Source organism: Rhinopithecus roxellana, chromosome 8, assembly GCF_007565055.1.
Source record: "Rhinopithecus roxellana isolate Shanxi Qingling chromosome 8, ASM756505v1, whole genome shotgun sequence".
NCBI classification, from domain to species: Eukaryota; Metazoa; Chordata; class Mammalia; order Primates; family Cercopithecidae; genus Rhinopithecus; species Rhinopithecus roxellana.
The window spans coordinates 126311808-126806701 of record NC_044556.1 but is presented as its reverse complement, the minus strand read 5'-3'; the positions used below and the strand labels follow the sequence as shown (position 1 = coordinate 126806701).

At 39.4% G+C, this 494894-nt stretch overlaps 1 protein-coding gene and 1 pseudogene across 2 annotated transcripts; one reads left to right on the top strand and one right to left on the bottom strand.

Annotated features, from left to right (window-relative positions):
- Positions 1-8007: 8007 nt before the first annotated feature.
- On the bottom strand, positions 8008-402489 carry PAPPA2 (pappalysin 2). Of its 2 annotated transcripts, XR_748418.2 has the most exons (25): positions 402247-402485; positions 304809-306638; positions 266406-267477; positions 187672-187817; positions 170474-170767; positions 168585-168777; positions 165010-165131; positions 161282-161771; positions 158158-158286; positions 154441-154532; positions 150729-150922; positions 148913-149059; positions 119570-119705; positions 119135-119351; positions 94536-94707; positions 90510-90687; positions 89113-89326; positions 69995-70163; positions 68491-68626; positions 66432-66541; positions 54371-54442; positions 51489-51573; positions 23462-23548; positions 13350-13448; positions 8008-11233 (listed from the first exon to the last, which is right to left on the bottom strand). XR_748418.2 is itself a non-coding variant. In XM_010367396.2 (23 exons), the coding sequence occupies exons 2-23, from the start codon at positions 305725-305727 to the stop codon at positions 11159-11161; spliced, it is 5376 nt and encodes a 1791-aa protein (XP_010365698.2). In that variant the 5' UTR covers positions 305728-306638; positions 402247-402489; the 3' UTR covers positions 8008-11158. The 2 variants fall into 2 exon arrangements, 1 of the variants encoding a protein (XP_010365698.2); XM_010367396.2 differs by lacking the exons at positions 23462-23548; positions 51489-51573 and having other exon boundaries at positions 402247-402489.
- On the top strand, positions 245778-246290 carry LOC104665536 (annotated as a pseudogene).
- Positions 402490-494894: the final 92405 nt, after the last annotated feature.

Here is a 494894-nt window from a genome sequence, read left to right as displayed (position 1 = left end):
GATGAGGCAGGTGAGGAGGACTTGCTTGGACACTTTGCCATGGCCTGTTTCAGAAGTGATGCCAGCCCCAGCCACAGTGAGAGCACAGCAGATGGAAGGAGGATGATGGATGTGAAAGATGTGAAGGATATGCATGGATTATTTACAAGTACAGAGAAACTGCTGTAGTAAACAATTTTACACTGAGTAAAAGCCAGGGTCACTACCATAGCTAACAAGACCCTCCATGGTCCCCTCCACCCCTCCACACTTAACTCTGACCTCACCTCTCTCCCTCACTCTGCTCCAGCCATACCAGCCTCAATGGTCTTCTTCACACACACGAAGGTCTCTCCCACGTTATACTTGCTGTTCCCCATGTCTGGTTCATTCTCCCTCCCAGGTATCACTTGGCTCATTTCCTCACTCCCTTCGCATCTCCAAGAAGCATCCATGGACCTTCCCTATGTGAACTAGCTCCTCTCCAGCCCTGCCACTCCTTACCCCAACTCACTGCATTTTTTTCCATAGCAATCTTCCACAGCTGGCATACATATTTGTTGCCTACTATTTGTCTCCTTCAACTTCAAGTTTCTTGAGGACAGAAACTTTGTTTTACTCACTATAGTATCGCTAGTGCCTCGGATGTAATAGTTGTTCAACAAAAATATATTGACTAAAATAATGATATTATCAGCTATGTGAGTATTTTTAACTTCACTGAAGTCAGAGAAGGCCAGATATAAAACACATAGCTTTGGGAGATACTGAGTTCCTTGATACGAGGTGAATTCATAATGAAGCAGGACAACTCACTGGAAGGAATGCTATAGTGAATAATAATGAACTTTTGGAGACCCTTTCAAGCCTGAGAACCTGCAGAACTAAGTATGGTGCTTTATGTGTGTGGTTTCTCAGGAAATGGAGTGTTGTAATAGAGCATGGCGGGTTAATGCACGAACTCTAGACCCAGACTACTGGGTCCAAACCCTGGCTCTGCCACTTACTGGATGTGCCATCTTGGGCTTCTTTGTGCCTCTCTCAATATTTCTCACGTCTCATTTATATTAAGTGCTACACTGCTCTCCAGTCACTGTCTGACTTCCCAAAGTTAGGGTCCCAGGAATGACTACTTATCTCAGCTACTAAAAAATGGCTTATGAAAGCTACAAGTCAGTAAGAGATCTTTTTATTTGTTTTTTAATTTATGGTTTCAGGTGTCTGGATGTATAATTTGTAGATGATTTATTAAATGTATTTTTCCAAACTAGAATAATATAATCCAAAATATCCACCTAAGCATGATGTAACATTACGTTAGCCATGAGATATAAGTAGCATGATTTAAAAAGCAAATTGAATTACATATGTGTGTAATACTTTAGAACTGTACTGGCCAGTGGCATGGCTAGCTGCATGTCGCTATTTAAACCACTGAAATTAAGTAGCATTTAAAATTCAGTTTTTCAGTCTTATTGGTCACTTTAAAGGCTAGATGGCAACCTGTAGTACCTAGTGGCTACCACATCAGACAATGCAGATGTAGAACATTTCCATCATTGTCGAAAGTTGCATTGGACTGTGCTATTGTATAACTGGATAAATTCAGGAATTCAATTGTCTTTGGAAGAAAATAACCAGTGTTCCACACAGCTAATGCAACTTTATAGGCATATTCCGGCTGAGTTAACAAACATTTCTGCCAACTCCAAAATTTTACCCTAGCCCACTTTCTTTTCTTCAGCTCCATGCTTTAGAAAAGAAAAGGTTGCTTTACCCTACAGATCCCTTTTGCTTCTCTCTGAATCAGTGGGATAGAACATCTCCTGCCAGCCAAACTACTTGGGAGTCTCCATTTGTTCTAACTGTCCTGGGAACATAACTAATGATGGCACATATCTTAGTCTCTCTCATGTCAGGGAAACATGGTGTTTGAGAATTTGAAGCCACAAAAGGGCAATTCCCCCACCCCCGACTTCCTTTTCTTCACCCTTAAACTTTTTTTTTTTTTTTTTTTTTTTTTTAAGATGGAGTCTTGTTCTATCGCCCAGGCTGGAATGAAGTGGTGCAATCTCAGCTCACCACAACTTTTGCCTTCCAGGTTAAAGCGATTCTCCTGTCTCAGTCTGATAAGTAGCTGGGATTACAAGTGTGTGCCACCATGCCTGGCTCAATTTTTGTATTTTTAGTGGAGAAGAGCTTTTACCATGTTGGCCAGACTGATCTCGAACTTCTGACCTCAAGTGATCTGCCCACCTAGGCCTCCCAAAGTGCTGGGGTTACAGGCATAAGCCACCATGCCCAGCTGCAAACCTTTTGAGAGAATAATCTATACACATCATCTCCATCAATCACTCTTTAACCCCTTCCTGTCTGGCACTTCTTAAGCACTATGCTGGGTATGGGGCTGCAAAAGTAGATATTTAGGAAACTGAGACTCAGAGAGATTCAGTAACTAGATGACTTATCTAGTGAGTAATGGACCCCGAATTCAAACAGATTCGTCAGCCTTGAAACTTTGTGGTTGTCATCCTTGCATATCATTATGCTGCTGCCCATGGGTCACAAGTCTCCAATGCATCCTACATATTGACTTTCTAGGTCCAGGCTCAGTCATCCCTGCCCCCAGCCTCCCTGTGCCAGGTCACCTATCAAGGTAGAGAAAGCATGAACAATGTTGAGTTAATAAGCAATATTTCCCCATTGTGAAGACCACTTGGATATTCTAAAAAGCTATCTAAATTTTCTTATGGATTATTCTAATGGTTATTGATTCGCTACCTACGAAGTCGCTACTTGGAAGTCATTTGTACCCTAAGATAACTTGCCTAACTATTCAGGAAGCACTTTGAGTTGCACGTATTAAATTGTGGTATGGGGGAAATTCTCTAACTGGAACAGTCTTTTATGTGTATAAACATTTTTAAACCGGCAATTGTCTTCAGAAGGGCACATTGACGCAACATAATTGGTAGTCATTAAAAAGTCAACACTGTCCCTTTTTTCACTCATTTCTTTTGCATTTGAATATTTTACTGTTGTGTAGACAAAGACAAAGAAAAGGAAGCTTATCTATATTAAATTATCTTAGAAGAAAATTGAATTTGAAGAACATTAGCAAATTGCAGTTAATGTGAACTATAGTCATTACTCAGAACTATCTTTCAGGGGTTAGAAATGTTTTTATTATAAGCACTTGGAATAAAAATTTGACCTGTAGATTTCTTTCAAGAATGTGCTTCATCATTGCTAATGCATAGCAATGTAACCTAAAGATTGAGTGGCAGGACCAGATTAAAAATGAAAACCAAACTGTCTTCAGCAAGGAGCCAAATGTGACAAATCACACACTGTAGTGCATTGGCCACCAGACTGAATTCTGACTGGAAAAGATGTACTCAATCTCAGGTAGGCTCACACTATGGGAGACTTGAGAATAACCATCTATTTTCTAAACTAGTCTTGTGTTTTGCCAGGCCAAATATCCCAGGCACACATAGAAGCTTTTATGGGCATGGACCGTTATGGGTTACGAGATTCTCACCACCACCACCCTTTCCTTCTGAGCTAACCACTGGGAAACCCAGTGGTCTTTCTGGAGCAACATAGAAAGAAATGACCTCAAGTCAGCTTCAGAGATGCCCTGGAGCCCTTCTCATTACCTCACCCAACCCTAAGCCCTTCATCATCTGGATGGCCTGAATCTAAGAGTAGTGAGTCTCCCAGCTGACAGATGACTCATCATGTCATTTAAGTTTGTCAGTCAATGGAAACCAGAGCTCCAAAGTCTCTGTCCAGGACTCTCCCCAGGGAAGCTATTAAGGAAAATGCTGCCTTGCCAGACATTTCTGTCCAGCTGGCCTAACTGGTATGTGCAAGGGCATCTGCTTATACTCAGGGCCTGGCATGAGGAGAGGGCCCTGGAAGGGTGCTCAAGGTTTGCCCTCAGTTTTCCTACCATTTGCTATGAACAACAGGCAGGAGAGAAAATAGGCTTAGCTACTAAAGAAGCCATAAGGAAAGCAATGAGCACCTTGAAACATAAACCGGTAAAAAGACATTAAACTTTCACATTGCAAATGGATTTGGGTTTACTCTTTGGCCTAGAAGGCTGAACACTATGCAGTAGAAAATATTACATTTGGGGACAAAGAACTTGGATTCCCACCCCAACCTGCACTTAGATATGCGAACTTAAATTTTTCTGTAACCTCACAGACACTCGGTTTCTTCATCTGTAAAATGAAAAGAAACAAAACAAAACTGTCCTTACTCTGCCTAACCTGTGGGTAGCCATAAACCATATGAAAGCACTTAGTAAACCATAAAGAAGATGCTTTTTTTTTCTCTCAAATGTTTATTTCTAACCACAAAACTCTCTCCCAAGTCCAAGCTCACATTCTCAACTGTCCATTCCACAGTTCTTTCCAAATGGCTCATAGGTGTGCTGAGATATCTGCTCAGCCCTTCCAGTAGCCAGGTGGTGACTGGTGTGGCCAGAAAACTCAGCAAACTGGCCCCAACTGCAGAAGCCTCCTCTAAGGTTCTGAACACTGCTTTAGATAGCATTTCCTATCTGGCCCTCAACCTGAGTTTATTGAAAGAGCAAATGAATACTCTTTCTTTAAAAGCCTGCTCCTGCTAGCTTTCCTCTTCTGTTAGGGCTGGTAAGCTTTCAGATTGTGTATTTAATGCAGAGGCATCATCCTTGACATTTCATTTCACCTCTCTCCATCCTATTAATCACCATTTTTCCTTTCCTTCTAACATCTTGGTGTCCCACAGAACCAGGCTAACTCCCTTCATATGATCTTGAAGAATTTTCTCTGCCAGGCTGTGGCTTACCATTCTTTTTTTTTTTTTTTTTTTTAATTTTTTTTATTATACTTTAAGTTCTAGGGTACATGTGCATAACGTGCAGGTTTGTTACATATGTATACTTATGCCATGTTGGTGTGCTGCACCCATCAACTCGTCAGCACCCATCAATTCATCATTTATATCATGTATAACTCCCCAATGCAATCCCTCCCCCCTCCCCCCTCCCCATGATAGGCCCCAGTGTGTGATGTTCCCCTTCCCGAGTCCAAGTGATCTCATTGTTCAGTTCCCACCTATGAGTGAGACTATGCGGTGTTTGGTTTTCTCTTCTTGTGATAGTTTGCTAAGAATGATGGTTTCCAGCTGCATCCATGTCCCTACAAAGGACGCAAACTCATCCTTTTTTATGGCTGCATAGTATTCCATGGTGTATATGTGCCACATTTTCTTAATCCAGTCTGTCACAGATGGACATTTGGGTTGATTCCAAATCTTTGCTATTGTGAATAGTGCCACAAGAAACATACGTGTGCATGTGTCTTTGTAGTAGAATAATTTATAATCCTTTGGGTATATACCCAGTAGTGGGATGGCTGGGTCATATGGTACATTTAGTTCTAGATCCTTGAGGAATTGCCATACTGTTTTCCATAATGGTTGAACTAGTTTACAATCCCACCAACAGTGTAAAAGTGTTCCTATTTCTCCATATCCTCTCCAACACCTGTTGTTTCCTGACTTCTTAATGATTGCCATTCTAACTGGTGTGAGATGGTATCTCATTGTGGTTTTGATTTGCATTTCTCTGATGGCGAGTGATGATGAGCATTTTTTCATGTGTCTGTTGGCTGTATGAATGTCTTCTTTTGAGAAATGTCTGTTCATATCCTTTCCCCACTTTTTGATGGGGTTGTTTGTTTTTTTCTTGTATATTTGTTTGAGTTCTTTGTAGATTCTGGATATAAGCCCTTTGTCAGATAAGTAGGTTGCAAAAATTTTCTCCCGTTCTGCAGGTTGCCTCTTCACTCTGATGGTAGTTTCTTTTGCTGTGCAGAAGCTCTTTAGTTTAATTAGATCCCATTTGTCAATTTTTGCTTTTGCTGCCGTTGCTTTTGGTGTTTTAGACATGAAGTCCTTGCCCATGCCTATGTCCTGAATGGTACTACCTAGATTTTCTTCTAGGGTTTTTATGGTATTATGTCTAACATTTAAGTCTCTAATCCATCTTGAATTAATCTTTGTATAAGGAGTAAGAAAAGGATCCAGTTTCAGCTTTCTACTTATGGCTAGCCAATTTTCCCAGCACCATTTATTGAATAGGGAATCCTTTCCCCATTTCTTGTTTCTCTCAGGTTTGTCAAAGATCAGATGGCTGTAGATGTGTGGTATTATTTCTGAGGACTCTGTTCTGTTCCATTGGTCTATAGCTCTGTTTTGGTACCAGTACCATGCTGTTTTGGTTACTGTAGCCTTGTAGTATAGTTTGAAGTCAGGTAGCGTGACGCCTCCAGCTTTGTCCTTTTGACTTAGGATTGTCTTGGCAATGCGGGCTCTTTTTTGGTTCCATATGAACTTTAAAGCAGTTTTTTCCAATTCTGTGAAGAAACTCATTGGTAGCTTGATGGGGATGGCATTGAATCTATAAATAACCTTGGGCAGTATGGCCATTTTCACGATATTGATTCTTCCTATCCATGAGCATGGTATGTTTTTCCATTTGTTTGTGTCCTCTTTGATTTCACTGAGCAGTGGTTTGTAGTTCTCCTTGAAGAGGTCCTTTACATCCCTTGTAAGTTGGATTCCTAGGTATTTGATTCTCTTTGAAGCAATTGTGAATGGAAGTTCATTCCTGATTTGGCTCTCTGCTTGTCTGTTACTGGTGTATAAGAATGCTTGTGATTTTTACACATTAATTTTGTATCCTGAGACTTTGCTGAAGTTGCTTATCAGCTTAAGGAGATTTTGGGCTGAGACGATGGGGTTTTCTAAATATACAATCATGTCATCTGCAAACAGGGACAATTTGACTTCTTCTTTTCCTAACTGGATACCCTTGATTTCTTTCTCTTGCCTGATTGCCCTAGCCAGAACTTCCAACACTATGTTGAATAGGAGTGGTGAGAGAGGGCATCCCTGTCTTGTGCCAGTTTTCAAAGGGAATTTTTCCAGTTTTTGCCCATTCAGTATGATATTGGCTGTGAGTTTGTCATAAATAGCTCTTATTATTTTGAGGTACGTTCCATCAATACCGAATTTATTGAGCGTTTTTAGCATGAAGGGCTGTTGAATTTTGTCAAAAGCCTTTTCTGCATCTATTGAGATAATCATGTGGTTCTTGTCTTTGGTTCTGTTTATATGCTGGATTACGTTTATTGATTTGCGAATGTAGAACCAGCCTTGCATCCCAGGGATGAAGCCCACTTGATCATGGTGGATAAGCTTTTTGATGTGCTGCTGAATCCGGTTTGCCAGTATTTTATTGATAATTTTTGCATCGATGTTCATCAGGGATATTGGTCTAAAATTCTCTTTTTTTGTTGCGTCTCTGCCAGGCTTTGGTATCAGGATGATGTTGGCCTCATAAAATGAGTTAGGGAGGATTCCCTCTTTTTCTATTGATTGGTATTTGTGAAGTGAGACTATGTTATTTGCAGCTCTGTTGTAAGAATTAAGTAAGATTTTGTATTTACCAAATGTATGGTACATGCTAGCTTAATTCTACCTTCCAGCTAAGCTGGATGCTTCACTGATGTTCCATAATGCACACCGAACCCATTCCTACCTCCACAGCTTCAACCCTCTTATTTACCTTGCCTGGACTCTCCTCTCCCCACCCCCATTTCTGCCTGTCAGATCATATGCATCCTTCCCCAACCAGTTTCTAAATGCCGCCAACCTTTGGCATCCAGGTGTGAGCCCTACTTCCTCTGAACTGTTAAGTAATTCTTGCACTTTATTTCAAAACTCATGAGACATTTGACATTCCTACCTCACATTCTACTTTCATATATGCCATGTCTTCTTATGGGCTTTCATGTTCATCTTCCTTACATATCCTATTTACTTAACAAATCATTTTTAAATGACTAAAAGAAATGACTAATCAATCAAATAAATAATGACTGTTGCCCGGACCGGCACAAGACAATGGAAAGTGATTAGAAAGTGATGAAATGATTTAAACAAAGAGACAGCAAAGACACTTCATATTTTGTGTGCTGATTTTTTAATGAACATCTTATAATCTTACAAAATAACTGGCTGTAGCTGTTTTACATTACAATACAGTAGATCAGCTCCTTTCACTACATTCCCAATCAAGCCATCCCCTTGGGTGTTAACTAATGCACTCAATAATGATCACAAAGAATACAGGAAGTGCCAAGTTCAATGCCTTATAATAGAAAAAAAGAGAAGAAGAGAATCAGGAAGAGCTCTTTACTTTCACAGTCCCCTTACTTTCATTTCTGTCAGTATCTGCCCATTCTCCTCACCCTGTCCCCTTAGCTGCCTTTCTGATTGGAAGCTGTCATGTCAGTTGTCAGAGCCAGCTAGCCCTGGGCCACCTGGGCACAATCAAACACACAGAAGAGTCTCTGAGAAAGGCTGTCAATGACCACATGGGTGGATAAGAGCAGCAGAATGTGGACCACCACATGGAGTGAGTGTGAGTTGATGTTGCTGGGATCTGTGACCACAGCGTCTTAGTCCTTCCACTTTATCAGTGACCTGAGTTGCTCAAAACATCAGGTCCCAGGAACAAAGACTGGAAGAACCTGCTGTCTCTGAATAGCTATAGCTGACTATGGCTGGGAAGCCTTATAGCCTAAGAGGCTCTTCACACACAACAGGAACTTTCCTTTTGCCTTCCCAGAGCAGTGGTGAATTGCAGAGAATAAAATATTTTAAAATGAAGTTTAAAACAGAAATGTTCTTACTGTTGCTCTTGTGGAGAGACCGCATAAAGACACACACTGGCATGAACCACAGGCTCCATGTTCCTGAGCTGAGTAATGCCCAGGATAACAATTACTCTGCATCAATCTCAGACAAGGTAGGATTCCCCAAGGCAGAACTTAGCACGTGTCCAGCAATTTGGACATTTTCCCCAAGAAAACAATTTTATAAAATTTTGAAAATAGAGTGTCTAAACTTTTCCATTGTCCTTTGCATATTGAAGCCTATCGGAATCCCAAGAATAAATATGTTTGTCTTCTTGGAGGCACTAAGCATGAGTCAAGACAATGAACGGTATCTGAACGACACTTTCTTTATGCTAGCGATTAGAGGACAAAAGGTTTTTTTTGAATGGGTGAACTCTGCTCTTTCCTTTTCCCAGTAACTTTGCCACCCTCATTCCACAACCCACAGATTAATGTGGGTATATCGCCTTATTCGTGTTTTACTCCCTTTCAGGGTATTGTTCTTCCCTACGTGATAGTGTGGATAATATTTCTATAGTTGTGGTAGTATTTCCTATTCCTGTTTGCACAGCCATTGCTCTAGTGTTGATGGGAACAGTAGAAAAACTGTGGTCAAAGCAAAGGAGTGGAAGATGGGAAGAGACCACAGTTGAGCTCTAAATTTTGTCTGTTCTTGGTTTCCACTGGAGAAGAAGCTTCAAGGGAGACAAGCCTCACAGCCTTCCTAAAATGAGTAAAACGAGACTGTTAAACAGAAATTGGCTCCTTACTCTCGTTCCCTAGGGTCTAATCCAGAAACCGTTACAAGAAAATGTAACTGCAATAGACCACATCCCAGTGAGCCTGGGACCGTAAATAGAGAGAGGCTTAATGGGGTCATTTCATGTGCAGTCCATCTATTGGATAAGAAAGGGTAAAAACAAAATGGACCTTAAATAGCTGAAATTCTTCTGTCTTCCCACAGGGTGTCACCCTTGCTCCATGCATTTCTATAACTTGCTCAAGCCATACAAAATCCGGCTCACAGATTTTGTACGCGATACTTCAAGAGAATTTATCTCAGATTCTTCATTGCTCAAGGGACCCACTTTGGTCTTCTTTGGAGACTTGGAACAAGGACCGAGTTTCCCTGATCACTTCCATTCTCATTCCCTGGGCCTGGATTTAACCCTGACAGTTCTTGCCTGTTCTTTCATCTCCTCCTACCTTTCCCCTATATCATTTCCATAACATTTTTCCCCCAGAAAAATCAACATTTGGTCGTGTGACTGCAAGTGACGGCCAGACTTGGAGACTTCTAACAAGAAGTGGGACTACAGGCCAAGTGTGAGGAGCATGTGAGTTCCTGTAATCCTGGTGATCAGAGAATGGGCCATAGTACAAACTTGCTGACTGGCTGACAGCCACACTTGAAACAGGCATGTATGGAAGTGCAGAAAGTCCTGGGTCTCACCAACTCCAATTGGGAGTTCTGAGAAGTGGACACAAGTTAGTATATTCTTTGTGGACAGATATTTAAGAACCATAGTCTAGTTCTCCTGGACCCATCACCAATGGTACTCAGACCCAACTTCCTACGCCTCTTAGTACCACCATTACAACTCTCCATCTCCTTGGTCATAAAATGGGCCCAGCTCCCAGGTCATAACAAAAAGATGATTAGCTTTACATGCTAGCATCCAGAATTTCATTTAACTACTCTCTCTCCTTCTGCACTTCCCATTCAACCTGCCAATCCCCATCCATAGAAAGATGGGAAAATAAGTTGCCTTTCTGTCCTCAAAGTCTCAGCATTCATTTTGAATGTGAACTTTACAGCAGCATGTGTGGAACAATGAATAATTTTTAGCTTAGTAAACAGCAAAAAATATAATATATATAATATATTTATATAATTATGTTTAAATACTTATAAAGAATTAATAACTAACTTCATTATTTAAGGGCAACTACACAAAAAGAAAAAGAGCCAGTTGAGAGCAGACAAGCTCTGAAAGATGGCAATCCATTCGAAATGGGCATTAACAGAGTATCCCTGCCAACTTCTCCTCTAGTATTTTGGTAATGGTTTACAAGTTGGGTGGGACTGAATAGTTGGCAGGGTGTAGAGTGGGGAGCAGGGTAAGAGTTGAAGATAGGATTTAATAGAATATAAATGAGGGAGGAGGGTCCTTATATATCTATTGTATGTCCCCTTCCATGTTAATCAATTGCCACTTTAAAGAAACTTTTGCCTATGATTCTCTCCTACTTGGGCTATTCGATGAACTAGTTGGCACCTATCCATATCCTCTGGCATTTCTTATAAGATCCTTCATGCTCTTCCTCCTTCCTCCATTTCATGACTGTTCTTCATTCACCATTTGTTTCCTCCTGGGTCAGCCTCTCTTTCTTACTGCCTCTGAGGCAGTGGAGGGAGGGGCTTGTTCCCATAGTTACTGATTTTCTTCTGCCTTGGGGTCCCGGCAGGTGCACTCATCCAGGTCACAGTCAGCAGCAAATGGAATGACCTAGGGGAATGAAAGGGAAGTTGAAATGTGATAGCTTCCCACTTTTCAACCAGCCTTCACTTTCCTCACTTGGTCCCAGAGGAACTGTAGAATTATGTGCTAATATCACAAACTGGAAATTAACACACAGTTTTGCCACTCACACATCATGTCACCATGTAGCCTTGGCAAGGTAATTGTTCTTTGCTTCACTTTTCTCATATATAAACTGGGGAGGACAATAGAAACTACCCCAGAGGGTGTTTGTGTGATTTAAATAATACAAGTATAAAGCTCTTCTATATTGCCAAGCATTTATAACTACTATTCTATCAGTTCTAATATTACTACTCATATCTAAAAATCCTGCTCTTACTGTTACTGTCACTTTCCCTGTGAAGTAGGAAAGATGAATAGGTAGCATTAGCATTTTCTCTTTACAAGGAAGGGCAAGAGATGTGGCGTGACTTAATTCAAGGTAATGACACTACTATATGGGAAGCCGAGACTAGCTACAGACTAGCTCTCCGACTCCAAATCCTCAGTGTTCTTGGAACAATAGGAACATCTTTGCCACCCTCACAAAGGATGAGTTTTTGCTCTTCTTGAGTCCAGGATATACTTTGGCTTGGTGGAATAATACATCTCCCCACCCACTGTTTGTGGCTGTATTGCCTTCTTTCTATGTAACTATCTCTTCCTCATGCCAGAGATAATCTGGAAAAAGTTACTCTCTTCTGCTTGCACTGCCACAAACAGATAAATGCTACTTTTTGAGTGTCCATAACTAGTATCAGAGAAAACTGGGCATATGGGAAATGTGATATAAAAGTGGCAATGATTTTTCCCTTTGGGGCATTAACAATCTAATGAGATAAAAATAAATAGGCATATCACATACAATACTAGTCCAAGCACACTAAAGAGATGGGCTTAGTGATTGGGCAAGTGGGTAGGAGAATGGGTGGGGTTGTGTGGGGAGATTTTCCAGCATATTTGCACATTACTTTAAAATGTGATTTAGGAGTCATCGGAGGGGCGAAGTGCCTTTTCTATCCTAATTCCTGTGTATGCTGGCCACAGGCACTGAAATTTATTACAGACAATTACTAGATTTTCAGAGTGTGAGATGGAGAGACAACTGCTTTATTTTTTCCTAAGTTATCTCGTCTTCCTGTACAGAGATAGCTGGCCTGATTTCTGACCTTCGGTCCAAGCTCTTGATCTGTTTCTTAGTTTAGTATTTATTGGTTTTTAGAGCAAAAGAGAGCCAAATTAAATAGTGATATGATGAGCCCCTGAGCACTCTGCATTAAATAAGTTGATTCACATAAGTGGCAAGAACAGTGCCTGCCACATATTGAGTGAGGATTAAACATTAGCGAGGAAGAGATGTAGTATTCAAGTCTGCATGTAGGTGATCATGGTAGGTGTGGTTTTATCGTGGAGACACATACAAGGAAGGAAATAACATCTCTTGCTTATTTCAGATTTATCATATTGACCCAACTAGCTTCAAATACCTTTGGCAGCACTTAGATTTTTATCCATATTATTACAAAATTTCAGCTTATTCTATTTTATAAGGCTTAGCTTGAGCCTATCTGCTAATTTAACAGAGCCAAGAATGACAGGGATAAAGGGCATTAAGAAAGGATTATTGCTCAGGATACAATCCAGAGAGTGCTCAGGTGACTGGTGGCAGCCATTTAACATGTGTCTGCAAGATGCTTGTAATACACTATATAAAATTCTTAATGTAATTATGAAGACGGATAGTAACTGAACAGCACTTTGTTGGTAATCCCACCTCATCCAGGGGTAAAGACGATTACTTTCCCTGCCTACAGAGACATTTCTTGGCCATTGATAAGCACGTATGAGTCTTTCCGCAGCAAAAACCATGGCTTTTCTGAAAGAATCACTGAACCGACAAAGAACTGGGGTTGTCTAAGAACCTATGCTACCCTTAACCCTGTCACTTTAGAAGCTCCAATGTTTGTCCATTATAGTTCCCTCCTAATTGTTGAATACAAATACAAACTCATTATTACACACCATGAAGGAGAGCTAGCCGAAGACCCTGCCTTTATTACTGAAGCCACTGCCTCCCGCATCTCCAGGTTCTCTCACTCACCTTCTTGGAGGAGAGTGTGGAAGAGCAGCAGTCTCCCCCGTCATAGTGGCAGTAGGCTCGGTTGTTGATAGTGTCACACCAACCATCTGCTTGGAAGGGCTGCAGGGAGGTTAGAAGGCAACATCTCAGTACAGTCTTATTTTATCTTGTTTGACTCTGCCACCCCTCCCATCCCAGCATAATCCATAAAACTCCAGAGATATTATAGAAAAGCACCAAAGGTGCAGGATACAGATTGACCTAACATTTGAAAAAATCTCAAGACCACTAGGTCCAAGGAATTGTCACATTTCACTGGCAGCACTGCTCCTGGCCTGCTCTAAGGTCTGAGATAGGTCATTTAAACTCTTTGATCAACTTTTCTGCCTTCTTGTAATAAGAGGTCTTTATATTATGTAGGTTACAAAACAGTTCCACATATTTTTAACTCTGTTGAGCATGGGAGAAAGCCTGTGCAGCAGTGCAGTTGGCCCTAAAAGTCCTGGTTTTCAATGAGGAAATGAGCATGCATAGAGATGACAAGAATTGCCCAGGTCACATAGCAAGTGTCAGATAGAACTTAGATGTCATGTATCTTGACTTTGTACTGCTTCTCACATATTAACCTCCACCCCTCTCCTGGTGCACTGAAGACTGATACTTAGACACCTGAGTAGTCCTTGGGTGCTACGAAGACTCAAATGGTGTCTGTCCAGCCTGCAGTGGTGCTCAGGTTGAGGACACCAGTGCTGTAACACAAATATTCCCACAGGTACAGCCAACTCATGCACAGAAACTAGACACAGGGTTAGAGCAGAGAAAGCTGTACTGTTTCCATCCACTACTGTTACTGCAGTAAGTCAGCATGAACTAAAGTGGGAAAGGGGTCCAGGCCAAACCAGAGTTAATGGAGTGTTTCACCCCAAAAGAGAATGTACAATAAGAACAGCAACAAGTTGTTTAAAAATAGCTCAGTAGCCCAGTGCATTATTTCTCCAGAAAACTACCTCTGGAGGGAAACGCTGTCCTGCTGTATCCTGAAAGGTACATCAGCCAGCCCACCTACTCAATAAACTGGCTGCTCCTCATCCTGAGTGATGCTCAGCCATAAAGTCCTAAGAAACATCTTGTGGTCAAACTCTTTGGGCCACATAACTCTTGAGTTCACTCAACTCAAAAATGGCCATTAAATAACTCAGAGCAATTGAGTTACATCAGAATGAGTTTATCCAAGTTATTACTTCAATGTTTTGATTTATTCTATGGGATCCTGAGGTCATTTGAACATCATTCCAGATGTATACCAGTTTGCCAACCGCTGAGAAGCTGCTACTTGTGGGGTGGAACTCAACAGCTGCTGCACAGCTGCATAGCAATGTCAGTTGTGAGCAGGAAGTGAAAATTAATTCTGTTTTCAACACAGGCCTCACTGGAATAAAAGACAAAGATTCTGTGATGAGCATTTGTCCTTAATGCTGTAACCAGTTATTCTGACTCTAGAGAACTTAGAATAACTATAGAATCAAGACTCAGGTCCTGAACTGCAGCCAAATAATCGAAGTCAAAGATAACTAGTGCATCCTTAACACCTATAGATGCTCTTGGGTTCTCGCAGGATGACTAGATACAACTATGGAGTTTCCCCAGGGTTTTATTTTTCTTTTTTCAAGTGTTTGGAGTGTATCTTATTCATCTAACGCTACATCTGTTACTTTTCCTCCAACCCTGACTGACTCATTGGCAAAACCTAATAGGTTCCTTCTTTTTTTTCCATGTAATTGTCTATAAAAATCTAAGAAGCACCCAAAATACTTTTCTTACATGTATAAGTCTGGTATTCAGAATGGAAATTAAAGGTATATCTAAAGGTATCTTTCTTTTCATAAGAACAATCTAAATATTTGAATGGGTTAGTAAAGGAATTTTTCTTTCTCAAGTCTTCACCAAGGGTCACTTCTAATCTCAAAATCGTTAGAGAATGTATGTTGAAAAGAGCAGTAATGACCTAAGTGACCTTCTCCAGGCCCCACTGGACCTCCTTTGCTATAGCCTGGGAATTACTTCTAAAAGCTCCTTCTCTTCTGCTCTTAAAGAGTCATCTGGAAAGAGAACGAAGTTTATAGAAAAGAGCAGAAATACAGAAAAAAGGCTGGAAAGACCCAAGTGTTTAATTTACTATATACCTATTAGAGTTAATTGCTCCTCCCCCAACCTGCCAAAAACAACCACTCCACCCTCAACAAACAGAGTCTCCTATGGCAACATGTGCCTGGGAAGCTGGACAGTTTGAGTCCAAGGTTACAATGAAAAAAATAGGAAAGGAAAAATGACTAATTGATCCCAAATTTAAAAATATCTGAAGATGGAATATAGACTAGAAAATTTTAATTTCAATAATTGAAAGATGTCAGTCTTAGGATATCACTCTAACCCACAGGCATCTTTTCCAAGAAAAGGTACTGGGTTTGGTTTCTCTGCACAATGTGTACGTAGGTAAACTTCACCGCCTGTATGTATACCTTGCTTATCCTGTAACATCAGAAAATAAAGTGTTTCATATAAGTGCACTTTTCAAATATCTGAAGCTTATCCTGGTAAGGGTCACTTTTTAATTTTTATTTTAACCATCTTGGTAAAAGAAAAATGTCTTTATAAAATGCCCATCTTTTTGCCTTTTAACAACATATAGAACCAAAAGTCATAAACATAACTGTATATTAATTTCACTGTATAGAAAAACTCTCCCCTTTGCTAAATATGCCTCCTTTAAAACACACACACACACGCGCGCGCGCACACACACACACACACATCCCTCAGAGATGATTTATCTTTGAGCCAGAAAGGCAAGCCCTTAGTATTATACCTACAGTGAATACTTAAATCTGAGAGAGCACTTGGACTACTCCTCTTATGATGCATAAGCCTAATGATATCAATTTTCATTGCTATAGGAAGCCTTTTCTTGCCATGGCTTTTTTAACTGTGTTCCAGGCAGATGAAATGGACAAATAATGACTGTGTGCAAGTGGTGGAATACAAAAAGGAAAGGCTGTCAGTCTGCCGTACGAACACCGCTTTGGAAACTTCTCAAAAGCAAACGTAATTTCTTCTGCATGTTATATAACCTGGCGAAGTTTCCCATTTTGAGGCTGCTGTGGGGAGTTAGCCATAGAGATAGTGCGGCCCTGTCTGCTGTCTATGGGTATATACAGTTAGCCATTCAATCATTCCATATTCTTTATTCCACACCTATATGTGCCAGGCATTGTTATGGAGTCACAGAGATAAAAGAAACATAGTTCCAGCCCTTGGGCGGACCCACCATAGCAATTTTTTTTTAGCTCATGTGATAGCTCAGTGTAGCATCAGGATGTGAACAGGAGTTAAATACCTAATCCAGATTTGGGGGGTGAGGGAAATCTGCTTTCAGGAGCTGGCTCCACAACATCTAGGCCCTATGGAGAAGAGCTTAGGACTGGATGATTCTGAGGAATCTGAAAGATCTAAGAAGAAGAAGAAATAGAGGGGTGAGTGGTCTCAGGCTGCCTATTACAGAGCCCAGGCTCTGGAATAGTTCCACAAACATTGACTGACTGGCTGATAAGATCTCTCTTTCTTGAACCGGATTAAGAACATCGTTCTTCCACAGCTTGCAACAGAACTCAAGACCACGTTGATGTTTTAGAAAGGTTAGTTTGGACTTTAGAACTTCTGCTTTACTAACCTACAGGTTGGAATCTTAGCCAAAAGGTACTGTATCTCTAAAGGTAAGGCATGGGACTGAATCCTATTTTATTATCTTGATGAGTGTTTTAGACCAAGAGAGGATGCTAATCAAATTTTCGCTTGAGGCCAAGCACTATTTTCTCTCTTCCACATCATTTTCAAAAAAAAATCTTCTCGTTATGTGAATGACAAATCAGAGCCACTTCAATTTCTTCATATTAATTCGGTTCTATCAGGCCCCAAAGAAGCTTCTTTCCAAAGCAGGCATGGTGTAGTGCCTGATGGAGTTCTTGCAGCAAACAGAAGTTCTATGTAAATGTACACAAATCTGTACACTAATTTTCTTTTTCTCTGGCTCTTCAATGAACGGTGACTTCTGGCCTGATCTTCAATCTCCTTTGCATCCCATGATTTACCTTGTTGTGCCCACATATCCTGGGCTTCATATCCAAATAATGCAAAGAACATTAAGACTAGAGCCCTAGTACAAGCTCTCTCTTAGAATCTCGGGGGCAGAACCTGGGGGGCCTGTAGGGCTCCTCAGGGACTCCTGATAATGAGACCAATAGCTGCTTATCAAAAAGATGAAAGACTGCCAGGCACGGTGACTCACACCTGTAATCCCAGCACTTTGGGAGGCCGAGGCGGATGGACCACCTGAAGTCAGGAGTTCGAGACCAGTCTGACAAACATGAAGAAATTCCTCTCTACTAAAAATACAAAACTAGCTGGGCATGGTGGTGCCTGCCTGTAATCCCAATTACTTGGGAGGCTGAGGCAGGAGAATCGCTTGAACCCGGGAGGCAGAGGTTGCAGTGAGTCCAGATTGTGTCATTGCACTCCAGTCTAGGTGACAAGAGTGAAACTCCGTCTCAAAAACAACAACAACAACAACAACAACAACAACAACAACAACAACAACAGTGAAAGGCGAGCGCTTGTGAGAATGTGGAGGAAAGGGAACCCTTTCAAACTGTTATTGGGAATGTAAATTATGTGATCCAGCAATCCCACAACTGGGTATATATCCAAAGGAAATCAAATTAGTATGTTGAAGTGATTTTTTTGAAGGACGATAAATATATGAAATTCTAAGGCTAGATAACACCTTGAAGATTATTTAGTAGACACCCTTTATTTTACAAATGATGAAATGAAGCCTTAAAATGGTGAACTGTCTTGTTTTCAAGGATAGTTAGTAGCAATCCTGGGAACAGATTCCAAATCTCTAGATATTGGGTCTTCTGTTCTTTCTACTATGCCATACCACCACTATTTGATGGTTTTGTTAGTCTTTTAATTTATTGGGAAAGAAGGGTAATTTAAATACTTTCTGCACCTTTACAAAAGGGGCATGGTACGGGTATATTAAGTGAACCTAGCAATCTAACACAGAGACAAAGAAATGGTCATGCAGAATCTCAATTCCTCTGGACCCCCACAACTTCACTTCCTTTTTTTTTTTTGAGACGAAGTTTCCCTTTCGTTGCCCGGGCTGGAGTGCAGTGGCGTGATCTTGGCTCACTGCAACCTCCACCTCCTGGGTTCAAGCGATTCTCCTGCCTCAGCCTCCCGAGCAGCTGGGATTACAGGATCGAGCCACCACGTCTGGCTAATTTTGTGTATTTCTAGTAGAGATGGGGTTTCACCATGTTGGCCAGGCTGGTCTCGAACTCCTGACCTCGGGTGATCCACCCGTCTCAGCCTCCCAAAGTGCTGAGATTGCAGGTGTGAGCCACCACACCCAGCCCACAACTTCACTTCTATTTTTCTCAGCTGTGGGTCAAGGTTTATCCCAAATAGGCTGCCTGGCACTGTTGCTCCTTCTGAGACTTGGGGCTTGGTATATTCCCCTAGAGGCTGACATCCCCAGGAGGAAGCAACACTATGCTCTAATCCCATCAACAGATGCCTGCAGCCCAGAAACACCTGTTTCCAAGACTCAGAATGCTAAAGCCAAACGTTTTGTTGCCCATTGCTGTCATGTGCGGAAAAAAGGAAATGGTGTTGTTCCACTCATCCACTGTTCATTCCTTGGGATGGAGGGTTCCAATGATGTCACATTTGTGGGTCTGCAAGTCTTCTCGGAAAATGTAAAATTCAAATAGACATATATCAAGATGGATTATGCAGGAATACTTTCTTAGGAACAATCTTCTCTGGAAAATTTCATTTGGCTTCCAGGACTCAGAGAGCTGTCCCTTCTCTGAGTTATGGTATATTTTATCCACATATTTATTATAGAGCTTAACCTCTGGAATGTGTTTTCAAAGGCTTGGGATCTAATCAGCTTTGTAGTCCCAGCTACTAGTTTAGTGACTGATGTAGGTTGTTAACAAATAAATAAATGTGATTGTCCTATTTTGAAGTGGGAGGCAAACTACTTTTCCTTAGCATACTTTATTACCAGATCCTTCCTTTTCATTATTCCTGTACTGTTAGAAAATTTGCTAGGTATGTTACTTTATGAGAATCACATAACTTAGACACAGGTCCAGATTTTCTGGGCATCTAGTCCATTTCTTACTATAAATGCATATACTATAGAGACTGGAGTTGAGATAAATCACATATATATACTCATACACATATATACATATATATGTAGGTCATGTGTATGTATATAATATATACGTAGATCATCTTCTAGGTGAAGAACATGGTACACATCCATCCATTTGGAGGCGTATCATACTTACATTTCAGCCAGGAAGTAGGACAAGGCAGTAGAATATACTATGTAAAAATTACCCCTCTATAAACCATCTAAAATGTTAGATAAAACATAATAGTATTCTCTCAGTTTCACATCTGGCATGATAAGAAGAAAAAGAACATTTCCCAAAGGCCAAAAACGAAGAAACTGTAAACCAGAGCAGAAAGAAAGCAGTAAACCATGGCTGGCCTAGGAATGTTTGCAAATATCTGTGATCAAGTGGTTGGGTTTTAATAGGTGATCTGGAATAAGGGCCTAGGTCTTGGCCCTTTGTAAGGTAGGGAGTTTTTATGTGACCCTGTTAGTACTTGAATAAAAAGACAGTGTTTATGAGGACTGATATGGAATGACACAATCACATTATGATGCTCCACAGGTAGCTTGGCTCACTTGGGAGCCAAGAGATTTGCTCCTGCCTACCAGCTCTGAAGTCTACACGATTCAAATCCAGGCCTTGGCTAAGTCACTAACAGTAAGACATTAAGGATCTTCTGTGTTTTCGGCCAACAGTTGAAGTTGTACAGAGTATCTCCTGGAAGGGCAAGGGTGGAATCTAAAAACAAGAGATGAGAAGATGTAATTGAAAGGAAGGCACTGAAGATACACATCCTGCTGGATGATGAGAGGGATGCCGACTGCACGTCTACTTGTGTGGCCTCTCATGCATCACTGGTCCATGTGTGGTAGGACATCTTCTGTGTAGGACCTCAAACCACTGCCTGTGCAACCCACCAGACCCTCTAAAAAGGCAACTATGTACCTCTGCAGGGGCTGAAAGAGAAGCCTGATTATAATCAGCTTATCTACATTTGACACCAAGATCAAAGCAAAGTCTTAGAAATAATCAAATAGGACAAAAAGCAATCTCCTCTGAGAGAAATCAGATGAAAAAAGAAAAGCAAGCAAATGTAAGATAAAAAAGACATCTTTCACCTGTATTGACTTCACTTACTCCAAGGTATCCAGGGTGTCATAGTTCCTGCCCCAGAAACGATCAAGGCTACAGAGTATGGCAATTAAAAGCACAGGATATGGCCGGGTGCAGTGGCTCATGCCTGTAATCCCAGCGCTTTGGGAGGCTGAGGTGGGTGGATCACCTGAGGCCAGGAGTTTGAGACCAGCCTGGCCAACATGGCGAAACTCTGTCTCTAGGTGCGGTGGCACACGCCTGTAATCCCATCTACTTGGGAGGCTGAGGCAGGAGAATCGCTTGAGCCTGGGAAGAGGAGATTGCAGTGAGCCAAGATCATGCCACTGCACTCCTCCTGGGCGAGAGTGAGACTCTGTCTCAAAAAAAAAAAAAAAAAAAAAAAAAAAAAAAGAAAAGAAAAGAAAAGAAAAGAAAAAGCACAGCATATGGTTTTACATAAACCTATGCTCAGATTCCAGCTCTGCTCCTTACCAACAATTAGAATCTGAGAAAATTTCTTAACAACGAGCAGCAGTGTTCTTGTTAGTGAATGAGAAAAACAGCACCTACCTCACAGAATTGCTGCAAGAAATAAATGAGCAAATGGAGGTGAAACACATAACACAATGCCTGACCCACAGAAAGCATTCAATAATTCATAATTTTATGAAAGCAGCAAGAAAACTACCATTGCTTTTACCATTGCAGGTTGGTGCCTGAATTGTCTCCCTAGAGACTCGTCAGAAAACTTCAAGATTCTGCCACCAACACCTTAGAGTCAAAACCAGTCATGCTTCATTCCTGAGAGCCTCCTGCCCCATTCACTTTTACCACCAATGCATCTACCTGAGTCATGAAAGAGACAGTCAGGTGACAAGGGAAATAGTTTTGAAACTTATAAAAACAGAAAAGGAATGGCCTGATTGGCTCCTGGAAACTAGGGCTCTCTTCAAAAACCACAGTGGTGACTTGGGTGTCTTAGCCTCTGAAAAAAATCCCAAACCATCACACAGATATTTCTTCTCTGATATGTGCTGCAGAAAAACAGGAAGGTGAGGAGACTCTCTGGGACTTACTTTTCAGCCAAAACTAACCTCACGGCCCCTTTCAAATAGTTGCAAATAAAGACTCAAAGTCACACAAACTCTCTACCTCAGTGCAAGCACACACTGACCTGCTTCCCCACGCAGTCTCTCCTCTGGGAGAGAAACAGTTCTATATGAGTGGTCTTGCCCACCTCAAGGCCAGGAGCGGGGCAGTGCTGGTGGATGGAGTTATAGTCCCAAAGGGTGAAGATGGGCAAGACAGTGTTCTGGTGACATTCGTGCACATTTGTGGAAGAAAAACACCAGCTCGAAGTTGAAGCCCGGCTCCTTAAGGACAGAACATCCCTGCATAGGGCCCTACTGAAAACAACAGCACTTCTGCAAGAAGTGGCCCTGCTGTTGAGAGCTGCAGCCTGAGCCTTTCCTGATGGGAATGTGTCCTCGCCCTCCTCTGATTCAGAGGCCTTGCTGATGGTAAGGCGTTGGGTACCTTTTGCCCTATCTCTTCCCTCACCTGTTACCAAACTACACAAGACACACTTTGAAGGTTGTGAAGGCACCCAGTGCTCCACTCCCCTGACCACCTTTATTCCTTCTGCACTGGATCACTCCTTGACCCTTCCACACCAAACCCAACTCCATGTCCTAAAACAAACAAACAAACAAACAAACAAAAAACTTTTGTCTGCTCCTCCATCAGTGTTTGCTGTCCTCCATGTGACCCCTTTTTCTCCAGTGAAGCTGATCCTGTACAATTCATTAGTCAAAATTTTATTCCAGTGATTCCCAGTCCTTTGCTTTGCTGTCAAAGTCTGTTTTTATGGCACTGTCACCCGTCCTCCTCCTCTAAGCACACAGCAATGCTTCTTAAAACGCTGCCCAGGAACAGCAGCAGTCCATCAGGTGGACTCATCGCCAGGCTTCTGCGGTACCAATGTTTGTGAAACAGCAAAGTCTGTGCCGTGGGCTCCTACAAGAATAATGACATACCATCAGACTTCACTGGTGTCTTCATTGCAGGGCTGATAAGCCCATGAGTTCTTGTAATTTCCTTTCTCTTGCTTTCACTGGGGAGTGGTGTAGATGGCCTGCAAGGTCTTCAGATACAGTCTTACTGCATGACATTTGGCTCTCTTCTTTAAACAATCAATGGATTAACAATCATTTGTTTAGGGAATATCCTGCTTCCTTTTCAGCTAATTGGAGCCAACCAACTGTGTTTCAAGGTCAGGCATAGAAACACTGAACACAAGAGGTCCGCAACTCTGCAAGGACCACGGGGGCAGGAACACTTCCATTTTTGTCTCTTTTCTGTTCCCTCTTCCTCCATCAGCAATAAACCCTGTGCATCAGCACAGTATCCAATACATTATAATAGGTGCTTAATGAATATCTGATGGATTAAACTAGTGAATTCTCTCCAGAATTAACTCTATAAAACTAAAAACTCAGAACAGTTCTTGTTTTTCACTCCTCTTACCTTTCCTCCAGGATAAGGTAAACATTCCCCCCTCATCTATTTGTTTGTCTGGTTTTTTAAAAAAAATTATTTTTTAAGAGATGGTGTCTGGCTATGTTGTCCAGGCTGGTCCCAAACCCTTGAGCTCAAGCAATCCTCCTGCCTCAGTCTCCCAAGTAGCTGGGACTACAGGTATAAACCACCATGCCCAATTATTTCCCCTATCTTGTCCCCTTGCCTCCCAGGTATTTGTTTTCACTATCAATTACTCACCCCAAAATATCACATGAAAATAGCTTGGCATGGCCTTCCAGTCATAGGCTCATTCACAGTAGACTCTTCCAGATATCAGACTTAAGGCTACAGATGAATGAAATTGAGAGCAGAATTTCAGGCCACTGCAGGCACCCTGCCCAGTAGGGTGGGACCTTCCAGTGCTTTTCTCTGGTCACCTCTCTAGGTGGCTACTCACTGTGCCCCTCCTCTCTGGGCCCTTGGCCAGCTGTTGCACAAGGGCTACACCCCACATAATTGAAACATGAGGCAGTACATGCTCTGTCTGGATGGAGCTCACATAGCTGTGGGAGATGAAAGGATGAGGAGACAGGTACAAGTCAGGGATAGATAACCTGCAGCTGGGGGAAGAAAGGAAAAGCATGTAACTCTGCAAGAAGGCCTGGGACAGTCTCTTAGGTCCTGTTTGGACTTTGATCCTTTACTTCCCTCCGTCTCTGTCTCGGTTCCTCGGCCAGCCTTCAGTTCATGGGAGGCTGAGGCAGGCCTGAGCTGGTGACCAGAATGTTCCACCACAGCCCCAGCATGCGTGCTCACCCCTGCCTGTCCACCACATGCAGGCACATGCCAGGCAGCCCAGCATTTCTTGGCTCCCAGAGCCTGCCTGTGGAAGGTGACTGGGAATGCAGACTGTGGGAGGAAACAACCATATGCCCTGTTTGGATTAAATATTTTTCTTGGCCCTCCTGCTGTTTGCTGAGCATCTTATTTTTTTTTTTCTTTCTCATTCTCTCTCATTCTCTCCCTCCTTCCTCCTTCCTTCCTTCCCTCTCTTTCTCAGTAATCAAGCACACTGAGAGGAATTTTGAGGAGAAAGTAGAGACTACTAGGGTGAGAATTGTTTAAAGAAAGCACAGCAGTTGACAAGCCTTTTCCCATTCTGATACCACATTCAGCTCTTTATAAAGATGAAAGCGTTTCACTTTGGGGTAAACTAGCTTTAATCTACATTTCTTTGAGTTTTTGTTAGTGTTCTTCCTTCCTTCCCTTCCCTTCCCTTCCCTTCCCTTCCCTTCCCTTCCCTTCCTTTCCCTCCCTTCCTTCTCTCTCTCTCTCTCTCTCTTTCTTTCGTTCTTTCTTTCTTTCTTCTTTTTTTGACAGAGTCTTGCACTGTTGCCCAGGCCAGAATGCAGTGGTGCAATCTCAGCTCACTGCAACCTCCGTCTCCTGGGTTCAAAAGATTCTCCTGCCTCAGTCTCCCAAATAGCTGGGACTACAGGTGCCCACCACCATGCCCAGCTAATTTTTTGTATTTTTAGTAGAGACAGGGTTTCACCATGTTGGCCAGGCTAGTCTCGAACTCCTGACCTCATGATTCACCCGCCTCGGCCTCTCAAAGCGCTGGGATTACAGGCGTGAGCCACCATGCCCAACCTTTTGCTAGTGTTCATAGCACCTGTTTTCTTTCTTTTATTCTCTTTCATATCTATGCAATGCATGTGCATATGTATGTGTATGCAACTGTATACATATATCTGTATGTATATATTTGTATGTACTTATATACACAGACACATAGATGTGGTAAATACATATGATACATATATATGCTTCTCTCTTTCTCATGTATTATATTATGTGTATAATAATAATATATAATCTATATTATAGAACTGTAACATAAAGTATATTTTTACATTATACACACATATAGATGCACACAATTTATCTGAAATCTTCAGGTATAAGGAGCAAACCTAAAGGTAAAACTGTCTTTACAAACTACAAACCATTATATAGAAGCAAAATGCTATTTTTATTTTATATAGGTGTGTGGTGTATACTACAAGGTTTGTACATGTGGTTTTATGAACCCTTGGAATAACTCTGTTATTGGGCCCATTATCATGACCATTTTACAGGTGAAAAAAATAAAAACTGGCGCTGTTAAGGAATATGTCTGATCATAATGTGCCTGATCATGATGATAAGGAATGTGTCTGAGGATACAGCCACTGTCCAGTGTTCAGGCCTGTACCCTGACCATCCTGATATGCTCATGCTGCCTCCAGCATTGCTATCATGTATTAATGATATGCCTCACTCTACTGCTCAGTACTGTACACCTGGTCTAACCTCTCACTGATACTATGAGAACGAGGCAGCCATCTTCTGTCTAAGGAAAAGTCAGTGTCACGGATAGCCATGAGAAATGTATTATACAGTATTTTTTTAAGGAAAAATTGAAAACTTTTTTATAATTATCCAGAAAAAATCATTTACATTTTGCCAAAATTACTTTATACAGTAAATTAACATCTATTTTACTATAAGCCAGGCATAGGTTTAGTTGCTAGAATCCTGGCATATTTGATCAATATATATTTAGTGTGTCTGCTATGTACAAGGCACCACGGAAGGTTCCTGGGTGACAAAGTATTTGCCTCAAAGAAGTCATTGTGGCATGAGTGCTGTGTAATACAGAATCTGAACTGCACCTAAAACCATAGGAAAGAAATCATAGGTAAATGAGGGTCAGTTCCCAGAGTAATTAATGGTACCACTAATAAGAATGATAGCAGTGCAGAAAGAGGACCTGCCTGTAGCATTTTAGAAAAGCTTTATGGGGTACATGGGATTAAACCTAATCTTTGAAGAGTGGATAGGATTTTGGCAGAGAAATAGGGAGAATAACCTCAGCAGGAAGGCCAAATATAAGCTGACATTTCAGATGGAGAAAGAAAATATATATCTGCATTTTTCTGCTTCAAATATTAATGATGCAAGTCTGGAACTAAGTAAAAATCTCCATCCAGAGGAATTTTGTCTGTATTCTGAAGACAATCGGGAAAAACTAAAGTTTTTTTTTTTTTTTTTTTCAGAAGAAGAAATGATAAAAGCTATGTTTTGAAGGTTAGATCTGGGGATAATACAGGGAACGTTCAGAAGACAACCGCAGGGGCCAGGACCAAGTAGGAGTTGAGTTCAAGCAATATGAACGAAGAAGAACAGAATTGGCTGGTCATAACATGGAATAGAAAAAGGCAGATAGGAGGGGTATTGTGAAGGAAAGTTGTCAGGACCACTTGAATGTTCATATGTGGGCAGAAGACCAGTGGAGATGAAAGCTTATCTACGACATTGACTACTCAAATTATGATACACTTTTCTAAAATAATTTGATCACTGAAAATCTATCTAGAAAGTATCCTTACCGCAATCAAAGGTCTGAGTCATGGGACATAGATCTTGATCAGGCAGCAAGACCTGTCCCAGGGCATAGTGAGAAGCTCTACACATTTTCCTTTTTCTTATATATAAAAACACAAGTCTAGAGGGGCACCGCACACTTTCTATCCCGTTCAATTTCTGCCAGACTTTTTCTACAATTTAGACATAATCATTTTATCATTCCCAGCAATATCCAGGTCCAGTTGACTTGAAAAATGGCAAGAGGGAGGTGTCATATTTATTCTAGAATGTTTTCTTGCCAGTAGTCTTGTTTCTTTTAGCTTCAGTCTAATATTTAGTTCCCATGTCTTTGGACAGTTCAGTTTGTGTGGCTGATCATTGTGCTTCTGATCCTCAACCTGCTACACTATCCTGATTCATTGACCCAGCTGTTCCTTTCTCCCCTAACTGGTTGGTCCATCCAGTCTCACTTTCACCCATATGGAACCTGTTCTCTGTGTGAGTGTCTTGTTTACATTCCCTTTATCTCCAGGACGCTTGTCTGTGTATCTTATCCACTCATCACTGATTGACTGCATCTGTTTCACAACATGTTCTCTGCTTTCATTTTCTTGGTCTCTGATCCTTGCTAAGCAGAGTTCATTGACATATCTCCTTTTCCATTTACTCTGGCTTAAATCTTGCAAGCCCAGAAAGGGTTCCTAACAGGTGGTCAGCACCCCATCTTCATCTCTCAGTTGTATTTTCTAAAAGTCATTTCTAATTTATACATCATTTATTTGTTCCTTTGCTTTTAATCTTCCTACCAGTCTAAGAACGTGGACTCTAGAATCACTAGAATCACACTACCGAGGTTCATTTACCGAAGTTCATATTTGCTAGCTCAGGAGATTTGAGAAGTTAATTAAATTCTCAGTCCCTCAGTTTCCTCATCAGTAAGATAAGGATGGTAGCAGTGGTGATAATTCCTCATAGTGTGACCTGGAATGCTAAAAACACTAAATAATGTTATTAAATATACTGAACAATCCCCAGTTGTCTTTTTTGTTTGTTTCGTGAGCTAAATGTGCCTGGATACTCTTTGTATCAATGGTACTCTGTCTGTGAGAGTGGAACGCAGCCCTCCCAAAGTGGCTACCTAATGACTCTGACATTCTTCCTCTTTCTTAACGGTGTTCTCTAATCTCAGGGATCTTACCATTTACCTTGCCCATCTATGGGGATAGAATAACGTGGTTTCAAGGCAAAATATACAATAATCAAAGTTATCTGCAGTACCTAATTATGTCTTAGATTCTATTGGTAGCTGAGGTATAGCAGCAATGCTGTATCTAAGTTTGTCTTGAGTCTCCTAGTCTCTCCTTTCTTTTCTTATCATCCCCACCTTCATGCTGAACTCATTGCACCTTCTAACGACCCTCATAACCAATGTCTCCATCCCTGCCACAGTATCTGCATATTTTCCTATTCCTCTGGAAAGCAGCTGGCATACTAGAGGGTCAAGGACTAATATGTACCTGCAATTAAATAAAAGATAAAAGAATAAGGCAAGATATAAATTTAATTACAAAAACTTTGGTACTTTATGAACCACATTTGGAAGACAAGTACTCAGGGGAGAAATGAGACCATGTATAACACCCCTAAAATTACCTAGTAGAGGTAGGTACCTATAAAACACAATTGGAAATGCCAACTCTATGTATCAGGGCATTGTCTGCCTAGGTGAAGTAAGTATGAGCAAAACACATAAGTTATTTGGTAAATTTATCAATTTAACAATTTTAGTGATGGGTCAATCCAAAGAATTCCCAGAGATCCTGTCAGGAAGAGGAGGTAAGAGGAGGAAAGGCAGGAAGCAAGCCTCTGAGGAAGCACTAAGAAGTGAACAGGTCATTAGCTTCTGTTATTCAGTTACCAGTCAATTCTACACAGGGCTGGCCCTTAGACTGGGCCCACAGGACATGGAACCAGGTCAGAGGCAATCTGGCCAATGAGTAAGACGGGCAGCCTGCAGGCACTCCAGTCTTAGCTGTAATGTCATCAGGGTCACAAGCAGTTCCAAAGCCAGAGACCATTCCCAGATCCTAACAGCATTTCAGACATGCATCACCAAGTTTAATATTTTTCACATTAGAAAGACTTCGGTTGAATCTAATCTCATTTTTAATTAGTCCTCACATCGCCTGGTGAGGCAGATTAATATGATTATCTATATTCCACTGATGGGGAAAGTGAGACAAAGGGTCGTGCCCCAAGGTCACTTGGGGAATGAGCAATAGAGGTGAAAATTAAACTTAAATATTTTAAACTTCCAAACCGGCAGGCAAAGATGAGGACATTGGGGAGTCGATTTCATCTCTGTTTGTTCAAAGGCTTTCACATCTGGTTAATGCATATTCAATTTACTACTTGGTTTCTCTAATTAAAAAATAAATTAGAAATAAAATACTAATTTTAGCTCTGAACTGCAATATTCTGTATTTAATGCATAAGAAATTTCCCAAGAAATATATGACAAGAACAGCCAAAGAAGAGAATAAAATGAGCATCACTTAGCCAAATGTGAATATTTATTAACTACTTTTAGGGTATTTACTATTAAATTTGATTGGGTGTGTGGCAGTATAAACACAGAAAAATTCAACATGGCCCCTGCCAACTAGAAGCTGGTTAACCAGACATTCAAAATAGATACAGCAACAAAAACACATACAAATAGCACACACCTCCAACTATGCAGGCAGCAACCAGGTCTTTTTGTTCCCCACAGCAGATGTTCAAGCAATGTGTGTTGATAAACTGTTGACTGAGCTTATTTCAGAGCAAACTGAGACAGTGTAAGAGGCAAGCCCACGGTACTGTCATCCACCACTGCCATCTTTCCAATCCCGTTTACTTTATCTTTAACTCCTCTCTCATCATCACACCCAGCAAACAAATACTATCCTATTGCAGACATAGTTTTGTATTCAGGCTCTTTTCTCCTCTCTTTGCATTTCTTCAGTTTGGCGAGGTGGCTGTTACGTTAGTTCAGGTGAGAGATGGTAACACCTTGATCCCCATGGTTCAATTTTGCCACCATGATTTCTTCTTAAATTATACATCCTACCTTCTTTTCTCTCTTACAGAGACACTTAATGCTGTGGTCCCTTAGGTTTTTCTGCCTCACTTATTATGGGCTTGAGGACATGTGACCATGTCTGGTGAATGGGAGGACCAACAGAAATGATGCATTCTTTTAGTCCAAGGGAGTCAGGAGTTACTGGCCTCACTTTGTATTTCCCCTCTGTCTTCATGGAGGCAACCATGGAGATCACATTTTGAAAGGGCAGAGTAATAAGATGGAAGAAATGAATAGCTGCTCTAAAGAGTTATACCAGACTTAATGTAAGTGAGAAATGTAATGGTAAATGACTGCAATTTTAGGGTTAATTTATGACTGCAGCCTACCCTGATTAATTCATATTCTTCTATTTATAAGCCTTCATTAGATCAACACTGGCTACAGAATAAAGCCCAAGTTGCTTAGATTGGCATACAGAGATCTAATGATCTACCTTTTACGTACCTCTTTTAACCTTCGTCATTCCATACTTCCTCATCTCCCTCAAGATCAACTTCATTGAGCAGACTAATAATACTTTATGTTATACGCCATTGATATTTGGGGATTGTTTGTTATGGGACATTATTGTAGGAACACTTGACTAATACAGACAGTAGTATCAGAAGTAGGATGTTACCATAACAAACAAACAAAAAACCTAAAATATATGAGATTGGCTCTGGAATGGAGGAGCAGGAAGCAAAATAAATGTGTCAGGAGGCTGGAAAAATTATGTTATTCATTTATGTGGTAGCAAAGTATTTCATAAAATGTTTCCTATAGTTACTTGAGAGAGAAATTATATTGTTAATTGTTATTACTTGCAGGCCAAAAATTTAGTAATGCCCTATTGGCTTTGAATAAAGAGGTTTTGAAGAAGAATATTGCTAGGATTAGTTGGTGGTTATTACCTTAATTTGATAAGGTACTGCGAGAAGAGATGAGCGCTGAAAAGGTTATTGCTTTGCCAGTAGAATTGACCAGGAATATAAATTATTAGAAATTCTAAAACTTGTAGTACCGAAAAATAAAACCGTTTCTCACCTCTGACCAGTAAAAGATCAAATTTAATAATAATCTGCATTAGAAAGGCCTTCTAAGACTGAAGTTAAGACAACGCTAGGCAAAAAAAACCAAATTAAGCAGTGAACTATTACATCATTTGTTAGGACCTTCAATTGGATTAAATCAACACCTAGGAGATTCTTGCAGTTTACAAAAGGACTCTGAGGAAACAGACTAAGAACTTCATCCAAGAGAAGCCTCACAAGCTCAGAATACCTGTATTTACTGAGAGAGGCATTTCTTGAAAAGACTTGCGAGTATAGCTCTTGGCTTATGAATTTTACTGGAATTAAATATACACAAAAATCAATCAAGTTTGTGGGAGTTGAGGTGCCAACATCACTATCAACCTGGATTGAAAGAGACCTACTGTTAGAGACCTTTGGGCTCACTATATCCTACAAGGAGGAAGCAAGTTAAGAAAGCTACTCAGCTTCCAAAAGTGGATGTTCTTCACTGCTCTTAATACACGACCAAATAAGATAGTGGAAAATGAAGGACTCCTTAGAGATCAGAGCCAAGAGCCATGAAGAACTATCAACTAGGAAGTGACACCCAGGGAGTAACCAAAGGTTTCTAAACAAGAAGTGCTCCCTACTGTCCCAGTTGTGGTCTTACAACTTTTGCTCAAAGAATGACAGGTGGCCTTTATGCACCTCTCATTCTTTCTCCTTGAAGGGGAATGTTTATTGTAGTTATTTATTTCTGCTCCACTTTGCATGTGGGGTGAGTGGGGGGCAGGGAGCTTGTGATTTTAGTATATAAGACTCCAGATTAAGAGAAGCTACAGTGCAATCTGATATCAATCATGAGATTCTAGATTTCAAACCTGATGCTAGGACTGGATAAGACTGTTGGAGTGTCTTGGCATAGGGTGGAGTGAATATGTTTAACGAATGCTTGTGACGGCAAAGGCTGACTAGTAGATATTATTCTTTGTCTATATTCTTTTTACTCACCCTTCCTTTGCCATGAGTTCAATGTCAGCAGAGCATAACTTCACTCCCTACTAACTTTGGACTCAGCCATGTGGTTTGCCTTGACTAGTGGAACATAAATGTATGTGACACATGCTACACTTGACAAAAAGTTGGAAATGTATGAGCATGCCTTAACTCACCCTTTTGTGGCTATGCTATCTACTATGAAAAGAACATGCCCTGTGTAGCTGCTGACCCTGAAACTCTAAACCTGGCTCCCTGAGGGAGAGACACATAAAGTACACTTGAACCAAGACCACAAACTAAGAGAGTCACTTTAGCCAACTTATAGATGCATGAGTGAGAAGTTGCTATTAAGATATTGATATTTGTGGATTATTTTGTTATGCAGCTTTATTACAGAAAAACTTGATGACTGCTTCATGCCATTTCCTTTCACATCTTTGCCTTTCATGCCTATTTATTCTTCAAATCTACTTCAAATGATTACCCCTCTATGAAACTTTGTCCATGGAATTGGGATAAGTTATTTGCTTTATTCCCTGTGCTCCCACATGCCCTTGTTCATATGATTGTATTATTGGCTTATACTCACTGGATAGTAATTTGATGTTTTTCTCTCTATTGTATACACTTCATTGGGAATTACTGATTCATTTTTGTAATCTCAACACATAGTAGGTACTCAGAAAATATAATCTTCATTGAAGAAATAAATAAATGGACCAGAAGCAGTGACCATAATTTTGTAACCATGGTGTAAGTTGAGAAAGAGGCTATGACATTCCTGCAAATCCTAGCCATTGGGGGGAGCAACAGACTTGTAGATTGAAAAATGGTATGATGCACATACAAAAAAGCTGGATTAATTTTTTTTTCATGTGTTGGAATTTGGAGCCTTTGTTTCTGTAGCTAAGCTTGGAGAGGTGGGAAGATGCTTCCCATGCATGAAGTATTGTACATTCCTGGGTTAGAACATGTTTCCTTTGGGGGTTGTTGTGGTTTCTTTCTTTTTCTCTTTTCTTTTCTTTTTATTTTTTTTCCAGCTTTGGAAGCCTCTAATGTTTGTAATAACAATAACAACAACAAAAATATGAGGCTGGCCAAGTATGAATCAGGAGAGAATTTGCACATGCAGTGGGTATAGGAGATGGGAAAATAGGGTAGGAGGCAGAGGGAGGGGAGAAGAAAAGAAAAACGCTGTTGCCAGGAGTTTAGCAGAAGAAAACGCCATGCACGACATGTGGCTGGCACAGCGGGCAGCAACATCTGTTCTCGATGAGGATCCCCAGCGTACGCTGCCGTGTGCATGTGCATGTGTAAGGAAACACCCCAGCTGTGTGCTTCAGGAAGCCTGATCGTGGCTCCAGTCTCCCTATTCTGAAATGCTGCCTCAGTGGCGGCCTCTCACCATGGGTTAGATCTCCAGCCAACTTATTCTTGCAAAGTATGTTGCAGGCTAGAATGAGCTGTGGAAAACAAGCCCGAGAAAAGCCACAAGAGCCTCCTGACCCATTTGAATCTTTCTCCTGCCAAATTCTCATTACTGATCTTAAATAGAAAGAAAAACAATGTATAAGATTGAAAAGGTGATGGAGAACCTACTGGAACCAAGAGGCTTACTTAGGATCACTGGACTTTGGAGACAAGGATGAGGCAAGTCCATGTTTTCAAAATAGGTGCATGGTTTTTTGTTTGTTTGTTTGTTTGTTTTGTTTTGTTTTTGGTTTGGTTAAGCATCCAAAGACTTATTTGCTGTTTTCTTGTCACTCTGTTCAACGAAATAGAGGCCAAATAAGGCAGAAGATTTGTACCCCCTATGGAGTGTGGGCATCCTCCCAAGAGGAGCTTCTGAAGGAAAGTTACCCCAAGTTGCTCAGCTGGAGCTGGGGGGTTACTTGGAAGCCCCAGATCTGGGCTGTTGTTAGTCTCCTTAATCAAGATCTGATACCAGTTTGGGGGCCTGCACTTAGGTAGATTCAAAGAGATGTAAAAATTAGTTCCAGGCTTTAAGCTGGACTGCACTGAAAGGAGATAAGCAGAGGCTGTCTTTCTCTTTATCAGATCATGGTGCAGCTTCATGTATGCAACTCCTGGAAGGCATTCTGCTTCCTTGGTCAGGACTCACAGTGAGCAGCACACAGGATGTATCACCTGGAGTATGGCCATGCCTCGGCTCAGCCTGGGCTTGCTTCAGAAGACTTATCACACAGGGATGACAATGATGATAATCCCATGTGTGTGTAGCATTTTAGTGTCTACAAATGCTCTCACAAACGTTATCTCATTTGAGAGCCAAAAGAACTGTATATGTCAAGCAAGGGAGATACTTTTTCATAGGAGTTAAATGTTAAATGACTTTGATTGAGGTCACACAACCAAAGAGAATAAAGGCAAGAAGTGGAGCTAACTCTTCTTTCTCCAATGCACACACAGCCTTCAAATAGCTGAAGAGCCCCTCAGAGACCAAACTTCCTCATCCCCAGAGTCCCAGCACCGAGTGATGCTAGCTACAGGCTTAATTTAACAACAACAACAACAAAACTGTCAATAGAAAAGACTTTTAAAGGACTCGTAACATTCAGGATCTCTTGCCAGTTTTACTCTTCTCAAGTCAGTGAAATTGTCCTTTCTCCATCATGGTCAAGTGGCTTCCGAAGATCCCTACCCTGCTGCTGACCCTCCCCCTGACATGTGGATGCCCTTAACTTCTTACCTCCATCATTCAGTCAAAAACTATTGATCATCTGTCATGTGCCAGTCCCTACATCACTGCATTAAGGATTTGAGATATAACAGTGAATAAAATCAGCAAAACTTACAGCCCTGTGGAGCTTATATTCCAATGGGGAAAACAGACATTAAGCATAACAAATAACTCTACAGCAAATTAGAAAGTGATAATTCTACTAAATAATAGTGCCAGGATAAGGGAATTGGGAGTGGTGGGGAGATGGGCAGGGAAAAAGAGAGTGAAGATGGTTGCAATTTTCAATCACATGTTCAGAGAGGGGACAAGTGGAGGGCTAGGTAAGCCATTGCAATGATTGTGGCTTTTATTCTGGGTGAAATGGGGAAATGCCACAGGGCTTCAGCTGAGGAGTATTATGATTTAACTTATATTTTTAACAGGACGGTCTGGCTGATATGCTGGGAATAGGCTGTGAAGAGGCAGGGGAAGTAGTGAGACCAGTCAGGAGGCTCTTGCAATAAGCCATGTAGCAGGTGATGATGGCTCATACTAGGGGGCAGTGGGTCAGATGGTAAAATGTGGCTAGTGTGTGGATATATTTTAAAGGTAGAGCTAATAGAATTACCTGATGAATTAAATGTGGAACATGAGGGAAATGGAGAAATTGAGATGACATCAAGAATTTTGTCCTGAGCAACTGGACGGAAGATGGTGCCATTGACAGGAATGGGCAAGTCTACACGGAGAAACAAGAAACCATTGCATATACAATACCTTGAATTCTTGAATTCCATATGCTACTGTATATACTTTGTCTTTAGTTATTGTGACTCCCTTCTCACTTGACTGAGAGGCAGCAGTATCTGTAATCCCTTATATCCCCTCTTTATCTTTGGTCTTCATGCTCTCAATCAGATTATTACTCAAAGCCAATAAACATATTCCAGTCTCTTCATCTCAAAAGTCTTTCCACGAACTGTTTTCCACTCAAGTTACTGCCATCTCACTTCTTGTGCTGGCCAACTTTTGGCCAGCATTTAACACTCTTCAATATTTCTTTTTCCCTTAGGCCTCTCTTTTTAAATGGTTTTCCTAAGACCACACCTTCCATTTCTTCCTTCCGCCTCTCTAGTCATTCTTCCTCTGTCCCCTTGACTGGCTTCACTTACTCTGCTAACTTCCTGCCTCTATGTCTTTCCCCACCTATCTCCTCTCCCCATTCACACCCCTGCATGACCTCATCCATTTACCTGCCTTCAATTAGCATCTATACTTTCCTCATTTCTCAATATAAGTCCCCAACTGAGACTTTGTTTCTGAAATCCAGATTTTTATTTCCAATTCTATGGAACAAACTCAGTCTAAAGCCAAGTCCATTATCTTCTCCTATATGCCTGCATCTTTTCTTTTCTTTTTTCTTTTCTTTTCTTGTCTGTCCTTTCTCCCTCCCTTCCCTCCTTCCTTCCTTCCTTCCTTCCTTCCTTCCTTCCTTCCTTCCTTCCTTCCTTCCTTCCTTCCTTCCTTCCTTCCTTCCTTCCTTCCTTTTTTTTTTATTAAACAGAGGTAAACGGCATTCAACATCTACCCAAGCACCAGGGAGTTAGATTCAGAACCTCATTTCCCCCATTGGATGAAATTCTAGAATCAATTTTATATCTTACAAGAAAAGTTTTCAATGATTACTTCTTCCTATCTATACTATTTTGGTGCCATGTCTTGGTTGTCACTATTTCTCTCTTGAAATACGGACACCGTCTCCTAATCATTCTGCTTATCACCCATCACTCTTCCACGGACTTCATTTCCAGCAATGTATCACATCTGATCTTGTCATTTCCTGGTGATAAAACATGTCAGGCTTCTCAATGCCTTCAGAAAAAGTTTACATCCCAAGCATGGCAGCATTCAACACTCTTCCTAATCTGGCCCAAGACGCTCTGCAGACTCCAGGTTTCCACATGCTCCATCCTCTAGTGGTTCTCTAAATAGCTTGTGTTTTCAAACCCCTGTGCCTTGTGCTCATAGTATTTTCTCTGCCCATGGGGCTTTCCACTTTGTCCCCAACTAGTGGAATTATTATATTCTTCAATGTCCCATGAGTGCTATTTTGTTATGAAATCTTCCCCAAATTTATGTCCCATACCCACCTCTTGCCTGCTTCCCAAACACAACTACTTTCTTTTCTCTGATCCCCTAGCACTTAGAACATACCTCTCTCCAAGGCAGAGTGGGGATTCCTAGGAGACAGGGTCTGTGCTTTCTACTGATTACCTTTATATTCCTAGGGTCTAACACGATTCATTCACAATAAATATATGGTCCTTGAATAAGTGTTCCTCTATCTAAAATTTATACTTTCAGGAGTTAACCATCTTGAAGAGATCTTTACTCGACTTTAGGTGAAATAAGAATTTAGAAGAGGTAACAGAGAGAAAAAACAGCAAAGTAAGAGACATCATCTCTATCAGGTGCCTCTTTTTCTTCCATAAAGGCACAGATTCTGTTGAAGGAAGTAGTTCGTAGTAATAGCACATTGGTCACTAAGCATCTACTATCTCTCAGGCTTAGAGCTGGGAAAGTGTGAATACATGAATTTGTTTTTATATCTTTCCCTTCCAGAAGTTCCACTAAAATATTAGTATAAAAAAGGAACAAAAAAAGTCATGAACTCATAAGAAAAAAGACAACAGGAGAGATGATGGCAGCTGATAAATAAGTCAACTTAGAAAACTGGAAAATGGATAGATGAGTAGTAGCTGACACAGCAGATGCAGGAAAGCAGAAAACTAAACGCCTAGAATACCTAGAACCAACAGAAAGCTCAGGAGTTAGAGGCATCTGGTACCTCTAAAGGCAAAAGTGCAGGAGTGTGTGTGTGTGTGTGTGTGTGCACACGCGTGATGACGTCAGAAAGCTAAAACCTCATCTATTGTATTAGGAAATCAGGAGAAAAAGTCCTAAATCAAAAAATTAAGATTAGCAGTAGAAGCATTATATATTATATAATTGTGTGTATATATATGTGTGTACATATATACACATATACATATATACACATATATAATATGTATTACATACATATATAATATGCATATTATATATACATATATATGTATATATAAATAGAAATGTATACACACACACACACACACACACATACTGTGAAAGGAAAATAAATCTTAGGACTCCACAATCAATAAGCCAAAGCAAAAGTCAAGCTGGGAACTATGTCAGACAAACCTGCCTTCCATTTTATTCCTAAATAACATAGCGACAAATATAAGAAGCTACATACCTTCCTCCCTCACAATTTGTCCACAAGAAAGTTCCCTGGGAAAAAGGACAGAAAGAACTCAAAGGCATCCCTCTGAGGCTCACCTAAGACAAAGGCATATCTGAATACTTCCTCCGCCCTACTGTTTATGTAAAAATGCAGATTCACTGAACCAGACTAAATTGTGGATTCAGTGGAAGGCTGATCAAGTTCTCAAAAGAATGTAACCTTTTGTCTCTTGTCTACTTACGATCTGGAGGCCCATGCCTCAAGTTGTCCAGCCTTACCTTACAGAACCAGTGTAGATCTTACACATGTTGATTGATGTCTCATATCTCCCTAACATGTATAAAAGCAAATTGTACCTCAACTACCGTGGGCACATGTTCTCACAGTCTCCTGAGGCTGTTTCATGGGTGCATCTTTAACCTTGGTAAAATGAACTTTTTAAATTGATTGAGACTTGTCTCAGATACCTTTTGGTTTACAATACATATACATGTATGTATGTTTATGTGTATATATATAATTTTCAGAAGAAATAAAATAAATGAAACAGGTGAAGCAAAAACAACAACAACAACAAAAATGAAGGGATGGCCTCTGCTGAGAGAGGCTGAGGTTAGGAGCAGAGGGGTAGGAACTGCAAGTCTTCCAAATAAACCTAGAGGTGTGAACTAGCTTTTCAAACTAGGTACATGTATTACTTTTATAGAATTAAAATTAATTTTAAAACATATTACAAATAAATATAAGAGTGGAGCTGAGACTTAAACCTCTTAGGATTTGAAATGTACATTATTTTCACTATGCATGCTGTTTGCTGCAATTTACAAATATTTGTAATCAATTTAGGAGTGCTGCCCTTTCCTCTGTCATCACTTTACTGCTGGGTTAGTCAAAAGAACAGATACATACATATACATACATATACACACATCTGAATGTGTACACATACATACTTTAAAAAATAAGGTGTAATAAACAGAACCAAAGACAAAAACCACATGATTATCTCAATAAATGTAGAAAAGGCCTTCAATAAAATCCAGTATCTCTTCATGTTAAAAACTCTCAATAAACTAGGCATTGAAGGAATATATCTCAAAACAATAAGAGCCATATATGACAAACCCACAGCCAACATCATATTGCATGGGCAAAATCTGGAAGCATTCCCCTCGAAAACCAGCACAAGACAAGGATGCCCTCTCGCACCACTCCCATTCAACATAATATTGAAAGTTCTGGCCAGGGTAATCAGGCAAGAGAAAGAAATAAAGCATATTCAAATAGGAAGAGAGGAAGTCAAATAATCTTTGTTTGCAGATGACATGATCCTATATCTAGAAAACCCTGTCATCTCAACCAAAAGCTTCTTAAGCTGGTAAGCTACTTCAGCAAAATCTCAGGATACAAAATCAATGTGCAAAAATCATTAGCATTCCTGTACGCTAAAAACAGGCAAGCACAGAGCCAAATAATGAATGAACTTTCATTCACAATTGCTACAAAGAGAATAAAATACCTAGGAATACAGCTAACAAAGGAAACGAAGGAACTCTTCAAGAAGAACTATAAATCACCGCTCAAGGAAATCAGAGAGGACGTAACAAATGAAAAAACATTCCATGCTCATAGATGGGAAGAATCAATATCATGAAAATCGTCATACTGTTCAGAGTAATTTATGGATTCAATGCTATTTCCATTAAACTACCACTGATATTATTCACAGAATTAGAAAAAAAAAACTATTTTAAAATTCATATGGAAGCACAAAAGAGCCCAAATAGCCAAGATAATCCCAAGCATAAAGAACAAAGCTGGAGGCATCATGCTACCTGACTTCATGTTATACTATAAGGCTACAGTAACCAAAACAGCATGGTACTGGTACAAGAACAGACACATTGTCTAATGGAACAGAATAGAGAACTCAGAAATAAGACTGCCACCTACAACCATCTGATCTTCAACAACCCTGACAAAAACAAGCAGTGAGGAAAGGATTCCCTTTTTAACAAATAGTGCTGGGAGAACTGGGAAGCCATATGCAGAAAATTGAAACTGGACTCCTTCCTTACACCATATATAAAAATTAACTGAAGATGGATTAAAGACTTAAACGTAAAACTCAAAACTATAAAACCCTAGAAGAAAATCTAGGCAATACCTTTCAACATAGGCATGGGAAAACATTTAATGACTAAAACACCAAAAGCAATGGCACTAAAAGCCAAAATTGACAAATGGGATCTAATTAAACTAAAGAGCTTCTGCACAACAAAAGAAACTATCATCAGAGTCAACAGACAACCTACAGAATTGGATAAAATTTTTGCAGTCTATCCATCTGACAAAGGTCTAGTATCCAGAGTCTACAAGGAACGTAAACAAATTTGCAAGAGAAAAACAACCCCATTAAAAACTGGGCAAAGGACATGAACAGACACTTCTCAAAAGAAGACATACATGCAGCCAAGAAACATATGAAAGAAAGCTCAACATCACCAATCATTAGAGAAATGCAAATCAAAACCACAATGCCATTTCATGCCAGTCAGAATGGCTATTATTAAAAAGTAAAGAAACAACAGATGCTGGTGAGGTTGAAGAGAAAAAGGAATGCTTTTACACTGTTGATGAGAGTGTAAATTAGTTTAGCCATTGTAGAAGACAATGTGACAATTCCTCAAAGACCTACAGGCAGAAATACCATTTGACCCAATAATCCCAGTACTGGGTATATATCCAGAAAAATATAAGTAATTCTATTAGAAAGATACATGAAAGCATATGTTCATTGCAGTACTATTCACAATAGCAAAGACATGGAATCAACCAAAATGACTATCAATGATAGACTAGATAAGGAAAATGTGGTACATATGCACCATGGAATACAATGCAGCCATAAAAAGGAATGAGATCATGTCTTTTGCAGGGACATGGATGGAGTTGGAAGCCGTTATCCTCAGCAAACTAACGCAGGAACGAAAAATCAAATATCACATGTTCTCATTTATAAGTGGGAGCTAAATGATGAGAACACATGAACAGAATGGAGGAACAACGCACACACTGGGACCTGTTGGGGCAGGATTGGCTGGGGGAGGGGGAGCATCAAGAAGAATAGCTTATGGATACTGTGCTTAATACTTAGGTAATGGGTTGTTCTGGGCAGCAAACTACTATGGCACATGTTTGCCTATGTAACAAAACTGCACTTCCTGCACATGTACCCTTAAACTTAAAATAAAAGTTTAAGGAAAAAAAATAAGTATAAGAAAATTAGTAAAATGCATTGCTAGCACTCCGTCCTTGTAATAAATAAGTATTTAATAAAATAATTTCACTTAAATGAACATCTGTGTTAGTAGAATGAATTGGAAATGGTTCAAATTTTATAAACTTCCTGAAAGAGCTTGTCTATTGATTATTTAATTAAGAAGTTATAACAATTACCATGATGTTAAATTGTAAAATAAGCAATGCCTCACAGGATTCACGAATAATCTCAATAATGTATTTGTGCCATTATTAGAATGCATTTAAAACACATTTTTGAAGCATAATTAGAAGTCTTAGTTGAGCAAAGTCCCTGTGAAAAGAGGAGAAGCTAGAGTTATCTATAGACATAATTTTGCATGCTGCCCATGCCTATAACTTCAGCAAAATCACCGAGAAGCAGTTGAAGGTCTGGCAGGTTAAAGAAAAGGTAGTAGCATTTATGTGATGGCAATTCTTCAGGCGAGTAATATTTAAATTATCTGCAAGTCTGGGCTAAAAAAGGAAGGACAGTGAAAGAGAAAAAGAACCCTCCTAAAAAAAAAGGAAACAAAAAAGCCCAGAATAAATCAGAAAAAGGGTGGAGTGGGAGGAAAAAGGGATAACAGATGTTATAAAGAAAATTAACAGAGTGAGAAAGTGGCCCACCCAGGAGGCCAAGAGGACAAAAGAAGCAAAAATGCAGCCTGTCAGAGAGCCCGAGTTTTAGACAAGCATAAACTCTCACGAATGTTGTTAATCTAGATGAAGTTTTACAATTTGCACGGTTGGTTGTGCTTTTAATGTTTCACTTTTTTAAAAAGCTGGAGGTGGAAAGGTGGGGGTGTAGGGGTGTGGGGGCAATGGTTTTAGCTTTCAAAATGAAAACTCAGTCCTAATTAACATTTGGAGTCTGATTTTCAGAGATTCCAGCTGGAGAATCTGAAGTTGAGCCCTGAACCAAATGGGACTCTAGACAAGCTTAAAGACACGCCGGGATTTTAGGCTGGTGCAGATATTGCACAAAACTGACAGTGAAATTCACAAACAAATCTCAAGGGGATTAGAATTTGGCGGGTAGTGAGCCTGGAAGACAGTTCCAACTTAAGCAAATTTTCAATTTTTCTCTGGATTTTAATATGTCTAACACATTTTTAGATTTAGATTTGTAAGGACCTACACCATTCCTGCTAGAAGTCTAGTAGCTGTCCCTATTATTGGCTTCTAGGCCATTATTATCCCTATCTTAATTAGCATTTTTATAACCCCTTTTCACTCATAGATCCTAAAAATCCTGGCAAGAATTAAAAGAAAAATAAGCCCTGAAGATGTGCCTTCTGAGAAACGGGGGAGGAATGATTATTATATCCAATTTGTAAACAGCTGAAGTGTGGCAAAGAGAAGTTTAAATGTTGGCTATTATTTATATGACAACATCTAAATAAAAAGGAAACAAAAGAAGTTAAACAACAATCACACAGTGCACAAGTGATGACCTTGAAATAGAACATTGGTTTTTTTATGCAGATATCACAAATAAGATTCATTTTTCTCTTTATAATAAGAATTCATAGAGACGTACTCAAGTGAGATGCTTTTTGAAAGAGCAGAAGCAATTCCATCTGGTCACACATCTAAGTCCATTTTGGGCTGTGATTATACTGTCAAGCCTTGATATTTATTAAGAGTAATCCGTGACTATCCACTGACGAAAAATATATTACTAAAGTGTAATAATAGAAGTCTTACAGACAGAAAAGACTGAGGAAGGAAGAGTTGAACAGGTTTCATTATGAAGCTCAGGGGAACAGAAAGGGAAGAGATTTGGGATCAGAGAAGCAACCTTAGTGTTGATGTATTCTTCAGGTCCCTCAAAATTGTTACTCTTCTGCTACTATTTTCCCCACACTCTAGACCAGCAAATCCTGCACCTGCAAGTACATCAGAGTCCTCTGAAAGGCCTGGTAAAACTGAATGCTGGACCTCTCCCCCAAAGTTTCTGATTCAGAAGTCCAGAGTGGGGCCTAAGATTCTGCATTTCTAGCAAGTGCCCACATGAGGCTGCTGCCACTGGTCCAGAACCACACTACTGCCCCAGATCAGGGGTTCCCAACCTGGTCTGCTGCCTGTTAGAACCATGCCACACAGCAGGAGGTGAGTGGTGGAGGAGCCAGTGTTACAGCCTGGATCTGCCTCCTGTAAAATTTGTGGTAGCATTAGATTCTCATAGGAGCACGAACCCTATGGTGGACTGTGCATGTGAAGGATCTAGGTTGCATGCTCCTTATGAGAATCTAAACAATGCCTGATGATCTGATGTGAAATAGTTTCATCCTGAAACTCCCCCAGCCCACAATGTCCATAGAAAAATTATCTTCCATGAAACTAGTCACTGGTTCCAAAAAGGTGGGGGACCACTCCCCATTAAACCATTCCAGTTCTTCACAGGTCCAGGTTTCTACTGCTGTCACTTGGAAGTCCTGAGCATCTGAGCTCTGTGGATGATGCAAAACTGCCTGCCTCACTTCTGTCTTGAAGTATGTAACCTTGGGAGAAAATCCCTTTCCTGTTTTCCTAAAGGTGGGCCTGAGCCCATTTCCACTGCCACAGAGCATGTGGGGCGTCTGAACTGGAGTCTCTTAGCCACATATTGCATTTCACTTTTTAGAACAAAGAGCTCTAGAATTTATGAATGTGCTGAAATATTTTACCACACTACAGGGGCACTTCACGGGGTCAGATGGGAAGAACAGTAACACACACACACACTCACACACACACACACACATACATTTGCATCTTGTCCTAAAAATAAGGAGACAAAACTCTACAAAGTGACAAAGCCCTTCCTCTGAAAGGGTCACACACGATGTAGAAGCCCATGATTGCTACTATTTCTCGGTCAATGTCTCCGGCAAGCTAATCTTCCCCATCCCCCTCGTCTGATCCTCTCATTTCCAGGCCTATATGCAGCCTTTCACATCCCAGAATGAAGTACATCCCCTCAATTAGGACTTGTTAGTCAGGCTTCAGCTACTCTCTACCTCTTCTTGGCTAAAACTCTGGGCAAGAAAAATGGTACAAAACCCCTCAATTTTTATGCCCTTATTTTCCACCACATGAGTTATATATTGGCCTCTGCATCCCATAGAGTTGCAGCAGTAAAGCAGGCAGTGCCCATGAGTGATCAATAAGCACGTGTCCCAGACACAGCTAACAGGGCTACCATCTGGAATATAAATAATAAAAGGGAGGCAGAGAGAGGTCCAAGACAGCAGAGAAGAAAGAATCCAAGGAATGGTGTAACAGATGGAATGAATTAGTGATGGAACCATTGTTGGTATCAACTACTAAATGTGTAAAAACAATACAACTTTCCACCTCCTTTTCAGTAATCCAGCCACTCCAATGAAGTTAAATTTGTCTCAAGGCCCCACCTTTCTACTCTCAGCTCCTTCCTACATAAATTCCTTTGGAAGTAGTACTCAGATGATAAAGACACATAAAATATCTCTATTGACTGCTTTAAGATAACACAAATATACACACATTTAAATCCATGGAGTCCTAGATTTACAGGGAAAGAGAGTACCAAACTATCGGCGGTATTTGAGATAGAAGGAAATGTGTAACCATGTCAGAGAGAGAGAATGTGCATCATTTTAAAACTCTCCAAATACTAACATGCCTTTTCAACACCTCCCTTTATAATCTTGTATAAAGTTTAACACTTTTAGGATATTCTCACATAGATTTACTTTAACTAGTTCATTCAGTATTTTAAGCCCATTATATTCTCTTCTATTCTCACTGGGGGATGGTGACTGCTAACTTTTCTCTAAGCAAAATATTCAATTCATGAACATATTTACTACATTAACCTTTATTCTTCTCATTTTAGACTTGAAAACCTCAGTTCTTTTGATTTTTTTCCAAAGGTATTATTATTATTAATCTTTTTATATCACTTTTTTGGTCTTCAACGTGTTCTGTATTTTCTAATGCCTGTGGAAGCTAACCCTAGAAAGTAGAATGAGATCCATGGTGAGATTAATGACAAAACAATGAAATACTCAGGTTTTCTGATAATCTCACTTAGAGTTATTTGCATGTGACTTGTTGTTTCAAGACCAGAGCCATGCTGCTGTTTACCCAGGATAAGTCATAATTTAAAAAAAAAAAAAAACTATAATTTTAAAATAATTCACCTTTTTCTGGCTTAGGATAATTTGATTTTACCACTGTTTGTCAGCTAGTCTTACTTCTATCCTTGACCTTTTTGAACTTTATTCTATTCCAAGTGATTTCTTCATTTATTTGAGAACTATTGGAAGATGATTCCTTTTCTCCCAAAATGCAAGCTGGGCACTGCCATATAACTATTTGCCAGTATATGAATTAATTCCTGCCTAGTGTTTCTCAAAGCACAGCTAAGGACCACTTGCATTAGAAGCACCTGAAGTATTTGTTAAAAAAGCAAATTCTTGTACTTCACACCCTACTTGACATACAAGAATTGGGAGGGAGGGGCAGAACCTAAGAATCTGCATTTTAAAAATAAGTACCCCTCACCCCATGTAATTCTTAAGCATATTTTTTACACCATCAGCTGCATCCACTGCCAATGTGAAACATTTAAAGACAAGGTGTGACCAGAGAAAGCCCTGGACGTTCCACTGGCTGGGTCTTCCAATTCAACAGAGAATGTAGTAATAATCCAAGATGGTGTCAACTCCTTTAGCTGCCTTCTGAAGGCAGGAGTACATCATTTGGGCCAGAATAACATATCTACTAAATGTAAGAAGTTGCTTCTACTTTATCTTATAGGCCTCACTGATTCTTTCACAGAACACAGCATCAGTATAGGAGAGCATGTTCCTTACAAACATAGGGCCTGTACTTAGAGAAATTTGTTCTAAAACTTTTTCTAGTAGAAAATATCAAACTTGGCCAGGCATGGTGGCTCATGCCTGTAATCTCAGCACTTTGGGAGGCGGAGATGGGTGGTTCACCTGAGGCCGGGAGTTCGAGACCAGACTGGCCAAGATGATGAAACCATGTCTCTACTAAAAATACAAAAATTAGCCACGCATGTTGGCATGTGCCTGTAGTCCCAGCTGCTCGGTAGGCTGAGGCAGGAGAATTGTTTGAACCCGGGAGGCAGAGGGCAGAGGTTGGAGTGAGCTGAGACCGTCCCACTGCACTCCAGCCTGGGCGACAAAGTGAGGCTCCTTCAAAAAAGAAAAAAAAAAAGAAAGAAAGAAAGAAAGAAAAAGAAAATATCAAACTTGTAGGCATGTAGCTCTTACTGTTCAACTTCTTTTCTTCTAAAATGGCAAATACTGCTTGGCTTTTTTGACAGCTCCTCATTCTTTCAAGAAAATCAAAATAATTAGGTAGGGGATGTAAAGGGTCTTACTGGTCTTATTAAACAGTCCTTTACCAACTCTCTCTCCAGCCCAGCTCAGCTTCTTGCCCTCTCAACATGTACACACGTGTGTATTGCCTGTCACTGTTCTATGAGAATTAATAGTGGGGAGAAGCATCCTTGTGCTTTGAGTAACAGAAGTGATTCAGCATTACTGATAAATGCAATTTGACTAACCTTTATCACATACTCAATTACGTTTATCAAATATTCATACAGTAGGTACTTGTGAATCCTTTATCATGTCCTGACTCTCATATCCATCCTATCTTAGACTGAGTTTTCTCTTGCAGGCAGGCTAGTCCCATGATAGAAGTAGTAAATCCAAAACCAGGATTGGTCTTGAACTGAAAGTCAAGGAAGGAAGTACTAACAGGTTTCCAAAACCTAATCCATCCAGTGAATAAGAAGTTGAGGCTAACCAAGAAGAAGGCTGTAAATCTGAAAAAAAGACCTATAAGAGAAGGACTTGTGGGTGTAATGAAAACCAAAATCTACTTGGAAGGCAAAACATTCCCAGAAACAAGAGCAAGTTTGTCGTTATTTCTGAAAAATTAGCACAACCATGCTTTACTGAGGTGTGACCTCTCTGAAGTCCTCAAACCACATGTCTCCACAGTTTTCTGAACCTGAATCTTCACAACAATTTTAAGAGATGAATTTTATCTGTTTAATTTAAAAGCTAAGGAAACTTAAATTCAGAAAAGTTAACTGACTTGCCCAAGGAAATAGCTAATCAGAGATGGAGCTATGTGTAAAGCCTTTGCTTCTGCCACCCCATGCCACTTTCACTGTGGTTACAAGGCCTTTTGATTCCACTCATGACAGGGTTTTTATTTTCTACTTCTTCATCTATCTTGTCCCTACTTTACTTCCACGATGCAACTTCATGGAAAACTGATTCAGTCTTTTCCATTTAAGACTCTCAAAGTCAAAGTTCTGTCTGCAACTTTCCATCTCTGTCTTTAGGGGAATAGAAGTAGGTGTCACTAAAGAATTAGGCGTCTCTCAAAGAGAACACAAAAGTGAACAAAACACACCTCCTGCCACTCAGGAGTTGGTAGACTACAGGAAGAATAGACCTATTGGATAACCTTGAAATATGTGATAGATGAGATGATAGGCATCTACAAAGGTATGCATTGAATTTAGAGACTTGGGCAGCTCAGGCTCAGACAGAGTTATTGGAAATTTTCCCCCAAACATTAAAAGGCCTTGTAAGTTGCATTGGTAGCCCCAAGGATATCAATTAACCATGGATACTTGCAGTATATAATAAAAAGATATAAACTTTATGTCATAAAGATATAAACTAGATGTAATTTAATTGCTTCTTTTTTTTTTTTTTTTCTAAGAGAGATAGGGTTTTGCTCTGTCACCCAGGCTGGAGTACAGTGGCATGATCACAGTTCACCATGACCTAAATTCCTGGACTCAAGTGATCCTCCCACCTCAGCCTCTTGAGTAGCTGGGGACCACAGGTGCATACCACCATAGTCAGCTGGCTAACTTTTCATTTTTTTGTAAAGATGAGGGTCTTGCTATGTTGTTCAGGCTGGGCTCAAACTCCAGGCCTCAAGTGACCCTCCTGCTTTAGCATCTCAAAGTGCTGGGATTACCGGGGTGAGCCACTGTGCCTGGCCTTGATTCTTTTTTTTTTTTTAATGACTGGCAGCAGGCTTTTCAGTGGAAACTTTATTATTATTATTATTATTTTTTGTATTATTATACTTTAAGTTCTAGGGTACGTGTGCACAATGTGCAGTTTTGTTACATATGTATACATGTGCCATGTTGGTGTGCTGCACCCATTAACTCGTCATTTACATTAGGAATATCTCCTAATGCTATCCCTCCTCCCTCTCCCCACCCCATGACAGGCCCCGGTGTGCTTCTTAATACTTGTTTCAATATGACCCTGTCCTCACAAAGTTATATGTATCATTCCTTAGGCAGTATCACTGCTAGTATGTTCTATTATTTGACAATTCACAAAACACATTAAAATCAGTTATTTCCCCTGATTCTCACAGAAGTTCTAAGAGAAAGTCTGACAGGTACTATGCATAGCTAATGAAGGGTAGAGTCAGAATTTGAACCTAATTCTCTGACATCACTTGGCCTCTGTCCTTCTCTGAAGCTTTCTCTTTTTAAAAAGAAAGGGCCATTTTAACTGGTGTGAGATGGTATCTCATTGTGGTTTTGATTTGCATTTCTCTGATGGCGAGTGGTGATGAGCATTTTTTCATGTGTCTGTTGGCTGTATAGAATGTCTTCTTTCGAGAAGTGTCTGTTCATATCCTTTGCCCACTTTTTGATGGGGTTGTTTGTTTTTTTCTTGTAAATTTGATTGAGTTCTTTATGGGTTCGGGATATTAGCCCTTTGTCAGATGAGTAGATTGCAAAAATTTTCTCCCATTCTGTAGGTTGCCTGTAGGGATAGCATTAGGAGATATTCCTAATGTAAATGACAAGTTAATGGGTGCAGCACACCAACATGGCACGTGTATACATATGTAAGAAACCTGTACATTGTGCACATGTACCCTAGAACTTAAAGTATAATAATAATAAAAATAAAAAAAAGGAAAGGGCACAACTCTAACAGCAAAGAGTTGAAGAGAGATTATCAAAAACTGTAATTCAAAATGGAGACTGCTGGGAAGAAAAGGATCAACTTACAAGAAATATATGCTCACAGAGAAAGCAGAGTCAAGAATTAGGTGGATTTTAACCAGCCCATAAGTACGAAGAAAACGAATTAGTTCTATGTAAAAGGATACCGTAAGTATAGGATAAGTCTTTATCCCTAGGTACATTCCCTAGAGAACAGAATCTTCTTGGTTTAAGTAGAATCTAGCATTGTGGACTTCAGTAGAATTAATAAATATGGCTTTATGAAAGAGAAAAAAGGAAAGATAAAAGCAAAGAGAAAAAGAAGGAAGGAAGGAAGGAAGGAAGGAAGGAAGGAAGGAAGGAAGGAAGGAAGGAAGAAGGAAGGAAGAAAGGAAGGCAGGCAAGAAGGCAGGAAGGAAGGAAGGGAGGGAAAGAATAAGGTAATCTATTGTCTGATAGTATCACAGTGTTCATGGATGGAGTGAACACTCACTTCAATTATTACCCCAGGAGATGAGGAAAACCATTTTTCCTTTCTTTTCCTCTCTTCCTTTCTCTCCCTATGCTGGGAAGAAAGTATACTTTACTGGACAAGCATTTAATAGGGCTTTTATACAGTTATCATAAAATATTTGCATATCTATAATTTTAAATTTTATCTATAGTTTTAAAAGCCATGTGCAAATTAAATTACTCTTTCAAACAATAAATGTTTTTTGAGCCCCAGTTATTTCAAACATTGTGTTGAGTAGCTAAGATATAATAATGGAAAAGACAATATTTTCAGCTTGTAAGTAGTTACAGTGTCTTAAGGCAAACACACAGGAAACCAATACTTTCCCTAAGGTGATAAGTGGTAAAATAGAGACCAGAGTATGATTATATAAGCCATCTGTGGTTGAGGGTGTGTGGTGAGTGGAGTGCCAGTCATTAAATACTCCAAGTAGAAAAAAATGCCTGGAAAAATGTGTTGAAAGATCAATAGGAGTTAGTCTACAGCAGTGTCTCAGGGCAGTATTACTGGCATTTGGGGCAGGATAATTCTTTGTTGTGGGCTATCCTGTGCATTGTATGATGTTCAGCAGCATCCCCGTCCTCTACCCATTATATTTCAGAAGCTCCCCCAATTCGCCCAGTCGTGACAACTAAAAATGTCTTCAGACATTTCCCCTAATGTGAGAGAGGTGGTGGGTGCAAAGTTGTCCCTAGCTGAGAATCACTGGCTTAGAGAAATAGGTCACAAGATGAGTCCTGGGAATGGGTTTCAATGTGCATGAAGATACAGGGAGTGAAGTAACATGTGGCAACAACAATACTTCTGTGATGGATAATGAAATAGATAATATTTATAATGCACAATTATGTACAAGACATTAGACTGAGCTCACTGCCTATAATAACTCATTTGTCTTCACTACAACCTTATGAAATAAGCAGTACTATGAAAACCCTATTATAAAAACTCTATTAAAACTATGTTGAGGGTAATGGGGCACAAGAATCTAATGCAACTTGTCCAGTGTCACCCCACAGGTGGAACAAATATTCAATCCCAGATCAAGCGAACAGACAGTGCAAAGTCCAACCACTTTTTAGAATACTGTGTTGGAAAAGGCTTTTTATGTCTGGAGTAGAGTGTGCACAAAGAGATTTGAAGAGACAGAAGGTTGAAAGACACAGGCTCAGTTACTACCTGCAAAGGAGTCTGGTTTAAATGTGAAAACAATGGGGAGTTCCTGAGATACTTTTAGCAGAAGAGACACAATAGAAAGAACCTGGTAATAGCAATAGAGAGAATGAAGGAAATTGATGGGCACAGGTCTGGGGGAAGGGAGAGCAATTAGAAAATTCCCACAAAACATGAGAAATGTTGAGGTCCCAACCAGTGTGGGCAACTGTAGGAATGAGTAGAGCTATGCATATAATGATCTGGTGACCAGCTGACCTGATGACTGATTGGACACAATCAATGTGTGAATTCGTGAATTATGGTACTCAGTGGGTCTCTATGGGAGTGACCTGTTTGCCTTTTCTTTTCCTTTCCTTTCCTTTCCTTTTTCACATCCTCAGAGTTTACAACTAATTATACTGGGGCTACACCAGCAGCAATGCCCCTGCTTTCTGCTTTACTCATTCAGTAAACATTCACGAAGTGGCTAATAGCTCACAACAAATGACACCAATAAGAATCTCTTATGGGCCAGGCATGACACTAAATGCTTTGCGTATGCTATCACATGCATCCCTCATAACAACTCCTTAAAACAGCTTTGTTGCCCCACTTCCCAGTACAGAGGCTCACACTAGTCAGCTGACCCAGGATTGGAATCTAGAATTGTTTGACTTCAAAACTTTTCCATTAAGCAAGTTGCCATTCCTTGCCCATATGCAGTTTATGAAAGAACCAGAAGATCCAAGGAGTATTCAGGTCACAAAGGCCAAATGCAAGCAACAACTACAAAAATAGAATTGAACGTACAAACAATTTTGGATTGCAGATATGTAGCATACATGTGTTCTTGCTGGGACAATGGAAACAGAAGCGGCAAGAATTGGCTTATGACCTAACATAAGAAGATAGAATTATTTAGATAAGAGTTTTTAAAGAAAGTCTCAGTGGCACCTCAGAAGACATAAGCAGCACAGAATAGTGGATAATTGAAAGCAAATCCTTATGCCAAGAGAATATGATACAAACAAAGGTGAAGGGCAATATGGGCTGAGGATACTGAGCTGGTGGATTTACTGCCTTGGGCTTATTGGGAGAAATAATGAATGAGGCACCCCACCTTTACAAGGCTAAATATCAAAAGGAGGCCTCTTAGAATGATATTCAGTACTGGGAAGCAAAAAAAAAAAAAAAAAAAAAAAAAAGAAAAGAAAACCCTTTTAGATACTGGGTAACAAAGTACCTGATTTGAGCTCAGATTTCTGTGCTGCACTTTTAAAAACTTCCTCTCTCCTACCTGGCCCGCTTTGCTTTATCTTGCCTCCGGTCTGTTTTCCCTCCATCTGTCCCTGACACTCTTCTGTTCTCCCTAATATATTTTGCTGACTTTTTCCAGTAAAGAATTAAGTGTCTGCCAATTTGCCCCTAGAGCATGCCAGTTTCAGCCTCTCTTGTCCTTTCTTTTTCATTTTCACCCCGCCTCTTTGCATTTCTTATTACTTATTTCTTCAGAGTTGTTTCTCCTTCTCCTCTCCTGTCCAGTTCCCCTTCCTTTCCTAGGGGATTGATTCACCTGTATCGTTGCATCTTCCTTCCACCCTCAAAGTGGCTAAATAAAGTTGGCTACAATTATTGCTGCACAACAAACTCTCGGTTGGGGCGGTGGTTCTCAAGTATTAGCAAGCCGTAGAATCATTTGCAAGCTTGTTAAAACAGTCTGCTGGGCCCCACTCCCAGTTTCTGATCGAGTAGGTGTTTGGGGGCCTGAGAATGTGCATTTCCAGTAGGTTCCCAGGTGATGCTGAGAACCACTGGAGCAGGGGAACCAACAGCTATTGCCTGGTAGCAGTCAGGCAGAGGAGACATCAGCCCAGCAGTCAGGCAGAGGAGACTTGGAGCTTTTGTTCCTTGTCACATCAACAAAGGGACTGATGACAGCCTAGGAAGCTCTGGATAAGTGACCCCGCTGATGTGCTGGGGTGCAGGGAGGAGGGGAGAACAAATGGGAAAAGGTCTGTATTATAACCTTCCGGGAAACACGGAAGCCAGCTCCAAGCCCTGTCATCCACTATTCCACTTGAGATCACGCATAGAAGCAGCAGAAGGGAATTCTCAGGATCCCTTTGATCTGTTCCCAGCTCCCCAGTCTTCTGTCTGTTTATCTCCCTCCTTCCCTGGCCTCCTCTCTTCCCTCCTTCTTACCCCCTGCCCAGTGGATGATTCAGTCCTCCTCTCTCCCGCCTCCCCACCCCGCTGCCATCTGTTTTTCTAATGATGGCAGAAGATGAGCTGTTTTGTTGGCCCACACCATAACAAAGCACACTCCATGCTAGCATTTTTCCTGATGCGCTCGCAGAGTGCTGTTTTATTGGTATCATTTCCCCACCCAGTTTTCCCTTTTCTCTCAAACCCCACCCTTTCCCCCTCTCCAGTCTCATGTGGATCCTGGATTCCCAGAATTAGATCAAGAAACACAGAGATACAGAAGAATGAACTTAACATGCATGTGGGTTGGGTGTGCATCAGGGAAGAAGCTGGAAATCAGGGCAGTTAAAGGGGTCTCTCTGCAGCACCTACAGGAGCCAGAATTACCCAAGCATTGCTGCTAAGTGACTTATTTCCTTCCAGTGCGAAATGTGGATGACAAAACCTGTTGTGACTGAGACGAGAATGCTTGTACTTGTCACTGGCTATTCTTAGGGTGGGAGGGCTTAAATGGTGTGTGTGTGTGTGTGTGTGTGTGTGTGTGTGTGTGTGTGTGTGTAAGCATCTCCTTCCCCTATGACAGAATTTCTGGGTCATTGTTTCTTAGAAATACTCTGCCCTATTCCTGACTTTTAAAATTAACTTCAGTTAATCTAGCTAAAGAAATCACAGCAGCCTATGTCCCAGCACTGATTGGGGAATCTACTATGTGAAGAAGTGGACAAGATTTCTTGAGGTGGTAAAGGTTTAGTTTGGTTAATCAACAGTAGATAACAGGTCTACCTAAGAGATTGCAAACATAGATGCCTGCATGACCCAGGCAGTTATTTTAAACAAGGGGCACCCACCAGGTAAGTAGCCATAGGGAAAGTAAAAGCTGTGCTAACTGGAGAAGAGTTGCCCCTCTGGGGTTGCAGCTGCTACTCGGATCCAGCTAATTGTCATCATGGTTGCCAGCTAGTCTTATTTTTCAAGAGACAAATCTTTGTGCAGAGTTTTAAATATTTATTTTTATTTGGGATGTGTGCATATGTGTGTAATGTTATATATGCACACATGAATTTTATGTAAAAATCCTGATTTTTAAACATTGGCAACCAAAAAGAAAATTGTTTTTAGACACTGTGCTGGTCAAACAAACCTGTCAGTGGGCCATCAGTCTCCAAAACCCTGAGCGAATTAAGCTCAAACAAGGCCCAGTTACAGAATCCCAAAACCATAAATAATTCTGACTTGCTTTTTAAGTTAGCTTTTATTAAGTCATTTAAAGGGGATCTCCAAAGATTTTGCTAAAACAAAACAAAACAAAAATCAGAGCTCCTAATTTCTGTGAATTTAAGATTGTGGAACCAACTTAATTTAAGAAATTAAACAAAGGGCAGAGGAATAGGAGAGGGACTGGGTCCTAAATTAGAAGGACTCAAGCTCCATAAATTAAATCCACCTGAGTTCTCTAGTCTGAATTGGGGAAGGGGAGGCCATCTTACCTCACATGACTGGATGCAGTGGACTAAGATGGGGTCTGGGTGCCATTGACGCCGGCCAGTGCACACAATGCTCTAAGGGGAAAGACGGGAAAAACAGAAAACAAAATTAAAGACATTCGTTCTGTGTGAGAAGGGGCAAACCCTGAGCTCACCACAGGAGTCCAACTCCATTCCTCAAGAAGCTAGTTTCTAATTGTGTCCCATAAAGTGGATTGGGGCTATCTAGCCTTTCCCGTGCACACTGCCCACCCTGACAGATGTCTTTCAGGCAGAAAGTCTTGGTGGAGGAGATTTCTCGAAACTTTTCATCCTCTTTCCCAAAATACCTAAATTTTCAGAGTGGTGTAGTGTGGTTTAAAAAAGCAACCTCAATATTATAATGAGTTTCATCTGGTTTCAGGCATACTATTAGTTCCACTTATTTTGAAATTTTAAATAATGTTACAAGAAATTGTAGGATGGTTGTGTTGATCACACACCACGGGCTTTTAAAGGTTGACAAATAAAGTTTTACAAAAGAGTCTTCAACTAAAGTGGACCTCAGAAATGCTAGATTATAAGACGTGAGTGCCTACACCAAGACTGGAGGTGAAATTGCACTCTGCAGTTCTTGGTATCATCATGCAGCCTGCCCTGTAGGAAACTGGACAGAACACATACACAGGACACACAGGGCTAGTGTGAAATCACTGCTACTCAAAATGACACCAACATCAAGCTGGTGGGAGCACAGTTAGGTTCATCTTGAGATGCTGGTGGCTGCCTCATTCCTGATGGCCATTTCCAGATGCATATTTAAACAAATAGTCATCTACTTTATGTTAAATAATAATTTAACAAAACATTTTCACAAAACTTTTTTCTTTTTCTTTTTATATTTTAAAATTCTCAAAGAATATGCTTTTCTAAGGAAAAAAGAAAGTCTCATAGCAGGTTTCAAAGAGAAAAGAAGTTTCTCTCTGTAGCCTGCTACCAACCCACCCTTCTGCAGATCTGCATATTCACATTTTAATCAGTCCAACTGAAATTCCATGCATTCAGAAGGAAAAGAATACATGGCAACATAGGAGCTTTACATGAGATAGCACCTACAGGAATTCCAGAATGCTAACAATGTGTAATCATTAGACTGGAGACATTCACATATGCTAATAGCAGGTCTATAAATATATACCTCATAGTCAGGTAGGAGAATGGGGATCTGCAATATTTTTCTGGAGTCATACTGCTAAAAGCTAAAACTCCTCCTTCACAGCTTCTCTAGAGGGAAAATAAATAGTATAAATCCTTATAAAGTTTGATATTCAAAACTTCATATTGCAATATATTATTAGAAAGTGACTTGGCTTAAGTCATTATTGTACCAAAAAAAGGATTATCAAAACAAATACATAAGGTAAACCCAAAAGGGGTGTTCAGCCTACTGAAAAAGTGAGTTATTCTCCTGCACTTACAGCCATTTATGCAGAACCATTTGCATATCAACAGTAATTTTGTTAACTAGAAATAATTCTTGTTTATGCTTTAAAGCAGGTTCCACAGGAGCTCTACTGAGCAGTGGTCACACATTTTGTTATTTAAAACATCAATAGTTTGTAGCAGTTTGGGGTCCCAGATAGTAACAATGGCAAAATATAATTTGTCCTTTGAAAGGTAAATACATGAGAACTTTATTCCTTCTCATAGAGGGTATTCACTATGGACCCCCATTTCTCCACCCTAATCAGTCAGTGATTCAATTCAGACCAAATGCATAAATACCTCACTCACTCACTATGGGTCAGATTGTCCAGTGAGCAAGGGATCTGCAAATCCATAAATCCCAGTTAAGGCCCTTAAAGAGTTCTAAACCTTTTTTTTTTTTTTGAGACAGTCTCGCTCTGTCGCCCCATGCTGGAGTGCAGTGGCCGGATCTCAGCTCACTGCAAGCTCCGCCTCCCGGGTTTACGCCATTCTCCTGCCTCAGCCTCCCGAGTAGCTGGGACTACAGGCACCCGCCACCTCGCCCGGCTAGTTTTTTGTATTCTTTTAGTAGAGACGAGGTTTCACCGTGTTAGCCAGGATAGTCTCGATCTCCTGACCTCGTGATCCGCCCATCTTGGCCTCCCAAAGTGCTGGGATTACAGGCTTAAGCCACCGCGCCCGGCCAAGAGTTCAAAAGCTTTAATCAGTCCATGTTGATGAATATTTTGGTTATTTCCAGTCTTTTGTTATAACAAACAAAGCTTATATATAAATCATGTACAAGTATATCTGAAGAATAAATTCATAACAGTGGAGTTGACAATACCCACCTTACAGATTTTTAATGATGTAAAATTCAGTTTTGAGACTAATTCATACTGACAATTCTCCCTAACTGCTACAGAAATTGCACGAGTTGGTGGTACCTGTGTCATATCCCTTCCTAGATTGCAAAATCCTTTAGAATAGGGACTATCTAGCATTCCTACTTCTTATCTCAGTGATTTACAGAAAGACGAAATTTTATAAGCATTTGCCAGCCACTAATTATGGTATTGTGTCTCTAGCCTTCTCCTATGAAAATCAGGTATCTCATAAAGATGTTCCCTATTTATAAATATATGTATATGCCATTAATAAAACAAGTACTTAGTAATTATAATTGGAGGGAAATTTCAAATGTTTTTCAAGACTCAATTCTATGGGAGCATTTGAGGTGCAAGAGGGCTGTGAAACAGGAAGAAAAGCAAAGCAGTGAGATGGAGAGGGAAGGGCTGACTCCTGGTGAGAGGTGAAATGATTTTCTTTTCTTTTATTATTTATTTATTTATATATATATATTTTTAGAGACAGTCTCACTCAGTCACCCAGGTTGGAGTTCAGTGGCACAATCATGCTCGCTACAGCCTCAGTCTCCTGGGCTCAAGTGATTCTCCTGCGTCAACCTCCTGACTAGCTGAAACTACAGGCATGTATCACCATGTCAGCCTAATTTAAAAAAATTTTTAATTTATAGAGACAGGGTCTCACTATGTTGCCCAGGCTGGTCTAAAATTCTTGGCCTCAAGCAATCTTCCTACCTTGCCCTTCCAAAATGTTGGGATTACAGACATGAGCCACCATGTCCAGCTGGTTTTCTTATTTTCTGAAACACATTTGAAAAACTACAATCATATACATTACATTTGAAAGCTATAATGATAAAAAAACTTTATATCCTCTGCCTAACTTTATCAAAAATTTTTAAGATTTTCCAGAATATAAGTCACTATAGATTCAATTAATGTCTCCCGTATATGTCCCTCCAACATCATTATACTTCTTTCCTATTGGTAACAACTATTCTGAATTTGTTATTGTACAAACGCAAATCTATGCATTACTATGTTATTGAAACTATTGCCATTATGCTATTAACAAGCAACTTTTTGCATGATGGAATTCCAGTATCTAAATGCCAAAGATTTGTTTTGAAATTTCCAACATAAAAAAAGTTTAAGAGAGAATTTAGTTTACAAATTTCCTCCTGATTGGACCATTTGAAAGTTTCTAAAAAGCAAGGGGAAAAGAAAGGAAGAAAAGAAAATAGAGGGAAGAAGGGAGAGGGAAGGAAGGAAGAAAGGAAGGAGGGAGGGAGGAAAGACATGGGAGAGAGAGAGGGGGAGAAAGAGAAAGAGGGAGAAAGAAAGAAAGAGGAGAGGGAGAAAGAAAGAAGGAAGGAAGGAAGGAAGGAAGGAAGGAAGGAAGGAAGGAAGAAGAAAGAAAGAAAGAAAGAAAGAAAGAAAGGAAAGAAAGAAAGGGAAAAGAAGAAAGAAAAGAAAGAAAGAGAGAAAGAAAGAAGAGTAAAGGTTACTAGGATGGTCATAAGTCACCATGAAGGCTGTTGCCTGGTAAATGTCTTGTTAAAGGTCACAAAACTCAAGAATAGCCAACAATAAAGGCTAACAGAAAATTGCTCAATTATTTTTTAATGGGAGTAGTTATTTGACAGAATGGGCTGCTAATCACATCAGGGCACAAAGTTCTGCCAATGTCCACATTTGTGATAATTTCCTTATTGCTACATGTATGTGCTCCTGAGCAAAACATCCATTACATGTTTATTTAGACCATAGCACACTACCCTGCAACTTGCTTTTCCGTTCCTCTTCCCCTTTCCTCCAAGATGCTCTTGTCTACTCTCCTCTAGTGATGGGACACTTGATGCCTAGAGGGAATGACTCCATGCTTAAAAATGATGAAAAAGAAGACCTTTCCATGACTCATGTCTGAGTCTCCAATGATCTGCATCCAGTGTCACTGGAGCTGTTACACACAATTGTACCCATTAAGAGGACACTTTGGGGGCGGGGCTGAGCATTAAGAGCCAGAGGGAAGAGTGAGGTCATTTGGTTGGAAACTGTGGCTTTTGCCAGCGTATTATCTTCTTGTTTTCTTCCTCCTTCTCTCTTCTCTTTAAAACAGTCATTTTTATTTAAAGGACTATTTATGTTTGGGGAACAATTTGGGAAAACAAAGTTAGAAATTATAAGATTTGATATAACTGGAGAATTCTGTTGAAAAGCTGGGAATTTGAGAGAGATTTCATATAGTGTTAAAGGCTCTTTGCAAACCTATTTCATGCAGCCACAGGAAAATTTCACTTATTTGGACCTCACTAATTCATAATTATGGTACTCCAGAAAAAAAGTGCTATTTAGTCTGTGGAAAAAGGAATTTATGAAGCAAAATAATAGGGGAAATGAGATGTCATGATGAATGTCTTTGTACTTCAGAAGGAAACAGTTTCAAATGGTATTTAGAAAATAGCATTTACATTTACATGCAAACAATTGCCAGAATGTGTAAAAAAATTATCCATGAAATCGGTTTCCTGAAGGACCACTACTTTGTAAGTTAAAACATTATTTTTTCCTATTTTAAAGTCACCAGATACAATAAAACACTCTCTTGACACAATGGTTAAGGATAATCATAAAAATTCAACTTAACATAGGCTTTTTGGGAAAATAAAAAGGTTTTCTTTGAGAAGTGACTCCCTGGCAGTCATTCTTTTCTGTGGGCCCTTTGATTTCCCACAGCCACCACCTCCTGAGTAAAAGATGAAATGAATCCCGCACTGAGGAGATACGGGGGGCGAAGGAGAAGCTATCATTTCCACCCTCAGCAGTAGTACAGTTTACTGGGGAATTGGAATTAGCATGGCAGAAAAGAAGAAAAAGAATACGAATCTAGGAAAAAAAGGGATGAGAAAATAAAAAAGTGCCTCTAGTGAAAGTCTGAGGGAGCTTCTCCCACTTTCTGGGTGCAGGTGCCTTGGACATCAGGAGTGTCTGTGCTGCTGCAGGTGCAGGGGCATCGGGTGGAGGCCTTTGATCTGGTCACACGAGGATGTGCGCAATGGGCATCAGCATTGACTATTTGGCTGCCCCCCTGCCTGTCCCAGCTGCCGGGTCCCACTGCCCAGTCACCTTGGCTGACAGGCATGGATTGGTCTGGCATCCTTCCTGTCTGTCAGTATACTTCTTACCCCACTAGAAGGGTCTAGATCCCCACCAGGAAGAAAACGAGAAGGTAATATGCTGGCAAAAACCAGTTTCCAACCAAATGACCTCACTCTTCCCTCTGGCTCTTAATGCTCAGCCCTGCCCCCAAAGTGTCCTCTTGATGGGTACAATTGTGTGTAACAGCTCCAGTGACACTGGTGAAGGTGAAGAAGGAAGGCACCATTGCAATGACAAGGGTCTAGAAAGTCCATCTGAAAATTTCAAACCCTTACCTATTATCTCTCACATCCAGCATGCCCTCGAAATATCTAAAAGTACTGTATTTTCATCCTTCCTCTCTTCTCAGTCTCACAGTAAAAAGCTTTTAGAAATTGCTTCTGTTGTCAGAGGTGTTCCAATAGGAAACACTGAATAGCCATTAGTTCCTTTCTCAGCTCAGTTTATAAAAGAGACAGAAAAAGACAAATGACCCAGACATTATTGTATATACACACACGTGCACACACATACACACACACACACACACACACACACACAAACCATAGAAACCTATTTTTCTTTATTTTGCATGGAGATAGCTAGTGATATCTTTTCAGGGATGGAGGATATTTCCAGGGGGAAAGATTTGTACTAAGTGAACTGAAATCTCATTTTTATTTAATTAAGAAGTTTGTGCTAGAAACTGTGCAAGACATTTCACATGTGTTATTTTAAATTTAATAGCAACCATGCAAGCTAGATAGTATCCTCACCCTTGTAGATGAGCAGAGAGAGGCTCCAAGGAGTAAGTGACATTATATTTGAACCCAGGAGGACCTCATTCTTCCTTTTATGTCAGTTGCTACTTCGAGATGTTTTTCATCAAAACCCCAGATTACCTAAGACCTCAGAAATTCTTCCTTTAATAAAAAATATATTATTCTGTAAGTCAGGCATCATTTGCAGGAATATAAAGCAGAATTCCCGGAGCAAGGCAAATAAACTCTGTAGGCATCTAAAACTATACTTGATCGTTCTTTAAAAACAAACACAATTGTTTTCACAAGAAAAAAATAGTATTATAAAGAAATATCGCTTTTAATCTTTTTTTTCTTAGATTTCATGTTGGGGGAAGTATGGAAATGAGGGGCTTCTCATGGTTGAGAGGAATGACTGATTCTCTATCTGATAGGCAAGTTAACTCAAACATATACCGGGGGAAAAAAAGACTATAGCAAACAGGGTGAGGCAGGGAGTACTGCATTAAACTGGGAGTCAGCAAAGTTGGTGGCATTTATTTTTCTATTTCTTGCCAGCTGTGCAATATTGAACAGGTCATCCAACAACAGCTCATGTGTCTGTAAAATAGAGATAATACAATCTTCCTTTCCTGGCTTATTGGTTTGTGATGAGACTCAAATATATACGTGTGTGTGTATGTGTGTGTGTGTGTGTAATATATCACATATATATTTTTTCACACATATATGTTTTGAAGACAATAAAGTGTTATCCAAATGTAAGGTATCATTTTTTATTACAAAGAATGAAGTCATTGGAAGCAGACTAGAGAAAATAATGCAATTTAATCCATTACTCTGTACTCCTGCCAGATACAAAGGCATTTGAAATAATGGCAGATAGCAGGAATTTTCATGAACTAAGCAAGCATCATTTACTAAACAAATGCGCCATGCTTCAGAGAGGTGTGCTTGTATTTATAATATTTATCTTGTCAGTATTTTATTTTGTAATAGTAGGGTTTCTTGAAGCATTTTAGTGGAATTACCTAAGGTGCTTGTTAAAGATGCTCATTCCAAGGCATCTCCAGTCTTTCTGAAGGCTGGAATCCTGCTGTTCTTTTTATATACTGCCCAAGCGATTCTTAAGGACACAAACATTTAAGATTAAGTACAACATGGAACAACTCCCAAGATAAGTCAATTTGACTTACAAGGATTTTACTTGACATGGAGTTTCATTTAACGAATTGCCTTGGTTTATGAGGCATTTCTTCTTATTTATGAAGACAAGGTTAGATTTCGCACCCTGGGTGAGTTGCTGAGTGCCACAGAACCATAGCCATCATGAGATCATCTGTGGCTGGTGTATAATCTCATCCTAGAGGCCCCGAGGTACATAAGGGCAATCATCTCATCATCATTTGCACTGCATCCAGTGACTTCTTTTTTCTTGTTTTTCTTTTACTATAAAATTGCAGTTTCCGAAACACAGAGCATCTCTTGCAAGCTTAGTTCGTAAGCAAAATTCTTTAACATAGTAACTGTGAAAGAGCAGAGAGAGCACAGGTAACAGCTTGTTTTGCTACTCTGTGATAATTAGTGTTCACCATTGGTTAACTACTTGGTTTTCTTTTGGCATAAAGGGTACTTATTTGGAGTTCAAGAAAACATTAAAATGTTAATTATGTTTTCAACTTCTGAAATTCTGATTGCTGGGAATTTTTCTAGAAACAAATAATCCTTCTAAGGTAAGGACAAGACTCATTTCGCAAGTTACCTCAGGTCTTCCCTTACATTTTGGAAGCAGCTAATTTAATGATTTCACTTTGTTTTCACATGGAAATGTGACACAAGCCTCAAGAGTTCCAGAAAAGCAATTGCATCCCTATCAATACTGTGAACTGTGACAAGCCGTATAGTTTAGTTATACACCCAAATTATAAAGAGCAGGGCAGAATCTCATACAGATGAGAAGAGGCAGGCAAACTGAGGGGAAGCAACCTGCCTCAAATAGGAATGGCAACTGATCAAGAAAACTTGCTATGCATCAAGTAAGCTAAGGTCTATTCATACGTTTCTCATCTGATACTCACATTATTCTACTGAGATCAGTGTTATTTCCACTTACACATGAGGAAATGGAGGTACTGACTAGTAAATTGCCTAAGGTTATGCAGTTGGTGAATAAAAGAGCTCATGAGTTAAAAATTCAGCTTTTAGAAAATATATTTTTTTAATTGCAGGGTCTTCAGTGTTTCTCTGCTAACATCCTCAAAATCAAGTCTGGTCAACCTATGTCAAAAACCAAGAATTTACTGACTAAATCATAGTCATGATAAATGCAATGATAGAAATGATCATGTTTGATATACTGACTTAAGGAAGATGTTCCGCATATTTTTTACTGACTTAAGGAAGATGTTCCACATATTTTTTCCTGAGGTGGTCAACTTAGAATTGACAAGGATATATCAATAAGAAGCTGCTGAAATGCATCCAGACTGAGAAAAAAATATGCATTTACTTCTGAAGTAGAAGATGGTGCTACCTGCATGTTCTCACTTATAAGTGGGAGCTGAACAATCAGAACATATTGATACAGGGAGGAAATTAACACACACTAGGGCCTGTCGGGGGGCCAGAGGGAGGGAGAGTATCAGGACAAATAGCTAATGCATGTGAGGCTTAATATGTAGGTGGTGGGTTGATTGATAGGTGCAGCAAACCATCATGGCACACATTTACCCATGTAACAAACCTGCACATCCTGCATCTGTATCCCAGTACTGAAAATTAAATTAAATTAAAAAGAAAAAAAGAAAATGGTGCTACGGCAGTTTCTTTGCTCATTTAACCAATGTTTCTAAGAAACCTACAAAATGCCAGGCACTGAAAAAGGCATCAGGAATATAAACAAGAACAAAATGCTATGGAATAGAAGTAAATAAACAATAATGATTTCCCCAAAAGGATAGCTGAAAAAAGGGAGGCTTTAATCAAATAGAGAAAATTGTTTTCCAGTTTAGAGTCAAGTCACTGTAATTGGTATCCCTGCTGTTTTCATGAAGACAAATGGACTGTCATTTTCTAGAATGTTCCATTAGAAACACAGAGGTGGAAGAAACCCTGCTGACTGGAAGGCTTGCACTCGGGCCTCACAGACCCTGCATCTTTGACTGTTCCCAAAGACGCCTTGTGGGGTGGATGGTGAAGCAAATGAAGAAGGATCTATTTCAGTTTATGCCCAAGAGAAAGAAAATGCTCATGTATGCCCAAGGCTTTCTCCCTTTGCCTGCTTATAGAGAAAGAGAAGTGTTTCATCATAGCACACTGAGTTTATGGGGCTGAAAGAAAGGGTCTAGACCATCTGGCACATCATGAAACATGAGGCAGAAACTCTTTCTCCAGGGCACTGTAATTCCAGCTACTGTAGTTTAGCTAAACCTTAACAACAGAATGGAGAGTAAAAGTGAAAGTCTGGAAAGGCCAGGGGATGGGAATCTGTGGAGGTGTTTTTCTGGCCCTCTCCTTCATACTTCAATGCAGTCTTCACACTGCCCTCAGCACTGAGGTGCACTCCACCTCCACTCAGAGTTCTCATGAGGCTTGACATCCTAGGAAGGGCAGGCAATGCCTGGTGGGATCTTGCCTGCCTGCTTCTCCTGACCTCATTCTTTTACCACCATCTTTCCTCTCCCTCAGTACCACACATACCCTAGTTTCAGCCAGATGGAACATTTACTATTTCTTACCCTCTTGAGTGCTCCTCTTGATCACAGTTTAAGACCCAGAGGAACAGCTTTTTGGTCAGTTTCCATTGATCCTTCCCCAACTCCACCAGGCTCCTGAGCAGAAGACTTGGTTGCTTCCTCTCAGGTGTTCCCATAACACCTCTACTACGTTCAAACCTTTTCCCATGTGACATCATCATAGATATCTGCTTTCATGGCCAAATTGTAAGTCCTTAAACAGAGGGACTAGTATTTTTCACCTCCACATCCCAGCACTCAGCATAGCTCACGGCACATAATAACCGCAGTAAATGTTTGTTGAATGAATGACTAACTGAATTAATAGGATTGTGTTATTCTCCATTCCTCACCCAAATCACACTTAGAGTACATTTTTTCCTAAACCTCCTGCTTTGACACAAATCCATGCCCATAATAAAGCACAATTAACCTAGGAGGAAAAAGCAGAGACCTGAGGATAATGTTTGAATGAAATGTGGCATATCTCTGGAGTCCTCTTTTGCTCATCCAATGAGAACAGACTTGCAAGAATTTTGTTAAACAGTCTAATAATTAAGTAACCAAGCTCTTAGGCTTTCTGATGTCCCCATCCTCCTCTATCCTAAGAAGAAACAATTAGTTTACAACACGATTTTTCTCCATTTAGCTCCTGCATAGCCTTTTCTTTCTCTTTTTCATTCACTCATTTCACAAATATTTATTGAGCATATATCAAATACTAGGCACTGTTTTAGGATCTAGGGATATAATAATGAATAAAACAGACAATAATCTATCAATGAGCTTTTTATTTTAATGGCAGAAAAAGATAATAGACAAGTAAGTAAAATATGTAATATTCTTGGTAATGATAAATCCTAAGGAGGAAAAATAAAAGGAAAGGAGACAGAAAATGTCAGGGGAGTTAAAATATTAGATATTAATAGAATAACCAAAGAGGGCCTTCCTGAAATTTGACTAAAAATCTGTAAGACGGAAAGGAGCAAACCATGCAGATATTCTGGAGAAGAACATCCTGGGCTGAAGGAAGCAAAAGCGCAAAGGTGCTGAGGTGAGGGTATGGCTGGCATGTTTAGGAAACAGCCAAGAAGCCACCAAGGCAAGATTAGGGGGAGCCAAGGAAAGCACGAGGAAGATGGAGTCGGAAAGGGAAAGGCGGCCACAGGAGGAAAGGAAGCTCCAGAGCTGAGAATCCTGATTTCAGAAGAATCAAATGTGCAGATGTAGATATCAATGCAAGTTTTGACAGGAGGGCTGGCTAATGTGGCCACGACCCAGGAGTCAAAGTGTTTCAGAAGCAAGGAGAGGGGTGCCATAAGGGTCAGAAGATGACAACCGCATTGAGGGAAGTGAGTGGTTCATTCTGTTGACATTGGATTCAAATGTGAGTCATTTTACAGGGGAGGGAGGAAATATGGTTTACAAATGGCAGTGAAGAGAGAGGATGATGCCTATCCCTCTTGCAGGCCCAGGGTTAGGAGGGGCATGAGGGAGAAAGCAGCAAGGAATGAGTCTTGCGGGGGAGGCAGAGTCCTCAGTGGAGAGCCAGATTTCAGATAGAAAAGGAAGCAAATGGAAAGAAAGCCCAGAGAAGAGGCTGTGGATGTCATGGATTTTGCTGATGACTGACTTTGAATAGCAGATGGCCCAGGAAAAGGATTTCAGGTTTAGAAAGGGTGGGAGATGGATAAAGGAAAGGCAATTCTCTTCTTACTCAGTTCCTTTAGGCACTCCCCTGCTTGCAGTTTTATTTTCATCTTTTCTAATCCATCCTTTTCTTTCCATTCTTCTTTCATCTTTATACATTTCTTTGACTTATCCTAACCTGTCCCATCCTATTTTTCATTAGTAGTAATTTTCCTTTCTGTTCCTTATGTCTCTAAGATTTCTTTCCATCTTATACTTCAAACTTTCCTTTAGATGTGGGCTATCTTTTTTTTTTCAAGCTTCCCTCTTTTTGCTTTTCAATGTTTAACTTTTCTTTCTAGGAATAATCCATGTGGTTGTTTGCTTTGAGGATGCTTTGAAAGTCTCTGAAATTACTCCAAAAAACAATGTTCCAAATGTTACTCAGCAGACTCATGTCTTTGGCACATAACGATGTCCGTTTCCTCACCTGGACTTTGACAGGTTCCATCCAGTGCTCCAGAGTGTCAGCAGTGACGTTCTCAGGCAGCATCACGGGGTCACTGGGGGGGATTACACACAATGGGGAACACACTGCACCTGAAAGAACAGAAGTTTACAGCAGAGACTTGAACTTCCCAGATCTCGTTCTTTTTCTTTCAGGAATCAATAGCTTTGAGTTTTTAAAGAACAATTGATTTCATTATGGCTCACCATATTATGATGTTGTAGGCAGGGCTGATAGTCATCTGTGTTCCCGTAAGGGTACTTTCACACTAATTGGTAAAGAGACTCTCCCCCAACCTAACTCCACTTGCCCCAAGTGTCCCCTCCTCTGTCTTGTCCAGGATAACAGCTCCTCTGGAATGTCTGAATTTCTACATGATCTAGTAACGGAAAGATTGACTCGTGGCCCAGCTAGCCTCCAAGATCCCCTCCAGGACTCTAGCTAGACAAAGTCTATCCTGATTGGCTCATACCTTTTAAGTATATCTAATATCATTCCTGTTTACATGGTCTCCTGGAAGCTTATAATTGCAACAACTACTACCTAAGAACTTGACATGCTGGTAGTGGTGGTGGTGGATGGCAGGAAATGACCCAGAAATTATAAAATTACTCCAGATACTATTCTCTCTGTTCCTGCACTAAAGATAATTGCATTGGCAGCCAACAAACCTATTTGATTAAAGGAGGAAGCCGTGAAGAATCAGAAGGTATGTATTGGGTATGTATTGGTCTCTTGCAGAAAAATCTTGCTGTATTCCCTTCCACACAGAGTCCAAATATCTCCTAAAATTATATTAAGAGAAAATACACTCTCTAGGTTCTCCATTTCCTCATCTATAAATATGATGATTTCCAAGTTTCTTTTTAGTCCTTACTCTCTATGTTTCTATGTTTTCAGTGACTTTTAAAACAATCAAAAGAACTACATCCCTCTTAAGGACTCTAGATATGTGAGGATATGATATTTTAATGCAGAAATTGGACGCTTGAAGGATGAGAACCTGTTTGTGAAACACCACCCAAGAGGCACATCTGAATTCCCTGATACTCTATGCCTGACCACAAGACATCACTGTGCAAAAAGCATCTTGAAGACGGCAATGAGCTTACTAATTAATGCAAATTATATTCATTGGCATTGGTTAGAATGTCTGATAAAATTACTCCTTGCTAATGCAGTTCAGAATTTAGGAGTAATCTTACGAGGTTTCGCATCAGCTACAACTCTTTCCTATGATATTTAGGGCCACCCAAGGCAAAGTTAACATCACTATAAATCAGTTCTGGCCACAAAGACGTTTAATTGTAATTGCTTGAATAAGAAGTTGTCCATGGCTCTGGAACCTAGTCCTCTGCAGAGAAAGAATGGTTGAAGAATGATGCATGAAAGAGGAATCTCAAATCATCCCTTTCAGTAATTCTCCACTCCAGTAACAATCACAGAGAATGAAGAAGAATAGAAGAGCCCAGCAGACACATGCTATGTGGCTACACAGTCCCACCTTTCATCTTGGAGCTACAAACCATACCACAAATCCATCTGGTCTAGGCCCCTCAAAGTTGCCATAAATCTCATTTTTACTAAAGCAGCTAAAAGTCAACTTGCAACTTCAATCCACTCTTTAGGGAGAACAGTGTCTCTGCTTCGAGATTCAGCTGGGCAGCCTGGGTGCGGTGGCTCATGCTTGTAATCCCAGAACTTTGGGAGGCTGAGGTGGGCGGATCACCTGAGGTCAGGAGTTTGAGACCAGCCTGGCCAACATGGTGAAGTCCCATCTCTACTAAAAACACAAAAATTAGTCAGGCGTGGTGGCAGGCGCATGTAGTCCCAGTTACTTGTGAGGCTGAGGCAGGAGAACCTCTTGAACCCGGAAAGCGGAGGTTGCAGTGAGCTGAGATTGCGCCACTGCATTCCAGCCTGGGCGACAGAGCAAGACTCCATCTCAAAATAAATAAATAAATAAAATTTAAAAAAATTCAGCTGTGCTCAACAAAAGAATGACATGGAAATTGACTTTAAGATTCACTCCTATCCTTACCAATCCCATATCCTTGTTCACATTTGTACTCCACGGAATTCAGCTCTGAGGGGGGTGGTGGGCATTCTCCTTGCAGATTCTCACACAACTTAAACTCCTGGGTCCACAGTCCCTCTTTAGTGCAGAGGATGGGAAGCTAGAATATGAAAAGTAAACATCTTAATTATTGTTTTGTTAACTTTATTGAGAGATGAAAACAAGTGGTCTGATTAAGTGGTAGTATTCTCCAGTTCTAGAACCTGGACCAAAAGACACTATTGAAACAACATGTTGTTACTGGTCAAAAAAAAAAAAGCCAAAAATTTCTTTGCTTTTTCCAGGCAGAGGAATCACGATGACAATTTTTTTTCCATTAATGAAATGTATTAACAATATATTTTCCTTTATATATAGGAATACAATCAGCTATCAACCAAAGCTCATGAATTCAGAGCTATTTATGGAATTGTTTCCCAGATGGTGTTATTTTGCACTGATTCATCCCTACTATCACACAAATGCTGCTTGTGGCAAATGTCAGATTTTTTCAAGATGAGTTTCATCCAGTGAAACCAATTCATAATATTTCCTAAAGGTGTGTTTTTGCCTTTCTGCTTGAATGGACACATCATAGTTGCTTTTGGTCTCACCAAAATTCTATTCCCTTTCTCCACATGTGTGCTGGTTTGTATAAATCTTGGCTCCACAAATTATACTTTATCTAGAACACAGAGAGTAGCACTAACTCTCAAAACTCCAAAATGTAAGATTTTAGAAATGTAGGTAGCCCTCCCTTCATCTGGTCAACTCGATGGTTCCTTAACCCATCAGTGCAAATGGATGTGCTTGATTTCTCAGGGGTCTCATTTACTGCCATATTCTTTTCACATCTGTTCCATGGTGCTTACCTTGGAGTACCGAAAACTAAGATAACAGGTGCAGGGGAGCAGACAAGGACATTGACCTTTGCCTAGGAAGTCTGCTTGACTTCCTGTCTCATGTATGTGTGTGAGACTTGAAAAGATTCTAAAATAAAATTGCTTTTAGTCACACAACCAAGATAAGACTGTGTTTTTCATTTGAGACCTTTTGTGCCAAAATCCTAGGGAGGGGAATAGTCAAACAGCACTTCCAGCTTTGCCAAGGAATTTGTGTTTCTGTTCAGGGCTCTGTTCTAGAAAAATAATAATACTAGTATTTTTAGTCAACTTATGTCAATGGCCATCCATGAGAGGGGATCACATTGCTAAATCAGGATACTAGCATTCTTTTTGGAATATACCTGGTACTCCACCCACTGGATTCTTCTTCTTACCTCAGAGGAAGTTCTGAACTCAGGAGAGAACATTTCAAAAATGTGGTATTTTCTGAATTTTCTATTGCATAATACCAACACTCCCGATTAGAATCCCAAGTCGTTGCCTGTTGAAATTCTTTAGAAATTTCATTTCTCAAATTTCTTGGATTGGGCATCAAGATTAGAGCACAGCCTGATCCAAAATAAGTTCAAAAAAATGTTTTTTACCTTTTCACTTTCCTGGTTACAGTTGAGTACACACTGGCTGTCCAGGTTGAAGCCATTGGTACATTCATACATGCCTTCAAACACAGGAGGGGGTGGCTCACACACCACAGGAATGCAACTGCCTTGCTCCCAGATTCCACCTTCCAGGCATTGTATCTTCAGGAACTTGCTGATAAAACATAAAACAAAAGAGCTCATCAGAATCTCTCAAGGAGGTCATGAAAGAAGACTGATCCTCAGCAATATGGGATAAGGATTAGCAAATAGGCAGGGACAGATGGTTCTTGTGAGCCATATGTCCCACTGTCCGAGGCTAATTTCTAAATCATGGAACTAAAAATAGTAACGTTCATTTATTATTTGAAGTAGTAGTAAATGTCATATAGAAATATTTCATCTATTACTCTTAAGAGGGTTTGATAAATAGTGCAGCATCTAAATTGTAGTTGGGTTTTCTCTGAGATCTTCATCTTGGAAAAGACTCACAACTAAGTACAATGAAATGTCAGGTAGGATGGGGTACAGAAAAGGTTATCACACATTCAGAGAACTGATCAGAAGTGATTTGAGGATCAACAGTGTTGATACGGCAATATAATTGATGAAGTTGCTACTATTTATTGGTTCTTCAGAGAGGGGAGAAAGTGCAGCAATATGAGTTTTCTTTTAAAACAGAGATTCTGAACCTAACTTTCAGAAGGACAATAACTTCCGAGATGACTGCTTCATTTGTTTACAAGTTTATTTTTCCTTGGAAAGAGTGCATACCTTTCACCAGCTTCTCAAAGTAGACATGACTCAATACTGCCCTGGAAGAATTGGTCCTCCTTCTCATGCCCAGACATGGTCCCCAACCAGAGTGACAGCATTTGATGTGGACTGGAGTCAATGGAATTAGGGTCCTTGCTACTGAGGATTCCATTCCATTCCCCTTTTGACTCACTGCAGTTTGAAAGTGCTTTCCATGTTGCTGTTTTAACATATCCACTTCTAATGCAAAACACTCCTGGTTACAGATAAGCTTGTAATTCTAAAATAAAAATAACCTTTTGGCCATTGACTCTTTCAAACATGTAGTAGCCTTAAATTACCATTTTCTAGTCTCATTATGCCCCTTTTAAGGTTAAATATGCCCACCAACACCTGCATATTATCTTCTGACTATTGTGTCATACCTCCTGTGGGCTTCTGCAGTACTCTAATCTTACACTAGTAAAACATTTATCACATTGTTTTATAAATGCACATGTGACTGTCTTTCCCACTAGATTGAAAGCTTCCAGAAGCCAGAGGCTATGTGGTGGTCTTGTTTTTAATTCCCAAGAACTAAAATAATATCTGGTTTATATTCAGCATTAAATAAATATCTGCTGAATTGAATCACTGAACTGAAACTAACAGCATGTCAGGCACATTGCAAGGCACATTTGATGATACCAAGTTGAATCATTATAATACTAATGAAATCATCTTGTTTTTTTCTTTTTCTTTTTTTTTTTTATGAGACAGTGTTTCAGTCTTGTTGCCCAGGCTGGAGTGCAATGACGCTCACTGCAACCTCTGCCTCCTGGGTTCAAGTGATTCTCCTGCCTCAGCCTCCCAAGTAGCTGGGATTGCAGGCACATGCCGTGACGCCTGGCTAATTCTGTATTTTTAGTAGAGATGGGTTTTCTCCATGTTGGTCAGGCTGGTGTTGAACTCCCCACATCAGGTGATCCACCCACCTCAGCCTCCCAAAGTGCTGGGATTAGAGGCATGAGCCAATGTGCCCAACCTATGAAATCATCTTTTTAATCCCCACTTCACAGAAACACACTGAACGATGTTAAGTAATTTGTCAAAGATCTCACATCACAGAATTCATTCAACTTCAAATAATTTTAATAATAAAATATTTTAATAGTTAAACATATGTAAATAATATATACTTAGAAATAAGTTGAGTGTTTTATTATTACATAATCATTTAGATTCATATCTTTATTCCCAAGAACATTTTGCAATATAAATCTGATTTTTGGGACTGGATTAAGAAAATGTGGCACATATACACCATGGAATACTATGCAGCCATAAAAAAGGATGAGTTTGCGTCCTTTGTAGGGACATGGATGCAGCTGGAAACCATCATTCTTAGCAAACTATCACAAGAAGAGAAAACCAAACACCGCATGTTCTCACTCATAGGTGGGAACTGAACAATGACATCACTTGGACTTGGGAAGGGGAACATCACACACTGGGGCCTATCATGGGGAGGGGGGAGGGGGGAGGGATTGCATTGGGGAGTTATACATGATATAAATGATGAATTGATGGGTGCTGACGAGTTGATGGGTGCAGCACACCAACATGGCACAAATATACATATGTAACAAACCTGCACGTTATGCACATGTACCCTAGAACTTAAAGTATAATAAAAAAAAATAAAAAATAATAATAAAAAAAAGAAATCTGATTTTTGGCAGGGCATGGTGGCTCACTCCTATAATCCCAGCACTTTGGGAAGCTGAAGCAGACAGGTTTCTTGAGGTCAGGAGTTTGAGATTAGCCTGGGCAACATGGCAAAACCCTCATATCTGCAAAAAATACAAAAATTAGCCAGGTACAGTGGCACGCACCTGTAGTCCCAGCTGCTGGGGAGGCTGAGGTGGGAGGATGGCTTGAGCCTAGAAAGTCGAGGCTACAGTGAGCTATGATCTTGCCACTGCACTCTAGCCCAGGTGATAGAGTGAGACCATGTCTCAAAAAAAAAAAAAAATCTGATTTTTATGACTGGAATTTTTTTGCATCATAGTTCTTTCCGACTTTCAGGTTCAGGAGTACATGTGCAAGTTTGTTACATGAGTAAATTGTGTGTCACAGTGGTTTGGTATACAGATTATTTCATTACCCAGGAAATAAGCATAGTACCCTGTAGGTAGTTTTTCCATCCTCACCCTCTTCTTCCCCTCCACCCTCAGGTGGGCCCCACTGTCTGGTGTTCCCTTCTTTGTGTCCATGTATACTCAATGCTCCCTCCCACTTACAAGTGAGAACATATGGTATTTGGATCAAACAACATTTAAAGGTAAATGTTATTATCCACACTTAAGAAAACTGAACCTGAGAGAAAAGTAAAGCTTACTCAAAACACACAGTAAACCCTGCAGGCAGGATGCAGACCTGGGTTTGCTCATAGCCGAAGCCCCCGGTCTTCCTGCCACATCAGGCTCTGACTGCTTCTGGCGCGCTCCACAGTTTTACTAACGCATCCTCGTCCTCGGCTGAGCACTCAGATGCCCTGTGTCCCAATGCCACATCCATAAGTGGGCAAAAAAGAAGTTTCACTTTAAATTTTTGTATTGAGTAATGAATTACACATAGAAAAATGTGCAAATCTTAGTGTGTGGCTTGAGGGAGTTTTACCTGTGAATACAACTGGGTAACCAATCACCAGTCAGATCAAGATGCAGAACATGTCTAGCCCCTAAGAATTCCCCCTTGCATTCCTTCCCAGTTAAAATCCCCCCACCCTCACAGCATACAGTATTCTGCAACACCACACACTTCTGATTTTCATCAGCATAGAGGAGTTTTGCCTGGTTTTAAACTTTATACAAATGAAATGTACTGCTTAGTAAATTGCTTCTTTCCCTCCAGAAAGATGACATTTAAAAATGCCTCTCCAAATATATTTTCAATTAAGGGTTTGCAGCTCTTTTTTACTCTAACGAGGCTCCTTTTTGTCCCTCTCCTAGAATGGATATTTTACTCCTCCTTCACACTGCAGAGTTTATATCCTCCCAGGGACTCTCTGCTTTCCACCACCTCCCACAGATGAAATCCTTCCCCTACCTCTGCTGAACTGACATCCCCCAGCTGGAGAAAGCAGGCAATACCACTGACAGCAGGGGAGAGGCACGGCTATAAAAACCTTGCATGTCAGCATGGTTATAAAGGAAAACCCTTGCTTGGCCAGGACGATCATATTTTGACTTCATGTGGTATTTTTCTCTGAATTGGTTGGAATACTTCAACTATGGAAATAGTCTTCCTTTTCCTTGCCCAGAGTTAAGGAGCCATTCAAGAATGCCGATTTCATATATTTCCCTGCCAGTTTAATAACCTCAGGGGTGAGAGTAGACAGATCAAACTTGGATGGGGAAGAAGAATGTAGCCTTCCATCGTGGCACCCAGACAACGCAACAGGCCCTGCGCTACAAACCACCATCAACACAGGGAGGAGGATGGCTAGAAGGCAGCAAGAGAATAGCACAGCTACACCGGACCCCGACTGGAGAAGAGGCACTGCAGGGAAAGGTTGGCAGACAGAGTCTCAATTCCATAGGAAATTCTGTTTTCTTTCTGCAGGAGTTCCTTTGCCCCTCTGAGCCTCAATTCTTTTTCCTCATGGTTTCTTCTCCCTTTGTACAGAAGATGGCTTTGCACTGCCATCTCTCCATGGGCCTCCCAGGACTTCCACATCTCTCTATATCAGACAACCAACGTCTCCATCCTCAGTCTTCTAGCAAAGCATTTGATAGGTTAAGTATCTCAGGGCCCAATAGTGAGGGCTCTCATTTTGCCTGATGTTCATGTCGTGGATCCCAGCTTATGGTGCAAGCCTTGAGATTTCAAGGTATGGAATTTGGCACTGCAGTGCTATGAGCTGGTTGGATTGTGCCAGGAATTCAGAGTGTTCTGGATTCTTACTAGTCCCAAGAAATTTGGTTTCCCCACAGGGCCCTTGAAGAAGACTGAAGCCTAAATCTTGCCACCCATCCTGCTCATGTTTTTGTTACCTAGCTCTATGGACTAAATGTTTGTGGCCTTCGCAAACTCATACGGTGGTGAAATGCTAACTCCCAATGTGATGGTATTTTAGGGGGTGGGGTCTTTAGAAGGTAATTAAGTCACGAAGGTGGAGCCCTCCCAATGCCCTCATGAGAAGACACGTAAGAGCTTGCCTTCTCTGTGCTCTGCCATGTGAGGACACAGAAAAAAGACAATCATCTGTCCGGGTGCGGTGGCTCATGCCTGTAATCCCAGCACTTTGGGAGGCTGAGGTGGGCGGATCACGAAGTCAGGAGTTCGAGATCAGCCTGGCCAACATGGGGAAACCCCGTCTCTACTAAAAATACAAAAATTAGCCGGGCGAGGTGGCAAGCGCCTGCACTCCCAGCTATTTGGTAGGCTGAGGCAGAAGAATCGCTTGAAACTGGGAGGCGGAGATTGCAGTGAGCCGAGATCACACCACTGCACTCCAGCCTGGTAGACAGAGTGAGACTCTGTCTCAAAAAAAAAAAAAAAAAAAAAAAAAAAAAAAAAAAAAAGACAATCATCTGCAAGCTAGGAAGGTACCCTCGCCAGATAAGGGATCTGCCAGCACCTTGGAATTCTCAAGTTCCGGACCTGTGAGAAACAAATGCATGTTGTTCAAGCCACCCATCTATGGTGTTCTGTTGCGGCAGCTCAAACTGACTGAGACACAGCAATGGACGGACTGATCCCCAGTGCCTCTGCATTGCTTCTAGTTTGGTGATGTTGAGGAGTGACCTTTGACACCTTTAACATCATGAATGAAAAAACTGGTTTATTCACAATGATCCTTTGTGCATGGCTTATGCATCAGGAACCAAACGGCTCCTTAAAGTCATGAAGTGAGTAGATTGCATTTGAAAGAATGATAGCATTGGATACTAGACAAACAGGCCCTTACCAGGACAGAGATTCCAAAACATCTTTGATAGCCCATGCCAAATACCCTACATGTAAAACATTCTACTCGCTGTCTATCAGCCAAAACATCTCTTTTGTAGTCAGGAAATCATATTAGTAACCATGAAGTGATTTACTCGCACACAGCAATTCATAGAGTTCAAAGTTTTCAAATCATAATATAACATTCTGATCATGAGATCAATGATTTCCAACTTACATGTGTAGACCAATCCCATCAGAATTATGTAGAAGCCACTTTAAAAAATCTAGATTGCTAGGCTTAGTGCATTAAGCCTCCTGAGAGTGGCCCAGGACTCCGTATCTTTAAACTTGTCAGAAGTTTTTATGTGCAGCCAGGTTGGCAAACTACTAAAATTCATGCTACTTTCTCATGCTAATAAGGTGTAGAAACCAGAGAGGAAGATCATCCACCTCACAGCCCTGTGACTATCCCATTTGGTCTTTGCTAAGCATCCAGCCTTTTGGCTAGGGTTGTTAGTTGAGAGTTCTTGCTCTATGATTTCTTCCTTACTCTGCAAATGGTATCATGAGGAGTTGGGGTTGGCGGAAGGTTTGTATTTATTTTCCCTCTAACTTCTCTAGACAAATCAGCACAATTTCCAAGTTAGAAGGTGCTTTTTCCAATTTCAAGAACTTATGGTATCCTCCTAGTGCTGAAAACCCAGCTGTGCTCTTTCTGCTTCTTACATCATTGCCAGAAATAAAGATCTTGTGATCAAAACTTGGCTGAAAGTTTGATTGATGTCACTTGAGACACACATAGTCTACCCCATCCTTCTATCACCACTGTAGGGTTTTCAAGAGCAACATTTATTTTCTATTGGAGAAAATAAAAGAATGATTTGTTGAGTCCCAGAGAATTATCATGTCTTTGCCGATCAAGGGCACCTGGTGTCTCCAGTGGGTACTCCCTCAAGAATAATAACAACAGAAAGAAAATAACATGTAGAGCACTTAAGTGCTAACTATTGTATAGAAAAATATACATCTATACTATTTTGTCCTCAAACCCACTCTGTGTGATAGGGACTATTATTGTTTAGATTCTTGATTCCATCACTCCACATATTAGCCTCCTCAACCATCCCCAGCTCAGTAAATGATATCATCATCTGCCCTGTTGCTCAAACTTGGAACTTAGAAGCCATCACTGATTCTATTCTTCCTCTCAATCTTACCTTTTTGCTCACCCCATCTGCTTTCTTCTAACCTGTCAACAAGTCCTGCTTCATTTCCCAGGTATTTCTGAAAATTGTCTCTACACTTCAGCATTACCACAAACATTAACACAAGCCACCATCTCTCACCTCCTAACTGGACACCCCACTTCTCCTCTGGATCCCTTCCCAGCCAGTCAGCAAACACCAGTCAGAGGGAACTTTCAAAAAAATAAATTTCCCTGTGTAGAACATTTCAATTGCTTCTGTTAGGAGGAAAAATAAAATCCAAAGTTCTTTCTTCAGTCTACAAGGTCCTGCGTGTTCTGGCCCCAATTTCTCCAACCTTATTCAATGCCACATTCACCTTCCTTAACGCACTTCATCGACACTGGACTTAGAATCCCAAGCACAACCCATGACCTTTCCAGCCACAAGAGTTGATGCCATTCTCTAGAGTCATGATGCTTTTTTTTTTTTTTTATCTTCTCCTGACTGCCTCCTTCTCTTTCTTCCTATCTAAGCATAATTCTTACCACCCCAGAGCATCCTTATTTTGCCCCTCTAACTTTTTCTTTTTTAATCAAAGCATCTTTTTTTCTTTCATGGGATGCATACCCTGAATTATTTTGTGTATTGGTTTTACTTGCTTATCATCAGCTCCCACCATGGAAAAAAGCTTGGTGAGGGCAAAGCATTATTTGCTATGATATTCCCAGTGCACAGCACAATGCCTGGTACATAATAGCTGTCAATAAATATTGGTTCAATGAATGTATAGATGTTCATTTTATAGATGAGGTAGGATTTAGAAACACAAAATAACTTGCCTGGGGTTATCTAACTGGTTGATGGCACAGCAGGGATGTGCACTATGATGAGTCTCATGACAATGCCTATATTATAATATGGAAGCATTCATGTTTCTACCAATGGAGCTACAGATAAATTACCTCTCCTCATTTAGTGCGTTTGTGCTGAGGATCCCCAAATCCTATCATTTAGAATATCCCTAAAAAGAAGATGTAAGAGAAAGAGGCCATTGCATGATTTCCATTATATGAATTAGAAAACTAAAGCATTAATTTGTTGTGTTTTGTCTGATACATGGTCAGTTTTTGAACTGAAGTTAGAAAGCCTTTTCACTCTGAATACGGTTAAACCTCTCACTACACACAATGTGGTACCTAAAGCAGCAATATTAGAATCACCAGGGAGCTTGTTAGAAATAAATCTCAGGATCCACTTCAGACTGACTCAACAAGAATGTGCATTTTTAAAAGACCCCCAAATAATTCCTATGCATATTAAAGATTGAGAAATAGTGATCTAGACCAATTTAAAAGACATGGTTCTCGGCTGGGCACGGTGGCTCAAGCCTGTAATCCCGGCACTTTGGGAGGCCGAGACGGGCAGATCACGAGGTCAGGAGATCGAGACCATCCTGGCTAACACGGTGAAACCCTGTCTCTATTAAAAAATACAAAAAACTAGCTGGGCGAGGTGGCGGGCGCCTATAGTCCCAGCTACTCCGGAGGCTGAGGCAGAAGAATGGCGTAAACCTGGGAGGCAGAGCTTGCAGTGAGCTGAGATCTGGTCACTGCACCCTAGCCTGGGCGACAGAGCGAGACTCCATCTCAGAAAAAAAAAAAAAAAAAAGACACGGTTCTCTACTTAGACCCAAACAGAACCATCAGCACTTCCAAACCCCATGCCAGTTTTCCTCTTAACAAATTGCGGCCCTGGTTTCCCAAACCAATATCCTAAATAGGAAGTAAGCAGACTTCAGACACGGTAAGTCTGCAGCCCATCATAGTTATCATGCACTCTCTAATACCAGATCTCCTGATGTCCTATTCTAGCCCTTTCTACAAGATGAGAAACAGTATCAGCAGGACCATCCAACAAGACATACTGGATTTGGCCTTCTTCTCTGACAAAGAAAAAAAAAAGCCCCTTACAAAACTCTCCTCACATGTAAAATAGAGCCTCTCTGAAAAAAATGAGCCACCTGCTAATTCGTAAAAGTGTGTAGACTATTTTACTTCCATGTCCCACCCCTCACTTTTATCTTTGGACTTTCTTCTCCCAATTCTTATGTCTCCAGATTGGCAGGTACAATCATGCCTGGTTCCTAGGTTTGAACACTTAAATCCAAGTTTGAGGCCCCTTCTCCATTTTCCATTGCTGATGTCTTAATCATCTACATCTCCTTTCCTGGTCTTGCTCACTTCAAGTTCAACAACTCCCACTTCATCTCTTTTCATGAGTTTCTTCCATTCTCCATGCAGCCAACAGGTTTTCTACCAAATATGCCCAGGTTACACCCCAAACTAAAAACAACATTTAATAGGAACCTCTTTCTTTCACCATTCAATTACTTGTCCATTTATACATTCATTCAACAAATATTTATAGAGCACCAAGGATATGCCTATTTATTATTTTAGGTCTTGCAGTTGTAAAAACAAATATAAATATTATAATAGGGTTGGAATACTGACCTGAGAGAGGCACCAACACTGCCTGCAGACATGAAGAATATCAGCAAAGGAAGACTTTGAGTGGGTTCACCAGGGAGAGAAGTGGAGGAGGATATGCCAGGCAGAGGGAACAGTGCAGGTGAGAACCCAGAGATTTTCAAAAGTCTTAGCCAAAAGTGTAAATGGAGAAATGGAGGAAATATGCATATTCCCTCTACCTCTCCTTCCCTCCCTCTCTTTTCTACCTATTGTTGGGGAGAGTCAGGGCAGGGGAAGAGCCTGAGGGAAGTCCACTGGAACAAAATTCTGGCAGAAAAGAGCAACACACTGTATACACCCAACTTCAGGGGGCAGGTGATCTCATTTGTAAGAACTCCTTTTGTCATCTTCACAAAGTTTTTAGCACAAGAATTCCTCCAGGTATTGTTATATTTCTGTTCCTGATCAGTCTGACTCACAGACAGGCATGATCAAAAGTGCTCACAGGTATATATACACACACTCACACCCTCACTTGGGAATTAACTTAACCACTGCAGGTCACTGTTGCTCCTTGAGAAAGCAATGTTATTTGCATGGTCCCTTATCTGGAAGCCACAGCAATGATAAGACCCTAGTCTGCTAAAGTGTTATCAGAACCTCTAAAAAGGTGTGGTATACCTAAGGACTTGGAATACATACAGGTGGATCCTGCATTGGCCATACTCCTGACATTACATTCCTTGATGTGGGCTGGAAGAAAAACAGCTGATTAGCATTTTCCTTGCCCTGACTGAAAAGGGAGAATCAGAAGTCATGGTGGCTTCAGCGGGCCTTTAGTGGCTACACTGGGAGATTCTCATCAGGAAGAACATGTGGCAGAGTGGCTGAAAGCAGGTGCTCTGGAATCAGGAGATGTTAGAGCTCTAGCCTTGGTGCTTAATAAATCTCTAACTTAAAAAAAAATCACGTAAACTCCATTATTCTCAGTTTTCCTCGCTGGAAAATAGGGATAGTCATACATTCTCCACAGGGTCATAAGTAGATTATGTGAGGTAGTATATTTAAAGCACGCAGTTCAATGAATGGCACGTGACCACGATCAACAAGCAGCGGAAATTACTAGCTATGCCTGATGATCAGAAGATCTGCTCAGCCACACTCCTCTCTCTCTCTCTCTCTATCTCTCTCTCTGTCTCTCTGTGTGTGTGGGGTGTGTGTGTGTGTGATGAGTATGGAATGTTAACATTCTGCTCATTTTCTCCACCCTACTTAATTCTTCATATTTCTGTCCCACCCAGAATCCCTCAGGAGACAGTTCATGAATCAGTTTGACCTGGCCTGACCCCATCACTAGAGAGCAAAAGCAAAACCACAACCAAAATGTTCACTCAATGGGCTGAAGAAAGTGTGAGCCGGAGACACAGGAGGAGTAGGACAAACGAAGACCAGAAAGAGCAGCAGGGGGTGAAGTTATGGGTTGAATAAAGTCCTACTGGTTTATAGATAACAATTAAGCTCTTACTCAGGTTTCTAAAAATTTACTCTGATTAATAGATATTAGCAGTCAATATAAAACAGCAAGTTTTACAATATGATGCTCTCTAGTTTGAGGTTGAAGTTAACAGGTAAATTTATGAATTCAACAAGGGCTGAGTTTGAAGTGAGCATGTACGCTGGTCACCAGGACCCTTGAAGCCTGCAGTCAAGATCTGGTCTGCAGCTAGGTGTGTATGTGAGTGGCCAAGGCTTGGGGCACAGATTCAATCACTGTGAAGCCAAAAGAGGCTTTAATAAATTAGCCTAAGCTCACATTATCCTACAATGGCAAGAGATTTGAGGATTCCAAGGATAAATTTTGAATGTATTTACTATAAACACTAATTATAAAGCCAGAAAAGGTCTTATTGGAAAGAAAACACATTTCTATTTCTCACAGTTACATGAGTGTACATAGAGATTAATGTGTGTTCTTTCCTTGAGCAATCATAGATAGAACATGTGTATATATGTGTGTAGGTTTAGCACCTATTCACCTATGTATAGGCACATCGCTATGACGCAGAGCTTAACAATTAGGTAGATTACTTTTATAATTTTTTAAAAGCTATGAATCCAGGATACTTTTTTTTTTTTTTTTTTTTGAGACAGAGTCTTGCTAAGTCGCCCAGTCTGGAGTGCAGTGCCGCGATCTCGGCTCACTGCAAGCTCCGCCTCCCGGGTTCCCGCCATTCTCCTGCCTCAGCCTCCCAAGTAGCTGAGACTACAGGCGCCCGCTGCCACGCCCGGCTAATTTTTTTGCATTTTTAGTAGAGACGGGGTTTCACTGTGTCAGCCAGGATGGTCTCGATCTCCTGACCTCGTGATCTGCCCGCCTCGGCCTCCCAAAGTGCTGGGATTACAGGCGTGAGCCACGGCGCCCGGCCGAAGCCAGGATACTTAATGAGTTTTATCTTGCCTTATCTACACAGTTTTCAGATGATTAACTAAGTCTTTCTTTCCCTTCCTAGGATAGGATAAAGTCAGTTTGAATCTTCCAGAGTTTCAAGCTATGGTTCAAAAAGATCAAGAGCCTAAAAATCTGGGTAATGTCTCCAGGACATGCCCTTGCCCTTCTCCTTCCAGACCAGCCTGACTTTATTTGCTCATCCTAATTTTTTAAATTATGACCAGATCTATCTTGCTGATTACATGGTTTCTTTTTCTCCCTCTTTCCCCCATTTTCCTTGATCTACTTGAAACCACTGTAGTACTTGGTCACTTCTTGAGTTGTCAGCAGGATGATATAAAGCAGACAGAGAGTGTACTAATTGGGGGAGAATAGTACATTTTTAAAAATTTAATAAATTTTCTATTTTGGTGTGTGTTTTCTTTTATAGGCAAGGGAAATGCACTTTTTCCACTGGTAATTGAAGACCTGTACCTCTGACCTCGAATGCCAATTCCAGTCTTCCTGGACTCTGTGCTGTTTTTTTTTTTTGTTTTTTTTTGTTTTTTGTTTTTTTTTTTTAATTTGTTTTGTTTTGTTTTGCCACAGATAAAAATGTAGCTGAGTGTACTCCGTGTTAAAGAAGAAATTTCCCTATTGCACCAGAAGGATAGCCCAAATGGCAACAGTCATTTTGTAAGAGCCATTAACCTGGTAGAAATTATGATGGTGTTGATGATGATGGTAATGGTAATGATAATGAGGATGGTGATGATGATAAACAGCAGCAGTGTTGATGAACTGAAGCATAATATGACCAAAAATTTCGCTCAGTTCTTTGCATCTATTATCTCATTTATTCCTTACAAAAACCTGTGAGTACACCTATTATTTCTATCCTGTAAGTCAGAATAATGATGTTTAGTACAGATCAGTAACTTGCTCAAGGTCAAAAAGCTAATAAATAGTGGAGTTGAGATTCAAATTTAGATCTCAATAATGCCAGACCCTGTATAATTAACCACTAAATGAGGAGATAAATCATGGACTAAGAAAACCCTTCTTAGCCATTTGACTAAATTACCTTCTTTAGAAGTTTTAGGGATGTGTTTAATTCCAAAACTTAATTCTAGAAATTCTAAAAAAGTTTTCCCAATATTCCAACTTCAAGGGAGAACTAGATCCAGTTTTCTTGGATGTGAATGGATAACAATGAACCAAAACCCATCAAGAAGGAGAGAACAAAACCTTGGCTGTTCATGCAGACCAACAGTTATTCAGGTATTATTCTAACAGTGCCCTAAGTGCTGTCTACGAAGTCCATGTCTGTGCAACAGCTGTGTTTTAATATATCACTGCTTTTCTTTCTGATGGTAATAAATCGTGATGTATCTATCACTTCTTGCAATGATGTTTTACCAAAGTGCTGGCTCTTCTCATTGGTTCTGTGGAGATAGAAAATAAAATAGAAATATTTGCAAGCTAGAAATCACTCCATTATTTCCCTTTATTTTACGAATGCAGGAAAGGGCTCAGAGAAATGAAGTGATTTGCTGAAACCAAAGGCCTTTGTAGCCAATAGCACAGTTCTTGGAGTCAGAATGGTTTTCATCCTAATTTTACCATTTATTGGCTGAGTGATCATGGGCAGGCTACTTAACCACACTGAGTCTCAGCTTCCTCATCTATAATAGGGGATAATAATATTCTAAAATATTATAATTACTATATCAAATTATATACTATTATATAATAATATATTTTACTATACTATTATTTTGTAAATGATAAAATATATTACTGTTATGATAAATTATGGGGTATTGTGTACAAAATACCTAGCATATATAGCACACAGTGACAAATCATCATCACCATAGTCATCCTCATCAATACCCAACAGAACAGAGCCCAGGCTTTAAGCTTTTTAACACTGCCACACCAATCTTTCTATGTGTGTGAAAACGGGTCAAATATACACACCCAGCTCCAGTCCATCTCAGGCTCTCCCTCAAGTTAGGTCAGACAAGGCTTCACTAAAGGCATTCACCAACCAAACATTTGTTAAATAATAAATAGTCACAATGTGAGGCCTGTTAATTTCAGCCTTGACTTTCATTTGTGTTTATAGAACTTAAACAGATTTATGTACTTTGGAAAAGTTGATGTTGTGGGCAACCCTCAGAAAGGATGGATGTTTACAATTACCGACAAGAAGATCTGACACTACAGCACCCCACAGATGGCATCTTGATGAGTGACTTATAGAAACAAAGATTGTCTAACTAAAGTTGGAAGGTTTCAATCATTTAGAAGTTAAATTAATTATGGGCTCTAATGACGTTAACCTAACCTTCACACATAAAGATAACACATAATGAGAAAAAGGCAACCATGGAAGTGAAAGATAAGGGAGAACATAATATAGTCATAATGATAAAATATAAGTCAATCACACTTACTTTAGCTTCCCAGGAAATCAGGTTAATGAAACAGCAAAGAAGTGATTAACGATGATGTGTATGTGGAAGTAAATTGCATAGGATAAAAAAGAAAGGGTCTTAAAGGAGAGTTTGTGCATATTCTACAATGTGACAAGGAAAGAACTCCTGAAACTACATATACTTTACAACCTCCTTGGAGTTACAATTTTGCTTACATTTTCTCTATTACCCTCAAAAATAAAAAAGTCTCAAAGAGACGTGTTAAAATCTATCATGCAAAAGTGCTGCTACAAAAATTTTAAATAGAGAAGTCTTATTCTGGATCTTTCAGGAAAGTCAAAATTTCATAACTGATGTTAATCTAACAGGAACAAAAGTTTGACTAGACTAGTGCTTCTTGACCTTGGCTGTACATGGTAGCAACTTGGGGAGCTTTGGAAAATACAGATGTCTGGACCCCAACCCCAGAGATTCTGATGTAATTGGTTTGGGGTGTGACCTGGACATTAGGATTTTTAAAATCTCCCTGGGTGATTCTCATGAGCAGCCAAGTATGAGAAGCATCTTTCTGGTGAGCTTGTTGAGAGGTAATCCTTTTTCTGTTACCATTAACTTGCAAAGAGTGGCACTAATCAGGCATAAATGTGTGTTGAATAAATAAAATTAAAACTGTCTTTGAAGAATGACCATTCTTTCTATGCTGTTGAGATAATTGCTAGAAAAAAAAATACTACATATATATGTTTAAAGTTCTCATTCACTCTAAAGCATTTGAAACAGGGATCTCTATCACCTCGTAAGAAAAACCTCTCCTTTCCTTCACTATTTTTAGCATCAACTTTCACATCAAAATTCAATCATAAGTTTCCATATAAATGCAATGCTTTTACCCATTTAGAAAGTATTGAATACTTACCAGTAAATAACTAGTCATTGGGCACAAGATGCTAAGCAAAATATTCACGGTCTATTTGTCAATATAGATGAGTAACCAGATCATTTGTAATCAGTGAGATAAGTGATATCATCAGAGAAATTTGGTGTACAATGGCAGCCTATGAGAGGAGGCCTACAGTCTGGGGAGACCTGGTAAACTTCCTGGACAATGTCACACCTACACTAAAAATAAGAGAGTAAGAGTTAGTCAAGCAAAAGGTTACTGTCAGGGAGAGCTCTGGGAAGAAGGAATTCCATGTCTGAAGGCCTCGACTGCCATGGCTTCCATGAAGATATAAAAGAACTCCAGTAGTATTAGAGCCTATGCTAAGAAGGTTGTGTAAGAGCTGAAGGGAAGTGGTGTGCAGGGAAGATAGTGAGCAATGAGGCTGGAGAAGTAAGCAAGGCCCTGCCAGATTGTGTAGGCACTGAAACTATCTTAATATTCAACCTTTTGCCCTTAAATAAAGTGGCAGGTAGGTTGGTCATTCATTTTCATGTGGGGAAATAACAAAACTGGATTTGAGGTTTTTGAGGGCCATTTTTTGCTGCAAAGTGGTGAATATATTGAATAGAAAAGGACTGGAGACAGAAAGATCAGTTCAGAGGTGAAAAATGATAATAGTCTATTATAGAGACTCAGCAGCAGGGATGGAGAGAAACAAGCATATCTTAGTCAGTAAGATAATGACAGAGTTGATAACTGATTTGAGAGAAGATAAAGGGCACTGAAGAGTCTCAGGTGATGTGCAGGCACCCGGTTCAACCAGCTTCACAGAACACAGAAAGATATGCATATTTGAAAGCCTCTGTTTTGCATAGTTAAGAGTTCAAGATGTAGACAGGATATCCAAGCGGCAATAGCCATAGGCAGTTGGTCTTATGGGCCTTATGGCCCTTAAGGGAAGATACTATATTGGCAGGTATGAATTTAGGGAACATCAGCATGCAGATGGTAACTGAGGCTACAGGGTAAATGAGCATCATGCCTGACAAGTTGGAAAAGAGAACTCAGACAAACATCAACTTTAAAGAAATGGGCAGAGGAATAAAAGCAGAAAAGAAAATCAAGGGTGGACAGACAGGAAGAAGGAACATGAATCAGGGAGCAAGATGGATGAGAATCAAGGAAGAAGAGTTTCAAGAAGGAAGGTGTGGCCAACAACTCTATAACAAAGATCCTGACTCCATTTTTCGAGGTTGGACTGCCCAGGTCTTATTTATGTGTCTGTCTTTATTCCTAAACCAGAGACTGGCATAGAGCATGCAGGGAATGAATATGCCATCTGTGACATCCCGGGGTAGAATGAGACAAAGCTGGAACAGGGATATCAGAGGAAGTCAAATCCAGCACTTATCATTCTTTTGTCTTGAAACCATGGACTTGAGAAGAAGCAGGAGGGGAATGTATTTGGCTGATATTTTAGTAATTGCTTCCTTCTTTTAAAAAAAGATGAACAAAAAGTAATATCTGGCATAGCATATGTTTTGAACTTCAAAGTTTGTAAAATGCTTTCACAACATTGCCCGACATTCAGCCTCAAAACAACATTGTTGGATAGAAATAGTTACTACTTCCCACATTATAGATGCAAAAACTGAGATGCATGAATGTTGAGTATTTTGCTCAGGGTCATGCAAGCAAGTTGCAAATATAACCCTCAAAAAAATTTTTTTACTACACTGTACAGTAGCATAAAATTATCATGTGCCCATTCTCTCTGGATTGATTTCCCTTCTGCCTTTCTCAATTTCTTCTCTTTGTGCTTGCATGCCCTAGAAAGAAGTTGAGGGCCTCATTTGTACAATGCTGAGCTTTTTCCACATGCAAGGAACAAGGCTGACATAGTTCACTGAGTAAACATGAGCAGCAAGTGGCAGTGATTTATGCTAGACTTGCAAACTTCTGATTACCAATCCACCACCTGCTATGTAAACAGGTGTAAACTAAGATTTAATCAGCTTACATAACACGGTAAATAATTTAATCTTTCCTCAGCATGGTGCTTGTGAATGTCAACGTTTAAGCCAAAACTGATGCTGACATTGTGATGCAAGCATCCACTTTCTCAGTCAGAAAAGCTGTGTCCAAAACTGTCCCTCAAACCCAGAACTCCACCCAGAGTTCTGGGTGGAGGCCTCATTTTTTCCCAACATAAAGCTGAGACATGGCCCAGAAAACTGGTGATGATCTTGCTGTCTTTAATTCCTCCCGGTCCTGAGACATTTCTCTGACCCCTGGTCATTTATTCTTCATGGCACTATTCTGCAGATATCTGAGGTGGCTGCTGGTGTGTGAAAAAAGAGGCAAGACTAGAGAGGAAAAAAGCAAGAAAACAGCAGCCTTCAGGGTAACTGTAGTAACGTTTTCACTTGAAGATTACCTGGGTACTCACTGCCTGTGCAAATTGCCTCTAGATGCTATGAAAATCACATGCAAATATGCTCTTGGTTGTCAAAAACTGTTTACTGCATCTGCTAGAGACCACAGAACCAGGGAGTGTTGCCTCCTATGAATTTTTCATCAGTATTGTTTATGTTGTAATCAGCCTGGCCCTTCCCGCTGGTGGAAAGGGCAGGGTATGGGCTTGCTCTTCCCCTCCCACTTATGAGCCTGGGCCTTTTCTAGAGTGGAAGGCCCTGGGAGAGGCCATTGCTCTATTGGCCAAATGTTAACATGGTTGAGAGATCAACTAGAGAAAGGGTAAATGGGAGTCAGATAGCTTCCTGATTTTTTTTCTGTCCCTTTAGACCATCCTAGCTTACAAGAAAAGGTTGTATGCCCCAGCACCACTGGTAATACCATGGCTAGGATTTTGTTAGTTCAAAAACAAAATCTTAAAAGAATACATATTGACAGGCTTTGAACTAATGTAGCTAGGTAAGTGCTAGGTAAGAAACAGATTTGGTTTCTCCTGTAGCTACATAATTTATGGTAGAGAAAGAACAGCTACTATTTCCTAAATGCAAGGAGTTTCTTTTCCTGAAAGTTTTTTGTTCACTCAGAAAAAGTTTCTTTTTCTGAAACCATTTATTGAGTAATTGGCACAAGCCAGGCACTTGGCTGGATATTGAGTTAACCTTGAGTTAGATATTGAGTTGAAGGTTGAATTATCTTTCAACTCAATACTGATGCAAGCATTATTCTAAACTTAAAAGGATAAGAAGGAAACCTAGAAGAAAGGAAGGAGACCAAGACCCAAAGAGTTAAGTAATTTGCCTGAGGTTACTCAGCTGATAAAGGGGGGATGAGGATTTGAACCCCAAGATGTCTCTAGTGGAAGCCCTTCCTCTTAAATTACATTATAAAGTTTTTGTTCTTTCAGATCCCCCACGACATTGGAAGAAAAGTGTTTCTGGCCACAGGTCTAGGAGTGCACATACTTAAAATTCAGGAAAGAGAAAGCAGAAAGACATAAAAACAATATTAATAGCCAAAATGAGTTGAGTTTTATATTTTTAAAATAAATTTACTGAATGTTATGTTTTATTCATATCATTAATTTAGTTCCTACATCAGCCCTAACTGGTAGATATTTTTTTTTGTTATCATCATCCCCTTTTTATAGAAAGAAAATTGAGGCAGAGAAAGGAATTTTCCCAATATCCACAGCTCATAAGGGTCTGCGCTGGAGACCAGGCCAGGCCTGCAATTGTAAACTGGACTGACGAGTATAGGCCAGCACAGAGTTGGATTCAGGTGACACATACAACACTTGGGACACTGCTAACTCTTACTTTCAAGGAAAGCGATAATTAGGGCAGAAATTATTTTAAAAAGTACCCAAGTGAGACTGTGGGATCTTCTATGGGAGAGAATACATTTACATAAAGCACAGCAGGTTACCTGCCTGTCATGACTGGAGAATATAGTCCTGCAGGTAAAGAGAGATCATACAGAAAAACAAACATAACAAGCAGCGAGGTAGGTAGAACTCCAAAGACCAGGAACAATTCAACTTACTTCCTGACTTTACCGTCTGCACTTTCTGCCACATAGTACCCTGGTTTGCATTCATATTTGCAGATGGTGCCCACGTCGTGGTTGTCCTGGAGGCAGTGAGGCAGGAGCAAGTTGGCATTCAGAATAACAGGGGGAGCATCACACTCCAACTTGCAGTAGACTTCAGGGAGAGACCAGAGACCATCTTCAAGACATGTCAGCCATGGGCTCAGTCCTGACTCCAGGAAAGAGAAGCACAAGATGCTCAGAACAGAGAGCCCAGAAAGATAATCATAGCAGATGAAATAAAAACCTCTCAACTTACTGGTGTCTTTCAAAAGTCACATTATTCTTTCTTGAGTAGCATCTCAAAAATCCCATGTCAAATGTTTGTCCTACATATTTTTACTTATAGAGCATCCAGTGTGATGCTCTTACATAAAACAGAGGTCAGATAAATCTTTCTTGACCCAAATGAAAGAAGGGCTACCAACTAAATCATTACTTCTTTTCCTACCTACAAATAACAAAAAATATAGCAGTGATGGTATCATGGAAAGCATTAAAATAATAATAGATGATACTTTTATAGTGCTTATTATATGCCAGGCACTGTTCTAAGCATTTTACATGTATTAACTTGTGTAAACTTCAAACCTCAAACAACCCTATGAAATAGATCCTATTATTATCCGCTATTATGCAGATGAGGAGATTGGGGATCGGTAACTTGCCCGAATTAGTAAGGGGCAGAATCAGGGTTTGAACAGAGGCAGTTTGGATACAGAGTTCTGTGTTTAAACACTATACCATATGCCTTAGTATAATTCATGGTTTCTCCAAATGCAATCCATGAACTACTCACCATAGCATCATTATCTCACCCCAGACTCACTAAGCAAGAATCTCTTGGAAAAGGTTCAGGAATCTGCAATTATAGCAAGCCTCCTCAGTCATTATTAAGCACATCAAAGTCTGAGAAGCCATCAGTTAGAGCAGGCTCCACCCTATCTTTACCTCTAACCAGCACTAAAGCCAGGGACAAATTCACACATTACTCAAAGGATGGTTGTTAAATATTAAATTTCAAAATGTGCACAATAGACTGTATCTTGATTATGAATATTATCAGGACAACCATTCTAGTAGGCTTGCCTCTGGGGTACACATCATCAAACAAAAATAGAGGAAAGTCTAAGATTCCTTCATTCATGAGAACCTGAGGCAGTGCATCCTTTCAAGTAGTTGGGGACAAAGAGTGGTGTTGCCCTTTGGGACTTTTCTGGAGTTATCAGAAGATGGTGACACAGTGGAGTAAATGGGAAAGGTGTTGGAGTGATGAAAAGAGTCCCAAAGTACCCTCAAGAGTGAGGGATGGAAAAGAACTTGCATACAGTTCCTGGTTGACCAGACAATACCTTGCAGCTTGGCTGGTGGGACACAAGAGATTGAGCAGCGTTTCAGAAAGTTGGTTCCCTCTGAGCAGGAGAAGTTTGCATAGTTCACCAAAGACAGGTTGGGAACATCACAGTCCACGGGAAGGCAGCTCACATTCTGGTCCCAGTGCCCAGAAGAACATGTGAGCAGAATTTCCTTCTAGAAACAGAGAAATTGCTTCTGTCAAAGTCACAATAAAAAACGTATCAGAGTAGTTTCCAGGCTTTAGAAGAGTCTCGGTGATTATCTGTCTAAACATTTAAAACAGGACAAATTATTTTGCCTTTCTCCCTCTTCAGGCCTCATTGTTTTAATATACATTCTTACAATACTCAGTATGATGCTGATAAAAGAAGGCTGCTAGTGCCAGAGAATCATGACATGGCAAGACTCCTTCAGGCCATCTCTGTTGTCTGCTTTCCAGTTGCTCCTCCAGACCTGTTCTCAACTCTTCTCCGCCCTGCTCTGGTCCAGGGAAACTGACCCCAGTGGATTTCATGCCTCTGACTTGTAGTTGCATTCAGATCCAGGACACAGTGTCAGGAGCCTGGAGAGGGAGAGGAGAAGAGGGAGGCCAGGGTGCTGATTCTCCCCACTCTCTCCCAAGGGTCACTGCAGATTGGCTGCATCTTCTGGAAGCCTGCTCCACACAGTTTCTGCTCCTTCTTCCTGTGATTCTGCACTCCTAAGGTAAACCTTTCAGGCCTAGGGGTGATAACTGAGCCCCTTCACCTGGGATACTGCACCATCTCCTTGTGATTTTCCTATATCCTGCCTGCACATTTATGAGTGGTCCCTTGATTAAATTCTCTCACATTGCCCACTTTTGAGTATGTCATCTGTCTCCTGCTGGCACTCTTATTAATAAGCCAACTGATAATGCTACTGAAAATAATTACCTCCACTGGGAATGGTGCTGAGAGTTAATGCATACAAGGCATCTTCTAAACCTTGTAGTTAAATGTGAGAGATTCTAGCCATTTCCTAGGGCCTGCCATTTCAGTAAGGCAGCCCTAGAGCATACTGCTACTAATTCAATGAAGACATATTTATCGAGCACCTAGAAGGGCCAGGTCCTGTCTTAAACAAGATATCCTCCAGGAACTAAAAATCGACCAGGCAAGCAAATCTCATGTTGAAACAATGATTCAAAAACATGTGAAGGGGGAAGAATAGAAAGGAGAAAAAGAGGGAGGAAGGCAGAAAAGAAAGTAAAGAAGGAAATGTTAAGAGCTACATTTTTGTTTGTTATATCCTATCCCCTTCTGTAATGGTTAGAAAGAATGCCATATAAAGACTGCAAACCATAAAACAGAAGTAGAAAACTGAGATCAAGAAGAAAGAAAACATAAATATGCAACAATAAAGTCATATTGTATAATGCATGCTCCTGTGTGATGGTACAACAGGAGCTGGAGGAAGAACTGCCATCCTCGGCCAGGGAGGACAGCATGTAGAAGTTCCACAGAATAGGTAATACAGGGTTGGCCTTTGAAAAATGATCAGGACTTCCCAGCAGTACAGGGGGAGGTGGGAGAAGAAGGTGTCTAGGGTTGGGGGAATGTAACAAGCTAGGACCTGGAGACCTAGAAGCTTATGACTTGTTTGAAAAACGCACAGACAACATTGTAGCTACTGGATTATCAAAGGTCAAAGACAGAAAGGGGAGTTTCTATGGCTGAGCCAGCCATCCTGCCAGGAAATCACAGTGGCACCAAAGCCACAGGTAAAATGACTGCTGAAGGCACCTGTCACCCCCGACACCAACTCCTGGCTAGCTGCTCCTTCCCGCTTCCCAATGTTTCCCTGTTGTTTGCCAGAAGGACCCAATTCAAAGCCAGACACATTTTTCTGTTTAGTTTCGGTTCTTGTGTCAACAAAAAGCAAACATCCCCACTGTCTTGTGATCACGAGCAGGGATTGTATAATTTCCTTCATGGGGCCAGCCTCAGGTGACAGCACGTTTGGTCAGCTGGAGAGTGCCGTTGCTGACTGTGCCATGTGGTTGGCAAACAGTGAGCTCCTACCCTTCTCCCAGCCCAGATGCTGCCCCTCACTCACTTAACACAGCATGCAAGTCTGGCTCTAATTACAACGAGCCACTATCACTTAAAGAATGCCTCTCCAGACTGGGGGCAGTGGCTGACATCTGTAATCCCAGCACTTTGAGAGGGCGAGGTGGGCAGATCGTGAGGTTGGCAGATCACGAGTTTGGCAGATGGAGACCATTCTGGCTAACACAGTGAAACCCCGTCTCTACTAAAAATACAAAAATTAGCCGGGCATGGTGGCATTCACCTGTAGTCCCAGCTACTCAGGAGGCTGAGGCAGGAGAATCGCTTGAACCCGGGAGGTGGAGATTGGGAGGTTGCAGTGAGCTGAGATGGTGCCACTGCATTGCAGCCTGGGCAACTGGGTGACAGAGCAAGACTCTGTCTCAAAACAAACAAACAAACAAACAACAAACAAACAAAGAATGTCTCTCAAAATCTGCATATATTGCCTGGTGTTTCTCCTGTCTCTGTTAGGTATTGTCCATTTTGTTTTGAATTTGCTTCTAATTTTAATGCATTAAACATGTTGTCTTTTCTTCTTTCCCCTTCTTCACCTATCACATGAGTAGATTCAGTCCCTGCATTTTTTTCCAGTCTTTTTATTTCTTTTCTGGAGTGGACATTCCTTTGCCTGAGTTGAGTGAAGAACAGGTAATAAGGGCTCTGCCGTCCTGACTAAAGCATCACAGACCAAGAAGTTGGTGCCTCAAGGTATATTAAACCTGTTTCTCTCCAGGCAGAAACCAAGCCAGCTGAAGCCAAAGTGCACACCTTTAAATCCTGACATCTCTAAGCAAGTGAAATTCTCCCACAGGTTCCCAACCTGTTAAGCAATCAATTGGCACAAAATAAAAAAAAAAAAAAAATCAACTCTTGTAAATCACTGATGTCTAGTTAACAGTTGTGTGTCCACTCTTTCCTTATGAGACCACATCTTTCTGTTTTTTTTCCCTCGAGTACCATCCTCTCTTCCCTAGGGGATCCTTTTTCTATCTTATAATATGGTCATGTTTTCTAATGGCTGATATCATGTTTAAAATTTCTCTGTAGGGAATCGAAGACTCTCTAAAGGAAGGATGGAAAACAAAATTCTTAGTTGAGAATACATGATCATGTCATAATACTGACAACGGTTAGAGTGCTATGTACCTATCATTTTGCTAAAAGCATTTACATTATTTCCAGTCATCATCATAACTCAATCAGGTAAGCACCCTGTTCTAATCATTTTAAAATGTGAAAACAAGCTTAAAGAGATTAATTTGTTTTGCTTATTTTTTAATCCAAAGTTACACATCTTATATACAGTGGAGCCAAAATTTAATTCTGATCTGTCTCCTGAGCTATCCTGTTAATCTACATATACTACTACCTCCAGACCAGCTTGAAATTCTGAAAATGGTGCTGTAGAAATTTGAAATGAAGCTTGTAGAAATTTGGAAAATTTGGCCAGAGTTAGAATCATGACAGAATCTCTGCCTCAGTAACAGCTTTAATGCTTCTGGGGAGAAAATCAGGTTCTATTTCTTCAGTCTTTTTGTTGGAGGGTTGTTGGGGGGTGGGTGGACAGTGTGAACCACAGACATGCTGATTACAACGGATCTTTCCTGAAAATTACAGACAAGTCTGAACTTTGGCATTCTCATCTTAAAGGTAAAAGGAAGGAAAATAATTTCTGATAGAAAGACAAACAAGGGAGAAGAACAGAATAAGCACTCCCATTTACTGCCCACCTTAGGAGAAATTTAAAACCCACTCAATCAGCACTGTACATACTTTTATATACCTTGCATTTCTATTAAGCCATCCTTCTTTCTGCTTGTTAGAGCCCCCATGTTTTCCTTTCAAATGGCTTAAAAACATCTGCTCTTTCCCTGTGGAGCCAGAGAGAAGAGCATGAATACCCACCCTTCCCAGGAACTTGGTCCTGGTGATCATGATCTTTCAACTCACCTGCATGGGCCTGATGTACTGCCCACCGCTGGCCTGAAGGGCAAATCCCCTTTGACAAGTGATAGCACACTTCATGAGACCTGGGCCTATAGAGGTACAGTTCACCACATCGGCATGATCAAGCAGCAATGACGGACAGCTGTCCTGCTTCCCACAGGGCTGATGGACACAGCTGGGATGAGAGAAACAGAAGCATCTTAGGACTCGTTGAGAACCAGTAAGGAGCGGCAATGACTTTGCAGCTCCGTCTGGGAGGGCTCCTAAACCGGAGAGAACAATTTTCTCCAAAACTGATATTTAACTCATCCCATTTTTTCTCTACTACCCAACATCATGCAGCAAATAACAAACATAAAAACTAACAGCTAACAAGTAACAGTTAGCTGAATTTCTATGGCTTTTTCTTCCAGAAGGATCAAATGGTGATGAAATGAGGTGGAGAACATATTCCGAGAGTTCTGCAATGAACTCTTTCTGGTTCAGAAATGAACAGATCATGGGATGATACTCAAAATATTTAACAACCAGTATTGCTGGGTCTCAAGCAATTAGAACAAATCCAGAACAAAGCTCAGGAGTGAAACCTGAAGGCCCCTAGTTATGTCAGGCATCAGTCTTTCAAATGTTTGATCACAAGGTGACACAGAAGGCCACGTCTGAAGGACCTAGGTTTCTGAGATGACAGAAAGGCAACACCAATTTACCGATTGGTATGGAAATATTTTGACAACTGCTAAAGCCATAGCAGTACATACCACTGAAGAGTAGCACAGACTCAGCAGAAATGGAACCGATTACTGGAAGAGGAAACTCACACATCTTGAATCCATGTCCCATGCTTAACTTATGCTAGATGCTTCCACAGACATCCTCTCAGCAGAGAACTGCTGTCTTGGATTGCCAGGGCCAATCTAGACTCAGCCTGGACCATAACAGCAGCAAGAATACACTGGAGCAAAATGAGTGTCACCCTCTTGCCATGGCAGAACCATAGAGGTTAATAATGAGGGCATTAGCCTCAGGCTCTCTGAAACTGAATCCTGGACCCATCATTTACCACCTGTTTGATTTGGAGTGAGTTATTCCCAAGTGTTTCAGCTTCTTCCCCTATAAGATGGGGATAATTATGGCAACCTCACAGAGTTGTTATTCCTCTACTGCTTCACTGCAAAAGGCCTCAGTGTTCTGTTTGCTGTTAGTCACCCCATTTTTTTGTTCTCCCATTTCAGTACCTTTGCTCAATTTGTTGAGATTTCTACAAGGCCTTCTGCTATGGTTTAGGTATGGTTTGTCCCCAAAAAACTCATGGTGAAATTTGATTCCCAATGTGGCACCATTGGTAGGTGGGGCCTAGTGGAAGGTATTTGGGTCATGAGGGCAGATCCCTCATGAATGGCTTAGTGCTGTTCTCATGGTGGTGACTGAATTAGTTCTCACTGGAACAGGTTAGTTCCCATGAGAGCGGGTTGTTATAAAGTCAGGGTGCCTCTCAAATTTTGCACCTTTGCATGTGTTTGCTTCTGCTATGTATGACACAACAAGAAAGCTGAGCAGATGCCAGCGTCATGCTTCTTGCACTTCCAGGACTATAGAACTATGAGCTAAATGAATCTCTTTTCTTTAAAAATTTCCCACAATCAGGCATTTGGTTATAGCAACACAAAATGAGCTAAGACACCCTCCTTCTCAAAGTCCCTTCAGATGCCTTCTTCCTTTGAACTTCCCAGTCAGATTTAAAAAATAACTCACTTCTAGCATTTCTCTTGCTTTATCTTGTGTTATAGTTATGTATGCATTTTCTCATGCTTTAATTAGTGAATTAACTTATTTATCCTTTTATTCACAAGGTAATCAGTATATGAGCGTCTTCTAAATGCTCAATGTCCCAACCAGATTATGGACATTTTGAAGAGGAAAACTGACTCTTACCCACTTTACATTAAACACATGACTTGCTGTAGTCGACACAATAAAAATTTGCTAAATTAAGATTGTTCATGTTATAAACAGCAAAGTCAGTCCTTGGCTATCAAAATGAGAAATTTGTTAAATTTTATAATGACAAATAGGGATCTGAAATGTGAAAATATCATTAAACACTGATTCAACCATCTTTCTCCACTCATTCATTAATAAGCATTTAGTGAGCACTTTCTGTTGGGAAGGCATTGATCTGAGTACCAGTGGTGTAAGAACCATGCTCTTAGGGAATACATAGTCTAGTATGGAAGACTAACAAGATATTTTCTTGCTCTTGATGTTGTTGTCCCTGGTGCTAATTATTAGCCCAAAAGATATGACTACTATGAATCTTGTCATCAGTAGTGTGCTCTGTTTCCCCCTGAACTGTGTTAGTGGTCAACTATTCTATCAAAGAGCTAGGCAATGATATGAGAAAGTAGAATAAACATCATTGAATATGCACCTACTACCTTGAAATAATTGAGTCTTGAATTAAAAAGCACTAGCCCCAAAAGGATAGATTCAAACTAAACATGCTAAATTTGTTGACCCTACTCTTATGGCTTTGAGATTTAAATCATATGCCAATGATACTCTCATTCCTTTTATCTATGTTTACTATGTATAAGTTGGAAGAATTGGAGGTGATCGGTGTGAAGAAAATGTTTTCACAAGTTTAAGCCCTGGTTATTTCCTGTGATGATGAAGTATCCATTCTGAGACCTGATGAAGGAAGAAAAATATAAGGTGGGGGTTGTTAATGAGTCAGCCCCAGTTCCCCAAATTCAATGCTGATATGCAATGTAGGAAATACATTTTTGTCTCCAAATATTTATTTAATCTATCTGACAAGGAAGCTAAATTCTGACTATCCTTTATGAAATGTGATCATGATGCTTCATTAGTGATGCTAAAGAACTCCTAGTTCTCTAGATGCCACATGCCACGGATGTTCCAAACGTAATCTCTTCTTCGGCATGCTAAACAGGAAGTACTGGAAAACAGAGAGTCATTAATACTCTCATCCACATCAGTTTATTGGAAATAAGTTAGGGTGAAAAGAGCAAGTGCTGTTTTGAGTGACTTCATCCAATTAATCCATGCCATCATTGAAGACAAATACATGTTGAGACAAGACACAAAACAAATGCTCTGAACGAGCCTCCCTCCATCAAAATGGGAACTACTATTGTTATGACTGCCAGTGTGAGAAGTCCATCCAGCAGGAGCAGCAAGGGAAGAAGAATGAGACAGGGGAGAATATGAGAGGGGAAAGTGGCATGAAATAAGACCAACACCAAAAAAAAAAAAAAAAAAAAAAAAAGGACCAAACCCAGACCTGTTTATGAAGTGAGAAATGGTTTTAGGGCAGCTGCTGCAAATTCTTTCACTAGCTTATATTTCCATTTGCTTCCTTTTTAAGGAATTTGTTTTATGAGGATGGAGTTTGTCAGGTCGTTAGCTTCTGATGGCATCTGGTACCAATTGTAGACTTCTCTCCCTTGCACCCCAACCCCAAAAGCCCTTTTGGGTTTCTCTTCCACTACAAACACTGCTTCTCTGAGTGAGGTTGTTGTGTTCTCCATTATCCCACCCTCCCAGTACATTCTCCTCTCTAACTAATGCTACATCAGTACTAAAAGTAATTCATCTTAAAACTCAAAAGCTTTCCTCTTATGGTCTTTGGACAAACCTTACTGAAAGTGGCAGAAGTGAAACCTTACAATGCCCCAGAGAAGTGGGAAGTTAGGTATTTATCTTGGTTTGACATACAAGGAAACTAAAGCTGTTTGGAGACTGGCTGGAGGCCACACAGCGAGTCAGAGGAAAATCCTCAGGCTGGATCTCAGAGCCCTCACTCTCAGGGCCAGCCTAGACCACCGGGCCATCTCCCACGGGATGAGGTTGCTTTCCTGTTGCTTTCTTCCCAATTCAGGAGCTAGCAGCAGAGGCCAGAGTGAGCCAAGGAGCTCCTCAGCAGGGTAGGCAAGAGAAAAACATAGCATATCTAATAGTCCCATAGTTTTGAGCAGTTCTCTTTTAAATAACAGTAAATCAGGTGATGATATTTGTCCAGCTGCCACTGTCTGCACGATGCCCTGCCCAGTGTGCATCCTCTTTTGGCAACACCCTCTCTCTTTCCATCTATGTTTCCAGCTCTTTCCCCACCCCATTACGATGTGTTCTCAGGTAAGAATATGATGTACCCAGTCAGATGTGATTCGCAGGTACTTCCATCTTAACAAGAGTCAGTGTTTTAAGCCAAATGATTTTTTCACAAGGGAGGTTTAAGTCAGTAGGTCTTTACAAATCACACCACGTGGATGACCACCTACACATAACCCTAGCTTTGCTCTTTGCCTCTCCACTCTGATAAGCCTCGACTCTCTTTCTGCTGGTCTTCACTTCCAATGCCATTGTGTTATAAGGTTTTAAAACATGCTTTTGGTTGAGGAATTTCTGTTCAAAATGTATGTTAACCTTTGGCTATCGACCTCTTGTACAGAACCTGCCTGTGGACACCCAGGCACAATCCTAGCAATGCCCTGCAATAGTGATGTGTGTTTTTCCCTTGCTAGTTGTGTACGTGAATGATGCTTGTACTTGGGAAGCCTCTGCTGGCACAATCCCTTAAGAGTGGCCTCTTATTCCATGAGGCAGGCTTTACCATAGCTGTGCATGAGACTCACTTAGGAAGCTTTTACAAACATTTACTCCTGCTCTATCCCCTGAAAATGTTGATTCTGTAGGACTGCAGGGGGATTCCAGAATTTGATATTTATAAGTTTCAAAGTGTCGATACTCACTAGGAGTAAAGCTCAACCCCATAAAGATCTAGAATATATGTAACCTGAAAGAGATGTCAATAAATTCTATAGGCCAAGACTGACTCCAGAAGGAGACATTGGCCTCACTGTTTCATCATTATGTTTTATTATATTAAACTCAAATTATCACAAAGAAGTCATGAGGTAGATCAAAAGCATAAAACATATCCCCTGTTCTGAAGAAACTTTGAATACAGCTGAAGAGAAAAAAATAATTAAATCATGTATTACTGCTTATAAATTCATGGCTATTTCTGAGAAAGTTTTATTATTGAATTTGATGTGACTTTAATGAATGAATACAATTTGGAAAGGCAAGAGATGTCTGGAAAGGTTTCTCCAGTTCTTTACAGACAGAACAAAGGAAAAGCAGAAATCTCAAAACATGGATAAAAACATCATTTCCCCTAAAACTGTGAACTGAAAAGAATTCAGTTTGTGCAGATCTCTTAAATCCTAACTAACAACTTTAGATAATTCTATACTGAAAGGAGTCAACCTTTATATCTGAAGACCGACTTAGGGGTAGGTTCAGACTTAGGGGCAGGTTCCCAAAGTCTTCCTACATCTTTCAATAGTTAGCGAGGAACAGGGTAAGGTAGACACCAGAAAACAGACATCATTCTTTGCAAATAGAGTGGCCAGCCCCACCAACAAACTTTCCAAGAACTGTCCCCCAGAGAATGCCAAACCAGGCAGCTCTTTTAGTCATCCATTTTTTGAGACCATCGCAGGGACATTGGCACAGCTTCCAACCCAAGTCCATATGTGCGGAGCTCAGTAATTCCTAACAAATAGGCAAAGTCCTGTTATTCTGCCTACAGCTGCCCTAAAGCTTTGGTTCAAGGTTCCCTTGAGGGTCTGAGCCAACCTGAAAGAACTTCAGAAGGTTACATTACTTCAGAGTCGGTCAGAATCAGTACTAAAATCATTTTTTCTCCTATGTAAGAATGTGTGAAAGATTAAAGACCCCATTTCCTGACTGTGATGGAGGTGGGGGAGGGTGGGCATTTAACAATCATTTTAGGCCGGGCGCGGTGGCTCAAGCCTGTAATCCCAGCACTTTGGGAGGCCGAGACGGGTGGATCACGAGGTCAGGAGATCGAGACCATCCTGGCTAACATGGTGAAACCCCGTCTCTACTAAAAATACAAAAAACTAGCCGGGCGAGGTGGCGGGCGCCTGTAGTCCCAGCTACTACGGAGGCTGAGGCAGGAGAATGGCATAAACCCGGGAGGGGCAGCTTGCAGTGAGCTGAGATCTGGCCACTGCACTCCAGCCCGGGCGACAGAGCAAGACTCTGTCTCAAAAAAAAAAAAAAAAAAAAAAAAAAAAAAAAAAAAAAAAAAAAAAAAAAAACAACAACAATCATTTTAGAGGAACCAGAGCTCATTAAAATGGAAACAGATCTTAAAGATAATTCAACTCAAATTTCTTGTATTAAATGAGAAAACTTAGTCCAAAAGAAATGATGGGATATTTCAGAACTTCCTACAACACTAAGATTGTAATGTAACAACAAAGAAGCACTTAATTGAGCTTTAGCTCAGACTTAAAATCAGGGTGACATCATCTCATAAACTTTTCTAAAGTCAATATCCACCCTCCCCCAGGCATTCATAAAAGTCTGATCACAACTTTTATCTAGCATCTAGCTTTGCTTAAGAGAAACTGGCATCTGTACCACACTTTTCAAGAAACAATACAGTGTGATGAAGAAAGTAGTAGACCAAGGCCACATGACTTGGGTTCTGGTCTTGGCTTGCCCCTGCTGGCCTCTAGGACCTTGGGCAAGTATCTTAACCATCCTGGCCTTCCATCTGCAAATTAGTAAAATGATGGGGTTGAACTGGCTTCTATCAAACAGCCCTTCCAGCTTTAACATGGTATTGAGTTTCACAGATGAGGTGATGGTGGTATTGGGGTGGGAGTGCAGAAAACCCATGAACAGGCAGGATGTGGTAGAGAACTCAAGAAAGAGTTTCTCATAACCTTTCTTGCCCAGTGTATTTTTTTAGTGTAATGTCCCAAATTTTCAGTTGTTTAGTTAAACAAAATATTGTAATTCATTTATCCAAGAAGTACCACCCCTGACTAAATAGCAATCCCAGAGGTCTTTCTAGAAACAGCTCTTTGAAGGTTAAGTAGTAAAAGAGGATCAGATTTTCCTCTATTATTTTAATTCATTGTATTGATTCTTATGGAAATAAGAGGGTATGGGCTAAGAAGGAATGCATGCTCTGAATTTGGCAGCAGATAGGAGTCGGATGTATAGAATGCACAGTGGACTGGATGAGACAGAGTCCTCATTTAATTTTCCCACCACCAACTGAAAACCAAATGTAATGACAATAACAGCATTCATCCTTAGATAGCTTTGCTATTTATCCAAACTAACAGAGAAAAAAAGTCTTGATTCCAACTCCCCATTCTGCTTCCTCCTTATCTGACTTCATCTCTGCTTTGTAGGACAGGAACCAGGTTAAATGTTAAATATATTTCCTTCTTGGGAGGACCAATGCTGGTACTTTGAGGTGTTGAGAACCCTACTAACTGGGAAAATAAAATTAATTCAAGTTCTTCTCCTCTGAAGATTCTCATCTGAGGGAAACAGAGGAATCTCAGCAGTAATTCTGATTCTTCCTTCGCATGATAGAAAAATGTTGAATTATTATGCCAAACCGACTTCTCCTTCCATTCCTGTATCCTGGGAAAGTGGAAGTTTCTCTGCCCCTTTATTTAAGTCTCAGCACAGAGTTTGGCTCCTCAAAATAGATCTGTCAGGATATGTCCATCTCTTCCTAGAATGTGACCTATTTGCAAGTTCAGAACTAGACTTGGAAGTCCCAGTGCTGGGCAAATTGCTTCACTAATTTTTGATTCCGGATATGGGCTTTACCATGTTTGTCTGTAGATGGATTAAAGACTTAAATGTAAGACCTAAAACCATAAAAACCCTAGAAGAAAACCTAGGCAATACTACTCAGGACATAGGCATGGGCAAAGATTTCATGAATAAAACACCAAAAGCAATGGCAACAAAAGCCAAAATAGACAAATGGGATCTAATTAAACTAAAGAGCTTCTGCACAGCAAAAGAAACTATCATCAAAGTGAACAGGCAACCTACAGAATGGGAGAAAATTTTTGCACTCTACCCATCTGACAAAGGGCTAATATCCAGAATCTACAAATAACTTAAACAAATTTACAAGAAAAAAAAAACAACCCCATCAAAAAGTGGGCAAAGGATATGAACAGACACTTCTCAAAAGAAGACATTTATGCAGCCAACACACATATGAAAAAACGCTCATCATCACTGGTCATCAGAGAAATGCAAATCAAAACCACAATGAGATACCATCTCATGCCAGTTAGAATGGTGATCATTAAAAAGTCAGGAAACAACAGATGCTGGAGAGGATGTCGAGCAATAGGAATGCTTTTACACTGTTGGTGGGAGTGTAAATTGGTTCAACCATTGTGGAAGACAGTGTGGTGATTCCTCAAGGATCTAGAACTAGAAATACCATTTGACCCAGCAATCCCATTACTGAGTATATACCCAAAGGATTACAAATCATGCTACTATAAAGACACATGCACATGTATGTTTATTGTGGCACTATTCACAATAGCAAAGACTTGGAACCAACCCAAATGTCCATCAATAATAGACCGTATAAAGAAAACGTGGCACATACACACTAGGAATACTATGCAGCCATAAAAAAGGATGAGTTCATGTCTTTTGCAGGGACATGGATGAAGCTGGAAACCATAATTCTCAAGAAAATATCACAAGGACAGAAAACCAAACACCGCATGTTCTCACTTGTAAGTGGGAGTTGAACAATGAGAACACACGGACACAGGGAAGGGAACATTACACACCGGGGCCTGTTGGGGGTGGGAGGCTGGGGGAGGGATAGCGTTAGGGGAAATACCTAATGTAAGTGATGAGTTGATGGGTGCAGCAAACCAACATGGCACATGTATATCTATGCAACAAACCTGCACGTTGTGCACATGTACCCTAGAACTTAAAGTATAACAATAATAATAATAATAATAATAATAATAATAATAAGAGTATCATCTACAGGCCCCCTGTCTTTCTGAAGAGAAACAGATTTACATCACACAGCCAAAAGTGCTCTCTTTTAAAAGCCCTGTCTCTCACCAAGTTTCAGAACTCATGATTTTAACATAGATTATAAAATCTCTGGAATACCAAAGAAAGAATGAAAACAATTCAAACTGCAGACTACTATGCAGTTAATGTGCTTCTTAGCACTTGCCCAGGGAAGCAGAATCATTTATTTAAAACGACAAAAAGATATGTATATATTAGCTGACCCTTGAATAACATGAGTCTGAACTTTGCCAGTCCACCTACATACATATTTTCTTCCACCTCTCCCACCCTTGAGACAGCAGAGCCAACCCCTCCTATTCTTTCTCCTCCTCAACCTATTCAACATGAAGACAATGAAGATGAAGATCTTTATGATGATATACTTCCACTTAATAAATTGTAAATATGGCCAGGCGCAGCGGCTTACGCCTGTAATCCCAAAACTTTGGGAGGCCGAGGTGGGTGGATCACTTGAGGTCAGGAGTTCGAGACCAGCCTGACCAATATGGTGAAACCCCATGTACTAAACTACAAAATTAGCTGGGTGTGCTGGTGCATGCCTGTCATCCTAGCTACTTGGGAGACTGAGGCAGGAGAATTGCTTGAACCTGGGAGGTGGGCATTGCAGTGAGCCGAGATTGTGCTGCGCCACTGCACTCCAACCTGGGCAACAAGAGTGAAACTCTTTCTCAAAAAAAAAAAAAAAAAAAAAAAAGAAGAAGAATTTGTAAATATTTTTTTCCTCATGATTTTCCTAATAAGATTTTTTCTCTAGCTTACAATATTATAAAAATAGAGTATGTAATATATTTGATATGTCAAATATGTGTTAATGGACTTTACGTTATTGGTAATGCTTCCAGTCAACAGTAGACTTTCAGTAGTTAAACTGTGGGGAGGTCAAAAATTATGGGCAAATTTTTGACTGTATGAAGGTCAGTGGCCCTAATCCATGTGCTGTTTAAACGTCAACTCTACATGCTTTTCTCCTCCCAACATACATGATTTGCAAAGGCAGTAGCCATCTCCCTGTGGGGCACTTCCTAAAGATCAATGATCACTGGCGCCCTCCAAGGGACCGCACTGCTGACTCTCTCTCTATTATTTATTCCTGGACACAAATTAAGCTATTCACTAGGGAATGACACTTGCCCAACTACATTCATAGGCTGAGCCTGGGAAATTGTGAAACATGAAGAGTTAGGTGAGAACAACACAGCCCCGTGATGAAGTTTAATGGGCATAAGCTTCAGACTGTGTCACTCCTAGAACAGTACCTACAGGGCAGGAAGACAGGGTAGCCTGGCTTCTCTGTGGGCTGTACATAAGCTATGGCTAAATGGAAGTCTGAAGGATTTGCAACCCAGCTCCTTGAATGGCTCTCAAATTCACATGCAGAAGTAAGAACATAAAACACCTGCGGGGCCTCTTTGGGACTCTACCTCTCCCTACTTCTCCTCGGTTTATTTTCCTTGTAAATTTCTAGACTCCCCAACAGAAGCTTCACGTTGCTTCTGTCATCTTCTAATCCTAGAGTTTACCAGTCCTTGGTTGATATCAGATTTGGAGTATTATTATCTTCTGTTCTTTTGCTCTTCCTAACCCGCTGGAGCCTTGCAACATTGATGGCTCATTTGCTTATGGAGAAATCAAGGGCTGAGGAAGGGAAGAGACTGTGCTAAAATCATGCAGTGAGACTAAATTATGTAGACAAAAGTGAGAAGCCGGGGTCTGGGCACTGGGTTTGCTGCCACTTCAATCTCCAGACTTCCTCTGCCGGCAGAGCTATGGTTGCACACAAAATCGGACACGGCCTGAGAGTCATTTCAACCAGAGCTTATGGTCAAATCTGTCTACAGCATCTGTCTCCTTGGCAGGCTGGCAAAATGACAGAACCTTGGAAATACTGGTTTCCTTTTATTTTCTGTGCTTTCTCCACCAGCTGCCATGAATACAGACTATACCGACAAGGCCAGTCCTGAGCAAAATTGGGAAGTAGGTGACATTTTTAATTAATCCCTCTTTTCTTTTCTTTTTTTTTTGAGACAGAGTCTCGCTCTGTGGCCCAGGCTGGAGTGCAGTGGCGCGATCTCGGCTCACTGCAAGCTCCGCCTCCTGGGTTCATGCCATTCTCCTGCCTCAGCCTCCCGAGTACCTGGGACTGCAGGCGCCCACCACCTCACCCGGCTAGTTTTTTTGTGTGTGTGTATTTTTTAGTAGAGACGGGGTTTCACTGTGTTAGCCAGGATGGTCTCGATCTCCTGACCTCGTGATCCGCCCATCTGGGCCTCCCAAAGTGCTGGGATTACAGGCTTGAGCCACCGCGCCCGGCCAATCCCTCTTTTCAATACCACTTTTTTCTACTTCTCTTGTTCTCTAAAACTTCTAAATGGCTACACTAGGTTACATTTCAGCAGGGCCATGGGGTTTATTTTTTGAATTATGAAAATCCATAAGAGAATACTTCTGTTATATAGTTGATAAAGACTTAAAACACTTTTAGTTCTAGTATATAGTTATTTACTATTTTAAAGAGACCTCTGGACATTGTAGAGACTTAAAGAAAATAATTCCTAATGATGGAATTTCAGGCACTATGATAAGTCACTAGGGAGGAGTTGTTTTAAAATCAGTCTATTCTTTTGGGGGTGGACCTCAACCCTAAGTCTTCCTAAGCTGGTTTCACCTGTTCCTAGCATTTGATCCAATGCTTTCACTAGTTAGTTCTTAGAACGTGTCCCACTAAGAACAATCTCAGACAAAGTAATGTTTCAATAAAGGCTATTCTGGAATTGTCTTAGTCATACTTCATTAAGCCCACCCAAAAGACCATGTCCATGGCCCCTTCATTTTTCCTCTATAACCTCATGAGTCAGAAAAAAAAAACCAAAAAAAAAAAAAAAAAACAAAACAAAACCAAAACAAAACAAAACAAAAAAACAGTTGAAAAGGCTCAAATAGCTCACTGTGCCTCCCAAAGCCAACTTGTCATTCAGCCGGCCATCCATCATCTGCCAGGGGAATCAGAATCCTCTCCAGTGGGTTTTCCTTCTTCCTTCTTATTTTATGGACAAATCATTCTGGGAAGAGGAAGTTGGGCAAGAAAGCAAGGGAGCAATTGAGCAGCTATAATTCTTTCCTTGCTTAAAAGAAACTGTGTAGAAAATAAGAGACTCAATGTTAATTTGTTAAACTGCTTTGAGGAGGCAGATAATCAAATAAATAGAACGGCAATACATATTTCATTTCTATAGTGCCTTTCCCAGCAGCAAGAGAGAACATTTCCCATCACTCAGGAACATTAAAAGGAAACCCTATGATAAAAATAAAAGATGAGGAGTCAAAAAATAAATACTTTAAAATGCAGTTCCTAAGCCAAAAAAAAAAAAAAAAGGATGAGCCTTCACATCTTGAGGCTATCAAAAGGGGTTCTACATAGGACTGAGCAGAGGAAGAAGAAGGCTGGAAAGGTTTGGAACCCAATCCAGGTGGAAGAGGAGGGAAAAGAGTTGGCATTTCAAATCTGAGCTCCAAATAGTTGAAGCACAATGGGAATCTGTAAAGCAGCAGCTGAGGGTTCCAGGGAAAAATAAAGCATGAAGCAGAATGACAGATAATAGAGATGAAATAATGCTATTCCCAAGACCAGACTCAGAGACTGATCACAGCAGGGATGGAATGGCCAAGTACTGAGCTGTGCCCTGGCTTCCTCTCCCTGGACTGGGGCTCAGACGTCCTATAAGCTAGCTCCAGCTCAATTTGTAACCTATAGTATAACCAAGAAGAAACATTTTCACACCTGAGTCTCTACATCTCCTAAATGAGATAGACACTTCCTCCCATAAATGCTCTGGGGACTATTAAAGACATAGAAGTGAAGTTCTACAGAAAAGTTTCGATTCTTTCTACCACATCCCTCCACTTCCTAACTATAATTCCACGTCTACAGTGAATTCTCCATGAACAATAGAGGTTAACACATAAATCACCTGCACTGGACTTAATGAATAAGTCTATGTCTTCTCTGCCAGCAGATTCACCTTCTCAAGAATAGCTTTCTAAGGCTAGAGACATCTTTTGTGTCACTAGCACATAGTGCCATTGGCGGGGATCTGAGGAGTCCAGGCAGCCGGAGTAAGTCAACCTGAAGATAGGATTAACATGGCATGTTACCCAAATTCATAAACTGCAAAGGGAAAATTTGGGTCATTTGGATGACTAATTGTTGATTTTTCTACCAGGATTATTTATTTTCGCAGGCCCTGCTTCAGGGAACAGTAACCTGAAGAACAGAGGCTAACAGAGACAATGAAGGTGACTAAATTAGTATTCATGTCACGAATTTGTAGGTCTCTATCTGTGAGTCTGGGGCATTGCAAGCCAAACCAAATACACATTATTCACTGATTACTCATTTTTGAAAATTACTTGATACTCTTCTTTACATAAGCATGGTTAGCAAAGTAAGGCAGGCATGTTAATTATATGTATATGTTCAGGTTTATTATAAATATACAAGAGCCAGAGGCTGGACTCCAAATGATGTCCATAATAACAGCCTATTGGTAAATGTTTTTAATGCAAAAGGTAAATTTCAGTTTAAGGATTTTTGCTTTGCATATAGGACCATATAATAACACAATTCATTATTTTTCCTTGACTCAGATTTTATATGTTTTAAAATAATCCACTTCCACTCAATAAATTGTAAATGTATTTTCTCTTCCTCAATTTTCTCAATAAGATTTTCCTTTCTCTAGCTTACTATTTTTTGTAAGAATGTAGAATATGATGCATTTAGTATATCAAATATGTACTAATTGTTTGTTGTTATTGTTGTCGTTTTGTTTTGTTTTGATTTTTGAGACGGAGTCCTGCTCTGTCACCCAGGCCGGAGTGCAGTGGTGCAATCTCAGCTCACTGTAACCTCCGTGTCCTGGGTTCAAGCAATTCTCCTGCCTCAGTCTCCCAAGTAGCTGGGATTACCAGTGTCCACCACCACGCCAGGCTAATTTAGTATTTTTTTTTATTTTTTTTTAATTTTTTTTTTTTAATTTTTTTTTTTTGAGACGGAGTCTCGCTCTATCGCCCGGGCTGGAGTGCAGTGGCCGGATCTCAGCTCACTGCAAGCTCCGCCTCCTGGGTTTACGCCATTCTCCTGCCTCAGCCTCCCGAGTAGCTGGGACTACAGGCGCCGCCACCTCGCCCGGCTAGTTTTTTGTATTTTTAGTAGAGACGGGGTTTCACCGTGTTAGCCAGGATGGTCTCGATCTCCTGACCTCGTGATCCGCCCGTCTCGGCCTCCCAAAGTGCTGGGATTACAGGCTTGAGCCACCGCGCCCGGCCTAATTTAGTATTTTTAGTAGAGATAGGGTTTCACCATGTTGGCCAGGCTGGTCTCAAACTCCTGATCTCAGGTGATCTGCTCGCCTTGGCTTCCCAAGTACTGGGATTACAGGTGTGAGCCACCATGCCTGGCCAATTATTTATGTTATCAGTAAGACTTCTAGGCAACGGTAGACTGCTAATAGTTAGGTTTTTGGGAGGTCAAAAATTATATGCATTTTTTTTTTACTGTACAGGGTTGGTACTCTTAATTTACATGTTGTTCAAGAGTACAGGCTTACTTTTATGTAAGTAAATAGAAGAATAAAGATTTATGATGAAAAGACAAAAGAAAAGAAGGAGAAGAGGAAAAAGATCTGAGGATGTCATTGCTCTTTACAACAATATTTATGTTTTTCTTAAAAAAACAATATATCTTCATATAAAACTAAACATCCTCTTAACCATATGATCCAACAATCACATTCCTTGGTATTTATACAAAGACATTTTAAAATTTATGTCTATACAAAAGCCAGCACATGGATATTTATAGCAGCTTTACTCATAAGTGCCAAAACCTGGAAGAAACCAAGATGTCCTTCAATAGGTAAATGGATAAATAAACTGTTGTACAGTCACACAATGGAATATTATTCAATGATAAAAAGAAATGAGCTATAAAGCTATGAGGAGACATGAAGGAAACTTAAATGCATGTAACAATGTGAAAGAAGCTAATCTGAAAACTGTGTAATTCCATGCACTGTGTAATTCCAACTATATGACATTCTAGAAAAGGCAAAATGATGGAGATGGTAAAAATATTAATGGTTGTGAGAAGTTTGGGACAGCAGGGATGTAGGGTATGTTGGTGAATAGGCAGAACACAGAGGATTTTTAGGGCAGTGACAATGCTGTGCGTGATACTATAATGATGGATACTTATTATTACACGTTTGCCCAAATACATAGAATGCACAACAAACACTAAGAGCGAATTCTAATGCAAACTATAGATTTGATGTGATTATGACATGTCAATGTAGGTTCATCAGTTTTAACAAATGTCTCACTCTGGTAGAGGGGATGTTGATAGCAGGAGTGGCTAGGCATGGGTAAGGTCAGTGGGTGTATGGGAAATCTCTGTACCTTCCTTTCAATTTTTCTGTGAACCTATAACTGCTCTAAAAGAATAAAGACCTTAAAATTAGAACAACAATGCTCTTTTGAATGGTACAACCACTTAAAAATGTAAATCATTTTAAAAATTAGTTTTATAATTCAATGCATATCGCATTAACCTTTTTCAAGACTGTCTTGCATAAAGTGAAACATATTCACAAACACACACACACACACACACACATATTCATACAGATATATGACCACATTGGTGTATGTGTATGACCACCAATGTGGTCAAATATGCAAATATGCGTATGATCCAGACTGGATCAAAATTGCTAACTCTCAATTATCCATCATTATAAAAATAATCAGAATAAAGGTAATCGAAACAGTAACCACAACTTTTTAATTTTTGTATTTTTATATACAGTCGTGTGTCACTTAACATTGGGATATGTTCTGAGAAATGTGTCGTCAGGTGATTTGATTGTGCAAATATCATAGAGTGTACTTACACAAACCTATATGATACAGCCTAGTACACACATAGGCTACATGGCGTAGCCTATTGCTCCTAGGCTACAAACCTGTACACATGTTACTGTACCAAATACTGTAGGCAATTGTAACACAATGAAAAGTGTTTGTGTATTTAAACAAATCTAAACATAGAAAAGGTACAGCAAAAATACTGTATTATAATCTTATGAAATCATCATTATATATACAGTCTTTCACTGAGAAAAATGTTGTAATGTGGTACATGACTATAATCTTATTTTCTAGGAAACACATTAACATTACTGATTAAATTTCATTTTGATGATACTATAAAAATACCAGGTGAGCCATGAACAAGATGGCTCTGAAGCAGACTAAAGAATAAGGGGAAAAAATCTGGACAGGTATCATTCATAAAACAGATGTGTTTTTTCCTGGATGAAAGAGAGTTGCGAGGACATTCTCTGGTAGAGAACTGCTTGGATAATCCACCTATCAAGAGCTGGGGAATTTCTATGAAAAGACCTTACTCTTGGAATCACTACTTTTCCTTCATGCTTTTTTCCTACAAGCAAGTTATTTGTGTATCCCTTGTGTCCTAAGCTGTCTAGTAAGTTGGAACTACATGGCTATAGCATGTGGCTCTGTCAGGATATGAGACACATGTAGTCAGATAACTCCAAGGGTACTGCATACATTCGCCTATCTCAGGCTAAACTATTGTGACGGAAATAATCCCTGCCTTCTGAAATCCCTACCCTTGCGTAATCTCCTCAACTAGAGTGTGGGTGGGACCAGTGACATGATGCTAATCAATTGAATACAAAGTTGATAAGCTGTCACACTTGTGATTATGTTACAAAAGATTGTAGTTTACTTGCTGAGAGATTCTTTGTCTTGTTGGATTTAAAGAAACAAGCTACCATAGGTGAGCTTCCCAATGGAGCAGACTATGTGGCAGGGAAGTAAGGGTGGCTTCTGTGCAACATTCAGCAAAAAAAACTGAAGCCCTCAGTGTGACAGTCTTTTAGAACCAAATACCAACAGCCATGTGAACTTGGAAGTGGACTTACCTCAGTCAAGTCTTCAAATGAGAACACATTTCTGACACCTCATTATAGCCTTACAGATGACCTAGCTAAGCCTTGCCTAGAATCCTGACCCTCAGAAACTGTAAGATTATAAATAAGCATTGTTATAAGCTGCTATATTTATAGTAATATTATTACACAACATTAGAAAACTAATACACACATAAGCCAGGCTTTCAAAATTATGTTTCTTTTCCTGGATTAGATGTACTTTAATCTCAGAGAGAGTGGAATATGTTTCTTCAGATTTTTTTTTTCTTTTCTAAGAAACAAGATTTTTATTTTTTTAATTTTTTTTGGTCTGGGCTAGGACCCCATAGGACTGGGTCAAAACTTCTCTTTTTCTATTGACCTCAAATCCTCTGGGTTGTGCCCATAAAATTGCCCTAATCTGAATTAAATATTTCCTACACTTTCCCAAAAGTCCAAAGTATCTTTACAATTTTCCCCTTGGTAACCTACTCCATCAGGTACCTCCAGCTTGCCTGTATTACTTGGAGCCTGAATTTACAAGTCATCATTTCCTCTAAACAAATATGCCCGTTTACATAAGTAGATGTAAAATACAGCTGTTATTTGATTATTCTAGGGCTAGTTAAACTCTTGTTACCTGAATCAAAATATAGTTTGAGAGAGGGTGGGAGGATTTCTTGAAGAGTAGTAGACATGAGAGTAGATTTCTGAAATAGTTTGCCATTTATATAATAGCTTTCCTTCTTAGAAACAAGTTACTTGGATTCTAGTCTTACTTTTGCTAATCCCAAATAAAGTAAATTTGTGCACTTGAGTCTCAGTTTCCTAAATTGAAAAATTATTCCTGTTCAATTGAGTCACTTAAATGGTTTCTGAACAACAAATAGTTTATCTCTTTCTATACACAAACACATGAATACACACATGCAAACAAACACACACACATATACACATATAATGAGAGTGAGAACAAGAGAGAGAAGAAATATCCTAGTTTCTACATGGATATTTATTTTAAAAGATTAATATCCTATTCAATTTTATACTGGAACACTTGGCTTTGATAAGTTATAGTTTAAGGCAAACCTTAGAACCCACTAGGATTTTATATTTATCAGTATCTGTTACTTGTTTTCCATCTCAATCAGAATTTGTATTTATACTGAATAAACTAATAAGGTATTTATACTTTATGTTGGTCTAGGACTTAAGTTCAAAACATTAAAAAAAGAATTTCTAATTAGCTCAAATCTATTCAGAAATTATATTGAAACATAGTATTCACTTGTAGTCCCAGCTACTTGGGAGGCTGAGGCAGGAGAATGGTGTGAACCCGGGAGGTGGAGCTTGCAGTGAACTGAGATCATGCCATTGCACTCTAGCCTGGGTGACAGAGTGATGCTCTGTCTCTAAAAAAAAGAAAAAAGAAAAAGAAAAATAGTATTGAACCCAGGAAAGAACTCCTGTGTGGAACACAAAAGACACAGAGAAAAGGGGTTTCTTCTTGGTTATTTGACAAGACTTTCTCTGCTGGTTTTCAACTTACTGCCTCTCAGTTCCAAATCCACCCTTCATTGTTCTGCTTTTTGATACTAGAGCTAGAACATGAAAACGTTTCTCTTTACCAGCTAGCATGTCACTTTTTTCTTCAGTAGATGGCACTGGAGAGACATTGCAGGATGAAGAGGCTTGCCTCCATTCCTATGTGATTTCCTCTCCTTGCTTCTCCAGCCATGTGTGGGACAACCAGTGGTGCTCACCACCTAGTGAGTTTCAGGGATACTCCACATGTCCCAGCAAGTCTTACCAGCACGTTAGCTGGCTTCTCAACAAGTCTCAGTGGCACCCCATGGATGTCTCCCATCAAGTTTCATTAGTGCCTAGTGGGGAGACTCCCCGAAAGTTCCAGCAGCACCACAGTGACAGCTTTCCAGCAAGTCTCAATTGCGTTCCAGAGCCAGCTTCTTCATGAGCTTTTACCTGCACCCCAGTGAGCATTTACTGACTACCAGCCCCATTCCATTCTGTAGAACCTCCACAACTTCTCTGCCACACAATGTGCCACAGCCCCACCTCTTCCAATGAGATCTGAACCTCAGCTTTGGGTTGGTGGCCTCTTCCATATTTGTTCCTTTCTTAGATACTCTTCTATCACTCATAAAAGTAATGGTTGCTACCTTTATCAATCATTCTTTTATTTGTTAGAGTTCTTCCTACCCTTTAGTAGTTAATTCCATTACTGGTTAAGAATTACTTTTATGAAACTTCTCTATTTTAATTACTGTGTCCTGATTGGATCCCAACTGAGATGGAATGGTACTGGGGTTAATACTAGAAGACAGATTCGCAAGGATGGGATTTGGGGACAAGTTTGTGCGTTTGGTCTTGAGTACAATGCTGAGTCCCTTGCCATTGGAATATGGGATGCTAGTAATCCACGGCATTCAGCAGCATCACAGTTTCTCAAACTGCCACATTTGGTTGACTGTGATGAAGAGCCAACTGAAAAAATGTCTGCTGTATTTGACTGTAGGTGTGCTGCACACCACTGGCCAAGCATGTCACAGCAACAAAAGAGAAGAAATCACACCCGAAACAGCAGAGAAAACCTGTCCTAGGACCGGCATTGTCTCTCTAGCACCCTCTACTGATGATGCGTAACATGATGCCAGTTGGCAAAGGATAAATAGTGATAAAAATCCAGCTCTAATATTACAGTATAGGAGATAAGGCTGGATTTGGAATCAAGAGGAAACAAACAAATTTATTGATAACTAGCACACCTGATTGGCAAAAAATAAAGATGGGGAATACTGTGAAAATTGCCACAGGTGGTACTCCAACCTGGTGTTAGAAGGTGCTACAAATCTCACATGTGTTACTTTCAGTTAATCTCACAATAATACTATAAGGTAATTTCTCTTTGCTTCCCATTTAAATACCAACAATATAGAAAAATATGAAAATTATTTTCAATACCAAAAACCAAGATTGGCAACCAAAATCTGTAAGGATTTTCTCTTGATTGAAAAATATATTGGAGTTAAATTGAGAAACAGCATTGGAAACCACACCATGTACTTTTTGTTTCCTGAAAAGGAGAGAATAAGTAATGAAGCCATACTAAAAGAAAAAAACATGTTATTCTTTCTTCATTTCCCAGCCCCTGTAAAGACCAGAAAACTGGGCCCTGTTTTGCATGGGTCAGAGATCTGTTCTCCAGCCATTATTCCTATCAGTACTGCCTTTTCTTTACTCATTTCAAGACTTCAGGTTAGGAAGTATAAAAGTCTTAGTGAGCTGGGGTGGGGTGTGGAACCAGTGGCAAAAGCCGTTATATATTGGGAGATAAACATCCTAAAGGTAAAATGCTACTGAGTCCTAAAGAATCCTGGAAGCTTGAGGACCATGGGATACACTTTTGGAATAAAATCTTGGAGTAGTTGGACATGGCAAAATCTGCATGTCTTTGTGAAAAGTGCAGTGAAGCTATGTGCCTGGGGCTCACTGGCAGCAAAGACAGAGAAAGGTTAAAAATAAAAGAAAGGCAAATATTTATCAAACAAATACATACAAAAGGAAGGCAAGGATAGAAATTTTAATTCCAGAAAGAGTAGAATATAAAGACACAAGCATTTAAAGGGGTAAAAGGATTGGCAAGATGTATGATCCTAATAAAGATAAAAGGCTCACAAAAAATTATATATTTAACTATCTAACATCAAATTATATAAATCAAAAACTGTTTGGAATACAAGGGAAAAATGAAAGAAGCACAATTGCATAAAAGGTTGACACCACATTCTCAACCAGGTAAACAGGGAAATCTATGCAGATTGAAGAAAAAGTGTAAATGCTGTAAAGAGATGAGTAGAGTAGTCAAAAGTTTCAATTATTGCCATCAATCCATGTCCTGGAAATGGTTCTATATCTTTTGAAGATTCAGCACTCAGAGATCTTATGGATATATTATTAGGTTAGTCGCAGAAATTACAATCATTTTTTTCCATTGTATCCATTGGATTGGAAGAACAAAATTCGATAGGAGAAACCACATGCCCATAGCAATTCTTGCCTACTGGTAAACTCTTCTATCTTGACCTTGCAAATTTCCAAAGTAGAAAGAGTCCTGTTTGTCTGTAAACGAATTCACTCACTTAGGTATGTTAACATGTTGGTGTCTGGGTTATATTTTAGATAGACTGCAAATCCCATTACATTAATAAAATAGATGGTTTCCACTTCCCAAAGCCATTAACAAAATCCTGGGATGGTTGGAGGTTTGCCTGCTCCTGATATTGTGGCAAGTTGTGCAGAACCTATCCCTAAAGTGGCTAGAGCTGGAAACAATTGGAGGGTAAGAATGAATTGAGCTCTTCTTGAGCACTGGTGGCCAAAATCAGGAAAACTAAACTTGGTTTTCAAGACTAAGGGGTTCATGATCAGTAGAATAAGCCCAAAGGGTCATAAACTGGGTAGTCATCATAACAGAATGGGAAACAAGACTGAGACAGAACAAAGTTAAGGGAGCCAGGGAATGAAGAAAGAATAACCTGTTTCCCTCTCCTCTTTTAGTATGGCTCTATTCTTTAAATGGTTTTTTCTTTCCAGAAAATAAAAAGTGCCTGCTTTGATTTCCAATTATGTTTCTCAATTTAACCCCAATACATTTGCAATCAGGAGGAAATCCTCACAGATTCTGGCTGCCAGCCTTGCTTTTTCATATTGATAAGAGTTTTCGTGTTCTTCTGTGTTGTTAGTTGTTAAGTGGGAAGCAAGGAGAAATTACTTTGTCCAAGACAAAGATCATGATGAACATCACTGGAGAGGCAGACTTAGGTTTCCTGGCTTTCATCTGAGATTCTGTGGGCCAATCAGGTTGATTTTAAAGTGTAGTGTTGCAGGAGGGATGGGCCACTGGTCAGTAATGTTTAAATACAAAATGGAAAACACATCTTCTACTGGCAGGCATCTGTCAGCTCTCCCCTGCCCATGTAAGTATCAGTGGAATTCAGGTCATAAGGGGTAAGAAGGAGGTAGCCAGGAATCCCTCTCACTGCCCAGAATTTGAGGGTTTTATATTGTGGTACATCTACATATACAACCGTGATTGATACAGGCTGCAAAAACACTTGGACTCTTTGAGAATACATAGGGATTTAGGTTTCAGATATCTTCACAATTAAAGTATATGAGATTTACTAGGCTCCCTGTATATCAAAATTTACTACATTGCACTGATTTGCTGGCTGACAAGGAAAAGTCAATTTGCATGGCTCCTGTCAGTCACATGTGGTTTGGAAATGCTTATGCATTCCAGATACACAGTGTAAACTGGAGAATCATATCCTATTTCTCCTGGTTTGCATGCATGCATATAAAACTTGTTTTTCCCACAGTGCCACATGAGAAAAAGAACTAGCAGCAGTAATTATAATTAATCAACTTCTTTGTTGAAACTTCACAGCCATGATTGTAAGGGAAATTCTTGTTCCTCATGTCTAGAAAGGCTGTAACTTCTACTTTTTTGTTTTTCTTGTTCAGTTCTGTTCCATGGAGTATTTAGAGATAAAGTTGGTAACTGTCATCTAAAACAGTTTCTCATATCTACTATGTGCTAGGCCCTCTGTAGGTATTCAGATATATTGAGCAGAATTATCCACTACAGGAAGCTCAGAGTTTAATGAGAAAGAACAACACGTAAATAAACAGTTACCACCCAATGTGACAGCTGCTTTTGCAGAGTTTGCATCATGCAGTATGTCCTATGGGAACAGCGAGGAAGTTTGCCAAAACTTCACGGAAGGTGAATCTTGATGGTAGAGTATGAGTTAAGTGAAGAAGGATTAGAAGGCAGTCAAGAAAGTAGGAAAGGAACATTATGTGCAAAGCTCACCAAGAACACATGTTTCAGGGACCTGAAAGAAATGCTGTATGGCTTAAGGCCAGAGGTAGAGCCAGTAGAGAATATAATTTGAAAATATATGAGAGAGAGAGGCCATAATTCTAATAAATGTTATTTTAATAGTCTACATTCTTGTGTTAATATTTGGAGCATTTGTTCACTAAGAAAGAAGACTTTAAAGTTGCAGATGAACTAGTTAACCTTATGATATTCATTACCCCTTACTGTTTATCCCTTTCTAACACTTAGAACAATACCTGGCTTACAGTTAATGCTTAGTTAACATAAACTATTATTACTGGCCCCCAGAGATTCATGTCCCTATGCCAACCCCTCCCCTTGGGTATGGACTGAACTTACTGACTCACTTCTAAGGAATAGAATATGCCAGAAGTAATGGACTGTCACTTCCAATATTATGTTATGAAAAGACTGTGGCTTCCTTCTTGGGCAGTCTCTCATGTGTTCACCGTCTTTGGCTCTCTTTCTGTCTTGGATCACTAGCTGCCATGTCACAAGGACACTCAGATAGTTGTGGAGAGGCCTGCTTGGCAAGGAATTGAGCCACTTCTGTGTGAGCATGCTCACTGCCAACACCTATGAGTGAGCTTGGATGCGGATCTTCTGAGGCCTGATAGTAGACACAGGAGTGAGCTTGGAAGTGAATTCTTCAGCTCTGCTTGAGGTTTGAGGTAACTACAGCCTTGGCCAACAGCCTGACTACAACCTCATAAGAGATCTTAAGCCAGAGATACCTGGCTGAGCTGCATCCAGATTCCTCAACCACAGAAACTGTGAGATAATGTTTATTGTGTTCAGCCATTAACTTTTGGTATAATTTGCTACACAGCAATAGATAACTAACATGCTATACTAGTACTCTCTACTGCCCATCCCTGTGAGGTCTGAGTATCTGGGATACCTTGAATGAGCTTTGTGGCACCAGAATTTCTTTTTGGTGATGGAGTACTTCTCGGAACCCCAGCTTTTGTCACTAGGATCATAATCACCTAGTAACAAGTAAGTGATCTCACCTCCCTTGCTGAGGAATGAACCCTGTCACCTGTAGTCTCACTCAATTGATTAGACCATGTATAGAATGATTCTAGCCCAAATGCAGAACAGATTGTTGTGTTTGGGAAGCTCCTTCCCCTAACGTTGGGCACACCAACACTGTGAGTACAATCCCTCCAATAGCTGCTGCTGAGATGCCAGTGAACCTCATAGCCACATCTGTCTAGACGATGACAATCACAGACATCCACAGAAAGACATATGTAGCTAATGCATTTCCTATTTCCACATGTAATTCTAAAAGATTATATGACACGCCCTAGCAAGTAATTGTTAAACTTGCTATATACACTGTCCAGGTGGAAATAAGTGGAAAAATATACATTGCTTAGGGAACATTGAGTTTTTGGCAGAGAATTTTTGGCAGTTTATATAACAATGTTGATTTGAAGTTGGTGGTTTTATATGTAAAAAAGATGTTAAGACCTTGTAAAGACATTAAATATTTACATAAAAATTATGGTCAGCGAAGGAAAGAAGAACAAAATATAAAACCCAAGTGTGCCTTCCACAGATTATTCTTTCCTTGCTTCCTATGTCTTTTTAGTAGTTCCTAAATTCATTTTTCAGTTAGTGATTGAGCAAACACTCTATACATAACACTATGTAAATGTGAGCCATTCATTACAGCTCCAAGAAAAAGAAACGAAAGAAAGGGAACTTTGTACCTCTGTCCCTGATGATTCTGCCCCTCGTCCTCTGAGATGCAGTTACTGGGAGCCGAAAGACCAATGTGGGAGAATGTCCTTAGAGCCACAGCTGAGATGCCGACCCGTGGGGATGAGAAATTCAGCAGCACTGAGGTGGTATGGTGGAAAAGGATATTCTGGTGATGGGTCACATTGATAATCAGTGGGTTATGCTGGCATGACAGTCCATAGGTTCCTGAAGATAAATGGAGATGAATCATATTTTCAGCCATTGTTAGTACCATGTTTCCATATCTTGTATTCATTTTATCCTCTTAATAGGTGGATGATGCCAAAACCTAGATGTAGGATGTAGGCGAGATCCCAGACAACATAAAAGACAGACATCAAGCTGACTTCTGGGTCTACCGGGTTGTCCTCCAGTGGCCCTAAAGGGATATTTGTCAGACTCACCAAGAGAGTGGTTGCTTCCACGGACATCGGTCAGGTAGAGAGTCACTGTCGGCTGCCGATGCTCTCCAGGAACTAGGCCATCAGTTGTCAAAAAAATAAAAATTGCTCTGGCCACTCCTGGTCTATTGAAACACACCTAAGCATAAGCACATTTACGTGTGAGTCATTATTTTCATTGAGCTATCAAGACATGTGCCATACCATTTTTATTCTTCTCAGAGAGCTCACCATTTATAAAGTAAGAGCTTCCTTTTTTATTTTTTCACAAATGGTAAAAATATGGAGTAGACACAGAAAGGTATTCAAGTTTGTATCAAACATCAAGATCAAATGGAAAGATAATTTTCAGATGCTGAACATCCTATCTTTTTCTGAGACTGATACCTCAACTATTTTTTTTTTCACTTGAACCTGTCTTTCTTTAAATTTCTCAAAATAATCATTCAAAGAAACCATTGCCAGAGACAATAAAATCACTGCGTAGCCAGTGCAATAAGTACTTCCTTATTGCCAAAGTGAAAGCAGTAGAGAATCATCAAACTAGCATCTTGCTCTAAACTGTTCCAAGTTCTGAACTGCCATGTCTAGTTATCTTTCCTCATCTTCCTATCTCTCCCCTAAATTTGTATCAGAACCTCTCACATAGCTTGTGAACTCTGACATGATAGAGATGCTGTTGCAGAGTCTCTTGCTTCTGAAATTAGAATCTGCCCAACCGTTTATCCTCATGAATCTTCTGGGTGTACCAAGCATGTATACTCAGTCCCCGGCCAGGAAAATGAGCCAACAATGGGACACAGGAAAATTCATGTATTAATCAGGTATATCCCCAGATGGTTAGGGTGATTAACACTAAAACAGGCTTTCAGAGGGAGCTATGGCAGTGTTGTCCTTATAAATCCTTTGATAGAAAAAGAAAAACATCTTAGAGATGTTGGATGATGAAGAGCAGATTCTTGCTACTGCTGAGAGTCCAGTGTTCATCTTCCACACTGGACTTATTTGATGTGGTAATTCTACTTTCATTTTATTTCCCATAGCTGAATATTTCTCTTAATTTTCATTGAGAATAAATCCCAATTGTCCCTGGTGTTATATGGTTGTTGTATGATCAGAATCTGGAACTGAATCTTACAAAGTTCTACATGCCTTTCTCTAGCATTTTTTCAGGTTCTAAGAGTGATGAAGCTCCAGGAAAATTGTTCCCAGTGTAAAAGCAGGGTACAACATCTAATGACAGGGCCTTCCTCTAAAAGTGGGGAGCAGGAGAGTAAAACATGTTTTTCATTTTAACAAAAATTCTTTCTTGTCCACAGACTGATTTTTCCTGAGCCTTGGCAGTGTGTTTACAGTGTTCATTTGCACTGCTGGCTTAATTAGGATTATTTTATGACTTTCAGTGGTCAAAGCAGCACAGCTCTCCCTTCTTTCTCTCCTTGAGGGAAAGACCAGCCACACACTCTCTTTTCACAGTGTCTTTTCCCCCCTTTTTATTTCTCCTCTTTGAAGTAACAAATATTTCTTCATAACTTAAGAAATATCCAGACCCAAGGTTATGCTTGCCATATGAAGTCCTTTGTCCCTGTCTGGATGAGGGCTAGACATGAAATACACCCTAAGGTAACCAAGAGCCCAACTCAATGCCCTCAGCTCCAGCAGCAAATAACATCAAAGATCCCTGGGAATTCCCACAACCTCTTCCTTTTCATACACCACAAAAGAGACCTGAGTACTGGAAGAAAGTTCTGTGTCATTTTCTGAGCCAGGAACAGAATCCAAACAAGTACCTGGTGACTTCACCCCATTAGGTCTCAGGCATGAAGAGTAGGATGGTTTCAACAAGGAGGAAGCCCAGCCTTCCCACCTTCTGTTGGATCCCAAAATAGGTCTCACCCTCCTGAAACTACTTAATAAAGGTAGGTCTTATGGTGTGAGTTTCTACGTTTTGAAGGTCCTGCCTAAATCTCCAACCTATTTTTCATCTCCTAGCAATATGCCTCCTTGCTCCACGGGTCTCTGAATATAAAATCACTTTGCCTGTTCCTGGTGGCAGTGTCTCTGTGCCATGATTTGTGGGAAGAAGCTATGCCAGGAGTTCCAGGCCATGGCTTAAGTAGGAAAACCCCAGGTGAGGCTTACAAAGAAGACACAGGCAGAGAGGAGTCTTAGGCTACACAAAGCAAACAGAGACAAGTGTTTGATCAAGTTATGGAATGCTGAGTCTTGGGCGTTTCCTTTCACAGGGACACAGAAAGGTAGCCAAGTTTCATTCACTCGGACCCCAAGTATGTTCACAACAGCAACTAGCACAAGAAAGTGTGAACTCTCATACAGCTACTGGATCTTCAAAAATAGAAACCAGCATGAATCTGCATATACATGTATAATAAATTCAAGCAGAGGCAAAAGGAACCAAGTAAATTCACAGTTCGAGAGAGAGAGTAAGCCAGGCAGAAACTCTGGGTTCAATTCTTGGATTGATCTTTATTTGCTGGTAAATCTGAGCAATATATCTCTCTTCTCTGAGCCTAGGGTTTCTCTTTTCTGCAACTAAGAAATAGTGATGTTACTGATAGCTTGACTATGAATATTAAATGAAATCAGGTAAAAATACATAGAATGGTGACTATTATTTAGTAAGAATTCAATGTTCAATAACTTGTATTTCAAAAAAAAAATTTAGCCTATGGGTAAAAGGTGAAAAAAAGTTTTTTAATTAAACATACATTTGTATGTTTAATATATGGGGAATTGCGATTTTCTGAAATGTATAGCCTAAAAAATTTCATATATGCTATTTTCAATTGATACTTGTAGAAATGTGAACTGGTATTCCAAGATCTAATTCCATGGAAATAATCAATATTGTAGGCCCTTGGTATAGAATATATCTCTACTTTATAAATTGAGTCTATGAAAAATAAATTATACTTTAAAAATACATATATAACTTTTCTTACAGGCTTTTCAGAAATTTATTTTAAAATGTATTTGTTAAAAATCTACTTTTAGTGTACATAGAGACACAGAAACTTCTAGAATTGGCACTGTGAATAGAAATCTAAAAGTGTATTCATTATTTAAATATTTTTTAAAGTTGCTCTTTCCACAACCAAGTAACAAATATGTGTATGTGACTTTAATTTAAATATAAATATATTTATATATAAGATATTTATTTAGAAATATATAAATATATATTTTAACATATATAAAAATACAAATACATATATATTTACATATACATTTGTGACTTGGCTGTGGAAAGAGCAACCTTAAAGATATATTTAAATGAGTAATACATACATATATATATAGAGAACACATTTTATATGGAAATATAAGGAATTGTACAAAAGAAATACATTTTATATATAGAGAGAGACAGTCCAGACTATTTTTACTTTATTAGAGACAAATAATGAATTTTATGCTCCTAGACATCAAAGACAAGCAGAAACATCAGGAAGACACTTTGACAGTAGGAAGCTCTGCTGTACGCCTGTGTCACCTTTGCCACTGCAAGTATAACACTCCTCTGATCACTCCAAATGCATGCTTGTGAACAGCTGTCCTCTTCATGACAAAGCTCTCCTGAAAGACCTCTCAGGGGCTACTCAGATCTGAGATGTGCATCACTGCTGCCCCATAAGAAAAAAATAAAAGTGCTAGAAAGTCAAAAGAATTATTAGCTATGTCTAACATTTTATTATTTGTTTTAACAAAGAGATTAAATTCATAGATTACATGTACAATGTAAAATTAATTTAAGCATGTCTCTTACAAGGAAGAAAAACTTTAGCTAGGTATCAGGTAGGAGACAAGTCCTGTTAGAAAAGTAAGTGATTCTCAGGTCTGAGAACTGGTATCATGATAGAGGGATTGCAAGTGAAATTAGCTCAGTAAATTCATTACAAAATATTTTGAAACAAAGAGAAAATGTACAAAGGATAGACAGATAGATAGATAGATAGAGAGATAGACAGATGATAGACAGATAGATAGATAGATGGTAGATAGATGATAGATAGATAGATAGATAGATAGATAGATAGATAGATAGATAGACAGACAGATAGACAGATAGATAGATTCTGAGAGATGGGGAAAGCCAGTCTCACACACTCAGTTGATTTTTCATCCAAAAGCTGCACATTAACTACACAATCTAACCATTGGTCACTGGTGAGGGGTAAGATCGAAAGAAAGTGTCTCTGATGCAGAACTGCTTGGGCTTAAGAAATCCACCTTCATTGATTTCACTGAGCAGTGGTTTGTAGTTCTCCTTGAAGAGGTCCTTTACATCCCTTGTAAGTTGGATTCCTTGGTATTTTATTCACTTTGAAGCAATTGTGAATGGAAGTTCATTCCTGATTTGGCTCTCTGCTTGTCTGTTACTGGTGTATAAGAATGCTTGTGATTTTTGCACATTAATTTTGTATCCTGAGACTTTGCTGAAGTTGCTTATCAGCTTAAGGAGATTTTGGGCTGAGACGATGGGGTTTTCTAAATATACAATCATGTCATCTGCAAACAGGGACAATTTGACTTCTTCTTTTCCTAACTGAATATCCTTGATTTCTTTCTCTTGCCTGATTGCCCTAGCCAGAACTTCCAACACAAACAAATGGAAGAACATACCATGCTCATGGATAGGAAGAATCAATATCGTGAAAATGGCCATACTGCCCAAGGTTATTTATAGATTCAATGCCATCCCCATCAAGCTACCAATGAGTTTCTTCACAGAATTGGAAAAAACGGCTTTAAAGTTCATATGGAACCAAAAAAGAGCCCGCATTGCCAAGACAATCCTAAGTCAAAAGGACAAAGCTGGAGGCGTCACGCTACCTGACTTCAAACTATACTACAAGGCTACAGTAACCAAAACAGCATGGTACTGGTACCAAAACAGAGCTATAGACCAATGGAACAGAACAGAGTCCTCAGAAATAATACCACACATCTACAGCCATCTGATCTTTGACAAACCTGAGAGAAACAAGAAATGGGGAAAGGATTCCCTATTTAATAAATGGTGCTGGGAAAATTGGCTAGCCATAAGTAGAAAGCTGAAACTGGATCCTTTCCTTACTCCTTATACAAAGATTAATTCAAGATGGATTAGAGACTTAAATGTTAGACCTAATACCATAAAAACCCTAGAAGAAAATCTAGGTAGTACCATTCAGGACATAGGCATGGGCAAGGACTTCATGTCTAAAACACCAAAAGCAACGGCAGCAAAAGCCAAAATTGACAAATGGGATCTAATTAAACTAAAGAGCTTCTGCACAGCAAAAGAAACTATCATCAGAGTGAACAGGCAACCTACAGAATGGGAGAAAATTTTTGCAATCTACTCATCTGACAAAGGGCTTATATCCAGAATCTACAAAGAACTCAAACAAATATACAAGAAAAAAACAACCCCATCAAAAAGTGGGCAAAGGATATGAACAGACATTTCTCAAAAGAAGACATTCATACAGCCAACAGACACATGAAAAAATGCTCATCATCACTCGCCATCAGAGAAATGCAAATCAAAACCACAATGAGATACCATCTCACACCAGTTAGAATGGCAATCATTAAAAAATCAGGAAACAACAGGTGTTGGAGAGGATGTGAAGAAATAGGAACACTTTTACACTGTTGGTGGGATTGTAAACTAGTTCAACCAATATGGAAAACAGTATGGCAATTCCTCAAGGATCTAAATCTAGATGTACCATATGACCCAGCCATCCCACTACTGGGTATATACCCAAAGGATTATAAATTATTCTACTACAAAGACACATGCACACGTATGTTTCTTGTGGCACTATTCACAATAGCAAAGACTTGGAATCAACCCAAATGTCCATCTGTGACAGACTGGATTAAGAAAATGTGGCACATATACACCATGGAATACTATGCAGCCATAAAAAAGGATGAGTTTGCGTCCTTTGTAGGGACATGGATGCAGCTGGAAACCATCATTCTTAGCAAACTATCACAAGAAGAGAAAGCCAAACACCGCATGTTATCATCATAGGTGGGAACTGAACAATGAGATCACTTGGACTCGGGAAGGGGAACATCACACACTGGGGCCTATCATGGGGAGGGTGGAGTGGGGAGGGATTGCATTGGGGAGTTATACATGATATAAATGATGAATTGATGGGTGCTGACGAGTTGATGGGTGCAGCACACCAACATGGCACAAATATACATATGTAACAAACCTGCACGTTATGCACATGTACCCTAGAACTTAAAGTATAAAAAAAAAAAAAAGAATCACAATAGAATCATATAGAAAAAAAAAAAAGAAATCCACCTTCAATCTGCCTGCTGGGCGCAGACACACTCAATATGTTCCCAAGCCAAGCATTTCAACTTCCAGGTTATCCTTTGTGGTGCTCACTGGATAGCAGATCCTGAAACTACACCACAAACTTGAAAAGAATCTTCTCTGAGGTTTTAAAATGCTTTTGGTTACTGGGTTGTTGTTTATTTTCTGTGCCTTTTCATTTTCACTCATCTATGGCACTTCCTGATTCCACAGGGAAATGGAAGACCTTAGACCAGGAGAAAGTAGGCAGGCACCACCTTCTGTTTGTATAGCACTTCACAGTTTGTCAAGCCTGTAATCAGGCTTTGCTGGTGGATCCACTGCACTCATTGTGATTTTATTCCTTTTTGATATTTTTGAACAACAGTAGCCTCAAGATATAAAGGATATATTATACAAGAGGAAACTAGGATTATGAAAGCTTAAGTGACTTTCCCTTGGTAAATGCTAGAGAGGAAGGAATTTGTTTTTTCCCTAAGCTCTGTATTCTGTTGACTGAACCAATGTTCTTAGTTTGAGGTAAGCAGGAAACCATCGATTAGAAAACTTACTGATGTTTGTGCCTTTACTCCCCCCAGAAATAAAGCCACATAATCTCTTAGTCATAAAAGCTTTACACAATTTTAAGAGTGCTGAGAGACACTTTAAAAGCCATTCATGATCCAATTAGAGGTTGAAATAAATCAGATTAAGAATGTTTGCACTGTTGATTGAACCATAATACTTTTTTTATAGGTGAAGAATTATCAAATATTGGCAATTTCTTCTGGTTCAACCTAATAATATTGCTATCTGTGTGGACTTCTGAAATTTTGTCAAGGAAGAGTTTAACAATCAAAGTTTCAAGGGATCATACCTGAAATCCAAATCTACAAATGTAGATGTAATCTACAAGGGATTGTACCCAAAATCCAAATCTACAAATGTACAATGTAAAATTAATTTAAGCATGTCTCTTACAAGGATGGATGAATGCGGGTATAAGGCAATGAGCTTCCATGGTTATCTACATGATTGGGGATGTGGGTCAAAATGGATAGGTGTGCTTGGAGCCTGTTTTTACTTTCTTCTGATGTTTCAGCCCCTGCCCACCTTGGTATGGCCAAAACCCAGCTGATTTCCTGTGTTATTCTTTCATAGTATAAGAGAGGCTACAAACACATCATGAGTTTGTGTGTGTGTGTGTGTGTTTACAGAAGGGTGAGATCAACCCATAATATTTTGAAATGAAGGGGGAACCACTATAATCCCACCCCAACTAGGGGTAGACATTCAACAATGTATGATTTGTCAAGTCCATGGAACGGGGTTAGATCAGAATCAGATGGCTGGCTCAATTCTTTCTGAGAGCATGTCCTCAAACTGAGATTTTAGACATCAAGGCTAAGTCTGCAGATATTCTGTGTTAGAAGAGCTTATAGAACTTGGAAAGAGTGTCAGAAAGAGACAAAATCAAATTTGTATTGAGTACTGTGATGTGTCATCTGCATCCCCTTTTTTATGACTCTAGCATTCAGCTCATTGGAAAGAATCTTTCCAGAAACTGCCCTCAGAGGGGGGAAGAAACCTCCCTACACAAGCCCATGCCATTTTCCTGGAGTGGGAGGTGGAGTGGACAGGTAATGTCCAATGACCTTTTGGTTGGGGTGAGTGGTATACAGAGTGGGACAACTCTGAAGGGCCATCCCAGCTCTCTGTGGGATGCTGACACCTGCGGGGGGCTGTTTCAGCTCCCCTCCTTCCTCTGTCTAGTGCTGGTTCTTTCACTCCTTCACAGATGTTGCTCTGAGTCAGATTCTCAATAAACTGTCTGCCGGCAAATCCTCCTCTCAGAGTCTGAATCCTGGGGAAACCCCATTTAAGACAAAGCCTGAAATTGAGAAAAGGTGTTATGGAACATAGCTGGAGAGGATTCTTTTGGGAACAAGAATGCATAAACGAAGAAAGGCATGAGAGCGTTCCCCAGCTGGGTAGGATTCTATCCTGGATAAAAAAACATTGCTATCCCAATTATTCATAAGTCTGTGAAGTTGCCATGTCTGGGACTGGAAAAAGCTTTCATGTAAAAATCAGTAAAAAGATTAGTAATGATGAAACAGGAAGGAAGGAAATGAGTGCTTTACCCTCAGAATAAACTATTCACCCACTGAGAAATGGAGCTTTTCTGTCAGTGCACTCAGTTAGTTTTTGATGGAAATGAGAATCACATACACATAGTCATCTGTGCTTTTGCAGGATTCCCACAAAATGCAGGGATCCACATAGGCTCACTTTCCAAACAACAGAAGATTTTCTTTTGAAGCACAAGACCATTTTAGAAATTTCAGTCATGGATATAGCAATAATTTAAATGCACCTTAGACAATTTTCTGCCTCCTTAAGCAGAGAATCCTGAAATTCAGCAGTCCCTAACCTTTTTAACTCAAGGGACCTGTTTTATGGAAGACAATTATTTCCACAGATGGAGGTGGAGGGAATGGAGGAGGATGGTTTCAGGATGAAACTGTTCCATCTCGGATCATCAGGCATCAGATTCACATAAGGAGCCCACAACCCAGATCCCTTGCACGTGCAGTTCACAATAAGGTGTGCTCTCCTAGGAGCATCTAATGCCACTGATCTGACAAGAGGTGGAGCTCGGTGGGGGGGCAATATTCTTTCACCCAATTCTCACCTCTTTCTGTGTGGCCACGAACAGGCCATGGACCAGTACTGCTCCATGGCCTGAGGGTTGGGAATCCCTGCTGTACTTAACTGAATTTTCACTTGATGAATTGGAGACAATTTCAAATCATTTTGAACATCAATTATCTTACTAAATGCTAAGATAACAGTCCTCTGAGGCAGTGCTCCTCAAACTTTAATATGCATACAAATCACCTGAGGATCTTGTGAAAATGCAGATTATGAGTTCCTAGAGCTGAGATCCTGCATTTCTGATTAGTTTTCTGGTGATGCCAATGTTTCTTCATGCCAACCACATCTTGAATAACAAGGCTTTAAAGTTATTTAATAGATATAATAATCTTTGCCTTTAGCACTTAGTAGTCTAAGATTGTAATACTTTCATTCATCATATTTGCTTATTATCTTCTTTTATAAACTCACCATCAAGCTTAAACTTAAATGCAGATCCAAAAGAAATCATCTAATCCAGACGCATCATTTGAAACAAATTTGAATAGAAAACTGATGCCCAGAGAGGTAATATGATTTTTATAAGGTCACTTAACTAGTTAATGGTAAAAACAAGGCTTATATTACTGGTCTTCTGAGTGTATCTTTTCTCCCAGTTTCTAAATCCCCTACTAATTTGTTGCTCCTTTTCTAAAACAGACTGAAAATTCAGATAACAAATATTCTTAGAATTCAATGTAAAGTAAACAGCTCTAACAAAGGGTCTTGTCAACTTTCCTATGAGCACAGTCAAATAATCCAAAGTAGTAATTGGACTTGGTGCCATCTGTACATGGGCTTTTTCTTATTTTGCTAAATTATGATATCTGGACAGTTTCCTGGATGGTTGAAGTCATCTAGGAATAACTGATTAGCACCTGACTAATTACATTTTTAAAATTATAAACTATTTTGCCAGATTTAGCCAAAACAAACCAAAACACAGGATGGGCACTTGAATTTGAGCATCTGATAAGCAATGAGGTTTAAATATGCCCAAATATTGCATGGAGATAACTATACTAAAAAAAAAATTCACTGTTTATCTAAAGTTTAAATTTAAATGGTTGCTCTATTTTTCTCTGCAACCCAAAGTTGAAAAGATATAAGAATGTACAATAAACTTGATTGTGGTAATCATTTCACAATGTGTGTGTGTGTGTGTGTAAAAGTATCACATTGTGCTGGGTGTGGTGGCTCACGTCTGTAATCCCGGCACTTTAGGAGGCTGAGGCGGGCAGATCATTTGAGGTCAGAAGTTCGAGACCAGTCTGGCCAAAAATACAAACAAACAAAAAAATTAGCTGGGAATGGTGGTGCACACCTGTAATCCCAGCTACTCGGGAGACTGAGAAAAGAGAATTGCTTTTCTCTTTTTTTTGAACCCAGGAGATGGGGGTTGCAGTGAGCCAAGATTACACCACTGCACTCCAACCTGGGCAACAAAATGAGACTCCGTCTCAAAACTATGTACATTTACAGTGTACAACGTGTGTGTGTGTGGTTTTTTTTTTTTGTCAGTTATAAGAAAATAAAAAATGAAACACATCAATTGATTGAAAAAAATCACAATTAGGAAAACAAAAATGAAGACAGAAAAGGAAGAAGTATAAGGAACACAAATTTAAACAGAAAAAGAGCAATAGAGAAAAGGATCTTGTGGATGTTTATGTATAAAAACAAAAATAGAGATAAAATTGGTAAAAGTGGTAGACACTTTTTGGCCAGTGAATGATACAGAGCACATATTTTTACCTTGGACTGGCCCTTAATTCCTGAATAAATAAAGACTCACTATTTAAGTGCTTCCTAATAAAATGTAGGGCCAAGAGAAGGAGAAAAAAAAATCTCTAATAAAGACACAGTTGGCACAATAAAAAGTTATTATGCCCTGAAAAATAAGTGCTAGAAACAAACAAACAAAATGTTATTAAAAATCTAAGGTTTTAAAAGGAAATTATAAGAGCATTACAAAATACTTAGGACTGAATGACAATAAAAGCTTTATATGTCAAAATTTATGGGGCACAATTAAAGTAATACTTAGAGGGAAAAATTATGGAACACCAAAAACAAATTAGCCAAACATTTCAACACAAAAATCTAGAAAAAGAACATCAGTGTAAATCCAGACAAACAAAAAGCAAGCAAATAATGAAGATAAGAGTAGAAACCAGTGAAATACAAAAAAAAAAAAAAGAGAACAAAAAGAGAGATGAACGAAAGTAAAAGTTGTACTTTGAAGACACTGATAAACCAGACTAAACCCCATGCATATGTAATCAAGAAAAAGAAAAAGAGAAAAAGAAGGATATAAAAATATACACAAGAATGGATGTAGCGACTACAGCTAAAACAGAGTTGAAATATAATAGAAACACATTATGAACAAATATCAGCACTAAATTTGCATATATGGAAGAAATTAATAAATTTCTGGAAATAACAAAAAATTCAAAATTGGAAACAAATAGAAAAAATAAGACATTAATAAAAATCAAAGAAATTTAAGTGACAGTCGTAAGTATTCTCTCAGGTAAGCCCCACACCAGTTGATTTTACAGATAGGTGCTGCCAAATTTTGAAGAAACAGATCATCCTTATTTTATACAAATGGTTCCAGAAAATAAAAAAAGAAAATTGTACAACCAATTTTATGAGGCTTTTATAATTGGAATATTCAAAAAACAAATATATAAAATAATTCTACATGCAAAAGTCAAAAATAAAAGATTACCCAACAAAATCCAACAATATGTTTAAAATATACAATAAGCATGTAGTTTTGCTTCACAAAGGCAAAAATGATTTGGCAGCTAAAAAAAAATCTACCAAGGCTATTTCACAGAACGATGAATCAAAGGAGAAAAATCACAGGATCATATCAATTAATACAAATCAAGGGGTTGATTAAGTTCAGACCATATGTACAAGTATGTTTTTCAAGAGGCAGAAAAAATGACTTAAGGCTTCTTCTAAAATTTCAAATTTTTTTATTTTTGAAATTGGCTGGTTTTATTATTTTTTCTCAACAAGGAGTATAGGTTGCAAGTCCCTGAACTGTGTGTGTGTGTGTGTGTGTGTGTGTGTGTGTGTGTGTGTGTTTAATAATGACTTCTTGGCCAGGCACAGTGGCACACAAATAACGAATAAGTGTTCATGAATAACGAATAGCTAATTCAAGTTTGAATTTGTTTGCTTTTCCTTCTCTAGTTCTTTTAATTGTGATGTTAGGGTGTCGATCTTAGATCTTTCCTGCTTTCTCTTGTGGGCATTTAGTGCTATAAATTTCTCTCTACACACGGCTTTAAATGTGTCCCAGAAATTCTGGTACATTGTGTCTTCATTCTCATTGGTTTCAAAGTTAATTCAGTTTTGAAAAAGACGTGTAAGAAAGTGGGAGAGAGGACATGTCCTGCTAGCTATGTTCATATGGTTAAAGCTATAGTAATGAAAACAGTGTATTGCTGGTAAAAGAAACAGGTGAAAAGACCAATGGAATATAAAAGAGAGTTAAAAATTAGAATCACGTAATGTCTAGAACTTGGTGTGTAATCAACACAGGACTCTACAATCACTAGGACAAGGGTGGATGCTTTAACAGATGATACTAGAAATATTGGATTATACATGTATTTAAAAGTAGATCCCTATCTTATTCTATATACAAAAACAAATGTTGAATATATTAAAGGCTAAAGTTTGACAGGCAAAAGCATAAAATCAATTTAAAAATGAAAAGGCATCTTTGCAATCTTAGCAAAAACTAATAATTAAAGTGACAAAAGAAACCCTAAATGCCTGATAATTACTATGTAAAGGATGCTATACCCCATCAATAATCAGAAACATAAAAAAAAATAACAAAAGTAAGATATCACCTTTTTTCCCATCATCTTAATTAAATTTAGATAATTGGGTAATATTGGGTTTGGGCAAGGATACGTAGAAATGATGTACTAGTCTCACTGTCTTTAAACTACTATGTTTAAGGTTAAGTCTACATGTTTGGGCATATTTCTGAACTTCCCTGTTCTATTGATCTGTTTATTTATGTTCTAACACCTTGATGTGTTAATGACTATAATTTTAGGATGTATTTTAATATCTGATAAGGCCAGGTCTCCATTAGTCATCTTTTTCAGAATCTCCACAAAAAAAAAAAAAAAAAAAAAAAAATTAAAATCAACTGATTAAAATCAACTGTGTAATTCTTTTAAAAATCTTGTTAGGATTGTATTGGGATTATGGGAAATTTAAAATTTAGGGAGAATCAGCATTCATATGATACTGAGTCTTTCTATACAGGACCAGTTTGTGCCTCTTCGTTTATTCAAGCCCTCATGTTATCTCTCAGTAGCATTTCTTCATATAGATCTTTCAAATTTATTTTTAGTTTTATTTCTAATTATTTTACCACTTTTATTGCTATTGAGATATTTTCATTTTTATTGGTGATTGTTTAAATTAGTCAGCACATTTATTTTCACCTTAATTTTGTATTAAACTGTGATACCAAGTAAAATAATTTTCAGGTTGTTCTCTTTTCAATGCTAACTAAAATTTTACTTCCTTCTTTCATATTTGATGTTTAACATCCTTTATATCTCATAAAGTATAAAATCAAAAGTCTAACTGCACTGGCTAGATTCTATTTCCAGAGAAAGTAAAATAATAGTAATGATATTGAAGTTTTTTCTATTTTACTAACTTCTGCTTTTCTCTGTGATTTTCCTTTTTATTTTAATTGATTTTAATTTGATCTTTTTCTAATTGTTTAAGGTAGAAACTCTGATTGTTTATCTTATTTTTATTCTTTCCTAAATATAGCATTTTAAATGCTATAACTTTCCCTGTAAGTACTGTTTTTAATTGCATCCACAAATTTCAATTTTGTTTCATTATAATTCAGCTCAAAATATATTCTAATTTCCTCTATACAATGTTTTTTAGCCTGTGAATTATTTAGCAATGTATTGCTTAATTTGGGGATGGCCTAGATATCTTGCTATAATTTATCTGTATGCTTCAAACATTACAAATTCACTGAGACTTGTTTTATAGTCTAGTATATGGTCTGTCTTGGTGAACGTTCCATGAGCATTCTACAGTTGTTTTGAGTGTAGTGTTTCTACAAATGTGAGTTAGGTCATGATATTTGATAATGATCTTCAAATCTTATATATCTGTTCTGATTTTTTGGCCTACTTGTTAAATGAATTATTAACAGATAGGTGAAAAAAATCCCCAACTATGATTATGAATTTGGCTGTTTGCTCATGAGTTCTGTCAATTTATAATTCACTTCTTTTAAGCCTCTGTTCTTAAGTGCTTCAATTTGTAACATGATTATTATGTCTATTTTAGAAATTAACCTATTTATCCTTATGAAATATGCTCCTTTATCTCTGGTAATACACTGTTTTGAAATGTATTTTGACAGATATTAACAAGGCACATCAACTTTCTTATGTTTAGGATTTACATGGTACATAATTTTCCACTCTTTTATGTTTGATGTACATGTCTTTTTATTTGAAGTGTGTTTTTTACAAACAGTTTTTGTAATTGGTTCTTTTCATATGATAATTTCTGTCTTTTATGTGGAGTTTTTAGATAATTTAAATAATGTAATTAATGATATAGGTGGGTTTAAGTCTACCATATTGGTATTTATTTTCTTTTGTTTCCAACAATTATTCATTTCTTGGTTCCTCTTTTCCTGCCTTCTTTGAATCAATTTATTTTATTATTCCATTAATCTTCTCTTTGACTTTTCCTCTATAGCTATTTGTGCATATGTATATTTTTATTCTAGAGATTACAATTTGAATCTCTAGCTTATTGCAATCTACTTCCAAAAAATATTACTATCCTATGAATAATGTTAGGACCTTACAGCAGTATTATTCTACTTTGAACTGCCTTGTCCTTTGTGATCATATATATTATTTCCCATAGAAGGAGTCAGCTGAGTCTAACATTAAGACTGCTCTACTTTCTTTTTTACCCACTTATGCTTCTTTCCCTGCTTGCTGACAGATGGTGATCCCTAGACCACTCCTTAGTAAATGGCCTGTATACCAAATTCCATCTCAGAATATATTTCTCAGAGAATCCAAATCCAGCCTGCCACAGACAAAGAGAATCACCAATTCTCCTCATTCTTGAAAAATTCCCTTTGATGTGATTTCCACTCAAACTGCAGCCCATCTTTTAAAGGGCTTTGCAAGAAGAGGTGGTTTGCCACTATTTCTGGCCTCAGAAGAAATGGTAGTGGCCATCCTTTTTTCAATCTAGACCAGTGTACAGTCATTCTTATTTACCTCTGTTCTGTCATAAATAATATTATCAATATGCTCTCCATTGCCAAGGCTAAGACTTAATATTCCATCATTTATTCATGCGTTCACCAGTTTTGAGCACTACAATAAGTAGGTTCTGCACTCAGTGTTGAACATACAATCTTGACCACACATGGCGTCTGCCCTGAGATCCTTATAGTTCACGGGATGAAGAGATAGGTAAACAAGAACAGTGGAATCTACAGGCACTTTGTGAGAAGTGTGTATCGAGGATGAAGCGATCAATTATACCACCTGGGACTCAGGAGAAGAGTTTAGAAAGGGTTAGGTTCTATAATGGAAATAATCCTTGAGCTAAATGATAGAAGTAGAAGGTAAGTTTGTATTTCTTGGGGAGACATAATGAGTAAATCATTTACAGAGAAGGAAAAAAATATGAGTTTCCCACCAGGAATGTTATAGAGAAGTGAAAACTCTGACATATTTTAGCACTAAAATAAATCTGTTATGATTAAAATGACTAAACCCGTGTGTGTGTGTGTGCACGCATGTGTGCACGTGCGTGTGTGTGTGTGTGTAAATAGGTGTGGAAGATGTGACAAATGAAAGAATTCAGGCTGAGATAATGCTTATCTCTATCTCCTTATGTCCAATCAGTTACCAGGTTCTTTCAAGTCTGTTTTTCACTTTACTGTACCTGTAGCACATGACTCACAATTTTCTGTCTTCTACCATATTTTTGTAAACATGTCCACTGCTATGTATGTACCTTAAGGGTGAACATGGTAATTCATTCATTCTTTGGATCCCTCCATATCACAACATATTGTTCATATGAGGCAGTGTTTACTAAGTAGAATTAAAAGTGAATGTTGTCATGGTGTGGAAATAAAGCAAACACTCATAAATATCTTTAATACTTACTGGAAACATGATATAGAATAGGGGTTAGCACACTATTGTCCACAAGCCAAATCTGACCCACTGCCTGTTTTTGTACATCCTGTGAGCTAAGAATAGTTTTTGCATTTTTGAATGGTTAAAAAAAACTTTAAAGATGAATAATATGAAAATTATATGAAATTCAAACTACAGAGTTCATAAATATAATTTTGTTGAGATATAATTATGCTTGTTCATTTACATATTGACTATAGCTATGTTCATGCTAATGGAAGTGTTAAGTAGTTGTTACACAGACTGTATGGACCATAAAACCTAAAGTATTTTTTTCTCTGCTTTCTTTATAGAAAATGTTTCCAAAAGCCTGGTATTGAGAGAAAGGACCATGAGTTTTTCCATAAACTGGATTTGAATTTTAATCCTATCTGTAGCTCTACTAGCCATGTTATCTAAAGTGCTTAGCCATCTCTTAATTTTAAGATAATCATTTTTAGAGTGAGAAAAATCATATCTCTGGTAAGAATTTATATGAGAATTGATAATAAAATATCAGGAATAGAGTAAATTTCAATCAATGCGTTTCTTCTTCTTTGATGCCTGGTGTTAGAGATTTTCATCTTTGAAATCCAATCAATTAAACATGTATTGCATTTTCTGTTAAAGATTCAGTCAGTGTTTGGATAGTCGAACCCAAACAAAGGAAGAGAGGAAATTATGGTTAACAGGCTTTGGGCTTTATTGTAGCAAGGGTTTCCAGGCAGTGGTCTGTAATTTATAACTGATGTGGAAGACCCTGGTATTTAAAATACTGTGAGCATGTGGTGGCTGCTTTTAGGATTGCTAACCAGTCCAGCCTGAACGGGACCATTCCAAATTGCAGACATTTTAGAGGAGCCATGAAAATAAACATGAACATATGATTTTGCATATGTTGACGGGCTCCCTATGAAAACAAACAAGAAGTACTTATTGAGTATCTGCTTCTCAAATTGCTTCATTTGTTGTCAATATTACTTAGATACAAAGGACTTTCTGGGAAGAATTATGCCTTCTGTTTCTTTCTCAATCACCCAATGACACCAAGAGTTGGCAATAAGTATTTAACAAATCCTGTGAACTAGATTAATAGATACATGGTCTTTCAAGAATTTAGAAGAAACCCAGCAAAAGACGATAGGATGCCTTTCCTTATAATCCAACATATGTTTAAATTTGTTTTCTTGCTCGTGCTATGTTCCTGTCTGTCACCAGTGTTTAATTCTGGTTTTGGCATATTATAGGTGCTTAATGAATGCTGATTGAAGGAAGGAACATAGTATAGATGGATAAACATTGGATTAGAATCAAGAGGCATAAATGTGAGCGTCAGATTTATTATTTTATTCTTGAGTGATGTAGAAAAAGTACTTTGAGTCTTTGATTCTTATTTTACTCACCTGTAAAACTGGAAAACACCTACCTTGCCAAACTCACAAGGCTTATAGTAGGGATCAAATACAAACAGTGCAAGAGAATGTACTTTGTAAACCATAAATGGCTATAAAATGTGCTTATTATGTAAATAATGAAAAAGACTCTACATTTTATTATATATAAGAAAAATTTTTACACTTTTTGTCTATTGGCTCAAGATTAGAAGAAAAGAAAAACAGAGTATTACGTCAGTAACTGTAGAGTAAAATGATAGAAATTTTTTTGGGCAAGTAAGATATTAGTCAATAAAGATTTTGGGAAGATATTTTCAAGACTAATGTTTTCCACTATCATTGTTTCTCACTTGTAGTAAACTTGTCTCTGCACTACTGCATACTAATCATATTTGTGTATCAAATCAAGATTAAAGTGTACTGAAAGGAAGAATAGTCAGAAATCCTATATTTCTCTGAAAGGTTTTTTTTGTTTGTTTGTTTTTCTGTTTTTTTTAAAGCTAACCACCTTATCTTTAAAAATCACTTTCTAAGTTATTTGGTGTTGTATTGATTTGTGAAGACTAAATTTTCTTAATAGGTCTTATATAGTAACTGAACTTTCAATGATATTAATAATTTTTTCTAATACAAAGACTATTACTCCTGAATCAGTTTTAGTATGAACTGGGTATGCTATAGATTAAATGTAGTCCCCAAAAGTTAATGTCTTGGAAATTTGCTTGCACTGTGTCAAGAGACAGAGCCTTTCAAAGGCAATTGGGTCATGAGGACCCTGCTGGCATGAATAGATTAATGCCATTATCGTGGGAGTGGTTTAGTTATCATAGGAGTGTCTTTTATATAAAAGTGAGCTCTCTCTCACATGCTCTCTTTTGCCCTTTTACCCTGGTACCATGTTTTGATGCAGCAAGACGGTCTTCACCAGATGTTGAGCAGATGCCAGCACCATGCTCTTGGACTTTCTAGTATCCAGAAGTATGAGCCAAACAAACTTATTTTCTTTATAAACTAACCAGTCTGTGGTATTCTATTATAGCATCAGAAGGCATACTAAAACAAGGTACATACCTGAAATGTAAGATGTAGCTAATTGACATGTATTAAAACAATTCCAGAGATTTCTGTTTTCAGCTATGATAGAGTGGCATGTAATACAACAAACTGTCCTGGCAAGAACAATCATAAAACATGAATTAAGTATACAAAAACGTTTAAAAGCATTTGAGGGCAACCAAGTAGTCAGGACTTAAAAGTCTAATTTAAAAAAAAAAAAAGAAAAGAACACATTGAAAGGAACCTTATATTCTGTGTTACTTTAGCCTTCAAGGTATTCTTCAAATCCTAAGCAATGCAAAATAAGAGTATAAAAGGCCAAGTAGAAATTGGCAATAGAGGCTAAAAAACTAAGGAGAGTTTTTAGCAGACACACTGCTGATAAAATAGAAATTGTACTTCAAAGACTGTCAATGTGGAGGTCCTAATCCAAGCTTTTAGTTGACACTCCTGAAGAGCCAGGCCTTAGAAGAAAGAAAAAACTTAAAAAAAAAAAAAAAAAAAAAAAAAAAAAAAAAAAAAAAAAAAGCACAAAGGCTCACAAATAAAGCATAAACTTGAGTTATCTTAATTCTTCATTGAATTAAAGTGATCTTTCCCAAATCTTACCAAGAGTCCAAAAAAATATTGAAAGGAAGATATTATTAGTCAGAGCCTCTACAATTTATTGTGTCTGATATTCACTTAAAACATTATTAGTATAATAGTAGAAAAGCCCAAATAAATACGATATTTTAAAGTCAACCTAAACAGACCTCTCCATCAAGATATTGGTGTTATCAGATGCAGACTTAAAACTGATTGTGATTAATATGTTTTTAAATAGACTGTAAGATGAAGAATTTCACAAAGAATACACAGGAAAAACTGAATAGGTATTCTAGAGTTAAAATACAATAGCAAAACTAAGGATTTAATAAATAGTTTAACTGCTGATTATATTGAGCAAAATTTGGGATTATTGAAACAGAAGATAGCTCAGTGTATAATAATCAGACTACAGCATGAAAAGGAAGGGAATAACAAACAGAGGAATAGAAAAGTTAAAAAGATACACAGCAAAAAGGTGTAATGTATGTATATTTGGCAACTAAGAAAAAAAAGTAAATGAGCAGAAGGAATACCTGAAACATTTTTTTTTTTTTGAAACTAAGACACTAAGCCACAGATTGGAGAAGCTTGACAAACAGACATATGCAAAGACAGGTAGGCCTGGGAACATCATAGAAAGACTGTTGAAGACAAAAGACAGAGAGAATATATTAAAAGCACCAGGGAAGAAAAGACATTGCCTTCAAATATATATCAGATGTACAACTAACTCTCCAAAATATGAGAGTGAAAAGATAACGGGATAATATCTTCCAAAGGATAAAAGAAAACATCTGGCTGCTTAGAATTTTGTACCAAAGATATCCTTTGAAAATGAATGCCAAATAAAAATATTTTAGCCACACAAAAACTGAAAGAACTCATTGTCAGCAGGCCCACATTAAAAGAAATAATAAAAGTGAATTTCCTCAAGCTAAACAAAAATAATGGAAGCACAGAAATGTAGAAAGGATTGAAGAGCACTGGAGAGGGTAAATATTAGGGAATTTAAATTCATTTTACTTTAAAAATGCAGAAATCAATAAATAGAGGAAAAGCATTCTAAGGTATTATAAAATTGTGAGAGTACTAATTTATACCAGTCCCTTAACAAGTTAGCGTGTGTGTTGCAACCTCAAGACTAACCACTGAGAAAATAAAAGTATAGCTCTCTGTGATGGTAAATTTTAAATGTCAACTTGGCTGGATTGAGGGATGCCTCAATGGCTGGTAAAGTGTTATTTCTGGGTGTGCTTGTATGGTGTTTCTGGAGGAGACTGTCACGTGAGTCAGTGGACTGAGAGAGGAAGATCCACCCTCAGTGTGGATGAGTGCCATCTAATCAGCTGGGAGCCCAGATGGAACAAACAGGTGAAAGAAGGGGAGAATTTTCTTTCTTCCTCTTCCAGAGCAGAAAACTCTTTCTCTTTTGCCCTTGGACATCAGAACTCTGGGTTCTTAAGCCTTTGGACTCTGGGACTTGTACCAGCAGCTAGGGGCTCCTGAGCCTTTGACCTCAGACAGAATTATGCCATTGGCTTCCTTGGTTCTGAGGCTTTTGGACTTGGACTGAATCATGCTACCAGCGTCCCAGGTCTCCCGCTTGCCAAGGGCCTATCATGATACTTAATTGTGTGAACCAATTGCCCTCCATAATTGTGTGAGCCATTCTCCTGATGAATACCCTCTTATTATCTATCTATATGTAGATACATCATATTATTTCTCTCTGGAGAACCCTGACTAATACACTAGCAAACTAATAGAATGAGAAATCACATAATCAAACTATGTATTTTTTAAAAAAGCAAGAAAGAGACAAATAAAGAGCATATAGAACAAATGAATAAGAAACTGTAAGTTGGTAAGTTTAAAACTAAACATTATTACACTAAATGTAATTGTACTAAGTTCTCCAACTAGAAAACAGAGAATTTTAGATTGCATATATATATATAAAATAATATGTTGATAACAAACTAAGCATATTAAATATGATTATAAAGAAAAGTTAAAAGTAATAGCATAAAAGAAGACACAATACAGAAATATAAAATGTTATTCAGTATCGGTATGGCTACAATAAAACCAGACAAAGGTTATGATAAAGCAAGAAGTATTGCTAGATGGCTTTTAAAGTTAGTTTTAAAAGAGATAATTCACCTAAAAGATACAAAAATCTAAAATTATATACTGACAGTTTCCAGTTTACACAGTTCCCACATGGATGAATATCAGTTATAACAATTTAGCTAACTAAAACCAGTTTCCCAAGAACATAATTCATATTTCAGTTCGCACAATATATTAATTTTAACTGTATAAAGTACCAACTTCACTATTAGTCCTTCAATTCAAAAATCATCATGTGAATAACAAATGTGAATAATGATGGGTGACCAATCACATCATTTCCTTCAAAGTCTGTCACTGACTGGTTACTGGGTATCTGTTATTTCATTCACACAGAAACTAAAAAGTGTATACTTATGTTACCATTTTGTCTCCTAGTGATAAACTTAAATGACACTTTACAAAAACGGATAATCAAAAGAGGGAATTGGCTAAAAAGGATGAACATGCAGCAAATAAATGAAAAATGATAATGTTGGGAAGTGAAATTTGAATCAAAGATAAATGGAGTTATAAAAGAAATAGCTGACTCTGGGAATGTTGACTCTCTACTGCCATTCAAGAGACTCTGGGAACACAGCCAGAGAAAGTCAGTGAAAGTGAAATTATCGATATAAATGAAAAAATAAGTTGTGACAAAAAGGAAGAAGCTGTCCCAGAAGTGATGTCAAGAAAAAAGCGTATGTTAAAGGAACTCTCAGAGATATTTCATAACATTGAAAGTGCAAAGTGGATTCAAACTTCACAAGAAACATGACAATTCATCAACACACAGAACTGCTTGCTTTGTAATGTAAGTCATATAAAGAGGAAAAGGCAAACAATGTTTAAACTAGTCTTGGTAAGTTTTTTTTTTTTTTTTTTTCACAAAAAAGGAAACACTTTATTTCTTTGTGTTTCTGTTTCAAATTCTAGTGAACTAAATATCAGTTTCACTAGTTTTTTTTTTCCATTTTTCTACATATAACTAAAAATAAGAGAGCATTTAATGTTATAAAAAAAACCTTTTAGATATCATGAAATAATTGTAATTTTTCCCATTGATTATTAAGGTTGCATTGCATAGTTGCAACTTGTATAGTCATTTTGTGGTTTCACACTACCAGACAAAGTAAAGAAAGACTGCCTTCACATTTAATAATATAGCCTCTAAATGTCTCAAAAATGACAAAACTAAAAGAGAAATAAACAAGTCCAAGATTTTGTTGGAGGAGTATAATACATATCTCTCAGTACCTGATGGAAACAGTACACAAAATATTGGGAAAAATCAATATATACGAAATATATATAATATAGGAAATTTCAACAACACGATGGACAAATAGGACATTTTAAATATATGGAATGTTTTATCCAACAACTGCTGACCACACATTCCTCTCAAAGTACATGTAATACTTACCAATATTGACCATAGACTGATCCGTAATTCAAGGCTCAACAAATTTCAAAGAATTGAAACATAGAATATATTTTTGACCACAGAAGAATCTAGCTATAAGTTTTTTTTAAAAAAAGTCATCCCAAATCCACATATGTTTTCAAGTGAAACAGCACACTTACAAATAACTCAGGAGTAAAAAAAGAAATAACAATGAAAACAAGAAAATTGGTTTTAATTGAATGGTAACAGAAATAAGATGTGAAAACTTATGAAATGTAGCTAAAGTCATGTTTAAAAGGAAATGTATGGGCTTAATGTATAAAATTTAAAAACAGGACAAAAATCAATTACCTATGCATCACCTCAAATTACTAGAAAAAGAACAAGTTAATGCAAACATAAAGGAAATAATGAAAAATAAGATCATATATATCTTCGGTTGGTCATATAAAAAGATTAATAAAAGGTTAATGAAAATGATAACCCTCTAGCAAGACTGAGCAGTAAAAACAAAAGAGACAAGCCACAAACTAACAATAGCATGAGTGAAAAAGTATACCAGATTCTGTAGAAACATAACAAAGAAAATAGCAGAATATTATGAAAAACTTAATTTGATATTTTAGATTTTTTAATGGACAAATTATTTGAAAAACCCAACTTATTAAAATTGACTTAAGATAGTAGAAAACATAAATTTCTCCACCTTTGTTTTAAAATTTTAATCCATGATTGTATTTTTTTCCTCAAAGAGAACTCCAGGCTCAGATAGTTTCACTGATGAATCCTCAAAAAATTAACACCAACCTTACACAAAATATTCCATAGAACTGAGAACTGGAGAAAAAAGAAACTTATTTAAGAAACTTATTTATTTAGTTTTGATCATAAAACCTGACAAGATAGTAAAATAAAGAAAATTAGGGCCAAACTCTAATGAATGTCGATGAAAAACCAACAACACATTCTCAAACAGAATTCAAAACTATGTGCTTGGTTGTTGGTTTTCCAAATATCTTAGGTTGGTTTAACATTAAATTTTTTTTTTAATGTGAGTTAATACAGTAACAGAACAAAGAGACAAAAAATATCATCTCAATAGATGCAGGAAAAGCATTTGATAAAATTCAACTCCACTTTCTCAGAAAACTGATGCAGGGCAGGCAAGGCCCCAAATTGGGACTTAGCCAAGGAGAGGTTTTGGCTTTGCCCAGGAAAGAACTTAAAGGTGAGCCAGTGGTGTTAGACAGCAGTTTTTATGAAGAGGCAGCAGAGGTATCACTTCTCTCAGAGCAGGGCTACCCGATAGACAGTGTTCTTAGAGTAGCAGCCTAGGAGCTTTTGGCAGTCATATTTATACCCACTTTTAATTATATGCTAATTAAGAGATGGGCTATTCAGAACTTTCTGGAAAAGGGGCAAGGAGTTTTCAGAACTATATAGGGTAACTTTTGGGTCATTGCCACAGCATGCTGCCATGGCATTTATAAACTGCCATGGTGCTGCTGGAAGTGTCTTTATGCTAATGAGCAGTGAGGGCAACTAGAGGTCACTTTTATTGCCATCTGCTGGTTTTGGCTGGCTTCTTCACTGTAGCCTGTTTCAACCAGATCCTGCTGTGATTAGCAGGGTCCTGACCAATGCTTATAAAACAAGTCCTGATGATCTTCTACCTTACCCGCCCCCCTCAGATATTAGATACTCCTCCTTAATCCTAAGGGGGCTGCAGAAGGGTGGAGGTCTATCTTCTCTGAGTGCTTTCTGCTAATTTTACTTTGCTTTCTGCCTAGCAATGGGGCAATAAAAATCTTTGGATAGCTGGCCTAAGGGGCCTAAAGGGAGGGTGTTTTTATTTTTCCAGTCAGAAGATGGGATGGGTTGGAAGTCTTTTGCCACTATCATTTTTACATGGAATTGTTGTAATCTAGAAGATACAAACTTTCGTAAGAGTTTAAATTAAGGCTGAGTGCAGTGGCTCATGCCTGTTTTCCCAGCACTTTGGGAGGCCGAGGCAGGTGGATCACCTGAGGTCAGGAGTTTGAGACCAGCCTGACTAACATGGTGAAACCCCATCTCTACTAAAAATACAAAAATTAGCCGGGTGTAATGGCAGGCACCTGTAATTCCAGCTACTCGGGAGGCTGGGGCAGGAGAATCGCTTGAACCCAAGAGGCAGAGGTTGCAGTGAGCCAAGATCCCGCTACTGCACTCCAGTCTGGGCGACAGAGCCAGAGCGAGATTCCATCTCAAAAAACAAAAAAAAGAAGAAAGAGGCTAAATTAGCAAAGGATAAAAACTAGTAATAATAAGAAAGCTATCATTAGCTTTTATAATAAAAGTCCTAGGAGGGGTAAGAACCAGGTTAAGACTTGGGAGAACATTTTTGATAGTCAACCAAATACAGTTGGGGCCAGTGTCCTCATTGTATTTATGTTATCAGGTAGTTTGTTCATAGATTTTTTTGAAGGTTAACCTCAATCTGTTTAAAGTTATTAATATTAATTAATTAATATATTAATATTAATAGATGTATAGATTTTATTAATAACTGCATAGACTTGCCTTGTTTAGCTACTAAATAATCCAGCACTAGTTTGTTATCAAGAATTATATTTGCCCAAGAGTCTAGGAATTTTTGAATTCCCTTTAATGCCTAATCTGTGTTGGTGGCTAATGACTGTAGGGTTTCAGTCAAGCATTTCAGGGCTAACTCATGGTAGGCAAAGCCACCCCAGGGGTCCATTAGTCTTATTGCTGCCCCAGTTCCTGCCAGAATCAACCCTATTGCTCATTTATTTCTGGTATTCCTGGGTCTTAAGGGGTTTATAGACAGTGATCCCCACAGGGGTAAGGGTGGCTAATGTATATTTATCCATTTCACCTTTTTGATATACAAGGGAAAGCTATGCCTAAAAGAACATGTGGCTCCCCAGCAAGTCGGGAATGGTTATGAGATATGACTGTTTCCCACTCATGAGCTCAAACAAAAATGAGCCCAGTTGGGGCACAGAGGTCCCATAAGGTGTGATGTCTATCCTTTGCGGCCAAGTTGGGTCTGTAGAGATATTTCTCCCCTGCTCCAGTGGGGGTGGTCAAACTATCCTTGCTCTTTAGAACGGGTCTGTGCTTCCACCTTCCCCAATTAGGCAGCTGCTTTTCCCTGTGTGTTTTGATCCAGGAGAAGACCTACAAACAGATTTTTTGCACACAAGTGGAATCCCATTTACCTTGCTACAACCTTGGGAACTTGGCAACTTAGAGTTAGATTAGAGCACTGAAGTGAAACTTTTGTTTTTGTGTCATTAACACAACAGTAGGTACACAAGATAGAATTATTAGTGCACTAGAGGTAAAGAGAGCCAACTTTCCAGGTCTGGGTAATAGTGGCAGGGGGTTTACGTGGAATCCATTAAGTGGGGAAGAGTTTCACCTAACAAGTAGGGGACTGGGTACTTTGAGATTGCAGTGATTAGTCAGGAGGTCTGGGGAGATGGCCATGAGATTTTTCTGGATAGGCCAGAAGGTGGAATTTGCTATTCTGGAAATGTTGATGACAAATTTAGTAATCACAAAGATGATTCCCTGATGCTATAATTTTTGAAATATTTTATTATAGAGTTTTACTCCCACCCACACTGGATTAGGTTAATTGAGAGAGCAAACAGGATTAATAGTGCCAACATGGTGTCTAGTTGGGCCTTAGAAGAGTCTCTACACCCAACAAGTATACAAGAGGTGTTTTCTAGGAGAAGGTAGTTGGCCAAAGTGATAGAAAAGAAATATAATCAAGAAGAAGAGAAGAATTAATGCTCCTATTCCCATCCACAGTATCATGTTATTACTTTTAGCCGTGTGTTATTTTAAATAGGTAGCGGAGGTCTTTCAAAGGTCATGGCTTCTTCCCCAGATGTACGTTATGGTGCCTGTGACTCATAAAAAAACAGGCTTTATTCTGGAGAGGTGTACCCAAGTAGTTATGCTTTAAAGGTTTAATATGGTGAGGGTATTTAATAATACTTGATAGAGGCCCTTCCATTTTGGTTGTAATTGATCCTTAAGGTATCCTTTTTTTTTTTTTTTTTTTTTTTTTTCTTCCAGTAAGGCTAAGTCTCCTGACTGAAGAGAAAAAGTATTCTTTTTAGTGTAGGAAAGGGCAATACTTTATTGTTATAATTTGGAATGGCCTCTGATCCTGGCTTAAACATTAGGGGTTGGGAGCATAGTGAGGTGTGCCTGACCCTTTATTTCTCATCAGGCTTGAATTCGATTTTTTAGTGTTTGGAGGGGATTCCCTTTGGCCAAAGCAGGGGATCTAATCAGTGTGTAGAGGGCCTATGGATGTTTTTTTTTTTTTTCAGTTTCTATTTTACCTTTTTGTCAAGGCACTCCAGAAATAGTATTAATAGTCAAGCTTTCCTCTTGTCTCAGCCTGATGCAGGGGTGGTGTGCTATCTGCCCCAGGTCCATTATGTCCTTTGTTGGGATCCCTATGGTCAAGGGACTTAGAGTTAAAAGACTTATAGCTAATTAATTGTTTTAGGTCAGATGGAAACGAAGGTCGGCAGACACTTATTAACTGTTAAACCTCTTTTAAGTAATATAAGAGTCAAAACTAAAAGTCAAAAAATAAGGTTATAAAACTAATTTATGTGTGTTGAGTTACTATAATCTTGGCTTATAGTAATTAGTTATACAAAACACAAGCATTTTGTTAGGCATCTATGTGCCTGTCTTTGATTTGGAGGGTCTCAATTAATTTTATCTCTCGAAATCTGGTCCTTATAATCTCACACGCCCACTTCTTCCATAATTGTTTTTGGGCCTGGGGGGATTGAACAGTTTTACATTTTAGAGGCAAAATAAAACATAAAGAATTAGCAATGCTTTAAACAAAAAGGTCGTAAGCCCAGCCTAGTTTTGAAAATGACAGGAAAGGAATTTCACAGGTAGCTAAACATTTAAATTATTTGGTATCAAGGACTATAATAAGTTATATTAATTTAGGTAAAGGCAATGTTATTAAGTGAATACAAGCTTGCCCCCGTGTCTCATGAAAGCAGTTTACTTTGATTACCCCTTTGCTCAGGTTTAAAGAAGAGGCTTTGGTTAACTTGAGTTTGATGTTAGATACTGGCAGGAGTTGATGCCTTTTCTAGACTCCATCTCTACATAAAATTTAAAAATTAGCTGGGTGTAGTGGCAAGCAACTGTTGTCCTAGCTACTTGGGAGGCTGAGGTGGGAGGATCTCTTGAGCCCAGGAGTTCAAGACTATAGTAAGCTATGATGGCACCACTGCATTCCAGCCTGGAAAACAGAGCGAGACCCCATCTCTCGAAAAAAAAAAAAAAAAAAGAACTTCAGTTCGTCTAAAGATGTGTTTATGAGCAAGAAAAGTTAGTCATAGTGTTGGAAGATATGAAAGAGCATATTGCTGAAAAATAATTAACATGCATACAATTATGATGAAATTATATAAATTATGAAGAAAATTACAGACAACTCAATGGAAAATTGAACAAAAGACTTGACTTTGCTCTTAAAAAATATGTACGAGTAGCTGATGTACATATGAAAGGCTCCCAATCTCATTAGTTATCATGCAAATACAAACCGAAACCACAGGGCAATACCTTTACATATTCAATAAAACATTAAAATGGAGACTTAAAATACCAAATGTTGATGAAAATGTGAAACATTTGAAACACTCAAAACATCTGGTGGGAGTATAAATTAGTACAACCACTGTGGAAAATTATTTGGGATTATTTACCAAAGCTGGCCTACTTGTGATCTGGCAGTTCCAAATATACTCATCTGTTTATACACATTCACCACAAAAATGTACAGAAATGCTTATAGCAGAATGACTTATAATAGCATAATAGAGAAAAACCAGAAATAATTCAAATATTCATCAATATTAGAATGGTTAAATATATGGTGGCGTTTTCATACAGTGCAATACTTATACCACAATGAAAATGAACACTACTGCTAAGTGAAGCGGCATAAATGAATCCCACAAATAGAATAAGAAGGAATCAGTTGCAAAGAGTACAGTAAAGCATTTTCCTATAAATTTCAAAAACAGACAAAACTAATCTATGATGATAGAAATAGAAATAGATCCACCTCAGTAGTGTAATAACTAAGAAGGGACATGAGAGAGCCTTGTAGGGGGGCGGTGATGGGAATGTCCTATTTCTTGATCTGTGTTGTGATTAGTAAGGACGTTCACTTTGCAAAAATTCATTGAGCTGTGCATTTCTGATTTTTGCACTTTTCTGTGTGTATGTTACACTTTAATAAACTGATTACTCACGTATTAACAGAAAGAAGTCCACAATTCAGAGAGGTGAAAATAAACTCAATATTAACACTTTGAGATAACAAAAGAAAATTTTCTGACAGGTCATCCAAATGCACCATTTACACACACATCCACACACACATGCATAAGTGAAGAAGCTTACAGTCTTCACATGCACAAAAGAAACATTTGGGCCACTTACTTTGAGCCAAACCTCATCCTCTTTCTTCAGGCTACCTTCTGGCTGCTCACTCCTGTCATCCTGAGTTTCATTTGCACTGGCAACACAGGGAAACCAGCCAGTTAGGGGACGGTGGTTGGGTAAATCTGGATGGTATGATGTGCAAATCTGAAATACAATTTCAACCAACAATTTGAAGTATGGAGTGTGAAGATACAAGGACAATGAAACTCTCCAGCTCATAGCAAAGTTTTTCTCTCTTTCTGAATGCCTAATGATCACATTATTGGCAGAAAACTTTTCTCAACATTGAAGAATTTCTCAGTGCTCTCTTTAACATTAAGATGTAACTTACAAGGGTAGAAAACACAACAAGCCTCAGTTTATCATCAGCCCAGGGGTCTTGTCCACTGGGTGGTTACAAATAGTCCTGGCATATTTCAGGTAACTGCCCCAGGCACAGGCAGGGAAGTCTGTCTGGGGTGATGATGAAGCCCTTACCAGGCAGCATCCACTGCCCCAAAAGTGAGGCTACTGAGTTAGGGAACCACTGAGGATTCAGCTAAGTAAAGGAGCCAGAGAAATAAAACTCCAGGAAATTTCTCCCACTTCACTTAGGGAAGACAGACAGGCTAGACTAAAAGCCACTTCAGAGAGCGGTCATTACCTCAGAATCTCCCAACTTCCCTGGCTTCCTGTCATCGGATGCCAGGACTTGAAGGAGCAAGATGCCAGAATTTAGGCTGAGAGAATGTGGCAGAAATGGCTAGCTGCCGACCGGTATCTATTTCCCCTTACTTTTTTATTAATAAACTCCAATTTTGTTCAAGGCGACAGTGTATCTGGTTATAAACACTCATCTCCCTAGGGTTCCTTACAACTAGAGGTGATGAAGTGGCCTAGATCTGACCAGTAAGAGGCAAGTGGAAGTTTATTGTGTGGAACGTCCAGAAAAGCTATCATTTTCCCAATAAAAAGGGAAAGACTCAGTTGACATGCACCTATTTCCCTTTGGCCTGTCCCCTCCGTCCTTAAAATGCTGATTTCACACCTAGGAGAACTGCAGCCATGTTTTGAGCAGGAGGAAGAAGGCTGCACCCGAGGATGAAAGAGCTGGAATCCAGACGACCCTGGGTCCTTGATGAAATCCTTGAACTGGAGCATCAACCTTAGCTGGCTCCTCAATCTCTTCAAAGATGTCTTCTCAAGTATAAAATCATATTATTTCATTCTGGCCTAAACTATCTAGAGGCCTAAATCTCACTTCTTGAAAGGACTGTATTGCCTATTCTAATAAATGGAAGAGTTTATTTTGCAATAGAAGCATCTAGAATGGGTCCCAAGAGTCGTGAGCCTTTAATCTTCTTTTCAGTCTTCAACGATATCTCATAGATGTCATTGGTATAGCATTTTAGATCTGTCAGAGGATCGCCTATCTATTTAGGTGGATATTCAGAAAAAAAATTATATACCCAAGGATTTACTTCTAGCAAAACTCTACAGTTTCTTCAATAATAAAACTTCTTTAAATCAATTTATACTTTGATCCTCAATACACACTTTAAAGCTTATTTGATCATTGTAGTAAACCACTGAACGTGCAAAAGTTGTTACTATACCCATTTTCCATGTGAGAACATTGGGTCCCAGAGAGGTTAAGTGACTTGTCCAACATCACGTAATTATAATAGCAATGCTGGTAGATCCAGTAATGTCGCGTAGGCCTTCTAACTCCTTTCTTCTTTTAATTATCCAAACACAGACCCCAAGTGTAAGCATAGGGGGAGTCACTTTACAATTTTCACAGCCTCGACTCTATTCGTCTGGCTTAACTTACCAGGGAATGAGGTTCTCCAGTTACCAAGGAAATAGGACACTTCTTCTTGTCTTCATGAAAGGAGTAAGCCTGGGTAGCCCACTGATCCAAGTATCCTTTGGGAGTGTAGATGCCACAGTCTACAATGCTGGTTTTTCTCTCAAAAGGTTCACATATGCCATCTCCCTCATACATGTAGCAAAGGCTTGGCTCTCCTGCCAAGAAATATTGTGTGACACAGAAGAGTGCTTTCATAAATGTCATGATAAAAATGAACATGGGAATGTCCACGACGTTTCTTCTCCAGCCCACTAAAGAGAATTCTGCAATTGCCTGCCAGTCTAATGCCTACCCCAAACACACAGATACACATACATCCCATACATCCCTAAAGAAGAAGGATTTTTTTCTCACTGGGAGAAAGGTAGAAACCATCTGCATTATAAAAGTACAGAAAGGGTTGAGATCAGGGAAGAAAGAACAGGGAGAAAAAAAGCAGCTGTAGGCTGGGTGTGGAAAGAAATTTTAAGTAATAGTTTAGTAAGATATTTAGGGGAAGCTAGAGATATAAGATACGTAAAAGAAGAAAGGAATATAAATCAATCCTAACATAAATTATATATTTGAATCTTTTTCACAGTTTTTGAAATATTAAAATATTAAGGGGGATTTTTCTCAATCACTTTTTGTTGCTTGTGTTTCTTCAACTGCGTGACTGCTATTAAACTGGAGAATATAGGCTCCAGGCTTATGAGGGTTACATATGTATTAATTTTCTTTTAGTCTTAGAACAACCCTGTGAGGTGTGTATTTTGTTTCTTTTATGATAGGAAGCCTGAGTCTCAGTGATTTTATGTGACTTCGTAAAGGACCCTAGAATGGTAAGCAATAGAGCATTAATTTGAGTCAGGCTTAAATCCAAGAGCCAGAATGAAGGTTCAACAGCTATTACTCCACACTGCCTCAAACTAAGACAGAGGGGCTGTCTTCAAAAGCAAACAGGTGAGAAATGAATATCTGAGAAAATATACTGGGGTTGTAAAGCCAGCTGGTATGCACTGGACAAGTTCCATTCTTGCTCATATGATAACTCCTAGTAAATGAATAGCACTGACTCTTTATAGATACATAGACACAGTGCCTTCAAATGTAGATAGCTGAGAAACACTTACAAAGCCATTTAAGTTCTGTTGCATTTTTTACCAAAATATGAGGCAATTAATATTAATGGAACAATTCAAATTTCTATTTTCTACTTAAAAAATAGGACATGAAAATAAGATTAAGATTCAAAATAATAACACCTAGGTATATATTCAGTGAAAGCATTAGTAAAATTTACTGTCACTATTTCCTTTTTTTCATGTTCAGTTCTTCATAGCAATATCACAGGACTGTTCCAGTAATTTGCCAGCTGTCCATCAATATATAGTTATTAATTATTCTCTTAATAATTTCCTCTAAGACCCTTCTGTGGTAAATCTATCTCTACTTGCCAGATATAAGCCACTGTCCACAGGACTTGGTTGAAAATCTATTTTGGGCTTTCAACTTATGCGTTTCATCAAATCTACTCAAAGCACTCTCCAAAGCCAATGTATGTGCTTTTGGAATGACTTTCCCATGATGATTCTCTCTCTCTTTACATGTGTGTATAGTTTTGTTTTGTTTTTCTACTTATAATCCAGTAACTACTCTTCTTGCTTCTTGTCTCTATTTTTTTGAGCACGGACCTAAAATTTTTGTTTATATTTCTTTCAAATTCATCTGAAAATAACTGAATACTTTAAAAATATATTTTACAATGGTTCCTTCAAACCTGAACTTTTGAGAAATAATGGAATATAACTATGTGCTTAGCATATGATGAACTTACGACTCACTGAAAAAATGTCTAACGTTGGAATATATCATTTTAACCTTACTCTGTATAGTTAAAACAATTTAAATATAGTCTTACTGGGGTTGAAGGAAATAGTCAAACTTTATGAGATCAAATGTGATAGACACAATATAAGGTCTGCTTTTTAAGTTAAATAAGACTTGAGCTGCACTGAGGAAATTTAGTGTTTGGAGAATATATATTGTATTTAATACGAGACCACTATGTGGCTACCAAAAAGAAATAATGTTAACAGAGGTTGTGTTAACAAATACTTGTGTACAGAAGAGGGAGGTAATCGGTTCAATGTATTCTGCATAGCCAGACCACATCTGGAGTATTGGATTCCTTTCTGGGCATTGACCACATGAAGCATGCCAGTTTGGGGTAAATAAGAAAGGGTCTGGAATCCTAATCACATGAGGGGATGTTTGGATTGGAAAGGAGAATAATGGAGAGGTATTTCAAATATCTGAATGGTAGTCAAATAAAACAGAAAAAAATATATATCCTCTGTAGTTTCATAGCAGGGAAAATGCACTTGATTAAGTATGAGGAAAGCTGAGTTCCAGGGTTGGCTCTGCAAAGATTTCATTGTATGCCCTTGGATGAGTCACTAAAATGTTCTGAGCCTCAGTTTCCAAACTGGAAAAAAAGGAAAAAATTTTACAACAGATAAGGCCATTTGTAAACAGAATGGTCTGTTTCAAGGTGCATTCTTCACTGCTAGAGTTAGGCAAGCAGAAGCTAGAAACTCATCTTTCATGCTTTGGTCGGAGGCATTTACGTAAGGCAGAAGCTGTGCTCTAAGTCACTGATAAACTCATACTCAAGAAAGGATCAGGGACTCGATCAGACTCATGGTACACAACATGCATAGAATACATGGTACCACTGAACACATAGTACACAATGGACCTTTTTCAAATGGATGGATGGATGAATGTATGGAGAGAGGACCACCAACAGTCTATGATTCAGGTCTGGCTCTGGAGAGCAGGGACATTTGTATATTCTGTATAGTACTTAACACCTTAATAAATTATACATAATTGTAATCACTTTACTTTATCTTAAGATTTCAAGACTTTAAAATAGTTTGAAATGCACTGCTATTTAAAAAAACTTCGATGTGTGGTTATGCTCCACCAAATAATTGCAATCTATGTAGATGACAATGGAAGATAATATGCATCTAAGAAACCTGTTGATGATAGCTTTAATCAGAATTGGAAAAGTGTTGTAGACTGCCTCCCCAGAGTGGCAAGAGTCTAGAGTAAAAAGCACCTTATACTCTAGAGTCAAAGTTAAAATTTTACCAGTGATTCTACAAGGCTAGAATGTGTTAGGATCCTCTGTTATTCCTCATGATTGAATCTATGACACACAGTCACCAAAATATGTCTTGTATTTGCTTTGGCTTAGAATGTTTCCTTACCCTAATTTGTATGTAGAGTCCATATGATTGTGCTACTTACCTGACATACTGGCATTACCCTGAAAGACCCAAGAGAAATCCTTGGTAACATTAAGCTAGGAAGCAGAATCACCTAGTGGTTTACCCTGCAGATTCTAGAGCTGTACTTCCTTAGTTCAAATGCTGACTTTACCACTTATAGCTGCATAAATGAAATCAAGTTATTTAAGCTCTGTGCCTCACTTTGGTTTCCCCACAATTATTCTAAGGATTGAATGAGATAATACCTGTGAAACAATTCATGTCTGGCATACAAGGGACACATCAAAGGTTATTATTATCACTAAGCTAGATGTTACAAGGTATCAAGAACTCACAAAATAATACACTTCTAAAAGTAGGACACAATCTTAGACTGGAACGCCTGAACTTACCTACACAGTTGAAACCTTCCTCCAGCTCACACGCCTTGGAGCAGCCATCTCCACTCACAAGGTCTCCATCATCACACTCTTCTCCCAGGCTCCTAGAGGGTAAAATATACATGCATATATAACACACAAAAAAAATAATTTTTCTTGTTTAGCTACCATTGTTTAAAATTCTTACAATTTCTCAGTATATATTAAAAAGTGCAAGTTGGAAAAAAGTAGGAGCTAGAAGAATGCTTTTACAGAAAATAGAAACAAACATATGGATATATAAAGTAGATACAATTTATACAATGATTGTTGATTGGCATATCCAGTGGGTTGTGGGAATTCCTGGAAGTCAGGTAGCTCATGGCGCAGAAACATCTAGGAGATCCATGAGGGTCTTGACGGCATTTCGGGAGACAGCCTTAAGCTTAGAAAAGCCCTGCCAGCCCTATCTATAATGAATAAAGGCTTAAAATAGCTGACAATGGTGAGAAGAAAGGCTGCCTGTCTCTGTGGTTTCATTTATTCATTTTTATCTGGTATTTCTTTACGCTTTCATTGTTTTGTTACATAAAGGCGCCGTTGTTACAAAAATTAGGATTTTGTAAAATTCAATCTCCTGTTCATATACCCAGAGACTTAAGTAGCCCTATGGGGCCATCTCTCCGTCTAGGGCATCTCTAGGGCTCAGGTCCCTGTCTTTGCTCCCTACTACCACCTGGTGACAGCTAACATATATTGCAGGGAAGAAACAAATGCTAAGAGAAGAAAAACGTTTTTGTTTCCAAACTCAAATGCTAATACAACAGATGACAAAATTTGAATTGAGGTGGGTGAGTTAGTTTATAGTGAAAGGGACATGAAGCAACTTATGGAAACAAAATAGATAAGTTTGGGTTGATGCTCCTATGAAAGAACCAACATTTGGCTATTGCAAAATGAATGAGGATTACCATTTTTTTTCTCCTTGATTTTGTTTATGCTCAAAATGGACATATATTTTAACTCAATAGATAAAGGATTTGGAATGTTAAAGTGCTTTCAGACCCAGAACATCACAAATAGCTCTAATCTATTGTTTAAAGTATTCCTCACTAGGATGAATGAAAGATTAAATAATTAGAAATGAGAATGGTTTAAAATGAATTAAATGTATGCTATGAATACAGTGATATAGTACTCATATTTTACTTGGCAAGCTGGAAGTGAAGAAGGCTAAAAGAGATATAAAAACAACATAATTGAAGAAATTAAGGAAACTTCAAATCATTTTTCTATATAAATGCAATGCAGTTCAATGAAAAGAGACTATACTGGGGACCTAATTAAATGTGTGCTATATCCAACAAGTCTCCAAATACTTTATGCCTTAATGTGCTTATTTATGGAGAGAGGATTAACCTTCATCTGTGTTTTGCTACAAGCGGCCCAGGAATAATCTTGGAGGTCGCCAACTTTATATTTTCATTTTGAAGATAATCTAAACAATCAGTATAAGCATGCTATGTATCATCTTGTGCTATGTGACCCAACAGAAATGTAATGAAAGCCACATTTTTAATTTTTCTAGTAGTTATTTAAAAAGTAAAAAGAAACTGGTAAAATTGGTTTTAATAATATATTTTACCTAACCCAAGATATTCAAAATATTATTTCAATCTGCAATCAGTATAAAATGAGGCATGTTACATTATTTTTACATACTAAGTCTTTGAAATCTAGTGTGTATTTTTCACTTACAACACATGTGAATTTAACTATTTGATCTGTATTTAGATTTTATAATACTTATAGTTGAAACATAAGATTTACCTGCCCAAGTTGTTCCAAACATACTTGAAGATTTTCCAATAACCTAATTCAGTTTTGGTTTTTAAACTAAATGTAAATTACTTAAAATTAAATAAAATTCAGTATTCAGATTTTTAGGTGCATTTGGTATATTTTAAAGGCAAAAAGAGCCACCTATGGTTGGCGGCTCCTATATTGAACAGCACAGATTGAAATGAGTAACTTCTGTATCAATACTGTTTATAATTTCAGGGCCCTGCATTGTGCTTGTTTTGATGGTCCTATTGACAAGTGATATCCAAGTGATCATTAATGATTGGTATGGCTCCTTGTTTTATGTGTAATGTGGTGCCTTTGGTAAGCCAGATTTGGAGTTACATACCTTCCCATTGGATGGAAGCGCTAGTTACACAGAGAAGAAAACACAGGCAGAAGTTTCAAGGAACATTTTGATAAGAAACCTTGTGAGACCCAGTAGCCAAGAAGTGCTGCCTTAGATGAAGCTGCTTTAAGGCACGTGAGAGAATGTGCAAAACCAGGGTAGGAAAAGAGCTTTCCAACCCTTTCAGCCCCACATGCTTCAGGCAGAAATGGCATCCTGGGGCTGCAGGGTGGCCACCATTCGACAGCTGCCTTGGAAGACACTAGGGCAGAGGGCAGAGTGTTTTGTTCAAGGAGGGTCCTGCCAGTGTAGTAGTGGTTACCCAGCCCCCCAACACATTAACTGGTGGGCTACAGGTTTAAAATGAAGCAACCAAAACAGAGAAAACAACAACAGTATCAAGTGGACCTGTCCTCTGCAATGTGAAGCATCCCAGGGAGAAATTTGATTTGAAATGAAGGAGGGAAGGTGGCAGGCTGAGGCTGAGTTAGGTGGCAAGGGACAGCCTTGCCAGCAAGGTTGAGGTGACTTCAATGGCTTCTACATATTATGGAGGGCTGGGAACATTTTAGTGTTTATACTTCTATGACAAGGAATGGACTTACTATAGTTTCAGGATCTTAGACAACTGAAGAGATAAACAAAGTTTAGCGACTGCTAAATGATGGGATGGAATCCCAAGAAAGGCTACAGAATTGATTCCCAATAGGGCTTCAAGATACGATATATTTTCACCTGGTCTGGGAAAATACAAATAACCCATCTTATTAGGATGCAAAATCTAAGACAAATCACAGTGTTTGGCTTCTAGCCTCCTAATCCCAGCAGCTTTATACAAGTAATAAATAAGGCTAGATGAGCATTAAAATTAGGTTGATGTAGGGTGATCAACTGTCCAGGATTTCCTGGGACTTGGTATTTCTAGTGCTAAAACCGGAAAAGTCCCAGGCAAACCAGAATGAATTAATTAGTCCTCTATGTTAATGTCACAAAAGGGCAACAAGAAAAGTCACATGGTATGTTAAGAAACAGAAAGAGTGATTCCATTTCTACCTTGGTGATGCTTACAGAATAGCTGGAAATTATACTGTTATCAGTTCTACTAAGGCTTACATGAGAAACTGAAGATCCAAAGGCTATACTGAATTTCCTCAGATCACACAACTAGTTAGTAGAATAGGCCATTTGTTCAAAAGAGATCCTCTTTCGGCATCATTTGATGAGTAAACTTCTTCTGCATAAATTCCTTCCCTGAATCACTGTCCAGCAGTTGCTTGCTGAGGCCATAAAAGGGGCTCCCAGATAATCAGTCTCAATACCTCAATACTCTGGGGTTAGCTATAAAAGTTGGTTCCTCCATAACTATTTAGAGATGCCAGATCTCAAGACCTGACAAAACCAAGTCCCAGATTTTAGAATTTCAACACTAGAATCAAATGGTGCCTCGCTCCCTACATTTCCAAAACAAGTCAAACTCCTGAAACTTCTGTTCAGAGCAGTGTCCCTGCTCAGATACACACACACACACACACACACACATACACACACACACTACTCACTCTGACACCTTCCCATCTCCGCAATAAGGAGCTCCATGAATGTGGTTCAGAGGAGGCGAAGCTTCTCCCAGTTCTCCTCCAGCTTCAGCTAGAACTTGGTACCGATACATCTGCCCAGGTGTGACCTCCCTATGGAAACCAAAGGGTTTGTGACCACTACAGCCACAAAGTGAGGCATGCCCTGGGTCCTTCATTGATGGTTTGCAGAAGTTGAAGGGAAATATTATGGGAAACATAAAAGTTAAACATATGCTGCGTTGTCTAAAACAAAGATCAGGGCACAGTCTTACCAGAAGGTTTGAAACCATATTTATTTCTGTATCCCCTGTGCGTTGTACAGAGTAAATGCGCAGTAAATGCTTGCTGTGTTAACACTGAACTTAACAGTCCTAGTCAATCGAGGAAGATGGTATTTCAAGTGCATTTTTACCATGTTAAAGCAAAACAAAACTATTTAAAAGCCAGTCTTCTGTATCATCGAAGTAATCAAAGAAACTGGAAATTAAAACTTCAGTGTTTGGGCTCAGGAAGGCCCCCTTCTTGGGTCTGCGATCATAGTTTTCTCTCAAGAGAATTTTTGTCTTGAGGAGACTGAATCCTTAGGAGTAAGATAAACTGTCTCAGAAGGTAGGAACACCTTTGGTCACAATTTGGGGGATTCAAGAAGTTCCACAATTAGAAATGCATTAAACGACTCCTCACCTCCAAACCTATTAAAGTATGTAGGTATCGGGAATGGAGTCGTATCAGTTGACCCTGGAGATGGAAGGAGCTTGTCAGACTCTCTCTAGAGCCCGGGTGCACTGATTGTGTGGTGAGGGTGAAAGGCAGGACACTGAGAAGAGGAAAAGGGCTCAAGAAGTGGAGCTTCTGATCCAAAAGACAAATTCTGTCTTCATCTTAATTTTGCCCAGTGCCTACCCTAATTGGAAAACTACCACCAAAGTCAAGCTAGGATGGGAGTTACTTAGTGAAACAGGATCTCAAAGGGTTGCTGGGACTACCGTGAGTGGCTGCCATCAGTATTCTGCCATGGTTCTCTCCTCTTTAACAGACTTTTCAGCTCACCCACAAAGCCTCCACTTCCTCAGCTGATGCAGCAACCAGCAACCAGGAAATGTCTCAGGGTTTCAAAAACATCTTTAAAAACCTCTGTGCTGGCTTTTAAATATTTAAATAGAAAAGAAACCTAGATACTAAAGTCTTTTAAATTTCCAAATTAGTTACCCCGACATCCCCCAGGGAAGCAAACCTCTCATGAGAATGCCAGATATTTCTAAAGAAAAACCAATTTTACATCCTAATCAATGCTGACAGTTTCCCTTTACAAGGCGGTTTCCGTCAGACTGCTTGTCCAGCCATGCATAAAAGCTTCACACTTTTCTGTGGCTGGGGAAAGGACTGGATGGAAACATCAGCATGTGTTTACTTTTCTTGAGGAAAAACTCAGCGGCAGGTAGCCCAAGCCCTCCAGGATCTGAGTTTGTAAAAGGCAGTGTTACTGAAGCAAGAGGATCAAAATGAGATCCAGTTGAAAAATTGGATTTTAATTCCAGTTTTGCTATTTACTAGCTATTGAACCAAATCAAAGTTAAGCCTCAGATTTTTCATCTATAAAATGAGGTATTATTGACCTTAAACATGCATGTGTCTTTGTGTGTGTGTGTGTGTGTGTGTGTTTGTGTGTGTAGCAAACTAGATAACAAACGTCATCTTAACTGCCTTATTTAAGAAGTTCAAAATGACATTTCTTTTTTCCTTTTAAAGCTACCTTTGCATTTGCATTAGCTTTTTGGTCATTTCACTATCTTCTAATTCTAATTGACAGGCAAGTATGGGAAGAAAAATGTAATGAAGCTCAAGGTGGACATTTTTCTCTATGCTATGGTAGACTGCCAAATGACTACCCTGTCCCCGATGTACCCCTCTATGATGTAACTTTGCTGCCTCTCTCATCAAAAGGGAGGGTTTATTTTGCCACCCATTGAGTCTAAAATTGCTGTGTGACTTGCTTTGGCTAGTGGAACATTATAATGAATAACATAAAGCAAATATTTGAAAAGTGTAAGCATTGGGGGGCTTGCCCTCTCTGCTGCTGGAAACCCTTCCCCTATCATGAGAAGCCCAGGCCAAGTCTTGAGAGACCATGAAGAAAGAGGCCCTCATCTCTCCAGCCATGCCAGCTGTCTCAGCTGTGCGGGAGGTCATCCTGGGTCATCTATCACCAGCCAAGTCAGTCTAGATGAGAACACTCAACCCACTTATGAGAAATAATGTTTGCTGTTTTAACCCTCTGCATTTTGTGATGATTTCTAATGCAGCAAAAACTAACTGACAGCATCTCTGATAAAACTTTGTTTTGCCCTAGTTCTGCCCTCAGGGCAGGTTCCAAAGAAGGTTATGAGGTTGAGAGAATTTGCCTTTGGAGGTACCAGCCTCCTGCTCCAGACATTGAGTTCTTTGTAGGTAAGGACCTCATCTTAGTCTGTGCCCCCAGCACTGAACATGCAGTGCCAGGAACATAGTAGAACTCACTAAAGGTAGGAAGAAAAGACAGAACTAAGAGAAAGAGGAGAGCTGGAAGAGAAAGATAAAAGAGAGTTGGTTGATGGGGGGTAAGGGGAAGAAATGAGAGAAGGGGAAAGAATGAAACGCATATCATGAATGAGTCATGGAACTGAGCGCATCGTCTTGTCTGCCGGGCCCTTGGCCTCCTTGCATAGCAATAGAAGAATTGACTATACCTTATAAATGTTATGGGGTCTGTGGCAGATGATCAGACAGCTAAAGCAAAGAATTAGAAATTAAATTGTCACCAGACAGGAGTACGTGATTCTGATTAACTTATTTGTGGCAATTATGTTCAGTTCAACTGAAACATCTCATACACTAACCTGTTTTGTCCATAATCATGACGATGGCATCAGCAATCAGGCACCTGCTTGCCCCTTTCTGGGAAGTGTTTTTCTTTATCTCAGATATGCTACTTTATAGTAAAATCCCCTCTGAGAGTCTAAACATTCCTCCAACGAAGGGCATGACTGAATATTAAAAAGCAGGGGAAGAGTAACAAAACCCACCCCCAGAGCCCCAGGAAGCCCCATAGTCATGCTACCAAACTCACACATCCGTGAACTTCCTGTGAAGATGTGTCACCACCACGGGCAAACCACTGGCAAATGGGGGATCGCGGAGAACCTGGTACCTCACAGGCCTGCAGCCAGAGCACAAGGGACTGTGGGGCTGAGAAGTCAGGAGCGCTGCATCAATCTCTATCCTCTCATCGAAGGTGTAGACTTTCACCCCCGAGACCTTCCCATCCACATGCAGTTTGATAGTGAGTGGGATGTCACAGAAAGTGTCTAAGGGGCCCAGGTGCACAGACTCCTTGTTTTCCAGCAAGATCTCTGTGTCAAAGAGGACCTGCGAGGAGTCCAGGAAGAAGGAAGTGACCCACAGGGTGAGGGTGTCAGCTTGGACCGGGTATTGGAAGAGCAGCTCCAGGCTACAGCCTTCTGTGGGGCAGGGGACCGTCATGTTCATGTGGTACAGGTGGACCTCTGGGCTCCAGGCCTGTAAGCTCGGCTCGCAGGGCTGATCTACATCAGGAGGCCCTGGTGGGAGATCAGCAGAAAGATACATCAGTAGCAGCCATTAAAAGTCAGAAAATGAGTAGCCCTTAGCAGCCAGAAAGAGGAACTACAGAGAGAACGTTTAGAATTCCTGTAGAAGTTGGTCATCTTAGCAGGTTAGATCTTAAGTACTCGTAAGAACAAAGGTGTAAAAGTAAAAAGCATTACATTCTTGTTACCCCATTCCTGTACATGGTGCCCTTAGCAAGAGGAAACCCACCAGGAATTGGGAAGGGAGCAACCCACATCCTAGCTGGAAACATGAGGCTGCTGCAGAGAAGTCATGTCCTTAAAGAATCCTTGAGGAGAGAATTACATGTGATTAGTCCATTCATAACTTATGATAAATTAATGCTTCTGAAGACCAATGATTTCACCCTGTCACTGCAATCTTTGTAGGGCTCTTCACAAAACTCCTTTCATTCCCTAAGATCCCACCCTGGCAATCCTTTCAACTGATGGTTAGATGAACTTTAAAAGCATACATTGAAATTTCCCTTTCAGTTCAGGTATGTGTAAGCAGGTAGGTAACTGCAGGCAGGAAATAAAAACACATACTATGGAGTGGGAAATAAATGAAGATTCAGTAGCCAAATAAAAATGTAATGATAAAAAATCAAATATCACAAATCTATGAAAGTCAGCTCCATGGAAATAATCTACCCAAATGGTTTTCTTTTCTGTTGTGTGAGCGGAGTTGAAGAGAGAGTGTTGAATCAAGAACCAGCAGAGTCAGGCCTCCTGTGCCCTTAGCTGAGTGGCTGTGGCACATCTTTCTATGCCTCAGTTTCCTCTTTTAGAAAATAAGCGATAATGTTTAACCCCTGCCTTACTAGGGCAGTGTAGAGCTATACAATGTTCTAGAGAAATTAAATATCTACATTTACCAAAGTAGAAGTATTTAGCCCTTCAAAATTTGGAAAATAAATTATGCCCCAAAGTCCAGAGAAAACCAGTTCAAACATTGCAATTTCCCTTTCAGTTCAGGTATGTGTGAGCAAGGAGGTAGCCGCAGGGAGAAACTACAGGCTGGAAACATAAACACATATTATTTATTTCAAAAATATGTGTGTGCAACTATGTGTGTGTGTGTGTGGTATGTTACATTTTATGGTTTTTATTGTTTTTCACCTATATTGTGAGTTGATTCATTTATTATGAGTTGATTCATTCATTCAACAAAAATTGGTAGTGTACTTCTAATCTAGGTATTAGAACTAATCTAGGTATTAAAGATACTAATCTAGGTATTAGAGATAGAGGAGTGAACAAGAGAGACGAAAATCTTGCCTTTTTATGTCTTACAACAAAGTGATAGATGCAACAATAAATATATAAAGGGATATAAAGTATAATACTAAGTAGTAATGATATCTGTGAAGAAAAGTGGAGGAACATAAGGGATACAGAATTATGAGGTGAGGCTGGGAGCTATTTTAGGTTATGAAGCCAGAAAATTCTCACCATGAAGATGATGTTTAAGCAGGGAATATGTCTGTTTTAGTTTTCTAATCCCCATAGCATTTAGAAAACAGTTGGTGGTTAAGTAGTGCTCATTAGATATATTTATAAATACATGTGTTTGTGCCAGCTCTGTTGGAGATTCAATTACTTTTATAGTATATATTTTAAATATGACCTGTTTCCTCACCCTTTCAAAGGAAAGGAAGACCAGTATTTCTTATTATTCATATATACTTAATGAATGATTTATGAATTAATGCTTGTGAAGTCTAATGTTAGTAGTCCTAAAAACTTCTGTTGGTCTCATAAGTATTATTATGAAGCCCCCAATACTAACAGAATAAAGGTCCTTAGAAATCAGCCTAACAGCGGCACTGCCAGTCAAAACGTTTCTATTATGACTTCATGTTAAAGCATGAAACGGAAGCCCTAAAAGTTGACTTGGTTTGCCTCAAGACACAATACAAGAATTAGAACCTACAACTTCTAATTCCTTTTACCTGTCTCAGATAACTGATTTTTTTCTCCCTAGAATTAAAAAAGAAAAAAATTCTGGGCCAGGGAATCAAACAGGCATTAAAACACCAGGACAGGACAGACTGTTTGCCACACACACACAAAATGGCTCTTTATGAAATGTGAATCTCTGTTTAGAGTCCAAGGCAGTACATTTTATACTCACTTTCCATTCTTCCCTGAAAATTCTCACTTGAAAAAAGTCATATACAATCAATCAAGTAAATTGTCTCCTTCCAGATTTATCCCTGAAGCCCTGTCACTTGAGTGACTGGGAGCCCAGGATTATATCTTGCAGATACTGTAGACTCTCAGACCAATATTCTCCTGTTTTCGTGTCACAATCAAGACTGCAGATTAATTCAAACAGGACTCTGCCCAACACATCTTATTTAATTGTTTTTAGTGTCTTAATATTTTAAAGGCAAAGAAAAAAGATGATAATTAGGTAAACATTAAAGATGATGATGATGGAAGAAGTCAAGCCATTCATCAGGAGGTGCTAAAATCCTGTCAATAGTATTTTCTGACTTGAACTGGGAAAAGATTCATGCTGTAATTTATCTTAGGGGCATTAATGTACATATGTGAGTGAATGTGTGACTATTTGAAAAGTTAGCACAGGTACAGAAAAAAAGATAACAAAAAATATTTTCTGCTTCCTGAAGCCTAACTCAGATCATATCCAAAGCACAACCAGTACCAGTGATTAATAGACTCATAAAATAGCATAGACGAGAACGATCAGTGTGGAACACCTGGTTCCCCCCACCCCACCCAGACTCGCTCAGCCAGTGCATGAGTGTTCTCTGCACTGTGTTCTCTATTACTTTCCTGATATACAGGAGTAAGAGGTCAGCTTATACTGTCACGTGGCACGGCTGCTCCAAGGACCAGTAGGCACACATAACACTACACCTCCCAGCTATCTCACCCTGAAGTCTCACCCTGAGTTCAGCTGACTTCTCCACCCTTCTGTCCTATATGCTGATCTCTGCTTCACCACAGCCATGGGGCCTCCACGTTAGACACATATGGGACATTCTGCACACAGCAGCACCAGGCAGTTTCTGCAAGGCTCCTGAAGATATCCAGCCAAAACACATACAGACAGACAGACAGACAGACACACACACACACACACTGCCTTTTTCTTGCCATGTCACTACTCCACTCTTTACCACCACCCCCATCCTCAGTGGTCACCAGGGTATAAAGAAAAAGCATCATGGTACTTTACCCACAGCCTCCTCTGGGGTCCAATAACCTGAGGAATCACACACCCGCCGGGAGGAAGCTGTGTGCACATACTGACGAAATGTTCCATCTTCAGTGCAAGCGCCACACATGCTGCCTGAGGCCCTGGGGAGATGAAGGGATGGAGATGGGAGATGAGGAGAGTCCATCAGAGGAGTTGGGATAATAAAATTAGAAAGACCTTTGTGTGGGGAGGGGAGGGGTTGATGGTTAGTAAAGACCTAGAATAACTGTATCTCAATCATTTTTTCTTGTGTGGATCTCATCTTTGCAATATTCAGTGACATGAAAATTTCAAGATCATGAAGCAGAAAAATTTAGCTAAGTCATAAAAGAGGCCTGTGGAGATGAAAGTGGGCAGTTTCTGTCCTAGGAACTAAGTAAACACCAAACAATTGAAATCTGAATCTTTCAACATAAAATTCCCTTCTACACTGACTCTCAGTAAGTCATTCAAAGCTTCCTTGAATTTCCCCCACTAAAACACACAATAATTTCCCACATAAACTTATTAGTTATATGTGTCCTTATGTTTTAAGCTCCCTACTTTAAATCACTTACATAAAATAAAAGTCAGGTGAAATGTAATGTCTCTTGGCTCACCATTGCCCTGGTGATATATCCAAATTATTTATCACGACTCAAGGTCCTTCACAAGCTAGCTCCAGCCTCACCTACTGCAGTTCCTTTCTGAGTTTTATATTTCCAGCACAATGAACAGATCACCATTCCACAAATACATCATGCTCTTCAGCTCCATAAAACATGGAGCTGCTCTCTTTGCTGCCAAATAGCCTTTCCAAGCTTCTCTGTTTAGCAAACTCCTACTTACCCTTCAAGAACCATTCAAGTGTAAACTCTGCAGTAGCACTTAAGCCTCTCTCCTCTGAGTGGCCAGTACTCCCTTCTCTGTGCACCCACTTCACGTGCTGGCTCCTCTCTTAGGACTCTGTTATGTGGTGTTGAGAATTTCCATTCACATTCTTTCCTCTCCTTTGCCTGCAAGCAGGTCCAGACAAAACCCTACTCTTGTTTATATTCCCGAAAGGCAGCACAGGGATTGGACCCAGCAGTCCCTCTGTGAATGCTTGTTTTATGGATATCCATGAGGTGATTAATACAGTTTATGAAAAGTTCTACAAGTACCGTAACTGAGGTAACTGGAAGAGGTAGATGCGATCATAGCTACTACATAATAACGGTAAGTCACTTCATGGGGCTTGCCTCTGATCCTTAGAATCTTTTTAGAAGCCCACTTGTGAATGACGCATCTGAAAATGGAGGCATCAAGTCAGGGTCTCTCAAAAGGTAAGAAAACAAGAATAACATCTTGTAATATGCCAGAAAAATAATATTATAAAATAAAGGTAGTGATTATGACAGCTGCTCCCATTTCTGAAGTACCTCACATAACTGGCATTGTGCCACTATGTCGTGCTTTTCATAAATGATTTCTAATTCCTGTAATAACCTTATGTTTACAAATGAGAAAACTCAGGCTCAGAGAGGTTAAGTAAATTGCCTAAGGTCACAACAAGTTCCTTAATTCCTTTGAGCAAGTTCCCAAACACCGTTGAGAGTCTAATACTTTGGAAACTAAAAGGTGTAGTTAAGATCCAACCTCGGACTTCAGTCAGCACTCACTTCTAACGTGAACATAATTCCAAAGCTCATTCTTTTGATGCACTTGGCCCTTCCGGGGCTGCTGGTAAGTGCGTAGCTGGGGCTCTTCTCTGACATAAGGGTTCCAAATACCTGCTGGGGTGGAGTAAACACAACTCCAAGCATGACACAAATCGCTGGGCATGTGACGCGAGTCCCCCTGACACACATGTTGGGAGGTCTCAAAACTGCAGTCCACCTAGCTGAGAAAAGGAAGCAAATCGCAGGCTTTTCTGCCAACAGACTCTCAGCACGCCCGTACTGATGTCTGCTTTATCGTAACGTTTGTACCAGAGAGAGAATTCAAAGATTAAATTGTTTACATGTGTTACATAAACGGATGTAAAACTCTGGTTTGCACATACCCAAAGAGGACTTGCTGTTCAGGCAGTTTGACCAAAGCTGCACAAGGTCACACTTGCAGGAAGACGATTCTCACACACATCACATAGATGTGTGCTGACTCACAAACAGAGCCCATGAGGGTTTGGGCGCTGATGACCGTGAAACTACTTTGTGGGGTTGTGAGGTCTAAGTGGTGTCACACACTAAGTATGTATCAAGGTATCAGGGATAGGTATCAAGATCCCAAGAGGCTGAAACACCACTGTGAAAGAGGATTCACCAGCTTCCTCCTATCCCTGTCTCTCACTTGCCGCTCTCCCTAGGCCTTCAGCAAAGCTGAAGGGCATGGAAACTTGTTCAAGGGACACCCTTCTCTTTAGCTGAGGCCTGACACCCAGAGGGAAAGTGTGGTACAAAGAAGAGATGTGCTAAATGAGAACGCTCTAAATTAAGAAATCATCCATTCCGTGTTCCTTATTCCCGAATTTCCACTGAACTCCTCAGTTCACCTCTAGTCAGTTGTGGGGTCTTGGGCTTGCCATTGTATGTTTCTCTATGCCTCAGAATTCTCACTTCTTTAGCAGGAGCTGTGTTTATTGCAAAGACTAAATAAGACAAGTGCAAGGAAAATACCTAGCACAACACTTCACATACAGTGCAACCAATAGATAAGGGACTGTCGTTATTTAGAATATAGCAGTAGGTTTTGAAAGAGGTCAGTCCGCACAGGTCACAGAAGGGGTTCTGGTCCTTCTCAGTGAAACCATATTCTCTCATCCCCCACCAATGATCAGATGTCATTCATTTTCCTACCTTTCCTTTCTACAAAAATTTATCTGATATTCTTTCAAACCAATATGCAAAGGATGAATGAAAGTTTTAGGTGTAATGCTTTTCTTCAGTAAACACATATTAGGTGTCTGTTGTGGCAGGGCAAGAGACAAAGAGACAAAAAAGAATCCTGCCTCCCCCAATAGTTACCAGTCAAGTGGGGTAGATAGGAAAATAAGCAGAGGATGACAATTCCATGAGGTAGTGGCCATAAGACGGGGAGGCATAGGAGGCTGAGAAGGTGTCAGAAGCACCCTCATAAGTCAGGGAAGCCCTCTGATGCACAGCTTATGGCAGTGGGCACACTCCCATCCACCCACACCCAGAAGTGCCTGGAGAAGTATGCTATAATCCCTCCCCCAACACCACTCTGCCAGTGGCAAGCCACTACTCCACCCTCATGCCACGAAGGAACAGCTGACAGAGACAAATGGCAGATGCCCTCTCAGTTCTGCCAATTTATCCCTGTCACATTGGTCAGCCTCTCCAGGCCTCCCTGAGGGGGACTGAGCACTTAGGATGAGCCACTGGCTCCCAAGAGAGCCCATGAGTTCTGCTAAAGCAACGAGAACAGAGTAGGCTGGAGCAGCAGCTCTGAGCAGTGGTGCACACATTTATAGTTCCAAATTGGAGTTCCCCTGGCTTCATATTCTTCCTCTTATTTACATGAAACGCCACAGAGAAATAAAACAGCTCACCCACGGCCAGTGCCTCTCTCACCTGTCATATACAACTCCACTAAGAGGAGGCAGCCAGTGGATAGTGAGGGACTTGTTGGTCTGTCCGATGATCATAGGTGGGATAGGGATAGGGGTGGGCTTTCTGCTTTCAGTCCACTGCTGATAGACCAGGTCCAAATAGCAATGCATTCGGGCCACTTGGTTAGGGGTAAAGTTGTCAGTGCAGTTATCATCTGTGGAGACAAAAAAGGTAGCACAAGAGATGGAGATTTTAACCCATCAAGTCCACCAAGGCAGAGATAAATGGTGCCTTGTTCATGGCTGAGTTAACTTATTAGGCTCAATGAGCACTTGTTAAATGAATGAACAAATGTAATCTGTTCCAGAAAGGGTCAAGCTGGAAAGGGTAAGAGAAGACAGAGACCAGAGATGTAGCACTTTCATATCTAAAGCAGGGTCATGACCTTAAAGTTGGGCATCCCAGGGTGAGACTAAGGTTGCTGAGTTGATGGTTGCTTATTCAGCAAACCACAAGATGGCAGTGTTTCAACAGACGGCCTTTCCACTTGTGAACATTTGTGGAGTTGCAGACACCTGCTTTATCACCCAGTGACGTTGGTGAGCATTCAGAGCTGCTCCAGGGGAAAGAGAGCCAAATGTCAAGGAGACAGCAGGGCTGGGAACGGTGGTCTCAGCTTCACTTTTGGATCTGGCAAGCTCTCTTTAGCAGGTACATTTTGCATAGGGTTGGAAAGGGAGTTTTCTTAGTGCCAGGGACTTTTCCAGTGAAAACACACCAGTCAAGTACTGCTTCACTCAGCTTCTTAAATGTTTCTTCTTCCCACTTCAAAGGTGCTGCCTCCAGACCTCTGCCCTCTGCATGGCATCATCTGGTGTCTCTGCCCCTTGATGGGGGAGGAAAGGTGCTGGTGCTTACACATCTGATGCACCTGAATTATTCACCGCAATGAAACTCAGATAGACACATCTTGAAAGGTAACAGACAACCGGCTCATCATACTTTCTTCCCTTCAAAGTCATGATCAGGGTGTGGTGGTTTATTCTTTTTTGGATAGTTCTAGAAGAATATGTCACCAAACAAGACCCCGAAACTTATAGAAAGAAAATATCTTCTTTCACCATTGGACTAGGTAATCAAATCAAATAAGTCTTTAATTTTAGAGAAAAATTTGAGTCCATTATAGGAAACCAGTCACTATTACTTTTCACCAGAATCAAGGAAGGCATGAGAGACAGTGAAGAATAGTACAGAAGCTAAATTAAGGAAGGAATGATCAGATGACAAGTTTTTCCCAGGGCCAGGAAGATGCCATTTTTTTTTTTAAATTAGATGTCACCTTTTGATGGGGAGAGGGTGGCAGGCAGCTAAGAATTAGTACTTGGCCAGTGCTGGAAAAAGAGAATCCGATTTTGTTTGTTTTTAATAACATACAGTAAAAAAAAAAATCCTGAGCCTAAATTAACCAAGCCACCTTGTGGACTAACTTCAAAAATAGTAAAAAGGGCCACCTTGACCCATAAACTCTTTTCCTTTATTTCCACTGGACTCTTCTTCAGAGTCAATGTCTAAGAATGTGGGCAAAAATAAGAAAAACCACATTCTAGAAGTCAAGGGGATCACAAGAGGGCTTTCAGCTCTGTGCCTTTTTTACTACCGAGGATAGAAGTATCTTTTTAAATATCTAGTAGAGGAGAATTCAGTGAACAAAGTACCTTAATACTTCAGTATTTCTTCAAGCGCTTCAAAGACATGAAAAAATAATAATACCCTATAATAAATACACTTCGACTCTCTGACACAAAGGACCACTTGCTCATTCTCCCATCAGCTCCCACACCTCCACCCTCCCAGCTCTCAAAGGCCCCCATGTATTCTTAATAGAAAACAAAGCAAGACAGTGGTGATACCCGTGTAGCTCATGTAGTTAGTGAACGGAGCCCCTGGGAAGCGAGTGAAGCCACAGGTGTCACTCATGGCCTCTGGTTCCCGGCACAGCTCGCTCTTGGGAGTGGGGGCGGTGTCGGCACAGAGGTCTCCCGTTTCCATGGATGGCACTGTCTCCTTGCAGGGGTCATTGCAGGATTCTCTTTCACTGACCCCTTTAAAGACGTGGTAGAGTCCCAGAACATGTCCCACTTCATGGATCATGGTGTCGGTGTGGCCAGGCATCCCATAATAGGCTGGGCTGAGGACAATGCCACCTGCAATGAAAGTTTTGAAAAGCCTTTCAGAACACAGAATGAACAGCAGCTCTCCAATCCTTAATTGTGTTTTCTGATAAACATCAAATATTCCATTTCAGCCTCTAAGGAGTCACTTTATAACTTCTGATGACATACAGTCATTGCTCTTCTTTCTTGCCACAGAAACCCTCTAAACAAATTAATACACACTTCTTTATCCTCTACATGGGTGAGTGTTATACTAGAGGCCTGGATAGCAACGTTAACATAATAGAGAGCCAGAATTCTCAGCCCTGTATGCATATTAAAATCACCTGGGAGAGTTAAAAGAAGGCATACAGGGGTTCAAATACTACCCCTGATGAATTGAGTCCAAACATTCGAGGATGAGGTTCATGCAGTGACATTTTTTAAAACTTCCCAGGTTGAGAATCACTGATCTAGGCAAAAGCCCATGGGATTTGGAGTCAAGGAAATCTGATCTAACTCCTGCCCCTCCACATCCCAGTTTTGAAGACTTGAACAGCTGTCTTACCTCCTGGAACTCAGTTTTGTTGTCTATAAAGTGGGGATGATAACACTAAAATTTGTTGTTGTTTTTTTCAGTGTTTGGCACATAAAGGAAATGACAGCTGTGTAGGCCGCTTCTGATTTAACAATCCCTACTCTCAACAACTAGTTAGACAAAAGATAAGTTCAACTGAACTACCACAAAATTGGGAACATCACAGTCACTATGAGAATATGCCCCACCCTCACTCCCCCTAAATCTCCATGAGAACACGAAGGGATGTGTTTCAGGGAAGAGTTCATTGCATCCAATCAGGCTGAGATGGGAGACTTAATGGTATCATTGGAAACTTACAAAAGGAAAGGCTAAGGATCTCTGAGTGTCCCAACTTCTATCTGTGTAGCTTGTTGGAATCCTAATTCCTGCTTCCCTCCTCTCCCATGGTTGAGCCACCTAGCTTTCCTTCTTTATACCCCAAAATTGTCAGGACCGGGCCCAGTCTTATCTCTGAGAGATGAGACAGAGAATGTCAACATCCTTGGATCAACCCTCTGGAGTCCAAGGCCACCCGTGGCTGTGCTGCCCAGCTGGCCCTGCCCTTCTGTCCCAGGTCTGATCTCAGTTTCCAGGACTTGCTTCACTTCTCACACCTGAGTCTTCCCTATATCAATAGTCTTCTAAGTATAGCAGGTCCTCCAGGAGAATAGCTCTTTCTCTTGCCAGGGCATATTCCAAAGACTATGTCCTATTCTTGCCTCCATTCAACATCCCTTAGACAACCACATACACAGCTTTATGGGCAGGAGACAATCACAGGATATCTGGCACCACACCCACTGATCTACCTAATAGGCAGCTAAATTGACTTTCTTGTGACTACTTTACTGCACAGGACAGTTTTTAAGTCCAAGTTCCAGTCTTTCCCAGTTTACTCGAACATACTGACCTTACCCAAGCCATGCCCAAACTCATCTAAGATACAGTGTCTCCTTTCACATCTCAGGTGAAACTAGACCTCACCTCCCATGCTTATTATTTCTACTACTTCTGGTAAAATTGTTATTCTCTAAACTTATTCTTTTTTATTTCTCTTTTTTTATAAGGTTATTTTCTGAATATTTATTTCATTTGTGCATCATGATGTCAACATAAGGTTAAACTAACTTAAAAACAGGTCTGATTCAAGAGTGCCTGTTATTTGAATAAACCTGGAGAAACACAGTATTTCCACTTTCCAAGAGGCCCACACTTCATGTTTACATATCCGATGGCAGCAATAATCATCACCAACGTTCATGTACAATTATGCCTCCAGTCCTCTAACGGCAATATCGACCTTCACATCAGTGGAGATAATTCTAAGAGAACAGCTTTCTGTTCTTTCCAGGTGCCTTCACCTTTTTCATCCTTTTTCCTCCACCACACTTCTAACCTCTACATATGTTTAATCCCTTTTCTGCCTACTCTTTCCCCCATTTCTAAGTAAGTTTTGGCTTAAAATAAAACTAATATTCAGAAATAGGATTTTGAAAGGCTACACAATTCACCTATAAAGTTTAAGTATCTACATTGATTAGTTTTCTTCCCAACTTGGGTTTACAAAATCTGAACCAGGGTAATACTTTGAAAAAACAAGTGGCATCAGTGGTTAAATATGCTTGAGGAAAATGCAGCACGCCATACTATCCTCCTGAAAAATCCATAATGTACATGAGAGTGAGCTGTTGTATTAAAAGCCCTGAAAAGTCCTTCATCAATTGAGTTTGCTTTTCAAACTTATTTGAACACAGAACGTGTCCAAGGTAGAACATCTTTTGACATCTCTGGAGTACCAGATGTTTCAGAGCACAATCCAAGAAACACTACCAAAGATGAAAAAAAAAAAAAAAAAAGAAAAAAGTTCAAATCAATAGTTACTTTCTACTCATATATTTTAGCCCTGAGCAAAACATCAAATATCTCCACATCCTATGGCCAGCCAGGTCCAGGTCCTTTTGTGATCTCCTTCAGTTATAGATAAAGAAAATGTAGATGAAAAGAAAGATGGTTCTAGGAAGAAAGGATGGCAAAATCAACATGTGCCAAGAAAGGAGGGATGACCAGGAGTGTGGACTGGAAACACTTGAGAATACGGGGCAGTCATTATAATATTGGGCTTCTAATCAACCAGCAGCAGTCTCTGCCTCAACCCCAAATGAGATGTTTCCAAATCTAAAAATATTTTGCAACAGCCATCTTTCAATAAACCAGCTTATTTATAACTGGAAGAAGCATGAAAATGCAAGCCCTCAACACTCCCAGCAAATCCCCTCCATACCCAGGATAATTGGCCAGGGTTCTCCAGTGTAGCACTCTTGGTGCACATTTCCAACACAGAAGAATACAATTTTAATCAAACAACACTTACATTTTCACTAAAAACGTAAGCATTTTAACACACATTTGCAAGTTATATTTTCAATTGCAGAGAGATGTACTTATGCTAATAACTCATTTATATGGAAGACATGGCAACGGGTTCAGTAACTACATGTGTGTTAACTAGGATATTGCACAAAATAGAGAAATATAGAAAATATAGAACAAAATATTGCTCTAATTTAGGGATGAGTGTTGTGCACACCAACACATGTTGAGAACAAAAATCCCAAGGTCCTAGACCTCTTATAGTAATTCTATATCTACTACAGCACCAGATTATAAAATTGCCCCCCTCAACTAGAACTAGAGGAGCTTGGAGTGTGGACCATTAGCTGACCCTCACTCGCTCCATGGCCTTGGCTGTTCAACCTTTCCCCTAATCTCTTCATCTGTAAAATGAGGGGGTAGATTGACATCACTAAGATTTCTTCCCATCTGTATTCCCAGACTCTGAGAGCTAACATGCAGGCTTTGTGGGACAGTCATGAACACATACATGTAAAGGAATCTGTATTGTCCTGGACTGTCACTGCCTCGGCCTTGCAGTTTGTGTTCCAAGACTCCCAACTCTCAGTGGCCTGAGGGAAAGGGGAAAGCTGGCAGTGAGAAACCAGCCATCCTACTCTCAGACCTGCTGCGGATTTCCAAGTGACCCGGATTCGCCGCCCTTTAATCCTCACTCCCTCTCCACTAGTGATATGGTTTGGCTGTGTCCCCACCCCAAATCTCATTTTGAATTGTAAACCCCAAAATCCCATAATCCCCACATGTCAAGGGTGGGACCAGGTGGAGGTAATTGAATCATGGGGGCAGTTTCCCTTATGCTGTTCTCATGACAATGAGTAAGTCTCAAGAGATCTGATAGTTTTATAAGTGTCTGGCATTTCCCATACTCGCACTCATTCTCTTTCCTGCCCCCCTGTGAAGAGGTATCTTCTGCCGTAATTGTAAGTTTCCTGAGGCCCCCCAAGCCATACTGAACTGTGAGTCAATTAAACGCCCTCCCTTAATAAATTACCCAGCCTCAGGTATTTCTTCACAAAAGTGTGAGAACGGACTAATACAACTGGTTTGCACCCTTCATCCACTCTCACAGATACGGGGTCTCACACTGTTCTTCCCACCCACCCTTTATTCCAACCAAAACAAACTTGTGAAGTTATTAGGGAAATGAGTTTTAATCACGCACAGACACACACTCACATTATTAAGGAGTGGGTTTTCATTACTCACTGAGACACACACACACTCACATCGATGTAGGGGTGAGGAAAGACATTAAATTTATTTGGTGATTTAGTTTAGAAAAGTTCTTTCATGTTTTAATAAAAGTTACACATACACATGTACTCATGCCAAAGCCAGAGTGAGGCATAAAGACGTGTTGCCCAAAATTTAATAAGAGGAATGCAAGCATTTCTTTTCATTAAAAGGAACAAGATGTGATAATAAATAATAAATAAAAACTGAGTGGCTAGAGTGGCAATCCCTTCCTGCCATCACCAGCATTTAAGTCTTCCCCCAGTGAGGAGGAGGGGGCCTGAGGGACTGTGCATTCCCCTGCTTTCAGGAAAAGCTGCAATCCTTTCTCAGGGGCAACATCATAGGAATAATGAAAAAATAGTCAGAAATGCTACTTGTCAGTACCATTTTATATTAATATTCAAATGAACCAGCATTATCTTCTGAAGCTAGAATCTGCACACACACTCTCTTCCAGTTACATGGGTCAGACTGTGCGTGATTACATGTGGTTCCTGCACCACTGAACAGAAGTTTCTCTCTCACAAGGTAGCCTTTGGAGGGGCCAGGGCTCCTTCTTTAGCTGGCACTGTAAAGGTATTGATCCTGATATGGGGAAACACTCCTTAAAAGCTCTCAAGGCTGTTTACTGATCTGTTTAATGGTAATAACAAGAGATCCTACCTCAAAGGATTGCCATGAAGATTAAAGTAGTAAGGTAAATAAATAAGCATTTAGCTTATTTCCTAGAACAAAGAGACTCAAAATATATATTAGACCATCTGTCAATATTATTATTCTATGTGCAATCTGGCAGTACACGTTCATTTGCCTATAACCTTCATTGGCTCCCACCTAACCTTCATTCATAAAAAAATAAAAAAGAAGGTGGGGCCTGACCATAAATTAGACAGACCTCCCAGAGTGAAACCAGGCATTTCCAGACACAGTAGGAGAACAACCTCAACAAGGAGCTCTGATTTTCCTCTAAGCCACTCATACTTTGTCTTCATGTTATTCTGATCCTAACAACTGCAGGCATCCAGAAGACAAGCAAGACTTTGAGAGGGCTGCAAATAGACAAGTGCCCATTCTCTTCATAGACAACATATTAGGGTTCAAAACTTATTCTTGGCAGTCTGAAATTAGGCTGCTAATTGCAGGAGGAAAGGAAATCTTACCAAATTGGGGCTGTTGGCATAATTCTTCACAGACCTCAAATTATTGTTAGATCAGATTTATACAAGATGTCTTTGTTCTGTAGTGCCAATAATCATTCCCTTCCAACTCTCTAGTTATGGGGAATATGATTATCATTTTTATACTCAAAACCATTAATTTTTATCATTCTTTATCTTGGATGACAAAATTGAAACACAGATGAAAGATAAAACATGATAGTAGAACGGGGAGTGGGGTAGGGACAAGATTCCATCCCCTACAGTTGAATCCCTTCTTTGGTGTTCCTGCTCTTGCCTGACACATTGAAACATGAAGAGAAAAGAAATGCACACATATATTTTCAACTATATCACAATGCTTCAGTCTCCACTCTGAGGCACTTTCAGGAGCCCCCCACCTTCACTCACTTCCCCAATGCCCATCCTGCAATACTGTCAACGGACTGATAACAAGACCAGGAATACTTACTCAGGGGAAACTTTAAAGTACTAGTGTAAAAGGATGGAAAAAATTTGGAAATACTAACATTTTACCCTAGTAATTCCATGCTTCTCTTCTCCCTACTCCACTCAATTCACAATACCAGACTTTTCTACATGTATTAACCTCACTAGGAGGTAATACAACATAATGAGAAGCAAGGAAACAAGAAATCCTTTTTTGGCTGTGGGATTTCTAAGCCTCTGCCACCTGGGTCCTGAAATGACTCCATCCACAGTTTAGCCAGCATGGTAGATGGATTGAAGACAGGGACCCTCGCTCTCACACTACCAACACGACCACTACCACATTAGCCTAGAAATGATTCTCCCAAGCTGAAAGAAGAGGAAAGAGGCGAAAGGTAAATAATGGGAATGAATAGTTGGTAGTAGGTCCAATAAAGTTGACTGTACCCTGACTTTCGAGCTGGAAAAGGGATAAAAACCCACAATAGGTTTGTGTGATCTGACAGCAGAGGGATCTTGCCTCATTACAGTAATAGATTCCTAAGTGGCTTAGCCCTAGAGAGGAACCACTGACTACCAGAGCTAAGCAGGAAGGGCAACAGAGCCTGCCAGAAATTCCCTGAGGGTGTCCCTGTGATGAGAACCAGGGTCATCTCAGGTGACCAGCATCACCTGGTGACCAAGGACAAAAATGGATCATTTTCCCTGTGGTCTCAGCACGTACAAGCCATCTCCACAGTTAGGTACAGCCCCAAGCATAACAGGCATAATTGACTGAGAGTAAATTACTACTACTCAGTAGCATGGGGGCTGAAAATAGATATAAAGTTTAACGACAGAAGAATAAAGTAAGTTACATTCTTGCATGCCTGAATGTGTATGCCAAGACTTGAACCCAGTGTGTGCCAGTACCATCAACTTGTACATGGAACGCAATATGAATGGGCTCCCAGCAACTGGGGGCCATGTGTGGCACAGCTGTTCCTTAATGGACTGGCAGCAGGAGAACACATGCCTTCTTAGAAGATCTTTCAGCCTTGATTACAAAAGACAAGCCAAAACAATAAGACAGAGTTGTTGTGTGGTCTAGGGGATGGTGTGGGGGAAGAAAAGAAAGAATCTGCTAATTAGAAGATGAAATCTTAGTAGTAAACAGCCAAGCTTCCAAAGTGATTCTGTATTTCTAAATTCCTACTGGCTTTTCCAGGCTTTAACACAAGAATACCCAAGTGGTTCACGGTAAAGAGAATGATTCCCAGAGCCACTTTCAGTAAAATAAATAAATAAATAAATAAAATAGCTTTGGGCAGCTTGAGAAAAGGATATTGGTTGAAAAACTCTAAAACAGTTCTGTAAAATTTTTAGGGCTGAATATTATATGCCCATAAAACGGGGAGGTTGAGGGCCGGTCTGCAGGTGCCTATGTAATTACTTCCAGTGACTGGTGAAACTGCTTCTTAAAACATGCTGTCCATAATGAAGGGACAAAGTTATAAAACCTTGGGGTCCAGGGAAGGAGCACTTCAAGTCAGGACAAGGAAAGAAAAAGTGGTGTAGGTGGACGGGTAGGCAAAGGGAGAGAAGGAAATGGGGACAATTAAAAATAATAATAACTGGAGCTAGAAAAAGAAGCGAATCTTTAAGAGAACCAGCCCAGGAGCCATTCATCTCCAAATCTCATATTGGCTTGATTTTACAGCTTGTGGTCTCATTAGAAGGCAGTCTTTATTCCAGTCAAGACTGAACCAAGACAAGCATGTGTAGAGGTGAAGATTTTGCTGAATCTGGTGTCATTTTTTTTTTTTTTTTTTTTTTTTTTGGTCTCCTTGTATACCCTTTCAGTTACTCCTATCTGCAACAGTCAAGCATTCAGGGAGCACTAGCCACTCCCACATTGTGGAGAAAAGTAATCTGTTGAATTAAAACTGAAGATGTTATTAGCAAGGCATTAGAGACTTAATATATAACCCTTTCCTTGTTCCATTATGGGGGCAATGCTTCACACACACACACACACACACACACACACACACACACGCACACACACACAACCTCATGATGGATTCTTTTTTTGTCTACTTTGCAGGAAAATCATGACAGAATTTTAGGCACTACAGAGTATGAGTGGGGAAGATATTTCCTATAATTCATTTATTCGTTAAGCATTATTGAGCATTTATCTATGCCAGGCACTGTTCTGGAGTATCAAGGATTTAATGAGTACTAGGACGTGTTTTAGAAGAGAAGACCTTTCAAATCACCATATATAAAAGTGAGTATTTACATCACATGCTTTTAAATGCAGGAATCTTTGTTTGGGGTACCCTAATTTCAGAGTACAGCATTCAAATTCTATGCTAATTTTGTTTAAAGTGTTTAATATCCAAAAGTGTTCCCTGTTTTCCAAACTCCAAAGCACCCAGAACAGCGTCATTTACTAAATGTCATCTTCCGACAGTTAAATCATCTACAACAGAAGCCAAGGGGTAATTACCAGGAACAGTTCTCATCTTATTTATGTCATATAGGCTGCCTAATGAATGACTATGACCTCTAATATTTACATGTGCACTCCAGTTTACACATCTTATTTATTCCTTAGTTCTAGGAAGAATCACTCTGTTTTGGCACAGTAAAAAAAAAAAAAACAAAAACAAAAAACAAACAAACAAACAAAAAAAAAAAACACCAGCAGTGAATAAGGGACAATGGTGGCTTTGCTCTAGCCCAATCCTTTAATGACAAACACCTTCATGATCTACAAATGTTGGTGTGCCTCGGAGCACTCCCTCCATCAGGTTGTGGACTATAACCATGCTCAAGTCTCTTTTAATCCAAAACCTTCTTCATCACCCTCTAACCATCACCTTCTTCTTCACCCTAGTGCTTTATGCCTTCACCGTCAAACTTCTTGAAAGATCCACATTCCCCCTCTTCACCTTCTGTGGGTTCCTCTACCTGTCCCACTCTGGTTTCTGCACCCAGACTCCACAGAAACAATCTGGTTAATGTTATCAAAGACTTCCCACTTACCATATCCTATGAATAGTTCTTAGCACCTGAGGCTTCATTCACATTGTGCATCAATGTATCACAACTGATGTAAACTTTAATCTCAATATCCAACTATTTGGTTGAAAGAAAGCTGAAGTTTGTCCTGGAAGAAACCCTGCAAAAGTTCTGCATGAGGAAGGGGTATCTCACCTCCAAGCTAGTTTCTGCCACCTATACTGCTGCTGCTTTGCCTTCTCCCAGGTAGTGGTCCTACCCATACCAACCCTGTGACAGCTACTCCACTGCAGTCCACTGGGCTCCAGGACATTCACAGACCACTCACCTCCCCAGACCACCCACCATTGTTTACCCTTTCCTTCTCTGATTTGTAAGGAAGCTCTCTCTGCTTCTTACAAGCAGTTCTACCATTGCAAGCAGATGCATTCCTAAAAACACATTTCTTTCCTTTATAAAAGAGCCAAGATTTTTCCAGGGCACCGAAAAAGTTTCTATCTTGGAGGCTGAAGGCACAACCAGGAAGGGCAACCACAGATACACTGTATTTGAAGCTTCTACTACTACTATTAAAGCTCATATTTACTGAACTCCTGCTGTATGCCAGACATTCTTCCTCATGCTTATTATCCCCATTTTACATATGATGAAACAAAAGCCCAGGTCCCGTTTGTTCCTATCCATGTGAAGCCATAACCCACTCCATCATTCAAATATTTTCTTTTCCCCCAATCAAGAATCACTTCATCTGGACTCATTTGAAGATCCCTTATGTTTAAACCCCCATGATCCAGGTTCAAGTTTCCTCCCACAGGGTCCTCAGGTCCCATGCACCTGAGAGCACGTTGCTTGTGAGCTGAATGGGTGCTCTCACTGCTCTGTGGTGGTACAGACATTCTCTAGAACAATTAGGAACGTGGCAGACCAGAACACTAGGAAGTATCTAGCTTCTGTGCCACAGTGATTCTTCTCTCTAACTTGGCCAAAATGCCTGTGTGCTGATTTCATCTTTCTGCAGTAGCTGTGGACCCCACGAGACTTTCTCAAAACTCTCTGTCTTTTGGTTTCCGGTACACACCCTGATATCTTTTCCTCCTCCTTCTTCCATGGAACCCCCTTCTTAGCTGATTTTAGAGACCCCTAGTTCAACATATCTAAAAACAAACTGGCTCCCCATTTGCTTTTCCTTTTCCTGCATTTTCTACCTTGGCACCACCATCCACTCAGTCAATCAAACAGAACTCCTCTTTCCCCATCTCCTTATTTATTTGAACCAATTTTCTTAGCACTTACAGCTATAAATGAGAAATAAAGCAATATAATTTATGTTAAATCTTTTCTCATTACAGCAATAATTACTATTCATTCACAGACACAAAAACTACTCTGGGGTTGGGAGAGCCATGTTTATCTCCTTAAAATACACATTTCCCAAGTATTTGTTTTTACTAGTGATTAACCAACATCTAAAAATATTGTTTTGATCAATTGTAGAAGAGTAATCATTGCAAATGATAACTCAACTGAGAAGTGATTTTTAACACTTAATAACTTACGTTAGTTTCAATGCTGATATCCTGTTTGTGAGACTGTACTATTGTTTTACAAGATGCTACCATTAGGGGAAATGGGTAAAGGTTATACAGAATGTTTTTGCATTGCTTCTTACAACTACATGTGAATGTATAATATCTCAAAATAAAAAGTCTAGTTTAACAAAATGTGATCACAAAAGAGTTGTTGTATTCAAAATGTTGTTAGTTGAGAAACAGGCAACCAACTAGACTCCGAAAAAAATACATGTGTATGTTACATTAGTATAAAATTCTGTATAAGTGAAATGAAAACACAAGTTTAAAGAGACAAAAAAAAAAAAAAAAAGAAAACAATGAACACCTGCCCAATGTTTAAAAAGTACATGACCATGATTTTTTTTTTAACTAAATGATGGTGATTTTCAAATTGGTATGGTACTGAGAGGACACTTAGGAAAGTAAATTTAAGATTCATTTTTAAATGATAGTAGTTTGAACTAAAGTTATATGCCCCAATTACTCTTTTTGCTACTATTAAACCTATTATTAGATGTTTAGATGTTACCCTGAGAATGTATGAAGGTTTGCTGAGTTTTTTGAGTCTCTTCACAGGTACAAGGGAAAAAATAAGTTTGAAGAGCACTACTGTAGCCATGCAAAGCACTCCCACTTCTAAGTGTGTGTTGAACCCTCCATCTGCCAGTTCTGCTCTGGAATGCTCTCCTATGTCTGCCAAGAAAACTCTTGCTTATCCTTCAATTCCCATCTCAAGCCTCAGCCCCTCTGGAAACTCTTTGTTCCTGCCTAACTTCATGTATGGTGCCATCACATAGTATTATAAATCTGTATTACATATCTGTCTCCCAATCATGCTGTGCACCCCTTAAGATCAGACTGTTTTCATTATTCTATCTATGGCATTGCCACAAAACGCAGTCAAGTTTTTCTTTGAATGAATCAATGATGATGAGTATGGTATCCAAGGCTTATAAAAGGGCTGGTTTATGACTAACTTAAGTGTTCTGCTTTTAAAGATATGTTTTCAATTCAGGCATTGTTTTCCATGGCTAAAAATGTTCAAACTACTGAATATTAGAGCTCAAGAGGATTCCACTCATTCATCCACCTGCCAAAAGATTTTTCTTTGTGTTAACACAGCATTGAAAGCACAAAATCATACGAAAGGGCAGAAATGGTGTTGATGGCAAATCATGATGACAAATTACCTTGGTCTTTCCACATAGTGACTTAAGCCATTGATAGTCAGAAACTGGATTCAGTCTTCAAACTTTCAGGCTAGTGTGCTTATCTGCCAGGTCACTCAACAGACCCTGAAAATGTAGGTCCTTTACATGCTGACACAAACAGATCATCCCATCTTGAGTCTCAAAAAGGCTCTATTTAGGAAATTCTGAATGTCTTCCTTTATCATGTTATGTCAGCTGTCTGTACTACTCTACACCTGATTTTAGTCAATACAGTTCCTTTGTTTAATCAGCTATGATTGAACAAGAAGAAATAAATAAGAACACAATTTTCTATTGAATCAGATCTGTGAGCTGTTCAGTCTAGTCTTTTACTTCTGAAAAGCACATTAACAATCATGTTGTAGGGGAGTACAGTTATTTCTCAAAGGATAAGAATAAAATATAAATATCCCTTGCTTCTTTCACAATTCCATTAGAAGTCAGTGATTCATGGGACAATTTAAGCATTTCTTGAAATCATTTAAATTTAATACTTTTACTCATCTATATCTTCATTCAATGATCACTCACACAGCACCTGCTATATGCAAAGTACCTTGCTTATTTATAGAGACCATAGATGTCTATCAGATTTCACCAGTTTTTACATGCAATTGTGTGTGTGTGTGTTTGTAGTTCTATGAAATTTATCACATATACACAGTTGTGTAATCAACACCACAGTCAAGATACTGAGCTGTTCTATCACTATTAACATGTCCCACCTACTATCCTTTATGTCACAAATACATCCATACTCTTCTCAACCTCTGACCATGTATTGCCTCCTCATTTTTAAACCCTGGAAACCACTAATTTGTTCTTTATCTCTAGAACTTTACCATTTTGAGAATACTGCAAATGTGAAATGTTACACCATGTAACTTTTGAGATTGGCTTTTTTTTTTTTTTTTTTTTTTCACTTAACATAATGCCCTTGAGATCCATCCGAGTTGTTGCATGCATTAACACTTTGTGGAGTAGTATTTCATTGTGTGGATGTACACAGTTTGTTTAAGCAGTCAGAACTGAAGGACACTTTTGTCATTTCCAGTTTGGGGCTACTATATAGAAAATAGAAAGCTGCTATGAAGATTTATTCATGTACAAGTTTTTTAAGTGGATATACATATTTTTATTTCTCTAGGATTAATGACCAGGAGTCCAATTACTGGATTGTATGGCAAGTGTAAAATATCTAGAATCTGTGGTTTGATATCGTTTGTCAGTTTGCAAGATTCTCAGTCATTATCTCTTTGAATATTGTTTCTGCCCACAATTTGTTTTTCTTCTTCTAGAACTCCAATTTACAATAGAAATTTTTCATGGAGTCTTAAATGTTACCTGAGATTTCTTCTGTGTTTTCACAGCACTTCCTTTTTCAGAGCTTCAATTTGTAAATTTTCTACAATGGTCTAGTTTTTAAATTCTTTCTTCTGTTCATAAACCCATCTATTAATTTCTTAATTTTTCTTACTGGTATCTATTTTTAGTTCTAAAATTTCCATTTGATCCACTATTAGAGATTCCAGTTCTCTGAGCAAACTATGCATTTTCATCTATTTTTACATATTAATCATAGTTAAAGCCAGTGCCCAATAATGCCAATACCTGGATAAGTTTTGATTGTGTATGATTTGTTTGTTTGGTTTATCATCATTTGACCCTGTCTCCTGAAATAGTTGATATCTCTTTATTGATTGCTAGACACTGTGCATGAACAATTGTAGAGGCTTTCAATTATGTCTTTCTACAAAGAATATTTAACTTTCTTTTTCTAGGCAGTTAGAATATAGGCAGATAAACTTCCTCCAAATAGGGATTAAGAGTGTTTCAGGAGGAAACATAAAAATTTTAGAAGATAACGTTGGAAAAACTCTTCTAGACATTGGCTTAGGCAAAGAGTTCATGACCAAGAACCCAAAAGCAAATGCAACAAAAACAAAGAAAAGTAGATAGGATGCATATCAAAACCACTACCACATTACTCCTGCAAGAAAGGCCATAATTTAAAAATATCAAAAACTAATAGATGTTGATGTGGATGTGGTGAAAAGGGAACACTTTCACACTGCAGGTGGGAATGTAAACTAGTACAACTACTATGAAAAAACAGTATGGAGATCCCTTAAGAACTAAAAGTAGATCTACCATTTGATCCAGCAACCCCACTACTGGGTATCTACCCAAAGGAAAATAAGTCACTATATGGAAAAAAACACTTGCACACACATGTTTATAGCAGCACAATTCACAATTGCAAAAATATGGAACCAGCCCAAATGTCCATTAATCAATGAGTGGATAAAGAAAATGTGGTATATGTATATACCATGGAATACTACTCAGCCATAAAAAGGAACAAAATAATGGCATTTGCAGCAACCTAGATGGAGCTGGAGACCATTATTCTAAGTGAAGTAATTCAGGAATGGGAAACCAAACATCATATATTATCACTTATAAGTGGAAGCTAAACTTTTAGGATTTAAGACATAAGAATGATACAATGGAACTTTGGGGACTCAGGAGGAAGTGTGGGAGCAGGGCGAGGGATAAAAGACTACACACTGGTACAGTGTACACTGTTTGGGTGATGGGTGCACCAACATCTCAGAAGTCACCACTAAAAAATTTATCCATGTAACCAAACACCGCCTGTTCCCCAAAAAACTATTGAAACATTTTTAAAAGTGTTTCAGGCTAGATTTTAGACTTTGTATAAACTGTGCTACTTTTGTTTACCCTTGCACAGAGGGTGTCTCAGAGCCCCTTCTCCTCAACAAGGCCTCAACTTCCAATTTTCTATCTTCGGTTATGAGAATCCTAAAATCACTGTTTGGCTTTTTAATCTCTTACAAGTTATTTTCTACGTGTTTTCTTGCCCAGTGGCCCTGAGAATGTAAGTTTAGTAACTAACAAATATCTTAAAATAAAATCACAATCAGAAAATCAGGCTTACTTTTTGTGATTTCCATTTCTCTAGGATCCTGGTCCCTCAAGTTTTGGTTACCCTGAAAACCTGAACTCTAATTTTTGTCTTGAGACAAAAGCAAGCTCTAGGCTGCTGCTCTCTGCTCTGCCTCTATGTCTTCCACTGAGAATTTGGCAATTTCCCTGAAAGGAAAAAGACTGAATTATATACAGGACTCACTTCAACGCATTTGTCTTCTTTCTGGGATTGGACTCCTCATATCCTTGTTGTCTTAGCCAGTCTGATGCCTTCAAATAAATAATTTTAAAGTATTTTATCCATTTTTTATAGTTGAATGAGTCTTGCCAATGCCCAATTCTAATAAAGTTAGAAAACATTCAATGGTATGCCCCAGCCCAACAATTCTTATCAAGAAGTCATCATTTGTCTCCATAATGGCCAAGAAGATAATTTTTTAAGGTCTTTTAACCAAATAGATTCAGTTCCTATTGATAGACCTGGGCCTCATGGAAACCACTGCTGGGTAAATCTTGCTGTCAGGACCTCCATAGACATACACCAGAAAGGTTACTATTGGTGATTGGAGTGTGCACCAAGTTGGAGATATTTTCTTATAGTGTTATATGCCCCCTCTGCTACTGTTGCTTTTGATTAGCGTAGCTCAAAACACCCGTACTCACTATTAAATGAATTACAGGAATATAACTTTCTAGTCCACCCATTGCTACCAGGAAAGCTAGAATGACCCACACTAGCTTTCATCTGGCTCCAGCTTACATGACCATCTTGGAAATGTATGACTGAAATCTATAGCCCCTTTCTGTCAGCTGTATCAAAAATCCTTTAGAACTTTTCCTGAAACTAATAGCCATGAAGTGCAGCCTATGACTTACAAATTTGTTTTCTGACAGGCCCAACAAAACATCTCATCCCACCCAGAAACCTCTCTTTCCCTAGTTTTTCACTCATAGTAATTGTAGATAAATCTGAATGCCTTCTTTGGTTTATGCTGGATCCCTGGAAATATCAGGTCCTTACTTGAGGAACCTGACAGTATGTTATTAACACACACAATGCTCTTGCCTTGGTAGCCTCAGGCCAACACTAACATCACAAATTTCTGATTTCTGATGTACTGAGAACTAAAAATACAGTTTAGTGATAAAAGGGTTCTAAAACTGAATCAGATACTATAGAGCCAATGAAACTCAGCTATGCATGCTAGCAAAGCATTTAACTTGGATTCTTACATGTTTAATTTGTTATACATATATGTGTATATATACATTAGCATATATCCTCCATTTGCTGGTATATATAACCCTTTTGAATCTCAACCTGATTCACTCTGTGGATTTTCATCACTATTTCACACTTGAACAGCAACCCTTTTTTTTTTTTTTTTTTTTTTTTTTTGGTCTATCGCTAACGCATTGCTCATCTTCCTCCTTCCTCAATCTACAACACTGGTTATCTTTTGAATACTGCTCATATTTTCTATGATTGTCAAGTCAATATGTTCTAGACTTCACTATGACCAGGTATTTGACATATACAGCATTATGTTCTATTACTTTAACTTATTCCTCTCTGCCTCTTATTTGATTACTAGGAAGACCAATTTTGCAGTACCTTTTAAAAATCATTCATAGAATTGTTTCCAGTCTGTCTAACCATTCTTTTTCCAACACAAAATATTACTTTCAATTATAGTAACTTATTTCAAAATACATTTTTATAGAATGCTATCTAAGACTTTTTGGAAATGTATACTAATTATGTTCAAAAATTACTCTTTATCCATATGTTTATAAAATGGATGTAATCACTCTTATTGCTTGCTCAGTAAGATTTCCCTTTATAATAATAAGACATTGTGAAAACAATTGTCTTTTTTGTGTTCAGTAGTTGCACTTGGTGTTAAGGTATCCACTGTTTTCCCCCGTGAGCAGGCAAACCCCACTTTTTGAATTTCCTGGGATTTCCTCAGGAGTCCACACCATACAAGAAGCCCACCAGTCTTCTGGAACAGTGATCACTGTACAGCAGGTTTCACAGTCCAGCCACTTTCTTGATAATTTGATAGTTCCCCACTTGGGGCTCTGCAAGACTTAAAATGATCTTATTCTATGCCAGCAATTTATTTTCATCTAAATTACAGATTCAGTCTAGAACATCCTGAGCATTTGCCATTGCTTGCTCTAATATGTCTTACTTGTCTATATTGAAACATTTTGACAGGCTCTACCAAGAGCCATTCTCAGCGCAAAGCAGTTAATTCACTGTGTAAATTTACTTTTTCTCTGTCTTTCTTTTTTCCCCAAACTTATTTTCACAAGCTTCCTTCAGCCTTCTTTGTTTTTTCCTACCATGTTTGGTCTTCATTTCACTTACCCAAGTGAGTGACAGCGTCCTTGTCCCAAGGCCAGGTGGCAGCACCTGCAAGGTCTTCCCGCACTGAGCTGGCAAAGTAGATGTTGAGGAAGTGAGTACTGTTCAGCTGCAGGGCCTCCTTCAGCTCCTTCACACTCATGTATGCCCTAGAGAGCATGCAAGATGAGAAAATGTCACAGCAAAGAATTGCTACTTAGAGAATAGCAGAGCCAGACTTAATCAGATTCTAATGGCACTCCCAGCCAGCATTACCTTTTGGAGGGACATGGGGCAGAGACCAGCCTGTCATGAAGACTAGAAGAAAAGGCATTAATACACATTTGGGATGCTCATACCAATAAATAGTATAATGACTTTTTAAAACACCATAATGTTTGTATGAATACTCCATATTTAACATCATACTCAATTCCCCACCCTACACCCAGATTATTTCTTCAAGATAAACCTAATGATCCCATGAATTCTTTGTCTTGAGAATTATTCTCAGGCCACAGTGAAGAAGGCCTTCCAACTCTCAGTTTCTTGTTCTTTCCATCACACTGCATGATCCTTGAATTCCAGTTCAATCTCTTTTTCAGTGTATGCCTACTTCAAGCATTATTTTTTAAAAGAAAAAGGGAAATAGAGGATAGAAAACATAAAGTAAAAGAGTAAAAAATGAGATGAGTTAAAAGCATGGAAGGACATAATAAAGCTACTGCAAAGAATAACAACTATATAGACATCTCTCTTTCTAGTCCCTTAATCCATAGAAACTCTACTCTACTCCTATTACCTTATGATATTTACCAAGTATGTTTATTGGTGACTTTGAAAGCACTAGGCAATATTATGTTTGCATTGATGCACAGAATTAAAGGTCTGTTAAAAACACATGACTTGTGGCTTATAGAAAAGGACACAAATGTTTGGTCTCTTTCTAAACTCATATATAGTCAAAGACATTTAGCTTCTCAGCATCAGTGAAACTTAACACTTTACCATAAGCAAACAGGGCCTTTTTATTCTCACTGAAGTGTTGTTTTAAGAAGGAACAACTAAACCAGAGCTCAATGGCCCCTTAGACTTACTAGATGCTCCCCACAGTGGCCATGGTCTGCCATTCCAGAGATAGGAATGTTCTTATCACAGTGTCAGCTGGGCAGACAGCCTGGCCACACAGTTTGGAAATTTCCTTTACAGATTATGCTTTGTTGATGCTATTCTAGTAGACAAGCTGTAGACACTGAAATCTACCACCCCAGAAGCTCATGTTAGGACATGAGCTCTAGCTTGCTCTGCCTCCCAACTGTTGATGCCATCTATTTCATCCAAGTGTAGGATGTGCTGGCAAAATCACCTGAGAAAGGGCAATCCCAAAGATTGTGTATTTGTTTTCTGGAACAGAACCAAAAACGGGAATAAAAGGAAAAAAAAAAAGATCTTGCTTTAGAACCAAAGATGTTTAGGAGAAAAGGGCTTTTAAAATACCATCTTTTATTGACTTATAATATCTTGGAAAACTAGCTCTCAGCTACAAGAAATCATCCAAACTCCAAGAGATGACATCATATGTGATCGGGGGATAGTTCTCCTGCTGTTTTCCTGAAGACACAATGTTTTCTGAGTTGTTGCCTGGTTTTCCCGAGACATTAGTCACATTGTCTTTTACTTTCTCCTTTATTAGAAATAAGTATAATTTCCTTTATTGACGAATTGATGATTTGGGGGTGATGATGATATCAAGTGAGTCTTCAACATGGAGATGTTTCAATAGGTCAGAAGATAGAGAGGGGAAGAGTAAAGAGAATAAAATAAATGAAAAGAAAAAGAAAGAGAAGAAAAGAAATGAAAGGGGAAGAGAGAATCAGAGACTGAGCATGGGCTCAGCTCAGGGTACCAAGGAAGAAAAGCCATACCCTTTCTCTGTTCCTATTCTTGGGTTCCAATTAAAATTGGGAGTTGGTAACTTGACAGCTTTCTCTCTCTTCTCTGCAGGCACTTCTCCAACCTCCCTGCTCCTGGCATGGCTTATTTTGGCTATCTGTGTGCTACTGGCTTCTTTGCCTGCCATCTACCAGTCTTGGACACCATCCTCCCATCCTCCCTCAATCCACCAGTTCCACTAATTTCTCTTGAGCAACCTCCAAGGGGCCTCCTCCTCCACCCCCAACCTCATTAGCTGGTTCTCCTCATCTTCTTTTTCTTCCTTGCCCAATCCTCTCTCCAGTCATAAATTACCCTTCCAGGTGACAGTATTTATGTCATGCTGGTGGCAAACTGGGTATGGTTACTCAGACTCCTGTACTTCCTGGAGATAGAGATATACGTCATCAAGTATAAGGGAGAGAATAAATTTTAAAAATCTAGAAAGAGTCATTAATTGAATTGATAGAAGAAACCTTTATTTTGCTGGAAACAAAGACTACCATCCAGACTTTCCTCTAAACCAGTGAGAGCAAACATGCAGAAGTTAGTGTGTCTGATTTGCATGCAGAATGCTCTGTCTATTGCAACACAGGTAACCATTTCAAAAGTTAATTGGAGCTAATGAAGATATATGTCTTAGCTTCTCAACCAATATGACCAGAACCCGGTTCATGGGCTTAGGATGAGAAAAAATGGACATTATTTTCAAATTTAGAGATTAGCACCTTACTTCAGAAATGATTAAGAGATAGACTTGCCATTCAAATTAGCTTAATATTCAAGGGAAGGCAGAATGCCACACATAAATGCAGTGAAATGCATAAGGGGCATGCATTGACCAGAACTTTGTATTAAAAGGGGATAAACTGCATTAATCTGCTTAATTTCTGCCAGGACCTACCTTTCCTGTACACTGTACACTCTAGATAAGGATACTCACTTACACGTCTCCCTGAAGGCGTCAGAGTGACCAAAGTTATGTCTTGGTTTTTATAAATATTATCTCAGTAATAGGCTGTCCTTGGGGCTGACATATCAAGCTGTTCTGCCCCATTGCTCAGGCTTGTTAGTTCTGACATGCCCCATGGAGAATGCACATCTGCTTCACCATTCTATGACTGTCACCTACTGGTTTGGGATTAGCCATTGCCGGGTTTCCAGTCTACCATGTTTCATTGCCTCCCCGCCTTAGTGTATTCTCTCTGGCTTCTGCCATGCCCCTGACAGCTGGCTCTCCAGTCACATCCCAGTATCTAAATGTACACACAAACTGCAACTACTGCTTAGTTCCCAACTAAACAAAGCAAAAGTGTAGGAAAAGTGATTCTTTGTGCTGTAGTTTATTAGTCAGTTAAAAAACCTCGTTGTACATTGATAGAAATTATTCATGAAGGAAGCCAGAAATAAGCAAAAGATCCTGAGCTGTCTGCTGTCTGAAGGAAGTTGAATCAGTATCAAAAATTGGCATGTAGAAAACAAGACATAAAGGATGGATGTGCACCTTGAGACTGGGACCCACAGCCCCACTTCCCACAGTCAGAGTAAACCCACGCCAAAGGAGGAGCCTGACCGCACTCCACAGTTGATACGGCAGCCACCTGCAGAAGGAAAACAGATACCCCTAAGGCCCTTCAACCAATTCCCCTCACAGAAGCAACATGTGCCTCATAGACATTTGAGTTTGGTTAAGCCTAAGGCTTCCTGTCATTACTGTAAAATATGGTTCTCTATCCAAAATATGCAGGAGGGTCCCCTGCCATTCCCACCCCCTATCCACTCTCCCACTATGTCTCATCTTTCTAGGGAATATCACCTTTGACCTGATCCCCCATCCCATTCACTGGGCCCACACCTTGGGACTTGTGGGCCCCTGGAAGCATTCTCCAGGCTGCTCAGTGCAACCTCAAACAAATAGTTTTCTCTGTTCCTGTAAAATTCCTTTTGCTCTTAGGTGCATGGAACTCTACTCATCCCCATATACTCCTCACTTCCTTTCAATTTTTGTTTTCTGGTTACTGTTTTCTGGAGTAAAGAGCTCCAGTACCTGATTCCTGGGCTCTCCCCTTACTCCACCTCCTATCATCACCTGAGGAATTTCAACACTTGTGTGAAGCATCCACTGAAAACACAGTCTTATTCTCTTTTTTTTTTTTTTTTTTTTTTGAGATGGAGTTTTGCTCTTGTTGCCCAGGCTGAAGTGCAGTGGCACGAGCTAGGCTCACCACAACCTCCGCCTCCTAGGTTCAAGTGATTCTCCTGCCTCAGCCTTCCTGAGTAGCTAGGATTACAGGCGTGTGCCACCATGCCTGGCTAATTTTGTATTTTTAGTAGAGACAGGGTTTCTCCATGTTGGTCAGGCTCGCCTCGAACTCCCAACCACAGATGATCCACTCGCCTTGGCCTCCCAAAGTGCTGGGATTACAGGTGTGAGCCACGACACCTGGCCAACACAGGCTTATTCTTGACCTCCCTATTTCCAATGATCTTCACTCACTTCCCTTTGGCCATCGATTCTCATTGTCACCCTTATTCAGATTTATTTATTTATTTATTTTTCATTTCCAATCTCATGAAGATTTTCAGTTCCACTTGTCTATACTTTCAATTGTTTATGGCCATCTCCTCTCCAGGGGTAATCTGAAATTTTCAATATTCTTCTTTTGCTCCTCTCACCTCAACTTTTCTATTTTCATGACTCTTAGTAGATGCTCATACCTCCTTCTTTGATGATAAAATCAAGCCCATTCATCATGAAGTCTATCACTGGGTCACTGGGTCTCTCTCTCTCTTACACACACACAGACACAGACACACACACACACACACACACACACACACACACACACACACACACACACATTTACTTCCTTACCTATTTGTATTCCCTTTCCCCTGATCCCACAAGATGAGGTTTTCCGAGAAAATCCTAGTTAACACCCTCTCCTTTTTCTTCTTCCTTTCTAATTCAAACTTCTTAAAGGAATAATTTTTTCATCTCCCATTCACTTTTTTTTTCCATGTACTTCCTAATCCCACTATAATCTGGCTTTCATCTGTACCACTTTATCAAAATTGCTTTCATTAAAGTTGTCATTGACTACTTAAGTTTCTCTGCCCAGAAAATTAAAAAAAATCATTCTCTTATTGGAACTTCTTGTTGCATTTTTATATTATTAGTTATTTCTCCCTCCAAAAATTCTCTACTTCCTTTGCTTACATTGCAATGCTCTTTCCTGGTTCTCCTCCTGCTTTAGAGACCAACAATCTCAGTCTCCATTGTGAGTTCCTCTTTTCCATTCTAATTTGTAAAAGTTATTTCGCAGGGTTCTGTTTGTGGTCCATTCTTTTCTCACTCTCCATGCTTACCATTGGGAAACCTTCTATTCTTAAACTTCAAAGCACCGTCACTATTCGAGTAACTCCCCAACATAAATGTAACTAGTCCTACCTCTCCTCTAAGATTAGATTCTTGTTCTTTTCCTAGCAATTCAATATTTCTACCTGGTTTGTGCACAGAAACCTTGAAGTCAGCATGTCAGTGTAACTGGTGGTTCTATCTGAGTACAAAGGAAAGTCAGACAAAGTGAATTTCAATGCATCTGAAATAATGTTCCAGCTGGTGAATCTGTTGACTTGTTTTTCCATGAGTAGATTTGCAAGAAAGGTTGAGTTTTGGTTAAATACAGAGAAAATATATGCCTGTGTCCATGGAAAGATTTAAAAATCAAGGACAAGAGAAGGAACACATTGGCATTTTGTCCTCTACCTAATCTTATAAACTGGTTTTGAGCTTTTTAGGAAGAAATTAAACTTCATAAAAAAATTTGTAAATCCAGGATAGACAAGCAGTTCTGCTTGAAGTCCTAATAACAAAACAAAGTACTAATGAGGACAAGGGTTGCTGTCTCCATTTCTGGCAAGAATTAAGGGATGTCAGCACCATTCTGACTCTTGAGAGTTTTACAGCCTTGGATTGCATCAGGTGCCAACTCTCTAAGGCCAGCTTTTCCCCAGAGAAATAGGGCAGAGCATCATCTGGAAATGCTGAGTGTCAGCAGACAAGGTAAATACCATTGCCAGTGTTCAACGATAAATAGCAGGAGAGCCATGGAACCGGTGGGCATGAATTGTAAAGGCACACCATTCTGGAGACTCCAAAAAGGTACACTGTATAAGGATAAGATTTTATAGTTATACATTGAGCTAATGTAATTTGACTGTTAATGGTAGTATGAGCTCATTCATGCCCACAGCATTATGTGGACTGCAGGATATTCAGTTTATCTCTAAGACAATGCTCACAATCTTCCCCACACCCATTTCTCCTCCCTGGTCCCTCTCTGAAGTGGTGCCACTTCGAATACTCTTTCTATGACACCAGTAGAAAACACAGAATTCCTCCCTCATTCCTTGCTCTCCTTCACTCCACCCCCTCAGTACAATCAACCAACTGTTGATGACCCCAGAAAGAAGAGACATGGTGGTGAATATTGTTTCCCCTCTGAAAGCCACACAAGAGACCAGACAGTATCATCACCAGAATACCATCAACCAAACAAAAATATTTGTTTCTTGAAATTCAAATATGGAAAACCTGACAAGACATTATACACAAAATATTAACTAATGTTTGCTAACTCATGTAGAAATGAATACTACTAGAAGCAAAATGGAATTTTCTCTAGAAATATTTGTGTTGTAAGAACTTGAGGCTGAAATAAAAGAAATAATCAGAGATTGAAAGGACTCAAAGTCTAGTGTCATAACGCTTTAAGGTAGTCAGAATAATGCCCTCAAGGATGTCCGTGTCCTAGTCCCTGGAAGCTGGGAATATGTCATCTTACATGGCAAAAAGGACTGTTTAGATTTGACTAAAAGTATAGGCCTTGAGACGAGATTATTCTGGATTATCCCAGTGGACCCAATCTAATCATACAAGTCCTTAAAAGCAAAGAACTGTTCCTACGTGTCATCATAGAAAGAGATGTAGTGACGGAAACAAGATCGGAGAGAGCTAGAATGCAAGCTTTGAAGAAGGAGGAAGGGGCCCAAAAGCCAAGGAATTCAGGCAGCCTTCAGAAACTGGAGAAAACAAAGCAGTAGATTGTCCTCTAGAACTTTCACAAAGGCATGCAGCCTTGTTGACATCCTGATCTTAGCCTAGTGAGATTTATGTTAAATTTCTGACCTACACAAGTACAATACATTCATGTTATCTTAAGTCACTTTGCTTACAATAACTTATTACAGCAAGAATCGAAAGCTAATACATCTCTTTTCACTTCAAAGTAATACCATTGGAAAATAAAAGAGCATAAAGAGAGTGAACATCTGGCTTTAAAAGATGGTATCAAAGGAAAAGATTTGTTTTAAAAAAAAAACCCTGAGACCAGAATTATGGACTCAAGAGGAGGAAAAGAATGTATTCCACCACTCCAGTTTTTGGCAATATTTTACCCACCATATCAAGAGAGCCATATAGTAAAATTTATTTAGAAGGGTAGGATAAAAATAGATAACTCATCATGTACAGATACTTAGAAAGACAAAATATAAAGCACACAAAAGAAAAGTGTAGTGAAAGAGGTCCCCAGGAGAACTTGAGAGATAACGGTCAAGAGGGAGCCAGTGTGTCAGGAGCATAGGCTCTCAGGCCAGAAGAACTTCGTCTCTAGACTCACCTCCTCCACTCAGTGGCTATGTGGCATTGGCAAGGCACCTACCATCAATGTATCTCAGCTTCCTCAACTGTAAGATGCGAATAATAAAAATAACTATATGAAAATATAGTAACCAATATATAAATATATAGTTATAGTAACTAATGAAAATAACTACATGAAACCCACCTCATACAGTTATCGGCAGGTAAAAAATGGATAACATCTTCATAAATGTGACACTTTATAGTGTCACACATACACATTCAATAAATTTTATTATGAATACCAATACCTATGGTTTCAAATATCTACTTAGCCAGAAACAAAGTTCAAAAGTCATAATGTAGGAAAGCAAGTGTTATCTCTAAGACTTGGCGGAGAGCTAATCATGGCTATGTCTAAGGAGCAGGTATACTTTGCTTAAAAGGAGCAATGGAATGGAGGCAATCCCACAGTGCAGAAAGGAAGAAAGCACACTTCCATTCAAGCCCTAAAGTCAATCCATGATGGGAACCTTTCAACAACAATAAAACAGAAATGAAACTCTCCTGTGCACAAACTACCGTTGGCCTGGTAAGACACAGAGTAGTGTGGAACTTCCATTAGTGCTTTTGAAACCTCCCAAAGGCAAGTTCCAAAATGGTCACAGAAGAGGGATACAGTGATTAACCCCAACCTCAAGTGAGATGATCCCTGCCTGAAGGCTGCTTCTGCTAATAGCAACAGCACCTCCAATAAATACTTTTCTTGACTCTCAAAAATTTCAAGAAACAACAAAGAGATATAATAGTTTGATTTTAATTCTCACTAATAAGAAATAACTAGCTGATGATGTTGAGTGAGTAAATTTCCTTATTGAAATAAACCTCCATATTTTTAGTATTTACAACAGCCCAGGCTGATAACACTAAAATTTCAAGTTTTAGTAAATTAGATTTCCAAAAAGGAAACGATATAATGCCTAGGACTCTCAAGGGGAAAATGGCCCTTTGGAGGTGGGAGGACAGAAACCTTAAAAATCAATTTAATCTTAGATTGTCCCAATAAAACAGAAAGGAGATACAAAACATCAAAAAGAACCAGGTATTAAAAGAGAACTCTCTGGGAAGCTAAAATTTTAAGAGAACACGTGTAGATTTTGGAAGGAGTAATAGCATAAAATAGTTAAAAATAGAGCAAAAAAATAAAGCCTTGAACCAACATAAGCATGAAAAAATACAAAGAATGATAAATTTTAAAATGTATTTGTTTCAGAGCATTGATAAAAATAGAATATACTGATACAGAAGGGAAGAGAAAAACAACCTGAACTCTTAGAAATCTGCCTTGCTACCAAGATGAATAATTATTAAAGTGGAAATCCGCTCAATAATTTTTTTACCTGGTACTACTTATTTACTACTACTAATAATAGTGATCACAATTAATTCAGTCCCAACTGTATGCCACATGCTTTGTATATATTTTCTCCTGCAAATCTCATAACAACTTTATGAGGTTAGCACAATTACTTCATTTTACAGAAAAGAAATTAAGGCTTTCAGAGGTAAAGTGTCTTTAATTGTGATCACACAGATTGTAATTTTTGGAGGAAAGTTTTAAACCTGGATTTCTCTAATTCCAAAGCATGCATTCTTTCTTCTAACCTTAAATTGGTTTCCCTTATTACCTGCAAGTCACTGTGCTAGACTCTGGCAATGAAAAGATACAGAAGACACGGCTCTTGTTTTCAAGGAGCTCAGTCAATGAGCAAGACAATTATGTGAACAAATAATTAAAATACAATGTGACAGGCACCATAACAGAAGTGTGTACAAAATTATATGAAAGAACAAAGGACAGAGTGAAAAACATGCTTAGATAATCAAACATTAATAAGACACTGTAGAATTTTGTGATAGATCTTGTGCGTTAGTCAGCACATAATTATTCCACCTTCCTTCTAGTCTGTCTTACTGTTCCGGAGGACAGAGAAGCTAAATTTTACATTTCTCCAGCTCCTTTGCACCCAGGGATTTGGAGGAGATTTACAGTCTACCATCAGTAGCTCTTCATGTTAGAGCTAAAAGGTGACTGTGAGATGATCACCTTGCTTCTCACTGCCTTCACTGACTTTGCCTGCAATGGCCGGGCAATAGTGTTCTGGCATCCAGCCATGAGCAATGTGGGTCTTCAGAGACAAGCTATGGGGCAAACCCTCTTTGCTGGTGTGGATCTATTTAGGCACAGCAGGACTTAGCAATGGCATCAGTGGTTTCTTGATCTCCAGACAGCTGCTGGCCAGCATGTCCCTGAAACTGGTAGTTCTAATGGAAGCTTCAGAATTCCCACCTCACTTTCTGTGGCAGGTATAGCAGCTCCACTTGCAGACCAGTTCCATAATCTTACTCTGAGAGATAGTTCTAGATATCCAACCTAAATTCTACTACTCTAGCCCTTACAAAGATTTTGGAAGCAATTCAATTCCTGTATTTAATCCCTTTTTGGTTAAAATAGCTACAGTGGTTTCTGTTTTTTGCAACTATATCTTGACTGATTCAGAGACATTATTCCAACTGTGTTTTCAATATTCGATATTCATTCTCATGGTAGAAAGGTCAGGAAAGATATATTTAAGCAAAAGAATAATGCAACAAAGAGAAATTACAAGTGATAGCTGACTGAAGAAATAGTGCGAGAACTGTTTTTGAATGAATTAGTCTACAGAATCATAGGAGTTACTCATAAGACCCCAAAAAGACCTGTTTTGGTGTTTATATAACAAATAATTCCAATCTTTGCAGATAATAGAGTGATGCAAGGAGGCTAAAGACTGAAAGATATTTCAACTCCTGATACAGGAAACAGGAGAGATTTGGAAACTATAAATTAGTTAGCTCAATGTCAATTCCCAGAAATATTTTCAAGGCATTATTAAATAAACAAATTTTTACTACTTAGACAAGGAAGAAGTAATTACTGGAACTATCATGAGCTCACCAGGAAGAAGGAATCATGCAAAACTAATCACATTTTATTGTTGTTGTTTTGATTATTTTGTTGAATTTTCTAGAGCAAGACACTGTTTTGGAGAGTGTATCCTTGATTCAACAGGACGTTGGATAAATCTCTCATGAGATCTTTATAAGGAGGGTGGAAAATGTGTATAATTATAGATTTATTATTTTTTATTTTTTATTATTTTTTGAGACAGAGTCTCACTCTGTCCCCTAGGCTGTAGTGCAGTGGCCGGATCTCAGCTCACTGCAAACTCCGCCTCCCAAGTTTATGCCATTCTCCTGCCTCAGCCTCCCGAGTAGCTGGGACTACAGGTGCCCGCCACCTCGCCCGGCTAGTTTTTTGTATTTTTAGTAGAGATGGGGTTTCACCGGGTTAGGCAGGATGGTCTCGATCTCCTGACCTCGTAATCCACCCATCTCGGCCTCCCAAAGTGCTGGGATTACAGGCTTGAGCCACCACGCCCGGCCTATAATTATAGATTTATAACTCTCACTAAATCCTGGGACTGCCCCCAAAATAGTTTTTATATACCTAGACCCAGATATCTGTATTTGCCCCTATTTCATTCAGTAATTTAATCAAGGTCTTGCAAGAATTCATACGATGTAAGTTTGTCAAATTTGCAAATGACATGATTGTTAAATTGGCCTCAAAAAAGTTATAATTATGAGAGTAAACTCAGAAAGTAAAATCTAAAAGTTTCTGATGTAAAATCTACACTTAAGCACACACACACACACATAAACAGTTACTAAAATACAGCATTAGAAACTCTGGGTTTAACACCAATCCATGGGAAGAAAATGCCTATAGCTTTCAGTGGCCAACAGTGTTCCATGGCTCTCCTGGGGGAAAATGTACAGACTCTCAGGCTGCAATCCTAGGCACAAACACTGTGTACTGCCACGAACAGATCTGTCCTGGATCAGTACTATGTTTCTTTAAGGACATTACAGCTTTGGAAGACATGCCCAGAAGAGGTATACTAAAAAGGAGGAAAATCTGGCAACCATGCTATGTGAAGAACAGTGGAAGAAATGGTGCACATTTAGTCTAGATGCCAGGGGTGGGGGCAACCTTAAAATTGTTTAAATATTTGAAAGCTGATTTCATGTAACAGCCTCACTCTGTGCAGCTCCAGAGGAAAAAACTGGGGCCAATGAGCAAAATTATACACATCCATATATTGCCTCCGTATACAGAGAGCCTTACCAAATTACAGTTGTTAAGAAACGACATCCCTAACACTAGAAATATTTAAGCAGCAGCTAATGGGTTATTTGGCAGATATATTAAAGAGATAAGTTCTTATATTAAGCAGAATACTAAATTTAACCATCCTTCAAATTCTAAATTGTCACAATCTTGGAGATTAAACACATTCTCATTATTTCAATGATTATCTTAATACAAATGATTTATGTATCTGTATATCCTCTTTTTAATTTTCTTATACTTTTTGAATGCACCTACTGGGGTAGCTATTGTTATGAGTTAAATGTGTCCCCCACAAGATGTTGAAGTCCTAACCCTGAATACCTGTGAAGGTTGCTTTATTTGGAAATAGGGTCTTTGCAGATAATCAAGTTAAGATGAAGTCATTAGAGTGGGCCCTAATCTGATATGACTAAGCCCTTTTAAAAGGAAATTTGAACACAGGGACAGATTCACACAGAGGGAAGATTATGTGGAGACACAGAATGAATGTCAGCTACAAGTCAAGGAATGCCTGAGACTACTAAAAGCTAGGAGAGGAACCTGGGACAGAATCTCCTTCACAGCCCTCAGAAAGAACCAACCCTGCTGATCTTGGACTTATAGTTCCAGACTTGTGAGACAATACATTTCTGTGATTTAAGCCCCCCAGTTTGTGGGGCTTTGTTACAGCAGCCCTGAGAAACTAATATAGCCCTCATGACCTCAGTCAACAGGTCATATATCTCATTAGTATAATCCTCCTACCCAATCCATATCTCCATTCTTAGTTTTCTTTTTTATTCATGCCATAAAAATTCTGCTAGTTGCTTAGCTTAAGCTACAGCTAGACACTTATACATCCAAATATTTACTAAATTCTATAGAATTTCCTTTCCCAAAGTCTAATGTATAATATATCTGCATTTTTCCTGTCCCACTGCCACTATCTGGAATAGATTCTTTACTTCTGATGTTCAATAATGTCTTCTTATTTTTCTGTCTCTAATATCACATCCATTCTAGTCCACCCTGTACAGCATCAAAACTGATGTTCTTCTGTCTACTCTTGATACCCCATGACTTACATAATAAAGAACTTAGATTTTCTTACAGTTTCCTTTGCTCAGGTATGGCCAGCACCACTGTGGCATTGATTGAATGAGTGGATTTACTCATTAACACCAAGTATGGCTTTGCTTTTTTATCTACCTCCCTGCTTTGCTGATGCTGTACTCCTTCTACATCTTTAATTATCAAAATTCTAACTGACATTCAAGGCCTCTTTTCTATAACACCTCTTCCATGAAGCCTTCACTGATCACCCCAGTCTAAACTAATGTCTATATCTATATATCTACATCTATTCGGCCTATATCTGAATCCCTATGTCATTTAGTCTAATCTAAACACACAATATAACAATAATATTTAAGCCTGCTTTGGCAATGTTTGCAAACAATAAAGACCTTACTTCTAGATATTTAAAAAGATATTTATATGAATTTCAATTATGCATCAACCACAATAGTATAATATTAAAAATATGTAGTATCTGGAATAGATTCTTTATTTCTGATGTTCTATAGTGTATTATTATTTTTCTGCCTCTAATATCACTGGTGTTCCTCTATTTACTCTTGACACCCTGTGACCTACACAATAAGGAACTTAGATTTCCTTTTAGTTTCCTTCCCCCAGGTGTGGCCAGCACCACTGTGGCATTGATTGAATTAGTGGATTTCATATGTATATACATATGTATGTGTGTATATATATATATATATTAGAGAGCATTCCTTATTTCATTAGCTGGAGAAAGATCCCAGAAGGCAAGTATCATTCCTTTCTCAGTGTGATAGCAAGTTAGCACATCATCTTGCATATTATCAAGTGCTTATTCAATAGTAGTTGACTATGTTGATGCTGGAGATGGACTCCAAATGGAAAACAAGGCAGATAATCCTTCATTTTTTCCCTCTCCTAGGTTCACTGATATTGTCCTGCTGTAGAATCCCCTATTAGGATGTTAGTCATGCAATGCCTTATTCACCCCCATAGCTTTAGCTATCATATATACGTTAATATTTTCTAAATTTATATGATACTCAGATCTACATAACCACACAGATAATAATAAGTATCTCTAATTTGATTACCACACAGGCCTCAAATTCCCACCCAAACTTGTTTTTCTTTCTGTTTCATACTGCCTGAGCTATCCAATTACTCAATTTAAAAACTGAGAAATTATTTTGGACTCTTCCTCTTCCTCACTACACCGCATTCAATTAATTGCCAATTTCTGTTGGTTCTATTTATAAATGTCCCTTAAATCCAACCACAGCCTTCTAGTAAGTTTCTCTGTTCCGTGTTTTGCACCCCTTGAATACAAACTCCATGCTTTCTCAAGACTGACCTTTCTAAAAGGGCAGATCTAATCATGTTCCTTCTCTGCTTTAAGGAACTCTAAATGTCTTACTATGGTTTACAAGACTTTTCAGGATCTGGCTGCTGGTAACCTCTCAGGCATCAATCTTTCTACTTCCTTCTAACTCTCATGAATGTTTCCCTCTCTCTTATCGGGACCACTGGGATTTTGGACCAATAGCTTCTTCCTTCCCTGCCATACCTATCTCCAGGATAACTTCTTTCCATCTGACAGATTTTGATATAGATATTAACTCTGGGAAGGCTTTCCTAATACCCTAAATCCTGGTCGGGTGCTCTTGTCCACTAGCTTTTGTGACACCTTTTACTTTCACTGCCAGAGCACCTGGCAGAATGCTGCTTCTTGAGGATTCCCCAATTAAACCACAGACTATGGGAGTAGGAATGCTGTCTGGGCTTGTTCAGTGTTGTGCCCTGAATATGAAGCACAGGGTCTGAGACTTAGTAGTTGCTCAGTAATTCTTCACTGAATTAATGAGTATGTCCCCCTCACCTCTAACGTCAAAGTGTAAAGAACTTTCAATGACCAATGTTCTTATAAGACCAGTTTACTTTCTCTATTTCAATAAAACAGAAAGTCTAGAGTTCAGTTTAGTGCATGTAATGCTGTCAAAAATAACTGACTTCTGGTGTGTGTGTCTCTGTGTGTGTGTATGTGAGAGAGAGAGAGAAAGAGATTACAGAAAGAATGCTTCGTTTGAAAACAGGATTTGAAGAAAATCTTTAAAATGTTCTAAAGCAATTGAGGAAAGAGGTTTAAGAAAAGAGAGAAGAAACACAAAAAAATGACTAAAACACTGGATTAATTCACGAGTTTTTACCATTAGCTGAGACACATCATGTCCGCTCCAGTTACCAACAATAACTACTCTTCCCGGGAAAAGCTTCCTATTTTTAACCCTAGTGTAATGTCTGTGGAATTACATTGTCCATTCCCACTCAGGCTCTGAGAGCTTATCATCATAGAGTGTTTTTGCCAAGAATCGCTCTGCCCTTAGTCACCACACAAAGAGTTGTCAAAGACAGACTGGGGAGAGAGGTTGGGCTTTGGGTGTAGTTTTTTTTCTTGCTGCCTACCAGTGGCAGCAGGTCCTATATACTGCTCTTTGGAGTTTAGCTGTTTCAGATATAACTAGACTCTGTGGTTTCAGGGGATTCTACAGCAGAGCAATATCAGCAATCCTAGGAGAGGGGAGCAATGAAGTATTATCTGCCTTGTTTTCCATTTAGAGTTTATCTCCAGCATTAATATAGTCAACTACTATTGAATAAGCACTTGACAATATGCAAGATGATGTGCTAAGTTGCTGGGACCTGTGCTCAGGGAACCAGAAAAGAGAGAGAAAGTTCAATAATGAATGTATATTCAGGAAACAACAGGTGCTGGAGAGGATGTGGAGAAATAGGAACAGTTTTACACTGTTGGTGGGACTGTAAACCAGTTCAACCATTGTGGAAAACAGCATGGCGATTTCTCAAGGATCTAGAACTAGAAATACCATTTGACCCAGCCATCCCATTACTGGGTATGTACCCAAAGGATTATAAATCATGTTGTTATAAAGACACATGCACATGTATGTTTACTGTGGCACTATTCACAATAGCAAAGACTTGGAATCAACCCAAATGTCTGTCAGTGACAGATTAGATTAAGAAAATATGGCACATATACACCATGGAATACTATGCAGTCATAAAAAAGGATGAGTTGGTGTCCTTTGTAGCGACATGGATGCAGCTGGAAACCATCATTCTCAGCAAACTATCGCAAGAACAGAAAACCAAACACCTCATGTTCTCACTCATAGATGGGAACTGAACAATGAGATCACTTGGACACAGGAAGGGGACCATCACACATCGGGGCCTACTGTGGGGAAGGGGGAAGCGGGAGGGATAGCATTAGGAGATATATCTAATGTAAATGATGAGTTAATGGGTGCAGCACACCAACATGGCACATGTATACATATGGAACAAACCTGCACATTGTGCACATGTACCCTAGAACTTAAAGTATAATAAAAAATAATAATAATATACAAAAAAAGAACAACACATCAAAAAAAGAAAATATATTCAGAAATCTGTTTCTGAAAAAAATATATTCTGAAAATCTAGAAAGAGACAATATTAATTTTGCTTTATTTTAAAAATTAAACGTTTACTTTTGATTTATATACCCTGGGACAGTGATGGAAGGGATCTTTTCTGAGGCTCTCAAAGCCCTTAATCTGGCCCAGGAAAAGGTGTGTAGAGTCAAAAGAGAAAAGAGGATAAACTCTTAGGAACAGAAATTTTTATTTTTTATTTCTTTATTTGTATAATTTATGGGGAGCCAGTGTAATTTTTTTACATGGATATATTGTGTGTTGGTGATGTCAGAGCTTTTAATGTGCCTATCACCCAAATAACATACACTGTATCCATTAAGTAATTTCTTATCATCCACCCCCTTTCCACTCTTCCACTCTTCCGAGTCTCCACTGTCTATCATTTCACACTCTGTGTCCATGTGTGCACATTATTTTTATCTGACTTATAAGTGAGAAGATGCCATGCAGACTGATGTAAGATGGCATCTTATTGTGGTTTTAATGTGCATTTTTCTCATGATATGAAATGTTGCGCATTTTTTCATCTACTTGTTGGCCATTTATATGTCTTCTGAAAAATGCCTATTTATTTTCTTTGCCCATTTTAAAGTGATTATTGTTGACTTGTTTGAATTTCTTGTAGAGTCTGGGTGTTAGTTCCCTGTCAGATGAATAGTTTACAAATATTTTCTCTCATTCTGCAGGTTGTCTGTTCAATATCACAATAGATGCCGAAAAAGCATTTGATAAAAGTCAACATCACTTCATGATAAAAACCATGAGCAAACTAGGCAAAGAAGCAACATACCTCAAAATAAAAAAAGTCATATATGACAAAACCACAGCCAACATTATACTGAATGCAGAAAAGTTGAAAGCATTTCTTTCAACAAGTAGAACAAGACAAGGATGTCCACTTTCACCAATCCTGTTCAAACATAGTACTAGAAGACCTAGCCAGAGCTATCAGGCAAGAGAAAGAAATAACAGACATCTAAATTAGAAAAGAAGAGGTCAAATTATCTCCGTTTACCAATGACATGATCTTATGTCTAGAAAACCCTGAAGACTTCACCATAAACTCTTAGATTTGATAAATGAATTTAGTAAAGCTTTAGGACACAAAATTATCGTACAAAATCAGTAGTGTTTCTATACATCAATAATGATCAAACTGAAAAACAAATTAAGAAGGCAATCCCAATGACAATAGCTATGAAAAAAAAAAAAAAAAAAGCCTAGAAATACATGTAGCCAAAGAAGCGAAAAGTCTGTACACAGAAGACTATGAAATACTGATGTATAAAATTGTAGATGGAAAAACACCGCATGCTCATGGAATGGAAGAAGTAATGTCATTAAAACAATCATACTGCCCAAGCAATCTATAGAGTCAATGCAATCTTTATCAAAATGCCAACTTTTTTTTCAAAGAATTAGAAAAGAATCCTAAAATTCGTAAGGAACAAAAATCAGCTTGAACAGCCAAAGCAGTCCTAAGAAAAAAACATAGCTGGAGGCACCACATTACCTGACTTAAAATTATACTGCAAGGCTACAGTAACCAAAATATATAAATGTATATACTTATATATATTATATCCAATATAAATACAGACTCATATATCAATGGGACAGAATAGAAACCCCAGAAATAAAGCCTTATATCTATAGTCAACTGATCTTTGACAATATCAACAAGAATATACACTGGAGACATTATAACCTTTTAAATAAATGTTGCTGAGAAAGTTGGATTGCCATATGCAGAAGAATGACATTGGACCCCTATCTATCATCATATACAAAAATCAACTAAGGATGGATTAATGACTTGAACGTAAGACTTGAAACTATAAGAATACTACAAGAAAACCTAGGGAAAACTCTTCTGGACATTGGTCTAGGCAATGACTATGAACGACTATGATCTCAAAAGCACAGGCAACAACAACAATAATAGACAAATATGAGACTTAATTAAACTAAAAAGCTTATGCACAGTAAAAGAAATAATCAACAGAGTGAACAGGAATAGTAAGTTAAAAAACTAGGCAGAAGAAAAGAAACTGGCAAAGAGGTCTGAGAAACAATAATGAAGAGGTACAAAGAAATCCAGCAGAATTGGCATCTCCAAAGCCAAGGGAGAAGATCATTCTAAACGTTCCTGGCAATTCAGGTAAGAGAACAGAAAATTATCCTTCAGAAGTAGAAACAAGGAAAAGGTTGGTAACTTTGACAAATGCAATTCCAAAACAGCAATAGAGACAGAACCAGATTGCAGTGAGTCCGAGAGAGAATGGGGCATAAGGAAGAAAAGGTATCGGGCATAGACAAGAATCTCAGCCACAAAGAAAGACTATAAGGAGGAAAGGGAAAGATAAGTCAGCACGCAGAGAAAAACTGACAGCTTTTTATAATAAAAGACTTAATCATTACTAAATTTGTTGAAAAGGAAGAACCCAATAAAGAGAAAGAAAATGAAGAATAACAGAAAAGACCATATAAGAAAGAAAATGAGATGCAGAGCTCAGCAGGGGAGATCTACCTTGGATAGGAATGTTGAGGAGACTGTTGGTGCCCCATCCAAATAGGCACCTCCACCTCCTACCTGCTGTGATTATTGACTGCTAACAGCTCATGGATGGTCCCTTTCTTTAGAGAATTTCCTTAGCCAAATAGCAGCTGCCTCACAGGAGAATATGTTTGCCTCCTCCCAGGAGCAGTTCATAGACAATGATTGATTGACAGAAGGGCACAAAAAGCCAATCTCTTTGCCCCAAGGTGGGACTAAATCCATGTTGCAATTCATTCTCCAGAGCTCCCTGTAAGATCAGACTGAAGTTAGACTCCAGCTGAGACCACATCCTTGCTTAGCCCCTTGTCCTGCCTTATCTTGTTTTCCTCATTGCTATTAGCTAAAATAATCCCTCAATAAATCACATGTACCCAAATTCCTGTCTCAGGCTTCACTTGTTGTGAACCTCTTCAAAGACAAAGAGGAATACATGCTAATGCAATAAAAGGCGAGGATGTAATGGAAGAAAGAATGCAGAGTTTTGAGGATTGGTGTCCTTCCAGTGAGGGAAAGTTCCTTTAGTTTTTGCTGTGTTCTGAATGAAGTGGAAGGGGGATGATCCTCTAAGAGTGGTGAGTGAGATGATGAGTATGGAGATCTGAGAAGACTTAGAAGGCACGAAACACACATTATGAGGAACATGGAATAGGAAACAACTTACTAGGGGGACATAGGAGGATTGGTTGGACGGTATTCAAAACATATACTTCCATGCTCACCTTTTCCCAAATCCTGTTGCAACTCCTGCTTAAAAGTAGCAGACTAAGTCACTAAGAAGTGACTTCTGCATTTAAAATGGTGGTGTAGAAGCAAGCTGGCTGCACTCCCACTCCTCTCCAGAGAGAAAACCAAGAACAAATATAAATTGCTGAGGTTATCACTAGCAATGTCCCAGAACCAAAATGAGATGGAGACAATTCCCAGGGTCACAGAGAGGTGAGAATTGGACTCCCATATCTAAGATGCTCCTCCCTACAACCTGCCCAGCACCATGCATGCAGAAAATTCCCCCAACTCATGGTTTCTACACTGGAAAAATTAAGATCAAGGTGGATAATTAGCTTCCCCACTATCTTGGGTTTCCTGGCAGGAGAACTAACTGTCCCTGTCTCAACCCATGGGAAGCATCAGGAGTGACGGAAGGGGGAAACATCCCTGAGGACAGCCAGAGACAATGAAGAGTACTGGAAGACCTAGCCAGAGCAATCAGGCAAGAGAAAGAAATAACAGGCATCTAAATTAGAAAAGAAGAGGTCAAATTATCTCCGTTTACCAATGGCATGATCTTATGTCTAGAAAACCCTGAAGACTTCACCATAAACTCTTAGATTTGATAAGTGAATTTAGTAAAGCTTTAGGACACAAAATTATCATACAAAACAATGAAGACAACAGAGAGACAAAACAGAGACAATGAAGAGAGATGAAACTACCATCCCCAGACCTGGAAACTCTGCTTTGTACTTTAGCCAAAGAAGATGCAAAATCAGAGTGTCTGTTCAGCAGGACCATGTTGTAGCAGATTTGTTCCACAGGTCCTTTGGGCATGAATCTCTAGCCAGCTTTCCCACACTACTGGTATATTCCCTTTAGGACCTCTCCAATTTGGTGCAGGGCACACTCTGATTGTTTACTAGAACCAAGGTAAATCTGGACTTAAGATGTCATCTAGTGTTGAAAAGGAGGCAGCAACCTAGTGGAAAATAAAGAAAAGCAACAGATAAATTAGGTACATTACAAAGAATCTCTAAGCAAACATATCCAGTATAAAACAAAACAAGCCAAAAAGAGAAGTTTGAAGTAAATAGCTAATTCGTCAATGCAAAGACATAGATGTACATCCACAAGAAACAACAACAGCAAATAGGGAACCAGGACCACCCCCACCGCTGCCCTCGAAAATGAACAAAACAAAGAACCAGTGACTGACCCTAATGAGATTGTTCTATGTGAACTCTCTAACCAACAATTCAAAATAGCAGTGTTAAGGAAACTGAGTGATCTCCAGTATAACACAGAAAAACAATTCAGAATTTTATCAGAAAAAATTAACAAAGAGATTGCCATAATAATTTTTTTAAAAAACAGAAATATTGGAACTGAGAAATATATTTGGTGAACTAAAAATTATATTAGGGGTTTTCAACAGCAGAATGAAGCAAGCAGAGGAAAAAAAATAGTGAGCTCAAAGACAGACTACTTGAAAATACACAGCCAGAAGAGAAAAAAGAAAAAAGGAATCAAGATTGCCTACAAGGTATAGAAAATTATCTCAAAAGACCAAATCTGAGAACTATTGGTGTTTAAAAACAAGTTGTGCAAGAGCAAGGGACAGAAAGTTTATTTAAAAAATAATGACAGAAAACGTGCTTTTTTGTTTGTTTGTTTGTTTTTTGAGACAGAGTCTTGCTCTGTCGCCCAGGCTGGAGGGCAGTGGTGCGATCTTCGCTCACTGCAAGCTCTGCCTCCGGGTTCATGCCATTCTCCTGCCTCAGCCTCTCGAGTAGCTGGGAATACAGGTGCCCACCACCATGCCTGGCTAATTTTTTATATTTTTAGTAGAGATGGGGTTTCACCATGTTAGCCAAGATAGTCTTAATCTCCTGACCTCATGATCCGCCCGCCCCGTCCTCCCAAAGTGCTGGGATTACAGGCGTGAGTCATCATTCCTGGCTGACAGAAAACTTTCTAAAGAAAACTTTTCTCAGGAAAACTTTCTTGAGAAAGAGATAAAATTCCAGATATAGGAAGGTCAAAGAACACCAAATAGAATTGAACCAAATAAGTCTACTTTGAGGCATATAATAGTCAAATTCTCAAAGGTCAAAGAAAGGATTCTAAAAGGAGCAAATGGCACATAAAAGAAGCTCAAATTTGTCTGGCAGCAGACTTCCCTATGGAAACTATACAGATCAGGAAAGAGTGGGACATTGTTTTCAAAGAGCTGAAAGAAAAATACTGCGATTCAAGTATATTGTCTCTACAAAAGCTATCCTTCATATATGAAGGAGAGATAAATTATTTCCTAGATGAATTAAAGCCAAGAAACTTCATCACTACTGAACCTGTCATATAAGAAATGCTAGAGTTCTTCCATCTGAAAAAAAACCCACTAATATGCAAAAGAAAACATTTACAGGTATAAAACCCACTATTAAAATTAAGTATACTGAAAAATGTAGAATACACTAATAGTGTAATTGTGGTGTGCAATCAATTCATAACACTAGGAAAAAGCCCAAAAGACAAATCTATCAAAACTAATAATAGCTACAACAATCTAATAAGAGATAGGCATTATAAAATATGTGAATTGAGACAACATACAGTTAAAATGTGGAAGGGATAAAGTACCAACTTTTAAAAAGTTTTCTCTTTATTTCTTTGTATTACTTTCCTTGTGATCTAAGGTGTCATCTCTTTAAGATAACTTGTTATATCTATAAGATGTTTTATTGAAGCCTCATGTGGCCACAACACAAAAGTCTATAATAGATCTATGAAAATTACAAAGCAACAAATTAAAACAATCTACCAGAGAAAATCACACAACCAAAAAGGAAGACAGTAATGAAAGAAGAAAGAAAGAACAAAATATGTTATAAAGCAACCAGAAAACAAGCAAGAAATGGCAGTAGCAAGTCCTCGTTTATTAATAACTGAATATAAATGAACTCAATTCTCCAATTAAACGACATATAGTGATTGAATGGACAAAGAAACAAGACCCAATTATATGCTGCCCACAAGAAACTCAATTTGTTTATAAAGACACACATAAAGTGAAACTGAAGGTGTAGGAAAAGACATTCATGCAACTAGAAATAAAAAATGAGCAGGAGTAGTTATATTTATTTCAGATTAAATATATTACAAATCAAATAATGTAAAAAGAGACAAAGAAGGTTACCATATAATGAAAAACGGGACAATTGAGCAAGATAATACAATGATTATAAATATCTATGCACCAAACACTGGAGTTCCCAATTATATAAGGTATACATTAATAGATGTAAAGAGAAAGACTGCAATACAATAATAGTAAGGGGCTTCAACAGCTCATTCTGAGTAGTGGACAGATTATCCAGACAGAAAATCAACAAAGATTTATCAGAGTTAAACTGTACACTATAGTACATATTCCCAACTGACATTTACTGATCATTTTACCCAACAGCTACAGAATACACACTCTTTTAATCAGGACATAGAATTGTCCAGGATTGATGATTTGTTAGGACACAAAACAAGTATCAAAAAATTTTCAAAACTCAAAATCATGTCAAGTATCTTATATGATTATAATGGAATAAAACTAGAAATTAATAGCAAAAGGAATGTCAGAAAACACAAACACATGGAAATTAAGCAACATGCTCCTGAATGACCATTACATCAATGAAGAAATTTAAAATTTTCTTGAAACAAATGAAAATGGAAATACAACATACCAAAATTTATAATACAGCAAAGGGAAGTTTATAGCAATAAATACCTATATGAAAAACTAGAAAGACTTTAGATAAACAAGCTAATGGTGCACCTCAAGGAACTAGAAAAGCAAGAACAAACCAAACCTCAAGTTAGGAGAAAGAAATCAAAAAGTTCAAAGTAGAAATATATAAAATTAAATCTAAAAGGAAAACAAACAAAAAAAAATCAACAAAAGATTTTTTTAAAAAAGATAAAACGTACAAACTATTAGCTAGAATGGCTAAGAAAAAGAGAAGACTCAAACCAGAAACAAAAAAGACTTCAGCATAAAGACCCCTCTGTATTTCTGATGCCTCAGAAATACAAAGAATCATTAAAGACTGTTGTGATTCACTATATGCCAACAAATTGGAAAATCTAGAAGTGAGTTAATTTCTGGACACATACAACCTACAAAGATTGAACCATGAAGAAATAAAAAATCTCAACAAACCAATAACAAGTAAGGAAATTTAAGCCATAATAAAAAGTCTCCCATCAAAGAAAAACCCAGGACCTGATGACTTCACTGTCCAAAATTACCAAATATTTAAAGAATTAATACCAAATTCTACTCAAATAACTCTTCAAAAAAATTGAAGAGGAGAGAATACTTCCAAACTCATTTTATGAGGCCAGCCTTACCCAACATCAAAACCAGACAAAAACACAACAAAAAAAGAAAACTACAGGCCAATATCCCCAATTACCATAGATTCAAAAATCCTCAACAAAATATTAGCAAACCAAATTCAACAACAAAATAAAAAGATAATTTACTATGGATCAAGTAGGATTACCCCAAGAATGCAAGGATGGTTCAACATATGCAAATCAATAAACATGATACATTACATTAAAATAACCAAGAACAAAAGCCATATGATTATTTCAACAGAAGCTGAAAAAGCATTCAATAAAACTCAACAACACTCTATGATAAAAACCATTAACAAACTGGGTACAGTAGGAACATACCTTAAAATAATAAAAGCCATATATGACAAACTCACAGCTAACATTTACTGAATGCGGGAAAATCGAAAGACTTTTCTTTAAGATCTGGAACAAGACAAGGATACCCACTCTCATCACTGTTATTAAACATAGTACTGAAAGTACTGGCCAGAATAGTTAGGCAAGAGAAAAATAAAGGGCATCCAAATTGGAAAGAAAGGACTCAGATTAGCCTTGCTCACAGATGACATGACCACATAGTTAGAAAAAACAAAGACTCCACCAAAAAACTGTTAGAACTGATAAACAAATTCAGAAAGTTACAGGATACAAAATCCACATATGAAAATTAGTAGCATTTATATACAGCAACAGCAAATAACCTGAAAAAGAAATAAAGAAAGCAATCCTATTTACAGTAGTTACTAAGAATATAAAATACCTGGGAATCAATTTAACCAAAGAAGTTAAAAGTCTATACAAAAAAACTGTAAAAAACACTGATGAATGAAATTGAAGAGGGTGCAATAAATGGAAAGGTATTTCATGTTTATGTATTGGAAGAATTAATATTGTTGAAATAACTACACAAAGCAATAGACAGATTCAATGCAATTTCTATCAAAATAACAATGACATTTCTCATAGAAATAGAAAAAGGATCCTGAAATTTATATGGAACCACTTAAGATCCCAAATAGCCAAAGCATTCTGAGCAAAAGGAACAAAGCTGGAGGCCTCAAAATACCTGATTTCAAAATACACTATAAAGTTATAGTAGCCAAAATAGCATGGTACTGGCAAGGAAAAAAAAAAAAACAACATTAACCATTGACAATTGGAACAAAGTAGAGAACCCAGATATAAATCCATGCATTTATAGCCAACTCATTTTTGACAAAGCTACCAAAAACATACAATAGGGAAAGGACAGTTTCTTCAATAAATAGTGCTGGGAAAACTGGATAACCATATGCAGAAGAATGGAATCAGACCCCTATCTCTTACCACATACAAAAATAAAATTAAAATGGATTAAAGACTTAGATCTAAGGCCTCAAACTATGAAAATGCTATAAGAAAACTTTGAGGAAACTCTTCATGGCATTGGACTGGGCTAAGATTTCTTGAGTAATACCCCACAGGCAGAGGCAACCAAAACAAAACTGGACAAATGAGATCATATCAAGTTAAAAAGCTTCTGCACACCAAAGGAAACAATCAACAAAGTAAAGAGACAACCCACAGAATGGAAGAAAATATTTGCAAACTACCCATCTGATAAGGGATTAATAACCAGCATACATAAGGATCTCAAACAACTCAAATGAAAAAAAAATCCTATAATCCAATTTGAAAATGGACAAAATACCTGAATAGACACTTCTCAAAAGAAGACATACAAATGGCAAACAAGTATGTGAAAAGGTGCTCAACATCACTGATCATCAGAGAAATGCAAATCAATACTACAAGGAGATTATTTCACTCTAGTTAAAAAGGCTTTTATCAAAAAGTGAGGCAATAAAAAATGCTGGCAAAGGTATGGAGAAAAGGGAACTGTTGTATACTGTTGGTAAGAATATAAATTAGTACAACAGAACAGTTTAGAGTTCAAGAACAGTTTAGAGTGCCTTCAAAAAACTAATAATAGAGCTATCATATGATCCAGCAATCTCACTGCTAGGTATACATTCAACAGAAAGGAAATCAGTATATCAAAGAGATATCTGCACTACCATATTTATCACAGCACTATTCACAATAGTCAAGATTTGGAAGCAACCTAAGTGTACATCAACAGATGGATGGATGAAGAAAATGTGATACGTAGATGCGATGGAGTACTATTCAGCCACAAAAAGAATGAGATCCTGTCATTTGCAACAACATGGCTGGAACCAGAGGTCATTATGTTAAGTGAAATAAGCCAAGCACAGAAAGACAAACTTCATGTGTTCTTATTTATTTGTGGTAGCTAAAAATTAAAACAATTGAACTCATGGTAATAGAGAGTAAAATGATGATTACCAGAGTCTGGGAAGGGTAGTGGGGGTCAGGTGGGGGGATGGTTCATGTGTACTAAAATATAGTTAGATAAAATCAGTAAGATCTAGTATTTTATAGAACTGGGTGATTACCATCAAGAATAATTTATTATACATTTAAAAATAACTAAAAGAGCATAACTAGATTGTTTGTAATGCAAAGAAAGGATAAATGCTTGAGGTGATGGATATCCCATTAACCCTGATGCGATTTTTATGCATTGCATGCCTGAATCAAAATATCTTATGTACCTCATAAATATATACACCTACTATGTACCCACAAAAATTAAAAATAAAAACTTTTTAAATGGATGAAAGACTTAAACTTAAGACCTAAGACTATGAAACTATTAGAAGAAAACATGCTCTAGGACATTTGCCCAGTTTAGGCAAAGATTATTCTGGAAACCTCAAAATCACAGGCAACCAAAGCAAAAATAGACAAATGGGACTACATCAAACTAAAAAACTTTTGCACTGCAAAGGAAACAATCAACTAGTGAAGAGACAGCCCACAGAATGAAATAAAATATTTGCAAACTATTCATCTGATAAATGATTAATAAACAGAAAACATAAACTAGAAAACCTCAATAGTAAAATAACAATAATAATCCAATTTAAAATGAGGCAAAACCCCAAATAAACCTTTCTCAAAAGAAGCTATGTAAATGGCGAACAGGCATGTTAAAAAAAATGCTCAACATCACAAATCCTTAGGGAAATTCAAACCAAAACCACATGAGATAATACCTTACCCCAGCTAAAATGGCTTTATCAAAAAGACAGGCAACAACAGATGCTGGTGAGGATATGGAGAAAGGGATACCCTCATATACTGTTGGTGAATGTAAATTAGTACAGTCACTATGAAAAACTGTATGGAGATCCTTAAAAAAAATGAAACTAGTACTACCATATGATCCAGCAATTCCACTACTGGATACATATCCAAAAGAAAAGAAATCAATATATTGAAGAGATATTTACACTCTCATGTTTACTGCAGCAGTATTTACAATAGCCAAAATATGGAATCAACCTAAGTGCTCATCAATGGATGAATGGATAAGAAAATGTGGTATAGATACACAGTGAAATATTATTCAGCCATAAAAAGAATGAAATCCTGTCATTTGCAGCAACATGGATGGAACTGGAGTTAAGTGAAATAAGCCAAACACAAAAAGACAAATATTGCATGTTCTCATTCATATGTGGGAGCTAATAAACATGAATCTCATAAAGAAAGAGGGTAGAATTGTTGTTACCAGAGGTCAGGAAGGACAGAAGGGAGGGAGGATAAAAAGAGGTTGATTAACGGGTACAAACTGAAAGAAGAAATAAGACCTAGTGTTTGAAAGATCAGTAGAGTGACTATAGTTTACAATAACCTATTGTATATTTCAAAATAACTAAAAAAGAATGATTCAAATGCTTCTAAGATAAAAAAGACAAATATTTAAAGTGATGGATATCCCAATGTACTGTTTTGACCTTTACAAATTATATGACTGTATTTAATTATCACACATACTCTGAAAATATGTACAACTATTCTACATAAGTAAAACTTTTGAAATTAAATAAAATCAGAAGTACTTGTGGCTCTACACCTGTGTTGTGCTTTTTCCTACTTCCATAAAATTGCATGCATATTTCTTCTGCCGAGAATGCTTTATTTTCCTGTGTCCTTTTCTTCTAACTACTCTTCTTTCAAAAGGTGGTATAGATGTCACCTTATCCAGGAAGGTTTTCCTGAAATCCACCCCAACCTTTGAGCCTAGATTTCTCTCCAAGCTTAGGTACTCCCTTAGCACATTCTGTGTTCTTGCAGCATAGCACTTGTCACGTTATGCTGGTGACCTGTAGAAAACCAAAACTTGAACCTAGAGTCTTCCCATTCCCCAGCCCTTTCTCTATCCATGGTGCATATTGCCTTTAACGACAGACTACATATTTCTCAATATTGAGACTCAGAAAGGAATTAAAATAAATTCCATTGTCATATGTACAATGGAATATCACAATGCAGAAAACAACCTTTTTTATCCATATTTAACTCTTTTTGATGAAATAATTAAGTGCCAAGAGTGGCTGGACAATAAAATAGGCATTTTTAAAAATCCTGTCACTCAAAAACTCCAGGATAAGTCCTATTGGGTTATAAGGAGACACAATATAAAAAGATCCAAATCCACCAAAGCTCTTTGGGCCCTTCTGATGGTGCTCACAGCTTCCCCAGAAGTTGCTGGAACCTACCTGAGTCTCACTTATTATCATATCTCAAAGAACAGAGGGCACCTAATTCACCCTCTCCCCTGCTAAGTTTTCGTAAGCCCACAGACTCCATACAGATATTCAGTACACAAGCCTCCCAGTGAAGACACTGAGCTTTCGACAGAATAATTTTTGCTTGCCTTTTATATCATCATTTGTAACCTTTAATTTCCTTCCAGAAGGATGCCAGACCAACCTTATCCATCTGAAAGTTGCAAGTGTTGAGGTGGTTGAAAAAAGAGAATTCCATACACACCCACAGAGGTACCCCTCACTCGCACCACCTGGCTGTCCCTCACCCTCTCCTCTCTTCCAAGATTTGGTGCCCAGAAAGACAGCTCCTTCATCCACTCTACCACGGCTCCTCCTCCAGAAGGACAGAGCCTGTGTTCTCTCTGGAGAGCACATCTCTTCTAGTCAATCTCCCCCTCTCCCGCCCAACACAAGTGTTTTGAAGCCATCTGAGGATCGTTTGTTGGCTGAGTGATCGTATTCAGACTATGGCCGGGTGATGACTCACCCTCTTGTGGTCTTCCTGTGTTTACCATGGATATTCTATTCCAGCTGGATTTCCCTTTCCCTAGGAAATCTAGAGCTAAGCATTTTCTCCATTTTTCTCCTTTCCCTTTAGTACTCCCTACATGACCCTTTCACCACTGATAGATTCTGAAAGGTCTCTATGTATACCGGTACTCCTGGTATACTCTAGACCAGGAATCTGCAAACTATGATGGTACGAGCCAAATTCAGCCTATGGTTAGTTTTTTATGGCCTGTGAACTAAGAATGTTTTTACATTTTTAAAGCATTGAAAAAAAAAAAAAGCAGAAGAAGAAAATGGAAAAGAGATCATAGGTAGCTTGCAGACCAGCAAAGCCTAAAATATTTACTATTTGGCCATTTACAGAAATATTCACTAATCTCTTTTCTACACTAAGGTATGTTTTTAGACCATTGGTCTGAATTCAGACAGACATGAATTTACAGTCCAGCTCTGCCATTTTTTTACTAGCTATGTGACCCTGGACACATTATTTAACCCCTCTGCACCTCAATTTTCTCAACTGTGGCATAAAGTAATAATTAACTCTCCTGATTGATGTGAACATAAAATGGCATGCTATATAAAGCACTTAGCATATGCCTGCTTATAAGATGGGCAGAATAAGTGGTAGCTATTCCTTGTTATTGTTAATTTTGGATTCAGTGAGATCTTATACTTTTATTATGCTCATATAGAAAAAAAAGTGACCCCCAGAAAAGGCAAGGCATTTTCAGACCAATAGGTGAATGCAGTCTGTTAATTATTTTGTGATTGAATTTCTTCATTCTCAAAAAGAAGAGAATGTTAGAGCTATATGGTTCTATAAAGATTAGAGGCAAGACTAATGTTTCCACATGTGGTTCCAAATATCTCAGTGGGAGAAGATTGCAGAGTTATATTTTCTGTTCCTTTTCACCCTAAGTAGAAACTTGACAGTGATCCTTTCTCCTCCATGTTCATTCTTACCCCTAACATACACTCAATTACTGATGCTTACTTATTTTAGCTATGGGTTATGTTCAATTGTATCCCCTTCACTTAAATAACATGGGCTCATTATCTCTTGCTCAAACTATAGCAGTGGTCTTCTATCTTCTTGCCTACTGTTTCACTGTCATCCACATAGCATCTGAAGCAATTCATTTAAGCCACAAATCTGACCAAACTCTGGTCTTTCTTATAGTCACCTCATCTCTTGTCACCATCAGGTTGATGCATTATGTTCCAACAACATCAAACTACTTGTGGTTTTCCACCCACACTCACCTATGCTGCTTAGTGTCTTTTTTCTTTTACTTGTGTTATTTCTACCTAGCCTCTTCTTGTTTAATTCTAAAAGTTCTACATGTATGTTATCAAATAACTTAGAATACAGAAAAAGAATTTTAAAAGTGATATGCAATTATAGCAAATATGCAATCAAGTATCCTTTGCAATTATTGTTATTTAAATTAAAATAAGTCATAGACAACTATCAATCATGCCTTCCTCAGTTACGTACTCTTTAAAGAAAAATACTTTTCCATACCACTCAGAGACATTCCTATAGAAGGAAGGGTGGCTTGGGCATTAGCTAGAGAACTAGAATTATTATCCTTCAGTGGGGCTGAAAATGAAAAGGAAATTCTGGGAACATGAAATCTTTCTGCTTCACAATTTTTATCTCAGATTGCTTATAGGGATAAGTAGTAATTAGATTATGGAGTCAAATGGCAGTTCTAGGAGAAATGTGACTGTTTGAACTGGCTTTGATGCAAAATTGTACACACTAACCTAGATGTCCTTGACTTTTCTTAGTGTTTGTGCAAACACTTAGCTCAATAACACCTCCATCACCCAGAGTCAAGACCAAATTGATGATGAGGCTGGCTCAGACTATATTAAGTTTAAGAGAAACAGTGGTTCCTCAAGAAGCTTTTCATAAAAGGGATTTCATGGTCAAAAAATAGGAGAAGAGTGTACTCATTTCTTTATTATAAGAAATGCAAATTACTAAAAATCCTGAGACCTCCTATACTAAATAAACCCAAAATCTATTAAAATTCCCGGGGAATGGCATAGGAACTGCAGTGACAAAAATTTTAGCTGTGAGTTTAAATAACCTGAGATAATACAGGCTTGCCATTTGCTTCTTGTATGAGCTCAGGCATTTTTATAATATCTCTAAGTCTTAGTTTCATGATTAGAAAAATAATCATGATCATATAAAAATGAACATAATGTAAAAAATGAGAATAAAAATAATAGTACCTGCTTTCTATAACTGCCACACTGATTAAATAAAATATTGTATGTAAAGCACACAGCAAAATACCAAGTACATAAAAAGCAATTGTTATTTAACCCAGCATTCCTCGCGGAGGTTGCAGTGAGCCCAGATCGTACCATTGCACTCTAGCCTGGGCAACAAGAGCAAAGCTCCGTATCAAAAAAAAAAAAAAAAGAAAAGAAAAGAAAATGGGCCACTTTTATTAGGTTTCAAACAGTGTCTATTTAAAAAACAATAAAACATACTTTTATAAACTGGTCTAGACTCAGAATAAGGCTTGTTTTCAAAAGTGGTAGAAAAGATGGGAAGAAGTAGGCAGGGAAAATGGAAGAAAGACAGAACTTAGAACTATTTCTTTACTGCTTGAAAATTTACAAGCAGAATGTATTATTTCTGAAGAAAAGCTCAGTTTTTAAAGAATAAAAAGGCCAAATTAGATTTAAATTAGAATATTCATCCTATACCAGGCAATCTTTTTAGATGATGTAACAAAAGCAGCCACACAACGGAGGGGCCAGTATGCATAGGCTAAAGCAACGGGCCTTTCAAATGCAACTAGGTGGGGCCATGCTTCTCTGTATAAGAGCTTCCCTAGGCAGAATTTGGTCTACTTCATCTCTAATTATCCTAACTCTAGTATTTGGAACAAAAAGTGGGGTCAACCAAAAATAACTAACAGAGAATGGAAACATAATGGAGAAAGAACCATGTGAGTTCATCCTAGTTTTTTTCATCTGGCATTTCTCCCAGAGACACTCTTGACAAGCTAAAAAGAAGGATGGACGGGTCGTCTGTTTAGCCTCATCTTTTACTTTTTTTTTTAAAGTCAGCATTTCTAACTCCAGGATCTATTAACCAAGTATTTTGGACCTTTAGCATTCTCCACTTGCCTCCCCTACAAACACGCACACACCCACACATGAACACACACACACACGTACACACACACACCACAGTTACTTAAAACCCAGGTTTATTTTTAGGCCAGAGAGATTGGATGTTCCAGATCAGGGCCCTCTGCTCCTGAGCAGACATTCTAAAAAGGTTTCATTGCCAGATATAAAAAGGCCTATATAATTTATTAGAGGAACTTTTACAAAACTCTGATTACTTGTTAACCAGAAGGAGAAAAAAAAAAATCCAAGAATCCTGATCAGATCCAGTGGAGCACTTGGCACATGGGAATTTGCAGGGGCTAGAAATTCTCAGCCCTCCCCAGGACTCCGGACTGTTCATCTACAGTGCACCATGAAGGAGGGTTCAAGTCACTGGCACTCAGTCTTCCCTCTTTCCCGAGAATGTGCAATTCAGTTTCCCTAAATAATGGGGGAGATTGGGCCAAAGAAAACTCAAAACAATACATTCGTTTAATAGTTCTAATGGCTCTGCTGAGGCTGCCAATGAAAACGCTGGCTAAACTGTTCCAGAGAGCGTTCTACCGGAGTTCAACGAAACCCGCCAAATCTCTACCCACCACCTCCTCCTTCTTGCCACTCAGTTTTTTTTTTTTTCTTTTTCTATTTTTTCATCTTGGCTTTTTCCAAGAGGAGTATGTAAAATACCCAAAGAATTGTCTTTTTCTAATACGTATTGTGTTTAGGGGTACAGATTCATATTTATCTTTAATGGGGATGGCATGAATATTTTCAAACCAAAAATCAGGATAGATAGTTTTATAATATAAAGGCATTTTATTAAACAATACGGTAGAATATTTGAAATCACGACTGTCCTGAAAAATCTAAGTAGAGTAAACCTTCACTATTAAGGACATAAATATGCCTGATGTTGTATGTTGTACTTCCTTTCAAAAATGTTTTTTAAGAATTTATTATTTTCTAGTACTGTGCAAGGCACTTGGGATGACACTAAGATAATTCAACTAAAAAGAAAAAGTCTCCACTCTAAACAATAATTACCAAGTTGTCCCACTCCCTCTTTTCCCAAAGGAAAAGGGTCATGGTGACCCTCTTGAGCTAACCTAAAGAGGCTAGCAGTCAGGAGAAAAAAAAGAAAAATGAGTTTTACAAAAAGTTGAGATTAGAACATGAAATAAGAAAAGAAGCAAAAGAGTAGGCAGAGAGAAGGGAAAATCAACATGTTTGTAATACAGCAAGGCCACCAACAATTGAATCAAGAGCCAGTGTTGTCTACCAATAGTACCCATGCACAACATAGAATTAGAAAAGCAATTAAAGCCAGACAGTTTGGATTAGATCTCATGCCTTCTCACCTTCAAATTGTCATGAAAAAGCTATCAAAGTCTTTCAATTTTCTTTGAGGACTATAGGTCCACTTTCCACTGGTTCAGTACCCACTTGATCAAAAGCATTCAGACTTTGTAGAATCTGTCCCACAAATTCAGTGATTCGAAAGGCAGGGAAGGAGCATGTGAAACATGTTGTTATGTGTATTGCTATAGATGAGAGGCCTCAAGTAAGCAATGGGGAAGCTAAAGCCTGAGGCAACATTGTGAGTCTTCTAACCCATCTGTTTATATCCAGCTTACCCCTCCTCCAACCCATCCTGTACCCAGCTGTAAATTAATTTTTAAGAAATAAGTGCTGGTCATATCAGTCTCTGCTCAAAACTAACCATGGCTCTTCATTACTCAATAATTAGTTTCACAAACTCTTAGTTTTATATTAAAGATTTTTTATCTTGCTCTTGAACCTTTTATTTCCCTATCCTTCTGCAAGTGCCCCGATCCAGCTGAATGACATTGCTGTCTATCCCCTGATTCCACTTAGACATTTTCTCCAAACTTTCATGCATGCTATCCCCCATTTCCTGCAATCCTCCCCTTACCAAGTCTCATTGATTCATCAATATCCAGATAAGATTTTACCTCTTTCAGAAGTACAACCTAATTCCTACCTCTTCCTACTCTGGTCGTATGAGATCTACAATGACATCCCATATCTTATTTTAACACATAATCATATTTTACATTGTTTCATATTTCTATTTTATCTATTCCCACTACCACTTTGTGAGTTCATTGCATACATGCCTGACTGCTTTTTATCTCTCATGAAGAACCTAGGTTCTTAAAAACAACACTCAATAATTATTTATTTTATAAATGAATAAATCTAGGTCTTTATGTACCAGAAATGTGTTACTTCTTAGACCAGAGATTTCCAATGTTTTTCAAGGATCACAATCACCTCTGAGATTTGTTTAAAAATACATTTTAGTAGAGTTCAAGCACCAGAATTTTTTCAAAAATCTGATGAATCTGCTGTACAATACAATTTGTGAGGGAGCAATCTACAAAATTTTGCGATGGGAAAAAAAGTTTGAGTCAGCAATCCCACATATTTAGGTTCAACTTAGAAGCTGTATCAGCCCACTAATTCTAAAAACTTGTCCATCTGTAAGGCATGTCAAATTCGTTTGTTCAGTGTTCCTCCTCTGACTTTCTATACAATTGGTAGGAATTAACAGACACAGCTATCCTGTCTGAGAAAGAGTTCAGACAGATTTACATTTGGAGCTTATTCAAGTCCACTACTGGAATCTAGGTTTGGCTATTTAAATTAATAGCAGAGAAATTTGAGTTCAAGTCACTTAGACTCTCAAACCTCAGTCTCTCCAATTAAAATATGGAAACAATGAAATGGGCAAAGTCAATACTTCTTAAAATCTTATAATTATCTCTGCAAAATGAGCAAGCTCCAGTAGAACTTCCTTGTTAATTTATATGACTGTCACTATACTATTGTGTTTATTGATGGTGTCCCTTTCATATTCTCAACAGCAGAATGCATCAAGGGGAAGCCATTTTTTTGTAGATGCCACAGAGGGAGGAAAGAGCATCGAAGAATAGCTGTTTCATGTTATTTACTGTGATGCTCCAGTTTCAGAATTGATGACAAACTTCATTTGGCATTCCAGGATCTGTGGGTTCTGGGTTTCCAGGATTCATTCTTGACAATGTCAGGTTAACTCAGGGGCATCTGTACGAGGTGCCGTGAGTAACATCAGTTTTGCAACCTCATTTGTCATACAATTAAATTATTATATAATGAAAACGATATACCACACAATAAAATGTTCATTCTCCTACGGTGGTACAGTATACTTAAGCATAAAACAGCCACAAGGAAAGATTGGAAATGACATGGAAAGGTCAGCTTGTAAATTATTCTAATTCATTTAGTTAAAAAAAAATAAAAGAAGAACAAAACCAGGAAGAATTAATTTCCAAGCCAAAGGGAACAAGGAAAGTTGAGTGGAAAACAAGAAATTAAGAGAGGAGAAAACAAATATTGGGTCAGAAAAATAGAAAGTGAGTGGATCTTAGAGATGGAACTATTGCCCACAATTTCTCAAGATAAATTATGAAGGCAGCCATCTGAGAGTCATTCATATTTGCTATTATTCTAAGACGGCTGGCCAAACCTGAGAACTCACAGCATCACCACGTCATTGTGGTACCCTGAATGTTTGAGGGTAGCTATAGGGCAATGTTTTCAAATACTGGCTTGTGACCCTATCATTCAGTTACGAAATAATTGTAGTGTGTTGTTATCCAAAGTGTATTTTTATGAAGAAAAAGAGAAGAAAAATGTCAGCACACATCAAACACTGTTAACAGCAAATATTGTATCTGAAAACATTTGATTTGCCTACATTCATAAATATACACCCATATACATACTGGGTTGTCATGCAAAATGCTTTTCTAACTAGATGTCAGGGTGATAAAAACCTGAAAGCTTCTGCCTGTAGCAGTGAAGTTTTCTGCTTCTTAAGTCAGCTCTGTCTTCTTAGATAGCTCCTCTTTTGCTTCCTGGCTTCTAACATGTAATTATTTCCCTGAGGTTTAGTCCTCAGTCCTTTGCTCTGCTGTGCATCTGTCTGTCTGTCTGTCTATCTATCTATCTATCTATCTATCTATCTATCTATCTATCTATCTATCATCTATCTATCTCCTTGGAAATTTTAACTACATCTGTTAGTCCTAAGTGGAAATTTATGAAACTTCTATTCCTAGAATGTATCTCTTCCCAGACTACAGACATCTATCTTCATCTATGTACTCGATAGTGCCTTATTGTCACTCCCAAAATCAATGCATTTACAAGTAAAATCACCTGGGTTCAAGTCTTCAGACTATCGCTTTGGAAAAATTATCTAATATTTGAAAGCCTTAGTTTCTTCATCTGTCAAATCTGGGTAATGGTATTTTCTTACATTAAATACAATGATGTCTACTAAGTATAATAGTTCTTGGCACTCATTAAGTATTTCATAACAACGAATTGTTCCCTACCCTCTTAAACCAAATTCCTCTTCAGGTTTTCAATTTTTTACAAGATGCAACACTTCTCCAGGACTTGGAATTATTGGAATAATTATTGGAATAATTCTGGACTCCTTGCTGTCCCTTGATCCTAAGTCATTCACTGAGTCCTGTTTATCCTCTGAGATCTCGCTTGTTTCCAAACCTCTGCGACCTTCATCCTCTCCAGAGCTGGCATCACTTGATTTCCACACTCAGCCCCATCTATAGCTCCCATCTGTGGACCAATGCAGGAGACTTTACGAGTAAAGCATGCATCTCATAATCAGCATTAAGTTACTCTCATAATGCACTCTGACTGCCGCTCCTCATGCTAGCAAGTGCCTTCCAGCAAGTGACTTACCTCTCTCTGCTTCAATGCCCTCATCTATAAAAATAGAGATGATATGTTTTCTTAACTCATCAAGTTATTGTAAAGATTAGATGGACAATACTTAGACCAGGGCCTAGTACAAAGGAAGTGCTCAGTTACTGTTTCTTCTCCTCCTTCCTCTCCTCCCCCTCCTTCTTCTTATGTTGTTCATCTTCATCTTCTTTCTCCTCTCCTTCTCCTCCTCTCCCATCTTCATCTTGTTGATTGTTCTTGTTGTTATTATCTCCATATCTTGTTTTTATTATTTCACCCCATTAAGTCTTCCATAGACCAGTGGTTTTAAAATTTTGTTCTAAGAGCCCTAGGACCCTGTGAGGCAACTCAAGGACTGCTGAAGAGGGAAAGAATATGCTTAAAGGTATGCCTTCAGGTCATTTGTCCCGTTTTTACCAAAGAAGCTCTGTTTTTCCCTTGGAGGGTTACTTATTAAACTTACTCATTAAGCAAAATAGGTCTGTTGCTAAAATAAGGGTTGAGCAACTGTCTGCCAGACCACTAGACTACTATTAGCACTGCCAGACTTCACTTTCTTGATCCCTTCCCCACTGACTATGTTAGTTATTCATCTTGACATTTGATTTTCTGATTCTCTTTACATACAGCAGTCCACAAAACTTCAAAGTTGAATCAATTGCAGCATTCTGTCTTGTTTCTAGTTTCGTAAGAGCTGTTCACACACACACACACACACACACACACACACACACACACACACGCCATTACTAATTATTGGTCTTCAACCTCAGTTGAAGTTCATTGCTGCCTAGCAATCCATATCTCTAACAAGCATCTTTCTCCATTTCCTTCACAAGTGAAAATCTTCACTGTCTTCCTAAACCATCTACCAAGCCAAATCCCACTCAACCTAAACAGATTTGCTTCCTAGCTTAATGAGAAAACAGAAGCTACATGACAACACTTCGCTTAACTTGCTACTTCCCGGCTACAAACATCTCCATCATCCTCTATCCTTTCTCCTTTTGCTTACACTCCCCCTCTTCTCTCCTCCACCTGTGCAGTAGATCCCATCACTTTCCATCTCTCCCTTACTCTTGAATCTCAAAACTTTCATATTCTCCTGGCTCTTTCCCTATGAAAAGGTTTTGTTGTCTCCCCCATTTTTAAAGAAATACTGCCTTTACCCTTAGCTTTTAGTTCCCTTATTCCTTTCTCAGCCAAGGTTCTTGAAAGAGTTCATCTCCACATTTTCACTTTCCATTCACTCCTCACCCACTGTCATCTGTATTTCACTCCTCCTTATCACTAAAATTTCCCATGAAGTTTGCCAATGATTTATCCATATTGTCAAATTCAATCAAGATTTTCCTGTCTTTATTTCACTAGACCTCATTACTGCAGTTTATGATTTTACCCATACTCTTTTTATTTCTGTTTTATTGATATAGAATTTCTATAACATACAATTCACCTATTTAAAGTCTACAATTCAATGTTTTTAGTGCATTAAGAGATGTGTGCAATCATCTCTACAGTCAATTTTAGAATATTTTTTATTACCACAAAGAGAAATCCTGTCTCTCTTAGCTACTATCTCCTTATCCTTCCATCCTCCCCAGCTTTAAGAAACCTCTAACCTCTTTTCTGCTCTATAGATTTTTCTATTCTGGGTATGTAATATAAGTGGAATCAGAGTGATCTTTTGTGACTCGTTTCTTTCTTTTGGCCTGTTTTCAAGTTTCATCCATGTTGTAGCATGTATCAGTATTTGATTCCTTTGTGTGACCAAATAATATTTCACTGTATAGATACACTGTATTTTGTTTATTGACCCCATACTCATTTGAGAAATTCTCTTATTCTAAATTCCTGGGACCACACAGCCTCCCAGCTTTCTTCCACCTCTGCTTTTTTTCCAGTTTCTTTTAAGGATTTTTCTTCTAACGTCTTCTCATTTAACTGTTTGGTGTTCAGATTCTACAGGCTTTCCCTGAATGAATTCATCCAAATCTATAATATAAAACCTCACCAATTTGCTGATCACCCTCAAAAAATATTCCTGATCAACATGCTATACTCTCAGTCTCAAACTGCATATTTAATTTTCTACTGGACAGTTTTGCCCATTTACTCCCGGGCTATTCAAATGCAGTTCAATAAAGTTGAATTTATCTCTTATACACACTTCCCACTCCCAAACGAGTAGCTTCTCATCAATTCTTTATGATGACAAATGGTGTTCACCATGTAATCAATGCCATGAATACATGTGTCACCTCCCCTGTCAGCCCCTCTAGCAGAGTCTGTATAGTTAGCTCTTAATGCCTCCTATATCCATCTTTTTTTCCTCCACTTTTACTGCCACTGCTTTCTTTCAGCTTAAGGCTTTGTCATTTTTTTCTGGGAATTACTAAAATAACCTCTACAATGTCCCCCTCCAACCCATTCTCCATACTTCTACAAAATGTTGATCCTGTCACATCATCTGTTTAAACAATCTTCAGCGCCACACTTCACAGCTCAGCACATAGGTTCTCATTATCTGTTCCTTGCCTTTTTCCCTGGCACCACCATCAGCCTTTTCCCAAATATATCCTTTGCTCCAGTTTTACAAACTTTGATTGTCATTTCACATCTCTGTGCTTTTGTACAAACTTCTTATCTGCCTAGAATATATTCATATATGTTGTACACAATATATGTAAACATATATTCTACCCTCACCTAGCTAACTCTCTCATCACTCAAGTTTTACTACCTAGATAAGTTTCCTTCACTTTCCTATCTGATGTAGCCAATTCTCATTAGTGACATCTGATTATATAATGATCACATCATGCTGTAAGCTTTTGAAGAAAGGACCCTCCCTCCCACTTAACTTTGTGTCCTAGAGTTAGTTAGTTGCCATATATTTGACATTCAATAATTTGTTTGTTGAGATGAAGTCTCGCTCTTGTTGCCCAGGCTGGAGTGCAATGGTGCGATATTGGCTCACTGCAACCTCTGCCTCCCAGGTTCAAGTGATTCTCCTGCCCCAGCCTCCAGAGTAGCTGGGATTACAGATGCCCACCACTACACCATTACATCTTACATTTTCCAGAAGGCTTTCTCTCCCCTTCTTCCTAGTCTGGTTTAAATGATTCTCAAGTGCTTCTAAAATATAACCTATGTATTTTGTTGTCACACTGATTACATTACAAAATAGTTATATATGTCTTTATTTTCCAGTGTCCTCCCTAATGCCTGGTACACAGATGTTCAATACACACTTGTTTATTAAAGAATACATGAATGAGGGTGAATATATGAATGAAAACCTGTATCATAAGACCCAGCCTCTGCCATATGTCACAGTCCTGACCACTGAACTTGTGTCTGTGTTATTGTCCCTAGGTTCCTTTCTTTATTACCTGCTCAGTACCTTAAGCCCACCCAAAATTATAACCCAGCCCAATTCAAACACAGACTACTTTAAGGGTCTAAAACTCTAAACCCAATCTTGATATCTGAGGCTCTGGCAGACCCATCTGTCTTGGTATCTGAGGCTCTGGCAGACCCATCTGTCTTGGTATCTGAGGCTCTGGCAGACCCATCTGTTGCCAGTTGCCCACCTGCCAACCTGCATGTTTGGATTTCCACAGACCTCATACATAAATACCAAATTTTCCATCATCACTGTGGTCACCCACTTGGATATCTCATTATTTAATATTTTCATTTATCATTAAATGGTGATAAGGCTACATTTTCTAACACATCACAAATTATTATTTGGCTGAAATCATGAAAACAATATTCTAAACAATTAAATGTCAGGCATTATCATTATGATGGGGGAAACACCTTCTGATGGACTAAGTTTCTCCTGAGGACTCTGAAATCTTGCCAACTGCGCATCCACCTATATCCACCTACTCAAAAAGAGGCTGGCTCTGATACTGTATATAACCTCCTGTTAACATCACAGGGAGTTATTGGAGTAAATGTCTCTCTCTGAGAAAATACTAAACCACAACAGATGGGGGTCAGATTGGTCTGTTTACATCAATTCTTGATTGCTTTTCCATTGCCAGTGAAGGCCTTAAGTTTTATGGGTAGCATAAATCGCAACTTCGACCTACGATTCCATATTCAACTCTTAACATAAAAGAACTGTCAAATGCAATATATCTTGTGAAGATCAGAACCAGAAAGAAAGGTTGAATTGCATCCGTAAGCAAACTCTTCAAAAATAGAAGATTGCAAATCCTTATTCAGCACTGAGAGACAGTTTCGATTTCAAACCGTAAAACAAATGAAATGGCAAATACAAGATTACGTTTTTAAAGGAACTTTTAAAACCATCTCACACAGTTCATCATACCTACCTCTACTTTGCTTGGGTTTATCAACCAGAAAACAACATGTATTTGTATATGCTCAAGTGGCAGCAAGTATTCAAAGAAAATATCCAATAGTAATTAAACAATAGCATTACAAAACATACAAACACAAAAGGCTTTTGTTTTCTATTTTATTACATTTTTCACATCATGTTCTATTTATCAATTGGATCATAAAGTCCTTTAGAGTGGAAATCAAGACATGTCTCTTTATGTCTCCCTCACAGTACATAACATGGTAGTATAAATCTATGATTAACAACAAGTTCATTAACTGAAAGACATTTATTCAACAAATATGTATTAAGAGTCTACTATATCCCTGTCTAAACACAGCCCTGAATTTGGCAAATGGGTCTACAGGACACAAGGATTTCTGAGACACAGACATAATAATTTTTCATCATCAGATCACTCCCTTGCATACATTCTGAACCCTCTGCCCTTGCTTTCTCTATTTCATTGTACTCCCTTGGCAAAATCCCAAACCTAGATAAATCAACCTTTCTGCAAAGTGTCTGCACCCATGTAGCTTATGGTGACCAGAGAAAAACATGGAGATATGCTGTCTGGATTCAATTTGAATGCATAGGCTTTAATCTCAAGTGGCCCTTCTGCAGTCCAGATCCTACAACATTCCTCTGGCCCATTCATTCTCCTGCTTGCCTAATGACCATTTTATACCTTCTCTTCCCTCCTCAAACAGCCAGCACCTTTCTGCTCACAATCTGAAGTAATCCTCAACTGATTACCTTAATGCCTGTTTCAAAGGGAAGTGGAACTGAGAAGAGCATTTAGGCAAGTTCTCACCTTCACATCTGACCTGCCTTTCTCCATGGACTCTTACACTCTGCTTTTCCCACTGTTACGTGGGTGACCTTCATGGGCTCTGACCCAAAAACAGCCTTCCTATCATGCACTAGATTTCTCTCTCACCTTCTATAGGTTGTTTCTCCCCTAGACAGACTGATTTTAAAGGTGACATGCTACACCCTCAAAGAGTATCTTGAGTTTTTCTTATAGGGAAGGATAAATTACAATATAAACATGTATTTTTTAAATAATGAAAATAACGCCTTTTTCTTTAGACTCTTTTTAAAAGAATAGTGTTAAAATCAAATTCAGTTATAGACAACAGATAAATTAAATGAAAACGTGGAGGCAGTGGATAGAGCTTTCGACCAGGAACCAAGAGACCTAGGTCTAGTCACTGCTCTTTGTGCAATTTATTGTACTTCTTTCGAGTTAAGGGGATTAGACTTAGAGATCTTTGCTATCCCATCCAGCTGTCAGATTCTTATCTAGAATTTGAATTCTTTCAGATAGCTTTTTAAAAAACAACTTACTGGTCACAAGTTGTTGACTTAATCCAACCAACTTTTTTCAGAAGTGGTTATTTATCTGATAACTTTTTGGATTTGCTGCCAAACCAGTGGACACATATGAATGTTATCAAGTCTATATAGCTGAAATCACTTGAGTAATTAACAGGAAAATACACCTTCTTGGTAGCTAAATGCCTCAAAAACAGAACCGGTCTTTCTTTTAGTACCAGTAGCATAGGTCTGGATGTACAGGCCTGAATTGTTAAGAAAATAGGAAGAAATAAAAGGAAGTTCCTCAGATACAAAAGGCAAAACAAGCCGAGCATGTTGACTCGGACTGTAATCCAAGTACTTTAAGAGGCCAAGATGGGAGGATAGCTTGAACTCAGGAGTTTGAAACCAGCCTGGACAACATAGTGGAAAAAAAAAAAAAAGAAAGAAAGACAGGTATTATCTTCAGCTGTTCACACACTCAATGTTATTGCCAAAAATACAGTACTTTCTTCTCTGGGCTCCTGGCCCAAAAAGGTAGTGAGATTTCTCATCACCTTATGCTGTCTGGACATCAAGTTTCCAGCTGTCCTCCCTAATCCTCATGCTAATTACACTCTCATATGCACTCCGTTTTGACCTACATGTGAAACAATTTGAATATAACTCCATTGATAAGACTTTCCAAAACACTAAGTTTTTATTTTTAACCCAGTCATTTTAAATGACTACTATGATGAAATTTTTTAAAATAAATAACCACTTTCAATGTTTGTTTTGTCAGTTTGACTTTTCTGAGAGAGGGGCATGGCTGTACACTACAGCTCACTCAGAAATTTCCACCCTAAGGGTAAAAGGCAAACGTACTCTCCAGTCCTCTAAGCAACAGAGATGTTAAAAAAAATCTCAAAATAAATTAACATAATCTTACGAATCTAATGTTCAGCCAAAGAAGCAAGTGACACACAAATATATATATATGTGTATATATATATATATACATGAAGATTCTATTCAAATAATGTTCAAAGCCAGGCAAACTAAATATACATTTTAGGAACATATGCATAAATGATAAAACTGTAAAGAAAAAGGAAGAAATTATTATGAGAAAAATTAGGATATTCCGGAAGAGAAGGAGTGAAATCAGACAGAAACATATATACAGGCCTTTTTGAGGCACTGGCAATGTTCTATGTCTGAACCTGGGCGGTGGTGTGAACTTTGTAATTATTTAAATTATGTAGATTATTTAAAGAATGCAGTTATGTGGTATTTCGTAATTTTTTTTTATTTTTACAAATCTTTTTAGAGACAGAGTCTCACTCTGTTGCCCAGGCTGGAGAGCAGTGGCACAGCCATAGCTGACTGCAGCCTCCACCTCCTAGGTTCAAGTGATCCTCCTGCCTCAGTCTCCCAAGTAGCTTGGACTAGAGGTGCACACCACTACATTTGGATAATTTTTTAAATTTTTTGTAGAGACAGGGATCTTGCCATGTTGCCCAGGCTGGTCTTAAACTCCTGGCCTCAAGTGATCCTCCCATTTTGGCCTCCCAAACTACTGGGATTACTGGCGTGAGCCATTGCCAAGTATGTAGTATATACTCTTCTCCACATATGACATTTTTATAATAAAAAGTAAATTATGCCAACCCTATTTTTGAAATAAATTTGACGTACTATACTTTTCAGTATGGGAAGACAGTGGGATGAGAAATTAAGAATGGGAATTATAATCAGATAATTATGTATTGCGTCACCAACATATTAGTTGAGTGTTTCTATTCAACTGATGGTAGATAGTGCAACAGAGAGTGTGTTTTATAGAGGCTGAGGAATATTTGTGTATTTACTGATATGTTGCTTCACTTTAACATTTATAGAAAGACTGTTACATGTCAGGCAGAGTATTAGGCACGAGGCAGACACAGACGAATGAGACATGAGGTCTAATCTGGAAGGGTGTGTGTTCTAGTGCTAGGAAAGTAGCACCTTTCCAAATTGCCAAAATGACAGTACTTCTCTGCCTTCCTCACTCCTTCTAGCTGGAGACTCTGACACTCTCCTCCTGTCTTCTCTCCCTCTTCAGCTTCTAAGTTAACTATCTGAACAGGAGTTTTTTCAGCAGGGTGGAATTGATGATGCTGTCAGACTCAGTGTCCAACGGGTCAGAGTGAGCCCTGGCTTTCTTACTCCTGTGGTATTGACCAAGTCTACTGGCCAATTTCCTTACCCAGCACTGGCCTTAAACTCCTTCTGACAGCTGGATTGCCTACAGACAACAGAACTTTGATCTGAATAATCGCCCGCAATGTAGATCCCAGATATCTTCCCTGTGTGGAGGAACTCCGGAAGGCTCAGTGCCTGTTGGTCACAGTGTCCTTGGCTGCTTATTGCTGTTGTCCACCCACTTATATATCCACTGAATACTCTCCTGCCTGCCCTCCTGGGGATCTGTCCTGCAACCTGGTTAAGTTGCTCTGTCCCAGCCCTGACAAGTTCTCTTTCTCTTCACCTTTCTCCTGAATAGTCCCAGTAGACTTTGCTCCCAAACATTCTAAAATCATTACAACAATATAAATAAATATGATATTGAAAGCATAGAGGTAGGACTGGGATGGGGATAGAAGTGGAAGGAATACTTAAGCTGAGTCTTAATCAGTTTATCAAATAGAATAGAAAAACAGTATTCCAGCAGGAAGGAATGACTTCTTCAAAAAAACAAAAATGGGAAGAAGCCTGATGTGTTTGGAAAAATAATGAGAATTTAGGCAATGATGAGAGATGAGAGTAGAATGATAGACAAGAGGAAAATGAAGATCTTAAGTATCTTGCTAACAAAAATGGTGACAAAATTGGCATGCATTTAATGTATTCTGATCACTAAAAAAATGATGCTATTACTGACCTGAAACAATGTAATGCATTCTGCTATTTGGGAATTAGTGTTCACTCACTCTCATGATTTATAAGGCTTAGTTTTCAAGGAACTCTGAACCCCTGTAGTACTACTTCAGTCATCCACACTATTTCCTCAGGTAGGTGCTAGAAACAGGCAGAGCATCTGCCCAGATGTGCAGCAATTTTAATGGGTGTATTTAAGGACATAACATATAGGAAGGAGCATAGGTGATGCTCAGTGAAGTATTGGTGAATGTATTTACATTGAATCAAACAAAAACCTGGTCCCTTACGAAGTCTCCCAAGAATTCTGTTTATTTTATTTTATTCACCTGAGTGCCAGGACAGCTATCTCATCTGTTCCCTGTAGGAAATTCAGCTTTAGCCCAGACAGCATGGCAAAATCCCAACTCTACAAAAAATTAGAAAGATTAGCTGGACATGGTGGCATGCACCTGTAGCCCCAGCTACTTGGGGGGCTGAGGTAGGAGGATCACTTGATCCTGGGAGGTAGAGGCTGTAGCAAGCTGTGTTCATACCACTGTACTCCAGCCTGGGTGACAAAGTAAGACCTTGTAGAAAGAAAGAGGAGAGAGAGAGAGAGAGAGAGAGAGGGAGAGAGAGAGAGACAGAGAGAGAGAGAGAAAGAGGAGAGAGAGAGAGAGAGAGAGAGAGAGAGAGAAGAAAGAAAGAAAGAAAGAAAGAAAGAAAGAAAGAAAGAAAGAAAGAAAGAAAGAAAGAAAGAAAGAAAAGAAAGAAAAAGAAAGAAAAGAAAAGGGAAGGAAAGGAGCAAAGAAAGAAAGGAAGGAAAGGAAAGGAAGGAAAGGAAGAAAAGGAAGGAAAGGAAAAGAAAGGAAAGAAAGAAAGAAAATGCAGCTGTTCCAGGAGGGATGTCTTTACTAGGGACAGTCCCAGGTGAAAGGAGGACTAGTTGTTTTTATGCCTCTATTATAATGAGTTTGGCTTTAATGCTTCCTGGCATTGCTAAAGTTTGCACTATTCATTTCAATGCCCTCCTGACTTTCAGAAACTCTTTACTTCCCAATGAGCCATGTGGCAACAGTAAATTATCAGAAACACACGGAAGAGTTCACCTCTCTGAATTAAAGATACATTGACTTACCCGACCAAAAGGACTTTGTTCAGAGCAGAATGAGAAAGGGAAAATCATTAGGCCAGAGAGTGGGAATGAAAATGGAAGTTCTTGGGGGCAGCTGTAGAATGATTATAATAATAATAAATGGAACAAAATATATTGAGCTGTTAGTCGGTGACTTCTCTTACCATTTGCTATGGTCTGAACGTGTCTTTCCAAAATTCCTGTGTTGAAATCTAATTCCCAATGTGATAGTTCAAAAAGGTAGGGCTTTTGAGAAGTGATTGTCATGAGGGTACCACTCTTATGAATGAGATTAGTGCCCTTATAAAAGAGGCTCAAAGGATTGCCTTTCTCCTTTCTCCATATGAAGAGAGAGGTACTGTCTTTGAGGAAAAGGTCCTCACCAGACACTGAATTAGCTGACACTTTGATCTTGAAATTCTCAGCCTTTAGTACTGTAAATTATAAATTTCTATTGTTTATAAATTACTCAGTCTAACGTATTTTGTTGTAGCAGCCCAAATGGACTAAGACACCATTTTATCCCATTTTTATTTCTCTTGGACTTAAATAGGCAAAACTGGAGTTAATTAGAGCAGCATGATTTTGGAAGTCCCACTATGTTGTACTAAGCACATAATGTTTTACCAACTCTCTATACATCAGCTGTGCTCAAAGTCAACACCCTAACCACAGAAAGAGCTTTGCATTCCTATGGCTTACCATTATGAAGTTAGAAATGGCATTTACTTCAAGATACCTTGATCTCAAACAAGAGGAAAACCAGCTGGTAAGTGACCTCTGGGGACAGTTGATGGTCTAAGCTGATCATTCTAAGGCCCATTAGATCTTGAGAGATCACTTTTGACCTTCTTAGATCACAGTTTTTATATTTGTACCTTCAACAAATTTATACAGCACAAATTTGTTGAGTACCTACCATGCTCTGTATGCCATATTATCCTAGCAAACTGTGAGAGGTTCAGGTTGTTTCATCCATCATATGAAGATAAAACGAATTTCTCAGTATAGAAATGAAATGATGAAATAAATGTAAAATATTTATCTCAGCGCTTGACACAAAAATCAGTACTCATATCATTTCTTTCATTTCTGGCAGTACAAAGATAAACTGGTACACTTCTGTTCCCTCAGGGAACTCAGTGTAAATGCTGCCTGAAATCACCCCAGTGTCTCAGAAGCACTATGAAATGGAGAGAGGAACTACAGATAGTCGATCTTTCATGATCTCTGCAAGCAACAACTCTCAATTCAGTTCTAATTCTCAGCGTTCTGGGCAGAGAACACCATGAGAACTTCCTCCTGCATGTGTTCTAAATCCTAACTCTACCACCCTCGATAGGTGTTAAGTTAAAAGAAAACTGTGAAATATTTTAAATTTAAGTATAATTGATTAATGAGAACACCATACAGGTGCTGTTAAATGATAATAAATATTAATAAAAACTCTGGCCAAAGACACTCCATAATTCATTCACAGTGTTCTTAATTGTTATTTTTTTAAAGAAAGACCAATGTTTCCTGGCATTTGTGAGTGGTGTGTTCACTAGAGGCAGTTACTACAATAGGCCATTGAACCTGATCAACTCCTCACTCTCAGAGCAGGTTCCTCACAGTAGTTGCTTATGCAAAAAAAAAAAAAAAAAAAAAAAAAAAAAAAAAAATGTTGCCATCAACTGGTCATTTCTGGTTTTGAATGAAATTTCAATCTTTACTTCAAAGAAATTGGCTTTGTCAAAAACAACTGCCATTGCATTCTTTCTCTTTTTGTTTCAGATTGTTTCTTAAATAAGGCCTGGTGTGCTAAATTACTTGGAAGAGTGAGGTCTCATGGGAAAGTTTGGATAGAAGCTACTAGAGGTGTCAGTCATTCCAACTGGGTTAGGGAACCAGGGTGCCAAGGGGGCTGATGGTGAGAACAACAGCTTTGGCTGGTAGGTAGGATGTCCCCCGTTTGTCTATCACTGTGCCCAAGGCCAAATCTGAGTTTCTTGATGAGTACATTACATCCTTCCTGATTTTGGGCTTGTCATCTTTCATTACAACAAATGCTTGTTGGATTAAAAAAGTAACACAATGACTTAGTCTGGGAACATCTCAGAAGACCCCAAGTAGCTTTTAGATCAATGATTATCAGATGTCCTCAACCTCAGAAGAACAGATTAAGTTATTAACATATTCATGAAGCAACTTTCTTACCTGTTATGAATATATTAGCTATGCTTCCTTTTAGTCTTTCAATAACTCCTTCTGGCCTGGGGTTTTCTACTCCTGCTGTCTTCTCTCACTTAGAAGCCACTCTTTTGCCCAGCTACCTTCCTCTCTCTTGATCCCTCTCTGTGGAAACTTTAACCTCTTTGCTGGTATCTCTGGCATCTCTATACCTGAAGTCAGAATGTACCTTTAGTATGAAGTCCATAAAAATATTATTATACCTTTATAAGGAAAATATGGAAAAGGGGAAATCAAGTAATGTTTATCTTGAGACAACGTACATAAATTTTGAATTACTTTTTGTACTCAGCTAAGCCACTCTCAGATTTCTGATCCTCAGGAACTGTGAGATAATAAAGATTTGTTGTTTTAAGCTATAATTTTTCATTATTCAGCAATAGATAACTATTATCTGGTAAGACAGATTAACATAGGGGTTGGGAAACTAAAGCTCTAAGGCAAGAAACTATTTTTGTAAATGTTTTATTAGAACACAGTCATACTCATTTATTTACATATTGTCTGCAACTGCTTTCATACTACAACAATAATATGAAGTAGTTGTGACAGAAATTGTAAGGTCTGCAAAGGCTAAATTATTTACTATTAGTTCTTCATTGAGAAAGTATATAATTATAGAAGAAGTGTGATTTGAAATGTCTAGACTATCAATTTGAAAAAGGAATATCAGAAATCCATTTTCATTTTTTGCAGATTAAACAACTGTGACTTTAAGAAGTAGGTGGCCTAAACAGCATCAATATAACTAATAGCAAAGCTGGACAAGAAATCCAAAGTATCTATGGTCTAAATATTTGTGTTTCTCCCCTATCTCTGAAAAAAAAAATTTGTATGTTAAAATCCTAATGCCCAAGGTGATGGTCATTAGGAGGTGGAGACTTTGGAAGGTGATTAGATCATGAAGGCACAACCTTCATGAATAAAATTAGTGCTTTAATAAAAGATGACCAAGAGAGACCCCTCACACCATTCCACCATGTGAGAACATGGCAAGAAGGTGCCATCTGTGAGCCAGAAAGCTGATGCTCACCAGACACTGAATTTGCTAGTGCCTTGGTCTTGGACTTCTCAGCTTCTAGAACTATGACAAATAAATGTCTGTGGCTTATAAGCCACCTATATTATGATAGTTTGTCATAGCAGCATAAATGGACTAAGACATCTACCTCCCAATCCAGTGGTTTCTTCAATACACCATACTACCTTCCCTAAGATAAGGCATCAAAATCAACGTATTGTTTCATCATGAGTTTACTGAGTTACTTTAAGTAAGTCACTGCAGGTCCCTTTACTCAATTTCCTGTAGCACTATTGTAGTATCATGAACATGTTATTGACATCTTAATGGATGACCATATTACTTGATATATTTAAGTACATTCAAAAGTATATGAAAAAGAAAAATGACAGATTATTGAACGACCCATAGAACAGGTCATCTAGCACTAAGAACAGTTATAAAATTCAATTTAATTTTATTATTTTTACTCTTGTTCAGAGATTTAATAATTGAAAGTGGTAAGCTGAACAGTGTATACTTACTTTCAAAAATTACCTGCTGAATTATATATAAACGCTTTTATGAAAGAAAGCAAATGAGCAGCACTAATTCAACTTTCTGTATCCATAGTAGATATTGTTAATCAAACACAGCATTCTTTCCAACTGAATCAGGTTACAGTCTCAGAATCCTTCTCAGTACCATGCTTCAGGAATCTAACTTTATTCAGTCAAAATTGGCACCTCAGTTAAAACTTATGCACTTTCTCTGACATAGAGAACACCTTGCCATATAGTAGTCTTTTTACAGCATATGTAGATATAAGTTGGTTTCAGATTTCTTTTTAAAATAGATTGGCTACTGATTTACTGAAATAATTTAACTTCAATCTGTTTAACTCTAAGGCAGCTCCAAGGCACACATGTGAAAGACAGTACTAATGGGATATTATATTTGAGAAAGGATTTGTGATTCTGGTTTAAATTTACTGCAAGGTTCAGTTTAAATGCAACTTCCTCCCTGAGCCATTCCCTGATGTGTGAAGTACGTCCTGGTTCACCTGATACCAGTTTGTTTCTCTTATCGTGCCATAATTAGTAACCATACCCCCTTTCACTCTCAGTGGTGTCCCAATCTGGATGAAAAATTATATGGCTATCCTATCGGCGGCCAATTTGGAAGAGGCCTCTCTTGTCTCTAAAACCCCAACATAAGGAGTAAGGAAAGGATCAAGTTTCAGCTTTCTACTTATGGCTAGCCAATTTTCCCAGCACCATTTATTAAATAGGGAATCCTTTCCCCATTTCTTGTTTCTCTCAGGTTTGTCAAAGATCAGATGGCTGTAGATGTGTGGTATTATTTCTGAGGACTCTGTTCTGTTCCATTGGTCTATAGCTCTGTTTTGGTACCAGTACCATGCTGTTTTGGTTACTGTAGCCTTGTAGTATAGTTTGAAGTCAGGTAGCATGATGCCTCCAGCTTTGTTCTTTTGACTTAGGATTGTCTTGGCAATGCGGGCTCTTTTTTGGTTCCATATGAAATTTAAAGCCGTTTTTTCCAATTCTGTGAAGAAACTCATTGGTAGCTTGATGGGGATGGCATTGAATCTATAAATAACCTTGGGCAGTATGGCCATTTTCACGATATTGATTCTTCCTATCCATGAGCATGGTATGTTCTTCCATTTGTTAGTGTCCTATTTGATTTCACTGAGCAGTGGTTTGTAGTTCTCCTTGAAGAGGTCCTTTACATCCCTTGTAAGTTGGATTCCTAGGTACTTTATTCTCTTTGAAGCAATTGTGAATGGAAGTTCATTCATGATTTGGCTCTCTGTTTGTCTGTTACTGGTGTATAAGAATGCTTGTGATTTTTGCACATTAATTTTGTATCCTGAGACTTTGCTGAAGTTGCTTCTCAGCTTAAGGAGATTTCGGGCTGAGATGATGGGGTTTTCTAAATATACAATCATGTCATCTACAAACAGGGACAATTTGACTTCTTCTTTTCCTAACTGGATACCCTTGATTTCTTTCTCTTGCCTGATTGCCCTAGCCAGAACTTCCAACACTATGTTGAATAGGAGTGGTGAGAGAAGGCATCCCTGTCTTGTGCCAGTTTTCAAAGGGATTTTTTCCAGTTTTTGCCCATTCAGTACGATATTGGCTGTGGGTTTGTCATAAATAGCTCTTTTTATTTTGAGGTACGTTCCATCAATACCGAATTTATTGAGCATTTTTAGCATGAAGGGCTGTTGAATTTTGTCAAAAGCCTTTTCTGCATCTATTGAGATAATCATGTGGTTCTTGTCTTTGGTTCTGTTTATATGCTGGATTACGTTTATTGATTTGCGAATGTTGAACCAGCCTTGCATCCCAGGGATGAAGCCCACTTGATCATGGTGGATAAGCTTTTTGATGTGCTGCTGAATCCGGTTTGCCGGTATTTTATTGAGGATTTTTGCATCGATGTTCATCAGGGATATTGGTCTAAAATTTTCTTTTTTTGTTGTGTCTTTGCCAGGCTTTGGTATCAGGATGATGTTGGCCTCATAAAATGAGTTAGGGAGGATTCCCTCTTTTTCTATTGATTGGAATAGTTTCAGAAGGAATGGTACCAGCTCCTCCTTGTACCTCTGGTAGAATTCAGCTGTAAATCCATCTGGTCCTGGACTTTTTTCAGTTGGTAGGCTATTAATTATTGCCTCAATTTCAGAGCCTGCTATTGGTCTATTCAGGGATTCAACTTCTTCCTGGTTTAGTCTTGGAAGAGTGTAAGTACCCAGGAAATTATCCATTTCTTCTAGATTTTCTAGTTGATTTGCATAGAGGTGTTTATAGTATTCTCTGATGGCAGTTTGTATTTCTGTGGGGTCGGTGGTGACATCCCCTTTATCATTTTTTATTGCATCTATTTGATTCTTCTCTCTTTTCTTCTTTATTAGTCTTGCTAGCAGTCTGTCAATTTTGTTGATTTTTTCAAAAAACCAACTCCTGGATTCATTGATTTTTTGGAGGGTTTTTTGTGTCTCTATCTCCTTCAGTTCTGCTCTGATCTTAGTTATTTCTTGCCTTCTGCTAGCTTTTGAATGTGTTTGCTCTTGCTTCTCCAGTTCTTTTAATTGTGATGTTAGAGTGTCAATTTTAGATCTTTCCAGCTTTCTCTTGTGGGCATTTAGTGCTATAAATTTCCCTCTACACACTGCTTTAAATGTGTCCCAGAGATTCTGGTATGTTGTATCTTTGTTCTCATTGGTTTCAAAGAACATCTTTATTTCTGCCTTCATTTCGTTATGTACCCAGTAGTCATTCAGGAGCAGGTTGTTCAGTTTCCATGTAGTTGAGCGGTTTTGATTGAGTTTCTTAGTCCTGAGTTCTAGTTTGATTGCACTGTGGTCTGAGAGACAGTTTGTTATAATTTCTGTTCTTTTACATTTGCTAAGGAGTGCTTTACTTCCAATTATGTGGTCAATTTTGGAATAAGTGTGATGTGGTGCTGAGAAGAATGTATATTCTGTTGATTTGGGGTGGAGAGTTCTATAGATGTCTATTAGGTCCGCTTGGTGCAGAGATGAGTTCAATTCCTGGATATCCTTGTTAACTTTCTGTCTCATTGATCTGTCTAATGTTGACAGTGGAGTGTTGAAGTCTCCCATTATTACTGTATGGGAGTCTAAGTCTCTTTGTAAGTCTCTAAGGACTTGCTTTATGAATTTGGGTGCTCCTGTATTGGGTGCATATATATTTAGGATAGTTAGCTCTTCCTGATGAATTGATCCCTTTACCATTATGTAATGGCCTTCTTTGTCTCTTTTGATCTTTGATGGTTCAAAGTCTGTTTTATCAGAGACTAGGATTGCAGCCCCTGCTTTTTTTTTTGTTTGTTTTCCATTTGCTTGGTAGATCTTCCTCCATCCCTTTATTTTGAGCCTACGTGTGTCTCTGCATGTGAGATGGGTCTCCTGAATACAGCAAACTGATCGGTCTTGACTCTTTATCCAATTTGCCAGTCTGTGTCTTTTAATTGGACCATTTAGTCCATTTACATTTAAGGTTAATATTGTTATGTGTGAACTTGATCCTGTCGTTATGATATTAGCTGGTTATTTTGCTCATTAGTTGATGCAGTTTCTTCCTAGCATCGATGGACTTTACATATTGGCATGTTTTTGCAATGGCTGGTACCAGTTGTTCCTTTCTATGTTTAGTGTTTCCTTCATGATCTCTTGTAGGGCAGGCCTGGTGGTGACAAAATCTCTAAGCATTTGCTTGTCTGTAAAGGATTTTATTTCTCCTTCACTTGTGAAACTTAGTTTGGCTGGATATGAAATTCTGGGTTGAAAATTCTTTTCTTTGAGAATGTTGAATATTGGCCCCTACTCTCTTCTGGCTTGTAGAGTTTCTGCTGAGAGATCTGCTGTTACCTGATGGGCTTCCCATTGTGGGTAACCCGACCTTTCTCTCTGACTGCCCTTAACATTTTTTCCTTCATTTCAACTTTGGTGAATCTGACAATTATGTGTCTTGGAGTTACTCTTCTAGAAGATTATCTTTGTGGTATTCTCTGTATTTCCTGAATTTGAATGTTGGCCTGCCTTACTAGGTTAGAGAAGTTCTCCTGGATGATATCCTGCAGAGTGTTTTCCAAGCTGGTTCCATTTTCCCCGTCACTTTCAGGCACACCAATCAGATGTAGATTTGGTCTTTTCACATAATCCCATATTTCTTGGAGGCTTTGTTCATTTCTTTTTACTCTTTTTTCTCTACACTTCTCTTCTCTATTCATTTCATTCATTTCATCTTCAGTCACTGATACTCTTTCTTCCAGTTGATCGAGTTGGTTACTGAAGCTTGTGCATTTGTCACGTAGTTCTCGTGTCATGGTTTTCACTTCTATCAGTTCTTTTAAGGTCTTCTCTCATTGATTATTATAGTTATCCATTCATCCATTCTTTTTTCAAGGTTTTTAGTTTCTTTGTGCTGGTTATGTAGTTCCTCCTTTAGCTCTGAGAAGTTTGATCAACTGAAGGTTTCTTCTCTCAACTCGTCAAAGTCGTTCTCCGTCCAGCTTTGTTCCATTGCTGGCAATGAGCTGTGTTCCTTTGGAGGGGGAAATGAGCTCTGATTTTTTGAATTTCCAGTTTATCTGCACTGCTTTTTCCCCATCTTTGTGGTTTTATCTGCCTTTGGTCTTTGATGATGGTGACATACTGATGGGTTTTGTTGTGGGTGTCCTTTCTGTTTGTTAGTTTTCCTTCTAAGTCAGGACCCTCAGCTGCAGGTCTGTTGGAGTTTGCTTGAGGTCCACTCCAGACCCTGTTTGCCTGGCTATCAGCAGCGGAGGCTGCAGAAGACAGAATATTGCTGAACAGCGAGTGTTGCTGTCTGACTCTTGCTCTGGAAGCTTCGTCTCAGGGGTGTACCCAGCCGTGTGAGGTGTGAGGTGTTGGTCTCCACCTAGTGGGGGATGTCTCCCAGTTAGGCTACTCAGGGGTCAGGGACCCACTTGAGCAGGCAGACTGTCCGTTCTCAGATCTCAACCTCCATGCTGGGAGAACCACTGCTCTCTTCAAAGCTGTCAGACAGGGACATTTACATCTGCAGAGGTTTCTGCTGTTTTTTGTTTAGCTATGCCCTGTCCCCAGAGGTGGAGTCTACAGAGGCAGGCAGGCATCCTTGAGCTGAGGTGGGCTCCACCCAATTCGAGCTTCCAGGTGGCTTTGTTTACCTACTTAAGCCTCAGCAATGATGGGCGCCCCTCCCCCAGCCTCACTGCCACTTTACAGTTAGATCTCAGACTGCTGTGCTGGAAATGAGGGAGGCTCCGTGGGGGTAGGACCCTCTGTGCCAGGTGTGGGATATAATCACCTGGTGTGCCATTTGCTAAGACCCTTGGTAAAGCACAGTATTAGGGTGGGCGTTACCCGATTTTCCAGGTGTTGTGAGTCTCAATTTCCTTTGGCTAGGAAAAGTAATTCCCTTCCCCCTTGCACTTCCCAGGTGAGGCGATGCCTCGCCATGCTTCAGCTCTCACTGGTCAGGCTGCACCCGCGGACCAGCACCGACTGTCTGACATGCCCCAGTGAGATGAACCTGGTACCTCAGTTGAAAATGCAGAAATCACATGTCTTCTGTGTCACTCATGCTGGGAGCTGGAGGCTGGAGCTGTTCCTATTCAGCCATCTTGGGCGCACCCCCCATCATCTGTGTTTACAAAATTGTTTGAATGGATGAACAAATGAGCTAATGTACATAGTACAATTTTTCTCATGTCGTCCTTTACAACACTATAGAGAAATAAACTGGCAAAACTCATTAATTAAAATATCAACTAATATGAACCAAACAAGACTAACATCTTTTCTTATTTCTCAGTTCATCTGAGTGGTTGACTGAAATGCAATTAAGTCTCTTTGAGCATTTTGGTATGGTAACTAAGAAGCATTGGGTCAATGGTGGCCCATCTCTGAAAATAAGACATAGATCTGATGACCCCTGAAGGCTTAGGTGGCACATCTGGGAAAACTGTTTTGACAAAATGGGACTCAGAATATGAACTATGCCTGGAGGTCATAAAATTCAATCTATAGTGGCCAAGTTCAAGGTTTAGCTTAATATCAAAATATCCAACATTCGAAAATGGAAAAGCTAAGGCTAAGAGGCCACACTAATCAGTACTTACTGGGGTCAGAAACATCCTGGGAATAGTCTTTCATGATGCAACTTAACTACATTCCTCAAATTCCAGCTTTCACACTTAGTATGTCATCTAGCTGCTCCAAACATCACTCTCACAGCTCCAAAACCAATAGTTACAGGCCTCAACCTTCCTTTACTGAGCACAGTTTAGGTCAGCTTAGATTTTCAGACAAGTCATTTCAACCAATAAGATGTCCTGATTCCCTAAGAAGGAGCACTTTTTCAATTTCCTATGGAATTTACTTGGACTCCTTCTCCATATGCCATAGTTTACTCAAAAAATGGACCCAATCCAACAATCCCACTACTGGGTACCTACCCAAAAAAGGGAAGTCATTATATGAAAAAGACACTTGCACACAGTTGTTTGTAGCAGCACAATTTGCAACTGCAAAAATATGGAACCAGCCTAAATGCTGATCAGCCAATGAGCGGATAAAGAAAATGTGAAATATATATGTATATACCATGGAATACTACTCAGCCATATAAAGGAATGAAATAACGGCATTCACAGCAACCTAGGTGGAGTTAGAGACCATTATTCTAAGTGAAGTAACTCAGGAATCAAAAACTAAATATCATAGCTAAGCTATGAGGACACAAAGACATAAAAATGATATAATGATATAATGGACTTTGGGGACTTGGGGGGGTGAGAATTAAAAAACTACACATTGGGTACAGTGTACACTGCTCGTGTGATGGGTGCATCAAAATCTCAGAAATCACCACTAAAGAACTTGTCTGCTGCATTGCCACCACCACCACTCTGCCATGACAACCGCTGCCTCCTGCCCTGTAGCCCCCACCACCCCCTGTGTCACTGCTGCCTTGAGACCAACTGTACGATTAGGCCATAATCTTCAGGGAGTGAATACATTCCTCAGTTCTGCGGTGTTCTTGGTCACACATTTATGGAGTTTCTGAAGGGCAGTGGAGATTACTGCCAGGCACAGTGCGATCTCTATGCAGACTAGTGAACTGTAGAAATTAATTACTACTCCACCAAGAAGCCCCTATAGGAGTGGTTATCCTGGACACAGAAGTGTTGAATTGAAATCTGCAGAGCATTTTACAAGAGTTCTGACCCGGATGGGGTAAATCTCAGTGCACTTCTTTTCTGTTTGTTGCCTCAGTATTACTGGATTGAAGAATTGCTGCTTCCTGTTAGGAGGTTCATTTCATTTATCATTACTTACAACTTCACACTCAAAGCACTGAGAATTTCAAGTGGAATATATTGAAGTAGACTTCAGTTTCTTTGCATCATTTCTGTATTCAATTTTTTAATTATTTCATAATCCTATTGAGTCTTCTTTAGCTAAATTAACACAGCTCGAATGAACCACCCAGCTCCTGTGGAAGTCACATACAAGAACATGAGATTTCCTATTGCACACAATCCAAACAATGTGACCTTAAATAAATTTATAGAGGAACTTAAGAAGTATGGAGTTACCACAATCTTAAGAGTATGTGAAGCAACTTATGACACTATTCTTGTGGAGAAAGAAGGTACCTATGTTCTCGATTGGCCATTTGGTGATGGTGCATCACCATCCAACCAGATAGTTGCTGATAGGTTAAATTTCATAAAAACTAAGTTTCATGAAGAACCTGGTTGTTGTATTGCTGTTCATTGCATTGCAGGCCTTGGGAGAGCTCCAGTACTTGTTGCCCTAGCATTAATTAAAGGTGGAATGAAACATGAAGATCCAATACAATTCATAGGAAAAAAGTAGCGTGGAGCTTTTAAAGGCAAGCAACTTTTGTATTTGGAGAAGTATCATCCTAAAATGCATCTGCGCTTCAAAGATTCCAGTGGTCATATAAACAACTGTTGCATTCAATAAAACCGGGGTGCCTAATGCTCTTGGAAGTGGAACTTGAGATAGGACCTAATTTGTTACACACATTAGCCAACATGTTGGCTTAGCGAGTAGTCTAATGAAACTTCCATAGGAGTATTGACAGGCAGTTTTACCAGGCCACAAGCTAGACAGATTTGGCAACCTCTGTGTTTGGGTTACAGTCAACCTGTTTGGACACCTGGCAGAAGATTCTTACTGTCAGCATATAAAATGTGCTTGTCATTCGTACCAATTGACATTTCCCAAAATCAGGTAGTATTGAGTTATGACTTGTTTAAATCTATTTCCATGCCAGAATCTTATTGATACATAAGAAATTTAGGAATATTAGGTGCCAAAATACCTAGCACTATACTTGTATATTTTTTGCACCATACAGAACTAAAATCTCAGGAACTATGAATACTTTAGACCTTATGTGGTTTAGTCCTTCAATCATTTCAAACATTGAAAGTAGGGCCTACATGGTGATTTGTCTGCTTACTTTATGTTTATGTCTCCCATATTCATACCAGTAGACATCAGGTTTGCTTAGCCATTGATATTTTTTTAACCAAGCCTTACAATGATTATTTCATGTGTTTCTATAAATCTCACTTTGTGCTTTTATTAAAAAACTCCAGGCCAGGCACGGTGGCTCACGCCTATAATCCCAGCACTTTGGGAGGTCAAGGCGGGCGGATCACGAGGTCAGAAGATTGAGACCATCCTGGCTAACACAGTGAAACCCCGTCTCTACTAAAAATACAAAAAATTAGCCGGGGATGGTGGCGGGCGCCTGTAGTCCCAGCTACTCGGGAGGCTGAGGCAGGAGAATGATGTGAAACCAGGAGGCAGAGCTTGCAGTGAGCCGAGATTGCGCCACTGCACTCCAGCCTGGGCAACAGAGTTAGATTTGGTCTAAAAAAAAAAAAAAAAAAAAAAACAAAAAAAAACACCTCCATTTTGAAAATCTACATTGTTCAAAAGCACATGTCTTTAATGTCTTCAGACAAAAAAGCCTTACAGTTAATTTAATGTTTGCACTCTGAGGTACAGCTTAACAGGGAGGGCCTGAGAAAAAAAATGAGAGGGAGCTATTAATAACTTTTAGCAAAATGTTGCCTTTGTCTTGTGCAGAACATGTAGAATATGCTCTTTAATTTAGTAAAATATTTTTAAAGGTAGAGATGCTTTGTTATTATAATCATAAACTTCCTGAAATTCTTGCAATTTTTTTCCATACTTATCAGAAGTTGTTTACCAACTTATTTTTGTTTGAAAGTGTGATTTTCTTTCCTTCTCTTCCCAACCTTGCTTGCAAAAAAAGAAGTGGGTTTCTGCTCATGAATTCAGCAGACATCTAATATTTTATATGCCTTTTGAGCTGTGTAACTTAATATTTGGATACTTGATAATTTGTTTTATTATATAATTGATAAAATGGTGATGTGTATTAACGTTAGTTCAACCATATATTTATACTCTCTGGGGATGTGTGGTTACAGTACAGTGGGAGAAATAATTTGTCAGTGTTTACCAGCTTGTAAAAATGTAGTGCAAGAGCTTAAACATCTAAATAAATAATGAAATGCAAAAACAAAATAACTTGTCCATGTAACCAAAAACCACCTGTTCCCAAAAAACTACTGAAATAAAATGAAATAATGGACCAAATCATTAAAACCCATACTTGAAACCCTGCTTAGTCACAATATGAAGTTTCTAGATATCTGAGAAGGCCCTTGCATGAAAATGACAGGGAGGAAATTAAGAAAGAAACATGATCTCAAGTGGTTTGCTTAGTTCCTAGCCAACTTTTCAGGTTTTCATATGTAATAACTGCGAACATTTAACAGGCTTCAAGCAAGTATGACTTAACACCAGATCCTGCTACAAGACAGTACATGGCCCAATTAAGTTAGCTTCCATGTCTCTAGGAAAATGACTAAGTTAGACCTTCCATGTGGCATTAGATGGATCAATCTGATCTCCATTTGACACTTAGTAAAGGCTGGTAAACTAAGAAACAAGTTTAAATTGAAGAAAAGAAAGACAAAGTGCCTCCTCTCATTCCCCTCTTTCCCTTCACTATCCAACTGCTTTATCTCTCTTGCCCTCCCAGCTCCGCTTCTGGGTTGCGTTAGTAGCTTACTCATTCTTCAAAGCAGAATACTGCCTGCTGTAGAAAAAGGATATGGCTTTCTCAGCTCACTCATCGTTGGAGTTTTTCCTTATTTACCAACCTCTCCTGTGACAATTGCAATGAAGCATGGGAATATGGCTGTTTGTTCTTTTTAAGCTGGGACTTGCAGGCTGCTTACCATGCCAACTGCAAAAAGAGATGTTATTTGGTCACCAAGCCTGCAGCTTCTCGGGGGGCCCCACTGTAGACAACACTGAATTAGCCCATTCAGATTTCCTGGAAGTCACATTACCCATTTGACAGGCAGTGTTCGGCTTTATTCTTATTCTGAACTTTTCTTCATACCCTCTTCACAAACCTGATCATGTTCCTTATTTTTTTTTCTTCCCCAGCATCATCTACTTTATTAATGATTATTTTGTGTAAAACAAAATAAAAAAACGATGATAAACCTATGACCACACAGGCAAGGGAGTGTACTAAGACAGAAATCTATGATTTTAAACTTCTCCTTCTGAGCCTCAAAAGTATCTTTTGAGGCTATGGAGTGAAGTGGAAGCATGGAATGAAATGGAGAAACTGAGCCATAGACTTTGACATAGTGTCCTCTGCCTCTTGCCTAATACCTTGGGTAGCTGTGTATAGTGCACTGGGGAAACAAACAAGAGTCAGATGACTTCTCTTTGGATTATCTAATCCAATAATCAATGGGCTCTGTAATTTGAGAGATGCCTCCTCATCCATAAATAAAATGAAATAGTTGAACTAGATGGTCCCTGAGGTCCAGCAATGAAGTTCTATGACTCTGAATCTGAGTGGACTCATTATGTCTTTCAGAATTTACCTTGGTTGCACCTCCTTAGAGGTTTGCAGCAACTGGTTCAGAATTGGTTTTTTTCCACAATGACTTGGAAAGAAGGAAATGGAGTTAGACACATAAGTTTCTTTCACATTTCAGCGCTTGAAGATTGACTGGAAAGAGGCTGCTGTGAACAATCTCCACTTCCCTCAAGTTTCTACCCTGTCAGCCATCTTCTCACTCCCAAGAGACAACTGCCTTCTTCATCAAGAAGATCAAGGCTACCAGGAAAAACTTTTTCTAATCTCCGCCTGCATGCCAACAACTCATAAATCTGCATCCACCCTCCACTCCTTCCTTCCAGCCTCAGAGAAAGATGTGTCCTTTCTGCAGTTTGCGTCTGCCACTAGTGCTTGGATTTCGACCCCCTTCCTCCCCGACCTCCAGAAAGGGCTACTCTCTTGATTCTTCTTCTTTAAAATTGTCCTGTAATACAATTATTTTAACCTTTCTAGAAAAGGACATTAAGGACATAAAGTGGCCTTTTTCTTGCACTTAGGAGCAGAACCAAAACTGATTCTTTAAGATGATACTGGATTTTTGCATAAAGATATTGTTCAGAGCATTGTTCATTTCACTAAATAGCTTCCTCTATAATTTCTGTCCAGTATGATTACCTATGGCAGTTGTTCTCTTGAGAAGCTGTTTGTTTTCATCTTGTAAATAGAGTAAACAATGTAACTTACCTACTTCCTTGTTTGTATTGATTCTGGGAAGCTCAGAACTAAAATGTTGGCCTCTCTCCAGCACTCTAACTCTAATACATGGGCAATCACTTTGTCACGTTGTATACTGAATTTGCCACTGCCTCAGTCTTTTTTTTTTTTTTTTTTTTTTTGAGGCAGGGTCTCACTCTGTTACCCAGGCTGGAGTGCAGAGGTGAAATCTCAGCTCACTGCAACCTCTGCCTCCCAGGTTCAGGCGATTCTCATGCCTCAGCCACCTAAGTAGCTAGGATTATAGGCGTGCACCACCACGCCCAGCTAATTTTTAGATTTTTAGTAGAGACAGGGTTCCACCATATTGGCCAGACTGGTCTCAAACTCCTGGCCTCATGTGATCTGCCCACATTAGCCTCCCAAAATGCTTGGATTAAAGCCATGAGCTACCGCACCTGGCCAGTCTTTTCTTATGTGTCCTCATTTTCCCCTTTTAAATTCATATTTCTTATATTAAATTCTTATATTACATGAACATATAAAATCCAACTTAAGTCCTACCTGCAAAAAGGTATGGTGTAACTAGCACCTAAACAGATGAATAGATACTTCTTTCAGAAACCTTTTATTTAGAAACATGTATCAAAATATATAAGGATTTCTCTAGGCATGGAAATAAAATTCAGATGAGTTAATGAATGAATGGATGAATGAATAGGATAAATGAAAGAAAGTAAAACTAAGAAAGGCATTGAAATAAGCCTTAGAAAAAGATTCCATAGATTTGAGTTTTATTATAATATTGGGCACAATAAAGTCTTGAAATACTATAAGCCACTCAAATTAATCTCATAAAGATTCTCTAATAGCTCCCCCAGAATGCTACAGATAGAAGAGGTTACTACTGCATAGGATATCTTCATTACATACCCTTATCAAAACTACCTGTGGCAGACTAGGCTACTAATGAAAGAAAAAAATGTGATTTTTATCAATTTGCTGACCAACGGTCAATGATCATGCAGAAAGGTACAGAAATGACAGAATTAGGGATGATGACTTTTTCCATTATATTAAAATCTATGGAAAAGGGCTAGAACAAACTATTGAACAGAATACTTACATATAATTACAAGCATTTAATAAAAGTATTATGTGCCACATTAAGTTAGTCTGATTAATTGTCATTTTAATATTGGACTGTGAATACCTCATAATGCTACCCTATTTTCACTGTTAATGGTTAGGTCATTGAACAAATGACAGTTATTATCATGGTTATTATCCTAAACCTTCTTATAGATGCCAGATGCCAATTCTCTGTGACATTATGTCCCCGTATAATATACTCTCTCTACCGGTCTCACTACCCATCTTTCAAGAACAACCTGAAATCCCATTCCCTCCCAGATTGAGTCCTTCTAGTCAGAAAGCCCTCAACATAGAAATGATTCTTAGAATGATTATTTTGATGATGGTGTGCAGGGTTAATTTGGGGTTAACATAGAGGGAGCCTGGAATTAGAAAGACAAGTTGGTTAGTTATCATAAAAATTCAGACTTAGGGGGCTAAAGATAATTAAAGATAGCACTTGGCTTTTTTCTACTCAATATTGCAATTATATGCATACATGCCTGTCTCTCCCACCTGAACTCTGAGGACAAGAATCATACCCCTACTGTCTGCTACTGTGTCTAAATCGTAGTAGATATTCAATAAATGTTTATTATAAACTGAATGAGTAAATGAATAAATAGAATGAGATGCAAAAAAAGCCATTGTGACTCTTTTTAAAATTCTTTTCTATTGGCTCCTCAGCAAAGCAGAGGAAAGTGAAAACCTATATTAAAAAGAGAACAGGGCCATTTTACTATCTTAATCATCACCACTCTTCCCCAGACCTTGGATGTGCTCCAGGTTGTTGATGTTCCTCATAAAACCTGCTGCCCAGAACTGTGCAGATTCCAGACAAAATCTGACCAGGACTGTGTCTAAGGGGAGCATCTCCTTCAGCAATCTGTACTCTTTCCCCTTTTTGACAGAGCCCAAGATTGTTGGATATTTTTAACGGCCATGTCACACTTTGACTTCACATGAAGCTTACAGCCACCCAACACCCATGATTATTTTCCCATTTAATGCTGCAAACATAGGTCTCCACCAGCTTGGTTTACACATTTTTTATATCCTAAACTCTAATTTCATTCCTATAAATCCTACCCCCCGACACACACACACACAACTTTGAAGCATTAATTCAGTAGGCAATTCTGAGTACCTACTGGTACTGAGCACAATTAGGAGACATAGGCATTCCTAGAAATGGCTATGGAATAGGAGACATAGCCATTCCTGAAGAATAAATCTGCCTGAAAGCAGAGTACAGTAGAGAGAACATGTTCATTGTACTCAGCTTTATGTTTTCACACTCAAATAGGAAAAAGGCCTCTGAGGGGAGATAGGGCACAGATTCCCTATGGGGCAGGGTGATTCATGTCTCAGGCTTTCTGCCTCATGATGAATCCTTATTACTATATAAGGTATGATCCTGCTCTTGTAAAATTCCATGCTGAGATAAATACCTTTTTCACATCTCCTCTTCAATCACCTTAACGTCTTCTTGAGAATATCCATCATCTCATCAAATCCACCACTGAATCCAATGCAGTGTCTCACCAAACACTTTCACTTATGAAGTATCTTTAAGTCACAAGGCACTTTCAACAAGCATTATCTCATGTGAATTTCACAATATCCCTCTGAGGTAGACAGGGCAGTTAGCCACTTCTTTACACATCCTCCACAGATCCCACTCTACCACAGATGGTCCTCTGTAGCCCAAGTCCTGGAAGCTTCACAGCTCATTGAGAATGGCCTAATGAGCTCTATGTCTCCTGTCTTCTCCAACCACTCTCTGCCTAACTCATTCAGTTCAGGCACGCTAGCTCCTTCCTGTTCCCTCTGCCTGGAATAAGTATAGATTCCATGTGGCTCACTACCTTGCTTCCTTCAGATATATGCTCAAATATCATCTTTTCAGTAAGATTTTCTACAGACACACTTTACCCTGCTTCCACGGCAAGTACTCTCTGTTTCTATTATTTCTGCTGAATTTCTTTCTCTGGCACTTACCACTGTCTGGCCTATGATGTACACACTTGTTTATTCATTGCCGTTCTTATAGTTCACAGATTGTAAGCTCCATAAGAGAAGAAAAATTTATTTTCATTGCAGTATACCATACTGCACTACAAAACCTAAAACAGTGTCTGGCCTAGAACAGGTACTCAATGAACATTTGTTGAATATGAATGAATGAATATGAATAAGCAAAATTATGTGACTACACTGGAGCAAAAACTATAATCTAATTCTTCTCGTTTCTAGTTTCCTAGTTCTTTCCACAGTGCAAAAATAATTTTCCTAACCATTTCTGACCTACTACCCTTTTCTATCTAGATTACTATAGGAACTTACTAACACATCTTCCTGCCTCTAGGCTCGCTGGTCCATAACACTGATTCTGGATACCGCCTCCAGATTAGTTTTCTGAATAATTAGTCAAATATTCAATATTCAATGGCTTAAGACTTCCGTTTCTAGTATAAAGAGTTTAGAATCCCTGATCATCCCTCCACTGAAAACAACTAAAACTAGTGAATATACAAAAATAAATTTTAAATGCATTGTAAAGTTGGAAAGAAATTAAAGGATATCTTCAGACTCCACATACAAAGTAAAAACAGGAATCTAGAAAATAAACATTTTCTGAAGCCACTGACTTGTCTGAGGGCTCTCTCTATTCCTAATGCCCAGGAACTTCTTTGACAGCCTTTTGAGAATCTTGGATAAAAAAGGGCTTATCAAGGTAGGGTGTTCGATAAGATAGCCTCACATAAAGCCAGAATTCCTAAGGACTGCACTGTCCATAAAACAGGGTACCAAAAATATTAAAAATTAAAAAGCCCGCTTTATCAAGAGGTACAGCAAGAAAACCCGTATTCCTTGGCCTTGACTCAAAATATAGGGGGAAAATCTTCCCTGACAATTATAGCTATGAGCCAAATATCACAGATTTGCACCTCAAATTCATAAGATGGTATGGTCTAAAAAATTATGCCAATAATATATTTTAAAGTGGTTTTATGTTGGTAGTGCCCTAGGCAATTGCCAGAAGTAATACAGCATATATTTAACTCAGGTTGGAAAGAAATTGAACAGATAAAGTTTTAAGGAACATGGACTCACAATCAAAAATCACACATGAAGAAACAAAACACTGTGAGGAAGAGTAAGCAGCAATAACAAATAACAGAATCAGACTAGCTGATGTAAAATATTTTTAAATGCTTACTGTTTTCAATTAAATTTTTTCTTTTGAAATAAACTGTAGATTCGCATTGTAAGAAATATTACAGAGTAGCCTTGTATACATTTTACCTGGTTTCCTTCAATGATGATATCTTGAAAAACTATAATACAATACCACAACCAGGATACTGGCATTGATCCAATCCATCAATCTTGTTCAGATATCTCCAGTGTCACTCATACTTGTTTGTGGGTGTTTTTATTACTTATGCAAGTTCATGTATCCACCACTTTAACATGCTTTTAAAAATAAAAAAAGCATATCCAAAGGATGAATTAATAACAAAAATAAATAAAAAATGGCTAGGCAGATGCAACAAAGAACTAAATATAACTTATGGAGATTAAAAGTACAGTAATAAAAATTAACAGTTTATTGGTGGGTTGTAAAAGCCGGTTAGCCAAACCTAAAGAGTCAGCTGGGCAAATACAAAAACAGCTATTCAAATGCAGCACAGGACAGCAGAGACTTGGAAAAACTGAAGAGATATTAGAGCACACGGAGGACAGACGGAGAGGTAGTAATATACATTTAATAGAAAGTCCAACCAACCTAAGTGTCCATCAGTGGATGACTGGATAAAGAACATGTATATATACACGATGGAATAATATTCAGCCACAAAAAGGAAAGAAATCTGCCATTTGCAGTAACATGAATGAAACTGAAGGTCACATATTAAGTGAACTAACTCAGGCACAGAAAGTCAAATGTTGCATGCTCTCACTTATATGTGGGAGCTAAAAAAGTTGACCTCACAAAGGTAGAGAGTAGAATGATAGATGCTAGAGGCTAGGAAGTGTGGGTGGGCAGAAACAGATATGAAGAGAGGTAGGTTAGGTACAAACATACGATTAGATAAAAGCTATAAGTTCCACTGTTCAACAGCAGAGCAGAGTGACTACAGTTAACAGTAATGCATTGTATATTTTAAGGCAGCTGGGAGAGAGGAACACATAGAAATGATAAACTCAAAGTGATGATACCTCAAAAACCCTGACTGAATCATTATACATTGTATACATGTAACAAAATATCACATGCACTCAGTCAATACATAAAATGTTATGTATCAATAAAAATAAATACAAAAATAAGAAGAAGAAAAAGAAAACACATATATCTGTTAAAACAGACACGTATATATCCATATATCATTTACGGTTCCTAACTGCTTATGGATCAAATCCCTCAGCCCAAAATCTAGGGACTGTTGTCCCGTATAACTCTTCCAATTTTCTTCCTCACTTTTCTCTAAGAAATTTTCCTCCTTTCAAGCTGTTCTTTTTAGAGTGGCCTTAACATGTTTGCACATCTGTACTTTGGTTCATGTAATTGACCTTTCTTCTGCTCTCTACTGTACATATTTTAAAAACTCAGCCAGGCACAGTGGCTCATGCCTGTAATCCCAGCACTTTGGGAGGCTAAGGCGGGCAGATCACAAAGTCAGAAGTTCAAGACAAGCCTGGCCAATATGAAACCACATCTCTACTAAGAATACAAACATTAGCCAGTCATGGTGTCACACATCTGTAGTCCCAGCTACCTGGGAGGCTGAGGCAGAAGAACGACTTGAACCTGGTAGGCGGAGGTTGCAGTGAGCTGAGATAGCACTCCAGCCTGGGTGACAGAGCAAGACTCCATCAGAAAGAAAGAGAGAGAGAGAGAGAGAGGGAGGGAGGGAGGGAGGGAGGGAGGGAGGGAGGAAGGAAGGAAGGAAGGAAGGAAGGAAGGAAGGAAGGAAGGAAGGAAGGAAGGAAGGAAGGAAGGAAGGCTCTTCTATAAAGTATTTCATAGTCCCTAAGCCCATAGTAGTTATCCTTTTCTTCCCCTCATTCTTCAAGAATGTATTCTCTGAAATAATCATTACATAATTAAAATCAACAAATATTTAGTTTTTATCCACTATAAACTAAACATTTTGCTGGTGTGTAAGACTTATACTTAACAAACAATATAGAATGGCAGTTGGAAAAATAGGCTCTGAAGTCAGAGTTTAACTTCTGTCTGCTACTGCATAATAATAGTTATTTGACTATCTAAATTTAAGTATAAAATACATATAATCAGAATATTTACTTTTTGGAGCTATGGTGAGCATTAAGTAAAATAATCCATGCAAAATTCTTTGTTTTATTGGTATTTTATATATATATATATATATGTGTGTGTATATATATTTATATATATATAATATTATATATAATTTTACTATGAACCAGGTACTTTACTTGGATATCCTAGCATATTAGGGTATGAAATCTAAACCATGCAATTCCAAGACTAAAATTAGCATTAAAATTCAGCGGGAGTTACATTACCAAGAATACCAGGGTCTAAGGTCTAAAGAAAAGCACATTATCAGAAATTAAACATGCCAGAAGTTTCATCCTCGAGAAGTAAAGATGAAAAACCAGCTCATTCGGCTGGGCGCAGTGGCTCATGCCTGTAATCCCAGCACTTTGGGAGGCCGAGGTGGGCGGATCACGAGATCAGGAGATCGAGACCATCCTGGCTAACACGGTGAAACCCTGTCTCTACTAAAAATACAAAAAATTAGCCGGGCGTGGTGGCGGGCGCCTGTAGTCCCAGCTACTCGGGAGGCTGAGGCAGGAGAATGGCGGGAACCCGGGAGGCGGAGCTTGCAGTGAGCCGAGATTGGGACACTGCACTCCAGCCTGGGCGACAGAGCGAGACTCCGTCTCAAGAAAAAAAAAAAGAACGCATTTTACTCCGAGCAGAGTCGACATCAGCTGAGAGAGGGTTGCGGACCTGGAACCCTGAGGAGCCCTCCAGCTATCCTGCTCTTTTGGCCACAGTTTGTTAAACGCAAGGCTGGCCAGAAACCTATGACTTCTGAACTAACATGTAAAGATGAGTTAGGCCAGCTGACATTGACTAGCTTCAGAATGTGAACCAAGGTACTGTGAGAAACTGTGGCAACTAGCAATAGGATAAAAATCTGAAGGGAAAAATTCTATGAGATAAATTACGAGCCAGAGCAAGCTGAAGCAATGATTTAAACTAAAGCTATAAGGGAGCAAAAACTATGAGTTATCTAGCAGATTGCTAATGAGACATGAATGGTGCGAATTAACTAAGACGTAGAGAAATATGTAGGCTTTGAGAGAGATGGAGCTCCTGACTGCCACAGTCTCTGCAACTCTCTAGCTCCACTTCCAGCCCATATGTAATTTTACAATAAATCCATTTTCTGCAGTTAACATGAGTAGGTCTGTTCCTTACAATTGCAAAATCCTAACTAAAATGCTTGATAAGGATCTTGCCTAATCTGTAACATCATGTCCAAGAGATCTTGTATTCCTTTTTTGGAGTCTGGTCTTTCTCTCATTCATTGACTCCCTAGGTAAAGAGGATTCATGTTATAAATACTTCCTGGCTATTGTAGCTATTATTATGCTCATCAAAATTTATTCCATGTTTCAGATTTTTGGAGCCTCCTGGGGGCCCAGCTACTCAAATAACAAGTTAATGAAGAAAATGGCTTAAAGCCATTCCCTCCTTAGCTAACATGTTCACGCTTCCATGAGTATTGTCAGTTATTTTACTCACTAGATCTAAATGGGGCAGTGCTACCACAGTGATGAGACCAGTAGAGAAGTTGACTAGAGTGTAGTTTCTGAATACCCTTCTTTTCCCATACATAGTAGTATACTCTGCCTACAGATTTTTACCCTCCTAAAACCCTTGTGCTACATTGTCATTTCCCCATGTCATTGGTTTTCCATCTACATATAGATATATATTTATATATGTACACTAATTCATTTTTAAAATATCAAATGTGTTCCAAGAACTATGAACAAAGAAACTAAAGTCTTGTGCAAGAGATAGACAGGAATGGGAAGTTACAGTATGGTATAATAAATATGTATTTAAGGAGGGGTTGGCCATTTTTTTCATAAAGGGCCAGATAGTAAATATTTTAGGCTTTGTGGGCCACGTGGTCTTTGTTTTAACTGCACAACTCTGCCACATGAAAGCAGCCATAGACAATATGTAAACAAGTGAGTGTAACTGTATTCCAAAATAATTTTTTTTACAAAAACACGTGATAAGCCAGATTTGTTCCATGGTCCATAGTTTGCCAACCACTGTACTAGAGTAAGAACATTCCTTTCTTTAACAATTATTTATTGAATACTTAGTCCGTTCCTTTTGCTGTTTGTAGGTGTTAGAGTATAATAGTCAGCCAAACGTATAAAAACCCCTTCCCTGGTAGAATTTACATTCTAGTGGAGAAAATGAATATTAAGCAAAATAAACAAAATAGCATATTTGTGATAAATTCAAAAAGAAAAATAAAGCAGGGGAAGAATTCATAAAGAGCCAAGACAGCATGTACAATTTTACGTGAGGTCTCCAGGGAAGGCCTCACCTAGAAAGCAACTTTGAAAAAAGACCAGAAGAAAGTGGGAAAGTTAGCCATGTAGAAATCTGGAGGAAGAATATTCCAGAAAAGTGAAAAGCTACTGAAAAGGTCACACAGTAGGAGTATGTCTGGCAAGTCAGAAGGCCAGTGTGGTGGAGTGCAATAAGGAGCATGGTAAGAGGTGAGGCCACAGAAATGACTGATGCTATATGACCCTATAGATCAGTCATGCTGTTGGCTTTGGCTCTGAATAAGCTGGTAAATGCTGGAGAATTAGGGGGAGAGGAATGACTTGATCTGAGTTATACCGTGATAGGATTACTCTGACTGTTGTGCTAAAAATAGACTCGACGCAACAGTGCAAGGGCAAAAGTGGGATACCAGTTAAAAGACTATTGCAATAATCCAGGTGAACAAAGATGGGGACCTGGATTACGGTGGTGGCTATAGGGGGATGAGAAGTGATACAAATGAGGTAGCTAATTTGTATTTGAGGACAACAGAATGCTCCAAGAAGGAGGAAGGGACATCCTAGCTGAGACTTGAAGGATAAGTAGTAGTTGTTTAAGTGTTTGGCTCTGGAAATCAGATCCACAACCATTGGACAGTGTTCTGGGTAGGAAGTGAGAGAAACCTTGGAGTTGAAATTAATAATAAATCAGGAGCTTCCTCTAGAGGCTAGTGCTCTGATGGAACCTCAGAAAAACCCCTGATGGCCACGCTAACTACATGTGCCACCCTCTACGCACTCTACAACTCTGACATCAAGGGAATGAGGGCCTGGTTAGGGGAAGACCTACCAACAAGATTTCATTTATAAGCAGTCACTGAAGTCATTACAAACAAGAGTCCAAGAAAAAGAAAAAAGAAAGAAAATGTGTAAGTGTGCAGCTGTCTTTCAAACTCTTAGGCTTAAATTCTAGGAAGGAACCTCTAAGTGAAATCATCTGAGACAGATTGGCATCCGACCAAGGCACCAGGGCTAGCACCCCAACTCCTAGGAAAAAGCCGAAGTATTTTGAACAACTGAGTGTAGTTGGAGACTGGGGTCTCTCCTGAAAAATTTCTAAGAGGAAATTTTTTTTTTTTTATACTTTAAGTTCTAGGGTACATGTGCATAATGTGCAGGTTTGTTACATATGTATACTTGTGCCATGTTGGTGTGCTGCACCCATCAACTCGTCAGCATCCATCAATTCGTCATTTATATCAGGCATAACTCCCAATGCAATCCCTCCCCCCTCCCCCCTCCCCATGATAGGCCCCGATGTGTGATGTTCCCCTTCCCGAGTCCAAGTGATGTCATTGTTCAGTTCCCACCTATGAGTGAGAACATGCGGTGTTTGGTTTTCTGTTCTTGTGATAGTTTGCTAAGAATGATGGTTTCCAGCTGCCCAGACAGACTACACGGCTCACTCACCAGTCTGTCTATTTGGCTAGGAAATAAACTATGAAAAGGAGAAAAACATCCACCCTGCCCCAACCCCCACTCACCTGAGGAGGAAAGTCCACTAAGTCAGGTGAACAGAAAAACTGTGGATTTCATTTGCTCCATAATATGATGCCTATTGGAACTGTGGAGAAACTGGCTTGTAGGAAAATAAATAAGAGACATTTCTATTTGTAGGTAAACTTACTGTGCTTATCTACAGAACCTCCTCTTATTTCTTTCCTTCTATTCCCGTTGCCAGTTGACGTGACCATAAGAAGGTGACACTCGCTCTAGAGTTCACACTGCCTGTGAATTTTGAAGTGAGGGAACTAACAGGTTTTTGCTGTTTAGTTTTAAAATTTCTCCTCCATTTCTTTTCTTCCTGCCCTCTTCTACCCCTTATGCTTATTTTCCCTGCGTGTGTTTTTTTTTTTGGCTTCAGGGACCTTTGAATCTCAATTTCAAAAGAAACCTATAATGAAGCCTGGCTGATGTTTAACAGACCAGCCACTGCAAGAGCCCAGCCTGACCATGCCTTTGGCTCAACAGCCTCAGAGTGTGAGTGAGCAAAGGACAGCTAATCCAAGGCATCCAGGTCTGTGCAGCACCAACTTCTCCACCTGTTCCCTTTGATGCCATGTGCCTCTGCCTTCCTAACCCAAGATACACCCTTTCTAGTGTATACCTGCAGACACCACTCTCTGCCATATCCCCCAGAACAATTCCCAGCCACCCTCTTGAGGACCTCTTTAGAGGGAAGTATGCCATGGGCAAGTATTGCTATGTAAAAGAGTCCTCTGCCCTTGAACTCCCCAGTGAAACCTCAGGGAATGAGGCAAAAAAGAGACAATGAGTTGCCAACATATACAGATGTTAGCCCATCACAGGCTTTAGAAACAAATATACAGAAAACAAATATACAGTATCCCCATTGTCTGCTTCAGAGCATGGTCAGACACTAAATGATTGACCCTTGTTCAACTATTTGTTTTTATTTGGAGACTTTTCTTCACATTATAGCAATATTATGAGATCTGAGATATAGAAACCAAAAAAGAGAGACAAGCAGAGTTCCAGATTTAGTGAAATACTTGCTCAACTCTATTGTGAAAAGGAGAGAAAGCATGGGATGGAAAGTAGGTGCAGCAGCAAAGAACTGTAACTCTGAGACATAATTTTAGGGAGAAATGTGACAGAAACAATTAATAACCAAAAAGAAGTTGAAGCCTGCAAAGGTCAGGGAAGACAGGTTCCCCTGAGGGTACAGAAATTCCTTTGGGCTCAGCTCCCTAGTATGCACCATAGGGAATAGTCAATGACATTTGTGATTTTACTGAAGTGGACACTCAACACCCTTCCTTCCCTTAATTCTTGCAGATCATCTCTCAGGGCAGCTACTATGTAGAAATAGACATCTGGCTTATGTAGCCCTGCCTAGTTCCAAGTTCCTTTATCTTGGTAAGTCTGTTCAACTGGCTGGGTAATGTATCTATAATTCATATCTTCTCCTGACCAGTCCAGAGCCTGATAAGTACTCTCCCTTTGATAGGCCCATCTGGGTTACAGACGTTTGATGCTGAATTCATCAGGCTTTCTCTCCTCTCAGAGCATTTGGGAGAGGAACTACTTTGGGCTAGATTTGTGGTTTCTTGCTGGGGTTGGTGGGAATGCATCTTGGTTTGTTTTGTGCTGCCATAGCAAAATACATGAGAATGGGTAATTTATGAAAAAGACAGATTAATTTCCTACAGTTCTGGAGGCTGTAAAGTCCAAGGTTGAGGGGCCTGCATCTAGTGAAGGTCCTTTTGCTTCATCATCCCATGGCAGAAGACAGAAGTGCAAGAAAGCAGGCACGAGAGAGGGGTAGCAAACTCATCCTTTTATCAGAAACTCACTCCTGTGATAACAGCATGAATCCATTAATGAGGGCAGAGCTCTCATGACATAACCATCTCTTAACATTTTCACCTCTCAACACTGTTGCTTTAGGGATTAAATTTATTTTTTTTAATTTATTATACTTTAAGTTCCAGGGTACATGTGCACAACGTGCAGATTTGTTACATATGTATACATGTGCCATGTTGGTGTGCTGCACCCATTAACTGGTCATTTACATTAGGTATATCTCCTAATACTATCCCACCCCCCTCCCACCCCATGCCCTGGTGTGTGATGCTCCCCACCCTGTGTCCAAATGTTCTCATTGTTCAATTCCCACCTATGAGTGAGAACATGCGGTGTTTGGTTTTCCGTCCTTGCGATAGTTTGCTCAGAATGATGGTTTCCAGCTTCATCCGTGTCCCTACAAAGGACAAGAACTCATCTTTTTTATGGCTGCATAGTATTCCATGGTATATATGTGCCACATTTTCTTAACTTTGGGAGACACATTGGAACCACAGCAGGAAGACTGAACAGGATTTGGGAAGTGAGGAGAGTTGTTCATACATCAATCCTTGCACTCAAAGGTTAGTGATCTATTTGTAGGTCTGTCCCCCACTTTCTACTACTCTCCCCTGACCCTAAACTGTGAGCTTCTGGTGCTTCCACTGTGAGTGGAAAGACTCTGTGCCTGGAGCACTCCGCTCAATAGATGCCTGGCGAAGCATTTGTCAAAATTGAGTCCCTTCAGAGTAACAGTACAATGGAATTGTGAGCTTGAGTGCTGTGATTTAACTGTAATAATAGGCAGGCTCTACAAAGGTAATCTAGTTCAGAGACTAACTCCACCAAGTCACAGGACCTTATGGAAACCCAAAGATCTGTATCTCTATGAATCAAAAGTCCTTTCAAACAATCTAAGCCATGGCAAAGAAAAGCCATTCCCCATGTTCTGCTTTTAATGCCTCAGCCTGGATTTAAACCCAGAGAATTTAGATAAAATTACTGAACTTCTCCTCTAAATTGTTAGCCCTTACCATTTCCATAGTCTTTACATGTGTCCCTCTGCCATGCCTGGCACATCATAGAAGCTTGATAAATAATGATTTTTCAAAATATTGCGCTTGCCAAGAGTCACAAAAAATTAATATTTTTATAATAAAAATTCAGCACAAAAAATAGGATAGGGAAGGCAGAAAAGACCTACACATGAAGTAAGTATAAGAGAGCTGAGAAGAAAGAAAACCTCTCTCCTCCACTATGTTTCTGCCTTCAAATTTCTTTTTTCAAAAGAGAAAATTCATAGGTAATTATTCTTTCTCAGATCATCATAGGTAGAGATTTAAAAGTGTGGTTTCTACTGTGAATAAGTATTAGACATTTAAGGAAAGTCATCAGCATAAAGGATAGTCATTAATTTAAAATATAATAAAAAAAGAAAAGTTGACTTCAGAGGTATCAGATACAACACACACACACAAATTTCCAAATGAATCACATTTCTATCTTTGAAAATGTTTGTCTTAAAATGTTTTTAAGATTAATTATATGGAAGGATGCAAGGACAAGGAAGGAGATAATGTAAGGGAGTTAGTCCCGTCTCTATCTTAAGAAATCAATGGATAATGTTTAAAATTGATGAACCAAGCAATATAAATATAATATTTGGAGGTATACAGGAAACTACCAGAAAAAAACAGATGAAAAAAATAAATATAGTAACCTGTGCAAAGCAAGGACAGAGTGTGGAGAAGGATGGGGAAGAGTTAGGCAGGTGACTGTTTTTCTTCCTTCTGTCTTTTGGTATAATTTGATATTTTAAACCATGAGCACTTTTCACTTTGAGTTAGTATTTTTAACTATCAAAAGGTATAAATATTTCCTTTGTATTCCACAAAGCAGGTTTTATATGTGGGGCTAAAAGAGTCACTTATGAATAAAGGTTCAAAACACTACTGGGTCTATAAATAGAAGGAGTGAGTTGCTCTTCTGCAGGCAGTGAGGTAAGTTATAAACACCCAGATAAGGGCAGTATGACAGGAATTTAGAGAAATAAAGGGAAATTCTGAGGAGAACAATACCTGGGTACCTTGAAAGACAGTTCTCTCAGACAGGGCAGTAGGTCATTACTATAAACTAGGAGACCAGACTTTCTCATTTCTCCGGGGGATCCTAAGTGTTGCTAACCACTGCTGTTAGTGAGGTTTAGCTTCTGCTTGAGGTTACCAAAATCTAAAAACCAAACCCAAACATAATTTTCTTTTCTTCTTCTTTTTTTAAATTTTACTTTAAGTACTGGGATACACGTGCAGAACATGCAGTTTTGTTACATAGGTATACACATGTCGTGGTGGTTTGCTGCGCCCATCAACCAGTCATCTACATTAGGTATTTCTCCTAATGCTATCCATCCCCTAGCCCCACCACTCCCTGACAGGCCCCAGTGTGTGATGTTCCCCTCCCTGTGTCCATGTGTTCTCATTGTTCTAAACAGAATTTTATTATACAAATAGTTCTGATAATTTGATTAGTTCTCTTTGCATCACTATGTAAATAAAGACTTCCTATCTGTCAGCCTTAATAATAAGAACTAATGTTATTTTAGAACTATTTGTGTACATTGAAAACTTTAGAGCTACTTTCCTATACTTTATTTCATTTGATTCACAAAATAACCTGAAAATACTGATAATGCAAAGTATTACTGCAATCATCCTTACTTCATAGAGAAGACTTCTGAGTTTCCAAAAGTGACTTGTGTAACTTGCAAACCTAGTTAAGTAGTGAGGACTCCAAAATTTAACCATGTCCCTTGATTCCAAATCGTATACTCGGTCTTTTACACCACATGCTTGAAGTACAGGCCACTCTATTAGTGGTAACTCATACCAAGAGGACTTCCGACACACAGGGGTATCAGGAACTACTTGTACAAATGGTGTCCAACACAAAAGTAGCCATCAAGACATTGGGTGGGAGCTGAGATCCTGTTCCTGCGCCTCCCACCAGCCCTGTACCCTAGGTCAGGTAAGCCTTTTCATAATTTGAACAAAGGCACCAGTTGTATACTGGGGATACTTTGTCCACAAACACAGATTAACAAGTTCACTAGCTACCTACCTACTTTCTTACCCTCCTCTATTATGTCCAACCCCGGCATCAGCCATCAAATGAGAATCTTCTTATGGCTTCTGTCTCAAAACAAGAGACACATCAGATCCATTTATTCATCAACTTAAACAACTAAATGTCAGCTGCTATTCTAGGCCTTGGGAATATAGTGGTTAACAGAATAGATAAGGGCCCTGATCTCATGGAGCTGATACTCCAAATAGGGGGAAAACAGACAAACACATGAATGTGAAAGAAAAATTATCAGAAGTACTAAGTGTTAAACAGGAAATTTAAATTAGTTGATGTAACAGTAATTGACAGCTGCTTTAATCTGAGGAATTAGGAAAGGCCTCCCAGGTGGTAACATCTAAGTAGGCATTTGAATGACAAGAGAGAGCCCACCAAGGGAATATTAAGGAAAAGAGGAGTCCAAGAAGATGGAACAGCAAATGCAAAATCCTGAGGGCAGAAAAAAGCTTGATCTGTTCAATGGAACAGAATCAAGTCAGTGAGGCTGTGCTATGTAAGTGGGGATGGAGAGGCAGATAGGGGCCAGATTGCATTGAGAGCCTATGTGTCAGGTAGCGGATTCAGATTTTATTCTGAGTGCAGTGGAGGAAAAAATCTTAAGACGAGAAATGACAGTATCCAACTTACCTTTTTCAAAAGATCCTTCTGGATGCTGCATGAAGAATGGTATTTAATGGGGCAACAGTGAAAGATCTCAGTCACCTAAAGGAGACTAGTGGCTAGCTGTCACACGAAACTTTACGAAACTGTTGAACTGCTTAGACTAAACAGACCTAAGACCTTTTCACAGATCTGTATTACTTTGCCAAGACCCTAAGACTATAGGAAGTATTGTCACGTGTAATAAGTATTGACTGGTTTCTATGTCTGGATACCTTGTTCATTCTCCACGAAGATTTCCTGGCCTCCTCTGGTAAAGCCAGTTGTTCAGCTTTCCTGTGCCCCAAGTATCTGGTGCATACACCTTTGGGTGCACTTCACACTGTGTACACAGCTTTCTGCACCACAAATAGTGAGTTCTGTGAGGGCTATCTCTTGTCTCAGTCATCTGTGTTCCTAATTACCTAACAAAACACCTAGCACGTCACAAAAGCTTAATACTGTCTGATGGGGTGGATTAATGTTGTATTCAGGGACTGTGTGAACACATTTGTCTCAAAAACCAAACAGATAAAATGATGTTAAAAATGCATCCTACAAGTAGGACACCCCAAACCCCAGTCCCTTACCTCTTGGGTGAGTCAGGGTCAAAGCAGGTCTTGCGCACATCAGCCACCTGGGGGTCGCAGCAGTCCCCGTCATCAAAGTCGTTCAGCATGTTGTTACACTCCGCGTGACAGAGCCCATCCCTGCGGTTCCAGGAGTAGCAGCGGCCCTGCAGGCGGCAGTCACCCCCATCATAGCCTGTGAGTGGGTGCTCACACTCAGGGTCGCAATGGTCATTGCCAATCTTGCTGGGCTCACAGTTCACAAGCACAACGCGGTGTCGCAGGGTGGAATTGTGGACCTGGTGGACGCTCAGCTGCCAGCTGATGTTGTAGCGGCTGAAGGCCTCATTCAGTGCCTCGTGCTGCAGACGAATCTGCTCCTCGCTCACAATGGGGTTTAGGCCCTCATCATCACAGATGTTCACCACTTGGTAGCGTATCACCTTCTCTCCCCGAAGGGGCCAGTATCCATTGTACCGGGAGATCAATTCCACGTTGTCACAAACCGTTTGCCCACAGAGTGGGGGCCGCAAAGGGGACAGAATCTCGGGCTCTGGCTCAAAGCCCTGGAGAACCTCAAGTCGTGGGTACTTCTCATCTCTAAAGGGAACCCATTCTGTGTTCAGAGGCTCAAAGCTCGCTGTCAGGACCAAGTCAGTCGCTTCCTCCTCCCCGCTTGAATGCTGAGAACTGTGTTGAAAATGGTTTTGTGGCAGGGCGGTCGACCAGAAAACCAGTGTGCCCAGGTGTCCACGGAAATAGCGTCCATCCTCAGAGCTGTCTCCCCCCAGGAGCAAAGAGCGGCAAGATGCCATGAAGGGGCTATTCAGGGGGCCAGACTGATCTAGACTGCTAGCCACCTGAGTGCCATGCACATACAGGGCCATGCGCCGACCATCGTAAGTGGCTGCCACGTGGGTCCATGTGCCTGGTTGGTAGCGACTGTGGCTAATCAAGATGGTGGCTTTCTTCATGCGGTCGGTGCGGAGGGAGAAGAAGAAGCGAGCATCCCGCTTTCCCTTGTCCTGCCCTGAGCGGATCCCCAGGGCCCAGCCTTTGTCACTGACAGTGTGGGAGCAGTTATCAAACACACCTGGGAAAGAAGGAAGAATCCAGGGAAGAGATACCAGATACAAAGGGGAATGGAGAAAGGGAGAAGAAAGCCCATGTAAATAACAAGAATGCAGGTTTTTAATGGGGAATAAAGTAAGTGACACAGCCTTCTCATCTGAGATGCCTGCTCATATCCCTATATCAGGCCATTCTGGCATATCCTATGCCCAAAAGGAATGATTTCAGATTCCAGCCAACTTAACTCATTCTGGTATGTTTACATAACCAAAATGGAAGCTGGAAAGCAGATGTTCAATGCAAATGGCAAGAATTCTCTAGCACTCCATCACAAATGTGCTTCATGCTGACTGGCTTTGAGTCCATGCCTTTCCTCACTGACCCTAGTTCTTTTCCATTTCCTCAGAAGCCATGAGAGTAGTCATACTTTTTGCAAATGACAGCCATCTCCTACCCTCTGGAAGGTGATTTTTCTCTACTGAACATTAAAAAGATGATACTCATGGAGAAAACAAGGAGTTGATTAATCAGGGAGTCGTTTTAGAGAAGATAATAACATCCCAGACATCATTCCTAGCCCACTATTCCCTCTAACACCTCTCATGGGTAAGGATGCCCATCCACAGTGAACAACTGTTCCCCAGAGAAAGCAATATGGCACTGCCCCATGGTCCTAGCCTAAAAATCTAGTCACTGAGTTAGTAGAATGACTGCTCTATACCCAATACCACCCACCACAGTACAGAAGCAGACTGTTTCCAGATTAATAAAGGTCCTATCATACACTACCTGCCTTGCTCAGAGCAGGCACAGGGCATTTAACAGGCACAGGGCTGTTAAATCTAATTGAATAAACAAAGGATAGAACACCCATAAATAGTTAGATCATTAATAAGTTGGCAGCAGGATGGGGCACAAACTTTCAGATGTGGCATGATTGCAGATGGGACTCAGGCAGTTTGGAGGCCTTAAATGTTCCTAGTAACCCATCTTCAGTTTACCCACCATCTCTTCCTCAGTACCTCTTCTAGTACATAGTCTCTCAGGAATAGCTTTTACTAATAAATCACAAGAAGTCAGTACATCACATAGGAAATGCTTAATAAATATTGCTTGCACCAATGAATAAATGATGGAAAAATATACTAGCCTTTTGATCAGATACCTGGGTAAACATCAAGAGTCTTTCTCCCCAAGCTTGTTAAATAAGACTTTTATTTGTTCCCTGACCTCCTATGCAATCCAGTCCAACAATAATTCTTCTTAGACAGTCTAGATTTATAAGCCATGAGGCTTCCTATTCTGATGGCAGGCAAGTGCTTTACAAGTAGCTATACTTCCAAAAGTGATAGAATATCTTCTCTTCTGTCTTCAGCATAAATTAATAACTTGTGGTTTACAAAATAGAAGTACTTTTTAGCAAACATATTTCCTCCCTAACCCAGTAATTCTAGCAACTATACTTTGAATTACTAGTGATGACTAGCTACAGTTCATGGGGTGTTCCGATTTGGGTTTCGGGGTTTTACTTGTTATTATTTTCACACTGGGGTCTATCTGTTAAAGAAGTGTAAGGAATACTCCTCTACAAACTCTTGTATTGAGTGGATTTTCAAAAAAGCAAACAAATCTAGTGAGATTAACACTAAGTTCCCTGATTCATATTTTCTCCTGGTCCACTTATTTTAATAAGTAGTAAGTAGTTTTAATTATCTGTCTGACCTGTGATCACATGGGCTGCAATACTGAATATCAGGACCATGGAGTTACTAATCTATCAGCTATTTGCTGATCTTTAAGAGAAAGTACTGGGGAGGTTACTTTATATTTGATGCATACACATACAGATATAATATACATGAGTTCAGATATAAATTGTTAGACTTGACATATATTATTAACATAATTATCTGCCAGGCATCTATTTGCAATTTTAAACATTTTAATTTGCTGTCCTTAGAACTTCTAGTCTATTATCAAAAAAATAATCGTTCTTATTTGTCTCATAGAAAGGTATAAAGTTATTAATAGTGTATCTGAAATGATATTTCTAACTTCCTGAAATACTAAATAGAAGGTGGACCACTCTGATTATACTAGTCTAGTTCTGATTAATATAAGTTAGCAATTATATCAAAAAAGATTTATAGCCAAGAGCACTAAGATCATCTATATTACTTGTGAGATGTAGCCAGTATGTAGAGGTATTGTTTTGAATGATTACCAAAGTAATGATTATTTGCTCTCTAATTTAGGATGTCCAAACAGCAAATGAAAAACCTCACTAGGTGCTTAGATAACTACATTTTACTTGCTTTGTTACCATTGTTCGTACTTCATCTGTAGGGAAATAGAGTATATAGTTAACTGAAGCACTATCCTGCACTCCTTCCAGTCAAAAAGGCATACTTAGCAAATAGAATTCTCTGATTCAATGTCAACAACTCTAGTTGTGAATCAGAGTCACATGTGAAACTTTCACAAATACAGACTATTTTGAAGCCATATGGAGAGCTTATCCCATATTACAAAAGAAATCAAGTTCCTCACTGTTGCTTAGTAGAATGAAATGCAGAAGACAGAAGTTGAGAGCCTTAGTATTTTTCATTCAGTGAAGGAAAGTTAGCAAGATCGATATCAATGGTAAGTTAAATCAGACATGAAAATGCAAAGATCATCTGAAATTCTTTTAAATCATTTGTTTAAAAATTATACTAGATCAGGAATCTTAGATTTGTCCAAGGTGTCTATGCAACAGTGATATATACTTGTTCATTAATTCAGCAAACTAATGGAATGAGAGGTAGTTAGGATAAACGAGGTAGTTAGGATTCATAGGACCTGTTATGAATAAGTGCACAGAAGCAGACTAAGTTATCTCACCCATGCAAGTGCAAGTTTGGTAGATATTTACAAAGCTATACTATCTGCCAATCTCAGTACTTGGTGCTGGAGATTCTATAGTGATCAAATAATTATATGATATCATGGAGAGTTCAATGTAGTGCAGAAAATAAACCTGAAATGAATAACAATGGAATAGGCTGACTACTGAAAGTATAAATAGCTATGGGAGCAGCAAAATGACCTCTTTATTAAAACATGGACATAACATAGCAGAAATTCTCCCTAAAGCCATTAAATGTCAACTTCCCAACACTGACCTGTCTTGTTAATAATTTGATTCCTAGTAGGTATCCACCATAAAAATCTGTCCACGAGATTAGGACTACCTTGATCACCAGTCAGACTGTCTGGGAAGGCTAGAGAGCGCCAAAGCCAAAGAATTCCAAGAGATAAGGTCAGGCATTGCCAAGCTTAACGTCCTGCCAGTTTACCCAGTAATATTCATTTCAAGAGTCCTCAGAACCTGCCTTTATATAAATTACTCACTTCAGCCAAATCTTCTACACTGGAATTTTGTGTGTGTATATGTGTGTGTGTGTGCCTGTGTGTGTGTGACTCTATTTACTTTTACTTAGCCTGTAATGTTATCTCCCATTTATATAGTCCTTGAGCTTTCCAAATAAATCTTTTGTATACTGTTATTTAAGTGGTAAAACCATCCTCTGAGGCAGGCAGAGTTATTGTCATTGGCCTTATTTTATAGATGCAGACACTGAGGCTTTGAGAGGTCAGGTGTCAGACTGGGTGCAGAGAGTGCACTAGAACCAAGATATCATTATTTTGAGCCCAGAACAGTTTTCTACAAACCCTATGCGGGAAAGACCATAGTGCATGTGGTTAAAAGCATGAGTCAGCCAGAAATTATATTCTACAATCTACCACTTACATGCTATATCATCTCAACAACAAAAAAAGTTATATCACCTTGCTGAGCTCTGGTTTCCTTATTTGAAGGTTTTACCTGAGAAATAAAATCTGTGCATCTTCAGCATCCTTCAACCACAAGCTGAGACCTTAGACCGCATGAGGTTGCTGTGAGAATTAAATAAAATGTCACATGCGAAGTATCATAGCACAGTGTTCAGCTCAAATAAAGTGATTAATAAACATTAGCTATGATGAGGAGAAGGACTTTCATGATGTGTTATCAAAGGAAATAATAAATTAGATATAAAACCAGTGGTATGCTAGTAAATATTTGACAACTAGTCCTCTGAAGATTAAAAAAAATCCAAGTCCTGATTTGCAACATTTGCCAACTTCTGTGATATAAATTACTGCCACAATGGCCAATTTTAAGTTACCAGCATGATGTCACTGAACATGGATTTGGGAAGAGATGTGTACAAGTTTCTCTGATGAACCAGTTTGAGTCGATTCCATTACTGTAAAGACTAAAAAGGAAAGCAATTGCAAGCTGCCAAGTGTCTCCTTTTCCCTTTGACTACAAAGTTAGATGTGGTTGCTTTGCTGATAATATCATTTTTTGTAATTTAAAAGGGGGTAAATATTGCCTATTATCTGAGTTTTCAGCCGCAACATGTCTACTGGAAGACCCAGTGACCAACTGTACCTGTGAACAAAATGTGTCCATCCTAGGTCTGCTCTTCTTCATTCTTTCGCTACAAATTGGGCTTATAGAGCAGCCTGTACAGCTCCCCACATGCTCTCAGGAGGGACCCTCAGTCCTACTTTCTTGACCTCATTAAGCAAAAGCAAGATGAAGTTTGTTTCAAAGGAAAAATTACAGAATCCCACATTTAGGAGACTTCTTCTCAGTCTAGCAGAGTAAAGACTGACAAAACCAATGAAGTCCAAGCCAACACAATATACGTGGTGAAACTCTTGAGTTTGTGCAACATTGAGATTTTATAATTTTGGATGTACGTGAGATAGAAACAAACATGTTAAAACTATTGTTTATTCATCAAAGCCACATTCTTGGAAAGAACAGAGGGACCAGTACATGAATATGATTTATGAAATTACTCAACACTAAACTGAACCATGATAGCCCATGGATTAGAAAAATCAGATCAAATGATGTAACTCAAAAGATGGTGGTAGTGTGGAAGCCAAACATTTGGACCATATCATCTTAAAACTGTAAGAATCATTTTCTCAGCTCTTTCTTGCGACTGGCTTCCATCATACATGTTAACTAAATTTAAAACTGTTCAAGCACCTTACCTTGTATTTAATCTGAGTTTTGAGAGAAAGAAAAGTAAATTAAGGGAGGATATCCTGTTAATTGTATACCTGCGCTCAACTCCAAAAATTGTACTTAGAGACCATGGGTATCTTACAGAGCAATATGCTCTTGTGGGTCTTAGCAAACATCACTTGCATCCAATTCTCTACTGTCATTAATTATCAGCACTTGGAATTGATAGAGTCAATTATACTCAAGGAGAAATGTTGTCTCTCAAACTGGAATATATTCCTCCAAAGCAACTATGAAAAATTCTAATAAAGCACTGAACATCATAGGTAGAGTTACAAACAGTTGTTTCATGAAAACAAAAGTTTTGAATGTGGTCCCTGTAAAGTAGTAATCCTGCTTCTTTCCATTACTTGAGTGTTTTTTTTTTTTTTTTTTTTTTTTTGATGCTCAGGATATCTGCTGCTTATGCCAAAAACAGATAAAGAGACTTGAACTATCTTTTATAATTTGTCTACTATGTGCAACTCTATCCCTGGTGGACATGCTGCCACCTATAACAAAGTCCTGAAAAACAGCTTGGCAGGCCACCTTGGGCAGACACATCTTCAGACTGACCAAATGACTCTGTGCCTGTTCTTGAGGTCTGAAAAACAGCCCAGTGGGCTTGCTCCTCAAAGACACATCCCCAGGGCAGCCAAGGAGCTGTATGCCCACACCCCTGGCCAGAGTAACAGGCCCATAGCCCTAACCTCAGTGAGCCAGACCCCCAGCTGACTGACTTACCATGGGCATTATGTGCACTCACATCCCTCCCTCCACCTAAGAAACAGCCCAGCAAGCACACACCCAGCAAAGCTGTGCCACTGCTGCCACAAACTCTTGCAGCCTAGGCCACTGAGATAGAAAAATCACTAGCATGAATTACAGCTGAAGAAACTGACTAGAGACTACTGTGTCCATGTGGAATTAAAGCCAATACACCCTACCCAACTGACACCTTAAGACCCATCTATAGAAATAAATCTTTTTCTAAGGATGCCCTCTCTTACCACTCCTATCTGACACAGTATTGGAAGTTCTGGCCAGGGCAATCAGGCAAGAGATAGAAATAAAGGGTATTCAAAGAGGAAGAGAGGAAGTCAAGTTGTCTTTGTTTGCAGATGACATGATTTTACATTCAGAAACTCCATCATCTCAGTCCAAAACCTTCTTGAACTGATAAGCAACTTCAGCAAAGTCTCAGGATACAAAATCAATGTGAAAAATCACAAGCATTCCTTTACACCAACAACAGACAAGTGGAGAATGAAATCATGAATGAACTCCCATTCACTATCACTACAAAGAGAACAAAATACCTAGGAATACAGCCAACAAGTGATATGAAGGATCTCTTCAAGAAGAACTACAAACCACTGCTCAAGGAAATCAGAGAGGACAAAAACAAATGGAAAAACATTCCATCCTCATGGATAGGAGCAATCAATATCGTGAAAATGGCCATAAGGCCCAAAGTAAGGTATAGATTCAATGCTACTCCCATCAAATTACCATTGACATTCTTCACAAAATTAGAAAAAAACTATTTTAAATTTTTTTTTTTAAAATTTTATTATTATACTTTAATTTCTAGGGTATATGTACACAACGTGCAGGTTTATTACATAGGTATACATGTGCCATGTTGGTTTGCTGCACCCTTCAACTATTTTAAATTTCATATGGAATCAAAGAAGACCCCAAATAGCCATGACAATCCTAAGCAAAAAGAACAAACTTGGAAGCATCATGCTACCTGACTTCAACCCATACTACAAGTCTACAGTAACCAACACAGCATGGTCCTGTTAGCAAAACAGACATAAAAACCAAGGGAATAGAACACAGACCTCAGAAATCACACCACACATCTACAACCATCTGATCTTCGACAAACCTGTCAAAAACAAGCAATAGGGAAAGGATCTTCTATTCAGTAAATGGTGCTGGGAAAACTGGCAAGCCATTGTCAGAAAACTGAAACTGAACCCCTTCCTTATACCTTACACAAAAATTAACTCAAGATGGAATAAAGACTTAAATGTAAAACCCAAAACCATAAAAACTCTAGAAGAAAACCTAGGCAATACCATTCAGGGCATAGGCATGGGCAAAGACTTCATGACAAAAATGCCAAAAACAATTGCAACAAAAGTCAAAATTGACAAATGGGATCTAACTAAACTAAAGAGCTTCTGCACAGCAAGAGAAACTATCATCAGAGTGAATAGACAACCTACAAAATGGTTGAAAATTTTTGCAATCTATACATCTGACAAAGGACTAATATCCAGAATTTATGAGGAGCTTAAACATATTTACAAGAAAAAAAAAAAACAAACAACTCATCAAAAAATGGGCAAAGGGTATGAACAGACACTTCTCAAAAGAAGACATTTATGTGGCCAACAAACATATGAAAAAAAGCTCAACATCACTGATCATTAGAGAAATGCAAATCAAAACCACAATGAGACACCATCTCATGCCAGTTGGAATGGTGATCATTAAAAAATCAGGAAACAATAGATGCTGGTGAGGATGTGGAGAAACAGGAAAGCTTTTACACTGTTGGTAAGAATGCAAATTAATTCAACCTCTGTGGAAGACAGCATGGTGATTTCTCAAGGATCTAGAACCAGAAATACCATTTGACCCAGCAATCACATTACTGGATATAGACCCAAAGAAATATAAATCATTCTACTATAAAGGCACATGCACACTTACATTTATTGCAGCACTATTTACAATAGCAAAGACATGGAACCGACCCAAATGCCCATCAGTGATAGACTGGATAAAGAAAATGTGGTACATACACACCATGGAATACTATGCAGCCATAAAAAGGAAAGAGATCATGTCTTTTGCATAGCCATGGATGAAGTTTGAAGTCATCATCCTCAGCCAACTAACACACGAACAGAAAACCAAACACCACATGTTCTCACTCATACGTGGGAGGTGACCATTGAGAACACATGGACACAGAGAGGGGAACAACATACACCAGGGTCTGTTGGGGTATGGGGTTGAGGGAAGGGAACTTAGAGGATGAGTCAATAGGTGCAGTAAACCACCATGGCATACAAATATCTATGTAACAAACCTGCACATTCTGCACATGTATCCCTGTTTCTTTCTTTCTTTTTTTTTTTTTTTTTGAAGAAAATCTAATAAAAATAATCCTACCCAGATTTGCTGCCAAAAAATAGAATTGTATTTGAGGCAAAACATTTGAATGATTTTTATCAAAGATATAAATTAAAACAAATGTAAAAATAAAAACAAAACACACAAACACACAAAAAAAGAAAAGTCTCTTTCTATAAATCTATTTCATAAAATTGAAAGAGGTGACTGTTCTACTGGATGCACAGAAATCAATGTAAGAATACATCAAACATAGAAAATCAAGGAAATATTACACCTCCAAAGGAACAAAATAATTTTCCAGTAACGAAATTCAATTATAAGGAAATATACAAAATAGCAAAAACAATTCAAAATAATAATCTTAAGGAAACTCAGTGAGATACAAGAGAAAACAGATAGATGATTAAACAAAATTAAAAAGTTCATTATTTGAATGAGAAATTCAATAAAGGAATATCATAAAATGAACCAAACATATATTTTAGAGCTGGATAATTCAGTGAATAACACAACAAAGAGTACAATCAATAACTTAAACAACAGATTACACCAAGTAGAAGAAAGAATTTTTGGACTTGAAGACAGATCTTTTGGAATAACTCAGGCAGACAAAAAAATATTTTAAAGAAAGAAAAAAAACCCTACAAAAATGTATGAAACATCAGTAAGTGAACAAATATTGGCATTATGGGAGTTGCAGAAAGAGAAGAGAAAAGATGAAGGAAACCTATTTAATGAAATAATAGTGAAAAACTTCTCATGTCTTGGAAAAGGGGTGGACATTCAGATCCAATAAACTCAAAAGTCTCCAAATATATTTAATCCAAACAAGTCCTCTCCAAGGCGTATTTGAGTTTTGCCAAAAGTCAAAGACAAAAATAGCTAGAGAAAAATATAATACCAAGTCACAAATAAGGGTATACCCATTAGCCCAATTGCAGATGTCTCAGCAAAAAACATACAGGCCAGAAGAGAATGGAATGAAATATTCGAAGTACTAAAAGAAAAAAAACAAATCTGCCAGTTAAGAATATTATACCCAGCAAAGCTATTCTTAGAAATGAAGGAGAAATAAAGTCTTTCTCAGATAAGCAGAAACTTGGAGAATTCATCACCACTAGATCAGTCTTGCAAGAAATGTTTAAGGTAAGACTACCTCTGGAAGCAAAAAGATAGTAACTGCATGTGTTCATGAAAACATATAAAAGTACAAAACTTGCAGATAGAGTGAATACACAAAAAAAGAAACAAATCAGTTCAGGCACAGTGGCTCACACCTGTAATCCCAGCACTTTGGGAGGCCAAAGTATGTAGATCATGAGGTCAGGAGTTCAAGACCAGCCTGGCCAAGATGGTGAAAACCTGTCTTTACTAAAATACAAAATACAAAACTTTGCCAGGTGTGCTAGCAGGCACCTGTAATCCCAGCTACTCAGGAGGCTGAGGCAGAGAATTGCTTGAACCCGGGAGTCGGAAGTTGCAGTGAGCCGAGATTGCACCACTGCACTCCAGCCTGGGCAACAAAGCAAGGCTCCATCTCAAAAAAGGAATAAAGGAAGAAAGAAAGAAAGAGAGAAAGAGAGAAAGAGAGAGAGAGAGAGAGAGAGAGGGAAGGAGAGAGCGAGGGAGGGAGGGAGGGAGAGAAGGAGGGAGAGAGGGAGGGAGGGAGGGAGGAAGAAAGGAAGGAAGGAAGGAAGGAAGGAAGGAAGGAAGGAAGGAAGGAAGGAAGGAAGGAAGGAAGGAAGGAAGGAAGGAAGGAAGTGAGGGAGGGAGGGAGGGAGGGAGGGAGGGAGGGAGGGAGGGAGGGAGGAAGGGAGGGAGGGAAGGGAAGGAAAGAAAGAAATCAAACCTTATCACTGCAAAAACCATGCCAAACATAAAAGTAAACAATGAGAGAAAGTAAGAAATAAAGAATATACAAAACATTGAGAAACAATCAATAAAATGAACTAAAAAATATAGATTGACCAAAGGGATTTTTAAAAGATCCAACTATATGTTGCCTATAAGAAACTCAATTCACCTGTAAAGACACACATAGACTGAAAGTGAAAAACAATATTCCCAGAAATGGAAATCAAAAATGAATAGGAGAAGCCATACTTATATACAATAAAACAGATTTTAAGTCAAAAACTTTAAAAAAACAAAAATGCATTACATAATAACAACAGGATCAATTCAGTAAGAGGGTATAACAATTATGTATGTATATATGTACCCAATACAAAAGCACCCAGATATATAAAGCATATATAAAGCAAATATTATCAGATCTAAAGGGATAGCTAGACCCCAATACCCATTCTTGGCATTGGACAGTTCAGCTAGATGTAATATCGACAAAAAAGCCCATAAGATTTGAACTGGTCCATAGACTGAATGGACCTAACTGAAATTTACAGAATGTTTCACACAACAGCTGCAGAATACACATTCTTTTTATCAGTACATGTAACATTCTCCAGTACTGGCAAAACATTAGGACACAAAACAGATGTCAACACAATTTTTTTTGAGACGGGGTTTTGCTCTGTCAGTCAGGCTGAAGTTCAGTGGCAGCACAGCCTCAACCTCCTGGGTACAAACAATCCTCCCACCTCATCCTCTCAAGTAGCTAGGACTACAGGTGTATGCCACCACATCTACCTTTTTTTTTTTTTTAGTGGAGATATGGTCTTACTATGTTGCCCAGGCTGGTCTCAAACCCTTGGGCTTGAGCAATCCTCCCATCTCAGCCTCCCAAAGTGCTAGGATTACAGGTGTGAGCCATTATGCTTAGCCTCAAAATAATTTTAAAAATCAATGTCAGCCAGACACAGTGGCTCACGCCTGTAATCCCAACATTTTGGTAGACCAAAATGGGTGGATCACTTGAGCCCAGGAGTTTAAAACAAACCTAGGCAACATAGTGAGACCATGTCTCTAAAAAAATAAATATAATATATAAAATAAAGAACATCAAATATCTTATCTGATCACAATGGAATAAAATGAGAAATCAATAATAATAATAATAGGAACATTTTTGAAACCATAAAAATACATGGAAATTAAACAAGATACTCCTATATCTAATGGATGAAGAAATAATAAGATAATATATAAATTTCTCCAAAAACACAAAAATAGAAACACAACATACCAAAACCTATGGAACACATCCAAAGCAGTATTGAGACAAGATTACAGCAATACAAACCTACATCAAAAATTGGCAATATTTCAAAAAACAACGATGTAACAAAGCACCTGAAAGAATGAGAAAAGCAAGTACAAACAAAACCAAAAATTAGTAGAAGGAAATAAATAAAAATAAAAGGGAAAATAAACAAAAGAGAGACTAAGAAAGTTCAGTGAAACAAAAACTTGATTTTTTGAAAAGATATACAAAATGAACAAACCATTAGCTAGAGTTAAAAAAGAAAAAGCCCAAATACATAAAATTAGAAATGAGAAGATGTTATAATTGATGTCACAGAAATACAAAATATCATTACAAATTATTATGAATGCTCCAATAAATTAAAAAGCCTGGAGGAAATGGATAAATTCCTGGATGCATGCAACCTGCCAAGATTTAACCAAGAAGAGAGATAAAGCTTGAACAGATCAATAACAGGTAACAAGACTGAATCAGTGATTTAAAAAGTATCTCAACAAAGAAAAGTCTTCACTGCTTCACTACAAAATTCAAATGAAACTTTAAATAACTAATATGAATTATTTTCAAACTAATCCAAAAAAGTTTAAGGTAAGGTAGTTCTTCTAAACTCATCGTACCAGGCCAGCATAACCCTAATACCAAAACCAGACAAGGATACAGCAAAAAAGGAAAATTACCTACCAATATCCAATAAATATAGATGTCAAAATCCTCAACAAAATATTAGCAAACCAAATCCACAGCACATCAAAAAAAGCGTACACTATGATCAAGTGGGATTCATCCCAGACATGCAAAAATGGTGCAAAAATTATTTATTCATTTCAATGAATGTATTATGGAAAAATAATTTAATAAAATTCAACATCCTTTAATAACAAAAACTTTCATAAATTAGGTAGAAAGAAAGTACCTTGACACAATAAAGGCTCTAAGTGACAGCTAACATGTACTGAACAGGGAAAAGCAAAAAGTGTTTTCGCTAAGAACTGGAACAAGGCAAGGATGCCCACTCTCACCACTCTTATTTGACATAGCACTGGAAGTCCTAGCCAGAGCAATTAGGCAAGAGAAGAAAACAAAAGTCATCCCAATTGGAAAGAAGCAAGTAAAATTGTCCATTTGCAAATGAAGTGATCTTAAATAAAGAAAAACCTAGGCCAGGTGCCGTGGCTCACGCCTATAATCCCAACACTAGGCCGAGGTGGGTGGATCACGAGGTCAGGAAATCGAGACTATCCTGGCTAACACAGTAAAACCCTGTCACTACTAAAAATACAAAAAAAAAAAAAAAAAAATAGCCAGGCGTGGTGGCGGGCACCTCAGAAAACTGGATATCCATATGCAGAAGAAGGAAACTAGACTCCCACCTCTCACCCTATTAAAAAAAATTCAAAATGGATTAAAGACCTAAATGTAAGACACAAATGATAAAGTTGCTAGAAGAAAAAATAGGGGAAACACTTCAGGATATTGGTTTGAGAAAAGATTTTATGAATAAGACTTCAACAGTACAGGCAACAAATGATAAAACGATTGAACTGAAAGCTTTTGCACAGCAAAAGAAACAACTGAAAGAGTGAAAAGACAATCTACAGAATGGGAGAAAATAGTTGCAACTATTCATCCAACAGTGGACTAATATCCAGAATATACAAAAAACTCAAACATTTCAATGGCAAAAATACAAATAATAGATGAAAAAATGGGCAACGATCTGAATATTTATCAAAAGAAGACATAAAATAGCCAACAAATATATGAAAAACTGCTCAACATCATTAATTATCAGGGAGATGCCTATCAAAATCACAATAAGATATAATTTTACCCCAGTTGGAATGGTTATTATTAAAAAGACAAAAAAAAAATGCTGGCAATGATGAAGAGGAAAAGGAACTCTTACATACTGTTGGTGGGAATGTAAAGTAGTACAACCACTATGGAGAACAGCATGGAAGTTCTTCATAAAACTCTAAATAGAACTATCCTATAATTCAGCAATCCCATTACTGGGTATTTATGCAAAGCAAAGGAAATCAGTATGATTTTGCAGCACTGTTTACAATAGCCAATATATAGAATCAACCCAAGTGCCCAACAACGGATGAATAAAGAAAATGCAGTATATAAACACAATGTAATATTATTCAGCCATAAAAAAAAGAATGAAATCCTGTCATTTGCAGCAACATAGATAGAAGTGGAGGACATTATGTTAAGTGCAATAAACCAGCAACAGAAAGTTAAACATTTCATGTTCTCATTCATATGCAGAAGCCTAAAAAGTTGATCTCTTAGAAGTACAAAGTAGGATAGAGGTTTTAGAGGCTTGGAAGGGTAGCAGGAAGAGGGAGATAGGGAGAAATTTGTTAAAGGATACAGAATTACAGCTAGGTAGGAGGAATAAGTTCTAATGCTCTATAGGATGACTATGGTTAAGATAATATATATGTTTCTTAATAGCCAGAAGAGAAGATATTGAATATTCCCCATACAAAAAAGGATAAATGTTTTAGATGAAGGAAATGCTAATTACTCAGATTTGATCACTACATACTTCATAAATATATACAATTATTACATATCAATTTAAAAAGTAAACAAAAAATTGTAAATGTTGCTGCTCTAGATGCTGCACATGTGCCACTCTATTAATCTCTACCATAAATGTATGAGCTGAGTGTATCAGACCAAAAAAATGAGAATCAGAGAAGTTGAGCAAGTCATCCACCATCTCACAGTTAGCAAATGCCAGAAAAGTATCAAAAACAAGTCTACTTGATCAAAAAGCCCATGCTCTTTCTACTACACTAAAACATTTTAAACGCTGAACAATTAGTTCTTGGTTGTTGTTTTGGGGCGAGAGGAGTGACAAGGGCTGGTGAGTGTGACATTAACAAATTTGCAGACCACTACTTGCAGATGACTGGAATCTGACTCAAAAAAATGTATAGACTGAATCCACACCTGGAAACAGTTTGGAGGACAGAACAGAGTGGCTGGCCTAGCTGTTTATATCTCCCTGTTGGCCATTAGTAAATTGACAGGCTGCCTTGCTGAACATTTGGTAAAATTTCTGGGTGGCCCTGCAGGCTTTTGACACATAACATTTAGTAATCACTTCTAGAGGACCCCAAGATAAGGAGCGGCTAATGGGAAGAGCATACAACTGAAAACTCACTTCCAAACAGGTGACTTCAATCCCCACTTCCTCCTTTTTCCTGGTTTCCCCATTTGGTATGTACCTGGCAGAGTAGAAATCTGTATTTGAAGGGAATGTAACAAAAAGAGAAGTGAGACAGCCCAGCTAGGAACTGCTTCTGCCCCTCAAATGCTCTAATTGTTCACCCTTTCTCTACTAAAAAGCTCCCTTCTCAGTTACTGGAACCTTCTGTCTGTGGGTTTTGACAGAATGGAGTCACCTGACCACAACACCAGATAGACTGGGTATGCTTCAACAGTGCCCCACCACCCTAATGAGAAGGAAAAGTATAATCCACCCTGGAAATTACAATAGTCAACTAAAAAGTGAGTAAAATATCTTCTAAGAACTGTCAGAAATCCACCTGTCCTTGGTGTTCTTATTTTACGGTAGTGGAAAAGGGGAAAGGCACCGTCTCATACCCTTTTCTTCCTCAAAGCCAGGTATTTCAGGAACACTGTGCCAACTTATTCCAGGGTGTTCAAATGAATGGAAAAGCAAAAAAGTGCCCCTTTTATATAGGTTATATAGGCCTGATATACATTATCAATATGTATCTCTCTCTTTGTCTGAAATGCCTCCCTTCTATGGATATGCCCTTCAAAACTTACCATAAGTTTCATCCTGTCTGTGAAGTTTTCCTTGACTACCTTAGTCCAAGTGATCTCGTTTTGCTGAGCTTTGTTGAGTTGCTGCTATTTGTGAAGCAATCTGAGAGTCCCCTGATGACAAGAGCCTATCTTAGACATCTATGAATTTACCACGGGAGCAAGAAAGGATGGGTTGTATTTCCTTGTTCCCACTCTGCTCCTGAAATCAAATGGAGTCATGAGAGACTTGACCTAGAAAAGGAGCATTTCCCACAAGTCTTGGGGAATGCTAGTAACCTTGCAAGTGCATCTGACCTAGAAGAATGATCCAAGGGGACCAAGCATGCCCCTTGCTCTGCAACTACATGTGGTTGATTTTTCCCATAATGTTAGATGAGCTTTTCCACAGTCATCACATACTAAGATGCTTTCTTCTAGATCCTACACAGTTAGATTACAGCATATGTGATAAATCTTATTGACAGCTTTTCTTGGACAAAGCCTCATTCTGGAGGGAACATTTATCCATGGCAGTTTCGCCGAGGAGATCATATAACAACAAGCCAGGGTGGCAGAAGATGAAGATAAGGTCCAGGCAGAAATGCTGCTCTTGGCACAGACACATCCATGGAATCTCACTTCCAGGAAATCCCCATGGCAGAGTTCTGCTCTGTACCTCTGGGAGGATTAAAGTTAGGAGTGAGAGTCCTCCTTCTCCAAGAAGCCCCATCAGCTTCCAGGAAGGTGAAGCTCTATTCAAAAAACAGAGGAGTCATGCAGTGTCATCAACTCTGGTAACTAAAAAAACATGCTGTGTGGTGCAAGTTTGTTTTTAGGAAGAAAATGAGCAAAAACAGGGCCAGGTTAGGTCATGACCATAAATCAACACGCTACAAGGCAAGGTCCTCTCTCAGGATGTTATGCCTGTGGCTGTCCCACACACGTACGTGCGGCCTTCTGCAGAACTACTTATCCAACACCCTGACCCCCCAGAGAGAGCCTGAGGGGAATTAAAAAACCAAGGAGGAGAAGGAAAAAAAGCCATCCATCAAAGATCAGGCAAACCTGGCAGAGAGCAGGACCGTGTGAGCAGGAAGAGTGGGAGAAAGTGAAAAAAAGAAGCTTGGGGAGGTGTTTTTCAGCTGTTCTAGATAACTTTCCTTTAAGACAGGATTAGGCTTAGCTTTTATCTATGACTCCAAGCTTTTACAAATAAGAGCATGGAGTGGGAAAAACCTCCTGGGGACTGTTTCACTAGCACCTTTCCAGTAAATTTTTCACCTTCTCATTACAGTCTATTTTTATTGTAGTCATGCTTTCATGTGCAAGGATAATAGAAAACAGGAGAGGAGATTCCCCTGGCTTTCCTTAGGCCACCTGTGTGCAGGGTGGAAGTCAATGAAGCAGATTTGCAGGGAGAGCACGGGGCTTGCTTTTGTGATTGCCTGAGAGAACAGGAAAACATAGAATGGTGAGATGGGGGATAAGAATCTAAAGGAGTTGAAGAGGTAGCCTGCACATGATGCCCATAGAAGGCAGTTGGCATGATTCCTGGCACAGTGTCAATAAATATTAGCTACTCTTACAGTTATTATTGCTAGTTATTGGGAATGGGGAAAGTGCAGGGAGCCAAACCAGAAGCACCAACATTTTCTACACTATCTAAAATCAGCAGCACCTATCTGGAAGTCAAGCTGAAATCGCACACAGACCTCCTGAAAGACAAGTCTGGAGCCTCTCAGATTTTACTGTGGATACGAACAACCTGGGGCTCTGAATAAATGCAGATTCTGTTTTAGCAACATTTTCTACACTATCTAAAATCAGCAGCACCTGTCGGAAGTCAAGCTGAAATTGCACACAGACCTCCTGAAAGACAAGTCTGGAGCTTCTCAGATTTTACTGTGGATATGAACAACCCAGGGATCTGAATATATGCAGATTCTGATTTAGCAAGTATCAAATGGCACCTGAAATTCTACGTTCCAATAGACTATCTGGTGAAACTGATGCTGCTGAATCTCAAACCATACACTGAGGAGCAGGACTCCAAATCAGAGCAGACCACGATCTGTGTCCTGAGGATGGGCCTTTGTTAGCAGTGAGTAATGGACAGAGACTTATCTAGTGGCTCAATACAATCAACATCCTCAGGCTAGTCTCCACTCCTACCTTCATCTCACTTATGACAGACACACACGAACACACACACAGCCCCCCTCCCCCAGTGACATGTTTGCCTAGTGACCATTTGGGACACTTCTCTCTACTTACATATCACCTGCACAGTAACATTGGGTGACAGCAATAGAAAAAAAGAGGGTGGAAAGACACTAATGGGGTAACTCAAAAAAGAAATACAAATTTTAAGTCTTTAGTCTCAAGGAAATGTAAATGAAGTCAAGATGAAAACTTTTGTCCTTTAAGTTGGCAAAGAGGAAGAATAGTAACAGTCTCTAGATTTGGTGACATTGTGGGGAAAAGGGCACACTCATGCATGGCTGGAGTGAGAGAAAATTAGTAAACCATTCCGGAAAACCATTTAGCAACCATTTGCCAGAAACAGCCGCACCCTCCAGCCCAGTAATTTCACTTCTAGGAATCATTGTTAGGGAAACAACCCAAGAACTAAGGATGAACAAGGATGTTCAGAACGGCACTATTTATCATAGAGAAAGAGTACAGTCCATCTGAACAACAGACTACTACCCTACCATTACAAAATCACACTTGAGAAGAATATTTAGAGACACAGGAAAATATTCACAGCCTACTATTAGAAAACAAAGTAAGTTCTGGGACAATACGTATGCTCTGATCCAATTGGTATAAAATAATAAATAGGTGTTAATTTCCTAAGTACAGATTTACAGGAAAAGTATTTTTTAAACTTCTACAGTAAACCACTTATCTGAGCCTGCTCATCTCTAGAATAAAACTAATGATATATCTACCTCATTTGAAGATTAAATACATTAATACACGTAAAGCCTAACTATAGTAAACACTAAAAAATGTTAGCTGTTATTAATTATGGGCATTTTAGTCTGGTTTGCTGCCATGCCTCCAGTGCCTGGAACAGAACTTAGCACATATTAGAGACTTAATAAATATTTGTTGAATATACAAATTCATGAATGAATTACACACGGCATGCAGGGCACTGGCATGAAAACCAGATATGTTCATTGGAGCAGATCATAAAGGACATTGAGTAAGAGTGAACAAGATTTGACTTTACACTCTGGGTGACAAATCAGGAGCCACTGAAGGATATCAAAGGTAAACATGGCAGATGGTGATCTAATCGGATTTATTTGTCAAAAATTGTAATGATTATATTAAAAAATTATAATAATAATGACAATGTAAGGACAAAAATAGATAAATGCTTGCCAACTGACCATTTCCATTTCTGCATGGGCTTGGGGTTAATTAGAGGAATTTTGCACACTGTGGAAAGTCAAGAAAGCAAAGGACTTGGATCACTGGGAAGCCCACAACTGCAAAGAACCAGGTCCAGCATGCCATTGACCTGAGATAAATCTGGAGCAGCAGGGGTCTCCTTCCTAAGGAAGCTTCCTTGGCCATCCAGCAAGTATAAACATGGCTTTAGGCGCTCATCACCTACTGCCTGGGTGTCACGCATTGCTTAACAACCAGGATATATTCTGAAGAATGTGTCATTAGGCAATTTTGTCATTGTGTCATAGAGTGCACTTACACAAACCTAGAACATACCGAGGCTATATGGTACAGCCTATTGCCTCTAGGCTACAAGCCTGTACAGCATGTGACTGTACTGGATACTGTAGGCAACTGTAAAACAAATGGTATTTTTGTATCTAAACATACCTAAACATAAAAAAGGTACAGTATAGTTGCTATGGTATTATAATCTTATGTGGCCACTATCGTATACATGGTCTATTGTTAACTAAAACATCATTATGCAAAACATCCGTGTATTTTCTTGCTGAAAAAGTAACCCAGAGGGATCAGTAAAAGCTACCTAGGTAGTCAACCTGGAGCTATCCTGTGCCTTCCAGAGAGTAGCCAATACCTTCAGGAGCCTCATGAGAATCTCCCAGGACAATTCTGCCCCATTCTCAATTTCCCAAACTCTCTAAGCCTTGATCTAGACCCACAAATAGCCAAAGGGAGCTGCCCAGCAGTCATTTGAAAAATTTTTTAAAATAGTAAACGATATTCTAGGTAAAAAATCAAATGGTGGGGCTAGAGCCACCATCTAGATCAACTAGCTAAATTACTAGATAAACTAAATGTAATAGCTCTACAATCTCAAGCAACATAGAGAAATCCTCAATACCTCATTTTCCTCATCCAGTAAATGGAGATATTAATAGTATTAATTTATAGAGTTTCAGAGAACACAAAACTAATTTGTACATGTAAAATACAGTACTTATTATGCTCAGCACATAATAAATACTCCATGTTATTATTCCTGGCTAATATTATTATCATCTTAACATATATAGGCCTATGTCTTCAACTGTATTATAAGTTACTTGACATCTGGCAAATTCTGCCTTGTACTTCTCCACATTCATTTGTATCAAGGCCAACATCTTGCCCATGATAAAAATAAGTAATTCACTAATGGATTGAATCGACAAGAGATAGTTAGCAGAGATGTTGATGGTATCCTCCAAAACAATGATGTGTCACATGACACTCTAAAAACTCCATAAAAATCCCTTTATTACCCTTTCCCACCCAACACACACACACACATACATACACCAGTCACTCTTCACAACGAGAACAGTTACTGACTTGACCTAGCACAGCTCTGCCCACAGTGCCCCCCTCTAAAAGTATGCCAGCTTTTCATACCCTTTGATATTACCTACAAGGGATCAGGAAGAATCAAGAGTCATGACCAGACTTGTCACTCCCCACTCATCTTGGACAATTTTCTCTAGAGTCAATACTTTGCTCCAATACCATCCATTATCTCAGTACATTTGAGAAACTTTAAATTATTTTTCCTCCAACTAAATTATTTAGTTGAAAAAGTAATATATTTTCTATGTCTAGTCATTACCCCCAAAAGAGAGAGAGAGAGATAGAGAGAGAAAAAGAGAAACTTCCTGAGTAATTTTAAACACATGTTTTTTTGGAGTGTAATTTCAATCATTTTTAATAATCTTCAAGAACAACCAGTGTGAAATTTCCTGAGCATTCTATATTCTCTGCTGGTCGTGTGACTATGGAATTCCATAAACAGCACATCAGTGTCCAATGGCTAACTGGCTGCAGTTTCCATAATGAGCATATAGAATGCGAGGAGGTGTCGGGCGCTGTTCCTCAACAGAGGTGGAGAGCTACCTGTAGGCTTCTCTTTCTATCAAGATGATCTTCCACCTAAACAAAAATAGGAATTCATGTGCGTGGAATTCCAGTAGCACAACAGAAAGGATCTACATCCCCTAATGCAGAGGATAGCTCATGCAAAAGCCAAGAAGTCATACACCTTAGGGGGCGTGAAGTGGGTCACATTCCTTAACCTTGATAAGATACCTTATTGCCCAGCACCTGTCATCCTGGAAGAGACACAGAGACCTGGTGGCACCCACAGCAAGGTGCCTCAGCATTTCTCCACCCTCACCCCATCTCTCTCAAGGTTCTTTTGAGAACTCTTTGATAACTCCAGTGAGGCAGCACCACACCAATTTCCTGGATTTTCCTCTTCTCAGTCAAATAAAGAATTTCGAGATCCCTCTCGGAAATTTTCTTTGGGGTTCCTGTTACCAGGTACAGTTTATAGAATTAATACTACCCTTAAAAAGTGTTTAAATAGTGTTAAATATATACTCAGTGATCCAGGGACATTACAGGAGACATTATTTAAAGCAAGTGTGAAGAAAATCCTATTGCAATGAAAATAGCCTCTAAGCTTATCCATCAGCTAAGGTTAGACATTAGCATGTCAGGTTTCCTTAAAGTGAAATATTGTGTGACTTTCACAGCCTTAGTAATTGTCCAATGTGTCTTATATTGCTTCAGTGTACACATCCTACTCGCACTCACTTAATAATACCTGAATGTTTTTTGTTTTTTGTTTTTGTCTCTACCATGTGGTCACAAACAACCCAAGGAGACTCTGACTGCTTTCTAAGAAGCAATTTGTTGGTGAGGTTAGGCAACCCAGGAACCACACAAAACCAAATACTATGGCAATCAGAACCTAAAGGCTCAGAGTCTCTTTTTCTCCCCACTGGTTTGAGAGTCTGAGAGGAAACCAGAGGGTACAGAGTCTGTGTGTTCTCAAATTGAACCCAGGTGAGTCTTCAGAGCCCAGTGTTCAAAGAGGATGCGTAAAGCTGACCTCTGGGTCAACCTCTGCTGTGCAATAGCTTTGGCTGCTTGGCCCCTGAGTGAGAAAGAGAATGGTCAAGGAAACTAAGTGATCTAAGGAATTGACATAGGTTAAGTAAGGACTAAAGCCATACATTTTCTTATTGAAAATCTTTCTAAAATGTTTCCTTCTGCTTTCCAGTAAGAGGCTTAAATTAGTCAGAGGCATCCTGGAGGAGTGGAAATAACACCAAATTAGGAGCCAAGAACTTGGATTGGGGTCTCAGTCTGCCCCTGTGTAATGTCAGGAAACTGCTTTTCCCTCTCTGGGTCTCACTGCCCCATCTGTGAAGGAGAGATGGGCTGGGTTGTCTCCTGGCCTGTGATACTCTGACAGCCCATGCCCAGAATCTTCATCTCAAGGTTTATCTTGAAGGGCTTTAAGATCATCAGCCTTCTAACCACTTCTCACTACCCCATACCCTGAGTCTGAGGCCAGAGAAGGTAAAAAGGATTGGGCTGAACCCATAAGTTAATGGGCAGGTTTTGTTTCTACTGGATTCTTCTTTTGAATTTATCTTGCAGTCGCATATCTCTATCTCCTAAGAAGCAGGATAATTAAAATATTAGAGTTAGTTAAGAATAGTGGTTATGTGGAATCTGTGTAATCAACATCTCACTACAAATAATTGCATGCTAAGTTATATCACATTAATATACATGCAACAAGCATTCAGGAGGAGAGTTTGCATGGACTAGAATGGGTAGAGAAGGCCTTGGGAATGAGGAATATGAGCCAGACCTGGCCAGTTTGGATGGCAGCATCTTTGGGGCAAGTCCTGGGTCCCTTCTGTGACATCACATCATCACAGAAGGGTGAAATAGCAACAGGCATTAACCAAGTCCTAACGTTCCAGGCATGGCACTCAACACATAGTTTGTATAAATGTATTTAACCACAACAATTCTGAGACGGAAATTACCATTGCCCCCATTTTACAGATGAGGGATTTCAATTTGCCAAGTTACCACAGCTAGTAAAGGGCTTGAACCCAGACCTTCAGGCTCCAGATCCTATATTCTTAGCTATACAGTGAGGGAAAGAATTTAAATGGATGAGGAGGTGAAGGTAGGAAAATTAAGGTGATGGCTTGCACAAAGGTAAGGAGCAGTTAATGAGTGAGTCATGTGGAGAGAAGAGAAAGGAGTATCATTCATTCTAGGGAGTCAGGAGAGATCCAGTTCTGTGTGTATGAGGAGCTAGATTGTCCTCCATGCGTCCATTCAACGCTATTGCCCATTCTGCTGCAGGCCCAGGTGCTGGAGGGACACACAGATGATGGAGATCCATAGAAGCCCCCAGAAGCCTACAGGCTATCTGAAGGCTTCCACTGCTAAGCAGCTTGGACTTTCAGGAAGTGAGAACAGTGTGGGAGAGAGGAGGACAGTAGCAGTGTAGGGAGGCAGGGTCAGGAGAGGAGGTGTTCACAGAAGGGCTGGGAATGGCAAAACGAACAGCTGCCTTCTTCAAATGTGCTTGGCTTTTGGCAGCACACCACAGTAGAGGACATAGATGCTAAGTTTCCAGAAATGCTGTAAGCGGAGAGCCAGAGGGGCTGGGACCACCTCCTTGTGCCCCCTCCTCTGCCATGGCACCCGGCTGTCACCTGCCTGACCTCAGCCCAGGACCAGCCATGGCAGAGGAGGGGACACAAGGAGGTGGTCCAAAGGCCCAGCGAGGCTGCCACACCCAGGAGGGAGTGTTGCCTATGTCTCCTTTTATCTTCAGGATCCATACCATGGGTTTTGTTATAAGGATTATAAGGATATTCTATTGTGCAATTATTTCAAGTTACTAATGTGCCTTGAAACAAACAATGTCTAAAATAGAGCTCTGCTGTGGTTAGTGTTTACTATTATTCTGCATAAAGTTGGAGTTAATTTCAAAAATAGTAATTGAATACCTACTTTGTGCTCAAGAAGCATCAGTTGAATACATGAATTAGTGAGTGAGCGAATGGCTAATAAATAAACTGAGCTAGGAACAGCCTATAAACACATTCAATGTTAAAATAATTTCACCCTCCCAAAAGAGCAAAGACAGAAAACCAAACACTGCATGTTCTCACTCATAGGTGGGAATTGAACAATGAGAACATTTGGACACAGGAAGGGGAAACATCACACACCGGGGGCTGTCGCGGGGTCGGGGAGAGGGGGAGGGATAGCATTAGGAGATATACCTAATGTAAATGACGAGTTAATGGGTGCAGCACACCAACATGGCACATGTATACATATGCAACAAACCTGCACGTTGTGCACATGTACCCTAGAACTTAAAGTATAATAGTAAAAAAAAAAACATATCTTCACACCAAAAAAAAAAAAAAAGAGTTTTTAAAACTCCAGATTTTCTTTTTTTTTTTTTTTTTTTTGAGACGGAGTCTCGCTCTATCGCCCAGGCTGGAGTGCAGTGGCCGGATCTCAGCTCACTGCAAGCTCCGCCTCCCGGGTTTACGCCATTCTCCTGCCTCAGCCTCCCGAGTAGCTGGGACTACAGGCGCCTTGGTGTTAGCCAGGATGGTCTCGATCTCCTGACCTCATGATCCACCCGTCTCGGCCTCCCAAAGTGCTGGGATTACAGGCTTGAGCCACCGCGCCTGGCCTTAAAACTCCAGATTTTCAAAGGGCCGGAGAAGGAGCAAACGTTGGAGAGACTTTGAACTCAAGGAGTGTTTCCTGGCCCCCTGGTGGCTTCTTCTTCTGGTAGCAAGATCTACATTTCTCTAGGTATATACGCCCCTCCTCTTCCTCCCACCTACGGGAATAATGTGCACCAAACAAAAGTTCTATGAGAATGAGAAAAAGACAACCCAGAAGAAGTAAATAAATAGAAAAGATAATTTCTGAAAGTTTAGAAATAAACATAGCTAAACCAAGTTGTAAATTATATCCAGTTTTTCTATGAGACAAATTCCTAGTCTACATTTGTCAGGTATATGTAGATTTGTGGGGAGGAGAAAGGTGGGGAGTTCAGGTAGAAGGTAAGGATAACTCCTCCTTCTAGATACTATTGAGGGGAATTTAAACTTCCTAGCCATCTTCAACATCAATAGAACTTAAAGATTACCAGATTTTCATGTGCCTACTTCCAAAGAGAATTAGTTCATCCTTCATCCTTTTATCAAATACATATTGAATGAGTTACTTGTTATTAACTGACAAAGCACTAGGTGCTAGGAAGGCAGCAAGGAACCAGATGCAGCCTCTGACCCCAAACAGCTTACAGCCCAGTGGGAGCTAGCCTAGAATAGAAATGACTGGGCATTGGAACCATGTCTGCTTATTTAACATCAAACACCCTGTCCAGTGCCTAGCAGACAGTAGGAGCTCAATGAGCTTGTGTTCAATTAATGAGAAGTAAAATGGAAATTACAGTAGGTTTCTCTTAGTGTCTTCATAAGGCACAGTATAAGGTATCAGGAAAACGCATTGGACAGCAAACCTAAATCAGTCTTTAGAGAGGCCAAGGAAGAGTTCCTGAAAGAGATGTCATATTCACTAAAAATCTAGGGGGTTAAGTAAGAACAATTCAGGTGCATTTGGTTTTGGGGAGTGGTTTCATATTAGGAGAAAAATTACAAAGAATAGACATCAGGGGCTAGATGCCAGGGAGAGTGGTATATCTGTGTCACTGCTACTGGTTTGGTGTTGCTAGAAATTGGACTGGAAGTATATGTGTGAGCGCATGTGAGCGCTCACACATGTGTGCACGTGTGTACATATGGGTATGCAAGTTTGTGTAAGTGTGCCTGTGTATATGTGCATGCATGTGTGCACATGAGTATGCATGGGTGTGTGTGTCTGTTGTAGAGGCAGTGATGAGACTGAAAAGGTAAGTAGGGTCTCATATGACAACTTAAGGAAGCTGAACTTTATCCTGAGGGTGCAGCAGAGTCATCTGATGGTTGTAGGCAGGAAAGTGACTTGAGCTGCTTTGTATTTGAAAATGCTCTTCTTGGTTGCAATCAAACAGCTGAAGAATAAATTGATCTCTCGGTTTAGAGATGCTCCGAATTATTGTAACCAATACTTAGCTTTAGTTTGGTTATTGGGATGAATACAACAGGGCCAAAAGAAACTGAAGAGGCCAACCAGACAGGATTTGGTGATTGATTATTGGCATTACATGTCATGTGGATAGCGAGGGGCAGTGATGTGAGACAGGAACTCCCAGAGTTCTTGGCCCTTTGCTGAGATAGAGGAAACAGGACAAGCAATGGTTGTGAGACAGATGAAGGGTTCAGTTGAGGAAGGTTGGGGCTCTTCAATCCTTACTGCTCTTGAGATAAAGATAGTGACAACATAGCACAGTGGAAAAGAACTCTCAGGACAAATGTCCAGGTTCACATCTTGGCTCTGCCTGCACCAACTGTGTGACCTTGGACAGTATCCTGTTTCTCTCTATGCTCTGGTTCTCCGTCTTCTTCCTTGAGTTGTCCTGGGGAGCATGTGAGTTAAGATTTGTAAACAGACCGCAGTAATGCTTGGCACAGAGTAAGTGCTACAGAACCACTTGTCAAAGGAAAATTTATGCAATAGTTTCTTTAGAGTGATTGAGCTTGCATTTGCATGCTTTACATTTCTGTTACTTTATCTACCATCATTTTCCTGTGTTTATGCTGTCTCCTACTTTAGATGACCAGTTCTTTAATACAAGACCTTGACTCTTGGATCTTTCTGAATTTAAAATAAAATCTCTGAACCCATATCTACTTCTGACATCTCCTCTGCCCCTTCCATCACAGCCGAGTTTCTGTATAGAGTGCAATAGACTTTGCTCCCTGTCTTCACTCCCTCACTCCCTTACCTCTCATTTATATCTCTACTTAATGTGATATGCATGCACCCACAACTGAGGTGTGAAACTGCTCTCCCTAAAGTCATCCATGATTTCCTGACTGGTAAATCCAACGCACCTACTTTAGGCCTGATGTGTTATTTGGTGCTCCTGTGCCATTTGACACTTTGAAAACTCTGTCATTTTCTCTTTGCCCTAATTCTGCTACTTCCCAGTACTCTTTCTGTTTCTCTGGTTACCAGCTCTCCTTCCCTAGCCTCAAGAAATCCTTTGGTTTATCCAGGCAGGACCAGTCACTCTCAGTAGCCAGGCTGTAATAATCTGTTTACATATACACATATAATCTGTTATTAAAACAAATTTAATAATTTGTTTACAGTTTATAGGCCTAAACTCTGAGCACCTCCAGGCACAACTCCTGCCTTAGTAGTTCTTGATTCCCCAACATGTGGTTAAAGCCTTGATATTTCACTTAATAGAAGCTCAATAAATATTGAATGAATGAACAAATAGAACTAAACTACTTTTATAACCTGCCCAGAATGTAGAGCAATTATTTGTAGGAAAGTTAGCAAATGCTGAGTCACCACTTGAATGATGACTCATTAACTGATTAACTTATAGGTTCTGCAATGTTCCCTCTGATTAGGTAACTGGATTTCTAATGTAGAAATGAGCCACACTTGCTCGTCTTGATAGCCTAACCAGTTGCCATGGCAATACTTCAAATGTTCTGAGACTTTGGGTTCCAGTTTCCACATTTTATATTTGGGCAGAACCACTTTTCTTCCCCACTCAATTCTGACTCATAAAGAGAACTAGGATGTTTTTGTTTGCCCACTGAGTTTTCTTTACTGGATGTTCTCTTTTAAAAATCCAAGGAGGAAGATTGTTTTGAGACAGGTAGTAAACATGGGAAAGAAACGATGCTGTTATTTTTTGGATACAAACTTAGCATAGAAATATGCTTTCTGGAAGGTGCTAGGGCAAGGGGGTGTATGATGTGAGCTGAAACTGATCTGATGAGCCCCCAGAGCAACGTAATTCCATGTACTCAAGAGCAGAAGTATGGAATCTGTGTCCTTGTTTATGACATTAGGAACTGAAGCTAATGGATGTGCAGGGTATACAGGTTCAGGAGCCAAACTAAGGTGTTGCCCTTCTGTTAGTAAACACCAAATAAAGTGTTTATTTAGCCTCCTCAAGGCACAGATTAGAACAGGAAAGAGGAGTCAGACCTCCTGGCACACACATTCTGAGTGAATCACATGGTCAGCCCAAAGAAACAAGAAAGAAGTGCACAAAGGAGGAGGCAGGAGGTGAGGAAGGACAAATTGTTGCTGCTGACAAGAGAATAGTTGGATGTATTTGGCCTGCCAAAAGTGATTCCTACTTTTCAACCCTGCCTCTGTCACTCCTGAATATTTCCAACCTGACAATCTTTGCTCCACCCCGAGAACTACACCGAGAGTCTCTGTGGGTTTCCATCTCATTCCTGTGGTCTGAGAAAGAACACACAGCTCCCAGAGGATTGGTGGTGAGCAGTAATGGTGCCACCTTGGTCAGTCAAAGCCTCATCCACTGCATTGTCTCCCTGAGATGCAAAGGACCAAGAATAGTATATTTTACAGTAAATGAAAACTGGGGAATGAGGAAAGGAAAGGCAGTAACAGGTACCAGGCACTGAAGCTGGAGTGTGGTGAATAGGATAATCACGGGCCATTCTTACAGAAAATCCCTCTACGCCACTGCCTGGAAGTGATTCTCCTTCCCCCACCTGCACCCCAAACAACTGGACGACCCCAAAGGCCCAGATCTAACCCTGTGAGTCAGACACCAAACCCTGAACAGTCTGCCAAAGAACCCAGCTGGGGCCAGACATAGAGCTGGAATCTAGGAGAAAGTTCATGGCTATGTGAGCTATGTGAGCTTCATCTTCCCTTCTCCCCTTGGTTTCTCTTCTCTTTTTCTTTCTGAAGGTGCTGCTGCATCAGAATCTGATACACCGTGACTTCTAAGTGCCTAAGTGTTTCCTGTATGCCTAGCATTGAGGATTCAGCCAGGTTGCAGGTAATAGGAAGTAATATGTTTCAGGCCAAAGGTGAAGGTTCAGAGAAGCAAAAGCCCATCTTAGGATACCTTCAAGGAGCTAGAAGAGGGAGCTTGGTGAGAGAACCCACTTCAACTAGGAAGGACTCCCTGCGATTGCAGAGGCCTCAGCATCAGAGCCCCAGATGTCTCTTCTCATTGTACAATAATGGCACATTTCTCCAAGACCACTGAGGTGCTCTCAGATGCTGGCAGTGGCCAAACCATACTCACCAGTGATGTCACAGAAGCCCATTTTATTTTATTACTTTATTTTATCACTTTATTTTATTGAGACAGGTTCTCATTCTGTCCCCCAGGCTGGAATGCAGTGGCACAGTTACAGCTCACTGCAGGCTCGACCTGAACAGGCTCAGGTGGTCCTTCCACCTCAGCCTCCTGAGTAGCTAGGACCACAGGTGCATGCCACTGCATCCAGCTAATTTGTGTATGTTTTGTAGAGATGGGGTTTCGTCATATTTCCCAGGCTGGTCTTGAACTCCTGGCTTCAAGTGATCCGCCTGCCTCAGCCTCCCAAAGTGCTAGATTTACAGGCGTGAGCCACTGTGCCCAGCCCCCATTTCATTTTAGAGGGTCAGAGGTATAAAACCAAGCCTCCATGCATTGATGGGGATTACTAAATTGTGCAACCACCTTGGAAAACCGTCTGGTAGGGCCTCAAAATGTTAAATATATAGTCATCATATGACCCAGAAATTCTACTCCTAGGTATCTAACCAAAAGACATAGAAAAAATATCCACTTGTACACAATGTTCACAAAAGCCAAAAAGTGGAAACAACCAAAATATCCGGTAAGTGAAGATTGGATACACAAAATGTAGTATATTAATGGAATATTACTTAACAATAAAAAGGAAAGAAGTGCCAATACATGCTGCAACATGGATAAGCCTCAAGTGAAAGAAGTCAGCCACAAAAGATCATATATTGTATAATCTCATTTTTATGAAATGCACAGAATGGGCAAAATGTATAGAGATAAAGAGTAGGTTGCCAATGGTTATGGCTATGGTGAATTTGGAAAGGAGGGGAGGGAAGTGGGTAGGGCTAATGGGTACAGCATTTCTTTCGGGTGCCATTAAAATATTCTAAAATTAGATTGAGATAATTGAGATAATAGATTGAGATAAGTCTGTAAGAATACTAAAGACATTATTTGTACACTTTAAACATGTGAACATCTCAGTATGCTTTTTTTCTTTAAAAGTCACAGCTCAGTAGGCTTTTTTTCTTTAAAAAAAAAAAAAAAAAAAAAAAAAAAGGAAAGAAATAAATATAAACTCTACCTGGAGTGTTCATACCAAGAAACTAGCATGACTTGTTTCCTGCAAGAAATATCTGGGAAGTTTTGTTTATACTTCAACAAAAGTTATGCCCCTACCACTGATAGTGCCATAGTCTCTCTGTTGGAGTTATTTTTCATAGCGTGAAACTAGAAAGGAAAGCACAAAAGCACGGTGGAAAAAGCAGTTGGCAAACTACTGCTTATGAGAAAAATCTAGCTTGCCATCTGTTTTTGTAAATAAAGTTTTATTGGAACACAGGCATAGAAATGTGTTTACATATCATTTATGACTGCTCGCACATTATAACAACAGAGTTTAATTTTTTGCAACAGAGACTGCATGGCCCAAGAAGCCTAAATTATTTACTATCTGTCCTTTTACAGGAAAAGTCTGCTGTCTTCTGCCCTGGACTCAAGAGCCTGGACTCAAGAGTCTAGAGTCCTGCAACTTGAATCATGGTCCACAAACTAGCAACAGCAACAGCAGCTGAAGCCTGTTACAAATGCAGAATCTCAGGCTGTCTAGGACCTGTTGAACCCAAATCTGCATTTGCATAAGGTAGTTGTGTTAGCACAAGAAGTAGATGCCAATACAGGATTAAATATGTAGGATCTTACTGGGGGAGACAACTCTGAGGAAATATAGAGAGATCCTGAAAAGGCTAGGAGAGCCATCAGTCATTGCTGCAAGTCTGACTCTGAAGCAAAAAAAAAAAAAAAAAAAAAAGAGAGAAGGAAGGTGGGATGGAAGTGTTGTTGACTACAGTGCAGTCTAAGGAATTTCCTGCAAGGCCTTTTTTAGTCCTTCAGCCAAAGTCAACGACTGTCTCTCAGGAACTGGTCTGCCTTTATCCATGCCACCCCAGGGATCTGTGGCCTCAGTGCAAATGCAGTGATGTGTTTCAGAGCACAGCGCCTGGGGTCCTTGGTCCATGAAACTCCCTGCAGTGTGCAAGACGTACTTACATTGCACCTGCTGCCAGGTGCATTGCCATGGCAGACATCTTAAGAATAGTCTCAGCTGATCTCTATTCACATTGAAGTTTGAGAAGCAATGTTCTAAAGCATGAGTTGGCAAACTTTTTCTACAAAGGGCCAGACAGTAAATATTTTGGGCTTTGTGGGCCAAAAGGTCTCTTTTGCAACTACTTACCTCCACCAGTTAGCAGGGAAGTCACCACAGAGAACACATAACCAAATGGGTGTGGCTGTGTGCCAATAAAACTTTATTTACAAAAACAAGCTTCAGCTTTAGACCTGATGTGACCCACAGGCCATAACATGCCAACCCCCGCTCTAGAGTTGTGGGGTTTAAACTTCCTTAAAGTAATTAAGCCCCTCCTTCACATGAAACAGGTAAGGGAGGGATGCTCCTATTGAAGGTGGAAAGGGAACCCTGCACTCAGTGATTTCCCCTCAGAAGCTACGAAGACACCTCAGTAGGCAGCAAAAACAGAATCTGAAAGCCACTGCTGTGGATCCCACAAAGAGACTCCAGTTTCAGAAAGTTCCTCCCACCCTTTTATTCATCCCTAATGAGCAGTCAGCAGTCTAAATTTCCATTTTTTCTATTCTACAAACATAACTGAGAGTCTCTAATACTGTGCTAGATATTTTGGAATGACAAAAGTTAATCAGACATGCGTTTGGCTCTGGAGGAATTACTGGTGGATAGAAATGAGACATGCACATAACAAATAAGGCAGGAAGCAATATGGACCCTAGGAAACCACACATGAAGAGCCCTGGAGGCAGAGACATAGAGAAAATTACTTTCCCATAGGGATGAGGGGCATGGCCACAGGCTGTAAGAAGGGTCATAGTCACAGTCTGTTTTACTTCTTAAACCAGATACCATACAGTCCCTCCATGTTCCTCTCTTCTTGGGGGCCATATAGCCACATGATAAAACCTTCTATACAGAGATGCTAATTTACAACTATCAGGGGCTATGCCCTATTCACACAAGACAACTCATGCAACTCGTACTCATCACTGTGGGTAAATCCATCCCCAGAAACCAACAGCAAGCCCTCACATTCATGTGTCAGCCATGCCTAGGGCAGGTGGCCATGACTTTGCTGCACATGTGGATCCTAACCAGGGAGCAGGGTTCTAATGTGGAGGGAACTGCACAATTCCACAGGATTCTTGGAGGACGAACACTCTGACTTCAAACCTTGCTGTGATATAGGAAGAAGCAACTAAGGAGATGACTGTGCAAACCTCATCTTCTGGAAGATTCTGGGAAAAGTATAGATTTGTCTCTTCATCTGTCACTGAGTCCTATTGGATAAAGGGAGAGATCCCACACATGGCCTGCCTTTTACATTCTCTTCACATCTATGTGAATCTGCCTTCTATGAAGCTCCATATTCTATGTGGATGACACCTTCTACCTTGTGTACAAATCTCCCTTATTGGGAGAAGGGGATGTTTCAGCATTCTGTGAAATCTCATTTCTTAGATGTCAAAAAAAAAAAAAAAAAAAAAAAAAAAAAACCACTTATCAATATAGGCCTTAAACAATGGGTTTTATACATAATGTCAACAGACCCTGGCCATCAGGAAATCGTGAAGGGTCTTGAGGGTCTTGATATGGTTTGGCTGTGTCCCCACCCAAATCTCATCTTGAGTCATAGCTTCCATAATTCCCACATGTTGTGGGAGGGACCTGGTGGGAGGTAATTGAATCATGGGGGCGGGTTTTTCCTGTGCTGTTCTTGTGATAGTGAATAAGTCTCATGAGATCTGATGGTTTTATAAATAGGAGTTCCCCTGCACACGCTCTCTTGCCTGCCACCGTGTGAGACATGACTTTGCTCCTCATTCGTCTTCAGCCATGATTGTGAGGCCTCCCCAGTCATGTGAGATTGTGAGGCCCCCCCAGCCATGTGGAATTGTGAGGCGCCCCCAGCCATGTAGAACTGTGAGTCCATTAAAGCTCTTTCCTTTATAAATTACACAGTCTCAGGTATGTCTTTTTCAGCAGCTTGAGAACAGACTAATACAGCTCTGAACGTTGTGTGAACTATGTGAACATGTTCATTTTTCTAGGGAGTGGACAAAGCTTTCATCAGATTTTCAAAAGGTTTTATGGCCTCCAAAAAACTTTAGCGCCATTGTCCAATTTATTCAAAATAGTACTGCTCAGGCTAAAAAGAATGGATTTTTTAAAATAAAATAAATGAGCCCTTTGGGGCCTCTGATTCTACTGCATTTACAACACATTAGACTGTGCTGTAAAAAAGTCTGTTTACCATCATTCTTGTTTTACAATTTAGTAAACTGAATTCCTAAGAAATTAAAGTGAATATTCCACCTAAGGAAAAATGATAGGTTAGTGGGTTAGAACCAAAGACGAGCAGGTTAACCTGCTGCTCCCAGTAATGATTGCCTCCCACTCCTAGCTCCTGCCAGGCTATGAGTAAACACAATGGCCAAGCCCTGTGGTGGGCACTTTACATACATGACTTGTTCAAGTATCATAACGACTCTGTAAGACATCGTCTTATTTTTCATTTTCCGGAGCTTTTTTCATTTTTGTTTAAATGGAATGATGTTTTGTACACATATATTTTTCTCCTTTTTCCATTTGAGGAAACCAAGGCATAGAAAAGTTCAATGGATTGCCAAAGACCACAGCCCTGATAAGCATCAGAGATGGAATCTGATGCCGGGTCGGCCTGCCTCCCAAGTTCTACACAAGCATATACTCTAATGCTCAGATCCTCAGAGGAGGAAAACTTGTCTTCATGTCAGGGACAGTTTCTTAGACATCTTTGTGCTCCCCACAGGGCCTTGCCGTGCTTTGCATGGAAGGCACTCAATAAATATTTGTTGAATGAAGAATCCTGGGCTCAGGCTCCAATTCTGCCATGGACTTAGTGACTCAGTCTCCTGCAACTTGGAGCTGCAGGTGGTTACTCAGCTGGGCAACTTCAGGGAACATTTGAAATCAATTATGGGTGAGGAGGAACCTATTAAAATCTTCTCTTTTGTGTATGTTGGGGTTGAAAGAGAGGAAAGGAAGTTGAGAAGGAGGGAAAGGAACAGGATGGTTTCAGGGTTGGGTGCCGGAGCTTAAAAGCTACACATGTGGATGTGACAGAATTTGGCTTACGTCCAGTACTCAGTTCCAATGGCCCAACCAAGTGGGCTCCTGACCTCAGTCTACTCCTAGGTGGCTACATGGCCCTGAACTGCCAAGCCCCTTCCTAGCGACTCCTACGGAGGACTCTACAGTGGAGCAGTTGTACACAGTCCTCTCCTACACCTTGGTTACTCTGTGTCAGTTATGGGAAATAGGCCGCTTCAGAAGATCTATCTTGCAGGGACCCAGGTACCATGTCTCCCCTTCAAAGGGCAAGAGAGACGTTCAGCACCCAAGGCCTGTGAGCTCCGTGCTGTCCTCAACTCTAAATAAATGTATTCTGGCAATTCATTCTGGAATTCAACTTTCTATTTTGGAAGAATGTGGGAGTTTGGAGTGGGGGAGGGAGAGGGGAAACTTTAGTCAATTTTCTTTTCTTTACCACTTGCTAAAGTGCAAGTTAGTCACAACCCCAAAAATGACACTTTTGCCCTTTCACATAAGCCCCGCAAAAAACACTTGCACAAAGCTGACCCCAAGGGATGCCTACGAACAACATTCTGGGAGAGGACAATTAAATACATACAGCACAGAGCCAGGGCAGGACAGTCCTCCAAGAAATCAGACACATTCCCCACTACGTGGCTGCCTACTCTCCTGTGAAGTGAAGCAACACTGCCACCTAGTGTCCTGTGTAGAAAGTATCCTCTAAGACACCCGCATCTGGGACTGGGGAGGGGATGTTCCTCTGTAAATGGCTATGGCTGCATTGCTTGAAGTCTCTGTTGAAGAAAAAAATGCCCTAAATTGGGTAGATTAAGGATTGGGAAACTGGGTTTAAGTTGAGTAGACAGAAGCTATGCTTTGAGAGCTGTTGAAAAAGTGTAGGGGCCAAGTCTCGCAGCACCTTGGATCATTCCCAGTGGAACAACAGAATTGCTGAATTGTATGTGGCTCCCAGAGATATGATTCTATTGTCATTCTGCATAGGTGAAGGCCAACCATCCTAGGAATAGACAATGACCAGCTCAGGGGCAAGTGCTGTATGGAAGAGAAGGAAGATGGTCTGGTCTTTCCATAGGCATGAGTAGATTAGGGCAAATGCCTTTGGCAACATTATGGTTCTCAGGCATGGAGACCACAGGTGAAGTGTAAGCAGCTAAACACAGTGAGTACACAAGGATGCCCAAGCCCTCAGGAGCCCTGTTGCTAGAATCCTAAAGAATGAAACCATATTCCCAACCTCCATCTTTCCCAGACCTTTACCCTACATCTTTACTGAATATTTTCTGAAGTACAGAAATTGAAAGAAAAATACAGAGTGGTAGGTAGGTGGAGATGAGATAGCTCTGGGCATTCCCTGCCCTCAACCTTTCTGCTGTAGACCTAAGGAGGGAAATGTCAGTACACCACAAGGGATACTTTGATTTGAAGAGAAGGAAAACTCAGAAGCTAGACAGTTTGCAAAAGATTTCCTGCCCAATTTTACATGCTTACAGTTAAAAGAGTTCAGATGGGCACTTTAGAGAAGGATCTGAGTGGGTGCTGTGGCAGTGTTGGCAGCGGTTGGTGGCAGTGGACAGGTGGGCAAGGGAGAAAGACGTCCTGGGGTGGGGATGAGGGAGGTGCCACAAGAAATGCTGTAACTGGAATCAAATCATGACACTACTTTCCTCTATGCAGAGCATCAGACAGGACACAGGAGGGACAGGACAGGAGTCAAGTTTCCCCAGGTTTGGCCTCTAGTAACCCAAAGCAGTAGCCTGTTAGAGCCTCCCACATAGACTCCTATTGGATCTTTCTCTCATTTTTTTCAGCCAGGTAATTGATCCCAGGTCTTTATGTTGCTACTGCAAGAGGAGGGGTAAGCAGAGTCGTGGGTCTTAGTCTAGACTGCAAGCACACAGTTTCCCTGGCAGATGGGTACTAGGAAGCAAGATTAAGCAGCACGAAGATGTCATCTGGGAGAAACTGTGGAGCTGCCAACTCTGATCAGATAATCATCTCATTATTTCTTCCATTTGGCCCCAGAATAAGGATTTCCTTCTACTCTTTCTCTTCCCCCACCTAACTTACAGCCCAACCCTTCTTTCTCCCCTTTCCCCACCCCCTCTCCCACCCAAAAATAAAATACAGCAAAACCACAAGACTTGAGGATGCTCAGTGTCTGGGAATCCCAGCTTCCGAAGAAGAAATCACAGCCAAAGAGGGGGAGACAGAGTGTCCGGAAGGGATGTTCCAGCAACACCCCCCTTGAAAGAGCTTCCCTCCTTGCCGACTTCTTTCCTTAGTCTGAAACTTTCTTGCAGGTATCCAATAACCTGAGAATTTTTTCTTAATTTGGAAATTTTTCAAGCCATTCAAGAGTCCTGAAGTTCTATTCCCAGCCTGCATTGCATGCCTTTTATTGCCTCAGTTTCCCTATCAATATAATGGAACTGGAAAACATGAAAGGGCACTGTGGATACTTCAAACTGAGCAGATTATATGGTTCTACTATGCAACTTGCTTTGTGTTAGGTTCTGTCATGGGGAATTCAAAAGGATAAGGTACTAAATGATGAAATATCATGTCTAATCCATGACCCCTTGCTTCATTACAACCTTCCCAGTAAGGCAACAGGAAACAGTCACTCTTAACCTAATTTTTCTTTGCCCTTCTGAGTGACTTTCCATGAAAACCAAGATCTGTGTATAGTGGAAAACAAATGTGGGTCATGTTCCCAGACAAGTGCTCCTGATCAAAACCATGGAGTTATACAAGGTTTCATTTTTTAGGTCCTTACAACAACAGCAGGCCTAGAAGTTGGGATCTTGGCTTATAAGTGCTCACTTTTTCCAGTGGACCCTACTGTTCCTAAGCTGGACACCTGATTGCTGGGACAAAGTGAAGGGAACTCCAGGACCTGGACCAGAGGGTATCTCTCTGCCAAGATCCAGGGCACTCAGAGAAAAGGAATCCAGGCAGGACCTGACAGCTGTGTACCTAGCAGCCTTGTTTCCTCACCGCCTGGACCAACCCAGGCATGACTCATTGCTCAGGTCCTTGGATTCTCATCTGTCTTCAAGGTTGCCTGGGTATTTCATATTGGTCTACCAGCAATGGAGTGTGACACCCCTTCTCTTTTGGCAAAGAACCAAGGAGCTCTATGACTTCAAACAGAGGTAAGAGAGCTAAAGTCTCCTAAGTGCAAGCACAATGTGTAGAAGGACATGAGATCAATACAAGGTACAGAGGCTGATATGGCTAGAGTCACTATCTCCTTTTTGATGGTGTCTGGAATCCTGCTGTGCTGATTACTAACGGCCCTTCCCCCTCTCCCTGGCTAGCCCTTTCTGGCTTTCTTGTTGGGTCCCCTTCCCATCCTCGCTCCCTATATCTAACCCGTCAGAAATAAAGCCAGCCAAACCCTCAGGATCTCAGAAAGCCCAGGAGAGGGGTGTTACCTGCGATGATGGCTGGGTTGTTCTGTCCTCCCTCCGGTTTAACCCAGGCTTCCACTGTGAACGCCTCCCGGGGAATCTCAGCCAGCACTTCTGGACGCAGCAGCAGCCGCTCCCGCCTCCCAGAGAAGTATAAGATGGGCAGTCCTACTTGGGAGTTAAAGGTCTCTGCTTCCCGGTAGGGGTCCTCTCCACCATTTTGGTTGCTTTTGTCCGGTAGACTCTTTCTGACCCTGTGTTTAAGGGAATGCTTGGACCAAGGTTGGAAATGTGAAGAGATATCGGAGTCTCCCCACACATCTTCTGCCTGCCTCTTCCACACTTGGCGATGCTGCCTGGACTTGGTCCAGTCCCTCCTTTGGGTCTCTGGTTTGGGTTCCTTCGGGGTTGTGAAAATGGTGGTGGCAGTGGTGGCAGCCACGGCTGAGCCTTTCTGAGTCCCAGCCTCACCTAGAGACTCCTTGGATCCTTGATTGCCAAGATAAGTGTCATCACCTCCCAGCAGCTCAGATTGCCCAGTAGGACTATTCCCTACCCATGGGGCAGCTGGCTGTTCAACTGCACCCCTCAGTCCTGCTGGATTTTCAGTCAGGTCTCGGGGAACAAGGTTCACAGCATTTCCTTTAGTGTCTGGTCTGCTGCGTCCTGTATGATGGATTTCCTGCTCCTCCACAGGGTAGGGCCTTAGGTAGTTCCCAGCCCTGCTGGGATAGACTCCAAAGAGGTGATGCTGTGGAGAAGCTCTGGGTCTTCGAACCTTTGCCCCCAGCCAGCAACGTTCTCCTTCCAACAGCACCTGATTCAGGTGTTCCCTCTCAACCAAGGATTTCTTACGTGTCCAGCCCAGCTCAGAGTTGGCAGAACAAAGTGCCCACCCAGCCAAAATCGCCAGGCTTATTCTTAGGATCTTTAAGCACATCATACCTCCCCTAACTCTTTCTACAGAACCAGAAGTCAACTTCTGGGTACCACACCAGAGTGATGGACAGATGAGAAAGAGGCAGCTAGCAATGGATTTGCAGTCACCAGGGAAACTGTTTTGTTCACAGACCAAACTTTTTCAAATAGCCCCAAGAATGCCTCTGCTGGCTACCTGTGCTGGCCACTCTGCCAGCGTGGCTTCTATGCCTCCCCGGCTTGTGTGCTTCCTGCACGCTTCTCCCTTGACCTCTCTCCTCTTGCTCTATTTTAGTCCTTGCAGAACGAACTTAATTTCTCTTGGTTCCTTTGAATTTCCTCCCAGAAAGCTCAGATTTCTGTTTTTTTTTTTTTCCTTCTTCTTCAGTAATCCCTCCCCTCACTGATACTAGAAGAGAGACCCACAGGCATGAGGCAAGTCTCTCAAATACACACTCACAAACACACACTCCTCGCTACCTGAAGTCATTCAAAATAATCTTATTCTCTAATTTTCATATCTTTCTCTTCTTCATTTCCTATGAATTACCTTCTCTTTTTGTAGTCCTTAAGCCAAAATAAGTTCACCTTAAAACAAATTGCTAGAACTTTTACACAGAGACATGCAATTTGATGCTTCTTATTTTAAAATGCAAAAATAATCTAGGGGCACAAAAATCCAAGCTGGTACTTAACTTTCATTCTCCAGATGTCCTCAGTCAGGTCCCCCTCCAGCTTCCAGTCTGTCCGTGAGGGTTAGAATGTTTCCTTCAGTTTGATGCTTGGGGTTGTTGGTTGTTGAAGGATTTTAATCCCTCATCCAACTTGGTAGGTTGCAAGTCTCCGTAAAGTTCTTTGGGGTGCCAGTTTGCTGTTCTAATAACCTTACTGAGTCTGGGAGCTCTTAACTTCACCTTCTGGGAGTCTTATGGGTTCCTGGGAAGATCGAGAAAAGAGCAAAAAGAAGAGTATATACTTCAGGGGACCTGTTCTCTCCAGTCTCTCCTGCTCCCCTTGGTTCCCTTTCTCTCTGCCTGTAAATATCTTCTTGTTTTGTTTTGTTTAGTTTTGTTTTTCATTTAAAGACAATGATGATGTCAAAGCTAGTGAGTTCAATGCATCACTCCACCTACTCCTCCCTGTCCCCTCCTTCCTTCTGAAAACCTCCCCACCTCACCAAGGCACAGGGGACAGACACTACTCTTGGTTTCCCCAGTAAACATCTCGGGCTTTCTCTTTCAGCAGCTGCAGCCTACACAATCAATAGCAAAGAATCAATACTGTTTTGGAGTACTCTTCTCTGTGTGTATTCTCTCTCTCTCTCTCACACAAACACACACACACACACACTTACTGTAAACAGATCTACCTACTGCCTAACAAGCCCACACTAACCTTTCAGGGATCCCTTGTATCTTTCTTTTGTTTTGTTTAAGTATTTTTTCTTACTTTGATCGATAATTTGGGATTTAAAAGAACAATATCTTAAATTCACTTTAAATCGGACATAGGAGAAAGGAGAAATCAAGTATCCTGCTGTGAGAAGTATTAAATGGAAATGCCATGAATTCATACTACATAGATCTCCTTTTTATTTCAGAAGTTTCTCAATCTCATGTTACTAAAAGTCACCATATGCTGAGTGAGCAAATAAACAAATGAGATGTTCAAAATAAGTAATTTACCAAAATGAACAGCTAGACCCAGGCAACCATGTTTCCAATTGATTTGAAATGGATGGAAAGGATGGGGAAGAAAATGTCATAATTTTAACCTATGCAATGTTTGCCTAAATGCCTCGATAAAGGCTTTCTCAAAGGGTCCCCACCCCCCAAGAGCATGTGCATGTACACAAATACACACAGGTATACATGAACAAACACACGGCATGGTTCTGAAGTCTTAACACAAGTAAGGATGTCTGACCACAGGTGGTACGAAACAGTAGAGAAACGCATTGTGTCCTTCATTCACATAATAAGAAAAATCACTTACACTTTTAAAGTCACTGCTTGTGTTGCCCACATCTAAAACATGCAGTCCACATACTCTGGAGTAAGATCACACTGCCTCTTCTGCCTTGAGTCTCCTCATCATCTTCTAAACTCCTCTACCCCAACTAAGAACTGTACTTGTTTGCATTCTAAATGCTGTATCTTAAACACCTCATTCCCAGTATGTCCTGTTTCCTTATGTAGCATCCACTGGAGCCTCGATGCAAGTCCCCCAAGAAGATATCAACTCAGGCACGTGGATATTACTAGGCAGATACCCCTCAATCCTAGACTGCCCTATTTCCTTCCCTTCACTTTTGACTCAGTTTTCTCTCTCTCTCCCTCTCTTTCTGAAGCAGCTCAAGAATAAAGATTAGGGCTCTGGGGAGGGGGATATAGAGAAAGCCAGGAAAGCAGAGGGGAGAAAGAGAGAGGGAGCAGAAAAGAAAGGAGGGAAGGAAGACAGGAGGTTTAGTTCAAGTAAAGGGAAGATACTCAGGTAAGAAAAGAAGTAAACTTCCCCCTCCCGCATGCCACCCCATAACCCTCAGAAAAAGGTTTCCTACCATTCATTTCAGGAAGGAGGGATAACACAGCCAGGAAGAAGAATTCCGCCTGCTTTTCTCCCCCTTTTAATGTGTAAGGGATCTTGCATCCCCTATAGGTCTCTCCTGGCTCTCAGCTTCTAGCAATCCATTCATAAGGTTTCAAGAAGCTACACAAAACTCAAGCTTCCAGTTTAGTTTCTCTCTCTCTCCCTTCATTCCTTTGCTCACCACTCTCCTTCAGCTCTTGGCAGTCCCAAGTTTAAAAAAAAATGTTGAACCATTTCTGTGTTTTCCTCCTGTTGTAACTTTTGCTGTGACATCATAACCCTGCCCACCAACACCCCACCTCCCTCTCCTTTCCATCCCACCCCTCATCAGCCCCATACCCGCAACACACCCCCCCACGGAGAAGAAGGGCTCCTGTCAGTTCCAATGTGTGGAAAACACAAAGCTACTAGAAGGTGCCCCCTCCCTCCCTCAGCCCCCCTCCTCTCTTCCCCCTCCCTGCCTTACCCACCGCTCAGCCTCGGCTCTCTCAAGGCTTTTAACAATGATCCCATCTGTTTGACATGTGCGGAAAGGTGGGCTGGATTCAAATAATCTGTCAAGTGAATCAGATCAAAAACACAGCAACCCCCTCCTCAATTCCATCACACATAGACACCCCCGAGCAAAAGTGTGAGGGAAGTCAGGCTTGCATAGCACCCACCCTCGATGCCAGGGAGAAAGACACCAGACATGCCAAGGGAAACCCAAATTTATATAGACATAAATTCTGTTGCTATTTGTTTATGACAAACACCCACACCCCAAGTCCCCTACCCCTCTTCCCCAAACCCTGCCACTCCGCAAGTGCACAGACTTGAAAGCTGGTCGAATCTGTTTTGAAATCTCCAAGGAGAGGGTTTTTCCCCCTTTTTTTCACTCCAAAGCACTATCTGTGGCGATCAGACTGAGCAGGGTTGCCAGCAAATGCAGGAGGCCCCTTCTAGGGTACAGGCTTTCAAACCAGCGAAGCTAGAGGGAATGGATTTAAGGACACACAGCAGGAGCTGGCTGGATTCATTTTATTTTGACGGGGGTAGTTGGGGGAGGAATATCATTTCTGAAATGCCCAAGGAATGAAGGGAGAGGATATGGATTTCTTAAACAGTTTTTTTGCAAGAGGAGCGGTGTCTTGTTCTGCAGGTAAATCTATAAGACAAGAAATTGGAGCTTACAGATAAACAAGGACCAGGACGGAGAGGGAAAGGGAGGGAAAGGGAAAAGAGGAAAGCAAGGAGAGGGAGGAGAGGGGATGAGGAGATGGGAAAGGGCAGAGAGAAAAGAAGGGGAGAAGGACAGACAGGGGTAAGGGGGGAAGAAAAGAGAAGAAAGAAGGAGGCGTGGGGAAAGAGGGAAAGGGGAAGGGAGTGGGGTGAGGGGGAGGGGAGAGATGGAGGAGGAAAGGGTAAAATGGAAGGGGGAGGGTAGGAGGACTAGGAAAAAGAAGATTCTGGGAGGAGAAAGAACTGGAAAAGAGAAGTAGAGAAGAGAAGAGGGAAGAATGAAACAGGGAGGAAGAAAAACTAGAAAGAGGTGAGGCACAAAAATATGGAGACCAGGAAGGCAGTTAGATCCATGATGATTAAATATAAAGAAATCTCAGAGGCAGGTGAAGGGAAAAGACACCGTAATATGGGGTAGAGGTTAGATTTTATGCACAGAAAACAAAGGACACACAGTAGGGGACTATCTCTTAGTGACTGGACACGTTTTACAAAATCCGACTGCAAGGCTTCAACATTGTCTCTTTAAGGGAACTCCTCTTCCCTCCGCTTTCCCTCCCTGCATCTCTGCCTCTAACTTCCACCTCCACCTTCCTTCTTTCACCTTTCATTTCCAGCATATCTTCCCCTGGAGAATTCATGAGTAAAATTCAGACACCCACTCCCCCAAAGAAACCCATTCTTCATAGCCCCTTCCTTTATTTCTATCCACAGAGGTTCCTGGGTCCTCTTATCTAAAGAATGGGCTGTTTGTGATCATCTGCACTTCATTTCAACCCAAATTATATGATGTTTCCTTTAAGCCCAGGATGTCAGGAGTGTTTTGCTTATATTTACTCCCATAGTGGGGCTGGTCAGTTTTCATTAGCTTTGTCATCATTATTATTAAGAGTCTTTGCACAAAGAGAGGAGCCAGTCCATGCTGGCATCCACCTGCAGTATACAGCATTAGCAGACAGAGAATGAGAGAGAGAGCGAGAGCGAAAGAGAGGGAGAGAGAGAGAGCTGCCCCTTAATATGGTCACTGATCCTCTTTGACTTTCTGGTTCCAAAATCTGATCCCTTGAAGGAAAAGCTCAGCTGGGAGCCAGCCAGGGAGCGTAGTAATAAAAGCCTCCTAGAACACAACCAAATGCGGAATCTATATATAGAAGCCAGATCTGTTTTAGCTACTTGCAGTCTAAAATGACACCCGGAAACAAACATTTCAGCAATATGTTTATTGGAATCTTATTCAGCTAGTGCTGGAAACAGGGAGCTTCTCTGAAGGATTTCACTCCGAGGCTCAGGATTGCTGCTTTCTGCTCCCCTTACTCTGGTGCTCAGAGATGGGAGTCGGGCTCCATCTTTCGGGTGTAACTTGTGATTCCTTCAGGGTAATCTACTACAGCCCCCTTTTTTCATGGGTAAGGGAACAAGTACAAAGTCACACAGTTAATGGCAGGGCCAGACGTAGCATCAGGTCTCCTAAATCCCTGCCCAGCTTTTTTGCCTTCTCTGGCTATGCACTGTCTTCACCTGTCTGGCTGGTTTGCCAGCCATTTGTCAATTGGATGGGAAGGCAGTATCAGACACTGACCTCCCAGGTTCCACATCCCAGCAAAAATGCCCAGGGAATATATGTTGGTCATATGTGTTCTATAACTCAGAATCACATAACACTAAGAAGGAAATGAAAATCTGGATTTCACCCTCCTCCCTGTGCTTTTTGAGCCAAGACAAGCCCTATCTTCTTGTGGAACTGTTTGGTGCTCCGTATGTCAGATATTCATATTTTTTCCAGAACACAATTACCATTATATATTATTAGCAGTGTTAATGGTCATGTTTTAAAAGCTACTTTCCATCCAAATAGATCAAAGTATGTCATAGACAGGTTAGGTTTCCCAGCACCTCGGGGGAGCAGTATGGTGAAAGCAATATGCCAGAGATCTACATTCCCTGGTGGCAGTCCCTATTGGGTAAGTGTTTTCTGTAAGATTTTGAGGCTTGGAATTAGCTTGTGGAGCCCTTTGGCTGGGGTAGAGTTTAACAGTGATGCTGGGTTCTGCCCTGCTCATCAGACAAACAAAGGCTCTGCAGGGTTTATATTTCAATTAGGATTGCTTTTGCACCTGGAATCTCTTCAAAAGGGAACTTCATAACAAAAATAATGAGTACATTTGTACACTTGCATTTCCTCTTACTTAATCCACATTTGTATGCATTCTTTCTTTCTAACCACAACAACGTGAATGCAAAGCAAGTGTTAATGCCCATCTTACAGATGAGGACACTGAGGCTGAAAGAGGTTAAACGACTTACCCACAGACCTGCAGACAATAAGAACACAGCCAGAAACAGTTTCAAATGCATTATGCTAAGTGAAAGAAGCCAGACTTAAAGGGTTACAAACTGTGCGATTCCATTTCTATGACATTCTGAAAAAGGCAAAGCCTTAAGGACAGAGAATGGATCAGTGGTTACTAAGAGCTGAAGGTTGGGGAAATAGTTGAATAGAAAAAGCACAAAGAGATTTGGGGCTTACATGGCTATTCTCTATCTTGGTTGTGGTGATGATGCATGACTGTAAGCATTTGTTGAAACTCAAAGAACTGTGTACTAAAAAAGGTTGCTATGGGTAGATGATGCCTCAGTAGATGTGGTGGGGGTGGGCAGATAGAGCCAGGGGTAAGTCTAGGGTCTTTTAATTTTGAATACAGTATTCTTCTATCTACATCCTGCGAGTGCCCAAAGACTAAAAGATTGTGTGACATTGCTTGGTGGTGGTTAGGCGCTGCTCTGTGCCCGAACTCTCCACTGGCCATCTCGCCTAGACGCTGAGGGGACCCTTCAGAGCCGGGCTGGATGGAGCACCTAGCTGGCTTAAAGTTCCAGCTCCATCAGCCCAGGTGGCCTCAATAAATCAAATACTCTATCACCAAATAAACAATTATGTCCCTGTTCTGCCATTCAGTGGCTGCCTGACGTTGGGCAAGTTAATGAACTTCTCTGAGCTATCTGTAAAATGAGATTCGCTTATTTTTCAGTCCAACACTTTTCTAACATTCTATCTTCTCATTTATAAAAGACAGCCAGTGCTCACTTCCTATAAATATACCAGAGACTCAAGTGTACATTAGCAGTGGGCACCTATGACATTTATTTTGGTCCTTAGAGAAAGCCATATATTCAAATGTGACTTTATTAAAACACTGATGTGCAGAAACAGAGGTAGTATGTGAAGAGTTTTAGAGCTTTGCTATTATAGGGGAAAAGATGTCCTATGCATCTGTAGCATTATCACGTATTCTGCAACTCAAATATAGAACACATGGCATTAGTATGAAAACACTTACATGAGAGCAGCTTTTTAAATTTGGTACTGCACTAGAATTTTAAAATGTGGTGATTTCCCTGAGATGGTAATAGTATTAGCAATAATAAAAATGTTTACTTACACACTGTTCTGACCACTTCATATATACTAATTGATTCAATCCTCACAACAGTCCTGTGAGGTGGGTGCCTCTATCATCCCCATTTTCAAATGATTTGACTCCCAGCATGACAAAACCAGGCTTTCCTGTCTTAAGTGAGGGCCCAATGCCTCCAAGAAATGTAGCCCATTTTCATCCCCATTTACAACTAGTAACAGTAGTAGCTAGCATTTATCGAGCACATACCACATGCCCAGTGTAGCATCAATGTAAATCTATTAATTATCTCATTTAATTCAACAACAAACCTGTGATATAGCTCCACTATGATTCCCATTTTTAGATGGAAACACCAAAGCATAGAGTCAAGCAACTGAACTTACTCGCCTGGAAGAGAACTGCCCGTTTCCAGAGCTCTCACTCGTGGTCACCACACTGCACTGCCTTTTCGTGAAGGGTGTAAATACATGCCATGATTTGACCCCCAGCATGACAAAACCAGACTTTTCCTGGTGAGGACAACTCAGTAATTCCTCTGGAGTAATGGAAAGATCTTTCTTGGGACTTTTCCTAAAGTCTCTATTGAGTGAGGGTCCAATGCCTCCAAGAAATGTAGCCCAGCCAACAGCAGCAGTCAGGGAAAGTCCCACTTCTGCCAGTGCTAGAGTATCTTCCACAGATTCCCCAAGAGCTCTTGTTCCTACTACCCTTGCTCCCCAGATCCAACATGCCCCCTTTAAAATCTAAGAGACAAATAGCCAACCAAATATAAATGGAAAACCAGTCATTTCCCCAACTCATTAATCCCATTTAGAAGGAATCATACAAGATAAATAAATGTTATGTTGTCTATTTAACTGATACTGACTTTTTATACTAATAACCGCTATGAGTTGATAGTCTATTAACAATTATCTATTAAAATATTTCATTTTCATCTAATTAAAAAATTAATAAGATATGACCATCTCTAATGTATCCTGCACTTTCCTCTACATGTCTGTATTAGTCAGCTTTCACTAGATTATGTTGTGCTAACAACCAACCCAAAAATCTCAAAGATAAGAGATAAGGTTGATTTTTCATACATGTTACATGTAGCTGTGAGTTGGCACTCCACTTTAAAAAAAAAATCCTGGAATGGAGGATAAAGGAACAGCTCTTATGGGACATACCATTGTTGTGGTAGAGTAGTGGTTCTTAACCAGAAATGATGTCATCTCCCAGGGAATACTTTATCAGTATCTCCAGGCATTTTTGGTAGTCACAACTGAGAGACAGATACTGCTGTCATCTAGTGGGTACAGGCTAGGGATGCTGCTTAACATCTTCCAATGCATAGGACAGACTCCATCTCCACCAGCAACAAGAATTATCTGGTCCAAAATGTTAATAGTGAGGTTGACAGACCCTGTGTAGAGGGAAAATGAGCAATGACAAACCATGCAATTGCTGTTAAAGTTTCTGCATGGGTTTGGCACAGGTCATTGCTACCTGTTTTCTATTGGCCAAAGTAAGTCATGAACAACCAAGGGAGATGTCATTGAGGCAGGGCAAGAAACTACAAGAAGTCACATAGCAATAGACATGATTATATAATCTTCCTACGGGGATAGGAGCAAATTGTTGGGAACAGTAGTGTAATCAACCACAATTTACTTAACTGAATTGAGGCAATGAATGATGATGCCCTAGGGTTTCAAGCTATCCAAGAATGGTGGGTGGTGGGTGGCAGTGGGGTAAAATGTATTGAAGGCTTAGGAGAGAGACCCGTAAAAAGCTGGGTCTTTTCAGATGAGCTATATGAACAGGCTGACATAAAGTTTCTGTATCTGCAAAAGAGAGGTGCTAACATCTATCACACAGATTATCCAAAGGATTCATGACATATTACATGGGAACTTCATTGTATAGTGGGTGGCACAGAGACACTCATGAGGATTGTGGTTATTAATTAACTTTTACCGGAAAACTTCCACATGCAAGCCAAAGGTTCAGAATACTTTGGCCCACTGTTTTGATTAATTTTTATCTCATCATTTTGACCCATTAAATCATTTCAATGCCACCATTTTTGGTCCTTGGAAATAATTTTACCTCACATTACAAAAATGCACACTAAAATTTGAAATTTATTGATTTAGAAATAAAAAGAAATCACAAAATCAGCATTTTTCCAAAACTAATTATATTTCAAGAGGGAAATGTATTAAGTCATGTTATTTCTTTGATCAATTCCTATCGATGTGGTTAAGCATTTTCATTGTTTTCTATTTGTATGTTTATTTTACTAAAATCAATTTTCATCCAAAACAATTCTCAGCTTTTGTTCACATGAGACTTATCAATTACAGCTTCAACTGTTGGGCATTCTCATTTGCAATAATTATTGCTACTGAGTCCAATTTTCCCAGGACAAATTTTTCGTATGTAAATTCATATGTAAATGTGCAATTTTATTTTATTCCTTATCAGATTGATTTTATCTACCATTTCTACTGTTAGTATTCATTAGGAGTTGGGTAAAGGTTTTGATTTTTTTTTTGACTAATAGAAAAATGTGAGCAATTTTTCTCAAATATTCTAGAATTACTCTCTTATCCAGGGCTGATTGCCCTATTGTATTCCCCACCTAAATTGTTTTCAATTACTCAACTATCCACTCCAGAGGAGAAGAGAAAATAAAATAACACCACCAAAATGTCCCAGGTAGAGTGCATGCCGTGAGGTGAGATGGATATCTAAATTATAGCATTAAAATGGGTAGCAAAAATCTCTCTACTTCAGCAAGGGGCATTACAGGTTTTAGAGCAGTGTTTCTCCAACTGTCCAGGAAGCAGCCCTAGACAAAGGAGAGAAAATCTCATGTTTCATTATTTTAAATAAATAAATGAATAAAACATGCATGTTACTCTACAATACAATCTGTCCATACTTATTTTGACATTAATTAACCTTGAGTCGAATTGATATTCCAGGAACAAATGCCATATTAATGCTCTGTTTCTGCCTTCCTCTTGCACACTGCTACCTTCCTCAGTTTGGTAAGTGTGCATCAAAGGAATCCAAAGAAATTACGTTTCCATGAGAGACTCATGTGTGCATTAAGAACCGGGCATTGGGCTGAGCACCAACTGAGAATCAATAATTTGATGCCAGAAGGCAAGCAGGAAGAAAAAAATTATGACTGAAAAAGAGTGAGAGAAACTCTAGTTCACTGCCCACCTTTTCATCCTAGCTAAAAGAAGGCTATGACATTGTGGTTTATAATAAGAAGTATGCATGGTCAGCCCTCAGTTTCCATAAGGAATGAGTTCCAGGACACCCCCCTGAGGAGACCAAAATTTGAGGATGCTCACGTCCTTTATATAAAATGATGTGGTATTGGCATATAACCTACACACATTCTCCCGAATACTTTAAATCATCTCCAGATTACTTACAATACCTAAATCAATGTAGGTGCTATGTAAGTAGTTGTTATACTATATTGATTATGGTATAATGACAAGAAAAAATCCTGCACAGTTTCAGTTCAGGTTTATTTATTTATTTATTTATTTTAGAGGTTGGTTGAATCCATGGATGCAGAACACAGTCATACAGAGAGAGTGGTGACTATATTTGGTCTTTATCCCAGGTACTGGCACAGAACTCCTAAAACCCTCAAGATTTCCTAAGTGATACGGGAGACAAAGGTGAAAGGAGCATTTTTTGTTATTCATAGCAAGGTCCTTCAATCACGCCTGAGCTTATGTTAAGGAGGTGACTTTTGGAAAGCCCTAAGACTGAGAACTGATTATAAGGGAAACCAGCCATATGGTTAGAGGGCTGGAATTTTCAGCCTCACCTCTTCGACTTCCAAGAAGGGGAGAAGGGATGGAGATTAAGTTTAATCACCAACAGCTAATGATTTAATCAATCACAGCTACGTAAAAACCCAAAAGGAAGAGGCTCAATTAGCTTCCAGGCTGTTGAACACATGGAGAAGCTGTGCAGGTGGCTGGCTGGAGAGGACATGGAAGCTCTGTGCCCCTTCCCCACACCTTGCCGTATGCATTTTTTTCGTCTGGTTGTTCCTGAGTTGTATACTTTTTCAGTAAGCCAGGAATCTAGTAATAATCTGCTTTCCTGAATTATGTGATCTTTTCTAAGCAAATGATTGAACCTAAACAGGGAGGTTTACGGGAACCTCAGATTTGTAGCCAGGCTGAAGAGAAGTTGTGGGTAATCCTTCATTTGCAATTGGTGTCTGAAAGTTGGGGGAGAGCAATCTTGTGGGACCGAGCCCTTAACTTGTGGAATCTGCACTAAGCCCAGGTAGTTAGTGTGGGAATTGAATTGAATTGCAGGACATTCAGTTGTCATCCACAGAGTTGAAGAATTGCTTGGTGTGAAAGAAAACCCCACTCAATTGGTGGCCAGAGGTACTGCATACGAATATAAAGAAAAACAGTTGGGATTTCCTACTCAAAAGTAGTTGAGGAATGACACTGAGTACCACTCAGTATTTAGAACCTGAGCTAACACCTGGAATTCTAGATCAGAGCTGACTCTAAGATAGGCCATCAGTGTTTCAGAATCAAGTGTTAATGTAACAATTGGGGCCGGGCGCGGTGGCTCAAGCCTGTAATCCCAGCACTTTGGGAGGCTGAGACGGGTGGATCACGAGGTCAGGAGATCGAGACCATCCTGGCGAACACGGTGAAACACCGTCTCTACTAAAAAAATACAAAAAAACTAGCCGGGCGAGGTGGCGGGCACCTGTAGTCCCGGCTACTCGGGAGGCTGAGGCAGGAGAATGGCGTAAACCCGGGAGGCGGAGCTTGCAGTGAGCTGAGATCCCGCCACTGCACTCCAGCCTGGGCGACAGAGCGAGACTCCATCTCAAAAAAAAAAAAAAAAAAAAAAAAAAAAAAAAAAAAAAAAAATTGGTATGTATGGAACAACTCCTACATTCCTGTACTAAGCACTAGCCATGCATCATGGCATCAGAGCCTAGATATTATTAATAGTGTCATTTTTATGTATGCAAGGGTTGACAGTTGAACTACTTAAGCCACTTGTCCAAGACTATTACAGACTGCAAGCAACCAGATTGAGGTAAATCAGCAGGTCTCTGTTACATGGTGCCATTAAAAGCCTGACATCAAGATTGGGGTATTCCCTAGGCTCTGCCTATCCCCATGAAAGTCCTGCATCTAGAGGTGAGGAAACTGAGGACACACTAGGGAAATGCTCTCTGATCTAACACTAAATCCCAAACCTAAGTAACTTAAATGATAGAGTCTATTTCTTGCTCACTGAGACCCAGTACAAGACTTGCTGCTGATGAGTGGTGATTCAGTGACTCAGACCCCTGCCATCTGGGCTCCACCCTCTCTTACAGCCTTGAAGTCCACTGCCTTCAGCTACTAAGTAGGGAAAGAGAGATTGCCCACTTCTTAACCACTCCAGCTTGAAAGTGACACAGATCACACATCATTGGAAAGAAATAGTTAATGTCTTCACCTCAAACCTAATGGGCTGAAAATATAATCCCTTGCTGGCAACAGCGTCCTTACAACTCTACACCATGGAAGGGGCGTAGAATCCCTGACAGACACTTTGTGCCACGAGAAACATGCTCAGTCCTTCCCCCATCTCCAGGTGTGGCACTGGAGATGAAGGAGAGGAAGGAGGAGGTGTCCTGACCTAGTCAGTGAGGTTCTGAAAGTCTTGGGATAGTTCCTCAAAGAAGTCAAAATTGAAGAAGCAGCTGAGCTAAACACAGAAAGACATCAACCACAAAGTTAGAAGGGGAGTCTGAGGCTCCAGAAAGTGACCAAACAGAAGAGGCCAGGTGCAGAGATGAAGCTGGAATGTGGGGCTCAATATTGAAAAGGCAAAGAAAGGAGAACAAGGGGATTGAGGGAAAACTCCAGGTGGGGGCTCTGGAAGGATTTTCTTAAAGACAGTCTACTGCTTGTGTACAAAGCAATGTAGGTGAGAGTGGGCTGGTTCCAGGGCTGGGGACAGCATGGACAGGACAGCAGCACTTTCCGTTGACACACATATGGAAGAATAGGCGGCCACACATGGACTCCCTAAAGCCTAGCTGCCTCTTCGTCATAACTGCACTTCTGTGTAGTGCCACCCCCAAGATGACGGGGAACCTGAAGATGCCAACACTGATCTTTAGAATTCATTTTCCCTCTATCTGAAATAGAGTAACAGAGATGTTGTAGGTGGTTGTGGAATTCCTCCCACACTTTGAAACTCCAAGGAAAGGAGCCACAGTCCAGGAATTTGTGGTAATGCAAAGTTAAAACTGTCTTTTTGAAGGAATTAAAAGAACTCATACTGGAGAACTTTTGTAGAGCCTAGAAGATTTTAAACACATTGAAAAGGAGTTCCTCTTGCTGGTCTATTATTAAACAATTTGTTTAACTGATGAAATATGGTTCATGTGTAAATATCATTTCAAAATAGATATGCTCCCTGGATGTCTTTGGGGAAAGGAGCAGACCTACTGAGCAGGACATTTTACCCTTCCTAAATCCCATTCCAGCCCAATCTTTCCACAGATCACAGCGATAGCGGGAGCAGAAAATCAAACCAAGGCAGTCTGAGCCCATAAGCTTGTCAGATGTCCTCCTACTCATTCAACAGAGATCCTGTCCAGTAAGGACCAGGGGGAAGTTCAAGCTTATATTCCACAGACTAAACTGGCCAATGGGGTATCGTTGAAAGGGCAGGCTTGGTAGGCTGGCAAACATTGTTCTATTCTGGGCTCTGCCCCTATTGCCCGTGTGGCATCAGACAGCACAGGCTGTCTGAGAGCCTGTAACAAAGAACATTTCTCAGCAATGGATCCAGCATAGAGGAAGCACTTGATATACATTAGCATTAGTAAAGAAGTCAGCTGCTTCAAATCTTCAGTCCTACATGTTTTTTATTTTAAACTTTCTGTCACTCCCAAGGGTCCATTTTGATATCAATTCTCACCATACTCAAATAATTAATCCTTTCCTATGTCCCAGTTGCTCCTATGTTTGTCTAAAACTGTCAATCTTGTCAGTCTCAGAAATCCCATTTTTATAGCAAACATTTGGTATTGAAAATCCAAAAATAGTATGACCTACCTCATGTAAGTTCAAAAAAAGTGAATGCTCTATCTACAAGAGGAAATAATTTACAATGAAATAATAAAAATGTTCATGTGTAAATACTTCTGACACAACTACATTAAAAGGCAAAGTAATCAAATGCTTGAACCTACTTCCTGTGAACATGTTCAGACTTCAGGAAAATAAGAAACTATTCAACAAACACGATAGGTATTTTTCTTTATGTTGACATTTTGAATTAAGTGCTAACAAAGTGTATCAGCATGTATTTGTAGAGTCAGCATGACTACAACAGCTCCAAATGAGACTGATTCTGGTGTGTGGTCTGAGTGACTCAGATACTGTGGGCAGCATTGCATCAATCGTGTGACTTCCCAAAATGGAGAACAACTCTTAGTGAAATTAGTGAACAAATCAAAAGGCAAGCTTCCTTCAGTAACATGGTAGCTGCCTTCTTGGGAATGTATATTTAAAGAGTACAAAAAATACTTTTCATTAAAGTGTTTATATCAAAATGGAATTAGCTTCTCGATGTGGATCATTATAAATGCATTTTTCATCTACATGGATGTTTTGCATGGCATTCAAGAGTCAAGCAGGATGCAGGAAAATTTATTCAGTGGCACTATCTATGCACTAGAGGAATATCAATGATCCCTGGTGCCTGCCCAAGGATGCCAGGGGTAATTTCCAATCATTTTGACCTTAGTAAGGATGCCAGTGGTAATTTCCAATGATTGTGACACCAAAACTACCCTTACTACTTTCCAAAATGTCCCTATGGGACAGTACTTCCCCCATTGAGAACCACACATCTAAACTAAGGCCAAAATACTGTGCAGATTATTCTGGCTAAATCCTGATGACAAATGTATTTGCTGTTGATGCACTGTCAAAATCCACAAGTGGAGAAATCATGTGGAAGCCTCTAACTGCATTTCTGTATGGTTTGTGGAGATAAAGCTGAAGCACATGCTCCTCAATAGTGGTTAGAACTGTGTGGACCCTATATATACACAGATGTATACAGCACATTCTATCAAGTGATCACCTTTCTAAATATCATACAGGAAGCTTATCCTTGCTCAAGTAGCCATTTACTCAGTTCCATTGAGTTCCCACTACTGAAAAAATAACAGAGAACAGTGTCCAGGATTATAGATCTTGAAACTCCAATCATTGACTCTGGTTCTTAGCCCCCAGTGCCACATAATGTGCCTCAAATTATCACTGGAAAATGTTAGTTACAAAGTCCAGGATCAACATAGCCTTTGAGAAGTTCTTGAGGTAAGCCAGTAAGAACTCAGAAGCCATGGCGGGCAGGTATTAGTTGTCTCTGGTGGGAGATGATTTCCATAAAGTGCTACACATGCACTCTGCTCAGGGGTGTTGGAGCTCTCACTTTACTTGGCTGAATTGAGAAGGTTAGGCTAACTGGTCACATGGCTCAGAGTTTAGTGTATGTGCTGAAACATCTCAACTTCACGTTTTGGCCTCATCTTGCCCTTTGAACTAGATCTTCAGTGAAAAGAAAATTAAGTCATTGTGGCTTTACCTAATCTTCCAGGAAGCATAAGTTGAGCCCTTCTAGATATGAGCCACAACTGTAGATTCTGGGGATACACCAATAATGACATACTAGCACTGTTCTGGATTGCCTCACAGATACATTAGGGAGAAAGACACAGAGTGTATAAATTGTAAGACATTGCTATCAATGCTATCTCAGAATTTCTAATGAAGCACTGCTAGGCACTAAGGATAAAGCACTAAGGATAAACTCTTGATGCAGTAATCAAGAGCATTTCAAAGACAGAGTGATTTTGAACAGGGAGTTTTCAAGTGAAGGGCATTTCTTTTTATTTATTTATTTATTTATTTATTTATTTATTTATTTATTTTTATTATACTTTAAGTTCTAGGGTACATGTGCACAACGTGCAGGTTTGTTACATATGTATACTTGTGCCGTGTTGGTGTGCTGCACCCATCAACTCGTCAGCGCCCATCAACTCATCATTTACATCAGGTATAACTCCCAATGCAATCCCTCCTCCCTCCCCCCTCCCCATGATAGGCCCTGGTGTGTGATGTTCCCCTTCCCGAGTCCAAGTGATCTCATTGTTCAATTCCCACCTATGAGTGAGAACATGCGGTGTTTGGTTTTCTGTTCTTGCGATAGTTTGCTGAGAATGATGGTTTCCAGCTGCATCCATGTCCCTACAAAGGACACAAACTCATCCTTTTTTATGGCTGCATAGTATTCCATAGTGTATATGCGCCACATTTTCTTAATCTAGTCTGTCACTGATGGACATTTGGGTTGATTCCAAGTCTTTGCTATTGTGAATAGTGCCGCAATAAACATACGTGTGCATGTGTCTTTATAGCAGCATGATTTATAATCCTTTGGGTATATACCCAGTAATGGGATGGCTGGGTCATATGGTATTTCTAGTTTTAGATCTTTGAGGAAGCACCATACTGTTTTCCACAATGGTTGAACCAGTTTACAATCCCACCAACAGCGTAAAAGTATTCCTATTTCTCCACATCCTCTCCAGCACCTGTTGTTTCCTGACTTTTTAATGATTGCCATTCTAACTGGTGTGAGATCATATCTCATTGTGGTTTTGATTTGCATTTCTCTGATGGCCAGTGATGACGAGCATTTTTTCATGTGCCTGTTGGCTGTATGCATGTCTTCTTTTAAGAAATGTCTATTCATATCCGTTGTCCAGTTTTGATGGGGTTGTTTGTTTTTTTCTTGTAAATTTGATTGAATTCTTTGTAGGTTCTGGATATTAGCCCTTTGTCACATGAGTGGATTGCAAAAATTTTCTCCCATTCTGTAGGTTGCCTGTTCACTCTGATGGTAGTTTCTTTTGCTGTGCAGAAGCTCTTTAGTTTAATTAGACCCCATTTGTCAATTGTGTCTAGAAAGGTAACAGCTTATGTAGGTAGCCTCAGTAGCATTTTATTCAAGCCTCCAAAATAACATTTATTGCAATGTCTTCCAGTTTTCCTACAGTTATGTCTGTCTATCCAATGACCCTGCACAGCAATTGAGGATGGTATTTGTGTCTTATTATTTGTATATTACCAGAGATCTGAAAAAAACAAGACTCAGTATGAAACCATGTGCAATTTTGACCATTGAGGAGAAAAAATTCCTAGAGAGAAGCAAATTGTCCCTCCCTTTCCTCTTCTTGTTAATAAAGAGCCTGGAGTCCTTCCCAGCAGACTAAGATCAGAAAGGGTATACATAGGTTGGAATGATACCCACAGCTTTCCAAGAGAAAATGAAAACAAATACTATTTGAATAGCAAACAGCTAACTGATTCTCATTTTTTCTTTCAGCATCAGGCTCAGCCAAGACTAGACCTGAAAGCAATGCATGGCCACAGCAAAATGTTCTGTGACTTTCCATCCAGCATGAATTCTCCTGAGAATGGAACAGGACCAAAGTGGAGTTCCCGTGGGATAAAGGGCAGAAGATCAGGTATCCAAAGGCATCTTTGCTGGCCCAGCGGGAAGAGTGCTTTATTAGGGTAGCAGCACCCACTTCCTAGTGCACAAATGTCCTACTCATATGCCCAAAGCATACTATAGCTTGTTAGGGAAAAAAAAATCACGTGACATTCAGCTGAAGTCATAACCAGCACCTTGAACATTCCTTTCTCTTTCTAGAGTTCTTCCCTCCACCCCAGACTGTGAGCTACTTAATGGAGTAGACCTTTCCTTATTTAGCTGTATGTCCCTAGGGCCTAGAACAGAACCTGGACAACAAAATAGGAGCTACAGTAAATGTTTGTAGAATTGAACAGGAATAGAGGCCATGTGTAAAGGATCTCCTCTGCTGAGGGTGGCATCTGTGGTTCCTACTGGATCAGGCCACCATGACGTGAGCCTGTGCTTCACTTCACATGCCTTCAGCCTACCCCTGGCATTCCCCTCTCTGGCTGGACCCCATACAATTTATTCAGCCCTAGCTCATACCCTATGTTCCATACAAATCCTGGCAGCCAGATGAGGAAATTGGAGCAACTCCCGAGTCCTTTAATCTCTGCTGTCAGAATGATTCTTGTCTGCCTAGCTACACCAGCACCCGGGCATTTGAACTAGATGAAAGCATTTGGTGAGGGGATTATCCAGAAGGGAAATAAAAGACTTTACTTAGCACCTATTAAACTTGAATCTCCGTTTCACTCATCAATATGTGAGCCTTAGAACCAGCCAGGGAATTAGCATGTAGGTGAAAGGAAAAGGGCTCAAAGATGACTGAAGCCTCGTCAAGAATCTGAGGGATAATCCTTAAAGGTTATATCAACAGCCATAATTTTAACCAAAACTTTTAAAATCTGTGAGGTCAAGCAAAAACAGGCTGTAAGACTGTCAGAACCAGGATTTCAGCTAGCCTCTTTTACGAGTCTGCTTTTTAAAGACCCATGAATGAAGATCTGACAATAGGGTTTATAGGTGGCTTGAGTTTGTGGGGTATTGTCTAGTGATGAGGCAAAGAAACTTTTAAAGGAGATTGCCCGAGTGTGAATTCTGCTGAGGAAACTTGGGCCACCGTGGGTGGAGATGGGGAAAGGCACAAAGAAAGAGACTGAAGAAAACTGAGGGAAATAGAAAAGAAACGGAGAAAGGTTATACATTCCATTTCTCCCCCTCCTCTCTAAAAGCAATCATGGGACCTTGTTCAGAGGAAAATCTAACTTGGTTTGACTTCAGGAAGAAATCTGAATTGGAAGAGTGGATCAAGGCACAGACCTTGGCATGATTCTGATGTGGTTCTGGAGCCTGGCATTGTCATCTACTATCAATGTGACCTTGGATGAATGCCTTCACCTCCCCCACATCTTCATTTCCATTTCTATACATGGAGAAAGTATAGCACTGACCACACAGGTGGTTGTGAAGATTGAATAAAATACATGTGAAGTGCTTGGTTCACTCCTGACACTTAACATATGCTCAAGACATGTGAAGAGTGATAGTCCTGGAGACCATCCCAACTGTTGGGGAATTGAATGGGAAAGGAGAAAGGGGAGATTTGGAAGAGGTAATCCTGACACATGACAGTGTGTATGAACAGAATTAAATGTTAGGAAGAGAAGGTGAGAAGTTGTGAGGTCAAAACAAGGCTTGTAACACTCTGGATTACTATGCAGAGGAGATGAATAAGCAGAGTTGAGGCGGGAGTCTTCCTTAAAGCTTTTCAGGGTCTCAAAGGAGAGAGAGAGAGAGAGAGAGAGAGAGAGAGAGAGAGAGAGAGAGAGAGAGAGAGAGAAAGAGAAGAGAAATATAGTAGTTCTGGCTGAATGGTTGGATTCAGGACATAGAACTCCAGTAGAAGAAGGAATCCATGAAACATGAGATTAAATTATGCAGGGGTGGGTGGAGATGAAAAAAGCAACAGAAGTCTAAGTAGCCAAGAGGGTAAAAGGCAGAAATATCAAGGTGACATTATGGGCCTGAGTATCAGGGCCAGGGTCCCAGCGGTCACAGCATTAACACACACACATACATACACACACACCACCCCCACACACACACACACTCCATACCTACTCTGCCTTGAAATGGACATCTTGTTTACTTTCTCTTTTCAGCCAAAAGTCAAAAGACTTGGCTCCTTAACTGCCAAAAGAAGGAAAATAAGTTTTCAGAACATAGGACTTGGTGCATGGACAAGGTGCAAGTTGTGTTCCATTCTGTACACCTTCTTTGATGCACCAGGCAAATGTTTAGGAATTTTAAAACATGTCAGAGTATAGAATTTATTGAGCATCTGTTGTCTTCAGAGGACCCATTTAAAATACACGTCAGATGAATTGGCATGAAAGGAACTAAAGTCTTAAGGGACTAATTAGAAAGCATTGGATACAGAGTTGCAAGGTGGTACAGCACAGATGATGACATTTTAGTACCTTCACTTTCTAACACCTGAGCCTTGTCCACTGCCTTGATAGGAGTAGGGCTGGGGAGCAACTAGTGGCTATCCACTGAGTCAGCCCTGGGGAACAGAATTAAATCCATACCACGTATACTCAGAGCAAAGGAGCAATGAGAGTACAAAATTATTTCAACAACATGCTTACCCTTCATTATTAGTCAGGTCTAGGAGAATCTATAAAGAAAGTTTCCTTTAGAAAACAGATCGCTAGGAAAATATCTACTCTACATCAATTGGGTCATGAATGGGGAAAGTATGTTATGAAGGCTAAATGCATGGGCCCTGGAATTAAATAACTAGGGTTCACACAGAACTGTACCAAATGCTATGTCTATGCCTTAAGCCTCAGACCTCATTCACAAAATCAGAATGGTACTTGTACCTCTCTCATAGGGTTATGAACTGATTAAATGAGGTAATATGTGACACGAGCTTCGCACAGTGCTCATGTACAGCATACGTATCCAATGCCATTTGTACTGTATTGCTTCATGGTTCCAATTCTTTACTCTTTCCTGGGTTGGCTTTTGCTGTGCCCTCCCGCTCAGACTCCGGGCTTGGTCAGTGGAACGCTAGCAAATGTGACCAAGCAGATGCTTGAAAAGTGCATGCAAGATTGGGCATGCTTTCTCTCACTGCTTTGCCATGGTCTTGAGAAGATGCCCAGGTTAACCTGCTGGAGAATGGGAACCATGGAACAGTAAGGAGTGCTCCTGGTCATCCCAGTTGAGGCCATTCTAGATCTAGCCAATACCCACACAGGTAACCAAATCTAACCTAGATCAGCAGAGCCACTCAGCCAAACTGCAGCCAGCCTCAAAAGCATGAACGAGCCTAGCCAAGATCAGCCAAGTCAGATCACCTGAACCCCACAAACTCATGAGCTAAATAAATCTATACCATGTGTGTCAGTGAGGTTTTGTATATTATAAGATTGTTATGTAGCATGATGGTGGCAACAGATAACTGAACATGTTGTTCGGCATCAATGTTGTTACTGTCATTATTATTTACAGTCATTACTTTTAAAAGGAGTGCAGAAAAGCTCACCCAGACCCTACCTAGCTGTCCAAGGCAAAATGTCTTTCTCACAACTTGTTATTCTGTCCAGAGAGAAAAAAGAAAACATCAGACAAAGCAAGTGACTGCTTCCTCAGAACTTTGTGCCTTGTTTTCCTGACAGGTTGTTGCTAATGATGCTATTATTTTTTTGTGAGTGGAGATACCCATGACAGGGGAACCTCACAGGCTGTTATGATGAATTGTTAATTAGCTTAATTAGTGAGGAACAGAGAGCTTCTTCCATCAGCTGAGATGCTAGCCGTGTATGTTTTCCCCGGGACGTTACAGTGTGAGGTTCTAAAAAAGCACTTGTCAGGAGACCATCAAAATTGAAGGCACAAAGTGGAACATGTCCTGGGGCTTCCTGCCTTCACTTTCACATAATGACGGGCAGCACTTACTCTGTGCCAGGCCCTATGATAAGCACTATTTGTGCGATGTCTCATGTATTCCTCACAAAAATTTGAAAGGCAAGAACTACCCTTAGTCCCAATATATACATGAGAAAACTGAGGCCTAGAGAAGTGACACAGACTTTTCCAAGCCCACATGGTTAGTATGTGATATTGCTGAGATTAGAACTAGGTCTGTCTGATCCCATTCTCATAGCTGCTATAGATACTGCTTCTCTGCCCCCACACTGCACCCTCTCCCTCTGGCCTGGTGCTCTTCTGCTCTCTGTCTCTGTTCTCAGAAGAAACCAGAACGCCGGCCCCCACATCTCTCATGTGCCTTTAGGACACCACACTCCTTTTCCCAAGTTATTTGTGTGTTATGTCTCTGTTATCAGTACAATTAGTTTATCTGCAAAGGAGAGCAAACTCAAAAAAGTAGTAGAGAAAGGGTGGTAGAAAACATCGAATTCAGCTCTTACAAAAATGAAATCTAGCAGTTAGCAAAATACGGTGGATATGGGCTTCCCAGTCATCTGGAATCTGGGTTCCCTCTCTCTTGTTGTTCTGCAACCTCAACACATGCTTCTGCCTCATAGTGCAACATGGCTACTGGAGCTCCAGTTATCACATCCACATTCTAGCCAGCAGTAAGGAAGAAAGGAGAAGACAATATGCCCATTTCTTTTGAGGACACTTTTTTCTCATATTTTATTCTTTTATCCTTTGCCTCTTTTTTGCTTCCTTCTTCCCATTTTTCTCCACCCTGTGGCAAGTTGATTCATTCCTTGGTACTCTCTACTTTGTATGGCACCCTTCTAGAGTCTCCCTCTGGTTCTCTAATTCCTGATGGGAACCAGAGCACAAGGAACACAGTGAAGAGTAATTTTGGATCTTCTTGCACCCCAGTAAGCAAGACATTCAGCGATTTGCAAAGGATTTGAGTGTAATTCAAGCAGGATTCCCAGAGCTAAGCATCTCTACTCCAACTATTTGCTGACCTTCCTTCTTCTCCTTCATTCTTCTTTCAAGATACCCTCAAAGTCACATCTACTATGTACTTGCAGTTGAAGCACATGATTCACAAAGTTTTAGGAGTCCCCATTAGAAATGGATGCCCATGAGAAAGCCGCTCTGAATCTGGAATTCTTGCTATTCTCAGAGATAAACCGCATTGCTTCTCTCAAGCACACACCTCTCATATACTCCATTCAGACTAGCCACAGCTCAGGTTGATATTGGCTTTCTTGTAGTTAGCAGTCCTAAGTAAGATGATTCCCTCCTAGTTGTGAGCTTATTCTATCTGTTATCAAATATCTTCAAATGTGTTCGTTTTCTTACGTCTTTCTTATCTAAAGACAGCCGATCCTTACAATATGTTCTTTTCCTGTTCTAGGCAGCCAGAATAGCTCTTCCAATCTGGGCAGATTTTAATCACTGCCTTGCTGAGGCTGTGGGAAGCTAGGGATCATGGATACTGAGAGAGGTCGGGACTGGAATAGAAGCAAGTGAGTAGGCTGGGCCCAGAGAACACAGAGAAATTAGCAGTCAACTCAGACTCTAACATTAGAACCTAGGAAAAATAGGCAGGGAGTTAATGGGAATCCAATATCCTGGGGCGACAGGGGAGAAATGCTAGGAGGTACCACAACATGGGATAATTCTGACAGAAGCTACTTTTCCCTACTGCTTCCTGTGGGTACGGTTCTCTAGATCAGTGCTATCCAATAATGGCCCTTTGTATAATTTTAAATTTTCTATTAGCCATATTTTTAAAAGAAGTAAAAAGAAACATTATATAAAAATTTTGTATAATCAAATATGTATATCCAAAATATTATCATTTTAAAATGTAAATCAACATTTAAAAATAATTAATGAGACAGTTTACATTCTTTTACATGAGTTAAGTCTGCAAAATCTGGCGTGCATTTTACACTATGGCAAGTCTCTTTCAGACTAGCAGCATTTCAAGAACTCAATAGCCACGTGCAGCTAGTGGCTGCTCTGTTGGACAGCGTAGGCCTACACCCTTTCTGTTCAAAGTGTGGTCCAGAGACCAGCACCATCAGCATCACCTGACAGCTTGTTAAAATTGCTGAATCGAGGGCCATTCCACTGAATTAGAATCTGCATTTTCACAAGCTCTTCAAGTGATAGGTACATTCAAGATTGAGAAATGCTGCTGTGGGCAAAGGCAGAATCCCTGTAGAGGAAATTTTAGGTGACAAGTGTTTATGAAGGTATAACCATGGCTCTAGAAGTGGCAGGGAGGAGGTACAAAACATCCTCACTCCTCCAGCTGGTTGGTCAAAGAAAAGTAATTTAAATAGCACCACAGCTGAATAACAAATAGATCCAGATGGAGTGGTCTGAAGAAACAAAACACTTATCTTACTATCTCCTCAGTAGCTGAAGACCTTTCAGCGATCCAGCACTCTGGGCTCAGCTTCAATAAAATGGCTTATGGTGGTGGTGACTGCGACCTAGTCCTTTGCCAAGGCAGAATCTATGGACAGAGTCACAGGGAATATTTCAAGCAGAACCATGTACTTGCCCCCAAAATAATTTCTTCAGCACCCTGCCAAGGTGCCTAAAATTCTTAGCATTTGACTCACACCTTTGCATTGAGTTGTTATTTCCAGAAAGCCTCTGGCAACATGCAAAGTTCACCCCTGGAGAGGGAGGCTCATAGGCTTACCTACACCATGTTCAGAATTTGTTTTGCAGGACACAGGCAAGAGGAAAGGAGAAGAAAAACAAAGCTTCGACAGGAATAAGGGAAAGTTTTGAGTTATAAAGCAAGCAAAGAATGACCTCGAGGAAGGGCAGAGGGGCTGCAGAGAGGAATCAAATAGAAACCACACAACCCTCATATGCCTCACTGTGAACCACCCACAGGATTGCCATGGGCAAATCTAGAGTGAGCAGAGGGGCTGGAAGTCTAGTGCAGGGCACCCACAGGGGGTCGGCAATACATATGTGGGGAATTGAGTGATTATACTGATGCTGAGCGTCAGAGGTAGAGACAGACACAGAGGCAGAGGTGGATCTAGGGAGCCGAGAGCAAAGTCAGGCCAGGCCACATAAAAACATGACATGACATGGCTGTGTGTGTCAGGCATGACTGGAAGCAGCCAGGATCACACCCCTACTGCGTCCGAAGTGAGAGGGTGATGCTACGTTGACCCACAGCCATGTGGGGACAGGAAGCTGGGTTGCCTTTTGGCCCTTGTCCTGATTAAAGGTGAGTACCCAGGAAGGGTATACACGTAAGACTTCCCCTGGCACACATTTGTTACCCACGGCCAGAAGGAGAATCAAACAAACACTGTTTAAGCAGGTGCCTTTTTCCAAATGAAATTGCGTGTGTTATTTTTAATATCTCTTGTCCATCTGCTTTGGTTGTTTCCTCTGGCCCAGAAGGGAAAGCTCCGCTGCATTACCTGGACGCAGATTTGACCATGTAGTCACCTTCGCAGGGCTGCAGGGACGTGTTTGGCTTCCCTAATACACAAACCCCAGGAAGTATAAATAGAAATGTTGCTTTTATTTGTAGACTTAATGCTTATGGGGAAGCTGGCTCAGTGGCATAAAAGCTTACCTCTTCCAATTCACTGAACTTTGGGCCCATAATTCTTGCAGTTCAGAAAATTAAATAGAGGTCAGCAATTTATGCCTAAGGTACCGGAGGTAGAGAGAGGGAGCAGGGCTATTAAACCCGGTAAATGTGCTTATGTGTTTTCAATTTTCTCTTGTTATTTCTGCCGGGGTCTTCCACAACCAAATTGCTGCTGGTTTATGGACTGAAAAACCTCGGAGTGAGAGACAGCTTTTCTTCAGCACCACTACCAAAATGTCAGGGCCAGTTCTTGAGCCCCCGGCCAGGCAGCCCTTACACAGGAGGCCTCTAGGAAGCCCCATTCCCAAGAAATGGATGTGCTATCATTAACAACAACCGTCAGTCAGTGCCCACATGTGCCAGAGAGCCAGTGAACATTCAGTATGAATGCTATAAAATACTAAAGAATACTCGTTCCATTTTATGTTTGTGCCTTTTAAATTTTTTAACTGATCTGTATACCGTTACCACTTCAGTTGGGAGGAGAATCCTGGGGATCTGTGTAAAGAGAAACACTGACATCTAGACCCCCTAACCAAAGTCAGATATCAGTGGCTTGTTCAACAGTGACCTTAGCATGTCCTTGTAAGGAGCACCCACAAATGCTAGAAAGGAAAGCATCACAGCTACTGTTCTTCATGAAGGTAGAACAGTAGCCAGTTTGCTTGATAAAACTGACTGAAAATCTAGACACTATGGGAAAACTTGAAACAGACAAATACTACATCCAGGAAGTCATCAGTGCTATGTTCCCAGCACCTATGATAGGTTCTCAATAAATATTGATTAATTCTCAGACTATAATTCCAGGATTAGGGTCATCTTTATGTCATGGTATAAGCATTCTCAACACCCTAGCGCCCAGACAGAGTCTTTTCTCAGATCCCAGCCTTGTTCAGGAAGTCATGTGTCCGGCAGCCTTGGACTTTGATACAATACACTGAAAACCAATGATGGTGAACCTTGAACATCCCACAGGAGCAAGCTGGATTTACTTACATCAACATTAATGAAGAGCTACTGGAAACAGGCAGAATCCAAGTTGAATCTGGCTTGCCTGCCTGCTGCTAGAAACCGTGTTGGTGTGAACACTCCTGTTTACATCAAAAGAGCTCCATATTTGCTTGGCAAATAATTCAATACAAATTAGAACATTCAGTTCCAGTTTGGCCTGGTAGCCTCATGTAGACAGAACTAAAACTTTGGTTGTCTTTTATGAACTACCAAAGTGGCCTGAGATATTGGGACTAATGAGACTTTCATGTGGTCATAGAATTGATTCTCCCAGTTGGAAACAAGAAGTAGAAATGTATAAAAGTAGGGAGAAAAAGAAAAGAAAAAAAATGCATAAACTTCCCTAGTCTTATCAAACTTGGGGTTCCAGAGTTCAGACCCTATTTTCCGTACTAATTCAACCCCCTATCTCTAAGGGAACTCCATGAAATGGATGCCCCTAATATAGAATTATGTCATTTTTCCAACTCACATAATTTATCAATCAAAAAGTGAAGATCCAGAGACTTTAAATGACTTTTCCAAGACCACAGAGCTATTTGGTGGACGTTGCTGTTTCTTAGCCTCAACTTCTTTCTACCACATAATTTAAGGGGAAAAGAAGAGTTCTACAGATTTTTTTCTTTTTTTTTTTTTTCATGAGATGAATGTATTTTTACAAATTTACCAAAGCTTTATTTTTTGATTTAACAAGACTTAAAAATGAACAATAGTTACCAAGTGTTCTCTAGGCACAAAGTAAGCTAGGATCTCTAGAGGATGGGATGCTAACTTCTGGAGTTGTTTTTTTCTTTTTAATTAATTAATCGATTTTTAATTGGCTTGGCCCTTGCTTGTGTTCCTCACTGTTCCTGTCCCATTGAGTATATTGCGTGGGTTACAGTGGTCTTCTAAGTTTTCTTAAAATGTAGATGATTCTTAACCTTCACAGAATTCATAGCTCCTGACTTTAGCCAAAGGTCAAAGCCCAAGGAAAATGTGAGGTTTTACCTGTCCTCTTTAAAATTGTGACTTGCAGGTTTGGCCATTCCAAATGACTGGGAAAATCATGTCTCCCTGGGACTGCAGGCAGCACCTGGGACCCTGGGCATCCTGATTTATGTTTCAAGTGCAGGTAGCCTGCCAGTCCTGTTGAATTGTGAACTTTATTTATCTTCTCTTGTGGCCCCTATCACATGCCCACTTGCAAAAATGAAAGAGAGAGAATGTGTGTGAAGTAATGTTGTTGAGGTTTTTAGCTGGTCCCTGTACATTAAGCTTTGGAATATCTCCAGCCCATTGATATTGCTTCTCCTGGCATCAAAGAAGGGATTAGAGGAGAAAAACTCTTTAAAAATATGGCACAGATGGCAAAAAATCAGGGGAAAAAAAGAACTTGGCCTCAAGAGACGGTAAGTAGCAACATGCATGCAAACTTGCTGATAAAAAAGGCAAGTGGCCATCTTGAAGGTTAAAAAAAAAAATTTGGTGATGGATCACCATGCTGCCAAACGTTCCATGGTATTGAAAACAGAGCTAGCCACAAAATCATTTTTCTCCAGGTGTCTTGTTTGGGTTGGAGAATGCAACGTCAGGGCATATTTAGAAGAGATGTGTATGTGGTAAGGGAAGGCAGCACTGGGCTCTTGCTGGGCACCAGCTTGTGCAGTAGTTCTCTTGAGCTGTGATAGCTGTTCTCCTTCCCTCCTCCTCCCCTTGCCCCAGGAGAGAAGAAAATGCCATACAACCTTATGTAACTGACATCTCCAGCACTTCAAAGTGCGGACCTCGGTGAAATCGGCAGCCAGGAGACCAAATCCAAAGCATTCCCCTAATTGTCTGCCTCCCTTGGTTTACTAAAGGCTGGAAGGAGAGCTTCAGAGTGGGCTTTCAAACCACAGGGCAATGTGTTCCAATACTTGGATAAAGGTCAGAGAGATCAGTTTCTGGCTCCTTCTGAGACTTTCAGGGACACTCAGAATAAAATGGGCTGCTGGCTGCACTCCCTCACCTCTATTTCTATCGTCTCTTTTTTCCCACCTGATTTTCATCAAATGCACTTCACCAAATTAGCTTTTGTCCCAATTCTAAGTCACACTCCAGGGAAAATCTAAAGACTCCCTTTTCTTCTTAATTCTTCCACTGCATTTCAACAAATATTTATAGAGTACGTGCCTATTCAGTGCAGATTGCTATGTTAGGTTATTTTGGAGGTTACAAAATAAACTGCATGGTCTGCTTCCTGCCCACAAGGAACTTGGAATCCAATAAGCAAGACAAGTTATTGTGGCAATAACTGGATGCAAGGTGCTTTTAACTGCAGAGAATCATAAGAAGGAAGGCTTCACGAGGATTTGAAGGATGGCAGCATCTTGATAAGCGAGGTTGGAGGAAAGGGCATTCCAGGGAGAAGGCATGGCAAAGTAGACACACAAGGTGGGGAAAGCATGAAGTAGCCTTATTTGGAGAAGGAAAAGGTATGTGGAAGAAATCATGGACTGTAGACTTGAGAAGATAGGTTAGGGCTGAAACCAGGGGAGTCTTGAACGTGAGACTAAGAAATTTGGACTGGAGGGAAGGGAAACTGGTGCTGTATGTAAATCAAATTAGTCAGATGAAACAAAGAAAGACAGAGTTGTGAATGACTGCATATCTAAAAGTCCATTTGAATGGACAAATTACTTTTCATTCAGTGTTTGGAGCCACTGTGCCTCCTAAGGGAAAGAAAACCAACATTGGGCCAGACACACCTGTATTCAAATGGTAGTTGTATTATTTAGCTGTGGGCCTTTGGGCAAGTCTTTTGTAGCTGATAAGAATTTGCTCACCTCTTTAGGTGTAAGAAACATCACATTGCTTCTTTCTTCAAGTCAAATTAAATCTAGCTCTGGATCTCCACAAGAAAGCAAGAAGTGTATTCTCTATCATGTGTAAGGGGTGGGAAGGTCAGGGGATGAGCTGCCCTCCATAGGAAAGCTCAAAAATCTCAGGAGTGTATAGTCACCAGACTATGAGGAAGGGCCTCTGCTCTTCAGTCCATCTTGGACCACTTGAGTTCTTAATATCGGAGACCTCCGGGTCCATTTGAATGCAGAACATGCTATTTCCCCCATGCCAAGCTTGGCATGACACTCTTTCACTATAAATCCTCAGATACAGCAGTAGAGTGACCAACTGTCATGGTTTACCCAGGACTAAAGGGGTTTCCATGATGCAGGACTTTGGGTTTTAAAACCAGAAAAGTCCAGGGCAAGTTGAAATGAGTTGGCCACCCTGCCTGGCATTCAATGTCCACCAAACTAATGACTCTCACATCTACTCCAGCAGAATCTCTGTTCCCACACAGAGCTCTGTCAGGGAGCTGGGCAGAGCTACCAGCCTTCAATGGACTGGCTTCTACCTTCCTCTCAGTGCCAGTTCTGCCCCTTTAACTCAAGCACCAGTCTTGTTGGAGGGTTTCTTCTGAATGGAAACTTCTTTTTGGCTCTAAAACAGTCATCAAATAACACTAGGAACACAGGCGTCTAGAAATCTGAATATACAGGCTTAGCCATTCTACCTGCAGTGAGGGGAATAGAGTGTGGGGACAAAAGCAAAGTAACAAATCACTCTTTTATTCTTCTGAGATATTAATCAATCATTCAGCCCAAAACATATACAGTGAGCATGTACTCTGTGCAGGCTCTGTGATAGATGCTTGGCATACAGGGGGAAAAAGACAATAGCTCTCTCCTCATGGAACTTACATTGTATCTATCTTTATCCTGAACCAAGAAAGAAGCAGGAAGAAACATCTCAAAAAATTATCCAGCTACAAACTTACTCTTGATGAGCCTTAATTTCCTCATCTCCAACGTGGAGATGATAACACATACCTCACAGAGTTGTCGTAGGGTCAAATGTGATAATGCAGGTTAAGCCCTCGCTACAGAGACTGCCACATAGACTCTGCACAATACGGCCATGGTGGCATCCGCTGGCTTTCTGGACTTGCTATTTGAAGCTACAACCTGTTCTTCTTCGATACAATGTCCTTCACCTCTGCTAAACTTTTGCTGCATTTCCAAAGACTCTTTAGGTTTAAATAAGTTTATTCAGGACATGCATGCTGGCTCATGCCTGTAATCCTAGCACTTCAGGATGCCAAGGCAGGAAGATTTCTTGAGCCCAGGAGTTCAACAACAGCACAGCCTGAGCAATGTAGTGAGATCCCATCTCTACAAAAAGAAGTTTAATAAAAACAAATTAAAAAGTAAAATAAAAAGCTGTATTGAGCACCATTGCCAGATACCTTTACATATGTTATCTCATATTATTCCCATTTCACAGGGGAAGAATCTCTAGCAGGACAAGCAATTAGTTTATGTCACACAATTGGGCAGAAAGTGAGACTTGAATTCATATCTTCCAACCTCAAGCCCTGTGCCGTGTCACTCTCCTAGTAGCTCCTGTGAAAGACCTTTTCCTTTTGCCCACTGGCTTAGGACTCTCAGATCAAAAATTGTCATTACAGCTACAGAGGTGTGGAAAAAGGGGAGGGCAGCTTTATTAGTCAGAGGAAGCTCACTGCTGTAGCAAATCACCCAGAAACCTCAGTGTCTTAACTTAGTAAAACATTTTGTCCCCACAAGATCATCTACTAAGGGTCCACACAATCATTCAGAGACCCAGCTCCCTCCACAGTAGCTCTCCTTCCATGTGGTGCTGCCATCTTTTAGGGCTTTTTCATTTGCCACGTTCAGCCTACAGATGGCAAAAGAGAACAAGCCCAAAGGATTACACTGGAGCTTCCTAAAGTGCTAAACCAGTTTTGCCCATATTCCACTGGGCACAACTCTGTCACATGGTCACACCTAACTGCAAGGGATGCTGGGAAACATAGGGCAGCTGTGTGGTCATGAGAAACAGCAAGGGGTTTAGTGAATACAAAGCACTCTTTTCCAGAGCTGGCAATGGCCCCAGCATTTAAATAGCAGCAATCTCCTGGAGGTGATCAACTCTTGGAACACCCTATCCACAAAATGGACAACTCCAGAGACCATCTTCTTCGCAGGGTTGTTGCAACGAGTAGAGGAATCCATACACAACTTCAAAGTTATTGTAAGCCCTCAGTCAGCAGTCACCAAGGAGAGGCAACACGATATAGTGAGGCAAACATGGCCTCAAGAGCTTCAGGTCACTGGGCAGCTTTTATAACCTCCATAAGCATGGAGCTTCATCTTAAAATATGGATCCTAGCGGCCCACTTCTACTCAGTAGAAGAACAGGGATGAGTACCTAAAACTAGAACTGGTTCAAATTCCAAAGTAGAGGATTACCTAAAACCATTCCGAGAGATTGAACACACAAGAAATACACTGTTAGTGGAAGGACCAAGTGAATACCTGCAGCAAGAAGTGTAACTTTCAGAGGGACCCAGACTTCTTTCTCAAAAGCAACCTGGCTATACCCTCAGTGGACCTCTGCCACATGATCAATTTCTAGAAATTTTCCAGTAACTAGGAATTTTGAAATTTCAGTTGTATTTTAAAGATTAAGGCAGTGTTTTTCAAACCTGTCTGTATATCAGAATCGTCTGAGGAAATTTTCAAAATTACAGAGGAAGTGGGGCCCAGAAATCTGCATTTTTAAAATGTTCCCCAGGTGATTGATTCTAAGGTAGTCAGACAGGCATTTTTCCATTAACCTCATTAGGAGCCACTATCCTAAGGTCCTAAAAGAAATCCTGAACATCTTTTTGACATTCCTATTTAACTACTTTGTAATTATAAAGCAGAACACTGTCCTAATGTATCACACCTTCTGGAGTGACAAACTACACAAGCAAATGCACCAATTGTGAGTATGGACACTTTAAACTTCACAGATAAATGCTTGAAATGAAGATATGGAACTGGTCAGAAACCAGAAGAGTCTTCCTTAACTGAGTGATTGATTCATGTATTCATTCAGCCAATCCATCAGCAAGTTATGATTGAGCCATTTGCCAGCAACTGTACTAGGGTCTAGGAAAATAAATATAAGTAAGAGATAGTTCCTATAAAAATAGTTCCTATCTTTCAAGAAAGAAAACCTACAGCCACAGCTTGCTTCTTTAAAGTGTCCTGTGTAATGCTCCTAAAATTTTAAGGCTATAACATTTTATGAGGAGCAAATGCAGCTCCATAAGAAAGAAACAGACTTCTGCTCTCTTAATCACACCTCATTTAGTTAGAAAAAACTTGTTTATCCCATGCTGAACAGTCTCATTATTCATTAAAAGCAGATAGTGTCATACCAAAGGCTTCCTCCTTCAGGAAGTCTTCCCCGATCATCAGAGCCAAAAATAATAGTATTCTATAATATTGTTTTATTTGAGGTCACTATCCTATTTTTGCATCTTTATTTTAACATCATCTTCCTTGTAGTGTTGAGTTGTTATAATGCTGTTTTCTCTGAAAATTTAAGAAAAAATTCATTAAAGTGCGCTACTCATATAGCTGTCTTTCCTGTGACCTGAGGGCTAGCCCATGAAAGCCAACAGAGCAGCCAGATTCCAGCATTCTTGGACATTGTCATGGCACCATATTGCAAATTCTCCCTGCCAGAGAAGGTGCTGCCATGCTACCCTGAGCTGAGTGCACTCCGTAGTGTATATGGCATATTACATCAGATCTGCTATCTGCCATGTGTTTATAGACAACAGTCTTAAGTCAGAATGACTGAAAAAAAAGTCTGAAAATGACAGTGCTGCAAAGAAATGCAAGAGTACCATTCTGAATGTTAAAAGGTAAGTTTTAGAGCAGCTTGAAAATTCTTCAAGGAAATGGCCATGAATGAGAAGACAGAGAGGGAAAGTAGAGACTGGTGGGAGTTCTTTGATATATTACAGGGTCTAAAACATCACTGTCACCTAACAGGGTGGCAAACAATTATATGAATGAAGCTGAAGTAACACTGCAGTTCACAACTTCAGAGAATCTGGCGGGAACAGAAGAGCCATTTGCCAAGGTACAAAAGGGGGGATGTAATTCTACAGGGACTATGCCATAAGTAATCCTTATGTCTCTGATTCAGTTACAGTTCCCATTTCCACAGGGGCCTCAACCTTGCGAAATGGGTTAGGTATAATTGTTTTATTTCTTCTCTGAATCGTAAGCTCTTTTAACAAGAAGTCCCATGTCTCATTCATATTTGACTTCCTCGAATGTCTACTACAGAGTCATGGGAAAAAAATAAAAATTCAATGAATAAATAAATGAATTTCCAAATGAAAGAGATCACTCACTATCTCTGGTATGTCACTTAGAAAAATTGTTTAAAAAATCAAACTCAAAAGTTGTGAGCACAGATCATTTTTATCAGAAATTTCCCAAGTGTCAGGGTCTCCCAAAGAAGAGAAATAATATTGAGCCTGTGATGAATCAGGCTTAATCTGTGAAGAGAGGCTCAAGCTTGTCACAGTCTTACTTTTAGAAACCAGAGATAATCTGATAATCTAACAGTCTCTGGGCATTTAAAATGTGATTAATGGAAGAATTGGGGGAAATTCAGCTACCATCCAAGGGAATAGTTCTTTCCATGTTCAGATTAGGGAACAGATTTCTTGAGAAATTGAGAGGAGAAAGTAGAGGTAGGGAAAGTGGGAAAAGGCTGGTATCAGTTAAGATATAGCAGCAGTTATACCTTAGACATATGCAGACTTCACAAAAAGATGCTAGAACTCATCAGCCTACTCAATAGCTCACCAAGAACAAAATTGTTTGGATTTGGTTTGGTTAAGGTGCCCCTGAAAACTAGGCTAGAGATTCAGCCCACCATACCCACAGAGAAGCAAGTGCACATGTAAACAGGCATACCAAGAAGTCATATTTATCTGGTGTATCAGGGGAAACCTTGCCTGATGAATCCAGAACAATAAAAGGGGATACTTCATGTCAAGCTAAGAAGTTGCTGTGTTTGATCCTGAGAAATGCCCGCCCTTGCCCCTCATTTGCCAAAGGCCACAAGGATGCTCTGATGTCCCCCAGTCTAGCAGAGGGGCGAGATGTGGGGTCTGATGTGGGGTGAGAGATCCTCTGTGTCAGGAGTTGCAGAAACTCTTCCCTCTTCATCTACACAAAGTGGAAGAGTTAGAAAGAAACAACACCCTAAAGGGCACCTACCAGGACATCATCTCCCCCATGTAAGAGGAAGAAGCAAGAGGAATGGCAATGAGTCAGGTGAAGCCCAGGCTTATTATGTTTGATTTTCCTCTTGCCCAACACTCAGAGAGAGGGAGACCAGCACTGGGCACTCTTGCAGGAAACTGCAGTGATTTGAGTAGGGCAGAACGTGCAAGACTGATTTTATTACTATAACAACTGATATCATAATTGTCTCTTGGGGGACAACTGTCTTTACGGAGTAACATACCAAGATAAGCTGCTTAGGATGGAGGGTAAAGCATTGAGTATAATAAGCAGATAGCTATTCTATATGAGAAAATGAGAGGACTTTTTCTACTGAAAGTTGGAAGGGAGAGAGAGGAACCATGACATAGAATGAGGCTCAGGCAGTACTTACAGAGTTGTCACTTGGAAAAATCTCCTGCAGCAGGGCAACCAAAGGCATTTGAAGAATAAGGATAGTCTCAATTTCAATTTGAAGTCCATATTGCTACAACTTCAAATCTTCTTATTATACCCTCAAATTTCTTATTAGTCTGTTAGTCACAAAGATTGCTTTTATGAGTAGAAATTGTAAAAATAAAAGGAATGTTTAAATGCTATGTTCAGGTTGATTTTAAGTGAAACAGAAACAGCATAAAAAGAACAGTGAGACTTTCCACAGATAGAAGAAGCCAGAGTTTGGATCTAGGTCTAACAAGAGGGAAATAGTTCCCCTAGAAATTCATAGTAATGTTGGGGAGTCTTTCTCAGGATATGCAATTTGAGACTTAAACCAATCTTTTTCAGATCTCAAGGAGAAGGGAGGCCCTAGATAATATCAGGATTACAATACTAACATGAAAACCAGCACAGGCTGGGGTTTCTCTCATTCATGCCTCCTCATTATTGTGCAATCTCTAAATCTCGCCTTCAGTCTCATCAAAGTCCCCCCAAATCTTTCTAGAAGTTTCTCGAGGGCATTCCTCATGCATTCCAGTATAAGGACTATCTGCCACCACTTGGTGGTCATCACTTTCTCCACTTCCCCAGTTGCCTCGTGAGGGTGCCTGCCTTTTATCACAGGTGTAGTAAGCTGGTGACGATCCTCCCATTCCCTGGCCAAAGCTGCACTTCAGTTAAATTATTCCCTCCAAAATACGGGAATTCCAGAGGTTTTGGTTATCTGTTATTATATAGCAAGCTACCTAAAAACTGAGTGGTTTAAAACATAACTTATTATTTCTCATGATCCTTGGGTTGACTGAGCATTTCTTCTGCTTCATGTGGTATCGGTAGGGCACTGGGATGACTGGAAGATCAAAATGGCCTTGTTCACCATGGCTGACAGTTAGTGTGGGCTGCTGCTGGAAGACTTGGTTTCCTGCTAACGGGTCTCAAAATGTGGTTTCTTGGGTTTCCTCACAGGGTGGTGGCTGAGTTCCAAGAAGGAGCATTCCATGAAAGGTGAATGCAGAAGCTGTAGATTTCTTAAGACTTGGCCTCAAAAGTTACATAGCATCATCTCTGCTACATTATATTGGTGAAGTCCAAGAGGAAGGAAACTAAACTTTGCTTCTTAATGGGAAGAGTGGAAAAAAATAAAAGGAAAAGGAAAGAAAAGTTGTAGTTATCTCTAATCTACTACACCACCTTACTCTCTCTGTCTCTCTGTCTCTCTGTCTCTCTGTCTCTCTCTCTCTCTCTCTCTCTGTCTCTCCTTCTTTCTGACACACACACACACACACACACATACACACACACACACATCCCAGTGTTATGCTTTCTTACATCAAACCTCAGGCATCCCTCTACTTTCAAGCTCTTGCAAAGAGAAAGTCTTATGAGAACCACTAGGTCTATTTCTCTTTCTTATTTTATTTTTTTTATTTAGAAAAGGAGTCTTGCTATGTTACTCAGGCTGGCCTCAAACCCCTGGGCTCAGGTGATCCTCCTGCTTCAGTCTCCCAAGTACCTGAGACTATAAGCATACACTACTATGCCCAACTCACTTGGCCTATTACATTTGGCAGGTCCTTAAGCCTTAGAAACAATTCCAGGAGAGTCTGGTTGCAAGACCAGTCCACTAAATCAGTCTTTCCCCACCAAGCAGTCTTCTTCTCCCCTAACTCTCTTGCTTTTCAGTCACTCACACTTACTCTGCAACTCAATTATCACAGGGTGTAGGGAGATCTCCTGAAACTATTGCTACCGAATAAAAGATGAAATGCTCCTGATTATTGTACATACAAAATTGCATGCAAGATTGTGTAAAGACAATGCCAGGTTGGACTGCCAGAATGAGCCAATGGTGCATGATGTGCTTCCCCCTGCAGAAAGCCTATGAATGGACATGCAGTCAGGGAGGTTTCACATCACCAAGATTCCTAACCCAGAAAAGCAGATGTTCATAGCTCTGAGAATGGAATGCAACCCTTGTGGAGAGCCTATAAACGGATGCATGCGGGGCGCCCATTCATATGGATAAGATAGAGCTATAAACACCCTTATCTTGCCACAGCTCTTCTAGGCCTCTTTAGGGTTAAGGCATACTCCCTTCTGAAAACTTCTGGTCTAACCGGTTGTCTAGCTTCACGTCCTGTTTCTATGGATTGTCTGCAACCAGCTTTTGCTGCAACTGTTACTGCTGATTAATATCTTGCTAATCATAGGTTCCAGAAAGACTGTGTTTCTGTTTTAAGGCTCTGTTAGAAATTACTGATGCCCATACTATATTGTATATTCTTTTTTTTTTTTTTTTTTTTTTCTTTGAGACGGAGTCTCACTCTGTCCACCAGGCTGGAGTGCAGTGGCGCCATCTCGGCTCACTGCAAGCTCCGCCTCCTGAGTTCACGCCATTCTCCTGCCTCAGCCTCCCTAGTAGCTGGGACTACAAGTGCCCGCCACCGCGCCCAGCTAATTTTTTGTATTTTTAGTAGAAACGGGGTTTCACCATGGTCTCGATCTCCTGACCTTGTGATCCGCCTGCCTCGGCCTCCCAAAGTTCTGGGATTACAGGCGTGAGCCACCGCGCCCGGCCACTATATTGTATATTCTTATCTCTGTATGCTGCACTTCTGCATACAGATGTTATGTTAAAGAATTACTTCATCCCCATGTGACCATCTCACCTCATAATCAAATGACCCTAAATCCCTCACTAACCTACCCCTGCCCTCACTAAACGTAATAATAAATGCTGGTGTATCCAGTGCATTGGTGGCATCACGGGACCAGAAGGCAGTGACCCCCCTGGATCCAGCTTTCACTATCTTGTGTGTATCTATTATTTCTCAACCTGCCGATCTGCCTGGGAACAAAGAAAGAGGCCCATTGCATTGCAGGCTGCTGGCCAGATCCTGCAATAACAGGGTTTGCATGTCTTCTTGAAACTTTTATGTCATTAGGTTACCCCAAAAAGCATGAGTTCACCATAATCAGAAAGATCTACACGTGCCATCTTTGGTAAGTGTTAACTATGAAATGTCCCTGCTACTGATCCAATGCTGACACAGAGATGACAGGATCTTCAATGTCAGTGATAGCCATGTATCACTGGAAGTTCCCCAGATCTATTTCTACCTCAATAATTCTGCTCTCTGAAAGTGTGACTTAACTGTCAGAACCTGGATGACTTTAGAAAGACTTCCAGTAAATCAAGTTTCCAAACCCAACTGAATTAGGGTAGTTCAAGAATTTTCTGAGAGTTCTGAGAAGCTAAGAGGGTGAACACATTTGACCAGAAATAAATCTTCAGTATGGTACAGTCTCTAACCAGCCTTGTGTGTGGATCCAAGATAGCAGGAGTGAGGAGTGGAGAGGGGAGAAGCAAGAGGCAGAGTTGGACAAGGAGGAAGAAGAGAAATGGAACATTTTTTGTTCCCACTTTGTTCCTTGTCTAGAGTAAGACAAAACTGCTAACATTACAAAGGGATGACCTTCTTCTTGTCCCCTCTCTGTGCAGCCAAAATTCTGACCTGAGCCAGCTGCTAAGGCTTTGCCCCAAGGACTGTCACTGATTAAACTAACTGAGCCAAAGATAAGGTATAGCTTTTTCCAGTCCAAGCTTCTCAGTGCTAACTTCTCTGCTCCTTGCTCACCTTATAGAAGAAACACAGTCAAGTAGAAGAGTACTTGATAATAACCAAAGGGACAATGCCAAGGGTTTCTTTTCACTATAGCTCCCAGCCAACTACCAACTTTCAACTTCACTGTTTGGTTAAGAATATTAAAAAGGAAAAAATGAAAAAAAATACTACCAGCAAGTGTACAGAATTTGTGATAAATCACCATATCTTGGCTTACATTAATTAGTTGTGATTAATTATGTGAACAGCTGATAGGCACTCATTATTGTTTCTACTTCCTGGGGATTACCATCAGCCAAGTCTTCCAAACATGAGCAACTCAGGACAATGCACATCTAATGTGATGTTTTATTAGTTTTTCCTGTCTTCATGGCATGGAGAGGGAAATTTCTAGTTTAGATGACCCTGGACCTTCATCTGAAGCAAGAACAGCAAAATAGTCATTTCCCTAATGAGAAAAATGATATACACCAGGAAAAGCATACCTTTGCTATTGCTGTTAGGTCTAAAGGTCATGCTGTCTCCTCTCCTTGCCTCCTTCACTTTCACCAGCCCCAAATCCTCACCCATCCAACTCATTCTCAGACTCTGTACTCTGCAGGAGTCTCACCCAGTCCTACAGGGAAGGCCAAGTATAGCTCTTCTGTGCTCATTTGTTCCCTGAGCACACTACTACTACTGCACTTGACCCATGGTATTGAAGTTACCTGTTCATGTGACTTGTGAGAACACTTGGCTGATAAAGAGCAGGATTATGTCTTACTCTATTTTGCAAAATTAGAGTCTAATCTCATGTCTGGCACATGGAAGGTATTAAAGCCACATTGAATTGAACTGCATGGATATTTACCATATTCTGTGTGACTTTTACCATCTTCCTCATTCTCCTCCATGTTATCAAGTAAGTTATATGAGTATGTCTTATAGTTATGATTATAAGTTAAGTACATCTCAGACATTTTAAGTCTTCCTGGTCTCTACTCTCTAGAACAACATATGTGAACATTTATCTCATTCTGATATAGCAGTAGTACTTTTCTACTTTCTTTTTAAGTGCCCTTTAAGTTGCTTTTCCAGTAAGAAGTACCTCTTGAAAAGTCATCCACATTTTCTCCTGAATTCCTATTCGGCCTAAGGCAGGTTTTTTTGAGATGTATGTCCATTCTGGGAATGCAGTCTCACAGGCTGATGGGATCAAGGTATGATTTGTTTTCACCAACCCTTTACATGCACACTTCCACACACATATGGGCTCATGTTCAGGAATATGCTAAATGCAGATGGTTCCTGAGTTTAGCCTTAAAAAACAAAAACAACTTTTCAAAATAAGGACACTTGGATTTCAAATGCCTAGTATTATTTTTGACTACACTTAAAGGGATTATTTTCTGTTTAGCTTACTTTCAAACCCACCAACTCAAACTTAAAGGCCTGAAAGTTTCGGGGTGTCTTCTGGTAAGTTTGTTTGTTTTTAACCTGTCAAGTTTTCCACAATTACAGGTAACTCCATAAAGGTACTGAAGTCCTTCTGGACATTCCAGCTTATCAGAGTGGACTTTGTCAACTCTTTGCATTTGGGTTAAACTATTCTGACTTGGGACATGGATGCTCTCACGATTACATAAGGTCTACACAACATGTGGTATTCCTAATTTCCTCAAATGCATTCTTACTTAAAGTTAGGAAGGTGGCAAGAAGTCCTAGAAAGTTCTCCAGATTGTGAGTCAGAGACCTGTGGGAGGCCTCAAAGGCTTTATAGAAACAAGTAGTACATGAACAGGCAAATAGTTAAGTAGGTAGGTAGATATGTAGGTAAGCAGATAAATAGCATTTCCCTACCAATCCTCCCACCTTGGCCTGTTTCAAGTTTTCTAAAATGAAGGGGGTTAGATGGTTGGTCACTAAGTTCTATTCAAGTCCTTTGAGTCTAGTAATCCATGACTGGTCTTTCCTTCTCATTAACTTTCTGGTTCTTCCTGAGGTCCTCTTCCATGGATCTATTCAAGGCAACTCTATACCTACTGAAACCTGCTTTCATAAATTTCCTTTCTTTGTTGCCCTGGAATTCTGAGCTCTTCTCATTTTCTCGTTTCCTTCTGCCATGGTGGCCAATCACCCTTCAACCTTTAAATGCTCTCTTCATGTAAGGAGTACCAACGAAAGGCACCTGACTGCCTTGTTTCCGGTGGTGAGTGATTCCAAAGTGAGCTGAAAAGTCAACGCAACTTTCTTAAATGCCTCACTCACTGACCTACAGAAAAGCTGAGCCTCTATCTTGCCCTGCCTCACAGTCACCTGTTTTTAATTGCATCAGTCCCCATATTAGCCACAGGCGTTGGTTTCACAGCCTGGGATGACTCACTGCCTTCCCTAAACACCTCCTGCCTGAGAAGAGCTGTCATGAGTATCTCCTCACATTGATAGTTTCCTTTTTAATATTTATAAACACCAAAGTATTTTTCTCTCCCCCACTTGAAATGTATATATTCATTCATTAAAAGACATTGATGTTGCTGAGGTAATGGCCTGTCGACAGATTTACAGCAGGAACTATCTCACTGCCTGCAGGCCTGTGCATTTTAATATAATTAAAAGGCTTCTGTTTGGAATCTTAGCTAATTAATATTCATGCTTTCCTCCTTCCACCTGCCATTCCCGATTTGCTGTCTTTTAGCAGATTGATCAAGACCCAATTAATCCCACCACCAGTCAAAGCAAGGCAGGCAGGAAAAGAAAGGGGGAAATACCACTGCAGTGCTGCCTTTTTAATGAAAAAGCTCATTTTAACTAACAGAAATTTTTTCCTGGTTTATGCGGAAGGTTAAGGAAGAGTCTCTATAAATACGGTAGGAATAGAACAGATAGGAATTATAGGTTAAATTGGTCACATTGAAATTTTACTAATCTATAAGTTTCATTCACACTGGAAATTACAAAACAGAAACTTGGAGAACCAGATAATAGGTATTTTTAAGAGAAATAAAGCTGAAAATGGCAGTGACAGTAGCTGAGAAAAACTATCCACACAAATGAATGTGATTCACCTACATAGGACCTTTGAGAACCAATCAGATTTCCAGGGATAGACACATGGCCACTGTCTTAGTCCATTCTCACTGGTCTACCAAATTACTACAGACTGGATAATTTGAAAACGACAGAAACTTATTTCTCACAGTTCTGGACTTTCTTCTAGTTTTGGTGTATAGTAAGGGCTTGCTCTTTGCTTCCAAGATGGTGCCTTGTCGATGTGGTCCCCCAGAAGGAAAAAACACTATGTCCTCATATGGCAGAAGGGATGGAAGAACAGAATTCATTCCCTCAAGCTCTTTTATAAGGGCACTGATATCATTCATAAGGGCAGAGCCCTCATAACCTAATCACCTACCTTTGAATAGTATTGCATTGGGGGTTAAGTTTCAACATGGATTTTGGAGGCGCACAAACATTCAAATCTTAGCAATCACTTACCTTTCTTTGCTTCTAAATGGAAACTGTTTTGCCTTAAAAAGGAAATATTAAGGCAGGGGATGGGGGAGTGGGGAGGATGGTAAACGATGAGAATGAGGTATTCAAATTAAACTTTCTTCAGGTATATGAAAGCCTGCCACAAAAAAAAAAAAAAAAAAGAATTAAACTCTCTTCATTTGACTTTGAGGACAGAAAAGGGAATCTGAGCAGCATTTGTGATGAGACACTCAACAACCATGGACTTGAGCTCAGGGGAGATCTGAATTAAAAGAAGGAAGAAATGGTTTGGGGGCTCTACCTTCCCCTACACAGTTGCTCTTCCCAATTGTGGGTATCTTGAGAACATGTTGTCCTGTGATGAGAACAAGAGCCACTAGAGAAAGTCACCAAGCAAAATATCTCACATTTAGGCTAGTTGACTTTGGCAAGTTTACTCCACTGCTTTTAGTCTCATCCATAAAATGGGCTAGTAATACTTCCTTCCGCGAACTGTTGTGGGGACTAAATGAAAGTCTTCAAGTGCCTAGTGCAAGACTCAGTAAATATCAGTTCCACTTATTTATCCCAGCAAGAGAGAAATGTCTTCCACACTATGGAATGGAGTGCATAAGTGACAGCCACTTCATGTCACAGTGAACATTTCTCTAGAAAGAAGAAAGGATGGAGAGGTAAGGAACCCACTCTCTTTTGGTCACAAAATGCACAAGTGAAAAAAAAAAAAAACCCAAAATGAAGCTTACTGCATCTCTAAGCCAGCCTCGCCCAGTGCAGTGGGTATTAACAATGGAGCAAAGAAGGGTCACAGGGACAAGATAAAAATAAACCAAAAGCACCGGATTTATGCAACAGGTACATGTAGTTTGTCTTGTTGATGAGTCACTGGTTTGAGAAATCTGTTTAGGTTCGGCAGGAAGCCTGTGAACAGGCTGCAACTTAATTGTCCTTCCACCATGGTTGCTCCCATTGTGAGCTTCAGGCTCTTTATTTTTAAAAAGTCTGGGTGATCACAATCCTCCTGGATGAGATCATATGGGGACCTGTATTGCTGACCCATCCAACCAGAATGCCCTTTTACAGTTCCTGGCTATCAAACTCCCACTCATCCTCCAGGGCAGTTCAAGTGTCTCTCTTTCTGGGAAGCCATTCCCGTTAGCCTGGTCAGAAATAATGACTCTTTATTTTGTGCTCTGCTCTATTAACATTTGCAAGTCCCTCTCCCCCAGTGATAATAATGATATTTGCTAACATTTATTGAAGACTTTCCATGTGCCAAATATTGCACTCAGTGTTTTATGGGCACTATCTCAGTTACTCTTAGGAGGTATATATTTTAATTCTCCCAGTTTTACTGATGATAAAACTAGTCTAGTGAATTTTGTGAATATCTTGCCCATTAATATACAACTAACAAAGCAAGATTAGCAGCAAGGTATTTGGACTCCAGAGACCAACGTATTCATTGTGATCTCTTCCTCAATGCTTAATATACAGTAGGAGCTCAATAGAGATGTAAACACTGAATAAGAATCATCTTGATGGAATGGAGGAAAATGCCTCCAGACAGCAAGGCCAGTCTGGAATGGGCAAACTCTACCACAGAACATGCACAAGCTGGAGAGGCTTTCTGTAATCCATGCGCTTTGTCATCGCATTTCTGCTGAGCCTCTTTTTGGTCCTAGGCATGCCTAAAATTTGATTCAAAGTCAAAATTTCCTTGAAACAGATTCATCCCATGAAGAATGCTATGGATAAATAAGTTTACATCTCTTTTTTTAAGTCATATATTTTGTCAAAATGTTTTTGTCAGTAACAAGCCTAGGCTGCAGTGAAACAAGGGTTGAGTCAAAATGATTGAAAGCCCGAGATTGCTCCGCTGGGGTTTTGACTTAAGTCAAATCCATGTGGTGAAGGGAAAGACTGCAGAAGCAGACCTGGGTTAAGGTCTGGGGGATCCAGGAGTGATGTGGGTTGGATGTGTGTCCCCTCCAAATCTCATGTTGAAATTTGATCCCCAGTGTTGGAGGTAGAGCCTGGTGGGAGGTGTTTGGGTCATGGGGCAGATCCCTTATGAATGGCTTGGTGCCCTCCCCAATTTAACTAGTGGGTTCCCTCCTGTTAGTTCCCATGGGAGCTGTTTAAAGGAGCTGTTGTTTAAAGGAGTCTGACACTTCCTCCTCTCTCTTGCTCCCTCTCTCACTGTATGATGTGCCAGCTCCCCATTTACCTTCCACCATGATTGTAAGCTTCCTGAGGCCTCACCAGAAGTAGATGCTGGCACTATGCTTCTTGTACCTTCTGCAGAACTGTGAGCCAATTAAACATTTTTTCTTTATAAACTACCCAGTCTCAGATATTACTTTACAGCAATGCAAAACAGACAAACACAGGGTGTATCTTATTGTCTCTCTAAAATAGTCATCCATAAAATTGTGGTAATAAGCCTCCGTCACTCATTCATGTTGAGATGGCATGTATGAGAGCCTTTTGTGGTGCATGTGGATGGATGGTGCTCTTTGGAGAAAGTGGTTACAGTCATGACTTCCCAGACAGCATGCTTGCTTCAGCTGCCTGCTTTCGACTGAGTCCTAGACAGATACCTAAAATGCATTTTCTTCCCCCTCTTGAGCTTCCAGCAAGATACAAACTGCTATCTAACAGATGATGTAGTGTATAAATGAGAAGAGAATAATTGTGAGGGTTCTAGAGTCTTTCACGGAATAATTGTAAGAGACAGAAGTGATCATAGAATTCAACTCTCCCATTTTACAAATAAGGAAATTGAGACCAGAATCAGGAAAAATTTTCTGGTGAATCAGGGATTGGCCAACTGCACCAAGATAACACAACTGGTTCACAGAAGAAGTAGGATGGGAACTCAGATCTTCCAACTTCTATTCATATCATGCTGGCTTTCTCTTCTCAGAAATGAAAGTTCTATTTCCATTTTGATAAATGTCTCAAGTGAGAAGCAGGGAGGGAAAATCAGAGGAGGGTAAAAGAGAAGAAGAGGTAGACTCTTCTCTTTGAAACATTTAAGAAAGAAACAGGAAAAAGCTTTGTGCTTGTGTTGAAAAAAGAAAAATGAAGGAAAAAATAAAGAAAACAATTATCAACAATTTAGAAAAATATAAGCAAGTAACAAGTTTATCCAAAAAGCTATGGAATATGAGTGAGAAAAACAAGTGAAGGAAAATCTGTACTAGTTAGGGTTCTCCAGAAAAACAGAATCAGTAGAAGATATCGATGGTGATGATGATGATGATTACGATGATGATGATGATGATGATGATGATGATGATGATGATGATGATAATGATGATAGACAGAAATTTATAATAAAGAATGGCTTACACAATTATGGAGGCTAAGTCCAGGCCCAGGAGAGCTGATTTTGCAGTTTCAGTTCAAGTCTGAAGGCCTTGGAAGCAAGAGAGCCGATGGTATAATTTCCAGTCCTTCATATAGTCTTTCACAGTTTGCAGAAGGATCAGGCTATCCCTAAATTTTGAAACTGCTGTAGAAATTCATCAGCTACCTGCAAAATACCTGGTGAGAATGGTACTCAGTCTGATACCCAGAAGGATTGTGTTATGACCTGGTGCTGCACCTCTTACATTGCTTTTTTTAATTTGTAAACACAGGCTGAAATGTAAAGGGCCCAATATGTTTTATTACTGTTTTAAAAAATATTTTAATCAATTTTATTGAACAATGATTTTTATAAACTAAAATGCCCATTTGAAGTACATAATTCAATAAGTTTTGACATATATATATGCACACATCAGAGTAATCAATACGATATTAAAAATATAGACTATTTTCATCACCCTAAAAAGCTTTCTCATGTTCCTTTGTAGTCAATTTCTTCACCCCTTGTTTCAGACAGTCAATGATCTGCTTTATGTTGTTATAAATTAGATTTATTTGTTCTTGAAATTCTTATAAACAGAGTGCTAGAGTATGCACTCTTTTGTATCTAGTTTCTTTTACTTGGCCAGCTTCTTTTACTTGGCATAATGCTTTTGAAATTCCTTAATGCTGTTGCATATGTTAGTAGTAGTTCATTTCTTTTATTGCAAAGTGGTGTTCCATTTCATGGATATATCATAATTTGCCACTTAATGAAACTGCCAAATTTTTTTTCAAAGTGGTGTACCATTTCACATTCCCACTAACAGTGTATGAAAGTTCCAGTTGCTCCACACTTTTGCCAACATTTAATGTGGTCTCTCTTTTTTTTGCAAATTCAGTCTTAGTAAAGATGTAGCAGAATCTCATTGTGGTTTTAATTGCTTTTCCCAATGAATAATTTTATTGAACATATTTATATGTGCTTATTGGCCACTTATGTCTTCTTCTGAAAAATGATATGAAATATTTTGCTATTTTTGGGGGGTCCTTTTTATTCTTATTATCAAGTTTTAAGTGTTCCTTATATATTCTAGTTACAAGTGCTTTGTCTGACCTAGGTATTCTGAATATTCTAATCTATGGAGTTAATTTTAATTTTTTAATAGCACCTTTTAAAGAAAAAAACCTTATATTTATAAAGTCCAATCATCACCTAGCAAGTAGGAGAGAACCCAATAGTGTAAGTTTCAGTCTCAGTTCAAAGACCAGTGAACTGGAAGCCTGATGGTAGAAGTCCAGGTTCAAGTTTGAAGGTCTAAGAACCAGGAATGCCAATGTCAGAAGGCAGGAAAAATTGGATATGCTAGGCTAAAGCAGAGAGAGCAAATTCACTTCCTCTGCCTTTTTGTTCTATTCAGGCCCTCAACAGATTGAATGATGCCTACTCACATTGGTCAGGGTCATCTTTACCCAGTCTACTGTTGCAAATGCAAATCTCTTTTAGAAACATCTTCACAGTTGTTTCACAGAAATTTTGTTTCACCAGTTATCTGGGTACCGCTTAGCCCAGTTAAATTGACACATAAAATTATCACAACCAGTTAGGACCACCAGTGTTGAATCGAAGTTATAAAAACAAACATCCTTGACTCGGTCACAGTCCTAAATGGAAAGTATTCAATTGTTCCCCATTAAGTATGATATTCACTGTAAGTTTTTGCAGATTCACTGTAAATCAGAAGTACACAAAACTGGACTTGTATTCCTAATTAGTTGAGAGTTTTAATCATGAATGAGGGCTGTATTTTTTACAAATGCTTCTTCTGTATCATAATCCCTGGTAATATACCTTGCTCTGAAAATTCCTTTTTTTAATATTAATATATCAGTTACAGCTTTCATTTGATTAGTGTTTGTATGGTATATTTTTTCCATCCTTTTATTTTGAACCTATATGTGACATTGCATTTACTGTACACATCTTATAGACAACACATAACAAGAACGATTAGTTCTTTTTTTTTATCCATTCTAATAATGTCGGCCCTTTAATTGAAGTGCTTAGAAAGTTTACATTTAATATGATTATTGATATGGCTATGTTTGAATTAACTATCTTAATAGTTGTTTTCAATTTGTCCCATTAATTCTTTTTTTTTTCCCTTTTTTCTGCCTTTTTTGGATTAAATTAAATATTTTTACGATTGGATTTTATCTCTGGCTTATTAGCTCTCCCTCTATATTTTCATTTTTGGGTGCGTGTGTGTGTGTGTGTGTGTGTGTGTGTGTGTGTGTGTGTTGAAGTTTTAAAACATACATTTTAGCATATCTCAGTCTACCTTCAGTGCTATTATATAACTTACAGTGACATTCTTCCATGTTTTCCTTCCCATTCTTTGTACTATTATATATTTTTATCTGTATGTATTATAGACTATACAACATGCTACTATTTTTGCTTCAGTTATCTTTTGAAAAACTCTTAAATACATTTTTTTATTTATTCATATATTTACAATTTGTGGGGCTCTTTATGTCTGTATGTAACTCTAATTTCTTCCTCAAGAACGTCTTGTAGCATTTCTTGTAGTTCAGATCCCATAAATACAAGTTCTCTCAACTTTTCTTTGAAAAGTCATTATTTAAACTCCACTTTTAAAAGAAATATTCATTCGATATGGCATTCTAGTTTAACAGAAGATTTTTATTTAATTTTCTTGTTCTGTTGTTCTGTTTGCTTTAGTTTCAGTACTTTAAAGATGGTGTTACGTTGTCTTCTGGTTTAAACAGCCTTAGGCGAGAAAACTATGATAATTCTCATCTTTGTTGCTCTGTTCATAACATGTTCCCCACCCCCATCTGCTTTTTAAAATTATCTTTATATTGCCGGTTTTTACAGATTTTGTTATGATGTGTCTTAGTATATTTGTCTTTGTGTTTAGCCTCCTTGAAATGCCTTGTACTTCTCAAATATGTGAGCTTATAGTTTTCACCAAATTAGAAAAATTTCAGCCATATTTGTTTTTCTTATTTTTTGTTTTTGGGGCTTATTTGTTGTTGTTTTTGAGACAGGGTCACACTCTGTCACCCAGGCTGGAGTGTGGTGGCATGATCACAACTCATGGCAGTCTCAACCTCCCTGGCTCAGGTGATCTCCATGCTTCAGCCTCCCAAGTAACTGGGACTACAGGCACATGTCACCATGCCCAGCTAATGTGTTTTTTGTTTGTTTTTGTAGAAATGGGGTTTTGCCAGCCTGTTGACCAGGCTGTTCTCAAATTCCCGGGCTCAAGCAATCTGCCAGCCTCGGTCTCCCAAAGTGCTGGGATTATAGGTATGATCCACCACGCGCAGCTAAGCCATATTCCTGCATATATTTTTCTGTCCCCCTCCATTCTTCTGAAACTCTAATTAAATATATATTACATATTCTCTAATTATATATTAGATATAATAAACACTATACATATATTTCATATAACATATATTTATGTTAGACTGCTTGAAATTTTTCCAAAAGTCATTTATTAGTCCGTTTTCACCCTGCTATAAAGAACTACCTGAGACTGAGTAATTTATTTTAAAGAAAAAAGGTTTAAGTGACTCACAGTTTCACATGGCTGAGGAAACCTCAGGACACTTATGATCATGGCAGAAGAGGATGGGGAAGCAAGGCACGTATTCCATGGCAGCAGGAGAGAGAAGGTGAAGGGGGACAGTGGTACACTTTTAAACAAAATGATCTCATGAGAACTCAGTCACTATCATGAGAACAGCAAGGGAGAAATCCACCCCTATGATTCAATCATTTCCCACGAGGTCACTCCCCCAACATGTGAGGATGACAATCTGACATGAGACTTGGGTGGGAACACAGAACCAAGCCATATCATTGTCATTGAGACTCTGTTCTTTTTTTTTTTTAAGTTTTTATTCTATATATACTTCGTTTTGGATAGTTTTCATTTATGTTTTCAAGTTCCCCACCCATTTTTTCTTCTACATTGTCTAATTGGCTATTAATTCCATGCAGTGATTTTTCATTCAAGATATTTTATTTTTCAGAACTAGAATTTATGATTTATGTTTTTCTCTATAAGTCATTTTTATCCTCATACTGTTTATATTTTTCCTTATATAATTATGCATATTTACAATAGCTGTTTTAAAATTGTTTGCTAATTCTTTCATCTCTGTCATTTTCAGTATGTTTCTACCAACTGATTTATTTTAATGGATATGGATCATATTTTCCTGTTTTCACATTAGTAATTTCATGGAATGACGTATTTGGTTAATTTTGTGCTTTGAATGATGGATTTTATAGTTTTTCTTTAAAGAGTGTTATACTTGTTCTGGTAGACAATTACATTACTGGAAGATCAGCCTGATCTTTTTGAAGACTGTTTTTAAGCTTTATAAAGTCTCTGTTGAGTAGCCTTTACTATAAGGATAGTTTAGCCCCACTATGAAGGCATGACTTCTCTGAGGTCTTGACCAAATGCCCCAAGGTTTTTAGGGTTTTGTAGTTTGTTTGTTTTTTTTCTCCAATTTTTACTTTTTTATTCTGGTATCTTTTCTGCTTTTTATACAATTTTTTAAAATTCCAACTTTTATTTTAGATATGGCGGTACATGTGCATGTTTGTTACATGGGTATATTGCACTCAGGTTGTGAGCATAGTACCCAATAGGTACTTTCGCATCCCATGCCTCCCTCCTTCCCTCCTCTAGTAGTCCACAATGTCTGCTGTACCCCTGTTTATGTTCATTGGGCTCAATGTTTAGCTTCCACTTATAAGTAAGAACATATGGTATTTAGCTTTCTGTTCCTGCATTAATTTGTTTAGGATTATGGTTTCCAACTCCATCCATGTTGCTGCAAAAGACACGATTTCATTCTTTCTTATGGCTGTGTAGTATTCCATGATGCATATGTACTATATTTTCTTCCATTCCATCATTGATGGGCATTAAGGATGATTCCATGTCTTTGCTGTTGTGAATAGCACAGTAATGAACATACAAGTGTATGTGTCTTTTTGGTATAATGATCTATTTTCCTTTGGGTATATACCCAGTAATGAGATTGTTGGGTCAAATGGTAGTTCTGTTTTATGTTCTTTGAGAAATCTCCAAACTGCTTTCCACAGTGGCTGAATTAATTTACATTCCCACCAAGGTATAGAAGAGTTCTCTTTTGTCCATAGCCCTACCAGCATCTGTTACCTTTCTACTTTTTAGTAATAGCCATTCTGACTGCTGTGAGATCGTATCTCATTGTTGCTTTGATTTGCATTTCTCTAATGATTAGTGATATGAAGCATTTTTTATGTGTTTGTTGGCCACTTGCATGCCTTCTTTGGAGCAGTGTCTGTTCATGTCTTTTGCCCTTTTTTAAAATGGGATTATTTATTTTCGTTTGTTGATTTGTTTAAATTCCCTATAAATTCTGGATATTAAACCTTTGTTGGATGCATAGTTTGCAAATATTTTCTCCTGTTTTGTAGGTTGTCTGTTTATTCTATTGATAGTTTCTTTTGCTGTGCAGAAACTCTTTAGTTTAATTAGGTCTCATTTGTCAATTTTTGGTTGCAATTGCTTTTAGGGACTTAGCCAAAAATTTTTTGCCAAGGCCAATGTCGAGAGGCGTATTTTGTAGCTTTTCTTCCTGGATTTTTATAGTTTGAGGTCTTACAAAGCCAAACTATCTCTCTTCGCTGATGATACGATTCTCAACTTAGAAAACCCTAAAGACTACACAAAAAGGCTGGTAGCCCTGATGAATGATTTTAGCAAGATTTCAAGATACAAAATCAATGCACATAAATGAGTAGCATTTCTATACAACAATAGTGAGTAGACTGAGAGTCAAATCGACCACATAATCCCATTTACATAGTCACAAAGAAAATAAAATACCTAGGAATATGGCTAATCAAGGAAATGAAAGATCTCTACAGGGAAAACTACAAAACACTCCTGAAAGAAATCAGAGGTGACACAAATAAATAGAAAAATATTCCAAGGTCATGGATTGGAAGAAACAGTATCATTAAAATGGCCATACTGCCCATAGCAATTTACAGATTAAATGCTATTTTTGTCAAACTAGCAATGTCATTCTTCACACAATTAGAAAAAAACTATTCTAAAATTCATATGGAACAACAACAACAACAACAACAACAAAAAGCCTGAATAGCCAAAGCAATACTAAGCAAAAAGAACAGAGCCAGAAGCACCACACTAGCTGACTTCAAACTATTCTATAAGGCAGTAATAACCAAAACAGCATGGTATTGGTACAAAAACAGACACACAGACCAATGGAACAGGACAGAAAATTCAGAAATGAAGCTATACGCTTATAACCATCTGATTTATTTTTGACAAGGCTGACAAAAACAAGCAATGGAGAAGGGACTTCTCATTCAATAAACGGTGCTGGGATAACTGGCTAGCCACACACAGAAGAATGAAATTGGGCCCTTATCTTTCACTATATACACAAATTAACCTAAGATGTCCCAAGTTCTTAATAAGAATTCTCCAGTCTAACTGCTTAAAATCTGACTATCTTCTAGCCCTTTGTGAGCACTAGGAACCCTTTAGTTTATCATTTTTTACTGGTCTTGTAGGATTTATTCCTTTGCACGCATGTTTAAGTATTCAACAACAGACTCAAGAGAATCCCTATGATATTTTTGAACCTCATTTCCTGCGCAACTCCCTCCTTCCAATACTCTATCTTGAAAATTGAAGTCACCTCAGTGTTTTTTTGTTTGTTTGTTTGAGCTGGAGTCTCACTCTGTCCCTGTAAAAGGCTATTCAGGCTTTTTGTTATTGTTTTTGTTCCATATGAATTTTAGAATAGTTTTTTCTAATTGTGTAACCTCCAATCTAATTTTTTCTAATTGTGGGAACTCCAATCTCTGTCTCTGCAACTCAGCAATTCTGCACTACTTGGTTTGAGAATCCTTCTTTGAACCAGAAGTGGAAAGTGTCTCCAGGCAAAAGTTGGGCAATCTATGGCTCACTTCACGTGTTTCTCTACTTTCAAGAATCATAGTCCTGTGCTGCCTGTTTTCCAAACTCCAAAAAACAGTTGTCTCACGTACTTTGCTCAGTTGTTTTAGTTGTTTATAATGGGAGAGGAAATCTGGACCCAATAACTCCATGAGGACCACAAGCAGACATTGACTCCGAATGTGCTTTTGTTTGCTTTTAAAGCACAAAAGCATTGATTATTTTGATCTGAGAACAAAATAGCCTTGGAAGGGTTGAAGGACTTGATTAAATACAATGAAAATGCTACAGATGTCAATGAGTATTGGGTTGTGTTATTTATTAATGGGTTTTTTTGGTCATTTTATTTAATGAACTGGGGAGGAAGGAATTAGGAAAGACAAGGCTACTAGAAAGTCATTTCACAACTGGAAGAACTATTTTTTAAAGCATTTTCACACTCTTTTACTGTTCCTTAGGTAACTCCCTCTATTAGATACGATGGGCTAGATCATTCTGTGGTTACAAGTAACCTTCCAATAGCAGTTACCTAAGATAACTACATTTTATTCTCACTTATGCTGCCCATCCATTATGGGTGGATTATAGCTCTGTTCCATATTATCTTCATTTCATTATCTATCTGAAGGAGTAGTACCCATCTGGGACATAAACAGTTTTATGGTAGAGGAAAAGAGATATGGAAAACCATGAGATGGCCCTTGCAACCTTTGCCTTGAAAATCACACATTGCATTGGTCTAAGCAGGTCACATTGCCATCCATTACTTTAACAAGCCAAAAATACAAAGTCTTTCCAAAGACAGGGGAACTATAAGAAAACAATATTTTGTGAATATTAACAGCAACTGATCTTCTGTCTTGGATTAGTTCCTATAGAAAAAACTACACAGCATCAGGGAATGCAGCTAAGCGTTTGAATGTGGACTCCATCCTGAACAGTCTCTGCTTAAATGACTACCACAGCCATTAGCAAGACTAAAAAGTGATCTGTATCTACTGATATGTGGAGACCACAAAAATACATTAAGTGAACAAAAGGAAGATAACATAATAGTGTACACAGCATACTTTCATTTGTGTTAAGAACAGAAAATATTTGTATATCTGCATGTATAGCATAGAAATATTCCAAAAGAAAGCACAGAAAATGGATACTTCTGAAATAATATGCAGGAAAATGTTTCTCTGAAACAGAATATAGGAGTGTAAATTCAGAGAAATATTCATATTATACACCCTTTTGTACTGTTTAAATTTTTTCAAGGCTATTTATTTTTTTCCTGATGACTTTTTAAAAATTGCACTTCGGTCGGGCTTGATGGCTCACACCTGTAATCCCAGCACTTTGGGAGGCTGAGGCAGGCGGATCACGAGGTCAGGAGATTGACACCATCCTGGCTAACACAGTGAAACCCCGTCTCTACTAAAAATGCAAAAAATTAGCCGGGCGTGGCGGCGGGCGCCTGTAGTCCCAGCTACTCGGGAGGCTGAGGCAGGAGAATGGCATGAACCCGGGAAGCGGAGCTTGCAGTGAGCCGAGATCACACCACTGCAGTCCAGCCTGGGCGACTGAGCGAGACTCCATCTCAAAATAAAAAAAAAAAAAAAAAAAAAAAAAAAAAAAAAAAGAAATTGTTGCTTAGTGTACACAGAAGAGTTTGATATTGGTCAGTCAATTTCCCCAGCAGTGTTACAGTATGTCATAGAGGTTAAAGATATGGAACCATACCACAGAAAGACCATAACCAAGATGAACTTAAGGAAGTTCTTCATAGTTTCCAGAGATTAACCTTATTAAAAACTATACATGAAATAAAACTTTCAAGCTACTTCTTTAGGTCCTGACATTGATGCTGAGTTTTTTCATCCCACTTCTGTAGAGATGTTTATTTCATGATACCCTTATCAAAGAAATAAAACAGAGCTTAATGCTTATTTGTACTACTTATTTCCTGTTATGTTTTTCTTCCGCAAAAATTGCCACTGATGAACTATTCCTAATCTGAGAAGGCATTCTGCAATATCTGTCTTCTGAGCATGGAACTTGACTTTCCAGAATGGCAAGAGCCAATCCTCTGCCTAACCCTTACACAGAACAGACACTACTTTCTTCAGAGTTCACTTCACAATATTAGAGCTGTGGCACAAGAACAAGGTCAATGCCACACTGGAATAATGAACATATTAGCTAAGAAGTTCTGAGTTTTATTGTGAGAATCAGGAAATTTCACAACTACCTCTATGGCTATGTTTTAAATTTTTTATGATTCTAATTAACCATCTCTCAGAATTCTTCTGCGTTAATGTGGGAGAAAGAAGAATGGCCACCCAAAGATGTCTACTTCCTAATCACTGAAATTTGTAAATATGTTGTGCTACATGGCAAATTATGGAAAGAAATTATGTTACATGAGAATTAAGATTGTAAATGGGATTAAGATTACTGATCAGCTGATCTTAAAATAGGGAAGCTATCCCAGATTATCCACATGAGTTCAATGTAATCAAAGGGTTCTCTAAATTGGAAGTGAGTGGCAGAAGATACCTCATCTTCATCACTGTCAGAGTGATGAAATATAAGAAAGATTCAGCCAGTCACCATGGGCTTTGATGATGGATGAGGTTCACAAGCCAAGGGATGTCAACAGTGTCTGGATGGTGGAATAGGCAAGAAATTGATTCTCTCCTAAAGTCTCTAGAAAGAACATAGCCCTCTGACACCTTTACTTTGACCCAGAGTAAAAGTGAGACCTGCCTCAAACTTCTAACCTGCAGAATTACAAGGTAATAAATTTGTGTCATTTTAAGCCACGAAATATGCAGCAATTTATTTCAGCAGCAATAGTAAACTAATACAATGTTTATTCCCCAGTGTTTAACTATATAGATTACTGGGTGCATCATACTCAGGACATGAACCGGTTTTATTGACTGGAAGAAAAACCTACGACATGGACTCTACAGGCACCTAATCAGGTTGTACCCCTTTTCTTCACAGGAATTAAATGTTGGAAGTCCTCTTGATAGTCAAGACACACAAGTAACTTGGAAGATCCAATAATAGGTCATGTTTCAATTAGATGTGAAGTAAGTTGTTTGAAAGAAAAACAACTTAGTCTTGCCATGCACACTTTCCATAGCACTTACTTGCCTTTCATATGGAGAGATAGCACTGTTGCCCTAATATCTAGCCCCATCACCTGAAACATACCTAGTTGTTTACTTGAAAGTTTGACCAGATGCAGTATCTAGTTGTTCATCGAGGGTGGAGCAAGACACAGGTAAGGATACTATTAAGAATAATACATACAAGCTTATTTGGTATAACCGAACAAAATAAATATTTTTCTAAGAAAAGCTGATTAAAAATTGATCATATCAATTGCATTAGCTATTTCCAATGAAGGAAGTTCTAGATAGAATAAGTACATCAGAAATGCTGAGAATACAAGGAACTCAATCCCTATCTTCACAGCTATGCTATAGCTACTTATACTACACCCAAATGACAAACATAGACTTCACTAATATCATTTAAGTTTAAAGATATATGGACAAAAAGCCTTGTTTGGGGCCTTGCCACTTCGTTTCAATGCTTTCAAACAAATTGTTCGTTAGATTCTGAAAGGGTGGTGCAGACAGCTATCAAGTCTTGAATCAGATGTCTGGAGAATAGTAAATGATAAAACTTGCAAGATTTGTTCATTGCTTTGTAGGTCATTCCTACATTAAATGGGAAGTGTCAATCCTGCTTATTTCTTAAGAGCTATTCCAGGCTTAATAGAAAACTTGCATAAGAAGTTATTGTTTGTGTTAGTTTATGTTCATTGTTTTTTCACTCATGTATTCCATAAAAAAATTGTCTTTTCTTAGCAACTATGCCGCTGAACCACAGTGCATTAATTTTATAAATGAGATATTGGTGTCACTACTGCAAAAGGTTCAGAGGGAGGCTTGAACTGTGGCATCACCATGGTGACTTGCTGCGATGGAAGCATCCCAGGGGTGATGGACCACAGGAAAACCATTAGAAAGCTCTCCTCTAGAGACATGTTGTTGTTTTTTACTCAGCCACTTAAGGAATGGTCAAGGCCACAAAGTCAAGGAAGCAATCACTCTTCTTTGACTATTACAAAGAATAAAATGGAGACTCTGGGCTCTTCTACAACCATTTATACTGACATAACCTTGAGAAAGGCTTCACCATTTCTTACTGGAAAATTACATTAGCAAGAGAGAAAAGGTCTTACAAGTGCCAAGGGGGCAGTAGTACATTACTAGCTTGTTTGCTCCCATTTTAAGTTTCTGTAGTTTTTTAAAATGTTTCATCAGTTTGGACAGAAGTGAGGATGCAAATTTGGGGTTTGCAGAAAAGTGGCCCGAGGGATGGAAATGGGGACAAAGAGGGACAGGACAACTTTACCTAGATCAATTTTGTAATAATAATAGATTTTCTAGCAAAGACCTGTCATTTCTTGTTTCTTTGTAATTACCACTCAAAATAATAGAGACTAATTGTTAAATGTGATAACTAAAAAATAGGAAGATATTTATCAGAAGCCATTAACTTTTAAGAGATAACAAAGCTGTTAGAAAAAGTTTTTCCATTAACTCTGGGAATTTGCTTTGGTGCTGCTACTTCTGTGCTTTTAACTCTTGGAGTCAGTCTTTCCACTGGGTTTCTTTTTCTTTCATATAATTTTATGATATATGTCTATATCATATAATTATATTATAAATATTAGTATATTATATTTATTATATATACTTATTAATATATTATATATGCCTATATATATTATAAAATAAAACATATTTTATGGTTAACATTTGGAAACTAGTAAGGTTGACAGTATGCAGTTAATGCTAACCTAGCAGCCTCTGGGTACTAATACACTATAAACGAAAACCAATTTGCTAAGGCTATTAGCAAAGTAAAGCACATATTAGTCAATATTTTAAATAAGCTGCCTCCGGATGATTTCTCAATGACATGTCAGCCATGACGACAACAGTAACTATGGTTTAGATTTATGTTATCACATACATAGGTTAGGGGAAATTGTTATTGAATCATTATCAAAGGTTAATTCCAGTAGGAACTGGCTATATTTGACTTACTGCATGACTGCAGAATGTACCTCTAATCTTACCTAGAAATTTTCTGAATTCATGTTGCTGTTCAAAACAGATTTGAGATAAATAGGCCTAAATTGCAAGTGCTATTACAAACAGTAAAGAGTTCATAAATAGGATGTGAACTAAGTTAACTAGTTTTATATATGTATAAATATATAAAATAAATTATATATATAAATTTATGTATATACAAATATGTACACATATTTAGAGGTCTAACTTTTCTTTTAAAATTACAATTATAGTGAAAAAGCTTTTAGAAATATCACGTATTAGGAAATTGAAGTGTTTTTTCTTCTGGTGACTTTCCATATCTAAAGTCATTATTCCTTTTGCTTAAGAACAAAATAATATACTGTGTTTAATTTGGGTTGCCCTATAAACTCATTTTTTTTCTTATTTTTGAAATAAAATACATGGAACTGAAAAAGTAAATAGGAAAATATTCCAATTTCAGAGGTGTGGGAAACGAAAGAAAATATCTAGAAAGTTATCTTATTTACCGGGTAAACAAAACCTCACAACTTTTTATGTACTTATACATATTTCAAATGTGAAAATTTTCACAAATGTCACCTCTCCTTTGACTTGAGTACAATTATCCATGTAAACCCACACACTCATTTATCTTAAAATCCTTATTTCTAATTAAATTGCAAAAGGGTGTAAACATTCCAAACCAAGAGCAGGCTGTTCTCATTTATTATTGAAAGAACACGATGACCTCCTAATACATATATACACACAGAGGGACACATCACGACTCAGAGTCAGGAAAATGTTGCAAGCATTTGTTCAGTTAACACAAGCTAAGACAGGGACAGTAACCTACTCACAACCCCAAAAGGTTGTTATCCACACAGTAAATTAAATCATGGGTTGGCCAACTTGTCCAGAAAGTATGCTAGACTGTGATAAGACCAACCCTTAGGCAAATTCTCCTTGCAATGGTTTTTCTGGTCTCAGAATCATTTTCTGTGTATAGGAGAGGGAAGCAGTATGAAGGAAAGCTGGCAGAGCCAGTGGTTCACCATGGTCTCCCCTCCCCAGCTGGAAACCAGATCTGGGCTAGAAGTCAAACTCAGGAGATCACAAATACACTCCACAGAAGTAGAGATCAGAGCATCCAAAGCAGTCACATCCTTTTCTTCACTAAGATCATTTAAATATATGTCTCCAGGCCCAAGGATAAGCTAAAAACCACTTGCCTAAAATGTGTGTGAACTGCCTGGCAGACTTTTATAGGTCTTTGGAATAACTTTGAGGCAGAATTCGGAATATGCAAAGATTTAGGCAATTATTATCTACTCTGAGACCATGGCATGACTTGCCACATAGCCCAAAATTCTAGTCAAATTGAACCATCATTTATGGTTAATTTACTAGTCTTGGGATATGAGAATTTAAGAAGACATAGTTGAAATCACGTTATTAAATAATTGTTTCCCAAAAATACACGTTCCTGAACTAATTGATATAGACTAGAAATCATAGAAAATTCATGACCCATTCTAGTAACGGAAGAGTTTCTCATTCAGCCAGGTAACTATGTTCTTTTCCTGCAGTCATATCACCCTGAGTCACCCGATATGCTAGGTAGGATTTTCTCACTTAGTTGCCAGTTAGAGAAAAGCAATGTGAATTAATATTAGAAAAAAATTAAAAACAAGAAAGAATGAAGGGAGAGAAAAAAGAGGGAGGAAGAAAAACAAGGGAAAGTAATCCACTGGCTGAAATAAGCAAAATGTGGAAAGGACAGTCTTAGGTGTGAGTGGCTCCAGAGGTTTCAACGATGCTACCTGGTATTTTTCCTTGTGCCACTTCTGACCAGCATTTCCAAAAATCATGCTTCTGCTTTTCCTCTTTTTTTTTTTTTTGAGATGGAGTCTCACTCTGTCACCCAGGCTGGAGTGCAACGGTGCGATCTCAGCTCACTACAACCTCCACCTCCTGGGTTCAGGTGATTCTCCTGCCTTAGCCTCTGTAGTAGCTGGGACTACAGGCACCTGCCACCATGCCTGGCTAATTTTTTTTTTTGTATTTTTAGTAGAGACTAGGTTTCACCATATTGGTCAGGCTGGTCTTGAACTCCTGACCTCAAGCAGTCCACCCGCCGTGGCCACCCAAAGTGCTGGGATTACAGATGTGAGCCACCGTTCCTGGCCATCTTCATATTTCTATCCTCACCATCTCAGAAACCAAAATTATAAGCTCTGGTTAGAAAAATCACAGAAAAGAAAATCTGATTGTTTAGGTTTGTGATAGGTGCCTATGCTGGGATGAATCTCTGTGGCTAAGGAGAGAGGGTCTCACAAGCAGTTAGCAATTCCCAGAGTAGGACTTGGAGAGGAGCAGGTCCCAGAGAAGAGGAGAGCGCTATGCCCCGAGGAAAAAGACACTGTGCAGATAAAACAGAAAATATCCACCCTATCTACTCAACATATAAGGTTTATCAGACTCTGAAAAAAAAAATAAGTAACTTTAGAGTTGAAAAGAATAATGGGAGTCTGTGATTCCAACTCTCCACCACTGTGTTCAATTCTGAGTACTATGTTTTAAAAGAGGCCTAGACAATTAAAGGGATGTGCAGAGGAGTGATGACACTAGAAGGAACTGAAACTTATTACCTTACAAAAAGAAGGACTAAAGACACAATGGACTTCAATTATTTGAACAATCTTTTCTGTAGGGAAAGATGCATATTTAGTCAGTGCTGCCCAATTCTAGGGCTCAGAAATGTAAATAATTGCCTATAGGATTCAGAAAGGTAACATAAGGGAGTGAAGCTAACCAGATGTTGAAAAAAATGATAGTACATGCATGATAATGAATGGCAAGTATTAGCTCCCGGATATGCAAATCTCTAGGCAGTGGAGGGCTGTTGAGACCTGGAGAACTTGTTTTTCATCTAAAGGAGGCAACCCCCACTCAGGTCCAGTTAATTGTTGCCCTGTGGAAATGTGGGTGTAACATTGCAAGACCTTACTTTTCCAAAAAGAGCCATCATATTTTATGTGAACTCTCTCAATTTCTTCAATGTTGGCTCATTATTTTAAAAAACACCTTGTGGGCCGGGCGCGGTGGCTCAAGCCTGTAATCCCAGCACTTTGGGAGGCCGAGACAGGCGGATCACGAGGTCAGGAGATCGAGACCATCCTGGCTAACACGGTGAAACCCCGTCTCTACTAAAAATACAAAAACTAGCCGGGCGAGGTGGCGGGCGCCTGTAGTCCCAGCTACTCGGGAGGCTGAGGCAGGAGAATGGCGTAAACCCGGGAGGCAGAGCTTGCAGTGAGCTGAGATCTGGCCACTGCACTCCAGTCCGGGCGACAGAGCGAGACTCCGCCTCAAAAACAACAACAACAACAACAACAACAACAACAAAAAACACCTTGTGGGTCAAGCAAAATACAGTTTTGAAAAAGATCCCGCTGGGTGCTCCAGATTGAAATCTCTACACCAAAAGGTAGAACTAGTGACTCAAAGTTCTTAAGAGACAAGTTTTTCATCTTTATAATTTATTTATATTTTAATAATTAGAAGTCTTCAGTAATGATGTAGTAGATGCCTTGTGAGGTAGTAAATATGCTGTCCCCAGAAACATGTATGGAGAAGCTGCTGCCCATCAGTAAGGAACACTGTGGAGATGAATTATGCATTAGGTGGTCATAGAAGCCCAAAATGAAGGTCTACAGATTGACTCTGAAATTTTTTAAATGAGATCAGAAAATGTTCTCTGAGAGAGATTCTAAAGAAGTAGAAGAGAACACGTGAAGACTTTATATAATCTAACTGCGACTTAGATACATTAGTGAAAGAGGTCATAATGAAAGCCAAAGCAATACAATATTTCTAAGTACAGGAAAGACCACATGGAACATATATGTGTCACATGTCCTGGCAATGGGATAGGACTGTAATGGACATAAGTCCAAATCTCTTTCTGTCTAGTTAAAAAAAATGGTTGAGGGGGTGTTTCTGGCCCTATGCCGTGGTTTGGGATGTTTAGTATAAAGGTTTTGATGGTTAAGTGTCCTGGATTCATGTCCTCACTCATGTTACTCTTGAGTAATGTGACCGTGGACAAGCCCCATGCCTCACTCCCCGAACAACTTGAATGAGTTACCATAATCTCAAATTCAATATTGCTAAAATAATATCCCCTACTCTCCTTTCTTCTTAGGCTCCCTTTCTTGACTTCCCCATTTCATGTGAAGCAGTCAAATTTGACCTCTTCCTAGATTCCTGTGGCGCATCATTTGCCCACTATGACGAGGGACATCTCTGAGATGACTTCATGAGCAATAAGCTAAAGAGGAAATCTGCGTTCACAGTGTAGGAGGACAAACTAAGGAACTTCCAGCTGACACCAAAGACAGCGAGGTGCCCAAAATGAGAAACAGGCCTGTTGCTGAGCCACAGGCCTCGTAAAGGAACACTCGGCAATACAAAAACCAAACCAAAGCTCAAAAACTCCTCCACACGGAACAGGTAACTTCTGAGACCAAGACCGTTCTCTTCCCATTTTCGCCTGTAGAATTTTGGGCAAGGACAAAGGTTTCATCTTCTGGTTGTAGCTGTGCCCCTCAAACCTCTATGTAAAAGTGAATATTTATATATCAAGTCATATATATTTATTAAACTCAATTACAGCTTCTGACATGCTCCCATAAAGAAAAAAATGGCCACTACCTTTTTTTTTTACCATTACTAAAAACAGTTGTAATAATCCTCCTAACATTGTCATAGCCTGAATATATTTAATTTATAAATAAAACAGTGACTGCAGAAACATTAGTTGAATAGTCAGTGTAACCTTAAAATCTGTTTAAATGTGATATATGTAAAATTTGTTCTACAAATTCACTGCAGAGCCAGGCATAATAGCTCATGCCTACAGTTCCATCTACTCAGGAAGATGGAGCGGATCGCTAGAGCCCAGGAGTTTGAGGCTGCAGTGAGCTATGATCGCACCACCCATCTCTAATGAAAAAAAGAAATTCACACCAAAATTTATTTTTTTTCTAACTGGTAAGATATTTCTGTCTTTCTCAGTGGGATTGCCCAGCTGTCAATAAATATTATTTGACTAATAACTAATTAGTAATAAAAAATACCTATATTTTAACTGAGAGGCACTTCAGCAGAGTGAATAATAATCTGACCTCTAGAGTAAGACTGCCTGGATGCACATCCCAGTCACCACTTACTAACTGTTAAGTTTCTTTTTTTTTTCTTTCTTGAGACAGAGTTTCACTCTTGTTGCCAGGCTGGAGTGCAGTGGCGCGATCTTGGCTCACTGCAACCTCTACCTCCCGGACTCAAGCAATTCTCCTGCCTCAGCCTCCTAAGTAGCTGGGATTAGAGGCATGCACCACCATGCCCAGCTAATTTTGTATTTTCAGTAGAAACGGGGTTTCTCAGTGTTGGTCAGTCTGGTCTCGAACTCCCGACTTCAGGTGATTCACCTGCCTTGGCCTCCCAAAGTGCTGGGGTTACAGGTAGTTGTTAAGTTTCTTAACTTCTTAATAGTTTCCTGATTTATAAAATAGTAAACCTACCTGATGTGTACCTACACCTAGGGTGCGATAAGGATTAAGTAATATATATGAGGCAGCACCTGACATACAGTTAGCAATGTGTACTGTGAACTATTATTATCATCATCTGTTGCCTTACAAAAATCCATTCATCCAATAAGTATTCACCAGTCTGTATCTTCTGACCCAGGCCCTGTACCAGGCACAGTAATATTGTCAGCATTTTCTAAGCCAGCAGCAGGGGTCTGACTTTAGTGTAGGCAGTGCATTCTCAAGTGTAAAAATCAAAGAGTAAGATGGAAGTGGGTGCAAGCCTCCTTCACCTACCTAATTAAATGCATAAATTAGAAATGACACTGAGTTGGCTTCAAGGGGAGGTGACCCACAATCTGTTGCTGAAATTTACAGTTAGATGGTTCCCCACTCAGGTTGCTTGTGCCACATCTACATTAAATTTGCATCTGGCTTAGATTTCTGTATTAGATGATGCTTCTAATTTGTGTTTTGGGTTAAGGCCCAGCTCCCAGTGTGTGCAGAGAGAGTGACGAATGAGGAGGCCGTGTTATCAGAAGGCTGGGTGGGACAGAGTTCTGATGTGAGTATGGTGTGCCAGCTCTCACATGTCTATAGCCCAGGCCAAAATCTGCCCTCAGTTATGCATGCACAGCTTGCATTGACGTCAGTAAGAACTGTGCTCATGTAACAGGAGGCAGAAATTTGGCTCTTTGATTTTAATAGAATTAAATGCCAAAAGTTTTGCTGGTGCAGGTTGCAAATGTAATCCCCAAGGGTCAGGAAAATGCAACAGAATACTGTTCTGTCGGCAATCTCATCTTCTGCACAGGCCATATAATTAAATGACTAAATTTCTCAAGCTTAACTTGGAAGGCCCTAATGCTATTGTGCCTATGTGTTGTGTGTGGCCTCCCATTGCAGTCAGACCTTTAAGAATGATTCCAAGATTTGGTCTGTGGCTTCAGATAAAAGCCTAACACATAGCCCTAATTCATTGTCTGCTGTAGATTTCATTTCTAGGCTGGGCCTTAACAACAATACCGAAGTCAGCTGGTAGTGCTGAACAGACTCCACTCCCCACCTTAGATGATCGGTGAATTATGTAATGACATTTAGAAGCCTAGCATTCTTAGAGTATTCAGTCTAAGTTTCAGTCTAATTTATGTTCAGACATACCCATAGCTTTGTCTTAATATTTATGTGGTTTTGGAAATTTAATTTAATTTTATGCAATGATGTTAAGAATTGGGTTTCCCAGACCTGAGCATCTGGTAATAAGATTTTGAGTGGTAAAACACAATTAAATAGCAATATTGAGCCAGGCCAATCATCCAAAAAAATTCTCTAACTAAGATGTTTCTGGTTCCTTTAACCAGTTATTCAAAGTCCTATTTCCTGCTTTGAGTCCAGAGAAGTAGGATTTTCTCCTGAACTGTTTATTTAGAACTTAGATGGATGCATGACCAAGTGTGTCTCCCATGCGATGAGTTTCCTTGTGGATGACATAACCTAGCAGAGCCTTCTGAGCCACTTGTCACTTCTCACTTTCTCCTCTCCAGAGGAAGACTGGGTTTTGTGGATGGTAAATTTGGGAGAATAGAACACATCTAATCCAGCCCTTTGCTCTTCTTACGCTCTTTGTGATATCTTCCTGCCTGCAAAGAATATGTATTCTTCTCTGCTCTCATGCTATTGATTTTGCTCCTGAGAAGGGAGGCAGCATTGCCTGTGACTGGGGGTGAGGTCTGTTTTGTTCAGGAGATTGGTATTCACAAATCCAGCACACATAAGCCATGTTCCTCAATAGCTTCAGGAGCAACAGAGCTGCCATTCTGACATCTGTCAATTCAACATTTTAATGAGTGGAGGTTGCCATACAAAAACTCATTAGCTAATGTTTGAAACTGACATATTAAAAACTAACAGTCTAAGAGCATTACTTAGAAATAGGGAGGCAAATATCAGGGGTGGAAAGTGGTTGCCCTTGAAAATCAGATTCAGGAGTGCAGAGTAGGAAAGAGTAAGAGATCACTGCCCTCACTCTACTTCAAGGTTCAAACTTGTTTTCATATGGCATGAACAATTCATGATTCCATACTCCACTCATGGAATCGTAACACATTGCAGTAGGAGAAACTTTAATAGATTTCCTTATCCAGTGTTTTTCAAACTGAAAGTCATAACTGGTTAGCATATTATATAATCAATGTATTGGATTGTGACCAACATTCTTTACTGGAATAAATAGAATGGGACAAAATAGATCACACTAGAGGGTATTATCCTGAATCACAACAGAAAATATATTTTCTATTGTGGGTTGTAATTAAAAATATTTCAAATCTATTCAGTTCTGCTAACTTTCTACTCAACCTTCAACCTGTTATTCAGTTCCCTTAATGATAATACGCACTCTATCCACCAAGCTAAGGAGTAATAAATTAGATTATGCAAATAAAATGCTTTGGAAACCATTAAGCTCAAACCATATGTAAGGTATAGTTATGCTTACTTTATGATTATTTTATGATTATAATTGAGAAACATCTGAGCTAGCTGACTTTCAAATCTGTACATCTCTCCAACATGAAAAAGTCGCCGCAGTCCCACCACAACCACCACCACCACCACCACACTCACACTCTTCTAAGGAGCTACTGATGCTACGCAGTGTGTGGGCAGAGCCCCAAATCAGTTGGGCTTAGAAACAAAGGAAATTCTGACCTGGAAGCACCTTTATACTGCAGAAAAGGATAATAGTTATGACAAACCTTGGAGTTACACAGACTGGGATCCAAATTTAGCTCTTCCACTGACTAACTATATGACTTGAGGCAAATTATTTAATTTTTTGGAGTCTCAGAATACCATCATCATCAAAACAACTATTGTTATATATTCTGGAAATATCAAGAAAATGTTTTTCTCACTCTTTGTGGAGAAACTGAAGTGCCACTGAGGAGACAGAAATCCTGCCTAAGCTAAGAGGCAGCACAGCAGAGAAAAGAAGGAGAATGGCCATGCCTAAGCCAACTCTTCAGCTGTCTGTTCATGGCTGTGCAAGGGAGACCTACAGCACTGGGCTCTCTGCGCCCATGCTCTGTGAGCACCACTGAGTCTGCCCTCGAGTTGTAGAGATGTTTGTCATTCACAAATCCTCACATCTTGCTGTTTCCAATCTCATTCATTTGACCCATTGGCATTTTGACACAGGATTCCATGCTTGGTGTTCAGGAGCATCCTGTGGGCATAAAACCACAAGCTTTCCCAGAATAAAAGAGCCTGGGTTCTGCTGTGTTTGACAAGTGCAGGGCATAGAATTGGAAGACCTCAGCTGATATTTCATTTCTGCCACTTCCTCATGTGATCTTTGCTAAATCATTTCATGTCTCTGTATCACATTTTCCTCCTTCAATAATATCAGATGAAACCAAACAGAAACTCCAGGATTAAAGTGCTGTGAGTAAAAATTAGAAATACTTGCATTTCCCAAAACAGAATATTGCTAATAGAAGCAAAACAAATAACTACTAGTATTTTTAAGGAACTAATAATAATGATAAATACGTTCTCTTTTGATGTCTGTCTTTACCATGCATATAAAATAGCAACAATGTTTATTTTTCTCATGTACACATCTTATCAATTAAATAACTTCCTTTGACAAAGATCACCTTTCACAATCTGGTCCTACCTACATTTTTTTACTTATTTTTTATCTTTTCCCCTACTCTGCTCATTCTATGCTGTGGCCACACTCAGCCTCTACATTTTCCAAACATGTCAGACATGTTCATAACTTTGTGTTTTTTCTCATGCAAATATCTTCTTCCCTCCTCTAACTCCATGCTTATGTTCAAGCTCAGCCCAGATGCCATACCTCATCTAAGAAGACAGCTCCCATCTCCTCTCCAAACAAAACTAATTTTTCCCACTTCAGGACTCCTATAGCATCTAATCCACACAGATAGTTAATGACATACACCAGAATATATCGTAGTTCTATGTTCTCCCTCACCAGACTGTCAGCCTCTTGAAGACAGAGACTGACCCATGTATATTTGAATCTCCAGCCTTTCCATAGTGCCTGGCACTTAGTCAGCATGTAGTAAATGTCTGATCAAAGAACAAAGTTATCTTGACTTCTCAAGAGCTACAGTCTTTAACAAGGTTATGAAGTAGAGATTCATTCTTTCTCCTTTGGGCAGCTAAGCCAGTTAGAGAACCAGCCCTTGGTGAGGTTACAGGCAGAGCCAGCACTTGCGATCATGTGTAAATCAGGTTTCAGGCTAAGGAAATCACCACATAGTCACCAGACATCTTGTGGTAGGTAAGATAGTCCATATTTCAGACTAGGATGCATGGTAACAAAACCAAAACAAAGCCCTATTTGGGGCATTGAGAACCTGAGGTCGAGCTAGACTGTGGGCTCCTACCACAGATATGATGTGACCATAGGAGAAACAGTCAAGTGGCCTGGGTCCTTTGAACTTTTATCATCATAGTGGAAGTCCACACTAGGGAGAACTGAGCCATGAATGAGCCAGCTGATTCCTGCACTGGCTTCTTTGAACTCTGGTCATTTCAGACAAACATGCTTCCTGAGCAATCTGCATGAACTAACGGAGTCTGCATCCCTGGGGGGAGAAGATGAACACATATGAAATATTTGGAAGAAAATGCATAGCACCATATAACCTAGGATCAAATTATGCCAAACAGACATAGATTTCCTGGTTTTATGATTCTACATTTGTATCACACAAAAATAACCTAGGATAGTTTTACAGGCAAGCAGAGAGGATAACTATGTTTGTTGTGGAGCTTCAGCAAAGTGGAAATATCTTTCCTGTTCTGCCAGTCCTATCCCCAAAATACTTCCCTTATCAGGCTGCCTGAGAACTAAAGATCCAATATTAAAAGTCAGTCATTCACTTGAATTGACATTTCTTGTTTTTATTAAATTCCCCTGGAAGGGATAATGCATTCATCACAGGATAAACTAGTTTATCAAATCCTTTGAAAGATAGAAGATAGAACAGAGGGGTCCTGGGGCCTCAATGGAAGAAAGGCTTATCATTAATGGAAAAAAGAGAACTAAAGCAAAAAAAAAAAAAAAAAGACACTTAAAAGAAACTTTGCCTCTTTCCAAAACTCCCAAAGGGCTTACCCTAAAAGTAATGTGGTCCAAGCAGCACCTGTTCTAATAATGACAGCCTTCTTTTCCTGGAGTCTGGTCTAGCTGGCAAAGAACAAGATCCAGAAGGAGCTCCTGTCTGAAATTGTTTCACAAATTCACCTAAACCAATTTGACAAATATTTATTGAGTATATACCAAACGCTAGGCCCTTTGATAAGATGTAGATCTAAATAGCAGAATGAGCATCAGTCTTTGCTTTTAAGGAATTAATAGTGGGTAGACACATACATAAACAAGTAAGTGTCATTTAGTGCCATAGATGTCATAGGCAATATAAAACTGAAATTACAGAGGAGCCACCAATGGGCCTGAGCTTGTCCAATTTTTCAAAACTTATTTCTTAGCACGAAAAATAAATCACTAAAAGGAGACCCGTATACCTAGACTGCAAAACTAATAATCCTAACATGATTCTGACCTTCTATAGGGAGAGCAGACACAGAGGATTACATAGTCAGAAAGCTTGCCCCAAATCTGCAGTAGCTGCCATGGGACTCCAAGAGATGGACAGCTGCTGCAGATTTCAGGCATTTACCTGCCAACGATAACGTGTCACCAGCCTCTCTGGAGAACTAAGAGGATCAATATGGTAACATCTCCAAAGCATGCTACTTCTGAGTGAAATCTACTTCTATAAAGTATTCATAAAGGGTATTTGACTCGAGGCCTTGGAGACTGCAGCCCTTGGGAAGCTCCTCTATGCATTAAAATCCCATACATTAGAGTGGGGAGGTGCTAAGACCAGTTGTTTGAACTTCAATCCCAACTCATGGCTGGTCTTGAAATCAATTAACTAGGCCACAACATGCAATTTTTAAATTATGTATTAGAGAACAGAACAGGGCAGGACAGAAAATATCAGAATATAGCATACATAGTAGGGTTAATCACTGTTTTATAAAACTTATATTTTTGTTATATTCATGAACGTGACAGCTTGTGTTTGTGTATGGGCACACATCACATGCATATACACTGGGTAACTATGTAAAGTATGGGTGTTGATCTGTAGTTTGAAAATCACTACATTCCTAGCATGTACTCCAGCCTTATTATACAGATGAGAGTGATCAGATCCAGAGAAGTTAAAATACTTGCCGAGAGTTTTACAGTTCATTAGTGGCAGAGTTAAAACTAGAACTCAGTGTTCTAGCTAAATCTAGAACCAGACTCCCTTCAGTGCCTCCCCAACCCTAGCACAATCCACCCAAGATCGTGATAGAGAGGGCAGGTGATGGTAGAAGACAAAAAGAGATTAAGGAGGGAGTAGGGGAGAGAGGAACCAAACCTCTGGGTCTTCTCTCACCAATATACACTACACTATATTTCTCTGAAGCCCTGAACAACCATGTTTCATTCAAAAAGGAGCAGAACAAATAATAGTATTTACAACGTGTTCACCACTTGCTATGGACCTTCCACTGTGCTGGATGTTTTGCACCTGAACCCTATATAAAGTAGATAATCTTATCATCCCAATTATTCAGGTGAGGAAACGGAACCTCAGAGAGTTAGGCGCTGGTCTTAAGTCACACAACTACTCAGTGACTAAGCCAAATCTAATTTAGAAGCCACTCTTACACTCTTTCCACCATCACCCTGTTTCCAGAGGCTCCCATTCTATGATCATTTTTTTCTCTATACACACTTCTAAGTTAATTTTATATGTTATATAAGCCAATATATATGGGAATAGATAGATATATATAAAATCTCAAAGCCTCATTATTTTCCACAATTCAATTCATATATTATTGGATAAAGCTATAACATCCTTAAGAGGTAATAACTTATGAGCCAACCAGCTCTACTATTCTCTTATATTAAAAAAAAAAAACAACCAACCAACCAACCAAACAAACAAAAAGCAGGGAAGATGCGTACAAAAGTTTAATTACACTGGGAAATGAGGAATACCTGGGCCTATTTTCTATCCATGCAGAACAGCTAGAGAAACAACCATACCATATAGAGGAAATAGAATAATAACATGAGGGTTTAATATCTCCATAGATACTTTGGCTGCTTACCCTTAAAACAGAATTTTAAAACAGCCCACTCCATTTTTTCTACTTGCCTGCCTAAAATTCCAGGTAGGATTTCCACATCAATCTCATTGTTTCTGTTGAATTTAGAAGTGTCCTCTTAACTCAGTATTTCAGTTTAAAATTTAGAGACAAGATACTATCAGCCTTGGCTCAACGTATCTTATTTTTCACTTCTTCCCTGTCCCTTTTATTGTCTCTCTTGTGTGATTTACACACATCTGACTCCTACTTGACTCTAAATCCTTTTGGGGAACAGGAATCACATCTTGTTTGTCTTTGGCCTCAACCTCTACCCCTACAAGGTCCTACCCAAGGCCCTTATAATAGTCACACTCAATAAATGCTTATTAGAGTCAAAACAATGAATTCTTGGTGAACCAATCCAGCCTAATTATCTCACCAGGTCTAGCTGCTGCAGAACAAGCCATGTTTATTCCACGGATACTGACCCCAGCCCTGGCCACCCAGTTGGCTGTTTCTGATTTCTAATCACGGTTTAGGACTTTTACTTTGGAAATTCAACAATTCACTTCCAAGTTGGATTCTGAGTACCTGGCCAAGATTGTCAAAGTCAAACCGAACTCTAGCAAAGAACAGTAGCAAGGTCATCAGGTCTTCCAGGATTCAGTCTTCCACAGTAAGGAGGTAGGCTCCAGGGAAGATATGGAGATTTGGAAGCTGCAGTTTTCTGAATGCTGCTGGAGGTAGAGCCTATTTCAGAGGGATGCACATGGAATGATGTCTCTAGGGTAGACTTTGGTCAAGATGGCCTTCACCAGCAACCCAGCCACTATTGACACAGAAGGCCACCTTTTTAGAATTGCTTATTTTGCTGATTCTTAATAATTACATTTACCTATATTTTATAAGATATGTTTTTAAATAGTTTATGTCAAATTATCTGAGGGTGGTGGGGTGAAGGAGAGAAGATGAGGACTTTTCAGCTCTCTCCTTTTATGAGGATCTGTGGAGGCCATTTTGGCCATGTTTTCCTGTTCTTAATCTCATACTTCACACTTTTTCCAGATTTGGTTTCACTTCAATTGTTTCCTTTTTTTTTTTTAATCCACCCACTTCCCCTCCCACATTAGCTCCTTTCCCTCCACCTGTAAACATTATCAAGGTATCTAATTACAAAGCCCCCTTCTTCGGAAGTCCTCACTGGCTCTCCAAGGCCTCCTAAACTTCAAGCATACTTTTTTCCATGTTCACATTTAAGACCAACCACAATCTAGTCCCAGTGTGCCTCTCCCTCTCACCGTCCATTGCTGGATCCATGCCTATCCCCATACCCACAGTGGACTGCTCAATGGTTTCAAAAAGTACCAGTGCTTTCCCGCATCTAGGCCTGTACTTGTGATTTTCCTCCATTTGAAAGCCCTCAGTTTGCTCCCCACCTAGAGAATTAAGATACCACTCAAAAGCTGCTTTCTTTGTGAAGTCTTTCTTAATTTCATAAAGTTGATACAATTTATCTAAGTTCCAAATCTCAGTAACACTTGGTGCCTAGAACTTCTCTTGTTGTACATGTCATATTCTACAGTGCACTGTAGAGATGTCTGTACCTGTCTAAGCATCCTTACTAGATTGTATACTCCTTGAGGTCAAGGGCTATGTGTTATACTATCTCTAAAATATCCCAGGCTCTGGCACAGATTCTCATACGTATTAGTAAAGAAGACATTAATTCTTTGATTTTTTAAAGTATTTTTGAGCACCTATGAAGGAGATCAAGATATGCCACTCCAAAACATGCTACTTTATCATGTGGATTATTTTGAAGTAAAGGCAATTGATAAACAAGACATGCAAGAAAAATTATCCATCCTTCTTTTATCTGCCTAAAAGCAGGGCATAAATTTCCCTTTGAGGAGGGTACCTCATGGTACGAGGAAGAAGAGACCGATTCATCACTGGAGACAGGGGGTCACACCAAGGTGAGCTTATATAAACAAACCCTACTAAAATAACCCTTAACTTCCATTAGTTTCCCTATATATTTCCTAGTCATTTTCCCACAATTTGTCACCCCTAGAAGCCCAATCCCCTTTTCTTTGTGTAGTCACTCCTCCACAATTTATTGTCCTTTGTACATAAGCCTCCAAGTCTAAACGCTTCTTTGAGTTTTCACTTCTTTTCTGTGAAATTTCATGCATATAAAAAGATTAACATCAATGAAAGCTGTATGCCTTTCCTCTTGTTAATCTGTCTTTTGTCGGTTTAATTTTCAAATTCCCAATCACTGAATTCAAGAAGATAGAAGATAAATTTTTCCTCCCCCTGCCTACTATATGACAGGCATTAGGAATGCATCAGTGAGAAAAACAAACAAAAAAATCCTGCTCTCATGCAGCTTATATCTATGTATTTCAGTAGGGTGGTAGGAAATAGATAATAAACTATATCTGTCTATACCTATATATCTATCTATATCTATATAGATATATAGTATATATATTGTATGCCAGGAGTGGTAAGTACTATGAAGAAAATAAATTTGGTGAACAATTCTTTAAAAATAGTCCAAATATGGTTATAAGAAAATGCTTCCCTAAGAAGGTGACATACAAGCAAATAATTGAAAGAGGTGGGAGAGTGAATCATGTGGCTTCTAGGCACAGGGAAGCGTAAGTGCAAAGATCTGAAAAGTTATACGCCTGGAGAGTTTGAGAAATAGCAAGAAGTCCAACATGGCTAGAATGAAGTAACACAGAAGAAAAAAGATGAGATCAGAGAGGCAATGGGGAGACACATCATTAGGGACTTGAAAGCCATTAATAAGGACTTTTACTCTGAGTGAGATGGAAATCACTGGAGGGCTTTAAGCAGAAGACTGATGTAATCTATCTTATATTTTTACAAGGACGCTTTAGCTGCCTTGCTGATGCTAAGATTGTGGTAACAAAAAGGCCAGAAGATTTCTGTTTCCCAGTCCAGCGTATGGAAAGCTTGGAAGTTGTACTAACTCTGTACTAACGAGTAAAAAGTGGAACAACTTGAAAAATCAACAACTCTTTTTACTTCTAAGAGAAGTGGAGCCACAGAGCAAACCATTGCCCCTTAAATTGGAGAAACTGATAGGTGAATATAGAGACTCATAACTTGCCAGAGCAGAAACCTCCACAGAAACGGGTGCTTGGGCAGGAAAGAAGTGAAAAGCCAAAAAACACAGTTTGAAGAGACAGATCAGGAATGAAAACCACACTCCGATAAGGCAGAGAGCTGGAATTATCAGACTGGGAATTTAATACGATTATGATTAATAAGCTAAAGGTTCTAATGGATAACACAGATGACATGCAAGAACAGATAGGTAATGTAGAGATGTAGAGAGATGAAAATTCTAAGAAAGAACCAAAAAGAAATGCTAGAGATCAAAAACACTAAGGGAAATGAAGAATGCCTTTGAAGGGCTTAGTAGTAGACTAGATACAGCTGAGGAAAGAATCCCTGAGCTTGATGATACATCAATAGAAATTTCTGAACTGCAAAGCAAACAGAAAAATCACTGAAAATGAAACCTGAACAGACTATCCAAGAACTGTTGTACAACTACAAAAAGTGTAACATATGCATAATGAATATATCAGAAGGAGAAGTAAAAGAGAAAGGAGCAGAAAAAATATTTGCAAGACTGACTGGTAATTTCCCCAAAATTAGTGTCACACATTAAACCACAGATCCAGGAAGCTCAGACAATAGCAAGAAGGGCAAATACCAGATTAAAACTACAAATACATACATATATTATTTTCAAACTACAGAATATCAAAGGCAAAGAGAAGTCCTGAAAGAATCCGAGGGGGGAAAACGTTACTCACAAAGGAGCCAAGATAAAAACTGCATCTGACATGTCCTCAGAAACTATGCACATAGGAGGAGAATGGATTGAAATTAAAGTGTTGAGACAAAAGTGCCAAAGCAGGAAATCTAGTCAGGAGACAATGCCAGTGTCTAGATGAGAGATAAAGGTGGTTGGACCAGGGAGGTAGCAGTGGATGTGGTCCAATTCTGGGTACATTCTGTATGTAGAACCAATACAATTTACTGTCAGGTTAAAAATGAAATATGAAGGAAAGATTCACTTCACTGTTTTGGCCTGAGCAACTACAAAGGTAGAGTTGCCATTTACTGAAGACTGGGTTCACAGGGCGGAAAGCCCTCCCCTCAGGAGCCCTCGTGGACAAGTTGCAGCTTCTCCCCATTCCCTCTATCACATCTCCTCACCACTGGCAATCTTCCCTTTCCTGAGGCAGCCACGTCCCATTAAAAGATGTCTGAGGCCAGGTGTGCTGGCTCATGCCTATATTCCTAGCACTTCTGGAGGCCAAGGAAGGTGGATCACAAGGTCAGGAGTTTGAGACCAGCCTGGCCAACATGGTGAAACCCCGTCTCTACTAAAAATACAAAAATTAACCAGGCGTGGTGGTGGGCACCTATGTTCCCAGCTACTCAGAGGGCTGAGGCAGGAGAATCGCTTGAACCCTGGAAGCAGAGATTGCAGGGAGCCAAGATCATACCACTGCACTCCAGCCTGGGAGGCAGCAGAGTCTCGCTCTGTCTCAAAAAAAAAAGATGTCTGAGTTTCACCTAAGGAAGGAGAAGGGCTCCTTCCTTTTTTCAGTTTCCCTAGACCCTAGTAGTAGCTCCTTTTTGTATTTAGTACTTCCATATCCCTCAGAGTCCTTTTTTACCTCTTCTCTTAACCAATATACTAGTAAAACAATAGGCTAGCATAACACAATTCTTTGTATTGTATTTGTTTCTGTTCAGATCACTAGTGTAGTTTCTGATTGGGTGCTGACTGATACAGTCAGAGAGGGAAAAAGAACCAGCAAAGGAGCAGTCAGCAAAGGACAAAGACAGGTAGGGGACCTGGAATCCCAAGTATAGAAAATATGGCAAGACTAGAGAAGTGATCCAGTATGTCCAATAACAGTGATGATCGTGTACGAGGAGGAATGAGAATTGACCATGCCTTCAGCCACATGAAGAACATTTGGTAACCTTGAAAAGGGCATCCGTCACCTTCACCAAGAAGCATCTTGCCATCAGTTTATCAATTCGTGGTACTAGAGCTCTGATTTTCCTTAGGATGCCCCCATCCTCCTCCCTCATTACATGTAGTTTGGGTAGGTTCGAACCCAGAGCAAGGCATGTGACCTAAGCCTGGTCAGAGTGCCACACTTCTTGGTTACTGTGATCAGTTCAGGGATGACGAGCACATAACCCAAGTTGGTCTAATAAGATTCAAACCAAAGACTTTTACTGGAGCATCTGGGAAAGAGGAATTCTTTCCCCACTGAACATCAAGCTGAGAAGATAGGTTATAAGCCCAGAGATACTAACAGTCATCTTACCACCAAAAGCGTAGAGTCAGCCTGAAAATGAAGTCAACAGAGAGAAAACAGAGCCAGGAAAAAAACCAAATTCTTATAGTATTTCGGTGATCCTTGTATTTAGCTGAGCCTGAAGCTGCCCCCGGGCTTTTTGGTTACATAAAAAGACTCATTTTTCCTGTTCATGCCAGTTGGAATTTAATGATCTTCACTTAACACCACAAAGTTATGAGCAAAATAGTTTAACAATGTTCAACTAGTGACTATAGAAATAAAAACAATTGATGAGTTTAGTGACTGGCCCAAAGTATCCATGACAAAGTTGAATCTATAAGACAGGTCTCCTAACTCTAAATAAACAGTACTTGCCACTATATCAAACGCTCCTCTAATAAACGCAGCTGCATTCATTATGACTGACATTTACACAGAACGCCTAAAAACTGCCATTATTCAGCTTAGGGAAGAGAAGGATTTGGACTAATAGATTTCAGTATGACTGGGAGACTTTTCTGAATTGTGTTGAATGGCTGTCCTCTTTTACCTCTATGCGATGAGATTTTTTTCACAGTGAAGAAAAGAGAATTTCAGAGTGGTGTGGCACTGTGATCAAAGGAATTAGAAAAACTCTTTATTTTGATATTAATTAGGAAATGTGTGGAGACAGAACCTTTTAAATGCATCTATTCTTGTCCAGCTGTGGTGGTTCATGCCTATAAATCCCAGCACTTTAGGGGAGGCTGAGGCGGATGGATCACTTGAGGTCAGGAGTTGGAGACCAGCCTGGCCAACATGGTGAAACCACATCTCTACCAAAAAAAAAAAATACAAAATTTAGCCAGGCATGGTGGCGCACACCTGTAGTCCCAGCTACTCAGGAGGCTGGGGCAGGAGAATTGCTTAAACCTGGGAGGCAGAGGGTACAGTGAGCCAAGATCGCGGCACTGTACTCCAGCCTGGGTGACAGGGTGAGACTCCATCTCAAAAACAAACAAAGAAAACAAAACAATAAAAGCATCTATTCTTGTCCAGGATCAGAGGAGTATAAGTCATAGCCTCAATTTTTTTCTTAGCCCCAAATGCTAGGATTAAAACTGATTTGCCCCTTTTATTAAGTCTGCAGCAGACAGTCAGCTAATTTGACAACTGGTCACCTCAGCAATGGGTAGCTGAGGAAATCTACTTCCTAAGTGAGTAACAAGTACATGTTAAACCACTGTTTTTCTTCTGGAAACCTTGCCCTGGCCACACTAGGAGATGTCCCTGGTTGGATATAAATTTAGATCTTTGTGAGGTAGACAGATTATTCTGTCTCAACGCTGCCACACGGTATCACTCCAGAGTCATGTCAAAGGCCCCGGCACAGGAGGACAGCACGATGGCCCTGTTGCCAAAAAGGCGCTTTGTGTGTGTGTGTGTGTGTGTGTATGTGTGTGTCCGTGTGTGCATGTGTGCTTTAAAATCTCAGCGCTTAAATCAACCAATGAAATATTCATGGAATCTAAAGTAGTGGGCAAGCTAACGGCTTCCTTATGGGAATATCAATATTCTTGGAGCCAGTCTTAATCCAATATTCAGAAAGCTTCTCTTCTCCCTTTGTCACTTTGAGTTCAGACTTATTTTCAGAAACCCTCCCCTCTTTCACAATCCTGCTCCATTAATGGGGTGGGTGGTGCGGGTAGGCCAAGGGCAGAATGAGGTGAGAAGAGGAAGGCACTGTGGGGTGGAGGTGCAGGCCTAGGAGAGAGGGGCACTCCTAGATGCAGTCACAGGTACGCCCAGGAGAGGCATTGAGGGCGGCTGCTCCGGGAAGGTGGAGAATATGTGCACAGTCGGGTGACTGGCTTTAGTGTTTTCGTCTGGTCTGGTCTGCTCTATGATTCCAGGTATGAATGTAGGATTTTCCTTCCTGGCAAGACCCTGAGGGAGGGGTGGGGAGAGGGAGAAGGGGTGGTCCTAACTAGTGTCACGGAAGGAAATTACTGCAGGAGAAAGAAAATATTTTCCTTCATCCATTCTCTGTGAAATCTGGATGCCCCTCATGAGTGTGGAAAGAGGTACAGGATGAGCATCTGTAAGGGCAGACCTCGCCCAGCAGACAGCTCCCGGTGCTCATGATGTCCCCTGCATGTCCCCTTCCCCACCTGGCCCTTTGAGCCTTCCTGCCTCCACGCCCCACCACCTACTTGCCTTCCCTTAAGGTGGGGTGGAATTCTACATTCTCCTTTCCCTGCTTAGCCTCTCAGTTCAGACTGCCAAAAATGGGGCCAGTTAGGATAGTGGTTTCCTGATGTGGGTACCTGTCCCTCAGGGCTGGAATCAGGCCTGCCAGCTCATTCCAGGTCAGCCTGCCCAAAAGCCATGGAGCGGCCCTCTCCCCGGGGCTGCTCTGTGTTACTGAGACTTATCCAGCACTGCCCTTTCGGGTGCCCCAGGAGCTGCGGAGGCATAGAGACTTCTTGGAGACTGTTGCGCAGAGCAGTACTGCCAAGTCAAGCTGGGCACGGAGGAGGCCCAGTTACAGGTCGAGAGAGGTAGGTGTGGGCTGCAGGGCATGGGGAGAAGGCTGCTCTCCACATAGACCCCTCCCCCACCACCCGGCTTCTCTCCAGCAGCAGCTGGTGAGCACCAGTGTTCAACACTAGGCTACAGAGGTTGTCAAGCAGCTGGAAATGCCGCTCTGTGGCCAGGGGGAGGGGGAAAGGGACTCTTAGCTTCGGACACTTCCCTGTGTATTTCTCTTCTACAGGCTAAATCTTCAAATCCAAGCTTGTAAAAATAATTCTTTTTTAACTTTCTATGCTTTAAGATTGATGTGCTATAAATGTGGGGATTACAACAAGGATGGTCAATGTTACAAATCAAGTTATTGTATTTTACCTTGCATGCTGAGGCTTCCTGACTGCAGTGCTTGAAGAAGGGAATTTCCTATATTCCATGCAGAAAGCAAGGTATTCTAACTTTTTCTATAGAAGCTTCAAACTTATTAAGTCATGAATATTGTAGATGACCTACAAGAAGAAAAGTGCAAGGAATGAATAGACCACAAGAGGATCCTCCTCTATTCGTTATATTTCTCTAAGCCAGCCCCCTCTAAAATTACCCAGCAAACACCTAGAGGAATGCCCAAGGGTCCGCATAGCCTCCTGCCCTGGAATCACACTGTCTCCTCCCTAACACCTCTCCCTTCCCAAGGCAGTCCTCTAAGTCCGGGGGTGCGATTTCCTAGGGATACTTGCCTGCTAGCCTGGTGAGCAGAGAGTCTGCTATACAATTGTCTTCACTGCTGTGATGCTGTGAAGGCCAAAGAAGAATCACCACTACCTTTTTTTTAAAGATCTGGTGAGTCCTTAAGAGATGCTTCTCCCCACCTTCCATCTACCAAAACCTCCACAAGAAGAACAACAAGACAAAAACCAGTTAGCACCAAAAGAGATGGTTCTAATGCTGCTGGCTTACACTCTCCCAGAATCTGGACCCGTGCTTTAATTCATTTACTAGTTGCGTGGACTTGGGAAAATTATTTCACCTCTCAGTGCCTTAGTTTCCTCATCTTCAAAATATTGATAATAGTATCTACCTGATAGGTTGCTGTGATCATTAAACGAGTTAACTTATTATTATTGGTGGGTCCAAAATGTTTTTTGAGTGAAAAAATCCTTGTCAGGTACTTGTGGAGAAAATATCCTCATCAATGGATTAATGTAAAGATACTAAAAGAGCCAGTCTGCCCTCAAGGCCCTATATAACTTAGATCTTATCTCCATCCAACTTGATCCAGCCCCACCAAAGGGTCATCAAAGTTTAACTCCGGTGACATAAATAGGTGACTGTGATATAAATATGTGTACTTAAAATGTGATCTGCATATATAAATGTCAATGAGGACTTGGTCCTCATCCAAGACCAGCTGGAGAGGCTTCAACAACGGTTGAGCAAGACTACCCCTTATCTTTGAACTCAAGAGCAACGAACTGGGTTCAAAGGAGAGGACTGGCCAGTCTCCCTGGCCATTCTCTGTTTTGCCTAATCAATGTCTCAAGAACATTGTGGCACAATACTCATGGTTAAGACACATTCTCAAACCCAACTGAGATAAAAATGAGTCCACTGTTTGAACCTACATCTGGGATCAGATGTGATGCCAGTAACTATCATGAGGCTGTGACTGTTACTCTGTAATGCACCCTGCCAAATACTTCATGTTCTTTCATTCAGTCCTCATGACATCAGTAGGTAGATTCTATTTTTCTCCCCATTTTACTGATGAGGCAACTGAAACTTAGGAGAGGTTGAGTAACTTGCCCAGGGGCACACAACTAACAAGTAGCAGAGCCAGGAACCAAATTGAGGTTTATCCAACTCCTTCTGAGTCTATGATCTTAGCCATTACCCTTTACTCCAAATTACATTCAAGTAATTTTTAAAAGGAATTTTTTATATCAGAATATATTCCATTGGAATGGTTTTGTGAAATCAATCTGGATTCTTAACAAAGATTTCTCAATGTCTTCTTATTGAAAATAAAGCACCTTTGATGGCTCATGACCCATAGTCTGACACAAGCTTCTTATTCTACAGTCTTTTTAATAGGAGAAGCCACTCAAAATATTCAGCTATAGTTCCTACCCAAGGTGATTAGGCCAGCAGCTTCCAGATCTGTTACATTAGGTATTGCCTAGATGGTCTAACAGCTACTTATGGAACCTCCATAACTGTCCCATGCCTTTAAGAGCAGATAACTCAGCTGTTAACTTGGAAACAGTTTGACTTCTCTGTTGTTCATTCTCTCCTCACCTATACTTGAGAGAGAGGTAAATCCATATAGCAATGTTTTTCAAATAATGGGTTGAGTCCCTTTAGTGGGTCATAAAAATAATTTTGTATGTCTAGGCCAGCATAATTATATTTTTATATTTTTATTTTTTTATTTTTTTATTTTTTTATTTTTTGAGACAGAGTCTCACTCTGTCACCCAGGCTGGAGTGCAGTGGCGCAATCTCAGCTCACTGCAACTTCCACCTCCCAGGTTCAAGTGATTCTCCTGCCTCAGCCTCCTGAGTAGCTGGGACTACAGGCACACACCACCACTCCCAGCTAATTTTTGTATTTTTAGTAGAGACAGAGTTTCACCATGTTGGCCAGGATGGTCTCGATCTCCTGACCTCATGATCTGCCCACCTCAGCCTCCCAAAGTGCTGGGATTATAGGCGTGAGCCACTGCACTTGGCCATAATTTTTAATTAAACTAAATAGTATAGTTTAGAGAATGGAATATATCACATGTATTTAGAGTAAGTAGTGTTACATGAAACTTATTTTAGGTGTGCATGTGTGTAATAATGGATCACAATAAAAAATGCATATTTTATTGTTGATCACGAGTAAAACTGTTTGAAAGTCTTGGTTTTACAATTTTAGCCTCACATCCCCCAATTCTTGAGCCTTCAAAGCGAAGTATGAGCACTCAGCAAGGTCACAAGAAAGGAAATGCAATGAGACTATGATCCTGAGAGGAAGTGTGGTGGTAGATTTTGGTGGTAGAAATAAAGGAATAAAAAACTGTCTTTTTCATGAAGAACTGATTTCTCTTCCTGAGAGCAGTTAGATAAGATTGAAAAGCTTCCCTTGAAAGGCTAAATGGGATGAGAAAAGTACCCAGGAAACACAGAGATTGCTTAAGGATGACCGTGGCTCATGTAAAAGTTCTTGTAAAACCATTTAGAGGATTTTTGAGGTCCCGGTGCCTCACCAACATGGCATCAGGTCCAAGAGCACATGACTCCAGCTTTCCCCAGGCAAATATCCAAGTGCAAACAGAAGGACAATAGATTATTGATTTCAAACTGATTTCATTTTAGAATCTTTTCTAAAAATACAAATTTCAGGGCATCCTCCTTATACATATAGAATCATAACCTCTAAAGAAGAACCCAGGAATCTGTCATTGTTAAAATCTTTCTAAATCATGCTGATAAAATCATCCTAGTCATGGTTCCAAAACTGGCAGTTGAGCCAAGAGATCAATTGAAATGAAAAGGCCTCTTGAAGTGAAGGTCTAAAGTGCTAGCTTTGCATTTTGGCAATCTAGAGCAACTGTACTAGTGAGCCAAAGTTCTTGAGTCTAGGCAGGAATGCCAGACAGATTCTTTATACTCTCCTGCTACTGACCTGGCCCACTCAGACTCCATGCCTGACACTGTCCCATTACAATAAAACAAGTAGCATAGAAATAGGACTGCAAATGACAGTAACCATCTGTTTTCCTTATCATGGTGGGGACATGAGCTTCAGCTTTTGGATTCAGGACCACAGGTATGGCAGAGAACAAAGTATATTTAGTGGACAATACACACTGGGATTCCTCGGTGTGCCAGACACTATTCTAGATGCAAGGTCTCTGTTCTCCTGGAACACACATTCCAGACAAGAAACCCAGATGCTTGCTGATATTTTTATGAACCACATTTTACAACACTAAGGACTCAGACGTTGAAGTATTGGTGGGAGAGAGACAGGCTTTCTTGAGACTGGATTTTCAATATTTTCCCTCCTCTAACTCTTCTAAAAGGATGCTGTGTGGTAACCAGAAAAGATATCAGGGGCATGGAAAATGATCCAGCTTTATAAAATAGTCTTTGCTCCAAACTTTACAAAAACCTTTTAAAGTCACGGCACCAAATAACTACAGTAACTCAGAAAAGCCAGTGCCCTACTAATATTGAAAAATTGCACAGTGCCTGCAAGCCCAGTAACTATTCTTGGTTTCTGCTTCCTATTTTCATCATAAGTATTAGTTAGGTGTCTCAATGGAGATAATTCGGCTTCTTCCCTCTAACATTTCACCACTCCAATTTTTCAGACTTTCTAAATTAAGTGGACAAATGGCCATGACTCTTTCCCTCTTCCCTAAACCACTTCCCTCTCCCATCCTCCAAAAAACAAAGCAAAAGAACACCCTAAAATTGCTAATCTCTATTAAAAGGAATATAAAATGTTGGGTTATTTTCTTGGCCAAGTCAAGATATTACTGGATGACATTTTTCAATTATTTAACTTGTCTGGTGGGATTTTTAGAAAGGAAATATGTCTGGCATTTTTTTTTTCCATTTCTCGTCCTGGAGGACTCCATATGGACAAAAATGTCTGTAGCCAGGGTTATTCCCAGGTATCAGGAGGACAAAGTGAAAGTACATAGGGTTCTCAGGGCTTACTAAAACTGGTAGCCCTCTCTCCCCAGTGTAACCTTCCTCCTGTAAGGATGCACTGAGGCCAGTAACAACTGATGCTGGGCCAAGAGCAGAGAATCTGGGCTTTTTCTTTTCAGTAACACTGCATTAAAAACTCCTCACCTATACTAGGCTTTTGTTTATTTGTAAGCCAAGTCATACTCATACATACACATATATAATCATCCATTCATTTGACAAATATTTATTGACCACCTACTCTGTGCCAGCCAGAAGCAAATGACATTGTGGCTTTCTCACCATGGGAAACCTATTGCACTTGCTTTAGATGAGCCATGTATCCCAGGAACAGTTTTATGGCATAGCATTTGTGTACGGTGCTTGCTGTGTAAGTTCATTCTGTGTTAATTATCAATATAAAAAATATAAAAAACACACAAAAAAACAAAATTTCTCTTAATACTACCAACCAACAATGACTACCACTTATATTTGATTATATTTTATTCTATTTTTATATTCAGTTTTAATTTTATTTGCTTTATAAAGAGATATTCATACTGTACATATAATTTATATGCTGCTTGTTTTCCCCACTTATCGACACAACATATGACTTTTCCCAGTAATAATTTCTGGGACTTGAAGACACAGGTATTTCTAGAGCCATGACAAGTCACCAAATAGTTCCTATGGCTTCTTCATTCACAATTCAGGTTTGAAAACAATCATATTTTCTGGTAGCCTCTTCCTCACATTTTTATACTATATGAATTTAAGGAGTTGACAATTTTAGCTTTTATATGAAGCAATAGAATAATTATGGAACTTGTAGTAAGTGTGTGAGTCTTGGATAGGAACTAAATGTCCTGATTTCCCTCTATTCCCTGATGTCTCCTGCTGGGCATCCTTTTAAATTTTACTGGATACCACTATTTCCTGCTGGACTCTGTAGTCTCCAAGTGGGCACTGCCATCACCACCATTGTGCCTACAAAATCTGATGCAGTATGGCAGAGACCACAGAATCACCAAGACATCCAGCTGCTTTCCCACATTACCCTGCCCTCTTGCAGTTAGGCAGCCATATTACCAGTGCTGGTCAATGAACTATGGATGGGAAGGATATGTGTCACTTCCAGGTCAGGTCAATGTGGAACTCTTGAGGTATCTCTCTGATCAAGAAGACTATGTGTTCCAGATAGTAGCAATCAAAAAATAGTAGAGCCTTCATCAACCTAGAACCCCAGTGACTGAGGAAATGAAGTCCTCATGAACTTACCTTGGACATGTAAAGTAAGCAAAAAATAAGTCACTGGGAATTGACACGTTTTTGTTACTGCATCATAACATGGCCTATTTTTACTACTAGACACAGTTTTTAGGGAAATCATTTAAAAGAATGAACTAAAACATTTTTATATATAGCCAACACCCTCTATAGAAATCAGATATGAGGTAAACAGAAGCGATACATACTTTACTGTTTTCAGAATTCTAGCCACCTGTTCCGAAAATTCCATCAAATATCAGAAGTCTATGGTTGATACAGCTTAGGCTCACTGGATGTTTCACCTGCTTACCACTCTGATCCTAAACATGACACATATTCAGAAGTAGGTAAAACACAATGAGATTAGAAAATGGGGGCAAAAGACTGGAACAGAAATCTCACCAAAGAAGATAGAGATGGTAATAAGCATATGAAAAGACACGCAACATCATGTATCATTCAGGAATTGCAAATTAAAATAGCAATGAGATACTACTACATACCTATTCAAATGACTAAAATCCAAAACACTGATAATGCCAAATGCTGGTGAGGATGAGGAGCAATACAGGCAGTCACTCACTGATAGTAGGAATACAAGATGGTACAGCCACTTCAGAAAACAGTTTGGATTAATTTTCATATAAAGAGTAAGGAAAGGATCCAGTTTCAGCTTTCTACTTATGGCTAGCCAATTTTCCCAGCACCATTTATTAAATAGGGAATCCTTTCCCCATTTCTTGTTTTTCTCAGGTTTGTCAAAGATCAGATGGCTGTAGATGTGTGGTATTATTTCTGAGGACTCTGTTCTATTCCATTGGTCTATATCTCTGTTTTGGTACCAGTATCATGCTGTTTGAGTTACTGTAGCCTTGTAGTATAGTTTGAAGTCAGGTAGCGTGATGCCTCCAGCTTTGTTCTTTTGACTAAACACTGTCTTGGCAATGCGGGCTCTTTTTTGGTTCCATATGATGGATTAGAGACTTAAATGTTAGACATAATACCATAAAAACCCTAGAAGAAAACCTAGGTAATACCATGCAGGACATAGGCATGGGCAAGGACTTCATGTCTAAAATACCAAAAGCAACGGCAACAAAAGCCAAAATTGACAAATGGGATCTAATTAAACTAAAGAGCTTCTGCACAGCAAAAGAACTACCATCAAAGTGAACAGGCAACCTACAGAATGGGAGAAAATTTTTGCAATCTACTCATCTGACAAAGGGCTAATATCCAGAACCTACAAAGAACTCAAACAAATTTACAAGAAAAAAACAAACAACTCCATCAAAAAGTGGGCAAAGGATATGAACAGACATTTCTCAAAAGAAGACATTCATACAGCCAACAGACACATGAAAAAATGCTCATCATCACTGGCCATCAGAGAAATGCAAATCAAAACCACAATGAGATACCATCTCACACCAGTTAGAATGGCAATCATTAAAAAGTCAGGAAACAAGAGGTGCTGGAGAGGATGTGGAGAAATAGGGACACTTTTACACTATTGGTGGGATTGTAAACTAGTTCAACCATTATGGAAAACAGTATGGTGATTCCTCAAGGATCTAGAACTAGAAGTATCATATGACCCAGCCATCCCATTACTGGGTATATACCCAAAGGATTATAAATCATGCTGCTATAAAGACACATGCACACGTATGTTTATTGCGGCACTATTCACAATAGCAAAGACTTGGAATCAACCCAAATGTCCATCAGTGACAGACTGGATTAAGAAAATGTGACACATATACACCATGGAATAGTATGCAGCCATAAAAAAGGATGAGTTTGTGTCCTTTGTAGGGACATGGATGCAGCTGGAAACCATCATTCTCAGCAAACTATCGCAAGAACAGAAAACCAAACACCGCATGTTCTCACTCATAGGTGGGAATTGAACAATGAGATCACTTGGACTCGGGAAGGGGAACATCACACACCAGGGCCTATCATGGGGGGGGGGGAGGAGTGAGGGATTGCATTGGGAGTTATACGTGATGTAAATGACGAGTTGATGGGTGCTGATGAGTTGATGGGTGCAGCACACCAACATGGCACAAGTATACATATGTAACAAACCTGCATGTTATGCACATGTACCCTAGAACTTAAAGTATAATAATAATAATAATAATAATAATAATAAAAGAAAACAGTTTGGAAATTTCTAACAAAATTAAACATACCCTTACCATACAATCCAGCAATTCCATTTTTTGGTGTTTACCCAAGTTACTGTAAAACTTACATCTACACAAAAATGGGCACACAGATATTTGTAGCAACTTTATTCACAATTGCCAAAATTTTGCAGCAACCAAGATATCTTTCAGTAAGTGAAATAAACTATGATAAATCCAGACAAGGTGATATTATTCAGTGCTAAAAAAGAAATGAGCTCTCAAGCCGCAAAAGACATGAAGGAAACTTAAATGCATTTTACTAAGTGAAGCCAATCTGAAAAGGCTGTATATTGTGTGATCTCAATTATATGACATTCTAGAAAAGGCAAAACTATACAGTAAAAAGGTAAGTAGTTGTCAGGGGTTAGAAGGACAGAGGTTAGGAGGAGGGAAGGATGAATAGGTGGAGCATAGAGAATTTTTAAGGCAGTGAAACTATTCTGTAGGATACTATAATTGTGGATGCATATCATTATGAATTTCAAAATCCATAGAATGTACAGCACCAAAAGTGAACCCTAATGCAAACCATGGACTTTGTGTGATAATAATGTGCCATTGTAGGCTCATCGATTGTTAACAAATGTTTTGCTCTGGGGTGAAATGTTGACAGAGAATTGGCATATATGTGGGGAAAGGGAGTATGCGGGAAATCTCTGTACCTTGTGCTCAATTTTGCTATTAATGCAAAACTCCTCGAGAAAATAAAGTTTATTTGAAATTTTTGAAACAAAAAATCACAAAAAGTAGAGGCAAATGCAGAGAGAAACTTTAAAAATGTAAACCTTAGTAATCATGTTGGTGGTAGTACTACTAATATTACTGTTCTGAACCTGTTATGTTTGTAAAAACCTATCGCACAAAAGTTGTACTGGAAGTTTCAAAATGACCTCATAAGTTTATATTTTCTCTAAAAATATATAGATATATCCTAGCTCTGCCCACTGAAAAGACCTGGAAACAATGATCAACACAATCGGGATAAACACACTTTGTGCCTAGATTGTGGTTTCTAAGTACCATTTCCCATTAAAAGAAACCAGGGACTCTTGAAGAAATGGCAGATTTCATGTTTGGGGCAGAAAATATACAAGATAAGCCTAGACTGACTTGTCATATGTGATAGCAAAGAAGCTATCAAAGACTATAAGGATCATGTGAAAAGGATTCAAATGCCAATGAAAGAAGCTCTCATTGGCCAAAGATGGGACTAATTGAACTGCATAAAGATAATGATTACAATCACTTGAAATCCACCAAATATGTTGAATACATACACGAACACATGGATACATGAGTTCATAATAATTAAGATAAAAATTAATCCTTGGAGGGTAAGATGAAACAGTCAATACCTTGAAAAATGATTGAATAAAAGAATCAAGACTTTATTGGCCTTTCCTATATGAATTGTAACACCAATAAATCAAATAATAGATGAAGAGATGAGCATTTTTACAAAAATATTCCAATGAATAAGTAGAAAAGAAATAATATGCAATAATATTCTGCAGTCCACTAGGCATTGAGCAATCAATGTCTGCCAAGTCACAAAGAGAGACAACCAGACATTACATACTATCTGATGTGCCAGCCATATTCTTGCCGAAGAGATAGTTTCATCAAGCCTCCAAATCCAGCTGCCAGTTTGCAGGAAATACAGAGGCTGGAGGAAATGCTGAATCACATCAGGAGCATCCAATCAGCAACATCCAGCCTACAAGAAACTCTACAGGTCAAATGCCCTGAGTAACAGATACATTGTACAGAAAAGAGAAGTTTGGAGGGGAAAACTATAGGTTTAAAGAGATTGAAAGGATATATCACAAGATTTTTAAATAGATAAAACTAAACTATAATGTTTAGGGATGTCACTTGGGGGGTAAAACCACAACTAAAGTTGTGGTGAAAGAAAAGTGATTTTTATGGAAGTCAGTATATTACTTTCATAGGGAGGGAGGCAGAAATTGTAATTGGGACAAAGCACATGGAGGGCTTCTGATTTGGCTGACCAAGTTCTGTTTGTTTATCTGGTTGATGATTAACAGAGTGCTTGCCTTGTAACAATCTATTAAGCTCTACACTTGTTTTGTTTGGTTTTCTCTGTGTTTTATTTTATAATTTTTTTACAAAGGCTTTAAACTTTAAAAACACACAGACACACACAGTGTGTTGAGGTCTCTGGAGAAGCTTCAAAGAGGTAGCATAGCCTGAATTCAGTCTTAAATGGCAAAGCCAATGAGAGTTGGGAATGAAAATTTAATTGACTTAGAGGGAAAGGAGTCCCTCTGAACCCTGCTTGAGCTACTCATCTTTCTGGTGGCAGCACCTCAAATCCCTCAGGCCCAAGCCAGTCAAGCTCAGAATCCACCATAATTTTCCTCCACTGAGCTTTGCTATTTTTTCACTTCCCCCATATGGGTTCTTGTTGCACCAAGTAACAAATACTTCCCTTCCCATGTTCTTGATTTAAGGCATGAACCCCACTCATAGAGGCATATCACAAGCTATCACTCACTATCTGTAAAAGCTAGAGAAGACAAACCCTGGGTCCTAGAATCAATGGCTCCTTCACATTCTGAGGATGTGCTATTTGACCTGAGAAGCCACTGGGGACTTGGAACTAAAGCATGGGGCCAGCTCTTGCTCTCTTTCAACCTAAAACTAAAAACAAAACAAAACAAAACAAAACAAACAAACAAACAAACAAAAAAAACAACAACAAAAATCCACTGACCCAAAGCAGTGGTCCCCAGATTAGAAATCAGCCCCAGCCATGATTAGAAGAGACGCCACTTGGAAAAGGCTGGCGCAAAGCTGATAAGCACAAAGTATTCTTGGAATTGTTGTGTTGTTTTTAAAATGATGGTGTTTTTATTTCACATTTTTGTTGCTTCTTGTCCATTTTCACTGGGAGTTGAGTATTTCTCCGAATTTTCCTTTTCGTTGCCCTCAGGGAGATGGGGCCTTTCTTCAGGAAAGCATTCTTTCCTCCAATTAGTTCTATTTTCCTTCTCTAGGAGTGTTCCATGCAGTCTAGAGTCAGCCTAACTTCTGGCTGGTGTCTACTGGCCTGATCACTCCTCTCCCCTGGATTGAGAACACGTCCTTCTGATCTGCCTTTCCAGCTTTTAGGTCTAGAAAGGCTAGGTGAAAAATGTGGATGGATGTGGAGTCATCTTCACCAGGAACTAAAGGAAGGAGACTGTTTTACACAACTGTCCATTGAGGTGAGGACAGAGGTGAGAATTCTTACCTTTTTGTCTATGTGGCCTCTGATAAGCAGAGAAATAGCTGAAAATAGTGCCCACCAGGGCAAAATGAGAGTCAGCCCAAGCTACTTATTCTCAGTGTCCAGAGTTCCTGACTTAATTCTGTGATTGTGTGAGTGAGCCCCACCAGTAAACCCCAGACCTTCACCACTGTGAACCTTCTCTCTTGGAGAAGGAGGCAGGTGATTTTCTTGACATATTAGTGTGAATTTCTGTTCCTATTTACAGTTAGAGACTTAACTAAACTGAATGTTTTGTTTCCTGTTACAGAAATTCCATCATGTTTTCTGGACAGTATTTTGGAAGGCAAAGTCCCTTCCTCGACCCCATAAAAATCTCTATCAAGTTGTTGGCAGCTTCCTCTGCAAAGGCATGTAAGGAGTATCAATATGGAATGGGAACCAATGGCCAGCAGTACACATTTCAGCCCACAATACACATTTCACATGTTAGAGTGAGCAAAGAGCTCAGGGAGCCACGTGTCTGTGGCCCTGGAATGTGTACTGTGGGCTGTGGTGAATTGTCTGATGCATCCCAGATGACAACTGCTGTGGACCCCTAAGGAGGGAGCAGGGGTGTGAAGTGACCCTCCTGTGTCTGGGAGGTAAGAGCAGAGTCTTGCTACAAAACAATCCAGAACTTTGGCCCAATGGATGCTATCAAAAGCAGTCACTGAGGCCAGTTGCCAAGAAATACCATAGTCAGTTTTCTTTGCCTTTTCTAGTGGCAGGTGTTCTCCCTAGTTGGATGAAAAGTATGCAACTGCTCACTTAATTCTGAAAGACAGCAAGCACTTCCCAAGGCATCGCCCAAGCTGTGGTCCCCATTTCTGCCCATGGTGCTGTTAATCCTGGGCCATTTTCCATGTTCCACTCACAGGCATGTTGGTGGGGTACTAGAGGGGTGTGTGTGTTACAGCGTGTGCCTGGATTTCATGTTCAGTGGCACCCCACCCACTCCCTCTCCCAGAAATAGAAGAGAAAGCAAGGTGAGGGAGAGAAGAAGGGACTGGTGCGTTCCATAGATACCAGAGAGTGATCAGAAACTGTTTTTTTCCGGTAGAAAAGTATTTTTCCAACAATTAGGCTTAAGAGAAAGCCACAAAGACCTGAAGAAGGAAAAGCATTTTCTTACCCAAAAGACTTGGGCTTATCAAAGCAATTGAAGCAGCAAAAAATGTTAGTTATTGAGACCAATGCTCTTCCTTTCTTGTTGGCTGCCACCATGCAAGCAACTGAGTGTATGAAAGCATTGCAAATATTTGGAAGCAGGATAGGATGGCAGTCAGCAACAGAGCTTGAAGTTGGAATTTCCAGGTTCGAATCCTGATTCTTCCACCTACCAGCTCTTACAAGTTACTAACATCTGGTGAGTGTTTAACGAAATAATGCATTTCAATTGCCAAAAACAGTACCAGAGAGGTAGTGTATGTTCCATAAACATAGTATTCTTACTTACTGAGATAAAACTTTTTAAAGCATATATGTCCCAAAGAACAAAGAGAAATCTTATCACAGATGAACATTCCTCTGTCAGGGAAACTCTTCTTGAGAAAAGGCACACCTGGAAGCAGGAGGGGGAAAGGAGATAGGTACCTAAGTGGCCAAGTCAACCCCTGTGGCCAATGACTAGCCGCTTTTAAAATCAATGTGTGCCTTCACATGAAAGATAAGGGGACATGAGGGTACACAGAGAGGGCCTTGTGCAGGAGATGCTGCACTCACACCTGCCTCTGAACTCCCTGATTCTTTCCATGCCCACCTCACATGCAGGAGGACTGGAGCTGAACTAGGTGAGTGAACCTCCCTGACCATTTTCCCAGTGCTTAGCTAGGAAGAATAGAGAAGAGATGGGACCATACACCTGGAAAGGTATCCATGAAGAGTTGGCAATGAGAATTTGCTCAGTTGACTGATGTGGCTGCCTTCCAAACTGATACCCCCTCCCTAGTTTTGGGTGGACCTAATAAGCAGATTTGCTTTTCCTGGTGCTGGTTAAACACCCAAATGCTCTTCCCACATCAACAAAGCCCCTAACTGAGTACAAAGGAAAAACAGTCTGAAGCTCTCCCATTAAAAGGATTTTGAGAGAGGAATGTCAGGGCCCAGAGACATCCAGGATGGAAGAATCTCAGAGGCCTGTGTTAAACATCACCTTCCTCTCTGGTGCTTACTCACATAGTCCAAATGTGAATTCAGCAAAACTAAGCTACTTGAATCCACAAACCTTCAGATAAATGGAGATTTGAAATAGTGCTCCTTTTTGTATTGTCTCCATCTATTGCATTTTGTCTACTTTATAATGGTCACCCTTGATTTCACACCCCTTACTGCCTCTCACTCTCCCCAGCCAGCCCCTCTTAGGTCTCTGCACGCAAATGCTATTCTTCATCTATTTATCAAATCCACTGTATGAGAGTGTCTTGATTTAATCTGCATTTTCAGCACCTAACACAGTTCCTGGTACATTGTAGTGGCTCCACAAATACTCATCAAATGATTCATGAAGCACCAATTATGTGTCTAGCATCTCAGTAGTGAGGCCCAGTTGAGAAAGCGGTTTGTACTGAAGTGCCAAACCTAGCTCCCCAAATTAGTGACTTTATAAACTGATAGATAGCAAGTACAACTTAGGACCATTTGTGAAACAGAGTGAAGTTAGCTGGCTCCACTGAGAACTGAACCCATCACTTTATCCTCTCTAGCACCTGGCCCTGTCAACTGAATAAATGAGGCATCCACTGCCCCTGATTCAACAAACAGCTGAGGTGACAAGACTCTCTTCCTTGCCCCAGAACCCATCCTTGTTATAGAGAGTCTTTCTAATGTGAAAGCAGCTTCTTAAAGTTCAGATGGGGAAGCTGAAGCTGACCTCCCACAAGGCAAGGGCTATTCTCTGTCTCCAACTAATGCAACCTGCCAACACTTCTAACAATGAGAGTAAAACCTCAGAGAAAAACAACTGAAAAGAAGAGGAGGAGAAAAGCTCCTCAGTTTGCTTGAACTTACAATCGTGTGCCACACAACGTTTCTGTCAACAATGGACTGCATAAACAACCATGGTCCCATTAGATTATAACATTGTATTTTTACTATTCTTTTTCTCTTTGGTGGTGTTTAGTTACACAGATACCATTGTGTTTCAACTGCCACAGTATACAGTACAGTAACATGTTGTACAGGTTTGTAGGCCCAATAAGCTATGCCATAAAGCCTAGGTGTATAATAGGTTATATAGTGTAGGATTGTGGAACTGCACCCTGTGATGTTCACATGACCATGAAATCACCTAACAATGCATTTCTCAGAACATATTTCCATCATTAAGCGATACACGACTGTTTTGCAGAATGGTTGGACCTCCCATATGGTCTCAGAGCTACAAAATACGATGTAGGATTTCTATGCAAAACAGGTGAGCCTAACACCAGAATTTCACTGTGGAGTCCCGGAGGAAAGTTGCCCTTAGCTCTGGAAATTCTTTTTCTCACTCCATGTTGCAGGGAATTTTTGGCTTTCCAAGATGACAAATCCCCTTTTGCACTGATCTGACCTTCAGTCTGTGCTGTGACAGATACACAGGGCCACCCCTAGGTGGGGTTCATAGCCCATGGCAAACCACATTGTTGTTCTCTGCACCTAGAAAGCCTTCATACCTCTCTCTCTGCTGCACAGACTCTGATTCATTCAAGGCTCACTCTCTCCATAAGACCTTCCCTGATTTCCAAAGCACTCACAAGATTCATTCTTTTCTGACTCCCTGTAATACGTAAGTGTGGTTCCTCTTTTTCATACCATTTGGAATTTACTCTCTTTTCATCTCACATAATATACTGATATTAATATTTAATATGATAACTTACTTGACCCAGGAAGGCCTGAATGTACCTGGAGGTAACTACTCATAAATTAGAATTGGAAGGGCCCTAGCCAATCAGATGATGGTGCTTGAAATTTTATCATTAGAATTATAGAAAGAGAATCAAAAATGACTGGACATTACTCACTCATTCCAACCTCTTGCCTAGCACAAGAATCCTTCTACAGCAGCTTGGCTGATGTTCATTTGGCCTTTGCAGGAATTTTTCCAATTATAGGAATTTCATTTTCTTTGCAATAATTCATTCCCATATAGGACCTCATTAAGCTTCTATATGAAGTTTCTATATAGAAAATAATTCTTCAAGTTTGAAGAATTATTAAAGGTAATACCCTGCAGCCGAGATAACATGTTAAACACACATGTATTATCTGTCACTTAGACCTAATTCTGCATGTTGCCTAATACATTTTTTAAAACCTGAGGCATTTAATAGATAACTAACTTATAGACAACTGAGAAAAAGTGGAGCACTCTGACAGGGGAGTGAACAAAAGGTCTGATAAGACAACTTATAAAAGACATGATATACAGGAACAGAAAACCAGACACCACATGTTCTCACAAGAGGAAGCTAAATGATGAGAACACATGGCACACAGAGGGGAACAACACACACTGGGGCCTATTGGAAGGTGGAGAGTGGCAGGAGGGAGAGGATCAGGAAAAATAACTAATGGGTACTAGGCTTAATACCTGTGTGATGAAATAATCTGTGCAAAAAACCCCCGACACAAGTTTACCTGTATAACAAACCTGCACATGTACTCCTGAACTTAAAAGTTAAAAAAAAAGAATAGTCAGGATAGGCATGAGATTATAGTAGACAAGAAACAATAAAAAAGGTAATTTTGTATTAAATATTGAAGTATGAATTAAATTTCAGAGTTTTTGCAGCTTTTGAAAAAAAAACAGATGATATATGTGCCCAATAAATATAGGAAAAAAATGTATCTAATCTAACAAGTAATCAAATAAACATTGTCACCTGTCAACTTGGGCAACCACTTTGAAAAATAAAAATAGCCAGTATAGGGAGACTTGTGAAACAGGGTCTCCCACTCACTACTGGTAAGAGTAAAAGTTGTTGCAGTCTTCTGGAAATGATTTGCATGTGTGTCATGCCTCTCTACACCCTTTTAACCAGTCGTTTTGCTTTTGGAAGTTTATCCTAAGAAAATAACCAAAGAAGCAGACAAAGATGTATATATATGGATGTTCATCCAAGTGACATTTACCACAGCAAAAAGTTGAAAACAACCTAGATGTACCCCAAAAAATGGGAAGGAAGAAAATATATCATGGCACATCCATGTGACAGAATGCTACAAACACAGAACACCATGTTTTGGAAATTATTTTATGTCTTGGGAAATAGCAAATATGCAATTTTAAGTGAAAAGACAAGATTATAAAATTATATGTGCATTAGAATTCTACTTTTATTTAAAAATATAAATATGAATAATTCAAAGTGGAAACACCTATCCAGCAGTAACCACTATCCAGCCACCTATCTGGTGATAACCACTGCATTTGGATATTGGGATTGTGGATTGTTTTATAGTTTCTTCTTCAAATTTTTCTGCATAGTTATAATTTTCTACAGTAACTTCTATTACTTTTATAATTTAAAAATTATTTACGTAATTTAGAGTGCTTTACAGTGAATTAGTTAAGAAGAAACTCTTCAAACTCCCAGTTAGCTAAGGCAGTGTTTAGCAGATAACTCTGTGGAGAGCCATGTCCAGCACCTGGGGTATTGCCTAAGCAAAGAGCTGGTGGCAGCTAGAAAGAGTTTGGGAAAAAGCTGTATGTTTTCATCTTTGTATCCCCAACATCCAATATCGTATCCCATCAGGACCAGATACATAATTTACAGGGCCTGGTGTAAAATAAAAATTCCGAACTTCTTGTTTGAGAAGTATTACAAATTTCAAGATGGTAATAGTGCACTGAACCAAGCACAGGGCCCTCCTAAGTGTAGGGCCCTGTGTGACCACACAGATCCCGCACCCATGAAGTGGGCCATACATTGTAGGTACTCAATAAATATTTGTTGAAAGGAAAGAAAGAATGAGTAAATAGAAGAAATACAAACACAGACTTCTCAATTGTGCCCAATGGCAAAACTAGACTCAACAAGATTTGAAATTATGGGAGTGTTCTGTACTCCTAGAGGTTAAATTTTTTATAAAGAAGAAGAAGAAATTATGGGAGAGTATGAGGTCACAGGCATAAGAAATCACTCTTCCAGAATTTTCCCAGTTTATATTCAAACTACACTGTCCTGTTGTCCTCAAAAATATATCTGTTAGATCATAGTCCACAGTTTCTATTTTTGATTTTGACAACATGATCAGTGCATCTATAGAAGAAATAAATATTATCACTTCTGTCTGTTCCAATAAGATATTTGGCTCAATTATATCCTCCCTCACTGCTTTCCCCTCAACCTACTTTTCTTCTCATAACCCTCTCTAAGCTTAGCAATAAAACTCTCCCTACCCATCCTTTCCTTCCTGCACCCCACACACACTCATCCTCAGCACTCCCTCTGCCTTTAATGCCAGCCAAGCAGACACTGAACATGAGAAGGTGTCTGCAGAGGATGTGAATAACCCTCATCCTAATCCCCTCCATGATCTTCCTGCACAGGCCTGGATGAGACCCAGGAGAACTGGAGTTGCCAGCTCACAGAAGCAGTTGCAGCCTAAAAGAAGACCAGGCAGCCAAAGGTTGTCACTTATCAAAGAAAAATGAGACAATTTGTTACAAGTTATTAGACTGGAGAAACTGAGCCATGAAGTAGGAGCCTGACCCTTGGATGGGAACAACAATGCTAAAGGGAGATGCTCATCCCCGCTTACAGGGCTGCGTCCCAGCACTCTGACGCCAAAAGAATACAAGAAGTCTAACACCCCCCGTGCCCAAGCCAAGTTAGCAAACGTCCAGCGTCTTGTTCAGTTAGCAGACATGCTATGGTAATAGTAGTGACACCCCCAATACATGCCAAGTGTTTTGCTCCTTAATCACTGCCACAGACCATATGCCATTGATACTGGTGGGCTTGGGGAGGTCCCCAAACACCAATAGGACCTCAATCTTGGCCGGCGTCCAGGCTCTTGACACTGTTGTGAGAAGGAATTTAAGGATGAGTTGGAAAATAGTGAAAGTGCAGAGATGTATCACAAAGCAAAAAGTACACACCCAAGAAAAGGGAGTGTGTGCTTGCTCAAGAGAGAGAGTCATGCCCAGTGGGGTTCAGGGCTTCCATCTTTTTGAGTTTCTTTAACCAAGGGGTGGAATATTCATGAAGATTCCTGGGAAAAGGTGAACATTTCCTGGAACTGTGGTACCACCTATTTTTACACCAATTTGGGTGTTCCCGGACTACCACGGCACTGGTGGGTGTGTGAGTTAGTAAGTTAATGAACATATAATGAGGTTATAGGTGAAACCCACGTCAAATCCAGCACCACATTGGGTCCAGTTGGTCTTAGCCAGCTTAGCCTACATCTGGTTTTCAGGATCTTATCAGCCCCTAGTTTATGCAGCTATTTCAACAATTTCCTTTTGCTAGTCATGTGAAACTGCTAACTGCTCCATTCTCTGGCTACCACCCGGTATTACCACTTGGTCCTTACAAGGACATGTGATCTAAGATAGGACAAGTATTCAATCCCAGTTTATAATTTAGGAAACTGAAACATCAAGAGGTTAAGTGAGACCAAGCACAGTGGCTCATGCCTATAATCCCAGCACTTTGAAGGCTGAGACAGGAGAATCACTTGAGTTCAAGACCAGCCTGGGCAATACAAAGAGAACTCGTCTCTACAAAAAATTTAAAAATTAACCAGGTGTGGTGGTGCACACTTGTGGTCCCAACTACTAAGAAGGGCTGAAGTGGGAAGATTGCTTGAGCCTCAGAGATCAAGCCTGCAGTGAGCTTTGATCATACCACTGCACTCCAGCCTGGAATACAGAGCAAGACTCTGTCTCAAAAAAAAAAAAAAAAGAAAGGAAAGAAAGAAAGAGAGGGAGACAGAGAAAGGAAAGGAAAGGAAAGGAAAGGAAAGGAAAGGAAAGGAAAGGAAAGGAAAGGAAAGGAAAGGAAAGGAAAGGAAAGGAAAGGAAAGGAAAGGAAAGGAAAGGAAAGGAAAGGAAAGGAAAGGAAAGGAAAGGAAAGGAAAGGAAAGGAAAATAAAGGAAGGGAAAATAAAGGAAAGGAAATAAAGGGAAAAAAAAGCTTAAGTTACTTACCCATGGTCAGAATTTTAGCTAATAACAAGCCCGGGACAAAAACCCAGGTTTCCTGAGTTTAGTTTAATGGCTCTTTCTACATTGCTATGGTTGAGGCTAGGTGTAAGTATTTCTCAATTACAGGCAGACTAATGGAGGTAGGGGGGTATACAGGAAGGATGAGGGTGGATGAAACAGACTCTAGGAGGAATTTCTGGGCATTTTTACATTAATAAATGAGACATAAATAATTTGTCATTTATATTGCAGCTTAGTGGCTACCCTGTTTTTAATTAATCATGTAAAAGCAGGAAGCCTGATCAAAAGTGGAACAAACAATTTCTATTTTGGTTTGGAATGAGAATGTTATTTTTGCTTTATTCAAATATATGATTCTGATGTCCTGGGGACACTTTTTAAACCAGATAGTGAAGCCAGTCTTGAATAGCTGGCTCATTTCAATCCAACAAGTGTTATGGAGCAGGTTCTCCCAGGCTTAGACTTATGGCTGACCTTGGTTCTCTCCCTCAGGCAGATGCTTCTTTCAAGCCCTTATTTTGCAAGCAAAAGTCCCATTATAGCAGTTATCAGATTAGAGTATTTTCATCTGTTTGTGGGCTCCTTTACCACTGTATTGTGAGCCCTGGAAGGCAGGACCCTAGTCATCTTTGTAACTCAAAAGTCTAGGAAATGAGCTGAGAGATGACTGGTGTTGGTAATCTGTCTGATAAATAAGCTAATGAAGGCACAAACTGGCTAACCTGAAAAGATCACCTGACCTCTCCAAAGTTTCAGGTCTCTAATCTATGAAATAGATATGGGTACACCTATTCTGCCTGAGCCACTGGTTTGTTGAAAGATTAAATATTTGTATGTTTGTTGTCTGGCCTTCACACACACACACACACACACACCTCAAGCACACTAAAATGTCAAAAACCCGAAGACAGGAGTCTTGTTCCTCTCATTCATGGTTGTGTCCTCAATATCTATACTGGTACCTTAATAAGTGCTCAATTAATATTTGTAGAAGGGAGGAAGATGGGACAGAAAGGTATAGGAGAATATTTTATAAACACTATTGTCTCCGAAAAGTTAGAATTCCCCCAACCAAAATGCAATACATTATCATCATCAGAAAGCACCTTGTGCTGCTGAGAGACTGTCCTGTTATCAGTTCTGCCCCATCAGTGGATCAGTCCCTTCTGTCATCTGTGGATAAGGAGCATTGCACTCACACTTCTCCTTCTCAGACAAGGCCAACTGTGTCTTTTTCAAACTTTCTGTGGTAAAGGGTAAAGGGGGAAGCCATAGAGTCATATCAACAACACCAGTAACTAAGAAAAATGGCTGCCAAAACTTACCTAGGACTTATAATGCCATTTGTGGGGTCACTAACCCAGTCTCTGAGGGACGTGGTAGTCCAGACAGAGCCTGCGTCAGAGCTGAGAGCTCCTGTGGCCTGGCCCCTGCAACCACCTTAGAGCTGCAGTGGGGAACACTGGTGCCTCTGAAGCCCACCTGAGCTGAATAACCACTTCAGCACAGGCACTTCCTGGGGATTAATGAGGCACAGAAAAGAATAACACCTCAAATCATTAACCCCAGCCAGCCATAAATCCTCAGGAATTGCATGGCAGAGTGGCTGTTCCTGCTATATTAAGGTGAAAATGCATTTTTAAAAAGCCTATGGATTTTCTTTAATGGACAGCAATACCATCGGTGCCCAATGGGCCTTTCCACAGACAGAGTACCTAAGCCCAGTGGCCTGGCTCTTTATCCAATTTGCAATGTTTCTTTCCCTCTGCCTACTGTCTTTTCCTGTGCCCTTTGCTTTTAGAATAGATTGAAAAACACCATGCTAACTGAAAAAGCACTGGAATAAGACAGTGATAAGTCCAACCAGCTTGCAGCAGCCATGACCTGAGAGCAGATGCCGCTCTAAAGGTGGCTCAATGGGCAGCCAGATGGGGAGAAAATCAGAGTAAAGTCTGCCAAGGTGCAGGAATCCCTCACTGACCTTTTTGACATTGAAATCCCCAATGAAAATGCAAATGTTATCAGACAGGGGGAAGCCCCTGAGCCACTTGTAGGCTATTAACAGCTTTGCTACAAATAATTTGTCTAATACAGTCAATCACCTGGCAGAGCCCTGGGCAATGGAACTCAACACAGGTATTAACAGGGGAAGTAGAGAATGTCAGAAATGATGGGCTAGAAAGGTTAAAAAAAATTGGGGGAACATGGGAGACATAAAGAGGGTTTGGGAAGGCACCGGATCATTAGCCAACGGACATTGATACAGACAGGAGTCAGGGAAATATGGGGTAGAAAAAGGTGGGGTCTCTGGTGAGGGCTCCACCTTCAAGCCTGGACCCATGGCCCTAAATGAGAACATGCATTCTTATTTTCCCTCCCAAATGCTGCTTTTTCCAAAACACCCTGGCCTGCCACACCCCCCATCCTCTACCCATAAAACCCCCAAGCTCCACTGGCAGAGGAGCAGAGCAGCATGGCAGAAAAGGAGAGAAGAGAAACAGTGTCTGAACATCAAGAGGAAAAGAGGCAGCTGGACATTGAAGAGGAGTTTGGCCGGAGATGATCAGAGAGGAGTTTGGCTGGGGACAGCCGAATTCCAGGGGAAGATTATCTTCCCATTCCATCCCCTTTCCAGCTCCCCATCCTGCTGAGAGCCACTTCTACCACTCAATAAAATCCCTGCATTCACCATCCTTCAAGTCTGTGTGACCTCATTGCTCTTGGGCACCAGACAAGGATCTGGATGTGGGTACAAGAGGCTGTCATACTGACTCTCCACTGAGCTGTTTAACACTTAGCCATCCATGGACAGCAAATGCTAAAAGATCACTGATTATAACACATGCCCTCTAAGGCTCCAGAGGTCACAGGCAACCCCTAGATGCTGCCATGGGACGGTAAAGGGTTCATTCCTGCTGGTACTAGCCCTGGCTCTTGAACTCACTCATCTGTGTGCTCCCCCTCCTTCAAGGGATTTGAGCTTGATGGCTGAGTAAATGGGCCACCTGTGTCACAAGTCCCACAAGGGGGTCAAGGGAACTTTCCCATCTCACTACAAAGGGTGGTGGATGGAAAGTAAGTATCAGATCACCAATAACTATCAGATTAATCATTTTTTGAGGAACAAGCATAGGTAGGGATAGCTAAAGACAAACAGAAGCCAGAAAAGAAGATAAAAGAGAGAGAAAAAAATAACATCAGAGTTTAGCAAGAAGAACAGAATAATTCCTTTTGGCTGTCACAGAATATTAAAGTTCTTGGAGGTTCCACCAACCAGGGTAAAATAAATATCTACTCCATAGCTCAATTTATCTATTAAAACAATCTATTTCCTTCCTTCAAGGATGAAACTTCCTTCAGAAAATCACTCTGGGAGATGAAGAGTTAATATTTAAAAATCTCCAGGCAACTTTGGAGAGCAAGGTTCTATTCTAAGTGTGAGGGATTCCTATTATAAGAAATCCTGTAGATTGACAAAACTAAATGGCCTCTACATCGTATAACCATAATCCTCTTCAGTGTACAAAAGTCCAAAAATAAAGACCAGATGTCTTCAAATTGCTGACGTTTATTGAGCTGGTTTCACTCGCTCACAGCTAAACCAAGCTTTCCCTGGACACAAAGCTAAGGATTTCCGTCATTGTATTATTGGTTCTTTTGCCACAATATTCCTGTTCACGTATACGGGCACCCTTTTGGCCTCCTTGGGTCTGGAATGGAGTTTTCTACTCCTTAGAGGATGTGTCTGCAGAAGCTCAGTTGAAACCTGTTAAGTGCCTGTGCCTTTCTGACAGCCTCTTCTGGCTTGGAAGAGCCCATTTCTCATTAGCAGCTGGTCAGAATAGTGAGGCCTCCACTAGTGACTTGCCTGTGGTTTTGTGTAGGCTAGCTGGGTGGTAGCTCCCCCATCTCCTGCCAACCCACTCACTCCCTTTTTCTCATAAGTTTCCAAACAGTATTACTAGTGCTAAAACGTTTCCTGGTTTTTATTCTTATGTGTTTGCCCTATTAGATCACAAGCTTCTCAGCCATGAAAACTGTTTTATAATTCGATGTTATTCTCTCCATCAACTCGCATAGATCATATACTGATGTCAGTACATCACGAGATATTAGTGAAGACTATGTTGACTGGCTAATTTTTAAAGGGAGAAACAACAGAAAAAGTGAATTGTGACAATGGATTGCAGACCAAATACAAATAGGTGTGTGCTTACAGATATGCGTGTACATGTTCATCTGTATATTCACTCATTCCACAAATATGTATTGAACACCTACTATGCTCCAGGTATTAGGCATGGGGATACAGAACAGAACAAGAAAAATAAAGCCCTTTCCTCTCTGAAAATCTCCTTAGGATCTTCATTCAATACAATTTGCCAGATCCTTGAGTGTCATGTTGTTTGTGTGTTTGTAGGGTTTATGTCACAGCTGAAAAGGGATAGTGTGTTTGGATATGTGTCGTATAAAGAAAAAACACATGTGTCCTCTAAAAATATCCCTGCTTTGGGGTCAGAGTACAAAAAAACAGAAAAGAGCATAAGATACTGATATAGATGGGAGACAGGGAAATATTGGGTAGAAGAAGGTGGTTCCCTGGCAAAAGCCCCACCCTCAAGCCTGGAAACCTGTGGTCCTAAATGGGAACAGGAATCACTGTTTTCACACCCAAATGTTACCTTTTGGCCTACCACAACCCCCTATTCTGTATCCATACAAACCCCAAACCCTGGGCTCCAAGAGCAGACAAACAGAAGAGCAGAAGAGTGGCAGAATGATGCGGCAGAGAAGGAGAGAAGAGAAAGAGTGTTTGAACATTGAGAAGAGTTCAGCGAGGGGCAGTCAGAGAGGAGATCAGCCACTGGATGGCCAAACTCCAGGGGAAGATCATCTTCCCACTCCATCCCCTTTCCAGCTCCCCATCCATCCTGCTGAGAGCCACCTCCATCACCCAATAAAATCCCCGCAATCACATCCTTCAAGTCTGTGCAAGACCTGATTCTTTCTGGATGCCAGACAAGAACCTTGGTACCAAGAAAGTGCTGAGCTGGTTGACACTTTAGTTGTCTGCAAACAGCAGAGCTAAAAGAGCACTGTAGCACATCCACTGGGCTTTGAAAGTCACAGGCACACACCCCTAGATGTCACCATGGTTCTGGAGCCCAAAAGTGCTTGCCCAGGCTCTTGCATCTGCTCTTCTGCGTGCTCCCCATCCTGTAAGGGCTTTGAGCAGTGGCGGCAGCTGAATAGACAAGCCACACCCCTGTTGCGCATCCTGCGAGGGGGGTCAGGGAACTTTCCCATTTTAATATCATTTAGAACCCAATAGTTTCTGTCCTGACATGTGACTTTTTTTAATCTTAAATCTGGAGGAAAACAGAGTACAATTTACATATACTAATGAGGACAGCCAAAACTTGCATACCACTGAATATTTTAGGCAATTCCAAACTAAGGGTTACCACAAAAACAGAAGCACTGATTTTAGGCCAATGATTTTTGACAATAAGCATATTAATTTCCAACAAGTTGTTCATTTAAAAATAATAGAAATTGCTTCCTAATTTTAGTAGCAAAAATGCCCATTTTAAATTACTTTACTTTTTAAAACATGGAAAAGTATTTATAAATGGGATCTAATTTCTCCTTTATTTCAACAAAGAAGTTGGTGGAAGAATAGAATATCTTCATGCCAGGTTAAGGATGGTTTGGGTCATGTACCACTTCCAGGTAGGATGAGACCACAGCTCATGTAAAATATTCCTGACCCTCTACTTACCTAAGGCATTTTAGTCTCACTTGTAATTATATTATAATTTTAAATTTTAGTCTTAATTATAATTTGATATTTAACCTGAAGTACTCAGTTGATTTGATTATACTTTTAAGTTCACAGCACACTGTCATTATCAGTCCCTGCAGAGCCTTTATTTATTCTCTTTTTTGCCTGATCCCACTTCCATTTCCCTCACTCTGTGTTTATGACCCCAACCCTAAAGACACCCACATTAATGGGTGTCTGATATCAAAATATAATAGGTATATATGGGGGGGCAGTTTATTTTTGAAAAATAAGTAGTGGTATGGTATATTTTGTGTTTTGAGTTTACTTACATGATATCATGCTAGAGATTTCACGATTTCATTGTTTCTTACTATCTTTCATTCCATGCTTCCATGCCTCCATCTCTCTCCCTCCACAATGCTACAGTGAAGATCCCTGCATATGCCCCTTTCTCTGTGTGAATTACTCTGGGTATGTACTAAGACCTGGAGTTCCTGGGTCACAATGTATACCCATAAACATCACTTTTGCTAAATATTGCCACATTATTCTCCAGAATGGCTGCACTAATGTATACTTCACCAGCAGTGTGTAAGAGTTCTAGCATCCCCAGGTCCTCAGGAATATTTCTAAATTTTTCCATTCTAGTGGATATAAAATATTATTTTGTATTTATTTTAATTTGCCTATGTCTTATTTCTGAGTTTGAGTAAATTTTCATATACTTGTTAACCTTTCAGATCTCCCTTCTCTGAACTATCTATTCCTATTCTTCAACCACTTCTATGGAGTTTGTCAAACTGTGTTGTTGAATTTTAACAATTATTTTTCTAATCTAGATATCAGTTCCTTATTGTTGTTTTGGTTCCTGCAAAATATCTTAGTCTGTTGTCAGTCTAATTAGTTTGATCTATCATACTTTTATTGAAAAGAAATTATCTAATTTGATTGTAGTCAAATATATCACCCTGTTTTCCTCTTGAATTGTGCTTTGGTTGTCTTATTTAAGAAGACCTCCCTCACTCCAAACTCCCAAAGATATTCTTTCCCATTAGCTTTATAGTTCCATTCACATTTAATCCTTCTGAAAGATTAATGTTTAATGTCTTATAAGAATATGACAGTTTTTTCTCCAGATAGTGGCCTGATTTCCCTAATACCAGACATTAACTAATCTATTGACATATATATTTGTGATACCACACCTATTATATGCCAGGTTTCCAAATGAATATGGGTTTTCCTTTAACTCTTTATTCTGTGACATGGATTTATTTCCCTATTCTTTTACATATATTACACAGTGTTCACTGCATGTATGTTTACCGTATGGTTCTGTATCTGTCAGAGTGACTCTCCCTGTTTGCTCTTCTTTTCAAATTTGACTTACTGGTTTATGGGCAGTTGTTAATCCATATAAATTGTAGATTAAACTCTAGGTCATTTCTTCAGTTCTGTGATCCTGAAAGACCACATGATCTTTTATTCCCCTTCCTTGTCAGGGGCTATGTCTTTATCCTAGCCTTTATGTCATTTCACCTTGCATTGCAATTAATAGAAACCCAACTCAAAGCAACTTAAGTAAATAATAATAATTATACAGCAAGTACTCAAACAGCATCATCGTGACTTTGTCTTTTCCTCCACATCTTTATTCTGCTTTCCTCTGGGTTGGCTTCCATCTCACACACAATTTCTCTAGGAATCAGTCCCCAGCTATATCTAACTTTCCTAGCAACCAAGCAAAAAGAAGCTGTTTCTTCCATAAAAGCTTTAACAGGGTCCCAGGAGGAGTTCTCATGCCCCATCCCACCCTGTCCTGAAACATATGCATCCTGAAACAACTGATGTGACCAGAGAATGGAAGGCTCTGCTTGGCCTGGCCTGTGTCACTTGTCTGCCCACCCCTGGATCAACCCCATCTGACACACATAGACTAACAGTGAAGGAGTAGTTCCACAGAGAAAATGCTATCACCAGAAAAAAGAACAGATGTAGAACAAGCAAAAGCTACAAAGATTAACTCGCCAATATTGGCAATCCATCGCACTTATTTATTTACGATGCCTCCTACCATAATATAAGTTTCTTGAGGGCAGGCTATGTGGCTATTTACCTCTGAGGCCCCAGTTCCTAGTCTAGTGTTACTACATAGTGGGCACTCAACAGATAACTATTACGTGTCTTCATCTGTATCCTTGCGATATCCTTTATAATAAACCAGTAAACATAAAAAAAAGGTATCTATTACATGTGATTAAGTGAATGAATAAAAGAATGTCAGAAGTAGCTGTTAGGGCTGTGTGAAAAGAATAGGAAACAGCAGCCAATGCATCAAACCTATTTAACTGGGATTTTACCAGGTAAGACATCAACCTCAGAAATGTAGTCAACATTCCTCTGTCACACAGATGTAAAACCTAAAACTTAATTCCACCACCCTTCCCAATGTCCTGATGCCTTCTATAAAGGGAAATTTTGTGGTTAAGAGTTTTAGGGTCTGACAGACCTGTTTCACATCCTCACTCCACCACCTATTGGCTACAAGAACTTGGCCCATTTAACCACTTAGAGCCACACTTTCTTTCTTTTACTCAATGGGGACTAATACATACTTTCTAGAGTTGCTATATTTTGAAAGGTAAGTACATAAAGATCGCAGTCCAATGTCTGCATAGTACTGGACTATAAGAAAATCACTGCTGCGACAGTTATTTTTCAATCATCTGCTATGTGTCAGGTGAGGTGCATGGCTCTGAATTAACCAAACTAGGTAAATTAGACATGATCTCTTCTCTCAAGAGGCCCATAGACTTGCAGGAAAGAGAGAGAATTTGAAAAAGCAATAACACTAAAATGTGGTAAGCATAGTATTAGGGAAGTACCGAGTGCTAGTAGACACAAACTGGACTACTTAATCTAGTCTATAATAATTAGGGAAAGCTTCCCAGGAGTTGATTCTTTTTATGAAACTGCAAAGATGAATAAGAATTAGCAAATGTAAGGGTGAGAATGTTTAAAAAGGAGACTATTCCGGCCGGGCGCGGTGGCTCAAGCCTGTAATCCTAGCACTTTGGGAGGCCGAGACGGGCGGATCACGAGGTCAGGAGATCGAGACCATCCTGGCTAACACGGTGAAACCCTGTCTCTACTAAAAAATACAAAAAACTAGCCAGGCGAGGTGGCGGGCGCCTGTAGTCCCAGCTACTTGGGAGGCTGAGGCAGGAGAATGGCATAAACCCGGGAGGCGGAGCTTGCAGTGAGCTGAGATCCGGCCACTGCACTCCAGCCCGGGCGACAGAGCAAGACTCCGTCTCAAAAAAAAAAAAAAAAAAAGGAGACTATTCCAGGCAAGGGATTGGGTTGGGGATGAGTCAGATTTGAGCAAGATATTGGCAAATTTATAAAGAAAAGAAATTCTCAATGGTTCTCAACACATGTCATTTAATATTAGTATAACTGTTACTACTATAATTACATTATTATTAATATCTGTTAACTCTTATGATACCCTATAGAATAACCCTTTCTTCTCTCTGAAAAAAATCTTTATTGATAGTCACACAAACATTTATTCCTTGATTTTCAAACTGGCAGAGTATGTTTTATTTAATTTTAAGGTATTCATCAAAGACCCTGGGCCAGAGAGTTGAAGGATATTGCACTCTAGATCTGGGAGCATTTGAGAGAAATAAGTGATGTTAACTATATGTTCTGATTAAAAGAAGTTGGAAAAATATTGAAGAGATTGAAGAATAGGGTGTGATTTTGCACGGTGAGGAAATTGATACAGTCAACTTCAGGGGAACATTCAATCAGAAGTAGACATTCCTATGAAGAATATGGCAGCAGGAAAGGAGAAAGAGATGGAAATACAACGAGTAGCTCTCCTGGTTTTGCTCTCTTTATTCACCTGGGAGGAGTGGTTGAAGCACAAAAAGTTAAATCCATGGGCTCTTCATATTCGATGAGGTTGTCACAAATTCATCATTGAAAATTAATTAAGCTTGGAGTACTTGTTTCTGGAAAATGTGATATGAATGGAACCTAGTCACCAACACTCTTCACCTTAGAGATAGGCACCTGGGCTGTGACATAGTGGACTTTATCCCTGGTATTGCCACCACAACCTGAGTGAATTCCTCTTCTCAGCAGTATGCAGCCATGATTGCATAGAATTATTATCTATAGAGTTTTTAAAGGCATATAGATGCCCAGACCCCAACCCCACTGAGTCAGACCTACTGAATCAGCATCTTTATGGGTGAAATCTGGATCCCCCAACACTGTTCTCTCTCTGCCTCTCCTACTACACTTCCTCTGGGTCACTTCACTCCACCTAAGTGGGCCTCTTTTTTCTTTACATTAATTATCTATTGCTATGTAACAAATTATCCCCTATCAGGGGAAATCTCCCCCACCAATATTTCAACATAAGTTCTTTCTATTTTCCCTAAATATTGACCGGTCTGAGAAATAAAAAGAAAGAGTACAAAGAGAGGAATTTTACAGCTGGGCCACCTGGGGTGACATCACATATCGGTACATCTGTGATGCCCACCTGAGCTGCAAAACCAGCAAGTTTTTATTAAGGATTTCAAAAGGGGAGGGGATGTACAAACAGGTCACAAAGATCACATACTTCAAAGGGCAAAAAGAAGAACAAAGATCACATGCTTCTGAGGAAACAGGGCAAGGACAAAGGCAAAGATCACAAGGCAAAGGACAAAATTAGAATTACTGATGAGGGTCTACGTTCAGCTGTGCACGTATTGTCTTAATAAACATCTTAAACAACAGAAAACAGGGTTCGAGAGCAGAGAACCAGTCTGACCTCAAATTTACCAGGGCAGGATTTTTCTCCACCCTAGTAAGCCTGAGGGTACCACAGGAGACCAGGGCGTACTTCAGTCCTTATCTCAACTGCATAGGACAGACACTCCTAGAGCAGCTGTTTATAGACCTCCCCCCAGGAATGCAATTCTTTTCCTAGGGTCTTAATATTATATTCCTTGCTAGGAAAGGAATTTAGTGATATCTCTCCTACTTGCACATCCATTTATAGGCTCTCTGCAAGAAGAAAAATATGGCTCTATTCTGCCCGACCCAACAGGCAGTCAGACCTTATGGCTGTCTTCCCTTGTTCCCTAAAATCGCTGTTATTCTGTTCTTTTTCAAGGTGCACTGATTTCATATTGTTCAAACACACATGTTTTACAATCAATTTGTACGGTTAGATACAATTATCACAGTGGTCCTGAGGTGATGTACATCCTCAGCTTACGAAGATAACAGGATTAAGAGATTAAAATAAGACAGGCATATGAAATTATAAGAGTACTATTTGGGAAGTGACAAATGTCCATGAAATCTTCACAATTTACGTTCCTCTGCCGTGGCTCCAGCTGTCCCTCTGTTCAGGGTCCCTGACTTCCCACAACAATCCCTAAACTTAATGTCTTAAAACAAACAAAAAAATTATTTCCCACTTTCTGTAAGTGAGGTACCCAGACACTGCTTAGTTTGCACAGTGTCTGACCCATGACAGGTGCTCAATAATAGTCTGTTGAATGAAACAATTTGTGGCACTATCAGAATATTTTCTTGTAAAACCTTGATTGAGCTCATTTGAAAATTGCTTTATAGAAAAACAAGCAGCCACTCCCAACTATATATACCTCTCCATCTGACAGCTCTATCTGTTCTCATCCCAAGTACAACTACTTCCCAGGAAAATTTTTACTTTAGTTTATACATGGCAATAAGGACTGCCTTAGGCTCCTCTGAAACAGACACTGAAATGAAGGTTCATATGCAAGTAATTTATTAAGAAAGTGCTCCAAAGAGAAATTGATAAGGAAATGAGGTAAGCAAGACAGGGTTATTGTCAATCAGTAGTTGTCAAGTAATGGCGGGATCAGGAAAAGTCCCAGCCTTGACTTAATCTTGCAGGGAGCTCAGGAGCCTAAGTTACAACCTTAAAGTTTGTTCCTCCTCAAGACTAGGAATCTAGGCTTTCAAATCCCATGAAGTCACCTGTTGACTAAGAGGAATATAAGCTATGCAGCTCTAGTAAGCCAGGGGTCATCCTCTGGAGGAGGTCTGAGTCACTAGAAGCACACAGGCCACAAAGAACTGGTAGGAGGAATCTGAGATCTGAGAAGAGTATTGCCGGTCCACTAAAAAAGATTGTAAGAAACAAGCCTCTGGCTTCCTTAAATCCAGCTATGAGTCTAATTTAGAACAAGATGGAATTGCCATCTAACTACATTTAATATTTACAAAAAAATTTAAAAACCTATGAGGTAGTTACAGCTATGATTCCTATCTTAACCAAATCAAGTAAGGGACTTGACCAAGATTGTATACATTTAAGTGTTTCAGCCAGGATTCAAACTCTGGTTTACATCTCAGTACCAATGCTTTGATTATTATTTTGTGATTTAAAATATGTTTATTTTTCTAATTTCACTAATGTGATGAAGAAGATACAAGGTAAAATAGGTATCTACTGATAGAAAGGGGAATAGTTGCCCAAGTATACTGATCTCCTCAGTGCCTCTAGCATTGTAGATACTCAGTAAATATCAATTTATTGGATGGAAAAGTAATTGTAATACAGGGACTTGATTGATACAGCAGATCTTGAATATTTATAGGTTGGGTACACACAAATCTAATTCCTATCCCAAGATGCTGAATGGTAGGCATGATACAGACTTTATTCTACTCTAGAGTGGTCAATAAGATGTTTGCCATATGGGAAGAGTTTATGCTCACTATAAGTGTGTATAAACCCAACTCTAAAAACTTTTAGTCTTATTTCTCCTTTCAGGTGAATTCAAATGGATTTGTAGAGTAATAGTTCCAGGGCAAGTGTTTAAGGTTTGAGAGAGGATGAAAATCTGTTTTCTCCAGGCATGATGGTAGAAAAGATATGGTCACATGCCTCATAATGATGCTTTGGTCAACTATGGACTGCAGAAAGCACAGTAGCCCCATAAGATTAAAATGGAGCTGAAAAAACCCCTAAATCTAGTGATTTTATAACTGTAACACATTACCCTCAAGTTTGTGGCAATGCTGGTGTAAACAAACTTACTGTGCTGCCAGTCATATAAAAGTATGACACATGCCTTTATATATAGTACATAATATCTGGTATTGATAATAAAGGGCTCGGTTACTGGTTTATGTATTTATGATACTATCATTTTTATTGTTATTTTAGAATGTATTCCTTCTAGTCACAAAAAAAGAAGCCTTAGACAGGTCTTTCAGGAGAAAGAAGAAGCCACTGTCATCACAGAAGATTACAGCTCCATGTGTTTTATTGCCCCGAAGACCTTCCAGTAAGAACAAGATGTGGAGGTGGAAGACGGTGATATTGATGATCTTTACCCTGTGCAGGCCTAGGCTAATGTGTGTGTTTTCATCTATGTTTTTAACAAAAATTTTGAAATATAAAAAAATAAAAATAAAAAAATGTTTAAATAGAAAAAAGCTTATAGAATAAGGATAGAAAGAAAATACCTTGTACAGCTGTACAATGTGTTTATGTTTTAAGATAAATGCTTTTATAAAAGAATTTAAAAGCTAAAAGAAATTTAAAAGTTTATAAAGCAAAAAAAGTTACACTAAGAAAAAAACAATATTGAACAAAGAAAAAAGTTGTCAATAAATTTAGTTAGCATAAGTGTACAGCACTGATAAAGTCTAAGGTAGTGTACACTAGTAATGTTCTATGCCTTCACATTCACCCACCACTCACAGACTCACCCAGAGCAGCTTCCAGTCCTACAAGCTCCATTCATGGTAAGTATCCTATACAGGTGTACCATTTTTTATCTCTTATATTGTATTTTTACTGTACTTTTTCTACATTTAGAGATGCTTAGATGCACAAATATCATTGTGTTAGTTTTCTACAGTATTCAGCACAGTAAGTGTGTAGGCAGCTATATTGTCCAGGTTTGTGGAAGTTCACTCTATGATGTTTATACAACAAAATTGTCTAACAGCACATTTCTCAGAATATATCTCTATAGTTAAGCAAGGCATGACTATTTTCAGGGATCACCAAATTCAGCTGAAAAGCCTCTTGCTACAGGCACAGATGCCCTCATCTGATCTCATTAATATAACTGTGATGCCGTATTGAGCAGACATTTTCCTGTCACACATGTTCCTTCTTGTTGAGTCGCTGGGGCACACCTGGAGTCCTCAGATTACACACAGGCAAAAAATGTAGAGACTACGTGGATGGGGTGAGGTGGTGATACCAATAAATAGGGATTTTAAAATCTTAAGTTCTCAGCTTTTTTGTTTGTTTGTTTTGGATGATGCTGATAAGTTTGCAGTAAGCTAACCACCCAACTTTATTATTTCTAGCAACTAATAGCAATACCTTTCCTAGTTGATTTTTTTTTTTTTTTTTTTTTTTTTTTTTTTTTTTTTTTTTTTTTGAGACAGGGTCTTGCTCTGTTGCCTAGATTGGAGTGCAGTGGTGCCATCATGACTCACTGCAGCCTAGATCTCTGGGGCTTAAGGGACCCTCCCACCTCAGCCTCTTGAGTAGCTGAGATTACAGGCACACACCACCGCTCCTGGATCATGTTTTCTTGTTTTTCATTTTCAGTAGAGACAAGGTCTCACTATGTTGCTCAGGCTGGTCTCGACCTCCTGCGCTCAAGCAGTCCTCCTACTTAAGCCTCCCAAAGTGCTGGGATTACAGGTGTGAGTCACCACGCCAGCCCTAGGTGACTCTTTAAGGTTGTAGTTTAAGTAATCAGGTAACAGAATGAAACTAACCCATCTGCAATTCTGTTTACCTTTTAATCAAATTATTATATATATTCAAAAAGTGCACATAAGTGCACAGCTCAGTGAATTTTCACAAGTTGAACACACAAACCTCTCTAATCACTACGCCAGGAGCCTCCCTTGTGCTCTTTTCTAGGAACTGCACCTCTCCCAAGAGTAAAAACTCTCCTGACTTCTAACACCACAGATTAGTTTAGTCTGTTTTTGGACTTTATATAAATGGGATCCTACAGTGTGAAATATTTTGTGCTTGGCTTCTTTTGCTCAACATTATTTGTTGAGATTTATCCATATCATTGTATTTAGCTACAGATCCTTTATTCTAACTGCTCTATATTATTCCACTGTGTAAAAATGCCACAATTTATTTATTGTTTCTACTATCCGTGGTCATTTGTGTAGTTTCTGGGATTTGGCTATTATGAATAATGCTGCTGTGAACATTCTTGTACTCATCTTTTGGTGCAATTTGGTTGGGTACACACTTAGAAGTACAACTATTGGGTCATAGTGTGGGCATGTATTCAACCTCAGTAGATAACACCAAACACTTCTGCAAGGTGGTATTTTCACTTGTAATTTTTGCTTGTGATTTTTCACCCTCTAGCCTTGATGTAATTAACACAGAACTTATATGGAACTAACCAGTTAGAGATGACGCAACTGCAGCCCCCTTCTCCTAAGGACGCAAGTCCTCCAAGAACATAAATTATCTAAAGTTCTCAAAAGTACCTTAACCCCTGCAGATGCTCTGCAAACATTATCTTTACCCCAGCAATGAAAAAAGGCAACCTGGGGATTTCATGTTGTTGGTTATACATAATTCCAGGATAAAATGGTTATAGCACCTGAAACCATTTTTTACTTTTCTTGAGAGAAGAATTTCAGAAAGCCCAAAGCAATTACAAAGAAGTTTCTCCACAAAAGATGGAGGTTGGATCAGAGGTCTTCTGCTTTACACACACAGTACAGCTAAAGTCCCAGATGGCCCATTAAAACAGAGGTTAGCTGGTACCCTTTTCAATCCAAAGAAGCCATCCCAACAGTCTCCATAGTGGGGTATAAATCAGGCTGTGTGTAGCTTCGAAAAATCTGTCTTTTGTTGCTAATCTCTCTGTTCTGAAAGGCTGAGGGGATGTACAAAGGCATGCTACAATACTCTGCAAATGGACAAACAAGTTCCAGACAATGGTTCCTCCCTTGCCAAAGTTGTGGTTCCGTTTTTTAAATAAGTTCATTGGGATTTACTCTCATTACTGTGCTTTACTCATTAGCTCCTTGAAGTTACTGCTGGGTACCTCCAGGTGGAGGCCCAAAACCTCAGCATTCTTCTAACAGGCTCAAGACCACAGGAGGGAGGGGTGTCAAGGCCTTATGCATGGCCTCGGTAAGGTGCCGCCTGCGTGGAACTTCTTCCTGAAGAGAAGAAGGAGAACACTGAAGATGGGAGTCAGCAGTCACACACAGGACATAACAGGAAGGCTTCTGCGGCAGCCTAGACAAGAGTTCCTCAGCCCGTGGGGATCGATGATGCAGGAAGTGAGTCCCTCTCAAACATCTCCATTCCAGCTTTGGTTGGTCATAGTCCACTTACTACAGGGCTTCCAATGTAATTCCATGTAGGTAGTTTTACTAAGTTTCATCACAATAGTGTACTTGTGAGCCTTGTTCTGAAAGGAAGTTTATTCAAAGAGAAGGAAAAGAAAAGAAATACTAAGATCTTTATAAAGCGATGACACCAAATTGAAGCTTTATAAGAATACACTGCATTTAACATTTGTTTCTTCTCCCACTTCACCATGGTGACATTCTGCTGTGCTTATCATGCTATTATTATATTACACTAGTGGAATCAGCTGCTTCCTTGGCTCCTCACGCCTTCCAAAACCAATTTAAACTACTTACTCTCCTTGTCAAGGCCCTTCACCACACAGGTCCTTACTAAATTTCTTCTCTTGTCCTAACTCCTCTCCTATGTAATTCTTATACCTGAATTAAGTATATTTTCATTCTGCCTCCTCCACCTCACGCATTTTACTCTACCATCCTGGTTTGCTGGAAGAACAAATTGTCCATTCCCTAAATGTCACCTGCCTATCCCCACATAATTCCCATCCCTCCTCATGACTCTGACCTTTCAGAATATCTATTCGAATTCCTCTCCTGATCCCCAGGAGAAAAAGGACCACTTATTGTCTCTCATCATGGAAAGAGGGTGGGAAATTCTCCTCAAAACTTTGATGTTGCAGAAACATATGCTGTGCACACCAAGAAGAATCTGGAAAGACTAGTCATAATTCTACAATGCAACCTTCCTTAAAGCTTTTTCTAACTTGTTTCCTCATTTGTCAACACATGATGGCTGAAAGGTATGGGAGGTCATTTATTTTTAGTCATGTATGTGACCAAAAAGACAAACAAGTTAAGTAACCTGGTCAGCTAGCCAATGGGAAAATTAGAGCTCATGATATGAATACTTCTGAATTAAACTCTTTATCTTCAACAAATATTCTTTAAGGCAGGTTGAGATTTTTATGCATTTTTTACACTTAGATAGCCATAAGGTATGGTATCAGACATTGTAACATGCAGTTTACAAAAACTTTCAGAAAAATCATTATCTGTTGATCCTCACAACGACCCCTGGAGGATGTGGGGCAACAATGGTAGGTCTGTTTTGTGGAGGAGGATATGAGACAATGTTAAGTGGATTGTGCTTGGCTTCTGCCTCCTAGTTAGTGTTTTTTCCACTACATTATACTTTCTTAGAAAACTTGAAAACATGAAAAGGTCTTCCTACATGTGTACAGTTCTTTAATAAACCTCCTGTAACAGCTAAATATTATGCATTATAAACTCAATCCTTCAAATTTAAGTATTATATTCCCATATGTAAAACATAAAGCCATAATTTTGAACATTTGTTCTAGCATAGCTCACTGTCACCATTGGTAGCAGGAAACAAGGAAAACAGCAATTTAGAAATAAATTGCCTGAGGTTCCAAACGAGATATTTGTTGAAACACCAGTGAAAAAATTCTTGAAGAACAAGGTATGTGTCCTGTCTTCATGACTTGCTATTTTGTGACCTTGGGCAAATTACCTTTAAACAATAGTTTCCTATCAGTACAGGAGAGATGGTAATAGTACCAAAGTGAAATGAAGCACAGAAACTGTCAACAGGGTACACTCTGGAAACTGTCAATTACTATAAGAAAAAGTTAGTTCCTGCCACTACAATGCATCATGGTTTCCTCAAAAAACTGATCATCTTTATAATCTAATATGATTCATGGGGTTAACAAGGTTACCCCTGGAAACAAAAGTAGAGAGGTTACAAGGGACCATGGTGACAAACCACCGTCTTGCTATCTCACCAAATCCCTAAACCACAGAGCTTTTTATTATTCCATGATTGGACTTCTGCACTCAGAGTGTGTTCCAAGGACTCAGGTCAGGATGGAAACAGACCTGGGAAGTCCAAGGCTGCCCCCATGAGATCAGCTCTGGAACCAAGCTGGGTAGCGCTGGGATACTTACAGAGCCTCCAAGGGTCCCTAAGCAACCCTAGGAGAAGGGCAAAGCTAATCTGACCAAAGGTACTACCAAGATAATTGTCGGGATAATAATTCATGCTTTATTTGTTTATTTATTAATTTACATATTTAACAAATATTTATTGAAAGCCAACTTTTGGCCAAGTACACATTAAGCTTAGGAGTGTTGTTAGCAGATGAAACGACCTGGTTCTTCCCTCAGTAAGCTTATGGTCTGGTTTTCATGAATAAAGGAAGTATCCACCCAATCACATATTTCCAAGAGTACTTCTTCAAGGCATCTTAAACCCAGTCCTGATACCTTAAAATACCAAAAACACTCATTGGAATCCTCCAATAATCCGAATACATTTCCTTTTCATCAACTTACCTTGTCCTGACCACCTTATTCATCACTCCTTTGACCTTGCTCTCAGGTATGATTCCTTTCCTGCCACCTCTGCAGCTGGGAACAATTTCCTAGTCAGTGAGAAATCCTTTCCCATCTTCAAAGGAATACTGCTCATCATTCTAACTATTATAGCTGTTCTCACTCCCTGGGCTCCAGCGACATTAGACTTTTTATTTCCTCAGACGCACCATTCTTATTCTTGCCTCAAGTCATCTGCACGCTCTAAACTTGCTGCCTAAGGAGTCCTACCCAGGAACGAACCCTCCCCTCTATCAACACACACATGCATGTATACACACACACACATACACACTTCCCTCAAACCTTGACCAAGTCCTCCTCCCACTTCAGGCCTCAGTTTAACTACTGCTTCTAGAAGGAGACCATCCTGACCCCTGAATTGATGTTGGCTGTTCCTGTTCTGTGCTTGATTATCCCCCATGTGCTCCCTCTGTCTCCCTTTTCATGATCTTCTTCACACTCGTAGTTCCTTCTTCAAAATTTTTCTGTAAATTTTATAAAGACATAGAGTTTATCCCTCAGTACCTAGAACATTGCCTGCACAAGACACTTAATAAATATTTTTTGCATGATTAAATGAATCTCTACTACCTCCTACACTAAGGTGAATTTTAAACACGCCTGCTTGCTTCTCTGAGTTGACCTCAAACTTTTCCTTCCTTTGAGAGTTCATCCCTTCAGACTATAGCTGCCTGAGAGCATAACCTTTTTTCCCTCCTAGTGTGATTTCTCTGACATGTACATCTGTAGCACCATATGAATATTAAAAGAATAATCACATTTTGTGCAGTCGGAATATGGTGAATAAATGACTTAGGGAGAATTGTCTTTCTACTGTGTGATTAAACAAGACACAGAGTATTGCATGTTGTCAGAAAAGAGTAAAGTCAACATAATCTAGATTAATGTGGATGGGACTGGCTTACTGTGTCTCAAATGGATGAGGAATCTGGCATTGTCCATGGATGATGGGGAACAAAAATAGACAAGTTCTGAAACTAATGTCTTTTGATCTTTCCATACGCCAAGCAACATTTCTTCACTACTGTGGAATGGGGAAAAGGTAGGATTATTCAGAACACATGGGACCCTTGGAGAAAGAGAACACAAAGCACTAAAAACTCAACTCTGATAAGCATAAAACTTCTGTCCTGCCAACACAAAATGCAATTTTTCCAAGACACAAATTTCGTGGATAAATCTAGGGAACCAAAGCGACATTTGATCAGTTGGCAACTGAGCTAGAGCTGGTTCTGGATCCAAATTATTTCCTCAACTTTTCACATGCAACTCCTCCCCCCATCCACTGCCACTTGAGTATCTCACGGTGTCAAATTCAGCCTTCGGATTCTTTCACATAGGCTTTCTTTGAAGGCCTTAATGAGAAGAGAACACAGAAAACAAAGGGACATGTGAGTTCTTCCTCTATGTCTCACCATCTGAGGGGATCCAGTGTCCAAACTCTTTATAAAATTCTGCCCCAAAATGGTGCCGCATCACACATATGCAAGCAAAAGGAGGTGTGGGTGGAGGCAGAGGTGAGATTGGGGGTGAATGGTTCAGGTCTTGGAGACAATGAGGTTTTTTTTCCTTTTTATAATATCCTGGAGTCATATACAACAAGTTTTTTTCAAAAAAGAAAAAGACATTCTTCTTTAAAAAAAAAAAAACAGATCTGAGAGTCTGCACAATAACATTCAACTGGGGTTCCTTCCTTTAAACATAAACAGATGTATAATGTCCACCAGCCCTCCAGTGGAATAAAGCCTAAGTCGCTAAAGGCAGAATGTGGCTGGATATCGTTAAGAAACTATGACTGAAAACATCGTATTGTCTAAATGGCTATAGTTAAGATAATCAAATGCATTATTTCATTCAACCAACAAGTGTTGAATATCTATTCTGTGCCCAGAGACTGCATTTAGTGCCAGGATACTTATACAGGAAAGAGACCTGGGCCCTGGAGGAGCTCATATTCTGGTGGAGGAGACAAGAAAACAAAAAATTGTAATAACATTGTAAGGAAGGAAGAAAGGGAGGGAGGGAGGAAGAAGATGGAAGTAAAAGAAAATGAGATACTACAGAAGAGAAACTGCCTATATCTACCTGGGAAATTCTAAAATGACTGCAGTGGAAGGCATTAACATGAATAATTAATAATGGCATTTGTAATAATCATTATTGTTCTTTTATTGTCGTATCTTGCTGACTGTGAAGTGACACATAGTGTTTGAATAATATAGATCAGGTACATCAAAACAATCACTTTTTAGGTTAGGAAGTTCCTCACATTGTGAGAAACACCTAAAATTGGCCGTGAATAATTAGGGAAAATGGTTCTCATTGGTTAACAGGAAGGTCATGGTGCAACAGGACCCCTGACAAAACTGAAGGAAGTCAAACTGTGTCTTGCTAATAATTCAACCCTTCCAGGGAGTGTGTAATATTTTTAAAGAGACATGTAAAATACAATATTCAAATTAGAATAGACATAGGCAGACATCTAGCTTAACACTAGCATTCCTTTATTACATATATCTGTCTACTCATCTGTCCTATTAGTTTACAAATGATCTGAGGATAGGATCTGAGTTTTATTTATTTTGTACCATTAGACCTCGGTACACTACCAAGCAAGAAGCAAGAGCTCAATAATGTTTTCTGGAAAAAGATATTAAGTAACTATTTAAACTCTTTATTTTAAAGATAAAGAAACTGAGCCCCAGAGTCATGGAAAACTAAAAGAAAAAACAAAATTTGTTAGTGGCAAAAACAGAGCTGGAACCCAGGTCTCTTGACCCCAGGCCAGGTTATTGTCCATCATATATCTCCTCGCAGCTTTTCCCCATGTACCTTCACCTCCTACACAAAGGTGCAAAAACAACAGAGGTCAGAAATTTGGAGCCTCATTTTAAAAAAATCTTGCTGGTCATTGAAACACTAAGTCTCACCTCTCACATTGTCCCCAAATCCCATAGATTCTTGAAACAGTTAGATGTCCCACAGAGAAGGTGAAACTGATCCATAGGAAGTGGATAAAACCAGTTCCCATGGTTTTATCCACTTCCTACTGTAAGTCATCAGTGGATTTCTACTTTAGGACACAAATGCTTTTCACTATCCCCCACATTCTACCAAAGCAGGTAGCTCTCCACCAAATCAATGAGCAACATTGACCCTGTGCATGACCATAAGCTCCCTTAACTTACTTGCTCTTTCGAGCAGCAGAGGATCTTCTTCTTGGCCTGACATTGTTTTCATTTTTCTATACATTGTACTAGAATGTTGATGGTGGTGATGGTGGTGATGATTTTTATTTTCTATTTCTCTTTGATTATAGTTGATTGCATTTTACATTATGAATTGCATGTAAAAAGTTAAGACAGTAGAGGCACTAAGCTTCAAAGAGTTTTGTAAAGAAACAAAGCAAGAAGGTAAGTATAATAATAGTGCTTTCAAGACATCTTGGCATGCAGTCCTTTAACTAACTCACCAAGAATAGAAATTCTTATTCTTATTTTACAAATAAGAAAATAAAGCCTCTGGCAGTTGCCCACATTAACGTAGCTAATGAATGGTGAAGCTGAGTCTCCATCTCAAGACTTTAGACTTCAAATCCACTTGGAATTTTGCCTAAGACAAGTCAGGACAAAGGGTAATCAGCAAAATCCAGCAAGGGAAAACTATATTTTCTTATGAGTAAACCGAATAACTAGAATCAAATGATTAAATTAAGCTATTTTTGTGTCAAGTTCCCAGACTTAAAAGTGAAATTCTTAACCTCAGATTCACTCTCTATATGAGGCCACCATATTGACCTTAGAAAACTGTGGATCTTGGTCATTCTCATGGCAAAGCAGGGAGAAAAAATAACTAAAAGTAATTAAGAGGGCCAAGCAAGTAGAAAGTTATTTTGACCCCAGTTAATGTGGAAACAGGTTTAGAAAAAAAAAATGAAACAAAATATGTGCCATCCTTTGTGAGACTCTAGAATTCATTCGTCATGACTAAATTTGATATTGGATTATAAGTGCATATTACCAAAGATTCCAAAAGCTTGTCACTTCTGATTATCTTTTTTTTTTTTTTTTTTTTTTTTTTTTTTTTTTTAAGAGACAGGCTCTCACTTGGTCACCCAGGCTGGAGTACAGTGGTGTGATCATAGCTCACTACAGCCTTGAACTCCTGAGCTCCAGCAATCCTCCTCCCTCAGCCTCTCAAGTAGCTGGGACTATAGGCACACACCACCATGCTCAGTTAATTTATTTATTTATATATTTTTAGAGACGAGGGTCTTACTATGTTGCCCAAGCTGGTCTTGAACTCCTGGGCTTAAGCAATCCTCCCACGTTGGTCTCCCAAAGTGCTGGGATTTCAAGTGTGAGCCCCCCTATCTAGCCCTAGAATATCTTTCCTGCTGCACAGGTATATAGCCCTGAAAGCAGAGAAATACTTAATCAAGAAAGCAGTAACCAGTATGACATGGAGTTCCTAAATTTTTACAGGGCTTTCAATACTTGATTCTTCTTTAGTTATGATACTAAATAGTGAATGATATTTAAATTTATTCCACTAATGTCAGTTGTTGGTTAATTAATGAACACACAATCTGATATTCTCATTCAACAGGGCAGACATTCTAACAGGGATCTTGTCCCAAGAAAACTTACTTTTTCTTTGATTCACCAATGATCCCAATGCATCTCCTCAGAGCACAAATTATTTTCCAGCGTCACTCAGACCTCAAATATTTAATTGTCGAGAACAAAAAACTGTGATTGGCATTAACAATGACTGAGTCCACACATGGCTTAAGTGAACTTTTGGAGACTCACTAGAGCCACTCAGTTATCTCCCAAAAACATTAATAAGATAATCTCTAACTTTTAATCTAATTTATTTATATGGTTTGGCTGTGTCCACCCAAATCTCATCTTGAATTGTAGCCCCCATAATCCCCACATACTGTGGGAGGGACCCAGTGGGAGGTAATTGAATCATGGAGGTGGGTTTTTTTCATGCTGTTCTCATCACAGTGAATAAGTCTCACGAGATCTGATGGTTCTATAAAGAGCAGTTCCCTTGCACCCACTCTCTTGCCTGCCACAATGTAAGATGTGCGTTTGGTCCTCTTTCACCTTCTGTCATGATAGTGAGGCCTCCCCAGCCATGTGGAGCTGTGAGTCCATTAAACTTCTTTTTCTTTATAAATTACCCAGTCTCAAGTATGTCTTTATTAGCAGCATGAGAACTGACTAACATATTCATTATATAATACTGAACATGTGATATATGCAAAGCACTACATTAAGTGTAATAGGAAGTCTAAAGATAGGAAATCATGGTGTTTGCTCTCAAGGAATTTACTGTTTAATAGGAGATGCTACATAGGTTTATAAGAGGCTATACAACAAGTAAAGGTACCACAAGACATGTCACAGCACTCTAATAGCTAATATTTGTTGTTATTTGCTGCCTTCAGATTGACTGTAGACAACTACAAATACCATGCTGTAGGTCTAGACTGAATTAGTGGTGACAATAACATGTGCTATTACAAAGGACATCAGAAATCTTCTGATGGGCCAGGCTCTGCCTCAGGATCAAGGTTCTAATGGAAGAGGTTTCATGAATGTGTCCTCCATTCTGCTGTGGCCTGTCTTCCCATGCCTGACCCTTTCCCAGCTGCTTCTCTCTCTTTGCCTGCCAAATCATTAGGCCATCAGTCTTGCCTCACCTAACCTGTGGGATCTGCTCTCTTGATTTCTAACCACTTTCCCAGGTTTAGCCCACTGCTTTGCTATGACATATGACATATGACATTGTTAGACCACTCAATGGGCCTCTGATGCCTGACCCTGCTTTGACATTGGCTCTTAAATCTGGTTTCCACTTGGGACTAGCTCTGCCTAAATTTTTTCAATCCACACCTAATCCCTAGTGGGAAGGACAGGCATGAAACAAATAATTGCAATACAGTGTGATCAATGCTGTGGCAGAAATAAGTTCAGAATTCTATGGGAATTTGCCAGAGTAATAAATGTGATCCAGTTGTTTTAACAGAGATAATGGAACTAAATTATCTCTGTTAGTAAAACGACTGAATTAGAAGAAACTCCTAAAAATAGAATTTATACTCTATAGTGAACTATGAAAAAGATCAAAATCACCAAATTTAACACCCAAACAATAATGTTGTTATGTAGAAATAGCCACTTTCTGAGAAGTTTTTTGTTTCAAAGTCTCAATTTATCATAACTTAGGCTTTGTACTCAGTAAAAAATCATTTTTAGATCATCCTTGTTAGGGAATCCTTCCATGCCATGTATCCACCCCACATATATTAATCATATACTGTGGGCCAGTTTTAGTGCTACAGTAAGAGATACATAAAGGAAACAGAGATGTAGGCCTCGAGAAGATTCCAGCCAGGTAGGAGGGACAGACCTGAAGCAAACAATATAGTGTGATGAATTCTGTGATAAAAACAAATTTAGGATTCTGTGAGAACTCACAGGAGAAGGGAATGAAACCCCATGAAGATCAGGATAATTGGGAGAAGGAAAGGAGGCTAGAAACAGCTTTCCAGAAGAAGGGACTCTTGGGATAAGCTGTAATGAGCCAAGCCACATGAGGTGTATGGGCAGACAAAGCCAGGATGACAGCACAAAGACAAGATGACATAACTAAGAAAAAGCAGAAGAGACAAGCAAAAGCTGGGTCACAAGGCTTTGTTTATTCCAACAAGAAGGTTGGATTGCACCCTGAGAACAGTGGGGAGGTGCTGTGGAACACTGAGTGAGAGAATGCATAGATTTGCATTTTAGAAAAAAATCACTTCAGCAGCAACGTGAAGGATAGGCTAAAGGAGTATGAGACTAAACAGTAGAAAAACTAAGTCGACGCATCTAGTGCAGAGGCATATGGCAGGACTACTTGAGCTCAATCCCCAAGGCCAAGGCAAAATGCTGAGAAATAGGAAAAAACAGCAACAGCACCTGGCTAGTACAGAAGCAAGCAGGATAATCATAGTCTCAGATCAGACCCCAGTTAACCTCACACTTTCCTTAAAAGTCTATAGAACTTCCCAGGAACATAGACAGTATACTATTCATGAAGAAATACTATACTTGATGAATAGTACCAAGGTATCTTTCTTCAAGTCTTGGCACTGTCAAGGCCTAACATTGTATGAGTTCTCTCTCTCTCCTTTTGGGTGCTGTGGCATGATCATAGCTCACTAGAGTCTCAGATTCGTGGACTCAAGCAATCATCCTGCCTCAGCCTCCTGAGTAGATAGGACAACAGGTGTGCAACACCATGCCCAGTCAATTTTTCAAACTATTTTTTAGAGACAGTGTCTTGCTATGTTGCCCAGGTTGGTCTCAAATTCTTGACCTCAAGCAATCCTCCTGATTCAGTCTCCCAAAGTTTTGGCATTACAAAGGCATGAGCCACCACAACCAGTTCTCTCCCTCTCTAACTCCCCTACTTTGTCTGCTAGACAATTACTAGTCAGTGTTATCTCCTGTGCTTGAAAAGAATGAGAATTTTTGTAATGTGTTGGGAGAATTTTGGAATGTCAGATCTTAAATTAGACTCATTTTTCTACTTGCACTGTTGAACTGGAGTTTATTAAATTAAGAGACAATCACAATAATCCAGATTAGAAATCATAAGGGCCTAAACCAAGGCATAAGAGGCATGATGAAGACAGGGAACTGACTGGAGTGGCGTTTTAAAGAAACTTGTCAGACACATGGATGATGGAGACTGAAAAAGAAGGCTGACTTTTCAGGGGACTCTGTACCAGTTTTCTGTCTAATACCTCCTCTCAGAGATAGTGGTAACAGGAAAGCTTTGTAGACAGTGAATTATTATAAACAAGAAGAGAAAAGGCTTCCTCCTGAGGATTATAGATCCTCTGTTGATTTTCAATAGGTAACATTGGTCATCTTCTATCTGAGATGGCTTAATTAAGTTTCATTTACCTTCCTCTTAGAAAATAAAGCAGATGTCTTCGCACAATTCTTTCCAGCCTTATGATTCTGTCTTTAGGCTTTACATCTGGTGTAAAAACATTCATGTATGTGATGACAGCAGTTTATCCCATAGAACCAGTCTATGGGAATTCTAATCACTGAATGTCTTGTTATGTAGGTGTACAATCCACTTATTACTCTTCACTTTTTTGTTACATGCAGAATTCAAGGACTCAGTATTAGGCAGTAAATCTATTAAATAATATCTTAGACCAACTTATTTCTTTCCAGCCATCAGTATTATCCGGGCACAAAGGTGAGCTTGTTGATTTCTACCCCGGAATCTGTTTCAAAGGCGCAATCCTGGATGAGCCTCTCCTGAAGCGTCTGATTAATCCCAGGAAGGCTAGGATGGAAAATTCTGTGCTGGGATCCAGAGGTCACACAAAGAAATGCATATGTCTCAACCCTGGAAAAGTATCATCTGCATTCCAGCAGCAAACTGTTTTGGAAATGTCGTCCCTCAGAGGAGTTCATGCCAGACCCAATTAAAGTCATGGTAATAAAGAGTGTGGAAAGATGACACAAGTGGCTGGAAAGAATTATAAAGTGTTAGAACTGAAAGAGCTATTAGAGATAATTTACTCTAACTTCCTCATTTACAATTGAGGAAACTGAGGTCCTAAGATCTAAACCAATAGATTTGCGACATTAACAGGACTGACTCCAGATCTGACTCCAGATTCACTTTTCTTCCCATTACACATTATCACTTCATACAGTTCCAAAGTCATACATATTAGTGCATTCTGGCTGAGATTCAGATATGCTAGCCTGCGGAGTTAGGCGCCCTCCTGTCCAGAGGTCATTTGTGTGCACAGGGCTATTAAGGGTAACTGTAGTGGAATGTTTGTGAACACTTAGATAAGAATCTAGCTGCATCCCTTTACTGGTATGGGGCCCAAGACCCCCAGGGAATGATCTTGGGTTGTGTCCATAATTAACGTCTAGACAAATACAGACATTTCTGATAGATTGGGGAGATCTCAAGGGAAGCCATGTTCCAAGGAGCGACAACCAAGTCACTAAAGAAAAAGTTGCCATAAGTGGATAGGAGTCTTGGAAGGGATAAACTTAGTATCAGGACCTGATTATAGGAAAGGGAGAAGTTATTCTGGGTATAATATGAGGCTATCTTTAAAACACTCTCCATCTACCCCAACCAGGCCCCAGGGATGTCTATATATCCAAGGCAAGAAAAGAGCTACATGAAAACAAATATATGAAAGAAATGAATCACTCAAAGGCACCTGCATTTCCATGAGAAAGTGACCTCTAAAGAGGGCTGGATGATGAAAATAAAAGACTTTACCACTAGGGAGCCAAAGAACTATGTCAAGGGACACAGCTACATCTAATGGTGTTTGGCACAAGAAAGGGAACAGGTTCCCTCACTAGCAAACAACTCAGAGAACAAAGATAGGCAGACATGGGGACAGGCTTCAATCAAACAGCAGAAGAAAGAACAGTCACATCAAAGGAATGGGGGCCAAGAATAGGTCATCAACTCTGCCAAGGTATCCAGAGTCTAACATAGCCAACATGGCAAAGCAGGCCACTAACATCAAGGTGACTAGCGGCATAGCCACAGGCAGTGAGGAGACATGCCCAACAATATAGGGGTTAAGAGGAGTGCAGCAGCACCCTGTGAATATCAGCGGAAAGGCAGGTCTGTGAAGTCTAACCAAGTCGTAACAGAACAGGGGAAAGACTGTAGCTGGAACAGTCAGACAACAGAACAGTAGGCTCTTTTCACACTGCTATATTCCATACATTAAGCACTTTTGCTTGATTTTTTTTTAAAGTTTTAAAATTCAAACATTTGTGTTGCAGATTGAATTCCCTAGGAGGAAGAAGACTTCGAAGACAACAATTTGTACACAGAAAGTTTACTGGGGACAGGGGCTGTTGGGATCATTCCTATGGGAACAGATGGAAGCAACATTGAACAGAGAGAGAAACTGGTCTGTGATAAGTCACAACAAAGTCCTCAGCCATTCCCTGGGGAGCTCCAGAGCTGCGATGGCCCTACAGAGTTGTCCCAAATTGGGTAAAAGGATTCCCCTATATTAACCACATGGGCTACCTCCAAGAAGGAAGTGTCACCTTGGATGAGGTGACATTCAGCAAAGGATAATTCCTGGTGAGAGACTCCATTAGAAATCATCACTTGCCAACTCTCTAAAACTGGGGCAATGAGTGTTTCAGTCCTCAAGGGAGGATCTGGACAGCATACCACACAGCATGTACCACAATTTGTTAAATAAATAAAGGCAACAACCTGAATTATATGTGAGACATATCTACCTTTTTGAGGATTCCTAAAGCCATAAAAGAGGAAGTAAGGTTAAGGTCTAACCATTTGACAGATGGGTATTATTAATCAGCAGACTTAAGGACAAATTGTTCACTTAATATCGGCCAGAATCTATAAACAAACAGGGCCTTAGAGCATCCAGACAACAGTAAGACTCTGAAGGGCTAATGGTACAACCTTCAGCCTACAAGAAATCTGTGTGCTGAGAAAGCCCAACTGCTAGTTTCCTGACATCACTAAATGAAAAATAAATAAATAAAAGTGTTTTGGATTTGTTGGTCTGTGACTCACCTGTCCTCTACCTCAGAACTCTATCCAATAATGGAACTTCTAACCAAATGGAGATTCAAATATCTGCTTCTTAATACTCTGGAAACTTTCAGTGTTTCTTGAAGCAGAAGTCCTGGTAACCAACGTGCAGAATATAACCTGAGACAAACTCGGGTCCTTACTTTCCACCTTCTATATACACCTTGAAACCTATGCACTCAGATGTGCCAGGGGCTCCTGCAGAGCAGTCTCCAGGACCAACCCCATCCAGATGAAAAGGCTGTATGTCTAACAGGAATCATCAGCCTGATAAAGGAAGTGCTTTATATGACCAACTGCCCCTAGAAAAACATTGCCTCAAAAATGCCCCAGACTCTAAGAAATCAGACTAGTCTCTCCCATAAGGAGGAGAAAGTGAGAAGTCAGGAGAAAGGGGAAGGGAGTGTTGGCAGAAGCACCCCCTTTACGGGGAGGTGGGTCATAGGATGAGGGACAGGAGCATTCTTCCCCAAACCACCGTGTACACTTGTTTGTTGGTCCCCTTCTTGATCATCTCCAGGAAGAGGAGGTGCATTGTTCACTAGGAAGCCTGTTCCACCTTTGAAACCCCTGTTTATTAAAAATAAATAAATAAATAAAAATCTTCATTATTCTGTGCTGAAACTGGCCCCTCTAATTTTTACTCACTGCTATAATTCTTCCCTCTAGGACATCCAAAAGTATTTCTGTTCCCTTTAGTACATGGCAGACTCTATCAAACAGACTTAGTTACGCCTTCCCATATGCTGCCTAAGCACATCGGACAAACTTCTACCACAAACCTACCAAATTTTACTGCTAATATGTGTGCTCCTAAAAATACAATAGTCTAAGCTTCACTCATGAGCTGATTATATAGGTCTTAGATGAGTCTAGGACTCTACACTGTTTAGCGGGCACCAGGGTGCCCAGAGATCCTGCTTTTGGAAACACAGTATCAGACTATGAGGTTTTTAAGAGTAGATATCTTATCCTACTTACCCTTGTATTCTTAGCACTTACTGGGAAGTTCTGAAAAAAACTTTACTGAATGAATTAAAAAACTAAACAAGGAAAAAAATGGTTTTAAAGACAGGTATTATTAGCAAAGCATCCATAAATCACTTCCTTTTCAGGATAATTGTTCCTGGTTTTCTTCACAACAGACCACTCATAATCCCGTCACTCTCCTCTAAAGAACTACAATTGTCTATATCCCTGTGAAAATGTGGTGTCTAGAGGCCAGCTCGTGCTCCACTTGTTCCTGTCCAGAGGACCATTACTACCCTTTATCAGGGCTCAGTCATGCCTCTAAGATAGGTTGAAATTGCAACTCCTTTTGGCATTCAAATGACACTCCTGACCTGCATCACACTTGCATTCAACTAAAACTTCTACAAACTACCCCCCATCTTGAATTAAGGCAGTCGATTTTTCTTAACTTAATTGTAGTACTTTTCTCCTCCCCCTATTAAATTTCGTCTCAGTCTCAGCTCATTATTTCAGTTAAAAGCTTTTTGAATATTCATTCTATCTTCCAATGTGTTCGCTATTCTTCCCAGCTTTGTATTATCTGAAAATTTAGTAATAGATTTTGCGTCTTCTTTACAATTCAATAATTAACATATTTAAACATGACAGTGACAGAGCCAGAGGCAGAAAACTGAAGTACAACTTTGTAGATCTCTCTTTAAATTGACACAAACATCTTAAACATTTTTTGGAGTGTGGCTGTTGCATCAACTATAAATCTACTTAACTGTGCTTCATTCAGCCCATACTTCCTCTTGTCAACAAACACATCATGAGAAAAACTTCATGGGCTAGAAAAAAACTCAGACTAGGAGATCTGTTTATTCCAACTCTACCTGCCACAAACTTGCTGTCATAGTAGGCAATGTAATTAATCTCTCTGGTCTTCTTTTTTCACTTAAAAATGAGAAATGAGGAATTTGAAATAACTTTAAGATCCCTACGAGCTCTACAATTCTGGTATGTTGGTGAAATATATTACTTTTTTTTTCTTTCTTTTTTTTTTTTTTTTTTTTTTTTTTGAGACAGGGCCTTACTCTGTGATATGGTTTGGCTGTGTCCTCATCCAAATCTCATCTTGAACTGTAATTACTATAATCCCTATGTGTCATGGGAGGGACCCAGTGGGGGGTAATTGAATCATGGAGGCAGTTACCTCCATGCTATTCTCCTGATAGTGAGTGAGTTCCCATAAGATCTCATGGTTTTATAAGAGTCTTTTACCCCTTTTGCTTGGCACATCTCTTTCCTGCCACCCTATGAAGAAGGACATGTTTGCTTCCCTTCTGCTGTGATTGTAAGTTTCCTGAGGCCTCCCAGCCATGCTGAACTGTGAGTCAATTAAACCTCTTTCCTTTATAAATTAGCCAGTCTCAGGTATGTCTTTACTAGCAGCAAGAGAATGGACTAACACATTTTGCCACCCAGGCTGGAGTGCAGTGGCTCAATTATGGCTCACTGTAGCCTCTACCTGCTGGGCTCAAGCAATCCTCTTGCCTCAGCCTCTCATGTAGCCGAGACCACAAGTGTGTGCCACTCCTAGCTTTTTTCTTTTCTTTTTCTTTTTTTTTTTTTAAGGGACTGGGTCTCCCTATGTTGCCCAGGCTTGAAATACAATATTTCTAACGCTAGTAAACTCAGAAAGAAAGTTGGTTTGATATGACTTGTTACTAGTGAACTTCTGACTACCAATAAAAATGACATGCTTTTCTAAATTCCCAAATCTTTTGTTAAAAAATAATTCATTCTAAAATGTTGTTGTTTTATCTCCCCTCATAGGTAAATGGAAATCAAGAGGTTCTAATCATGTGCTGAGGTGCAAATTTCTGGAAGCCGTAATGGGGTTAGGGCAGCACTTACTCACCATGCCTTTAACACGGGAATGGCTAGACCCAGCCTGGACATTTGTATGAAAAAAAATCAAAGCCCCTCATCTGTAATTTTTGAAATTTATAATTTTTATCATAAAAGTTGAGATGTTTCCCTTCCTCAAGTTTTTGACAGTGTTCTGTGCTATGGTTTGAATACGCGCCCAAAGTTCATGTTTTGGAAATTTCATCCCCAATGCAACATTATTGGGAAGTGGGGCCTAATTAGAGGTGATTAGGACATGAGGGCAGACTGAATAAATTAGTGCTATTATCGTGGAAATGGGTTTGTTACTAACAGGGTTGTTCATACCCCTTTTCCTCTCTCTCTTGCCCTTCTGCTACATTCTGCCATATTATGACACAGCAAAAAGGCCCTCACCAGATGCTAGTACCTTGATCTTGAACTTTCTAACTTCCAGAACCATAAGCCAATAAATTTCTGTTCATTATAAATTACTCATTCTCAGGTATTCTGTTATAGCAGAACAAAACAGAATAAGACACTCTGCTTTGCCATTTTTTTTAAGATGATTAGTAGCAGTTACATACAAACATTTCCAAATTCTACCATTACCCATGTTTTACTTCCTCTTGATCTGAAGATTTGAATATATTTAAAGCAGTTGGATGCCCTCTTGCTTTCATTCTCTTATCTCAGTCTTTAATTCTTTATTTTATTAATATCTTTCAGTCTTTTAATAACCTTTTCTGTAATAGAGAAGAATAAAAGAAGTAAGAGCTAGGCAGGTCTGTATTATCTTCAACTGTTAATATTGCTTCATCTATCCTTAAATAATGGTACATATTAATATTTTCTTGCTCCCGAATTCAGTTTTATTTCAATCTCACTTTATCCTTATTTTAGTTCTTTGGGATATAAGATCCTTTGGTGACTTTAAAATGTACATCAAAAGAAAAAAAAAAAGACTGGACCTTTGTAGAAGTCGGGGTGAAAAATAGAGGAGCAATTTAGAAAAAAAACAAAACAGAACAACAAGATCAAGCAGCTGTTTAAGAAGGTCATTTCCAACTCCTCATAGAAGTACCCATGAGATTAAACGCTGTAAAGTCTCTGAGCTTCAGAAGGCAGACCAATAAAAAAAAATGTGGCTACCAGAAATTTAATTTAATGCTCACAGAATAATAGGCATTTAAAAAGCAATTAAGGCCTTTCTTCTGAAAACAACCAATGTTTCATTTCATCTTTGCTCTGAGATTTTTTCAATTTATGAGGACAAGAAAGTAGTTCATCAAATTATGTGTTGTTTTTCCAATAAAGATATCTTAATATAAAATAAAAAACACAGGAAGGTACAATCCAAATTATCTGCCATTCATGTCTAAAGAGGGTCTATACACTGAGTCTATTCTACTTTCAATAAGCTCCATTAATGATCTATTATAACTGTGCTTTAAAATAAAAGCATAGTTTCTAGGAGAAATAAAGTTTATATAAAGTTAACCCAACCCCATTCAAGTTATTTTAGTGATAAAACTGCACCAAAAAAAAAAAAAAGAAGAAGAAGAAGTTAACTAGATAATATAAGAATCAAATGTATATCTTGGGCTAGACTGTAAAATGGTAACCAAAAGATTAGATAGCAATGAAACTTTAAAAAAAAAAGACACCAAAACTTAGAAAGATTTTGTTTGTTTTCTTTTTTACTTTCTTCTACCTCCTAAAGCACCATGATTATAATCATCTAAGGAAAATTCTAGGTGTTATATTCTCCTATTCTGATCCCAGATTATTAGAGACTTTCTCCAGAAATTAGAGACTTTCAGTGTTAAATCAGATTTTGAAACTTTTAAAGTGACCACAAATTACTTTTTTTGAGTACCCAGATATACAGAAAGTGGAAGCCTATAAGAGCTTATTCTAAAACCTCCAGATTTCAGATCTTTTCTCCCCCAACCCAAAAGGAACAATATGAAGGACAGCTTGCGAAATGCCTTAAAGAGAAGCTATTTCATACTGATTTTTCTTACACTGATCCTGAATGTGATACATTTGGTAATTAATCAAAAAACATGTTGTACAAATAACCCATAAAATAAATTATACAAATAATGGTCCTACTTCATTATCTTTAGCAATATTCATAAAGAGTATTTTGAAATTTCCAAAAGAAACTGGACTTCAAAATATTGATCTCCTTACAGAGTAGAAGCATCACTGAGCAACAGAAGGGATTACCTTTTTCCAGACAGCACTTTAGATGCCACCATACAATCTATTAAAATTGCCTAAAGTATTTGCCTTTTTCAAAGAGTGAAAAAAATACTTTAGCAAACTAAGAATGAGGGAAACTTTCTCAACTTGTTAAAGAATATCTGCAAAAACAAAAACCTACAGCTAATGCCATACTTAGTAGTGAGAAACTCAAAGCTTTCCTACTAAAATCAAGAACAAAGCAAGAATGTCTCTTCTCACCACTGCTTTTCAACATCATACTAGAAGTCCAAGTCATGCAATAAGAAACAAATAAAATAATAGGTATACTGATTGAGAATGAAAAAATAAAACTGTTACTGCTTGCAGATGACATAATTATCTATGGAGAAAATCTAAAAGAATCAACCAAAAAAATCCTGGAACTAATAAGGGATTATAGTAAGGTTGCAGGATAGTATATAAAATATATATATATATATATTTGCAGGTTAGTATATAAAAATCAATCACTTTTCCTATATAACAGCAACAAAATGTAATTTGACGTTTTAAACACTATGTTGTTTACATTGGTACCTTAAAAATAAATATGTACATATAAATCTAACAAAATATGTTAAGATATGTATGAGGAAAGCTACAAAACAGCTTAAGAACTCAAAGAAGAATTAAATAACTGCAGAGATATTTCATGTTCATGGATAGAAAGACAATATTGTCAAGATGTCAGTTCTTCCAAGCTTGATTTGTAGATTAAATGCAATTCTAACCAAAATTCCAGCAAGTTATTTTGCTGACAGCAAAACTCTTGTTCAAAATTTTATATGGAGAGGCAAAACACTCAAAATAACCAACACAACATTGAGGGGAAAGAACAAAGCTGGATGACTGACACTACCTAACTTCAAGACATACTACCATCATCAAGATGGTGTGGCATTGGTAAAGAATTAAATAGACTAATGAAACAGAATAGAGGATCTAGAAATAGACCCATATAAGTGTAGTAGACTGATCTTTGATGAAGAAGCAAAGGCAATACAATGGAGAAAAGACAGTCTTTACAACAAATAGTGTTGGAACAACTGGACATCCACATGCAAAAAGATGAAGCTAGATACCCCAGATCTTTGCAACCCTTGGGTCGGGAGATCTTCTTGTGAACCCACTCCACCAGGCTATTCAGTCTGACACAGAGCTACGTGGAGTCTCAGCAGAGCAGCTGCTAAGGCACACGCAGAGACCTGGGAGCCTTAAATACCCAAGCTTTCCTGGGTATACCCAGGCTTCTCAGAAAAAGCAGCTGAAACTCCAGCAAAGCAAGCAGCGAGGTTGGGGGCCAATTAGGCCCCTGTACATACCCTTAGGAAAGGGGCTGAATCCAGGGTGCTGAGTAGTGATTGTCTGCAGGCCCTGCTTCCATAGCACCTCACGGGATAAGACCCACTGACTTGGAACTACAGTCAGCCACCAGTAACAATGCCACATCTCCCTGTGAAGGAGCTCCCAGTGGGAGGGGTAGGCCACCATCTTTGCTATTTCACAGCCTCAGCCACTGTTGCCTTAAGTCTCTAAGGAGTCCGAGGCAACAAGCGACTGGAGCAGTCCCCCAGCACAGCCCAGCAGCACTATGAGAAGTAGTCAGAATGCTTATTTACATGGATGGCAAATCCCTTTTCTCTTCACTAGGCAGAATCTCCCAACCAGGATTCCCAGTCACCTACACTGGTATTTTCTGGCTAACAGGTTTCAAAAATTCCTGGGGAGAGCTCCCAGAGGTCCCAAATAGCAAAGATAGCAGTCTTCTTCCTCCTCTGGAACAGAGCTCCCACTCTGGCCTTCAGGCTTTTGAGAGTGGATCTCCAGCACAGCATAACTGCTGTATGAAAACATGGCCAGACTGCTTTTTTAAGTGGGTCCCCGATCCCATTCTTCTTCACTTGGTGGGACTTCCCAACAGGGGTGTCCAGCCACCTCCTACAGGTGTTTCCAGCTTGCAACAGGTCCATACTTCCCTGGGATGGAACTCCCAGAGGGAGGAGCAGGCCACAATCTTTTCTGTTTTGCAGTCTTCACTGTTGTGGCAGTGACAGAGGGGCTATTAATACCTTCAGGTACTGGAAAATCCGAAGTGCCCAGGGACTGCAGTGGACACCTAGCATACCACAGCAGCCCTGCAGAAAAGTGGCCAGACTGTGATGTGGATGCCCAATGCCATATCTCCTCACCAGGCATGTTCTCTAGACCTAGGCCTCCAGCCACTCCCAGGCAGGGCTATAGAGCCAGTAGAAGCTCTGCAACTCCTGGACACAGCTCCCAGTGGGAGGGGCAGGTTGCTATCTTCTCTGTCTTGCAGCCCTTGCCCTTGCTGTCTCCAGGCTCAGGAGAGTCTGCAGGGACCAGAGGTTGGTCCAGACCCCCAGCACAGAGAAACCACCTCTCAGAAAAATGACCAGACTATTCTCAACATAGATCCCAGTCCTCATTTCTCCTCATTGGCCGGGCCAATGAGGAACTCCAGCACAACCAACCTCCAACCTGGAACTCCAGCACAACCACCCTGCCCCTACGTCATCACTGCAATCAGAGGCAGCCCAGCCTTTTCCTGAGGAGGAAATTTCAAACCCTCTGCCGCTACAGTTGCAGTGGTACAGCCTTAACAGCCCTGAGACTGGGAAGGAACAAAGGGCCTAGTCATTACACAGGCACCTCTAACACACTGCAGCCACCATATGGAGAGGAGTCCAGCCCCTTTTCCCTGGGAAACCCCACCCTTGCTCTTCACCAGGCAAGGCCATGGTTCATGAATGCAGAACAGTCACCCCACCCACAACTGAGAATACCCACTGATAGTGGCCCAGAGTTTCCCCAGAAAGAAGATCCCAGAGGCAGATGACAGACCCTCTGCCACTGCTACAGTAGCAGTTCTAGCCCTGCTGCTCTTGGTCTGGGGAAGAAACAAAGAGCCTGAAGGCTACAACCAAGCTTACAGCACACTACAGTCACCATACGGAGAGCAGTCTAAACTCTCCTCCCTGTGAGCCTTTGACCCCCTGCTACCTAACAGGTGGAACCCCAAGCTCATGCCAATGGTGTAGCTGCCCCACTCCACTGGCTCAACACTCCCAGTACCAGTGTCTCTGCATTTCTTGGAGGTGGAACCCCCAGGTGCAACTGAAAGCCTCCCTGCCACTGCCTCTACAATAAAACTGCTTTTGCTTTGATCCTTTGTCAAAAGGATCAAAGACCCTAAGTGCTTTATCCACACATCAATAAGCTTCAGTTGACTGAAGGAGAGGAGTCCAGTCCATCACCCATGGGTCCCACCCAACCTCTATTTGTCACCAGATAGGGAACCTCCTGGCTTGGGCCCATAGCACAGACCCTTCATACTTGGCTGATTACACTGAGCAATTGCCGACCTGCATCTCTCTGGGGTGAAACCCCCAGGAGACAAGCAAAAGACCCTTGGCCACAACCACTGCTAAGGTCCCTTCCACTGCTGCCTCCGACTTGGGGAAGGAACATAAACCCTGAGATTGCCGCAGAGCTGCAGTGGCAATACGCAGGCCAAGCCATAATCCTATAGCCAGCAGTCAAGTGGAAGAAGAACCCATACTTTTGGAGCATTGAGAGACAGTATGGTTGCAACTGGGAAGAAATATAGAAGAGCCACAACTAAGCAAGAGACTACCAACTGACCACTACACCTAAGCACTACCTACTGGATCACATCCCAAAGCTTCAACACCAAAAATACCTCACTAACATAGCCCCATGAAACCAAGACAAGAAGTCAGCTACACTGCACAAAGCCATGGTGCAGTGAAAACATCCAGAAAAAAAAAAGTCTATTGACCATACTTACTCTACTCTGCAGTGAAAGAGACAGCCACATGCAGAAATGAGAAAGAACCAATGCAAGAACTCAAGCAACTCAAATGACCAGAGTGTCATGTGTCTTCCAAATGACTAGACCAGTACTCCAACAGGAGTTCTTAAACAGACTGAACAGGCTGAAATAATAGAAATAGAATTCAGAATATGAATAGAAATGAATATCATCAAGATTCAAGAGAATGGCAAAACCCAATCCAAGGAAACTAAAAATCACAATAAAACTATACAGGAGCTGAAGGACAAAATAGCTGGTTTTCAGAAGAACCTAATGGATCTGACAGAGCTAAAAAACAGAATACAAGAATATCACAGTGCATTCACAAGTATTTATAGCCAAATAGACTAGGCTGAGGGAAGAATCTCAGAACCTGAAGATTAGCTCTCTGAAATAAGACAGTCAGATAAAAATAAAGAAAAAAGAATGAAAATAAATGAATAAAACCTTCTAAAATTATGGGATTATATAAAGAGGCCAAATCTACAAATCACTGGCATTCCTAAAAAGGAGGGAGAGAAAGCAAACAGCTTGGAAAACATTTCAGGATATCATCCATGAAAACTTCCCCAACCACGTTAGAGAGGCCAACAGTCAAATTCAGGCAATTCAAAGAACTCCTGCAAGATTCTACACAAGAAGATTATCCCCAAGACACAGGTAGGCCTTAAATCCAATGACAAAGTGTCCTTATAAGAAACAGAAGAGAAGAAAACACAGAGAGAAGAAGGCTACATAAATATCACAATAGAAATTGAATTTTTGCAACCACAAGTTAAAGAACACCTGGTGCCATCAGAAACTGGAAAAGACAAGAAAGGATTCTCTCTGAAGTCTTTAGAAGGAACATTATCCTGCCAACATCTGGATTTCAACTTACTGCCTCCAGAATTGTGAGAAAATAAATTTGCTATTTTAAATGAACAAGTTTGTAATTTTTTTTTTTTTTTGCAGCAGCAGCCACATGAAGCTTGTATACCAGTGTAGTAGAATAATGTAGATTAGGCAAATTTCAAAGACTCAAGCCTCTCTTCGCTTTGTACTCAGTAAATCCCTTTGCACCATCTCCATAGCCAGCCATGCCCAGGCAAGTCTTCTTCACAATGCATCACTCTGACTATGCTTCCACCACCACATTTCCTTCTCTGGCTCTTCTGCCTTTGTTTTTCACTTGTAAGTATCCTTGCAATTACAATCAGCCCACCCAGATAATCCAGTATAATCTCCCTATTCAAGATCCTTATGTTAATTACATCTGCAAAGCCCCTTATGTAGCATATTCACAGGCTGTGGGGATTAGAATGGGGATATCTTTGGTGGGGATGCTCATTGTTCTGCCTACAGCACATAGCTAAACAAGTGCCCATGGATGAACCTACCACAAAACTAAATGACAAGAATTGACAGAAACCAGAAAATACAAAATAAAAGAGATAGAGAGAGAGGTAAAACCAACAACTATGAAGCCTGTATGCCATCAGCATCTATAGACAGAAGGCAAAATAGAGTGTCTTTAATAAGATGTCTGATGGATATGAGCACATGAGATCTTCAAAATCCCCAATAGATACTCACTAGAAAGGGCTATGGACTAATCTGAGAGCAGAAGCTGACCTGAGAGAGTTTCCAGTTGCAGAGGAAGGGCAAGGAGTACACAGTAAAGTATGATGAAGCTGGATCAGTTCAGACTGTATGAGTTCGTAAAACTAACAAACTAAAATATCCATTCAAGATAAAGCCCAGCAGCTAAGAGAAACCCTTAAGAGTCTATTCAAATACAATAGAACAAAGAAACAGGAGGGAAAAAAAGAGGTAGTGGTATAGGGGAAGAAGACCTCAGAATGTAGAAAACTGTGTATTAATTACTTTGTGCAAACAACAGGAAAGGAAGCTTTTGAGTCATGATGTTTGAAAAGCTATCTTGGCCAATTTCATCACCCTGAAAATACAGAAAAACTCATTTCACTTAAGATGAGTCATAAACAATAATTGTGGTCCAATCTCATCAAAAGTTAAAAATTTTAAAAGGGAATAAAGAGCAGAATAACATCCTGTCAGGCAACAAAAGCACTCCTAAGAGTCACGTCTACAAAACAGATGAAAACTGCAAACTAACATTTCAAAATGTGCTAGAAATACATTAAGAAAATGAAGGAAGCATTGAAAGAAGAACATATGGGATCATCAGATACCTAAGCAAATATGACACATAAGAACTCAGAAAAGAATTAGATGTGAAATAATAAATAATTTCAGTAATTAAGACTAAACCAGAACAAAATAATGGATAAAAAAGATACAGGATGTGTTCACATAAATAGAAGGTGAACAAAACAAAAATTTTTAACTAAAAAATAAAAAGCTTAGAAACTTCAATGTCAGTCTAGATGGAATGACAGAGCAATTTTACTATCACATATGCACAAGTAATAATAAAAAAGGAAAAAATATATGAAACATTACTTATCAAGATACTAGATATCAGGCAATGAAAGGCAGTCATCTCTGGAAAATGGAAAACAAGCAGTATGAGCTCTACTATTGCACCAGTGAACTGCCAAAGGCGATAGTGCAGGTTGGGAGAATTCAGGAAGAGCACATGGTTCTTCTGGAGTTGAATAGAGCTGAAAATCTAGAAAGGTCAAGGCAGCTATAGTTTGCAGGGTAGAGTATTAGACAGGAGAGAAGAAACAGGGTGGAAAAGATGTACAGAGCTGCAGAGAGTCCCTTCAAGTCTTCATCTGCATACTGATCAACCCTTGTATGTGAAAAAAAACTACCCAAACCAGGAAAAGAGCCACCTACAATGACCAGAAAGCTCTTGGGAAATAGTTTCTATTTCCATCAGTGGGGAATTTAACAATCCACCCGGCATTTAGTAGAGTACTCAAAAGGGTTTTCCCACAGTACTGGCAAAAACTAACCCTATACAAAATGCTGTTCTGGTCTCACAAACAAATAAAAACACTTACATTTAGGACCAGAAAGGATTCAACATTCTAAAAAACTAAATCATGTTATGGAGCAAGAGTCAATAATAAAATACTACAAATGATATTGTAATATCAGTATAATAAAGTAACGGTCAATAATATAATAGTACAAAAATACCCAGCACAAAAAAAGTAAAATGTACAATGTCTGCCATTCAATCATCCAACCCCCAGACTTCAGAAGATAGAGGAAAGTATGACCCACAATATGGAGGAAAAAAATCAAACAAAACTGTTCCATCAATGACTATAGATAGAATTAATAGACAAAGACATTAAAAATTATTATCCAGTGCTGTGCTGGAGTCATAGCACACTGGTCCATGAGAGCTAATTATTCAGTCATTCCCAATCGTTGGGAAATTTGCAAGCCAGCTGCTAAATACAGTCATTATTTTAAATTAAATTATATAAATGTATAATTAATTTATATTAAAACAAAGTTAATAAATATTAAAAGCCATAAGTTGTCAACTGTTTTACTACATTTTAGTATAATTTATGCTTCTGCAGTTATTTAAGGTTATGGTACTGCAGGGTGAACATACTATGTAATAGTGTGATACTACCATGCATCTTCTCCCGAATGTATATTCAGTGATTACATGTTCATTTCCTGAATTCAGCTATTGTGAGATTACTTTGTAGGGACATGGATGCAGCTGGAAACCATCATTCTCAGCAAACTATCACAAGAACAGAAAACCAAATACCGCATGTTCTCACTCATAGGTGGGAACTAAACAATGAGATCACTTGGACACAGGAAGGGGAATGTCACACATCGGGTCCTATTGTGGGGAGGGGGGAGAGGGGAGGGATAGCATTAGGAGATATACCTAATGTAGATGACGAGTTGATGGGTGCAGCACACCAACATGGCACATGTATACATATGTAACAAACCTGCACGTTGTGCATATATACCCTAGAACTTAAAGTATAATAAAAAAGAAAAAAAAATAGATTACTTAAAGCACAGAAATTGGCAAATGCAACACATGAGGGCTGTGTTATTTTCTTTTCCCAGAGCTAATTTTCAAATATTTCCAGCACATCATAAATTATAATTGTATTGCAATATTCAAGGAACTAGAGGAAATACAGAACACATTAAGTAGAGACATGAAAGATATTTTAAAAACACAAAAATATAACTTCGAGAGACAAAATATGTGAGATAAAGAAGATTACACTATACACTGAATGGATATAAAAGTAGATTAGACTTTGAAGAAGAAAATATTAGTGAACTGGAAAACAAAGCAATAAAAACTATCCAAAATAAAACACAGAGAAAAAGATATTTTTAAAATTAAAAAATACAATATCTGTGAGCTTCAGAACAACTTCAAGTGATCTAATATACATGTAATTCATGTCCCCAAATGACATAAAGAGAAGAAACAAAAAGTTTTTGAAAAAGTAGTGACCAAAAAAAGTGTCCAAATTTGATAAACACTGAAACTCACAGGTCAGAGAACCTCAGTGAATCCCAAGTACTTGAAACATTGATAAAACTACACCAAGGTACATAGTGATCAAATTGCTTAAATTCAGTGATAAAGATAAAATCTTAAAAGCAGCCAAGGAAAATGGTACATTATGTACTAAAGAGCTGAATGCCATCAGAAATAAAGCAAGCCAGAAGATAGCAGAGCAGTATCTTTCAAACACTGAGTAGAGCAAGACGGTGGAACAGAAGGCTCCACTAATCATGCCGCAGTAAGGACACCACGTTAACTATCCACATAGAAGAAAAACACCTTCATAAGAACCAAAAATCCTGTGAGCACTCACAGTAATTGGTTTTAACTTCATATCACTGAAAAAGTCACTGAAGAGATAGAAGAAAAAGTCATTGAGGAGATAGAAAAAACAGTCCTGAATCACCAAGCCCACCCTTCCCATCACCACTCCCAACTCTCCCCACCCATCCCCAATCCCTATCCTCCACCCCAGCAGTGGTGGTGTGGTACAGGGAGCATCTCTGCGTGCCAAGGAAGGTAGAACACAGCAATTATGAGGCACTAAATATAGTGCTGTTCTGTTAAAGCAGAAAGGAAAACCAGACCAAACTCAGCTGATGCCTGCCCATGGAGAGAGCATTTAAATCAGCCCTAGTCAGAGGGGAATCACTGATCCCAAAGGTCCAAATTGAAAGCCTGCAATCTTTGCCACCAAGGGCTATGAGCACTCTGTGTCTCCAAATAAACTTGAAAGGCATTCTAGGCCATAAGGACTGCAACTCTTAGGTTAGTCCTAGTGCTGAACTAGGCCCAGAGACAGTGGACTGAGGGTGCATACAGCATACTGAGACATCAGCTGAGGCAGTCAAAGGAGTACTGGTATCATCCCTCCCCTAACCCCAGGCTGCACAGCTCAAGGCTCCAAAAGAGACCCCTTCCTTCCACTTGAGAAGAGGAAATGGAAGAGTGGGGAAGACTTTGTCTTGCATCTAGGATACCAGCTCAGCCACAGCAGGATAGAACACTGGTCAGAGTTGCAAGGTCCTTGTTCCAGCCCCTAGCTCCCAGATGACATTTCTAAACACATCCTGGTCCAGAAATAACCTGCTGCCTTGAAGGAAAGAACCCAGTCCTGCCAGAATTCATCACCTGTTAACTGAAGAGCCCTTGGGCCCTGAATAACCAGCTGCAATACCTAGGTATTACATCAAGGGCCTTGGGTGAGCCTCTGAGGCTTGATGGCTTTAGGTGAGATTCAGTACATTACCAGCTGTGGTGGCTATGGGGCAAAACTCCTTCTGCTTAAGAAGAGCAGAGGGAAAAGTAAAAGAGGCTTTGTCTTGCACCTTATGTACCAGTACAGTCACAGGGGCTAGAACACCAAGTGGGCTGTTGGAGTCCCCAGTTCAAGAATTTGACTCTTAGATAGCATTTTGGGACCTGCCTGGGACCAGACAGAGTCCACTGCCTTAAAGGGTGAGTCTTGGGCCAGACAGCATTCATGAGAAGCTGCCTTAAGAGACCTTGGGCCTTAAGGGAACATTGGTGGTAATCTGACATACTCCTTATGGCCTGGGGTGGTAATGACTATGGGGTGAGGCTCCTCTGCCTTTGGAAAAGGCAAGAAAGAATGGGAAGGACTGTGTCTTGTGGTTTGACTGCCAGCTCAGCTGCAATACAATAGAACAGCAGGGAGACTTCTAAGGTTTTTGACTCTAGTCCCTAAATCCTGGAAGACATTTCTGGACCCACCTGGGGCCTCTGGGACCTCAGTCCCCTGAAAGGAAGAGCACAGGCCTGTCTGGCTTTGCCACCTGAAGATTGTAGAGCCTGAGAGCCTTAAGTGTACACAGGCAGTAGCCAAGGAGTGGTTACAGCAGGCCTTGCGCAAGACCCAGTGCTGTTCTGGCTTCAGGTCTGATCCAGCACAGTAATAGTAGTGGTATTCACAGGGTGCTTGTGTCATTCCACAACCAGCTTTAGATGGCACAGAACAGAGAGAGAGAGAGAGAGAGAGATTCTGTATGTTTAAAATAAAGTAAGGGAAGAGAACAAGAGTCTGCCTGATAATCCAGGGAATTCTCCAGGATTTGGTCCAAGACCATCAAAGTGGTGCCTCTACAAGTCTGCAAGAACCACAGTGTTACTGGGTTTGGGGTGCCCCCTAAGGCAGACATGCCTTAGATCACAACATCCAAGTTCTTTCAAATACCTGGAAAGTCTTCCCAAGAAGGGTGGCTACAAATAAGCCTAGACAGTGAAGACTATAATAATACCTAATTCTTCAATGTCAAGACACTGAAGAATGTCTACTGGCATCAACACCATCCAGGAAAACATGACCTCACCAAAAGAACTAAGGCACCAGGGACCAATCAAGGTGAAACAGAGATATGTGACCTTTCAGACAGAGAATTCAACATAGCTGTGTTATCAAAAAACTTATCTACCATGATCAAGTTGGCTTCATTCCTGAGATGCAAGGTTGGTTCAACATCAATAAATGAAAGACAAAACATAACATAAACAGAAAGACAAAACAACACATAAACAGAAAAACAAAAAACACATGATTATCTCAATAGATGCAGAAAAGGCCTTCAACAAAATTCAACATCGCTTCTTGTTTAAAATGCTCAGTGAACTGGGTATTGAAGGGACATACCTCAAAATAATAAGAGCCACATACAACAAGCCCATAGCCAATATCATACTGAATGGGCAAAAGCTGAAAACATTCCCCTTGAAAACTGGCACAAGGCAAGAATGCCCTCTCTCACCACTCCTATTCAACATAGTATTGGAAGTTCTGGCCAGGGCAATAAGGCAGAAGAAGGAAATAAAGGGTATTCAAACAGGAAGTCAAATTATGTTGTTAGCGGGTATTCAAATAGGAAGTCAAATTATGTTGTTAGGATGACATAATCCTATATCTAGAAAACCCCATTTTCTCAGCCCAAGAGCATTTTAAGCTGATAAGTAACTTCAGCCAAGTCTCAGGATATAAAATCAACGTGCAAATATCGCTAGCATTCCTATGCACCAAAAACAGGCAAGCAGAGAGCAAAATCATGAATGAACTCCCATTCACAATTCCTACAAGAAGAATAAAATACCTAGAAATATAGCTAACAAGGGAAGTGAAGGACATCTTCAAGGAGAACTACAAACCACTGCTCAGAGAAACCAGAGAGGATACAGAGAAACATTCCATGCTCATGGATAGGAAAAATCAATATCATGAAAATGGCCATAATGCCCAAAGCAATTTATAGATTCAATGCTATTCACATTTAACTACCACTGACATTCTTCACATATTTTTTTAAAAAAACTATTTTAAAATTCATAGGGAACCAAAAAAGAGCCCGAATAGCCAAATCAATCCTAAGCAAAAAGAACAAAGCTGGAGGCATCACACTACCCAACTTCAAACTATCCTACAAGGCTACCGTAGATAAAACAGCATGGTACTGGTACAAGAACAGACACATAGACCAATGGAACAGAATAGAGAACTCAGAAATAAGACTGTACATCAACAGCCATCTGATCTTCAACAAAACTGACAAAAACAAGCAATGGGGAAAGGATTCCTATTTAATAAATGGTGCTGGGAAAACTGGTTAGCCATATGCAGAAAATCAAAACTGGAACCCTTCCTTACACTATATATAAAAATTAACTCAAGATGGATTAAAGACTTAAATGTAAAACTCAAAACTATAAAAACTCTAGAAGAAAATCTAGGCAATATCATTCAGGATATAGGCATGGGCAACGGTTTCACAACAAAGATACCAAAACAATTACGACAAAAGCAAAATTGACAAATGAGATCTAATTAAACTAAAGAGCATCAGCACAGCAAAAGAAATAAAGAGAAGAGACAACCTACAGAATGAGGGAAAATTTTTGCAATCTATCCATCTGACAAAGGACCAACACCCAGAATCTACTAGGAAACTTGAACAAATGTATAAGAAAAAAAAATAACCCCATTAAAAAGTGGGCAAAGGACATAAACAGACACTTCCCAAAAGCAGACATACATAGCAGCCAACAAACATATGAAAAAATCTCAACATCACTGGTTACTAGAGAAATGCAAATCAAAACCACATGAGATACCATCTCACAACAATCAGAATGGCTACTATTAAAAAGTCAAAAAAGAAAAGATGTGGAGAAAAAGGAAGACTTTTACCCTTTTGGTGGGAGCATAAATTAGTTCAATCATTATGGAAAGCAGTGTGGAGATTTCTCAAAGAGCTAAAAACAGAACTGCCATTTGACCCAGCAATCCCATTACTGGATATATACCCAAAGAAATATAAATCATTATATTATAAAGAGGCATGCATGTATGCGTATGTTTATTGTTGCCCTATTTACAATGGCAAAGTCATGGAATCAACCTAAATGCCCATCAGTGATACACTGGATAAGAAAAATATGTTACATATAAACCATGGAATACTGTGCAACCATATAAAGGAACAAGGTCATGTCCCTTGCAGGGAAAGCTGGAACCCACTATTCTCAGCAAATGAACACAGGAACAGAAAAACAAACACGACATGTTCTCACTTATAAGTGGGAGCTGATCAGTGAGAACACATTAACACATGGTGGGGAACAACACACACTGGTCACCTGTCAGGGGTTGGGGGAAGGGAGAGCAGCAGGAAAAATCGCTAATTGACACTGGGCTTAATACCTGAGTGATGGGATGATCTGTACAGTAAGCTAGCATGACATATGTTTACCTATGTAACAAACCTGCACATCCTGAACTTGTACCTTTAAACTTAAAATAAAAGTTGAAAAAAAAAAAAAACCCAGCAAAAACAAAACAGCTGTGATGAGGAAACTCAAAGAAATTCAAGATAACACAGAGAAAGAATTCAGAATTCTATCAGATAAATTTAACAAAGAAATTGAAATAATTAAAAAGAATCAAGCAGAAATTCTGGAGCTAAAAAATGTAGTTGGCATACTGAATAATGAATGCATCAGAGTCATTTAAAAGCAGAATGGATCAAGCAAAAGAAAGAATTGGTGAGATTGAAGACAGGCTATTTGAAAATACAAAAAAAAAAAAAAAAGAAAACAGTAAGCATGTCTTCAGGGTCTAGGAAATAACCTCTAATGGGCAAATCTAAGAATTACTGGACTTAAAGAGGATGTAGAGAAAGAAATTGAGATAGAAAGTTTATTCAAAAAGATAATAACAGATAATTTCCCAAGCCTAGAGAAAGGTATAAATATCCAAGCACAAGAAGGTTATAGAACATCCAGGCAGATTTAACCCAAAGAAGACTACCTCAAGACAATAATCAAACTCCCAAAGGTCAAAGATAAAGAAAGGGTCCTAAAAACAGCAAGAGAAAAGGAACAAATAACATACAACGGAGCTCCAATATGTCTGGCAGTAGATTCAGTGGAAACCTTACAAGCCAGGAAAGAGTAACATGACATATTTAAAGTGCTGAAGGAAAATAACTTTCACCCTAGAATAGTATATCTGGAAACATTATCCTTCAAGTATGAAGGAGAAATAAAGACATTGAGGCAGAAAAATGAGCATGCTTCCAGCTCTTGCCCATTCAGTATGATATTGGCTGTGGATTTGTTGTATATGGCTCTTACTATTTTGAAGTATGTCCCTTCAATACCTAGTTTATTGAGAGTTTTAAACATGAAGCAATGTTGAATTTTATCAAAGGCCTTTTCTGCATCTACTGAGATAATCTTGTGGATTTTTTTCTTTAATTCTGTTTATGTGATGAATCACATTTATTGATTTGCATGTTGTTGAACCAACCTTGCATCTCAGGAATGAAGCCACCTGGATCGTGGTGGATAAGCTTTTTGATAACACAGCTATTTTTAATTCCCTGTCTGAAAGGTCACTTTCCCAAACAAACAAAAGCTGAAGGATTTTATTCCAGGTTTATTCTACAATAAGTGGTAAAGTGGGTATTTCCATCAGAAATAAAAGAACATTAATGCACAATAAATAATCACCTGAAGGTACAAAACTCACCAATAATAGTAAATACACAGAAAAACACTGAATATTACAACATTGTAACCATAGTGTGTAAACTACTCTTATCCTAAATAGAAAGACTAGATGATGAACCAATCAAAAATAATCAATACAACAACTTTTCAAGACATACTCAGTATAATAAGTATCAATAGAAACAATAAAAGTTGAAAAACAGACAGACAAAAATAAGGCATAGAGTTTTTTTTTTTTTTTTTTTTTGAGGCAGAGTCTCACTCTGTCGCCGGGGCTGGAGTGCAGTGGACAGATCTCGGCTCACTGCAAGCTCCGCCTCCTGGGTTTACGCCATTCTCCTGCCTCAGCCTCCCGAGTAGCTGGGACTACAGGCGCCCGCCACTTCGACCGGCTAGTTTTTTGTATTTTTAGTAGAGACGGGGTTTCACCGTGTTAGCCAGGATGGTCTCAATCTCCTGACCTCGTGATCCGCCCGTCTCGGCCTCCCAAAGTGCTGGGATTACAGGCTTGAGCCACCGCGCCCGGCCGAGGCATAGAGTTTTTATTGGTTTTCTTTTTGCTTGTTTGTTTATGCAAATAGCATTAAGGTGTTATTAGGCCAAAATAATGGGTTAGAAGATAGTATTTGCAAATCTTATGGTAACCTCAAACCATAAACCAGAAAACATGTAATGGATATACAAAATATAAAAAGCATGAAGCTAAACTACATCACCAGAGAAAATCATACTCACTAGAGAAAGACAGAAAAGAAAGAATGAAGGAAGAGAAGACCAGAAAACAAATAACCAAATAGCAGAAGTGAGTCCTTACTTATCAGTAATAAGATTGAATGTAAGTGGGCTAAACTATCCAGTTAAAAGACAGAGACTGGCTAAATGGATGAATAAAACAAGACCAGTTGATCCATTGCCTACAAGACACACACTTCATGTATAATGACACACGTAGACTGAAAACAAAAGGATGGAAAAAGATATTTTATGCCAATGGAAATCAAAAAAGTATGAGTCACTACACTTGTATCAGACAAAATAGATGTCAAGAAAAAAACTATAAGAAGAGACAAAGAAGGTCACTACATAATGATAAAGGGTTCAATTCAGCAAGAGGATATAACAGTTTTAAATGTATATGCACCTAACACTGGAGCACTCAGGCATACAAAGGAAATATTATTAGAGCTAAAGAGAGAGATAGCCCTAATGCAATAATAGCTGGAGACTTCAACACCCTACTTTCAGCCTTGGACAGAACCTACAGACAGAAATTTAACAGAGACATTAGACTTAATCTGCACTATAGACTAAATGGACTTAAGAGATATTTACCAGACGTTTCATCCAAGAACTACAGAATACACATTCTTTTCCTCAGCACATGGATCATTCTCAAGGATAGACCATATATTAGATAACAAAACAAGTCTAAAAACATTTAAAAAGCTAAAATGTTGTCAAGCATTCTCTCTGACCAAAATGGAATTAAACTAGAAATTAATAAGAAGGAATTTTGATAAGTATACAAATACATGGAAATTAAACAATATGATCCTGAATGACCAATTGGTCAATGAAGAAATTGAGAAAGAAATTGAAAAAGTTCTGAAACAAATGATAACTGAAACATAACATACCAAAACCTGAGGAATTTCTGGGAAACTGTGAAATATGCCTCTGAATTACCTTACCAAAAGCGAAAGCAGTACAAAGAGGAAAGTTTATAGCTGTAAGTGCCTATATCAAAAAAGAAAAAAACTTCAAATGAACAATTTAATGATGCATCAAAAATAACTAGAAAAGCAAGAGCAAAACAAACCCAAAATTAGTAAAAGAAAAGAAATAATAAAGATCAGAGCAGAAATATATGAAATTGAAATGAAAAAAATACAAAACATCAATGAAACAAAAAAAAATTTTAAGTTAAAATTGACAAACCTTTAGCCAGACTAAGAAACAAAGAGAGAAGATCCAATGAAACAAAATCAGAAATAAAAGGGGGAACATTACAACTGATTCTGCAGAAATTCAAAGAATCATTAGTGGCTACTATGAGCAACTATTAATATATGACAATAAATTGGAAAATCTAGAAGAAATGGACAAACTCCTAGATATATACAACCTACCAAGATTGAACCAGGACAAAATACAAAACCTGAACAGACTGATAACAAGTAACAAGGCCGAAACCATAATAAAAAGTCACCCACTAAAGGAAAGCCCAGAACCTGATGGCTTCATTGCTGAATTCTACCAAATATTTAAAGAATTAATACCATTATTACTCAAACTATTCCAAAAAATAAAGGAAGAAGGAATATTTCCAAACTCATTCTACAAGGCCAGTGTTACCCTGATACCAAAACCAGACAAGGACAAATCAAAAAGAAAATTACAGGCCAACACCTCTGATAAATATTGATGCAAAAATCCTCAACAAAATACTAGCAAACCAAATTCAGCACTACATTAGGAAGGTCATTCATCATGACCCAGTGGGATGTATCCCTGGGATGCAAGGATGGTTCAACATATGCAAATCAATGTGATATATCATATCAAAAAAATAAAAGAAGACATATGATATTTCAATTGATGCTCAAAAAGCATTTGATAAAATTCAATATCTTTTCATGATTTAAAAACTCTAAAAAACTGAAGATAAAAGGAACATACCTCAACATAATAAAAGCCATATACAACAGACTTACAGCTTGTGTCATACTGAATGGGGAAAAACTGAAAGCCTTTCCTCCAAGACCTGAAACACAGCAAGGATGCCCACTGTCACCACTCTTACGTAGAATACATAATACTGGAAGTGTTAGCTAGAGCAGACAAGAGAAAGATATAAGGCCATCCAAGTTGGAAAGAAAGAAGTCAAGTTGTTTTCAGATGATATGATCTTATATTTGAAAAATATAAGAAGATTTTTGAAGATTCCACCAAAAAACTATTAGAACAAACTGATAAACAGGTTCAGTAAAGTTGCAGGATACAAAATCAAAATTCAAAAATCAGTACCATTTCCATATCCCAACAGTGAACAATGTGGAAAAAAAAAGTAATCCCATTTACAATAGCAACACATAAAATTAAATACCTAGAAATTAACTTACCCAAACAAGTGAAAGATCTCTGCAATGAAAACTATAAAACACTGATGAAAGAAATTGAAGAGAACATCAAACAATGGAAAAATATTTCATGTTTATGGATTGGAAGAATCAATATTAAAATGCCTATACTACCCAAAACAATCTATTTATTCAATGTAATCTCTATCAAAATACTGACATTCTTCACAGAAATAGAAAAAAAAATCCTAACATTTACATGGAACCAATAAGGACTCAGAATAGCCAAAGCTATTGTAACCAAGAAAGAATAAAACTGGAGGAATCATATTACCTAACTTCAAAGTATACTACAGAGCTATAGTAAGCAAAACAGCATGGTACTGGCATAAAAACAGACAGATAGACCAATGGATCAGAACAGAGAACCTAGAAATAAATCCACACACCTACAGATAACTCATTTTTCACAAAGTTTCCAAGGACATACACTGGAGAAAAGACAGCCTCTTCAATAAGAGGTGCTGAGAAAACCAGATATTCAGATGCAGAAGAATAAAACTAGATGCCTATTTATCACCACATACAAAAATAAAAATCAAAATGAATTAAAGACTTAAATCTAAGACCTCAAACTATGAAACTACTACAAAAAAATTGGGGAAAATCTCCAAGATATTGATTTGGGAAAAGATTTATTGAGCAATACCCCATAAGCAAAGGGAACCAAAGCAAAAAATGGATAAATTGGATCACATCAAATTTAAAAGCTTTTGTGTAATAAAGCATACAATCAACAAAGTAAAGAAACAACCCACAAAATGGGATAAAATATTTACAAACTACCCATCTGAAAAGGGAAAAATCACTCAAATATATAAGGAGCTCAAACAACTTTATAGGAAAAAGTCTAATAATCCAATCACAAATGGGCAAAAGATTTGGATAGACATTTCTCAAAAGAAGATGTACAAATGGCAAACAGGCATACAAAAAGGTCTTCAACATCACTCCATCATCGGAGAAATGCAAATCGAAACTACAATGAGATGTCATCTCATCCAGTTAAAAGTCTTTTATCCAAAAGTCAGGCAATGCTGATAATGATGTGGTGAAAAGGGAGCCCTCGTACACTGCTGATGGGAATGTAAATTACGCAACCACTCTGGAGAACAGTTTGGAGGTTCCTTAAAAAACTGAAAATTGAGCTACTATATGATCAGCAATCCCACTGCTGGGTATATACCCAAAAGAAAGAAAATTAGTATATTGAAGAGATATCTGCACTCCTATATTTGTTGCAGCACTGTTTACAATAGTTAAGATTTGGATGCAACCTAAGTGTCCATCAACAGGTGAATGGATAAAAAAAACATGGTATATAAACACAATGAAGTACTATTCGACCATAAAAAAGAATGAGATCCAGTCATTTGCAACAACATGGATGGAACTGGAGATCATTATGTTAAGTGAAATAAGCCAGACACAGAAAGACAAACATCGCATGTTCTCACTTATCTGCTGGATCTAAAATGCAAAACAATTGAATTCGTGACATAGAGAGTAGAACGATTCCCAGAGGCTGGGAAAGGTTGTTGGGTGTTAGAGGTGGGGAGGTGGGGATGTGGAGATGGTTAATGGGTACAAAAAAATAGTTAGAATGAATAAGACCTACTATTTCATACCACGATAAGGTGACTATAGTCAATAATTTAATTATACATTTTAAAATAACTTAGAGAGTATAACTGGATTGTTTGCAACTTAAAGGATAAGTGCTTGAGGGGATATTTACCCCATTCCCCATTATGTGCTTATTTCACATTGCATGCCTATATCAAAACATCTCATGTACCCCATGAATATACACACGTACTATGTACCTACAGCAATTTAAAAAATCAAAAATAAAAAAAAAAAACTGACAAAAAAACTCCTAATGTTTTCAAATATTTAAAGTATTTCTCAAAAGAAAAGATAAGATACTTATATTTTCTAACATTGGTGGATTGGCTAAAGAAAACGTAGTACATATACACCATGTAATACCATACTGTCATAGAAAAGGAAATAATGTTGTTTGCAGCAGCATGGATGCAGCTGCAGATCATCATCCTAAGTGAATTAATGCAGGAACAGAAAACCAAATACCACATTTTTTACTTGTAAGTGGGAGCTAAACATTGGTTATACATTGACATAAAGGTGGCAACGATAGACACTGGGGATTACTAGAGAGCTAAGGAAGGGAAGGAGGCAAGGGTTGAAAACCTAACTATCGAGTACTATACTCACTACCTAGATGATGGAATCAGTCATACCCCAAACATCAGCATCATACAATGTACCCATGAAACAAACCTACACATACACCCCTTAAATCTAAACATTGGACTTATTTTTTAAAATAATAATAAACAGGCCGGGCGCGGTGGCTCAAGCCTGTAATCCCAGCACTTTGGGAGGCCGAGACGGGCGGATCACGAGGTCAGGAGATCGAAACCATCCTGGCTAACCCGGTGAAACCCCGTCTGTACTAAAAAATACAAAAAACTAGCCGGGCGAGGTAGCGGGCGCCTGTAGTCTCAGCTACTCGGGAGGCTGAGGCAGGAGAATGGCGTAAACCCGGGAGGCGGAGCTTGCAGTGAGCTGAGATCCCACCACTGCACTCCAGACAGGGCGACAGAGCGAGACTCCGTCTCAAAAAAATAAATAAATAAAATAAATAAATATGTTGAAAAAACTCATCACCAGCAGAGCACACTTCAAGAAATGTTAATGAAAGAAGTCCTTCAGGTATAACTGAAATTGTATCAAATGGAAATGTAGATGCATAAAAGAATTAAGAGCACTATGGTAAATATGGTAACTATGCAGGTAAATATAAAAGGCTACCATTCTCCTTACTTAAATTTCCTTAAAAATCACTGAATATTTAAATAAAAAATAATAGCAATGCATCATGGGGTTTATAACTATGTAGAAATAAAATATATGAAAACAATAGCAAAATAGGAAGAGAGAAATGGAAATATACTGTTGTAAGATTCTTATATAACGTGGTATACAATCACTTGAAAATAACAGTTACAATTTAAAGATACGTACAATAAACCTTAAATCAAGCTCCGATAAAGAAGGAAGAAGAAAAGAAGGAAAAGGAAAGAATGAAAAAGGAAAGAAAGCCAATTGTTAAACATAATCATTGTTTTATTTTATGGACTTTTGTTGGTTTTTATCCATAAAATAAAATAATAACTATGTAATTATAATCAACCTAAAAAAGATAGTGAAAAGTGAATAAAAACCAGGTTAGACAAATAGAAAATACATAGCCAGATGGTAGTTTAAACCCAACCACCTCAATTATCACAATAATTGTAAATTGTATAAATACCTCAATGTAAAGAGAAATGTTATCAAAATGGATTTTAAAAGCAAAACTCAAATATTTGCTACCTATGAGAAATTCATTTCACATATAAAGACACCAATAGGTTAAAAGTTAAAGGATGAGAGAAAAAAAGAACATAATGTGCTAATATTAATCAAAAGTAAGCTGGGATAATTACATCAATATCAGACACAGTTGATTTCAGAGCAAAGAGTATTACCAGGGATGAAGTATTTCATTTCATAATGATAAAGAGATCAATTCATCAGCGGGAGAAACAATACTAAAAGATTATAAGCCTAATAACAGCACTTCAAAATTAACGTAGTACAACCAATCGAACTGCAAGAAAAAAAGAGTCAAATCCACAATCACAGCTGAAGATTTCAACACCATCTCCTAAAAGGTGATGTGACAGGAAAGCAGTTAATCAAGCATATAGGACGCTTAAATTGCATTTAAACCAAGATGACCTAATTGACATTTAGAATGTCTAAGCAAACAATAAGATACACATTCTGTTGTTTACATGCACATGTATTTATATAAATCATATTCTGAGCTATTAGACTAGGCTCAATAAATTTTAAATGATTTAAATCATACAAAGTATGTTCTCAAGCCACAATACAACCAAATTAGAAGCAAAACACATAAACTATATAAGAAAAATTATCTAAAGCAGGAGTCCCCAACCTGGTACCATGGCCTGTTAGGAACTAGGACACACAGCAAGAGTTGAATGGCAGGTAAGCGAGCAAAGTGTCATCTGTATTTACAGCAGCTCCCCATTGCTAGCATTACCACCTGAGTTCTACATCTTGTCAGATCTGTGGTGGCATTATATTATCATGCGAGCATGAACCCTATTGTGAACTGTGCAATGTGAAGGATCTTGGTTGCACACACCTTACAAGAATCTAGTTCCTAATGATCTATCACTGTCTCTCATTACCCCCAGATGGGATTGTCTAGTTGCAGGAAAACAAGCTCAGGGTTTCCACTGATTCCACATGATGGTGAGGCATAAAGATTATTTCATTCATAGTACAACTTGGAATATGGCATCTAGCCATGTGATCTACATAAATGTTTTGCATGATCAGCAAAACTTCCCATTCCACAGTTGTTGAAAAAATTGTCTTCCATAGAACCATGAAAAATGTCACTTGAGTTCACAAAACAGGGGTGGAGTTGCTGCTCTATTGTAAACTAGTGGCTCAATTAGAAGACAATCAAATGGGGGAAGCTAGACACATGTCGAGTTTAGTTTACAAAACTGCCTTCGTAAGAATAAAAAACACAAACATGAAATACTATCCAAAGTTCGTCTTGTTTGCTGAGATGCATGCTAGTGGGATAACAATGAGATCACTTGAGAGGGAACATCACACACTGGGTTATCATGGGAGGGGGAGGGGGAGGAGGGAGGGATTGCATTGGGAATATACATGATAATTTGATTGATGGGTGCTGAAGAGTTGATGGTGCAGCACACAAAGCATAAGTATCATATTAACAAACGCAGTATGCACATGACCCTAAACTTAAGTATATAAATAAAAAAATAAAAAATCACACAAAAAAAAAAAAAAGCATTTTCACTGAAAAGAGCAAACTAAAGACACTATATGCAAAAGAAAAAGAACAATAAAGATTAGAATGAAAACCAGTGACATATATAGGAGAAAGGCAATGGAGAAAATAAATTAAATGGAAAGTAGTTTCTTAGAAAAAATAAGTAAAATTGGCAACTCCTAGCCAGACTCATAAGAAAAAAAGGAAGGAAAAATTCTTAATATCAGAGATATGAAAGGTGATATCACTACAGAATCCATAGAAATTAAAAAGATAAAAATTATGAGAACTATATACCAATAAATTTGAAACATTACATGAAATTAACTTCTTGAAAGACACAAATTCAAACTCACTCAAGAAAAAATACATTATTATAAAAGGCACACAACTATTTTTTTTTAATTGAATCCATACTTTAAAACCTTTAAGGTAATAAGGGGGGCAGGGTCAAGATGACCAACTAGAAGTAGTAGTGATCAGAGGCTCTTATCGAAAAGAATCATAATTAGCGAGTGAATTCTGCACTGGCAACCAAGGTATCCAGGTTCTCTCAGGACTGACTAGGTGGCTGGCATGATCCACGGGGAGGAAGGAAGGGCAGTGTGGTGCGGAAAATCCCACTTGTGAACCCACACCCCCAGGGCCTAGGGTACCAACCCCAGAGCCTCGAAGATTCTCAACAGCCTCTCAGCTAGAATCTGCTTTAGCCTACCGAGTTCCCAGAGGGGAGGGGTGACCAGCACCACAGCTGCAGCCACCTGCTGTCTAAGCCATTTGAATTCCTTGGAAAAGGGGTAGCATCCAGCACTGGGATTCATAACTGCCTAACATGATAAGCTCTGTGAGTGGGGAAAGGTGGCAGCCATCTCTAGCTCCAAGCTGTGCTTTTCCCTTGCTGGAGCCAGGGAGGCTGTATGGCTTAGTCCAAAGAGGTGTCCCCCACAGCCCAACATACCGGCTGTGGCAGACATTGGCCAGAACACCTCTTCAGGCCTGACCCTGGCCCATCCTTCCTCACTGGGTGGGGCCTCCCTGCAGGAACTGCAAAAACTCCAGCCAGAGGCTCAGGGACAAAACCCTGACCTCCCTGGGCGTGAGCCCTTAGGAGGAGGGGTGGCTGCATTCTCTTCAGACCAGCAAGCTTAGCCTTTTCCTCCAACAGTTCTGAGAAATCCGGGCAGCCCAGATGAGTGGGTTTCCCTCCAGTGAAGCCCACCCCCTACACTAAGTGACAGTCAAAGTGCTTTGTTAAACAGATCCTGTCCCCTATATAGGTTGTCAGACACCCTATACAGGAGCCATCCTATAGGTGTCAGGTTGGTGTCAGCAATCCTGGTCAGTAATTACTGGTGTCAGCAACCCTACTGCCCCTCAAGGTCAGAGATCCCAGAAGAAAGAGCAGGCACCCATCTTTGCTGTTCTCCAGGCTCTTTGAGTGACATCTCCAAGTGCGGGAGTGAACTGAATGAACAGGGCCTGAAGTGAACCTCCAGCAAATTGCAGCAGCCCTACAGAAGAGGGACCTGACCATTGAAAGAAAAACAAACAGAAAGCAACAACAACAACATCAACAAAAACAAAAAAGTCCCCACGAAAACCCCATCCAGGGGTCAGCAGCCTCAAAGATTGAAACTAGACAAACTCACAGATATGAGAAAGAATCAAATGAAAAAATGCTGAAAACCCAAAAAGCCAGAGTGCCTCTTTTCCTCCAATGATTGCAATGCCTCTCCAGCAAGGGTGCTGATGGACAGAGGATAAGATGGACGAATTGACGGAAGTAGGTTTCCGAAGATGGGTAATAGGAAACTCCGCTGAGCTAAAGGAGCATATTCTAACCCAACGCAAAGTAGCTAAGAACTTTTGTAAAAGGTTAGAGGAGCTGTTAACTAGAATAACCAGTGTGGATAGAAACATAAATGACCTGATGGAGCTGAAAAACACAGCACAAGAACTTTGTGAGGCATACATAAATATCAAAAACTGAATTGACCAAGTGGTAGAAAAGATATCACTGCTGGTAGCAGTGGCTCGTGCCTGTGATCCTAGCACTTTGGGAGGCTGAGGCAGGTGGATTGCCTGAGTTCAGGAGTCTGAGACCAGCCTGGGCAACAATGGCAAAGTCCTGTCTCTACTACAAATACAAAAATTAGTTGGGCATGATGGCACATGCCTGTACTGCCAGATACTTGGGAGGCTGAGGCAGCAGAGTCACTTGTACCCAAGAGGCAGAGGTTGCAGTGAGTCAAAATCATGCCACTGCACTCCAGCCTAGGCAATAGAGCAAGACTCTGTCTAAATAATAATAATAAGAATAATAATAATAATAAAAAATATCAGAGCTTGAAGACCACCTTGCTGAAACAAGGCATACAGACAAGATTAGAGAAAAAAGAATGAAAAGGAATGAACAAATGAACAAAGGCTCCAAGAAATATGGGACTATGTAAAAGTAGCAAATCTATGATTGACAGAAGTAGCTGAAGGAGAAGGGGAGAATGGAAACAAGCTGGAAAACACACTTCAGGATATTACCCAGGTGCACTTCCCCAAACTAGCAAGACAAGCCAACATGTAAATTCAGTAAATACAGAGAACATCATTAAGATACTCCATGAGAAAAATAAACCTTAAGACACATAATTATATTCTTCAAGGTCTAAATAAAGGAAAAAACGTTAAGGGCAGCCAGAGAGAAAGGCCAGGTCACCTACAAAGGGAAGCCCATAAGACTAAAAGTGGACCTCTCAACAGAAACCCTACAAGCCAGATGAGATTGGGGGCCAATATTCAATATTCTTAAAGAAAAGAATTTTCGGCCCAGAATTTCACATCCAGCCAAACTAAGCTTCATGGGCAAAGGAGAAATAAAATCCTTTACAGATAAGCAAATGATTTCATCACCACCAGCCCTGCCTTGCAAGATCTCCTGATGGAAGCACTAAATATGGAAAGGAAAAGTTGGTACCAGTCACTGCAAAAACACACCAAAATATAAACACCAATGACACTATGAAGAAACTGCATCAACTAGTGTGCAAAATAACCAGATATCATCATGAGGACAGGATCAAATTCACACATAACAATATTAACCTTAAATGTAAATGGGCTAAGTGCCCCAATTAAAAGACACAGACTGGCAAACTGGATAAAGAGTCAAGACCTATTGGTGTGCTGTATTCAGGAGATCCATCTCATGTGCAAAGACACACATAGGCTCAAAATAAAGGGATGGAGGAAAATTTACCAAGCAATGGAAAGCAAAAACAAGCATGGGTTTTAATCCTAGTCTGTGATAAAACAGACTTTAAACCAACAAAGATCAAAAAACACAAAGAAGGTCATTATATAATGGTAAAGGGAACAATTCAACAAGAAGAGCTAACTGTCATAAATACACATGCATCCAATACAAGGAGCACTCAAATTCATAAAACAAGCTATTACAGACCTACAAAGAGCCTTAGACTCCAAGACAATAATAGTGGGAGACTTTAACACCCTGCTGTCAATATTAGACAGATCAATGAGACAGAAAATTAACAAGGATATTTAGGACTTGAACTCAGCTCTGCACCAAGTAGACCTAATAGACATCTACAGAACTCTCCACCCCAAACCAACAGAATATACACTCTTCTCCATGCCACATGGCACTTATTCTAAAATCAACCACATCATTGGAACTAAAACACTTCTCAGCAAATGCAAAAGAAATGAAATCATAACAAACAGTCTCTCAGACCATGGTGCAATCAAATTAGAACTCAGGATTCAGAAACTCACTCAAGACCACACAATTCCATGGAAATTGAACAACCTACTCCTGAATGACTCCTGGGTAAACAATGAAATTAAAGCAGAAATCAAGACATTCTTTGAAACCAATGAAAACAAAGAGACAACATTCCAGAATCTCTGGGACACAGCTAAAGCAGTATTAAGAAGGAAATTTATAGCACTAAATGTCCACATCAGAAAGCTAGAAAGATCTCAGATCGACACCCCAGCATCACAATTAAATGACCTAAAGAGGCAAGAGCAAACTAACCCAAAAACTAGCAGAAGACAATAAATAACTAAGATCAGAGCAGAATTGAAGGAGATAGGAACACACACACATACACACACACACACACACACACACACACACACACACCCTCCAAAAATATCAGTGAATCCAGGAGCTGGTGTTTTGAAAAAATTAACAAAATAGATATACTGCTAGCTGGACTAATAAGGAAGAAAGAAAGAATAATCAAATAGACACAATAAAAAAAAATGATAAAGGGGATCTCACCACTGACACTGCAGAAATACAAACTACATCAGAGAATACTATAAACACTCCTACACAAATAAACTAGAAAATCTAGAAGAAAAGGATAAATTCCAGGACACATATACTCTCCCAAGACTAAACCAGGAAGAAGTTGAGTCCCTGAATAGACCAATAACAGGCTCTGAAATTGAGGCAGTAATTAATAGCCTACCAACCAAGAAAAGCCAAGCACCACACAGATTCACAGTCAAATTCTACCAGAGGTACAAAGAAGAGCTGGTACCATTCCTTCTGAAACTATTCCAAACAATTGAAAAGGAGGGACTCCTACCCAACTCATTTTATGAAGCCAGCATCATTTTGATACCAAAACCAGGCAAAGGCACAACAAAAAAAAAAAAGCAAAAAAAGAAAATTTCAGGCCCATATCCCTGATAAACATTGATGCGAACATCCTCAATAAAATATTGGCAAACCGAATCCAGCAGCACATCAAAAAGCTTATCCACCATGATCAAGTTGGCATCATCCCTGGGATGCAAGGCTGGTTCAACATATGCAAATCAATAAATGTAATCCATTACATAAACAGAACCAAAGACTAAAATCACATGATTATCTCAATGGATGCAGAAAAGGCCTTTGGTAAAATTCAACATTCCTTCATGTTAAAAACTCTCAATAAAGTAGGTATTGATGAAACATATCTCAAAATAATAAGAGCTATATATGACAAACCCACAGCCAATATTATATTGAATGGGCAAAGTTGGAAGCATTCCCTTTGAAAACCTGCACAAGACAAGAATGGCCTCTCTCACCACTTCTATTCAACATAGTATTGGAAGTTCTGACCAGGTCTGCACCCTCAGCCTTCTGGGCTCAAGTGATTCTCCTGCCTTCTCAGCATCCCCTACCCCCACCTCAACCCCAGCCTCCAGTAGCTGAGACTACAGGCACGCACCACCATGCCTGGCTAATTTTTCTTTTTTATAGAGATGGATTTTTGCAGGGTTGCCCAGGCTAGTCTCAAACTCTTGAGCTCAAGCAATCCACTCACCTGTTTCACTCTCCCAAAGTGCTAGGGTTACCAGTGTGAGCCACTGCACCCCCCACCCATTCTCACCACTTCTATTTAACATTGCACTGGAAGTTCTGGCCACTACAATTAGACAAGATAAAGAAATAAAATGTATTCAAATTTAAGAGGAAAAATTAAAATGCATGTATTCACAGACAATTTTAGAGAAATGCAAACTTTTCTAAATACCAAGTTTATATGCACTATAAAAAGAGATTTGTTTAAATACTACATGGTAACAGGCTATTTACGTAACAAACAGAAAATGGAAGAATAAATCATAATATTAAAAATTAATTACCTGTAGGTAAAGAATATTGTGGAGGAGAGTAGGATATTCAGTGTTTCTCTGAATAGGTCTTTATATAGATTTAACTTTAGAACCACATACATGGTTGTAAAAAATTAAATTTAAGAAATAATCTTCAAAAAACTTAAAACAAAATTTAGAAACCTACATGTGTATCCACCTAGTCATGTAACCACATAGAGAGGAAGACCAAAGGAACTTCAAAAATAGAATCCAAATTACAGTGTTTGTAGAAGGGCTGGTGTTATTATTCTGATACTGTTGTGTGTGTATTGTGGCACACAGCAAATAAGTAGCTATGTGATATTCTATCATTCCTGCTGCAAACTGAGCATGCTCAGTGATACTTAGAGAACTGGACTTCCTACAGTCACAAAACTTGGAAGATCCAATTATTGTCATTTATTTGTTACAGAAACAAAAAGATTGGCAAGTATGGAAAACCTGAAAATATTAAGTTACATCTGACTTCTAGGTAAATGTGAGTTTACTGTCTTTCGGAGTTTCATGGAAGTAGAATACTAATAGAAATAAGAGATAATCACTTGAAATGTTAGTTGAAGTTAAGTTCCATTTCTCTTGGCTATATAAAGCATATTTGACAACAAGAGACTACCTCAAGTTAAAAATAGTGTGGTAAAGAGAAAGAAATCACAAACCCTGTGTTCAAGCCCTGGATCAGTTAAGGCTGACTTTGGACTGAGGGTTGTGAACTGGATAATCTCCACAGTCTCTTGCAGTGTTCAAACTCTGTCATGGTCCCAGTAAGCATAAAAAATGCCAATGGCAGCCTACTCTTTGAGTTCAGTAGTTTCATTAGTAAATAGGCTTACTCATCAGTGAATGCCCAATCTCATTTGAAAGGTGTATAATGTGTATATTTTTTAAAACAATGATATCCCAAGCCTCCACAACCAGACCACAGCAGACATTGGCACCAATATGTTTATCTGGAAGAAAAAGTAACAGAAACTATATCATTAGAGAGGATAACTACAATAAAAATCTCAGGATTGGAAAGCCTGAACAATACCAATTTACCACAAGAGTCCACAAATTGAAGGCCACATTTGCCAGACATGGAATTCCTGAAAGGATTATCTCTGACAATGAGCCATAGTTGTCCTCAAAGGAATTTCCACATTTTGCCAAAACATGGAATTTTGAATACTGCACAGCTAGTCCACATTACCACAGAGCCAGGCACTTTGCATTGGGACAGTGGTGAAAAACTAAAGAAATAAAACTCCAAAACACATTGGACCAAGCTGAGACTAATGATAAAGGCCCCTGCCTCAGACTATTTGGAGCAAGGAATGCATTGTGGGCAACTTCCAATTACCTTCCCCAGTTATTATTGAGTCAGCATCTCCCCTCAGAACTATTGTCTATGCACAGAATGTGAGGGCCAACGGTGGTGAGTCTACTCCTCACACAAATATTGTAAAAGTGAATAAAACCAGATACAATAAACAACTCACACCACCAGGCCCCGGCCTAACCCCTCAGCCTGTGAGAAATACTCCACCTTGGAAGTTAGGGTTAATGCCAAATACTGAAATAGGAGGTATTCTTGCTGGTGTTTATGTTTAAGATGACACCATAGTCCCACAGGGAGCATGCTAGAAAAAAATCAATAATTTGTCTAAGCACGGGGGGCTCATGCCCATAATCCCAGCACCTTGGGAAGACAAAGAGGATTGCCTGAACTCAGGAGTCTGAGACTAGCCTCGGCAACATGCAAAATCCCATCTCTACAAAAAATACAAAAATTAGCCAGGCATGGTGGCACACGCCTGTAGTCCCAGCTACCTGTGGGGATGAGGTGAAAGGATGGCTTGGGCCCACGGTGCCTTGACAACTGAGCAACAGTGAGCTGAGATTGTGCCACTGCACTCCAGCCTGGATGACAAAGCAAAACCCTGTCGAAAAAGAAGAAAAAATCAATAATTTATTCAGAAAGTAAGATTGCAGCATCAAATATGAGCCTAGACCTGTGCTGACAAAGTGCAATCCCATCTCAGTCAAGGCCATCTCATGGCATGTAAAATAAATCTCTTAAGCTCTCTTAAGGAAGATAAAATGAGAATTTATTGCATAGATTACAGGAACATAACATGGAAGCCTAGCAAACAGTGCAGTTGGTTCTCATGACGGCTGTAATTATGAACTTGAAAGGTGACAGGAGCCAAGGCAGATTCTAGTCCTTACCTCTGTTTTTCTGTGTACATCTTGTTTCTTCTCCCTGCCTGCACATAGCATGAGACAGTTGCCTGTGGTAGGCAGCCTCCAAAATGACCCCCAGTAATCCCCACATCCTAGTAATCCCCTATCCTTGTGGAATTGGGGATGAGACGGACCCTGTAACTCACTTCTAATCTAGAATACAGCAAAAACAAGGGTATGCCACTTCTGAGATTATGTTAAAAAGAATGTGGCTTCCATCCCAGACACTTGCACTCTTTGGTTCATTCTGATTGAAGCCAGCTGCTTTTTTATGAACTAGCCTATGAAAAGACCCACAATCAAACAAGAGCCTCCAAATAACAGCCAGTGAAGAACCAAGACTCTCTGTCAAACAGCCCATGAGGAACTGAATCCTGTTACAACCATTTGAGTGACAATGAGCTTGGAAATAGACTTTTTGATGAGATTGCAGTCCCAGCCAGAAATTTGATGACAGGTTTGCCTCAGTTGGGCTTTTTGATGAGACTGAAGTCCCAGCCAGAAATTTGATGACAGGCTTGCAAGAGACCTCGAGGTGGAGACATCTAGATAACTTACACCCAGATTCTGACCCACAAAATTTGAGATAATAAATGTTTGTTGTTAAAAGTTTCTAAATTTGAAGGTAATTTTTTAAGGTAGCTAACTAATACAGATTTTGGTACCATAACAAATACTTAGAAATATGGGAGCGGCTTTGGAACTGGGCAGTGAATATAGGTCAAATGAGTTTTGAGGAGCATGTTTAGAGAAAGCCTAAATTGCCTTGAATATATTTTTAGTAGAAACCTGGACTTTGGGAACCTGCTGGTGAGGGCTCAAAGAAAGAAGTTAGGAACAATTAATCTTCTTAACAATAGTTTTTTTTTTTTTTATGATTGAGCAAAGGAAAGTTGTAAGAAGAAGAAGAAGGGTTATTAAGGACTAAAGCTCTCTCTGATATCAGGAACACTATGGTTTGCTGGTTTCAGGTAAAAAAGTTTCTCATTCCCCTCCATGGCAGTCAAGTTTTCTGACTGCTGGATAGTATATATTACCAGAATGCTGGCTCAATGAGTGAAAAGATAAGAAGGGAAATAGCAAAGGTGAGCACTGACAGTACAAAGAGATGAGAGGAAAGGAAGACTAGAAGTAGATAAGATGTATTTTAAGTCTAGAAGAGATAGAGAATATAATCTGATGAGCTACAGTACTACCGATGGTTTTGAATGTGAAACTTAGAAATTGGAGACAGATGTATACAAAGTAATGCTTCCATGCTGTCACTGAAGTAAACTAAGAACCTATTGAAGATTCCTTGGCTTTGTAGCACCTGTACTTACCAAAGTTGAACAGAGAAAATTTATAATCATTATCTGCATAAGCCCACTCAATCCCCTCACTACCTCACCAAAAAAAAAATGTTCCCTTTAAGTTTTCACTGAAACTCTTATCTGTCATATCCCTGGGCAGCTCATAGTGATAACAATACTAGTAATTGCCAGTAATATCAGCAATTGCTACTGCTTATTGGGTCCTGGCCAAGTTTTAAGCTCTGAAGTAAGCACCTTTGGTACATAATGTCATTTAATTCTCACAGCAATCCTATACTGTGGGTACTATTAATATTTTCATTCAGTAGATGTGAAAGTTCATATCATGCTGAGAGAGATTTTAAAAACTTGCCCAAGGATGCACAGCTGTAAAATGAGTAAGCTGGAATTTGAACTAACTTCAAAGTCCATGAACATTGTGCTAGATAGCCTCCCAGGAGATTTCATTTGCTGAGCACTCATTTGCTATCACTGTGCTAAGAGCTTTGCTTACATTATCTCATTAGAATATCACAACAGCCGATAAGGTAGGTTTGATTATTCCATTTTGTAAAAGAAGAATCTGAGTGAATGCAGTCATCACCAGGCTGTTGTATCCAGTGATCCTCCAGCTAAAATCAACCACTATTTGTCACCAACATATGCAAAGTGAATGTTTAATAAGAGCAAGCTTTTTAGACAATGTTTTATGACTACCATAATTGATGAACAATGTACAAATACCCATACAGGGTACCCCTAGTTTCATGGAATACTAGACTCATGGTAAGCAGTTTCTCTTGTTCTCATTTTGGAGGTCAAAGTGGGCCCCTTCCTGATGTGTACCCACTTACATAGCCTTTACACTGAAGCCAGTGGGGGACTCAGGCATAAGTAAAACAGATGAGACTGCTGGGAGTACAGTGGAAGGCGAAAACCAGCATACAGACTGTTGTGCTTGTGTTGTTCCATGTTGACGTCTGATATGGCTATTCTTGTCTGTGTTTACATGTCCCATTCATCTGCTTCAACCAGACAGGGTTTTATTAATATTATTGATGGTTGCCATAACAACAAGTGTGTGAATATACTCTAACTATGAAATTATTACAAGTATTTTGCTGATCACAGTCCATAAATTGCATCAGAGGGATGATCACCAGGGGTGAAGGGAGATGGAACAGGACGTCACTGGATGGACACTTGCTTTGATCTCATGGGGGAAATTTACATAGTGATGTCTCCTGAAAAAGGGGACTTTTCCACGGGCTTCCTCTGGAACTTCAGAGCTGTTTAGCCCTTGGAGAAAAGCCAGTAACTCAACTGAAGACTCTTCCAAGACTAAAAACAGCATTCTGAGTTTGCATCCTCCATTTCCATCACTTTCTCCCTCCTAACCTTCTCAGTCTTTTCTGTATTCGGAACACTAATGGGACAAAGTCAAATACTGGAAATTGCGTGATTTTTTTCTTGCTGCTTTTAGCTCTGGCTTCTTAGATGAACATTCTCTTAGACACAGATACATGCTAAAATTGACACTAAATATCATGATGAGGGAAAGAAGGAGTAAGATAGTGAATATAGTGAATATGGAAGGCATGCAAAACAATCTCTGACATTGAGGAATTTGTGGTCTTTTTAAGGCTGACTGAGGAAGTTTTCAAGATCTGGAACTTTTGGTTTGAAATCCAGAAAAGTCTCGGGCAAACCAGAATGAGTGAGTCACTCCATGAAGTGAATCTGGGAAATTCACTGCACCTACCTAGATCTCATGACTTCCAACTCTAAAAATAAATTTAAAAAATTCACTCATTTGCCTTAATTCACATTAATCCATAATAGAAGAAGAAAAATGCATAAAATCTTTAAAAAGCAGTACAGAGAGGCCAGTCATCCTTGATCGTATAACATTGGCACCACAGAGACAGGAAATTGCGCCTCCTTAGTAAAACACCTCAAAGTCCATGACCCCAAAAACTTAATTTCTTTCTTGGCGCAGCTTGTCTCTTTGAGGCAATGGAGAACCACTGAACAAATTGACTCTCTAAATGTGCTTATGTGATTCCCAGGATGTACCTTACATGCTGGAAGTATCTGGTTCAATCAAAGTGTAGAAACCGGTCTTAGAACTCCCAACACACAGCTGCATGTTTAGAATTAATGAGACATGATCAGTAAAACATTTTGACTACAAGGGACTACAACCTAAACGCAGCAAAGAAGACACCAGATGGAAGTGTGCCATTTCATGTGTTGGTTGGAAGGAAGTGAGAGAATGTAAGGGGAACAGTCAGTATGGTCATCCTATGGTTGTTTCATACCACCATCCCTCTTTCTGAAAGAGATGAGCAGTCCTTGGACTTAGGGTCAGGCATTACCTATTTTCCCTAGAGAAATAGGAGTGCTATGAGAATGAGAATTATAGACTGCTGGAGGGAAGGGATGTACTCACTCAAAGTACCTCCCCCACCACCTGCCTATTTAAAACACAGTTTGGGAGGGAAAATAAAGGAGCAGATTCTTCTCCTCCAAGATATTAGCAAGGGCAATACTTTTCGCCCTATCAGCTCAGCCAATGAAGAAAAAGACACCTTACACGAAGGGCTACCAGGGCTTCATGTGAATGAAGCCAAAGGGATAACCGTTAACTACAAAGCTACAGATGACTCATCAGCTTGTTTCCTGTGTTCAGGTAGGCTTGGGGCATGATGTAGGCTAAATTGTGTCCCCTAATAGATATGCTAAAGTCCTAATTTCAGTACCTGTGAATATGACCTGATTTGAAAATAGTGTCCCTGAAGATATAATCAAATGAAGATGAAGCCATTCTGAATTAGGGTAGGTTGTAACCTAATAACTGTTGTCCTGATAAGAAGAGAAAATTTGGACACAGATACAGAAGAACATCATGTGAGGACAAACACAGGGATTAGGCCAATGCCTCTGAAACCGAAGGAATGTCAAGAATTGCTGGCAATCACCAGAAGCTGGGAGAGAGGCAAGGAACACACTGTCCGTCCCTCCAAAGGAACCCACCTCAACAGCAGCTTCATATTGGACTCTTGGCATCCAAAACTATGAAAGAATAAATTTCTGTTGTTTTAAGCCACCTCGTGAGTGATGATTTGTTACAGCACCCTAGGACGCTAATACAGACAGCAAGGGTCTCTCCTTGATGAAGTAGTGAAAAGGTGCCTCTGGAAACTGGAATTCTTACCTGATTAATTATAGTCATATAATTTCATCTTGCTCCAATTCCCACCACCCTCCATATTTATGCTAGTGACTTAATACTCAAATTTGAATCCTTCACTGGCTCCTCACAGCTTGCACAAGATAAAATCAGACCTACAAAGCGCTGACAGATGTGGACATTGTTCCATCTCTATAGCCCCCTCTCTTGCCTTATTCACTATACTTATAGTCCTTTGAAACTACCCTTCTTTTTCACACATTAGTGATTTCACACAGATGTGGTCTTTGCCAATATGAAGTGTAAAGACCCAACTCAAATGTAACTTTCCTAGGAAACTTTCCTTCAACCGTGTGGTATAAAGAGCTTGTCTGATCTTTGATCTCTGAATGTTCCCAACACAAAGAAATGACAAATGTTTGAGGTGATGGAGATGCTAATCACCCTGATCTGATCACTATGCATGATATATATCAAAACATCACTAGGTACCCCATGAATATGTATGATTATTATTTTCCAATTTAAAAATAAATAAATACTTTTTCTTAAAAACTCTTGGGATTTTCTAATTGTTAGGAGTGTCTTTGTTATGCTAATGATGTAACTCATGGTGGGCCCATAGATAGCTTCAGGACGGGGACTTGTCACCAGAAGAAGGCTGGCACTTTCAGCCACCGGACATCCAGAGAGGAGAGCAGGACTGGAGATTGAGTTCAGTCACATGGCAATGACTTAATCAGTAATACCTATGTAATGAAACCCAACAAAAACTATAGACATGGAGGCTTACGGAACTTCCTAGTTGTTGAACAATTGTTATGCCAAGAAGGTAATGGACCCTGACTCCACCAGGACAGAATGCAGAAGCTTTTCAGTCTCTCCCGGACCTTACCGTATGTATACCCTATATAATAAAACTGTAATCATAACGCTTTAAAAAATTCTGCAAGTTATTCTAACAAATTATCAAATCAGAGGTAAACCACCAAATTTATATCAGTTGGAAGCACAGGTTATCTGAAGACCTCCCAAAGTATAGCAGGACTCTGAAGGGGAGTATTGTAGAAAACATGTTTTAATGTGGGGAGTCTGATGCTAACTTCAGATGGTTAGTATCAGAATGATACTATCATCATCAGAATGATACCATCAGTGGAACTATACTGCACCCAGTTGGGTTTTGAAACAGAACAACCCTCTATTTCTTCTCTCCACCTCTCCTCCAGTTGGTGATACAGCCTGTGTTGTTTTTGCATGACCACAAGGCATCCTCCTCCATAATCAACCCATGTTGTTTGAGTGAGCCTAATCCCATTCTTTCAGTGCCAGGGTAAGGATTTGACTCAGACCCAGACTGGCCAATGAGAGTATTCCAATTCCCCTTGATGCTTTAGAATAGGCATGTGATTCAAGTTAGTACAGTGAGAGTAGCTTGACAAAAAAACATACTATTTCCATTAGGGGTGCTAAGCTTAGAAGAAGTGAGACCACAAATGTCTGATCCATCTTTGGCACCACTCGGGGACTGCCTGAAAATGATGTTAACGCAAAAGAAAAAAGAGCTGAGAGACATTGTCCAGAGTGTTTGAGATCTGAATAGATCTGTGTTTGAAAGAGATCCTGAATGTATCTGTGTTTGAAACCAGAAATACCTTCTGGACCTTCTAATTATGTGAATCAGTAAATTATCTCTTTTCTTTAAATTGGTTTAAACTAAGAGTTCTGTCACTTGCAGTGAAAAGAATCCTGACAATAGACCGACCACCTTCCAATGCATACCCATAGCACTCATTTCTACCATCACACTCAATATAACTGCTGATTTGTTTACCTGCCAAGTTCTAGACCTGAGAGTTAGGGAGAACAGCAACTAAGTCATACTTTTATCTTTAATGCCACAACACCCACCTCGAAGCCTAGAATGGTAGCGTCCAGTGAATGCTTTTGAATAAATGTTGGGGAACTAAACACCTATGTTACACATGCTCATTTCCTCCCTTCGGGCATCCTCTTCTCCCTCTCACTTTCACCCCTAGCCTAGCCTCATTCACAGGGTAACACAGGGAGAAAGGCACAGTGTAGAAGTTGAAAGAATTGAATTGCAGCCCTGGTTTGCTTTTTTAGATATGTAACCTTGGATGATTCTCTTATCGCTCTTTGGCCTCAGTTTATTCATCTGTAAAGTGAACAATATCTGAAGATCCTACAAGGGAAAACCTTTCTTGACTCTAATAGTTGCTAAGTCATTAATTAAAAACTAAAGCATTGGCCGGGCACGGTGGCTCACACGTAATCCCAGCACTTTGGGAGGCTGAGGCAGACGGATCACCTGAGGTCAGGAGTTCAAGACCAGCCTGAACAACATGGAGAAACCCCATCTCTACTAAAACTACAAAATTAGCCGGGAATGCTGGTGCATGCCTATAATCCCAGCTACTTGGGAGACTGAGGCAGGAGAAATACTTGAACCCGGTGAGGCAGGAGAAATACTTGAACCCGGGAGGCGGAGGTTATGGTGAGCCGAGATTACACCTTTGTACTCCAGCCTGGGCAACAAGAGCGAAACTCCATCTCAAAAAAAAAAAAAAAAAAACTAAAGCATTAACTATTAAGGGCTAAGCTGTGAGTCTTCCTGGAATTCCTGCATTTTAATAAATGAAGGCTGAGAAATCTTAAAGGATTAAAGAGGTGAAGCTACAAAGGTGGAATGACAGACTCCACCTCTCATTCTAGAGATATATATTTGAGAGGTATGCCAAACTCAGTGGCCCCGCACATCACATCATCCTTGGGATTCACTACTGAAACCACCACTGGAGAGATATTGGCCAGGACTAACTGCAAAAGATGAAACCTGGTATCAAATCTATTCAGCATGTGCACTTAACCCCACTCCATTTCAAATTGTCAGTATTTATCCTTAAGTGGTTGAATAAATAGTTGATTCCATAACACTGACACTGTGGTCCCAAGCCCCAAAGGAAAGCATCTCTCAAAAGTAAAAGAAGGTAAGACCCAATGAAGGAAGCAGGCTAAACTACATCTCTCAACTCTTAACAAACAGGGATAAGACATAGACATACTGTCCACTTGGGAGATTGTCTTAGGCCTCCAGTCTTTTATTGCCTACGATTTTTTCCTCAGGGTATAAACTTAGGTGTCATTATTTTAGTCCAAATTCTCCTCAAGCATAACACTATGGAAGAATTTCAAGAGAGGAACCATTGAAAATGACTTGTAATAAATCTGGTGTCCTCAGCTCCACCTTCCAGACTGAGTCTAGACTCACCTTCCGGGCTGAGTCCTGCACCAAGAAAGTGATGGTTGGAGTCTGCTTTTGTTCCAACCAAACCCAGAGGTCATGCCTACAGGAGGAAAAGTAAGTGGAGACCAAGAGGATCATCTCAATTGTTCAGGCCCTGGATTACTCCTGCCATCCTCCTAGGATTCCTGAAAGGGTGGCTATTGAAGAGGAGAGGAGGGCATAGGGAGCAAGGGAGATGTTTCTCAAATTTTCCAAACCAGAATATTATGCACTTTTCACACTTGCCTATGAACAGACAACAAATGGCATGACCAGGAGAGTCCCAGGGATAGTCGTAAAGTACATGTCAAATACAGGGCTGCTCATGAGAAAATACTATATTAAAACTCCAAGGAGAAACTACCGGTCCCCCTCAAAAAAACTCCACCGTCCAAACACACTAGATGCTATTCTATCCACTGTTAAGCTCTAACTTCTTTGTTTAAAAACCTTAATTTCTGTTAGAACTATGCATATACTCCTAGGCTTAACATTTAAGCCAGTATCAACTACTTCAACCACAAGGTGAATTAATTTCTATCCTTTACTAACATAACTTTGATGAGTGAGGGAAGTCAAGAAGGAAAGGGAAAAGGAAGAAAAGAAAGAGGAAAATAAGGGAAAGGAGAAAAAGAGCAATAGTAAATGAACCTGTGCACAAAATAAAAATAAAGGCTGAGATTATTGCCTTCATAACATTGCAAAAATTATTTGTCCTATAAAGGCAAAATCAAAAATTTAAAATATGACCCTTTGAGAATATCTACCAAAAAGTACCTACAAATCAACTAAGAATCATCCCTGGAGAGAACCCTACAGCTCCTACATTAGAATCACAGGAATTACTCCTTTCATCTCCAAACATCTCCAGAATTTTCTTATTTCTGAACTGTTCCTCTTTACTTCCTCCACCAGGCATAATCTGGGATTATTTCAGAGAAAATTAAGCATCTCCCTAACACATCTTGCCTCTCTGACACAAGCTGTGAGAGGCTACAGGTCATTGCTCCGAGATTTGCAGTGTTTGGGCTACTACAACTCAGTTCTTCATTCTGCAACTTCTAAAGAAAGAACCTCAAAAAAGAAAAACTAGCAGAATTCTTCAACTGTAGGAAAGAGCTGCCAACTTTCTCTTGGGGTAAGAGCACCCTCTGGTGGTAAGTGTCTGTATTGTGGCCTAACAGCGCCATCTCTGCAGATACGCCGTTCCTTAAGTGAGCCAAATGTTAGCCAACTGTAATCCTTCCAGATAGAAACCATTCCACGATTTATCTAGGTAGCAAAATGATCTACTGAACTCAAAATTATAACATTTGGGTTTACAATCTTGCACCATTATTAGTGTGTGATGTTTGCCTAATCACCTCTCTTAGCCTCATTTCTGTTAAATTTAGGAAAACAATGCCGATATTAGGATCAAATGAAAATACCTACTATTCAGTAAAGTATATACATTAAAACAAGAGATACTATTATGGATTATCAAATATATACAGATCTCAGATTCAAATACAAAGTTCTTAATACTATATATTCTTATCCCGCTAGCCTTGTCATGTTTCCCTTACAAATCCCATCTTGCTTTATTTTGTTTGAGACCAGGTTTCACTCTGTCTCCCAGGCTGGAGTGCAATTGCATAAACATGGCTCACTGCAGCCTCGACTTTCTGAGGTCAAGCAGCCCTTCTTCCTCAGCTTCCCGAGGAGCTGGGACCATGGGCACATACCACCATATCTGCCCATACAAATATTTTATAATGATAGTTTTCTTCTGGATGTCTGTTTTTGACCTTCACCTAGTTCCTTGTCATTCTATGTCCATGGCACTGCAGCAGCCTGATGTTTCTGCCTCCAGTTTCTCCTCCAAACTGCCTTGCCAACTGCTCTATTAACCTTAATGGCTGTGTTCATCAAGCCACTCCCCAGCTTTGGACCTAACGACAACTTCTCATGACCTGGAGAAGGAATTTAAAAGAACGAAAGATAGCCTGAATAAGCAGACCTTCAACAGCATAACCAGAGTCCACCTGGCACTCCTCCACATCTTCCATCCTGGCATCCTTAAGGTGATTGATTTTGTGCCTTTTCCTTCTTTTCTGCAGATTATCAGGTAATCTCTGATAAAGGATACAGGGCTTTTGTTATCTGGCCCCTAGGTACCTCTCTTACCTCATCCTGCTTGGCTGTTTTATATATACACTACATTCCACCCAAACCAATCTACTAATACTTCTGTTTATCATGCCTCCATGTCTTCATACATGAGTTTCCTTTGCCTAAAGCAAATTTACCACACTCAGTTTAATACTTACTCACTCTTAAACACTCAACACCAGTTTGAGCATCTCCTGGAGGCCTCCATTCCCTCTTTCCCACCTCCAAGGTTAGGTTAGGCATATCTTCCCTAAATTATCATAGAACCCTATTACAGCACTTATCACTTATCACATTGTCTATTCTAATTGTCTTTTACTTGTCTCTCTTCCCCAATTGCCTAGCATAATACTTGGCTTTCAGTAAACAGACACTCAGGATAATTTGATGAATAAATAATGACTTCTGTGTTATCAAACTCAAAGGCCATTTTTTTGTTCTGCTCTTACTTGATCTCTCAACAGCACTGGTTTACTCTCCACTTTGTGTCTTTAGCGTTTATAACACCTTATCCTCTTGCCTTTCTCCCATCTCTGTCTCCTCTGCTGGAATTCTACACGTTGGAGTGTCCAGGGCTCTGGCTTGAGCCCTCATTTTCCTCTGGATTCATGTTCTCCCTAGGTGACCTTTTTTGATCTCATAGATTTAAATGCCACAAATATGTTGATGACCACTAACTTGTGTGTCTTCTTTCCTCAAAAACCCTAGACCCATATATTAGAGTGTTTTGATAGAATTCTTATTACATATAGCTATGGTCTAAATGTTGGTGTCTTCCTGAAATTCATATGTTGGAATTGAATACCCAATGTGATAGTATTAAGAGATAGAGTATTTTGAGACATGATTAAATCAGGGAACTCTGTCCTCATGAATGGCATTAGTATCCTTATTAAAGAGGCTGAGTTTTAGCCAAAGGAATTAGGCAGGAGAAAAAAAATAAAGGGCATCCAAATTGGAAAGGAGAAAGTCAAACTGCCCTTGTTTGGAGATGACATGATCTTACATACAGAAAACCTTAAATGTGCCACCAAAAAACTCTTAGAGTTGATAAATGAATTCAATAAAGTTGTAGGATACAAAATCAACATATAAAAATCAGTAGCATTTCAATATACCAAGGATAAACTAACTGTAAAAGAAATTTAAAACCAATCTCATTTATGGCCGGGCATGGTGGCTTATGCTTGTAATCCCAGCACTTTGGGAGGCTGAGGCAAGTGGATCATTTGAGGTCAGGAGTTCGAGACCAGCATGACCAACATGGCAAAACCCTATCTTTACTGAAAATACAAAAATTAGCTAGGTGTGGTGGTGGTGCCTGTGATCCCAGCTACTCAGGAGGCCGAGGCAGAAGAATCACTTGAACCCTGGAGGCAGAGGTTGCAGTGAGCCGTGTCATTACACTGCAGCCTGGGCAATAGTGTAAGACTCCATCTTAAAAAATAAAAATAAAAATAAATAAAGCAATCCCATTTGCAATAGCTACAAAACATAACAAAATACCTAGAAATAAATTTAACCAAGGAGATGAAAGATATCTACAAGAAAAACTATTAAACATCAGTGTTCCTGGATTAGGAGGATTAATATTATAAAAATGACCATATTACCAAAAGCAATCTACAGATTCAATAAACCCCATCAAAATACCAATGATGCTCTTCACACAAATAGAAAAGTAAGAATTCTAAAATTCATATGGAACCACAAAAGACTCCAGATAGCTAACACAATTCTGAGCAAAAAGAACAGTGCTGGAGACATCACATTACCTGACTTGAAAATATACTAAAAGGCTATAGTACCCAAAAAGTATGATGCTGGCATAAAAATAGATACACAAACCAAAAGAACAGAATATAGAACTCGGAAATGAATCCGCATATTTATAGCCATCTGATTTCTGACAAAGGCTCCAAGAACATTTGCTCAGGAAAGGACTGTCTCTTTGATTAATATGCTAGGAAAACTGAATATCCATACGTAGAAGAATAAAATTAAACTCCTATCTCTCACCATCTACAAAACATCACCTCAAAATAAATTAAAGGCCCAAAACTATGAAACTACTGGAAGGAAACATAGGGGAAACATATCAGGACACGGGTCTGGACAAGATTCTATTAACAAAACCACAATAGCATAAGCACCAAAAGCAAAAATGGCCAAATGGGATTACATCAAACTAAAAACCTGCTACACAGCAAAGGAAACAACACACTAAAGAGACAATATGCAGAATGGAAAGAAAATATTTGCAAACTATTCATCCAACAAGAGACTAATATATGGAATACAAGGAATTCAAAAAACTCAACATCAAAACACACAGACACACACACATACAATAATCTGACTGAAAAGTGGGCAAAGGACCTGAATAAACATTTCTCAAAAGAAGACATATGAATGGCCCACAGGTATACGAAAAAAAATTGCTTAATACCCCTAATCATCAGGGAAATGAAAACCAAAACCACAGTGAGATATAGTCTCACCCCAGATAAAATGCGTATTATCCAAAGAAACAAAAAATAACAAATGTTGACAAATATTCAGAGAAAGGAGAGCTCTGATACATTATTGGTGAGAATGTAAATTAGCACAGTCATTATGAAAAACAGGGTGGGGATTCCCCAAAAAACTAAAAATAGCACTACCATATCATCCAATAACCCCATTACTGGATCTATATCCAAAGGAAAGGTAATTGGTATGTTGAAGAGATATCTGCAGCCCCAGTTATTGCAGCAGTATTCACAATAGCCAAATATAGAAGCAACCTAAGTGTCCATCAGTGGAGGAATGGGTAAGAAAAACGTGGTATATAAACACAATATAATATTATTCAGGCATAAAAAAGAAGGAAACCCTGTCCTTGCAGCAAATGGATGAGCCTGGAGGACATTTTGTTAAGTAACATAAGCCAGGCACAGAAAGATGAATACCACATGTTCTCACTCATAGAAGCAGAGAGTAAAATAGTAGTTAGGAGAGGCTGGGAACAGGAGGCAAATTGGGGAACAGTGAGAAGTTGGTTAATGCGTAAAAAAATATAGCTAGATAGGAGAAATAAGTACTCATATTGTATAGCACTGTAGGGTGACTATAATTAACAACAACTTATAATACATTTTCTTTTTTGCTTTTTCTTTTCTTTTCCGTGTGTGTGTGTGTGAGTGTGTGTGACAGGGTTTAACTCTGGGCCCCAATCTGGAGTGCAGTGGTATGACCAAAGCTCACTGCAGCCTCAAACTCCTCGGGGCAAGCAATCTTCCTGCCTCAACCTCCTGTGTAGCCAGAACTACAGGCATGCACTTGTAAAGGTAGGGGTCTGGCTATCTTTCTCAGGCTGGTCTTGAACTCCTGGCCTCGTGATTCTCTCACCTCGGCCTCCCAAAGTGCTGGGATTACAGGTATGAGACACCACACCTGACTTAATGTATATTTTTAAATAGCTAGAAATGCAGATTGTAAATGTTACCAACACAAAGAAATAATAAATGTTAGAGGTTATTTGTATGCTAATTACCCTGATTTGATTATTATAGCTTATGCACTGTATATATGTATCAAGGTATCCTACTATAGTCCATAAATATGAACAATTATTATGTGTTAGTTAAAAGTATTAATAAAAGCAAAATAAAAGAGATTGAAGGGAGCTGCCTTTCCCTCTTCTACCATATGAGGATGTAGCAAAAAGGCTCCATTTTTAAATCACAGAGCAAGCCCTTACTAGACTCTGAAGATGCTCATGCTTTGATCTTGGACTTCCCAACCTCCAGAACTGTGAGCAATACATTTACACTATTTATAAATTACCCAGTCTAAGGTATCTTGTTATAGCAGCCCAAATGGGCTGAGACACACATGGATCTTAATCATTGTCAAAACAGAACTCTCAATTTCAATCCTCCATTCTAAATTTACCCTTGTCTTGAGCTTTTCCATTTCAGTAAATGAACCCAGAATCCACCCTGATGCTCAAGTCAAAACTTAACAAATTATCCTTAATCCTCTGTCATTTGCCTACCTCTCTGTCCATCACCAAACTCTATTAAATTTCACCTTCAAAACTTTCCAATCCTGTCATTCCTCTCTGCCCCACTATATGGCCTTCTTCTAAACCACCACCATCTCTATTAGTGCCTTCTAACAGCCTCCTTGAATCCATTTGTTCTCTGCTCCCATTAACTTTTCACATTGCAGCCAGAGTGAACTGAAAAGGGCATGTTGGAAGGCTATAAGAGAGATGTTCATGTGAATTTTGACCATTTGAGTAAAACAGTGTCTTCCAGATTTCTCTATAGTAAAATTACTACTTATCTTTGAAATTAATAAACAGTCTGTGGGTAAAATAATTTGATACTAAGTAAAATCCCATTTCTTACCCCATTTTTACCCACTAGTTTTAGTATTCCTTGATGTCTCTTGTCTAAATTAATTATCCCTCTGATGGTTGCCATTGGTAATTGTCTAATACCATTATCTCTCCTACATTTACTAGTTGTCTTTCTACCATAAGGAAGAGCTTTCTCTTCTCCCCGTTTATTTATTCATGTATATCAATGTGGATTCATCACTTCCCGTTCTATTCAGTAAGTTACAATCTGTAATTATCAAGATTTATTTTGATGCACAATTGTTCTAGATTTGATCCGTAGGTGCCTCTTTTCTGTGTCCTTTCCAACTGTCCATCTTGTTTTAGCATTTTTTTCTTTCTAACACAACAAACTACTCTAGATACATCTTCTACTTTCCCTGCCCCACAGCTAGAATCCACCATTTCTTTAAGTGGAGAGTGGCTTTTGGAAACCAAAATATGAGCTTTATCATCTTAGGGTATTGCCGTTCCCAGTTCCTTCCAGTGGGCATAACTAGAAAATACATGCACATGTAAACATACATATATATATTCATATGCAAAGATATACCTTTGCATGTATGTATACACATGAATATGCATGCATGTGCACATACACAGACACATACACACTCGCACTTATTTTATGTATATATTCATAAGTTCATATCAATACTCCCACCCAACACATGGTCCATTGCATTCTAGTTTTGCCTCTTTCCATATTTTGTTCTTACTTTTCTGATAGTGAAAAAAAAGTTCTCGAACTTTCACTTTTATGCTAATCTCCTGACCCTGCCAGGTGCTGCCTCTTCTGGCCAGGACCCTGGCCACTACTTGTGCCTGCCTACCAGCCCTGTTTTGTGCTATCTTCACACACATGACCATATTTTAATTATCTGAAAAGTACTTATTTTCAGTCTACCCTTTCTAGAATGTAAGAGTATCTCCAGCACCAAATACAATATTTGGTGCATTGTATGTCCCCAACAAATATTTGTTTGAATGCGTGAATGAACTCAGGCATGCATGCTGCACCTGCAGTATCCTGAAGTAAATATTAGCTGGGGAATCGTGGGTGGAAGGTGAAGGGAGAAGTGGCACATCGGTGATAATAACACTGAAGCGGGTCCTGAAGTCTAAATTCCAGGAGAGTGAGCAAATGATGTTTTTTCATGGGCTTTTCTTCATAGGAAGATCACCATGGAAAAAAACAAGTAAAAATCTTCATATATTTGAGTAGTTAAAATAAAAAGAATGAATGTGTTCCAGAAAGCATGGCTCCCAAAAACACGGAGAGCAGTCTGCAGAGAGAGAACTTCCAATGCCAAACAAGAACAATATGCACAATGAATGGCAAGAAGGGCTTCCCCAGAATAGATGATCTCCAAAAAGTTAGAGAACAGAAAAAAAAACATGAGAGTACAAATGAAAAAGAACAAACAGAAAGCTCCTGAAAATGGACCTTCCGGCCAAGCTAGTGAGACCTCTTAACCACCTTGGAAGACCAGAGCCCAAATGGACCCGACCATTGAAAACAAAAAATCATTTATGAACAGAGGTGAAGTTAAAAGTTCCTGAATAACCAAAACTATGACCTATTGATGATAGGAACTTAGTTACCAGACATGGTGTCCTTTATCTTCCTTCCAAGAGAAGAATGTAGAGTTATTTATGAGGATTAGGCAAATTACAAGAAATCTCAAGGAAATACAGACAATAAGGAGTATATTCTTAGTAAAATTATGACATATATAAAGCATACTCAGTATAATGTTGAGCACTCAGCCACTCAACAACTTTGAGACCACAGTATTCCAGAAACCTTACAGATCTCCCTGATGTACGCTAGCCCTAGATTGATGGAACACCGCATCTAATGAGGCAATTTACATGAATCCAAGCAATATTAGCCAATGCGCCTCTGGATAAGAAGACCATTGCTTTAATATTAAACTATCTGCATTATTTTCAAAGTATCTGACAGAGATTTTTTTTTCAACTTCATATAGTGCCAACAATTATGAGTGTGGTTCCTCCTGAGTATCATCATTAGGGTATGGTCTACTGACACTCATTTATGTGTGCACCTCCATAGTGGCCTGAAAAATGTTTAACAACCAGCTTTTCATTGTGGATAGGGAAGGAGAGCTGATTTGTAGCATTTGCCAATATCTGAGGTGAAATACTCCTACCATGATGAATTTCAAGATATAGTCATGATATCACTGAACAGGGAGTTGGGAGGAGATACACACAATCACTTCTTGTGAGTTAACTCCACTCATCTCCAGCCCACCCTTGTCTATAAATATATTTTTATTCTTGATCCTTCTTTTTTACAAATGATGTGCTTCAAAGCTGCTCAGTGTATAGTAGGAGTGATGTTTAAGCTTGCTTTCTATTTGCTTTTAAACAGAAAGTAAAAAGGATGCAGTTCTTTTTCTCATCTCATACTTGCTATCTATGTATAAAATGATGAACTAAGAGTTTTATTATATAGCTATCAAAGCTGCTTTTGTAATGCTGGTGGTCTGGTCCCTTTTACAATATGTATTTTATAGTATGTGTTAACACTACGTGAAAAATGCTCTCATTTCTAGTATTTAAGATTCAATTCAACGTATGTAACTGAAAACTAATCCTTTTGTGTTCGTTTTTAATGGTCCTTGAAGTAAAGGCCCTTTCTTTGTAAGTCACTTATTTTGTTTCTTATACACTTTATCTTTGCTAAGATTACTGAAAAATAATAATATGCATTATGCTTTTAGATATAATTTGTTAATACATAGTTACAGTTTTCTGTAAAATTTGCTTTTTAGCAATTGCTCTGATATTGAATATTTTTCTTTAAATTATACATATACGGTATGGGAGATGGCAGTGTGTGGGGGTAGGTGTGGGTGTATGTGTGTTCAGTTTCCTCTTGCTGCCTCTATGGGGGGTCAATCAAAAGAGCCAGACCTGAATGTACAATAACACCATTTTCATATTGACATGTGAGAATGCTGCTACCGAAATTCCAAAGAAAATAAGCTTCTGAACTAATATAAAACAATCTCTTAGCTGCCAGAATCAGGAGTCTTCTAATTACAATAGCCTTCATTTTTACAATGATATACAGTTTTCAAAGAACTTATAAATGTATTATGTCTTCTTTTGCCAAAGTATGCTCTTGACTCTAAGGTAGAAAATTCTCTATTTGCATCATCCAAAGTCTTGGCCAAAAAGCTTCCAAAAGAACACTAAAACACATGCTAAGCGTTCAAGATTGAAGCAGAGAATGAAGCAGGTAGCTGTGCACTTCAGTCTTGGCTTTAATGAAGTGGATACGTAATATTAGGAGAGAAAATCTCACAAATAACTATCATTTCAATTTGTCTAAAACAGCATAAATCATTGTCTCATCACACACAAAAGTAGCAACTTCACTGCATGGTGCATGTGTTTGATCTACATAGCAAACAGAGAAAGGCCAAGATAAATCAATTTTTGGAAGTTGACATAGACCCTTAGAATACGACAAGATTATGGTGTAAATAACGAGATTTCACGTTTAACTCATTAAACCTTAAGCATCCATACCAATCTCCTAGACAACACTGAGGCACAGTACAAGATGAAACATGAAACAATGGAAAGAAGGAATTTATGCAACTTGACCTCAAACTGCAAAGGCAGTGAAAACTGGTACCTAGAATCCCTGTGGTGGAGCTGTGGCTTGTAAAGACAGCTGCTGGGATTTTGGAGGTAGGTTCGCTGTGTGGCATTACAACCAACCAATGGCAAGTCTTCGTCTGCCCCTGAGAATTGCCTAATGTGAATGGTACATTTTGAACCAATATTTATAGAGAATCTGGCGTGTGCCAGGTTCAGAGAAATTCAGAAATATCCCTTCCTTTTAATGACAACAAGGTCTTGTTGAGGAGATAAAGCAATCACCCATTTAAAAGTAACTACTCACAGAAGGATATTATAAGTTTCAGGTAAGGAGAGTCAGTTCTGAGAGAATGTCCAAGAAAAGCTCCAGGAAGAACACGGAAGTTGATCTGGGTCTTGAAGGGAAGCTGGACTCAGATGCACAAAGAAAAGCAAGGAATGACTTTGAGGCAAACTGAAGCAAGCATGTAGAGATGGAATCAAGCAGCAGGCTCACAGGGAATGTTAAACAAACTGCAGCAGGGATGCTTAGGCTTCTTTTACAACCAATGGTGAAAATCCATAGGACAGATACTTTTTAAGCAAGGCCTCTTCCTCTGCCCACTGCAGCATGAAAATCTGAAGACTGGCTGTACACAAAGGCCTGCAGCCTTGAGGCATTCTTGTTCCTTCATAGCACTGTGAAGAGTGACTAGCAAAATATAAACCAACTATAGAAAATGTCAAAATTTTCTGAGTTCTTTCTAATAAGCATTACAGAAGGGAGAAAATATTGTAAACTGCATTCCATTCTACAGACCACTTAAGAAGAAAGAGCCCTAAGAGGAGAAAGAAGACCATTTTGTGCTAATAATGATAATGATGATGATCATAACAATGACAGTCAGAATTTAGAGTCTATAATATTCCAGGAATCCTGTTTTATCTATACTATTTCATGTTATTCTCACAGAAACCTCATGCCATTTATTATTAAACAGGAATTTTGGTAACAAATAATATAAAACTGACTCAAAATAGCCTAGCAATAAAAGAAATTTGTTGTCTTGCAGAACCAGAACATCCAGGGGTAGATATTCCTGGCTTCAGAAAGGCTGAATCCACGAGATTAAACAATGCTATCAGGATTTTTCACTGTTTTCATCTTTCAGCTCTATTTCGCTCTGAGTGTTGGCTGCATTCACAGTCCCTCTTGACATACCTAGCTAGGGAAACTGCTACGGGAAACTCCAAGCCTACATGTCCATGCTGAGAGGTCAAAGGGAAAGAGTCTTTCTCTTGTTCATGCCCTCCCTCTCGCTTTAGTGGGAGGGCTGTGAATGTCTCTGCTAAGTCATATGTGCAGCACTCAGCCCAGACACTCTAAGGGCCAGGCTTGAGTCGTGTGACCATCTCTTTGCACCAGAGATCATCAGATAGTGGGATTGGCAGACCCACAGGTGTCACATGAGTTCCCAGTGGAAAGACAACTGCCAGGCAAATGTCCACTATTCGCAAACACATATTTTTCCTATTTAGCAATGAGAAAATTAAGGCATAGGGTGGTTGGGTTTAAAACCAGGCTTTGGAATAAGACAGCCCATTGCTAAGTCACCGGCTGGCTGTTAAGATAAGAAGCTTAGTGTCCTAAGCACTAGGCCCCTGTTAATAATAAAGCCCAGGCTGCACAAAGTGTTCTCCTTAGTCACCTTTGTCACCCAGCTCATAATGTTGAGCTGACCACTTTACCTGCCTGGCTCCCTCACGCATCTTTATATCATCCCATCTTTATAGCTGCAGGCCCAGGTACATCGCTTGACATAGCAGACATTCAACAAATATTTGTTAAACAGAATTGATGTATCTCCTTGGAATTTTGTACAAAGACTCCTGCTATAATAAACAGTTCATAAGGGAGAGCAATAAAACTATCTTCATGATGTAGTAGTGGTGATCATGACAGGATAAAGAAGAAAAAAGGAGAAGGGATAGTAATTCACTGTCTATATTTTCTGAGCTAAAAAAATAGAAAAAAAAAAGAGGAGCTCAGGAGTTAAGATTATCATGTAGCATAAATTACTTTTCAAATTAACATAACCCTTCAAGTCAGTGTCTCAGCTCTCATTCTGCCAGGTTTCTTAATTATGACATCCCTGTTCCCCAATTAAAGGCTAATTAAGGTTGTCAGCACCTGTCTAGAATATTAACCATTTTGTTCTTTAAAAAGCGAGGCTTTATTCAATGGAAATCCTTCATAGAAAAGTAGTATATTTTAATGACTTCCTGCTTTCTCATTCATTTGACTATATCATACTAGGCATTATCTTTGGTTTGACCAAAAGTTTAAGATGGACTTTAGTATAGTCAAGCAACTGTGCTTAGGTTTAAAAACTTTCTATTAGAACTATACTAACATAATATCTACTGTTTCTATGAACAGAAATTTCTCTTCTCTCCTACAAAATAATTTTGTGCTCTCAGACTTCCATTTTCCCCTGTAGTATTCCACATGCTTCATCTCTATTTGAGTGTGAAGATGGGTACAGGGTAACTTTAATTTTTCCTACTTGATGTGTTCTCTTTCCTAGAAACTATCCATTTCCAGCCACCCTGGGATTTCCCTTTACACTCCACCTGTCCTGACTCTGCACTCTACCCTATTGTGGGACAAGCTTATGAATGTTTATGGGACTGCCTGCAGCGGACCATTGGCACCAACCGAGAACATCTATTTTATCCTCTCCCTTCTCCTGACCTTCTGTGCCCACTTCCTGCTGGACTCAGACATTTCTTCTGTCCAGAGGGTTTCTATGTTATGCATTGTCTGCAGAATCATCTGATCTTCAGTCTCCAGTGAGTTTATTTCCAGAAAAAGGACTCGTCACTTAAATGTGCTTTAAGCAATTCAGTTGGGCCCTCATGGTAAAGAAGTATTTGCCTAAAAGGGCCCTTTCTGTGAAATCTAAAAGTTGGTTGGCAATCACATCCTCTTTTGATCATATTTTTCCAAGGTTCTTATTCTTCCATTTTTATCGTCAGTAACTAGTGAAGAAAAAAAGCAAAGCTTAAGTGGAGTCCAGGAGAAGCCCGCACGTTTCTTCGGAGCAAGAATCTAGAATTTCTTTTAGGAAGCCAATGCTCGTGTACTCACTGTCCTCATTCCCATGACTTCCAGTGCCACCACCCCAGACTTTGACTTGGGAATTTAGCAATCTCTTGGTATCTTTGCTTAATTCTTTCTGATCTCAAGTATTTCTTTCATCAGATAGTTTTATGAGTTGATAACATTTGAGTTCAATAGGCTTTGAAGGGCCAGAGTGGGAACTTATTCACTATTTGCAACACCACTCCTATGAAGAAATGTGTTATAAATGCACAGAAATAAATGTGCAGCAATGGGAATACGTCTCCCTACCTGATCTCCACTCTCAGCCCCTACTCTGGAAGGCCCTGGACACCCAGCAGCAGTAAGGGGGAACACAGCAGTTCATTTGCTCAATATTCCTTCATATGCCTTGCTTCTTAGTTCAATTTTGTTTTCCTGAATTATATCCTTCAGTAGTTCCTTTAGTTAGGTTTTTTGATGCTAAGTTATTTTACTCTTATTTGTTTGAAAATGTGTTTTTGTTTTTGTTGAAGGGAATTTATTAGTAAAAGAGTTTAGCTGGTTATAGAATTTAGGTTAATTTTGTTTTCTCTTAACACTTTGAGGATATTGTTCCACCGTCTTTTAGTACATTAACTTTCTTCTTAGTCTTATCTGATATATTTAATATATTGTCTATATTCTTTCTGTCTTTGATGGTCTGTAGTTTCACTAAGCTATCTCTATATGTGGATTTATCTTACTTATTCTGCGAAGAACCTGGTTGTGCTTCTTAAATAGTAGGACTTATGTTTTTGTTTTAGTTTTTTTAATCAATGCTGAAAAAATTCTTAGCTACTCTATCTCTGAATATTACCCCTCCTCCATTCTCTTTATTCTTTCTTACTAAAACTCCTAGTAGATATGTTTATTTTCTTATATTTTCAATGTCTCGATGTTTTCTATTTTCCAACGTTTTCTTTCTTTGTTATTTTTTATTATACTTTAAGTTCCAGGGTATATGTGCACAACGTGTAGGTTTGTTACATAGGTATACATGTGCCATGTTGGCTTGCTGCACCCATTAACTCATCATTTACATTAGGTATTTCTCCAAATACTATCCCTCCCCCAGTCCCCCACCCCCCGACAGGTCCCAGTGTGTGATGCTCCCTGTCCTGTGTCCATGTGTTCTCATTGTTCAGTTCTCACCTATGAGTGAGAGCTGCAGTGTTTGGCTTTCTGTCCTTGTAATAGTTTGCTGAGAATGATGATTTTGAGCTTCATTCATGTCCCTGCAAAGTACATGAACTCATCCTTTTTTATGGCTGCATAGTATTCCATGGTGTATATGTGCCACGTTTTCTTAATCCAGTCTATCACTGATGGACATTTGGGTTGGTTCCAAGCCTTTGCTATTGTGAATAGTGCTGCAATAAACATACGTGTGCATGTGTCTTTATAGTAGAATGATTTGTAATCCTCTGGTTATATACCCAGTAATGGGGTCACTGAGTCAAACGGTATTTCTAGTTCTAGATCCTTCTGGAATCACCACACTGTCTTCCACAATGGTAGAACTAACTTATACTCCCACCAAATGTGTAAAAGCGTTCCTATTTCTCCACATCATCTCCAGCATCTGTTGTTTCCTGACTTTTTGATGATTACATTCTAACTGTTGTGAGATGGTATCTCATTTGCATTTCTCTGATGACCAGTGATGATTATTAGCATTTTTTCATATGTCTGTTGGATGCATAAATGTCTTCTTTTGAGAAATGTCTGTTCATATCCTTTGGCCACTTTTTGATGGGGTCATTTGTTTTTTTCTTGTAAATTTGTTTACGTTCTTTATAGATTCTGGGTATTAGCCCTTTGTCAGACAGGTAGATTCCAAAAATTTTCTCCCGTTCTGTAGGTTGTCTGTTCATTCTGATGGTAGTTTCTTTTGCTGTAACAGAAGCTCTTTAGTTTAATTAGATCCTATTTGTCTGTTTTGGCTTTTGTTGTCATTTCTTTTGGTGTTTTAGTCATGAAGTCTTTGCCCATCACTATGTCCTGAATGGTATTGTCTAGGTTTTCTTCTAGGTTTTTTATGGTTTTAGGTCTTACATTTAAGTCTTTAATCCATCTTGAATTAATTTTTGTATAAGGTATAAGGAAGGGATCCAGTTTCAGCTTTCAACATATGGCTAGCCAGTTTTCCAGCACCATTTATTAAATAGGGAATCCTTTCCCCATTTCTTGTTTTTTGTCAGGTTTGTCAAAGATCAGATGGTTGTAGATGTGCGATGTTATTTCTGAGGCCTCTGCTCTGTTCCATTGGTCTATCTCTCTGTTTTGATACCAGTACCATGCTGTTTTCATTACTGTAGCCTTGTAGTATAGTTTGAAGTCAGGTAGCGTGATGCCTCCAGCTTTGTTCTTTTTGCTTAGGATTGTCTTGGCTATGTGGTCTCTTTTTTGGTTCCATATGAACGTTAGAGTAGTTTTTTCCATGAAGAAAGTCATTGGTAGCTTGAGGGGATGGCATTGAATCTGTAAATTACCTTGGGCAGTGTGGCCATTTTCACAATATTGATTCTTCCTATCCATGAGCATGGAATATTCTTCCATTTGTTTGTGTCTCCTCTTTTGTTTCATTGAGCAGTGGTTTGCAGATCTCCTTGAGGAGGTCCTTCACATCCCTTGTAAGTTGTATTCCTAGGTATTTTATTCTCTTTGTAGCAGTTGTGAATAGGAGTTCACTCATGATTTGGCTGTTTGTCTGCTATTGGTGTATATGAATGATTGTGATTTTTGCACTTTGATTTCGTATCCTGAGACTTTGCTGAAGTTGCTTATCAGCTTAAGGAGATTTGGGGCTAAGACGATGGGGTTTTCTAAATATACAATCATGTCATCTATAAACAGGGACAATTTGACTTCCTCTTTTCCTAATTGAATACCCTCTATTTTTCTCTCTTGCCTGATTGCCCTGGGCAGAACTTCCAACACTATGTTGAATAGGAGTGGTGAGAGAGGGCATCTTTGTCTTGTGCCAGTTTTCAAAGGGAATGCTTCCAGTTTTTGCCCATTCACCATGATATTGGCTGTGGGTTTGTCATAAATAGCTCTTATTATTTTGAGATGCGTTCCATCAATACCTAGTTTATTGAGAGTTTTTAGCGTGAAGGGTTGTTGAATTTTGTCGAAGGCCTTTTCTGCATCTATTGAGATAATCATGTGGTTTTTGTCGTTGGTTCTGTTTATGTGATGGATTACATTTATAGATTTGTGTATGTTGAACCAGCCTTGCATCCCAGAGATGAAGCCAACTTGATCGTGGTGGATAAGCTTTTTGATGTGGATTTTATGGTTGTAGGATTTATGGTTTATAGGATTTATGGTTTTAGGATTTATGCTGGATTCAGTTTGCCAGTTTTTTTTTTTTTTTTTTAGGATTTTTGCATCAATGTTCATCAGAGGTATTGGTCCAGATTTCTCCTTTTTTGTTGTGTCTCTGCCAGCCTTTGGCATCAGGATGATGATGCCCTCATCAAATGAATTAGGGAGGATTCCCTCTTTTTCTATTGATTGTAATAGTTTCAGAAGGAATGGTACCAGCTCCTCTTTTTACTTCTCATAGAATTCAGCTGTGAATCCATCTGGTCCTGGACTTTTTTTGGTTGGTAGGTTATTAATTATTGTCTCAATTTCAGAGTCTGTTATTGGTCTATTCAGAGATTCAACTTCTTCCTGGTTTAGTCTTGAGAGGGTGTATGTGTCCAGGAATTAATCCATTTCTTCTAGATTTTCTACTTTATTTGCAGAGGGTGTTTATAGTGTTCTCTGATGGCAGTTTGTATTTTTGTGGGATTAGTGGTGATATCCCCTTTATCATTTTTTATTGTTATCTCTTTGATTCTTCTCTCTTTTCTTTTTTATTACTCTTGCTAGTGGTCTATTTATTTGATCTTTTCAAAAAACCAGCTCCTGGATTCATTGATTTTTTGAGGGATTTTTTGTGTCTCTGCTTCTTTCAGTTCTGCTCCGATCTTAGTTATTTCTTGTCTTCTGCTAGCTTTTGAATTTGTTTGCTCTTTCTTCTCTAGCTCTTTTAATTTTGATGTTAGAGTGTTGATTTTAGATTTTTCTTGCTTTCTCCTGTGAGCATTTAGTGCTATAAATTTCCCTCTACACACTGCTTTATGTGTGTCCCAGAGATTCTTTTACGTCGTGTCTTTGTTCTCATTGGTTTCAAAGAGCATCTTTATTTCTGCCTTCATTTCATTATTTACCTAGTAGTCATTCAGGAGCAGGTTGTTCGGTTTCCATGTAGTTGTGCAGTTTTGAGTGAGTTTCTTAATCCTGAGTTCTAATTTGATTGCACTGTGGTTCTGAGAGAGAGTTTGTTGTGATTTCTGTTCTTTTACATTTGCTGAGGAGTGTTTTACTTCCAATTATGTGGTCAGTTTTAGAATAAGTGAGATATGCTGCTGAGAAGAATGTATATTCTGTTGATTTGGGGTGGAGAGTTCTGTAGATGTCTATTAGGTCTGGTTAGTGCAGAGCTGAGTTCAAATCCTGGATATCCTTGTTAACTTTCTGTCTCATTGATCTGTCTAGTATTGACAGTGGGGTGTTAAAGTCTCCCATTATTATTGTGTGGGAGTCTAAGGCTCTTTGTAGGTCTCTAAGAACATGCTTTATGAATCTGGGTGCTCTTGTATTGAGTGCATATATATTTAGGGTAGTTACCTCTGCTTATTAAATTGATCCCTTTACCATTATGTAATGGCTCTCTTTCTCTCTTTCTATCTTTGTTGGTTTAAAGTCTGTTTTATCAGACACTAGGATTGCAACCCCTGCTTTTTTTTTTTTTTTTTTTTTTTTTTTTTTTTTTTTTTTTTTTTTTTTGCTTTCCATTTGCTTGGTAGATCTTCCTCCATCCCTTTAATTTGAGCCTATGTGTGTCTCTGCACATCAGATGGGTCTGCTGAATACAGCACGCTGATGGGTCATGATTCTTTATCCAATTTACCAGTCTGTGCCTTTTAATTTGGGCATTTAGCCCATTTATATTTAAAGTTAATATTGCTATGTGTTAATTGATCCTGTCATTATGATGTTAGCTGATTGTTTTCCCCATTAATTGATGCAGTTTCTTCCTAGCATTGATGGTCTTTACAATTTGGCATGTTTTTCCAGTAGCTGGTACTCATTGTTCCTTTCCATGTTTAGTGCTTTCTTCAGGAGCTCTCGTAAGGCAGGCCTGGTGGTGACAAAATCTCTCAACATTTGCTTGTCTGTAAAGAATTTTATTTCTCCTTCATTTATGAAGCTTAAATTTGACTGGATATGAAATTCTGGGTTGAAAATTCTTTTTTGTCAGAATGTTGAATATTGGCCCCTACCCTATTCTGGCTTGTAGGGTTTCTGCAGAGAGATCTGCTGTTAGTCTGATGGGCTTTCCTTTGTGGGTAACCCAACCTTTCTGTCTGGCTGCCCTTAACATTTTTTCCTTCATTTCAACCTTGGTGAATCTGATAATTATGTGTCTTGGGGTTGCTCTTCTCAAGGAGTATCTTTGTGGTGTTCACTGTATCTCCTGAATTTGAATGTTGGCCTGCTTTGCTAGGTTGAGGAAGTTCTCCTGGATAATACCCTGAAGTGTGTTTTCTAACTTGGTTCCACTCTCCCCGT

What these genes read in the sequence shown, in the direction of transcription:
- PAPPA2 (XM_010367396.2), bottom strand. Translation starts at nt 305,727, where the DNA reads ATGATGTGCTTAAAGATCCTAAGAATAAGCCTGGCGATTTTGGCTGGG. An exon ending in AGTGGAGTTGTATATGACAG is followed by an intron (nt 165,132 to 168,584) that starts GTGAGAGAGGCA and finishes TCATCTCCCCAG; the next exon opens with GGCCTCAGGCAGCATGTGTG. An exon ending in GTAACCAGGAAAGTGAAAAG is followed by an intron (nt 68,627 to 69,994) that starts GTAAAAAACATT and finishes TTCATATTCTAG; the next exon opens with CTTCCCATCCTCTGCACTAA.